The 525,042-nt window shown below is 46.3% G+C and overlaps 8 protein-coding genes, 1 long non-coding RNA gene, 2 other non-coding genes and 2 pseudogenes across 29 annotated transcripts; 6 read left to right on the plus strand and 7 right to left on the minus strand.

Annotated features, from left to right (window-relative positions):
• The first annotated feature begins 72,717 nt into the window (after positions 1-72,717).
• LOC142564672 (uncharacterized) lies at positions 72,718-90,991 on the plus strand. Its single transcript, XM_075675782.1, has 6 exons — positions 72,718-73,137; positions 76,412-76,458; positions 83,750-83,848; positions 86,167-86,214; positions 88,226-88,273; positions 90,916-90,991. The coding sequence occupies exons 1-6, from the start codon at positions 73,020-73,022 to the stop codon at positions 90,949-90,951; spliced, it is 396 nt and encodes a 131-aa protein (XP_075531897.1). The 5' UTR covers positions 72,718-73,019; the 3' UTR covers positions 90,952-90,991.
• A 2,917-nt stretch (positions 90,992-93,908) lies between these two features.
• LOC142564671 (neprilysin-1-like) lies at positions 93,909-114,182 on the minus strand. 3 transcript variants are annotated; one of them, XM_075675780.1, is made up of 6 exons: positions 114,011-114,182; positions 109,962-109,979; positions 107,132-108,272; positions 105,824-106,082; positions 102,688-103,024; positions 93,909-94,477 (listed from the first exon to the last, which is right to left on the minus strand). In XM_075675780.1, the coding sequence occupies exons 1-6, from the start codon at positions 114,147-114,149 to the stop codon at positions 94,041-94,043; spliced, it is 2,331 nt and encodes a 776-aa protein (XP_075531895.1). In that variant the 5' UTR covers positions 114,150-114,182; the 3' UTR covers positions 93,909-94,040. The 3 variants fall into 3 exon arrangements, with proteins under 3 accessions (XP_075531895.1, XP_075531893.1, XP_075531896.1); XM_075675778.1 differs by having other exon boundaries at positions 93,909-94,480; XM_075675781.1 differs by lacking the exon at positions 109,962-109,979 and having other exon boundaries at positions 93,909-94,480; positions 114,011-114,181.
• A 2,681-nt stretch (positions 114,183-116,863) lies between these two features.
• On the minus strand, positions 116,864-223,463 carry Bap170 (Brahma associated protein 170kD). The gene is made up of 18 exons (XM_075674251.1): positions 223,037-223,463; positions 222,799-222,892; positions 222,032-222,129; positions 177,386-177,540; positions 163,268-163,486; positions 160,614-160,736; positions 160,420-160,502; positions 159,159-159,235; positions 158,539-158,620; positions 155,304-156,184; positions 153,367-153,509; positions 149,526-149,773; positions 145,759-147,770; positions 143,372-144,667; positions 129,879-130,017; positions 128,032-128,217; positions 126,221-126,312; positions 116,864-121,548 (listed from the first exon to the last, which is right to left on the minus strand). Exons 1-18 carry the CDS (start codon positions 223,123-223,125, stop codon positions 121,434-121,436), a joined length of 6,132 nt encoding a protein of 2,043 aa, XP_075530366.1. The 5' UTR covers positions 223,126-223,463; the 3' UTR covers positions 116,864-121,433.
• LOC142565096 (U2 spliceosomal RNA) lies at positions 211,759-211,936 on the minus strand (annotated as a pseudogene).
• Positions 223,464-229,283: 5,820 nt separating the features above from the next.
• On the plus strand, positions 229,284-235,593 carry LOC142564079 (protein GUCD1). The gene has a single exon (XM_075674921.1). It carries the CDS (start codon positions 229,763-229,765, stop codon positions 230,474-230,476), a length of 714 nt encoding a protein of 237 aa, XP_075531036.1. The 5' UTR covers positions 229,284-229,762; the 3' UTR covers positions 230,477-235,593.
• Positions 235,424-334,337, minus strand: ACC (acetyl-CoA carboxylase). 12 transcript variants are annotated; one of them, XM_075674908.1, is made up of 49 exons: positions 333,938-334,337; positions 299,646-299,859; positions 295,489-295,617; positions 294,142-294,168; positions 292,093-292,219; positions 290,632-290,770; positions 289,576-289,767; positions 288,044-288,142; positions 287,212-287,327; positions 286,221-286,541; positions 284,964-285,074; positions 284,747-284,806; positions 283,325-283,987; positions 282,501-282,712; positions 281,409-281,537; positions 279,638-279,728; positions 277,212-277,430; positions 276,578-276,697; positions 275,105-275,294; positions 274,516-274,640; positions 273,373-273,486; positions 272,811-273,014; positions 271,404-271,522; positions 270,962-271,117; positions 269,377-269,500; positions 269,144-269,245; positions 267,430-267,528; positions 266,391-266,528; positions 265,497-265,574; positions 264,540-264,629; positions 261,450-261,518; positions 259,806-259,897; positions 256,689-256,754; positions 254,522-254,792; positions 253,488-253,628; positions 252,356-252,487; positions 251,338-251,475; positions 251,096-251,216; positions 250,910-251,007; positions 250,286-250,396; positions 249,680-249,823; positions 248,159-248,279; positions 246,833-247,026; positions 245,657-245,792; positions 244,160-244,424; positions 243,063-243,237; positions 241,505-241,681; positions 240,671-240,804; positions 235,424-237,950 (listed from the first exon to the last, which is right to left on the minus strand). In XM_075674908.1, exons 1-49 carry the CDS (start codon positions 334,158-334,160, stop codon positions 237,770-237,772), a joined length of 7,497 nt encoding a protein of 2,498 aa, XP_075531023.1. In that variant the 5' UTR covers positions 334,161-334,337; the 3' UTR covers positions 235,424-237,769. The 12 variants fall into 12 exon arrangements, with proteins under 12 accessions (XP_075531023.1, XP_075531024.1, XP_075531032.1 ...); XM_075674909.1 differs by having other exon boundaries at positions 241,511-241,681; positions 333,938-334,334; XM_075674917.1 differs by lacking the exon at positions 333,938-334,337 and adding an exon at positions 325,261-325,376.
• Positions 334,338-343,316: 8,979 nt separating this feature from the next.
• On the plus strand, positions 343,317-343,408 carry TRNAI-UAU (transfer RNA isoleucine (anticodon UAU)). Its single transcript is given in 2 exon segments — positions 343,317-343,354; positions 343,373-343,408. It is a non-coding gene; the product is annotated as a tRNA-Ile (tRNA).
• A 5,357-nt stretch (positions 343,409-348,765) lies between these two features.
• pns (DENN domain containing pinstripe) lies at positions 348,766-417,686 on the minus strand. Of its 4 annotated transcripts, none has more exons than XM_075673621.1 (31): positions 417,499-417,686; positions 413,169-413,278; positions 411,565-411,735; positions 410,028-410,198; positions 409,579-409,807; positions 408,616-408,741; positions 404,168-404,355; positions 402,808-403,019; positions 400,995-401,161; positions 399,753-399,979; positions 398,851-399,036; positions 397,187-397,277; positions 396,599-396,758; positions 395,963-396,053; positions 393,637-393,681; positions 390,260-390,388; positions 389,488-389,640; positions 388,702-388,798; positions 383,504-383,608; positions 380,221-380,353; positions 378,462-378,590; positions 375,918-376,039; positions 374,134-374,279; positions 370,946-371,064; positions 370,367-370,464; positions 369,706-369,777; positions 369,350-369,432; positions 366,127-366,250; positions 364,368-364,533; positions 361,859-362,070; positions 348,766-357,348 (listed from the first exon to the last, which is right to left on the minus strand). In XM_075673621.1, the coding sequence occupies exons 1-30, from the start codon at positions 417,602-417,604 to the stop codon at positions 361,887-361,889; spliced, it is 4,140 nt and encodes a 1,379-aa protein (XP_075529736.1). In that variant the 5' UTR covers positions 417,605-417,686; the 3' UTR covers positions 348,766-357,348; positions 361,859-361,886. The 4 variants fall into 4 exon arrangements, with proteins under 4 accessions (XP_075529736.1, XP_075529738.1, XP_075529737.1 ...); XM_075673623.1 differs by lacking the exon at positions 383,504-383,608 and adding an exon at positions 385,308-385,343; XM_075673622.1 differs by lacking the exon at positions 393,637-393,681.
• Positions 417,687-417,775: 89 nt separating this feature from the next.
• Positions 417,776-428,214, plus strand: LOC142563099 (putative HIT-like protein slr1234). 2 transcript variants are annotated; one of them, XM_075673626.1, is made up of 5 exons: positions 417,776-417,993; positions 418,559-418,696; positions 423,613-423,717; positions 426,631-426,703; positions 428,054-428,214. In XM_075673626.1, exons 1-5 carry the CDS (start codon positions 417,847-417,849, stop codon positions 428,143-428,145), a joined length of 555 nt encoding a protein of 184 aa, XP_075529741.1. In that variant the 5' UTR covers positions 417,776-417,846; the 3' UTR covers positions 428,146-428,214. The 2 variants fall into 2 exon arrangements, with proteins under 2 accessions (XP_075529741.1, XP_075529740.1); XM_075673625.1 differs by lacking the exon at positions 417,776-417,993 and adding an exon at positions 418,076-418,469.
• Positions 428,215-436,458: 8,244 nt separating this feature from the next.
• On the minus strand, positions 436,459-436,670 carry LOC142565109 (small nucleolar RNA U3). The gene has a single exon (XR_012824795.1). It is a non-coding gene; the product is annotated as a small nucleolar RNA U3 (small nucleolar RNA).
• A 30,638-nt stretch (positions 436,671-467,308) lies between these two features.
• On the minus strand, positions 467,309-506,656 carry LOC142563696 (venom metalloproteinase antarease-like TfasMP_A). Of its 2 annotated transcripts, XM_075674290.1 has the most exons (10): positions 506,510-506,656; positions 502,166-502,359; positions 501,445-501,559; positions 499,552-499,673; positions 497,846-497,917; positions 497,654-497,784; positions 497,237-497,283; positions 496,949-497,054; positions 489,554-489,691; positions 467,309-467,404 (listed from the first exon to the last, which is right to left on the minus strand). In XM_075674290.1, the coding sequence occupies exons 1-10, from the start codon at positions 506,580-506,582 to the stop codon at positions 467,347-467,349; spliced, it is 1,056 nt and encodes a 351-aa protein (XP_075530405.1). In that variant the 5' UTR covers positions 506,583-506,656; the 3' UTR covers positions 467,309-467,346. The 2 variants fall into 2 exon arrangements, with proteins under 2 accessions (XP_075530405.1, XP_075530406.1); XM_075674291.1 differs by lacking the exon at positions 489,554-489,691.
• Positions 503,081-503,260, plus strand: LOC142565078 (U2 spliceosomal RNA; annotated as a pseudogene).
• Positions 505,933-516,465, plus strand: LOC142563697 (uncharacterized). The gene is made up of 5 exons (XR_012824386.1): positions 505,933-506,191; positions 510,407-510,461; positions 512,341-512,411; positions 514,743-514,800; positions 515,426-516,465. It is a non-coding gene; the product is annotated as an uncharacterized LOC142563697 (long non-coding RNA).
• The last annotated feature ends 8,577 nt before the right edge of the window (positions 516,466-525,042 follow it).

Genomic DNA, 525,042 nt, shown 5'->3' on the forward strand with positions numbered 1-525,042 from the left:
ATAGTGGGAGGATTTCAAGGTGGCGTCGCCAGGCGTCTTTCGTTTCTCAGACAGTCAGTCAAGAACTTTATTGAAGTCCTGAGGAGTTTCAAGCCGTTGGAGATCCCACGCGGGGAACTCCTCCGGCCGAAACCGAAGGCGACGCCCAAGTCGGGACGGGAACGTGGTGACGCTCCGCCAGTTCTTGGGCCCTCTGGACGGCCTTGAGTTGGAGTGTGAGGTCCGGGCTTTCGAGGGCTTCTTCCCATTCGGGCTCACTGGAGAGAGGGCCCTTTGGTAACGCGGTACATTGCCATAGCATGTGCGAGAGTGAGCAATAAAGTTCTGGGCAGTTTGGGCAATTCGCCGGGATTTCTGAGTTGTAGTGGCTTAGTAGGCCTCGTGGCGGATACGAGTCCGTTTGTAGCATTCGAAAAGCGACCGCCTGCACGCGTTCGAGTTTGGCGTGTGGGAGCGGTAATTTGGTTCTGCCTTTCCGATAGTGGGAGGTCATTTCTTGGTAAGTGAGCAGCGGGTCATTAAACTGAATGTCCAGCCCCTCGGAGGCTGTGGGACCGTCGCGGCGGGCAAGTTCTCGCACACGGTCGTGGGCCGTTTCATTGAGGTTAGCTTTTTGCGGGTAAATGTCTTTCCCCATGTGAGCGGGCAACCAGGAGAGGCACCATTTGCCCTCTTTTGAGCTCGCTACTAGTATACGCGCTGCTTCTTTAGATACGTTGCCGCATTCGTAGGCAAGAATTGCGGCACGCGAGTCCGTGAAGACATAAGTAAATGATGGGTCTGCCATCTCTATGGCTGCGGCTATTTGTTCTGCTTTAGCGCTGGTGCTCGTTTTAAGCAATGCGGATGATCGTAGCGTTCCGTTGCCGTCCACGACTGCTATTGCGAAAGTGGATGTGCTGCCGTACTGGGCCGCGTCCACAAATGCGGTGGCTTCACGATCCGCGTCGATGCGGCCGAGAATCGCGCGGGCGCGGGCCCAGCGCCTACCCACGTTGTGTTGTGGGTGGACGTTTCTGGGAAACGGTGAGACTTTGTATTTGTCTCTAATTTCGCTCGGTAGGGTAACCACGTGCTCGAGATAGGGAGAAGGGGAGACATTGGCTTCATTTTGGATTAGCCTACCGGCTTTGGACGAGGATAGGCGGAGTATTTGCGCCATAGTCTGAGCCTCGATCACTTCGTCGATGTTGTTGTGCATGCCTAGCTGGTCAACCTTTGCTGTACTTGCTATTTGTGGAATGCCCAAGACCTGTTTGATGCTCTTGCGCATGAGTGTGTTTAGCTTCGCCTTTTCTATTTTCGTCCGGATGTGGGCAGAAGCGACGTAATTAATGTGACTCATAAGGAACGCGTGGTATACGCGCAGAAGGTTATCTTCGCATAGACCCTTCCTGCGCCCCGAGACTCTGTGGATCAGTCTTATCACGTTTTCGGTTTTGGCGGTTAAGTGTTTGATCGTGTTTCCGTGGCATCCGGTGGCTTCGATTAGGAGCCCAAGAATGATTATGTGGTTGACTCGCGGAATCTGTTGTCCGTCTCTTGTGTGTAGTGCGATCGGAAGTTCGTCTAGTGGTGTTAGGTAGCGGATTCCTTGGTAAGACTTGCGAAATAGTAATAGTTCCAATTTATTTGATTCCGATTTATTCTTTCGTTTCTGCATTTTTTTTCTGGCTTACCAAGCTCCTTCTCGTGGTAAGAGTACCTTTTTGTATTGTGGAAGTGTAATTTGCCTAGACATATCTCAAATGTTGTTTCTCTCGTGTGTCCCTCTCAGTTCCTATGGAACGTAAATGTATTGTAACTTACCTTCGGGATACGAACCGACGGTAGCCAACAAAAGCGAGCCGAGAAGGGTTTCCAGGACCAATCGCATGGTTAGTGTCGTGGTATGCTCACTGGATGCACTGGGAAGGAGGCTCGTTCGCAGCTTGCGAAGCTGACGACAAATAAAAGAAAAGAAAAACAGAAACGACTACAAGGATGTTCGTGCGTTCGTTTCTCAGCATTTGGAGTCAGCTGCCTTTCTTTTCTCAAAAATGATATTGCTGTCACTAGATGACTTGTTTGGGCCTTTAGTATAATTACGTCAAGTCACTTCGCCAGTATGGACCAGTCCTCTCGGAGCCCAACCAAGCGACGAGAGTAAACCATCTCACTCAGTCCCATCTACCGATGGGACTGAGTGAGAGAGAGAAAGCAAGAAAAGGCAAGGAGGTAAAACGGACGAACTTCTCCTTTGCAATTGTTAACCCTGCATTGCGAACAAGGGAAGGAAGATGGAAAGGGGAAAAGAGGGAGAGATGGATAAATGCGCACATGCAGGATGTTACGTTTCGCCTACGACGCGCGGTTTAGCCGGCGCGACTGCAACAAAGCGGCAGACATTTTGGCCCGTTCGGCGTCGCCGCTACGCCTCCCCGCCAAGCGCGTCCAGGCATGTTCCGATGCCACGTGTCTTCATGTCCGTGTGTGAGTGTATGTGCATATGGTGCCCGACCGGCGGCAACACGACAGTAGGAGTCACCTTCTCCTCCCCATTGTGCCCGACCGGCGGCGATACGACAGTAGGAGTCACCTTCTCCTCCCCATTGTGCCCGACCGGCGGCGATACGACAGTAGGAGTCACCTTCTCCTCCCCATTGTGCCCGACCGGCGGCGATACGACAGTGTGAGTCACCTTCTCCTCCCCATTGTGCCCGACCGGCGGCGACACGACAGTATGCGTCACCTTATCCCATTGTACAGTCACGTGCTCGTCTATAGAGGGGTTCCCTCTTGCCCTCAACTGCGAGAGTATAAAAACAGCTGCCCCCGGACGCCAAAGGGAGGGCTCCGATTTCTTCTGTTGAGTAAAGTGCACTCCCGTCTCTCTACTTCGGTCAACCTGACCGCCAACTCTTTGCGATGTTAGAATAAACAAGTTGTTTTGTTGTTACCAGTCGACTCATGCTTTGCCGGGACCTTCGGATGCTTCCAGTTGTACCCCAGGCCGCCAGGCCAACGCTACCCTTGGGGCTTGCGACCCAGGTGCAACCACGGGCGTCAGCGCCGAGTTCCCAACAACTCGTACCAGCGGTGCGACCACAACAACTGTCTGCCAGCGGTGAGATCGCGACAACGGAGGCCAGCAGCGAAGATATGCAGTTGACTGTATGCTGAGCAGCTCAACGACGATCCGGGAGCAGTGCAACGAGCCCTGTGTGATGACTGGTTGCCTGCAGCGGAACGACTGCGCTGAACTCTTGGCTGCGAGGTTTGGTGAGTGCGGGACTTTCTTCTTCTGAGCTTTGCCAGGCTTTTGTTAGTGTCAGAAACAGAGCTGGTAATTGTGGTTGTCGTTGCTGCCGGGTTAGTTTGCGGCAAGACAATATTAGGCAGTAGAGAAAGCAGCATTCAGAGCAGCCATGGATTTGAAGTCGTTGCGCAAACCGAAATTGCTGGAGCTTGCAAGAGAGTTGGGTCTGGATGTCTCGGACAAACTCAGAAAACCAGAACTGCTAAAGGCTATTCTTGAGTTAGAAGCTGAGGATGACGAGCTGTCGGAATGCCTTGAGACCATTGAGGAAAGGGAGACGGCAAATAGACAGGAGCGCGAAATTAAAGAACAGAAAGAGCGAGAGCAACAAGAGAAAAAAGAAGAGCGTGACCGTCAACACGCTTTGGAAATGAAGCGTCTCGAGATAGAGATGGAACGCGCTCGTAATGGAAGTCAGGCACACGGTGCAGGAGAACGAGTATTGTTCAAAATGACTGACCTGATGCGGCCGTTTAAGCTTGGAGAGGACATTGGTTTGTTCCTGGTTAACTTTGAGCGAACGTGCGAGAAGCAGGGGTTCTCTCGGGAAACGTGGCCACAGCGCTTGCTCACTTTGTTACCCGGCGAGGCGGCCGACGTAGTCGCTCGCTTGGATAGAGAGGAGGCAGAGGATTTCGACAAAGTGAAATCGAGTCTGCTAAAAAAGTACAGGCTGTCAGCGGAGGCGTTCCGTCGGAAGTTTCGGGAAAATGAGAAAGGCAGAAGTGAGTCATACACAGAGTTTGCGTACAGGCTTATGTCAAACATGCAGGAGTGGCTCAAAGAAGAGAAAGTGTTTGGTGACCACGAGAAAGTTCTGCAGTGTTTCGAGCTAGAACAGTTTTATAGTCGGTTACCGGAGAACGTGCGGTACTGGGTCTTGGATAGGCCAGACGTTTGTACGGTGGCTAAAGCCGCTGAGCTAGCCGAGGAGTTTGTGACGCGTCGGGCTCGCGGAGCTAAGGACGGTCAAAAGGGTGAATTTGGCTCGAAGTTTGAGAGGCCGAAGTTCACACCCATGAGAGCAAAGGGGAACACACGTAGTGCGGATGCGAGTGAAAGCAGTGCGACCGAACCTAAGGAGACGGCGGCAGCCGAAGCCGAACGCAGAAAGCGGTTCGAGATGAGGCAAGCGCGCGTTTGTTATACGTGCCAGAAGCCGGGTCACTTTTCGGCGCAGTGTCCGGAAAGAACACCAAAAGTTGTGTTTTTTTCATTATGCAGCACTGACGAGAACATGAAGCTTCTCGAGCCTTACATGCGAGACCTCCTCGTGAACGGGAAAGAGTGCCGAGTGCTTCGCGATTCCGCAGCTACGATGGATGTAGTTCACCCCTCTTACGTAGAACCCCATATGTTCACGGGCGAGTGCGCATGGATCAAGCAAGCCGTGGAAGCTCATAGCGTGTGTCTGCCAGTAGCAAAAGTGCTTATTGAAGGACCTTTCGGAGCGCTTGAGACGGAGGCGGCAGTGTCATCTATGCTGCCCCCCCAGTACCCGTACCTATTTTCAAACAGGTCCGATCACCTCCTGCGCGAGAAGGGGCTTTTGTTTGGTGAGGCTAGCGTTCAGGCCTTAACCAGATCGAAGGTTCGGGAGCTCGCTGCAAAGGCGGTAGTTGCGGGGCCGACGTTATCGAACAATGAAAAAGGGTCAGAGGTGCAGCAAGCTGACGAACTGAATAAAATTGAGCCTGTAGCGTTGAAGGCGCCAGATACTGGAGAGGAAATGCCCGATAAGGGAAAGTTAGAAGAGCTATCTGCAGATTTGCTCATCGCGCCTACGTCAGACGGACTTAATAGGTTGCTAAAAGTCAGCCGGTCGGCTTTGATAGCCGAGCAAAAGAAGGATGGCAGCCTAGAAAACGTGCGCTGCAATGTCAAGGAAGGTATCGCCAGGAAAAATGCGCGTTTTGTGGAAAGAGGTGGAGTCCTGTACCGGAAGTATCTAGACCGCAGGGGAGTGGAGTTCGATCAGCTGATCGTTCCTCAATGCTATCGTCAGGATCTGTTGCGCTTGTCGCATGGGGGTTCGTGGTACGGACACCTAGGAGTTAAGAAAACTAAGGACCGTCTCTTGCAAGAGTACTATTGGCCAGGGTGTTTTCGGGACGCAGACCATTTCGTGAGGACATGTGACACCTGTCAGCGGGTGGGCAAACCAGGGGACAAATCGAGGGCGCCGTTGAAGTTGGTACCTATCATTACGGAGCCTTTTAGACGGCTCGTTATTGATACAGTGGGACCTCTGCCGGTAACAGCCACGGGGTACAGACACATTTTGACTGTGATCTGCCCAGCGACAAAGTTCCCTGAAGCAGTGCCGCTTAAAGAACTCAGCTCAGTTGAGATAGTCAATGCACTACTGTCCATATTTGCGCGAGTTGGTTTCCCTGCGGAAATCCAATCAGATCAGGGCACAGTGTTTACTAGCGCTTTGACGACAACTTTTCTCGAAAGGTGTGGGGTAAAGCTGTTACACAGCTCAGTGTACCACCCACAGTCGAATTCCGTTGAGAAGCTCCACTCCGTCATGAAGCGCGTGTTGAGAGCATTGTGTTTTGAACATCAAACTGACTGGGAGCTGTGTCTGCTTGGGGTGATGTTTGCATTAAGGACCGCGCCGCATGCGGCTACGGGGTTTTCGCCAGCTGAGCTGGTGTACGGTCGCTCGCTTCGGTCTCCGCTTCGCATGCTTCGAGAATCGTGGGAAGGCAGGGGCGACGACCCAGTCGTGGTGGAGTACGTGCTTAAGCTCCTCGAACGCTTAAGAAGGGCACAGGAGTTGTCAGGTGAAGCAATGGCAAAGGCCCAGCAGAGGGCCAAGGTTTATTATGATCGGACAGCCAGGGCCCGTCGTTTTGAGGTGGGCGATGAGGTCATGATATTGCGCACATCGCTAAACAACAAACTAGACGTGCAGTGGGAGGGCCCAGCACGAATTGTTCAGAAACTGTCGGACGTTAACTACGTGGTGAGTCTGCCAGGAAAGCGGAAAGCACAGCAAGTTTACCACTGTAATCTGCTCAAACCCTATAAACAACGGGAAGCAGTGGTGTGCATGATGGTAAACGTTCCTGAAGAGCTTCCGGTCGAGCTTCCGGGACTAGGCTCAGTGACGAACAGGGAAGACACCGGTCAAGTCATTAGTGACTTAGTCAGTGGAGCATCGCTGTCGCGTGAGCAGAAAACCGAACTACACCAGCTCTTACAAGAGTTTCAAGGTCTGTTCTCTGAGAGGCCTGGTAGGACTTCTGTACTTACTCATAATATAGAACTTACCTCCCCAGAGCCAGTACGATCCAAGGCGTATCGGGTGTCACCCCGCCAGAGCGATATTATGGAGGCTGAGGTAAAGAAAATGCTACAGCTCGGTGTTATTGAGGCAGGTGAGAGTGATTATACCTCCCCTTTGATTTTAGTTGAGGTACCGGGCAAGGAACCTCGTCCTTGCGTCGACTACCGCAGGCTTAATTCCATCACTAAGGATCAAATTTATCCGATCCCTAACATCGAGGAGCGCCTCGAGAAAGTTAGTAGCGCTCAGTTTATTTCCACCCTAGATCTTGTCAGGGGTTATTGGCAGGTTCCACTTACAGAAGAGGCTAGTAGGTATGCGGCGTTCATTTCACCAATGGGAACATTCCGTCCTAAAGTGTTGAGTTTTGGTTTGAAGAACGCGCCATACTGTTTTTCAAGCCTCATGGATAAAGTGTTGCGGGGACAGCAAGAATTCGCTTTACCGTATCTAGACGACGTAGCGATATTCTCCGCATCCTGGTCTGAGCGTATGGCACACTTGCGGGCAGTGCTAACCCGCCTGCGCGAAGCGGGATTGACAGTCAAGGCTCCCAAGTGCCAGTTAGCACAGGCCGATGTTGTCTACCTCGGTCACGTGATTGGTCAGGGTCGTCGCCGCCCCTCTGAAATAAAGGTGGCCGCTGTGCGAGACTTCCCGCAACCGCGCACGAAGACCGATATTCGGTCGTTCTTAGGTGTCGCCGGCTACTATCAGAGGTACATCCCTAGGTACTCTGATATCGCGGCTCCCCTGACGGATGCTCTAAGAAAAACAGAGCCTCAAACAGTCGTCTGGGACGAGACAAAGGAAAGAGCTTTTAGCGCCCTAAAGAGTGCCCTAACAAGCCAGCCTGTGCTACGATCGCCAGACTATACAAAAGGGTTCGTTGTTCAGTGCGATGCTAGTGAGCGAGGCATGGGCGTTGTACTGTGCCAACGGGAAAATGGAGTAGAACACCCCGTCCTGTATGCTAGTCGTAAGCTGACCAGTCGTGAGCAGGCGTATAGCGCCACCGAGAAAGAGTGTGCATGTCTCGTGTGGGCCGTTCAGAAATTGTCATGCTATCTAGCCGGCTCGAGGTTTATCATTGAGACGGATCACTGCCCTCTCCAATGGCTGCAGACCATCTCTCCCAAAAATGGCCGCCTCCTGCGCTGGAGCCTCGCTTTGCAACAATATTCCTTTGAGGTGCGTTACAAAAAGGGGGGGTCTCAACGGTAACGCCGATGGCTTAAGTCGAAGCCCCTAACGTAGGAATCAGCCTCAAAATTGTTTGTTACTGATGTTTTTCTTCCTGAGGCAGGATTTTTAACATATTGCTTTTGTTTAGTGTTTCAAAGTGATGACATGCTTTCTAGTGCAATTTTCCAATTTGTGGACGCGTTCTAAGTGCTGCTAGACTACTGTAAGGAACTAGGCAGTGGTATAGAAGGGGAAAGAGCCTGGCAGGGCTTAGTGAGGGTTGTGCCGTGCTTGCTGACTGAGCGGTTGAGTTTCAGCGTAGTTCTAACGCTTGCCGGGAACGAGAACAAAAATGTGAACTCTCCCGAAGTCACTTTGCAGTGTCCTGTGCGAACCTGAACGAGAGAACGAGGCCTTCTCTGTGCGCTGCGCTCAAGAAACGTCGAGGGACGCCCGACTTCGGTTATGAGCATCATCGAGCGACATCCCTCCGGACAGCGGATGCAGTCCCCTGTCCATCGGGATCTCCTTCCCCCGGTGGGGCGGTCTGTTACGTTTCGCCTACGACGCGCGGTTTAGCCGGCGCGACTGCAACAAAGCGGCAGACATTTTGGCCCGTTCGGCGTCGCCGCTACGCCTCCCCGCCAAGCGCGTCCAGGCATGTTCCGATGCCACGTGTCTTCATGTGCGTGTGTGAGTGTATGTGCATATGGTGCCCGACCGGCGGCAACACGACAGTAGGAGTCACCTTCTCCTCCCCATTGTGCCCGACCGGCGGCGATACGACAGTAGGAGTCACCTTCTCCTCCCCATTGTGCCCGACCGGCGGCGATACGACAGTAGGAGTCACCTTCTCCTCCCCATTGTGCCCGACCGGCGGCGATACGACAGTGTGAGTCACCTTCTCCTCCCCATTGTGCCCGACCGGCGGCGACACGACAGTATGCGTCACCTTATCCCATTGTACAGTCACGTGCTCGTCTATAGAGGGGTTCCCTCTTGCCCTCAACTGCGAGAGTATAAAAACAGCTGCCCCCGGACGCCAAAGGGAGGGCTCCGATTTCTTCTGTTGAGTAAAGTGCACTCCCGTCTCTCTACTTCGGTCAACCTGACCGCCAACTCTTTGCTATGTTAGAATAAACAAGTTGTTTTGTTGTTACCAGTCGACTCATGCTTTGCCGGGACCTTCGGATGCTTCCAGTTGTACCCCAGGCCGCCAGGCCAACGCTACCCTTGGGGCTTGCGACCCAGGTGCAACCACGGGCGTCAGCGCCGAGTTCCCAACAACTCGTACCAGCGGTGCGACCACAACAAGGAGGATGCACGGGAGGGTTAAAAATTGTCTCGCCAGGATGGCGAGATGGCGAGTGGATGGCCTGCGAAGCTGTTGGAAAACCACTCAAATGCCATCGATGGGGATGTGAAATGTTTTATTGTTTTCCCTAGTCTTAGCACGACACCGTTGTTGAGCCTTACGATTTCGCACTATTCGACGCTCATCGTATTCACGCTGCTCTTCGAGAGTCTCCCCTTTGCAAGACTGCTAAGGGTAGACCGCACAATGAACTGAAAGAGTTGTCTCGATTTTATACATAAAGTTTGGTGACGTCACCCACTGATTCGTATGCTGCTGTTGTCCCTTTCTCATCGAAGCAGCTTACGCAACCGTAATCTTCACCAGAAAACAACGACGATCATGACCACATCAATAGAAGAAGCAGAGACAACAACGACAACGACAACAAGATGAACGACGACAACAGCGACAACAGTAACAATGACGACAGCAACAACAAAATCGACGACAAGAATGACAGCAGCAACGACGGCAGCAACAAGAACTACGGCAACAATGAGAACAGCAACAAGAAGCGCGGCAACAAGGACAGTAGCAGGAACAACGACGACGGCAGCAGCAACAAGAAGACGGCGATGACAACAACGACAACGACAATGAGGACAACAAAAACGATTACAGCGACGACAATAACGGCGGCAGCAACAAGGGTAACGCGAACGATAACGGCAGCGACGACAAACAGCAGCCACTCACATGTCACGCTCCCTCCCTCGCGCTTCAGCTGTGTAGTGCGTCGTGGTGGTGCTGATCGAATCGCCGGCCTGCACGTTTCTCGAGGCTCGCGAACGGCTGGGAAGCATACAGGCGAAGCTAAAATGACGTTGACGCTGACGCCATGGTCGCCGAATCCCGTATCTCGAACACGGCGCTCCTGATTTCTCGTATTCATCGGAACGAACGAAAGCCGTGCCTTGGAGGAACGAACTACCGAAGGCCGACAATAACAAGCTGATGGTGGAAACGCGAAGGGGCTCCCGAAACACGACGTGTGATGCCGCGAGAACCACGTTGACACTGAATGACGGGTTATTTAACATACTGAGTAGCGGTGGCGCACACAAGAAAGCATGCACACGCACAGAGAGAGAGAGAGAGAGAGCGAGAGAGAGAGAGAAAGAGAGAGAGAGAAACATGCACACATACACATAAGCAATGTCTTATAAAGGATACTACTGCTTCTGTTCCAACTCTATATACAAGAACAGAGGGTGACAGCTTCGTTCCTTTCAATAAAACTGTGTCGGAATGAGAAGCAAACGTAAAGTGACGGAAGGGCCATACACTGTATAAAGCGGTGCACGATTCTTTTTTCAATCCCAATGCTTTAGAAAATAGAAAAGCCACATTCCTAATTCTTCAATCGGAATATTGGAAGTTCAGCTGAGGAGACGAATATCAATATGTCCAAGAACGTTTTAGACAGCTTCTGAAGCCGGAATTAAGACAAAAATGCATTCCCTATAGAGGCTGAATATGCTAGGCGAGCCTAATCAAAATTCATGAAATTGCTGTGTGCTCTAGTACCAAACCGCAAATAGTCGGTTTTGCTTCTTTCCATCTTTCAAAACGGTCAAATTGACCGAATCCACCCCGTTAAAGGCGCCCCCCCCCCCAGCTGCTGCCACTACACTAAAAACGTCGCCTGTTACGTTCTCGCCGCGGTCACGTGAGCCCAAGTTGATGAGGCACAGATAGGCTCTCCCGGTAACATGATAAAGCGCGCGCTAGGGGAGGGGGTGCAGGTGAGCGGGCGTCCTTACCAGCCCGGCCGTGGCTGCGCATGGCTGTCCGCGTATACCACGTGCCAGATCTCGGCGGCAAGTTGGCGGCGTGTGCAAAAGCTGAGCGAGGCGTGGCTCGCAGCTTCGCGCGTGCTGTCTTCCCGCGTGCGTAATGTTGGAGGTCGCGTAATCTCGAGTTTTTGAGACGCAGATGAAGCGAATGGCTTCACGAAGCAAGGTGTGAAACTGGCCTAGTTGCTGTTCCATTAGGATGTGCACATCGCGGCTCACAGACAAGGACGAAAAACGCAACGACGAGCGCAACGCTTGTCCACGTCGTTCCTTAACTCGTCTTTGTGAGCTGCGCATAAGGCTGCATGAAGCCTACCCCCCCTCCGGCGCTCTTCGTCAAGCGGGCGCTCTGGGCGCAAGCGCTGGTGCTCATCAAGTGAGATGTGTACATCATGTTCGCCTGTGCGAGCGGGACACCATGTTTGAAAATTTAATTAGTAAGGCGAATGTTTATTGCAACTTACGAGCCAATAAAACTACGATTTCACTTCACGTAGTTGTCTAACAATTTGCTATTATTACCAATGCTTCAACTTTCGGGCAATACTGTGACTTTAGTCACTTGCGCTCTAACTCACGGCTTCCAGATTACAAAATGCGCCAGGGACGGGTGCTCATAAGTACACTGGGCAGTGGTGACACAGATAGTCTTGTTTTCCATCTTCCGATGGGGTAGGCGAAGTTGAGGACGAGGACGTGGCCTGAAGTCAACGACACGGTGACGACAACAGATACAGTCCTCATCAGCGTGACGGAAATAACAAACAGAAAAAAAATCAATTTTCGAGTTGGAGTTCCGAGCTGAAAACAGTAGGACTTACCATTATCACCATTATTGCCGCTAAGACAAACTCACTCACGGAAAATACTGAGGCAGGGGAACATGATGATGAGGAGGAGTAGGAGGAAGAAAAGGAAGGAAGGAAAGGTAGGGAGGTCAGCCAGAAGCACGTCTGGTTTGCTACCCTACACTGGGAAAAGGGGCTAAAGGGAAGAAAAGAAAGGAGAGGGAGGGAAGAAAGTACAATCAGTGTGAATTCATGCTTATGTCCAAATCCTCACGCCTACACTCGCTCACTGAAGTCAGTCACTTTCATGAAACGTAGCAGTACCAACATGATTGTTTTCCCGATAGTCTTCACCACACCGCCGTACGTAGCTTCGACAGCGATGCACGATTTTAGAGGCGCGCAGTGTATAACCGCACCAAGTGCTCTAACGCGCGTGAAAGAAAGCGCACAAAAAAAATCCGCTGCAGGTATACGTACATCAGACACTGATGAGCGTCAAATGAGATGCCTGGGAGAGCTTGGTTGAAACTCTACGCGTTGATAGCAGTGGCGTGGCCAGAGAAGCAAACTCCACGAGTGAGGAGGTTCTCGTTCTCTGTCAGACACACTTGATATGCCGCCCGCATAAGGTGACGTTCAGGCGATGCACTCAGACAGGAGTTTAAACAGAGCACACGAGGCAGCTCGAGCCGTCGCAGCTGCGTGGGTTTGGATCACGTGTCCCAAGATAAACGTCACCACAGCCCGCAGCCCTTGTTATAAGAAACGGTTGAACGAGGATTCAAGTAAAAACGGTTCACGTAAAAGAGACGATGTCCCACTCGATCTTCCAAACAGGTAATCGAAATAGCAAGGCAAGGTTCACCAAAGAGGTCACTAGCGAAGGAGAAATGTGGAAACGCGAGGTCAGAGGCAACGAGTTTAAGTTACAAGTAGCTACTGGGAGAACTGTTCTTCATTGAGGAAAAACAGCGCTAAATGTTAGGCACTGAGAGCAGAGGAAAGTGAAGACTGGCAGTTTCGTTCGAATGGCCAAGCTTTGACAGCGATCGCAAAATTCAGAGCTGGGCTCGCGCTCCGCCATGTGCGATCACGTGGTGACGTGTCCATTTCTTGCCTCAGCCGGACTCCGCTAACCTCTGAATACAACGTCAGCTCACGACGCCGGCATGTTGGAGCAAGCCGCGGATCCGGCGGTAATCGCCGGCACTCACTGCGTGAACGTAACGAAACTCTGGCCAAGGCTTCGGAAGACACTTAAATGTCCCAAATCCCCTCTTCCAATCTCATTGTGGTTCGTCCAAATGCGACGACCACTGTCGTACGGTGGGCTTTCTATAGGCGGCAGGGCTTGAACTCGTTCTCCAAGACACAGTCGTACGTAGACTTTAAGACGCCGTATTAAATCAGGATTACTGAAATCTATTTGTTGCCGATGTCGTGTAAGCCACGGGAAGTCATTTGTTTGGTTTAGGAGCGTGTTTCATGGGTGCGATGTTGTTACACTACCCAATTTTGTACGTAATAACTCGTAAACGTGCCATTTGCGCTATATTTGTTTATGGTGCTCTTTGAAGCAACCATGTTTCGAAGTTTTCTAGTAGAATTACAGACAAGACGTAATATCATTCGTTGCTCGCTTACGTTCTTGCTGGCGACGAAGTGCTCAACTCTGAACATTCTTACGTAACACACGAAACCACTCACCGGACCGACATTCATATACTCCCCAAGGAGTGCAGTGATACTTAAGTTGTGACTGAGTTTCAGTGACTGTGGCTGGACTATGCTGAAGAGAACGAACATACACATTATTATTTATAATATATATATATATATATATATATATATATATATATATATATATATTCTTCAAATCATGAACACAAAACACTGCGAGGCCACCAGCTTTTGAACGCAAAGACCTTTCTGAGAATTTGGCCGTTTTCAACCTACTAAGAAGCAGCCTTATTCAAGCGTGTACTCGTGCAGCGTATATAGCGGAATTGTTTTCTGTTTTTTTTATGTTGTGTTTAGCGTCATGGAACTTCACACCGGATTATGAGGGTAGCGGTAGTACTGGGGTTCCGGATCACTCCGCGCTTCTGGCTCCGTATCTGGTGTAAAAGTTACGTTAAAGTATCTGGTGTACCTTAACGTGCACCTAAACCTGAGCACACGAACGTCGCTAGAGCTTCACACCGCTATTGTGACGCGCTCGGCTTGACCGGGAATCGATCCGCCGCGGCGGCGGCACAGTGGGTTTTCAACCAACAAATGACAAGGCTGGGGTGAACCCTAAAGCCAAGGCTAAAGCGTAGGCTGGGCGCGGAGCAAGAGCCATCGCTTTACACTGAGAGAAAACTTGACCTTCTGAAAAAATAGTAAGGTACGTGAGCGCACGATACTGCTAACACTCACGCCTTACAATTGCATTTCTTCGCTCTGTACGGCTCTGTGTGACGTCGATCGTCATACGCTGGAAGGTCCTGAATTTGGTACACAAAGCAAAATGATGGTCTCAAGCATAAAAAGGCTCCGCGTACAAGCGCAAATGGTATTTTTCTTCTCTCGAGCAAACGTGATATTTAGGAGGGTGATGTTACAGCACCTCCACAAGTTCCCCAGCGATAAAATGTGAGGTGTGAACAGTGAAGCAGATGTGCAGGTGGACTAGCAGGGTGCTACGACATGGAAAGCGTGCATCATGTCTTATACGTCGCGGTTGAATTCTGTCCTCCATTCACGCCTTTGCGTGGCGCTGGCTAACACTCCCAGGGTTACGTATAGCAGATAAACCCAGATGGCTGAATTGTTAAGTGCATCGCAAACGTAATGCGAGAAAACCTGTGTTCGTATTCCACTTGCGACCGGCTGTTTTTTACAGTCAAGCTGTATATGGCTAGGGTTCCGTGCATTTTTGGCTCATAGCCCCGTAAGCATTCATACTCGCGCTGATAGCGTACTTCAACGTGCCCATAAGACAGAGGCTACAAGCACCCAGCAAAGTAAAGCGAACAGTGCTTAAATTCCTTCTAATCACGCATACAACATACAGAACAGCATTTCACCAATGGCTCATACCCCCGTAAGCAAGCCAAAATACAAATACTCGTATTACCGCAAGGTTCACAAGCATAAGTTTAACTTGAACTCTGAGTAGAAGTAAGTGAGCATAATAAAACGAACGAACGATATTCGCACTGATAACGCAGGCTGAGCTGCGTAGGGTGTGAACCATGGCTTCATCTAGACACATCGGCCTCAGAAGGAAAGTAGCCACATTGATTTATTCCGTTCGCGCAGTAGATAACCGTCACTGCGCTTTGCCGTCGACGTCAGCAATCGCGCATAGAATTGCGCACGAATTTAGGACCACTATGTTCGAGAACCGAGTACACGTACTGGATGAGCCAGTAGGCCGGGAAGTTGCTATTCGTTGGCACCACATAATTGTCCAGGTCTTGGTCCACGAGTAAGGCGCATCGCACATTGGAGTTTGCCGGCAAGCCTTGGGAAAAGATCTTCCACAACGTAACATTGCTGTGGAACATATAGACGAGCCGCGGGTTCGCTCTAGATGTCACTGCAAGGCAGGCGTCACTGTGGTTGATAGCGGGCGAAGGTAATTGACACGGCTCCGTTCGTGTGCTCATTTCTAGAGCACTGCCCACTCCGAGCGCGCTGCTAAATTGTGACGCGGCGCTCCAACGTTCCAGTAGGGGCACTGCGTTGCTGGATAATCCTGGTAGGGCTTCCACCAGCCAGGGAGCCACGCTGAGCAGCGGGCAGAACTTCGCCTCGTTGCCAGTGTAACGTGGACGGGCTTCAATTAGTCCCACTATACTCGAGGCTAGTGGCCCGCAGAACGTGTACGTAATTTGATGGGGCGGAGGTCTCACCTGTCGCACTTCCAAAAACACGTAGTCGACAATGTCAACAACACTATCGATGATGACGTCCGTGCTGGCCACGTTCGTCGGCAGGATAAGGGCGAGCAATCCAGGAAAACCGTTAAGCTGGAACACTCTGCGGACGGCCAGGAAGGTGGGACGCAACGACGAAGCGTCGCGTAGTGTTCCGCTTTCGCAGCCAGGCACGCTTTCCCGCCAGTGGACGGCCAAGCCGTCCAGCCGGTTGGTCTTCACGAGCCGCATCACACCGCGCACGAAGCGAGACAGAGCGCCGGCATCTCGACCCAGCAGCACGAACTGGGGGTTTTCCTCGCGGTATCCGCCGACGGCCAGCAGAATACTCACGTTCGGGGCGCCGGAACCGATCGCGGTGTCCCTAAGACTGCGGAGACCGTACTTCTTGTCGAATGCTGGCGCCCGACTAAACGGAACGCCGCCTGCGATGCCGAACGACCAATAGACGACGTTCGGGCAGAGGGCGAAGGGCAAGTTATGTGGCACGAAATCGAAGCCTCCGCCTCTGTGGAATCTGGTGACGTTGAACAGGCAGAAGAGGTTGCGGAAAATCGGTCTCTGCAGCCTGATCGGGTTGCTCGGCGTCACGAGGTTGGTGTTATCCGTGACGTTTGGTCGCCGTCGACAGAAGCGCCGAACTCCCACCCACGGTTCCGCCGTCGTCGGCAGCGCCTCTCTGGTGAACGTCGGCCACGGCGTCGCGTTTGTCGCACCGGAATGACTGATCGCGGCATGGATCCTCGTCTGCTCGGCTGGGACGCTGCTGATGTTCAGCTGCGGCGTGGCCAAGTAGGAGAGGATGAGCATTCCCAGAGGCATGCCTAGCGTTGCAAACGCCACGATGCCGAAGATCCAGACCTGCACGAAATTGACGCGGCCGCCCGCGGTCCGCGCAACCGACGTCGCTGGTCCCTCGCACACCTCGGGCGACGGCGATGACTGTGACTGCGGATCCATTGGAGAAGACGCCAACACGATAGGTGCACTCTCCTTCCAGCCGCTTTCCCCGGGTTGTTCGACGCTCTTCGGCAATGACGTCAAAGGAGTTCTTGAGTTCTGGGACCGTTGCTGTTGTGCAGTTGGAAATTTCGGCGCCTCTGACAGAACGAGTTCCTCTCGAGGGACGTAAGAGAAGCCGGCTCTTGCAGGCGGCTCCGCTGTCGGCGAAATATCATCATCATCATCATCATCATCATGATTTTTATTTTCACCATTCGATATATGTGGAGGGGATACCACGACCTGCCCCTCTGGTGGACTTGGGGTCGTGGTTCGTCCTTCTGGGCTGGTCTCTAATCGACGCCGATGCCTCGACTCGCTCACGTGCGAGCTGTACTTGCCAGTGGTGGCTGGGCTAAGAGTCGCATCGGTGCCCTGGTCCTGTGGTACACTCCTGAAGGTGCCGACCTTGCTTTTCAGACTATGCTGGTGAATCGCTTTCAAATGCCAAATGGACTCTGGAGATGGTGGACTCACTGCTGTTTTGTTGGAGTACTCAGCCTTCCCCAAAAGTCTCGCAGAAGCGCCGACTTGTTCGAAGCTTTGTTCACGACTCATGGCTGTCAAGATATGGTATGGTATGGTACACCTTATGCGATGGCGCACACCCACTGTGGGGGATTGGCCAAGCTAGCCTCTTCTTCTTCTTCTTCTTCTTTGCCGCGCATGGCCGTAATGAGATGAATGCGTCACCTTTGTCAAAAATGACTGGTGGTCATTTTAGCTGTGTCTGTTGTAAATATTCGTCGTTCTTTAGATGAAACGGCTGTTTTCATTACAATAGTTTTCCGGCACCAGTATGCTTTGCCGACGCTTTATACCATGCTATGTCCGCTTCAACTGTTCCTACATAGTTTCTGTCATAAAGGTCAATGAAGATATTCTTGAAAATGACGCCTATAAGTACAAAATGTCCTGCTAGGCAGACGACGGGCGCCCAATGCCCCTGAAATCGATGTAGCTGACCTGCTGACTGAACAAACTCTACGATAGAGTGCTTGTTGTCATACATAAAGATCCTAGCAGAAACCAGCTCAATACAACTTTCGATGTCAGTTAGGGTCGGTCGATAAATTTTTTATTCGATTCACAATTTATCATTCATCATTTTAGCCTTTAATCGATTAAAGGGACTGACAACTTGAGAGAACATGCTGTGAGACGTTGCTGGAAATGAAATGACCATGATGTATTGTGACAGAATGCAGTACCCTGTTCGCCCATTTAGGTAGGAACTATAATTTTAAATTGGCAAAGAAATTATCAAAAACAGCAAGTGGTGAGGCCTTGTTGGCGAAATCGTGGTACCTGATCAGTATGGTAGCCTGTGAGATTACTGCACGGAAGTCGGCTGTTATTAAGTACAACATAATTATTGCTTATTATTGCAGTTGCGATATCATGAGACACTTGCGCTTCATTCTGTGCTTCGGAAATAAAAAGGCCGCGCATGGCTAAGGCAACACGCTGAACTACGTATCACCTGTAAAAGCGTCGTTTAGTTTTTCATTCGATTTGTTTCGACGAAAGCAGTTAAACAGGAAATGAAGAAAAGACGTAGCACTTATCACAGAAATAGTTTAGCACTTCGGAAAACATGTATAGCAGGAACATCGACTTGATAAACAAAAAACTTTATCAAAATTAAAGAGAAAGAAAAACGCGATGAAATCCCATAACCGAACTTTGTGAACCCCTATTGGGAACTTTTTTCCCCGTTGTTTGTCGTTTCCCTACTTTTCTTCCACCAATCTTCCAATCGCCTCCTAAAAAACAGTAAGTGGTGAGGCCTTATCTATTGCGAACATCTTTAATTCCCCCGGCTCTCGTTGAACCCAAGGGGCTTCAAGGTGGCCAGAGATGCCTAAATCGGCTGCTGGACATTTATCTTCATATTATAATAAAACATGCTCCACCGTTTCCCTAGCTTTACCGCAGCAAGCACCTGCTTCTTCTTAATTCTATCTCGCTTTACAGGTGCATGTTGTAAGGCGTCCCCCTCTCGCTTCGAAAAGTAATGAGCGTCCCTTTGAATTAGCATAAATTGTTTCTTTCCTGATTTCGTTTTTTTTTCCTCTTAAGTCGTTATTCCTGGCAGGTCTCTTTTTCCCATTGCCGCCACCCATGAGGTCTCTTCACTACTCGAGGCGCCACCTAGCAACGCCGCCGTGAAATGCGCGCGTGGCGCATGTCTGAATATAAATTCGGACAATATTCGACGCACTGTATAGGTTGCCGCACTCCGGACTTGTCCAGGGACGCGCACTCGAATGCGCTCTTAAGAGGAAGCTTTAGCTCGGGTGCTCTTATCTAAATACATCTAAAAGGAGAATTCGTTTTTCTCGGCAACCACTGCACCAAATATGACGATGTTTGTTGCATTTAAAAGAAAAACTTAAAATCTAGTGACTGTTGGTTTCGAATTTTCGAGTTCGGTCGTCATTATTTTATTAAAAATGTGAAAAAATAGGAAATTTTCAGAAAACGGGACTCAACAATCAAAAATGATAACAAAATTCTGTTAATTGTATCTAATAGTACATCTAAAGCGGACAAAATTGATATGTTACACATGAATATAAAAAATGTTAGTACTAGGGAAATACAACTTTTGCGGAACCCTTGTAGCCAACGTAATAAATTCACGTAAGATGTAAAGGGACCTATCGGATTTGTCCGCTTTGAATGATCTAATGGATTTTTTTTACAGAACCGCGATATCAGTTCTTTATGCAGAGATATGAATTTGTAAACTTCGTGCTTCTATATTATTCAAACGGTCAAATATTTAAAAATATTTTTAAGAAAATGCAAGCCCTAAATCGAAATTCCGCTTCCAACAGTCACTAAAATTTAACTTTCTCTTTCATATGCAATAAATTTCATTAAAATCGGTCCAGGGGTTATCTCACAAAAACGTTTTTGCGTTTTACATGCATTTGAATAGGCCGCGTCGGAGTTGTGCCCGAGCTAAAGCTTCCTCTTAAGGGCGACCTCAGCGATTGCCCGGAAACACCAACGCGCCACCTGACGCGCGTTATGTAGCTTGTGCATGCGCATTCGCGTTTCGTGCGCTTTGTGAACACAGAACCGCTGTCAATAAGCGGCACTCAGACGAAGCTACGCATATTAATTACATCGTTTACACCCCACAGCCTACAGGGACGAATGCCCGTGGTGCGGGGTCACACCAACCCTATACCACATTACGTGGGAGTGCAAGCTACGCAACATAGAACACCACGACACGAACACCACGAGGGAGCAATGGGAGGCAAATGCTATGCACCTCGGCCCTCGATGGCCAGCTCAAGATGATCTAGAGAGCTGAGAAGATGCGAAGTGCCAGCGGAGCCCTCGGCTACGGGCCCCAACCATTAGCGATTCTTCTGATTATTCTTTTAATGAAATCTGTCCGTCCGTCCGTCTGTCTGTCCGTCTGTCCGTCTGTCTGTCTGTCTGTCTGTCTGTCTGTCTGTCTGTCAGTCTGTCTGTCAGTCTGTCAGTCTGTCAGTCTGTCAGTCCGTCCGTCCGTCCGTCCGTCCGTCCGTCCGTCCGTCCGTCTGTCCGTCTGTCCGTCTGTCCGTCCGTCCGTCCGTCCGTCCGTCCGTCTGTCCGTCTGTCCGTCTGTCTGTCTGTCTGTCTGTCTGTCTGTCTGTCTGTCTGTCCGTCCGTCCGTCTGTTCGTCTGTCCGTCTGTCCGTCCGTCCGTCTGTCTGTCTGTCTGTCTGTCTGTCTGTCTGTCTGTCTGTCTGTCTGTCTGTCTGTCTGTCTGTCTGTCTGTCTGTCTGTCTGTGTCAACTAGCTGCCATAGCTGCTGCAGTTCTTGTATGTATTGAAATTTTTTTCCACTCTGTCATTGGTATGTATAACTTACCTTTATTATGATATATTAGGTTTGTATTACGTTGCAGTTGCAGTGTATGTAGCGCCATGCCAAATGAATATCGATTGCATGTCAAGTGTATTGGTTCAATCAATGGCATTATCATGCAATTTTATGCATTACGTTATAATGATTAGCAGTTCATGCTCTTTTTTCACGCTTATTTTCTTTCTCGCCAGAGGTGGATTTATTATTTAGCATTTGTTTTGCAAAATGTATTGCTCATACTTGCATACGTTACTTTATGTGGACCCCTCTACTAGCCTTCGGCAATGGGTCTAACCAGTACTGCCTATTTTTTATGTGTCGTAATGAAGAACGCGTAATAAAAGAAAAGAATAAACAGAACAGCGCGCTATGCGCCAACTGTGCCTTGAAAGAGTGAAAGTGCAAGCATGGCGGAGAAACGTCACCTTGCCGGAAGCCATAGCAGGCAGGAGCTGCCCCACACCCATATCTCCCAGGCTGGGGCGTGCAGAGCAGGCTTCCTTATGCACCGGAACTCCATTTCGGCCGTCAAGTTTACTCAGACCGCGCTCTACCGACTGGAGCGCGATGGAGCTCCTCAACCTAACACGCCCATTGTCTCAACACTAAGGCACCATTTCGATTCCACCCTCCACGGGAAAAATCTCTAAAGGTTTTTTTTTTCTTTGTCACGGAATCGCGATCCGTACCCAGTCTGGTCCAGCTCATTAACACGTCTAGGTCATTACGAAAAAGCATTGAACGTGGGTTCGGTTCCGCCCAGCCCGACATATTCATCTATTCGTTTTTTCATCGATTAGCGGCACAAGGCCAGTTGCAAATACCCCGTGACACACAGGCTGCAAGAGGTTGCTTGAACAGTGGTACGTACTCCATGGCTCAACATGGCGTGGTCGACAGAGGTTCAGTTAAGCGAGGCACATGTCCAATGTGCCTCGCTTATGTGCTGCGACTGACCCAATATGACCTGAAAGAGCTTAGATTCACACAAACACACGAACCGCAAACATTTGTGAATTCCCACGAAATGGTAATCATATTAATAGTAAATGCATAACTGCCTCGCGCCTAGTAGAAATGCTAAGCGAAAAATAATTCTGACAATGAAAAACGACCTTGGTGCGAAATTCGAACGACAACAGGGAAGTGAGGAGTCCAATTTTTTGTTCCTTGTACCCCAAACATATTTTTCTTGTCAGTACTAAACGGTTCCTTTTAATTACATACGAATATTGGTAGACCCTCTTCAATGCGTACTCACGATCAGCATAGAGAAACAAAGAAAAAAGAAATAAGCATTTAGATATACTATACTTTAAAGATATACTTTAAATAGGCTGCAGGAATTCCGCTTTCGTCATGCCGTCTTCACCATGCCGCCGCCATCGCAGTCGTCGTCGCACCACAGCCCTCGGCTTGGTCCTGTCGTCATTCTGTTGTCGTAATGCTGTGTTCGTTAATATGGCGCCATCACGTCGCCTCCACCGTGGTTGCTACGAACTCGCTCGCATCTCACACCAGTCGGCATCTGCGCAGCCTTACACTGGCGCTTTCTTTTACAGTGTCTTGGGCGCCATTAATAAAGACATCGTTATTATCACCATCATGTTATCAACATCGTGATCAGCATCATCAGAAGCCCCTTGCTTCCTATCCTACACGTGGGACCCCGCTTGCTCTACAAGATGCCAGACCTCCTGGTCAGCCGGCTCGGGGTGTCACAACAAGGCTTTAATGAGAGCATGATATATGTAGCGTCACTCTGCTTATTCAGCTGAGCTGTATAAGAGATCCTCATATCTTGTAGTTTTAAAGGTCTTGCTAGCCGCTGCCCAGATCTCCTCAAGACTTCGCGGACACTTGGCTGTATCCGGAGCAATTCGTCGTCCCCAAGTGCTGAAATGGTACAGCGTCCGCCTCGTATGCGGGTCGTCCTCGCTTTGACACCGGTGCCGCCAGAAACCGACCAGTTCTTCCAAGATTGACGTACGTCTTCCCCAATGGGTAGAGATGTGCGAAAACCAATCTCCCGTTTGGTTCTTCGCATGGATCCTGGCATTTAAATGGGGCTCTATAGAGATCTGCGAAGGACTCCTGGGTGACCCTTTGTCCCGCCACGGCTTTGGTGAAAAAGTCGAGCATCCGCCGCTGCTGTGGGAGGCAGGAGAGGGGTGCCTTTGAGTACCTGCCCGTAAAAGAGGTGCTAGGGCGCTCCCCATCCGGCGCTTAGCAGCTGCGAGATTTCCGGACGCCCACCGTCCTGGAGGAATGGGACTGCCAGACTCACTTTTTTTCGGTTGCCTATCTGTGCCATGGCCGTCGTTGGGTTCGTCGTGCAGCCGCTAAAGCTTGCGGACACCGGCTGCTTTTCGCCTTCTTCAGTGGGCTGCAGCATCTTGACGTGGTTACTCGTCGCCACTGTTACGTCGGTGCCGGCCACGCCATAGGCACCGACACCGGGGGGGGGATGCTTACGGGCCCGAGCCCCTCCGGAGCTTTCCGGTGGGGGAGCTGAGCCCCCCCCCTACAGGCGATGACGATGCCTCCCCCCCACCCCCCCACGCACACACACCTAAAGTGTCCTTACTGAAGCTTTCTCACCCACATCATCTGAGGCTTCTTTTCACCTGCTTCGACCTTCTCACTTACAATTTTATGGTGACTAATAGCTTACTACATTATTGTTGGCGCAGACGAGCTTGGCTTTTAATTCATACTTTCGTTTTATTTCTGCAAATCCTGACAATAGGAGGACAAGCGGATTAGAAGCACCAGCGCCGGCTGCCTCATCCATATTTTCGCACACTATATTTTAAAATTTACACTATAAACACTATGCACACACAATATATTTGAATATATACACAGGACAAATTTCATTATATATTTGAAAGAAAAGGAGTTCGCAAATGAACAATGATTTCTAAAGGTATGGATATCCTATGTATAGAGAATGAATATGTTGCTGTACGTTCCCCTCGCTTCAAATTGATCTGCGTGCCTCGGCCTTCGGCTTACCCACTGCTGCTGCTGCTGCTGCTGCTGTCTGGCATACCGCGTCGGGTGGGGGGGAGGGAGAGGAGGTTCAGAGCGTGTGTACACATGATAGGAGCGAGTCAGAGAGGAAAGGCAATGCGAGATACTCGTTTTGAGTGCACCGCGTCGACTGTGCACAATACCCTCCGGAGCTCCCTGGGGGTCGCCACACCAGCCTTTTGACTGCTGTAATTATCCATGACACCCCTCAAAAGCGTTGCAGAAACTGCAACGCTTCCCTTTCTACTAAAGTGCGAGTCCAGAGTGGACCTAGACAGAACTAGAGAGGAGGGAGGAGAAGAGGCAGTTCCCATACAAGGGTGGGGGGGGGGGAAGTGCCATGAGCAGGCAAGGAAACCCCGAGTAATACTTGTCGGGGATTTAGTTGGTGCATGTTTCCAGAAGAGGGTATTAGCGCCGAAAAAGACAACTTTTTACATTAAAAGAAACTGTAGCGATTGTGTTAGCGCCCCATCTATCTCCATTTATAAGAATGAAACCGCTTCTTTAGATACACGGGCGTGAAATACGTGTGTGACTCACCAATCTTTTATCTACTTTTTTTGTAAAACCCTTCTGCGCATGTGTGGTTCTTGCTACCCATCTTGATTTTTCCTTATATTCATTCGAATACGCGGTGAATAAACAGTTGGAACTTGCGCATGTCCCGTCTCGCTTGCTTTGTGTTGTCTTTTTCGGCGCTACAACCCTCTTCTGGAATCAAGGAAGCCCTACTACAATTCGACAGCGCTTGGGGGGAAACTGGATAAGCTTAAGTTCATGGTTCGGTACAGTACCTTCCTGCTACTTCTGAAAAATAAACACCATGTGAATTCGTCGAGCGGTCAAATTACGCAGGGCGTGCAGAAGCAAAGCCGCATTAATTAAAACGAACCGCAGGGTCCAGGCGACACTACGCAAGCGGTTGACCGTCAAATCAACACTCCTGTGCCAGCCGCAGTATCTTTGCGCCGATGGCATTGCTAGAGGTTGCGAACTTGATCCCGATCGCGGCAGCCGCATTTCGACGGGGGCGAAATAGAATACGCACGTGCACTTAGATTTCGGCACACGTTAAAGAACATCGCGTGCGGTGTCCGAATTAATCCGGAGTCCTGCACTACGGGGTGCCTCAGAATCCGAGTGTAGTTTTGGCACGCACAGCCCCATGGTGCAATTCAAGTTTAATACTTTTGCAACAGTGCCATGCGCCATGTGAGGCGATGACAATCTCCAACCCTCTCAGAGGTTATGAAATATGGCGCACGACAACGCCTCAAGCAAACAAATCTCTATGTGTTTTCTGTGTACTACGCAGACAAACAGCAGTTGGGCACGCAAGGTGATGTTGAACATCAACTCAGCACTCTCGCGTTAGACTAAACATGCAATAAATTGAGCTTTCGCCGTCAATATCACGCACCGCTAATTATCATCAATCAAAGCAAGTAGCGCAGAAGGTTTCGCTTACATCGATTCCCACAGTGCATCGGATCTGCATAATTTTTTGACCCTCAAAAAAAGACTTGACTTTAGTGACCTCTTCGGCAGAGTCTATTATCAATGGCGTTAGAAATGCACATGAATGATATGTGTCTCAGTATTGCTTTCCTTTCCGGTAAACAATGCTAACGTACGACTCACGAAAAAAAGTTTCTAATAATTTATAAGATTTATTAGGGATCAAAACATCGTCACTTGCACGTAGAGGCCGTAGGTGTCCCAATGAACTTTCAGCAAGATTTAAAAAAGAGCAATACGTTACTCGAAAAAAATCTAGTGCATATTGTTGCCAGTACAGTGGAGTAGCTGCCCATGACTTTTTTCGCTACTGAAACTTATTTATGACATTCTAATTAATTGTCTAACTCGAGACATACTGTCCTCATTATTAAAGTATAACGTGTCATTTCTGGGCACTGCCAAGGGAAATTTAACGGCGGCATTTTTAGCGGCGTACTAATTGTGTACTAATTTTTTACGATTGATGAGTAAACCCTACGAAATAGGGAGAATACCACGTGACTGCGCCCCCACCCGCATCGTAAAGCAGTGCCCTCGAACATGCTCCCCCTGAGCTAGCCAGGACGAAATCGTGAAATCGTGATCGAGCTAGTGCCTTATCTGCCGTGCCCCGGCCATAGTAACACGCCACGTTTGATGTTAGTTGGAAACAAGCTGTGATAGTAGTTGTCTTAGCGTAGATAAAGTGCATGGATGTTGTTGCTTTTACCCGCCGTGGTTGCTCAGTGGCTATGGTGTTGGGCTGCTGAGCACGAGGTCGCGGGATCGAATCCCGGCCACGGCGGCCGCATTTCGATGAGGGCGAAATGCGAAAACACCCGTGTGCTTAGATTTAGGTGCACGTTAAAGAACCCCAGGTGGTCAAAATTTCCGGAGTCCTCCACTACGGCGTGCCTCATAATCAGAAAGTGGTTTTGGCACGTAAAACTCCAAATATTATTATTATATTATGTTGTTGCTTTCTTCCCCAAAACCTATCACCACAAAAGCGAATTGACAACGTCACCACAAATGTTCAAAGGTACGCTTTGTTTCGGCCCAGTCGCAAAGTCTTTCTCTAATAAGCAGAAGGTAAACATGATCGTTGCTTTCGGAGCTGCAAATGGCTATAAGTCGAAGGCCGCAAATATATATCAGTCATGGAAGTGTGGCGGTAAAGCAGACGCATCGATTATCATAAGAAATTATGAAAGCCTGAGACAAACCGGCAGCCCAGGTACCAATTTCCAAGTCATCAGTTTGGAGGATTCTAAATGACGGCCTTTCACCCGTACCACCTCAACCAGCACCAATGCTTGGAAGATAGCGACCTGTAGAATCGCCTAGGTTTCTCGAACTCGGTCCTCACAAAAGCCGATGCATCACCGGACTTTTAGAGCAACATCATGTGCACACATGAACCCAATTTTCCATAAACGTCCAGGTAAATTTGCATAATGCACCCTATTCAAGTGACTCCAGTCCACACTGGGTAAAGCGCACTCGGCACCAGTACCAGTGGTCGTTCGATGTGTGGTTCTGAATTTAAACCGGTGCTATATTCGGTCCAATCTTTTTCGATACAACACCAACTGAGCAGCGTTACGTGGACGAAATCCTTGAAGGAGTTGTTGACGAGTTTCTCGGCGAAGTGCCGCTGTCACGTCTTCCACTTCTGTGGCATCAGCCAGATGGGGTACGCAGCGGAAGCCGAGCACCAATCTGGCTGGATGCGACTCTTTGTGCGCAACAGATTGCAAGGCACGGGCCCGTAAACTGGCCGGCTAGGCCACCTGACCTTTCTACACTCGATTTCTTTCTTTGGGGTTATGTGAAAGATCGTGATCAGATGAGGAAGACGGACATTAGGTTAGCACAAGGCAAGGAGAACGGATGCCTGCCGTAAAATTCCAGCGTCGGCCATCAGGAAAGTCACTGAAGATGTTATAAAGCAGACTCAGTACTGCGTAGCTGCAGTAGGAGACCTATTCGAACGCGTCCTCTAGGCAGCAGCTGGTGTTCAACGGTACTTACGAGTAAGGGCGTGCTGAAATCTGATGTTTCTTTTGTATTTTTTGTGCAGGCATCACGATTGCCAATGCGGCTCAATTAAAAGTGCTATATTTTCTTTCTTGAACGCATCGTTTTTGCCTTTTCTCTACAGGTGGGTCGCTTGTCGGACTGTTTGTTTCGCCTTTATTTTTTACCACAAACCTGTTCTCGCAGCACCCATACACTTTCATGAAAAATAAAACCGTCACTTTAATTTGGCTTTGGTCCGAAGCGAGTATCTGGCGCGAAATATAGATGAGCGCGGACTTTTCCAATGAGGTGCGAGCAAAGCCGGGATTTTGAGACATTCTATGCCTATTGTACTGCTTTCCGAGTTTTGTGCGCGGTCAGAGTGGCGCTTCGGCCGCGCTATCAAGGGGCTTTTGTTATTAGTGCGATCAGACGGCGTTGAGCGACGAATAGTAAGTGTGTAGCATACAGAAATGAGAGGAAGGAATAGCCGCGAAACCTGCTGTTGGTGATCCTTCCGTATCATCATTAAGGTGATGCGCTGTCTCTTCGCGTTTGCGACAGGCAATGCAGCTGCTTTCAAACAGGTTATTTGAGGGCGCTCCTTTATGGGGTAGGTGAGAGGACAGTCACATGAAATGTTTCATACTTAGTGATGCTTCTTTGCCAGTCGAAAAACATGGTACGAAATTAGTGCGTCGCTGAAAACACCGTAGTTAGATGTCATTTGGGGGTGCCTGCAAACGGGCTATTGACACTGTGATAATTCGGACACTACTTTTCGAGTTAGATAACTAATTGCAATTAGCGAAAAAAAATCTCAGTAACAAAAAGATTACTGGCGGCTGGAGTAACGCCACTCCTCTTTTTTTAAGCCTTGGAGCATGGTAGTTGGAGCACCCTGTACAATTCACTCAGTAACCGAAATGAGGCCAAGCCGGGATCACTAGAAATCAGAACACAAAGCACTCATACGCAGCAGCGCTTATATTCGGACTGAGAGAAAAAGAAAAAGAGATAGAGAGAGGCTGCAGTTTCGCCGGAATGGCGAAGCAGTATTACTTGTTGCCAAGTGTAGGACAGTTACACGAAGGAAGATTACACTACCGAGAGACGCCAGATTATTACAGAAAGGACTCAGGCTGTGAAACTGAACAGCCTCCTACCATGAGGTCTTGTAAATTCTCAATATGTAGGGGGGTGGGTCGGAACGCTGGTCGCTCCCCGCAATATTAAGAACTTTCGGCCTATGGACCACAGCATCTCCTTCGAGACACCCGAGCATTTTTGTACAGAACCTCGCTATAACCGAGCATGGGGTGTGAGTGCCCTTCGCTTTGTCCGACTCGCCTTCCAGTAAACTGAGCAGACTCCATTGAGCCGGGTCCGATCCCTACAACGCCGCGTCACCCGCCCGATACAGGCCCCACAGCGACAGGTTGCCGCGGGAACGGGAAAACAAGGTCGTTCAGGAAATCGTACAATGCTGCAAACAAAGAAACATTTATTTGTTCACGAAATCCGTGACGGGTGAAGCGCCTCCAGGCCTCCTCAACAATCCTCCAACCAGCTACTGATGAAGCGTGAACCATTTCTCTTGAGCGAAGCCAGCAGGTAATCAGACAGCCAGTAATCGCTCCGATTCCTCAAAGACGTAGACGGAGACCTGAAGTTGCACTGATCGGCAAAATTGTCCAAATCAAGATCCACGAGAAGGGCGCACCCTCGGCCACTGTGTGCGGGCAGTGTTGCATTCCTGAAGAGGGTGCGCAGCGTATTTTCGTGGGGAAGCAGGTACACACGGAGCGGCCTCAGCCTTAGCGAGCCGCACACTGCGACGCAGGACTGCTGGCTTGCCGGCCTTGCTTGATAGAGCACACACGGATCCGACCCGGCACACAATTCCGACATGCTGCCGATACCGGCAGGGTTTCCGCGGGTGGACAGATTTGAGAGCTTCACCTCATGGTCGGAGCGCATCCACGGCTCTGCTTCAACCACCCACGGTGCCAGGCTTAACGTGAGGCACATCTTGTGCTTATTGCCAGCGTAACTGATGCGGCTCTCGAGAGCCCTTAGCATCACATCGGCCACTTTCATGCAGATGTCATAGTCCAGAGGAGGCACCAATGGCGCCTTATGCGTCTCAAGAAAGAGGTAATCAACAATGTCGATCACGTGGTCAATGATCGCGTCAGAGACTTGCATCGGCAGGATGACAGCGAGAATCCCGAGAAAACCGTTCAGGTCGAAGATTCTGCGCAGGCCGACCACAATGGCGCGCAGCGTCAGATGGTCGTCGACGCCTCCGTATCGACAGCCGCTTTTAGCCTCTAGCCAGTGTAAGGCGACGCCGTCGATTTCATGAGTGGTTACCAGACGCATTGCGCCGACGACGAAACGAGCCATCGCGTAGGCGTCCCTACTCAGCAAAGCAAACTGCGGGTTGTCCTCGACGTAACCGCCCACGGCGAGCAGGATCTTAACATGTGTGGCATTGGCATTTCGGAGGATTTCTTTAAGCTTGTACAGTCCGTGAGCGTTGTCGAATGCCGGCGCCCTGCTAACCAGATTACCATTGACGAGCCCGAACGACCAGTAGACGATGTACCGGCAGAACCAGAAAGGCATATTGTTGGGCAAGAATGCGACAGGGGCTCTGTAGAACCTCGAGTTGTTGTACAGGCAGAAAAAGTCATCACCAGGCACATCTTGCCTAGGATGGGAAGTCCCAGTCGACAAATGCAGGGTGTCGTTGTTTATCACCAGTTGTCCGCGACAAGAGGGAGGCACACCCACCCAGGCATCTGCAACCGGCTCAGTCTGCCAGGTAGCCAGGGTAAACGATGGCATTGTTCCTCTGTTCGAGCTTGGAGGTCCAGTTGTGACAGTTGTGGTGCTGCTCGCGTCTCGCGCCGGCGTCAGCAGGTAGGAGATGATGGTCAGGCTCAATGGCAACAGCAGCGTCGCCGACGCCACGACGCTGAACACCCAGATCTGCGTGAAGGTGACGCTAGCGGTGACAGCTCCTTGCGCTGGCGAATTCGGTCTCTCGTCTGTCTCCTCGGGCACTGACAACACTGGTGATCTCTGTGACAGCGGCGGACTGCTCTGCGACGGCGGTGACTTGTGCAAGGCTGGCACCTGCCGGCTTCGTTCGGTCTTCTTAGGCGATGACGTCAGACGTGCTGCCGACTGCTGTGGTCCGTGCCGTCCCGAGGTCAGCAACTGTGATGGCGGCTCGAAGAGTATCACTTCCACCGGTGGGATGTCCGAGAATTCGTCAATCCGAGGCGGAGGCAGCAAAGACGATGGCCGCGCCTTGGAGTACACCACTATCCGCTTTTTTGGTTGTCTCGCCGATATTCCCTCTGCGTTTCTGGTCGCAAGCTGACGAAGATACTTCGACGCTCGCGCGTGAGATCTAAACTTGACATCGGTCGTAGTAGCGGGCGTTCTCATTTGGGCCAAGGTCGCGTCGGTATCATCGCCAGTAATGTCGTACGTACTGCGTCTGCGTGCTGCACGTGGCAAAGGGGCTGGTTTGCGCGCCATTTTTAACCATTCCGCTTGACGTTTTGGTTGCTGCGGATTGGATTTGCTCGTGGTTTCCGTCATTGTGACGTCGTTCTCGGCGGTTGTCTCTACGCTGGAGAACGTACCGGAACCGAGGCTGAGGCGGCGGTTGTGACTGCTCTGAACGGCGTTGGAACCCCTGGCGCGCTTACGGTACAGTTTTCGTGGGTTTCGAGTGAGGATCCGAGAACTGCTGGCGGCGGCTTCCGGGTAGCTGCTGTCCTCGGACGCCTCCGACAAGATGCTGAGTTCGTGTTGCCAGCTTTCCTCGCCGGTTCCTCTGGGTGGCCATCTTGACGGCACCGATGATGAACGGGGACCATAGGTGCTGTAGAAGTCGGGACTCCACGGCGGCAGTTCGGAATCCTCAAAGTCCCACAGAGCGTCTCTTGCGTGGCCCATGGCGTCAGAGCTACGTAACTTCTTCTTCTGCACGAACCCGTTCACGCGCCCGCGAGGTGTGGCATCATGCGAACATTCATTGAGTTTCGGAATGTTTCATTTTCCGAATGCCGATTCAATAGAGCAATTACATGAGGGGAAAGAGACTTATATTATCAATTATTAAAGCTGCCAAACACAAGATATAATAAGAAGGCACGCGGTATCGGCGACTTCACCTTAGTCATGACCACCTGAAGTTCTTTAACAATGCATTAACTTTGACGATTATGTTAAAGAGTAATCCTGCTTGTGACGAAGCAACTTGGCTTTTGAACATGTAAGTGCAGAAAAGATTTTGTTTAGTCTTCGTATGTTCTTGCTATGTTGTTGTTGTTTTCTTTTCTTTATCATGAAGCCATCATGTCTGCGATGCGATTGCCTGACGCTGCTGCTTTGTATTTCGGGGCTGCGGCCGAGTCAAGCTGTTTACGACAGCTTTTTCTGCAGCTCCCCCTGTCTGTATTTTTTGAGGCAGAAATAAAATTCTTATTCTATATTATTATTATATAAAAGCGCAGTGCGACTGAGACAAAGAAGAAACCCAAATATACATCCAAGTCCTTGTCTCAGTTGCTGCATCCACGTATGTACATCCACGTATCTACATCTACGTCCCAGAGCTACATCCCTGTGCTTGTCTCAAACGCAAGTGCCTGTCACAGTCGCACTGCGTTTTTATCAAAGTATAAACCACCTCACCCAAGTTATAGTTTCACTTCTTTAACGAGTGTTCAATGCACGGTACACAGGCGTTTTTGCATTTTGCCTCCATCTAAACGCGGTTGCCATGGCCGGATTTTATTCCGCACACTACTCGGACAAGCCAGCGCAACACCGATACCACCATGTGCTCCCTCGGCGGGTACGACAGGAAAGAATGGCATTCGGGACTGTTAGGCTTTTTGGGAGCGGGTGTATTCACAACCTTTGAAGGAGGTCAAGTTCGCTGATAAGAAAAGGGTTGTGGAGAAACTCGGGGAGGTTAACCCGAAGCTAGAGTGGTTGCCTACGATATTTATTGCTCCGTGCCTACCCTGCACGAGGGTACGCGAATACGGCTGTGGGGAATTCCGGCAGAATCCATCTCAAAGTCACTGTCGATGTTAATGCGATTAGCATTCAAGCAATGTAGCTACGCACAATGTTGCTGAAGACAGAGAGAGAGAGAGTAAAACTTTATTCAATGTAAATAAAATAAGGCACGATGGTTGGAGCCCCTATTCCAGGGCCCCACTGGCACGAGCGGCTCGCTGGGCTTGGTCCAGAAGAGCCAACTTCTTTATAATAGGGGTCATTGTGATAGGATCGGCCCACTGTGATATACCGCTCGCAAGAGCTGGCCTCGACCATGACCACGTGACGGCTGTGAGACGACGACGCGGTGACGACCGTACAACGACAAAAGAGGACGCTGGTGAAATGACGAAGGTTCTAAGACGATGACTACTTGATGTCCCTGGGATGACGATAATATAACCGCGGTAACGTGACGGCGTAGGCATGAGGACAATGAGATGATGATGACTTTATGACGCCAATGGCGCGAATACGACGCCGTCACGAGAACGGTGTGACGAGAGTGACGACAGCAGCGTGATGAAGACCGCATAATGACACCGAGTTCTGATTGCACCACGAAGACTGCATGACGACAATAGCATGACGATGAAGGCATGGTGACAGAAGTGTGATGAAAAATACGATGAGGGACCCGAAATGACTACGGTGGAACAACCACTAGGGGATGGCGACGACGGTATGCCAACGAATGCTTGACAATAACTGAAAGACTACGGCCGTTGTGTGGAAAAAAACACTTCTGCAGGGTTTGCTGGCACGGAGATTTGAGCCTTGCCAAACATGGCAAGCGCAACATTCTTACCTAACATTAGCGTCGTTAATTTCATACCTCAGTGACCTGGCGCAACCTACTTTGGGCGATCGACCATTAATCGAGCGACGCAAGGGCTAAACAATCATAATGCTACTTCTGAGTAATATAATTTCAATCCAACTTGATAACTGGAACTTGTGAAAAATCAAGCGTAATTACTTGATATAGATATTAAACAATGGGGTCACGCATTACATAATATAAATATGAATCTATAAAACAAAAAAAATAGCATTCACTTTCTCTGCCCCAGAATTTGTGCAGAGGGCCTCACAAACGCTTCTGTGGATTAAATCTGGTTCGGTGGCACACAAAAAATAAATAAAGGAAGACCCGGAGAGTCAACGTACAGCGAAGTTTGTGTAGTGGCTCTTCTAAAAATTCCTTTCTTTGAACTATAATACGGCGGCATGGTAATAAACAAATGTCCTTGAGATTCACTCTCGTTACAGAAATGGCACGATTATGACATGCAATTAGCAGGTGCGCGAAAAATGATTCATAACATCCTCGCGTATCTCAGGACTCACAATAAACTTTTTCCATCCATCCATCCATCCATCCATCCATCCATCCGTCCGTCCATCCATCCATCCATCCGCGCCCGACACTTTAACAGTTCATGAGGACGAAGAAGTTGAACCGGCCTCGTGAGCTCAGTACCTTCGGCTAGTCCGGCGCGCATACACGAGTGGTGGCCTGGTGCCTGAGCTCCCGAACACTGGTTCTCGTCAAGTAGCTGGCGGTTTTTTTAATTTGTGTCTCTTACGTGATGGGTTTTGACCTTTTGTTTCAATATCTGCCAACCTTCCAGTGTAATTTCCTGTTTCTTTACAATGTCACTCTCTTCGCCAGGACAGGAGGCTTCCTCCTGGTCGGCTTCAGTCCCTAACTTTAATTTGCCGGTGGAGCTTTTCTTACGCAGTAGACCTGCAGCGCACCTGTGGCCTTCGTTCCGAGTGATGGCGGAGTGACTCGCATGAAGAATCCCAAAGCAATTCAAACCGAACTGCGGATGGCCTCGGCCAATTTTCAACAAATCACCGGGGTTCGACAGTTTGGCCGAGGGGGCATTCTTTGCTGCTCGTCAGACCAGGCTTGTATTCAAGATTTACTGAAGTGCGATGTTTTCGCGACACATCCGGCGAGCAGTTTCATTCCCCATCACGTTGCATGTACCAAAAGCCTAGTCCGCGGTGTCGACATAAGTCTATGTCCGGCAGAAATTTTGGAAATGTTTTCATCGGCAGGCGTGATTTCTGTGTATCGTTGCAGCCGTGTCGTTGATAATAAGCGCATACGCACAGAAACAGTCATTGCTACATTTGCTGGAATGAACCACCCATCGGAAATCAAGGCATCGCCACTTATACACCGAGTTGAGCCTCTATCACCTCGTGTCCTTCAGTGTCTACAGTGCTGGCGGTTCGGGCACTCCATAAAAGGCTACAGGTCCAACACACGATGCCGAATTTGTGGAGAAGGCCATCATTCAAATGACTGTTCTTCCCGAAATGAGCCCTGCTGCCTTTGCAGTGGTCCCCAGCCCGCAGATGATCCTAATTGCCCTGCAAGGTCAAAAGAAGTACAAATCCTTGAAATAATTGATAGACGTCGATGCTCTCGTCGTGAGGCCATTGGAGAAGTTCAGAGCAGGACTCAGGGGTATGCTGGTACAACGGCCCGTCAAACGCTGTGTATGGAAAAAATCGCTGAGGCAGTGGCAGCTTCCGTAGAAAAGGCGCTGGGGGAAACAATGGAGCGCATTATGACAAATCTCACCGACTCCCTTGTTCAGATGCTGTCCTAACAACTAGCTCCGTGGCTTCAAGTAACTAATAAAGCCAACATAGAGGATGCGGTGCTGGGCCTACCGCGGACTCCATCAATTGAAATATCGACCGCGCAGACATTCACAAATAACGATTCATCAAAGCCATCAACTTCGGAGAAAGTCGGCCAAATATGTCTCTCCGACACAGATGGGATGGAAAATCAAGATGTAGATATGGACCCCCGATCTCTTAAACGAACAAGCTCACCGACAGAGAAAAAACCTAGCTCTCCCGCCAGCTCCAAGGCAAAAAAGTGCTTTAGAGAAATTCTGACTACGAAGGACTTCTTAAAAGAGCGTTTTAGACCAAGCAGTCTCTGCTGCTCGGAATTATTCGTCATAGGAACATTAACAGTAATTCAGTGGAACTGTCGTTCGATACCTTGCGCTGCAACAGATTTATTATATCTTACTTCTAAATATCCTCCAGATATTATTATTTTGCAGAAAACTTGGCTTGTTGCTTGTCAGGCTTTTCATCTAAAAAATTTCGTATGTTTTTGATTGGATCGCCTATCCCGAGTAGGTGGTTTAGTTTTGTTTGTCTCATAAAAATCTGCCATGGACCTACTATAGCATATCAGATGATGTCCCCACACTGTCAAATCTTTGCAGTGGATATAATACTTCCGAGTTGCACACCTTTTTCTATAATTAACACGTACTTCCCCTCTGGAGTTGCAAGATACCCGCTATCTGGATACCTCTATTGCTCGCAGTCAGAAGGACATCATGCTGGTTGGAGATTTTAACTCTCATCATGTATCGTGGGGTTTCCGAACGGACACTTGTGGCAAACGCTTGTGGGATTGGGTCTTAGCGAATCATTTCTCTTGATTAAATTCGAGAGCACATACTTTCGTACGGGGTCAATCGCAATCTGCCCTAGATCTCAACGTTTGCTACCTCGAGCATGTCTGTCACCTCCTGGAAGACTATAGACTGCGGAACTAACAGTGATAACCTCCCTATAATTTTTCGACTGCTTACCCCGTTAACTAGTTTAGACAGTAATGTGCGCTCTTTTGTTAATTACGAAAATTAAAAAAAATGCGTTAAAACCAGCTTTACACGCTCAGGAAGGCATGGAGAGGGATATTAAAACAGTGAGCCTATGTTCAATTCTAAAACAGTCATCAAAAATAGTTCTGTTCGTTGTGCAATCTGCTAAGGGTGGATCCTATTGTCCCTGGTGGAATTCTGACTGCGAGCCAGATTTTAGACGTAGAAAAGCTGCGTGGAAAAAACTTTTATATAACCAAAGCCCTTTTAATTGGGCTGATTATACATATATAGCTACTACATTTAAACGAACAGTCTCAAAAGCTAAGGAGGATTATGATTCCAAGCACTACACATACCTTTGGAAATCTTGGAATAAAAAGGCCCTGTTTAAATTTCTTCGATCGCGTAAAGTTATACCGGTGCCCGTGAATGTCGATTCTGACGTTCTATTAACAAAAGAAGTATAGTAATCACTTGAGAAAACTGCTCAAAGACTTGCGCGACGTTTCAAACATAAGGCCTAAAGAAAGCTGCCTTGGGAGACGACTTTGAAATAGTAACAGCGACAGAGCTTGAAGGCATTATTAGTTCGTTACCGGAGTCAGCCCTCCGTCCAGATGGAATTACAATAGGAATACTAAAAGTTTTATTTGATTATGCGCCTCAGGACCTCCTAAACACAATAAATTTCTCTCTCAAGAATGCATGGGTTCCGAGAGAGGGGAGAATAGCTAAAATTATTCCACTATTAAAGAAAAAATCACCTGGACTTGACTTAGACTACATAAGACCGATTTCTCTTACTTCCTACGTCGTCAAATTAATAGAAAGAGTTTTTCCGTATAACAAGTTGCGCGCAGGATGATACCCTCCTCAGTCCTTGCCAGATTGGATTACTTCCCGGGCACTCCATATGGTGCGCCCATGTAGATCTCGAGACCCGCATAAAACTTGCTCACCGCAAGCTATAGAGGGCGTAGCGTTGGTCACGCGAGATGTATCAAAAGCATACGACTCTGTTCAACATTGTATTATATTCGATATACTTCAGTCTACGAATTTCCCTAAATATATAACCGCTTGGATGTATGAATTTATAAGAGATAGAGACTTTTATAATTACCAACACGGTATTTCGACGTCCAAACACAAGCAGACAAAAGGTGTACCACAGGGTTCCGTCCTTACCCCTATATTATTTAACATTTTGCTGAGCACAATTCCTTTATCTCCGGAAGTACATGTTATGGTTATGCGGACGATGTCGCATTTTTTACGTCCGCAAATAATAAACATTCACTACAACAGTCGTTGCAGAATTACTTAGAAATGCTGGAGACATTGCGTGAGGGGTTATGTATGTCGTTAAATATTAGCAAAAGTGCGGTATTAGTATTCCCCATTAACTGCACAGGTGCATATATCTTTACAATACCGACAGGAAATCATTCCTCGAGTTGACGAAGTTAAGTACCGTGGTGTCATTTACGATGGCAAACGCACCTGGCGCAGTTACATTGAACAAAAAGACAAACCAAAACAAAACAAAAACAAACAATATTAAAACAAAAGCAGAACGAGCCGTAGCTATGCTCCGCCGGCTCAGCCACCGACGCTCTGGACTACGCAGGGATACCTTACTGATGACCTATAAAATGTATGTTTGGCCCATATTAGAATTCGGCTGTGCAATATTTTCCGGTAGCCCCGCCTAACAAATTGAACCTCTCATACTTTGAGAAAGAGAAGCTCTACGGTCATGCCTTGGGCTACCTAGATTTGTTGCCAATGCTGTTTTATATCAGGAAGCTCATATACCCACCCTAGATTGCTGATTCCGCATACTTACGGTTCAGACCTTTTTAAAAATTTATGACTATTTAAGAAGACGTGCGCAAGATGTATTTATCACTGAACCGTCTGAGTTTCTTCAAGTAATGTATCTTTCACGCTGAGAGAAAGCTTGACTTCCTGAAAAAAAACCTAAGGTACGTGAGCGCACAATACTGCTAAGGCTCACGCCTTCCAATTGCATTTTTTCGCTCTGTACGGCTCTGAGTGACGTCGATCGTCATACGCTGGAAGGTCCTGAATTTGCTACACAAAGCAAAATGATGGTCTCAAGCATAGAAAGGCTCCGCGCACAAGCGCAAATGGTATTTTTCTTCGCTCGAGCAAACGTGATATTTAGGAGGGAGATGTTATACAGCACCTCCACAAGTTCTCCAGCAATAAAATGTGAAGTGTGAAGCACATGTGTAGGCGGACTGGCAGGGCGCTACGACATGGAACGCGTGCATCATGTCTTATACGTCGCGGTTGAATTCTGTCCTCCATTCACGCCTTTGCGTGGCGCTGGCTAACACTCCCAGGGTTACGTATAGCAGATAAACCCAGATAGCTCAGTCGGTAAGAGCTTCGCACACGTAATGCGAAAACATGGGTTCGTATTCCACCTGCGGCAGGCTGTTCTTAAAACGAAGCTGCATATGGCTAGGGTTCCGTGCATTCTTGTTCTCCGTGAATAAAAACTATGATCATCAATTGCTCATAGTCCCTTAAGCATTCATACTCCCGTTCGTAGTGTATTTCGCCGTGCCCATAAGGCGGAGACTACAAGCACTCAACAAAGTGAAGCGACCACTGCTTAAATTCTTTCTAATAGCCATATACAGCATATAGAACAGCATGTCGAAAACTGTCATCGTCAATGGCTCATACCCCCGTGAGCATAGCTCACACCCCTATAAACAAGCAAAAAAAATGCAATGACTCATATTCCCGTAAGGTTAATGAGCATACGTGTAACTTAAGCTCTCAGCAGAAGTAAGTGAGCATAATAAAACGAACGAACGATATTCGCATTGATAACGCAGGCTGAGCTGCGTAGGGTGTGAACCATGGCTTCATCTAGATACATCGGCCGCAGAATGCAAGTAGCCACATTGATTCATTCCGTTCGCGCAGTAGATAACCGTCACTGCGCTTTGCCTTCAACGTCAGCAATTGCGCATAGACATGCGCACGAAGTTAGGACCTCTATGTTCGAGCTCCCAGTACACGTATAGGATGAGCCAGAAGTCCGGGAAGTCCGTATTGGTTTGTCGTCGTGCCGGAATGACTGATCGTGGCGAGGAGCCTCGTGTGCTCGGCTGGGACGCTGCTGATCGATGTTCAGCTGCGGCGTGGCCAAGTAGGAGAGGATGAGCGTTCCCAGAGGCATGCCTAGCGTTGCCAACGCCACGATGCCGAGGGTCCAGACCTGCACGAAATTGACGCGGCAGCCCGCGGTCCGCGCAGCCGACGTCGCTGGTCTCTTGCACACCGCGGGCGACGGTGATGACTGTGACTGCGAAGCCACTGCAGACGACGCCAACACGATAGGTGCAGCGTTCTTCCAGCCGCTCTGCCCGGGTTGTTCGGCGGTCTTCGGCAATGACGTCAAAGGAGTTCTTGAGTTCTGGGACCGTTGCTGTTGTGCAGTTGGAAAGTTCCGCGCCTCTGACAGAACGAGTTCCTCTCGAGGGACGTAAGAGAAGCCGGCTCTTGCAGGCGGCTCCGCTGTCGGCGAAATACGTTGAGGGGATACCACGACCTGCCCCTCTGGTGGACTTGGGGTCGTGGTTCGTCCTTCTGGCCTGCTCTCTAATGGACGCCGATGCCTCGACTCGCTCGCGTGCGAGCTGTACTTGCCACTGGTGGCTGGGCTAAGAGTCGCATCGGTGCCCTGGTCCTGTGGTACACTCCTGAAGGTGCCGACCTTGCTTCTCAGACTTTGCTGGTGAATCGCTTTCATATGCCAGATGGACTCTCGAGATGGTGGACTCACTGTTGTTTTGTTGGAGTCCTCAGGCTTCCCCAAAAGTCTCTCAGAAGCGCCGGTTTGTTTGAAGCTTTGTTCGAGACTCATGACTGTCAAGCTAGCCTCTTCTTCTTCTTTGCCGCGCATTGCCGCGATGAGAGGAGGGCGTCATCTTTGTCACAAATTGCTGGTGGTCATTTCAACTGTGTCTGTTCTAAAGATTCGTCGTTTTTAGATGAAACGGCTGTTTTCATTACAATAATCTTCCGGCACCAATATGCTTAGCCGACGCTCTATACCACGCTATGTACGCTTCAACTGGTTCTACCTAGTTTCTGTCATAAAGGTCAATAAAGATATTCTTGAAAATGACACCTATAAGTACAATCTGTCCCGCTAGGCAGACGACGGGCGCCCAATGCCCCTGAAAACGATGTAGCTGACCTGCTGACTGAAGAAACTCTGCGATAGAATGCTTGTTGTCATACATAAAGATTCTAGCAGAAACCAGCTCAATACAACTGTAGATGTCAGTTAGGGTCGGTGGATAAATTTTTTATTCAATTCACGATTTATCATTCATCATTTTAGCCTTTAATCGATTAAAGGGACTGACAACTTGAGCGAACATGCTGTGAGACATTGATGGAAATGAAAACACCATGATTTATAGTGACCAAATGCAGTACCCTGTTCGCGCATTTAGGTAGGTACTATTATTTTAAATTGGCAAAGAAATTTTCAAAAAACAGTAAGTGGTGAGGCCTTGTTGGCGAAATCATGGTACCTGATCAATATGTAGTCTGTGAGATTACTGCACGGAATTCGGCTGTTATTAAGTACAACATAATTATTGCTTATTATTGCAGTTGCTATATCATGAGACACTTGCGCTTCATTCTATGCTTCGGAAATAAAAAGGCCGCGCATGGCTAAGGCAACAACTACGTATCACCTGTAAAAGCGTCGTTTACTTTTTGATTCCATTGGTCTCGACGAAAGCACTTAAATAGGGAACCAAGAAAAGCCGTAGCAATTATAACATAAATAGTTTAACCCTTCAGAAAACATGAATAGCAGGAACATCAAATTGATAAACAAAAGAACTTTATCAAAATTAAAAAAGAAAAGAAAAGCAAGATGAAATCCCATAACCGAACTTTGTGAATCTCTATTGGGAACTGTGTTTTTGTACGCCTCCCCGTTGCTTGTCGTGTCCCTACTTTTCTTCCACCAATCTTCCAATCCCCTCTTACTAATCTCTATTGCGGACATGTTTAATTCCCCCCGCTCTCGTTGAACCCAAGAAGCTTCAAGGAGACCAGAGGTGGCTACATCGACCGCTAGGCATTTATCTTCACATTCTGATAAAACATGCTCTACCGTTTCCCTAGCTTTACCGCAGCAAGGACGTGCTTCTTCTTCCTTCTTCTATCTCGCTTTACAGGTGCGTGTTCTAAGGCGTCCTGATCTCGCTTCGAAAAGTAATGAGCTTTCCTTATTTGAGTTAGCAAAAATTGTTTCCTTCCTGATTTCGTTTTTTTTTTTCACTTAAGAAGTTACTCATGGGAGGTTTCTTTTCCCATTGCCGCCACCCATGAGGTCTCTTCAGCACTCGTGGCGCCACCTAGCAACGCCGCCGTGAAATGCGCGCGTGGCGCATGTCTCGATATGAATTCCGATGATATTCGGCGCACTGTATAGGTTGCCACGCACCGGACTTGTCCAGGACCACGCACTCGAATGCGCCCTTAACGGCGATCTCAGCGACTGCCGGGAAACTCCAACGCGCCACCTGACAGGCGTTACGTCTCTTGCGCATCCGCCATCGCGTTTCGCGCGCTTTGTGAACACCCGTATCTCCCAGTCTGCGGCGTGCAGAGCAGGCTTCCTTATGCATCGGAAGTCCATTTCGGCCGTCGAGTTTACTCAGACCGCGCTCTATCGACTGGAGCGCGATTGAGCTCCTCAACCTAACAAGCCCATTGTCTCAATACTAAGAGGCGATTTCGATTCCACCCTGTACCGGAAAAATCTCTAAAGGGTTTTTTTCTTTGTCAAGGAATCGCGATCCATACCCAGTCTGGTCCAGCTCATTAACACGTCTAGGTCATTACAAAAAGCATTGGACGCGGGTTCGGTTCCGCCCAGCCCGACATATTGATGCATTCGTTTTTTCTTCGATTAGCGGCACAAGGCCAGTTGCAAATACCTCATGACACACAGGCTGCCGTGCAAGAGGTTGCTTGAACAGCGGTACGCACTCCATGGCTCAACATGACGTGGTCGACAGAGGTTCATTTAAGCGAGGCACATGTCCAATGTGCCGCGCTTATGTGCTGCGACGGACCCAATTTGGCCTGAAAGAGCTTGGATTCACACAAACACACGTACCGCAAACATTTGTGAATTCCCACGAAATGGTAATCATAGTAATAGTAAATGCATAACTGCCTCGTGCCTAGTAGAAATGCTGAGCGAAAAATAATTCTGACAATGAAAAACGACCTTGGAGCGAAATTCGAACGACAACAGGGAAGTGAGACGTATTTCGCTAGAATAGCAGCTTGGGCTTGTTGGTTTTCCATCCTGCAGCGCTTGTGGTGTCTTCTTGTCTCGTCTCTTGTCTACATTTAGCGCTGTTACAAGCAGGAGGGAAGTGAGGAGTCCAATATTTTGTTCCTTGTACCCCAAACATTTTTTTTCTTGTCAGTACTAAACGGTTCCTTTTAATTCCATACGAATATTCGTAGACCCTCTTCAATGCGTGCTCACGATCAGCATAGAGAAACAAACAAAAAAAGAAATAATCCTTTAGATATATTATCATCATCATTCTGATCATCAGCCTCAGCAGCAACGGACGCATCTGAGGCATATAATGGCCGCGTAACAACGTGATCAAACATGGCGGCGCTCGCGGGGTAGCCGTGCTATAGCCGTGCAAAGGGTTTAGAGGAGAGGACGCGAGGCGTGGATGGCGAAGTCGCGCCCACTGGTAGAGGCTCTTAAGACAATGGTGGTGGGCTCTGGGAGCATAGAAGTCGTCGATCAGGCGTTCGTCAGGTATAGGTCTCTCCGACGGTGGCTGGCAGTGACTGGAGCGGCTGGTTGGCCGTTGTAGGGTTCACGAGGTAGAAGTGTAACGATTAGGGTTGCAAACTCTCGAGCGTACGAAGTCGGGATGAGGGTGAAAGGGTGCAGGTTGCGGAGAAGGGGGATAGCGGCTGCAGGTGACGGCAGAGCCTATCAGTTTCAAAAGCCGCGAGACGAAGTTTCACATATTTTTTTTCTCATGCCGTGTCGCGATTTACAACAAACGAGGTGCAGACGGTAACACGGCTGCCAATACAATACAGAAACGGAGAATGATTAGGGCCTACAGCAAAAGTAGAACGCCGGCCCAACATGGCCATATCGCCACCTTCGTCGGCAAAAACAAAACCGTCTTAATATTTATGCCAATGCAACAGAAAACGAACGAGAACTGTGTGCGACCTAGCTTCCAGGGAATTATTAAAGAGCCGACAGTTGCGCAAGAGGTTTATTGACGACGACTGGCCGGTACATCCCATAATATTTGAAGACACGCCCCCCCTGCTTGGGTAGGCTATCTATACAGTAATGGTGGCGCTGGAGTGCCCACAAGCGGTGCCCGATGCTGGTTACAAGACAACACCTTTGTTCCGTTTATTTTACTACTGGCACCCGTGCCTTTCGGGCACTCGCCGGATCCTAGTGGATTGCCGCAGGGGCACTGGTCTGACTGGCTGCTGTGGGGTAGCGTGTTCGGTTGCTTGGCCCTCTGCTAATGGCGCCGCCTGCTGAGTGGACATCACTGCTTCTAATGCCTCCTCCTTCGGTAAAATTTTGGGGAGTACCTCGCTTTGGGTATCTGCATTCTCCGACAGCGTTATTTCGGGCCAGGGAGCCGCTGGCGATTCCACTTTACATCTTAGGTGATCGCCATGGCAATACCTAAGAACCCCACCTACGCGTGCCAGAAACGTCAGTTTTGACACCTTCACAAATTTCCCTGGCCACCAATTCAGCCTTTCGTTGCGAATAGTACGGACATATACCTCTTCGCCTTGCGTAATTCCAGGGCTGTTATCCCTTCTTGCATCTGCCGTTAGCTTATTATTTTCACTTGTTTTTCCCCACTTCCATCCTGCACGGTTTCAGCATGGACAGTCTGGTTCGGACTTTTCGTCCGAGAAGCAACTCGCAGGGCGCTGATTCTGTGAACGAGTGCGGCGTCGTCCTGTATTAAAGCAAAAAAATTGTCAATGCGGTGTTGTAACGACCGCGTCCGGCCGGCTCTTTCAACCTCCAGCTGTTATTTCAATATCCCCCTCTTCGTCGTCTGCACCAGCCTTTCCACTGCACCGCTTGACTGGGGGTGATACGGGGGCGTGAAAAGTGACTTTACACCGTTTTGTTCCAAGAAGTGTGGAAATTCCCTGGATCTTAATTGTGGACCGTTGTCGGTTACAACGACACTGGGCAGGCCATACGCCGCAAAGCTGCTCCTTACCGCCTCCACCGTGGCCAAGGCTGATGTACCGTGCATTACTCTTACCTCGAGCCATATGAAGTACGCGTCTACCATCAGCAGCAACGGTCTCCCTTTCACTTTCCAAAATCTAAATGAACCCTCTCCCAAGCGTTTGCAGCTATTGGCCATGGTTGCCAGGGTTGCACCGGTACTGACTACATTGAATTCCGTACACTTTGACAGACCTCGCACTATCGTACCATGTCTTCAGGTTCTCTATCAAGATTTGGCCATCAAATCCAACTACGCGCGAGCATTTTGATTTTCGTCATTCCTGGGTAGCTCTCGTGTAATAAATACAAAAAAACACTTGGCCTAAGAGCTTTCGGGATAACAACCAGACTGTTCAACAACAAACAACCCTGCTCTATCGACAACTTGTGTCGACGATTAAAATACGGGCGGTATTGCTCTTCTGTTTCTTGAGGCCAACCGCGCCACGCCATGTCTACTACCGCTCTAAGAACCTCATGCCTACGTGTTTCTTTAGCCACTTCCTGGGCTGGAAAGTCAACCTCTGATAGAGGCGAAAAAAAATTTATTTCTTGTTCTTCCCCCGTAGTTGTTCCAATGGAAGCCTCGATAAGACATCTGCGTGGCTTACTTGTTGGCACTTCTTGTACTTGATGACATGCTGATAACAAGCCAAGAAATTTTTCCATCGCTGCACTGTTGCTATCGCTACTCGACTGGTGTGTCTCTTCGGATCAAACAGCTCCGTCAGCGGCTGACGAAAAGTCAGTATTTCGAACTGCCGACCGAACAAGTACTTGCGAAACTCTTTAATGCTAAAAATAATGGCTGGAGCTTCATGCTCATTTGCGCATAGTTTCTTTCGGCCGCTGTAAGCTTGCTTGACGCGAATGCGATAGGTCTCTCGCCGCGACCTTCGGTTTGCGCGAGCACCGCTCCAAGGACGTATGCCGATACGTCACATGTCAGGCGCAGCTGTTTGTTTCCATAGTACGAAGCTAGCACTGAGTGCTAGCTTTGTATTTCTGAAAGCTGGTTTCACACTCTTTTGTCAGTTCCCACGGACAATCTTTTCTGAGGAGCTTGTAGAGCGGTTCTAAGGTGGTGGCTGTTTGGGAAAGGCACCTAGCGTAAAAATTCACCAACCCTATGAGAGCCTTCAATTCGGAGAAACCAGTAGGAGTTGGAGCCCTCAATATGGCTTCTACTTTCTCTTTCGTAGGATGCATGCAAACCGCGTCAGTTTCGTACACGGTTTTTAAAAAGTTGTCATTTATCAGCGTTGGCACGCATCTCATGCTTCCGTAGTCTCTGCGGCACCTTTTCGGTGCGTCTTAGGCCGACGTGTTCGGTCTTTCCTGCTATGAGAACATCATCGAGATAGCACACTGTGCTCTCCAAGCCAGCCAATACCCGATCCATTACTGACTGGAAAATGCCAGGTGGGCTCGCGACACCAAACAGTAAACGCGTGAGACGGGAAAGGCGAAGGTGTGTATTTATCGTTAACAACTCTTGCGAAGAGTCATTCATTCAAAGTTGCAAGTACGCTTTCAATAAATCAAGCGCACTGAAACAAGTTTCCCCTGCCAACGACGCGGACACATCTTCTGGCAGTGATAGCGGGTAGTGGGCAACCGTAATACAGGGGTTTAAAGACGCATGGTAGTCACCACAGATCCTGACGGCTTCTCCATCACTCTTCAGAACTGCTACTACCGGGGTTGCCCATTGGCTTTCACGCAGCGGGTACAAAACACCGGCCGATTCCAACTCCTTCAACTTTGTCTTTAGGGCGTAAGGCACTGGCCTGGCTTTACAGAATACAGGTTGCGCTCCCTGCTTCAAAACAATGGAGCCCACAAATCCCTTAATAGTTCCGATTGGGCCCGTGGACACATCCTTGTACTTGTCTAGCAGCCCCTCTCCTTTATCGACTGTGTTCACTCGCAAAACATGTGATCAGTTTACGCGAATATGCTTCAAGCAGTCTCGGCCAAGCAATGCCGGTACCGTGCGCTTCTGTTCATTCGCAGCTATCACGAGCGGCAGTCTAAAAGAACTGCCTTCATGAGTTACATTTACAGGGACACTGCCTTTCAAGGGAACACTTGAGCCTTTGTATGTCCTTAAGCGAAACTGCCCAGGCGTATATGGCAGATGTCCAAAATATTTCACAAATTCGCTTTCAGGCATAATAGATGCCGCTGAGCCCGTGTCACTTTCCATGGCAATGTTTTGCCCATTTACATTCACATTACCTTTGTACGGCTCAACTCTTTCGCCTAGCGCGTACAATTCTAAGCTAGACATGTCCTCTTTCGCGGCGAAATTGCTCTGCCTTCTCTTACATATAGTAGCTAAATGTCCCGTCTGAGAACAACTGTAGCACCTTGCCTTTATGTGCCGACAGTCCTGCTGGTGGTGGCGACCCCCACAACGAAAACACGTCCGCATCCTGTCCTTGTCGGCGGACCCTTTTCTCGCAGCCGCCGTACCACGTCGCCGACAGTCGCTGGTCGATCGCGTAGTCGTGGCACTGTCGCCGCATTGCCACTTGACGTTGTCCTCTTATTCTCGGGTCACGTCTCGTCCCGGTAGCATCTCCCTCGCATGGATTTCCGCGGCTTCCATGGACGAGGCGACAACAGACACCTTGTCCCATGTTAGGCCTTTGCAGTCTTCAGCGGGCAAAAGCTTGCATCGAATAGCCTCGCTGCGCACACCCACGACGAGCTGGTTTCTGAGCGCCTCAGTTAAAAACGTTGCCAACCGCATCAATTCCACAATGAAGTCGTCAACTGCCTCCCGGGGTCTCTGTGTGCGTTTATGGAAGTTGTAACGCTCCGTGACTGTCGACCGCTTTGGCGCGTAATGGTTTAGAAGCGCCTGTTTTATCTCTTGATACGTCTTCTTTTCAGGAGCCTCCGGAAACAGCAAGTTCCGCAATGTGGCGTATGCGCAGTCACCCATTATCGTGATAAGAACGTCCGTCTTGCCTCGTTCGTCCAGCTCATTCGCTCTCGCAAAAGCCTCGAACCTGTCGTGGTTCAGAATTCCGTCAGGCGCCCGACGAACGGTTGCTGGCTAGAAGACGGCGGCTGCATATCGCTGTCCATGACATCTACTGAAGCTTGCTGCTCGAATCAGGGCCGGCTGTTCATCCCATACTCGTCGTCATTATTAAAGAGACGACAGTTGCGCAAGCGGTTTATTGACGACGACTGGCCGGTACATCACATAATATCCGAAGACACGCAGCCCCCTCCTGCTTGGGTAGGCTACTTATACTGTAATGGTGACGCTGATAATAGGAAGACAAGCGCATCGGAAGTACCAGCAGAGGCTGCTTCATCAGTATTTTCTCACTTCAACATTGTTTTACATTTACCCTGTAAACACTATGCACATACACAATATACTTAAATATATACAAAGGGCAAATTTCATTATATTTTTGAAAGAGAAGGAGGTAGCCAATTAACAACTATTACTCAAGGTATCGATAGCCTATACATAGAGAATGAATATGTTGCTGTATGTTCACCTCGCTTCAAAGTGATTTGCGTGCTTTTTAACTTTCTTTGCCTCGTCTTTCGGCTTTCCTACTTCTGCTGCTGCTGCTGTCTGGCTCACAGCGCTGGGGGGGGGGGGTGGTAGGGGTGGCTGCTTCAGATCATGTCTGCACATGACAGGAGCGAGTCAGAGAGGAAAGGCCATGCGAGAAACTAGTTTGGACCCCACCGGGCGTCGAATGTGCACGATGCTCTCCGCAGCTATCTGGGCGCCTACATTAGCTTCTTGACAGCTGTAATTATCCGTGACCCCCCTCAGAAGCACTGCAGAAGCTGCAACACTTCCCTTTCTACTAACGTGTGAGTCCAGAGGAGACGCAGACAGAACTAGAGAGGAGGGAGGAGAAGAGGTTGTTCCCATACAAGGAGCGGGCGGGGTGGGGGGGGGTGGCATTAGAAGGCTAGGAAACCTTACTACTATACGACAGCGGTTGCGGGGAAACTGTATAAGCTTAAGTTCATGGTACGGTACCAGTACGTTCCTGCTATTTCTGAAAAATAAAAACCATGCGAATTCGTCAAACGGACAAATTACGCAGGGCGTGCAGAAACAAAGCCGCATTAATTAAAACGAACCGAAGGGCACAGATGACACTACGGAAGCGGTCGAACGTCAAATCAACGCTTCTGTGCCCGACGCGGTAGCTTTGCGGAGATGCATGGCATTGCTAGAGGTCGTGGATTTTATCCCGACCGCGCCAGCCGCATTTGGACGGGAGGCCAAATACAAAACGCGCGTGCCCTCAGATTTGGGCACAAGTTAAAGAACACCCTGTACGGTGTCAGAATTTATCCGGAGGATGCCACTACGGCGTGCCTCATAATCCGATTGTTGTTTTCCCACGCACAGCGCCGTAGTCCCATTCAAGTTTAATACTTCTGCAACAATATCATGTGCCATGTGAGGCAATGACAATCTCCAACCCTCTCAGAGGTTATGAAATATGGCGCACGACAACGCATCAAGCAAACAACTCCCCACGTGTTTTCTGTTTACTACGCAGACAGACAGCAGTGGTGCCCGCAAGGTGACGTTTAACATCAACTAATCACTTTCGTGTTAGACGAAACGTGGAATAAATTAAGGTTTCGCCATCAACATCACGCTCCGCTAACTATGATCAATCAAAGCAACCAACACAGAAAGTTTCGCTTACAAAGATTCCCACGGTGCGTGGGATGTGCATAAATTTTTTGACCCTCAAAAAAAGAAGACTGTAGACTAACTAGTGACCCCTTCGGCAGAGTTTTTTTATCAACGGTGTGTGAAATGCACATGAATGATATATGTCTCCGCATTGCTTTCCTTTCCAGTAAACAATACTAACGACTCGTGAAAAAAATGTTTTCTAATAATTTACAACAACTATTAGGGATATAATCATCGTCACTGGCACGCAGATGTTATAAATGTATACAGAGTGCCCCAATGAACTTTCAGTAAGATTTAAAAAAGAGCAGTGCGTTGCTCGAAAAAAATCTAGTGCATACTGTTTCCAGAACAATGGAGCAGCTGCCCATTATTTTTTCGTTACTGAAATTTAGTTAGGACATTGTAATAAATTATCTAACTCGAGAAGTTTTCTCCCAATTATCGAAGTATTAATGAGGTATTTCTGGGCACAGTCAAGGAACATCTAACTGCGCTATTTTCTGCGACGTACTAATTGCGCAGTAATTTCTGACGATTGATAAATAAACACTACGAAATATGGAGATATGCGCTCCCACCTGCACTATAAAACAGTGCTCTCGAACATGCTCCCTCCGAGTTAGCCAGGACGAAATCGTGATCGAGCTAGTGCCTTATGTGCCGCGCCCCGGCCGAAGTAAGACATCGCGTCTGGTGTTAGTCGGAAACAAGCTGTGATAGTAGTTGTCTTAACGTAGATAAAGAGCACTGATGTTTTTTTGCCACAGAACCAATCACCACAACAGCGAATTGACAACGTCAGTGCAAGTGTTCAAAGGTACGCTTTGTTTCCTCCCAGTCGCCACGTTTTTCTCTAATGAGCAGGAGGAAAACATGATCCTAGACTTCGGAGCTGCAAATGGCAACAAGAGGAAGGCCGTAAATATATATCAGTCATGGAATTGTGGTGGTAGATCAAACGCATCGACTATCATCAGAAATTATGAAAAGCTGAGACAAACCGGCAGATTTAAGAAACAGCGGCGGAGTGAGTGAGTGAGTGAGTGAGTGAGTGAGTGAGTGAGTGAGTGAGTGAGTGAGTGAGTGAGTGAGTGAGTGAGTGAGTGAGTGAAACAACTTTATTTGGTCGACAATGGACGCGAGTAAAGTCAACGTCACCTGGCTAGGCCCCCTCGGGGACCGTCAGCTGAAACCTGACGGCCCTCTCGCGAGCCCTCTGGACTGCCAGGATTTGAGAGGTCTGGTCTTGGGCCCTAATGAGCTTCATCATTTCCTCTTGGGTGAAATGGGGACCGGCAGAGGCGCAGCCGCACAGGACGTGCTCGAAGTCCGCATAACCACCACACAGAGGGCAGTCCCGGCTTGGGAACCGTTCGGGGTACATTGTGTGCAGCGCCGCGTGGCCCGGGTAAGTGCTTGTTTGCAGAAGTCTGAGAGCAACTGCCTGGGCCCTGCACAGCGGGATTGCGGCAAAGGCAGGAGTCTCCTTGATAGGTAATTGTGTTTGCAGATCTCGATGTACGAGCAGAGAGGCTCGGGTCGCCCAGGAGAGGACGCGTTACCCGGCGCACGGTCAGTCAAACCTCGTGCAGCCGAGTGCGCCTTCTCGTTGGGGTTGAGCGAGGCAGCCTCAATCGTTCCAAGGTGCGCAAGGAACCAGGCCAATGAGTGACGTTTGACGTCTTTAGCAATTTGGATGATACGTAGGGTCTGGGGAGCCACCATTCCCATCTGAAAGGCCCTGACGGCTACCTCGGAATCTGAATAAATCGTGTCATGTACACTGTCCGTCAATACAAGAGCAATAGCAACCTGCTCTGCAACGCTAGAACTAAATGTGCGGATGGTAGCGAAGCTGAGGATTTCGGAATCACAGTCGATGACCACTGAGGAGGAGGCTTCTTCTCGAACGTACGAAGCAGCGTCTACGAAGCATGTTCGTTCCTTGTTCAAGCGGGCACTGGCGAGCAGAGCTTCACCCCTGGCTCGTCTTCGTCCTTCGTTGTAGGCGGGATGCATATTGCGTGGCATCCGCTATATGCAAATCTTGGATCTTTCGTCAGTGGGCAGCTTCACAGCGTCGGGACCGACGACCGTGGGGTTACGTCCAAGCTTGCCAAGTAGTGCTCGGCCCGCTGGGGTACCGGAGAGTCTGACAAACTGAGAAAACTCTTGGGCTTCAACAATTTTTTCGAACGCATTGTGAATTCCCAAATTCAAGAGGTCTTTTGTGTGCGTTCGGACGGGAAGGCCGAGCGCAAACTCGAAGACTCTTCAGATAAGGGCATTTATCTTGTTGCGCTCCGACGCGATCCAGTTGTGCATAGCTCCTGAATAAGCGAGGTGGCATAACACGAAGGCGTGGATAATCCGGATCAAATTGTCCTCCCTGATTCCGCGGTACCTGTTGGCGATTTTTCGGATCAGGCCGAGGGCGCTTTCGGTCTTGGAACAAATGCGTTTGAGGGCGTCTCCATTGGCCCCGTTCGACTCGATAAACATTACTAGGACCCTGATAGTGTCTACCCGCGGTACTGGGGAGCCCTTACCGGTGAATAACGTAACGTGGCTTTCCGTTGCTGTCTTCCAGGACGGTTGAGAACCACCTCTGGGCCTCTTCTCGTAGAGCAAGAGCTCGGATTTAGCAGGCGAGAACCTTAGCCCGTTAACGATAAGATACCACCCCGTCACTTCGATGGTCTCTTGCAAAGCACCCTCGAACTGACCCTCACATCCGCTGGTGCACCAGATGGCGATGTCGTCCGCGTAGGTCGTGTGGTTAATGTTCAGGATTTTGTTCAAGGCCCTCGACAGATTGATCAGGGACATGTTGAACAGCGTCGGGGAGATCACAACCCCGTGAGGTGTTGCCTTTGGCCCAAGCTGAATTTCGTGGGTCAAAAACTCGTCAATATTGAGTCTACTGGACCTCGAGGAAAGGAAGAAGTGCACGAAATTGTACGCCCGCTTGCCGACGTTAAACAGCGGCAGATGATTCCATCTTTGAGTGTATAGCCTACGCACTGAAGTTCTACCATTGATGGCCTCAAACTCATGCTAGCATGCGGGACTTGGCCGCCCAGGTGCCAATTTCCAAGGCATCAAATTGGAGGATTCTAAATGACGGCCTTTTACCCGTACCACCTCAACAAGCACCAATGCTTGAAAGATAGGAACCTTTAGAATTGCGCAGATTTCTCAAATTAATGTTCATCGTCATCAGCAGCAGCCTGGTTACGCCCACTGCAGGGCAAAGGCCTCTCCCAAACTTCTCCAACTACCCCGGTCATGTACTAATTGTGGCCACGTTGTCCCTGCAAACTTCTTAATCTCATCCACCCAACTTTCTGCCGCCACCTGCTACGCTTCCCTTCCCTTGGGATCCAGTCCGTAACCCTTAATGACCATCGGTTACCTTCCCTCTTCATTACATGTCCTGCCCATGCCCCCCATTCCTTTTTCTTGATTTCAACTAAGATGTCTCACACTCGCGTTTGTTCCCTCATCCAATCTGCTCTTTTCTTATCAATTAACGTTACACCCATCATTCTTCTTTCCATAGCTCGTTGCATCGTCCTCAATTTAAGTAGAACCCTTTTCGTAAGCCTCCAGGTTTCTGCCCCGTACGTCAGTACTGGTGAGACACAGCTGTTATGCACTTTTCTCTTGAGGGATAATGGCAACCTCCTGTTCATGATCTGAGAATGCCTGCCAAACGCACCCCAGTCCATTCTTATTCTTCTGATTATTTCAGTCTCATGATCCGGATCCGCGGTCACTACCTGCCCTAAGTAGATGTATTCCCTTACGACTTCCAGTGCCTCGCTGCCTATTGTAAATTGCTGTTCTCTTCCAAGACTGTTAAGCATTACTTTAGTTTTCTGCAGATTAATTTTTAACGCGATAGCGTTAAGGAGCTCGTGTCGCAGAAAAGCCGGTGTCGTCGGCGTCGGTGTCGGCGTCCGCGGCGTTGGCCGTGAGCGATAAATCAAGGCAGGCACTTCATAAATAAATAAAAGCAACTTCCAAGATGGGCTGGGTGGGAATCGAACCATGGTCTCCGGAGTGTGAGACGGAGACGTTACCACTGAGCCACGAGTTCGATGCTTCAAAGCGGTACAAAAGCGCCTCTAGTGAACGCGGTGTTGCCTTAGAAACGAGCTGTTTCTAAGGCTCAGGCGTGCGTCGCTTGCTCAGGCGCACATTTCGTTGTCGCGCCGAACGCTGCGTTGCTCGACGCTCACCGCGTCCGATGCGGGGCGCGTAGTCGCTGCGCCGTAGCCCATTGTCTTACACCCCTTGGCGGGTCGACGGGAACGCTGTCGCGTTCCACTCTTGAAGGCGAAGCTTAAGCGTCCTCCAATTTTTTAGACCCACCCTTCTGTTTTGCCTATACAGGTCAGTGAGTATGCATTGCAATTGGTCCCCTGAGTTACTAAGCAAGGCAATATCATCAGCGAATCGCAATTTACTGAGGTATTCTCCATTAACTCTTATCCCCAATTCTTCCCAATCCAGTTCTCTGAATACATCCTGTAAACACGCTGTGAATAGCATTGGAGAGATCGTATCTCCCTGTCTGACGCCTTTCTTTATTGGGATTTTGTTGCTTTCCTTATGGAGGACTACGGTGGCTGTGGAGCCGCTATAGATATCTTTCAGTATTTTTACATACGGCTCTTCTACACTCTGATTCCGTAATGCCTCCATGCCTGCTGAGGTTTCGAATGAATCAAACGCTTTCTTGTAATCAATGACAGCTATATTTAAGGGTTGGTTATATTCTGCACATTTCTCTATCACTTGATTGATAGTGTGAATATGGTCTATTGTTGAGTGGCCTTTACGAAATCCTGCCTGGTCCTTTGGTTGACAGAAGTCTAAGGTGTTCCTGATTCTATTTGCGATTACCTTAGTAAATACTTTGTAGGCAACGGACAGTAAGCTGATCGGTCTATAATATTTCAAGTCATTGGCGTCCTCTTTCTTATGGATTAGGATTATGTTAGCGTTCTTCCAAGATTCCAGCACGCTCGAGGTCATGAGGCATTGCGTATACAGCGTGGCCAGTTTTTCTAGAACAATCTGCCCACCATCCTTCAACAAATCTGTTGTTACCTGATCGTCCCGAGCTGCCTTCCCCCTCTGCATAGCTCACAAGGATTTCTTTACTTTTTCCGGCGTTACTCGTGGGATTTCGTATTCCTCTAGACTATTCTCTCTTCCGTTATCGTCGTGAGTTCCTCTGGTACTGTATAAATCTCTATAGAACTTCTCAGCCACTTGAACTTTCTCATCCATATTAGTAATGATATGGCCGGCTTTGTCTCTTAACGCATACATCTGATTCTAGCCTATTCCTAGTTTTTCTTCACTGTTTTTAGGCTTCCTCCGTTCCTGAGAGCATGTTTAATTCTATCCATATTATACTTCCTTATGTCAGCTCTCTAACTATTGTTGATTAACTTCGAAAGTTCCGCCAGTTCTATTCTAGCTGTAGGGTTAGAGGCTTTCATACACTGGCGTTTTTTGATCAAATCTTTCTTCTCCTTCGATAGCTTACTGGTACCCTGTCTAACGGTGTTACCACCGACTTCTATTGCACACTCCTTAATGACGCCCATACGACTGCCGTTCATTGTTTCAACCGTATACCTGTTCTGTAGCTTGATCCGGAATTCCTCTATTTTCCCTCTTACCGCTAGTTTCTTCCGTTCTCTCCTCAAGTTTAGGCTAATTGGATTTTTTACCACCTTATGGTCACTGCAGCGCACCTTGCCGAGCACGTCCATATCTTGCATGATGCCAGGGTTAAGGCAAAGTTTAAGGTCTATTTCATTTCTAGTCTCGCCATTCAGGCTCCTCCACGTCCATTTCCGGTAATCCCGCTTGCGAAAGAAGGTATTCATTACCCGTATATTATTCTGTTTTGCAAACTATACTAATAACTCTCCCCGGCTATGCCTAGAGTTTATGCCACATTCCCCCACTGACTTGTCTCCAGCCTGCTTCTTGCTTACCCTGGCATTGAAGTCGCCCATGAGTATATTGTATTTTCTTTTGACTTTACCCATCGTCGATTCCACGTCTTCACAGAAGCTTTCGACTTGCTGGTCATCATGACTGGATGTAGGGGCGTAGACGTGTACGACCTTCAATTTGTACCTCTTATTAAGCTTCACAACAAGACCTGCCACCCTCTCGTTAATGCCATAGAATTCTTGTATGTTACCAGCTATATTCTTCCGACTAGTAGTTCTCGTCTCCCCGCTAAGCCCCGGAAGCACAGGACGTGCCCAATTTGTAGCACTGTATACGCTGCTTTCGTCCTTCTAACTGAGCCCTATTATTTCCCATTTACTGCCCTCTAATTCCTCCAGTAGCACTGTTAGACTCGCCTCACTAGGTAACGTTCTAGCGTTAAACGTTCCCAGGTTAAAATTCCAATTGCGGCCTGTTCGAACCCAGGTATTCTTAGCACCCTCTGCTGCGTCACAGGTCTGACCGCCGCCGTAGTCAGGTGCTTCGCAGCTGCTGGGGACTGAGGGCCGGGGTTCGATTGTTGTATCATATAGGAGGCTGTGGCCAAGTACTGCACCAGGGTGGCCAATCCTGCTCTGGTGAGGCAGTGCGTTGCCGGTTCTGGTCGTCCGGATCAGGCTGCACTCCAGGCCTGTTTATGCAATTTTATCAACACGTGGATTTTTTTTAATACGGTGGAAAATTGCGCGCCACCGGGATTCGAATCACGGTCCTCTTGCACGCGAGACGGATACTCTACATCTACGCCACCGCTGCACTCTCTCGAATTGGGTCCTCACAAAAGCCGATGCGTCACCGGACTTTTAGAGCAACATCATGTCCACAGATGAGCACAATTTTCGCAGAAACTCCCAGGTAAATTTGAGACTTTTAGACACCGGACACCGGACTTTTAGAGCAACAGTAAAGCAGTGCCCTCGAACATGCTACGCCTCAGCTAGCAAGGACGAAATCGTGATCGAGCTAGTGCCTTATCTGCCGCGCCCCGGCCGAAGTAGCACGCCGCGTTTTGTGTTAGTTGGAAACAAGCTATGATTGTAGTTGTCTTAGCGTAAACAAAGTGCACGGATGTTTCCTTTTCTTCTTTTGCCGCAATACCTATCACCACAAAAGCGAATCGAAAACGTCAGTGCAAATGTTCAAAGGTACGCTTTGTTTCATCCGAGTCACCATGCCTTTCTCTAATTAGCAGAGAGATAACATAATCTTAGCCTTGGGAACTGCAAATGGCAACAATAGGAAGGTCGCAATTATATATCAGTCATGGTCGTGGGATGGTAGACCACACGCATCGACAATCATCAGAAATTATGAAAACCTGAGACAAACCGGCAGATTTAAGAAACAGCGGCGGATGAGTACATCTTTGAGTCTATAGCCTATGTACGGACGTTCTACCATTTATGGTCTCAAACACATGCTATCGTGAGGTACGTGGCCGCCCAGGTACCAATTTCCAAGTCATCAGTTTGGAAGAATTCTAAATGACGGCCTTTCACCCGTACCACCTCAACAAGCACCAATGCTTGGAAGATAGCGACCTGTAGAATCGCCTAGGTTTCTCGAACTCGGTCCTCACAAAAGCCGATGCATCACCGGACTTTTAGAGCAACATCATGTGCACACATGAACCCAATTTTCCATAAACGTCCAGGTAAATTTGCATAATGCACACTATTCAAGTGACTCCAGTCCACAGTGGGTAAAGCGCACTGGGCACCAGTACCAGTGGTCGTTCGATGTGTGGTTCTGAATTTAAACCGGTGCTATATTCGGTCCAATCTTTTTCGATACAACACCAACTGAGCAGCGTTATGTGGACGAAATCCTTGAAGGAGTGGTTGACGAGTTTCTCAGCGAAGTGCCGCTGTCACGTCTTCCACTTCTATGGCATCAGCCAGATGGGGTACGCAGCCGCAGCCGAGCACCAATCTGGCTGGATGCGACTCTTTGTGCGTAACAGATTGGAAGGCACGGGCCCGTAAACTGGCCGGCTAGGCCACCTGACCTTTCTCCACTCGATTTCTTTCTTTGCGGTTATGTGAAACATCGTGATAAGATGAGGAAGACGGACATTAGGTTAGCACAAGGCAAGGAGAACGGATGCCTGCCGTAAAATTCCAGCGTCGGCCATCAAGAAAGTCACTGAAGATGTTATCAAGCAGACTCAGTACTGCGTAGCTGCATAAGGAGACCTATTCGAACGCGTCCTCTAGGGAGCAGCTGGTGTTGAACGGCGCTTACGAGTAAGGGCATGCTGAAATCTGATGTTTCTTTTGTATTTTTTGTGCAGGCATCACGATTGCCAATGCGTCTTATTTAGTGGTATATTTTCTTTCTTGAACGCATCGGTTTTGCCTTTTCTCTACAGGTGGGTCACTTCTCTGTCTGTTTCCATCGCTATTATTTTTTACCACGAACCTGTTCTTGCAGCACGCATGCACTTTCATGAAAAATAAAACCGTCACTTTAATTCGGCTTTGGTCCGAAGCAAGTATCTGGCGCGAAATATAGATGAGCGCGGACTCTTCCAATGAGGTGCGAGCAATGCCGGGATTTTGAAACACTCTATGCCTATTGCATTGCTTTTCGAGTTTTGTGCGCGGTCAGAGTGGCGCTTCGGCTGCGCTATCAAGGGGCTTTTGTTGTTAGTGTGATCAGACGGCGTTGAGAGACGAATGATAAGTGCGCAGTAGAAATGACAGGAAGGAATACCTGCGAAGCCGCGAAACCTGGTGTTGGTGCTCCTTCCGTATCATCATCAAGGTGATGCACTGTCTCTTCTGGTTTGCGACAGGCAATGCAGCCGCTTTCAATCAGGTTAATTGAAGGCGCTGCTTTATGGGGCAGGTGGGAGGACAGTCACGTGACATTTTTCATATTTCTTGATGCTTCTTTGCTAATCGAAAAAAAAATGGTACGCAATTAGTACGTCGCTGAAAACACCGCAGTTAGATGTTATTTGGGGGTGCCTACAAACGGGCTATTGACACTATAATTAGGGCCGTACTTCTGGAGTTAGATAACTAAATACAATCACCGAAATAAATCTCAGTAACAAAAAGATTACTGGCGGCTATTCTAAGTCTTGGTGCATGGTAGTTAATTTGCATGGCAGTTAATGGAGCAACGCCGCGTCACCTGCCCGATACCAGCCCCACCGCGACAGGTTGCCGCGGGAACGGGAAAACAAGGTCTCTAAGGAAATCGCATAATTGCGGCTGCAAACAAAGAACCTTTATTTGTTCACGAAGTCAGTGACCGGTGACACTTGGGCACTTCGGCAACCAGCTACTGATGAAGGGAGAATTCTCTGCCTTGAGCGAAGCCAGCAGGTAATCAGCCAGCCAGTAATCGCTCAGATTCCTCAAATACGGAGACGAAGAGTTGAAGACGCACTGACCCGCAAAATTGTCCAAATCAAGATCCACGAGAAGGGCGCAACGTTGGCCACTGTGTGCGGGCAGCGCTGCTTTCCCAAAGACTTCGCGCAGCGTATTTTCGTTGGGAAGCAGGTACCAATGGACCACGTACACCGGTGTCCAGCCCTCCACTACAATGCAGTGGGCGGCTGCTTGATAGCGCAAACACGGATTCGAGCTGCACATTTCCGGCACGCAGCCGATGCCGGCAGGGTTTCCGCCGGTGTCCGGTATTGAGAGCATTATCCATGGCGCCAGGCTTAACGTGAGGCACATCTTGTGCTCATTGCCAGCGTAACTGGTGCGGCTTTCCAGATAACTTTTCATCACTTCGGTCACTTTCCCACAGATGTCATAGTTCACAGGAAGCCCTATTAGCGCCTTATGCGTCTCAAGAAAGAGGTAATCAACAATGTCGATCACGTGGTCAATGATCGCGTCAGAGACTTGCACCGGCAGGATGACAGCGAGAATCCCGAGAAAACCGTTCAGGTCGAAGATTCTGCGCAGGCCGACCACAATGGCGCGCAGCGTCAGATGGTCGTCGACGCCTCCGTATCGGCAGCCGATTTTAGCCTCTAGCCAGTGTAAGGCGACGCCGTCGATTTCATGAGTGGTGACCAGACGCATTGCGCCGACGACGAAACGAGCCATCGCGTAGGCGTCCCTACTCAGCAAAGCAAACTGCGGGTTGTCCTCGACGTAACCGCCCACGGCGAGCAGGATCTTAACATGTGTGGCATTGGCATTTCGGAGGATTTCTTTAAGCTTGTACAGTCCGTGAGCGTTGTCGAATGCCGGTGCCCTGCTAACCAGATTACCATCGTCGAGCCCGAACGACCAGTAGACGATGTACCGGCAGAACCAGAAAGGCATATTGTTGGGCAAGAAAGCGAAAGAGCCTCTGTCGAACCTCGAGTTGTTGTACAGGCAGAAAAAGTCATGACCAGGCAGATGTGGCCTATAATCGGAAGTCCCAGTCGACAAATCCTGGATGTCGCGTTTTATAACCGGTTGTTGGCGACAAGAGGGAGGCACGCCCGCCCAAGCGTCTGCAACTGGCTCAGTCTGCCATGTAGCCAGGGTAAACGATGGCACTGTTCCTCTGTTCGAGCCTGGAGGTCCAGTTGTGACAGTTGTTGCATTGCTCGCGTCTCGCGCCGGCGTCAGCAGGTAGGAGATGATGGTCAGGCTCAATGGCAACAGCAGCGTCGCCGACGCCACGACGCTGAACACCCAGATCTGCGTGAAGGTGACCCTACCGATGACAGCTCCTTTCGCTGGCGAATTCTGTCGCTCATCTGTCTCCTCGGGCACTGACAACACTGGTGATCTCTGTGACAGCGGCGGACTGCTCCGCGACAGCGGTGACATGTGCAAGGCTGGCACCTGCCGGCTTCGTTCGGTCTTCTTAGGCGATGACGTCAGACGTGCTGCCGACTGCTGTGGTCCGTGCCGTCCCGAGGTCAGCAACTGTGATGGCGGCTCGAAGAGTATCACTTCCACCGGTGGGATGTCCGAGAATTCGTCAATCCGAGGCGGAGGCAGCAAAGACGATGGCCGCGCCTTGGAGTACACCACTATCTGCTTTTTTGGTTGTCTCGCCGAAGGTCCCTCTGCGTTTCTGGGCGCAAACTGACGAAGATACTTCGACGCTCGCGCGTGAGAGCTAAACTTGACATCGGTCGTAGTAGCGGGCGTTCTCATTTGGGCCAAGGTCGCATCGGTGTCATCGCCAGTAATGTCGTACGTACTGCGTCTGCGTGCTGCACGTGGCAAAGGGCCTGGTTTGCGCGCCCTTTTTAACCATTGCGCTTGACGTTTTGCTTGTTGCGGATTGGATTTGCTCGTGGCTTCCGTCATTGTGACGTCGTTCTCTGCGGTTGTCTCTGCGCTGGAGAACGTACCGGAACCGAGGCTGAGGCGGCGGTTGCGGCTGCTCTGAACGGCGTTGGAACCCCTGGCGTGCTTACGGTACAGTTTCCGTGGTTTTCGAGTGAGGATCCGAGAACTGCTGGCGGCGGCTGCAGGGTAGCTGCTGTCCTCGGACGCCTCCGACACGATGCTGAGTTTGTGCTGCCAGCTTTCCTTGCCCGTTCCTCTGGGTGGCCTTCTTGACGGCACCGATGATGAACGGGGAGCATCGGTGCTGTAGAAGTCGGGACTCCACGGCGGCAGTTCGGAATCCTCAAAGTCCCACAGAGCGTCTCTTGCGTGGCCCATGGCGTCAGAGCTACGCAACTTCTTCTTCTGCACGAACCCGTTCACGCGCCCGCGAGGTGTTAGCATCATGCGAACATTCATTGGGTTTCGGAATGTTTCATTTTCCGAATGCCGATTCAGTAGAGCAATTACAAATGGGGAAAGAGACTTATATTATGAATTATTAAAGCTGCCAAACACAAGATATAATAAGAAGGCACGCGGTATCGGCGACTTCACCTTAGTCTTGACCACCTGAAGTTCTTTAACATTGCATAAAAGCGCAGTGCGACTGAGGCAAAGAAGAAACCCAAAGATACATCCAAGTCCTTGTCTCAGTTGCTGCATCCACGTATCTACATCCACGTATCTACATCTACATCTATGTCCCAGAGCTCCATCCCTGTGCTTGTCTCAAAGGCAAGTGCCTGTCGCAGTCGCACTGCTTTTTTATCGAAGTATAAACCAGCTCACCCAAGTTAGAGTTTCACTTCTTTAACGAGCGTCCAATGCACGGTACACGGTTTTTCTTTTTCAATTTGGCTCCATTTAAATGCGGACGCCGCGGCCGGGATATGATACCGCACACTATATATATATATATATATATATATATATATATATATATATATATTGCGCAACACCGAAACCACTATGTGCCGCCTTGGCGGGTGCGACAGGAAAGAATGGCATTCGGGACAGTTAAGATTTTTGGGAGCGGGTGGATCCACAACCTATGAAGGAGGTCGAGTTTGCTGATAAGGGTTGCGCAGAAACTCAGGGTGGTTAACCCGAAGTAACTGCGGTTGGCCACCATATTTCTTGCTCCGTGGCTACCCTGCACGAGGGCAAGCGAATACGGCTGTAAGAAATCCCGGAAGAAACCATCTCCAATGGACTGTCGATGTTAATGCGATTAGCATTGAAGCAATGCAGCTACGCACAATGTTGCCGAAGACAATTTCTTTACAGTAGGGGTCATTTTGATAGGATCGGCCCACACTGACATGACGCTTGCAAGAACTGGCCTCGACCACCACCACATGACGGCTGTGAGACGACGACGCGGTGACGACCGTACAACGACAAAAGAGGACGTTGGTGGAATGACGAAGGTGCTATGACGATGACGACGACTCGACGTCCTTGGGATGACGATAGTATAACCGCGACAACGTGACCGCGTAGGCGTGAGGACGATGAGATGACGATGACTGTGTGACGCCGATGGTGTGAATACGACGGCGTCAATGCAACGGTACGACGAGAGTCGGACGACCGCAGCGTGATGAAGACCGCTTAATGACACCGAGTTCTGAGTGTACGACGAAGGCTAATGACATTGACGTCATGACGAACGACGATACCATGACGATGACGATGTGGCGACAGCAGTGTGATGAAAATGCGATGAGGGAGCTGAAATGACTACGATGGAAAAACCACTGTAGAGATAACGACGATGGTATGTCAACAAATGCTTGACGATAACTGAAAGACGACGGCCGCTGTGGGAAAAAAACGCTGCTGCAGGGTTTGCTGGCACATAGCTTTAAGCCTTCCAAACAGGGCAAGTGCAACGTTCCGGCCAAACATTAGCCTCGGTAATTTAATTCCTCAGTGACCTGGCGCAACCTACTTTGGGCGATCGGCCATTAGTCGAGCGGTGCAAAGGTTAAACAATCATAATGCCAATTCTGAGTAATATAATTTCAATCCAACTTGATAACTGAAACTTGTGAAAATCAAACGTAATTGCTTGATATAGATATGAAACAATGTCTCTACGCATTACATAACATAAAAATGAAGTTAGAAAACGAGAATAAATAGCATTCGCTTTCTCTGCCAGAGAATTTTGCAGAGAGCCTCACAAACGCTTCTGCGGATTAAACCCGGTTCGGTGGCACTAAAGAAAAGGAAAACCGGGAAAGTCAATGTACAGCGAAGCTTGTGTAGCGGTTCCTCTAAAATTCTTTTCTTTGAAATTTAAAACGGCGAAATGGCAAAAACAAACGTCCTAGAGATCCACTCTCATTACAGAAATGACATGATTGTGACAAGACATTAGCAGTTGCACGAAAATGATTAAAAACATCCTCGCGTATTTCAGGACTCACAATAAAGTTTTTCCATCCATCCATCCATTCGCGCCAGACAATGTAGCAGTTCAAGAGGAGGTAGCAGTTGAACCGGCCTCGTGATCTCAGTGCTATTTGCTATTCCAACTTAGCTACTGCCGCCCGATTCATGGCCGATCCCCCGTAATTGGTTGAGCCATAGTCGTACGCACCAAACCAAAGGAACCCGACTTTGCCTGCTCCGACATACCCATTGTTTCCCTTAAACATTTCAATAAATTTAGGTAATATTCAAAATTTTATGTGTACTTTGTCATTTGGAATAAAGGCGAGATAATCGCTCTTTAAACAATTCCCGAGCTCCAGTGTCCTTGCTATGCGCGTTTCTTAGTGCCAAGATGTACTGCTTATACTAGCGCAGCCAAATGTCATTTGGTTTTTGTTGTCTACATCTCTAGTCACGCAGTGTGTCTGTGCGACTTCCCGAGTTCTCGCTAACTTGAGCTGGAGAAAGGGTATTAAGAAGTGTACGCACTAAAGGAATGCGAAGCACTCAGCACTTCGGCTTCTTGCAGCATCGCCAGGAATATAAGTGAGTGGTCTACAATTCAAGCTGCTGAAGGATTTGCATTCTGTAAACACATGCAAAATTAACTTATGGATTTTTACGTGGCAAAACCACTTTCTGATTATGAGGCATGCCATAGTGGAGGACTCCGGAAATTTGGACCACCTGGGGTTCTTTAACGTGCACCTAAATAATCTAAGTACACGGGTGATTTCGCACTTCGCCTCCATCGAAATGCGGCCGCCGTGGCCGGGATTCGATCCCGCGACCTCGTGCTCAACAGCCCAACACCATTGCAAGTAAAACTTCAGAGAAGCTATCGTAAAAGATCAAATTGCAATATGACTGCATTGCCAAAAAAGGCCAAATGAAAAACTAACAGTTGCAATGTAGACTTCCCCAGCGAAACTGAAACTAAAACTTGCTATAAACATTGTATTTCTGCATTCTTTAGAAACACATTTGTCGTTGTCGCCGTTCTGATGAACTTGGAGATGTTTACCAGACGGAGAACGTAACGACACTTTATCAGTCAGTTGATGCAAAATATGTTGTTAGCTTCGTGTATTCGTAAAAACTGATTGTTCCTTTTCAAATACGAATAGTTGCCGTGCAACATCCGATTCGTATTCGAAGCTTCGAATAATCGCCCACACCTAGTTTTCAAGCGATAGCTTTCTTTCGCTCTTAACTCAACTTTGCTGTTTGTCAATTTCTGACCGTTTATGTTCACCTATAACCCCAGATGTTGCTAGCTGTCACTAAAACAAACAAAAAATATTCCCATGGTCGGATTCGAACCCTGGTCCGTGGTTAGAGCTCGATGCTCTAGCATATGACCACAGACGCTTTTTTTCTTTATATATTACGTGGAGATAAGACGTAGAGGTCTGCAAAGCTCTAGGCTAACCGCCACGTAATATTTAGGCAAGCAAATATATGCTTCCAATAAGAAACATCCATCCTGGTGAATGACCTTTCATCGCATACACAACACTCACATAGGATGCTGTTTCAAGAAATAATGGCCTCGTAGATCTACAAGTTTCGGCGTGCCTGTCGCACATTCGACCTTGCCAAAGAGTAATGTCGATGTTAATGCGATTAGCATTGAACCAACGTAACGACACACCGTATAGCCGCCACAGAGAAGCGTTTCGTATTAGGCGTTGTGTGCAGCCGGGTTACGCTCTCGCACTTCCCACTGAACACGCTGCTCCATCTGGCGACGCCGCCTCGAAGTTCGCGCGTTGCGCGTGCGTTAATATTCAGACACTTCTCTGAGTGCATATGAGGTGGGCTTGATTCCGATCTGTACTGGACAAAATTATTACGATTTTTTTTTGTCACTGAAGAGCTGCAAGTACCGCATGGCACATACCCAGGGACTCACGCTGCCGTGAAAGGGGTTCATTAAAGAGCTATACATAAGCAATGGCAAATACCCAGTGACCCAAGTTAGTATACATGAACAAGGCTCCTTTTCGCTTACGTTCCATGTATACTTTCTTACTATACTTAACGAGACAAAATATTCATATTTTTTCTCTAACCGTAAGTAAATGTATGCTTACGCTGAAGCACGCTGAAAAGCCGACCGAGCGCCGACAATAACGTGTTGCCCGTAAAGCCGCCTTTGTGTGTCTCTCCGAAGCCTTTCTTGCCGAACGCACACAGCCGTGCGTAAAGGCTATGTATGTTGTGTAGGTCGATAATAAACGTTTGTCACCAGGCATTGGTTTCTTTCTTTTTCTTCGACTTCGTAGTTAACAGAGGCGTCTTTAGGGTCCTTTGTTAAAGCCACCTTAGTGGCTCTTTTCACCCGTCCATCGGCGTTTTAAATCGATTGTCATATGTGTCGTGTGCGTGCGTGCGTGCGTGTGTGTGTGTGTGTGTGTGTACGTGTGTGAGTGAGTGAGTGAGTGAGTGTGTGTGTGTGTGTGTGTGTGTGTGTGTGTACGTGAGTGAGTGAGTGAGTGAGTGAGTGAGTGAGTGAGTGAGTGAGTGAGTGAGTGAGTGAGTGAGTGAGTGAGTGAGTGAGTGAGTGAGTGAGTGAGTGTGCGTGCGTGCGTGCGTGCGTGCGTGCGTGCGTGTGGTTTCCACAGTACAGCGTGTAGGTGCACTGCTGTTGATTTTGACGTATCCAATCAAGTCAATAATTCGCAGCAGAACCAGCAATTCAATGGCGCGGTCCGTCGTATGTTCGGGTTATTTCACCGAGCAACGCCACACGGCCATATGCGCGCTCTCTTTGCACGTCTGATGAAATCGATGAACGTGACTGCCCTGACACTTACGACCATTCCGCGAACTTGGCATAATTGGCCCCGTGGACGACGACTTGCCTTGGTGTTCTTAAAAACATTTTGCGGAGTAGTCCTGTTGATTTTCTTCATTAAGAATCTCTGCATGGTAGCACCTGTTGCGAAAGCAGATAACGTAACGCAATCATCACGAGTGGCTTTGAATAGTATGCATATCGATACATACGATTGTCGCTGTAACAGAATCAGGGTTCAATAAAAATATTTGTGACCCTACCTTCGTCTATATAGTTGTTTCAACGTGAGCAACTTTTCTTGTAAATAAGGGACGCTGAGCTGGAATTATAAACGGCACTTCTGGAAAACGGAAAAATAGTCGCTTGAAACGCGAGTGATGAAGGCTGGCTAAGCCATAAAAGACTCGACTGACGACAGGTGACGACACTATATACCTTGCCATTCCCGCGCCAGCTTCCTGTGACGTCACAGATTTCGACAGCATCTGTGTGGACCTAATTAACTGTTCGCCTGTAAACGAGAACCAAACTGCATTTTAAACGAACAAGGTACACAAAAAAACACTCACCGCGGCACTTTTCCAGACCGATTCCTGCGCCGAATTCGCCGGGATGTAGGTACATATACCTTTGAACTCCATGAGGTCGCACTGACGTGCTGTGATTTCAGGGGGAAATACGAGAAAGGCAAGTCTGCATTTTAGTCAAGTAATAAATATTTCTTCGCAATGAAATGAATGGCCTGGTTAACAAGTTGCAGCATAGCAGACGACCGAGTGAGGCGGAACAAATACTAAATCGTCACGATGTTCCGCGCCCACGTGTCCACCTTCTGCGCCATGACGTCATGAGAGACACACCTCTTGGGAAATTTTGCTGAAACTCGTTCTTAAAAAACTTGGAGTAAATTATTCATGGCGCTGTGGTGCTTGCCAGTATGGTTTCTTTCCAGTATGGTTTCTTCGTGTGTGGTTTCGACGTCCGAGAACAAATAAAAATATGCAATGCCATAAATCTCAACAGAGTACACATCTTTTAGAACAGTCTTTCGCGTTGACGTAGCATTGAGTCCTAAATTATTTTATCGCTGTAAAAACAGCGTTTCTTTCTTTCGTTTTGTATGTTCCCTACGTTTATACCACCAATCCTTCAAGCCATAGGTTAGTTTTCTCTACCGCAGTGCAATATTTCTCGCAGCACACTCACATTTCCTTCTCTGCCGTCATCAAAAGTGTACAGGACATTCAACTGCATGTCAACAGAAATTCAATAGAAACGCAACAGAATTCATATTCAATTTTTAAGGGCGCACAACAATAAACAAATATACACAAATTAGGAGAAAGCAGAATACATACAACTGAAAGAGTGAAGTCGTAATATGAGCAGTATTCGGCCCTAAAATGGAAATATCTACACCATCAATTACCATTACGATTGAATTGTGAGGCTCCGATCGCAGGTTTTACGAACCTTAGTCCGTATTCAGAAAAAATCTCACACGCTGTAATCGTTCGTAAGATCAAACTTCAGCCAACCCTTCGGCTGGGCATGTTATACATAGCGAAGGCGTTATACATAACATGTATAACATGCATGCTATGCATGTTATACATAGCATTGGATCAGGACCACTTAATGCCCCAGCGCACTTACGAAAAAAAGCTTTGCAAGTTTGAGTTCTCCGAAATTGACCTTGCGGAGAAAAATAAAAGAAATAGATTTGAAGCAAACTGGGACATTGTGTGTTTTAACTTACAGCTCAATTTTTACATCCGCCGCGGCTCTATAAAGGGTGTTTCAGCGAACACTTTCACATCGTTTTTTTTTATTGCCTGCAGCAGTTGTCACAATTCTGTTCCATGAGCTGGTCTACTGGAAGAGGCGGACATAACGTGGGCAAAAAGTTGAAATTCATAATTGACTCATCAAACAAAATTCCCTGATTAAGTTTCTAAGTAATTACCATGTGGCACATATTGTAATTTACAATGTCTAACGGGTCAGGCTGCAAGGTATATCCACTTGAAAAGCATTGTGCCGAGGACACTTCACGAGTTAGTTAATGCGAATTTAATTAAGGCTTGTGACCTTTGGTGGGGGTCGGACCCGCGACATTCGGTTTTACTTAGGGCGAATTAGGAAATAAATTGATAAGAAACCGTGAGGCCGAGGCGAAGAAGCGTCAACACGACCTCTTGGGTTAATTAATGCACAGTTAATTATAGGTAATAAAGAGAGTTTATTAAGGCACTCGTATCCACTACCTTTGGTAGGAGTCGAACCCACAAGGAGATATGAGCGAATTGGCCATATCTCAAAGTTGGATTCCCATTGACAATAGTGTTAAGGCGAAGTGAATTCAGACAAAGTTAATTTAGAATATAGTCTAGTCCATCTCTATTTATAAAACAGTTAACTAGGCCTGATCAGACACCGTCGTATTCATGATGTGGATAGCTTGCGCGGAAATATTGAGGCAACATTGGGGCCACCCTTTCAAATTGAAGTTATTTTTTCCTCTTCAGTATCGCTTTTTAAGCCGCTTCCACCTATGAGCTAACAAACCATCCGTTCGTGCGTCTGTTTGACGCACCTGTATTCCTTTCTCTCTTTCCTCTCCTGCCTCGTGATGGTCAGTTCCACGGTCTCAGTGATTCCATTCATAATTTGTCGACGTAAATCTGCGTTGACGTGTTCACAAAGACTGCCGCACAAGTACACTCGGGAAAACAACACACAAGCGGCAGAACGTTTGAACGCACCGCCATCAAGCGAAACTTCGGCATCTCTAGTTCACCTAACATCTGCATACGGCTATACACCGAAGGCAAGATGGAAACCACAAAATAAAGGTGTTCCTGGAACACCGACGTGAATCAGGTTATAGTCTCAGGCATTCTGCGAAGCGTCACATAGAGCGACCTCTGTTCAATAGCACGTTCTCGATTTAAGCGGCGCGCTTGCCTCAGCGTGACACTTTTGTGCCCCTCTGTTGATTCCTGGAAATACTTGCAAACCAAGGACTTGAGTTTCCATCCATCGAAGAATTTAATCATTAAGTAGACGGGGGCACAAAGCAGCTAGCAAAATGGATAATGTGGGTCCATTTGTCTTTCTACAACGACGAAACGAAGCCTATGCTTTACAACAGCGGAAAGAAAGTTCCCACGTAACAGATTCATAATTTCTGTCCAGGTTTGTTGCTGTCTGTGCTTAACTGATACACGAAACTAGACATGGTTACGAGCAATTTAGCACGAAAATATGAACAATACGTGTGGGTTTTCTTTTAAACTTGGAATTTACTACTGAATACGCACGTCTCAATGACTGACAGCCAGACATATGCTGTACCTCTTCATCAATGCCGTGACAAATCTATCGCGTTATACTTTGGTCCACCATTCTTCCAACCACATTTTCCATTGTTATCCACACGGTAGCTTTTAAATCCCCCAGTTCATGACTGTTGTGCCTCCGGGTGTGTCTTGCCTATTTCGTCGTCATAGCTTGCACACACAGGGTTGGACCGCAGCTCCACCTTGCGGAAGGAGCCATTTCATCGCGCGCGAATCGATCTCGGAGGCCATACCGCGCTTGACTTCTGCAGTCTGCTGTATGTCGCCACATGCGAGGGAACTTGCCGGAAGACAGCGACAGCCAACGAAAAGGGGTTATATGTTACCGCGGGCCTTCAAAATTGCTGTCACGTGACCCTTTAATGAAAACTTACTAAGCGATATGGTTACGTTACTTCTGACCACGCACCTGCCTGTGGCTCTACCGTATTGTGTGCATACGCGATTTGCACATATGCCGACAAAGCGCGTCGACTTGGTGCATCCGACTATACATCAGAACTTTATGGGCCTAGTTGGTACATATTTACAAATATATTCAAGGCGCAAACAATAGGCACGGCAAAAAAATATTTGTCAAATATGCAGCAACTAGGCCCACAGAAAGTTCTTCTAAGCCGTATTTCTTCTACATCGGGCCAGTCTTCTTTATGTTCAAGTTGACGTCGCAGCATCGAACCCACATTGTCATAACTACCTGCAGCTCTAGAGTTTACGTCTATTGCATCCGGAACGGCAGCATCCGGACTTAGTTGTCATGCCTCTTCGGTAACGTGCGCCCGTCTTGGGGCTATGCCAAGCGCATCTGCAAGATTCTCCGTTCCGAGCTCTGGCGTCAAGTAAGACTCTACCAGGGTTAGTTACGCATCATTCCAGTGACCCTCCTTGGATTGCTGACAAAAAGTTGCAGCGCGTCAGGTCTTTGGCAGCTCGGATGACAGAAGCATCATGGAAAGGGTCGTTCCGCAACATGCTTCGGTCCACTGAAAGGAAGGCTAAGGTGCAAGGAAACTAACGGCTTGATCCTGCTTGGCGGGGTAACCATACCCGAAGACGTCGCAGGAGTGCTCAGGAAAGGACCAAAGTTCAGTGCTGCGCCTCATTTTCAAGCGCATGAGCTCTTGGCAATAAATAGGAAAGTTGCAAGCAAAGCCGGGGCGAATGCCACCGAACGTTGCCTTCTACAGGGTGTAGACGGCCTTGTCAACGCTGGATCCGAACACAGACCACGTAGAGACAATCTACCAATCGGAAAATACTCGTGCTTCAGTAAAAAATGGACAAAGCGGAGGGATTCGTTGTCCTGTCTAACTCAGGGTTCAAAGACAAGGCTCTTCAAGCAATTCACAACTCCAGGGCAGTCAAGGTAAAAGAAACGCGCGCAAAGGAGGATTTAGAGCAGCTGTGAAAGGAACTTAACCTTAATCGTTTGGCAAGAAGCCTCAACAAATGTTCTGTAAGCTCATACTGCAAGTGTTTTTTCTTTCAGCAAAAACCCACAAAGAGAATATTTCGTTTCGGTCGATCGTGGGTGAAAAAGGATCTTGAAAGCACTACGTATAGCATGTTTTTGCTGAAACAGTTGAAATTTTCTGATCCTTTCATCGTTCGCAAATCGGATGAATTAGTCGTTTTTTAAAGGAAATACCGGACATGGGATGCGCCTTTTCTGTTGATGACGAGGAACTTTCTTACTGTGTACCCCAACATACACGGCTAGCCTCTGTTAAAGAATGTGTAGACAAAAACCCCGAGGTCGCCTTCCAGAACACAGGGGGTGTTCGTACGAATAACATAATTAGTTTGTTAGAGGCCTGTTTACACTCCACTTTTGTATGTTCTGACGACAAATTCTTTTTGCAGAGGACAGAATTTGTATTGGTTCCTGTGTCACGCCAACTTTATACGATATCTTTTTTTGTCCCAGGTCGACCGCGCACTAGACCATGCATGTAAAGAAGGCGGAAAAGTGTTACGTGTTTTTAGATTTGTAGATGACTTTTTATAATTATTACTAAAGCCTTTACGAGAAAGCAGGTTGAAGTGATTTGGGAAGGGATTGACCTTCACACATGAACTTCCCATTTACATATCTCTTCAGCTTCTAGATATTCATTTTAGTTTCTTTAGGGGATATTTTTGCTGGTCTAATAGGCCTCGGACTAGGAATAGGATGCTGCCTTTTCGCTTGTCCCTCTAAGATAGAGAAAAAGGCTCTATAGCATATCTTTGCCTCGAGTCTTCGCTAAAGAAATCGTGCCATCACACGATGCAAGAAAGCTTTCAAGCGCAGGTGAAAAAACTGCCGGTAGCAGGTTTCATCAATGCAGTTGCTGAGGATCTGATACAGAAGTTCAAGCAAGGAAAAAAGAAGGACAACAGCAATTTCAGGGGGGAAAACGTGCTCTTGAAGTAGTTCCTTACATTCATAAGGTCTCGCATAAGCTCAGCAAGGTCGCGAATAGGCACGACGTTGGAGTGGCTTTCCCTGTCCGCAACAAACTCCACCGTCTTTTCCCTCGCATAGCCACAGCAGCCGAAACAAGGCGAGCTTTCCGAAAGAAGCACCTTTGGCCGTATCTAACTGCAGCCGCGGATTTGTCCACGACGTTCTCTCCATGCGTGGTAAAAGCTATATCGGGCGAACAGGAACGTGTGTGAATGAGCGATTTAGAGAGCCTTGAATATTAAAAAGACGGAAATAACGCATTTGGCGGATCACGTGAACTCTCGCAGTGAATGGGAGGCATTATTTCGTGACGTAAAGATTCTTGGTATAAGCCACAGTGAACAGGCCCGCTTGATACTGGAAGCATGTCACATAAAAAAAGAGGGGTGAAGGTTGCATCAGTGAGCCTTCATTAAGTCTGTACGCAAAAGAGTTTGAATACCTAGACGTGCATATGAATTAGTCAGGCATTTCTTATACATACATTCATATCACGTACTCTTTCCGTAAACGCATCTGCGCTTGTGCCTTTCTCAAATATATTTCATGTCCGCGTTGTCGATTAAACAGTTTAAAGTGGCGCCAGTCCTGGGTATGACCTTCCTTTAGCGCCGTGTCTCTTGTTTGCGCCTTAAAAACATTTGACTCTACGCTGTTGTAATCGTTTACTGATGTTCACCGAACCCCGACATAAGATTTCCCCTCATGACAGACGTCCATAACCGTTACACATCCCGCAGCCCGTTTCTCATGAATTCGCTCCTATTACCCTGCTCGTGTGACGCAGTGAGCATTCACTTCTCGCTTAGCGATCTGTTTAACGCGCCTCTGATGCCTGGTCCACACATGGTCGCTGATGGCACAAGAAAGCAAATAAACAATGCTGGGCATACGACTGCAGCGACGAGTAAGGCGATATGTTTCACGAACGCAGGCTGGTGATGCAGCGGATGCATTTCGTGATTGCACACACACGTTCGTATAGACGTCTTCTTTTTTTTTTCTTTTTGTCGACAAGAAACGCATACGTATACCAGACGAAATCATCTTGTTCGTCTCATACCAGCAAGCCAAACGGCGTCATCCTCGAGGTTTGGGATAGGTTGCCGCGCTCGAATTTCGTTCTCAACGCTCCCAAGCCCCCGTATATAGGCGGCGCTGCGAGCGATCGCTTTTGAAATCGGGTGACATAAATTGATTTATTCACGGGCCCTGATGCGAATGAATAAGTGTCGAGGGCGATGCGGGTGTCGCCGGCGTGAGGCTCTCCCGAGAAGTGTCAGCTTCGTATTTTTATCGCGGTCCTTCTCCACCGTTTTTCCGTAACGGTTTTCTCCTTTATCATTTGCATTTCCCTCCATCACACTCTCTTCCGTCCTCAAACAAAACTGCGGCGAGGGTGAGACCGCGAGAAGAAAAAAAGCCGTCAGTAGGACCTCACAACGGCCCGCAACTGCTGTGCGCGTCTAACAGACGTAAGACTGGGTCGCCGGTCCTCTGCCTCCCGGGGATACACGTCGTCGCCTTCTGGAACGTGTGGCCTTCGCGCCGATAGCAGACGACCCATTCAGAGCTCACTGCTGAGGCTCTTGATGCCGCGTGACCTCCACAGTGACGAGTGAAGTCCGCAGTGCCGTAGCTTTCTCGTCAGCTAGGCCGTCGCGTTTACGCACCGACCTCACGACGACGGTCTTAACCTAACCCAACCAGGATGACGGGCAGGTCTACGCCGCCTCTGCATTGGGGCAACGTTCTGTTCCACTGGATTTACGTCTGGACCTTCTTGGTCGTCGTGGTGCTGCAACCGGCAAGCGCTGGTCTCTGTTCAGGTCAGTGTAATGACAAGCCAGTTCACAGATTGTAAAAAATAAAAACGCTGGTATCGTCGAGTGTTCCGTTAAATTCCATAGATTTAAAAAAAAACTATGCGAGTCTTTTTGTTGAGGAGCATATAGCATGTGAAAGTGAGAAGGCGTCCCGAGTGCGCGTAGTCTGCAGGTCACCATGAGGAACGACATACGTTTTCCTGCCGCTTTCTGTTCATTCTATGCTTCTCTAAGTTCTCGATAGTGTGTGCTCCAGCACACTTGTGAGCACGGGGAGCATTATACACTAATGCATTCGCCGGCATTTGCGCTCTCTGTTAAATCCAGATCCTACACTCTTAAAAACGTTCTACGCACTTTTAGACGTATCTTTCGATCGTCTCGTGCGTGACTTTTCTTTCCTCAGCGATGAGCGCCCACTACATTCAGGTCACAAACGGAATTCGCGTCGTCAACGTGACATAGCATTATTCACAGGAAAGCAGCGACCGTACAAAGAAAGGAAACTCAAAACAAGACAGATGACGAATATTGTTTCGAGACAATGATACCCCTCAAAGGGTGCGAACTGTTTCTACGGCGTATTTTATGCCACCCCGCCTCTAGCTCAAGCACACGCAGTGTTTCCGAAGCCGCTGGCTTAGCTCGGTGTGCCCGTTAGAGCCCTCCATGTGTAACGTGGAGCATGTGCATTCGCTCCCCGTCAGCAGCGGTGTTTCGCCCCTTTCATTCTCCTTATTCACTTATTCTGTCCATTGCCTATAGGCGGTTTCTATAGGCTTGTCGACACGGGCAGTGGCCTTCGACCCTTTCGTCAACTACCACTTGGCAATTATTCTCCACTATAACAATCGAATGCATTTGTGACGAGGCTCTTGGGACCTCCAAGATACTTCGTTATATCAGTTACTTCGTTTTAGAGATCACGCATTGTTATACCACACCCAAAAGCGCCGGGAGAGCGCGTTCAGCGAAAGTAAATCCTTATTTACAATGAAATCACGAGATACGTAGCGAAAGGAGTGGCTCATAATCTACTGCACGCATCGGCCGAACCGAATGTGTCATCTGCAGTCGACTGAGAAGTGCTGGCAGCTGCTTTGTGAAGTTTGCATAATTACATCAACTATCGATCGATACGTACAGTCGACCAAAAAAGTTTGCGGACCAAGCGATCTGACGAAAATCTGAATACCTCCGCAGCCTCAAAACGCAGCCTGGTATTCCTATTTACAGGCTTTACTGGTATATGTGAACAACATTGTGATGTACGGTTTTACTGGCTACTTTTAAAGGCTACTCGCATATTTAGAATTTTCTGAGACCCCGTGGTCCGTAAACTTTTTTGGTCGACTGTACGTGCAAGCATTACAATGAATAAACTGTGAATAGGAAAAAAAAGCTGCACAGTTGCACAAAGAAAGTGCACGGAGAGAAATGCCCCATCTGCAGCAGCAAGTTTCGTTGGTGTGTTTTCGCCTGCAGTTCACGCAGTTCGCTGTTGTTGGTCTGCATTGGCAGCGCCTACAACCTCGGCAGGCTTAGCAACCCCACCGAGTGGAAGCATGAAAATTTTTGCGACTATAGTGTTGCTTTTTCGCGCCTACCAACAGTATTATCATTATGCTGTTTTAATTACATCATTACACACGCGCTGGTACCCCTCGTAACATTGCTCAACCATTCGGCCCGCCGGCCTTTTCTCTTTGCTTCAGAGATGGAGAGATGACGTATGCAATGCGAAGTGCAGTGGTACCATTGCACTCCCCCGGTGCCTACTGACGTTCTTCGTAAAACATCTAGTCAGCCAACAGGGACGCCTCAATTCGTTCGTTGTGCAGGCAGAGAATAATTGCCAGAGTACAGAGCGATGATATTTGGCAAGAGGTCGAAGGCCACTGCCCGTACAGACCAGTCTACAGAAGTTGTCTACAGACTATAGACACGTGCACAGATTATGCGAAATACAGGAATTCGGCAAGGACATATGCAATCCTAAGTTATGCCAGTAATTTCATCGTTATAGCTACATAGTGAAGGGGGGGAGGTAAAAAATGTCGACACGAGGTGAACAAACTGCCGGGCGAGCGCTGACTTTAAATAGCAATTTATTACGCGCACGAGTGGAAAAGCAAAACACTCATCGGCCATACGATGGGGTATAAGCCGGTTCTAGTCCGGTGTTTTACCTCTGCCTCCCTGAACCCTTTGTCCATGCATATTCGCGTGCGCGTACATGTTGTTACGTCTCATTTTTCACACTCGATCTTGCGTGCCAGAAGTTCCAGTTCGAAGGCAGTACTCGTCCTGCCAGTAGGCCTAACGGAGGTCAATTCGCTCGCTGCTGCTGCCGCGCTTGTTTACACCAGCGTTCCTTTTCTTTTGTCTTTTCTTTCTTTCTTTCTTTTTAGAGCGAGCGTCGGCGCTCCCGAGTGTGATGTGTTTTCAAGTTTGCTTGTGGGCGCCGACACCATGCTCGTTAATTCAGTTAGCAGGCGAATGTTTCCAAGTTTATATGGCCGATAAATCTATTCTTAGCAGAGCAGAAAGTTGGGCTAGTTGCTTGAAATGCATAATGAAGAAGTTTGCGCTCGTCCTTGTTTTCTTCTCGGCTTGCCCTCGTGTCTCGGCGCAAACTTTTCCACTGCTACTCTCACTTCGTATAGCTGTCTACGAATTTGCTATCGCAATTGATGCTTCGCCTTTCGAGCGAAATTGTGACTTCATTTTTTTTTTTGCACGACAGTTTATTTGCTCTTGCCATGCGTGTACAGTCGAGCACGAAAGTCTAGAGAACCACGGCATCAGCAAAATAATAATAATAATAATAATAATTTAGTCTAGTAGAGCCGTGCAAAACGTGAAATTGTATTATTGCATGACGTTCGTCGAAGAGGCGCACTAGGCAGTACCACTTGATTTCCGCCTTTATGCCTAGGCTCCGAAGAAGAAAATAATTTTAGCCACACCTCTGGTCTTTAGACTTTGGCACTCGCCTATACTATCCGTCAGGATAGTTTAACGACTTTTGACCATGGTCCTCATCATCTTAAACCTCTGATGTTAGTACAAAGATTCACTTGATGTGATGTGAATATCGTTGATAACATGTTTATTTTTGTATCTGGCTACTGCCCCCCCCCCCTCCCTGGCGCCCGCATAACTATGTGTAACGCCTTTCTTGCCAGGGAGTCCTTCAATGCTTGTGCACGCGCTGTCAATAAACTGAATTTAAATATTTCCGAAATTATGTAATTCCCCGTTCCTCTCATCGCAGTTGGAGAAGCCTTAATGTCGTGTGACAAAAAGTTTCTGCGGCCAAAGGTAAGCGTTAAACGTTTTTAGACGAAGATTGGGGTATAAATACCACGACTGCGTAACAACGCTAATGACGTAGTGCAATGTGAGGGGTGCAAAGAAGGGTAAAATTTGTCTGGTTTATTGGCACACATGTATCTCTGTTATTACTTAAATATAGCTAAATTGTGTTTAGTTAAGAGCGTCTTTATTTGCTGGTAATGATCCTGAATTCTGTACTAAAATGTAACCAGAAGTTTTCTAAATATGCGAAGTGGTATTGACACGTTCAGTGTGTAGACACATTTGTTCTTATGTCTACATTGAACCTGCTAGTTATACCTTTACATTAAGTTATTGTTACACAAATGTGCACGTCTTACATATATATACATGGAACCTGCTATATTTTTCACTGTATACATTACACATCGTACAATCAGAGGCTTGCCTGCCATGGCCTCGAAACGAGACTGGCAGCATTGAAAGTAAACAAATACATACTGCACGTGCATATTTCTTAAGCTCTTCACAATCAAATTGTTGTATTGATTTAGAACATGGGCCACTCTTAAATTTGAGAGACGCTGTAGAGAAGTGTTAAGTTCAATTGTATTACTAAATATTTCTGTAATAGAAAATACAAACTAGTAATAAACAACCTTGAGGCAGAAACCGTCGAAGGTGATTGTCGAGGGCAGCGAGTTTTGTTACGTAGCCTGCTGCACGTCCTTATGTCCCCGTGAATTGCGAAAACTTTCATGGGCATATCAGCGGGCGCACAAAGTGTTAATCTCGCTGCCAATAACAATGCCGAACAACACCGCAGCGCATCCAGCATGTCTTGTTGTGAGCACAGCAATCCAGTTGAAGCCTCGTAGCTATATTGCCAGTGCCGTATAGCAAGCAGCCGCGGGTAGGGTGGCTAGAATGGGGAGGTGTGAAGACCGGCCTCCGGAAGCTGGCCCCAAAACGCGTTCCTGCCACGTGATGGCGCTGCCGGCCGGGGCGCCGTTTAGGGCGCCGTAGTTTCTCGGGGCTTCTGCATACCTCCGAGCGGGAAAATCATTTGGTAGCGCTTAGTTTTTGCGTTTGAATGCGTTGAAATCTGACCAGACTTTTTTCTCTACATTGTAGATGCTGAGAGAACTTAATGATGTTTCGCTGCTCTCATTCCACATGGGAACAGCGAGCACCGACTACGCAGCCGACACAGCAACGGTTTTTGCGACCACCTCTTGCCGAGATTAGCGCGCTTATGCCTTACCGAAAATATAGTTCATGGGAATTGCCGCGCAAGGCGAGCGCATTGGAATAACCTTGAATGTGTCGCCCGCACATAAGTCACATATTTGGGATTGCAACATTACTTTAAATGGAGGAAGTTCATGCAATATATCAGCATTGTGGTGAAGAAATTCTAGAAAGTACAAAGCGCTTGCGACTTAATACATGTTTATTGGAAATAACACAGTTATTGCATAACATCACATTCTTACAAAACGCAGGGCTTAACCTTCTTGGCTTTGTTGTGGATGACACACTGATTTAAGCTTTTGGGGAAAAAGTGAATACGTGTTATACAATAAAACCTAGACACCGATCCTGTTAGATCAGCGGAATGCCTCCTGCAGCCAATCTGTGGCACATTGGCTGCTAAAAACAAGAAATTCTTCCCAACTTTTGCGTGCAGTCGCGTAGTGCTAAATGCACGAGTGAACCTGTCCTCGAGTGTCTGAATGACGATGTATAGACATGCTGAGGGATACAGAAGCCCCCGAGACGCGGTCCCGTATGACAACAGCAGAAGTGGGTCGAGAATACAAAGCTTGGACCCCATCTGCCGAAAAGCCACACTAAAACCAGCCCCTTGCTTGAACACGGAAAACGTACCTATGGCTAATGATGCCGAAAGCCTTCTCCTGATCGAAGGAGCAAATAATACCGGAAGTCTCCTGGTATTTCCCTCCAGGAGAAGGTCCCTCACCGCTAAACCGTGAAGCTGAGTAGAGCGCCCCTGGACACTATACATGCCCGGTATGGACCGAAAACAGTCCTGAGCACTGCTGTGAGTCGCGTACACAGGCACTTTGCTATGAGCTTATAATCGCAGTTCAGAAGCGTGATTGGATGCCATGCTCTCAGATCGGAGCTCCTCGACTCGTCCTTACAAAGTAGAGTGATTAGCCCCTCTCGTTGAGACGCTAAGTCCCTTCACCGAGTAGCCTGTTCACCAGTGATATGAACGGCTTCGCTAACAGTGTCCAAAATTTAACATAAAATTCGACTGTCAGACCATCGGATCCTGGCCTGCGATTACGCTTCATAGACTTCAAGGCCGAAAATAGCTCGTGCTCATCTATGGCTGAGTCGCACGCTTGTGGCGGCTCAGCTGGTGAAGCAAACGGAAATACAGCTGGAGAGGCAACTGGAGAGGCACACAAGGTCATGTAAAACTGCCTCGCCAGTGCAAGAACTCCATCTGGTGAGTCGACTATGCTACCATCACTTGGATCTATTAGGGAAAAGAGAGTTGTGTTCTTCTTTGAAAGATGCTCAGGTAGGACGTTTCTGCTGCACCACGCTTCCATTTCCCACAGCTCTGCTCGGGCTGTGGCCCTCAAGCCGTCCCAGCGTCGCTGCAGGAGAATCCGAAGTTCCTTTCGGAGTGAGGCCAGAGCCGAAGCAACACCAGGCCCGCCGGACAGTGGCCTCGAGAGCAGAAGGATCGCGTCGGAGACGATTATTCGCCCCACGCTCCTCGTGCGCTCGAAGCTTTCCCCAAGACCTGAAGCACTCACGCACTCTGACCTTCACGTCATCCCATTCCGTGCCACTTAGATTCGCTGTGTTGTGAAGCGATCGAAATTTCGGAAACGCGAAAAAAATACAGCTGCACTATACCGACCACAAGAACTATTTTGCACTGCACCGTGGCCTACGAGACTGATAAGCACACGGCGCTCCCGCGCTAGCCACCCTACCCGCGCCCCCGACGGAAGCGCCAAATTTTTACCCCAGTGGGAGGAACGCGTAGCGGGGCCTCCCTAGGCAATGGCGGCGGCGCCGCGGTCTTCACACCTCCCACCCTACCGCGGGTGCAACTCCGTTGCCGCGCCTGTCCGTCAAACGGCAGTGCTCGACTGTTGCGCCGTCTATCGATGGCGCCGCGCACTTTTCACTCCTTCCTCCTCAACTGCGCTTTCCCCCTCCTCCTTTTCCTCGCTCGTGCTGCCCTCTCCAGTTATTATAAAAAGCAACGTTCGACAATTCAGAATACCGTATTCTCGAGCTCAATACGAATCGAATAGCCATACTGTTTGATTCGCATTCGATATTTCGAACATTCGCACATTTGTGGCGCGCCCTTGGCATTCGTGCGCGAGTTATACACCCAGCCTTCGGAGTGTTAGCCAGCGCCACAATGGTCCGGGGCGGATTGTCTGTTGGTTTGCCCTCCTCTCTGAAGAGATGGGTAGGCGTTGTGCACCTCCACGTGGCAGTTGTCAGCCTGCTCCTCAATTGCTTTCCATTTCGTCACTTTCAAGGGTATATATGTTTTCAAGCCAAATAATAATAATCAATCAATCAATCAATCAATCAATCATTTACCGAGCCCATGAATAACCATAGGGTCAGTGCTGGCACGCGTACATGAAAAACAAAAAAAAACAAGAAACCGCAGGACAAAGTAAGTAAGAAACACACAATGATTAAAAAGAAGAGTGCATGAACAAAGCGCAATGTAAATAAAAACGAAAGAAGAGAAAGGCAGTTCGACAATGCGACAAAAAAATGAAACAACGCAAAGCTTAGAAAAAAACAATGATAGCGAGCTACGAAACCTATCAAGATCCTGAAAATAAGCGTTATAATCTTTCTGTATATTCCGTAGACGGTTGAGTGTTGGTGATGACAGGCAGGAACATGGAAAGGCCAATGTTCTTTGGTGATCCTGCGCGTAGTACGAAACGTGATACAACTGTGGTGTACGGGGCAGATGAGGAGACCGTGAAGGGAGTGGAAAAGAGAAGGTCAGTGCGATTACGTCGGCAGCGAAGTAAGGGCGATGTCAATAATCCAACAGTGCTAAACAAGGTTCGGAGTCCGTGTGAGCAGAGCGTAATGATATGCGCTTAGAAACGTTTTCTGGGCTTGACCTATAATGTCACTGTTGGATCTAGAAATGCCTTTCCACACGACCAACGATTTGAGTTGAGGAAATAATAATAATCATTCACTTATTTACTATGCCCTGGAAAGACGCTGATGTGTCTGTGGGATGGCGCATAGAAAAGCAAAAACAAGAAATGTGTAAAACAACTACGACTAAGCGTTATGGGATAAAAAGAAATTAGAAAACAAGAATGAACTGGATAAGCAGCTACATGATGAACAACAATAGCGCAATAAAACACCACTGAGAGACGGAGAACGCGTACGGAAGGAGGGAAAGTATGAGAAGTCAGGAGAGGAGCGCATGTCTAGAGAAAGTGTCAAGCTCGGACCGAAAAAAGACGACACGTTTCGAAAGATATTCAGGTAAAGGAAATGACACGTGTAAGTATTATGCATTCTGTGGAAAGACGAATGCCTGCTGAAAAAGGCAGTAATGTGAGAGAGTCTATCTTCCTTATGGTAGTCTACTGCGGGACTCGATGCGAATAGAAGCTAGTAGATTCGACATGTAATATTCCCACGAATGATATTGTCTAAAAAAAAAGGAAGTCGGTACGACTACGTCTGCAGCTAAGCGACGGAAGTGCGGGATGTTTACGCAGACTTGAAAAGTTGTTGCTTGAGGTCAGAAAAAGATGTTCAGATACACTAATGAACTTTTTATGCGCACGCTCAATTAAAATGCTGAATCGAATTGCTTGTGCCATATCATACCGCCGAAGCATGTTCACGTGATGGGAGACAGGCGGATGTAAACAATTTGAGGAAGGGAATTGAGGTAAGGAAATCTCTTGTATAAGTCGGCAGACAGAACCGACCGCGCAGGTATCTTGATGCTACGCGTTGTAGGTGGGCAGAGAGGCTTAACGTACTCTATCAAAAAGCACACCGAGGTCGCTTATTTCAACAACTCTCTTCAACACTGCATGATCAACCGAATAAGGGAATATTATATTATAGCTTTAAGCGAATATGACAGAACTCTGGTTTTCGATTAATTCACAGTGAGCCCATTTAACTGGCATCATTCGGATAACGAGGTTAGGTCGGACTGCAGAGCGCGACAGTCCTCGATAATGTGTATCTCCTCAAATATTTTGACGTCATCAGCGTGAAGAAGAAATGAAGACTTCTGGATTGCTGCGGAAACTTTATTGATGAAAATTAAGAAGAGAAGCGGGCCTAACGCAAAACCTTGGGGCACAGCACCAGATACCGTAAAGACACAAGAATTATCACTGACGCTCACGAAGCAGGGCCTTTCGAGAAACCTGTGCAGTAGAGCTGCAATAGCAGCTTTGACACACGTACCGCATAGCGGTGCACAAGCTTCTCGAGCAGCAGAGGATGATTGACTACGTCAGAGGCTTTGCTGAGGTCGCCGTACACAGCATCGCCTTGCCCCATTTGCGGGACGGGCGTGGAAACCGCCATCACAAAACTGACAAAGTCGGTGGTCTTTGAGCAGCCAGAAATGCGTGCTGATTTGGAACAAGAACATTTTTTTACACTGAACAACGCTCCGCTATATATGAACAGCCAATTCTAAAAGCTTGGAAATTGCAGACAGTAGAGAAATCGGCCGCCAGTTTGCGACATCCGTTTTGATGCCGAATTTATAGAGACAGAAAAAACGCGAGCGGTTTTCCAAGCGTGGGGAGAAGTATAATTATGCAAACAGTTATTAAATATTGATGTCAGCGCAGGTACAAAGATGCGGCTGTAGGCTTTGATAACGGCGGCCAGGACGCCATCTGGGCCGTAGGACAAAGTTGTCCTCAGACGCCCGAGGCATTCTCTGATGAGTCTGGTCAAAGAGTACCGAAATGGAGATTCCAGCAGAAGAGTTCGGCTGGTGGACAGAGCAGTCAAATGATGGTTTAAATATACGCTCTTAAACAAAATGACACCCTTTGGGTCGTATCTTGCCACACAACAATAATCGCCATCTGTCTTGTCCACATTTCCATTCTTTAACGCTGCTTAGCCCGCTACTTCCAAGTCACGAACCGCATGCGCGTTATCGGCATGACAGCATTGTCGACTGGAAAGTAGCGAGCGTTTCAAGAAACACAAGCAAGGCAGACGACGATTATTTTTGTGTGGCATATATACATCCTAAAGGGTGCACATTTGTTTAAGAGTGTAGAGGGAAAATGTAGGACGAGAATCAGGGACTGCTTGCACTTCTCCACAACAATAGGCAAGCAGACGAATACAATCTCCACGTGTACAATCTGCAGTGCATACTAATGTGTCGCCAAAAATCTGCCGGCTAGTTAGAGGCGCTGTTCTCTAATGACTCAGTGCGAGACTTGCGATCTCACTTATACAGGTAATTATTTATTTATTCAAGATACCTTACAAGCCCGAAAAGGGAATTGGGTAATTAGGGAGGAACCGCGAGTGGCGGAATTCTCTAATCATTTGTTAGGCACAGAACTTTCAGGATTTTTTGTGGGCATGCTCTTTACGCTTTAGAGAAGTTCTAAGTTCCGCAGAGAACCAATGGGAAAATGTACATCGTTTGGGCTTGTACTGGGGTATGTATAGTGATAGTCATAGATACCATCCACAACGATCTCGGTAAAGCGATGGACCCGTTCGTCGACGTCGTATATACTAGTCACGAGATACCAATCAACTGCAGATTGTCAAACCTGTCAGGACGAACAGGGGCAATGTCAGAGTGCGACCCTGTTACATTGTGTACATTTGACAGGCACAGGTCAAACACATTTCCACGACAGTTTTCAGTTGCTTAAGGGTGTTAAAACCTAGGAAATCTAACAGCGACCTGCATTTGTTCGCTATGAAACTATTGTAGTGAGAATAGGTGTAGTTTTTCCGTTGAATACCAGGTGTGTTCATGCTACCAACAATAATATCTCGGTGGCTGGTAAATGCGTGGTCACATGTTCGGTAGATGTTATGACCTCAACAAACATGACAGGATTGAAGTTTTGTCTTACATAAACAACTCCAGTTAATAGTTTTTGACAACACGCCAGACTTAATAGGTAGTAATAATATAATAATAATATAGTTCTGATGTATTTCTTCGCCTAGTCTTTGGGTGATGAATATCTACGAACAGGCATTACGTGAATACGTCTTTTGTTACATGCTGCCTTTCCAGGGTGATAACGAGCTGTTCATGAAGGCCATCACGGCTTGCCTGGATAAGGAGAAGTTGGACCTTAAGAAGATAAACCTGCCATGCTTCCAGCAGAAACAGGTATGACGACAAGGTTCACCGATTTATGTTTTACTGACACTTCAGTGATAGGGTCATGCTATCGATAATAACAAGTTTCCTTTTTGAAACGTCTAAATTTTAACATAACCACTTCACATGCTAAGATTTCCTAGTAAATGATACACACCAACCACATGGTTTCATTATCTCGCAGACAGCAGCATAAACACTACTATTTTTATTAAACTGGTAGTCAGTCGATTGACGAAAAGTGCCTTTCGCTAAACAACGTGCAGAGAATGTTTTTAGTAGGCAAAGCAGACGCCACGCTAGCCCACACCGCTGGGAAAGAAACCTCCACTCAAATTTGACAAGTTTTCTCTCTCTCTCTCTTTAGTAGACTTGTATGTAAGATCGTCATTTTGGTCGTGAACGGACACATTGAAACTAACCTATCAAGATATGTTTTGTAATTCTTGACTTGCTTTCTGCACATCGTTGCTATTCTCTTTCCAATCTGTTATAAACTTTGTCGTCTGCTGACTGCTGAATGCTCTAAATCTGGGGATATGTCTGTTTAAAATAAAAGCTATATCTCTAGGTTCCGTCATGCTACGTTGTGCATATTACGTTATGAATTCACGCAAATATCTATTTCTTCCTTGATTTGCTTTCTTTTGTCCAAAAAAGTTTTTTTATCCTGCTGCTCACTATATATATATATATATATATATATATATATATATATATATATATATATATATATATGGGCAATGACCTAGTGAAGCTGCTGTTTGATGCAGCCTTTTGCAACTACTCGCATTTCTAGGAAGAATAAACTTGATATTTATTTGATCTGATTTGGCCTATAAACGTGATGCTTGTGTATGAATATAGCGTCTGTAACTCCTATTTCGTGAACAGGTTAGACTTGTGCAGATACTCTTTACGTTACATGTACTGTCAGCACAGATGCAAACTATTCCGAAACTACTCTTGTTTGCCTGCATATGTGACACCTAGTTGACCAATTCAGACTTGTAAACCTGCCCATGTACGCTTGTGAATACTCCATGCAAGAACCGACTGCGGAGTGATTACACGTTGTGTTTCCTTGTAATTACGCGCAACAGGCGTTCTGATCACTCATTTTCTGTTCGCGTTTCACTAGCTGGCGTCCAAATACACACCCCCTGTGACGGCTCCCAATAACAGAAACTGATCTTGAATGCTACGCTTTTACTGGCTCCATGCGCCGAAAGTAATTGCAGAGCCGAAAATACGTCATAGCCGCCACGTTTCAGGCATCGCCTGTTCATGGTGATGGTATAGTACGATATACTGATAAGAGGGAGCTTTAGCTCGAGTGCAACTCTGATTTCCCTATTAAATTACATGTAAAACACATCAATGCTGTCGTAAGGCAACCACTTAACAGATTAGAATTTGTTGCAATTGAAAGAAAAGGCTGATATAGCAGATGCATCAAGCAAAATTTTGAGCCATCACCTCATACTTCTAGAAGAATGTGCAAAATCGGCAAACTTAAAGAAAAAAGGTTTAATCACGAAATTTATAAAGCCGTAACTCTGCACAAAAAGATATAATTTGATATATGGGTTGACGACTTCCCTGAAGCTGTCATTATGTATACCAGCGTTTCGCAAAAGCCCCCTACTTACAAATTAGTGGTGCATTTAAGCGCCAAATGTAAAACATCAGTTTTGTGCGCTTTAGATGAACGAATAGGTGCCGTTTACAAAACTGACATCGTTTTATAATTTCTTGATGCTTGAGTTTCCTGAAATATTGCAATACTGAATATTTCTTCGAAAGTAATGATGGCACAAATTGTTGAGAAATGCGCTTGCTGCAGTTGCCAGATATTAACTTCTTTATCTAAATGTAATAAACCACATTAATATTGGTGCAGCACTGCATGCCGATTTTTCCGTTCCCATATTTACATGTGGTTAAGACTTTCCGAGCTAAAGCTTCCTCTTGCCACCGACTCCAAGCAAATTGCTACCCGCCGTGGTTGCTCAGTGGCTATGGTGTTGGGCTGCTGAGCACGAGGTCGCGGGATCGGATCCCGGCCACGGCGGCCGCATTTCGATGGGGGCGAAATGCGAAAACGCCCGTGTACTTATATTTAGGTGCACGTTAAAGAACCCCAGGTGGTCGAAATTTCCGGAGTCCTCCACTACGGCGTGCCTCATAATCAGAAAGTGGTTTTGGCACGTAAAACCCCATAAAAAAAAGCAAATTGCTCGCCCGTAATCGTTCGCGACACCTTGCAACCACGTGCAATCGTCCCGGTGATTTCGCTACGTCAACGCAGTCTGTTCTCGGCGCAGGTGGACACCCTGGTGAAGTGCAGATGTGAGGCCTACATCCAAGCTGCGGTGAGCTCATCTGGGGAAATAAGTGAATGGAAATGAACAATCCGTTTTGCCTACCTCGCAACTGAATTATCAATCGGTTATTTAAATGGTCCATTCAGTGACCGATTTGTGGGTCAGTCGATTGTCCGAGCGAATGTACGGTTGAGCGGCCGACCATTTGAATTATTGGTTGACCGGTCGACTGATTAGTCGAAGGCTGATTGCTTCATCATAGACCAGTCCATCATCCGTGTGTTTCGTGCACAAGCCGAAGTATGGACATGAATAGGTTCCAAGTGGCCCAGCTTTCAGTTCATCTGTGTGTTCGCCGCACAAAGGAATGGTCGCCCGCTTAAACCAAGCACAAGAATCCGCGCAGTAACCCTATCAATTACCTCCTCTCCTAGACACCTGTGGCGCGTCAGCCATGAAGCGCGCACGGAACCACCACACGTCAAGTTGGAGCGGCTTCACTGCCTCCCCGCGAGACTGCACGTAAAACAGAGGGCGCCTCGGTCCGTGGGTATTGGTGGGGAGGGGGGGAGTAGAGGGGGCTCAGCTCTTCCGCGCCTTCCTCTTTTCAGCCCTCACAAAGGTTTTTTGAGCACCACCGCACTTGAAGTACACTCCCGAAGCCTTTACAGGCGGTCCTCTGGTTGCTTGCGTGCTTTGCTTTTGCTTCTTGGCTCTTGCTTGCTTTTCGTTAGTTTTTTTGCTATGCTTTGCTCTGTTTGCTCATTCGCTTCTTGAACCATGCGGTCAAACGGAGGAAGCGAGCTAAAACTTAGAAGAGAAATTATAAGACAGGGGTAAAGGTGGAAATTCTACAACTAATATTAATGCAGACTAACTGTACAACCGTCGATTCTTCTTTCTCCAAGCTGTCTGATCATACCTGTGTTGTTACGTGATGAACTGTGGTTTTTACATTGCGTTCTATTGTCGCCAAGAAGTACATTATCTATATCACTGTACGTGTGTATGAATAAGCTTGTTTTTAAACCAAAGCCAAGGCTTCTTGTAAACGATTATCGTTGAACCCTGTGCCAATAATGATGTATTTTTCCCTTTTATGAATGTACCCTTTCCCGCCAGCCTTCATTAAGGCTAGCAGTATGTACCAAACAAATAAACAACTTTAGTGAACATTTTGGAAGCACTGCTTCCAACATTGACATCAGCGAACGAATGCGCCTTTGCTTTTTTAAAATACCGTTCTTTCCGACCCGCGCGCACACTAGAAGGCTCTAACGACAGCCCCCCCCCCCTCCGGGCGTGTCCATAGACGTCTGCGCCAACGGAGAAAAGGCCGTAAATCATCGCGCCTCGACTGCATACACAGAGGACAAATCTGCCACTGTTTATGAAGCCGCTTCGAGTTGCGGCAGTTGCCGGATCGCGCAACTAAATCGCGCCAGACGCATGCGCCAGAGCACGTTTGACGGGAAGAGGAAATGAAATACGAGATTCATTTCCACCACCCACCCCCTCTCTCTCTCTCTCTCTCTGTTTTATTTCTATAGACGTCGTTGTCTGTGAAACCGCACGCGAAAACGAACTGCCATCCGCTTCCCTTCCGAACCGTCGAACACATGGTCGAACAGTAAGCAGGTGGCGCCGCTTAGCGGTCGCTTTCCTTGATGGCCGCTTTACGCTTAGTTTCGCCTACTTTGCAGATCCTAATTGCACTACGCATCCTACCTCCGAACCACTGTACGCTGCCGCTTAATCATCGAGGCGATACGCATGCTGGCTGGTATAATAAAATCCGTCCCCCACTCCCACATTCCATCAAAGAGTACCCAGTGCAGATTTGAAAACGTCACGTTCAGTGGTACGCAACATGGTATAGTTCTTGCCTCTCTCCCTCTCTCGCATTTTAAAGAACGTTGCAGGTGCTCGCAAGCAGCACACTGTGGAGGAGTCAAAGTTTTCGGTGCCTCGATCATGGCTGGCTTTCTGTTAAGGGGACTGCAGTGCAATTCAAAAACACAAACAATCGCATTTATAGGTACTACTCTTTTTCTTCCAGGGAAAGACGTCCAGCACGGATGCCAAGAAAAAGACCGTCGACTTCAAGGTGGGCTTATAGACGCTTTGCTGCGAGCAGTTCATGCAGTAGAAATCAGATGGCGTCATTTCATTTCATTTATTTACTCTCAAGGCCGTACAGGAATTACAGAGAGGAGTGGCAATAGAAAAAGAAAAAGAAATTGCTAATGAGGCAGCACATGCTCACAGATAGCCGACTTGAACACATCATGGTCTGTGATAGTGACAATAGATGCGGGAAGGCGATTCCAGTCTTGACTTGTTTTCGGGATGAAGGCTTCGAGGTATACATTGCTTTTACACTGAGGCACCCCAACCTTCATTCGATGATCAATACGGAATGACAAATGCCCCGGTGGCGAAAAAGTGTCATTTCTAGCTCACTATTAGTGTAGTATATTTTATGAAACAGGCATAAGCGGGAAATTCGACGTCTAGTAGTAAGGAGAGGTAGCTCAAGCATTTGCTTCATGCGAGAAACGCTGGCTAAGCGATAGTAGTTAGAGAGGATAAACCTAACTGAGCGGTTCTGAACCGATTCTATGGCCTGTGTTAACGAGCTAGTGTACGGGTCCCATATCGATGAAGCGTACTCGAGTTTGGACTCAGTACTCGAGTCCGACTCAGTGAACGAGAAACCCGTACGCGGTTCCGAAACTTTCGGATTATACACCAGACTTAGTCAGTGACCGTGATCCCCTTCAACAAATGTTCATGTGTGTCTAGCTTCTATTATCAAGCGCATCATCTCACACCTGCTTCTACTCGTAACGTTCTTTAAATCTGGGTTCGCACTTGCATCTTTGGCAATGGATGGCAAGAAAGCCGTCAGCAGCCACGCTGCAGCAGATATGCAAACCTGTGCAGCTTGCTATTCCCCTATGGAGACAGTCCACTCCGGGTCCACGACACTAAAAAAATCAAATGCGAAGAAACGGCTTCTGGGCATAATCCTAGGACGAATGAGGACAGAAAGTAATTCCGATGTGTTCAGTACAGATGCAGGCGAGGCGCAACTCCACGATCAGCCACGTAGACGAGAACTACTCACTGAATCATTTCATTGGGACCGAAACATTTTCCATTACCCATCCCTTTCACCGTATGTTTCTTTCTCCAAGATAGGCATCCGCGCATATATATTAGTGGTCTCAACGATCAGGCTGATTAGTTCTGCGGTGAAAAAAAAGGTTTTCAAGAAATCTACGGGACGCACAAAGCGTTTCACGTCACCAAGGGGGCGCGCCGCCCACTTCGACTTCCGGGTTTCGTCTTCGAAAAAACTGCGCTCTGCAGCTGCCGGCGACACATAGTATCCGTGGGACGTTGAGAACCTGGAAATAAGTAACACAGGTGTCAGTACAAGCTCCGCCGCTCACAATTATTTTATTTATCGATACAAGAAACGTGCGCAGCACATACAGCCGAGGCTTACCCGCTGGACGTCCCGTCATGGCGCATCCTCGACCCCGGTGCGGAAATCCGATGAGTCCACGTCGTCTTCGCCCTCACTGCTGCCGGTTTTACCCTCAAATCAGGCTCTCGGAGCGCTCGATCCGCGAGAAACCGGTCGTCTTCGATGAGCGCCCGCACGCGATGACGCCATGATCCAGGCAAGCGCGCGGCAATCCGAAACTTTTCGCGGCGCGTTAAAACCACCAAAAGGCAAAAACCAAGAAAACATGGCGAAGCCATGTTTTACTATTCCAGTTTTTTCACCTAGATGGCGCTAGGCACCCATAAACCACGCGCGCAGGAGAGAGAATGACAATTTGAATTGAAATGCGTCGATCAAATTTATCTGTTTGAATAAGCGCGGTAGCGAGAGTTAAAATACTAAGGATGGTGTTTCCTAATGGTGTCAGTACATCGCCATGCAGTGGAACCACTTTTTTTTATTGTTTTTCGCAATGTCGAATTCGGGCGCATTCTTCAAGTGGCTGAATATGTGCTTTCCAAGCACGCACGCTAGACACGAAATAGTTATTACACACCGGACACTTTGCATGCAGTCCGCTTCTCTAAACTTGACGAAATGTGTTGAATTCACTGAAGTTTCCCAATCCGTTCTGCAACAGTTCGCTCTTTGATTCAGAAGATGCATAAAATGTGCCGCAATAAAATTTTTAGTTGTGTGTTTCCACAACATTTGTGCGGACAACATACATAACATATTGATGTTCAAGAAGGGTAGAACAGATGCCTATCCCTCCGAGCAGCTCCACTGTGTTGCAATAATTACGTTATAGAGCTGATATATATCATGCAAACTCATCATCACTGTGCGGAATCACTTGTTACCTCGCATATGATTATTGGCACAACTGCCTGCCAGTAGTTACTGAGGGTAGTGAGCTGGTGAGCACAATGTGTTTTTACTCGTCGCAATTAAAAAAACAATTTGTGCACGGAGTAAACGACAGCATGATAAAACTGACTTTAGGCCCACCAATTTAGACCGAACAAGGGCCTAGTATTGTTCCATAGCCATCCTGTCGATAGTCAACCAATTAAGTCCTAGTTATAGTGAGCTGTCTTCTGCATACTTTCGTTGATTAGGGTGCAGTTGCGAAAAGTGTATGCATGTGTCTGCATGTTTTCAAGAGAGCGTGGAATCTGGCTGTGACAACTCTCAAGAGTGATTTTTTTTCCCTTTCTTTACACCTTCAGAAATGCGTCGACAAAGCAGTCCAAAGCAAAAGCTGAAGGCTCTCTGCCAGAAATAAAAGACTTCTAAACAACAAAAGGTGCCTTATTTTTTTCTTTCCGAGTTGCAGAACTTCTTTCCCGAAAACCAAGGCCAGTTCCACATTGCCGGCGAAAGTGTACCAGGCAGTCGCCTTAGGACACTAAATACTACGGATTGGCTTAAATCCCGTCATCTGGTTTCATAGCAGTCTGCTACAAAACATTACCAAAGGGAACTCTAGCGTTACAGTGGTTACGAAAGTTACGCAAGTATTGCCAGCATTAAACTTATGGGTAGTACTTGCATTAACCTGAACTTCGTCCTTACGGCTTCGAATGGCATTGTAAATTTGGAAATTGATCACTTTGAACGATACGCTGCATTAAAAATGCAACAACTGACAATGATTACGCTGATAAAGTTGTACGAAGTCACAAGCACCAAGATTGGACTTATTTGTGTACAACCGATCATTCTAACAGTAGCTGAATGTTCACCGTGCCAGAGTTACCTCTAGCAAACTTGTAGAGAAATCGAATAATTTTCGCAACCATGTAGCCTGTATCCTGATATTGGCCAATAGACAGCAGGTCCGGCAATAGACGGCTACAGAGGAAACTCGCTTCAAAGAAGAAGAAAAAAAAAACACCACGTGCAGCAAGGCGATAATGTAACCTTACAACAGGCTGACGTTTACTTGTCCTTGCTCACAAAGAAATACAGCCGTGACCTTGCTTAAGGCCACGTGACAAACGTTGTTCGTTAGTCTACTGAAATATGGCGATGAACAAAGCCTAGGTACTCCCGTGATATCCTCACACAAACACCCTGGTCGCCAGCTATATAACGCAGATATATGTGCTAAATACCGCACATGTGTAAAAAAATTGAGCGAGCATGCACCTAAATGCACCTTGCTCGTATATACACATATGCATCCGAATTTGCGATCACTGATCTCAAAGCCAACGTTACAGTACGATCGTTATTCCGCAAAGGAAAACCTCCCAGCATCCAAAAACGGCCACACAGAATCTAGTCGAATAAAAAACGCTTATAGAAAATAATGTTCGCGTCAAGAAACCTTCAACATTGTCTTCTCGCTACCAGAGGGATCCTCAAATTATATACAGTTAAACCTCGATATAACGAAGTCGGTAAAATCGACGAGTTGCTTTGTTATATCGAAATTTCGTTGTATTTAAATTCCACCTTTTATGCAAATTAGTCGTCAATTTCTCTTGAAGGGGCCGGAAAATTTTCCAAATTATCGGGCAGTCGAGAAAGCTAATATGAATGATAAAATTCATGTTGAATTCGGGAGTCGGCGACGAATGATACGGTTTCATCCATCATCGACGATATCTTCATATCGGCAGTACGGATTAATCGAAGCCAGCCACACTTTCGCGTCCACTCCACCTCCAGGGCGGACGACGCTATCATCAAAAGCGCTGGCAGCGGGGAGCGAATGCCTCATCGGCCTCTCGCTCACACGGGTCACCGAAACTAGTGATTACGCACCTCTTCTTGTATAGGAAGCACCGTAGAATAGCTCCTATGAAGAAAACCTTGCGTGAAACTTCCTCTTCGTCAAAAGTTAGAAGGAAAGTTCTGGTTTTGCGCATTCTCCGTGCTTCTAGGCAAAACTAAACGCGCGGGAAGACAGCTTACAGGATGCCGCGCCGTCTCGACATGCCCACTCTTTGCACGCGCAGCAGATTACATCTACAGCCAGGTGCACGGCTGCGTATGCGTTCAGGCGCGCTTACAGCTATGCGCAGCCATGGCCGAGACACGCGCCTGAAATCGCAATGCGCGCCAACTTACCCCCCCCCCCCCCCGGCCCCTCGCGCTCGCTTGATTGCGTTACTGCGAACTGGCTCCCCTCCCTTCTTTGCTTGCGCGGGAGGCGGCACTACTGAAGCCACAATCTTTCTTATCTCACCCTTGCACGCTTTCACTCGCACCTAAAGCAGACGTGCAAAGCGCGCGATAGGATCTTATCGCACTCGGACTTATGAAGATGACGCTGCTCCTCTTCGGCGGTTGCTGTTCTGACGCGACGCGCAATTTTAGAGGTGTGTTCGCAAGCAGCTGTTTGTAATTAAATCGTTGGACCATCTGCGTCCGCAGTTTGGATTTCTTGTCCCGGCATTCCATTGCGGCGGCATCGAAATTTCATTATATTGAGGTTCTAAATACATGTTCTATGGACAAGTTACGCAGTTAAATAGTACGTTATATCGATAATTTTGTTATATCGAAGTTCGTTATATCGAGGTTTAACTCTATTTACGATACACACTTAACGAATGCGCAAAATAAACATCACTTCTGTCCCCAAGCATGTATTATCTCATCCGCCACGAAGTTCGCAGCCTGATAGTAAACCGCAGCTCTGCATGAAGTTAAAGTTCAAGCAGCGAAAAAAGCTCACGCAAATTCAGCGTTTATATACAAGGCAAATACAGAACAGCGATGTATTAATGCTTCTGCTCGAAGCGTCGCGTATATAGTCGATCATTTAGAAGTCAAAGCCATAGACGAGAGCCTAAGTCAGATTAGCTCTAACTGTTCAGGTTAAATCAGGTTATTCGGCAGTTAATTCTGTCACGAAGCCATGAACGAAGTCTTCAAGCAGCCCAAGGGGTTCGCACTGGTTTAACGCTTACAATGCAAAGGAAAATGGTAAAAAAGTTGTGCGTTAAGATTTCTGTCACGTCCACGAACGCATCAGTTGCAAAACACTCGTAGCCTATTAATCTAAAGCAGCCTAAAAGAAAGCGATACTTCTAACTCAAAGCAATAAACTAAATCGTCTGGTAGCGGAAAAGGCTCACAGCACTTTAACGCTTACGATATAAAGTCAACTGGTACAATGTAATACGTTAATTAACAGTAGCAAGTTCAAGTCTTGTAGACGAAACCCAAATGAGGTGAGACATTTCTGCGAGAATTAAATCTCGTAGCCGAAAGGGTTTACGCAAGTTTCTTCTACACGGTACAAAAGGAAAATAACGCGAAGTAATTGATTAATAGTTCTGTCTATCACGTCCGCTAACAAACTCTTCAGTTACGAAGTCTAGGCCGCCAGCTTCGCGGCCTACAGAAAGTGGCAGTTCTGCCTCGAAGCCATGAACGAGTTGTTGGGGCAGCCGAAGGCGTCCACGAATTCGGCCATGTTGAGCAACGGCCAGTGGCAACGGTCCCGGGCGCTCAGCGGCTCGGTGCGGTCGAGGCCGCAAGCGACCAGGCAGAAGCGCCTGAAGAACACCATCTGCGCGGACTTCCAGAGGGCCGTGCTCGGGGCCAGGGCCCCGCCCCGGGTCGAGGACGCGTAGTCCGCCCTCATGGCCTCGTAGGCGACTCGGGCGGCGCGAAGCCACGCGAACAGGTTCCGCTTCAGGGGCGCCGTCATCCAGTCCACGTCCCTCGGGCGGCCCTTGTGGAAGTGGTCCTCGAACGCCCGGTAGCAGCCGATCCGGTAGGAGAATTCGCGCCGCGACGCCTCGGACCACAGGGAGGTCCCGCTGGCGCTGCCTTCTGGAACAAGATGAAGATAAAGGTGGCACCCCGCGTAACCCTCGTCGCTTTCTGGAACAAGATTCGAGTTCACGAGTTCTTTACTGCATGAAGAGCTGCACGTTAGATATATAAAGGTGGCACCCCGTAACCTTCGTAGGAGTTGTAAAGGGAGTTGTCCCTGTAGGTTACATGCTTTTATATAAACACAAGAGCTTGCGTAAAGAGAACAGGGAAAAAATGTTTGCGACAGTACCAATCTTTCGCGTATTCATCGATTGAGTGATGCAAGCATGAAAGAGCGAAGGTAACTGATAAATGCCTGCTGGGATGTTAGATCTGTCGATAATTTGCTCCAGAGCTGTAATGGAGCATATGAAAAGAAAAATGAACCGTAATTAGTACTAGCGTTTGGCACTATACAGCGTTTTCGGGGTGACTGATCGTAGTGGGTGTGCAATATTCAGATAAGCATTTTTTGACAGAAGGGCATAAAATGACTGCATAATTTTGCAAAGCATGACAAGAATGTGGCAATGAGTGTAATCTCATAAGGGTAGTATGCTAAGCATGGGATATACATGAATCTAACTGAAAACATTCTTGTTCATGGGTTGAGCACAGCTCGAAGCGGCAGTGCTATTTTGTGCAACAATAATTGGCAATAAGGTGGTGGCGTAGGCGAGTCCGTAAACGGTAATTGCATATATAGTATGCGAATACATGAAGCTGATATAGAGAGTATACTAAGTGTGCGCAACGAAAAATACGGCGTACTTTATTAAGTGCTACGATTTTCTTGTAGAGAGTGAGTGTAACTTCGCGGAGGTGGTTATGCAACCATAGTTGGCTGTCAAAATCGATTCCTAAAAAAATAAAGGTAGAGACAGATCGAACGTTCTTTTGAGCAGTATTAGTAAACTGCGCTGCTACAATAACACAAAAACCACACTGAACGTGAGGAGATAGGCTTCGTAGGCCAGAAAAAGAAAACGCAAAAAAAAAAAGCAAGAGACAGGTGGTGCCGCCGCACTCAAGTTCCCGCACCAACTTGCCATGACGTCATGCATTTTGACAGCATCTGCTATGTCCTATAGGTAAACGTTTCTCGGTAAAGATTAATTCATTATGATACTAAGCGCGCGCACGCACGAAGCAAAGAGCCCGAGGCAAAGGTAACAGACAAACGCTGTCCATGCAAAGTCCCTCGGAGGAATGACACACAGCACTTGTGTGTTACCTTTACCTAAATCGAATTAAATTATGGGGTTTTACGTGCCAAAACCAGGGTATGATTATGAGGCACGCCATAGTGGGGTGGGGGACTCCGAAAACTTAGACCGCCTGGGGTTCTTTAATGTGCACCTCTATCTACGGTTCTTTTCGCCTCCTTCGAAATGCGGCCGCCGTAGCCGGGATTCGATCCCGTGACCTCGTGCTTCGCAGCGCAACACCATAGCCGCTTAAACACCGCGGCGGTGTATTATCTTTCTATGAACCAAGGAACCAGATATTTCATAGAGTCATGCGTCTCGAAGAGCAGTCGGCAGCGCTAACACTGTGGTAAATGATGCCACAAAGAATAGCCAGGCTGCAGTTTGTTTCGTACAAAAATAGAAAAGTGTTTTATTTTAAAGCAAGAAAAACTGATGGCTAAATAAGCCACATGAAACCGAAACGGAAACAGCGAACTTCTTACTACAGTGCAAGTAGGCCAGCTTATATATCAAACCATAACGGTGCTAAAGAAACTCACAGTGACCTTGGCATTATGTTGTTGAAGACTTTTACTTTCAAACTCAATCGTGAAGACACCTGATCATGGAGAAAACTTTTGGTGCATGGGCGTGCTGTTTGCTTGGGCACCGGACCATGGGGTTCCTCCCTAGGGGCGTCATGCCGCGACTGACCTGAAAAACAGTGGTGCTTTTAATATACATATGGCAGCAGCATGACTGTACAGAGCTCAGTAAAGCGCTTTAGCACAAGACACAAAGCCCTGCAGTGTGTGTGTGTGTGTGTGTGCGTGCGTGCGTGCGTGCGTGCGTGCGTGCGTGCGTGTGCGTGTGTGTGTGTGTGCGCGTGTGTGTGTGTGTGTGTGTGTGTGTGTGTGTGTGTGTGTGTGTGTGTGTGTGTGTGTCGGTGGCACCGTATACACTTTGAAACAAACAGCACTCAGCATGGAACAAAATGTACACGCCCCTCTCCCAACCACAACACACACACAACTTCATGTTGGTGGTCGCTGTTTTAAAGATGTAGAAGCCTATACAGAACATTGCACGGACAAGCTTCATATTATTATTGCCACTACGCACTAATCTAGAGTATGTGTGAACCTCAGAATAATGGAGGAGTTTGTGGTTTCCTTTTTTAAGTTAAGGATACAAAAGGAGACAGATTCAGAATGACTATTCCTTCATTTTAAAGGAACAACAGTCAATGAAGACAAAGAAAGAAAAAAATCCCAAGTTGGGCTCCACCAGTTCAGCTACAAGCGCAATTACCACCCTCCTACTACATTGGTTGTTGGTATTATTTTATGCGTGTCACCTACGCATGACACTATTAACATACTATCTGTGCAACTATGACTGAAACATTTTTAAACCATGCAGCCAATCAGAAATTGATATTAAAAAGAATTATTTTATAACTCTTTTTAACTAATCTTACTATTCATATGATGTCACAGGGTGCAATTGAGGAACTGCAGCCGATCAGAGAAGCGATGAAATGACTTGATTACTTATTGGCCTCAATTTCGGCGTTTGTACACACGCTTCAAATAGAATACAGTATAATTCAGTAGAACCTCGTTCATAGGTTCTGCAAAAAGACCGCGAAAACGTACTAACCGGGAAAACGTACAATCCGAATCAACTAAAAATTGGCAGACTCAACTATTGCTGACATCTACGTAATGCGAAGCGTCGCGCGGATCGTTGCACCATGAGGCGCCGACGTGCGTCGAGCTGGAGGTGCTCCCGCGGCCCGAGAAGCGTTGTTTTTCTATTGCGTGTTGTTTTAAGAGGGCGACGGGAAACCGAAGCGAAATATAGCTGGCGGGTGACGCCGGATGCCGCCGAGGCGAAGCGTAATGCCCACATCGCGCCGCCTGCGGCGGGGCACGGCGGCGCGTTTGGATTATCGCCTACTAAAAGCGTGCAGTGCGCTACCAATGGCACAACGCACCACGCGCTGCAAAACATGTAGGCGAAGATGTTTAGGGTTGGCGGCGATAGCTGTGAACGCGGAGCGGCGTGCGACGACCCGGGCGATTTGCTGGTACACTGTAAAAATATTTTACACCCTTAAAAGTGACAAAGGGTGTAAATGTGTCTATAACTCACACCCATAGGATGGGATATAAAATATCTTACACCCTTAAAAGTGAAAAAGCGTGTAAATGTGTCTATAACTCACACCCGTAGGGGGTGATATAAAATATTTTACAGCCTTAAAAGTGAAAAAGGGTGTAAATGTATAACACACCCTATGGGTGTGAGTTATAGACACATTTACACGCTTCTTCACTTTTAAGGGTGTAAAATATTTTAGTGTACTGGAATAAACTGCGCGCGCCGTCGTTTTCACGTGAGACGGGCGGCTATGTATCGATCGCGCGCGCCTGGGGCATATTATTGTTTACACGGGACCTAGCGGCCAGAAAACGTATCATACGATCGCAGTTTGGCGACGTACTGAACGTTGGTGCCGAAAAATCGCATTTTCCGGGAATGTATGAACCCGTGGAAATGTTGCGTAACTCGATTGGGTCATTTTTGTGTTCTCGATTGCGAACGTTGGCACCGGAAAAACGTACATAATGGGAACGTATCAACGAGGTTCTACTGTACTTATGAAGTCATTCAGTGAATCGTTTTAATTAGCAACCTGAACACTGTAATCTGTCGCTGAAGTCCACTTCCTCATGTGATCCATATCAATAGGCCGAATCGTACTATAGGCTCCATGCTCTTCTTTTATTTTTGGAACAAAAAAAATGCCGCAGTTTCGCCCCAACGGTGAAGCATCGCTTCCGATAGCAAATTAGTAGACAACTATACGACGTAAGGATAATAGTGTTGCCGGCAGTATAAACTTCGAAACATTCGTTTACTAACCGAATTAAAAAGCATGGTGCCAGCGTGCATAAGAAAACATGAACACATCGCACTCGACGAGCGCGGACACTCGCTGTCAAAAGGCTGGTGCGAAGAAGCGCGGCAGCAGCAGCGAGCGAAGTGACCTTCCTGCGATTCATCGGTTCAACCAAAGCGCGGCGAGAACACAGTGCGAACAAAGGCATCAGCCGTCTGCAGATCCTTCTCAAGATACGGCGCGCGCGACCGTTCTTAAGTTCGCACTTGGCGGAGTCAAAGCAGCCCTCCCTCTCTCCCACGCTGCTTCCCCGCTTTCTCTCCACATATCGCGCCCGAGTTGGAGCCTATTTGAGCTGCGATTGCCAGTTCCCGTTGCACTCGGTCGCAAAATGCGCAGTTGCTGCCGGAGCCCAACACAACGCCCCACCCCTTGCCTCCTTCCCACCGCCCCACAGCCTTTCGCGCGACAAAACACGGCGCGCTCACTGCTCTCCTCTTCCTTCCTTGACGCGCGCCAGATTGACCCGTAGTCGGCTTCCCTCGCGTGATTTCACTCCTCGCACATACAGCATATCACCCGCGACGACGGTGTTATCGCCCTCGGACTTCATGCGGAACATGACGGCGACGCCAAAAAATGCGCCTGGAGTGTCCATTTATAATTGTTATCGCAATAAAGGAACGCAAAGGAAACGGTATATCCTCTGCATAAACGCGAACCTGTTTCCTTCCTGCAACTGAAATATAATGCTGAAAGCGAAGTCCGCTTCCGGAACACGCAGGCTACGTGCGGCCAAGACATTGTGGCAGTCGACAAGACGACAGGCATGACGGGCTCCCGGCGTCACGGTGTCTCCGCGACGCGCGGCCACGCTGGGTGCATAACACGTTCCGCCGAGTGCGCAAACATGCCAACGTGTTCACTCCTTGGATGGAGGAGCCCATGGAGTCAATCATGAAATCTCTCTCTCTCTCTCTCTCTCTCTCTCTCTCTCTCTACAGACGCCTGTGCTATCGGCGCGTTTTCTGTACCGCCTCTACCATCAGCGCTGAAAATGCCGCGCAGGAGCACAGGGCATGAAAGACAAAACTTCACCGACGTAATAGTTCTGCGGAAACGCGCAAGGTGGAGGGAAGTAATTAATAAAAGGTAAAATGAGGCATCCACCCAATCGTAGCAATCGCTACAAAGGAAAGCCGGGAAAGCTTCCCAGTTGAAGGAAAAATTCGTCCTCGTCCGGGACGAATTTTTTGATGGGTGTCTCATTTTTCCCTTTATTAACAAAACTATATTCATCGTGAGCCCCTTGTAATCCCAACTCCCGTGTGTAGTCTGCTCCACATCTCATCTACGGTAACGTTGCACAGCAGCAACGGAACAAAAAAAAATCGAAATTTACTTCAGTATACCAGATATTTACAGGGCTTATATAAGGAACACCGACACGACCTTTCGAGTGCACCGCACATAGTAAACCCGGCCACAAAATATTAAGGACCATGAAATCTAAGAAGAAAGCTTAATGTCTCCGCAAACTCACAGCACAGCCTGGTATTTGCATTTCGGGGCCTCGACTACAATACGCTAACAACATCGTCGTATACAGTTTTACTGGCTACTGCTACACAGGCTGCTCGGGAATCGAACGTTTTCCGAGATACCGTGATCCGTAAACTTGTGCGGCCGGGTGTACGTCGCAAACAAATCGCACGTCAGCTGTTTTTGTAACAATGTCAAGCAGAATGGGACAAGGTAGAAAGTAGTCCTGATAACTTAAAGCGGTGGACGCATTACGTTAACTGTACAGTATTAGTTGCGTGAAACAATGACATATGCTGCCTTCTTACTCTTTTTACTGAGTGTTTTGCTGCAGCTCGATTAATGTAAATTTTGATGATTTGTTTCCTATTTTTGAAGTCCACCCTTCCTACATTTAGTTATTCTGGGTCAGAGTCAGGAAGTGAGGCTAGCAGACGACATGCGAGCAATTCTTTTTGGCCACGAGCGTGAGGACAGCATATCTTCGCCGCTCAACGTACTATAGCACCTCCTGCGCTGTGCTTTTAAAATGCGCAGATACTACACCAAGCCACGCAGACCAGTGTTCCCGCTAACTATTTTCAAAATGAAACGACTTAGTGGCCAGGAAAATCATCGCCCGACGGTAACGCACTAAAACATGCGAACCGCAGCTAACGAATCAACAAATCAATACTGGATGCCATGTGACCACATATGCGGCGGGTTCATAGGCCGGCATCAAATAAAATATTATACAAGAGGAAACAAAAAGTCGCACTTTCCGGTCACCTCAATAAACTACAGACTTGATCGTAGCCAAGAACTAAAGTCGCTAAGTGAGCTTTGTTGAAACTCACATGGACGTTTCGTTATTTTCTTTTTCGCGGCTACAGCAAAAAACAAGTGCATTCCGAAAAGGCAGTCGGCACTCATTCGTTTATCAAGTCGACTGGCTAGCCCTTACGTGTGCTACAACAAAAAATGGTAAAGCTAAATTTAATGCCCAAGTCCCACGTTGCCTCACAAAGCGCAACGTATATGCTGAAACGTCGGCACACGTTGTTGCTAAATTTTGTCACTGTCCACCTGATTTTTCTTTGTGGGCTACACTGTATTCCTGTTCTATCTCATGAACACGCGGAAAATATTGCGGAAAAGAATACGTTGTGCATTGTTTGTAATGTATTTGAAATGAAAACCACTCACCTGTTACGATTTTCGAAAGAAGAAACGGAGCAGAGCTGACGTGCGTTGACTCAAAGAGCAGCCATCTTGATTACGGCACGGGGCATCAAAGCAGTACCGCAAACAGCGCTTCGTGCGTGATATATGCAGAAAACGGTGTGTACGAAAAGACAAAAACTCTAAAATTTTATTTTATAGCTTATTATGAAGTTGCAAAAATTTAGAATCGTTACACTTTAGTTTTAACTCGATTATAGGCTGGAGATCAAGAAGAACGGAAACTTTCCTTTTTTTTTAAATATGTTTCTCTCATAGAGAATTCATAGAAAATCTTTTTTGCGCTGAAGAAAATTTCTGCGTGCTTTTTTTTAATTAACAGGCTTTTGTAACAGTATATTTTGACATCTTTTACATCTCCCTTATGCACCGGCGCTGTAATTCCGGCGCGAAGTTGAAAAAGAATATGAAACTTTATCTTCAGTTTCTATTGCAGTAGTCAACGTATTAAGGTGCACTTAACTGTGAAATAGCTCTTAGAGATAATACTTTATTAGTCTAAACTTACTATTTCTCTTTAGTGGCCCTTTGAGCCGAGCTTTCGCGAAACGTTTCTAATAAATGCTACGCAAAGATGCGCATGATGTGTGTGCAATTTTTTGTCTGAGCTGAAGTACGCGCGAGAAAGTGTACACGCTCTTCTCCTACGGCATGAGTTCCGTGTCACGTTGCTTCACGGTAACGCGCATGTGAATGTTGATCTTTCGCACCACGTTGACGGAGTATGTATAGCAATTATGTTTGTAGCAATTACGAGTTTTGCAGTATGTAGCAATTGCCTGCCTGCCGGGCCAAACGTCAGGACTCGGAGACCCTCGCCACCGGCCACGCGACCCAGACGACCCAGGCGACCGCGAATAGCGCTGCCTCCGAGATCGGCCCAGTTTTACCTGGGCGGGAAACCGACCTAGCGGACAACCGAACGCCAGCAAGGAAGGCAAAGAGACGTTCACTTCTATAAAAGAATTATGCGCTTGGAAGTGTAGGTCTGTTGCAGCAAGAATATTTAAATGCTATTTATCGTTGCACTTCGTGATTCAGTAGACAACAGAGCCGGTCACCGGCACAACTGTACGGCTAGTACAGATGACTATATATGTATATATAAGCCGATTCGTCATATACTTGTGCTGTGTTGAGCTATTCGGCAAGACGCAGAACGGCAAGGTCCGGCAAGCATTCGCAAAGAAATGCTTCGCTTTGAAGGCGGGTGGCGATTAATGAAGTTTCCGGTCCGTTACGACGCAGTTTTTTGACAGCGTCTGTTCGTGCCTATAGTTAACCTTCCTTCGACAAAGGAAAATTACATTGCGGTCTAAGGGAACTGACGACATGGCCGGCTGGCCCAGTGGGCGCACCTTCGCTGTCCTTTCCGGAATCATCGATGTCGCCGGCGCGGGAGAAGGGGGACACCGCCTCGGCGAGCTCCTTGGACAGGATGGTCCCCAGGGTGCCGTAGTTGTAGTACGAGGCCACCGAGGCGTTGTAGAAGATGGGATGCCTGAGATAGACCAGCGGCAGGAACACCGTGCCGTAGAGGTCTCTGTAGACTACGCGACCCCGCAGCTCGACGGAGGACAGGGCTCCCTTGAGACTATCGGGGGGGTCCCGGATAGAGACATCCTGGCCGAGACGATGCAGAGACACGTAGTACGCCAGGAAGCTGCGGTTCCTTCGGGCGAAGTTGCTTCCAACCTGTTTCCGAAAGCAATAAAGCAATCCTCGACAGTCGATACAAAAGAACGACCGTTATATATATATATATATATATATATATATATATATATATATATATATATATATATATATATATATATATATATATATATATATATATATATATATATATATATACAACGAATGAAATCGAATGCACCACGTCTTTGGTGCACGTTTAAGAACTCTGCGCGGTGAAAATTTAATCCAGCTTTAAAGCGGTCCTACCGCAGCTGCCGATTCGATGTGACTGCATAGTACACAGTAAAATGAAGCATGATGCCCGGGTAGATAATTATTCTGTAGCAACGTGATTATAGTAAATTTTACAGGTTTTTCTTTTACGTTTTCGAAGTAAAGAAGAAAAAGCACTATGTTTCCCACCTTTGACGCAATCTTCCAATGTCGCTGTTATTTGAATTTTCTGGTTCTGGTTTTGTTGGTCTTGAATAGTATACTGCAGTATCTCCAATGCTTTAACCGTGACCTTTTGCGAAGTCTGTGATATAAAGGGTTCCTTCATTCATGTGTGAGCCTTCCTCGCGTCTCATTGGGCGCAGGGTAGCCTAGCACCCGAGGCACCGTTAGGGCACACATCATGGACGAATGAAACAAACTAGGAGGGTCAGAGAGCATTCCTTCACGCCGCCAACATTGGCAGGCCAACTCTCCGTGAAGCTATTCTCTCGTCTTTCCCTTCGAAAAGTCGGTCCAACACGTGACCTCCAAGACTAAGTGCATTGGCCGAGAATCTTTGGTTCCTTGTAGTTTTTAATCAATGTGCGCTTAATTATTAAGCTGTCCTGCTGTGGCTCCGCCTGAAGAGCGAGAACACTAAAACCTACCATATATCCGTGCAGTGACGTGACGATCACGTGTTCCACCGACTCTATTGGCTTCGATCGCGTTGCGCAATGCGCCCTCGTTATTTCTTTCCTGCATGGCACACGTGCTGGTGAGGAGCCGCATCGATGTAGATATCATCTCCAAGATGGCCGCCTAACGAGGGTGGCTCCGCTATGGTGGCATAGCTGCGCTAATCATGGAGGAAGGAAAAAATTTGGAGGGCACGCGTAAGCTTCGCTTATAAACGTGTAACGCGATAAGATTCAGATCCCTGACTGCTACTCACGCTTCCAGGCAACTGGAGCGTATGTAACCGTAATGTCTACCGGGAAATGCGCGCGGCGAACGCTATGCCCGAAGGCAGGCTTTCTGGTAGAAACGCGGCCTCTTGCGTGGGCCACGATGCGGCGGAAACAAGCGTTATCCGGAAGTGTTCCAACGGAAAGGGGCGCGCCGCTCCGTGGACTCCCGACATATTCACGCGCCGGCGCGCGCAAACGGCGGAGGCCGTCGCCGGTCTCTGAATGGTAGAAACGCTGGAAAAGGGGTTCGTTTTGAGTTTTCGCGTAACAGAATTATGTTTTCTCGTATATTCAAATTACAATACGACGCTATCATGCTTGTAGGTTGTGTATAAGTCGTATTTTACAATTTTTTCTGCGTATTTTAGCTTGAGAAATACAATTAGTTCAGCAACTTCCTTGCGCCGCATGGAGGGCCTCGAAAATCGTTCTGCCGAAGCGGCGTCCGACGCCGGACGCCGGGCTCGACACCGAATTTTCCACGACGCTATCGCGTTACACGTAGGGAGGGCATTACGTCACGCAGCCAGCCTTGGCAAGCGAACGCTCCGTGAAGCCAGCCCTTTGCACAGTGGTCTATGGCCCAGCACGTCACCTCTTGCGTCGAGGTGACGGAGCAGGAATTGAAATATGATGAGACGTTTTGTTCCCAGTAGCTATGCCAGTAGTTTTTATTCGGTGCGCGGTTGTTCGGCTACCATGCCATGGCTCAGCCTGCAGAGAACGGTAACACTAAAACCAACCGCGCACTTTAACGTGCGATCACGTGTTGGGCCATCACACTCGGCTTCAGTCACGTTGCGCGCTGCTCTCTCCTAACTTTTTCCTTCCTCCATGCCGCTAATCATGAAATTGAAGAAATGAGGGAACTTGGAGGAAGTTTAGGAGGAAGCGTCCGGGATAAACTTGAAGCTGCAAAAAGTCGGACCAACATGTGACCATGTCAAGGTAAGTTTTAGTGACTTCCCCCGCAGCGAGAGCTGCACTCAGTGCCATGAAAGAAGAAAAAATTTGTTTTCCTTCCTATACGCTCATAGGAAACTTTTACTTTAAGGTACTATTTTCGACTGCAATGTGCGACTGCCGCATTTGTACGCTGCTACAAAAACGGCTAGTGTACGGATCACTCGCAATTAATAAACGACCGCAGTTGCATAAGTATATCGGGAGAAAATGCATGCGCAGATAACAGTAGGCAAATCAACCCGAATAGGTGTGCTTTGGTTAAAACCTATCGGGAACCACACACTGCACCAAGTATACCGAGATGGGGTCACGTATTGGACTGACTTTTTGAGAGAGAAGAAAGCGAAGGGGTAGATTCACGGAGAGTTGGCTTGCGAAGGCCGGCTGCATGACGTAATGCTCCCTCCTAGCTCAGCTCCTTCCTCCATGTTGCTAATAAAGGCACTCCTTAATCAACGTGGTCCAGTTGTTTCACTTATCGAGCAATCTTATCAAGAAGGGGGAGAATACAATGCGAGCACAATTACTGGCGATCCGGCAGCGCGACACAAGAGAAGCGGCCACAAGAAAAAAATGTGTATATCACGGTCCCTCTGCTGCGACATATCAAGTACGGCCAACGAATGGATGACTAACGTCACTGGTTAATCAATACTTTCATCACCTCGCCCATCGTCGCGTTGCTGCTTCCGAAGCTCGTCGCGAATGACGTCAGCGTGACGTGTCTCAGCCTCTTCCGCGTCCTCCTGGTCGTGACGTTGTCCAGCCACTCGGGCATCGTCGTCATGGAGGAGCGGCGGACACCGTCGAAGAGTGCCTCGGCACCCGCGAAGTCTACGTCTCGGAAGGCCAGCCCCACCAGGACCAGCGGCCAGTCGGGCTCCAGAGCCCTCGTCGCCGCGTCCAGGCAAAGGTGCTCGGCCCTGAAGTTCAGCCCGCAAACCGGCATGCAGCCTACAGCCAGGCTTCGGGTGTCAGTTACGGAAACCTGGCGCTGAAATCTTTCCGCAGATGACAGCAGTGAACTATAGTTTGGAAAACCTCGGTGCCTAACACTCGGACGAACAGTGACGCATGGATCCCTGTTTGGAATGTCGTCTCATTTTCTTTTCGTCCCTAGCGGCCGTTGTCGGCAACGCTAGGATGACAGATTAGAGCGTCGTAGCGCCCTCTGTAAGCGGAAGCTTTAGCTTGGGGTCATCCTATCTAAATACATGAGAAAGGAGAAATCGTTTTTATCGGCAACCACTGCACTAACTTTAAAAGAAAAAGTTAAGACCTGGTGACTGCTGGTAAGTAATTCTTTGTTTAAGCCGCCAGTCTTTCATTAAAATTGCTGAAAATCGCAGGCATTCAGAAAACGATACTATGAAATTTACAACTCTGTAACACAGCAACGAAAACAATGTCGCAATTCTGTAAATTGCATATAATAGTACATCTTAAGCGGACAAATTCGATTAACTATACATCGGTCTCAAATAAGCCGAACTTCGTGCTTTTATTTTATTTTCAAACATACCAATTTTAGGCAATATCTATTAAAAAAGACAGGCCACAAATCAACATTTTGCTTCCAACAGTAGGTATAATTAACATTTTACCTCAAATGCGGCGAATTTCATTAAATTCGACCTAGGCGTTACCTCAGAAAAGTATTGCCGTGTTTTACGCGTATTTGAATAGGCGTAGTCGGAGTTGGGGTTGAGCTAAAGCTTCCCTCTCTGACAGCGAGGTGTCGCGGCGATGCCTTCTCCCCTCACGCTAGCAAGGTGTTCCGCCCTTTCACCCGCACTGCTCCGTCAAGGCGCAGCACGTGACGTGGATTCGCAGCCAATGGCAATGCAAGTTTAGATGCCGTTTCGCTGCTACAGACGACAGACGCCGGCTTTTTCACTCAGTCGGCTCTTTCACGCTTTCGCATCAATAAACAGGAAACAGCTGCGTCAGCAATCCGCATTCACGACTTCACCTGTACGGATAGTTGACGCCGAACCGCTTGACAAAATCGAGGCGCAGAGCGCGAGACAGCGTCGCCGCGACCAGGTACCAGGCGGTGACGTTGACCAGCGTGCGCTCCAGATGTCGGGCCACCAGGCGCGACGCGTTCAAGCCCGTGAAGAGCACGGCGTTGTCGTGACCGCGGACGGGTTCGTTGGCCTTGAACGAGCCGAAGGCGACGTCCCACAGACCGGCGGGAAATCCCGGGTCTCCGATCAGGTCGGCGACGTGTAGCCACGCGTCTTCGTCGTCGGGCGACTGAGAGAAGACGTGCGCCGTCTGGGCCAGCGCGCCGTCCAGAGCTAGCAACGAGCTGGCGAGGTCGTCACTGCGGACGCGGTCGCCGGAAGCGGCGCGAACGACTTTGTCCAGGTAAGTCAGTACCGCACGGTCCGTCGCCTCGGGCAGGAGTTCTTCCCGGATGGACTTCGCGCTGTAGATGTGCAGGAAGACGCGGCCTTCCGACCTCCGTCTCCGGATCCCGACCATGGAGGCGAGACCCGTGGTGAAGGATAGCGTCAAGGCCTGCAGCAACGCGTCGAAGGACGACTCCGAGCCCAGGATGGCAGAGACGTCCAGGACCTCGAGAATGGACGCAACCTCTCGCTTCACGTCCGGTTCTGCTTCCTCCATGTAGAGTAAGCAGTCCCGGACGAAGCGGCTGCCCACGATGAGGCCCGCACGCAGCTTGGGGTGCACGGAGGACCGCTCAACGTCTACCGACGTCAGCCGGCGGCGCAGGTCGGCCAGGTACCGCTGGAAGGCGTCGCCCAGGAAGCTGAGGCCGTCGCGCTCCCTGGTCCACTTGCCGCACACGTGTTGGTAGAAGTCGTCGCACGGTTCGACGTCGCGGTCCACGAGCGTGGACAGGTAGCCCGACGCGAGCTTGCACTCGGGGGTTCGACACGACACTACGAGGTCGCTGATCGAGCCGATGCGCCGCCTGGTGTTCGTCAGGTACGCGGCGAGCAGCGTGATGAAGAGCAGCCCGCAGACGGTCGTGAAGAAGGCGATGGTGGACGACGACGACGACGACGACGAGGACGCGGTGCGGCCGTCGTACTCCGAGCCGGAAGGCTCGACGCCGTTGCGTTTGAAGGAACTGCTCGAGTCTGCGCGTTCCAAAGCGAGAATGCGCAGTATAATATCCATGTCGGGGCCAACATTTATTTCCTATTCATATAGTCAAACCTCGTTATAACGAAACGGGGTGTAACGAAGTAACGGATATAACGGAGTAAGCTAAATTCTCCTTGAAATCTATAGAGATTCATAGTGCAGTCATGAAATACTGGACATAAGGAAGTGATGGATATAACGAAGTAATTCTGGCTGCCCCTTCACTTCATTATAACGAGCTTATAAAGATAAAGATGTAAAGAGATACCTCAATTTAGGCAGGAATTCTCTCGTTACAGAACAGCTGGGCTGATTCTGACGCTTCTAACATCCAAAAGAAAATAACTACGCCCGTCTTCACATCACTTTCGAGTGACTCGTATCAATCAACGGAACCAACTGAATATATACAATGCCGTAAGCTCACTGCCATGTAAAAAAACGGCACGCAGTGACATACTTCACGGTACAAGGTGTTGATTCTCAAGAGGGGGAGCACGCGTTTTGTTTTTATTCACTTCCACTTCACTTTCGCGGTCTGACACAACGTTGCGAAACCACTACATGCAATCGAGGTCGCCACTCCATCCGAGGTGTATATCCAATTCCTGAGTCATAGCGACACCAGACCAACGCTTGACGAATGTTGTTGCTTGATAACGATGCTTAGCTGTGTTCAGGTTCCGTTGGTGTGCGTAAACAGCTTTGAGATTGCGTTTTGACTGCTGAAGGTTTTTCTCTGTGCATTTAGCACCTCTCCTTTTTGTACGACATCTGCCGGTGTTCCATATAGTCTCTCCGCCCTATAATCCAATGATCGTCGGCTACATTTCTCAGCCAAAAAAAAATGACGTCCTACTGACTGCCAAGAAGAGCTAATCCTGCTCTAAAATTTTATCACAATGCAAAACTTGAATTCCGTAATTCGAGGAATTCACAGCCACCTTCCCGAGACATGCAAAAAGCTGACGCTGCTAATTGCCGCAGGGTAACGAATTCCGGCCGATTTCACCCAGAAAAGCGAAAAATTAACTATTGAAGAAGGCAACTGTGACGCCCTTAGCAGACGCCTATGAGTGACGTGACTTTTTTCATTCTCGCCGTCGGGAAGCACAAAGCGAGCGAAATTGCGGCCGAGTATACATAAGGGGGTCGCGTACGGCCACGTTGCACCAGCCTTCCAAGTACAAACAAAAACAAATAGCACATACAAACAACGTGCTCCATCAGACAAAACAGCAACACATGTGAACTGAATAAGCGAACACACACGTAGTCGCAGCAGAAGAAAAAAAACGAAGGAAACAAATGTAAGGTTACGATGAACTCGTTAAAACCATCTGAGCAGAGCGAGCTTGAGATGAAAACAAAAATAAGAAATAGGACACGAAACTGTACAGCTAAAAAGGTAAAACTCGGCAAAAAAACAATTAGGCATTCAATGGTAAGAGAAATTGAAGGCTTAAATAAGTTATTTTATTGGAATAGTCAGCGAAGTTTACTTTTTTCTTTTGAATATAAACGTCAGGTTCGGTTAATCCGAGGCTCGCGTAAAACGATCTCGCAATTTCCCATGCAGTTAGAAGCTACCCAAGTAGAGCTTCCTAAAGAGCACACTGCCGGCAAAGCAATGAAAAGAGGTTGCGTACACTCAGCTGCAACGCATGGGCATCGATACCTACCTTGGAAACTTCGAAGAGCTGCAAACAAGGAGACAGTTTTCATGAAAAAGGTGGCTTGTGATTGCTAGATGCGGCGGCAGGTGTACTGTCTGCTTTTGGTTTGTTATAACGGTAAAAAAGAATAATAATATTTGGGGTTTTACGTGCCAAAACCACTTTCTGATTATGAGGCACGCCGTAGTGGAGGACTCCGGAAATTTTGACCACCTGGGGTTCTTTAACGTGCACCTAAATCTAAGCACACGGGTGTTTTCGCCCCCATCGAAATGCGGCCGCCGTGGCCGGGATTCGATCCCGCGACCTCGTGCTCAGCAGCCCAACACCATAGCCACTGAGCAACCACGGCGGGTAAAGGTAAAAAAGAAAGATATTGTTTATGATTGCGACAGGGCTGTTGTGCCTTTGTATGTGGCTTCCTGGATTAGGCGAAAATTACCTACACGATGAATCGCAATGGTATATTAAATTACAAAGTGCAATTGTTACGTCTGTTTGACTGGAATCCTAAGACTAGCGATACTTCCAAGATGTCCGTTCCTAAAACCTTCAAAAAATGCACTGCCGTTCCGGTTAAGTTCATCCCGAACTTGTATAGGGTTGGCTCTTGGGAAACTGTTTGCCGGAGCGACAAGGCAGAGAGAAGACACATCATCGTGCAGCACGTAACAACAGATAATGGCGAGCAAAGACTTATAAAAGTACTGACGACTCCTTTTGTCGGAGTAAGAAGTGACTGCCCTGCATTCTGCTCCGTTTTCCAAGAGTTATCGTACTCCACTAGAGTACGTTAACACCGATTGGGCAAGACTGGACACGTTACAGGCATAGGTGGCGGTGCAAGGTCGTAGATAGAGAAGTTTTCAGGAAGAAAAAAAAGATTAAGGAGATGTGTACAAGAAGGCTTGAATGAAAACCATGCACAGCATACCTGATTAAACTAAACAGGCTAGGAGACTATTTGTCACCAGCATGATAAATCATCATCATCACTAGCGTAAACGCACATTCCATGGTGAAGTTAGAGAGTTCGCTTGGAAACAATTATTCGCGGGACAAACAGTTGCCCTCGCATAAAGGAGTTGCAACACTCCTCCTCCTTTTTACGCTTTTGTTTCACAACCTTTAGGGTTCATCTTGTCTTGCAACAGTGCAATCATTACCAGAATTCTTTTTCGCGGGAATAACTTGTCTCGTACGTATATGGGTTGCAATCGCGGGACAAGTAGTCACTCCCACGTAGCGGAGTTACAGACACTCCATTAGTTTACACCCTTTAAGCTACTCTAAAAAAGCAGTTGCACCCTTTGGGGCGTATATTTGCCACACAGCACTAATCGTCATCTGTCTTGCCCGCATTTCCTTTCTTTAAAGCTGCGAGCCCGGTACTTCCAAGTCACGAACGGCATGCGAGTAATCAGCATGACAGAGCATTCTCGACAGGAAAGTAGCGAGCGCAGCGTTTTCAGGAAAGGAAACGCAAGCAGGACAGATGATGATTATAGTTGTGTGGCAAATATACAACCTAAAGGGTGTAAACTTTTTTTTTAGTGTGTATCGTATGTTCACCGTAAAAAAAGTTTGCATGCAGCCTTTGGGGCTCATCTTGTGTCCAAACAATAATCGTCATCTATGTTGCGAACCTTTCCTTTCTTTCACGCAGTGCGCTCGGTACTTACAGGTCCCAAACGGCGTGTGGTTTATCACTGTGTCTTAGCATTCTTGACGGAAAGTAGCGAGCGCAGCGTTTTCAAGAAACGCAAGAAGACTGGTTACGATTATTAGAGAGTTTTAGTTTAGGGGACGCACGCGGCTTGCGTACGCAAGAGCTAGGTACTGCCTATGCGCAGACCCCTACGTCTAGGTCTGCGCATGCGCAGTACCGTCGACCCGAGCTCTTGCGTACGCAAGCCGCTTGCGTCCCATAAACTAAAACTCTCTATTGTTTGGGGACAATATACGCTCCAACAGGTGTAAACATTCCTGAAGTGTTGTCTTACATGGCAGTATAGGTGTATAATCTTCATGGGAACACCTTTTTTTTGTGAGGACCGAGTAACTTGTCTCGTACGTACATTGTTCGTTTACGTAAAGTTTATTTACGAAACGGTAACGCTATTTCCCTTAACCTTGCTATTACGCTAACGTTGAACTAAAACTATCCATTCTTTCTACTCTTATTTTACACCCTTTAAGTTTCGTCTTCTCTTACAACACTATAATCGTCATGACAATTCTCTTGGCGGGAGTCTGTGGCTTTTATAGGCGATAGCTTCACTTTAAAACAAAAGTATACCCTTTGGGTCGTATCTTGCCACACCACAATAAACGTCATTTGTCTTGTCCGCATTTCCTTCATTTCACGCTGCGAACCCGATACTTTCCAGTAACGAACTGCATGCGCGTTGTCAGCATGACATAGCATTATCGATCGGAAAGTAGCGGGCGCGGCGTTTTCAAGGAAACGCAAGCAAGGCAGAATACTATTGTTGTGTGGCAGATATACACCCCAAAGGGTGTACCTTTGGCTAAGAGTGTTCTGTGCCACTTCAGCCTGTTTTCACGGTCGTCGGTCGGGAATGGCGTTTCTAACCTAGAAACGGAGACACGTGGAAAGCTTGAGCACTCTTAAAACGGTTGCACCCTTTGGGGTGTGTATTTGTCCCACAACAATAATCGTCATCTGCCTTGCTGGCGTTTCCTTTCTTGAAAACTCGGCTCTGGCTACTTTCCTGTCGAGAATGCTGCGTCACACTGATAACGCGCATGCCGTTCGTGACTGGGAAGTATTGGGCTCGCAGCGTTAAAGAAAGGAAACGCGGGCAAGACAGATGACGATTATCGTTGTGGGACAAGATACGCCCCAAAGGGTGTAAATTTTTCTAAGAGTGAGGGGTCTGGCGAGCGTGAGTACGTGCGCTCCTCAGCACAATGAACGGCCGCGAAGCCAACGAATCGGTTTACATAGCCATCTGTCCTGGTCCAGCACATGTGCTTGTGACCGACTTTGTTCTCTACAGAATTACGCAATGAAACATCTAAACATTCTTAGTGCAACAAAAATTAGGCCTTCAAGCGCATAATATTATTATCAAAGCGAAGCTTTCTTGGAGTGTTCGCTCGGTCAGTTTCTTGCCCACTAAAGTGCGCTGATCCCAGCGAAAATGTAAAAAGAAACAACGGTCGATCCAGGAGGTGTTGTGATGAAACAAACTAGGTCAATCCCCGCGGCTGTGTAATAAGGGCCGATCACAGATGTGGTGTGATCAAAACTAGGCCTATCCTATAGACTCGAGTAATGTGCGGTCGCGAGGGCGTGGATACGGCGGAGTACATAAAAGCGCGCATTGTGAAAGTCTGTGGCATTTGCACCTGTATCATACGGGGCTGAAGCGCATCCTCAAAGCCAAGAGCAAATGTCTTGCCGGCCGGACACGTATTATTATCCGCAATGCTGAAAAACGCGGCGCAGAGCGCGAACAGTTACACGGTCGTAACCGCAAGATCAAACGGCGAAAAAAAAAAAATGAGACAGAATCGCTGTTCCTCGCTCGCAGTTGGAAATGAAATTCCGCTACGTTCGCGAAACGTCGCATTCCGCCATATTGGCAATTCGAGCCAATCAGAGAGGCTGAGGGGCGATCCACCGACTGGGTCACAATATGTCATACTTCGATAGCCCGTGGCGGAATTTTGGCAATGTCCGGAATAGTACATTGCGGCGGTGCGTCCGCTTGGTTTCGTCGTATTATTCAGCCAAACACATTGCGTGCCGCTCGGGTATCTGGAACAATTCTAAACCTCCGTCATCCTTCGCGCATGCGCCGTCGATACCATGACAGCACGGCGGCGGCGGCGGCGTGAGCGTGCCTCCCAATGGTATCTTAACTGCTATAGAAATAATAATCCCTAAAGGGCGCAAACTCAGTTTAGTGGGCAGAGTGCAAGCGTAACGTCGTCTGACTCGGTCTCGGTCTACGCGAAAGGTCTAACGCTTCGGTCTACACTTTTACGTCGAAAAGTTGAGCATGCGCCGTAAACTCGGGCCTCACCGGTGGTAACCAGCGAGCTGACCTCCCTCTCCCTCCTGGGGCGGCCACCGAGGGCCCTGGCGATTTCGTTCGGCGACGATTCGTCCATCTTGGGAGACTCGCACGACATGGAGAACGGCTCCGTTCCGGGCACAGCCATGGCGGCTGCCGCTCGCGATGACGATGGCGGCGACCCTCGAACGTGGCACGTGCCCGCAATGAGGGATGGAGCAATGAGTCGAGCGGTTGTAAGACAGTTCTAAATTACAGTTCTATATAGTCCCACGCTCCGCTATTTAAATCTAGTTTCGCTTTACTTCCAAGCATACGAAAAACCGCCTGCTTCTTGGCCGATCCCCCATAGTGGGTATGCGCCACTGCCTGGTATACAAGACAAGACAAGAAACGCAATAAAGAAGAAATAATGAGACACGGGCGAATAAACAAAAAATTGAGGCCTTAAACAGTGTGCAATAGAGTCATCAGAAAAAAAAGAAGCGCAATAGAGAACTAAAGACAGGGGGAAGTTGTCCACATTGAAGTTCCCCCGACGGCTTGCCGTGAAGTCTTAGATTTTGATGGTGTCTGCTGGGCCTAGTTTAAATTTTAGCCTAAATATAAAGCGTGCAGTGTTCCAAAAAGCGCTAAAGACAAATTTGCAAGTTTCAGCAACTTTTACACAGGTGCAACAAACAAAATAGCCAAAATACTTTGAAATCAGACTCTGAAATCCGACGCTGCGGTGCAAAGTTCGAAAAATGAAACTTTTGACCATTTTCCTGAAGTCGCTGAACAAGTTGCCATTGCATTGGCACTAACAGACGATAGATTTACAGAAATTTATAGCGACTCGAAAACAGCTATTAGAGCTTTCAATAGGGGAAAAATTGCCCCACAGGCTGCGAAAATAATTAACAAAAGGCAAACAAATGTTACGCGTTTCATTTATTGGTTCCCGGCGCACCTTGGTTCACTTGATGGTATTCCTGTCAATCCAAATGAATCGGCCAACAGCGTCGCCCGCTTGAACATATGCTCTGGGAGTGTGGGTCGCTCGGCCCTGGCATTTCCCGGAATCGGTTTTTAGGAATGATAAGATCTCCAGATCATATCCCTCAAGTCCTGTCTGTCCAGTACGCCCGCGATAGGGCTAGGAGGCTTGACCTCCCGGTCCCAACATGGGACTAGCCAGGCGGGTGGCAACACCTTGTACAGGACAAGAATAAAGTTTTTTCCTCCTCCTCCTCCTCCTCCTCCATTGTAGTAACCAACCTCTTCCGCAAAGTTAATCAAAAAAGGGTTTTCAAGCAATACTTTACCGGTTCAAATGGATTTGCTTTTCCTTTGGTGTCCCCAAAAGAGAGCAGAATAAACGATGCACACCACAAATGATTTCGGAGGTGACAGCAAGAAAGAACTAACAATACGAAAAATCTAACAGTAAAAGAACATTAGATATATCATACTTTTATGCCGCAAAGTATTACCTATTTATTACATGGAAGGCGTCACAGGTCTGCAACTACCATTGAACGAGCAGAGTGACAAGTTTCCACGACCAGCAGCCACAGTGCACCGCTTGCGCTCACAGCCAAAACATCTTAGGTCGCATAGTGGCAGGCCAAAAGTGCTTAAGTAACACCCGATTTGACGTAACCTTACGTCCACAAGTTGCAATTGTAATGTGTAGTAGTTATTCCGGGGAAATTGTCGATTAAACACTGTGCAGTGATACTTCTACGACCGGACTACCTGCATAGCTTCCACAGCATTTGCAGTAAGAAATGCAGCATATAGTTTTTTCCCAAGCACCGCCATCTTAGAGGCACTAGGTAGCTAGAAAAGGAACGAAAGAGCAGTAAAATGTATCATACAATTTGATTTGCACTTATTCAGAAGAAAAAGATTGCTTAATAGCAAAGAAAATGAAATAAATTTTTTTTTGGCACCCAAACTGCAGTGCTACGAATTCCAAAGCATTTCCATGTTCAGGCTATGGCATTAAAATGCAATGTACTTTATTAATTGATAAACCATGAACTGTAATCTCGCAAGTTGTTTGCAACACAGGGGAAGCTGCAAAACTCCTTAGCCAATAGGAATGCCAAATGCCCCTCAAGGTGTGCTCGCTGCACCGTCTGTTGAATTCAAGATATGTGGCATGTATGCCCAAAGATTCTAACATGTCGCCTATCACTACAGCATACCATGTACCAACCAAAAACAAAACTCCCTGATCATACCAATAATCGGACAGTTATGCCCAGCACTGTATTCCACTGTGCAAAGATATTACCTGTGCACACCTCCTACTTTCGGCAGTGCTGCAAACAACTTGCGAGATAGAGTAGTCCCGGTTAGACTGTCTTATTCTCATGACTTTAGGTGGAGCAGGCAAGAGAACTTCCAGCCAGTCCATCTTTGCACTTTTTCTATCTTGCCGAGATGAAAGTTTCTAGTAATCCAACACCAATTAAGCCTAATTTGATGACATCCTCGACAAATCCCACTGGTGCGCACCGATGCCCCCTGATGCCTCATTTCATCCAATCATCATTGCACCAGGGCACCCCGTTGCTACTTGTCGATTTGCCGTAACATTCACCTTTAGTGTTCACTTAATGGCACACTTTTCATAGGTACTTGCAGGTGCAGAGTATTCCAACTAGCATGCTTCAAGAGACATCCATGCTTGCTTAAATAGCTAGTGCTGCATAACCACCACAACATGAGGATCATTATTCAGTGCTACATTGGCAGCCTAAGCGCTGCTTTGAGTCGCACGTGCACGCATATCACAAGACGCCAGTAAAATAAAATTCTTGAAATCTACCAAGACTCCCAGGTGAAGTAGGAGCCCAAACGCACAGCATCTGAGATGGCCAAAAAACATTTTATTAACCAATTTCTCTTCACTCTGTGTATAAATTTTTCTCGTCATCACCATGTATGCATATATATACAGAAATAGACGCAGCAATCATAATACAATAATATTAACTGCAATAATGTGTATGTGAACTTGGTGCATCCAGACAAGTTGTCAGTGACAAGGGCAAGGGTTGGGGGAAGGGTACGCGGTTTGGGGGCACAAGGTGTTGGATGGGACGCACATTCAGTAATTAGCACTGGGAGAATCTCTTCAACAGGTGGGCATCTGAACAGATGATTTAAGACGTAAAGAGCACAGTAGCCTTGCAGAGGGCGTCTTTCTCAACAAAAAAGAAAAGAAAGGCACAACAAGGATGCAACTCACAATGGGACAGTCGAGTGACTTGGGCAAGTGCACAAGACAGCACAGCTGGAGAAAATTTTCACTTTCCGATGAACCAGAGGTAGCAGGGATTGAAATTGAATGCTTGCGCAGCACTTTGGCAAGCTGCCTAATACTTAATTTCCTGTTTTCTATGACATCTTGATACTGTTTGTTCTCAACAACAATTAGCATCAGTTATACATTACTTCTATGATAAATAGCATAGAAAACATATGAAATTATTTGACTGCATATGGAAACGTTTCAGTAGGAAAAGGAGAGGAAAACAGCGATGACAGGATAAAGTCCTTAGCAAAACGCAAACTTCAGGTGTAGTCGGAGCTGACAGTGCCTGCACAGTAACTAGGTAGAACATTTGGAACAAAGTCAATTTAACCTTACCATTTTACCGCATGGAAACACATCTGGCCACACAGTAGGCCTTTCTGCTCAGCAAAATGCATGCAACTGCTGTACCTATCCTACAAGGCTACAGCAGAAGGTTACTGTATTATTGTACAGCACGCAATGGCGAAGGTTCAACATAAGAATCTTTTACAATAGAACAGATAAACTAAAATACAGGCAGCACTTAAAGCGGTGCTGACTACAAGGGTTCACCGATCTGATTGACTGCTTGCTTGGCTTTGGCAGTCAGTTATACCAGTCCTACAAAAGCTCACGAAAAAAAAAAGAAATAGGATTTATGCTTAAGTCATCGTTTTACCAATTCAGCTAGGCTTTTCCTTTCAAACCAAAGGTTAGCTTGCCTGAAAATGAAACAGTTTCTACAGTGACAGCACAGTTGAAGTCCTTCACAAGAGGCGTCACCTTAGTGCTTAGCTCACAAAGTTGCACGTGAATTTGTCGTTGGGCAACGACACTGGCTGTAAAAAAACAACAGAAGACTGGCAGGTGAGGACAACGCTAGTGTCCCAGCTGCATAAAGAGCACCCATGATTCAAAAGCTCACACAACGTGGAACAAACGGGAATAACAAAAGACAGGTACTCCTACAGGGCACTTGTGAGCACTACAACAGAACCAAAAATACTAGAAAAGTGCAAGTTCGCGCAACACTTTTTCTTCGGCAACAAGAGTTGTGCAGAGGTACATGGAATCGAGCAGAGCTGCAACAGATTCATTCATGTTATACAGCTGCCGAGAAATATAACGAAAGAAAGAGGAATAAAAAAAACGGCAGCTATTCCTTTGTTTTTTCGCCCACCAAACCTAACATATTCACGAACACACCTTAACACCTTCTCAGTTACAGCAAGTAAGGGGTAGTGCTCCTCTTCAAATGAAGTACACTGTGCGCGTTAATAACGCTCACCTGCAATTCCCAAGTTGCTTGGAAACACCATTTCCTACTCCTGCGCCAAGTAGATGCCGACAATGGCAGATTACAAAATTATGGCTCGGGGGGAATCACCAAGTAGCATTATTAAATGCACCGTACCTAAGTGATCCCCTTCCTCAATGGTTGCTTACGCAACAACACTCCCCTAACTCTGGTGCTGCCTCACAGTAGCTTTGTAACGTACCCAATTAGTAAAATATCGCTCGGGGATCAGACCAAGCAGCATTATTGAAATGCACAGTACATTGGTAACGCTCCTGAGTGATGCCCAAGATCACAGTGGCTGCTTGAGTAAAGCTCTTCATTGATTAGCAAGGCAAAGGGTTGCTTTATCAATGCCCCTATAACCAAAGCTTTTGAGTATCTGCTAAAAATTCCAAATTATTAAACTCGAAATCTCAAAGCTACATTATCAATCGCACTGCTCCCCAATAATGCTCAACAATTTGCTACGTGAAAGGTTACTTCAGTAACAATTTTAACTTGAGTGCATTTAAGGTAGCTCTCCAAAATACCCAATTACTAAATTATGGCTCGATAATCACTGAGTAGCATTATTGAACGCTCTGTGCTTCAGTGACATTCATCAATTCACATGACAAGGGTTTACTCGGTTAATGGCCCACTAACTCCAGTTCTTTGAAGAGTTAAAGGCTCCAATTCACTAATTTATACCTAAAAAATTGCTAGGCAGCAGCATCCCTGAATGCATTGTGCGTCAGTGATGCCCATCTGCGATTCCAGAGATGACAAGCCGCTTCAGCAACATCCATCTAATTCTGCGCCTCCATGTAGCTGTTAAACTTCTAATTAAGCTCAGGAATTAACAAGGAGCGTTATTGGCAAGCTCAGTGACAATGGCAGCTGAAGGGTGGCACTCCCCTTCACTTGGTGGAACCCGGGAGACAGTTCTCAATAACGTACACGTTAATCTAAACATGGAGAGCCAAGTACAACTTTCCAAAGCTCAGGCTCGCCCTTAACTGAACCACACAAGCTCCACATTATAGTAAACCCCCTCCCCAACCCCCTCCCTGTCCCATCAAAAACAACCATAGCCGGTCGCACGAAACTGCTGCCTTCCTATGCTACAATATTTATAATGACGCAATTGTTTCGGCGAGAATGCGTTGTGTGTTTTTCATGTGCTCGACGAGAACTCGCGGAGGAACGGGGCTCTACTTGTGAGCGGCGGGACAACCATTTGGGTTGGGAAGGCTCCTCCAAAATTGTTGAATGGGAGGTGGAAATGCACCGCACATACAAAACAGAAATTCTGTGCATTATGAAGGAAATGAAGCGTACAAGGCAAAGGAATGACATCTTATTCCTTCCCCAGAGAGGACAGAAACTGCGAAGAAGAAAGACTGAAAAAAAAAAAAACGAGTTATTTAATGCAGTTTGAACAACAAAGTGCTGGGCGAAAAAGTTGATCTTGATTTTTTTTTTCCTCTTCAGGTCCTTAATTATGGAGGCACAATCTAAATAAAAAAAAAAGAAGTAAACACTGTAACTGCCCTGTCTAACAGCAATGCTACTCTCTGCACGACTTTTAAAAACTGCGCCTTTGAATATGTTACAGCTTTCAAATTGGAAACATATTAACAAAATGTTCAAGTGTTTCTACAAAATTCCAAACATCATCCTCGCAAAATTGAACACGATCATGCCAAGCAGCCTGCAAAGCAAACTTTGGACACAACTTTCAAGAATGGGTTAAGCAGCTTTTAAGGTAGAAAAAAACAAAATGGTTTAAAATGTCGAACCAGCATAGGACGTCGGGACGAGCAAACGAGATGGTAGGATACAGTGCTTGAAAAATTATGACATCATCTTTTTTGTCCCTCCCTTACATGTAGATAAATAAGTCTTAAATAAAAACGGCCACACAAGCCGTGCTCCAGACCACCGAGGGAGACATAGTGGGACCGAGTGAAGAGTCGACAGGCTGCACTTGCGTGAAAAGTGCTTGCGAAGCCCATGAAAAGAATATATCTTCCAATATACACACGCACCCCGAGACTCTCAAGTAGGCAACAATATCTGAAAGGGCCTGCTCCCTCCCTGCTTCCGTCGGTCCCATGGCTGCGAGCCTTCTCTTTCTTTTTTTTTTTGTCCTCACAAAGCGGTGACCACTCAAACTTTCTTGTACATAAAGCACGATTGACACAACTGTAAACAGACCAAATTACGTGAGGGAAAAAAAAGATAGAAAAAAAGCTAGAAAAAATGTTCTGATAACAAATAAAAGAAAAATCGGACAGATGGTACGAGAGACAGTGTTCCTTTCCTGTTTCACAGTTTGATATGACGCCACTGTGTCCTGCTGCCACCACACAATGCTTTACACGACGAAGGGTAGCGAAGAGAGAAAGAAAAAAGGAAAAAAAGAAACGAGACACGACGGGCTTCTACTCTTTTTCACCGTCGCTTGATCGAGGCACGTAGGGAAGTTTCTCTTGCTCTTTCCATCACGCGAATGCACTTCTTCGACAGGCATTGTCCACTTTTTTTTTCCCCGCCTCTCCAGCATGGCGTCGCCTGGGCACTGTTCCGCGCATCACATGCCCCTTCTCTGTCTGTACAAGGTCGAAAGTTTGTAAAAGGGCAGGAGCCGACAGCAGCCGATTGCAACGTTCCAGCCGATCCGAGGTCCATCGCTGCCACCACACACGCGCACACACACACACACACATTTGCACCCGCCACGGTGACCCACTTGGTCTCACATTAGCGGGGCGATTTCACGCACACGCTTCTTCGGCGTGGCACGACGCTGCGATAGCTTGTAGAGTTCGGTTTTCTACTTCGCGTTTGGAGCTCCTTCAGTCTGGCGTCGGCACCCGTGACATTTCGAGCAAGCACTGAGCAATAGTCCGTGACGACTCTAGCGGGGACATGGCCACCGTCGACAGCTGCTGCTCGTACCGCCGCAGGTAACTGCAAAGCGAAAATTCGACCAAATTCACGCAAAAGCAAAATCTCTATATATCGGCAACAGAGAACAAATTTCAGCAGAGAGCTGCTTTACAAAATAACAGCTGCAGAGATCACTTGGAACTATCACATTTATTTCATTATAAGGCAGTCATGATCAATGCCGTAACCAGAATTTTATTGCGGGGGGGGGGGCACCAACCTCACCGGGGACCGAGAGAGTGAGGGGAAAGCAAGGGGGGCTGGGCAGGTCCCATAAAATAGAAAATTCAAGGGGGAGGGCTACCCTCCAAGTGGCAAACACCTTAATGGCACTGCCATGTGCTATTAGTGCCAATGTATAAGACAGTCTGAAATTTCAGACACTGAAACCTTTCACTGTTAGACTTTCCGAACTTTTTGCCTTGACCAAAAGTTCAAAATAGGTTGACAACAGCATTAATCAAAGGTGCCACTGCCATTGTGTTTACTGTCTCGCAGCCTTCAACCAACACTCTCGCACCCACCGATCTGCTCGCAACCTTAACCACCACCACTGCCAACACTGAGCCTAGCAGCTTCGATGTTCGCTGCCAAGCTACTCACTGTTCGGTGTCATGTACTTCATTGAAGAAGTGCAGCACATCAGCAATGACACAGATGCGACTTTGTCATCCTCGATGATGGCTTCGAAGCACAGCACTCCAAAGCAATACAGCGGTTTTATGCAGTGGAGCACACCAAAAGTGGAAGGTGGCCACTGCCACGACTTCAAAGTGCAAAAAGCATGGCAAGGGTCAAGTGCTGCACAATGCCGGTTCCCAAAAGTCAGCTTCCCCGCAATACAGCGGTTTTACGCGGTGTAGCCCACCAAAAGTGGAAGGGGGCCACTGCGACTTTAAAGCGCAGAAAACATGGCAAGGGTCAAATGTTGCACAATTCCAGTTCCCAAACGCGAGCTTCACTGCAATACAGCTGTTTTACGCGGTGGAGCACACCAAAAGTGGAAGGGGGGCCACTGCCACGGTTTTGAAGCGCGGAACATACGGCAAAAGCCCAGTGTTGCATGCCGGTTCCCAAAAGCTAACTTCGCCGCAATACAGCTGTGTTAGGCGATGAAGCATACCAGAAACCGAAAGGGGCAATTTCCACGGCTTCGAAGCGTGGAAGCACGGCAAGGACCAAGTGTCGCATAATGCGGGTTCCCAAAAGTCAGCTTCGCCGCAATACAGTAATTTTACGCGGTGGAGCCCACCAAAAGTGGAAATGGGGCCACTACCACGGCTTCGAAACGCAGCAGGAGTCAAGTGTTTCATAATGCCAGTTCCCAAAAGTCAACTTCACCGCAATACAGCAATTTTACGCGGTGGAGCACATCAGAATTGGAAGGGAGCCACTGCCATGGCTTTGAAGCGTGGAAAGCACAACAAAGGTCAAGTGTTACATAATCATCGTCAGCCTATTTCATGTCCACTGCAATATGAAGGCCTCTCTCTGCGATCTCCAATTACTCGTGTCCGGTGCCAACTGATTACAACTAGCACCCGCGAATTTCCGAATTTCATCCCCCCACCTAGTCTTCTGCCATCCTCGACTGCGCTTACCTTCTCTTGGTACCCTTTCTGTAAGCCTAATGGTCCTACAGTTATCTAACCTACACCTTACACGACCTGCTCAGCTCCATTTTTTTTCTTAATGTCAACTAGTATATCTGCTATACTTGTTTGCTCTCTGATCCAAACTGCTCTCTTTCTGTCTCAGCGTTATGCCAAAAGTCTGCTTCGCCGGAATACGGCGGTTTTACGCGGTGGAGCACGCTAGACGTGGAAGGGGGCCACTGCCATGGCTTCAAAGTGCAGAAACCACGGCAAGGGTCAAGTGTTGCATAATACTGGTTCCCAAATGGCAAACTCACCGCAATACCACGGTGATAGGCAATGAGGCACACCAGAAATGGAAAGGGGCCACTGGTACGGCTTTGAAGCACGGAAAGCACGGCAAGGGCAATGCTGGATCACAAAAGTGAGCTTTGCCGCAATACAGAAGTTTTACGCAGTGGAACACACCAAAAGTGAAAGGGTACCACTGCCACAATTTCGAAGTGCGGAAACTACGCCAAGGGCCCAGTGCTGCATAATGCCAGTTCCTAAAAGCCAACTTCGCCGCAACACAGCAGTTTTAGGCGATGAAGCATACCAGAAATTGAGAGGGTCCACTGCCACGGCTTTGCAGCGTGGAAAGCACGGCAAGGATCAAGTGTTGCATAATGCCGGTTCCCAAAAGTCAGCTTCGCCGCAATACAGAGATCTTATGCGGTAGAGCACACCAAAAGTGGAAGGGGGGCCACTGCCAAGGCTTCTAAGCATGGAGGCGCCCCAAAGTTCTAGTTTCCAGACTAAATAGCTTGTTCGGAGCCACGCTACCCATTCTTGGAGGCTGTAATGTTGGACATTCTGTTGGCTTGGCTTCCAGTGGCCTACTTTATAGCCTCCAAGATTGGGAGGCGCAAGCTGTCAATAGACAGTGCGCATTAATCCCTGGTAACGGAAGCCAGGCCCGCTCTTTGGCTGAGAAAATGCTCCAGGAAATGCCTTTCTTTTTCAGTCAACACTATCGTCCTAATCACTTCGTGCAGAATACTTTCTTTTTTTAGAAGTTTTTGTCACCATGCTGCATGAGGTGTGCCCAAAGAGCAAGTGTGTCTCAGAGACGTTGCATTGGTGTGCTCAGCACCACCACACCACTTTACACCACAAGTGGTGTGAAGAAACTTGGCTTGTTTGTTCGATCTTCATGGCGATCTCTGCCAACGATCTCCGTTGGAGGAGGTCGCGTACAAGGTGAAGCTCTTAGTGACTGCAGAGGCAATGTCACTCTTGTACATATACAACCAAATCTGATCGTCTCCAAGCATAGTATGAGGCCGGGCATTATTAGATTCTTTAAACCCACTGTAGGCCTAATAAGTTTCGGGAGGGGGGGGGCTGAATGAATTTTTCGCAAGGTTTGATTTTACAGACTATTTTTCGGTCCCCGCAATGTCCAGAAAAATCAGTCTGCAACTGTATTTGAATAGAGAAAAACTCCCACGAATTTAGACTCCAAAAATGAAGGAACTGTTATTACGACCGGAAATCTCACTCCCATGCAGCGCTTTCCAGACAAACCCGAGCCAAAGGTGAAAGTTCGATGTGCCGCTGGCTATTGTAATGTCGCATGCTGTAAAAATGACAAGACGCGCGTGGAGCCATAACCTAACCAGAGCAAGCAGAGCAACGCAAGCCCTCCTTTCCTAAGGAGCCCCCACAATGCGCTTTATCAGGTTAACGCTAGCGTGCGTTCCGTAATGTCATGTCCAACACTGGGCATATTGTAGAAAGCATACATCAAGCCAACATCCTTCTCAACTCATTCTCACACATTGTCCCTCCACCCATAGGCAAATGGCTCAGAAGGCGTGATCTTGGACTTTTCATGGAACCTAGGCTTCTTCCACCATGTGTCATCGCTCACTGATGGAGCAAAGATCCGACTTTTTCAATGCGAGTCCAGTGATGGTTTTGGTCATGTGCACTGTATCGCACAATTGATCGAGCACTATACTTAACCCTTTCGCTGCCACGGATGTACCGGTACGTCATCGCGCTTCCCCCCTCCACAGTGTCACTGCCGTACCGGTACATTCTCTACCATGCGTTCAAAATTTCGCGCCTGAGCCCAAAGCTGGCGCTTCTGCACTGGCCGCACCATCTGTTGAATCTTTCTACAAGTTCGTATTTTCGTCCCGCACTGTGTTGGTACATGTATTGAAGAGTACGGTACGACTGCCACTCACCCCTCTCTATTTGCTGAGTGGTGCGGTGGCTCCACGTTCACTGGATCATGCGTCATCGCGCGGGTGTGGTTATGGGTTCAAGGATTGTTCTGCCATCTCTGCTGGTTTGAAGGTTTTTATTTTTCTTCTGTTGGTGCGTCTGCTACGGCGCGTCAAGTTCAGGGGCACGCGCTGTTGCCTCTCCAAAAAGAGTGACTCTATTGCTGCTTTCGCTCTCTTGCCGCACCCTCGCTTCCGGCTTGCAGCAGTAAACGTAAAGCCCCTCGAACTTTGTTTTAGCCTTTTTCCATCTCCCTCTGTCTTCTTGACCACACAACATCCCATTTCTCTCCATTGTGTGGGCGACTGAAAGCGCATCCTCCCTGCGCGCGGTTACTTTCGTATGGCTGAGCGCTCGGGACCTAGGTCCGCTCATTGGAGCGGTGGCTCTTCCGATTCAGAATACGAGCCAAGCTCGGACTCTGACTCGGGCAGCGTCTCATGCGAGGAAGATGTGAATTCCGCATCGTCAGATTCGGATGTTCAACAGATGTTATAGTCAGGCTATGATGATGATGATGTTTACTAAAAACAGCTGCAGAACACTGAAGTGTGCATATTGCATTAACTATGTTATTTGTATACCAATCATAATCAAAAATAAATTGCTCTGTTCATTCCCTGTTATGCTCTTTCCCTGAAACCAAGCCGACACTGGGTGTGCGTCACGGCCAGAAAGGTCCGACAGCGAAAGGGTTAAAGGGGCCTCTCCTTTGTTTGAACTCCGTTTTGTTCAAATAAATTTTTGGTCCCCTTGGAGTTCAAATTAACCAGATTCTACTACACAAGAGTGACCGGCAGAGGTCGCACAACTGCACTCACCGTCTTGCTCGCGATGAATGGGTAGCGAGATTCCGTATGATGAGGGCCGAAGTGAGCCGTATGCTCTTGGCCAACGCCGACTCCTTTTCATCCTGCAAAAATGACAGACATCATCATCATCATTTATTGGACCCTTAAGGGCCCTTTCCAAGGTATTACATAAGGGGAGGGGGGGGAGACATGCACAAGTCAAAGATGTTACGACAAGAATGAATTTAAATAACACAGGTTAAGTAATGCAGCAAAATAAAACGGGCAACTTCAAATGCAACACTTGGAATGCAAACAGAAATCATACAATTCTAATTTCCAAAATGTGAAAGCAACCGCTCTTTAAATTCTTCGGGATCATGCTCCATAGCAACACTGGCACTGGGACACAATAAAGTGAGCCAAATGAAACATTTTTCTTTTTTTGCAGCAGTGGACCAGCAAACATTTGAATTTGAAGAATATTGCAGTCAAAGAATACAAAAATTTGGTGAAAATCTGTGAAAAAAAATTTTCTACTCATTACGTTAACCGTAATAAAGATTCCAAGACGTTGTTCTGTATGCAGGTATGCTGGCAACAGATTCTTGCTCCATAACAGTAGAATCATCTGCGCTACCAACAGAATGTTTGCAAAGTTTATTCATTAAATATTCATGCAGCGGCAGCCAATTACAAGTGGTGCTGTTGTTGCAAGGGTAGGTTATCTCAGATTATTAGTATTAGGAATTGATTACGGGGCTAGTTGTAGTTGGTCTTGCATAGCTAATTAGGACAATTAGCTCTGCAAAAAGACAACGCACACAGAAAAGGACAAAGAAGCATTTTTTGCCTTCCGTTCCTGCGTACATTGTCTTTCTTTTTTTGTTAAGCCAACTTTCCTGATCAGCAATTGATGTTAAAACAGCAACTGTAGAAAGCTTTAAAATCTTAAAATCAGACATTTTATGACAAAATCGTAGGAGATGGCAAGTGTGAAAAATCTCAGGCCCACAGCACAGGAAGGCAGGAGGAAGCATAGCGCCCATTTCATAGGATTTTCACGAGTGCACACACTCTGTGGGATACACATACAACTTGTAACAATGATTTACTTTTAGATGTAGCGCACAAGCACCAGCCAACTTGGGACAGTACAAACTGGCAAACAGACCATTTTTTATATCGCAGTGATTTTTTCAGCGACTCTGTTGTTGCTGATTTTGCCTGCTTCACGAACTTGCGCACATAAACTTGCTCCAAGCAGATAGCCCTATGGTGTCTTTTCACAATCGGAAGGCTTCACAGGGTATGAGTGAAGACCGACAAGTTGTATTTTTTCGTAAACTGAATTTATTTTTCCTAAATATTGACAAAAGAATCAAACTCTTAGGAAGAGCCCGAATTCACTGTAAATTGTGCGGCAAATTCAGGAAAAAAAATTATGAGGTTTTACGTGCCAAAACCACTTCCTGATTATGAGGCACACCTAGTGGGGGACTCCGGAAATTTTGACCACCTGGAGTTCTTTAACGTGCACCTAAATCTAAGTACACGGTGTTTTCACATTTCTCCCCCATCGAAATGCGGCCGCCATGGCCGGGATTCGATCCCACGACCTCGTGCTCAGAAGCCCAACACCATAGCCACTCAGCAACCACAGCGGGTGGCAAATTCAGGAAGGTTTTGCAGGTATGCGAATAAATGAGATGCGATAACGAAGCAGACACCATTCGTTGCGCAACATGAACACACAAAGTTCATGCTCTTCAGATAAACCAGTGCCAAATAAACGGCTGCCTATTGTTACTACCACACTGGATCGCAAATGGTCCACTGACCGAGGCATCGCGGTGGTTGTAGTAGGCCAGGGCGTGCCTCCGGATAGCGAGCAAAGCGGCGTCCGGCGCATAACCGGGGTGTGGGGGTGGCTGGGCAGGTGGTGGTAGGGAGGCCTTGCCAAACTGCGAGATCTGCTGCCGCCGAACTGCCTGGATCTGGAGCACCTGCTCATTGCAGTGCCGGTCCTGCGCATGGGACAATTTCTATTCGTCATCGCCATTCCCCGAGAAGTGCAACAACAGAAAGTGCAGAGCCATTCCCGCATGCACTGGCTAGTGAACTGCTGGCTGTGTGTCAGCGATGTGGTGCAGTTACAAGCCAAACACAACCAGCAAACGTCAAGATGGTACTGACACATTTGCATAGTTGTAGACAATCACACTTAGCAGGTATGAAGGTGTTTAAAATTTGCGCTAACATTGGTCTGAAAACGCAAAGCTTGGCGTCACTGACATTAGACAGCTTTAGTTTAGCGTACGCTATACCATTGCATGCGCTATAAAATCGCGGGTCGTCACTGCGCATTCACAGAACACTAAACGGCCTATAACGTATAGTGTACGCACGCTATTTCTTATATTTAGCGTTAGCATCTTTGAGTTGTTTGCAGAGTTTGCGTGAAACATGGTGGCGGTCGCGGCAGCCCGCTTTTAATTGAATTTGGCATTGCTTTTGTAAAATGCACTTTGTTCGTAGCAAACGACTGTAAACGGCTTTCGCCAAGTCTTAGGCAGCTTCAAAAACAGAGTATTATGGATAACCTTGTGGTGTTTTCGAGATCAGTTCTCGTTTCGAACGAGTCGAAGCCTAACGAAAGAAACATTCGAGATGTTAGCACCACCTATCGCTACAGTTGGGAGAGCGCCGCAACGACGGCATATAGCCTCCGAGATCTGAAAATCTCGCAGGCCAACTAAAACTGTAAAAAATGTGTGCTGCTTAGCGCACGTTATACTATAGCTTACGCTAAACTAAAGCTGTCTATTATCGTGACATCATGACACAGAGCAGATTTTGCTGATGTCGCGAGGCAATAAGGGCAGGTATGATGGCACTGTTCACCAAACAAATAGATCAATAAAATAAAAAAAGAAGGTTGTGTGCATTTCTCCTGGCTGCTTTTGTGTGTGGCAGCCACAGTGAATGCAGGAACACAGCGAGCCAGTCTATGACAAAATCCTGATGCATCCATTCCTGAGTAATGAAACTAGCTCACAGTAACAAGTATTATAGTAAATTATTTAGTGCACTCCTACGCTCACCCGTATTTTTTCTAGGTTTTACGGGATTTGTGCCTTTAGTGAGCACATACAACAAAAGAACAGAGAAGTCAAAACTGCCATGTCAGTTGTCTTTCCTTAAGTTGTCACATCAGCAGACAAACATAAAGTTCATACCAGAGGTTTATGCTATTCGGCACATGCTCATCTGTTTATCACATCTGTTTATCATGACTGCGTAATCGTGGCCGAAACATGTGTGCTGTGGTTTTTCCAAAAAACATTACGCCCTGCACTACAGCGTGCCCGTCGCAATGTTTGGGACGTATGCACCAGGTGACATCGATGACACACATGAGAGACATGCGCTGTTTGGGAAGCGCATGAGCTATCGCTCCACTTCCACCTCTCGAAGCTGGTATTGTCAATTCACAGCACAGTGGACTACCAGCATTAATGTTTATGCAGCGACAGTCCTCAAATGGCTATCACTGTAAGGGCATCAGCTATTTATATGAAAGATCAGTAGTTATCACTAAATTATTAGCAGCTATGATCACAAAATATGAGCGGCTATCCCTGTGAACGAACATCAGCTATCACTGTGAAAGATCGGCGCGGCATACCTGGAGGTGTGTGAACAGCGAGAGTCGGCGACGCTTCATGTCATCGCACGAGTCCCACTGACAGTGGACGTCATTGTCGGCCTCTGGTATGTGCACCTTGCAGGCATGGTAGAATACTGCACCCGGTGTTGAGAATGTCCTGCATAGTTCGAAAAGCACGATGTTGACAGCAATAAATCTGCTTTTCTTTTTCTTTTTTTTCAGAAGGCAACCATACCTCCGAAACTTCGAGAAATTTGGAAGCCTGTAGTCTAATCACAGCTTCATATCATTGAAGGTGGAAAACAATCACTTTCAATATTTTGGACTAAAGACGACTTGCTTTTCTAGACAATCTAGTCAAATACAAATAAACACAAAGTGATGGTTTAATTTACAAGCAGATACACATACAAAGCATGTCTTCCTTGCGGAGAACCAGACAAATACATTCTGCAAATATGCACTAAGGATATGAAAACTTGAGATGTTGCCAAAACCTGTTTCTCATTCAGTAGCAGTATAACAAAAAAAGGGGGGGGGGGAAACATCAGTTGATACCTTAGTTGACAAATGAGACGTCAACACAAACTCTTCTATAAGATCCACAGAGTTTGGTTATTCAGTGCTCCATGATCATCCTTTCTTAAGCTGTCTTGACCACAGTATTACACTGCTGCCTTGTCCACGGCACAAGTACATAAATGTGCTTGCTTTATTAAGCAGTTCAAAAGCACAGTGAAAATGTTGCAGCCGAACTATCATGTTGCGATTTGTTATAACTAACATGACTGAGCCGAAGTAACTATATCATAAGCAACCTACAAGCAGGGAAAACTGTAAATTACTTACGACTGATTATTAACTTCTTGAGATTTGATTGAACTTTTGTGGCCAAAATTTTTTCAATGAAGTGAATATTTTATATTATGTGAATCTAAATGACAAAAGACAGGGAAGAATAAATAAAAAAATTCCCTCTGGGGGGTATGGCAATCAAATGACGGTTCTTATGAACGGCCTAGAACTCAATTTGTTGTAAGCAGCATGTGGTTATTCAGACTTTTTAATTCACAATCATAATGATGTGAACTGTACACCATTGTTACGCCACCCAAGGCAAGTTACACATGCATTCAGCAATAAGCTCCCAAGGCCAGAGCACAGAGCCTAACCTAAGCGTGATGCAATGCAGGGACATTTCCGAAACATCAGGAAGAGCCATATTATTATGCAGCACAAAGTCAACAAAATCTCACTTTTCTGAGAATAGCATCGTTTTTCTCAATGCCAAAAATTTACTATTCCTACAAAAATCATCGAACCAGAACAGGTTAAATAACCAAGACTTGCAAATTACATGACTGAGCAGGAGCAGCTTAAAGCACTTGTTTTATTAAAGGGACCCTGAAACGCTTTTGACAATTTTCTACAAACGTACTGTGTCGTTAGAGTAGGTCCTTCTGATCATTAATTGACACATCTAAGTGCTCTGCGTAAAACGTGTAATTTATTATAAGGTTTTAAAAATGCACATCGCTGCCGATCGCAGCGCACTGCTCGGCGGAATTTTAAGCCGCCCCTACCCATATGACCAAAATCACCCATATGACGTCAGTGGGGCGAGCTATCCGATTGGCTGACCAGGGCGCGTGATCAATAATTTTTCCAACTTTATGGTAAACAAATGATCTTCGTAATAGTTGGAATGTTAGTTAATTTGTTTTTATGAAAAGAAAGTAGCATAAAGAGAATGCACAAGAACAATTTTTCAGTACACTTAAGCACTTCCGGCACACAGCAAGTGTCGTCTGCTTGTGTTACAACGTACTCCATTTTGACGAGAGCTCCGCGGTCACAGTTGGTCTCAGTCTTTTCGCGAGCACTATGATTCGACTTTGTTGCCTTGTGGACTGCAAACGTAGCGACTGGCAATATGTCAAGCTGCGACATCGTGTCCCTCTGCAAGGCAGCGTACGAGCGAACTGGCTGCTGCGCATCGGACTACCGCTATCCGATCGGCGCCAGGATTTGCGCGTTTGTGGCCGTCACTTTACACCGGCAGATTACTAACGCAACAGCGTTTCGCGAGTCCCGTATTAGGGCAAACGTAAGCTAAAGGGGACAGGGTCTGGCCGCTTGACTGTGCCGTAACGGGATGAGCCGAGATGAGCAGAAGGGCAAATGTGAATGGTCTGCACGGTGCAGCCACCTGGTGGCATAGAGCGCAACCATACACAGTAGCAGCAACGAAGCGTATTCTTCTTTGCTGCTGGTGCGTATTTTTCGCAGGAATGTAATCATCGATACGTTGTTTTTATAAATGTTTAAAATGTTTTACACTTGGTTAGAGCAATATATTAGCGCTTTCTTTGGCTGGTTAAGCACTGCGCCAACAAGTGTCTGGACCGTGTAGACCGATCACGCCGCTCACGTACGTCTACGCCAAAGTTCCTTCATCAGCTTGAGTTTATGCCTCCATTGATTTGCCGAAATGACCAGCTTGCCTGTGGTTAACGGAATACCAGACACGTTCGGCGCTACGACAGAATGCTCGCAACGCACGCTGCTTCGATAGCTCTCGCTTGGGGTCGACAGCCAAGCGGCTAGCGGAGAGGTCTCGCGCGGGCGGGGACGGGCTCCAAAACAACAGGAAGTGGACGATGTGACGTCTCATCGTGACGCAGGACCAGTGAAGGCGGTGCGTAGCCCCGCTCGCTCGGCGAACAAGTTGAGGAGGAAAAGCGTGGATGGGGAGGAGGGTAACTTCTAATCGCTTGTAGCTCCATTAATACGTAACGCTTCACTTAAATTGTGGTGCGAATGTTCTACTTAAGCTGTACCCTACGCGTCTACAAAATTTGTCCGAACCGTTTCAGGGGCCCTTTAAGTAGTTAAAGCCCGGCAGACTACCCATAATCTTGAGACTTGCTTCAATTTCGAGTGCCAAAATAATGTACAAATACCTTAAAGCAAGTAGAATCCTGATTAGAAACACTAGTTTAAACATTTTGCTTTGGTCTATTTTCAAACAGGCCACAATGCTTGGTCAAATTACCAGCCTAGCTAATTTGAAGTGCCATGTAGCTTTCACGTAAATAATTTCACGAACCCCATCTTTTTCTATGTGTCCCTGGACACATGACGCCTGCACTGCTTAGGGACCCAAGGAATGCCACAAGCAGACGTAGAAAATAATTATGCAGCTCCAGCACACGTTCAAAGCTATGTGAAGCGAAGCTTTAGTTAAGGGGACACTAAAGTGAAAAATGATTTCTTCTGCATCATAAATTACCATTCTACAACACCAAAAACACCACTCTTACAACGATAAGACTTTTGGTTAGCCAGAAAAAGCACAAGGACAAAATACGGGTGGCGACGCCTACTTAAGTTCCTGCACTTGGCGGCTGTGACATCTTGGATTTTGATGGCATCTTCTAGGGCCTACTAATTATATATAGCAGTACAGATTGACTACATTGAGTCCTAAAGGAACCAAATATTAAACATGGCAAGTTTCGGGAACCTTTATTCAGCCAACGCGGCCCAAATGCGAAAACATACTTTGGAATCCCTGACGTCATGCTGACGTACCGGCGCTGGGGTTTTGGTGCGAAATTCAAATACTGATACTTGAACCTTCATTTTCTCATCTAATTATCAAACTATTTTTTTGAAATGACTGCCTGCAGGGTTCTCAAACAATGCTTCATTACTCTAAACTGATTAAATTGTTTTGCTTTAGTGTCTCTTTAAGTGGTTAATGAAATGCTGTGTGGTGTGCACAATTGTCTTTAATGTCATCCCCAATACAACGTGTAATGTTGCATTGGGGATTCCACATGTAGTGTTTATGCAGTGCACATGCAAGAAATTTATTTTCATTCAATGATGATGAAGTGCAACATTTACAAGCTACGCCGAAATGCAAATACCAAATCAGGCATATGCAATTTGTGACACAATGCAGCCTCAAACGTACAACGCAATCCAAACGTACAACGCAAGTACAACACAATCCCTCATCAAACGTTGTACATTTGATGAGGGAAGAATGACGATTGAAAGTGTATACACAAAGAAGTATGACACTTCTCTTAAAGGGGTCCTAAAATATTTCTTATTGAAGTTGAGAAATGTGTTTGTAGTTAAAATAGACATTTCAAAAATCATTTGCAGCAAGCAGTACAGTGGACTTTCTTTTAAATGGAACCTCAAGAGACCAGGGAAATTGGTTCCGTTAATCAGTAGCTTCATTTACTGAGACAAAGCTGAATGCAATCAGTTTAAGAGGAAGTTCTGTTTAAGCGGTTTCCGTTTATCAAGATTCCACTGTACTTCAATGTGTTCAGCAGAAGCGGAATTATTGGTTATCAAAGATCACCTTTAATCCCCTTCGCAGTGCGCCCGCTCCTTCTTCCAATGTCTCGAATTGTGCAGGCTACGGCGGAGTGGGGCACGCCCACAACGCTCTGCCTACTCAACGTCACCATGGCACACAGTCCAAATTTTATTGTGGATACACACATACATGCCACTACTTCCAATTTTGGCGCCAACGACATGCCGAACTCCAAGGCTATCCCTCAGCATAAAGGGACACTAAAAGATACCATGAAGTCAAGTTAAAGTGATAAAGCAATGCCCTAGAAAGCCTAAGGCGTCAATATAATCGCGAACAGAGCTTTAGTAACCTAGAAATTGAGGTAAATGCATGACACGATTTGAGACCCCCCAGCGACATTCCAGTACTAGCCCGATGATGAAGGCACTGCACTCCTCACCATACCGTATTTCCTCGCATAATGATCGCACTTTTTTGTCAGAAAAAATTGATGCAAATTCAGGGGTGCGACCATTACTCGAGTTAAATTTCCCGCGAAAAAATTTTTTTTTGTCTCACATTTGCCGCGGGGTGCGGGTGCGGGTCACCAAAACAAAAATGGCGGCCGGCGGAGCAAGCCGAACGCGCCGAACGTGATTTCTTTTTCTTCTCGTGAGTACATTACGTGCATTGGAACAGTTTCTTCCGTATCAGTAATGAATAATATCGTTAATATCGGCAAGTTTGCGGCAATAACATAGCCATGTCCACTTTGAGGGGACAGAAACAGATGAGCACGCTTAGCTGCCAGTGACATAGAAACACATGGCCGGCATGCTGCGGAAACTGCGGCATCTGTCTTCACTACTATCCTAATACGACACGTTTCCGCTAAGGGTGGGTGAATATCTTAGCTGTGTTACAAGCGTCGGCGTATGAATAGGGTACACTTTTAACGTATCAGTGTAAACATGGCTACTATCACTGCCGCTCGCGATTTGTTGCGTGCTCACGAGTGCAGATGAGAAGAATCGAAAGGCGCCTTTTTTTGTTGTTGACCACAACCATTATAAAGCCTACACATAATAAAGGCAAGTTTGGTTGTACCTCTTTTTGTCATGAAAAGTGATGAAAGTAATGAAATGAGGCATCTACTTAAGAATGTTTGGTGCGTGCAGACTGCTTCGTTTGTCTTGAAGAGTCGTTCGCGTAGCATTCGACAGATGGTAAGCGTGATCATTATTAGCTAAACTTGGCACATGACAGATCGCTGTGGCAAGTTCGGGGTGCGATCATTACACGGGAAATAAAAAAAAATCGAAGTTTCACGACAAAGTTCAGAGGTGCGATCATTACGCGAGTGCGATCATTATGCAAGTAAATACGGTAATTTGGGCACTAGTACTCAACTACTCATATTAAAAAGATAATTTCATTAGGTTATAGGAGGGAAGAAAATTCTACTTGTCTACTTCTGTTCGATTCTCAGAAAAAATAACATTTTGATGTTACCGTTCAGTAGTATCGATGGTCGGAAGGTTTCGTTTTCGCTCGACTCTGCGTGCTCGAATCTGCGCAGCGTGCGCTTTGTAGTTTCAGTTGTTTCGTTATCACATCGTGCCGCGCTGGCTCTGCTGGCTCGCGAAACTTCCATTTGAAACAAGCAGCGAGAATGCCACGTCCATGTGATGTCGTGGGATGCGCAAACGGTCCACGGAATTTGGCCAGGGGCAGTCGCACCGGCGAGTCCAACGTTACTTATCACTGTGTGCCAACGAGTGAACTTCTCCGTTCGAAGTTGTTAAGTGCCATACATCTGCCACAGCGCGTTGGCAAGGAGCCGAAAAATCGCATAGTGTGCTCGCTGTACTTTTGTCCAGAGGATTACGAGTTCAACTCCGACTTACTGAAGTTGTGTAGAGTGCCTTTCAAAGCAATGCTTTCCCGTAGCGCTGTTCCGTCGGTCTTGCCTGCATTCTCCGAAGCACAAGAGCAACTGCAGGTCGAAGACGGGGCAGTGAGTGTGGCATTTGGTTTTCATGAAGGAAAAGCTACAAATCTGCGAATATGTACAGCCATGACATACAGTTGCCGTCGTAGTAGTATGCAACGACGCCGGCAGCGCGAGCCTTCAGCAGCAGGTCACGTTCATCATGCTTAAATCGCTGAAGCCGAGCCCAGCATCACGAGCCAATGTGTCGATGTGAGGGTCGTCCATTGCAACAAGCATCAAAATTGGCGTCATAAAATAAAGAACCAGTTTATCGTCGCGCGCTTTCCCTTCCGCTAGCCAGCATAGTTCCGCTTTCGCGCTTCTGTCGGCTCTGTCTTGGCTCTGTTTCTGGCCGCGCGTTTGCGTTTTGCGCAGAAAATCCGTAGCTCTGTCTGCAGGCGCCGTTTTACTCACTGACAGCGCAACGTCACCATGATACCATGACGTCACCCCTCCTCGATCGGACGACGGGCGATTTGAACTGCGCTAGAGGTACGCGGATGCTTCAGAATGCACTTTCTCTTAAAGTAAGTCTCTTCTTCGCATGAAACAAGCGTTTCGAGGTTTTTGGCATGGTATTTCAACAGTCCATGTTGACTTAATATTAACCTCTAGTGTCCCTTTAAGGCTGAATTCACGGTGTCTCATCCCTTTGCTGAGCTACAGTTTACCAGATAGCTATGTGCAGCTATTCTTGCACCGAGTGACATGAGTAGCACATTTCCTTGCACACTTATCTCTATGACAATCACACAATTTTTGAGGGTCTAAGGAAATGTGTCTTTATGTTCACTCATCAGAGCTAAGCAACAGCGTCCACATCAGGTAAGCGATGGGTGCCACACTCCAGGCTCACGTTGAAAGGATTCCTAACACCTAATACACCTCAAAGGTGTGCAACTTGGGAAGCAGACGACCTGTTCTATTTGGATGTTGGCCCTCAGGCCGGCTCGCCATGCACATGGAGCCACCACTAAAAGAGCACGCAATTGTACGCAGCAACCTCAACGAACAAGGTCGTTGCGGTGCTTCGTGGCACTCACGATATCTACGCTATGCAGCAGACACAGCTACACGCAACTTTAGTGCCAGTATAGCACGATGTTTGCCTTGTGCACGACAGGGCTGGAGTGCACCATAGCACCCATGTTCTCCAGTCTAACTGTGCTACATGGTGCAAATCAGCATTAGGCAAGCTGGTGCAGGACGACAGACAGTAGCCACATTCAAATTGCACATTTTGAAATGGTATCCATAGCTCACTACAAAACGATTCCTACCAGGGCATCTAGTGAGGAGTGGGCAGGAGTGAGCCCACGGTGGCAATTGTACATGGTCTGACTGCATCTTTCTCATGGTTTGAGGTTAGTTGAGTTTTCAAAACTAATCACAATTAGTGAGACCTGATATCTGCAACACCGATAAGCAGTTTGGCCAAATTTTAATTCTTATGTGGGCAGCCATCGCCAAGCGTGATCAGACAATATAGTTAGCTTCTTCCTGAAGTAAGCGGGCGAATCAAACTCTTTGCCCCCCCCCCCCCTTTTTTAGCCAAATTACAGCTGTAAATGCAAAGTCAACATATGCATCCAAATGGTGGACCCTTCTTGGGCCTGCCTTGCCTTATATGCTGGTATCTCTGTGGCGCGGTGCTGCTCTCACTCGCTAAAGATGGCGGTTGTGCTTCACACATCCACAGTGTGCAAGCAACGAAATGTGATTCGTTTTCTATGGAGCAAGGCACAAACACCCATCGAAATCTACAGGAAAATACAGCCCACGTATGGGGAAAGGTGTCTCGCTTTGACAAGTGTGAGGTGAGTTCACAAAAGGCCAACGGTGTTTCCACAGTCAGCCGGACGAATCCTACTACAGGGTCATCTCAAATTTAGTGCTGCAATGGTACAAATGGTCTGAACCGGTGGGGGAGGCCTATGCGGAAAAATAGTGTAAGGTACGTAGAATAGTATGCATATTTATAATTACCTGTATGTACCTTATTTTTTGCTAATAAAAAAATAGGGGAAAAGATTTTCTGATTAGTCCTTGTACGTAATTCTTATCACAATTTCAAGCGCAGAATTTCATTTACTCCAGCCTGTTTAATAAGGCCCACCAATAAAAAATTGGAGGACGCTTAAGCTTCACCTTAAAGAATGGAATGTGATAGCATTCAAAGACCCCTTACTGCTTTTCATACCTCCCAGCAACTGCAGCTTATGTAACAGTAATGTTTACCAAAGAATGCTGGCTGCAAACAATATGCACGAAGGCGAGCTTTCTGGTGGAAGCGTGGCCTCTTGCGCGGGTCGATCTCCTGTTATTGTTTCACACTTTTAATATTTCACTCTGAGAAGGGCTAACATACAGGACATGTGCTGTAGGTGTTTTTTTCCATTGCATTTGTTTGTGAGCTGCCATTCTCAAAATTTCGAGGAATAAATTTGTGAAGAATGAAAGACGAGGTATGAGGAGAGCACGTTGTTGGGCGAGTCGGTCGTACATACTTAAAGAAGGGAATTGCGCTAAAAAAGACACGGACGAGTAAGGACATGGACGGGCGAAAACTCGCGACTGATTTTATTCAGAAAGAACATAAATATATATATACCTAGATTCTTATTCAATCATTGCCTAAGCGCACATGCCAAGAACGTTTTCTCTTTCTTATACAAATTGATACTAGAATCGCTTACGCATTCATCACCTGACTTATCAATGTAAAAAGCCTCTGCAAGTTCACGTGCTACCTGGTTACGACTGCGCCTTAAGATTTTGGTTCTAGCCAGCAAAGGTTGGCATGCTTTATCAGGCGTAGCCAAAGGGCATGCGCCGCAATGTAAGGGCAAATTTGACCCTTTTTCGTTAACCATAGGAAGCTTATGTTCCCTTAGTCGTTCATTTATACAACGGCCCGTCTGGCCAATGTAAACTTTTCCACATGTCAGGGGAATTTCATACACAGCCCCGACCGAACACCTGACAAACTGGGTGGCGTGACGTTTCGTGCAGTCTCGCACGCATTCCTCGCCGGAGACAATCCGGGGGCACAAAGAGGCCAACTTGCACGGGGCAGAAAATACCACCGGCACACCGTAGCGATTGGCTACATTATTTAGGTTGTGGGAGACCCTATGAATATAGGGGAGAACCGCCGGTCTGGTCTTCGGTTGACCGCCACCTTCTTGAGGTGTTCTAGGTTTCAAGCTTTGCAGAAGCTTCTCTGCCACAGCAGCCACGACGGAAACGTGCCTAAGATAGTCAACTGTGGAAAGGGACGCCGAAGAAGTCGTCTCTTTCTTCAAAGACCATCAGCTGATGCTTCTACAGGTGGAAAAGGAGGGAGGATTTGCCGTGCTACCAAAGGGGATGTTTCACGACAAAGCCGTTGAGGCCGTCGGAAGGAACTTTGTCACCAAAAACGTGAAGACTTCCAAGGTAAAGGCTCAAGCCATAGAACTGTGCAAGGACTTGGCTTTAGATAGACTTTCAAGAGCTGTTAACAACTGTAAGCGCAATAGCCTAGAACTGTTTTTTACCGTGAAGACGCACAAAGATGACAAGCCGTTCCGGTGTATTGTGAGTGAAAGGGATACGTGGCAATGAGAGATTAGCTCTTTTCTCCAAAAGTGTTTAAGGAATTTAGTTATACAAGACTCTTTTGTTGTGAAGAATTCAGGTGATGTGGTGTCTTCCCTACAGGGTTCCTCATCTTTAGGTTACGCTGTCTCTTTAGACATAGAAAACCTGTTCTTTTCTATACCGCATGATGACCTATTTTGTGCAGTTAGGTCTTGCATCGACGAAAATGGTTTAGTAGATTTTCAGAATACTAGCGGCCTAACCGTGGACAATTTCATGAAGCTACTAGAATTTTATCTTGAGTCCACTTTTGTAACTTTTGACAACCATTTTCATGTTCAACGTCAGGGCATTTGCATCGGGTCTTGTGTGGCACCGGTACTGGCTAACATTTTCCTGGCCAGCATTGATCGTGATCTGGTGTGTTATTTGGACGACAAGATACTTCTGAGAGTATTTAGATACGTGGAAGATTATTTGGTGATTTTTAAGAAGCAACCCGGTTTGACGCACACGGTTACCATGCAAGAGACCTTATCTGTCTTTAAACGACACGGGAGGGGTCTAACCTTCACCCACGAATTACCTGAACAAGATAGATTGCAGTTTTTAGATATTAACATCACTTTAACACCGGATCACACGTGTTGGATGTACTCACCACGAGCCCGGAAAGACCTGTTGCCTTTTGAGTCCGCTCATTCTAAGACGGTAAAACGCACCATTGTTATGCTGTGCCTGAAGGAAGCCCTGCAGAAATCATGTGTTCACCTGGTAAAGGACAGCCTCAACAATCAGATTGGCAGGTTACAGAAGGCTGGTTTTCCCGTTTCCATCGTGGCTGCTGTGGCAGAGAAGCTTCTGCAAAGCTTGAAACCTAGAACACCTCAAGAAGGTGGCGGTCAACCGAAGACCAGACCGGCGGTTTTCCCCTATATTCATAGGGTCTCCCACAACCTAAAGAATGTAGCCAATCGCTACGGTGTGCCGGTGGTATTTTCTGCCCCGCGCAAGTTGGCCTCTTTGTGCCCCCGGATTGTCTCCGGCGAGGAATGCGTGCGAGACTGCACGAAACGTCACGCCACCCAGTTTGTCAGGTGTTCGGTCGGGGCTGTGTATGAAATTCCCCTGACATGTGGAAAAGTTTACATTGGCCAGACGGGCCGTTGTATAAATGAACGAATAAGGGAACATAAGCTTTCTATGGTTAACGAAAAAGGGTCAAATTTGCCCTTACATTGCGGCGCATGCCCTTTGGCTACGCCTGATAAACCATGCCAACCTTTGCTGGCTAGAACCAAAATCTTAAGGCGCAGTCGTAACCAGGTAGCACGTGAACTCGCAGAGGCTTTTTACATTGATAAGTCAGGTGATGAATGCGTAAGCGATTCTAGTATCAATTTGTATAAGAAAGAGAAAACGTTCTTGGCATGTGCGCTTAGGCAATGATTGAATAAGAATCTAGGTATATATATATTTATGTTCTTTCTGAATGAAATCAGTCGCGAGTTTGCGCCCGTCCATGTCCTTACTCGTCCGTGTCTTTTTTAGCGCAATTCCCTTCTTTAACAAGGTATGAGCACCAACTTCGGTGATGGAGAAGTGGTTGGATATGCGTGGTTTGGAAGCTGGTTAGAAATTCTTTTTGCCGAAGCAATGTCCAACACCGAGGCGGGACCGGATTTTTTGTGACAAGGGCTCCTTAATCTATCGCGTTAATATACACAGTAACAGTAGGAAGAAGTGCATTGATCCAAACACCCTTCTTGAGTGATGTCAGCCATCGGCCAATAGCAGTCATATAAGGGAATCTTGCATATGACAACATTGACAAGGCGCCAGCAGCTTCAAAATGGGTGAGGAGAGGGCATTGAAAATGGAGGCGACCGTGCTTAGCTTGTGAGCTCCACGCACAGCGTACAGCTGCGAAATTTGGCTGAGATGTTCACAGAAGCATCCGTGGCCTGTGTTTTTTCACTATCCCCTGGGGCGGTTCAGGACATCTTTACGTGTTTATAGATTCTGTTATATAGGCCGGAACATACAATGGCAAATACCCAGTTGCCCAGGAGTTGAGTGGCCTATAAGAATTTCAATAAAAATCAAATAACATGTTGAATATTACGCAGTCTTCTCTTAACAGCTGCGTGTGCTTCAAAACCAACTAGCTGACACTGTATATACACTTTTAATGCTGTGGAAATGCAGCGGAAGAGGAATCATGTGCCTCCCAGCTGCGCGGGAGAGCATATATACATAACAAATCAGCTTAAATAGCATCATCATCATCATCATTACATACTTATATCCACTACAGGATTTTCCCAGCAATCTACAATTACCCCTTTCTAGTGCCAGCTGACTTCATTTTGCGCCCGTGAGTTTCCCCAGTTCATCACCCACATTTTCTGCCATCCTCGACTGTGCTTCCCTTCTCTTGGCACCCATTCTGTAACTCAAATAAATCACCAGTTATCTCTTTTACGCATTACATGTCCTGCTTAGCTGCGTTTCTTCCTCTTAATGTCAACTGGAATATTGGTTACCACCATTTGCTCTTTGATCCAGACTGTTGTCTTTCTGTCTCTTGATGTTATGCTTAACATTTTTCATTCCATTGCTGGTTGTGCAGTACTTTACCTCATTCATGCCACAACTCAACGCGACACCAGTGGATTTCTACAAAGCCAACGCTTTCTTTAAAAATCATTATCAATGTATTTTGCTGGAACATATCACCGGAAACAATCCTGAGATCTGCTTTATGTAGTCAACACTTTTCGTAAAACGTGTTGGCAGACCACTCTTTAATTTACCCTACCACTGACAAGTGGCTCAAATTGTTTCTTTTTCCGGTATCAACCCGAATGCAGCACACCGCTACAAGAAAACCCACACATATTTTGGACAGAACACTCTCCATGCTTGCATGTTCGTACACTGCCCTCTCTGGTGATCAACCCCCTGACACCCTTTTGCAGCTCAAGTGCGTTGCAACTTCCCCCTCAAAAAATGTTTCTCCCCCTCGCGAAATTTCACAGGGCACATCTGGTTCATTATTTTCTGTGGAACAGCACACACTGCGTGGTAAAGGCACACACACAGCATAACCAAGCAGCATAGTGATGACAAAAAAGGAATGCCAACAGTATCTTAAATTGACGAGATGTTAGCAGGAGAAGTTCTGGACCCAACTCCCAATATGAAAGTGCATCATCCACTAGTCCTTCTCCCCCTTCCTTTCTTTTAAAAAAAATGGGCCTTTAAGTCTAAAAGTCATAGCTTGGATACGACAGATACCATGGCGAGGTTTGTGTGCAGCAGGAACGGGATAAGGAGAGCCTCCAAAACCACTTTCGCCATCTGGGTTACTTGAATGTGCACTAAAGTCACAGTTTACAAGCCCTTTCACATTTCGTCTCCATCAAAATGTCAGCACTATGGCAAAGGATCAAACTCGAGACCTTATGCTTGGCAGTGAGACACCATAGCCACTGGCACAATGAGAGAGCACACTTCTGCTTGCAAGGAGGCACCATTCTTGTGTACAGAGTGCTCTGCACAGCGATGTGACCTTGACCAAGCAAATTAGGAAAGGAAGAGGGCACTCACCGGTCACACCCTTTCCACTCGCAATGGTAGACTAACTTTGCTGCCTTGTGATGGTGGTGGTGATGGTGGAGGTGGTGATGACCAGCTACGGACGGCGCAGTCGACTTCTTCTCCACATCAACTGTTACAGTCTTAGACGCTGTCACAATGGGTTTCACTTCCATGGGCTGTGTGGACACTGGAGTCGACCCTGCCGCCACGGTCGACATCACACTCGTTGCTGACGTAGAGTTTGTCGCCACCACTGTGGTAACAGTTTTTGAGGAGTCCATGGTGCTCAAGAGTTTCACCAGGTTGGGCTGCGGAACCGCTGACGAAGTGGTTGCGACCACCCGCACCATCTGCGGTGTCGCTGAGGAGGCTGATGTCTGCAGCTGTTGAGGCACCTTTTGCACCATGGCTTGGTGGGCACAGGTGTGCTGAAGCACACCACCTTGTTGCTGAGTTGTACTGTGCTGCATTACACTTTGCTGGATCACTCCCTGCTGGACAATGACGTGCTGCGCTCCTGAGGTCGCCTCTGTCCGTGCCACCACAATTGCGGACTGCTGCTGTTGCTGAGGGGCAGGCACCGCAGCTGCGGGTGGTGACGCTTGCCTCTCGGTTGAGTCGCTAACTTGGAATGTCGCCTCGCTCGAGTCTTCCAGTCGGAGCCGCTTTGCACAACCTACGCCGCTGCCATCTGGCTCTGCCGTTCGCTTCAATGCCGACGAAACAGCAGCATCCACGCTGGTGCGGGAAATCACCTTAGACGCACTCTCCACCGACCCCACAATGTCCTGAATCGGTGACAGGTCTGACGAAGTTGTCATCTTCTCCACGGTGCCTGTCCCATTGGTCACTGCCATGCCACCATCATCCGATATCACCATTGCGGAAGAGCCATCAGTGTGCTGCACCATCTCGTCTTCAGCACTTCCATTCTGCAGCGTCGCGGATTCCATAGCCAATGGCATCTTGCCCTTATCTAGAAGACCATTGAGGAGCGGCGAGCTCTTGTACACTATGCTCTCAACAGGTTTTGTTTCTGTGGCAGTTCCAGAAGCGGAGGTTGTGCTCGGAAGAATAGCAACGCACTTGTGGGCTGTCGTCGTTGTTGTTGTCGTAGTCATGGTCGTCAAGTTGCCAGTTGCACCATTCTCTCCAATGTGGTTGTGCACAGGGTGATCCGCACTTGTCACAGATGCCTGCTGTGTGGAAGGGGGCAGTTCTTGCTTGCACTCAGGAGGCATCGATACCTCCATGACGATGTCTCGCTGGAAGCCGTTGGGTCGGGTGGACACTATAAGCGGTCCCCTGAAGAAAGAAATGAAGAAAACACACTCCACACTTGAACTTTAAACTCACCGAAGTTGGTTTCCTCAGTGTTCACAACTGTCTACACCTTTCATTGAACATGTTGCTTCAATATGAATGTACTTCTACAAGTACTTGATATCACCTATTGAAACGGATGATTGAATGGTGAGGTTTAATATCCCAAAGCAACATCGGGGCTATAAGAGGTGCTGTGGTGGAGGGTTCCGGATAAATTTTGACAATCCAGGTGTCTTGAACGTGTACCTATATTAATATACATGAATGTTCTTGCACTCTGCCCCATTGTAACATGGCCGCCGTGGCTGGGAATCAAATCTGCAGCACCATGCTCAGCATTAAAAATATTGTAGTCCCTTAAAGTATTCATTCGAATATAGGTCAACCTATTTTCTTGCGAAAACATTACCCAAACTAATCAACTTATATTCAGAACCAAAGAATATCAAGCTATAATTACGAGCAAAGCTTGCAAAAGTACCAAGCTAATGTAGTTAGGCCATTGAGCCCGCCATAAGGTCAGTCTGGAGACTATCCAGACCGGCTCTAAGAAATGCTGCATGTCAAACGCACTCGACAGCACCGAGGATGATGACGTCTTTTGGAATGCGGAGAGCTCTTAGCGAGCATGCTACCAAGAAGACTTCTTTAGCAGTTCCGACAAGGATGCAGCTAGTGATATTGACTAGGGAGAGTTAGTGCCAAGCTCACAGTAAATAAAGGTGTGTCATGGTCAATGTTTTTTTGTTTCTCCAGAAAGGTATGGGTCAACCTATGCTCGAATGTATAGGGGTCGACCTATATTCACGTTTGACCTATTTTTCACTAAAACGGTTTTGGAAAGTTCTGACGTCTATTCCTCTCCGGATATTACAACATAAATAAGCTAAATTACCCTAAGTCAAAGATGCTGAGTGAACTAAAATGCAAGTGCTTAAGGCCAAGGCATCATAATACCATAGCTGCACAAATCCAATGCAAGATAATTTTTTGGTCGAATTACCAGCTTGAGAATTACCTCAAGATATTTTTAGAACCTTAGCTTTGAATACTAATGGCAGCTCACTCACCTGGCACCAGCATTGATGGCATTGGCTACGGCTTGGCTCCTTGCCAGAAGAGTTGCACCAACAGCCCCAGCCGGCAGCTTCCCTTGCGGTCGCACAACAAGCATCCCCGTTGTGATGCCCGTGGCAGAGTTAGGCACCATGACGATGGTGGCCCCCGGTGGCAAGCCGCCACCCGAAGCCAAGCTTGCAGCCAAAGACGTACCCTGCGCCATGACCGGATTCGAAGGCAGCGCCGAACCCACAACCACCGCAGAGCTCCCACCCAAGTTCGATGCTAAATTTGGAGCCATAACGACAGTCTGGTTGGAACCCGTGCTTAGGTTCGACGCCAGCGCAGAGGATCCAACCACCACAGTCTGATTCGTGGCGAGGCCAGATGCCAGGTTGGAAGTCACATTCGACGCCAGGCTCGTGGGTAAAGTCTGTGCCAGGCTGACCGCAGACACTGATGATGGTGCAGAACTCTGGGCAGAGGCAATGGCAGAAGCCAGAAGAGGTGTTGAAACTGGCGTTGAGAATGTGACTTGTAGAGGCGTCTGGACAGACATTGACGTCTGGACCGAGACGGCTGGCACCGAAATGGAGGCTGGAACCTGCCCAGTTGGTGCCATGGATACCACAACCTGTGGAGGTGCCTGGACCATGGTGGCTGGCTGTGCAGACTGAATCAACATCGGACCCGCTGCAGTCTGAACTTGAGTCTGCAACGGCGCCTGGCAGATTTGGGTCGGCACCTGAACCTGCACTTGGTGTGGCTGAACTTGAGTCTGCATGACCGGTCCCGTGTGAACCTGCACCTGTTGCTGGAACTGTGTCTGTACTGCAGGTGTTGTCGCAACCTGCACCTGCACCTGCTGTGGCTGGAGCGCCGAATTCGGAACCTGCACCTGAACCTGCTGTGGCTGAAGTGCTGCACTCGAGACTTGCACCTGAACCTGCTGCTGCTGCTGAAGGGTTGAAGTTGGGACTTGCACCTGAACCTGCTGCGACTGAATTGCTGAAGTGGGAACCTGCACCTGAATGTGAGGCTGTGTTTGAACCATGGCTGCGGGAACCTGCACCTGAATTTGCCGTTGCTGTGCCTGCACTGTTGGAACCTGGATCTGAAGAGGTGCAGATGATGGTGGGAGCTGGTTTGCACCTGTTGCAACCTGTGGCGGAGCCTGGACAGTGGTGCCTGGAACTTGCACCTGGATTTGACCTTGCTGCACCTGACCTGCTGAGGTCGCAACCTGCACCTGTACCTGCTGTGCCTGAACCACTGAGTTTTGTACCTGCATCTGTTGCGCCTGAATCGCCGAGCTTGAGGCTTGTGCCTGGACTTGCGCGTGCAGCATGTGGGCCACCGATGTTGGAACTTGGACTTGGATTTGTGCATGTGGAGTTTGAGCTGCCGAGGTTGGGACTTGCACGTGGACTTGAGCCTGCTGTGGCTGGACTGTCGAAGCTGGGACCTGAACCTGCATTTGTGCATGCTGCGTCTGAGCTGCTGAGGTTGGCACCTGCACCTGAATCTGAGGCTGTGTGTGAACGGTTGGGACCTGCACCTGCACGTGCGGCTGGACACGCATGTGCAAAGTGGTCCCGGGACTCTGTACATGAGTTTGAGGCTGAACCGAATTGGGGACCAAAGCCTGTGGCTGCTGCTGGAGCTTGGCTTGAAGTGCAGACGTAAGACAGGTTGTTGCCTGCTGAGTGGTTTGGGCTGTGGGTGCAACTGCGGTTATGGTCGAGGCGGCAGCCACCGCCGCCGCCGCCGTGGTCGATATGAAGCTGAAAGACTGTGTTGTGACCACGGGCTGCTGCTGATGGTGTTGCGGTTGATGGGAGCTGACGGCGGAGGCTGGGTTCACCTCCCGTCGTACGGGTTCGGGTGCTCTGGTAGGTGTGGCGCTGTTGGCCAATACGGGTGTCCCGGCTGTCACCGGTGTCGCCTCTGCATCCGCACTTGTCGCCACCACCGTCGCCTGCTGCTGCTGCATTTGCTGCTGCCGCTGAAGGTTGCGGGACACCTGCAAGGCGATGCAGGTCGCGTAAGCATGGAAACCAGAGAGCCCAGATGTATTCGGGAAAACAAGTGGATAGCGTTCCGATGACAAGCTCGATACTAATAGGCACAACTTGTTCAAAAGTAGCTTAAAAACAAGTGGCATGTGTAAGTCAAGGAATACACCAAGAAATGTCTCATTTCAGTAAAGAAATAGCCCCTATAAACTATGCCTTTTGCACACTTTTTATTATAAAATGGCTATGCTAATATTTTCGATGTGCCTTGCTAAACTCTCGTGACTCCCAACCACTATGCTAAAACGGTCTATGCCACACTAAAATTTCGAACTCCCAAATGTTATGCTATAACTGTCTATATCACACTAAAATTTCCTGACTCCCAACCACTAAGCAGAAAGCCATACTAAAATTCTCTTTTATACGCTAAAATTGACTGGAGGGTCCCAGCAGGTCTATGCACTACAGTTGAACCTCGGTATAACAATGTTGTACATGCAGCCAAGAACTTTGTTTAATTGTTTATTTCTTTGATTTGAGGTTTGAAAGTCTCAGCATTAAAGCAACTTCACAAATTTCCAAAGCATTCCGGGTGGACAATATCTCCTTAGTAAGCATTTATAAAGAAATTGCAAGAAGGTTGGGCCATAATAGCACGGTTATGAGTGCCAGCACGTGCGGTGCGAATCGCACCGAGAGCAATGCATCGACGTGGCTAACGGCGTCCCAAGATTTGCGTGCGTTGTGTAACGTGGCGCCACAAATCTTGGACGCCATAGCTCACCGCACTTACTGCCCGCAGCTGGCGCCCACAAATTAAAAACAAAAGTGTAAAGAAATACAGGTATCGGTACTGAGTCAAAAATAAAAAAAAAGTCAGTTTCGCCAGAAAGGTGAAGCAGTGATGTGATAGCAAGAGACTAATAGGAACACGAAGTAAGATTTGTAGATTTATCGGTGTCACATGCGCTCAGGCAAACATTAAAGGATCTCACTGAATGAATCTGAACTTGCAGTCACAATGCGAGTGAGCGCTTCATACTGTGTCTCGGAAACATGAGATTATGCTACCGCCAACACTAGACGAGCGGGAATAATAAAATGTGCATGAAATGTGCATCCATTTCAGCTTGCCGTGGAGAGAGTACCACCTAGATCCATACAGCGCTTGGCCCGCGTGCAGGTGTGTACAAGGAGGAGAAGGCAGACATGCATGCGTTTCTGCTCTGCCTCCCCCCCCCCCAGCAGGTTCTTGATCATGTTACCGCACATCCACTCCATCCCCATTCTTCTCGCGCAGAAGGAACCGCCAGCTCTTGTGTTTCTCCAAGTTGTTTACCAATGCAACAGATGGTGCAGTGGTGTTTCATGCTTTATTTCCTGCCTACGCCATTTTTCCACTCGAACTTTTCATGCAGAAGGACATTTGAAATAACTTTTGCCTCGACCGACATAGTTTTTTGCTAGATTTATTTGCCATACAGGCTCCAAGTGCACTTCGTTAAATTGAAACTGTGTCACGAAGTGTACTTCGTTAAATCGCGAAAAATAAACACGGTTTTCAATGCAACTAAGATCGGGAAATGAAAATAGTTCTTTACATTGAGAATTTTGTTAAATCGAGGTTTGTTACGTCGAAGTTTGACTGTATAGTAAATCTTTCTGATAATAACAGCCAGCCCTCTATGCCAAATGTGTCCATGCACTATGCTGTAACTGCCCAAAAATTCCCCATACTAGAATGAGCGAGCACCACCCACCTTGTTGGCCAACAAGCTCTTGATGAGGTTGCTCGACCCGCCAGGGGCACCACCGGGTGGCGGCGCGGGAGGCGTACCCATGACCGGTGGTGCAGTTGTGGCCAGGGCCGGCGAAGGGGGCGGGGAAGCCTGGTTCCCTGGTGGAGTCAGAGCGCGAAGCGGTGCTGACAGCTGAGCCTTCAGGATCGGGCTGTGGCTAGACGCCGTGCCACCACTTGCTAGCGGTGTGCGCAGTGTCGTGGCCGCAGCTATACGAGGCCAGGTTGGGCACAGGGGAAACCGTAGAAGCCACGTTAGCAAGGCTTAAATCTTGAAGGGGCACTAAAGCAAAATATCAAGTTGAGCTAGATCGAAAGATTAGGCTTCTGTAATAACGAATTCGTCGTTCGCAACAGAAACGGAGCTTTTGGAAGTGAGAAAACTGCGAAAATGGAAAATTTGAGTGGCGCTATCTGTTGTCGACTGTGGTACTTCTCAAATGTGACCTCAACACTTTTTTATTCACAGAGACATCGCTTTCTCTGTTTACAGCCCGCAGCGACTACCGCGCCTGGTGGCCAGGGAAGCTCAAGTAACTGTATCTGGAATCCTGAACACAGGCAGAGCGACTCACGCAAGCAGAACACCTGCAGCTGACAAGCAGTACACTTTGCATACAGAGCTAAATGAAGAGTTTCTAAAAGACATAACAGCCACATAGAAGGACGTCACATGGAGATCACGTCAACTCCCCGGTCTCGGTGTGAGTGGTCCAAATGGAGAAGGAGCAGTGGGACCTTCAGCGGCAATTTCTTATGCAACAAAGTGTTATAACGGTACGCAGAAAACAGGATAACCTCACGTGCTGGAACAGAGGCGAGAAGAGACATACTAACAAAGAAAACGTACGATACGAATCAACTAAACAAACTTAACTGTATTTGACATCTACGTATTGCAAAGCGTTGCGCGAATCGTTACGCAAGAGGCAAGAGAGGCCGATGTGTGTCGAGCTGGTGGGGCTGGTGGGGCAGCCCGAGACACGTTTTGTTTTCCTATTGCAGAGTGTTTGAAGACGGCAATGGGAAACCGAAATGAAATCGAGCTGGTGGGCACAACACTGGATGCTGCAGAAGCAAAATGTGACGCTCACATCATGCTGCCGACTACAGGGAATGGCGGTGCATTTGGATTATCACCTGTTAGAAGCATGCAGTACGCTAGGTGAACATACGTGAAGATGCTTATTGCAATAGGTTTGGCGGCAAGTAGTCAATGCGGCATCGACGACCCCAGAGGTGATTTGCTGGTACCGGAATAACAAACTGCACGTGCCGGCATTTTCATGCGAGACAGGCGGGGGAGAATTGCGGCAGAGCTGCCGCAGGGAGCGGCTATATACAGTTGCCGACCGTTTATCGGACCTCACGGGGACTGCGGAAATGTCCGAATAAACAGGTGTCCGAAAAAGCAGATTAAGAAAAAAACATGAAATCCTTTATTTCCACGCACTTATTCGGGCTCAGCAGTAGGCCTGAAGATATCGTGAATGCGCCGTTGCACGCTGTTCCGTTTACGCGCAGTCAGATAAGCCTGAATCTCGGAGAGGGTCGTACGGTCACTATAGGTGGCTGAAAGCACAGTCACTGTTTGTGCACGCTCCGCATGCGACGGCAGCGTAGCACATGGTGCGTCATCTTCCGACTCAACAGTCATCATCCGGCGGTGCAGCAGAAACATGACGAATGATCTCGCCGTCGTCGAGTTCTGCGCATTTCAGTACAGCAGTGTCAGCACCTGCGAAACTGTCAGATGAGACGGTGTCCGGAATCGCACTGCAACCACTGCGCATGTCTCAGCAGAACATTTTCCGCATCAGTAGGGAGCACATTGGAAGGCGACACATCTTAGGCCTCCCGGCACCCACTTGCCGGCATTCCCCCAGCGCAGTCTGCGCGGGCACTGTCGGCACCATTAGACACTTGACGCGATGTTTCTGTATGCCGCGTTGGATCACCGGAACCTCGACACAGCAGACAAAGCAAACACCACCATGCCAACACCAGTCGCACAAACGAAAACCGTGGCCTACAGTCGCCTACTTGCAGCGTCGTGCGCGAAGAAAGAAATCAGCTGCTGGATTGTCTTGACATGGCTTACAAAGCTGAAACCGGAACTGCTGTAGAGCCACTCTATTGGACTGAACACAAATGATGATGATGAGCGGGGATTTGCAGTAGCGCCACTTCGTGGGGCAGCAAGGAGGCTCCGTTCAAAACAAAAATGGCGTTCAGCAAGTCGAACCATGCACCGGTCAGAGTCGGTGCATGGTGCTCTCGATCAAGTTGGCTCAAGGAGTGTCCAAAAAATCAGACGAGAGGTTGCAAGGTGTCCGAACTTTCGGCAGCTGTTACACATTATGGTCTATGGGGAGAATGGCGGTGCCGTGAAGCAGACCGAATAATCGAGCTTGTCCGAATTTTTGGAGTCCGGAAAATCGGTCGGCGACTGTACTATTCTCGATTGCACTTGCCTTGCGCATTTCCTTGTTTGCATAAGATCTAGTGGCCAGCAAACGTATATGATCACAGTTTGGCAATGTAGTGAATGTTATTGCGAAAAGCTGTGTTTTCTGCGAACATACAAACCCATAAAAAAGTAAGTATAACTTTATACTTTATTGGTTCAATTGTGTTCTCGATTGCGGACGTTGACACCGAGAGATCGTACGTAACGGGATTGTATCAATGACGTTCTATTGTACTTCTAGACGAATACTCTGTCGATCTAGGTCAACTTAATCTCTTTCTTTAATGTCCCTTTAGTAGGACACTAAAGACAAATATTAGGCCAAAGGACATTGTTAAAATACCTTTCCAGGAAACTCACAGCGCTTGTTTCGTGCCAGGACTTAGCATAAGAAAAACTGGATCTGAAGGGTCCGCATACCCTTAGCGCAGTTGATATCGTCCGCCCCTTAAGTGAAGAGCCATGACACTCTGCATACGCTATCATCACCCTTTACTGCTGTCGGTGAGTAAAATGGTGCCCGACAAGACGGTGCTAGTTTTCTGCACTAATGCAAATGTGCGGCTATGGAGAAACCGAGCCTGGTAGTCTTGCAACCCTTGATCTAGGGCAGGCAGGATCATACAGTTGGTTTTATTGGATTTCTTTAATTATGCAAGAGCCAGCAATATTAAGTAAAATCCGAGGCACTGATTTTTCAAAAGAATAAAGTAAAGGAAACGCATAAAATTAGAATTCTGAAACAATAAAAATCCTCATATTCAAGATAAGCACATAAAATTAAAAGTTTTCAGCACCATAACTTAAGAAGCATAAAGATTAAAATTTTTTAGTCAAAGAGCTCATTTTACTGACATCTTTTGAACTCGTAAAAGCTCTACCACATGCTGCACGTAAAGAAGGATGACATTTAGAAAATATGAAGCTTCGGAAACGACAAGGAGATGTTTTAGCTTGATACTAAAGATGGTCTCGAAAGTGAAGGCTTGGTGTCATCCACATTATCGCAACGTCATGCCACACAGCAAATATGCTGATGCCGTGTAGCAATAAGGTTACAGGTACAATGAAATTGCTCATAAAAAAGTAAGTGTTGCCCGCATTTATTTTTCAAGCTGCGCTTCAGCTGCAGAAATCACATGAATGGAGCGATCCACTTAATCATGATGCATGCAGATCCTCAGTGCCAAAACCATCACTGGTTCATGGAAAAAAGTACTGCAGTAAATTTATTACGAGGCTGCTTCAAGTAGTATTCCTTCATGTCCAGCCAGAATTCTATCAGACACTAGAACAGGCACTTAAACCAGAAGCCAGTCACGATTCTCCTCACCTTGTGTGCTGATGCTGAGGCAGCTGGTCACTTGAATGGGCACCGGTAATGGGTTGAGCCGCTTGCGGAGGCCGTCGTGATGAAAGCTCACTACGCCGTTCGCACCGTCCACCCGCCGGATGCCTGTCTGTGTGTACACCGCCCTGGAAGGTTTAAACGAGATCTTGCTGAAGAATAGAACCCCGAAACTTGCGTGGCAACCAAGGTCAGACTCAAACCAGTGCTAGAGTCACTCAATTTAGCAAAATTTCTGACAGGAGAATCTGCAAGTACTGCCGTGTTAGAGCTCAAGGAATAGCTATGCAATGTGTGCAATGCTTGTGCACGTGACTACTAAGAAATGCCTCACAATATCAGACAGCCCAAAACACTGCACAACAATCCAAGAGTTCGCCATTCACCTAACAGGCAACAATGCAGGTTCTAAATGCTCATAGCTTAAGTGTCTTTGTGTGAAGTTCCATACAATGGCCCACTATCATTAAAAAGGATTGTTGCAGAGAACAATGAAGTGACGTTAAAGTGACCCCGAAATGGTTTTGATGACTTTGTATAAACATACCGAGTTGTTAGCGTAGGTCTTCCTGGTCATTAAGTGACACATTTAAGTCCTCTGCGTAAAGCTTGTAATTTATTATAAGGTTTTAAAAATGTGCATCGCAATTGATAGCACCAGAGCTACTCCCAAGTTTACAGCCGCCCCATCCCAATTGATGTGTTCGGCCTAACTGACGTCAGTCGGGCAAGCTATCCGAGTGGCTACCCAGGTCGCATCATCAATAATTTTTCCAACTTTACGGTGAACAAATCTTGTTCGTAATAGTTGGAAGGTTGTTTGTTTCAATATAAAAAAATGTAACAAAGAGAACATACAATGACAATTTATCACAACATTCAAGCACTTCCGGCACACGGAAAGTGTCGTCTGCTTGTGTTACAACGTGCTCCGTGTTGATGCGAGCTGCGCGGTCAGTTTGTCTCGAGCCTTCTTTTAACAAGGACCATGGTTCGCCCTTGCTGCATTGCGGACTGCCAAAATAGCAATCGGCAATATGTCAAGCTGCAACAATGTGTTCCTCTGCCGTATACCACGTCCTGCATTCGGGTTAATGCCCTCCTTCACAAGCCCTTAATGCCCTTAATGCAAGTGCAAGTGGACTGGGCGTTTTGCCGGATGAGCGAAGGTGCAAATGTGAACAGCCTGCATGGTGCTGCCACCTGGTGGCACAGAGCTCAACCAGACAAACACACAGGGCTAATATAGCAGTAATCAAGTGTACTCTACTTTGCTGCTGGTGTAAATCATTAGCAGGAACATAATAGTGAGCGTCTTTAAAATGTTTTACACTTGGTAATATCAATAGTAGTTCTGTGTTTGGCTAGTTAAGCTCTGCGCTACCAGGTGGCTGCACTGTGCAGGCCACTCAGGCTTACGCTAAAGCCCCTTTAACACAGCAGTAGTAGTATGGAGGGGTATTAGTTTACACCTCCATCCATCTGTCAAAACGGCCAGCTTGCCTGCAGTTACCGGAATACTGGACACACTCAGTGCTGTGACAGAACGCCGCAGTGCACACTGCTTGAATAAAGCTCTCGCAGGGATCGACGGCTAGGCGGCTAGCGGAGTTATTGGAGAGCCTTCGTGCACCGGCTTCCAAGATAACTGGAAGTAGACGACACAATGTCGCATCATGACACAGAGCCAGAGAAGGTAGAACTTGTCGCTCATCATTCTGCGAATGAGTTGAGCAGAAAAAGCATGGCTAAGGATGAGGGTAACTTGTAATCATCCATTCCTCTCTTAATATGAGAGGCTTCACACAAATTGTGGTGCAAATAATTTACTGTAGCTGTACCCTGCACGTCTACAAGATTTGTCCAAATCCTCTCAGAAACCCTTGAAACAATGCAACACTGCAATGCAAAAGAGCACTTACTTGACGCAGCTGGCAAATGTTGATGCACTGATGACACTCTTCCGCCCTGCCTTACTGCAAAACGTCACATACTCCGCGTAGATGTCATTGCGTGCCACTGAGCAGCCTGGAGGAGCTGGCTCGTACATGGCACGCACCCACGTCCCTGCAAACGCCTCCGTGTCCATCGGGTCACTCTGCGGAGCCGCAGTCGTTGCTAGGCCCGGAGCGGCGCCACCTGCTGGCGGACCCACCCCCGGTCCGGGCCCTGACGTTCCCGTCACACCCGAAACAGCTCCTGGTGCACTCGGTGTTCCCACCATGCCTGGCCCTGCGCTACTGCCAGTGGCCACCATGGAAGGTGTTAACGGCGCCGACATCGGCAGCGGGGTCGGAGGGACGGTTGGGTTAACTGTTGTTGGAACTTGCGGCGGAGGCAGGAGCGGGTCAACCGTCTCGATGAGCTTCATGCCTTTCTGCGCAAGCGGTCCGTAGACCAGGGGGTCCAGGGTGAGCAGGCTGACCAGGATCCCCATGGACCTGTGGACCAGAAGCATGCGCTCGCAGGCATCGCGACCCAGCTCGCTGAGCATGTAGAGGGCCTCAAGCGCATAAATGAGGAGCATCAGGTCATGCACGGTGAGGAGCTCGAAAACACGGCGGCACAGCGGCGTGTCCAGCGCCGCCAGCAGGGGCTCCGCATTGCGTTCCTGGCGGCACAGGCGGGCCATGATGTCTAGGCAGCGCACGACCAGGTAGCGGTCCTGCGACTGGATGCCCTCACGGGTGAGCCGCAGTAGCGAGCAGGACCAGCGTTGCCGCTCGCCTGCCAAGTCCTCGTAGCAGTGGTCAGCCGAAGAGACTTCATCCTCGTCTTCCTCCATGGCGGGGTACAGCACCAACTTTACGTGCAAGAAAAGACATGAGAAGCAGGTAGCCATTGAAACACCTACAGCAAAATCTCAATAAATTTCTTGGGACCTCGAAGAATATTTGTATCTGAAATCTGTACGGTCCACAATCACAGCCCCAAAGTGAAGGTACAACAGTCTTGATTACTATTTATAGTACGATTACTTTCATTTGAAAAGGTCTTTAAGCCCTTTCTGAGCTTAATACCCTCAATTTGTTGAAACCCTGCAATCGTTTCTTAACCTACATTGCCAGCACTCACTTGTACGCTACACAGTCGGCGCTTATGGAGTGTGCAGTTCTCCATCAGGATCATGGAAGACCAAAGTTTCATACGCCGACTTCACCACTGTATGCCACAGCTGTACATTTATGAAAGGTCTCGTCATAATTCAGAAGTTTGTATGTTCCATGGTGGCCCAGTACAGTCTGAGTAATCTTGAAACAAAATGGAGTGTACAGTCGAACGCCTTTATAACGAAGTGCGGTGTATAGCCGAATGCCTCAATAACGAAATACATGGGACCTTAAAAATCCTTCATTGTACAAGTAACTTCGCTCTAAAGATTATGCATTGCACTGCTCCAAATAGAACAGGATGAGGCCCTTTACTAAATATGAATTCAATATATTTACTGAAAGAAGGTGCTAATAATTCATTCTGCACAATCTGTTGCACGAAAACTTCTAAGAGCAGCTGAGGTTATAGCACTGAGGACCACAGCACGCTCCTTGGCAAAACCAGAGTAACACAATGTACAGCAGCAGAATGTTGAATGCCCACATTGGCTAGTTTGTCAAATTATTTGTTTGTTTGTAGGCTCTCAATAACTTCTGCCTTACACTCAACCTTTGCTTTCTTGTCGCCCTTGACGGTTCGGACGTCGTCATAGGTCGTCTGTTCCAAGCAGATCATTGTCATTAACCGCAATGCATTCACAAGGCATCAAATTTGATGCTCTGTTGCAATAAGTGGCATATGTCGTGAACAATTCCTGGAGATACACAGCAGCATAGGAATGTTCACTTCTAACGACACGCGTATTAAGTGCGTCTCAACAGTGCTAGCACTGACTGCAGCTCAGTGGCTGCTGAGGATTGAAGTGGTGGTGCTGCTTCCGTAAAATCCCGAGATGCCCCACCCCCGGAAGACAACATACCCACTTTTGTGGCATGATTTTCTAGTTTTTCAAGAACACCTATAGATAACCCACCCTTGACAATACCATTCCTGGCATTCCTAACCCTCAGGGAGCCGACCAGCCGGATCTTTTGAAGGTGTTTTTCGCCCTCAGCGTTCCAGGTGTGATTTTTCAATTGCAATACCATTCATAAACACCATTCACAACATAAATTGCATACCATTCATATTTTTGTAATTTACAAACTGCGAAAATATTTAGTTCGCTTACTATTACGATTCTTGTTTATTGCAGTATTCTCCCTCTTTCTTTTTCTTGTTTCCGTTCTGTGTTTTGCAGGTGCTGTGCTTGCGGCGTGCAAGTTAGGCCTAGCAGCAAACTTTACCTCATAGTGTCACTTCTGTGCTCGAGCGCTCGCGTTTGTATCTTATCGGCTCTAAGATTTCTTACACTATGCATCAGAAGACGAAGAGCTTCATGAGTGGCTTCCTTTCGGCGGTCCCCCCTTCCACTGCCCTGCTAACCACGTCGAACATGGTGCGTGAGGAGGTTGTCGACCTTTTGTTTGAAAGTGACAATAACTGTTCGTTTACCGTTTTTGAGAACAAATGAATTCAGTGCTAATCAACGTGCGCTCATTCTTTGGCTGCTATACATTTTTCAACTCTTTTTTACTGCACACTGCAAGTTATCCCACCTCACATTTTCACTCGATTTTCTCTCGATTTTAGGTGGGCCATTTCTCTGGATTTTACGGTATGTGCGTTCCTTGTAAAGCAACAATTAAGCCATTGGAGGCAACTTAATTCCTTCATAGTACAGGTAAATTCATTGTAGTGGTCACAACAGATACGAAAGATAGAAACTAGGCCAAATCGTAGTGGAGGCAGTCATTATAAAGGCATTGACTGTAGTTCATATATCTTAGCTGTAAGATTTTCAAAATTTGTATCAGCTGAAAAGCTTGTACCAGCTGTGACCATGTCATTAAAATTTGTGAGACTTTACTTCTGATAAGCAAGAACTTCAAAGCGACCAAAAATTGAAGCGACATTCAATGTTGCAAGAATGGTCAGCAGAAGTTTTAAAGACAAAATAGAGTATGGCCAAAAATTTAAAAGCAAGAGAAAAGGCAGGCCTGGCAATGTGCCTAAAAACAGCACAGATTCAGAGAAAGAAATAAATTGAGAAAGACAACACACCTTAGAAGCCAGGTTGCCTATCGTGTCCAGAGCCACTTGGCGCAATGTAGACCAACGACTCAGGGCCGACAACATGACAAACCTGCAGGAACAGTGAATTTCTTGGTTATAGTAGCACACTAGCAAACACATCACACAATGTTCTACTGTGGTTGCCTTGACGACAAGACCTCTTGTACAAATGTCAGCCTTAGCATGGAGAACCTGTCTTCATCAGAATTGCCCCGAGAAAGGCATTCACTGTACAATGGGCAACAGTGGTTTTTGTCGCCCTTCATATGAGTCTACCGTTTCATCTCGTTACCCACCCAAGATCCGACTGTGTCTAAAGCCAGCATAAGGTGTGGTGGTAGCATTTTACTTGTTAATGTTTAATACATATGCTCTGCATCTTCAACCTAATTTACGTCCATTGCAGGAAGAAGGCCTCTCCCAGCGATCTCCAATTAGCCCTGTTTTACATCGGCAAGCTCCATCTGATGCCTGCAAATTTCCTAATTTCATCATAGTACCCAATTCTATACCTACATCGTCTTTGACTGCATTATACCCCGTTATCTGCTGTTTGCATTACGTCCTTTGAATTTTAGGCCGAGCCAAACGAAACTGCAGAGACAAACCTGATGAACGTCCGGTTCTTTGCCAAAATGACAGCATTGCGCTCTTCAAACGAGAGGTTGTGGAATATCAGTGCAATCTGCAGAAAGGACAGTCAATCTTCATTAAGGAAGTGTTTGCAGCAGCAACGTTAACAAAGCTACATAAGTATCAAAAAGGCACGAAATAGCATCACGTGAGACCATGAATGCCTTTTGATGCACAGAAAACTGCACAACACCACCAGAAGACACTGTTTTTCACTACTCAAACCTAAAAAAAAAAAGTTGTCAAATGTGCATCAAATGTTGGTGGGAAGCAGTTTTCATAGAGAAAATTTGAGTCTTTAGTTATGAAAAGTAAAATGGAATAACTCAAAACAATAATAGGTTTGACAGGTTGAAGTCAAACAGTTCTGAACACCGAGCTAACATTTTTTTTCTTAAATATAATCAAATGAAAAAGCTGCATAGAGAAGACTTTTGCATTTTGTGTGCTGCCCCCTGATGACACACAAATGTGCTAAATGGATTGGATTGACTTTCAGACACTGCATCATGCTGCGGCCAGAAGACCAAATTAAATCTGCTTAGCATGGCTTAAAACTTAAGACTTCTAAAGAGTTCATGATGTTTTAAGGATTTTTCAAGAATCACGACTTTACACATCAGCATTCCCCACTCTCAAAACATGACAAGAAATTTGAATCAGCTCAACGATGCAGGCTTGGACCAATACACTCCAAAAAACACTAGAATGTCTTGCTGCAGTAATTAAGTAGACAGATAATGAATCCAAAAAAGAAAAAACCATAGTGCTAAATTCACATACTATTTGACAAGTGTGGTTGAAAGGATCTCCCACATCTACTGCCATGGCCATGAGACACGCTGGTTAACACCCAACAGTTGTTTCTAGTACACACATTCATTCACAAATACCCATGAAAGTGAACAAAGAGGAGGCAGCTACTGCTGCAGCTCTAATGGTAGAGCATCACAGGCATCATGCGGAGGTTGTAGGTTAGGCTCCCCCCAGCAGCAGACTGTCTTCTTGAGAACATTTTTTCCCCTTTTCCTTAAGAATATGAAGCTTACTGCAAATTTAACCAGCATTCATAATTAGGTTTACATTTCAGTTAAGAAACAGTTCATTTTTCCTATGCTTTCCTGAGCTTCACAGTGTTGTTGATAAAAATAAGAGTCCCTATATTCCCCCCGTTCTTCAAGTTCATGCATCATGAAAAAAATGTCAAAGCATTTGAAAGTTATAAAAAGAACTCACCCTTAACACTCTTTGGCCTTCTATACTCCGTGTTCCTACTTCATAATTTAAGTTAAAAAGCTCATCTTCTTCGTCTTTGCTACCTGCAATGACCAACGGCAAAAAAAGAAAGAAAAAACGCCAAGTGTTAAGCACCTGCCAGCTGGGCTGCAGCTGGTTTAAAACACACTAGCCAAGATAGAGTCGTAACCGACCTTTGCCGATATTAAATAAGGCTATCGTCTCGGCGTCTAAATTGTCCTCCCAGAAACGCTCCATCCGCCGGCCCTCTACCCCCTGCCAGCTCTCCAGCATCATGGGCCGCAGCGTCGGGTCATCTGCGTGCAGGCAAAAGCAAAGGCGTCAATGACACGACAGAATGAGACGTGAAATTTTTTCTCATACCAATACATCAGCAAACAATACACTGACATAGAGCCACATGATTACCAACCTTTAGCTTTCACCATGCTACCACCATTGCATTCCTCCATAATCCATCATTCATTTGGAGCCACATTATGCAAGGATTCTTTTCCTTCTATTCCATTCAGTTCTTATCCCCTGTCCTAGCTAGTGGCTGACGATGGCTATCATTAGCACATGGTGTCATGCCAACGAATGAAAAAGGACAGAACTCATACAAAATATGGCACCTAGCAAATTGCCATTTCAGTTATAACATTACTGAAAACTTTACACTACCGCTCGTTTCCATAAACTCGTTTGACAAGGCATCTCTTTATAATTCCAATGACGCTACATTTGCTTTGAACAATAACTTTACAAGGGCTCGAATAACATATTTGCATTTTTCTAACCAAAAGAAATATGCTATCCCCAAAAGTGGACAAGCAAGGGAAACGTGGACAGCAGATCCCCCTTCCGCTAAGTACTATAACTAATCTCTTTTTTTGAATACTACCAGTTCACCTTAATCTTTGCACCTGTCTCTGCTTCTTGGCACTAGGTGGACAGTGAGCTACGTATATACAGAGAAATGTAAGTCCACTTATGCCAAGAATCACAGTTGTTGCCCTTAAAAGACATATCCACTATCAAAATGATGGCTTCAGTCTGAAGCATGCCCTTGTAAATATTTTGGAATAACCTACCCAATACTTAAAAATTGTCCCTGTCATTCAATGCATTAAAAAACATTCATAATCACCCGTATCATATTTATGTCCACTCCAGGATGAAGGCCTCCCACAGCCCATCTTCAATTTAGTACCTTTGTTTTGTTCCAGCTGAGGCAACGGCAATTAGATAACACAAGGCCTGTTCACCCAGATACATATACTGCTAAGAACGGCCCGCTGACGTGCAAGTTTTGCCAGCCAGTTGCGATAGTGGCGTCAAACTTTTTTCTGGAAGGCCGCCGCAACCCTCTAGCCACGGCGTCACTAAGTTGACTGTGTCCGGAGGACACTATGCGTGTCCTCAACTCTCCGTCGCAGGAGCCGAGATGAGTTCGACGAAGCAGGCTTTGTGCCGAAACACGACACTGCCTACCCGGTCTGCCGCAAGCGGGAGAGTCCCCGAGGGAACATAGTTCGAGGCCCCTTCCAACGCGCCGTTCAAGACGCAAGACAATGGGCAACCGGCCGCGCTGCGGGAGTCAGCTCGGGGAATAAAAGGCACCTTTCCTGACGTAAGCCCCGAGTTCTACGAAGTCCGTCTGACGTCGGTTGAGGAGAGTGAACCTGTGTGGAAGTGTGTGTGTGTAATCCCTCGCGCAGAGAGGCTAGTTGTTTACGATGACTGGTCGAGCATTTCCCTCACCTTGGTATCGAGGGAGGACCAAGTGTTTATAAAGCGCTGTTGTGCGGCCGCTCTCTCTCGCAGTCATGCTAGACTGTTGAACTGCAACATCCTGATGTAGATACTGTAAATAAACCCATATTCCTCGCTCTCGATGAGAAGCAGTCCTTCCCTTCAACAACGTCCTCAGCACGGAAAAGTTGGACAACGGCATGGGCCAGCTACCTTCCAATTCATGACAGACTCCAATTCTTGACAACTGATTACGAGCGATGGGATTGAGCCCCCAATCCTTACAATACGTCATGCTACCTGATCTGATTGCCACAGAACCTAAAGGGGATGACCTGATCTGATTGCCACAGAACCTAAAGGGGATGCTACCAAGTTAGCCGTGGCAACTGTGACATCACTGCCTTTGCCACGCCGGGCTTGGCAATGGAAATTTCAGGCCTCAGCATGACGTCATAAAGCAGATGAGTATAGTTAGAGGGGCTTGTTGGTACGACATATAACTGTGTGCTGCGTGCGCCAGATGCGCTGTGTCTGTCAGATGTGCCTTTCTGTTGTCCTTGTCGTTCAGCTTGCATTAAAACAAAATAAGATATGCCATAAAGCAGTGTACAGTATTTGTGCTACTTAGATGGCGTTGGCTGTGGCGTTGGCTCAGGTCCATCTTAGGCCTGAGAATTTTATCATTTCGACACACTACCTAGTTTTCTGCCGTTTTTGACTGTGCTTCCTTTCCCTTGGATCGCAATCTGCAATTCTAACAGGCCACCAGTTATCTGCCCTACGCATTACAAGTCCTGCCCAACTCCCAATACTTCCTCTAGTGTCAACTAGAATATCGGCTCTCTCAACTGAAATATCAGGACATCTTTCATTCTATGATTTGCTGCACTGTCCTTACCATCTCCTCAGGCTCCTTTACCAACATCCAAGTTCCTGCCCCCTATGTTAGTAGCAGTAGAATGCAATGACTCCATGCTTTCCTTTCTAAGGATAGCAGTAAGCTGCCGGTGATGAGTTGGTACAAATGCCCACCCTTTGCAACAATATATAAAGTTGTAAACCAGGCTAGTGTTCCCAAGACGGCTCTCACCTGCCGGGAAGAGCCCCGCCTGTGCCAGCAGGAGGTCGATGAGCCGGGGCATGCGGTCCATCTTGAGGCTGTGCCGCCCCTCGTTGGAGAGGAGGGTGCACACGTTGAGCGTAAGCGCTTCCTCGTTGGGCAGGCCGCTCAGGAGGGACATGCAGAGCTTGCTGTACTCCGGCGACGGGCCCGGGCAGGGCGCAAGGCCCAGGACGAGCCGCTGGCTCTCTGCACACGCACACACACACACGCAGGCAAGACAACTCAAGCAGAGATGATTGGTCAAGTGGGTTGGCCATAGTGACATATATGTATGACCCGATTCGTGAACACACCTGCCCTTAAACTATTACACGTACAGTAACGGCGTGGGACAAGCTGCCCGGTGATGCTGGAATTATTGTGTCAAGAAAATATGTTTACTACATCCTGTAGACAGCATTTTATATACACAAGTTGTTTCACTTTTGGTGACGACATTCTTGCTTATTTGTATTCTTGACGTTTACACAGTATCACTTTATCTATAGTTTTCCTCTACCTGCATTGTGTATTGTTATTTCACCTCTGGGTGTAATAATCTCGAATGGTGCTGTGGGTAATGAAATAAATAAATAATATTCTTCTATGGCTTTGAAATTTTAAATATAGTACTGTCAAATTAAATTACAATAAAACCTTGTTAATTTAATTTCATGACACAGAAAAAATGTCTAAATTAACCAAACAGAATAATCGAGGGCATCCAGACAAGCAGCAAATGATTAATACGTCAACATGTTTTTATTTAGTGAATGAATGAGCAAATCCTGTTTCTATTTCGCACAAAATCAGCGCAGAAGCTGCAATTATCATTCCTTGACTCATTGCCTCACGCAGGCGCAATTGAGGGCTTGTGAATTCCTTTGCAGCATGGCCGCGGCATGCACCTGGTGCTGAAGACAAACAGCCAACGCCCGCACAGAGTACAGGCGACTACGGTTCCCTGCAACAAGTGCAGACGGAACCACGGTGGCTATTGACGCGATTGTGAACGCTGACTGAGGTGTTGAAGGCATGCGGCCAACGCACTCACCAAGTCGAGGCAACTGCCAATCCCTGCAATAAGTGCAGACAAAACCGAGGTCGCTATCAACGCGATCATGAGGTGCTGCAGGCACGTGGCCGAACACGCACCGAGTCGAGGCGACTACCGTTCCCTCCAACAAGTGCGGACGAAACCGCGATCCCTATCGACGCGATAGTGAGGTGCTGAAGGCACACGGCCGCCGAACGCACCGAGTCGAGGCGACTACCGTTCCCTCCAACAAGTGCGGACGAAACCGCGATCCCTATCGACGCGATAGTGAGGTGCTGAAGGCACACGGCCGCCCAACGCACCGAGACGGGCGACTACCGTTCCCTGCAACAAGTGCGGACGAAACCGCGATCCCTATCGACGCGATAGTGAGGTGCTGAAGGCACACGGCCGCCGAACGCACCGAGGCGGGCGACTACCGTTCCTTGCAACAAGTGCGGACCAAACCGATCGCTATCGACGCGATTGTGAGGTGCTGAAGGCACACGGCCGCCGAAAGCACCGAGTCGGGCGACTACCGTTCCCTGCAACAAGTGCGGACGAAACCGCGATCCCTATCGACGCGATAGTGAGGTGCTGAAGGCACACGGCCGCCGAACGCACCGAGTCGAGGCGACTACCGTTCCCTGCAACAAGTGCGGACCAAACCGATCGCTATCGACGCGATTGTGAGGTGCTGAAGGCACACGGCCGCCGAACGCACCGAGTCGAGGCGACTACCGTTCCCTCCAACAAGTGCGGACGAAACCGCGATCCCTATCGACGCGATTGTGAGGTGCTGAAGGCACACGGCCGCCGAACGCACCGAGTCGGGTGACTACCGTTCCCTGCAACAAGCGCGGACGAAACCGATCGCTATCGACGCGATAGTGAGGTGCTGAAGGCACACGGCCGCCGAACGCACCAAGTCGGGCGACTACCGTTCCCTGCAACAAGTGCGGACGAAACCGCGATCCCTATCGACGCGATAGTGAGGTGCTGAAGGCACACGGCCGCCGAACGCACCGAGTCGGGCGACTACCGTTCCCTGCAACAAGTGCGGACGAAACCGATCGCTATCGACGCGATTGTGAGGTGCTGAAGGCACACGGCCGCCCAACGCACCGAGTCGGGCGACTACCGTTCCCTGCAACAAGTGCGGACGAAACCGATCGCTATCGACGCGATTGTGAGGTGCTGAAGGCACGCGGCCGCCGAACGCATCGAGTCGAGGCGACTACCGTTCCCTGCAACACGTGCGGACGAAACTGCGATCGCTATCGACGCGATTGTGAGGTGCTGAAGGCACACGGCCGCCGAACGCACCGAGTCGGGCGACTACCGTTCCCTGCAACAAGTGCGGACGAAACCGCGATCCCTATCGACGCGATAGTGAGGTGCTGAAGGCACACGGCCGCCGAACGCACCGAGTCGGGCGACTACCGTTCCCTGCAACAAGTGCGGACGAAACCGCGATCCCTATCGACGCGATAGTGAGGTGCTGAAGGCACACGGCCGCCGAACGCACCGAGTCGGGCGACTACCGTTCCCTGCAACACGTGCGGACGAAACTGCGATCGCTATCGACGCGATTGTGAGGTGCTGAAGGCACACGGCCACTGAACGCACCGAGTCGGGCGACTACCGTTCCCTGCAATAAGTGCGGACCAAACCGATCGCTATCGACGCGATTGTGAGGTGCTGAAGGCACACGGCCGCCGAACGCACCGAGTCGGGCGACTACCGTTCCCTGCAACAAGTGCGGACGAAACCGCGATCCCTATCGACGCGATAGTGAGGTGCTGAAGGCACACGGCCGCCAGACGCACCGAGTCGAGGCGACTACCGCTCCCTCCAACAAGTGCGGACGAAACCGCGATCCCTATCGACGCGATTGTGAGGTGCTGAAGGCACACGGCCGCCGAACGCACCGAGTCGGGCGACTACCGTTCCCTGCAACAAGTGCGGACGAAACCGCGATCCCTATCGACGCGATAGTGAGGTGCTGAAGGCACACGGCCGCCGAACGCACCGAGTCGGGCGACTACCGTTCCCTGCAACAAGTGCGGACGAAACCGATCGCTATCGACGCGATTGTGAGGTGCTGAAGGCACACGGCCGCCGAACGCACCGAGACGGGCGACTACCGTTCCCCGCAACAAGTGCGGACGAAACCGCGATCCCTATCGACGCGATAGTGAGGTGCTGAAGGCACACGGCCGCCGAACGCACCGAGTCGGGCGACTACCGTTTCTTGCAACAAGTGCGGACGAAACTGCGATCGCTATCGACGCGATTGTGAGGTGCTGAAGGCACACGGCCACTGAACGCACCGAGTCGGGCGACTACCGTTCCCTGCAACAAGTGCGGACCAAACCGATCGCTATCGACGCGATTGTGAGGTGCTGAAGGCACACGGCCGCCGAACGCACCGAGTCGGGCGACTACCGTTCCCTGCAACAAGTGCGGACGAAACCGCGATCCCTATCGACGCGATAGTGAGGTGCTGAAGGCACACGGCCGCCAGACGCACCGAGTCGAGGCGACTACCGCTCCCTCCAACAAGTGCGGACGAAACCGCGATCCCTATCGACGCGATTGTGAGGTGCTGAAGGCACACGGCCGCCGAACGCACCGAGTCGGGCGACTACCGTTCCCTGGAACAAGTGCGGACGAAACCGATCGCTATCGACGCGATTGTGAGGTGCTGAAGGCACACGGCCGCCCAACGCACCGAGTCGGGCGACTATCGTTCCCTGCAACAAGTGCGGACGAAACCGCGATCCCTATCGACGCGATAGTGAGGTGCTGAAGGCACGCGGCCGCCGAACGCACCGAGACGGGCGACTACCGTTCCCTGCAACAAGTGCGGACGAAACCGCGATCCCTATCGACGCGATAGTGAGGTGCTGAAGGCACACGGCCGCCGAACGCACCGAGTCGGGCGACTACCGTTTCTTGCAACAAGTGCGGACGAAACCGATCGCTATCGACGCGATTGTGAGGTGCTGAAGGCACACGGCCGCCGAACGCACCGAGTCGGGCGACTACCGTTTCTTGCAACAAGTGCGGACGAAACTGCGATCGCTATCGACGCGATTGTGAGGTGCTGAAGGCACACGGCCACTGAACGCACCGAGTCGGGCGACTACCGTTCCCTGCAACAAGTGCGGACCAAACCGATCGCTATCGACGCGATTGTGAGGTGCTGAAGGCACACGGCCGCCGAACGCACCGAGTCGGGCGACTACCGTTCCCTGCAACAAGTGCGGACGAAACCGCGATCCCTATCGACGCGATTGTGAGGTGCTGAAGGCACACGGCCGCCAGACGCACCGAGTCGAGGCGACTACCGCTCCCTCCAACAAGTGCGGACGAAACCGCGATCCCTATCGACGCGATTGTGAGGTGCTGAAGGCACACGGCCGCCGAACGCACCGAGTCGGGCGACTACCGTTCCCTGGAACAAGTGCGGACGAAACCGATCGCTATCGACGCGATTGTGAGGTGCTGAAGGCACACGGCCGCCCAACGCACCGAGTCGGGCGACTATCGTTCCCTGCAACAAGTGCGGACGAAACCGCGATCCCTATCGACGCGATAGTGAGGTGCTGAAGGCACGCGGCCGCCGAACGCACCGAGACGGGCGACTACCGTTCCCTGCAACAAGTGCGGACGAAACCGCGATCCCTATCGACGCGATAGTGAGGTGCTGAAGGCACACGGCCGCCGAACGCACCGAGTAGGGCGACTACCGTTTCTTGCAACAAGTGCGGACGAAACTGCGATCGCTATCGACGCGATTGTGAGGTGCTGAAGGCACACGGCCGCCGAACGCACCGAGACGGGCGACTACCGTTCCCTGCAACAAGTGCGGACGAAACCGCGATCCCTATCGACGCGATAGTGAGGTGCTGAAGGCACACGGCCGCCGAACGCACCGAGTCGGGCGACTACCGTTCCCTGGAACAAGTGCAGACGAAACCGATCGCTATCGACGCGATTGTGAGGTGCTGAAGGCACACGGCCGCCCAACGCACCGAGTCTGGCGACTACCGTTCCCTGCAACAAGTGCGGACGAAACCGCGATCCCTATCGACGCGATAGTGAGGTGCTGAAGGCACACGGCCGCCGAACGCACAGAGTCGGGCGACTACCGTTCCCTGCAACAAGTGCGGACGAAACCGCGATCCCTATCGACGCGATAGTGAGGTGCTGAAGGCACGCGGACGCCGAACGCATCGAGTCGAGGCGACTACCGTTCCCTGGAACAAGTGCAGACGAAACCGATCGCTATCGACGCGATTGTGAGGTGCTGAAGGCACACGGCCGCCCAACGCACCGAGTCAGGCGACTACCGTTCCCTGCAACAAGTGCCGACGAAACCGCCATCCCTATCGACGCGATAGTGAGGTGCTGAAGGCACACGGCCGCCGAACGCACCGAGTCGGGCGACTACCGTTCCCTGCAACAAGTGCGGACGAAACCGCGATCCGTATCGACGCGATAGTGAGGTGCTGAAGGCACGCGGCCGCCGAACGCATCGAGTCGAGGCGACTACCGTTCCCTGCAACACGTGCGGACGAAACTGCGATCGCTATCGGCGCGATTGTGAGGTGCTGAAGGCACACGGCCGCCGAACGCACCGAGTCGGGCGACTACCGTTCCCTGCAACAAGTGCGGACGAAACCGCGATCCCTATCGACGCGATAGTGAGGTGCTGAAGGCACGCGGCCGCCGAACGCACCGAGTCGGGCGACTACCGTTCCCTGCAACAAGTGCGGACGAAACCGATCGCTATCGACGCGATTGTGAGGTGCTGAAGGCACGCGGCCGCCGAACGCACCGAGTCGGGCGACTACCGTTCCCTGCAACACGTGCGGACGAAACCGATCGCTATCGACGCGATTGTGAGGTGCTGAAGGCACACGGCCGCCGAACGCACCGAGTCGAGGCAACTACCGTTCCTTGCAACAAGTGCGGACGAAACTGCGATCGCTATCGACGCGATTGTGAGGTGCTGAAGGCACACGGCCGCCGAACGCACCGAGTCGGGCGACTACCGTTCCCTGCAACAAGTGCGGACCAAACCGATCGCTATCGACGCGATTGTGAGGTGCTGAAGGCACGCGGCCGCCGAACGCATCGAGTCGAGGCGACTACCGTTCCCTGCAACACGTGCGGACGAAACTGCGATCGCTATCGACGCGATTGTGAGGTGCTGAAGGCACACGGCCGCCGAACGCACCGAGTCGGGCGACTACCGTTCCCTGCAACAAGTGCGGACGAAACCGCGATCCCTATCGACGCGATAGTGAGGTGCTGAAGGCACACGGCCGCCGAACGCACCGAGTCGGGCGACTACCGTTCCCTGCAACAAGTGCGGACGAAACCGATCGCTATCGACGCGATTGTGAGGTGCTGAAGGCACACGGCCGCCGAACGCACCGAGTCGGGCGACTACCGTTCCCTGCAACAAGTGCGGACGAAACCGCGATCCCTATCGACGCGATAGTGAGGTGCTGAAGGCACGCGGCCGCCGAACGCACCGAGTCGGGCGACTACCGTTCCCTGCAACACGTGCGGACGAAACCGATCGCTATCGACGCGATTGTGAGGTGCTGAAGGCACACGGCCGCCGAACGCACCGAGTCGAGGCGACTACCGTTCCCTGGAACAAGTGCAGACGAAACCGATCGCTATCGACGCGATTGTGAGGTGCTGAAGGCACACGGCCGCCCAACGCACCGAGTCTGGCGACTACCGTTCCCTGCAACAAGTGCGGACGAAACCGCGATCCCTATCGACGCGATAGTGAGGTGCTGAAGGCACACGGCCGCCGAACGCACAGAGTCGGGCGACTACCGTTCCCTGCAACAAGTGCGGACGAAACCGCGATCCTATCGACGCGATAGTGAGGTGCTGAAGGCACGCGGACGCCGAACGCATCGAGTCGAGGCGACTACCGTTCCCTGGAACAAGTGCAGACGAAACCGATCGCTATCGACGCGATTGTGAGGTGCTGAAGGCACACGGCCGCCCAACGCACCGAGTCAGGCGACTACCGTTCCCTGCAACAAGTGCCGACGAAACCGCGATCCCTATCGACGCGATAGTGAGGTGCTGAAGGCACACGGCCGCCGAACGCACCGAGTCGGGCGACTACCGTTCCCTGCAACAAGTGCGGACGAAACCGCGATCCCTATCGACGCGATAGTGAGGTGCTGAAGGCACGCGGCCGCCGAACGCATCGAGTCGAGGCGACTACCGTTCCCTGCAACACGTGCGGACGAAACTGCGATCGCTATCGGCGCGATTGTGAGGTGCTGAAGGCACACGGCCGCCGAACGCACCGAGTCGGGCGACTACCGTTCCCTGCAACAAGTGCGGACGAAACCGCGATCCCTATCGACGCGATAGTGAGGTGCTGAAGGCACGCGGCCGCCGAACGCACCGAGTCGGGCGACTACCGTTCCCTGCAACAAGTGCGGACGAAACCGATCGCTATCGACGCGATTGTGAGGTGCTGAAGGCACGCGGCCGCCGAACGCACCGAGTCGGGCGACTACCGTTCCCTGCAACACGTGCGGACGAAACCGATCGCTATCGACGCGATTGTGAGGTGCTGAAGGCACACGGCCGCCGAACGCACCGAGTCGAGGCAACTACCGTTCCTTGCAACAAGTGCGGACGAAACTGCGATCGCTATCGACGCGATTGTGAGGTGCTGAAGGCACACGGCCGCCGAACGCACCGAGTCGGGCGACTACCGTTCCCTGCAACAAGTGCGGACCAAACCGATCGCTATCGACGCGATTGTGAGGTGCTGAAGGCACGCGGCCGCCGAACGCATCGAGTCGAGGCGACTACCGTTCCCTGCAACACGTGCGGACGAAACTGCGATCGCTATCGACGCGATTGTGAGGTGCTGAAGGCACACGGCCGCCGAACGCACCGAGTCGGGCGACTACCGTTCCCTGCAACAAGTGCGGACGAAACCGCGATCCCTATCGACGCGATAGTGAGGTGCTGAAGGCACACGGCCGCCGAACGCACCGAGTCGGGCGACTACCGTTCCCTGCAACAAGTGCGGACGAAACCGATCGCTATCGACGCGATTGTGAGGTGCTGAAGGCACACGGCCGCCGAACGCACCGAGTCGGGCGACTACCGTTCCCTGCAACAAGTGCGGACGAAACCGCGATCCCTATCGACGCGATAGTGAGGTGCTGAAGGCACGCGGCCGCCGAACGCACCGAGTCGGGCGACTACCGTTCCCTGCAACACGTGCGGACGAAACCGATCGCTATCGACGCGATTGTGAGGTGCTGAAGGCACACGGCCGCCGAACGCACCGAGTCGAGGCGACTACCGTTCCCTGCAACAAGTGCCGACGAAACCGATCGCTATTGACGCGATTGTGAGGTGCTGAAGGCACACGGCCGCCGAACGCACCGAGTCGGGCGACTACCGTTCCCTGCAACAAGTGCGGACGAAACCGCGATCCCTATCGACGCGATTGTGAGGTGCTGAAGGCACACGGCCGCCGAACGCACCGAGTCGAGGCGACTACCGTTCCCTGCAACAAGTGCGGACGAAACCGATCGCTATCGACGCGATTGTGAGGTGCTGAAGGCACGCGGCCGCCGAACGCACCGAGTCGGGCGACTACCGTTCCCTGCAACACGTGCGGACGAAACCGATCGCTATCGACGCGATTGTGAGGTGCTGAAGGCACGCGGCCGCCGAACGCACCGAGTCGAGGCAACTACCGTTCCTTGCAACAAGTGCGGACGAAACTGCGATCGCTATCGACGCGATTGTGAGGTGCTGAAGGCACGCGGCCGCCGAACGCACCGAGTCGGGCGACTACCGTTCCCTGCAACAAGTGCGGACCAAACCGATCGCTATCGACGCGATTGTGAGGTGCTGAAGGCACACGGCCGCCGAACGCACCGAGGCGGGCGACTACCGTTCCCTGCAACAAGTGCGGACGAAACCGCGATCCCTATGGACGCGATAGTGAGGTGCTGAAGGCACACGGCCGCCGAACGCACCGAGTCGGGCGACTACCGTTCCCTGCAACAAGTGCGGACGAAACCGCGATCGTTATCGACGCGATTGTGAGGTGCTGAAGGCACACGGCCGCCGAACGCACCGAGTCGGGCGACTACCGTTCCCTGCAACAAGTGCCGACGAAACCGAGGTCGCTATCGACGCGATTGTGAGGTGCTGAAGGCACACGGCCGCCGAACGCACCGAGTCGAGGCGACTACCGTTCCCTGCAACAAGTGCCGACGAAACCGAGGTCGCTATCGACGCGATTGTGAACGGAGATTTTGAGGTGCCGAAGGCACACGGCCGACGCACGCACCGAGTCGAGCCACTACCATTGCCTGCATAAAGTGCGGACGAAACCGATTGCTATCGACACAATTGTGAGGTGCTGAAGGCACACGGCCGACGCACGCACCGAGTCGAGCCGACTACCGTTCCCTGCAACAAGTGCGGACAAAACCGAGGTCGCTATCGACGCGATTGTGAACGGAGATTTTGAGGAGCTGAAGGCACACGGCCGACGCACGCACCGAGTCGAGCCACTACCATTGCCTGCAACAAGTGCGGACGAAACCGATCGCTATCGACGCGATTGTGGGGTGCTGAAGGCACGCGGCCACCGAACGCACCGAGTCGAGCCGACTACAGTTCCCTGCAACAAGTGCGGACGAAACCGCGATCGCTATTGACGCGATTGTGAGGTGCTGAAGGCACGCGGCCGACGCACGCACCGAGTCGAGCCGCTACCACTGCCTGCATAAAGTGCGGACGAAACCGATCGCTATCGACACAATTGTGAGGTGCTGAAGGCACACGGCCGACGCACGCACCGAGTCGAGCCGACTACCGTTCCCTGCAACAAGTGCGGACGAAACCGAGGTCGCTATCGACGCGATTGTGAACGGAGATTTTGAGGAGCTGAAGGCACACGGCCGACGCACGCACCGAGTCGAGCCACTACCATTGCCTGCAACAAGTGCGGACGAAACCGCGATCGCTATCGACGCGATTGTGGGGTGCTGAAGGCACACGGCCGCCGAACGCACCGAGTCGAGCCGAATACCGTTCCCTGCAACAAGTGCGGACGAAACCGAGGTCGCTATCGACGCGATTGTGAACGGAGATTTTGAGGAGCTGAAGGCACACGGCCGACGCACGCACCAAGTCGAGCCACTACCATTGCCTGCAACAAATGCGGACGAAACCGCGATCGCTATCGACGTGATTGTGAGGTGCTGAAGGCACACGGCCGCCGAACGCACCGAGTCGAGCCGAATACCGTTCCCTGCAACAAGTGCGGACGAAACCGAGGTCGCTATCGACGCGATTGTGAACGGAGATTTTGAGGAGCTGAAGGCACACGGCCGACGCACGCACCGAGTCGAGCCACTACCATTGCCTGCAACAAGTGCGGACGAAACCGCGATCGCTATCGACACAATTGTGAGGTGCTGAAGGCACACGGCCGCCGAACGCACCGAGTCGAGCCGACTACAGTTCCCTGCAACAAGTGCGGACGAAACCGCGATCGCTATCGACGCGATTGTGAGGTGCTGAAGGCACACGGCCGACGCACGCACCGAGTCGAGCCGACTACCGTTCCCTGCAACAAGTGCGGACGAAACCGAGGTCGCTATCGACGCGATTGTGAACGGAGATTTTGAGGAGCTGAAGGCACACGGCCGACGCACGCACCGAGTCGAGCCACTACCATTGCCTGCAACAAGTGCGGACGAAACCGCGATCGCTATCGACGCGATTGTGGGGTGCTGAAGGCACACGGCCGCCGAACGCACCGAGTCGAGCCGAATACCGTTCCCTGCAACAAGTGCGGACGAAACCGAGGTCGCTATCGACGCGATTGTGAACGGAGATTTTGAGGAGCTGAAGGCACACGGCCGACGCACGCACAGAGTCGAGCCACTACCATTGCCTGCATAAAGTGCGGACGAAACCGATCGCTATCGACACAATTGTGAGCTGCTGAAGGCACACGGCCGACGTACACACAGAGTCGAGCCGACTACCGTTCCCTGCAACAAGTGAGGACGAAACCGAGGTCGTTATCGACGCGATTGTGAACGGCGATTTTGAGGTGCCGAAGGCACACGGCCGACGCACGCACCGAGTCGAGCCACTACCATTGCCTGCAACAAGTGCGGACGAAACCGCGATCGCTATCGACACAATTGTGAGGTGCTGAAGGCACACGGCCGCCGAACGCACCGAGTCGAGCCGACTACCGTTGCCTGCAACAAGTGCGGACGAAACCGAGGTCGCTATCGACGCGATTGTGAACCGAGATTTTGAGGTGCTGAAGGCACACGGCCGACGCACGCACCGAGTCGAGCCATACCATTGCCTGCATAAAGTGCGGACGAAACCGATCGCTATCGACACAATTGTGAGGTGCTGAAGGCACGCGGCCGACGCACGCACCGAGTCGAGCCGACTACAGTTCCCTGCAACAAGTGCGGACGAAACCGCGATCGCTATCGACGCGATTGTGAGGTGCTGAAGGCACGCGGCCGACGCACGCACAGAGTCGAGCCACTACCATTGCCTGCATAAAGTGCGGACGAAACCGATCGCTATCGACACAATTGTGAGCTGCTGAAGGCACACGGCCGACGTACACACAGAGTCGAGCCGACTACCGTTCCCTGCAACAAGTGAGGACGAAACCGAGGTCGTTATCGACGCGATTGTGAACGGCGATTTTGAGGTGCTGAAGGCACACGGCCGACGCACGCACCGAGTCGAGCCACTACCATTGCCTGCAACTAGTGCGGACGTAACCGATCGCTATCGACGCGATTGTGAGGTGCTGAAGACACGCGGCCGCCAAACGCATCGAGTCGAGCCGACTACCGTTGCCTGCAACAAGTGCGGACGAAACCGCGATCGCTATCGACGCGATTGTGAATGACGACTACGCCGTTTCTTTTTTTTTTGTATGCGGTCGACGCGTATACCGAGTCGGAATTGAACTACTTTCTTCCACAACTGCTGCGGAAAAAAGAAAGATAAGAACTCGGATGCAATATTTTCTGCAATTTGTTTTGGCAGTAGCTAGCGTATGTAATGCGTTCCTGTATAAAGGGTTTAGCGTCAAAGACCGCATTTTTTAAAGTTTTGATTCTTGCCCCGACGATCTCGTTTTGTTCTCGCAACTTGCCCGGATATTCTCGTTTGAATGCCCGGATTTTCTCGTTGGAGTGCCCGGATAACGGCTCTGGCTTTTAGCTCGAGGTCACTTGAAGGTGGCCGACAACGGAAGCTAAAAGCATTTCATGCTTAAAACGAGGCCGCTATCGACGCGGCCATGGATGGCGACTGCGCAATCGTGAAAGCACGCGGCCAACACGGTGTTATGCGCGGCAGAAAAACGCTGGAATAAAGGCTTTGAAGGCACAAATAAGCACGAAGCGTTACGGTGTTGCTGTCATTCACGCATGATGACTATGGCGATGTCTCCGCCGCTTCGTTTCGGTTGGACGGCAGCACCATTCTTGCTCTGTTGCGTCGCAAATTTTCGGCGCTCCTCACTCGCAGAGATCCGCAAGTTGTCCGAATTAACCGATGTGCGGCCAAATACGTCCGAATTATCCGATTTTTCGAATTATGGAAGGTTTAATTAACAAGGTTTTACTGTAATACTAAATTCTGTTGAAAAATACTAAACACTGATTACATACTGAAGATGTTGACTGCCCATTAAAGGTTTCCAGACTTGTTCTGTATGGATGCTGAGAACAAGCGCTCTCCTGTACAGCCCCACTAAGAATGATCAGTACGACAGACAAACCAAAATGTTTATTGCATTTATCAATGAACCAGCCATGCAACGAAAGCCGGAATTTCGGCTGCCATCATACATTGGCGTTACAAGTTCGTGTCACTGAGGCGCGAGTAGGCCCATGTAATTGAGGAATCCATATAGGTGGACAAGAAAAAGTTGTTCAACGACTGCAGTGTTATTCTCTTGAAAGCGGTTTTGCACTAAACAAGATTCAAATGAAAAATGGTAGAGTTACAGGTGCAAATACAACATTCGTAAGCAAGCTCTACAAATTTTGCATTTTGTGATAAAGTCGTGTAAAAATTGGTAGTGGTGTAGGTGTATGACTGGTCTTCAATTTTGAAATGTTTGTGGCATTGCTAGATGGTCTCTGTACTAATGTAACCAGTGCACTGCTCTGATAACTAACGATTTGCAACGAAGAAATGAAGCCCGCTATTGCTACTCCACATTGAAGTTATGTACTTATCCAGCACATGACACCACAATGTCCTCAGCCATTGACGTCTAGGCACACATGGCTCCACTGCTCACATTCACTGACGCCAGGGACACGATTGTGTAGCAATGCCCTTTCCTGATGCTAATGCCTTTTGCAATTTATAAATATTTGTTTATTTATTATTAATTACTGCAGCTCAATATTAGCTAGAACATTAGCTTAACTATTGTTCTTTCTTCCCACAAACAATAAGTGAGTGGGATGAGCTGACTGGCAATCCAATTACTGATTGATTTATGACATGACTAATCTCTTTGTTGTTGCTGTTGCAGAGTGCAAACTTTTCTATTTGTGATTTTATATCTCATTGTACATATTGCCCTCCCTGCTTGCACCTGTAATGTCTGCAGTATTGTACAAAGAAATAAATAAATACAAAATATGCTTCTGCAAAGTACACTGCTCCAAGTACAAGAGTCAGTTTTCATTGACGATTGCTTCATGGGGTTTATAGTCCTACAGCAACACTCAGGCTACAGAGACCCCAAAAAGAGCCAAACTGGAGGAGGCTCTGTACTACTTTTGGTCACTCAGGGTGAACAAATTTTTTTTCATCGTGCACCCAAATAAGCGAGTGTGTCTGAATTCCTCCCACATCAAAATGTGGGCGCTGCAGCCGGGAATCGAACCCAGGACCTGACGCTTGGCAGCGGAACACCACAGCCACCAAGCAGCCACCATGAGTATTCAGCCGCCCGTCTCACTCACCAGGGATGTCGTGCTGTGCCCGGTTGTAGTACATGGGCACCTGGACCAACGCAGCACCATTGCTCTTGCGGCCACTGCGAGACTCCGAGCCGGGGTCAGCCTCTTCGTCCGCATCTTCACCCAGGAAGTGCACCTTCTCGAACACGCTGAGGTACCTACGCAAAAGACCAAATGGAACAGGAAGTGAGATCGTTTCATCGACATACAGCAAAGGAGCCTGTACAGGGTTCCAAAAAACTGGAACACAAACGATTCTGAAACTTTTCCAATGCATTGTTTCATTTTTGGGGTCAGCTAAATTAGTAACAGTACTTTAGCTCAGACTTCGAAACATACACTTGGGACTACTCCATGCTAGTCAAGAGTTCTTTATTTTTCGTTGTGCACAAGCAACTAATATTTCAGTTTAATTAGCTACCATTAGTTACCTCACTTATCGGACAAGGATATTTGATAATGCAAATTCTAGGTTGCTTTAAATCCAGTTACCACTCATGTTTCAACATCCTTCACAATTTTTTCATTGACATCTCGTTGATTAGGTAAGTTTATAAAGTCAGCTAATTAGACGTATTCGTGCACAATGAGCAAGAGATACTGTGACAACCATGAACAACACCCATTAACATACAGTGAACACCGTTCCGTGTAATGCTTTGTTTTTTTTAAATTCTCAATGGCATCCAATTGACATAGCAGAGTACCACAGAATAAATGAGAAGTTACTCTGTTGCTCAGTGCATATTTGCCAGTATTTCACATAACTTGGCGAGAAGGAAGAAAGGAAAACTGACATTTAATAAAAGAATAAAGGGGCAAGAAACGTGTTCAGTGGCTTTGTGACCAGCGTCACCGAAAAATATTTTCCACAAGCTCTATTATTCGGGCTGCCCCATAAAGTCAATGTAAAACAGCTACCGATATTTTGAATGCCAAGCAATGGTTCCTTAGAATTTTCAGACACGATATGCTCAAGTAGCATCGAGAACATCATTGCCGCGAACGCAATTTCTCTCGTTCACATATTCTCCGACCATACACGACCGCTCTTGGGCCTCTATGGTAGACTAAGACCGAAACTTTACATCCTCGGTTGACATTTTGCGCCAGCAAAAGTGTGACTTTGTATGGTGTGGTTGTGCATGATGTAGACAACCCAGAGAGCAAATTTGAGAACTGATTACGGTTGCCATTGAAAATTTCTGGTGAAGAGGTTTCAAGTGCACATGCAAAATATATTACAGCACTACATGCATAATGTTCAATATTAATCGACGCAGATTTACCAATAGGGTGTAGAAGCTAGCCTTAAAATGTGTAACGACAGATCGTACAACTTATTAATTCAGCTTAGAGTGCAGATTTCTTTCCCAACTGCCCCATAAAAGAGCGCCAGTTCAAATCAACTCGAGCTGGTCTGCATGTTACACAAACGCGTATGACTTATATGAAGCATTTGTAATGCATTGTATAGCACAAAAGATTTTTGTTTTCCCGTGGCAAAGTTACAATGAGCCACCGAAAATACCCTCACTCCAAAGGCGCCAACGCTTGAACGGATTGCTTTAGCCGGACTTCTACGGCTGAATGACAGCCAGCACATGGCTGCGTGATTGCCACTGAACACAAACATCCCACAAAATTTAGCGACTTATTTCGAAGTTAGCCCTTTGGCGCAAGTTGGCGCAGCCCGGCAGTTTGGTGCAAGATGGCGCAACCGGCGCAGCACTTCCTTCCCTGAACATTGTGGTGTATGGGTGCAATACACTATCCTCATAATCATGCCACAGCAACCTTAAGCTTTTTAATGAATTCGGTCAGCATCATGATCGGGCTAGCATTATGTCCACGGTAGGACAAAGGTCTCTTCCAGCAATATTAAATTATCCCTGTCTTGTATCATCCGAGTCCAACCTATGCCTGCAAACTTCCTAATTTCATCACTCCACGCAGTTTTCTGCCATCCTGGACTGCGTTTCCCATTCTCTTGGCACCCATTTTGCAACTCTAATGGTCCACTGGTTATATGTTCTATGCATTACACGGCCTGCCCAAGTGCATTTCTTCCTCTCTTGTGCATGTGTGCCTTTAGTAGTAACAATACAGTACAAACAAGCCAAATTCAAAATTTAAACAGTAGGTGAACTAATAGGATGCACTAAGTGTACTGTCAGACAGTTTCACAAAAGAGGCTTTCGTTGGTGACACAAGTTCATTTCGGGTTCAGCTGCAGTTCTGTCAATAGATAGATTTAGAATACCTTGGCCTAAATGAGAGCCCTTTTCGTGAGACACACTGCTGAGCGCATCCGTTGGAAATGTTAAAATATAGTGCGCCATCTAGTGGTTCAGGCTAAACGTATCCAAGTCAAGACCATACCTTAGCAACCACCCTGTTCCTTGTATCTTGACACATCTCATCAGGCCTACGGCCACCAGAATCTCCACACTGTCAGAAAGTGGACATGCTATGTGCTTATAACTAGGGTTTAAGGTAAGTTTTGAGGAAGGGTTTAAGGTAAGTTTTGAGGAAGCAAACGCTCATTGCAACAGTTAGTGGCCATCAAGGATAGCGAGTGTAACCATCAGAACAATTTATGCCAAAGCGCAAGTCATAGGTTCCACCACGTTTGACAATGCTAACATAAGCATAAACACTGTGTAAATTAAGCTTGTCAAACAATTTATGTTAACATAGTGTTCATAAACCACAGAAACCCAGTAACTTACGCAGCGTGCACAGTGAAGACACTATTTCTTGATGTACGTATCCCATTTGGATTTGCATGCAAACGCTATTATAAGACTGCCTAATAACTAACAATATGTGTTGCAAGCTATGTAACAAAGACAAGTACTTTTTAGACAGGAAAAATGAGAAACGTACCAGAGAGCTCAAAAAGGTAGTCTTAAGGTAGTGCAGCTGAACATCCTACCCTGATGAAGACGGTACGGCAATGAAGACGACAGATGACTGTCGACGGTAGTGTGTTAGCATTGACTCAAGATAACACAATGGATTGCCACCGTCAAAATAGTTATGTATGAGGCATGTATTGCAGCAGTGGTGGGACTCCTATTTTGCGCTTCCATTTCAATTGTGCTCTTGGTACATGTCTACTGCAATTTTGTTTATTCAAGCACACGCACAAATCTGATACTTTCGTAGAGCCCTACAAAACTCAGCATAAATCAAGGAGGGAAGCCGTCTTACAGATCCAGCGTACACGTACACTTTGCAAGAATAGTTCATGGGATCCGGGATTCACGATAACGCTGAATTCTTGCAAAGCCCGAGCGCAAAGACTTGAAAATTCCAAGTTTCAATCTGCGGCAGCACTTGCGGCCCACAGTATGATCAATTAAGTTACGCTTTGTACACATTCAGCGTATGGTAAGTAAAGCGCTCAATGTCCGCTACAAGTCGAACACAGGTCAGGAAAGCACGTCGATCGTCGCGGCGTCTTTCGCTACGCGCCGGAAAAGATTATTCGAAAGAAAAAAGGGTGGCGCGGACGCGTGTCGTGAAAACATACGCAGGCATCGACGAGCGGGTGGGCGCGCCCGTTTCCCACGGTTCTTTTCGACAGCCGCGACCATGTCGTCTTCGAAAACGCATAACGGCCCATTTCGTTTGCTCAATGGACGCAGGAGGGCGGGCCCAGGGCGCGATCGATATCCAAAATGGCCACCGCGATGTCTCCCATTCCGGGAAAGGAGGACGCGTTAAAATCAAATAAGAGGCTCAAGCAGCCTGTCGGAGGAAACAGACGCAGCGAAATGTTATGAACAAGAAAAAGCGACACTTTCATTGTTTTTTTTAATTCGGCTAATGTAGCGGTTGGGAAAATAGCAGGGACTTCGCAAACGGTCGCATATTTGGGCCCACCACGAAGCAGATGATGAACACCCTCGAGCAGACGGCAGGACGACACCGCGGAGGCAAGCAGCAAAACACGAGCCGATACCGTGCCAGGCCAATCCAGACGAGACACCGACCGTAGCGAAGCAGACGACACACGGCTCCTGCCGCTCTAGCCTCACGGAACGTGCTCCTCTAGCTGGAGGGCAGAAAATCAGCGCAAATAAAGGTGCGGCGAAAAGAAGAAAATCGCCACGCACACACGCGCCTCCGGCTTTGCCCAACGCGTGCGTGATCGATGAACAAAACGCCCCCCACCCTTACGCCGCCGCTTCCCCCTCGCTTCCTTTCACTCCAATGTCAGCCATCCATCCAAAGCCGGCCCGGCCAGACACGACCGTGCCTAGCTGTGCCGCTGGGCACGTAGCGCCATTCAAATATGCGGGCGGCCAGAGACGGCACTTTGTAGCAGACGACGAGAACAACGAGAAAAAAAAACGCCCTATCCGGCCAATGAAAGCGCCATGAGACGATCACTTGCTGGTGCCTATGTATGCGGTCGTCAGCTAGTGGACGCGGTGCATTGTCGAAACAGACGTCCAGTCGATTCTTTCAGAGTCTGCAGTTGCGCCAGGCCATTTCGACGCCCGGTCTCTTGGACGACAGATAGCAGACAAGTTTCAGCTTGTCCAATTTACGGAATGCGGGTTACCGGAGATGCGGCCGGGTAACAACGCTGGTAATGGCATCTTGTGACGCGCTGTCCAACTGCGACGCGTTAAAACACGTTTTCGGGTTACATCAGTGGTCTTGTAGAGCAAAATAAAATGCCACGCATTAATGGCTACGTCGTTCCCGACACTTTACACGAGCAGCTAAGTACAATGTGGCTATGTTGACCGGAAAACTTCGCGCGAGAAAATTTGGACAGGGACACAGGGAAAAGACAGCGCTGAGTTCTCCAGTTGGGACGATAGACCACTAGCCTTAACAATCAGTTCCTTCGAAAAATATGGTTAGTTACTGCAACAATAGTTCCGTGTCACTTAACTAAATTCTACACTACCAGGTGGCGCCATGGACCCGGCCGCTTACGAGAACGTCTCCGGTAGCCCGCAATGGGCAATGCACTTACGTACAAGCTAAACCACCTTGGTATTAGAAAGTTTTGGCTTGCATGTAAACTTGTAAGCGTTTGAATACTGCGTTACAGGTGTGATGCACGCCAACAAGCCGGTAGCGACACCCTGTAACGCATACTTTTACCAGAGCACACAAAGCTAACACCGGAACGACTTACCGCATGCTACTTAACTGCTAGCCCAAAGCGTCGGTAGCGACGTGATGAATAAGGTGCAGTCCTCTTATGATTTTCCTTCCACACAAAATATTGAAACACACTGCAGTTAAAAAGGCGACACAAGATGTCGCAACCAGCTTTGCTACGCTCTATTAGGGTAATCCGCAAACGGTAGAAGTACACGGAAAGCTAAAACTCTCTAATGAAGAAGAGGCGAATATGAATCAAAGAAAACGGTGCAAAAGCATCCCGTCCTGTGTCTCTATCCCGTCCTCGTGCGAATCGTGCGTACGTTTATAAACAATTTAAAATAAAGGCGGTACGATATCGCGCCCTGGTTATCTCGTAACACACAGAAAAACGGACGAGTTAGGCAAGTGGCATGATTAAGTAGCGTCGCAGTACACGCGGTGTTATCCGGTCGCCTACGATCGGCCGCGCTGCGCTTGGAAGGCAGGCGTCATTAGCCGAGGATTAAATAAAGCAAAGTCGCAGATCAATGCGCCGATTCTGAAGCAGCTCGCTTTGCGATCGGCTGCACGTATCGCACGACGGAAATCTGCTCGAGGCAGCGAAGAAACCGTCCCAGGCGTAATAAAGAAAAATGAAAACAGAGGAGGAAAGGGGGGGGGGAACAGGGTGCAAGATGTGTACGACCTGACCACGTGGGGTCGCCAGTATACAAAACTACCGCGGGCTCCCCCCCCCCCCCCTGCAACGGACGGCAGGCAAAGACGCTTCCAGTCGTCGTTCGAAAACAGGAAGCCCTGCCCACCGAAGTAGACGTCGCCGAGTTCTACCCAAGCCGATTAAAAGCAACGCCAACAACTAGCCACATAAACGAATCGATCCAGCAGCGGCGCATTCTACTGCAAGCTGTCTTCTGATAGGGTAGCGGCGCTGGAGCGCTTGGCAGCGGTGCGAGGTGTACTATTATTTTTTTTTTTGTATGCGAAGTATACTACATCAAATACATGTATTGACAAGAGATATTTTTTGCAATCGAAAACACCGAGCAACGCAGCGGCGTCCGTGGCGGACGTCCGCCTGTGTAATACAGTGAAACACCGTTTAACACTACACTGTCCTCGAATCAATCCAATCAGGAGGACGCACCAGAAGCTGAATATGCAGTTGCAAATATACCATGTCGTGCCGTGCACATGCCATATCATACCTGTACATTGCCATACCACGCGCATACCATACACAGCAGGCAGCTTTCGAATAGGGGCCGCAAAAGAAAAAAAAAAACGTCAACGCCACGCTTCACCGAAATAGCGCAGCGACCCAAGCTCGACGTAAATTTTTCGCGTCGACGAACATGGCGGCACCTATCGAGGTAGGTGCCGGCTATCGCGGTGTACCACATCCGACCTCATTCGCTATAATACTATTCTTAACTATGCACCACGCGCGATTCTTATCGTAGCGGCTCTATAGCGTAGTCACGCTATCACCCATAAACATCTAAAAGGCTCTCTTTTAACCCTAACAGGTGACCTCCTCCTCCAGTAAACTCCGCGGTACTGCGCAGGCGGGTTCCATGAACACCGAAATAAAATGCCAGCAAGAATGTACAGCGTCACCACATTCATTGTATGTCCGTCAGGGAAAACGCGCGAACGACGAACCAGCCGACTCCGACGGACCTATGGAAAGGCCTCTGCTTCCTTCTATTGGCGATGATGATGGCGTGCTGTTGATTTTGACTTCAGTTTTGCTAGCTGCGAAGCATCCACGGAAGTAGGGTTTCGCTCTTATACATGCTTTGGCGCAGGCTCGGCGCAATTTTCCGTTAAAATGCCGTTTTGGCGCAGGATGGCGCGAAGGACACCTCTCGCAGCGGTTTGGCGCAATTAGCGCAGGCGTTCCGTTCCCGTGTTGCACTGCTAAGCACCAGGTCGCGGGATCGAACGCCGACCGCGGCGGCCGCATTAAGATGGAGGCGATATGCAAAAACGCCCGAGTCCCGCGCACAGAGGGCACGTGAAAGATCCTCTGGTGATCAAAATTAATCCGGAGTCCCCCACTACGGTCTACTTCATAATCAAATCGTGGTTTTGTCACGTAAAACCCTAGAATTCAATTAGTCGCAACAACCATACAGTTTCCTAGAAATTTAACTAGAGTGAACTCTACGGCTGCTGGAAGCATGGCGATTGAAACAGCATGGATTCACCTAAGCGGCTTCGCAAACGCGGATCATTTAAAACAAAATCTTGCGCTATAAATTCAACAAATCGCTGCAATTGTGCATGCGCGCAGGGTCTAACTGCCTTCCGAGTCTAGGAAAAAAAAATAGGATCGCTTCGAAATGTAGGCCAAGTACGGCAGATAAAGGGTACCGAATAAAGCTACAGGAATGTCTGAAGCCACGAACACGAAATTCAGACAAGTCCGCGTGCTAAGCTTCATCGTCATGGTAAACGAACGATCGCAGCGCCAGCGTTCCGTATAGCGATTCTGGTAGGCAAGTGCATAGAGTTTCCTACAAAAATTACTAGAGGGAACTCTGGCGCTAGTGTCTATGGGAGCTGCAATGGGAGCGGTTGTCCCAGCATGGGAATTATGGGAAGTACATGGATTTGCCTAAACAACGTCCTTTTGGCTTCAAACGGCTTTGTGACTTTCTAAACTCGTCATTTTCAACAATGTATTGCGTAATAAGTAATTAGATAACCATCATTAAAGTTACCAGACGGCAGGATTCGAACACAGGGACTCTAGCACAGAACCTGATATTGAAACCATTAAGCCACGGACGCATGTATCGACAAGCGAATGAAACGTCCTTATGAATTTATCGCGGGCATGCCAGTGCCTTGAGACGCTTGGCGCGTTTCGATTTGGCCACCTGGACAAGCTCAATCGCTGCAATTAATAGCAATTGTACGCGTTCCCGGCACCTTCTGCGCTTCGAAGAATATAGATTGCGCTGAAGTATGCGACAATAAGATTTATATAGCGTAATATACAAAGCCTTAAGAACGTCTGAATCTACAAGCACGAAGATCAGACAAATCCATGTACTTCCCATCATTCCCATGGTAGGACAACGACTGCAGCGCCAGAGTTCTCTCGAGTAATTTTTGTAGGAAACTCTATGGGCAAGTACGATTTGAACAGTACAAGATGCGCAGCCAATGGAGCCGCATGTCGCCGATTGGTGGCGCTCGTTAAGCACCAAAGCCAGGCAGCCTACATGGAGCCATACAGTTTCTCACTTTAACACCTAGAGGGTAATCTGGCGCCACTGTCTATGGGAGTTTCGTAAGGGGCGCCGTGCCATCATGGGAATGACGGTATATGTGTCTGCGAGGCTCGTGTTGGCTGGTGTTGCAAGAGGCTTCGTCTAAAACACGGATATGACTACACAAATAACGCGTTTCGAAAGTAAAATCTTCATATAATGTTGCCATTCACGCATATTACATCTGTACTCACCTGCAATGCATGACCAACCGAAGAAAATCAAGAACAGACGACAAACTGTTTTCAAAGCAAGAGCGCTAATCTTATCGTCTGTCCTCCAACTTTAGCGGCCCGCTGATACTTTTTACGTATCATATAATTGTACATGCAATAACAAGTTTCCATAGTTAAACAAAACATGTTTTGGGGTAATAATAAAGCTAAAACAGCTTTTTACGTGCTGTTTTAGTAGAAAATGGATCATTGTGACAGACGGAACGGGGCTTGCCTGGCTCTCCGAGACCCATGCAAATCCGAAATCACAATATACCGGCATTACCATGCACACCACAGCGCAGCAGCGCCAGATTTCCCTCTAGGTAATATAGTGAGAAACTCTATGCATGGAGCGGTCCACAAAGGCTAGCGAGCAGACGGCGCGAAAGCGAACAGACGACCATCTGGCCCAAGCGCAAACAGAAGCAGACGGTTGCCGCGCAACACGTTTAAAGAGGATGCGGGAGAAACAAAACGAAAAGAAATAGGAAACACAGAAACACTGCATACAGCTGGCGCCAACACCGACAGGACAAACTTGGCTGCACTCCAAAAAGAACACGAGAGCGAAGCCTTAAATTATGGTGATCAAGTCCAGGTGCGCCTGCTTACACGCAGTTTCGTTTTTATTTCCTTTCACCCCCACTGGACAAAGACATTCGTGACTTTCAAGCGGTTCCTTCGAGCACTGCTGCACTCAGCAGGATTCTAATACATGCGTTCGAAGGCTAAACAGCTTGCGGAAGGAGACCGTGGTTAAAGGGATGCTCAGAAAAAAAAAATTAAGTTTAGACTAACAAAGTGCCCTCGCAAAACTTTTTTTACCTAGTTTCGCGGTACTAGTTATATTACTACAACAGAAAGTGAAGGCCAAACTTCAATTTTTTGTTGGTCTCGCGCCGAAAGATCGGCGTCGGTACGTCAGGATGTCACGTCACCCATTTCAAAGTATTTTCTCGTGTTCCGAGTCTTTGCGGGGCAGTAAAATATCGTGAAACTTGCCAAAACCAGTCTGATTGGCTCTCTTTCTTTCTTCCTTCCTTTTTTTTTTTTAAATGCGAGGCAACTCCATCTTTACCGATAAAAAATAAGCTAGGACCGAGTAGGCGCCGTCAAAATCCATGACGTCACCGCTGACTAATGCAGGAACTTCCAAGGCGGCGTCGGGGCCAGTATCGTGTTTTTATGTGTTTTATGACTTACCACGCCTCCTCTCACGGTAAGAGTGGCTTTTGTTGGTTTTGTGAAACGGTTACTTATTTATACAGCGCGACTTATTATTCTCTTTGGTGTATCTTTAAGTGCAGGTGAACCGAATTAACTTAGAGCAGGAGACGCTACACTCGTTAGGCAAAGCAGAGAGAGAGAGAGAGAGAGAGAGTTGCTTGAACTGCGTTTGGATGACCAATGCACCATTACAGCGTCGGCGTGGAATCGTAAATCCAGGAACATCTGTTCCTGGAATTACGTCTGCCTGTTCAATTACGTGTCTGCCTGTTTACATCTGTCCAATTAGCGCCGCCCTAAAGTGGGTGCGTCGGTCAAGCGCGCAACGCGCGCGCGCGCGCGCGCACGCACACACACACACACACACACACACACACACACACACACACACACACACACACACACACACAATACGAAATAGCCTCCGAGAATGGAAACCCCCCATGGAGCTTCCTACTAAAATTACTTGAGCGAGCTGTGGCGCTTATCGTTTGGCCACGACGGGAATTACGAGTAGACCGTGGAGATTCGTCTTATCTTCCTACCTGTGGCTCCAGAACTTCTGGTGACGCTTATCTATTACGCTTTGTTTTTTTTTTTTTAAATAACGAAATCGTTTTTGCTTCCGTTTTTAAAATTCGTAAGCGCAATAGCTTTCAGCGCAAACGCATAAATCATCGCGAATCGTTGAATTTACAGCGCAACACCTTGTTGAAGACGGATCAATGCTGTAAAGTCGCAAGGCCGTTTGAAGCCAGACGAACCAATTTTAGGGCGAATAATCCAAGTCCTACAAGCCGTCTTACATTCTGGCTCAATCGCAGTACCCGCAGTCGCCGCTGACAACAGCGCCGGAACTTCCTCCGGTGACTGTTTTGGGAAACTCTGCGGTTTGAACCGCGTAGCGATGACGAATGCGCAAATACTGGGGGTGGGAAGGGGGCGGGGCGGAATCAGAAATCCAGGAACCGCGGCGCGTTCACTGGCCTTGCCTTCTGTCTGTTCAGCCAGCGCCATCGTGTGCCGGGTTCAGCCCACACACACACACAAACACACCAGCTGACGCAACTCGCTCCCCCTCCCTCTCTTTCTTTCTCTCTCTCTCTTTCTGACGACAAGGTGTGCTGAGATACGGTCGTGCGTGCGTGTGTTCTCACCCACGGTCGAAACCACGGCGAGGAGAGAGAGAGGCTCCGAGAATGAAGACGAGGGGGTCTCGGAGACAGATCGATACGGGAGACACTGGCTCGGCGCCGTATCGTTGTCGACTCTCCCCGCTTTCCAGCGGCGTTATTTCGCCGAAAAAAAAAAAAAATCAGTCCGGACCCTCGCGCGCGCGGTCGGCGGCGCTATTCTCGACATGTCGCCGGCCGTTGAAATTCCGCCATCTTTCATCCTTCGAGACGATCCTCGGAGAAGCCGCGACGCTTTAAAATCGAAGCCCGAGGGGTTTAAAAAGAAAATAACAATAAATAAAACAGAAAAAGAAGGCACGGTGGAGCCGTACGCGAATGCAGAGAGCCCTCTTTAAAGGGCCCGTCCTCAAGGGACCAGGGAAATTGGTTCTTTTTATCAGGAGTTACATTTAGCGAGAGACAAAGCCGAACAGAATTGCACGAATATAGAAACCAGAAGGATGGTGTTCCGCTTAAGAGGCAATTCCTTTTAAACGATTTCCGCTCATCGAGATTCCGCTGTATATCCGCTGATCTCATTTCTTGCTAACGGCTCCGTTTACTGCGCTATGCTGTTACACAAAGGACAAAAAAAAAAAAATAAGCTGACTTCTAAATTCTAAACTGCTTGTTTTAAAAACGGAACAATGTCATACCAGGTGGCCCCAGTCGAAGCCTTATTGAATTTCCTGCTACATTGCGGAAGCCCGCAAGGTCGAGGAAAGCTCGAGAGAGGGAAAAAAAATTGTCGTCCATCCAACTATGACACAAAGCTATTTTCACCTGGACGAATTTTTCAACTGCGAAGGTTTCTCTCTGAAAAACCCACATGGGTTTAAAGCCTTTGTGGCTTCGCGCTAATTCCTCCCTTTCCATTGTTGCTATTTTTTTTTCCTTTACTGAGACGCCAGCCTTACCCTACGCCTGATACGAGGCATGTAAGGAAACATCTCCAAATATGCAAATGGTGTAAAGCTAAGCGCTGCCGACATGACGCAATGCTAAAGTACTCGCATATATATATATATATATATATATATATATATATATATATATATATATATATATATATATATATATATATATATTGTTTTTCAGAGCTACAGAAACTCTACCACGCGCTTCGTGCACAACAAAAATACCCAGACGGGGAAGCGTAGGACATTTTAATTTGACAAAGTTGGCCCTCGAAACGGCGTCGTCACGGTAACCACTTTTCGAGACATGCGACTTTCGCCGCGAGATGATTTGGCGTTCCAGTTAACAGTTTTCCAAGAGCTGCCTCTAACACTTCGGCGCAATGTCAACCGGAACGCCGAGACATTCCTTTGGCAGCGTTTGAGCCCGGATGACTCGAAGGCGGAGACATAGTCTTAGTATTTCAATATTCAATCTCTTTGTTTAGCATTCATTCATTTACAGAAAATGAACGCAGGGACAAGAACTAAAAGCTGCTTTTTTGCAGCTTGGCAAGGTTCTTGCCCGTATTCATGACAACGGGGACATCATAAAATAAGGTTTGTAAACTTTAGTGTGTGAAGTGTACAAATGTGTAAGTGAGAATATGTAAGACGAAATGTACACTCAGGGAGCTTTACAACCGCTTTACAAACAGGCACAACTTGGAATCAGACAGCGCGAGACTGTGGACATAAAAACAGGCCGACGATGATGACCAGTCTTGCCAGTGTTTCTTTTTCTTTTTTTTTTTTTGCATTTACAGAACTTTGCTTTCACTCACCAAGGAAAAAAATGACGAGTCAAGAACGTCCCGTTATTACTCCGTCGCATATACAAATTGCGGCTCGAACAATGCGGTCCGTTCTCACGCTTTGTATGCCGCCAGCCTAGATATCGCCCTCAAGCAAGAGCCCCACCGACATACTTCGGCTACTCCGACGGGGGTTACCCGGTGAGTTACCCGGTGAGTCACCACGTTCGATACCGGGCAGGTCGTCACCTCACGAATACGGTTCGTGGCAGGACGGAAGACAGCCACCGCCCCCGCGAAGAAAAAAAAAAATATGATGAAAGGGCGGGTGATGTCACGTAAGAACACCGAACGTTGTCATCCCCATACCACCGTTCGAGCGCTAACACCTTCGCCCGCTTTCCCTTACCCTGCAGCATCCGCGAACAGCATCGGCTTCTCTCTCTCTCTCATCCTCCAGACGACGACGCGCACGACAATCCTTTGAGGCCCGCAGACCGCCCCGGTTTCTTTCTTCGGTCCCGCTCTCCCTCTCTCTCCCCGCGTGCCAGACACGCGGAAGTTCAGCCACGAACGCACACACACACGCACAACGCGACGTGACGTCATCCCGGAAGAACCTTGCCCAAGGTCGTCGCCGCGGCCGCACCTTCCTTTTTTTTTTTCTGCCGCGCGAACGCGCGGATGGCGGCAAGCAACGCCATGCAACATGAATGAAGAGAGAGAGAGAGAAAAAAAGAAGGCCCGGGCTCCTGCTGTCGGCACACCACCCTCTCTCGCTCCAGCGTTCACAACCAACACACCTTGCTGCCACCTATGTGCTACCTACTACTACTACAACGCAATCGCCCTCACCCACACCGTGCCAGAATCCTCCTCACCGCTTCAAGCGACGGACAACCCTCCACCTCCCATCCTCTCCATCGAAGGCGTCAGCCCAGAGGTGGGGGAGAAGGGGGTGGTGAAGGTGGGACGAAAAAGCCACGCGAATGCTGGAACCCACGCGCGAAAGGAGTTGAAGCGAGCTCTGCTGCCGTTGGGTGGCAACGCTGGATCGCCCACCTGTGAGAGGCTCTAACTAGACCAACTTCAGCGTCGGCCGATTTTCCGTTCCAAGTCGCCGCGTGCCACTTGGGCGGAGGGACAACAACTTCCCTGCGAAGGTCAACTCCCAGCAATCTCCCAATTTAGCCCTGTCTTGCGCACCAGCCGACACCCGTCTTACCTGCAAATTGACCAATTTCATCACAAGTTTAGAACCGATTCTCTGCCGCCTCCGACTGCGCTGAAATATTGTATAGCTCTAACAGACCACCGGTCATCTAGATACCCTACCCATTGCGTGGCCTGTCCAACTCCACCTCTTCTTAATCTCAAATTAAAAATGCCGGCTACCACTGTTCGCTCTTTAATCACCACCGCTGTCTTCCTGTCACACCTCAATGTTACGCCTATCATCGCTCGTCAGGCGGTCCTTCAAAATTGATCCAGACATTAGAACCAACTTTTCGTAACATTGGTCCAACTCTTTCGGACCTCCGAGGTATTAAGCGGCGATCTCCGTTGAGAGTTACTGAATTGAATGCCAAGAAAGAAAAAAAGCTAGCGCAGTCGAGGGCGGCTCGGGTGGTGGTGCCACATTCGAAAATTAGCAGGCACAGGGATGAGAGTCAGCTGACGATAGGACAGCTGCGACTGGAGATCGCTGGGAAAGGCCTTCGTTCCTGCGGCGTTACATAAAAAAGAAAAGGTTCGCAGTAGTCCAACCCATCGGTAATTTTACTCGCGCCAGAAACAGGTTACGCCGACGAAAGTAACCAGGAAGTACGCATCAGGCCAAGCTGCCTCGTGTACCTGACAAAAGATCACGTAGTCGAGAAACTGCCGTTGCGGGCCCGAACGTCATTATCTCGGCGCAGATAGCAAGACACACGCACGGCACTGGTCCAAACGGCAGTTCTGCGTTATCACTTTTCCCGCAGACCGGGTTTCTCAAACACGGACTGCAGGTTATCTATCGGTCGGACAGCTCATCAGACAAAAGCCGGACGCGTCCTCAAAAAAAGTAGCACGGGGAAAAACAGAAGAATAAAACTCTGGGGTTTCATGTCGCAAGACCACGATCTGATTTTAACCACGTAACCACGTAGGTTTCTTTAATACCGCTGTCACAAGACCACTTTCGATCGCGATCGAGCCCGATCCGGATCGAGATTTTCGACCGCGATGGGCTCCCTCCCGCAGTTCGCGCAAAGGAGCCAATCGCGACCAAGAAACACCTAGGAAGCAAACAGTTAATGAATCCCAGGAAAGCAAAGGGGAAATTATTTGTTGTTTTCTTTAAGTGTAGAATCATCATCATCAGCCTGGTTACGCCCACTGCAGGGCAAAGTCCTCTCCCATACTTCTCCAACAACCCCGGCCATGTACTAATTGTAGCCATGTCGTCCCTGCAAACTTCTTAATCTCATCCGCCCATCTAACTTTCTGCCGCCCCCTGCTACGCTTCCCTTCCCTTGGAATCCAGTCCGTAACCCTTAATGACCATCGGTTATCTTCCCTCCTCATTACATGTCCTGCCCATGCCCATTTCTTTTTCGTGATATCAACTAAGATGTCATTAACTCGCGTTTGTTCCCTCCCCCCAATCTGCTCTTTTCTTATCCCTTAACCTTACACCCATCATTCTTCTTTCCATAGCTCGTTGCGTCGTCCTCAACTTAATTAGAACCCTTTTCGTAAGCCTCCAGGTCTCTGCCCCGTAGGTGTAAGTGTAGAAATTACAAGGTAAATGGAAATGAATGCGGACGAAAAAGAAAGCAAGCCGACGGTGGGAGCCCAACCCACAACCTCCGTATTACGCGTGCAGTGCTCTACCATTTGGGCTAATACGGCGACGGATGTTTTCCCAATGCTTCGATTCAAGAAAAAAAAAAAATACGTTCTGTTATGGACGAGCAAGTGGAGTAACAGTGCATTTCTGCCGCAAGTTCGACGGCGAACATCTCAAAACGGGTGCCAGCCTCAGGTCCCATCTCAGTGCTCACACTAAGAGACCTCTTTCTGTATACCTTTCACCATATGTAACCCCCCCCCCTCGCCATGCACTGTTCAATGCCCTCAAACTCACAAGTGACACCCGGTATTCTTTGCAAGCCCACCGGCTAGCTTCGTACATGGCAATATGTGCCGTGGAGCAATTGGTTAGCAACGTAACTCGTTAAATTTTCGGTAGTTAGTCGATCATGCACTCCGATTACTCGAGCAAGTAATGTCTGCCTCATCGAGCAATCCACTTCAAGGACTCACAAATGCCCTATCTGCCGAAGGAAATGTTAATAAATTTGCACAGTATAAAACACACACACACACACACACACACACACACACACACACACACACACACACACACACACACACACACACACACACACACACACACGCACGCACACACGTGGTGTAAATCACGCTTGCTTTTACACGTACAGCCGACCTCGGAATTTTTCGGAGCACAGAAAATTAGTATACGTTAAATTTCCTTACGACCTCAGCACAGAGTCTGAAATGTGTGTCAGAAATCTAACGATTCTACGGAGAAGTACCAACTCTCACCTTTGGGCTCGAGGACCTGTGTCCAGGCTGCGATGAAATTTAGGTTTTAGGATTTAGAATTTAGGATCTCGCGTTCCGATAACTGTTTAAGGGTGGGGCTACCACACGTTCAAATACTTTCGCAAAATACTTTTCTGTTGTCTCGCAAATAGGGCAGCTCATGCATGGTTGAACTCGGGAGCACCAATTCGCCCGACTCGGCACCACCAGTCGGCGGAATGAACAGGGAGTCGAACCCGGAACAACGCGAGCTCGCAAGCGGTAACGCCGTTATCGCCACAACCTCGGCGGAGACGTTGTCAACAGAAACGACCCCGAGGGGAAGGTCAGGAAGGCGCGGCTTATTTTATTTTATTATTTTTTCTCTCTCTCTGCCCAAGTCGATTACGCCACCGGAGGACCGTTCCCGCACTCTCCCTCTCCCCTACAGCGCGAAACCACGTGACGCCATCTCGCAATCTCTCTCCACACCTCCATCCCCCCCACTTAACGCACACAGACACACACACACGCTCAGGACAGGAAGCCAAGGTTGGTTGCCAGGGCAACGACGCAGACGCGGGGAGGAAAGCGCGGCCACCCCGACGTACAGTCGCGTTCAAAACGAGCTGCAACACGATGCCCGCGGTCGAAGGGCCTTCAAGAGCGTGGCGCACAGCTAGCTGTGTAAACCGTGATGCGTGCGACGGTTCCGAAGCCGTGTCGGTGTGACCAACACCCTCTAGAGAACAGGGGGTGTTGGCGCGACCCGCTCCAGGGTCGGGGGTGAGGTGGGGTGGGGGGGGAGCACGCTGCTCCGATTAGTAAACAAAGCTGTCCCCCGTCTGCGCCAACGCCACGTGAGACGATCGTTTTGAGGGCGAAGCGTGAGGAGTTTCGTGCCCGGCTCTGGCTCCGAGGCGGGCGGCGGGCCAATCGGTCTACGAGAACGCGAGAGAGTCCGGCACCCGAGCAGAGATGTGGACCACCAGGGAAGTGTTTGTTCGTTGCTCGCCAGCCAGAGGCACACGTGCACGAGGGCTGCCGCACCACCGACAGATTTCGGTGACGTACGGGCCAACAAATTACTACACTGCCTCTGCGTGAGAGAGTTTGGGAAGCGGGCGACTACAGCTTATCTTTCATCCTGCCGCCACGGTGTATACAACTGCATCCGGCTTCTTAGTCCACAATCAAGAAGCGGGCCGACAGATGAAGTAGCACATTGTAATTTTTTTTTTCTCATTTTCTTAAATTTCTATTTTATGCCGTGTTCGCGTGCCCTTTTGCGAAACTTACGATTGATAGATGTTTGAAGCCCTCTCCAATATGGCATTTTTCTCACGTTTTGTTTAGAGTGAGCAATGCCCACTTGGAACACCGCGCGTGGACGGGGCTAAGCGACTGAACAGCTACACGGATACACTAGCACAGGTTAGAGGACTGGTATGCCGGCAGTCTAATTCCTCGCAAAATGTCCTTGCAAATACAAATTGTCCCCTATATATATATATATATATATATATATATATATATATATATATATATATATATATATATATATATATATATATATATGGGAGCGCGTGTGTGTCAGTACAGCTGTTATTATGTAAGCAACATTTTTTGAGCTATCTGCCAAAGACAATGTTTAAAAATCTATACAGTATATAAAACAAAAAACGCATACACATGGTGTAAGCCTCGCTGCCTACTGTTGTATGGAACCACCGTGCTTACGCGAAAATGTTTTTTTTTTTTTCCAAATACAGTACCTCACTCACACCTTATTGACTGATTTCGCCAACCAGCCAAGGCGTGACTCCGTGAGATCCATTCGCGCGACCTCTGGCCGCGCAGAATGAACGGGCCGTCGAACCCGAAACCAAACGGCGTACCGCAACCCGGCGTGCTCAAGTCAAACCGCGGCGGAGACGTCGTCAACAAAAACGACCCCGAAGGGAAGGTCACGAAGGAGCGGTTTATTTACCGTTATTTCTTCTTTTTTGGTCGAGTCGGTTACGTAACCGGAGGTCGTCCGTTCCCGCACCCAACTCCCTCTCACCACGAAACCACGTGACGTAACCCCTTCCCCACACCCCCTTTACACACGCATGCTCGGGTTAGGAAGCCAAGGTTGGTTGCCACGGCAACGGCGAAGACGCGGATAGGAAAGCGGCCAGCCTCTGCCTGACGTGCGGAGATGCGAGCCCAAAGAGTCTACCGCCCGCAGAGGGGCTGTGCGAATAGAAATTATTGAGACTGAGTCTAATACCAATCGAGTAATGGTAGACGCAGATCGAACACCCTTCTTTTTTAATAATCAACAGCCGTTTTCGCCATTAATACTAAACGATGTCCACGTACGGTGACGGTCCATTCACAACGTTAGCAATCTTCAATGACTACAATCCACGGGAGTGAAGCGCTATTGAAAGCGCAAACAACACATTAGGAAACAAGCAGTTTGTCCGCCTACTGAGTTTGTAGGGTGCACCCCACGTAGGCATACCGTACTCGGGCGGCACGTAACTTATCGTGCCTCATACTTCACGCGTTTCACGTCTAAAACGGCCGCCAGGAATAAATGTCTCGCAGTTTTGCTGCTCCAATGTCAGGTTTTCTCGCCCGCAGTTGACCATTTAAAATATTCGAAAACTATCCGACAAATATTTGCATTCCCGAATAGTGACCGTTCGGTTCAAATACATAATCGAATTTGGGAAATATCCAACTAGATCGTGGAAAGTATAATGAACGTTCTCTCCCCTCCACAGTTCACGGAGTCTCCTTCATCAAATTGGAAAAGCTTTAGGCTGTGCGCTAAACTTACCGTAGCACCTGCATTTTCTCTCTTAGGCTTGTTTAAGATGTGCGGAAGCAATTCACAACACACTTATCCCTGTTATTCACATGTGGCTCCATTTATGGTGATATATGTCAATCGATACTGGTACAGCACCTGCTCGGGGACCCCCTATACCGTACGGGTAATTGAGAAACACGCGTTTTTGTTACCTGCGTTCCCCGATGAAAGCCGGACACCGGCCGAAACGTCGGAAACATCAAGTTCGTTTCGAGCGTCTATCATTCATGCAAGTGCGTGTATTCGGTCAGTTTATTTTTGAATGTTGTCACACACAGAAAATCTTCAAGGTGCAGGCGAAAATACTGAAGGAACAGACGCAATTAAATTGTACGATAAAATTAACAATTTAGCAAGCTCATCGATCTCATTTCCAGTAGTATACAGCCACTCAACGTTGAAATCACCTCAGGTGGGCAATACGAGTGTTGAAGTGAGAACTCATGGCTTTAGGTGAGATAAACTCCGAAGCAGACCGCGGTTCAGGCATCAGCAGATTGCGCTAGACGGTTAGTTACTGCGGACAGTAGCAATCTTTTTTTCCTGCACTTCCTTTTCCTCGTTTGTCCAGTTGTTCGAAATAAACAACCAGTTGCTACAACTACTCACACACTCCTAGGTTGGACCGAAGAGGCTCCAAAAAGCCGGGGACAATTTCTCGCAGCCACGCGAACGGTCGCGCGACCTCCGGCGAATGAACAAACACGTGCCGCGGAGCAGCGTCTTTCCTTCTCTCAAAACCACGCGAAAAGCAGCGACAGCACAAAGCACGCCAACCCTCTCCCCACAATGAGAAATGGAGAGAGAGAAAGGGCAACGGTGCGGTGGCCGGCCACCACACTCCCGTGTCGCGACGGACGCGGAAGTCAACGACCCCTGACACCGACCCTCCCTCTCCGCCGCTTCCCGCCGGTTTTCGTTTGGTTCCCGCCGCGCCTCCTCCTCGCCCAAAACAACACAGAGGGAAAGGAGGAAACGCGTCCCTCCTCGCCTTCGTACACGTAAGCGAAAGATGCGCAGCCTGCGAAACCACGAAAGAGAAGAGGACGATCGGTCGCGAGAGAGAAAGAGCAGACGACTGCGGCTCCTCCGCAAAGCAGACGACGACTCAACACCTCGGCGGCATTCTCCTCCTCTCTCTCAATGTATGCATACATCTAGTTTTTTTTTTTTTCTTGGTCCCCCGGCATCCCACTCTTTCGGTGTCGTCACCTCTTTCTGCGGCGTTCGGCCGGCGATGACGCCGTGCAGCGGTGGCAGAGGGCTACCAACGAGGGAGTGAGAAATGAGAGAGAGTAAGAGAGAGAACAAAGCACTTCCCTTCCCCGTTTCTCGGTGCTGCCGCAGTAGCAGCGCTGTTGCAACAATGCCTTTCACCGACGCAAGCGCACGACACGACGGCACTGAGACGGGGAGAGAAAAAGTCTAGGCCAGCGCACTCGACGACTCACTTTCCCCCCCCCCCCCCAACTCACTCGCTAGGACGACCCGGGTCGGTCACGTGAGTTCGTCTATTTCCCGCCAAAGAACAACGTCAGAAACCTCTACGCTACAGTTCTCAAGTTCTATATTAAGGTCCTTCTTCGTTATATTAAAGTGCAAGCCCTCTGAACCCGTAGAAAAAAAAATGGTGGCGCACTAGTCTTCGATAACACTGTTTACTGCGCATCGGTCTCTGTTTTGACACCAGGGAGGTCAGGGCGCCGTGACGTCACGATAGACTGGTTCGCTCTGTTCCGGCGACGCTACGGCTGCTACACGCAAATGCAACCAGAAAAGAATCCGCGCAGCACTCTAACTAAGCATTTCTTTTTGTTTTATGAGCAACGTCATCACGTCAAGCCTAATCGGTACACGACTTCGGCAAAGTTTCCTACGTGTCATGACGTCACGATAACATCGATGACGTCATGGTCTGGCATATCGAGACCCAACTTCAGCAGTAACAAACTTCAACATCTTACAAGTGTTTCCCCAACTTTCATAGTTATCATTTTACGTGCCAGGAATGCGCAGTAGTTATAACTCGCAAAATATGCGGCAGTGCTACTATAAACGACACCCGCCGCCTAAGCGTAACCGCTCCGGCAAGCCCGTTTGTACGAAAGCCGCGCGAATGGATTCAACCCGGGCGTGGGCTACCAGAAGGGGTCGCTACATTGTAGCAAGACGAGACGACCCCAATTTGCATTCCTTCCTCCGCGTTCTTTCGTTATGCACCGCTCTCGCAAACTGCGGAGGACGCCTCGAGGCAAGCAGCAGCGACTCTCCGAGCCACGCTGTCAGCCAGGAACAGGAGCTGGTAGCACTAAACAGTAGTCTTACCCTGCAGACTAATTACCCAGTAAGAAGGTATGTTAGATTAAACCAAACTTTACGGAGTCATTCAGACTCCTTCATCAGGGGTGACTTCTAAACATCAGCTAGTTCTCAGCTAAGAAGGTTTATTAGACCTAACCCAATCTTTCGGGAGTCATTCAGACTCCTTCATCAGGGGTGATCTATAAGCTCCAACTGAGAAGGTTTATTAGACTAACCCAACTTTTCGGAGTCATTTCGACTCCCCCATCAGAGGTGCTACAATAATCGTCATCTGTCTTGCCCGCATTTCCTTTCTTGAAAACGCCGCGCTCGTTACTTTCCTGTCGAGAATGCTCTGTCATGCTGATAACGCACATGCCGTTCGTGACTTGGAAGTGCCGGACTCCCAGCGTTAAAGAAAGGAAATGCGAGCAAGACAGATGACGATTATCGTTGCCCCAAAGGGTGCAACTGTTTTTGCAGTGGGATTTCTCGAAGCTGCAGCAGCGTTCTATAGATCCGGCCTGCGACTCTGGCGCCACATTGCCGAATTCGCCATCTCGTCAGCTCTTGTTTGTCCGTGGGGCGGCTACGGCCTCTCTGATTGGCTCAAAACGACAGCACGGCGGAACTTGCCAGGTGTCTAACGCAGCAACTCAAGTGACCGGCAAGAGCCAAAAAGGCACACACACACGTTTGTCGTCGCGCGGATATGTGCGAGTTGCTTGTTCCAAATTCCCTAGTAAAGTATCCTTAAACGTCAAAGTGGGTGCTTATAGCGTTGGTCTAACTTGTTTTACTCATAATTTCGAATCAGAACATTGGTACAGATCTCCAAACGTAAATGTGCTTTTCACACTGGTCACTGGCCTGCTTCAATAACAATTTCAAAATATAAGGATACCCTGTACGGGCCCCGTGATTGTGAAAAATGGAGCTGCCGAGATTCTGAAACGTTCGGGTGGGCGCTATTTCTTTGACGCTGGTTTCACCTATTTTATAAATAACTTCGAAGCGAAGGGTCTGCACTAGCCAATCAACTAGCCCAAGTCAGCTACTCTGCTATGATCTGTACAAAACCCTTGCACACATTGTGAACAATGGATCTATAGATACCGAAACGCCAAGGCGGTCATTCCGCTGGTAAGTGGCTCGTTACACTAATAATTTCGAAGCAAGATTTTCGCAGATTCCCTGTCCCGCATACATTTCTACTGATCCCTCGATTGTGAACGAGGGATCTGCACAGATCCCCACCAAAACGGCAATATATGTTTGTTTTTTTTCATACATTGGTCAGCTACTTACTTTTCTAAAGACTTTTACCTAAGCAGTGCTCTACCTAACCCTTGAATACAGAAATCGAAATCGGATAGAAGTCCCCTTAAATATGGAAACAAAGGCCGCGGCTTCCTGCTAAAGCGTCCGTCTCCGCTGCACGAGGTCGCGAATTCGGTACCCACCGCTATAAACGGGCGATGGCGCTCTGCGGAGCTCGCTCATGCTTATCTACAGAGGAGAACCACTCGTGCTCCAAGACAACCCACGAGTGCTACTAACTTAGCGCAGGCCAAGCGACACTTATCGTTTGCAAAGTCGGTGATGTAGCAATGCAAGTTTCGCACACGGCGAACACAAATAGAGTTCTGTCCCCGCTTCTCCGATTCCCACTGACACACACACACATTGCAATTGATGGTGGTCTGCTGCGCACCACCGCCACTTGCACTTCGCTCCTCGAAGAGGCGGGACGTGTGTCACGTGAGCTCCTGAACCGGCACTACGGCATGCGGTGAACGCGCTTTTATAAATCGCGGATCTGGGACCTCAAAAAAGGATGCGACCTAATGCTGACGCATTTCTCTCCCCCATTTACCGTTAGATCGCCACTTAATTATTCTTCATTTCTCTCAGCGTAGACTCCCCATTTATCGCAACAATGTCCGCCCGGTTAGCTTTCCTGCTTCCATCACCACCTGCCGCGTTTCTATAATCGCGCAGCAGCGTTTTTTTTTCCTCGTGGAAAGCGGCAGAGCGTTTGTTCCCATGCCTCCTCGCCACCAAGGAGAAAGTGACGCGGGGTTCGACCTTGAACGCCTCAGAAAAGAAAAATACGCGATCGGACACGGCGGCAGCGAAGGGCCTGTGCCTCACGAGGACGTACGGACTCACTCTCTCCCAGTGCTGTTTGGCTGTCCGTCACCTCTGTCGTGGAAGCTCCTCCGAGAACTCGCCGGCCGCGTTCACGGTCACACAAACGTCACCGGCGTTTTTGCTGGCTTGGCGCTGTCACTCACCTTCGCTTTCATTCACGGTGGCTCCAGCTGGCGGCGGCAGCGGAACACCAGAAGGTGGATAGCGGAGGTTTGTAGGCGCGTAAGCCTGTTCGCGAGCGTACTACCGTTTGCAAAATGGCGAAGCACACGGTCACTGAACGGAACTAATCGTGACCGTTGCGCCGCGGCTGAAGATGTACATCCACCAGTGAAGTAGAACACAACATTGCAGCAAAATTGCTGCAAATCACACATTGCAGCACACAACATTGCTGCGATGTTGCAACAATGTTGGAGCAACGTTGCGTTCTACTTCACTGGTGGACGTACATTTTCGGCCACGGATTGTGCCAACATTGTGGCTTTGTGTTTGTGTGGTTGAGCTCTGTGCCACGAGGTGGCTGTACCGTGCTGGCCACTCACTCTTGCGCTCTCGCTGACCCGCTCGATTCTGCCAGCGTTAGCAGAAAACCGCACAGGCTACAACTATTATGAGCGTCCATAGTGTCCCCCACAGCAGCACCACCGGACCATTACTAAAATAATTTAGGCTGTCTGTAAGTTAGTAGTGATTAGCTTATGAATTTTATAGACATTGTAAGACTAATTATTGGACTAGCATATAGACAGTATATGAACTTATGACCCTTAGACTTCTTATCCTCTACAATCTATAAAGTGTCCATGGAAAATATCTACAGACACTGAAGAGTGGGAACACGCATAAAGGCATACTTTTTATCGACGGCTTTCTATACAGGGTCTATAGGTGGAGATTAAACAAAAATACATATTTTTTTTGTTTGAGACAGTCTACTGATTTTGCAACACAAGAAAATCAAATTTATCAAGATGCAAATCAGTATATAAGGAGTCTATAAGCAGTCTATGGCATGTCTAAATTTAGTTTTGTATGAGGACGCACTTTTGACTTCGAAAACACCTGAACACTAGCCAGCAAAGAAAGAATGGAACGGGGAGGGGGGGGGCCTTTGTAAGTTGTTTTTAGGTTTTACAAGAGGCATTTTTTTAGATCAGAGAACCTTTCTCAGCAACAAGTCTGTTTAGGAGCTCCCTGCTAGAAGCAAGTAACCCTCTGACTCATCTGACCATCGGCTCCCAATAGAAGATTCCCAGACCGACGAGCGAAATGTTCCCGCGAACAGCATTTACCTTTCGTAAAAAAAAATGGCGCAACTTTCCTAAAAATCGTAAAACTAGCCAAACATACAAAGCATTGGCCCGATCTCGGATCCAATATACAGCCTGGCCCGCAGGCATTACATAAGGCGGGCAGCGGCAGCTAAATAGAACACGATTGCTACAACTGCAGTTTAGGGCGTTTCAGTTACACTCGAGGTTACGAGACGGCGGCGGTAGGGCCGCGGCTCACGTCAGCGTCCCGGGTCCACGTCTCAAACATTTATGCAATGACAGCCTAAATTTCGGCTGACGCTGATACGTGTGGTTCTATGGAGTTGGTGGCGGTGGTGACGTGAGTGGGTCCGAATAATCGAGAGGTCCCGAAAATCGTGAAATGCGCCGAATGCCAATCTTACTGACACACTCTTAGAAACATTTACACCCTTTGGGGCGTATCTTGTCCCACAACAATAATCGTCATCCGTGTTGCCCGCGTTTCCTTTCTTTAACGCTGCGAGCCCGGCACTTTCCAGTCACGAATGGCATGCGCGTTATCAATGTGACGCAGCATTCTCGACAGGAAAGTAGCGAGCGCCAAGTTTTCAGGAAAGGAAACGCAAGCAGCGCAGATGACGATTATTGTTGTGGGACAAATATACACCCCAAACGGTGCAACCGTTTTAAGAGTGCAGGGTTGGGCTTTGCACGTCAGCAAGCCACGCACTACGAAGCGTAAAAGCGACGGCCGGCTCCGGACCGACTATTTTATCGGCAAGAAATAGCTGGACATGACTGTTTGTAAACAAACAAAACGCTCAACCTGGTAAGCTTCGCGAACTTTTCGAGCGCCAGCCAGAGCGGCTCGGATACGAGGTACAGTGAAGTCCGTGACATCACACTGACGCACCGAAGCCGTCAAACACCCGGCGCGAAATTTTAAGGAACTTTTGTTAGCTGCTTTTATTTATTTATTTATTGCTACAACGTCCATAATTTAAATAGCTTCCCTCGTTCAATTATATCTACTCACCCTTTGCATTTTTCTCTCAGCTCTTCCCCCCCCCCCTTTCGCTGACCGCCCGTTCAAGTGTCGGCACGGCAGATTATATATATATATATATATATATATATATATATATATATATATATATATATATATATATATATATATATAGAATGCGACGCTAAATGCCTCAGGGCATACGGGATGCGGGCGAATAAGGATTATTAATGAAAAAAGATTTGCCGATGTGGTTCCTGCGTCCACGCAGTGTAATCGCTAAGATTATGCGGCGCAGATGTTATCTAGACAGTTACAGCGAAAAATCAGCATTTCCTTTACGTTCGTTTCCCCCCTTTTCATTTGAAATAAACGACCACACTTACTACTTTACCGCTACTACCACATACTCTCTACCAGTAATCGGCCTTTTCCAGCCAAATGCGCAAGGATGCGGTTGACATTTTTTTGACATCTTCATAAAATCGATCGAAGTGTTTCTCCCGAGTGCCCCTCTCTTTAAACGCGCCGAGCAGCCGCAGGCAGCCGCTCCACCGCGCGCCAGGAGGAAGAGGAGGAGGGGGTCCCGGCGCTCGCGTGCATTTTCTGTCAAGGCCACGTAGTCGTCGGCGCAACACCCGCGCGTGCGCCTGGAGCCGATCCGATAACTACCCGCGCCTCGCTTTTTTATCCAGTCGCCGTCGTCACCGTCGCCGGCGCGCAACCAACCAAGCAACCGACAGAACCGACGGACCTTGCTCGTCGGGGCGCGCGAGGCCGATTTCGCTTTCACCTCCTCGCGCCGTTCAAGAGCGGCTCCGTTTCGAACGGGAAAGCGGAAAACACAAGAGGGCCTCCGAGCGGGGTGACCGCGCACGCCCGAGGTGTAGGCTGACCGAAGGGGGGCGAGTGCTAAGGTCCCTGAATTAGCGCACGTGGGTCTTGCCTACCGCAGGCGGCGACGGCGGCCGTATTATTCTGGGCATAAAAGGGTCGCAATAAGTTTTGGTCTGCTTAACAATATACGCTAGTGGTACAGGGTGCCCCAGCTAGACTCTTAAGCAAAATTACACCCTTTTGCCACAACGATAATCGCCACCTGTCTTCTCCGCATTTCCTTTTAACGCGGCGAACCCGGTACTTTCCAGCAACGAACGGCATGCGCGTTATCAGCATGACATAGCATTCCCGACACGGAAGTAGCGCGCGCGGCGTTTTCAAGAAAGGAAACCCAAGCAAGGCAGATGACAATTATTGTGTGGCAGATACACCCCAAAGGGTGAAACTTTGCCTAAGAGTGTAACGTTAGCCAAGCTGTTCAACGAAAACGACGAAAGATTAAAAAAAAAAAGAAACACGTGGCCCGATACGATCCTAAGACATACGGTATTTAGTTGTCAGGCTAGTGACGACGAAACATCGCAGATTTTTATAACTGTATCTTCCACCACGTTTCATTTTTTTTTTTCGTTCGATTGCTCGGCTAAGCTGGGACACCTCCCGTATAGTCTTGTTAAGTATCTTATTTTACGTGCATTGGTCCGTGAAACATGCCTGACGTCTGCTGTGTCATACGTGCCTCCGAGATACTTGCAAGAACTTTACTCGCGATATCAAGTTACATAATTAACGCTCGCATTGGTGAGTGCCATTTTATCTCAAATCATTTTTTTTTTGCTTGCGATCAGGGACAGGTTCGTGAAACCCCTTGTCTGAAGCCTCAGTGTCATAGGTGCCCCCGAGATACTTGCGAGAATTTCACTCGCGACATCGAGTTATAACAAGTCGCGCTTACACTGGCACGTGTCGTTTTGTCTGAAATTCTTGTGAGCCATATTTATAATGCGCGAAGTGACCTCGTATGCTCAAGGCAGGTGGACTGACGAAGCGTGGCCTCAGAGATCGAACCGGCTGCGACCTTGATATTGACAATATGAAAAGCTCTAATTTTAGCATATTAGGACAGATTGAGTCTAAAACACCCTAACTTTTGCCTATAGGGCATATTAAGTCTACTGACAGTCTCAAATCCTTCAATTTTAATGCATAAGAGTATGAGTCTAAAATGCTCTAATTTTAGCAACTAAGCATAACATATATAGCCAGTCTAAAACGCTATATTATGTATAATAAAATGCGTCAAATTATTCATTCTTACACCTTGCTGTAATATGTACTTTTGTAAAGCACTCTGATTTTACCATATTATATCACCATCATCATATCATCAGCCTGTTTTACGTCCACTGCAGGACTATAGTGAACTAGACACCATAGCAGCACGAAGGCGATCCTGCGATCTCCAATTACCCCTGTTAATAAAATGCGTCAAATTATTCATTCTTGCACCTTGATGTAATATGTACTTTTGTAAAGCACTCTGATTTTAGCATATTATATATGGACAGCCAATAACGCTCTAATTGAGCAAACATTAGTAAACTGTCATTGTCTAAAATGCTATAATCGTGCATATAAGATACATGGACCGACTCAAAAGCTCTAACTTTGGCATATAAGTATAGTGACAATCTAAATCACTGCAATTTCATCATATAACTATAGTGACTGTATTGAGTAAAATGATCAGCTCTAGGCACATAAGTGCGCAGCGATGGTTTAACACGCTCTAATTCTCACCTATAAAGGCCAGTGACATTAAGACACACTAAATTGAGCAAATATGAGTATAGTGAAATTCTATAGTGCTCAAATGTTAGCGTAGCACTGACGTACTAGTCAGAAGCATAACGGGACACCGAAAATCGCTATGCCAAATACCGTGGATCGGCCTTGTGACATTTGTGTTCAAACGTGCTCAAACAAGACATGTCGCAGTCTGTGCCTAAGGTTGAGACGCCCTGAGAAGACAAGTCTCCTTGTCGAAACGTTGACCACTTCGTCTCCCTTCTCCTGTGTGTAACCACCTACGTCTTGCCTTACGAGCATTCAAACACACATAACCTCATCTGACAGTATTCCGCCTACCTGCTGGAGAAAGCGCGCCGAGGGCGACGTAATAGCTACTAAAGTTATTTTCGCGCAATATATTTATCTCTTTTTTCGACCAACGCAGAAATCTGGCGCTTTGTGCTCCATCTCATCGCCGTGGCATATCACTAAGCGTTGCAGTTCTCAGATACGTCTTCCGACAAACATCGGCGTCAAGCAGTACACGCCTCGGGCATGCTGAAATTCTGCACGATACTCTGTACACACACGAGAACAAAGTTCGCAGTACAAGCCAAACTTATGACACGCTCGAAGAGCCCCCGAGAATGCAGTTACGCGGAACAGAGCAGACGTCAGCAAGCAGACGTCAGCTCGCGTCGTCGAGAGCAGACGGCTGCGGGGGAAGCCATCTGCCACCGCGGCAAGCCGTTGGCGGAAGCATCTGCCGTCGCCGTTGTAAATCGCGCCTTTTGCAAGCCAGCAAGCAAGAGCCGAGAAAGGAGGTGCAACGCGTTTTCGTGCAGTTATTTCGTTCACGTCGACATGGCGATGCGGGCAAGCGCGTGTAGTCGTGCCTTCTTTTTTCCTCTGCGGATAGAGGCTATTATTGTTGTTCTCGTCTTCGTCGTCTGCGTGCCGTCGTTCTTCTTCGGTCGGGAGCAGACGACGCGGTGCAACCCGCCGATTAAAGCGCCGTCTGCGTGACGCAAGCCGAGTTTCAACACAGTAACGGATGTCTTCGTCCTATGATAGGAATAAGTAGGACGATGATGACGAATTCGCTCGGCGTATAAATAAGTGCACCGATCGATACAGTTCAAGAATCAGTTGTGTAAGAAAGACGAAGGTCTTGCTTCAAAGGGCGTGTTCGGAACCACATAATTTACTCATTGTTATAATTTGCCAGCGGGAAACCTACGGGAGCAGCCAGTATGGTTCATCAGCGAACGTGAAAATGAAGAGTAGCATACATGGTTTTGCCTAAACTTCGCGCTCCTGGCTTCGATCGGCTGTGACTGAAAAAAAATTAATTTTCAGCGCAATATTGCGTTATAAGCAACAATTGGCAAATAACATGCGTGTCCGCAGTAGTAAGCCTTTATAAAAATACGATCAATAGGAAATTCTGATCAATAAAGCGATGTAATTAACGCGACAAGAACGCCTTAAGCAACACGCACGGAATATTACACAAATACATTTATCAAATGCGTAAGCATTTCTATGCCGACCCGACGAGGAAACCCGCCTGTCACGTAAGACGAATCGTTGAATTAATCTATAAAACAAAATAAATACGAAAGGAAAAACACTGGCGGTGGTGAATTTCGAACCTACGACCCCACGCTTGCAGAAGGTGAATATGTCTGAGCTATCAATGTGTTGTACCGGTCGTACAAAACAAATATCAAAGGAGAACTGTTTCTACGAAGGCTTTGTTGAAAGATTTGGTGTTGGTGAAATAAAAGCCATCTCTAGGACCACATGTAGAGCCTACAGGGAGTATTGTAGACATCAGGAAAATTCGGACTTACGCGAAACACTAATGCCAAGCACGCCACATACCCTATGCGTTTCGGCGGTAGCGGGATGCGCCTTTCGTTGGGGGCGTTCCTTCACCGACCGAAACGCCACCGATGTCTGAGGGCTCATGCGCTTGAAGTCGCGCAACACACACATAAGCAGTCAATGGTTTGATAAGGAGTGATGCGGGGGCTATACGGGTCTCATTAGCGTTGATAATGGCTCGACGCAGATGGATAAAGTGCTAAAGAGCGATAAGGGCTTATAATGGTCAGGGCAAGTCTGATAAGGTTTGTGAAAACCGATAAGAGTTTATAAGGGTTGGATCATGTCCGTCCGGCTTGATAAGGATCGGATAAAGTTTCGTAACAGTGATAATGACATCGGGCTGCATGGAGATGAGCAAGTGTCACAATTCTTACGCATAGTTGGACAACTCCCAAAGGTGTCACCGTGTGAATTTTCTTTAACCCATCATTCCCACGGTACCGAACGATCGCAGTGCCAGTTCACTGTAGTGATTTTTGAAAGGAAAATCTATGGCAAAAAAAAAAAAACAAGACGGTCTTGTCGTCTGCTTCATTCATGCGCGTTGCAGAAGTTCCAAAGATCCTCTAAAATGAGACTCAAGGTGACGCCTCCGAAAAATGCGGCATCACACTTCTTTTTTTGCTTTCACGGCGAGCTCTTGCCTAGAGGGCAAGGACGATCCCAGTACCCCCACTTCCAAACGTCGCGAGGCCAGCGCTAAAAAGAAAAAAATAGGATGCGCCATACAGAAACGACAAAGAAACAGAAGACGCGAGAGAAAGGTCACAGACTGCCGCGACGAAAACACGCAACAGGTCACCGCCTTCGCCTCTAAGCATCTTCCTCCTCTCCCAAACGAAGCGCGACAGAACAAAACGAGAGAGCGAACGAAAAAAAGAAAAATGCCCGCGGAGGCGGACGCGTAACGGGACCACGAAGGAAGCAGCACAGTTTGAAAGAAAGCAGCGCACCGAAGCCCCGCGAGCTGAATGAAGGAGACAGAGCGAAGGCAGAGAGAGAGAAGTAAGCACAGCAGACGACGTGAGAGCGAACGACGATATCGAGGGGAAAAGAGAAGAAAGTGCGAAAGTACGAGTGAAAGAGGTACAACTGCCAAGCCACGCGGAAGTGGGTTGAGAAAGGGAGAGAGCGCGCGAGTACGAGTGAAAAAGGCACAACGGCCAAGTCACGCGGAAGGAAGGAAGTGGGGTGAGAGACGAAAGAGGAGAGAGTTGGCCGGATATCGGGTGAGGAGGACGCCAGAAGGAAGGGAAGAGTGGATGCCACGTCAAATAGAGGGGAGAGCCGCATCCCCCTACGCTAACCGACGACCCTGTGAGGCGACTGCCCGGTGGGCCGGTTGGTTGGTCGCCGGCCGGCGTGTCAGCGTGCGTTTGTTGCCGCGGTGACGCTGGTGAACGAACTTGTACGGAGAGGAGCGTGGGGGAGAAGGAACGGGTTAGCGGAAGGCGGGGAAAGAATGCAAACGAAGCGAGGGCGCCGGAAAGGCACGCGAAGGACCGTTACGCGGGCACTCGGCTTTTACACACTACGCGCTACCGGCGTCTGGCGAAGCTTCCGTTTCCGAGAGCCGGAAGAAACAATACGTCCAGTCGATAAACCTCACCTGACGTTAGTTGCTTCGAATTCTCCGAGCACAATTGAAGAAGAATGACAAAAATTAAGGCGAGAAAGACCTCCAAGTTGTCCAGCTTGCTGTTTTGAAGAATGGCCTAACTGGTGATCGAGATGTACGAATCAGTGTGACCTAGAGAATTCTACGAGAACTGCAACAAGAGAGCACGCTGTTATAGAATGAATAGAACTTCTGTTAACATTTACCCGTGTTTACCATTAGCCAGGAAGTAGTTAGTGCCTCGTCAATGCAGCGGGTGTCACCAGAAGACCTAGTCTTTCCCATGTATCATTAGGAGGCATTGCGTTATCTTCATTGCAACAACATTCCATTGTGAAGAAAGGTACTGATGTAGGCACTCCTGCAACGTCACGACTACGAGCATTTTGAAGTGGCTCACTCATAGAGGATCCTATCTTAATACTGCAGCAAATGCCAAAAAGAAAGGCAAAAATTATTTATGTTCTCACCTATTACACGCAGTTAAGGGGGGAACAAATATGGACCGAGACCGTGAGACTGTTAAACCATAAAGACCAAGCACAGTTAAATACAGCAGCTTAAAAGCTCTTCATGCTGTGCGCAAGACAATGCAATCTAGAAATTGTATTTTTGAAGTCTAGTATGCATAAAAGGCGGCATGGTAAATGGGGATAATGCAACAACATGCTTTACACCCTCCCAAACCAATCTTCACAATCTCCATTAAGGCACAGTTTCATTTATCACATGTGTCTTTCGAGTACAGACTATCTATGGCTGTTTCTCAGCTGCTTTTCAACAAGCAAGCACCCAACTACTACTAAGCCACAGCAAGAATGGTTATCACTGCAAAATAAGCCACCGAGATGCTAAACTTGCATACAAGAACAGGAAACTTCTTGATGTTAAAGTGCTGATACTGAAGCCAACTCATCGACAAAGTGCAAACACTGAAGCCAGATATCCAGCAATGCTACTCAACACCACACTAAAAAATCAGAACAGCCCATGTCTACTATTGTCACACCATACCCTTCTGAGTACAAAAAAAATGCCCAACACTTCGTCAAATAAACGGCAACAGCAGAAAGCTGTGTGGGAACAGAGACAAATCAGCTGCCCCAGCTGGCACTATCACTTTACCCCCTGCACTAGAGATAAGATGACTCCAGCAGACTTCGCTGATGCGGAAACACAGGGCGAGCATTCACTACAATCAAGCCACTGGTGACATCTGCGTGAGAGTGTGAGCACCTAGAAACACCTGCTGCTGTAATTCAGGTGGATGAGACCCATACACCTCACTGTAACATAGGCACTAGACAGAAGGCAGGGCTGGCGGCAAAGCGATATGACAAACCGCTTTTGTGCTTTGAAGCACTCCTAGTACGAGGAGGCTCTCTAAACGTTTTGTCTTTCCCCTTCCTGAGGCACTGCATTATGCTGAGCTGAGCAGCTGGCCATACAGAAAAGAAAAAGTAAACAGACAAAACGCTGCATACAGCGATTCACTGACTTCACAGGGCTCCATGTGGCAAGAGATATGGGATGGTTTCCACAGACACCCAAACCTCCAAGACATGTTCATTATGTGCATCGGTTACTGAAAGTGATGAACAGCCATAAAAACTATCTGCACAAGTCTATCAAGCATTGCACGAAAAAGTTTAAAAAAAAACATAAATGCAACACCTGCAGGTTTTACATAGCCATGATGCGCCTAGCTCAGCAAACTTGTTTTTCTTCTTTTTCTTGGCAGCAGAGATGGTTCTATACATTTCCCTGATACGCCTTCCCACATTGAAATACAATTTGCACGGCAAGTGTCACATGTCCAAATGTGCTCCTGTCATTATCGGAATGACATTTCTGCTGGACTCAATCATTTTATTTTCTTGTTTGTTTCGTGCTGACACAGAGTAACTACCATCAATTTCCCAACACCTGCAAGAAACGTTTTCTGGCTACGAAGGCAGACAAAGCTACAGGGTATGGAAAATCTGCAGACATACTGTTGTGCCAACAGCACAGACGAGTTTGGTGACACGACGGTGCTCTCCTGCGTGTTTACTGTCAAGCCTATTCACTTTAGTCACCGTGGTCATGAGTAGCATTGGCTAACAAGAATCCCAGAGCTAGGTCAAGTACGCATAATGCAAATACCCAAAAAAGTAAATGGGGGGGGGGGGACAGTTACCACAATAACTCAACAAGTATAGCATTGCATGCATTATGTGCGATGGCTTAGCTTCCATTGGATGCAAATTGTCTTTTTACATCTAAACTGTATATGGCTAGTTTCCAGCGGATCGATGCCCGTAAACCGAAAACCGTGGCCGATGCCAAAGACAGCGCAATACCAGGCTGGACCACGGCGGAGGTGAAGCAGTTTCAAACACTCCGCAAAATTGCTAAAATTAGTTTACTATCTTGGGTCCAAAAACAATCCATATCAGATATTAAGCCGACAAGCACAGATACTACACTTTGACCCGCGCCAGCCATGTTTATGTTCGCACCGCCCTCTCTTTGTCAGTGTTCGAAGCGCTTGCATATCTCCTTTCCTTTCCTTCCACTCTCCCGTGGTGGCAGTCCCTTCAAAATGTCATGCGTGTCTAGTTTCATCCGGCTCCTCGGGGTGGCAGTCCCGTCGTCCACCCAAATCTATATAAGAATCATGGTAAATGAGTCCATACTTATGTTCGAAATTCTGTGTCCCGTCTGTGTCATATGCTGAACAGCTTCGCTGGTCACCCATCTTCACAGAATGGAGTGGCTCATGTGTTTTTCCCCACTTTCAAATCATGTTTCCTTACTAACACGATAGCGTTAAGGGCCCTGTGTCACAGAAAATCTGGCATTGGCATCATTCTGAACCATGCATACCCAACCACACAGGGCCTCCATGTAGTGCATAGTTGTTGCTGAACTAAGTGAATTTCTCAAACCAAAATGCATCAGAAAAATCGCGAAGTACGACTTACAGAAAACCTACAGACATGATAGCGTTGGATTGTAATTTGAATTTACGAGAAAACATAATTCTGTTAGGCGAAAACTCGCCGCCGTGCACAGCATTTGCTGCGGGCGTTTCCCGGTAAACATTACAGTTACATAAGCTGCAGTTGCCAGGAAGGTTGAGAAATAGTCAGGGATCTCAAAATGCTATCACGCTCCACTCTTAAAGGCAAAGTTTAAGCATCCTCTAAATTTTTCTTTCTACATCTCTAATTAAGAAGTAAGCTAAGTTAATTTCTCCGTGTATTACTTTCATATAATCAATAACAAAAAATCAAGCCACTCAATACTTCTCACTTAAATAGCTTAAGTGTTGCACACTCTTTGCCTGTTTGGACAGCCATTTGTTCCTCAAGCGTGTCACAAGTCTCTGAGGCCAGCTGAGATGCAGGCCAGCACACAAGAAACGGGCTATAAGCAGCAGATGCCCTTTTGCTTTGAGAAAGCACATGCAACAATCCTGCACATGCCAGGCATTTGGAAGATCCAAACAAAACAATTACTATTACTATAAAACACACAAAATGAACTACTAATGCCGAGCTTCTCTTCAAATTGTGCACAGCAATGAATAAAACAAGCCTTTTATCACCTATTTCTCTCATTACAGAATGCGAACAAAGTTGTGGGACTATTTTCAGCGCTAGTGCTACATGGGCACCTTGTTTCTGTAGCGCTACTTTCATAGTCTGCAAGCATAAAAAAAAACTCCCATACGAGCTGGATCACAGAAACTTCTGCTAATGTGTTTGAATAAATAGATATTACCTGCATCTCCCTTGAAATGGGGTGGTGGCTGATGCAACCGAGCTCATCATTTTTACTCCACTGTTGCGTTTATGTCCGCCCTGACAATATGCAATTCGACTTAACACACCAGTGATTCCTAAATATATTGACTGCCCTGAGAAGTAACATGATTTTGTACTGTGTGCTCTCTACCTATATCCCACCAATACTCCAGTTGTCTTTTACTATTACAAACCAGTTCCAGATCCAGTCCTACAATCTAAAGCCAAAACCTCAAGCAGAGTAACTAGGTGTTCATTGACGTCTGGATGGATACTTCAACAAGCTACCAAAATATGCCGTGTGGTTTCAGCGCTACTCCCACACGAGTGCATGTAGAGACCCCCCCCAGCATTGGCAAATGTTATCCTCTAACACTATGTTCTTAGACATCCGTATTGTTCTTCAAACATTATATTGAATTTTCTTTCTTCCTATTTCCTTATTTTCTGTTTGGGATGTTTACCACCTATGCGTGGTGCCAGAATTAATACCCTTGTCAGATGGAAAGGTTTAGAGACACTAGATGAACAATGCACTCGAAAGCAAGTGCATTTGTGAAACTCATTTTGCTGAGTAAAAGTGCGTAATAATAGTGAACGCTGAGTCGGCAAATTCTGGAACCTATGTTCTGCAATTTCAAATGTGATAAGTGTTCCTGCTTATGGAAACTGCCATTTTTTCTTGTGCCAAAGAAAGTCGCCTCAATTTCAGGCACCAAAGCATCGTCATTTTCGGCACCTGCAGCACGTTTTTCGGGTGTTAGATGCAATGCTGTCTTCCCTCACAACCTTTGATTATGTTAATGTTATTCTGCAAATATTGCATAAAATGACAAATACAAGATGCACTGGCTGATTTACCTACTGACACTGCCATCAATTCCAGATGGTACTTTCCTTTCCCATCTAGCAGCATTCCGCCAAAATGACACTTGGTTCAGTAAAGTGCACTTTTCCGAAGTTTGCACATCTAAGAGGAGCACAAATGTGGCATGCTTAGTATATATATTTTATTCAGACAACAAGCGGCATTAAAGACTTAGTATGAAGTGCATGACTCGTACCGAAGTTCTACTGACCATCAAGTGAGCTGTAATTAAGTGGACTATATTATGTTTCATTCGATAAGGAACATGACTTGTCAATGTATAATGGTACTGTGAATCTCATCAAGGATCATAAAAGGAAAGAAACACAGAAATTACGGTTACAGATACTGATATAGCAAAACATATGGAAGCAGAACAATTACTGATTGTGATGACATGTCAGTGACTTAAAAGCGCACACAGAAGCAGTTTGACGGAATAGAAATGAATTAAGAACTGAAGCAAAGTGCAGGAACAGAATAATAAGGTAAGTTTCGTGCTGTCAATTACTACACTGGGAAAGATTGGTTGTTGGAAGGCTTGGTGTTTATGTATTTATGTAGCTTCTAGATGCATAGGATAACTAGGAAACACTGCTCAGTCGGCATCGACACATTTTAAACGTTTAACATGAGTGACAGCTGGACTACAAATTAAAGGACAGAAGAATTGGGACAACTTTCTTGTTTAACATCAGAGACCTATTCTACGGTTATTGGATGTAGTTAAAACGAGTTTAACATCCTAAGTGAGAAAAGAGAAAAAACAGGAAGACACGATGACATCGAGCCTCAATCTGCTTTTATGCTTGGGAAGCAAAGCTACGCATTCAAGCAAAATCCGTCTTTACTTCAGCACTTACGTGAGAAACAAATGTCATGACCATTTACATTCACAACCAAACCTAAATGATCCACATATCATAAACACTGGTTTATGAATCATAACATGAGGAGTTCAGAAATGTCAGAATATGAGTTATGTGCTTAAGGACTGTTGTTTCAATTAGGGTGCATAAAGATGTTTCAAAAATTAACTCCAAATAAGGAGCTCAAAACCATCTTGTCCAGATACTCAGTGATAGGTATCAGTTGTTCCCTATAGATTAAGCAAATTGCAGCCATTAGAAAGAGCAATGTGTTTTCTTTTACTACAGTTTAGTGGTACCTGCACACAAAAGCCTAAATCCCAAGATATATTGAATTTAAAGACAGACTGCAACAAAATTATTGGCTGTGCCATATTGTAGAATAGATATAGAGCAACCTTCATTATAAATTTTATGCTTTAAATACGAAAGGATGTGCCCCGAAAGGTTAGCAAAAAGTAGCCATTTCTGATACCGAAAGAAAAAAAAAAACGCACCATTACCCCTCTCCTTGGAAATGACGCATGACTCAGAACTTGCAGCCTTTTGGCATGACCTCCGAGATTCGATGCTAAAATATCTCAGAGATGATGTGCTGGGATTTACGTCCCATCTGCTAACGCTCCTGTGTATGCGTCATCGGCTTAGGTGCCATTTAAAGGTTGCCACTAGGAAAAAGAGACAGTTATTCCATTACCAGCACTGTAGCATTGCCAAATTTGTTTCAGTAGTAAATATTACTCATGTTTAAAAAACTTGGGGCAAAGTTAAACTTCGAAGGCCAACAAAAATTTGGCCCAGGTAAGAACACAGTTTGAGCTGGCATAGACGTCTAGCAGCCTCCACACATAATTTGACATTTACAAGACTTGTGGATGCGGCGCACAAAGCTCGCTCACCATAACGGATGTTCCTCCCATTTTGAAATGCCACCATTACTGCTTGCTGAAATTGATGCAGAATTTAGAACGTTGAGAACTAGCATGATGTCTCAACATGGCCTCAAAGACCAGGGCAGCGATCTGCTGTACGGATGGCTGCCGCTAAATATCCACTAACCATCAGGTGCTTGTGCCGCCTGCTTCTGGTGCTATTCAAAGGCTGTTCATAATAAGACTGCACAATTATCAGCCCTGCAATTTTGCTAAGATAGCTTTCAATAGTAGTACAACTCAATCATAACAAATATGGCATAAATGTTATCTCAGTACAGCGTGCCTTGACAACAGTTTTAGCATCAGCAACTATAATAGAAACTTGGGTAGGCTGCAACGATGATATAATAAAGTACCAGAAGGATCAACACAGAAAAAAAAAATGTTCCATTTGTGTTCCAGACTGTTCTGTTATCCTTGATTTTTTAAAATGAAATGAAAAGAAGTAATGTAAAATTTTCTGGAACATGGAGACTCCTCATTATCTTGTGTCAGCAGTAGTTGTGGTTCCATATTTCCACCCTTCGTGCTTTGAAATAATGGTATGCAACCTTTTTTTTTTTAAAGATAACGAAGACAAATTGCATTAGTTGTGTCCAAAATGAAGAGCTTCAACACCCACGGAGCCTATAGCTACCCACTGCAGTCCATTGCAAGGACCTGTATACAAGCTTAGCCCTACAATTTATTATCAGACCTATTTCCTGAATAATTTTCCTCGAGTGCTCGTTGGCCTGAAGGTGAAGTACTCCGTGCTGGTTTAGGAATGTGGAAATTCTGTAACCTAGAAGCCTACCACACATTTCAAACAAAAACTATTTTAGATAATGTTGGTGTTGTATGATGGTTCAACCATAAGTGCGATGATGCTCACACAAAACACTAACCAGTAATCACAAAAACGCAATGTAGCACATAGCAATGTGGCATAATCCTATAAAACAAAAAAAAACAATACGGTTTTCTCAGAAATAATGCTTCGCAGTTGCAAAAAAATGTGTCCTGGTCCAGAGGTCAAACCTGGGACCAATGCCTTTCAATGAGCGAGTCAGAATTATCCAACTCAAAGCATAGTAATAGTGAATCACATATGGCTTTCCTTCATAGCTTCGTGCTGCAGTCAAATAGATGACAATTTTCCCTTTCATGAAAATTCCTCCACCTTGCAGGCTTTCGCAGAGCTAATTTGAAAGATTTACAAACTCAACACATACGAGGGGGTACCCAAAAAAATCTGGAATAGTGCTGCACTGGGTGTAGCTACCATAGTATGCCTTTCTCTCACTAGGCGGTCATCATGCCACTGGTTGCAAGCTCACTGCACCCGGCGACTTCCAGGAATGTTTCTTCTGGGTAGAGTTTTTTTCGTAACCTTTGTTTCGCATGCTCATTTTTTGTGATGGCCGATTAAGTGACCCGGAGGCGGCGGTGAAATCTTTTTCCTTGCTCGGGAAAACTGTTGCACAAACTGTCGAGATGATAAAACACTGCTCACAAGGATGGTGCTATGGGAAAAACTCCAAGTGTATGAGTGGTTTTCTCAATTCAAAAAAAGGGGAAATGTGGATTCATGACAAACCTCGTTCTGGACGTCCGTAACTTGCAAATGGATAAAAAAATGTACAAAAAGTTCGTGCATTTGTGTTTAAAGACCGACAACTGACCACTGAAGAGTTGGAGGAGTTATCTTTTATACCATGGAACTCGGATCAGCGAATTTTAGAAGATTTGGGAATGAAAACGGTCACTGCAAAATTTGTGCCTCGAATTTTGACAGACGAGAAAAAGAATGTCGAGTGGAAACATGCCGTGCTTTAAAAGAACAGCTCCAAAGCAACTCACGAATTTTTTTTTCCCAAGGTTGTTACTGGTGACGAGACATGGTGCTTTCCGTATGACCCAGACACAAAACATCAATCAAGCCAGTGGAAGACGCCATTGTCAGCCTTGCCCCCCAAAAAAGCAGACCAAGTGAAGTCAAACATCAAGACCATGCTCATTTGTTTTCTGTTTTTGTTTTATGCGAAGAGGGAGAGTGCATTCGGAGTTCGTTTCACCAATTCAAACTGCTAATCTTTTTATTTAGATGTACTGAAGAGATTGCGTAACAGTGTTGCAGAAAAGGCCACATTTTTTTTAAGTCAGGGGACTGGTTTTTCAACCACGACAACGCACCAGCTCACGCAGCCATCTCAGTGTGCCACATTTTTGGCAAAAGATAGCACGACTCCCTTACCCAACACCACTTACTCAACTCACCTGACCTCGCTCCGTGTGACATTATTTTCTTTGTTTCCTCAAATGAAGAAGAACATGAGAGGACTGCAGTTCCACAATGCAGAAGAGATGAAATAAGAAAGGAGCTGTTGGCCATCAAAACTGACAAACTTGAAAAATGTTTCGAAGAATGGAATTGCAGATTGGACAAATGTATTAAGTGTAATGGAGAGTACGTTGAAGGTGACAAGGATGTTTTCTAAAAAATAAATAAATACAACGCCTTTTAAAAAGAATTCGGGTTACTTCTGGGTACCCCCTCATACATGCATGCCGTGAACTGTCAGATGCCCAATGCACGTTATCTTGCAGCTTAGCACATGTTCAGAAAAATAATTGTCAGAATATTCATTTGAACTTGTGCCTTGGTATATCAAATGTGAATGCATTCTTCTCCAGACTTTTCTTCATGCAGACCTGGCAACCTCAGAACTGAGAAAGTACTAAGGTCATTGGCATAAAAGAAACTAAATTAATTTGGTGCAATATATTAAAATTGTTTGATTACTCAAGATGTTGCCTGTTTATTAAATATTCACAAGCCTTGATATGTAGGGATGCTGTCAACAGGTACTCCTCTTTATATAGTCATAAAAGTTCATCAACAAAAGGAAAAATTGTTATCCACCCCAGAACACCATGGAGCTACAAACACCACAAGCAGCTGCAAACATTTATTCTTCATGAAACGTTACATATGTTCATGAAATGCATTCATGAAGTGTTCATGTAACGGCGACGAAAATTTCAGTAGTAGTTACATGTTGGTTCTATATGTCTGTGTTGCTGCTGCGTGGGATAATCTATATAATGGACAGGTCTGAAAAATCTGGCTATGGAAAGTGCTTGAGCGACTGTATTCGTATTCTTACGAAATAAGTCTTGCCCTAAATTAGTCTCGATTTAAATATAGTAAAATTATTGTCAATATGACAATTGCCAGCATGTTTTGAATCAAACATCAGACATTGTATGTTAAGATCGTGAAAGTTGTCGGCAATGTTCATATCGCATACGGTGAACAATTAAAGAAAACAAGAAAGAATCAAGGATTCTTTAATTTACTTAAACTCTCAGAGGTGAAAAAATCAAGCAACAAATTATCACCCAAAAAACTTCACTACCAAAAAGTCATTATCCAGTTAACGGGGAGTCATTACCACAATATTTGCACAAGGCGAAGCACTTTCGCTATGTGGACGATGAAGTTCATGGAAAAGTTTTGCCAGTATTAAATGCTCTCGTGTAAACAATGACAGCAGACACATTACAAGGTCTTCTAAACAAATTCAGGGGCAATTCTTCAAATTACAAGGCATTAAGCAAATTCACAGCTAAATGGTCGTTCACAATACCCACCTGACAGGAAAGAAAGGCTTTTAATGTAGCAGTAAGAGTATTAGTGGCAAACTTGGAAGTGTTCAACTTTGAAAACATGAAAAAGAAATGAGATCTCAACCGCTGCTGCGCATGCATCGACATGTAATAAAGATTATTATTATTATTATTATTATTATTATTATTATTATTATTATACATGGGGCGCTGCATGTCGCCTTCAGACACTTCACGCGCAATTGTGCGCTCTGAGATAGTGCACGAAAAGCCAAAAGCACAGATTAAAATAGTATTTCAAATGCATTGCATACATTAGGAAACACTACTTATTGGACCTGTGCTACACGTTTGAGTAATCTGTGCGGTGTCTTAGTAAAACGAGTTGGAACACATGTTTGCCATGAAGTGTCAGCATCTCTTCATGCGACCAGTTCAAGTCTTTCATTGTTTTTCAGAATGTCTTATATTGGGCAGATTTCTATGTGACAGCGTCAAGGGAACCGTGTCGCAGAAAATCCGGTGTTGGCCGACTTGTCCGCAAGCAAAAATTTCCGTATATATATATATATTTAGGTACATGCGGGTCATATCGCCACACCATTCTATCACTAAAGTTGCTCATATCTTGTTTTGCATTCTTGAAAAAGTTATATTTTAGAATTTAGAGAACGACAGCCCACAAACGTCATGAAACAATGCACTGACAAAACGTGGCTTTTATGTTAGATCTTCTCAGACTTAGCTATTAAAAGTGCGAAATAATATCAGAAACCTAAAATTGATGTAAAATTTTTTTTGGCATGGCTGTGCGCCACCTTCGGTATCGGCCCACGCAAGAGGTTGCATTTCTACCAGGAAGTTCACCTTCGTGTATCGCGTTTCCAAGTAAATGTTATGGTTACACAACCTGCAGTTGCCAGGAAGCGTGAGAAGCAGTCGGGGATCTTTTAATGTTATCGCGTTCCACTCTTAAAATGAACCTGAAGTGTCCTACAATTTTTTCTACAGGTTCTTGGTTAGGTGCTTTCAAATTTTGCTAGACATGAAATAGCGGACGTCTGATGTTCCTGCAGAGAGCTCTAATATTAAGCTCACATTCTGTAAAGTGGAACAAGCTTGCTAAATAATTGAGAATTCTTAACCTGGCCTGCAACTCCGTGCTTTTCATGCTTTTGAAGATGCAAGGAATGTGATGAAGCAACATTTTCAGTGGAAAGAATAATGAGTGTTCGGCAAGAGTCGTTTATAATTGTCAGTTGGCAGGTATTCTATGGCACAGTAAAGCTACATTACAAAAGTACAATTTCTTAGAGCTACAGATAGGGCTACCCAAGGCCGTGACAAAATGCTCAAGAATGTTATGATCAAAGCCATCACAGTGAATAAATGCTTATAGTGGACATTTCTTGCAGCGGCGCAAATGACTTCGTATTCATTATGATTTTGCAGGACATTACTGGAACAACTTGCAAATGTGTGTGGAGAATCATGAGAACTTAATTTCGCACTATTTCCTGTAGCTTTTTAACTAGCCAGCTACTATTAGGTCCAGCATGCTACATCGCAAGTTCGCTGTGACAGTGAACAGGTTATAGTATCCTGCTATTCTTGTCCTTAATTACTTGAAACATTCATTGTAGATGTATGGAAATCAACAACTCTAAGTTTCGTAGTTTAATTGCACATTAACTAAATAGTGCACAAATTTCTAACTTGGAGACCCCTTCAATGGTGTCCCCAATAGCAAATGGTTCAGGTTTCAGGTTAAAAACATGACAACTATTATTCAAAAGTGGAACATCAAAAACATGTACCAAACAAGCTTGAAAAAGAGCTGCTTCTGAAAGGCTGTCAGCCACACACAAACTTTCCCATCATGCAGGTAGGCCAAGTTTAAAAGATAGATAACATGGATGAGTCATATCCCAATTTGTTAAAATTTGAACTAGGTAACAAATCACCACCAGAGCATCCCCAGGGGCCACCAATACTCCCCAAAATCCGCGGAACTGAGGTTTGCAAACGACCGCAAGAACAATCTCCACCAGTGACAACACTTTCCAACGAAGAGTATCGGGAAAACATCGCAAAGGTAAGATCGCAGTGCCGCTCTGGGCAGGAGTGCCGTGGGGTCGACCCGGGTTCGCAAAAAAAAAAAAAAAAAATGCCGGACCGCACGGTATACGATCTTGAAAGCGCGCGAAGACCGCTACGAACACGCCGGGAACTAACTTACGACGACGCTATAGCCGGCAAGTGAACACATACGCACGCTGTGCAACCCCCCCCCACTTCCCCTCCCCCCGCCTGTCCCAACCTCCTCTCCACCGAGTTTGAATGGGATCAGAGGCGCGCGTGCGAGGGTGTGTAAGCCCTCACGTGCTGTGCACCGAACAACTCGCGGGAGCACCGTTGTAAACACAGCGGCGTGCTGGCTGCGCTCTGGGCCCTAGTCGTGCCGATCGGCGCCGCAAAGAAAAAAAACACACAAAACACACACTCACCGGACGTAGATCTGCCGCAGAGCCAGCGATGCATTGGCGCACGCCTTGGGAAAGTTGAGTTTGTCGAGAATGTAATCCCACTTGAGTAGGTCGTTCACCTAAAAGGCAACAGACGACAACGTTTTTGCCAAGGAGTGAGCAGGGGAAACGGACGACACTGATCAAGTTTCTCTACGATAGCCAACATTTGCGCCGACGACAAACATCCAACGGCGACAAACACCCCCCCTCCCACCCCCCACCCTGCAAAGTCGCTGCTTTTAACGCCTCGCGGGTGGCTTTCAGCGGACCCCCTCGAGTTGGCTGGCTTGCGACGCAGGCAAGCGAGCAATGCAAGCAGCAGCAGAGAGACCAGACATCCACGTTAGTCCTAGCGCACTCTCGGCTCGTCTTTGTTTCAAAAGAAGGTTAAAATTTTCTCAGGCCCGCCGAGTGGACGAACGACGCCCAGGCCGCTAGACCGATCGGCCGCGAAGCGACCGCAAGTCGGCCCAGGTGTCCGCAACGACGAGGCAGGGGCCAGCACCGATGTGCAGGCAGTCCCCCGTTCTTTACCCTCCCCCACCTACCCCGATCGTCGTCGAGGCACACACACGGTCATTCAAACGTGCGCACGCCGAAAAGTCTGAGATAAACTCGACCGCGAACGATGCACGCGGGGTCTAGGGGGACCGACCGAGGTGTCAAGCGCGACCGGTCCCAAACCCGCGTCGACCGCGCGAAGTTTTGGGAGGTAAATTCAAAAACCCCCGTCGGCCGCCCCTTACCTTCTGCCAGCCGCCGATCGCCGTCACGCTGTTGTAGAGGGCGAAAAGATCCACTTCGCGGCCGTTTATCCGGGGCGCATGACGGAACGGGCTCCTGCGATCGTCGACCAAGAGGGTCAGGACCCGGTGTTTCCGAAAACCCCGGCACAGAAAGCACACAAAACCCGCAACCAAACTCTTTCCCCCACAATGGCTCGCGGAACGAACCACCATTCGGAAGCGAGCAAAAGATACTCACCCGCGGCTTTCGTGGAACTTTTGCAGCTCGAGCGTGAACGACGAGGAGTCCTTGGTGTAGTCCCCGGGCTCCTTGTGAAGCTTTTCCATGACTCCTCGGGGCGCGCGCAGCGGCGGCCGCTCGCACAAGCTAGCTCACCTGACGTTCATCGGGTGTGGGTTCCTTTGCGGGGGCCCTCCGCCGACTGGGAGCTAAGCCTCGTCCGAGGCGCGCCAATGCGCCGACGACACTTTCCCAGCGCTGATCCGCACGCAGCACCGCGCACGAATTTCGTTCGCCGACACGCTCACGATCACATCCCGGGACCCGAGCACCGCACATCCAGCACAGCAACGCGCGTCGTGCAAAAAAAAAATAGCCACCACTATCACTCCGGAGCCCAAAACGTCACAAGGTTAGAAAACGGCTTCAATAAAAAAAAAGCTATCGATGTCATTACATACTCCTCGCCCCTCCCCCTTTTGCGCCCTCACTGGCCTCACCTCCTCACCCACAACTATTGTCTCGGCTCTCTCAAGATGGCTGACGCCGCAACGCCGTCTCAGGTTGGGTTTCGTTATTGTTTTCGCTCATTTATTAGTTTACAGTTCAATAGGGATTGGCGCAGGCATTGCGAGCTGTTTGGGTACGTATCCGAAGCGATTTGAATGTCGGTGGCTTGGCGACGCTGTCGATTTTTTGCGAAAAATAAAGGTGAAACCACGGGCAGTATCGTGTGATTCATAGCAGTGTGTTCCGTCTCGCTCACTTCCTGTAATGTTGTTGATCGTGTTTCTTTCCCCTAGTATGCTATTGTGGTCGTGCACTACGATCGACGTTCCGCTCTAGCTTCGGAGCGCTTATCTGCTTACTTTTTTAAATTAAAAGGATCAGGTACGCCACGGTACGCTGGTGCAAACAAATCGTTACGTTGTCGAGCCCTTGTATGAGTGGCGCCATCTTTTGTCATCAAGGAGTAATAGCGGTGTCACCAGGCCACTTTCGATCGCGATCGAGCCCGAAGCGCAATTGACTCCCTACAATGCTCTCTACTATAGTCCAAGCTATAATAGAGTGTACTTTACTACGGTCGAGTGGGTCGAACAGCGCTCTCTCGCTGAGGCGCCGCGCGTGGAAAATTTTGTGAGGGCGCTGCGAGCGAACTGGGTTGGGGCAGGGACGCGCTTCGCGGCATATTCAATGTAATTTCGCTGCGGGCCCCGAGACCGATTGCGTGCGTACGGTCCTGTAATGGTGCTTTATTTGCACTGCAAATTTATAATGACACCTTTTTGCTACGTATATATATTTGAGGCATGGATTATGCAACACGACGTCTTCAATTTTGCTCTCGTTGTCAAGTGCGTCGTCTGCTAGCGAGCGCGCGTTCGTTGTGCGGACGCTGGCGGACGCCAAGTTTTCTCACAGAAAGCCTTTGCAGTAAGATCTTGTATTGGGCGCGCCTGCGACTCTTGTCGGCCGGTACCAATTGTAGTTTTAGCCAGGTGAACTGCTGTTTGTAACATTGTTTTCTAAATTTAACACGTAATTTTTGACACAGGCCGCCATCTGCAACATGAAGCTACGTAAGAAAATGTTATTGATATCGCGTCATTTGACGCGCGCTTCTTGGTGGAATATTTATCAGGGGCAATGGTCAAAGAAAACAGTATTGTGGTGAAACAAACTAGGTTCATTAACTGCGTGGCGCGAAGAGATGCAGATGACCAATGCACTTCTATATATTTACCTACAGGTAAATCTAAGGGTACATAGACACATATATCCACGACATATATTCAAGAGAAAAATGATCAAATATTCTAAATGCAATGGTTGAAAAAAGTGAGAACTTCCCACCAAAATAAGGGTGTTTCTTTTAAGAGCTGCACCAGCCCCAGGTGAACCAATCAACTTTACGAGAAAAGCAATCAAGGCAATTATTGGACGTTAACGTCAACAACAGTGTGAGGGAAAAGACACTGTCTGTGTACTCGTACTGAATCGGGGAGACCGGGAAGTCTTTACCAATGTAATCTCCGGGTCTTGTCTGGCGGTCTCCTTCAACGTGCCAGCAGTCAAAGTGAAGTATAAACATATATAGTCTAATCGAATGGTATTTGCTATTCTGATCGTATTCGACTTCAGAATTTACTCTTAAAAATTATTGAATAGCCGTTTGCGTTCCAGTGAAACGAATAACAGCCCTTTTGAAGTCTCGAAGGTGAGGGGTCTGTGCAATTGAGGACTCTTATACCGAATGATTGTGCTGCTGGAGAGTCGTGGCTGTAGCGCAGAGGCACACTAGTTCCTGAGAAAAATAACGCGCAGGTGCTAATCAGTTCTGTTGAACAAGTTCTTAGCTGTCATTCAATATAAACAACCCGTTTTGGGACAGCCTGTAAATCTGCAGACTTGATTCGGGCGAGGAAAACATTTTCTTGACAGCGTCACCATGTCTGCAAAACTGCAACCCATTAAAACTGGGTGCCCAATGTGGTACCACACTTATCTTTTCAACGAACACAGCTGATCTACAAATATATCTACGTGTATGTGCATGCCGTTCCTTGAAATGCTTCATTATTGCATGTCCTTATGATAGTGCACAGGATAACTGAAAGCAGCCGTTTATAATACAGAAGCTGCTTAGTTGAGCAGACGTAATGTCGGGAACGGCATTACATTTAGGCGTGAAATATAATGTAAGCATAAGATGTTTTTCTCAGAAATCAGAGTCGAGAATAATTTCTTTCGTTTACACTCCTGGAAAAAAGCCGAAGGGCGCAGCTACCTTCTTTTCATGTTTCTTTTTTCTTAAATTAAAAAAATTCTAGCGTTTTGCGTCTGGCGATATGATTATGAGACACCCTGTTCAGTTCTCACCACCTGGTGTTTTTTAACGTTCACCTAAAGAAAAGTACACGAGTGTTTTCCATTTCGTTCCCATCGAATTCCGCGACATGGTTTGAACCCTTGAGCTCGAATTTAGCAGCGCAACGCCATAGACACTATGTAGCCACTAATTAAACTACCACGCCGTTTTTTTTTTACAGCCAAGCTGTTAAGGGCTACTTCCACCACCATCGCGTCTGCGTGCAGAAAAAAATCCCGAAGGTAGTGCAATGCCGGGCCGACCCGCGGCGGAGGTGCAGTTCTCCATTAAGGGGCCCACGAGAGTCCTTCAATGATTTTCATTGAAGGACTCTGGCCTACGTATACACAGCTTTACGGGTCATCCTTCTTCACAGAGTGTAAGGGCACTGAGTTTTGTTGTTTCGTTAAAGGGACACTAAAGCGAAACTATAAATTAGGTTAGACTAATAAAGCATTGTTTGAGAACCCTGCAGGCAGTCATTTCAAAATGATAGTTTGATTATTAGATGAGAAAATGAAGGTCGAAGTATCAGTATTTGAATTTCGCGCCGAACCCCGACGCCGGTACGTCAGTGTGACGTCAGGGATTCCAAAGTATCATAGTACCTTGCTGGTGAAGCAGCGCACAAACACGGACACAGTGGAGACAAGCAGGAATAGACGACACTCGCTGCTGTGTCGTCTATTCAAGCCAGCACAAGCACAAGCAGCGAGTGTCGTCTATTCCTGCTTGTCTCCACTGTGTCCGTGTTTATGCGCTGCTTCACCAGCAAGGTACTATGATCACTCACCAACTAGCCCAACTTTCAACGTTACTGAATTCCAAAGTATGTTTTCGCACTTGGGCCGCATTGGCTGAGTATAGGTTCTCAAAACTTGCCATGTTGAATATTTGGTTCCTTTAGAACACAATGTAGTCGATCTGTACCGCTAAATAAAATTAGTAGGCCCTAGAAGATGCCATCAAAATCCATGACTTCACAGCGACCAGATGCGGGAACTTGAAGGAGGTGTCGCCACCCTCTTTCGTTTGTGAGTTTTTTCTGGTTTACCAAGCGTCTTATTGGGGTGAGAGTGGTGTTCTTGGTGTCGTAGAAAGGTAATTTACTGGTGCAGAAGAAATAATTATTCCCTTTAGTGTCCCTTTAATGTCACACCAGTTACGGGCCAAAGATTAGCAAACAGCTACCTAAAACTGTTTTCGGCGCCCGAGTGCTGACCGCAATAAAAGAACCCGTGCCAGTTACTCCGCGTTCTGTTACGCGAGGAAGACGGAGACATCGATGTAATGTTGCATTGCAGTGTATTTTTTTCTTTTTCGATAAGAATACTTGCCGTCATTCGGAGGACAGGGTGCCAGATGGGGATATGGTTCATTTGTTTGGAGCTGCAAGCAGGAAGTCTACATAAGTGTTTTTCCGTCTGCGTTTCGCAAGACCTACTGATGGAAAACTGTATGCGCAAGAATACACACGAGAGATACATGCTGCTTGAAGAACAAGAGAAATGTTTGTTCTCCGAAGGGAACCGTACAATAACGTAGCAGAATGTAAGCCGGCACTATAGGGCCACAATCCACGCACAGTCACCGCGCGGCATTCAAAATAAATAAAGTTAAGAAGAGAAAGAAAGTAATCTATTCCTGAGGGATAAATACATGTCATATCTACTTATAAACAACATTTGAGCGGTCTGGTCCCAAACAGCAGCGCGCGAACCAATACGAACGACCCCGCCGAGCAGAATCGCCAGCAGTTTCCAACGGCGCGACCTTGATGCGGTGCAACCCACTTCGATCGCAGCGCCACCACAGTATTTTTCGTCGTCGCGTGCCTCACTGCAAAGCGCCACAGCCACTCGTCCCACTCAACCGTATTCTAATACACTCCAATTAAGCAAAGGAGCCAATCGCGATCGAAAATGCGTCGTGTAACACCCGTATATGTAAAGTGGTTCTTTATTCTACATGGTAATATGCTGCGATTGGCCTTTGCTGTTTGTTTCCTGAGCTGTAGAATGGAGCAATAACATGTCCCTAAGCAAGTTTGCTCAGACTTATGCATGTAACATCATGTCACCCCTCGTAAAGCCCCTCCATACACGTTTCCGCCGGAGGGGTTTTAACCCCTTGCGGCGAAGGCTAATGGCGAATTCGGCAAATCGCACTGGGGCGCCCCAATGCGCCGTTTCATCCAGTCATCGTTGCCCCAGGGCGCCCCAGCTGCGCCAGTGCGATTTGGCGAATTCGCCATAAGCGCAAAGCTTTATTTGCTTGTTTATGTACCGGTGTCACAGGTACACTTCTTCTCGTGATCGGGGCCGATCCGAATCGGATTTCTTGATCGCGATTAACAATGGTCGCTGCTACACAGTGCTGATATCGTCAGCAGCTCTCATCAGGTTTGCACAATATTGTTAATTAAATGCGGACAATATTTCAATTTTACAGCTTATATTGCTGATAAAAGATTTTTTAAATTTTCTTTATGGAGCTACCTTCACTTAATTCTTGCATTAGCGCAAGCTCTAGGGCTAGTTGGTGCCTGATGAACTTGAAAAAGGGGGTACCAGCGAACGAAACACAAAGGACCCGCACACACAAATAAGCAAAAGGCGCTAAAAACGAACGGACGCTGGACTTTCAACTGTACTTCATTGCCATTAACACAAATTAAGTACAGTTGAAAGTCCAGCGTCCGTCCATATCTGACGCCTTTTCCTTGTGTGCCTGTCCCCTTTTTGTTTCGCTGGTACCCCCTTTTTCAAGTTCTTCACTTCTTGTATTTAGAGTAATGTGCTAGGGAACGCAGACGTCAGCCTGTGATCGCGATCGCCCTGATAACGGATCCCGCAGGATCGCGATCGCAAATGACCGTGTAGCAACACCCGATCCGGACCAAGCTCGATCCGAATTGGCCCCGATCGCGATCAGAAGCGTACGTGTGACAATGGTATTAGATTTGGGTGTACACACACGCGGCAAATGTCGCGTTCCTCTCGGGAGCCCACTAACGTCGAATGCCGCTTTGAGCATCATAAGCTTCATAAGAGTAACACATGTCCTCTATCAAAAATTTCAAAGGGGCATTGTGTGTTGTCGCGCCTCGCCACACTTACATGCCCGTTGTAGTTAGCTGTAGTAATGCGTTGTATTTAACAAATGAGATTGCCTCAACGCAAAAATATTGGTCCCAGCGCCATGGAATAAGTAACGAGTAAATAACTACCCATAGATACGCGCACATGAAACCGAAACTAAGTAGATTTAGAAACCAATTATACACTTTATTTTTTGCCAAGTGGGGTTTCTCTCTTTAATGCTATGGTAGGTAACGCTACGGTAACCTGTGCCAAAAAACGACTACTATGATGAGCCTGAAGTTGTTTTGGTGTACAGAAAATTAATGTTTGAAAAACAAGTTCCTCCACGAGAAGAAGAACTACCGTGGAGAGTGCGGCAAAAGCTCGCCGCGTTTCGTGTGGTGGTAGGCAGCGTCAGATTGTTACTTGTGGCAACTGAATGAACTAAAGCTTGCTGACGTCATACCGGAAGTTTAAAATTTTATTTTTTCCGGAAGACTGCAGTGGTCCAGTCACGTGATAGAAACAAGAATGCAGGAAGAATCGAACGGGGAAGGGGGCGATTCTATGGGGCAACGCTGGGAAGTTCGGACGTGATCCCGCATCGGAGAGGGCTCATCTTTCGGAGAAATCGGGTCGCACAGTCGGCACCTTTCGAAAGAGGGGGCACTCGATGGCCAGTTTTCGCAGTGCCGCTGATGTGATTGCGTAGCATACGCAGCGGCAGCAAGCCAAAACACGACGAAAACTCCTTCGCATCGACGGCGAGAGAGCGCGACAATCACCACAATGGATCAAACTGCAGTGTCGCGTCCCCCAGACTCGGTGGACATCCGTCTCCCTCACGTCGAGCAAAGCCTGTCGTGGGACTGCGGAGTCTCCTGCGTAGCGATGGTACTGTCGCCCGAGCAGCGTAGCGACTTGCTTCTCAACAGGGATCTGATAGGCCGCGAGGAGGGCTACCATCAGAGCACCTGGACCATCGACCTGTGTTATCTGCTGCGGCGATTCGGCGTCGACCACGTCTACACGACGGTCACCTTGGGTGTAAACCCCATGTTCCAGAAGGAGTGCTACTACAAGAAGTCCCTGCAGTGGGACTTCCAGAGGGTCGAGGATCGCTTCCGCGACGCCGCGTCCCACGGTCTCACGGTTTGCCAGAGGTCTACCACGGTCGCCGAGCTGCTCGAACACCTCGCTGGCGGTAAACCGGTCATAGTGCTCGTCGACCACGGGCAGTTGCACTGCGACTCCTGCCAGAAGAACAGAGTCGTCGCAAAGATGGCCGGGGTGTTTGCGCGCTACGCCCCGTACCAGGGACACTACATCGTGCTGTGCGGATACAGGCTCGGGGAGAGGAAGTTTCTCTACCGCAACCCGTCGAAAAGCGAGCGTCTGTGCAGCGTTACTTTCGAAACTTTGGACCGGGCCAGGAAACGCCTTGGTACTGATGAGGACGTCATATTCATTAACGCCGCTTCGGAAGGTGTCGCTCGCTCGTGAGCGACCACGAAGCGGACATTTTGGAGAGTTTTAGCGTAACGCAGGCGGGTCAGAATAACCCTGTATACCGGAAAACGTAGAGAAGAGCAGCTGCGCTGGTGGTGACGCCTTGTGGCGCGGTTGTTAACCAAAGCGCATAAATTCTCATCGCGATGACTTGCGGTATTCCACTTAACTGCTTACGCAAACTTGTTGGCAGTGCCATAATCTCGTCACGAAAGCAGTTCTTCCTTTTTTCTTTTCGAAGAGAGTTGCCAGAGACAAGAATCTTTTGTGCATTACGGTTGATCACAACGTTGCAGGATGGCACCATCAGCTTTGCATCTTTTAATGTCCAATCGGGTATACATGGATGACACTATGTTATGCTAAAACTCTGTTGTTGACATTGAAGAGCTTATGACCTTCAGCATTTATTTGTGGCATGAAGGAGCTTCATGCCATTAACCTGACTCGTATGACATGCATAAAATGCAGTTGAGGGTGTGGGTGTTATGCTAATGAAGAAGTCACAGTACCACATGGTTCCTTTATCGAGTGATTTGGACATGCACTATATGTGAATCACCTGCTTGTTCCAGTAATCATGTAAACATTGGTGCAATGTAATGTGTTAATAACATGCAATTTAATGTTATCCTTGCATGTCCGTAATTGTTCCTATTCTCTGTGGTCTACCTACTGAGACACTGAGAGTAAGTTTTTCACTTGTTAATTTTTAAGCCTGCCAATCTACAGATGCCTTTTGTGGGAAAGGTGCTAATTTTTACTGCCACCAGTTTGTTGCTCACCTCAAACCGTTGACTCTTGTTATTTAGTTAGTGTAGATGTACTCAAATTATTGCCAACATGTATGAAAATCACTAGCTTAATTTTACAGCTGTTTTAGAAGTAGACAAGGAGCCTGAGACCATGCTCGTGCTATGTTACATGTATGTGGCAGACTTTTACACTACTGAAAAGTTACTATATGTGATCTCATTGTGCCAATGGGTGCTCGTAGCACCCTCTTTGCAATATTTTTGTTTTTATTGTATGATTGCTTTGCACATGTTTTTAATGGTCATTGACAGCTTGTTTATAGGTATCACAAAGCATTAAAGCATTTTGTAAAAAAAAGATGTCAAGGAACTTAATTTCACTGTGTTAAATAGTAAGTGTACAGGTACGGCTAGTTCAGTGGCAACATGGCATCCCATGGCAGCGTTCCATGAAGCTCCACCATTGGTGCCTTGTCTTGTAACGCGTGCCCAGTCACTGCGATAGGCGGAGCATCTGGCACATCGTCTGCTATGGCTCCTCTCCACTTTTGTGTGCCTGCATGCGGCATTGAAAACTCAGAGCCACGAGTGCGTGCGATAGAGATATCAATGCACACGGCGAAGGGCAGGAACCAAAGCAGACGACACACCTGTCGCTTTGATTGTGCCTGCACTGCAATGACTTCTCGAGGCGCCAGGGATGGCGCTCCATGAAGCACTGCCACGGGCTGACGTGTTCCCGCTAGCAGTGGCCACGGCTCTACAAAGGTAAATGAGTCAGTGTGTCGTGGCTGGCGAGTTTTGTGCCACAACACAGCAGTAGTGCCCTGAACTGTAATGCGCAACGACAGGTTTCCTAAGGGACATGTTTCTGGGGTATCTTATGCAGGGCAATGCAGCATTTTTTTTTGCATTGCTCAAAGACTGCATTGTAATACCAGCAGAAATATGTTCTACATTGTTATCAACCAAAACAGAAACCTTATCTTGTGTACGTTTGAATGACAGAAATCAGGGTTGGTAAGGATTTCTGCCATGATGTAGCAACACCAGTTGATACTGTGCCAAAAGTGCATTGGAAATGTGCTGCTTGTTGCTGCAGCTTAGTGCAACTGGTAATGTAATGCAACTTGTGTGGTGTCTGCATGCTTAATGTTACAAGATGTGTCGTAAGACATGAAGTCATAACATTGCTGCATGCTTTGTCGTAAGGATACTCCTATTCAACACTGTGTGTACCACTAGCAAAAACCACTTATCTGTGATTGTTGGTTGTGCCAGAGTAGCTTATGATTACTACATCACCTTACTCTCTTATGTAAGCTGCTCATCTTTGGTGCTTGCCTGTGCCATACACAATGTAACACTTCTATGCATGTCTGCTGCTTCAAGAAGCTAGTCTCACGCCCAACTGTGGTCAGCAACAGGTCAAGCACGTAGTGGCAAATGCGACTCGGGGGAGAAGATGCATTCGTGCACCAGGGAGTCGCCTCATCCGATTCTCATTTCCTTCCCCTCCCTATTCATAGCCCTGTTTTTGCCTTGCACAAGTGCTGTGTTGGGGTGCAGGTGTTGTTCCAGAGATACAAACAATATGCCTTTCAGTAAAAATATATACATCCTGTGATGCAACTTGCAAATCTTCTCAGCTATGGTCAAGGAGGTTCCGTTAACACTTCTCTCTTGTTTATACATCACTTGTTCCGTTATCTGCACCGTTCGTCATGTTGAACATAAATGACCACTCAGCCCAGCTTGGAACTTCCTTGCACAGTCTCTGGAACCATGGCAAAGCCAGATATCAGCTTCCAAACATCTTTCCAGATTTCTGCATCATAGGAACATGTGTAGATGCTATGTACTTTTTTCCCTACACCACTTCCGGGCTGTTCCCAGATGTTGTACGTGACTGCAGCATATTTGTTGTTGTTGAAATATGGGGCTGCTTCTCCTTCACGCCCGTGTGCTCTGCAAGGAAGCTACTTTGTGCTCACAAGGGGGGGGGGGCAGGTGAAGGAATCAGGTGCAACACAAGCTTTTGTGGGAGGTGCTTGTACTGCATTCTTGACTTGTCACTAGCTGTAGGCATCCCCGACTTCTATAATCTTTAAGACGTCTATAATGTGCAGCATTGTTGGACTTTGAACGTGATGGCATTTACTGTGGTTCACACAGCTATGTGCCCTATTAACTTTCTGAACTGCTCATTTTTCTTAGAATGTCTTACATCCTGACCCATTAGAGGAACACACGCATCATAGAACCTCGCAGGGCAGGAGTGTGTGTGTGTGTGTGTGCTACAAATGTCATGAAGCCAATCTTGTGAAAACTGCAGCACACTGTGAACAAGCGAATTGAACCACACACGAGCTGGATAAAGTTCTGTAGACAAACAGAGAAGTGGTGAAAGAACAACAGCCATGGCTAGCTTCCATGCATTTTGTTGCCGAATGGTTCAAGTGGCATGCTCTTGTTAGGCAAATACCATACCAGTTAAGAGTAAGACTTGTTCAATTTTAGAATAGAAGCATGTTTGTTGTATGCTGTCTCCATAAATTATGGTTGCCTAAATCAGTACAGGTAATTGTACTGGAACTCGCATAAATTTGGGGCCTACAGAAGGCTGCATTTATCTACTTTGATCAATTTCTGATCTACATCCATCTATTTAGATCTAGGCACATATTAAACCTCTGGTTGTCAAAATCTAAAGTCCATACACATCCCCTCGTGTCTCATTGTACACATTGTACAGCTTTGAAACTTGTAAAATCTTACTAATACTATTACAAGTTCAAAGGAATAGCTCAGCCAGTGAATCGCACACAGATAATGTGCTATTCACTGCAGGGTTACTTTACCAGCATCCTAGTAAATCACCGATTTGGCAGCAATTTCTTTACGGGTACTGGGCATTCAATGTTGTGGTGGATCTGTTATTCGTTCATGCCTTCTGTCCAGGTTGTCACCTAATTTCTTGCAATTTTGAAACCCTGTGGATAAAGGATCGTCTCTTCCATTACCTGCTGCAGTCTCTTAGTAGTGGCTATAGTGTCCAGCGGCCAAGCACAAAGTCACAGATTCGATTCCCAGCTGGAGTTCGTGTACTTGTGATTTACATGCACATTATAAGAACCCCACATGTTCAAAATTAATCCAAGGCCCTCCATTACAGCGTATCTTGGTTGCTTTGGGATATTGATCCTCATGAATCAATCTGTTCTACATGCAACTACAAAATAAGCATGAAAGCATTCAAACATGTCCCTTGGGCACACTTCTATGGTTGCCTTAGGTCCATTAACGTTGCAGTAAATGTTTTCCCTAAATCGGGAACACTTGTTCAGTGCACAAGCATGGATACTCTGGAGACGATGTTGCATGACTTAGTGTCATGTGCTCCCTCGTTATTTGATTGGCGGCTGATAATGCAGCACTAACAAAAATATTCACCTCCAAGAACTAATTTTCCTCATCAAATGCCAATATGCTTCTATTAGATAATCACTGAAACAACATAGATGAAATTCGTTACATTAAAAAACAAAACTTGCCCTTGTAGTCACTGTTAGAAGGGAATGCTTGCTCAAAACTCTGAAATGCTTACCACGTGGGTAAGTCTGCAAATCCAGAAAGAAATCGAAGCATAAGGTTTTAAGTCGTCGTTTCACCATTCCACTTTTACGTGTCAAAATCTCCTCCTCCTGCTTGTACAGTATTCTCCACTGTTAAAGGGACTGCATAGTATTCTGCCCTTGATTATGCTGAATGGCATGAAAGCCCACAATTTTATATATATATATATATCTATATATATATATATATATATATATATATATATATATATACATCCAGTTAATTGTATCATCCACTTTTCTCCAGTATAGGCAAATGCTTGTTGTGTTGACTTTATTACATTATTTCTGGTTAGGCATCCCCTTTAAGAGTAGACTACTGTACAAAGGCGACAGAGTAACACACAAACATGAGTTATGCAAACACTCTTCTTTTCTGGTTGACCCGAGTATTTTCTACGATCCACTGGATGCGTTGTCCCAGGTAAACACGGAGCAACATTCTTGCTTTCACAGTTGTTTATTTCATGTCGACTGATGGGCCTCACAGGTTATCACTGCGATGTTCTAGCTCAAGTGAGAGCATTATCTCAAAGAAAGTGGAAACAGAGTTAAGAATGCAGTGTTTATTTTCACAATACAAGAATGCAGTGTTTGCATTGGTGACATATTTACATCTGACAAAGTGCTCGAGTTCAAATGTACCACCCTTCCATTGTTCATCTGGTGTTATTACAAAAATAAATATGCTTCTGCTCGACTCAAAACACTCTTTGCACTTCTTTAAAAAAAAAAATTGACAAAGTACGTCAACAGTTAAAGCCGTGTGCCTTTGCAGTGCCACAACGCAGGGGGCACGTAAACCAGTTTAACCATCAACGATTTCTTACACAAAAATAAAGTGATGACCGTGTAAGCCAGTTATACATTTCACGAGTATTGGTCTCCGTGTTAATCATCTCGACGCTGTGCTCCCTAAAGATTCAGTTCCCCAAGAGCCAGGTAATACTATTTACACCTAAGCAGACGAAACAATACTGCACCTGGAAACTTCTGCATGTTCAGGTATATTTACAAAGTCTACAAAACATCTCGGCTCGTTGCTCAAAGCTATCTCCACAACAATGCGCACTGTGGAGGCCATGTTGCCCAGCTGACGAAAATGAGTGGGTCGTGAATGTCATTAACAATCGCTGAACACTGAAACGTGTTGAATCATTATATTAAAGGAAGAGTGCGTCAAAGGTGACGCACGTGAAAACCTGGTTCTCAAAAGTTTAAGATTCGCCACACATAGTCTCGGCAAATGACAGCCACTGGAGCAGACGATCACTCTGTGGCAGTAGGCTTAGCAAATCAAATACACCATTTCAAACGCTCAATGGCCTTTCACCAGCAAGGAATTTGTTCGCAAAGAGCAGGCCAAAATGTTGTGCTCGAAAGTGTGGCCCTAAAACCTGTTGCCAGCGAAGGAGACGGCGGTGGAATTGTGGTAGATATCATGGCACCCAACTGCATGTGGCGCCACCTATGTGACAGCAGCAATAACTTTCTTGATGCAGTAAAAGATTTAGATGAACTACATTCCGTTTACTAAAAACTTGGTGCAGCAGAGCACACTGAATCGTTGATACATGATGGCATAACTGAGTAAACCTGCAAAATGACAGGCTGGCTCCACAACTAGTAACTGAATGTAATCGTAAAATACTGCTTGTACAGTAATAACATGTTACAGTAGATGATGTTGCAAGAAAGGTTTTTGTATTTTCCAAGTTTAAAAAAATGCATGGGAAAGAGAAACGATGAAATCAGTGATGGTAATAAAAGCTTTCTTTCATGCTGTCGGAGATCTACATGAAGAATGCTTCCTTGAGTGGTGGTATAGAAATAACTACAGCTGCCAGTGAAGGCCATCCTCAATTGTGGCTTGATGGTCTTTAAAAATGACGCAGCAAAACAATAAAATGCAAGCAGCTTACCACAGTAGGCAGACAAGCCAATCGCAAAATTCACAGGGGCGAAAATGGAGAATTCATGGTCCATCTACACACAGACTGGTCTTGTGGGGCCTAACAGAGGCTCGTGTGTTGCTTTTGTTGGGCAAACCCATCATTCTGTGCAGCAGATTGCACAAAAATCTGCTTCGCAGCAAAATATGGCCTTACAAGTGATTGGGAGCAGACGATCGTACCCTGCAAGAATAGTTAGTTGAATCTCAGCAAGAACAGGAACATTTATGCAACGCAATTATTGCGCTTTTATGGCCAATCGCAGTGACAGGCAAAGTTTGCCACATGCACTACACAGAAAAAAAAGTGTTTGCCAGCACAAAAGTGTCAAATTTCAATTAACAAAAATGCAAAGGTCTTTTGCAAGTGGCTTTGAAACTGAAAGCTTTGGTGCAGCACAGGTGCCGATTGTTGTAAAAAAATTCTCGAGAAATGTACTGACATGCATAAAGTAATGACGAACATGCATTAAAGTGAAGAAAGTGTTCAACACGAGTTATCCAGAAAAAAAAAAAAGGATCTCTCTCTCAAAGTGAAATACGAAAGACAATGGCAGCAGCAGCAAGAGAAAACAGATTCAACAATGTTACATTCAAACAAATCCGTCTCTGACTGGCATTCCGGAAAGACCAGTCCTTGTACTGACGGCCCTCGACGAAAATCCAACACAATCATCCAACACGGCCACTTCTAGACAAATTCACATTCAATTCGCATTGTGTAGCAGTTCCGACAAGACTGATTCCCAACAAAAGAAATAACCAACACGAACGGAGTCTCGCACCGGTCATGTCCCTGCCCTAGGTCAATGTGCACGTGTGCAAATGACTTTCGAAGCTCGCGTTTTGATGGCACGGCAGAGGAGACGCTTCAACTCCTCCGCTTCCGGCGTCGACTGCCGCGGTTCCGCTCGGACTTTGGCGGCCGCGCCATTGAAGCATTCTGTCAAGACGCCGTATCCGACGGCGGGGTTGTTGGCGACTCGCTGCTTGGAGCATTGGGCAGCGCTGGATCATTCTCCAGGGTCCGGATGGTTGCTAGCAGGTCTGAGCGCTGCTGCGGTGTCAGCTGCTGGACTATGTGCACGGCCGAGTCCATGATCACCTCGGGGTTGACTTGGAGCATGCTGTTTGTGGATAAAAAGAAAATGGAAAAATCAAGAGCGAGCCAAAGTGTCGTTTACTCGGACTACCGTGCACAGAACTGTGTTAAAGGGACCATAAACAGCTCTCATCTTGAAGGCAAGTGAGCAGTTTCTATCTCGCTTTCGTTACTCTCCCCACGGATTCCAGTGCCACTATACATGCAGTGCAAAACACACTACAGCAAGCAATGAAATCGGTCGTTTGCACATGACAAGCCAACAAGACAATGAAAAAAAAAAATACATGCGACTTCATGGCAAAGCGAAGCTAGCAGATGGATTGGAACTGATGCTCCCGTATATGGACCAATCGACAGCTTTTACCCTGGTGTCGTCATGTGCATGACCCTTTTGGTGTTGCGACATGGGAGAACGAACTAGAAAAAGCCCAGAGAGGAGCAGGCGATATTTTTGTTTGTGTGTGCGTGCTGTCGGAGGTGGTATCCGAGTGCTTGGTGGTGTTTCGACGGAGCGGTTTCCGAGTGCAGGCAGCGCTGCCTCATTCTGCGAAGAGATATCGATGGGGCGATCGTCGTCGCGACAGACAGCGGCGTTGTGCGACAGAGGCGACGACGGCAGCGGCAGTGACGACGAGGTTGACAATGGGCCATCATTGACACCGACCCCGATAGAGTCGCTCATTGATTTCGTGCAAGCCAAGTTATTACCGCCTGTGTTCGCACAGCAGCTGGACACAATGCACACCGCAGTTGTGAACCTTAAACTCCGATGGAGACAAGTGCAGATTTCCAACTATTTCAGCACTTTTCACTGCCTACTCTCTACAATGTCTATTTTTAGTGCAAGTGGCAAATTTGGTTTCGGAGCTTGAAATGTATGTTCCGTAGTTTTTTTTTCCTTTCTTTTTAACACCGCAATCCAGATATAGCGATGATCAGTTATAACGATCGGGTTTTTCTTTCTTCTTGACATTGTTATAAGTGGACTGAACTGTATGTGACACGTGGTTAACGTTAAATTACCAATGCGCTAAATTACTAATTACAACATTAAATTACTAATACAACAGCTTGCTGCGATAACTGTTAGGAAGCGACACAATCAGCCTAATCTGGGTCCCTCACCTGAGGCAGCATAGGAGTTGCCTTTTATTTATACTTCAACAGACATTTTTCTGAGTAATGCACATTTTACTATCATTTCTATGTAGCCATGTGATTGATGTGACCACATGCGATCGGCATGTTGGCATGCTGGCTGCAGGTCAGCTAAGCCAAGCCAAGCCGTTGGCCAAAACACGCCTGCACGTCTACAATATCCTGCTTCAAGTTACCCTAGCTGAGAAATTGTAATCTTTTGCTACAATACATATATTTTGATACTATCAACAATGGATAATCTCGTGTCTTGCATTTTTGCTTTCACTCACTGAACTACTCATTGAAATACTCACTGAAATAAAGCACAACCAATCAGAACTTATATTTACTTTGTAATATCAGATAATTCATTATATGCATGTTCGTTGTATCTGATAATTCGTTATATTTAGGCTCGTTGTATCTAGGTCAAACTGTACACAGCTGAAGTATAACATGAATGGCAGAAACTTATTAGAACCAAGCTGATGTGACTAGCACTCTCAACAGCCACTGAAATACACAATCTGGAACCAGTAACTCTACTGCGCAAGATCAGCTGTTGGAACTAGCAGAGCTCTCAGATTTCAATGGTCATTTGCTTCACTGATTTTTACAGGAGTCAATGTGATAGTGATATCATGGCCAGCCTGCCTGTACACTGAAGGGCTGAAGGCCTTTCTGACTATCTCTGGCTACTCCAATCTCACCAGCTGATCTAACATCCTATCCCTGCAAATTTCTCTGTCTCGTCAACCTTAACTTTTGTCACCCTTGACTGCATTATCCTTCCCTTGGTGATCATTCTGTTGATCTAATAGACCACCCATCAACTGCTATACACATCATATGGCTTTCGCAACACCACTCCTGATCTCAATTACACATGGTGAAAACTTAATTCAGCAAAGCTCCGCCACCAAATCCATGCTACATTTGCACTACGTGCCTCTATACCACAAAAGCAGTTTTTGAGAGGTGCCAACATGAAAAAACTTTAGTTAAGCAATGATGTTATGGCAATGAGAGAACGTAATATGCTGGCACATCCATACAAATTCCCCGAGTTCGATGGCAATGCACTTGCCAATGCATTCTTAGGTTGCCAACTACAGAACATCAGCTGTCCGTGTTTGTTAAACATCTAATTCATCCTTCCCTGCACCTGTCACTTAACCCCACAAACCCCAACGTACCATATTTGATAATATGCAGAGTTTGATACAAACAAATGCCGATTTAAGTGCATGTGCAAAACCCATAACAGCATTTTTAATGTGCTAGATTCAAGTTTCAGTTGTCAATAGCTCAGCAAACCGATTACAGAATGATTAATCACTATACCAATTATCTTCAACTGAAATAAATTTTTTGTTGCTTTTTTCCTGTATGAATGTACGCTCCATGGCCGGTATAAAGGCGATCAAGTTGTTCCAGTTTTTTGTGGTGTGGGACGGCGCTTGGGTTTTCAACGGCTGATGTTATGCCTATCATTTCTCTATCCATCACCTGTTGCGCTGTCCTCAGGCTACGGGCACAGGCAGTGTGAAAGAAGCTTTTACATGCCACTCCAGACACGAAGAAAACAAGACTGGGACTCACCTCTTGATTTGGGAGATAGCTGCGTCACGCCTCAAGCACTGGATGTTGTCGTTGATGAGCGAGCGCTCAATCTTGGGGTCGAGTTGTTCTTGAAGCCAGTTGGTGACAGCCAAGTCATTCTCCCACAAATATTGCTGCACATATGATGCAAGCTCAGTCAGACACACGCTCAGGGTTCGGTACCCACCCTGCACTGAGTTATCGGTAAGGGTGTTATTTTGCATAAACATTGGTAAAAAGTTATGTGCGTATGACATACTCCTCAGGACTGAAGACAGCTCGGGGACATAAATGCTCTTCAAGTCCGTTCTTACTGCTGACCAATTTGTTACCTAAGATATCTCAGTAAAATGCAGAATGTGCAATCTTCATATGCCTAAGACAGGGCAGTCTCACCTTTCTTGTAACAAAAATCACATTGTTTAAATGTTGAGGTGAGGGTGTAACATTGTGTGGTTTGATCGGTCATCCTAGATTTTTATGTCAAATCGCGATTCGAAATGCACTTGCCAGGTGCTTTTCACAGTCTTTGAGGACACACATAATTGTGTAGCACAAGCTGGTGTAAATGTTTTGCGATACCTGACGACAAGAAGACACTTGAGTACTTTCCATACAGTTCCACACGCGTCTGACTTTATAGCCTGAAAGAATGTTTTACGTAATTGCTTCCAAGATACGCAATTTTGAAAAGGATTGGAGGTCCCATGCATCAAAGTGCACGAAGAGTCGCACGAGGATATAGACCATAGTTCATTGTACAGGCGTTTGTTATAATCAGGTTTCCCTGTATAAGCGTTCGCGCTGACAGAAGAATTTTTATACAGGCATTACCCTCACCTTGACGGCGCCCATCGACTCGACGAACCACCGCCGCAGCATGCTCTCCATCTCGCCATCGCCAATCTGCGGTCGCACCTGCTGGATGTCCCGCTTGACCGCGTCTTGCAGCAGTCGGCGTCGCAACCGCCAATACAGCTGGTTCCGCGACTTGCTCCATGGCACTACATCCTGCGGGCAGAGGCAACAACAGCACCAACTCACACACTGCTCGACATGGACACTGACAGCGTGATGGCCTCAACTGCCGAGTTCGAAGTTGAGGTCACCGTCGGGGCATGAAAGCGCACTAGAAAAAGAAACTGTAGAGGACGGCTCAAAGAAAGGCATTGAAATGATGCCCTGCGACACTTAAATAACAATATTTAAGGGAGAGCTAGGCGAGTTGGTAATTTGTACTATGCAGGGATGCACCAAATGACAAGAGTATATTGTCATGTGATGGTGAATAACCAGGTAGTGCTAAAATCCTGAGTCTCGAATCCAACTCTTTATTGGACAAACTTATGCACAGAAAAATAAAGTAATAGTCAAAGCAGGACAATGGTGGCAAGCACAGTCATCGAAATCTGACCCGAAATCTGAAATCCAAGTGCGTTGGCTATTTACACATCACTTAGCGCACATTGTAACGTAATCGCTGGTGCTCGCATACATTCCAGAATGTGCATCACTACTCGAAACGCATATGCAATCTGGTTAGACAAGATTCTTTCGCTTATAGAATCGGCAACAATATTCGAGAAAGGCAAATCTGCTTTGTGGAATCCCACAATATGAAGGAAGGTTCACGAAAGAAAAAGACTGTCATGCTCCCTATTGCAGCATAGGGCTATAAAGAAAACCCAAACTGTTTTTTCAGAAAGAAAGCATCACAGTTGAAGAAATACTTCATATTGTGAAATTTGAGCGCTGTGTTTTCATTTCATGAAATATTGGCTGGTGCGGACAATCTACCTCATGCAGTATGTTGCAAACGGAGCGAAGTGTGGTGCGAATGCCTCGCCAATCGCGACGCGTGGGAGTGACTCAAAGCAGCCGCCGCAGACAGACCTCTGCTCATGCAGCGCTTCATTTTCCATACAGACGACGGCATGCCACTCTGGCACCATCTCGTAGCGGTTGTCGCCGCAGAGCCTGTCTTGCATGGCACTAGGCTTTTCTTTCCGCTTTCCGCCTCATGGTTCTACTGTACCCTTCTCCTCTGCTTTCCTCCTCGTGCTCTCTTCGCTATTGCAGTCTTTCATGGCCCTCTGTGCTCAGTGTTTGCTTTTAACCCTTTGCTATGCTCATTTGCTCGGTTACGCCGAGGGACGACGACGCCAAACTCGGGAAAGGCTGCCCAAGGGCTGCGCTCTAAAGGTCGTCCTGGAACCAATGCTTTTCTAGGGTGGTTGCCCTAACATCCGAGGTGATGAGTAGGCTAGCATACCGCAGAGCGAGGAGAAATTAAGTGACAACTCAAGCACAGGGTCACTGATTATGGGAAATCAGTGCCGCAAAAGCCCACAAGATGCAGGAGAGTACATGAAATTAAGTAAGAAAGACCCACCTGGATTACGCCCTTCTCTTGCATGCGGGCCGGCATGTCGTGCAGGTCAGCGAACGACAGTGCCACCTGGTGGTACATGGGCAGCAGCTGAATCTCGCGCTTGCGCAGCTCCGCCTCGAGCGCCGCCTTCTTCTCGGGCTCGGCCGTGCCCAGCAGCGACAGAATTTCGCGACACCTGGCAGGACATCGGGACACAAATGGCATGTCAGGAAGGATTGAACTAAAGAATGAGCTAGGGGAGTAGAATAATGTTTGTGGTGGCTAAAAAGTGCAACAGAAACTGTTCGGTACCGTCTACTACGCTCTATTTTTATATCTGCAAGATCATTTCGATATTTCACACTGGGCGAAAGAAGAGTGACGGTGCATACAGAAAGTTGTTTACTACAATATTTTGCTCAACAAAAAAACTTTTTTGGACAAAGGTGATTCTGGCGACTGTGCAAATTGTAAACTTTTTTTTTCTTCATATGCTCACTCATGTATGTGGTGCATACTTCGTGTTTTCATGTAATTTCCCACCTACTGTAATGCCAGATTGGACGAAATGTAGGCATACTAACAAATAAATAAATAAACAAATAAAAGGAAGCACAGAGTTCTGACAGTGTCTGCCGAAAAACCCACAATTTGTTCAGTAAGGAACATAACATCAGGTGCCATTGCATGAAGGTTTTACTGTAGAAGGCGAAAAACTTTCTTAAACTGTCAACTTCTTCTCATCTGCAAAAGTTCAAGAGTGCTACAAACTTTTCTCCTGTAGCTGTACGTCTAAAATGCTTTGTTGTAAACAAAGAACACATTGGACGTTAATTCTTGGACATAGCTAATGCCCACAGCTAAGTAGGATTAAATTGACGTTTGTGAATTCTTATTGACTTAGTTGCAAACTACACACTTAAAGCTAGTGGCAAACAAGTGAATGGTGTCCACCAACCTAGCATCAAGACTGATCATGACTCGTCATCGGACATGACTGATCAACGTCCACAACAAGGTAGACCTAAATTAACGTCTTCTTTAATTCATTGTTCGCTTAGTTGCAAACTACACACGCAAAGCTGGTCTTAGAACACGCGAATGGCATCCGTACTAACCTGGCGTCGACGCGGTGCATGGTCTTGAGGAGGTCCTTCTTACGGAACCGGATTTCAACCGTGCCCTCAGGTTCGAGCACGCCACCGCGGCTGTCGGGGTCGGCGTACATTTCCATTTGGCGAGGATTGATGGCGGCGTCCACCACAGCCCAGGCACCGCCACGAAGCTCGCCGTACGGGGGTATGTACACTATCACAGGCTGGCGGTATGTGTGCAGTGCGTCCACGATGTACGCACCAAACTTTAGCACCTGGTCGTACATGTCTGCAGTCACCGAGAGAAGGCACTGCTTGCACATGTTCCAGCCGTTAAAGGGACACTAAAGTGAAAAATGATTTCTTCTGCATCAGTAAATTACCGTTCTAGAACACCAAAAACACCACTCTTACAACGATAAGATGTTTGGTAAGCCAGAAAAAGCGCAAGAATGAAATACGGGTGGCGATGCCTACTTAAGTTCCCGCATGGGGGCTGTGACGTCTTGGATTTTGATGGCATTTTCTAGGGCCTACTAATTATATATAGCGGTACAGGTTGACTACATTGTGTTCTAAAGGAACCAAATATTAAACATGGCAAGTTTTAGGAACCTTTATTCGGCCAATGCGGCCCAAATGTGAAAACATACTTTGGAATTCCTGACGTCACGCTGACGTACCGGCGCTAGGGTTTCGGTGCGAAATTCAAATACTGATACTTGGACCTTCATTTCCTCATCTAATAATCAAAAAATTTTTTGAAATGTCTGCCTGCAGGGTTCTCAAACAATGCTTCATTAGTCTAAGCTGATTTATTGTTTCGCTTTAATGTCCCTTTAACACTTCAGAAGCTTGTCTGAACGAAACTTCTAGTGGACAGGACATTAAGACGAGATCACAGTGTTGGCTTTCTAGCCATGCACAAGCCAAGCCAATTGCCAAAACACACACATACACATCCAGAATGTGCCGTTTGTAGTTTCCCTCGCCGAGTATTTGAAATTTTTGCTACTGGAACACGTAGTTTAAGCTGCCTAACAAATGAATACTCGCTTCGCTGTAACCAATATTGTGTCTGACCTTGCATTTGCAATTTCGTTATAGCAGCATAGAAGAGCAGGCAAACTTAAAACTTACTTCGCTAGATCCAATAACTTGTTATATCGACATTCACTACACTAAGGTGCGACTATACAGGGTGTCCCAGCTAACTTGGACCAAGATTTTGAAAATACCCAAGAGCCCTAGAGAAACTGTACCGACTGCGTAGTAGCCATAGTCCTACGTACTTACGGCCAGCATTTTTTTCATCATGAAGTATTACTGAATTAATTACTTTTAATTAGTGAACTTTTTAATTATTGCTTGAATCGCAAACATATCAATTACAAAGTTGTTGGGCGCCTCAAGTAAGTCCAAATTAACTGGGACACCTTGTATATATGGCAGCACGCCAGTGTTGCCGCTTGAATGAGTACATTGGTTTTCATGATCACGCAGTGCAGTCTCGTAGTTCACCTTTCATGCCTCCCGAGAAGCCTCGCCAGTTGGCGAAGACAAACAGGGGCAGCTCTTCCCGGTTGAAGTCATTGATGGCCTGCGCCGTCTTGTACGCCGAGTCTGGGAACCACACCTGGCCAGCCTGAGACAGGACCTGCACAGGCACGAGGTATGCAAATGAGACTGCATACATACATACATACATACATGGCTGAATTACCGATGCCGCACTGATCCAAAAGGAGGCAAGGAACAAGCCTCGATTTTAGCCGACAGCAGAGATTGCACAATGCTTTCAAAACAAACTACAGAGGCAAATTTGACTGCCCCATCGCAGTGTCCTGAATTCACCTGCATAATTCGAGCTCCTCTAGTGAAGTGCTCAGCACACGTTTGTGTTTTTGCACTCATTCGTTATCAGCCACCACAAGCGGTATCTTGAGCAACACTGAATTCAGCACGGCTCGGATTTTGATATGGCGAGGCAATTACTGAACTTGCCGCATAGCTCGATCTTGCAGAGGACACAACTATGATAAATCAACACGTAGGACATATTACAAGATCCAGATGCAAGCACGAATTTGAAACCCCAAACAGGGAGTGAATTGATAAAAGCCTTTTCTTCAGATTATGAACAGGTGCAGAACTAGAAGCAAGCATGATTAAAGTTTTGCAATGCCCAACAATGGCACCTTTTTTTTTTTGTCTTCATCTTTCATTCCCCTTTTGGATCCCCACTCACAAAACAGACAAACAAACTGCGTAATTATTCTGGTACAATTAGTACAGCCCCCTTTGTCCCATTTACACTTTTAGAAATGTTTACACCCTTTGGGGTGTATCTTAAGAGAAGAAAATGGCCATCAGTACTGGTTGCGTTTCTTTTCTTCGAAACTCCATGCTCACTATTTTGCTGTCAAAGCTACTACATCACACAAATAAAATACATGCCGTTCATGACTTGGAAGTATTGGGCATGCAAAATTAAAGAGAGGAAAGGCATGCAACATAGGTTACAATTAATGCTTGGAGACAAGATAATCGAAGCGGTGAAAACCTTTCTTGGAGTGTAGGCCCAAGGATTTTCGCCTTTGCACTTTCTACCGCCCACAACCACGCTTACAACGCAAACTCTGAACTACCACTACTGCCGTGAAGATACAGACACATGTACACGAGGAGGGAATGTACCTTGGCCTCCGAGTCGAGGTTGGCAGGATCAGCGGGGATGTCAATCTCGACTGTCCTCGTCTCAACCGCGACAACGCCAACGGGAATGCCACCAAGGCGAGCGCGGCCGCAGACAACAGTCTGAGCCCACTGCTGCATCACCTCCATGAAGGAGCCACGGTCGAAGAAGCCATCTTCCCAGAAGCCAGGCAGGTCTGTGGTTGGACAAAAAGGAAATGTTAACAGCTTACCTGAAGTACAATGAGACAATTTATCGCCATAGCTTCATTAGTGCATTCAATGTCTATACTACGACAATCTAGTAGGTTGCTGCTCTAATGGAGCGTGTAACTTGAAGCCATAGTCAAACGCATACCATTATCAAATTCAATTAAAATGAGTCTGTTTGTGAAGGTGCATCCTTGCATCCACCGAAACAAACTAATACTCAAACATGGTATTTTTTGAATGACGTTACATTCTGAAATACATTTTTTGAATGACATTACACAAGGACAACAGAAAGGAAACAAGAACACCATTCAAAATTGTGCAGAATTATCACTCATGAAAGGATCAATAAAGGATTGGCTTTAAAAAATTAACTACCTTAAGAATTATTCAACTAGGTAATACAGTGTACACATTACTCATTACACTTATGATAACCATTTGTACATATATTTGCTTTTAACTCTTCTTTGAGTAATTTACTGTTTTTGATGATAATACAATGTTTACAGTACTACTGATATAACGAGATATTTTGCATCTGCTCTCTTTTCAATTGCTTTACAATATTGCATATCTATTCTTTATTTTTTAAATATATAAAAAATGTTTTTTTTCCACTCTCTCAATGCTTTTTTTTTTTTGGTGACCCAGCTCATATAAATGTCTTGCACAATCAATGTGTTTGCAGTTTCAGATTATCCTAGTCATGTTTGCCAACATATGGTCAAGGGTAAAAAACACCAGTAATAACACCCTGTGGTAACATCCTGTGAAACACCTTGCGACAAGGCCCGGTAACATTAAGAACACCACTATATTATCGTGTAATTACACCCTTTACAACTCCAGTAACACCCTGCAATTCAATTCTGTAGTAACACCCCGTGCCAAATAACACCATCACAGCTATTCTTTATCGAGAGAGTTGAAATGGAACGATATGCTTCAAAATTGATGCTACTGAACTAATAGGTCATAAAACTAATAAAATATAAAAATAAAGATATAAATATAAAAGATAAATATGAAGATAGAAAGTATAAAGATAATAAACAGATAACAGAACTAATAAGACGCACAGCTTGGATAGTTGACAGAGGCAGATGAGCTTACTTGGACTGTCCCGTCCTGCCAGGAGCCACCTTGGATCGTACGGAACTTTGGACGGGGTGTACACCACATCCCTGTCGATGGGGTCCAGCGGTTCCACGATAGGAAGCTTGGCCCCTTTACACTGCGAGCAAAAGCCATCAGCATCCGTTATGCTCCATCTCGCATTTAACAGGCAAACGCACTGTGAAAGCTAGAGAGACTTCTTACGGAACTCATACTCATGGCCAGAAACAGTTACATCACACGAGTTGACGCAAGATTAAATTCACATGCTGCAGTTTTGAATATGCAGTAACGGTTAATTCTAACTAAAAGGGGACCGGAAATTTATTCGAATAAAACGGAGTTCGAAATACGGAGAGCCCCCTTTAAGTATAGCGCCCGATCAGTTCTGCGATACAGCTTTGCAATACCAGAACAGTCACTGAGCTCTGATTGAAAAAAGTATCTTTTCTTCATCAGCACTGGGCAACATGTACCGGAAGTATCCTAGGTTCTGCGTAAAGTCCAGCTGCCCAAAAATTGGTCCTTGCACACTGTTTGCTGTGGGTGCGAGGGAAAACATGCGGGGGAGAGCTGAGAAGAGTGATGGCTTGACGCGCACCGTCCTCCCAAGTGCCCAATGTTGGGGATGAAATGAGCGATGCCATGCTAGAATAGGGGGCATAGGTGAGCGCGCGGTAATGTGACCGAACGTGCGCCAGGGGATCTTTCCTGCTCTCTTTAAGTCGGACGGGAAAGGAGGGAAGACCTATCCGCCACTCTGCTTGCGCCGGTTCCACCTTGAGTCACCGCGGGGGGGTCTGGTCTTTCCTCGTCATTCTTACGGCACACGACATTATGGGAGCTAGCGATGCATCGAACCTTGACCTTTGGCTTGGGTTTGTCCAAGAACCAGCCCATGGGAGCGATAAATTTAGTTTGAAATCATTGTTGTGCCATTTATTGGAGCTTGAATTTGCTGGAGTTTTTCTCTACTCAAATGCACAGGACTTTGCCGGGACAAGCAGGGCACTTCAATTTACCTACAAATTTGAATTTTTCTAATTATCGCGATTTCACTGTATCAATATATTAGTCAAACCTTGTTATGTTGAACTCGCACCTAACAAAAAGGTAGCCTCATTATACCTAATATTCGTCATAAGCATACAGTCGTTGCATGCTAATACTAGAGATAAGAACTTTAAGTTTACTTCATTATATTCAATAATTGTTTAGATACATGTTCATTATTATGAGATTTGGTAAAATGATACGGGTCTAAGCTTATTAACCACAAAATGCACCAAGCAATACATCAATATGGCCACACTCCTTGAGTGGCTTCAACAACGCACTGCCTGCATTTATGACCAAACAGTGTGTCACAAACTGGCAGTTATGAAAGGATGTAAATAAGCTACACGATCCATGGTGACCCTATTACCCATTTCTTTCTCTCTCTCTGGTTTACTGCATGATAATATGGCTCGACAGGCCTTGAGTAGGCAGTAACTATGAGTGGAAAGCCCACCACACCTTTGGCATGTATGACAGCCACTTGAGCATCACATAGGTACCCTCCAGGTCGTCGTGTACGGTGACATGCGAGACGCCATTCGGGTACATGATCTGCACACCTCCCAGTTGGTTGTTGGATGTGTACACTTCGCGACCCAGCAGCTGAAAGGGCAAGAAAAGGTAGCACATTAGTTCCAAGTCTCATTCACAGTCATCCCAATCTCATCTATTTTCTGCACACACTCAATTTCTGTATTCTTTTCCATGCTATTTACTCTGTACAGATCAATGTTTTGAATGTCTTAAGAGGCTTTCAGTGCTGCGCTTACAAAATAGCGGCGCAAACATGCGATGATCTGCAAAGATGGCATGCCATTCAAACAATTCCACTTACCGAAGCAAACAAAACTAATTCAAACAAGATTTCAGACTGCTAGTGACAGTCCTGAACGTGCCAACAGAACAGTGACATTGAATGCCACAAGTACCTATGTCCAGTAGGATCAGTATTTATTATGGTGCAGTCAAGCTCTTTACGTATTCATAGCAAAACATGATCGAAGCCATGTATTCCATGAGCAACTGCTTTGGTACAAAGATTATCGTGTATGTTAAGTGACTAACCTTGTTCAGGGCTCCGGCACCAGTGAGAATGATGTGCGAGTTTTCCAGCTGGATGACGCGCTGTCCCAGACGAACCAAATAGGCTCCGATGCCGATGGCTCGACACGTCACCTATGCATGTCGTGCAAGAAAACAGCGTTCACGGCTTACGATTCCCAAGAACTTCCCAACTTTTTTTTTCATTATATGCAAAACTTGTAATGACTAGACCTAAATGTATCCAATAAATATAAGCAAATAAGTAAATGTATATAAGTAAATGTATCCTGGCTGCGGAGTTTGACACACAAGGCAGTTGCATCTTGGATCAATGTCTATGCACAAATAAGGCCAACCTGCTAAAGCCGAAGGGATACGCAAACCTTGCCTTGAACGTTGGAAAGCTAATGAAATCATTGTACAATAAGTTTTTCTAACTAACTGTGATGCAATATCTAAATTAAATTAAATTGTAGGGTTAAATGTTCCGAAACTGCACAGGAATGCTGCAGCGAAGGGCTACACATTAAATTTGACCACCTGGAAATGTTAAATGCACAGCCAAAGCATGGTACACTTGCGTTTTTGTATTCCGCCCCCATCTAAATGTGGATCACAGCTAGAAAGAAAAGCATGTGAGCTCACCAAACTGATGGTGACAATCTCTTCATAAGCCTGCGATGTCTCTCCAGCAATGAGCCCAGCGTACTTCAGGTTCTCAACGCCAAGTCCGTCCACCTTGCCTGTGAGCAGAACAAGACTCCGCATTGAACTCGCAGAACTACTTTTCACAGATCATTCAATACCGGCACCAGAAGCAAAACAACTAACCGATGATGTTGGTTATCTTGTACCGCTTCTCGCCTTCGTCGTCGATAAGCTCTGCGTTGACAGAGTTCAAGGCGCTGACTTTCTTGAAGTTCTCTGGCGTCAGGTAGAGGTACCGGTAACCCTAAGTGCAAAGCAAGAGGGGTAAGGCGAATGCCGTGGCTTTGGTAAAGTGTTCAAGGAACACACGGCAGGTGACATAATTGTGCTGCAACCATCGAAAACTTCGAGGATGCTTTCCTCACCTTGTCGGGGATGTCAGGGTCGACCCACGCGATGTTGAAGAGGTGCTTGAGTTCCTCCGCGAGCCCAATCCTGGCGCCGCTGTTCGCCGAAATGTAGAGCCGCGGAATTCCCAGCGCTCTGGCCCTCTCAGATGCTTTCTGCCCGTTTAGAAAAAAGAAAGCAAGAAACAAGCATTAGCACAGTGACTCACACGGTGGGTAATCATGCGCCAAAATGTCCCAAGGAAGCTTTTGAGCAGGACTGCAAGTTCTTCAGCCGGGCTCGTTGATCCACATACCACCCCCCAACCCCATACTTAATCACACACCTCATCGTAACGAACGAGAGAACTGAAGTGTTTCATACAAACCAATTACGAGACAAATTAGTCAGGGTACTCTAACCCTAATGGAAAAAGGAATTGGTTTACTTAAGTAACACATGTGTAACTTTGTAGCGAAATGGTTGGGCTCCTTACTTTTGTTTCTTTTTGGTCTTTATGCGTCTACTTTACCATGCTGTCACTGTTTTGCTATCACTTGGATTTGTCAATCTACCTTTGCAATTTATCTTTCTTCTTACATGCTGTTGCCTCTGGCCATATTATATATAAGCGCTTACTTTCAATAAAAAGTTTTGTTGTGAGTACAGCCCATGTCCTGTCTATTTCCTTCGTCTCTTGTTTCGTCTGTGTTACGTCAAACTGTGCAGGCATAGCTATCAACCCGAATCAATTTGCCCACCTTTCACTCATTCCACATCAACTTGTTTCACCAGCATCATAATTTGGCACTGGCCACATAGAATAGAGGCTAACACTCTAAGGTTTTATATTCTACTGTTCCTCTCCCAAATTGTTCTGGCAAGACAAGTTGCAGGTTTTTCAGTGCCTGTAGGGGAGTAATATTCAGCACAATAATGTTAAACTGACTGCAGGGCCTAACAAGTGCATAAATTTACTTATAGCAACCAAAACTGTGTTTCTGGGGCCACTTCCAAGTCAGACACAGTACCTATTAGCCACATCAAAGAACTCACAAAGAAGAGGATGTCCTCCTGAGGTCCAAAGGTGCCGAGAAGGAATGTGATGTCATTGGCAATGACAATGATGTCACGGCCCTCCGGGTACTCGGGCGTCACTAGTGTCATGCGCCAGGCTACCATGCCAACCTGTTTAAATGAGAACGCGCGAGAGTGCGTTTAGAAATGTGGCACGTCTCGCTTGCACTTACACATTGACGTCGCAATAAAGCTGGTGACAGCTACATTACAACTACCTGCATTCAAGACGTGACACCTGTCAGGGTCTCAAGACATCAATTAAGACAGTCCTTGGAATATGATGGGGTCACGAATCACTGGAATGGGGAACCCGTGTGGGCTCCTTGAAAAGCAGATGTCATAGCTGAAGAACATCTCCTGTGAGACAAGGAGAGAGCTGCGTTTCCAGGCCGGGAAGAAGTCTCTGAACTCCTAGTATACAGAGTGCCGAGGCCTGGCCTCTCGACGTCCTTTTCACAATCGGTAGGATCACTCCCAGATTCACAAGCTAAATTAATTCAAATTTGCTTCAGCTTGAAAGTGACTGCCCTCTTCCCATCACAGCTCATGAATGGCCAGCAGTGTACTGCTCTGTGGTCATCACTATTACCAGGCAGATGTAGTCAAGGGTCTGAACTAAGAACTCTCTGGCCAGGTAAAACAGCAATATAGCAATTAAACAACTTGTCATGGACTGAACAAGCACCTAGACACGAACATCTTGGCAACAGACTGAAATGTGTCATCACGGCTTCGTAGCCATTCCATCACTGTTTTGAGAGCACTTAAGTTGTTTCACCGGTGATTTTCGCGTATTGTGAACAAGGCACTCCTAAGGGTAATGAGATGTAAATTTCGTCATTGTTTGGCAAGTGACAAGATTCATAACTGCTAGATTATGCGTAGATATTGGTGGTGTAGTTCGTGTACTCTACGTGAACTAAGCCACTAAGATGAGAGGATTGCAGAGCTGTCACAACCAGCTTTGATCATTTCACTGCAGCAGCTGAACTGGATTAAGTAGCGCTGGACCTCACTCTGTCCTGAGCTCATTTTGTTCGGAATGTAGCACCAATGCACCCAATTTGCCACATCAGCCAAACCGTGGCGGTCACAGCATGTTACGTACGTCATTCTCGCCGGGTAGCCGCTTCTGTTCGACGAGCCGTCCCTGCGAGTCCATCACCAGCTCAACACAGCTCAGCAATGATTCTGGAATGTCCTGGCCCGGACGCATCTCAACATGCTCCTCCCAGAGCCTGATCAGGGCCTACAAGTAGTAAAGAAAAAAAAAAGTGAAAAACAAGGGGGCACGGCACATGAGCAATATCCAACAGTGTCAGAATGGCATGCACTCGTTACAATGACAGCGCTGCAAGTCATTTGGGACTCCACATTACTACTATGCCACGAGACCTAACCACTCTCGAAGACCAACTGACCAACCAACCGATTGATTGATTGATTGATTGATTGATTAAGCGGGTGGATGAGTCTAACATCTTAAAGGAACACTGCAGTTGCGAGAGATGTAGTAGGGGGGGGGGGGTGTTCAATTTGATCTGTCGTACTTAAATTTAGGTGCATGAGCATTTTTGCTTTCTTCCCCAATTCAAATGTTGTACCCACAAGTGGGTATCGATCCTGCCACCTCTCGTGGCCCGTGACCTTGTCGCTCTCAGCAGCACAACTTCACGGCCATTTACCACTGCAGCACATAGCAAACATGTTCCATAACACAAGTGTTCAATAACTGCCTTGTGCAACCGACATACAGCAGTATGAATTTTGTGGCAAGGAACCCAATCTCTAACATTATCCTGGCTGACAAGTATTCAGTATCAAAATAGGCAAATAAACAATGTACTATTATGGACAATTTAAATATAGCACAGACAAGTTAGGGCTAACTAGAATGCATCCTTTCATTTCTGCTTTCGCTGGTATGTGTAATATCAGCACGATTTTCACTTGCATGCTTAGTGGAAGACCAATATCATCCATGGCAAATAAATAAGTAGTGGTGAAAGATTGTGTGCTCAAGTTATTACTTGAGGAAGCTGTTCTACATTGTAATGTGTTGTTGACCTCTTATATGTTCATGACTGTAGAGAGAGGCAGAAAGAGGTAGCCCAGAGACAACGAATCTACAGAGACACCGACCTGCCGGAACATGTCGGGAAAGTCGTAGACGTAGGTGGTGCCATTGGACTGGGCCTGGAACCGCTTCTGCTGCAGGTAGTCCTTGGTGAGGTACGGCGTGGAGATTGGCAGGCCATGCAGCGGTCCCTGGCGGTGGGGTCCCCACGCCTCAAACTGCATCAGGCCCGTCTCGGGGTCCAGGCGTTCCTTGTACAGGGAAATGTCCAGGTAGTAGCCGCTCTCGTTGGCCAGGAACAGGCGGATGGGCACGAGCTTGCCATTCAGGCTAGGCCTGTCGAGAAACCAGAGCAAGGGAGAGGGGGGGAACGACGGTGGTTTGAGGAAAGGAGAGAGAGTGCATCACTGTCAGTCATAAACAGCAACGAAAAGTTGTTCTTTAAAATTTACTGTTGCTGTGCATTACCGCCACCACCGTGCAGTCTCCACACTGGCATTCCTATGCATACTTAAGTGCAAGAGAACTAGAGATAAACAAGGATACAGTCTAAGTCCAGTACTGACTGCTTAACAAGATGATTTGCCTTTGGCAGTAAGTTTACACTCTAAAAAAGTCTTGTGATCTTTAGATTTTATCTTGTACTAACAACATTAATCATCATCAACCTTCAGTGCACTTCCTCAATGTATTAGTCTACATTCAGTACTTTCCTGTCCAGAAGACTAAGGCTCACTGTGCATCCTGGTCCTGGCAGCAAAGTATGAGCTGTGCATGCAAAGTACTGGCTCCACATATAAGAAAATATGTGCAACCTTGATGACGATTATCACTGTAGGACAAATTCCTAAAGGGTGTTTAATTTTTTTCCGAGTGCATCTTCCTTTAATGGTGTTCGTACTAACTTACCTTCTCATTGCAAGGGAGTCAAATGGGCACAACACAACCATCTTGGCAAGGGAGCCAAAAGCAGGCTTTGGGGGTACAGGAGAACTCCAAAAAGAGTGTGAAGTGTTCAAAATGAGACAGACTTCACTCTCAAAACAGCTGCGCCCTTTGGGGTGTATATTTGTCCCACAACGATAATCGTTGTCAGCATTGCTTGCGTTTCCTTTCTTGAAAACGCTGCACTCCCTACTTTCCTGTCGAGAATGCTATGTCACGCTGATAACACGCATGCCATCCCTGACTTGGAAGTACCGGGCAGGGCGGAGCCCTAGCCATTTTGACTTATCAGGGTGGACTAATGGCCGATTTGGAATTAAAAACAGATTGGAACACTTTTGCGTTACACCGGCCCAAAACATAGTATGTTGCATACTGGAAGCATAAAAGTGACCAAATAATGTGTGATTTGACATAACCTTGTGTTTACTGTTTACAAGTTGCAATAGTGATATATCAAGTAGTTATTCTGCAGGAAGCATCGCAGATCTGACAAATGCACTGTGAAACTCACAAAGCGGGACTTCTTTGACTGTATTAGTTGCCTAGCTTCTGCAAGTTTACCTACTCGGGTGTGAAATGGATTATAGCACTCATAAGTCTCCGTAACTTAAGCTCTCTCTCGTTTAATGAGAACACATCATGTATGCCTGGGTATGCAGCTTCCCTAATGCATGCAATAAATTTGCTGGGTAGATGAGTGCAAGCTTTATAAAATATGAGGCAACATCGGCAGGCATGTCTGTGCTTGTGCTTTCTTTTATCACCCACTGCCATACCCCAGGTCCCTCATGCTTACTTCTATTATTGCTAGTAGCTTATATGCTTGAGAACTTCTCTCAAAGATAATGAGACTAAACTAGATCGAATTTAGTCTCATTAGTAGAACACTGATGGAAAGCACTGTGTGGTTACCAATGCAAACATGCAGGTGGAGAAAAAAAATTGGGGCTGCATTCTGTGTCACCTTCTTTTAAGAATCCCCTCATTTTCATACAGTGCCCTATCCACTTCCCGAAGTCACATGCCACCGTCAGGGAACACGCATCGAGGATGTGACAAGCGAAAAGAAGCTTTCGTTTTTATTTTAGCGGGGGAAAAAAAAAATGAAAACTTACTGGCATGGCTGCAGAGCTTCTGACGCACAGCGAAACAACTAGCGCAGCGCGCCGATGGATAAACTAATCCTCAAAAGAGGCTGAAGCAGAACGCAGCCTCTCCCGTCATCAACGCGGGTGTGGCCTCTCTCCAGAGACAATTTTTTGCCGCCATTTTCTTTGCACTTACACGCCAGGCCCAGACAAGTCCTCGGTGAAAACCATGCGGCTGGGCGTGGAGCTGGCGTCAATGCCTCTTTACAACGGGCCAATCATGCGCCCCCAATACCATGCAGCGGCCGCAAGCATGCGCAGGGGCAGAGGTCAAGCAGGATGGGGGGGGAGGCAAGGAAGGCAAAGGTCAAAGGCAACAAGATGCCGCTGTACAAGTTTACAAGCCAAGCCTAGCAACAAGGCACACTTAGCAACAACAAAGCGCTGTATACTCTAAAGCGAACAATGCTGTCGAATGTAAAAAAAAAAAATACATTTCTGGGCTCAAAATCAATCAAGGAGGTCTAAATGCCCAAAAGCAACACACGCCTTAGTATGTGGGCCTCCACATTAATTTTGACGGCGTATGGTCCTTAATGTGCATCTCATCATCATCATCATCATCATCAGCCTGGTTACGCCCACTGCAGGGCAAAGGCCTCTCCCATGTTTCTCCAACAACCCCGGTCATGTACTAATTGTGGCCATGCCGTCCCTGCAAACTTCTTAATCTCATCCGCCCACCTAACTTTCTGCCGCCCCCTGCTACGCTTCCCTTCCCTTGGGATCCAGTCCGTAACCCTTAATGACCATCGGTTATCTTCCCTCCTCATTACATGTCCTGCCCATGCCCATTTCTTTTTCTTGATTTCAACTAAGATGTCATGAACTCGCGTTTGTTCCCTCACCCAATCTGCTCTTTTCTTATCCCTTAACGTTACACCTATCATTCTTCTTTCCATAGCTCGTTGTGTCGTCCTCAATTTGAGTAGAACCCTTTTCGTAAGCCTCCAGGTTTCTGCCCCGTAGGTGAGTACTGGTAAGACACAGCTATTGTATACTTTTCTCTTGAGGGATAACGGCAACCTAATGTGCATCTAAATCTAAGAAATTTAACTAAGTATACGTGTGCATTTTTGTATTATGTTCCTATCACCTTCATTGCATTATGCCCACTAGGAGAGTGAAGGATAAGAAGAGAGCCTAATAATAGAACATTTGGCATGCTGCCACATGTCTGGTTCGGAGTATAAATGGTAGGGTTAAATATGCAGTAATTCGAGCAAGAGACAGTTTTACAGCGGCTTTTCTCTTGCAGTGACAGTTGCCAAGTGCTGGTCTACGCTGTGATCTGCGTTCGCAACCTGTTCAGTCACACTGTTCGAAGCTGCGTGCCCTTTAAACAAGTCATTTTGATGCTGATTCAGGTATCATTTATACTAGCTGGATTCTCCAAGGTCTCTGCTTGGAGCCTAGTATGTAAACAATCCGTGGGCAACATGATTTTTCCAGCGGGTCTTTTGTGAGAACCAAATGGCTCCTAGTAGAAAACATCATAAAGCTTTTTGACTTCACAAACGAAGTTCTTTGCATATCGAACATGCCTACAGGTTTTGCGGCTTTCCTGGCCCAAGTTGTATAGCTTGAGAACCAGTGGATAAGAAATTATGCGATGGCCCTGTAGAGTATCTGATATGGCTGGGTGATAAAATCATCTTTCCAGAAATGGACAGAAACGTGATGCATAATAATGTCTTGAAATTACTAGTTGAAATAGCTATTCTACATGGCCCTAAGGCTCACTAAACCTTAAAGTTTTAAAATTTAGGAACGGATTGCATAAAATAGAGTGTTTTATGTGAAGAGAAGGAACCTCTATCTAAAGTGCCATCATCAGGTGTGCACTTACAAACAACACAAGCATGGAGCCATGAACATAATTGTTCTCTGTACACTACACTGTTAATTTCGTATGTGTTCCTTTCATCATTTTCAATCTACCTGTTACACTTTCAACTGGACTGACTGCAGGACATCAGATTTGTAGCTTAAATGAAAGACAACTGTACAAACATCAGCAAACAAACTATACAAGCCAGCATACTGGTAGAAAGGCCAAGCATGTAATTTGAGCATTACACTAAGTTCTCCTCTTATCGCTTTAAGTACAGCTGACATTCTAGTGGCAGAGAAATTTTTCCCCTTTCCAAGTTATTCCAAAAAGGCGCATGCACCACAATACACAGGACATACAACTATCACACCAGCCAACAGCAAGAACAGAAAAAAGAGAATAGAGAGCTTTAGAATTGGGGGCGCAAGGCACTGGGCCCCCAAGCCGCGTTGCGTCGGTTGCTCTTGGGTTTAGATGAGCAGCAGAGTTTGAGGATTGGGTCGAACGCAGACAGCGTTGGGTTGAGCGCTCGGGGCGCCGCAGTGTGGAAAATAGACAGGTGCTTGAAAGTAAAAAAAAAAAAAAAGAAGGAACCTTTTTTCTTACAAGTGAAAACTAACAATGCATTTTTGAGCAAAAAGAGCGAACAATGTAAGAAACGTAATCATTGTGTTAGTACCGGTTAGTATTACAAATTAAGTGTGCGATTCTAAGCCAAGCAAAGCCAATCGAAGCGAAGTGCTCTTAGTTGGTGTTTTCTTGTGTCGCGCTGCGAAAAAACTGAGTTCACTCGCGTGAAATGGCGAAAATCAGTTGAAGTAAATAAAGTTTGCTCTGCGACCATCTGCTGTACGTCATCACTGTCACCCGCGAGGGCGGCCCAAGACGGCTTGGGGGCCCACGCTAGTTTTCGATTCTTGGGTCTTGGGTTAACGCGAACGCAAGAACCCAAGACTGGCTTGGGTTCTGCGCATGCGCACTTGTGGCGCGCAATTTTCTTGGGTCCCCAAGCCGCTTGGGCCCCCAATTCTAAAACTCTCTAATAACAAAATACACTGCAGAATCAAAACCAGAATTCCATGCAAAATGTGCGGCATGCACTATTCTTTTCTTTGGCTTTGCGCTAGTGCTACGAACTAGTCCCGGTTTATCTAGGCAAGCATTCTCACAAATCAGGTCAGAATAAAAAAACAGCTGATGTGTTAGAACTTTATCGTAAGCGTTGCCATACGAAATGCTTAATAGCTACAGGACAAGCTTGAATGCATTAGCATAAATACGCAGCCATCACACTAGCACAGATGCTGGAAGCTACCAGAAATACTGTGGCCTAATAAGGTCAGCAACTTTCAACTTGACAGATTTCATTCCATTTTGCACCCAGTGCACCAAACAGCATCCAAAATTGCTCCCACTCACCGAATTGTCATCTTGATCTCGGCCTGGAGGACGCGGAGCTTCCATAGTCGAGGCCCATACCTCATCACCATGTCCCTGACATTCTCGGCAATCTGCAATGTGAAAAAAGCATTGGCATATGCAAACATCATTCCTAGCACATTTAAAAACACCATGGGCTGCTGACTGGAACCTGTAATCAGGCAGAACCTAGCTGACCACTGAGGCCATGTCTGCATCACATAAACACAGCAACAGCAAAACTATGAATTAAAGAACAGTAGTACCTAAGCAACTGCATCCATCATAACTAGTTTGACTTATGGTACAACTCGGCTAGATGTGCTACTAAATTCAACATCACGAGCAGCATCAGCAGCCAATTTAATGTCCACTGCAGGACAAAGACCTCTCCCAGTGATCTCCAATTACCCCTGTTTTGTGCCAGCCGATTCCAAATTGCACCTGAAGATTTCCCAATTTCATCATGTAACCTAATTTTCCACCGTCTTCGACTGCGCTTACCTTCCCTTGGCAACTATTCTGCAATTCTATAGGTCCACCAGTTATCTAACCTATGCATTACATGGCCTGCCAAGCTCCATTTATTTTCTCCTAATGTCAACTAGAATGTCGGATATCCCCGTTTGCTCTCCCATCAACAGTGCTCTCTTCCTGTCTCTTAATGTTATGCCTAACATTTTTCGTTCCATTGTTCTCTAAGCGGTCCGTAACTTCTGCATAGTTCACATGTGAACACGATTGCAGGGAGTACTGCAGACAGATGTGTTAAGCAGGAGAGACATAGTAGACAGTTTTAGTTTAGCTTACGCATACGCTATAGGATAGTGTACGGTAAGCAGCGCATGATTTTTACAGTTTTAGTTGGCCTGCGAGATATTCGGATCTCAGAGGCCATATGCCATCGTTACGGCTATCTTCCGACTGTAGCGATAGGCGGCGTTGACATTTCGAATGTTTCGTTCATTAGGCTTCAACTCGTTCGAAACGAGAAGCAATCTCGAAAACACCACAAGGTTATCCATAATACTCTGTCATCGAAGCGACCTGAGACTAAGTGAAAGCCATTTACACAGTCATTTGCTACGAAGGAAGTGCATTTTACAAAAGCAACGCCAAATTTAATTTGAAGCGGGCAGCCGGTACCGCCGCCACATTTCACGCAAACCACGCAAAGATGCTAACACTAAATCTGAGAAATAGCGTGTGTACACTATACGCTATGGGTCGTTTAGCGTTCTGCGCATATGTGTACGCTATACGCTGGGTTGTTTAGTGTTCTGGGCACATGCAGTGACGACCCACTGTTTTATAGCATACGCTAAACAAACTGCCTAGTAAAATGCGGTGACTGATACTATGTGTCATGGGTCCGAGAGATGTCTGTTCCAACATGTCATGATCTCAGAGGACATGTCAGAGGCTTACTGGATGCGACTTTTGGTATGACAGGCGATATGCTGGATCAAACATGAAATCGAGCACTGTGTCGTGTGCTTTCAGTGCACCACAGCGAACGCTCACGGCCTTTTTGCAGAGCTCGGTCTTTCAAAAAATGCAAGTCTTTTAACACCGCAGTTTGGTTTGAATCTGGCACGGCCTACAACAATGGGGCCCTCTGAATCCACTGCGAATTGTACATACCCTGGCCGGGTCCATGGTGACCTTGGGCACGAAGTTGAGGAAAATGTGGTTGCAGTCAGTCCTCTTGGCCTGCAAAAGCGGGATGCAGCAATGTAGTGAGGCTCAGTCGTTAAACAAACCTCGTTTTTAATAGCAGCATACGCTTACACATACTACTCCAATCAATATACTCTTCCCCACATTTTATAGAAACAGACACTAAAGCTGAAACATCAATCAGGAAAGGCGTTTGTTCTGTCATCAGCAGTCACCAGGAGCAATTACACATGCAAATGAATGACACTTTATTAATGAGCAGGCGCACAGAATGTATAATTGACTTTGGCAAGCACTATTTCTCGGTAGGAATTGACTCAAGGTGAATGGCAGAACCAATTTTCAGAGGCGTCCTCTCTCTATTGGAGACTGCTTGGTGCATTTACATATCAACACAACATACTTGAGGGCACATGTAAATTTTCACACTGTAGCGAAACCAAGTTTTGTACAAAAATTACTAGAGGTAAGTCTGGTACTGGTGTCCACGGGAATGATGAGCTGCACATAGACTTGCCTAAAACTTCTTCCTTATGGCTTCGAACGGCTTTGCGACTTTGCAAATTGATCACCATTCAAGAAAATATTGCATTAAAAGTGCAATAATTTGCAATGATCATGCACGTGCGCAGAGTGCTTCCTGCATTTATTCACTATAGAATGGTCTTTCTATAGTCTATAGACTATGTCTATCTGTACAATGTCGTGCGGGTCAACTAGAAATGGCTATCTAAGACAATGACTGCACCAGGAACAGCGCTCATAAGTTGTGTGCAAAAGGTTTAGGTTACATTACATCAGGTCTTGTACAAGGGGCACACCAGTCAGCCGAAACAAGAGCTTAAATCACCCCAACCACGTCATAAACAGCTCTGCAGGTATGTGAGTACACTTCTTGGTCAGTCTCAGTGCTCGTGTGAAATGCGGTCATTAAATGTTCTTGCCTCTTCATGACTGAGTTTGGCATGCTTTACAAACATGGTGAAGTGAAGGTAGTGTGAAAAAACAAGGACAGAGACCTAGAATGGACCACCACAAGCACTTACTTGCGACTCAAGGTTTAGTCAAAGAAACAAGAATATAAAAGCAAGCAGAACTAACTGCATAGTCGCCAGAACTTAAAACCTACTTACAGGTGAAAATCCGAAAAAGACCAAAACACAAAAGGGAAAAAAATGACACAGAACTGGCATCAAAATGAAAAAAGATCAGGTCAGATCTGTCCTTGTTTTGCACTACTTTCGCTCTACTATGGAAATGTACCAACTCATCCAAATTATGTCTCTGTTCTTGTTGTTTCGCGCTACCTTTATTTTACCATGGAGCCGTACCAACAAGCCAAAATGTCAATCTACAAACATGGCTATTCACACCTCTGCCAGAACTGGCATGGCCGTCATACTTTACAGATGGCCATTTTTGGTTGACGCATATAATGTACAGATAGACACAACCTTTATAAAAACGTGACTGCTCAGAAATTTAGGCCAATAGTCAGATAAAGCATAGTAAATAAAGCAACAGGAATGTATAAAGCCACAAACACGAAGATGAAACAAATTCATCCCTGTGAAAACACTTCGTCCATAGAACATCCGAATCATATCCTAATGTCCATGCACCATTTTGGATACAAATAGGACATCGGCCGGACATCCAGTTTCAGATATTGTATTACGAATGTCCAAAGGACACTGCACTTGGACCTGTTTTGGATGTCCTACAGTTATCCTACATGGACCTCTTTTGGCACACAGGCGGATATTTATCCTCCAATGGCAGCTTTGTCTTTGACTTTTCGGGTAACAGAATTATGTTTTCTCGTGCGTTCAAATCACAATCCGAAGCTATCACGTCTGCAGCTCCTGCGTACGTAGCACTTTACAAATTTTCTGGCGCAGTTTTGAAAACTTTAATTCAATAAGGCGCTTGTGCTTGGCGGGAGGCATAGAAGAATGCGGAGTATTCTGCACTTCTGCACGTACGTGCGCGCGTGCAAGACATGTGCACAGAATGTATCAGTTCTTGATGCATGGACGCTGTGCCTGTTGCATCTCTGCTGCGACCGTAATTGACATTATGGCAAACTTGGTGCACAAAAGGCCCTGGCATACGTCCGTAAAATGTACACAGCGAGACCCCACAACATCCCTCGCAGACATGCAAGAAAGTGCGGCCGAATGGTCATGCGAGCGACATCCACAGGAGGTATTAGACACATGGTATATCCATGTCTTGGCAGTGAATGTCCATAGGAGATCCATAGGATCTCAATGCGGTCACTGCAATGTCGTTACCATGGTGGCTAAACGAATGCAGCAATGGAGTTCCGTCCAGTAATTTTCATCAGAAACTCTATCCAACGAACGAATGCTCAGCCTTAGGCTGAAATACGAGAGCTCGTGAAGTTATGTTCCAGGCTCAAACTTTAGGAACAGAAGATTTGACGTTTCTGCATTACAAGCTCAAAACCCCAAGCAGCAACAGAACATTTCAAAAGCATGCGAATGAAGGTTTTCATACCGAATCAAATCTAATAAAATAATGATGGCAATGAATCAAACACGGATCAAAGAATGTAGCGACAGTATTCGTACAAAGTGCAAATCAGACATAGTTTTGCAAATAACTTTCCAATAGTTGTGGAACACGACACATGCCTTTGAGATAGCTTTACAATTGTGCTTACTGGTCCACTAGTTCTCAACTCAGTAGGGGAATAAACCTCTTTTTACTTTTTATTCTGCTAGTCAATCATAGAACTATTAGAAAAGTTTCAAAATATATACATGGCGAATAGCAGTAACTTGATTCTACATTTCCCTATTTGAAGCTTTCAAACATTCACACCACTCTAAGACATTTAGCTGGAAGCACATGAGGCAAAAACTGTGCACTTAACTTGTAGCAAGCATTCCTTCAAGGATTTTAACTGCAATTTCAATCTAGCGGCACATACAATAAGAGCTGTGTAACTTTTCTTAGTAGAGTTTCCAGCAAGCCAGCCCAACAGATGCAGCAATGCCAGGACATTTCACTGGAGGTTGTACTCACCACTGGATGAGTGAAGGCAACTTCGAGCTCGTCCATTGCTTCAAGCAGAAGACGCTCTCCCTCATTCTGGAGATACTCGTATGAAGCTTCCTACAACGTAGAAGAAACGACCTCTTGCTTAACTCGCCATACCAATGCCCAAATTTCATTGCATAGAAGGCACCCCACCATGAAAGGAAAAGCATTGTTGATCAGCAAACAACTACTGTGGAATCGATAGTTATAAGATACAGTAATGCAATATGTGTTGTAAGTAGTTTGACTGATTAATTCAACTGAGAGTTAGAACATTACTTGTTAACATGTGGTGCAAGTTCGAATTTAACTGAGAGTTGAAATACCACTCATTCATATGTACTGTAAATGGTTCTGTTTGATTGATTGACCGACTCATTGATAGTTGAGACACCACTCGACATGTGCTACGAGTAGTTTGATTTATTGACTGATTGACTTACTGAATTGGGAGTTGGAACATTACGTGTTGATGTGTAGTGTGAGTTCCATCTGAACTGAGAGTTGACATGTGTTTGAGTGCTTCAGATCAGATTGATTGATTGATCGACTGTTTGCATTTAATGTCCAGAAGTCACACTGGTGCTACAAGGACACCATAGTGCTAGGGTCCCTAAACACACCCCCAAAGCGTGCGACCAAAATGTTTCTGCATCCGGCCCCAATTAGAATGTGGCCTCAGTGGCCGGGAATTGAACCCATGACCTTGTGCTTGGCAGCAGAGCACCACAGCCACCGAGCCACAGCATCATGTTTAAGTAGTTTTAGCATTCAAAATATTGCCACCTAGCACGTTTTCATTTTGCTGTAAGCATTCCAGGCATTTAACGGTCCGAAATACAAATAACTTGTTCCCTTTCATAGTGGTGCATAAGCCACAGGACAACAGCTTGAACAGTAGCTGCCCTCGTGAATAGGAATGCACTATGAGTGATATCTCACCTTGGTGACAAGATCAGAGTGCCTGATGATGGCACGAATGAAGAATCGGAAGTCGGAAACCTCCTGGCCCTTGGGAACCTGTGATGACAACACCAACGAAAAAAGGCATGACAAAGTTTCAAAAAGTGCAAAGAGTTCAACCTGAAACTTTTGTTCTAGAAACACAGGGGTACAAAAAAGTGTGCACTTCAGAAGCTGCGGAATCAACTGTGAGAACTCTAAAGTGTGTCCAATCAAGGCTGCAACCATAGCTTGGTAAAAAAAAGAAAGGCCTTCAAGACAGGAACATGTGACCACAGTGACAGCCGGCAAGAAGTAGGCACGGTGTTTTTTTTCTTCTTTAGTACTACAGTGTGCTGCACGACACTCAAAAAATAAAGTGGGTGCTAGATGTTGAGCAATGTTTTCATGTTGGTATCCGAAGCGCAGCAACTCCAGACATAGTATCTGGACTGGAAATACTGCCAATGGTTGAGGAAATCAAATATAATTTTACTAATTCATACACTTAAGAAAGGAATTGTGATTTCGTGCCAAAGGTGCAATTCATATTTAGAAGACAGAAATAAAGCATTTAAGTTCACCACAGGCAGCAGCCAAAATAAATCGAATCCATCATTAATTCCGAGTTCTGATCGTATCGATTCGTATCCTGACCATAACAAAATGACTTGTGGCACTCTCAAGCTTTGTAGGCACAGATTTAACAATGCAAACTTTTTCTTGGCAGAGTGAGGAGTATTTTTTATGATGTCATTTAATTTTCTCTTTCTTAACACCCTTTGTAACTTAATGCCACTATGCCAATAATTGCAAAATATGACCTCAAGGGGGGCTCACAGAGTTATGACAGCAAGCTGGAGATCAGTTTCAGTTCGCGAGAACACGACGCACCTTGGCCTTGCCGAGGTAGAGGTGCATCTTGAGATTGGAAGTGGGAATGGCCTCGAGGTCGTAGTTGCGCAATCGATTGATCTCCAGCTGGAATGCCAGTGCCGGCTCCAGGTGCCTGTAGATGCAGTCTTCGACATACTACAGATCAAGAAAAACAATGTTTTGCAGATCTAGGCGACGTCTAGAGGCCCACATCAAATACTGCAACAGTGGCATTTCGTGGCAAGCACTCAAGCCACGGGGCAAATAAGGAGGTCCAAGCTCCTCGTCAACAGAATGAGTATGCACTGAGCAGGCAAGAAGAGAGAGACAGAGAGATATTACAAGAAGCAGCACAAGTATTTTCTCAAACTTAGTTCTCGGCGATACATGCATGCCGCAACCACCCTTCGCCGCGACTGCAGATTCTTTGCAAGGAAAAATGTTGCGGCACTTGCTTTGTTTAAAAGTGGTACCTTACAGATGGGTCATGAAGTGGTCAGCTCAGCATCACAAGCTCAAGAAAGATGAGCTGGAGCATCATGGGCTTAAGTGTCGTGAGCCCAGAGGTCACGAGCTCGAGCGTCACAAGCACGAGCGTCACAAGCACGAGCGTCACAAGCACGAGTGTCACGAGCACGAGCGTCACAAGCGCGAGTGTCATGAGGCTACGCACAGCAGCACATATGCACCTCACCTCAATAAGCTGACTGTGTTACCTATGCTACTTTACCCGAACCAGTGGCCAAACTCGCAAATCTTTTTGTTCGCAAGTGCTGTTGGCTATTGGCTAATGCTATCTGCTCTTGCAAAAAGTGTTACTAACATCACAGATTTTTCATGCATACAGACCCAGATTAATTAGCTCATCATAGCAGAAGGAACACCTGGGCTTCAGGTTATCAACCTGACTAAATGGTTGTGCACACGTCTATGACTAAGGAGGTAAAAGTATTTTGCTGCCTCCTGAATAAAGTGACTGCAGTAAGAACCGCTATAACAAGAGCAATCCCGTGTTTCAGTAAAGGATTTAAACAAGTTGTGAACGCACGTGACTTACATCATCACGGTACCGAAACGTGTAGTACTGAGGGAATCGGCGCTTGTGGAGTATGAGGAAGGTGATTCTGCGTATCATCCTTTCCTTCATGATGGCACACTGCAAACAAACAAAATTCAATACAGATAAGACTGGCAAGCATTACACACAGCATTCTACAATCTTTGAATGGATGACGAGCACATAGACTGTTGATGTGTGTTGCGAAAATTGTGGGGATGCGTGACTCTCACGCCTCCCCTGAGATCTAGTTTTCCCGCATGGCTCGTCTCCTGCAGGGCGGCTTCGCCCGCGGCGGTCGGGTGGTACAAGCGCGGTGCGAGAGATGGCGCGAGCGTCGCGCCGCTGCGGGGTTACTCGGGCGTCGGGAGACAAGGCGCTCGGGCTGTTGGGTTCGAGACAGGAAGCGGGACGGCCGTGCCGCACGTGCAGCGACCCTCTTGCCCGGCGGGTCGGCGCGCGGCGGGGACGTATCCCGCGTGCGCGCCGACCCATGCTTCTGCGAGACCGCCTCGCGTGGCCGCCCTCGAACGCGCCACGATTCGCGTGACCATACACGCGAACGACCAGGCCTTGGGATCCAGCATGGGGCGAACATATTCGCTCGCTTCCGGTCGCGGTGAGTCAGACTTCTAGATTTGTCGCGCGCCCATCGGCATGTTTTGTGGATAGCAACTCGGCTAGCAGGCATTGATTTATGAAAGGTGCAATAAATGCCCTTGTGATTGTTTGCACTACTGTGTTGTCGTTCCTTTGTCCCAAGAGTACGGGTGTGAGAGACCCCACAAAATTAAGAAGAAATGCTCACACCAAGCTATAGAAATCGATTAAAGTGCATGTGATCAGCGAAAAATAAGTGAACAAGAACATCTGGAAATTAAAGAACTAGTGACCAGGCCACAATGGCTGATTGCCGACTTGTTCTAAGGCAAGAAACAAGCTTTAGCAGTGAAAGGCTCTCAAACTTCAGTGTGGCGACGAAGGGGGCTAGTTGGTTGGAGGTTAACTCTTGCTTTTGTGTCAAGTACAATGAATGTGCCCATGGAATCAACATCAGCCTATTTTGTATTCTCTGCAGGACAAGGTCCTCTACGAGAGATCTCCAGTTACACTTATCTCATATCAGCTGGCTCCAACCTATGCCAGCCAATGTCCTAATTTCGTCACACCCCCCAGTTCTCTGACCTCCTTGACTGCGCTTCGCTTCTCTTGGCACCCATTCTGTAACTAACAGTGCACTGGTTGTGTGCCCTACATATTACATAGCCTGCCAAGTTACATTCTTTTTCTTGAGATGTGAATAGAATATCGGCTACCCCTGTTTGCCGCACGACCCACACCGCCACTTTCCTGTCTCACAACGCTGCGCTTGTCATTTACCGTTTAATTGCTCGTTGAGCAGTTCTTAGCTTCTCAAGACAAGTTTACCTCAGCTCAAATAATAATAAATTTCTAACGCAAGCTTTCTTGCAACCAAAAACTAGTTACTCAAACTCATGGCCATCCTTACTTATTACAAGTACATCACAATATTCTGTTACAGTAAGTTGATCAGTTGCATTCAGACTTGCACATACCCCCCTCTTATGCAACTAGTAAAGCTTGCACAATTTCCACTCATGTACGTAAGCGCTGGATGAAAAAGAGTTAACATAGACATAGCAGACAAGAGACCAAATTAAATTTCTGGAGTGCACAACACATAAACACTCACCTTTTCCTGGCAGAAGGCATAGTACTTTGCTGCATAGTCTTCGTCCTCATTGGGAATGTCATTTCGGATGGCAATGTTGAGGATGTGCATAGGCTCGATGATCTGCGGGAAACAAGCAAACAGCAAATTGAACCACAGAGGAGCTGGTGCCCAGGCTGGGTGAAATTTAGTTGAACACGACGTAAGGCTGGCAAAAAAAGAAAGGAAAGAAAACAGTTATTTCACAAACTCACCACTGGACTTTCACTGCCATCGCAGAACGATGGTGCGTTGTGCTCCCGCGTGCCAAAGTCAAAGTCGTTCCGTGGTGCCACATTCGGCGAAATGGCAAAGAATTCGATCAGGTTGTCAAAATCACTGAAATTAGGCAAACAAATGAGCCAATCATAAACCACTAATCGTTAACTCATTATTCTCAAGCATTAGTTGTTCATTCCTGTTACGCGACGTTTCACTCAAAAAAGCAGGCAGGGGGATGGCCACCACAGTAGCTTAACCGAGAAAGCCACGTATGAAAAAATTGGAAAAAAAAATTAAATTACGGGGTTTTACGTGCCAAAACCACTTTCTGGTGAGGCACGCCGTAGTGGCGGACTCCAGAAATTTCGACCACCTGGGGTTCTTTATTGTGCACCTAAATCTAAGTACACAGGTGTTTTCGCATTTCGCCCCCATCGAAATGCGACCGCCTTGGCCGGGATACGATCCCGCGACCTCGTGCTCAGCAGCCCAACCCCATAGCTACAGAGCAACCACGGCGGGTAACAAATTGGAAGATTTGGGTTTGGTCCTAACCTGCGGCAAGTTATCTTTCCATCTACTTGCATTTTCCTTTATTGATTAGACTGCAATTAAACATAACTATTAGCTTACTCTGCTTTCTCAGACTTCAGTGTGTTACTTCACATGGCTGTGACTTAAATTTTAACCCTCAGATCCCCTTTACTCTTCTCGTTCTGACATTTCATATGGTATAAGAAAGGCAACCCTCATTCGAAATCACGCTTGATGTTTCAACAGGAAGTACTATATTAAAGGCAGCAAAAGGTCAACAGAATGAAAACGAAATTTGTATAACATCTTTTGTAAGAGAGCACTCCGCCTCATATAGACAGTTGGCCACACATTACTACAAGTATATGAATTACTTAAAGAAATTGCTGAAATGAAGACACTGAAGTTCTACAGTGAATGTTTCGACTTTACATCTAGCAGCTGTACAGGTAGCTGCGAGGGGCTAAACATTTAAAGGTTTTGAATTGAGTGACTAGCTGGTGCTCTTCAACATGCACCCAAGTTAAATACGCCAGCATTTTTTGCGTTTTGCTCCCACTGTAATTCAAGAGTCGGGCCCATGACTTCGTGTTTACAACCAGAACAGCACAGCCACTGAGTCACCAAGATAGCTAAGACCTAAAAAGAAAAGAAATTGCACTTATGCATTTCTAGTTGCAATGCCTGTGCGCTCCTTTATTAACTCTAATGCCCAATAATATGATAACAGTCAGTTTTCTGATACATGTCAGTGGCCATGGGTAGAATGATAGTGCTCAAAATCGTAAATAATTATGCACTGGTGAGCTGCTAACAGTTCCGAGGGCTACATAAGCCAAAGCTTGAAGGGGCCCCATTAGACTCTCGTGCTGTCCGTCAAGCTTACATACAACCCAGACTACATCAGCTTGACAGGACCCCATCACATGTTCTGTCAGGTGGTCGTGAAATCTATCAGGCTGGCATACAAGGCTTTGTTCGCATTTCCCTTGGATCGAACGCATAAAGCAAAAATTTAATAACACTAAACTGAAGCTCCCTTACTTGGCAAACTGATCGAAGGTGTTGAAGGCAGCCATGATGCCCACACGCTGAGAGTCCAGGTCTGGTTGTTCGTGCTCCCATGCCGACACAGTGTCGTCAGGTGTGCCGGGTGTCTCTGCTGTGTTCCCGTCTGTCACTACCGGGGTTTGGACCTGCCTGCAGTGTTAAGCAAAATGCCTGTTACCAGTTATATCCGTGTTCACTATATCGAGGTCCAACCGGTGTCCCACACGGCAACATCAAAAAGTGACGCTTCTTACTGTTCAAAAAAGTTATCGTAAGTGGTGAACTTGTGCCAAAACACAATGAAAAAAAGCAAGATGTGAAGACAGGACCAGAATGCAAATGCAATAAGGGAGGGCAGCAAGGACAAGCTCCTGCTATGCGTTGAAGGACTGCCGAAAGGTTAAGTGTGAACGTCAAACGAGAGCAAAGCGCTCACCTGTTTGGATGCGAGCTGGGAAGTAGGAACTGGAACTGGGCCGCGCAGATGCCCGAGGGCAGCTGAAGGTGCTGCAGGCATGTCAGGTCGTAGGAGACATACGCACGCCTCACGTACACCTGCGCAAGCACGCACCCATGCCACAGTGAACTCGCTTCACCAGCATGATAACTTGGGACAGAGAATACAAGCATCAACAACAACTGAATTCGTTCAAGTGATGCAGGAAGCACTGTGTTTAGCAGCTCAAGAACTGCCCGAATCTCGCAACTGGATTATGACTCTAAGACAATTTCTTGGAAGTAGGCAACAACGACACGCAGCTTTTATAGCCGAACCTCGTTTAAAAGGGCTCCAAACCACCCCTGAATAATAATAATAATAATAATAATAATAATAATAATAATAATAATAATAATAATAATAATAATAATAAACAGTTGCATGCTCCACTCTGGCTTTTACAACCTTCTCTTCACACGTCCCAATGCCAGCAGGGCCACCTACGTCGCATCACCAGGGTAAAAGCTGTCGAATGGTGCGTATACGAGGGACATCAGTTCTGATCCATCTGCTACTACACTTTAGTTCGTTTACTTTCATTCCTTCTATTTAGTGCATTTTTGCCATGCTGTCGGAGACCTACTCTTGTCTTGCTTGCCTGTCGTGTGCAGTCAAATGATTTCACCCCATGTAGCGCGTATTGCACTGCGCATGTGATGGCAACAGCATGTAGCCGAAAACCATGGAGTTTCGATAAGTGTAAGTGGATGGTGCTTTCGAACAAGAAAAAAATAGCCCCAATGTGATATTCCATACTGATGTAGTATCCACACGTCTTCCGGTGAAGTACACATCAAGAAGGAGAAATAGAATGAAACCACTTGATCATCTTCGAGCGCGGAGTGGTTCAGGGGCCCTTTAAAGAAAAAGTTATATGACAAGCGAAGCTAGTGGCGACAAAGCCACATCGTGCGTTTTTCCTGTTCCGAAGACTTTAGTGCATCACAAGACGAATCGGCAAATCGGTTCTAGTTGTATCCCAACATCTCACTTCTGCGGAGTTGTACAGGAAATGCAGAATAGCGAAAGCTGTGGAACCGCATGGAGGACAACATGCGGTCAATAGACAGTGACAAAGAGCTTGGAGTGAAAATGATGACACTAACTGTGAGTAAATTAGCATTCTCTGAAGGTAAAACCTCAAGGGTTGCACTTTTTCAGATTGCAACAGATAGAAACATGAGACACTTGTTATAAAATTGGGTGCATGTTAGATTTGCGTGCATTGTTTCCTTAGTCGAACCCAAAAGAAATTGGGGGCGTGATACAACTGCATATGTACAATGTATGAGGAAGGCATGTTTCAAGTCCACAGAATAAAATCAATACCATCAGCCAACTTACCTCGAGAGCAGCCCTCTGGACGACGACGTTGCCATGATAGAAGAAGTCGGGCAGCACATCAAAGATGGACGTCTCGGAGAGGATCAGCTTCTGCAGGTTCTCGGGGCAGAAGTCGTGGCCGTACATGTCAATAGCCGACAGGAAGATAGACTCCATCTGGTTGTGCCGCAGCTCCCACGCTGGCTGGTGAGTCGCTATTAACACCTGCACACAAAATGTAATCGTGATGGTTATACACTTAACAACCTGCTGCTTCGCAATCGTGAAATTTGTGGCAAGGAAATGTGAGCCACACTTGTTAATAATGTTTCGTTTTTGTTAATGTCTCATTTTTACTTCTCAGGTTTAAGTCTCATTTCATCATGTTAATCATGTCTCAAGATGTTTAGCAGCACTGAACAACTAAAGGTTGGAGCTTAGTTTTATTTCTGGCAGTTAGTTCACTTGCAGAATACCTAAGCACATGTGAAAGCAAACACAGGTTATAAATACTCCACAATAGCACAATAAAACAAACGAAGCTTGGCAAGGTGTTGAATTTGAGCTAGTTGGTTAGACTTACCTGCCGTGCCCGGAGAGCCACCTTGGCATTGTCCGTCTTGCTCAGAGTGGTCAGTTCGTTCAGGATAGACGAGAGTTCGTCAGTCAGGCCAGGCTCGTGGCCGCACAGATGGTCCTGTACATTGCAGGGACAAGTCAGAGAGAGTGAAAAAAAATGAACAAAAAAAAGCAACAGCAGCAACATAAGCCTTTATACAACATCTTTCATGCAAGGCACTCTACTGTACCATGTAGGAGTCACGTGTTAACTTTCTTCCTGAGGTAGGGTTAGAGATCTGAATCGAAGAAACTTAAGAACAAAGGAGAGGAAGCCCAAGCCCAGTTCTAATGTTCCAACTAGAAGACTTGTTTTTGTCGTCAAGTTAAGTTCTCTAAGTCCTCTAGTCTTTCTCAACATGATTCCTGCAGTCTTGGTCAAATTTTCATCAAATTGATTCCACCGGTCTTCATCAAGCTCTTCAGCCTTCGTCAAGCGCTCCAGTATTCGTCAAGCGCTCCAGTATTCGTCAAGCGCTCCAGTATTCGTCAAGCGCTCCAGTCTTCGTCAAGCGCTCCAGTCTTCGTCAAGCGCTCCAGTCTTCGTCAAGCGCTCCAGTCTTCGTCAAGCGCTCCAGTCTTCGTCAAGCGCTCCAGTCTTCGTCAAGCGCTCCAGTCGTCGTCAAGCGCTCCAGTCGTCGTCAAGCGCTCCAGTCGTCGTCAAGCGCTCCAGTCTTCGTCAAGCGCTCCAGTCTTCGTCAAGCGCTCCAGTCCTTGTCAAGCACTCTAGTCCTTGTCAAGCACTCCAGTCTTTGTCAAGTCCTCTTGTCTTCATTGAGATTATTCGTGCTGTCTTCGTCAAGTCCTCATATAGAAGCACTGGTACCAAGCTGACTCTTCACCCTCCCTTGCTCACCTTTTCTTTTAGCACAAGTATATCGTAGTGATAATCCCCAGTGTAAGCAGAGACAAAAAAAGAAAATGTAGGTTTTAGGAATGAAACTGTACAGAGAAATACAACAAAAGCACAGGAAAACAAAAGAAAGCTACTATTACAGCTCCGATAGAAAGGTCAACAAAAGAAGAAATGAGACAAATGATTCAGAACTTTTTCATCAACAAAAGAAAAGCCAGGGTATAATGGTCAGCAAATGCCTCTGCAACTCACAATGAGCTTGATGATGAGCAGGTTCTTCTTGGACACCTGCAGGTGCGAGAAGATCTTGTCTACCACGACTGACATGCTGTCTTTGTGCTTCTCACGAAGCAATGCCACGCACTTGTCGTAGTGGCCTGCGAAGTCCACAGATACATCAGACACTTAGCGTCTGCACTTGTAAAAGTTGTTCCATGTGGCTGTAAGTCCACGCAAGAACAATACTGTCGTGCTTCCTCTCATAGACAGCAGTACCTACCAGACATTCACACACAGCATCTACACCTGCAACAATTACGTGACTGTACAGCCATGCAAGCACAACGATGTCCCGGCTCCCACAATGACTTTGCAGTACCTATCAGACATAAGCACGATCTACAGCTTGTACAATGACATGACTGTGCAGCCATGCAAGTGCAATGTCATGATTCCCGCAATGACTTCGCATTACCCACCGGACATTCACACTGTCTACACTTGCAACAATGACATGACTATACAGCCATGCAAGCACAATAATTTCATGCTTCCCACAGTGACTTCGTGGCACATATTGTTTGACTTCTTAATACACAGTGCTTGCATTTGCAGCACATACCTTGCTGAAAATCGATCTCCACAGAGAGGTACTGCTTGAGCAACTCCTGAACCACATTTTTCATGCGGCCGCGAATGCCATTCCGGTACCGCTGGACCAGCTGCACGATGCCCTGGGTGGTCATAAAGAAGACGTCGCGGTCCGCTCGCTTCTGCAGTGTCGCCGCATAGCTGTCGATGACACCGGCAATCTGCGACAAACAACAGGAGTTGGGGTTGCTTTCAGATTTCCGGCAGAGGTCGCATGTGATGGACAAATATTGTGACAAACTTCTGAGCAGGACAATTTCTATGTTATAGGCCATGATCCTGACATGGCCCTCATTCATTCACAAGGTAATGGTCCCACAGGTCAAAATTCATAACTACTGCAGGCAAGGCACAGCAGAATGTTGTTCATACAACCCGTTTCGCACGATTTTCTGGGGCCAATGTTCACGATCGAGAGCACAAAATATTACCCAATACAGTTACACTTTTTTTTCAACGTTAATACACTCTCTGAATACACAATCTTTTGGCACCGTTTTTTTTTGTATATCACCAAACTTTGATCCTGTGATACCTTTGTGATCATGTGATACTAATTTTTTGGGCTATCTTTTCCACAGCGAATTCCTAAAATTTATCCACAACAAACTGGCCTGGATACACGTCCAGCCTAACGTCAGAAAGAAATAATGATGACCGTTAGAAAAATGAGAACGATCAGAAATGTCCCACAATTAGTGAAAAAAACTGCCACCATGTCCTGATTGCTCCAAAATAAGGCTGTCACCCCCACACAAAACACAAGCCTATGCAGTTATCAGTACTGCCATTTATATATGAGTTTTTTTTTCCTCCAGAAGTTGAGAAAAGAAATGTTATTGAACCAAAATGCACTGCTATAAAAGCAATTATATGAAGTGTTTTACATGTCAGCTAGAGCAACTTTACAGCAACAAGTAATGAAAAATTGATTTGATGAACATTAGCATGTAAAGCCTCCCAAAATCTTTTTCTTGAGCAGCATTGAAGGCTACAAAAAAATTGGGAACACAACTTGCCAAGGGACTGCCACAGAACTTCGATCACATTGTGAGGTAAATGCTCTCATACAGGATGAGTTGATTTGCCCCATTTTGATCTATACACCAGCAGGATCTGGATCGTTTTTGATTTGAAGCACAATCTGGTGTGCCCGTGTTGTTGGAGTCATTTGACCAAATTCGTTACAATAGGTTTTTTAGAGCTGATTATATGTGCTTGCCACTGGAGCATAATATGACCTAGTTTTCGTTTCTGGATTTGGCTCATTTCGCAGAAAAGCTCTCCATATTTGCTGCATAGGATATGAAAGTTTCCTTTCACTATTTTGAAAGTGACACGAGTGTTCACACTTTTCATAACGAAGCAGTTGCCCTTTAAGCAGTGTGCTGGTAACGTATTAGATCAAAGAAAATATGTGACTAAGCTCGGCTGCTATCTGCACCTGTTGGCTTGGGAACTGGGCCAGGACTGAGGTGATGTTCTTGTCGTACATCTTCATCAGCGTCCGGATGTTGTTCTCAACGGACGGCTGGATGCGCCCGGAGATTGAGGAGATGATGTCCTGCAAACAGAGGCCAGAGTCAGACATCTTTCCGAGCATCTTCAACAGACATGCAGAACATATGCAGTTAGCTGGTGCAAAAGTTCGTGGCGAGGCGCCGAGGGATACAAAATATGGCCTCGCTGCCACAATAAATTGTTTAGGACCAGCCTTCGGGTTCTAGGCACCATCAGCTCCGCTGGGATAGGGTTGCCCTATGTGATCCAGTTCCACTTCGTGTCTCTATGGAACTCCTTCATGTGAAAAAAACTCCCTCGTAAATAAAAGAAGTCTTACTTAAGCTTCAGCTTTGCTTTAACCGAAGACAAAAGTGCACCTATTGCGGCAGTGCCTCCCACTTGAGCGAACCGTGTCCAGCGGTGTGTCCCAGACATCCAAGCGCAAAAGCAACACACATTCCCTCGAGGGAGAAGCAGCAGCAGCCTAGTATTTACTCCACCCGCGTGTCATCCCGCAATCATGCCACAACTTTGCTTGAGTCAACCTCAACCATCTTCGAAAACCCCCGACTCACTTTCAGCTCCATGAGGGGCAGTGTCGGGTCCCGGAGCGTGCGCATAAAGGTGTCCAGGGAGACGGTCATGTGCTGCGCGAAGTGCGGGTCCGGCAGCACGTATCCGTCCAGCACATTCTCCAGGTCCTGCTTGGCGGCCAGGAACTGCTGGTTCAGCTTCTCCTCGTGAAGGTTTCCTTCCGACTCGGGCGCTGGGAAACTGCCCTCAAACGGAATTGCCTGCGAGCGCAAATGCCAACGGGCTTTGTTCAAATCTACCGCCCCTCTTGCCAGAGAAGAAGTTGTAGTGGAGGAGAAACATGCAATCTATCAGTTACTGAGCACAATTTAAACAATCAAGCAATTTATTAATGTTTATCAATAACATATAGATGTGCCTGATGAAACACACCTACAGAAGTGCAAAATTTAGACAGGAACACTGGGACAGCTGCAGGACAAGTGTTTTCACTCATGAGACAAAATTTTATTGAGAAACAACAAGAACACACATATATACAATCCTTTAATTCGAAATGATGGATAACTTGAACTGCCCTGTTCGTCCCAACAAGGTCCTATATATTCGAATAGGGAAGGACCCTTGTGAATTCAAACTCCAAAAACCACGCAACAATTACAGTAGAGCCTCGTTGATACGTTCCCATTATGGACGTTTCCATGGCGCCAACATTCACAATTGAGAGCACAAAAAATGACCCAATAGAGTTACGCTCATTTTTTTACCGATTCATATGTTCTTGGAAAACATGATTTCTCGGCACCAGCATTCAGTGTGTCCCCAAACTCCAATAGTATGATAAGTTTTCCAGTCACTAGACATCATGTAAACAAGAAAATGTGGGAGGCACGCGCAATCGAGAACAGTATATAGCTGCCCGCCACAGCAGCTTCACCGCAATACTTGCCCGCCCGTCTCGCGTAAAAACCCCGGCGCGCACTCAGTTTTTTCTTCGGTACCAGCAAATCTTCTCCGGGGTAGTCGAATGCGGCATTCACAGCTATCACTGCCAATCCCATTGTGATGAGCATCTTCGCCTATCTGTTTCCCAGTGTGTGCTGCCATCGGAAGCGTGGCTCACGCTTTTAATAGGCGATAACCAAAACACGCTGCCGTTCTCTACTGCAGAGTGCGATCGTATATATTTTCTGGCTGCTAGGTCCCACGTGAGCAATAAAAGGCATGAGGTGCGTGCATTCAAGAACAGTACATAGCTGCTTGTCTCACATGAAAATGACGGTGCGCACAGATTCTTATTCCGGTACGAGCTAATCTCTGCCCCAGTCGTCGCATGCCGCATTCACAGCTATTGCCGCTTAACCTGCTGGGATAAGCATCTTAACCTATCTGATTTACAGCGCGTGGTGCATCGTGTTATTGGTAGCATACTAGACACTTTTAGTAGGTGATAATCCAAATGCGCCACCATTCCGTGCTGCAGGCGGCACGATGTGGGCATCACATTTCGCTTCGGCAGCATTCGGCGTCACACACCAGCTCGATTTCGTTTCGGTTTCCTACTGCCCTCTTAAAGCAACATGCAATAGGAAAACAACAAAACGAGTCTTGGGCCGTCAGAACACCACCAGCTCAACATGCATTGGCGCCTCGTGCCACAACGATCTGCACGACATCTCACACTACATAGATGTCAGCAATAGTTGAATCTGTATAGTTCTTTTAGTTACTTCAGATCATACGTTTTCCCCCAAAACATATGAACAAGATTCTACTGTATTTCGAGCAAACTTTTTCGCTCCCACTGACCACTTTCGGACAAACCCAAGCCAAGGGCCAAGGCTCGATGCGTCGCTAGCCACCGTAATCTATATTGTTTTAAATGCAGGAGGTAATAAGACCCAGAAAACACACATGATCACTGCTAATAGCAGTGGTTCCGCTTGTCAATGTGTCTGTAGCTCAATGGTTTCAACATTGCGCTTCTGTGCTAAAAGTACAGTGTCCGAATGCTGCCGCTGGGCATTTTTGGTAATGTTTATTTACATAATTATTTATACAACACTTCAAAATTATCCCTTTGGAAAGTCACGAAGCTGCTTAAAGCCAGGAGGGCGAAGTTTAGGTAAATTCATGTAATACCCGTCATTCCCAACATGGCTGAACTGCCGTGCTTGCAGCTCTCGTCACTAGCACAGTGGTTCCCTCTAGTGGTCATTGTAGGAAATTACGGGCCATCCAGCAGGCCCGGGTTGCGCTCGAAAAGCACAAGCCTCACGACCCACCACAAACGGGCCGAACTGGGGTAGTGCAGAATAGGGCATAAACCTGGGCCCACGCTTGGCCAATGCCACGACGCATTAAACGTCAGTTGCCGGCATTTTAATAAAGTTATTCCCATCCTATGCTGTAAACAGGTGGCGTGATGGCGTCGTGCTGCAAAACAAGTCTCTGCACGCCAGCTCACCTTGTTTACTCTGGTAGGGTCGTCCAGTTCAAGCTTGGCGAGCTCGCAACCAGCTTCGAGGACTGCACCGGGCCGCTTTATGAAGTGGACACTGGAAAGATAGAGAGAGAGAGAGAGACATAAGCTGGTGCAAATTCTTAGGTCAAGTGACCCACTGGCAGAAGCATGCGTACCACTGTGGAGAACAAATGAAACACGAACAGGGTTGTCCTTAACTGGAATGTGTTCCATCATTGCCCCCTTTGTGCAATTTCAGTACGATTTCGGCTTGCACGCCTTAGTCTGGGTGTCCACGCCATCTCTTGCAGCTGGTTCGTACTTTCCCATTCGCATTTTATTTGTCCACAACACAGTACACTCCACTCTTAAAGGGAACACTTAGCTGGGTAACAAAGCCGATATAACTGACACTTTTTATTAAGTAAAGAAATTGGCTGATATGCTGGCATCTATGCATTAAAAGATAGATGCCTGCCTTGATGCTATAACTCAGCTGTATATGGTAGCCCCGAATACTAAATGGTTGCTTCCTCTAACAGTGGTCTGTACTGTACATATACGCATGCGTGCACAGACGAGCACAAACACAGAGAACTGATGCAAAGCAAAAGCAGCGTGCAGTTTAGAGCAAGAAACAGTAATAACATTCACAAGCAATTACAACCAACATGATGCACAAGCAATTAGCCTGCAGACATAAATGTGCCAATGTAGGCAGCGTCCGAGGAAACATAAGTTCCCACCCACCAAACCTGTCCGAGCGGGCCATCATGCACACAATACCACCTACCACTTTAAAGTTCCAGAGAGCTTTGTGGCCACAGAAAACAGCAGCAAGTCAGTAGTCCTGCTGCTCAGCAACCAACAGCAAATGTCACTTATCATTAGCTGGGACAGCAAGAAAGCTTAGAATATGCAAGGACCAGATTTTATAAGGATTTTTTTTCTTGCTTGACTATCCAACCTCATCCAAGTACTTGTAGCTAGGCTTGATGATGCTAACGGGACAGCGCTCGTCCAGTCCTCTTTCTTCATCTGTGTTTCAGGTTGCGCCCCTATATATTTACTGAATATTCAACCTTCACTGGCTAGCAGGATGCAATGCTGCTCACAGGGTACCATGAAATGCCATGCCTTGTTGGCTTGTACGATACCATGCAATACCATGCCTGTCGCAGAATGGTTAACTGGGCACTTGAATCAGTCACTTCTTTCTTTATTCAAGAATGGCCCTCCATTGCATGAGGGCATTACAGTAGAGGGGTCACATGATGTACGTAAACAAGTCTTTATTCTGAGAGCACGCTTGCACTTCAGGCAGCTTGTTCCATTCTGCGATAATCCTAACAACAAGGCAAACAGGTGATTCTTGGGCCAGTATGCCTGTGTTTTGGGGGCATGGTAACTATGCTTAGAAACGTAAAACGGTTCCTTCAAGCATGTTTCCTTCAATTCCTTCAGTTTTATCATTGAACAGTTAAACGGACAGCTTCAAACATACTCCTGTTGCAAAGCCCAGTCCAGCTCATGCATTCAGTGCTATGGATGGCATGAAATAAAGAAAAGAAAAATGATTACAAAACATGGCCCCAAATTACTGCCAACCCTTCAGAGCAACAGCACTGTTTCTTTGCTTTAAACTGCATTAAAGGCATTACATAATGTGACACAGACAAACAGGCAAAAGCACACAAATACTGAATGCAATGCAAGCACCATTATGCAAATGCTTGATGGCAGGAAGCGTCAAGCTGGTGCTGCATTTACTCACCACCCGCTCTCTTCAACGGTAAGTGTCATCACCATCTTCATCACCTCAATCTCCGCATACGACTGGCCACAGACCACATGCGCGCCGTCTTCCACCAGGAATTGAAGCAACTTGCCTGTCGAGGGTGACCTGCGATAGCATCAAGGATGACTTCGGTGCCACTACACTTTTCTCGTTTGAACAGCTTGAAATGCGACTAACTGAGCCTTGTCCCAGCAGAAAATGTAGCCACCTATGCAAGAAAAGAAAGAAGCATCACAGCACGCCGACACAGGGTTTTACCTTGTTCATAAACTTATTACTGTTCATGGATTACTGGAGCAATGGACAGCAGTAGCAACACTGGTAGCAACATCTTGTGCCACTTTGCCCAACCTCAAAGTGTTACACGTTCTCGTGTTACATGGGTGTTCTTTCCAACGAATTTTTTTTAGGAAAGATGCGCATTAAGTGCTTAATTAAGTGGCTGCTGACACGTCACACCAGCAGCTAAGCAGAATATGATCAGTCATTGCAGTAATAGCTCTGCACCCTCTCTCAAACTCTGCGCCACCAGGTGGCAGCACCAAGCAGGATGCTCACGATTACGTCTCCAGTAACCCAGTACGTATTCTGATAAAGGAAATATGTTCATAGACAAGCCAAACCTCTAACGTTTACATAGAGAACTAAAACCAGGCACACTAATCTCCTCAGCACAGCGAAGCAATAAGGACGGCCCTCAACTTTATGGCGAATCCATTTTTGGACGATTAAGCGATTGCGGAGCAAGCAGATACAAAATGACCACTGAAGGCCTCCCCAGCTTTACGAATGGAATACAAGATCTATGATCCAGAGCAAAGAAACTTGTTCTGAATCAACCAGTGGAATTTGCAATAGTTATTATTATTATTGTTATTAATATGTAGTAAGAGAAGCTAAGACTGAAATTCGCTCCTGGTCGACCAGTGGAATGCATTTTCTCCAATCTAGAGTGAAAAGCTTTTAATTATCCCCCAGAGTTATTATCATTACATCATAAATTCCATAATAAGGATTAGGTATTTCAAAATCCTGCTAATGAAGAGGTGCACAAATAATGGAACCAACCTCAGAACACTGGGATCTTTCTCCTTTTCGAAGATGCATGTCTGGTTGCCGATGACCACTCGATACCGATCAACCTCTTCCTTCATGTAGGTCGTGTAGCTGGCGCCATCTATGGACAGCAGCAGGCGGTCGTCGCTCAGCCGGTGTGCTTCGACGCGACGAGTCGAGCCATTCATCACCAGGAAGTACGATGTTGGGCCACACTGGGACACCTGCCGCATTAGCACCCATAGACAAGTTAGGGCGACTCCTAGCAGTGGCAGCATGTCAGTTTGTCAATTAATTTATTTACATGCTTAAATTGCACTAAGCTCTGCATCTAGAACCGCAGAGAATATACAATGCGATCATTTGTCATGCTTCACCACTAAGTGTCAAGGCTATGAAAGGATGCCAACCATAGGGCCCCGTAAGAGCCCTTGAGTGCACTTCCCCACACATCAAGAATGCAACGCAGCACAGCACCACATTGCGGAGATGGTAAGGCAAGTTTAGCCAGGTCAACTTCTATTAGTTTGATTGCACCACTCTTAGGCAGTGAAGACTTGAGCGAGTGCACCGAGAGAGAGAGCGAGAGAGAGAGGGAGAGAGAGAGGATGTGAACCAGTCAAGAGTCCGGTTGTGCTGAGTAGAATGCACTATCGTTTAATTTCGTTAAATTTTAAACAATGCATGTTTCTATTTATGCATGCAAAACATTAACAATTCCCTCGGATAAGTTTGGAGCAGCGCTATAATTTAGCAAATGTGGTACCACAGCAGCAAGGAACTCAGGGTCTGTGTCCCTACAGAAGAGGAACAGCTAGTAAGCCACCACCACCCACCTGGACAGTGTACTTGACCAACTCGTGAATGAGGTCCACCGTGAGCGTGTTGGTCAGCGTCGTCGCCGGCAGGATCTGGCCCTTCTCGAGGCATGTCTGGAAGTTGCGGAAGTTCTCGCGGATGGTCCGGTGAGCCACATGCAGCGCTCCGCAGATCACCGACAGCATCGTGTCAGGCTTGTCGGACTGCACCCGCTCGGCGATGAGCTTGTCGAGCCATCCCGTGTCAAATGTGTTGCTGAGAAATGCGTCTGTCTCGAGCAGAGTGATGAGGTACTCAACCGTGGTGCGGAAGTCACCACGAATCGACAGTTCCTTAAGGGCAAGCACGAGGTTCTCGCGGGCCTCCTCACGGTCCTCGCCCCACGAGAAGCAGTGGCCGAACTGAGAGTCGGCAAACTCGTGCAGCCCACCGGAGGCGCCCACGCTGAAGTAGCCCCAGACGTTCTTGTTGGAGCGGAAATTCAGCTCCTGCACCGTTCCGGCACTTGGCTTGAAACCTTCGTCAGGATTCTCAGAGGTGATTCGGGCAGCGATGACATGCCCTAAGGGCCGGGGCCGCTGCACCTGGTGGTCAAAGTCGATGGGCGACTCGCCCCAGGGGGACTCGCCGTACAATAGCCGGATGTCCTTGATGCGGTGCAGCGGGACGCCCATGGCAATCTACAATGGTAATGGCCAGACATATCAAGGTTAATCATCCCTGTCATCAGCCTTAGCAGAGTAAGCTGTACGAGATGGCACATGTCGAAAAAAAAAATCGTGAAAAAGAGACAAATAAAAGAATGATCACAAGACGAGTGCTCCTCCCGTCATTTTTCATGTAGTATTCGTCTCTTTTTCGTAATCCCATTTTTTTTGCTTTTATGATCGTCAGCGTATTTATACCCACTGCCACGATGACGGCATCTCCTAGAGATTTCCAATTATTCCTGTCTTCAATCAACCAAGTTCACTCTAGCATGCAAATTGCCTGTTGTTATCACTCCACATAAGTATTTGCCACTTTCAGCTGCATTTCTGTACCTCAGGCAGCCAAGCTAATCGGTACATGCTCTACAGACTACATGGCCTGTCCAACTACGCATCTCCGTATCTCAAGTAGTACTATTCCACCAACACCTGCGTTTGCGCTCTAACCTACGATTCCATCTTCCTCCCCCATAACCTCACGGCTATCATTTTCCATGACACCGATCAGTGCGTGGTCCTTACATTCTAATTTCTTCATCATCCTTCAAGCTTTGGCGCCACGATGCAGCGCTGGCGAAATGCATTGATTGTAAACTAAAGCTTTTAAGAATATTGGCAACATGTCAAGCTTAGATATAAGCAGGGTAGTGTTCCACAGGCAGCTCGCAACTGCCAGTCGTGAGGCTGCCGTCAGCTTAACGAGCTTGACAAGTCATCATCATGGCCCACCTGAAGTTGGCACGCTGGTAAGTTGACATCGGCGACCATCTCTGTACAAGGATGTTCAACCTAGACAAGAAAAGGCGAGCAGGAAAGACGTGTTAGGAGAGAAACCAACACAATGCCCAGTAATTCACAATGCTAGCAAACAGTCTCAAGCAAGTGACAGAGTTCGCCGAACTTCTGACACTTGAGTGTAGCAATGTTGAGAAGGACTAGAGCTCACCTGAAGCCTTGGGTTGAGCTCCAGGAAGTAAAACTTGCCATCTTCGCTATAGAGGTACTCCACGGTGCCCGCACTTACGTAGCCTACCATCTTCGCTAGCCGCACAGCGGCCTGGAGAAGAAAGAGGCAATGCCAAGGCACGGGGTGAGAAAGGCAGCAAGCACAGAGAGGTTCAACTCTAAGCATTCGCGTGCACTCCACACATCAGATGGACGTTGAATAAAACTGAATCGAAACAAACTGAAGTAAATTGAAACACAGCTACGTTATGACCGTTAGACTTTTGATGGAAATGCACTATCAAGGAACACAAAAGACTAAGGTGGGAGCCGGGATTAGGCACATAATGCGCAGGTCTGACAGCTAGTGCTGGGACGTAACAGTGACACTAAAATCACAACACGTGCTTGATCAAGATCAGACAGGTGAAACACGAAGACATAGTGCCGCATTTGTGTGTTTCACCAGTCACCAGTCACTGTCTATTTTGGCACTATTAGTATATAAAAAAAAGCATCCCAAAATCTTTGCATTACACGTGCAAGTAATCAAGAGCGGTTGGACAAGCAGGTGCCTCTGGCTGGAGCCAACGTTTCGATGAGAGGGCCTGTCTTTGCCAAAACGACGAAAAGCTTTGATGAAGACAAGTCAAGCGAAGACAAGCCTTGATGAAGACAAGTGAAGACAAACCTTGAAGCAAGTCAAGCAAAGACAAGCCGTGATGAAAACAGCGAGGATACCTGATGAATATGCCTTGTTGAAATGTTTGTTCCAGCCTGAGAAAGCTTTTGTGCCCTGTTTACATGTTTCACCTCTGTGAAACGTGTACCTTGCTGCATTATAAAGGTATTGCAAGGTACTGTGGTTTCATCTTGGTTATGGCTACCAAAGGTATAGAAAGGAAGCTTTTAGCATCAGCATTTCCATCAGCATTTCTATCAGCATATCAAAGACATTCCACAGTACGAGTGATTTGCGGCATTTGTGTGCAAAGAGTAAGTTAACTTTTCTGTGTTGGACACAGCCCTGGAGAAATGAACCGGCAATTAGCTGCCTTTCAGGATCTTGGGAAACTGCCCAAGATGTGCAGAGTTTCCGGTAAGCTTCAGATAGTCAAATTTTATATTCTGAATTATCAATATATTGAACTATTCGTTATCCCCTTCGAGTTTGATATATCCAGGGTCAGCTATGAACAAGCCCAAAAGTCGCAAAGAGTTTAGGATACTGTTAGCCGAACACAAAGCCTCGACCCACCCGCTCCATCTGCTCAAGCACAGGCGGCGTGGCGATGATGCAGGGCGCCTCCTCGATGATCTTCTGGTGACGCCGCTGGATGGAACAGTCGCGGCCGAACAGGGAGATGGCCGTGCCGTACTGATCAGCCAGAAGCTGCACCTCGAGGTGGCGCGCACATGTCGCCAGCTTCATGATGAAGATTGGTGAGCCGGGAACCTCACTCTGCACTTGCCGGAAGCACTGGGGGAAGTCGTTGGCCGATTCGGACTTGCGGATGCCCTTGCCACCGCCACCTTCTGAGGCCTTGATCATAACAGGAAATCCAATCCGCTGGGCTGCCTGCAAGGTTTGAACGCAAACAAAAAAAAAGAGTGTCAATCAAGGAAGGGCGTGGGTTTTTGAGAACAGAAATTGGCAAGAGAAACACAATGCCCGTTTTCATAAAACTGATGGCGATACGGCACATTTTGTCTGGCAAGCACCTGCCATGACTTGCCATGGCAATCAGTATCTGCTGTGGCAAGCCGTCTTTTAAACAATGCCATGCATTTTGTAGTGGGGCGTTTCCTTTCGACGTAATAGGGGGGGCTTCCTTTCCGGCACTTCTGCCGCACTCTGATCGCCTGGATTGAGTGCTGAAATTCGATGAATGTATTGAATTATGCACAGTGTTAGCAGTTTCCTTTTTTAAACGGAGGGCTGCAGTGAAATGTGATTGCCTCCAAATTTGTCACATATAGACAACTGCCCCGATGGTTCTCATAAAAAGTTAATTAACGAATAATTTTGTTTATTTTGTATCTTCTCAAATTTGCATTATTAGTGGCAAAACATGTCTGCCTCCCCTTGCACTCCTCTGCCAGGACTACACTACACTCATAGCTGTTTTATAAAAAAATTTTACAGTCTAAATAAAACATCCTGTATATGCTCCCACATGCAGGGCTGTTAAGACACACTGACAATGTTTGATCACAGCTCCAAAGACTCTTCAAAACTGAGGCCTCACCTCCAGACCATCGTCAACGCCAGTGACGCACCCCTTGCGATACAGCTCTGGCTTGATCTTGAGCGGCTTCTTTGGGTTGTAGTTATTGTCCTCATCCCAGTCAGATGCCTTCAAGCCTGTGGTTGACAGACACCCACACACACTTGACCACTATGATAGAGAACAGCCAAGTTGCACTCGGGACTATGAAAATGTACTCGGTTCTTGCAGTGAAATAGAACAGTCATGTGAAACATTCGTGAACGTGAGAACCGCTTAGTAACCATCAGCCAGCATCAATTTAACACGTACTACAGGAGTCGTATAAGCATTCTTTGAATATACTGTCAAATGAGGAAGCATGAGCGCTACTAAATAGAGTGAATAAAGAATAAAACTTGTCATTGGGCAAACTCGTACCCAGAATGCAAAGCAAGACGTGAGAACGATCATCTATCTTCAAGCCTAATCTCACAGCTCAAGTCGGTTGAGTATTCGCACCTGTTACTGTATGTTCCAGAGCAGTTGATTGTGCTCGCAGACATTCTATATTTTTATAGCACTAATTATGTCATGCATTTAATCTGCTTAGACAAGCCTGTCTCATTATCAAGTTGGCCACAACATCCGTGAAGTTCCCTATACAAGTGGTGGATTTTGCGCAAAACGATAACATGACAATTACCCTATCAAATTGATCACCAGCAAAAGAGTAAAACAATGCACATGTGGCTGTATTGATCATGTAATCATTTTCACATAAGCACACCGTGTGCTCGACGCTTCTAACAGAACCACAAAGAGCCAGCAGACAGCAGGATGGACCTAAGGCAGATAACCTTGAGCAACATACCAGATCCACTCCAGGGAAGGGTTGGCACGTTGGCTGTCTGCGCCACGATGGAGGATGCAATCTTGTCACCCAGAGCCCACATGGCTTTCTCGGGAGGCCCTGAAACAATTGAAAAAAAATTGAGTGAGATCACAACAAGTTGCAATTCTTGGCAAACAGCAGGATCACATCAGCACAGTCACCGCTGCTAGCAAATCATTCCCGTATTAGTACTTCTTCAAAGACAAGTAGTGCTGCACGCATACGAAAGAACACAGCACTATGGCAAACTAGTATCAGTGTCTTCCCATCAAGGTACTAAGCATCACCAGGGCTGTAAGTGCAGCTAGGTGAGCTAGGAGTAAAAGTAATAGATAAACTTAAATTAAATTACACTGAATGTACACTATCTACTTCTGTAACAGCCAGTAAAAAGCAGACAGAATGAATAAATGAATGAAATGAAACTGCAGTTTATTTCGTGTGTGTTTTAAAATTTTTAAATGTTCTAACTTGGCGCACATAATCCCCCAATGAAACAAGCAGCGTGCTATGTCATGAAAAGACTGCTAATGAGCAGCGCACTGACATTAAATTAATAGTATGCCCAAGGATACTCTACTAATATTCCACCACAACTATCATCATCATCATCATCAGTCTAGTTTACACTGACTGTAGGACGAATGCCTCTCCAAGCGGTCTCCAATTACCCACGTCTTGAATGACCATGACCATGGTCATTCAAGGTCATTCAATGCCTGTCTTGAATCGGCCACTTTCACAATGTTCATTAATTCGGTCGGGCAACACAGGATGTTCACACGGGCTCAGATGACACTGTCCGTTTAGCATTACCAACACATGTAGCACCAGCAAAAGTCCCATGAACTTACTTTAAAGATTTGATTGCTTGGCGTGCCATTCCAATACTAGAAGTGGGCTCCGTTGCATTGCTCATAGGCGCATTGACTAAATCTAAAGATTAAGCCATCCACAAGGCTGCCAAAGCAACCACCACACCTGCCGTCGTTCTTTATTTCTGTTACTACATGCGTTATTACAGTTATTAACATCCGAGTCAGACGGAAAATTTTCTTGGAGGGTAGAGGTAGACAGCTTCGCTGTAAAAAAAAAAGACGGCGAAAAACCATCCGAATGTTGTCACTTGGGTGTTTCTCCCATGTAGGGAGTATACCGAATAGCTCGGGTAATACGATAGTATTTCTTTTTCTTGATTTCAACTAAGCTGTCATTAACTTGCGTTTGTTCCCTCACCCATTCTGCTCTCTTCTTATCCCTTAACGTTACACCCATCATTCTTCTTTCCATAGCTCATTGCGTCGCCCTCAATTTAAGTAGAACCCTTTTCGTAAGCCTCCAGGTTTCTGCCCCTTACGTGAGTACTGGTAAGACACAGCTGCTATACACTTTTCTCTTGAGGGATGACGGCAACCTGCTGCTCGTGACCTGAGAATGCCTGCCAAACGCACCCCAACCCATTCTTATTCTTCTGTAGCTCCATTAAGCCCAGGTGCAAGAGGGGGGCTCACCGATGAAAGCAATTTTGTTCTTGGTGAGCAGCTCGGGTAGTCGTGGGTTCTCCGAGGCATGGCCCCAGCCAGCCCAGACAGCTTGGGCGCCGACCCGCTTGGCAATGTCCAGGATCAGATCCACGTTGGCGTAGTTGTTGTTGTTGGAACCACCGGGCACAGGAACGCAGTGGTCTGCCAACTTGATGTACTCTGCATGGGGTGGCAGATGCCAGGGACTGAGCTTTGCATTGGATTTCACGCTACAATTCAATTCTACTTATTGCCTCACATAGTATGGAGTACGGACAGTGTGCGCCTCCACAAGAATTCTTGCACGTAATTTAGGCTGAAGGCTATATGCAAGATATATTAAAAATGCCACCACAAAAAATGTTACATGTAACTCAGGCTAAAGGCTATTTGCAAGATATATTAAAAATGCCGCCACAAGAATTGTTACATGCAACTTAGGCTAAAGGCTATTTGCAAGATCTATTAAAAATGCCGCCACAAGAATTGTTACATGTAACTTAGGCTAAAGGCTATTTGCCAGATATATTAAAAATGCCGCCACAAGAATTGTTACATGTAACTCGGGCTAAAAGTCATTTGCAAAATATATTAAAAATGCCACCACAAAAATTGTTACATGTAACTCAGGCTAAAAGTTATTTGCAAGATATATTAAAAATGCCGCCACAAGAATTGTTACATGTAACTCAGGCTGGAAGCTATTTGCAAGGTATATTAAAAATGCCACCACAAAAATTGTTACATGTAACTCAGGCTAAAGGCTATTTGCAAGATATATTAAAAATGCCACCACAAAAATTGCTACGTGTAACTCGGGCTAAAAGTTATTCGCAAGATATATTAAAAATGCCACCACAAAAATTGCTACATGTAACTCAGGCTAAAAGTTATTTGCAAGACATTAAAAATGCCGCCACAAGAATTGTTACATGTAACTCAGGCTGAAAGCTATTTGCAAGATATATTATAAATGCTAGTCTAAGTCAAACAGCGTAACAGTAGTGGATGTGACCTGAAAGTCAGAGTAAACCAAACGCTCACCTGCGTTGGCGTTGAGATCCTCTGGCGTCACCATGACGACAAAGCGAACTGCCTTGTCGTTGCTGAACATCTCGTAGGCCCATCTCCGGATGGAACGCATACATTTTACTGCTGCGATTCCGTTGTTTGCTATCAGGACCTGCATCACATGCAAAGGTAGGAAAACCACAGTTTACAAGAGAACAACTTTCCTTATCAGGCGCAGCAATAAAATCCAGAAAAAAAAACTGTGCCAGACATAAGAAGTGGGGTATTGCTAATCAAGATTGGTATCAAGGCTTACTGTTACAAACCACAGCTTTCAAGAGGGCTACTATTTCCTTGGTCAAGTACTTCGATAAAACGCAGAAAAATTTCAAAAGTAACTACTTGGTATCGTCGAATAAATTGATGTTAGCCATAATTTGTGGCAAGCCCCAGCAAGAAATCTACCACTTTTACAGAGCAACAAGCAATAAACATCATCCATCACAAGTAAGCAAATTGCCTTGCCATAGGAAAGAACCAGCGAGACAGCAAGAACTTAAACAAGGAATGATGCACGAGACACTGCACTCCGATTTTCAGCAACACCATGCTATGGACTGCGCCACATTTTTACTAGTTTGTTTCAGAAATGGCAAACAAATGCCAAAAAAAAACTCGTACAGCATCAGACAGAAGCTCGCCAAGAAATGGTACCCCTGCCAGACATCCGAGGGCAACAAGCTTAGAATTTAGGCAACAATAAAGCAAGTATACTTGTAACCTGCCACGACAGATTTAGTTACTCATATATAGGAAATGGTTGAGAGCGTAATGCTGTGTACAAGTTAATAAGCAAATGGCACGAAGAAATTTGAGAAAAGGATAACTGCACAAATAAAACACACTGTGGGCATGCCAACTGTCAACCGCTTATTCAGATCATGCAGACAGCAAATATGTAACTTGCAGCGGCTGCAAACATGCTAGGGGTGGACTTCGGCGATGTGCATGGTTCACGACCGAATGAAAATTTTATCTTAACAGTTGGACGCATGGATGACTGAAAGATTTCACAAAACAGCCAATCTGAACATGGTCCCATTTGCAGTGGCTGCCCGGGTACATACTGTTCGGGCAGAAGCTCTCATTTTGTTGTTATATACACCCACTGCCACCATAGCCTCAGAGCCAATACGCAAAACATTATTCTTTGTCGTCCTCAGTCAGCATCCACATATTTTCTTCAATTACAGCAGTGTTACTTGCAACCAGAACAATAGTTACCATCTTGATGAACTAAATAATCATTTGGAAGTAGACTCCCATGTGCGTATTTTACTTGTGCCTTGAGACACTACTGCCGACTTTTTTCATGCCATTTACTTATTCATTAGAGGAAAAAAGCAACTTGCCCAGACCAGGGTTTTGACTGCGCACAATATTATATAGTTTGCATGGCAACAGTTCATGCAAGAAAGAAGAGGCATGAGGTACCTTGTTGATGACATGCCGGCCCCCAAACCGGCTGACAAACTCCTCAGGGGTGGCCACGATGAAGTCCTTCTGGCCCTTCCCATAGTCGCGGTCCTCATTGGACAAGTGAGCGCCCGACATAGACTGCCTGTAAGCGGCCGACCGAATGGGAGAGGGTCGATGAGGACCAAACAAATAGAAATACAGTCACTCTAGCACTTCACGTGCCTTGATTGCAAAGCCTGTTCCAACTTGACCTGTGCTGGCCACACAGTTCTGGACATGTACCTTTTACATCTGAGCAAACCGACACATTCAAAGGTGTCCCCATGACAACTAGCATGCAGCTGCTTTGCTACTGTTAAACTATGTTATAACAAATGTTACATCCAACATGAAAGTGCCTTCGTTATACACAATATTGATTAAGAGCATGTATTTCCTACATGCTTATATCCAGTAACAGAACTGCTATACTTTATTATATCCCATACTTCACTATCTGCATTTGTTATGTGAAGGTTAGACTGTATAAGTGCACATTGTTTCTAACCCTATGAGTGTTGTTAATGTATGCAATGTCAGGTTATGTTTTAGAGGTAACCTCTCATTTTCTAGGCCTTGAAAATCCAGTCTTCAGATTATCAGTGGGTCGCACACTTATCTTACCAATTTTAGGCAAAAATGTCATCCTCACAGTTGTCTCGTTCCCATTCAAATTTCATAGCAAGACCACATCAGACAAAAAAAAAAACACAGTATCTGCACCTAGCCATCACATTAACATGCTGCTACAGATGGAGACTGATTGATGAAGGATAACAAATTAAATGAGGCAAACAAGGATGCCAAATGTCCTATCAAACTATACGGGACATATTATGAAACCTTGTTATAAATATGAGCAAAAACGGAGCAGCAGTAAGCGCAAAGGTATCATCTAATGTTGTTAGAATAAAAATGCAAGCCTCTGTATTCGTGCTCACGATGTATTTATGCAAATGTATTTGTACAGAAAACAGAGCACGAGCACAGACGTTGGCAGCCTCAGTGATTCATCGCAGGGCATGAGCTACTCAGAGCCCTGAACTTGTGTGGCCAGAAGCACAGGTGAAGTGAAGAGGCTCATTAGGAACACAAAAAGAACACAGCAGGAACACAACAAAGAATCTTCAGAGAAAGCAGACAGGAAAGCATGAAGCACGGTGTACACTACAGGCAGCACATCACAACAAACACCACCAGTACACCCTGCAATGCTAAAAAAAAAAGACACGATTTCAATAACAGTTACCATCATCTATAGCACCCCTCTCATTACATTGTTCTTAAGTAAACCCTTTCAGAATCTTATTTCAGAATTCTTAAATAAGAAAGTGGTTATTAGGCAACAAATAGCTTTAACAAAAGCACATGAAATATCTGTGCTAACTCGGTGGCCAGAAAGATGTGTTGCAAGACCAAAGTACTAACTGTGCCCATGACTGTGACAAAGATTAAAGCCAGAATCAGAGCTAATTTGCTGACTCCTAATGCTTCTGCATTAGGCACATTGACGATGAAAAGATATGTTAAACTTTGAAACTGCCAATGGCACTGACATAATAAAGAAATGGCAAAACTAAAAGCTATGTTGCCAGCTAGTTGTACACTATGCAGGTAGTTTGAAGAACAAATAGAATTGACAGCATTGTCGTGTTGAAGCAAACCACAATACAGCAAAAGTTCCCGCACATCTTGTACTTACTATACACATATATAGATTGCGAGACTACTGGTTACTGGCAAAGACCCTTCCATTATTCAGACAGCATCATAAAGCTACAAATACGAGCACATCAAAACATTTCTTTCCCACAGGACATAAGCGAGACAGTACACTACGAACACATGTGTTGCCTAAGACAGTCCACAGGTTCGTAAGCTGCTGCTTCGATTTGTTTTAGCAGCGTCGAAAAGCTACAGTATGAAAATGCTGTGACATTCAGGCCTACGAGGATGCAACGGACTTCTGCACGCTACACTGACAGGCACGATCGCACAGAACACTCAACTGGCTGAAATACTCACGCACGCAACCGAGCCTTCGCAGCGAAACTAGAAACGAGAAACAAAGGAAGAGACATTATCGTCACAGACTACCCTCTGAGACGTTACCTGCTTATCAGACTTCTGTCGTCAAAAACTCAATCAAGAAGCCACAAAACAAAAGAAAGCATTAATTAACACTTGCAGTAGGCACCTAACGTCTTCGCGATGGACTAAATGCGCAGACAAAAACAAAAAAGAGTAACCTTCTAGTTCTTACCGGTTGCTGAATGCTGCTACAAGGAAAGCTTCAGCTCTGCAATAAGATCCTACAAAAATTATAGCTCTAAGCCTTCTTGTTCTTGTCCTACCGAGTTTTAGTCAAGGGTGTGGTATAGTAGGGAATCTCAAATATTAATTGAGCACTCATTTTTAATAGATGCTTTTAACCTTAGAATTTAATACTCATTTTATTTCTTGATTTTACCACCACTGCATGATGTTACAAATGAAGATACCTTTGACTGCAAAAAAATTTGCAATGAGTGGTAGTGAAAAAAGTAGCAATAAGCCTTCCGTTCTTGTTATTCAGAGTTTAATCACTGATGTGCAATAATTCGATATCTCTAAGACATGCTCAAGACTTCTGTTTTGAATAGAAGTATCTGATAATAGAACTTGATAAAAGTTTTCTTATGTAGTCAATTACAGCTGAATATACAGGATTACTGCAATGATTGCCTAGCTGACAAGCTGGATTCACTTTTATACATCTATTTATTTGCTTACTTATTTTCGTACTATCAATCACCCGAAGGCCTTACAGAGAGGAGGGACAAGAACAGATATTCAAGTCTTAGAGGCTGCCTTGAAGTTCTTGGAGTTTGTCTTAAATTTCTTGGAGCTAACACACCACACATGCATGTATTGTGCTAGCTTTCTGTTTAGTGGAGGAAATAAAATAGATAATTTTTACCATTTTCTTTTCTCAACTTCCTTCTCTTTTCAACTACATGAGCAGAAAAATATTCAGTACTGTATGCAATGTTGAAGCCTGCATTCCTCCAAAAATCCACTTTTGACTTGATTTAAAAAAAAAAAAGATTTCTTCATTTGAGTGCCCCTAAGCCTAACAAGGTGCAATGCTGAGAAAGCGGCACTCCAGGATGGCCAGACAGTCACCGACAGAACTGCTTCCAGCAAGAGTAGATGAAGTGCTCGCCACGCAAAACTGCTTGCAGTCCCGTCCGTTTGTAGGTGTGAGCAAGCAAATTGTTTTGAGAAGTCAATAAGTGCTGCAACAGGCACGTTCGAGTGCTATGCCGATTTATGCACAGTGCTCAATCAGATGGTGCAACGAGTGAAGAAATATAACTGGGCGTTACTCACCTGAATAGTTTTGCTCGAGACCGATTGCGTCTTAACTCATCGCCCATGAAACGACCACTACTCGGGCTTCCAGGGTCGTCGGTCTCCTCGTCAGAGCAGTCTATCGTGAACAGCGGCCGAGGACCGTTGCTGCAATGCGGGAATGAAAAGAAGGTCGTACTCAGTCATGAGGTTACCCTTCGGCTCTGCAATAAGAGCCTACAAAAATTATAGCTCTAAGCCTTTTTGTTCTTGTCCTTCCAAGTTTTAGCCAAGGGTGTGGTATAGTAGGGAATCTCAAATTTATTAAGGTCGTCATGTTTATTTGAGTAAGACGAGAAGATACCACTCGATTGCTTGCAATTAACAAGCAACAGCTGCTACTTTCTGACCTAATACGCTCCCTCATTTGGGATCAGGGCTTCACACTTCAGTATCACAGAATGACTTTAAGATGGCGCTTTGGCTGTGAGCCCCTAAGACTTGACTCAAGCAAATGCAAAACAGGAAGATGCCCTCATCAAACAAGTGCTGAAATTACTTGATTGAAGCTTGCTTAAGTTCGTTCAGTTACTGATTACATAAAGTATGATATTATCAATACAGCAGTAATAATAATTTACATTAATAATGTTACATTGAAAAGAAAGTATTAGGGCTGAATTTACAATCAGGACTTCAAATCTTTTACAAAAATTGACCAAGAAGACCACCCCCTCCATAATTGTATGCAGGGTAAGCACTAGACATCAAATGATCTTACAAACAAGTCATAACAATTGCAAGGCTCAAAATCATGGCAAAAAGCAGCAAAAATTTTTTTAATCAACAACAAAATTGCAATATTGGTTTTTACCATTCTCCTGTTTAAACTGGCAGGTCACTCAAAATTTTGACACTATAGTATTCTTATTATTATGCTTTCAGATGTTTCAAAGTCAACCTGATACCCAAGATAAAAAAACATTTAAAAATTTATGCGGTAATTCGTACCTTGCCAGTTAAGTTTGACAGGTCTAGCAGCCCCATCCACATGTTACAAGTACTTTCAAGAATGGCTGCCAAAAAATTTGATTTACTGGGCGATGACATTAGCAATGGCAATTGTAACCGTAATGTCAATGACAATGACACTATGACAGCAGTGACAATTATACATCAAATATGTACGTCAAATAAGTCATCATGTTAGGACACAAGGTCAGTACTGAACTTTGTTAACTATTTCACATTCTTTTCATGACGGCTATCCAGTAAGCTATAACTTAAGGCGGGTTTACAGTCCGATGTTTTCGGCACATGGGCGAGCGTCGCTCATGCCCAGTCACGCTACGTCGCTTGCATTGCGCCAGCCGAAATGCCATCCCCTCAAACTTCAACGTGCGCGTCGTCGGCTGCTTTTCTCATTCTGCAAGCATCACCAAAGCAGCGTGGGCACTGTATTTTCTTCACGCAATGCATTATGGGTCAGCGCAGTGGGCGTGACCAACGTGCAGATGAATCAAGAGCCATCTCAACGCTGGCTCCGTTCGGTTACGCTGGCTGCGCCAGTGTGTTGAACTATACATGCTGTTCTCGCCAATGGGACATAGTGTGTTCGCATGCTCACGCTACGTCGGACTATATTTAGCCCTTTACTACCACGTCATAGCGACAGCAAGTTTCCAATTAGATGCAACATCGATAATTTTTCAATATTTCATAATGTTATTCATAAAACGGATGCGAACACTTTTTATTGCACTAGTATCAGTTTTTCATTTGTGTACCACAGCATTTCAGCAATGCTATGACATTGTGACAGCACCGCCATTAGAGAAAATAGTACTGCCCACAATTTGCAAACTCTGCCCCTTTCTCTAGCAATTAAACCCTGCTCCAATATAGTGCATCAAATTATCAATAAGCTTTTCAAGCTTGTAAAGTCTTCCAGCTAAAGGACAAGCGTTAACAGGTGTCTAGGAAAGAATAAAAATAAAAAAAGTCCCAACAGCAGTGGCAATAGAGCTAACAGATGAGTTACACAGAGCAGCTTTCCCTCTTCTCCCAGTAACTAAGTTACGCCCAAGAGGGTACATAAGTTGCCACCAGGCTCTTTGAGCTGCTAAGGTCTTCCAGCTAAAGTCATTATTAGGTGGCTAGGAAACAAATAAAACAAAGAGTCATGATATCAACAAGAAGCAAATACTTGCATGAAAGCTTGCAATGCTTTACAAAAAGAAGAAAACACAAGAGAAAAGGAAGCAATGTCACGAATCTCCACCAATCTCTGGCTGGGTTATTCTTCTTGAAGCTATACCTGCAAAATGCAATGTTTCATAATTCACTACCTTGATACATGCACAAGAAATTCTGCCTATGCGCTGCCAAAACAACTTATCTACAAGCGTCATACACAATTTTACCACTACTAACAAGAGCAGCAACTCTCGTCTGCACAGAAGCAATAGATATTTCCTACCCATTCACTAAGAGCTCCTCCATGGTCAGCTTTCACACGCAGTCTTCTTTGATGAAAATAAATCCGTTCGCTCCGCAGCTTCAATATAGCTCAGCGAGAAAAAGAAAACCTATTTCACCACTGTTTAGGCGAAACACTGGTTTCCAGCACGCACTGAAGAACTCTTTGATGCATCACTGTTCAGTTCTTCCGTCTTCCAAAGCATAGGAAATCCACACACTAAAATAGAGACAAACGCACCAGCACGCTTTCTCACTCCAAACGGCATGCGAGACGCAAGTTTGTCACCACTCAGCAGAGAACACCATTGCCAAGTGTAGGGACGACCGCCACTTCGACACCGGACCGAGCACCACGACGAAGAAGTGCATCAACCCTTCCTCCACGACAGAGTCCAGCTACTCTGTTGCGCTGGCAATCTGAGACCCGCTCTGAGCCTGGACAGCGACACGCAAGAGTGCCGGCGTCGAGATAACGCCGGGTCGGACGACTGCTGACGATCGCGTGGCGCTCGCATGATGCAGACGGCTGATTTGGGGCCTCAAGAGCACTGCTGTGAAGGAGAGGGCGCGACGGGAGCGAGACTTCGAGAATTTTTTTTTCCACAAAGTGCCAGCGTTTCAAACAGGAAAGCGACGCAGACGACAATGGCCAGAGGTGGGAGAAAGTGTGAGTGCCCTTGTGTCTGATATGGTGGAGTTGTCTTAATCTCTTACCCTCGTTCACTGGCTCACTGCTGATAAAGAGGCACAGCTTGGAGTGGGCTCGCGTAAGGGGATGATAAAGAAGATGCACGATGAAATTAGAAACACTGGCAAACGCTCAAAGCGAAGAGTTTCTGGGTGCCTGCTGTGATCACAAGCAGTGATAAAGAAAACGACGGAGCCAGGGTCAACACGACGTACGCTGTATATCTTACCTGCTCTGTCCAAGCCACGTGCATGGTCTGTACACACGGGATGTTTTCAATGCTGGGCAAGAATCCTGCTTACAAGGTTTGTGGCATCACTAGTTTCAAGGAGCAAGGGCAAAAGTTATAGCCACTTACGTTGCACATTTGTGTTACAAGCCCCTAGTAAGATCTCTACGAAGTCACAGAATCATGGTATAGCTTACTTTAGGTGACAAAAATAGCTTGAGAGTGTTTGGAAAAAAAAAGACTACGGTTTGTGTCAACCTAGGTATGCAGTGGCAAGGACACTGCTGTCAAACTCAAAGAGAACTTGTATACATGCAGCAACCTATTACACTCACTCATTTCTGCGATGTCCAGGCAAGCTTTAACCTCCTTCAGTAATGGGGAAATACAGGGCAAAAATGAGACTAAGACTAGAAAACTGCATGGCATGAACACCTGTGTTGTCTGTTTCTTTAATCTTTGTCCTGTTTTTGCAATGTCTGCCCTATTATGTCGTCATACCAATAAGCTTAGATAACCATCTTGCAGTACAATCCTTCAATATCAGCATCAGTCAGAAACTGTGCTTTGGAGCACGAAAGTACCGAGGCAAAATGCAGTGCTCGTTTCGCGAATAGAACTTGTACTAAATTCTTAAGTCATCACCACCTATCATGAAGGTACCTCGGGTCATATAACAGCATCTGAGAAGACGCTAGCAATCTACGATGGCAGGGTGAAAGACCGTAAATGCTTGGAGTTCCTCCAAACATGGTTGGAAGACATCCAGATAGCACAGACTACGTGGTGCCCACTCACCCAAAGCCGTTGAAGTTGCCGCCGTTCAACAGGTGGCCGTTGGAGGCGGTGATGGTGTTGCCGTCGCCTTCGTCGTCCCAGCAGGGCTCGACGACAATGCGCACAGGTGAAGTGTTGACACCGTTGTGGGCTGCTAGGGACTCGAGCCGTTGCAAGTCAGTGCGCCCCTTGCTCTCTGGAGTGCCATTCATTTCGGCTGGGGCCTCTGGGGGACCTGTGGACAAGAACAGAGAAGAAAGAAAAGGGATTATGCAAAAACGAGGTGAGGCGTGCAGACAGGACACAAGAGTAGAGGAGTGGACAACACAAATGCCGACTATCAACTGAAGGGAGGCGAAAAAAGGAAGAAGACACAAAACTGATCTGCGCAAGCTCAGGAATGGTAACACCACGTGTCAGTCGGGTACACGTGCCGGCCTACGTGAGAGATAACTGTTAAGGCACTTAATCTCTTCCTTATGTAAAGTAATCAAAGGCTTACTCATGCACGCACTTCCACCGTTATAGATATGCCATGCCTCTACCATTTGATGCATATCTTCATTCTTGTGCCTGTACAATATCGCGCATTAGAGAAGTGTACAACACGAATGCCGACTATCAACTGAAGGGAGCACTGAGGCAAAAAAAGGAAGAAGACACAAAACTCATCTGCGCAAGCTCAGGAATGGTAACCTCTTTTTTGCAGAATGAATCCCGACAAACTAGGTCAGCTCTCTGTCGTTCTAAGAAAAGGGATGGTGCTTACATTGACTGATGAATTGATTAAACTGCACTTGAGCACCAAAACTCTAATGAATTCTGAAGTTCAGCTGTCTATTACATGACTCCTAGCGGCATACACTGGCATTGAGACGCAGCAAGGACTTATTTCACTTGGAATTTCAGGCCTACATTTTACTTACCTGTTTTTCATCAACACACCCTGGATAAAATGTCTGCTATTGCTCAAAAAGGACGATCAATGAGAAGCACTGTATTTAGAATGGCAGAATATTCTGTCGGAAATCTTGGAAATCCTGGTTGAGAGATGGTTCAGCATTACCGGAGTAAACAAATTTAAAACTATAATTTTACATATTTTGCACAAAGACACCGATATCAACGATGTCACAGCTTTCAGTGTTTTACTAGCAAGCACATGCCAATGTTCTCATTCATAATGTATGTTTGAGCACTTAAACCACTTTCAAAGAAAAAAGTTCCAAGGAGCTTGTTTCAATGAATCAAAAGAACTTTTTTTTTGTTTGTCGATGAGGAGTCTTCTTACTATTCGGTTCCTTCAGAATACGTTGTCCTTCACTGGTAAACGATTGACAAGCCTTGAGAAGATGCAGTCATTTTCCCATGCAGTCGCACAGTCAGGAACTTCACAGCCACCTACATTTCATTTTGATGTCCTTCCTGGTTTACCAGGCCTCCATCTGCTCCCAGTAAGACTGAACTATCCGAACTTCTCAAGCTTAATTCACATACCTTAACTTAGTGTGGAATACGAATTAGATGTGTTCGTAAGGAAAAATCTTGCTTAAGCCAGCCAGTCACACATCACAAATTATTCTCCGACACATAACCACAGCAATGAGAGAAACAGTTGTGGCGGGATTTCAATCGAGCTTCGAGAAAGAAAAGACCCCAGATCCCTGGAAACGTAATGCAACAAGCAGACATGACAGGATGTACACCAAATACCGACTGAGTTACAGCTGTTTGAACATCCTGTTGTATCTATCGTCATGCTTTTCCCCGTTTTTTTTTACCTTTTTTTTTCCCCGATAATATGTAAGCGACCTCAGAGACCAATACCCTATAAAACCGTCTGCGTTTATAACTGCAGAATATAAAACAGACATGCTTTTTACTTCTTGCTTTCTTCCCTGCCTCCAACGTGGCTATTTTACAACCACTCCATCTCATTTCAACCACTGCAACATGGCAGTTGCTTCCAAGGACGCAGTTTTACAGAACCAAGGCTGTTTCGTTCTTATGCTTGATTCTACAATTGCACGGTTCGGTATTTCTTTATTGTTGTTGTTTTTAGTGTTGTGTGTTTGCCTTTAGCACCCAGGTTGATGCTGCTTTCAGTTAACTACATTTCAAAGCATATTTCTTAGTGCCAACACATTAATGATGTCTTCAGACCTAACACTATGTACTTAGTCTACCTGAGTGTTGTACATTCAAAATAAATCTTTAAAGTTTGTGTTCTCCCAACAGTCTTGCAGGTGTTGTCACAGTTAAAGTGCTGGTAACAACAACATTAACAAAAGTGGCAGAATCATGTATCCACCGAAAGGACCCTATTATACATAAAAATGCGTGTAAATCAATTTGCATGTGCACTATACGACGTGTTAATATTCAAAGACAAGTTTCAGCCTAAATCAACCCGAATGTTATGAAAGCTGATTCTTCTGACAGCTGATGGGCGCAACTTGCAGATTTAATAGCATTGCTTCAAGGAAGGTGGTTATCCGAGTGTGTGCCTAAATAAAAACCACAATCATGATACCTTAGTCTCAAGGAAGCGTAGACCAACTTTAGACAACGCGCAGCAGTTGCACATGTGGGGAGACATGAATTGTATGTTAGTGGTTACTCAATGACTGATTGATTAACTGGGATTAATGGTCGAAGCAACATCACCATTACGAGAGACGCTGTAGTGGAGGAAGGACCACAAATGAATCGTGATGTATATAAAATGGATTCGTGGAAGAGTCAGCAAATAGAACTGAGGTATCGTCCAGGTTAAGTTCATGATATGGTAAAGCATGTAGAGAGAAGAGGTGCCTGTTAGAGGTCGTGACTTTAACCACACAGAATGCTTAATGTCACAGAACATTTATAGAAAGATCTGCATTGTTCCAGAGCTACCAGTATAGAACAAGATTGCGCACAGCAGTCACTGCGGGAATTAATAAAACAAGGACTAAGAAATCAGTTCACTGAAAGCGAGTATGTCAGCATGATATCACAGACAACTGTAACAAACTATGAAAGCAAATTCGTGAAACGGCCTATCACAGGATCAAGGAAGTGATCTCCGAAAAGGAGGCCCATAATCGTCTTGCTGTTAAATACAAGATGCATAATCTCAAAATATGAAAATAACATTTAACGTCTTGAAACTGCAGAGTGGGTACTGAGGGATGCCACAGTGGCGGAGGCTGCAGATCAAATTTAACCACCTGGAGTCCTTTAATGTGCACCTAAATCTAACTACACATGGCATTATCGGAATTCAGACGACGCCGAAGCAGAGAATGGAAATCGCGACCAGCAGCAGAACGTTATGCACAGCCACTGGACCACTGCATAGTGAACTGTGGATGGTGAAATAAGCATTGTGAACTTCAAGTATTATAACAGGTTATTAAACCAGTGTGCTGTATTCAGGCTCCAATGTGGCAGACGATCGCTTCACGACTGAATACGAACGCAGGACAACCTACGCCATATACGTTTGCCTGCCGAGTCCGAAAGATCATCATCAAGATTATAAGAGATCGGAGCGCGATCAACGCGACGCGAAAGTGATCGATGCTCCGTCGATGTGCGGGCGCAAGCCGGCAAGGAGTGCCACGGACAAATTTCAACGCGACCTAGCTGTCAAACGCCACGCCACTTACTTGACAACTTCTGCAGCAACCGAGAAAACATCCTTTTTTCACGTTTCCAGCGGACCAATGCCGCGCCGATCCGGAGAAATCTGTCAAGAGCACAACGAACACACCGGCTTCACTGCCTAAGTGTGTGTCTTTCTGGTCCGGTGTCCATCAGGAGAAAACGCGCTTATTTTTATTTTTATATATATATACACATTTCTTTCACGTTCTTTCCCCGGTCGTCCGCCAGGTATACAAGTGCGCATCGCCGCAGGCAGGGGAAGGTTGAGCTGTTCAGAAAAGAACGACTTCCTTTCATGAGCGAAGGATATAAAACGAAAAGAAAGTTACGCACCGAATCAAAATAAAAAGAAACAAATGCGGTGAGGAGAGCTTGAGCACGCAAGACGAAAGTACGTGTCGGTTGCGTGATGCCAAAGAATCGGGGAGAGAAATTCGCTCCTATATGACGTGAAACGTTGCCGAAGGTGGTGGTGGCAGTACGCACATGTGGTGGGAGACACATAATTCAAGGACACACACACACGGAAAAACCGTGCGCACGCGAATATGTACTACATGGCCTTGCCTCGCTGGAGAAGAAAAGATTCCACAAACGTCTTTACGTATTTGCTTCCCCCCCCCCCTTTTTTTTACTCGCCCCAACGACTTTTCTCGCGAGCAGTCATCGTGTACTTTCCTCCCGCAACAACAGCCCTTGTGTCATTTTATTTCTCCATTTTCGGTTTATTTTTTTTTTTTTTCGTCACCCTCACCCAGCCGTACCTTGAGCCAGTGGCATGCAAGTTGGTGCTTGCTCTAGGGTCACAAAAGTTGACGCCGCTAGAGTTGCGAAACACGGACGACACTGCGCTATGTTTTTTCCTCTGTGCAGCGCCAGATAATCAACGCTCGGAGTGTGAGGGCGAGCGAGATTAGCGGCTAACCCGGCCCGCTAATGAGTCTTTAATCGCTCGCCAGGCGCGAACGTGTTGTGAGAAAGAAAAAAAGAACGCGTCGCAGCGGTGTGTGAAGAACCATCGCACGGCAGACGACATAAAAAACGAGGAAACCACGCAGGTTAGGCCTAGCGGCTGCACTCGCGGGCGAAGCAGTCGGCGTGTAGCAGACGTCGCCGTTCCTACGTACCCGACAGCTCGGTCGCGAAGCCATGGCCGCCTCCCTCACGTTGCTCTCGAACCGCGCGTCGATTAGCTCGGCTTGATAAAGGCACACTCGCGGGAGCCGATACACTTGACAAGGCCAGCGGATCGCCGTCACCGGGAGGTCACTGATCGCACACGCTTATCCAAGTGCACCCAGAGCACGGCGTTCATTCATTCGGCGCGAACCACCAATCCCCTGGCCAAGCAGGGGGGTACTGCGAAGCGCGGCGTCGTCTGCTACGGAGAGGCAACCGGGAAGCGAGCGCGCCGAGGTACGGGCATCGCTTGGAATATGCAAATGTGGCCGCTAAAGAGAAAAAGGACGGACAGTCGATATTATTGGTGTGTATTTACCCGTGGCACCTGCTGCTGCGTGGCGGAGGTAGAAAGGCGTAGCATTCCAAGACGCGGCCGTAACTTGCCGGCGCTACGAAACGGGCGCCTCGCGGCCAACAGCACAGACGCGGCGGTATCGTCACGACGCATCGTACGATATGGCGTCAGTCGCTCACGGTGTTGGGTGGGTGGGGGGAGCTGCGGATCGTACGAGCATCGTACGCTACGGCGAGGCGGAAAAGCGTAATAACGAGCCATAACTGCCCGATGATCTACGTAAGGCCATTGGGCACGCGCCGAAGGCGCACCAAAGTACGAGAAAACGGCGTACGCCGTCAGTCGAGAATAAAAAAAAAAAAGCACGAGGCATTAACAAAATTAGAGAAATGATTCTTTCTTTTTTACTTACGGACACGACAGCGCCCTACAACGACGCAGAGAAACCCGCGAATGTTTCCAGGTTTTGGGGCGTGCCTCATAGGCACGCACGACAGGTATCTTTTCCTCCTCTCCCCTTTCTTTTTTGCCGGTATCCTAGGGAAAGAGCTCTTTAATTGCAACAATCACAGAGCTTCCTACAGCAACAAGCTTCAAAAACCAACACGTTATTCATGAAACATTTAAATGTTTCTTTATCGTCGCATCACCCGTGAGAAAAACTTACACAACCAAATTTAAAAAGCAAGTTGCGTTGGTAAATTCTGTTTTGTTTTAAACCCAAATATAGCGCGCAACTAAGTTATCAGTAATTTAGTAATCACAAAAACATGGGCGAATTTTGAGATAAAGGCTCTCAGTTGATATGTTTGGAGTGCTATGGAAGAAAAACAGCACGATGCTTTTTTTTTTTTTCACGTAATGGCGCTCTTTTTGAACGATCTGAAAATTGACGACGTTTGCACAGTACGATCGCAGAAGACCTATATACGTAGGGCAGCACCGTTTCCCTGACAGATTTCACCTGCAGTGTTTCCTGCGAAATTAAAAAGCAAAAAAAAAAACGTTTAGTCTTAAGGGACAACTATATGGCATAAACTGCCATGCTACTTTACGATCAAGCCCCACTGTCCTTACAAGAGGAAACTTGATGCAGGAATAAGCAGCTAGGCGACGTGATGATAACGCCCTATTGTCCTATCGTAAAATGATGCGTGTAGAGGAACAGCAGAAGTTAAAAGGACACGTTCAGTGTAATTAACGCGTTGCGAAGACAATTAAAAAAACGACCCCCCCCCTCCCTCACAAGGAAGTACTTAATGAAGTCATAAAGCCTCTTCACATGTTTAGCTTCAAAGTACTGCTCATTTGCTAGAAATAGTACCATAAGTAAAGATCAATATAACTATAAGGACGTCCGAAAATAATGTGTTGCAACACAGGTAAGTGTACGGTGGTTGTGTATTTATGGTTTGCTGGTTATATGGGTCCGTGTTACGCTTGCGTTGTTTGAATGGTGCTAATTGACTACCTCCGTCATTACTATAGCGCTTTAATTTCAGATTCTTTAAATAATGTTATTTTATGTCGCAATATTTCTGCCGGACTGTTAATTATAAATAGTGATTAGGAAAACGTTAGTGGACTATTTATTTGTAACTCTGCGGCAACGTTAAAAAATGACTTTAACAACGCTACTTCAACTATTGAATGAAAATATAATGTTGACAATGAAACGTCTTGGCACTGCCTGTGTTAACAATCCTTAATTTCGCGACAATACTGGAGGGAAAATACGGAAATTATGAAGCAATGTTGTCGCATGTTACATTGAAGGTTTCTGCCTCTTCTGCGAAGTGACCGAAGGCAACCTACACTTCAACCTCTTACTTTATTTTAATCAGCAGTTAACCGTGTCAGTTTATTGCTTGGTTCGTCTACCACGTCGCTGTGTGAATTGTGAGATCGCGACACTACGCTGTCAAAATATTGAACAAAATAAAAGCTCAAGGTCTCTTACCAAAGGATCGGAACAGTCCAGCTTCCCTCATGCTTAGTACAATTTGCTTTTAAAGACACTTATTATTTTTAACGGATAATGCGATATATGAGGGTTTAACTTCTACTTGCCGTAACGTGCTTTCTCTTTCATCAGGCGCACACCGGGCATGTGAACACCCCCATCTCAGCCACAAATTCTGTGTGCCACCCATTGGACCACCAGTATCTTCTGGACACCCCGATTAGATCCGAACGTCCAAGTCGCGGTCAGGACGTCCAGTGGCTAACATGCGGACATTAATTTCGGAATGTCTTATTTAAGGCATCCTTCGGACATCCACACGATTGAGCTTCTGGGATCTAAACAAAATCCCAAGACTTTAATCCTATGGATGTCCGAAGGATGTTTTCAACGGGACGTCCCATACCGGCCATATGTGGGACCAACACACACAATCCAACACACATGTGGGTTTGGTTTCTACTCGCCGGAAGTTGCTTTCTCTTTCATCAAGCGCACAACCGGGGGGGGGGGGGGGGTGCGAGTGCGCAGGCGCACACCGGAAATGTGAACACCCCCATCTCACCCCCAAATTCTGTGTACCACGTACTACGTGATATACTGCAGCTAGCATGCCGCACGCTTGCCTACCCTCCCCGGCCAAGTGGCGTGACCCCAGCGAAACAAACACCTGGCTACGCCACTGACTTTCATGTCCCGGTGTTCTGCCGTTTCTACACTTCACTAAAAAAAGATTGTTCATTCGATTGCGTTTAGCGTCCCAGAGCAAGACCTCGGGCGTGCAAGACGACGTAATGGAGGGTCGGAATTACTCTAACGGCGATTCCTTGACGTGATCTAAATTTGAATACGTTACAACAGTGAACTGTTCTTGAGCGTCGTAATTTATTGGGAACGTCGCAACCCCGGTGAACACAGGACCACAGCGAAAAAATAAACGGCGTTTAATGGTTATTTCAATGTCCGAACAGGCGCAGAATCACTTCTTTGTTATCTCTTTTTTCTTTACACTCACTTCAACGCTGGAAACGAGTCGCAGTAAGAATAAAACGATGAAGAAATCGTCCGTGAATGCTCACCGATGTACACCCGTGAGCAAAAGTGCACGGACCAGGGATTGTGCGATAAAACTAATTTTCTCCTGTCTGTAAATGCAACTTGAAATGAAGCAATCCAAACTTGGCATTACGAATTTTCTAGTGCAATCGTCAGTTTCCGTTTATGCGTGTTAATTACTAAAAAATGCAGTTTTTTCGGTGACCCCGTGGTCCGTATACTTTTGCTTACGGGTGTGCTATGCATACTACAGCTTGAAAGTTTACATGCATGATAGCAATACATGAAAAAAGAATAAAAATAAGAAATATGCACCCGCTGTGGTGTGCGTGTGGTTACGAGACACCATTTATGCACTTCCACTTCCGACACCAACAAGAGGAGCTATATTTAACGTTTGAACCCCCCCTCTCTCTCTCCCTCCCTCCCTCCAGTCGTACGATGATCTATAATTGTTATACACGACGCCCGACTCTCCTCGAAAGACGCCGAAGCTTGCACCTATCGCATCTATCGCGCCGATTCAGCCAATTACGTATGCATTATAGGTTAAAAAGAACAGAGCCGACTGACCGGCCGGTGACGTCATATCTCCAGCGCCGACGTAATCACAGCCCCGAATGCGCGGGAGGGGAGAAAAAAGAAGAAAGGGGAAGGCCCGCTGTTGACGTCACTGCGATTAGCCATGACGTAAGTTCGCGCCACGACCTCCTCCTCCTCTCCCCACGCGCCACTTTCCGGACGGCGGCCATGGGACGAAGCTAGCTGCCGGGCTTTCTTCTTCGCATTCTCTTGGTTCTCCTTTCTTTTACGCGTTCCCCGGCGGCTCCCAGCCAGAACAGCGCTCCACGAGTTAGATGGGGATCAGAGAAGGCTTGGGGCGGGTCACCGTGCGCGGTCTTAACTGAGTTTTGAAGCGAACGTTACCTCCGTCCAAAACTGGAAACCATTACGGTCAATGTGCTTGAGCCGATTGACGTCGTTTCCTTTCCATTAGGGCAGAACTTCTCGCAAGCAGCGCCAGGCCCATCCGCATTTCTTTTTATATAATCATGAGGAACGATCTGAGGTTGCCTCCAAACGTGGGGTAACTACATGTACAACAAGTCCCAATTGTTGTTGGTTACTTACTTCATTTTGTAATTAAACCCCAACCAGATCAAGAGGTGTCGGAACTGGTTTAGCTCCTGTATTTCTTTTCTTTTTCTTCAGTTCTCTCTCTCTCTCTTCGGTTCAGTGGCTATCACTTCTTTATATTCGCGCATCCAACTCTGCACCTTATGGATCGAAAGATCTGGCAAGTGAGTACATCACCGTTGTGTCCTTGCTGCGAAGGTAACGGAGGGCATATACCACGTGCTATGCGACTGTCAAACCTATGCGCCACCACCGTCGAATTTGGAAACAAAGGGGATGATTGGATTACTTCGCTGCTGCCAGTTTCAACTGTGCTCGTAGGCTGTGGACGACAGACACCCGAACCACTAAAGATAGCCCGGCTGTGTTCTTACTTATAAGGCAGTCCAGTTTGCTGGACATCTTCACTCTTGTTGGTGAGCGCTTGATTACCCACACCATCCTTTCACTATTTTTTAATTTATTTCATTTACTTCATTCCATTACCAGCCATCACCATCTGGACTATCAGCCTACCCCGCCATAGTTGGTTGGACTGACCTGTTCACCTCTTCACTCAAGTCAATTTCTTCGTACATCTTTACCCGATCTTCCACGCCGGTGAATCCGATTCGACGCACAGAGACGATCGCTCTTCGTTGAATTATGGCGACTGCACCACCGACCACTGACTGAGGAGGCGACCCCTATAAGTCACGAACCTCGCCGCTCGTAAAAACGTACAAGACGCCCGAGGTCCCGCTACATTTTCGGCATTCGACTTAACTGTATGAATGCACGTCTCTGACTGCACTGTGGTTTCTTGTGCGGTGTGGCTTAACTTCTTCTATGCCCAGACAGACTTATATCATCCTTATCACTCTACTCCGCCAATCCTGCAGACTCCTCGTGCAAAGTGATCCTCTGCACTTTGCATGTTAAAGGGGTACTGACATGATATTCTCGACTACTCATTCTTTCTTTTTTCGTAAAGTGAAGCTTATAGACCTTTATACCCTATAAAATATAGTGACAAACCTCAGAGCGCCGTATATCACGCACACCCGTCACGTGGGCGTGCCGAGTCCCTCTTCATCAGGACCTCACACCTGGTACAAGTATATTATTGAATTAGCTCACATTTTAAGTGTGAATTTAACGCGGAAATAGAAGATTAGATGCAAATATATGACATGCAAGCATGACAGTCGACAACTATAATTTGAACAAGTGAGAAAACATGTTCGTCATAGGGAAACTGAAAAAAAAAACACTTCTGGGAGGACAACCATCCATGTGTGGTCGAAAAAGTTTTTTCAGGTCCTCACGAAATACATTGCAACGACATGTGATATATATATATATATATATATATATATATATATATATATATATATATACATACGTACATACGTACATACATACATGCATGCATACATACATACATACATACATACATACATACATACATACATACATACATACATACATACATACATACATACATGCATACATACATACATACATACATACATACATACATACATACATACATACATACATATGGACAAACTTTAAGTGATCTATACTGTTCAAACGGTGTGCACCAATAAAATAGATCTACCAATTGGTGCTTGAATGATATTCTATTTACATCCACAATACATTATCTGGTAGCCTAACAATCATGTAGATAGTACGTCCTATAAACAGCCACGCTTTTTATAGAAACGGCACGTACGCGAGACGTAACATGTATGTGACGTCAAGACGTTGATGTTTCAATCAATTATAGACGTTGAAAAGACGTTCGTGGTTCACAGGGAAATTATTGAGAGCGTTGTGAGGCTTGTCGGTATTTTTCCTATGGTTCAAAGGTACCGGACCTCCATTTATAGCAAAAGAAGACTCCGAAACATCGTGTCAGTACCCCTTAAACCTTCCCATGGCGGAACGTTTCTTGGATCTACCTGCTTGCTTGGCCCAATTGGGGCTCAATGGAATGACATTGTATTAAGATATGTTCTGTATGTTTCCCATAGCTTAATTGCACACAGCAGCGGCAAATATACTATCGAAAATTTTCCTGTAGCATTTTAAAAACCCGCCCTATACCCTCAAAGAGTAACGCGCGTCCCTTTGGAGTTTTGTTTTCGTTTGATAGAGCCTTAACCTGTCCTTATACGTATTGCAGCTTACGGAGTAACGAAACACTAGAGGCCTGGACGGCAGCAACATCGGTGGTAGCGACATTTTGTGGCTTTATGTTGAACCACAATGTATCATAAACTGTATTCTGTTTCCTATTGCTCTACACTTTTGAAGGAAAAATAAAATAGAGTGTACGTATTCATGCTTTTGGCTTCCGACACCGTTATTACACAAGCTAAGGTCACATAGCACATATCCTTGCAATACTAGCATTATGGGATTTAGTTAAACTCAACGTCACGAGATGGTGCCACCAATGCTCTGTAGACGTCTACGTCTCGAGCATTCTGTGAATGGTAATATGCCAATCGGGCACGTGCCACTCCCGAAATTTCTGTGTGCCAGGATATACCTGGACAAAATTTCTGATTTATAGCACAGAATGGGAATTTGCGATCATTAGCTAGCACCATTACTCATTCCCAGGTTCCACGTACCAGCTCATACTTAATGTAGCCCGTAAGATCTCTATGTTCCATTGCTGATGCATTCAGCTATTCCCTTTCATTTTTAGTTTATCTCGGTGGACGCTTGAGTAAGTATTTACTTTGTTTGTGCATATATCATGGTATTATTATACATCCCCATTGCTTGACGATGGGTATGTCTAGCTTTTGAAACGACCGCACGTAATGACTTGTCTCTTCCTTAAAAATCACAACTCCCTAAGATATTCCAGGTAAAACAGGTAGTTTGCAAACAGCGCTTTATTGAAAATTACCCATGTCCTTCGATCTTTGTGCGTGCTAGTTTTACAAGGAATAATCACCTATTCTCCCAGCTTTCAGTTCTTCTGCGATTTACAAAGACTTGCGAATGTAACTGCAATGGCAATGTAGCGAAATTCATGGCTGCACTGCCCGCGTTGCATCGCTGCATTGCTAGCATTGCATTGCGCAGCAGTTGGCAACCAAGGCACACGGACCGCAGAGACCTCCGCCTGCCAATCGCAGAAGCAAACATCGTCGTCATGCGGCCTATTCAAAATGGCGTCGTATTTGATACCTCCGGAGCGTCTGCTGTTTTTGAAGAGTCTTCATCGGCGGAAGCGATGGGGTGTGCAACAGACATGGACAAAGTGCATAGAGTCTTAGCATTTCACTCTTCAAAAGTCCGCAGTACAGTACATTTCACTGCTGACCCCGTTTTACTCATGAAACTTAACTGCCAACCGAAGTGAAACTTGGCAATAAATAGGTGCAGCAAAGCAACCGTTTTATTTCAGTTCAATACAGAGTTTCTCTTTCACCGTTCCTCTATAATAGGCAAGTGAAAATGTACAAAATTATGCGTTTACAATTATGTTGTTGTGGTTACCGCCTTACTTAGGTAGCAGGGAAAGTTTGAAGTACGAACTATTTGCGGCCTCGAGGATGAACAGTGGCTAGCGGTTATGAGGGCGTGGGCGGGGCTTCACTGCAGACTTCATTTGTATCCCACTATATATCCGCACAAACTCAAATGAGAACGATTCCGAGACTACTCCAACGCGTTGTTCCGTTTCCAGGTTCACCTACATTTGTAACAGTGGCATAATCCATACTCAATGACGTACCTTTCCAAACTTCATAACTTCATCACACGTTTCTGTTTCCTCGAAAACGAACTTCTCTCTGTGTTTTTAACTCGAAGTCCAAACAACTTCACTGTTCAACTAACGCATTTAACCGCTCCTACCTGTCTGATGCAACTCAATAGTAGAATGAATTGTCTGATGACGGTAACGGAACACACCCTAACAATTTAGGCAGTTACCGTTTACAAACACTGGTAATTGACAAATTTTAATTCATAATTCTTTGTTGTGCATGCTCTGTTTAAGCTCGACAAATAATATTGTGGCGCTGCGGACACCTGCTCGGAAAAGAGGACTTTGCCAAAAGCTTAATCCTTTCTAAGTACTGGGGCCTCTTCGGCATTCTCAATTGATTGATTGATTGAAAACTTTATTACTCCACCGAACTGGGGTGCCCACCTCTTACCCTACACGCAGGTAGGGGGGGGGGGACGAAGCAGTCCCCGCGCGTTGAGGACGGTGAGTCTTCACGGCTTCAACGGCCAGGCGGATTGCTCGACGCTGCATGGTCGTCTTCAACCTCGCTCTGGAGCAAGGCCTCCCAGGCTTCTCTACTGTCAATGTTTTCCTTGGCCCCTGGGGAGCCAGCACATTCCCATATCACGAGGTCTAGCGAACCTTTCTCCTTACAAAATTTAGCAGAAGGCGTCGTTATAGTTCCTCGTCTGAGTTAAGTAGATCCAATGTGGTGATGTATAATTGTTTGCCTGGAGGCGCCGCCAAATGCGAGCGTCCTCCAGAGAGAGAGAGAGAGAGAGAGACCGATGCGGAGGCGGAAAGATTCTTCTTTCGGCTTTTTAATGATCTAAAATTTCCCTGTACGTGATGATGTTATCTTTGATCCCTGTAACTGGTTGCTCTAGAGTTGCCCGGTGGTAGAGTGCTCCGGCGAGCTCGTGAGCGGCTTCGTTACATGGGACTTCTTCATGGGCCGGAACCCAAATAAAAGTTATGTCTCTCTTAGGAGGGTTTTTGAGTAGAACTCGAGGGCCTTTTCCGAGATTCTCCCTTTGTTAAAATTTCGGATAGCTAATTTTCTATCGCATAATACGGCTCCCGCTTTTGTTACCGCACAAGCGAGCGCTACTGCAACCTCCTCGGCTGTACAGGCGTCCCTCGTGCACATGGAGCACGCTATCTCAACGCACCCGTCGCCCTCAACCACCGTCGATACCGCAGCCCCGTCTGTGCCGCAAGCGGCGTCCACGTACGCTACTTTATGCGCCGGTGTGATTTTATGTTTATTTACTGGAGCCTTAGCCCTGTGAGCTCTCCTCTCTTTGTTGGAGATAGGATGCAGATATATAGGTAGGGGGGCAATTCGGAAGCGTTTACGCACGTCCAACGGAATGTCGCTCTTCCCAGTCGGGGCACTCCTGTCGCATTGGATTCCTACCCATTCCATGATTTTTCTCCCTGTTTTGGACTGGCTTAATATTTCCAACTGAGACACTCGTACTACCTGAGTGAGCTCAACTAACGTGCTGTGAACCCCCATTTTGAGAAGGAGGTCTGTCGAGGTCGAGTCTGGGTGCCCTGGGGCTCTCTTAACGCTCTTCCTAACGATCGCATCTATTTTCTCTTTTTATTCTTGTTTAAACACAAGATACGGTGTGGCAACTCTCCTAAATCTCCCCGCGACGTGCGCCGCGTATCCTTCCAACTTCTTGATTGTCGTGAGGTTGTGTCCATTTCTCTGGATATACGTGCCCAGAATTCTGGTTTCCTCCGCCTTGGGAACCTCATTTCCGTTTAGGAAAACATTGATGGGTCTTCTGCTCCCAGCGTGTCCCCTTTGATGTTTTAGCTCAGCGATTAATAGCTCCGATTTCTGTGGCGAGCACGCCAAGCCTCTGCTGGCCGCGTACGTTACCTACGGGTCCTACTGGGTGAAGCCCTTCGCATTCCATTAGGTTGTGCTGAGTCGTCTCCGGAATTTCGCCACAGCATACACACGTCTCATTTTGTTGCGAATATTTGCTGCGGTATGTGTTTGTTCTTAGGCAACCAGCTCGAGCCTCAAATAGAAGTAGAAGAGGAAGAAGAAGAAACGGCGCAATGTTTTGGAATCGGCTTTTTCGGACCATCCCGTGTCTCCCCTACCCTTTTCGCCATTCCCGCTGCAAACAAATTCATGACATCCCTTACAATACTACGACCTTTAGTAGTTCATTTTGTTCCCATCATAAAAGTGAAACACCATCAGGGTTTTTAAGAAACATAAATGATGATGATGATAATTATACGATCAACATCAATCTGAAACTAGCCGTCACGCATTCCCGTATGTGCACTTGGGGTTACTACACCTACAGAGCGATTTTCAAGTCGCACTTCCACGCAGTTACGCGTAACAAACGTTCGGATCGCTCATTTTCTCTGATCAGTTGTATTGATCAATTCACGTTCCAAATCATGCTCACGTTATCAATATATATACGGGTATAGCACGGACAACCTTCGTTGGCCGGCCATCTTGAGCCGCGGAGACTCGCACGCGCTACGCAGCAGGCGTCGTACCCTTTACTAGAGCTACAGTCTCCATGTGTTTCTTGTTTTTTTGTATCGCTTCGACTCGGCCTTCTTTACTTTTTTTCCTTTTTCGCGTGACCTGAGCGCGATCGAAGGACACCACTTTTCTTCTTGCCGCCCGATTATGCGACGAGGCACCGACGCAGTGTAGCGCAGAGCTTCCGAGTCGATTGCGCGTTAGCAACCGGTTGTGCGAACGTATAGAATTCGCACGGTTACGGCGCCGCGCAGCGAAAACTCGAGACAACCTTTCCTCGTCGATAACAATCACTGCCGCCAGGGTTATGCCATCCGTCGCGCGGGCTTCTCGATCGACTGGCGTTGGTGGGGGTCGGCCACGCGGGCGGCAGAACAAAACAGAAACGCAGACATAATACAGAAAGCCTTAATTACAGAACCTTGCGAAACGATCATAGGCATATTATGTACAAACCTCGAAGTCGTGAGAGCAATTGATAATCGAAGGCCAGTCGGTTTTTACGCAGGCATGCCGAAGATGCGCCGTCGTCGAAGGGGAAATAACAGAACAGCTTGCGTTTAAACTTTGGCCTACAACGTTATCCAAGAATCACAGTCCTCACAGGGCTTGACGTACTACGCGTAAGCGTCTAAATGTAGTTATACATGTGAGATGGAATCCGCTAATGGAATTCTCTTTAAATCAGGGTGTCTTATCAAACAGTCACCTAGCCTGCGTGAGATAAGCGTTACCACATATACGATGGCGAATCAGAAAGTCTTTCCCCAATTTTTTTTAGCCAAATTACGGCTGTAAATGCGAAGCCAGCATATCCATTCCCAGCGGTGGACCTTTCTTGGACCGGCCCGGCCTTATCTACCGGTAGCTCCGCGGCACGGCGCTGGTGTCAGTTGTTGAAGATGGCGGTTGTGCTTCACATGTCTATGGCGCACGAGCAACGAAGCTTGATTCGTTTTCTATGGAGAAATGAAGGAACGCCCATCGAAATCCACGGGTACATGCAGCCCACGTATCGGGAAAGGTGTCTCGCTTTGAGAAGCGTGATGTGGTGGTGGTTGCGAGTTCGCAAAAGGCCGTGAAGACTTACATGGCAATGAGCGTTCGGAGCGGCTGCGTGCGTCGCTGATTGAGGACAACAGGGCACAGTGTGCATCTAAAATTTAGTGCTGTGATGAATCATATGTCTGAACCGGCGCGGGGACGAAGTGGGAAAATAGTGTAAGGTACGTGGAATAGTACGTATATTTACAATTACCTGTATGTAGCTAATTTTGGCTAATAAAAGATAGGGGCAAAGACTTTCTGATTCGCTCACGTGCATAGCAATCTAGCGTTCTGCTCGGCCTATCTCTGCTTTATCTCATGAAGTTACCTATGCCTGTGGCAATCCCGCGCCCATATTCCCCTGGTGTATTTTCTCCATTGACAGTATAATCATCTGCTTTCAGCTTTGAACCTAAACGCCTGTGAAAGGTTGGATGGACACCTTCTGATCTTCGCATTCCATTACAATATGCTGGCTTGACTCCGGAGATTTGTTTCAGCAGAAGATCACAGGTCTCAGCCAGTTTCGCATATATTTGCTTCTTTATCATCTTGTCGTCCGATAGACTGCTTGATCAGGCTCCAAAAACTTAGACACTCACCCCCTTTGACACTCGCCCTTTGTGTTATCATACAAAATTTTGCTTTCCAGACAGCTCGTTTGCCGTCTCTGTGCGATAGCACTGGCAGTAGCCCCCTGTGTACTCCACTTACCTGAATGTATGTAGACAGCTGCTTATACGTACCAAGAAAGCGATTTTGCATTTTTTTGTGTGTATGTGGATACAGAAGAAAAAGTGCAACACAAGAATATTTCTAGTACATTATATGATTGCTCAAACGGACGCGAGGCGTCGCCACAAGCACTGCCGCAATAGTGACATATGTTTCATGTACTAACCTTGCTAGATATATTTGCCCAACACATTGAGGAAATTAGATGATCGTCCTCTGAGTGAACAGACAGTGCTAGAGCACCGTCCCCACCGCTCATCGGCTCAGAAGGCAGTGAAGGCACTTCTGTGCTTTCTCAGAACGTCTGGTTTGCAAGAGCGGCTTCGACTCAAGCACTGTCTGTGCACGTCTCTATACTCTCTCTCTCTCCCCCTTCTCTCTCTCTCTCTCTCTTCCCCCAGCGTAGGGTAGCAAACTAGACTCTTGACTCGTTAACATCCCTGCCTTCCTTATATCCTCTTTCTCTCTCTGGGGTGCTGTTCTATAGGCCTTGTCAAATTCCGCCCCAACGTTGAATTGCGTCATGTCTGCGTTTTGAGCCAATCGGAACAGTCGTAGCCACCTGGTGAGCCAATTATAGATGAGAAGATGGCGAATATGACAGTATGGCAGATTTCGCCACTGTGCAGAGGAAGTTGTCGAATTTATCCTCTATTCAAAAAAGAAAAGAAATAAAAAGCACTATTTCGCGTGTCGTTTGCAGCTTCTCTCTGTTCATAGCTAAGTTCACGAGAGAGTGGTCGCGCAGATTTTTCATGAATGTGCACACCTGATAGAATACCGTCACTTCGTCGAAAAGTAGCCGGGATACGGTTGAAGCTTTCAACGTACGCTCAGCAGAAAAACAGCGCGCACTCAACAGAACGAAGCAAAAGAAATCCACATATAACACCCAACGGCTCATTCCTAACAAGCCTTCGATAACTTTCGAACGATGCGGTTACATATTTAGAAAAAGTTAGGCAAAGTATTTAGTCAGAACCAGAGTACTCGATGACTCATAAGTGAGTAGAAAACGGCAATAAGGATACGAGGAACATTTCTATGAGTCGCATGTATATTTGTCCTACAACAATAACCGGCATCCGCCTTGCTTGCGTTTCCTTTCATGAAAAAAAAAACGACACTCGATACTTTCCTGTCGAGTATTTTGTGTCCCACTGATAACGCGCAAGCCGTTCGTGACTTGAAAGCACCGGGCTCGCAGCGTTAAAGACAGGAAACGCAGGCAAGACAGATGACGATTATCGTTGTGGGACAAGATAAGCCGCGAAGGGTGCAAATTTTTTAAAGGGTAAAGGGCGTAAATTATTTTACAGCGTACTCGTGTTTGCGAGACAGATAAATTTAAGATCGCCATGTATACGTGCACGATGACCGTGGAGCTGCCGCAACCAATTCGTTCGAATCGGTTTCCGGTCATATGTAACAATGTACCGGTCACTATTTCAACACGTAATCGATTAACAGTGACGCTATAATGCCCTTCGCCTGCTTTAACATTAGCGTTTACATAGAAAGCATATATGGTGAAAACACCCTTACTGTATATACAACTTAAATTTCCATGAGATGAATGACGGGCATATTTTGGCCGCGGACATCTCGACCGAAAGAGCACCCTTCCCACACGCCTGATCAAGCAGTCTTTAATAAGGCGTACGGATGAGAAAAACACAACGGATGCACTTTATATTACGATGTATTAAATTTTCTGATTTTTTTCTACGCTAAATGCGGCCAAGAAATTCTTCGAAATATGCAACGTCACACTAACGTCCTAGAACTGAGATTTATAGGCATCAAATTCAAGAAGAAAAAAAGAACTTTGGCCTTATTTTTCTCCACTATAACAATAATAAACTTCTTTTTTCCAGCCAAATCAATGAATATTGAGTTTTGAGCGAATACTTTGTGAGTGTAAATCGATTTACTGTTCCTCTTTAGTGTCGCTTTAAAATGAGAAGCCAGCTCAAAACGAACACAGACCGTGAATAAAACGGTACAACCGCATAATCTGAAAGGCACATTTGCCGCTAAAAGCAAACACGCAAGAAGACGGAAACATTTACGACGACGATGTGTCACCGTCATACCATTCCTATATCTAGATACACCTTCATGTGTGTGTCCTTTTAGCGGCAAATGTGCTTTTCATGAATTACCCAAGCAGTTTTTTTTCTGAAACACGTGATACCTAGCCCAACACCGATGTTGATCAAACGCTGGGCAAAGTATATATGTCCAAGCTAAGGCTTGCAGTTAACGCAAGTCCATCACAGGAGTCAACAAGGGCATTACTGGAAAACGATCGCTGACTTCGTATCATGACGTTCAAGTCGAGACACGCCCAGGGAAACACTACGCTGGCATTTTATCCTCAACGCCATGGCTGTCCTTGTTCTCCGAGGGGCCACCGCTGTACGCCCTTGAAGGCACACTTTTCTTCTACAGCGTCCGATAGGTGATTCAGTTGCACTCCAATGGAAGAACCTTTAGGCGATGACACTCTACATTCGGTGACGAACCCAAGAATTCGGCGCCAGTAAGCTTCGCCTACAAAACAGCACTGCACCCGCTTTCTTATTCCTCCGCGATCCAAAACATAGTTCCCGAGAGACGCCGGTATTGAAAGGGGGCCGCCTCATTCAATTCGAGTTATACGGCGTTGTATCGGTTACTGTATTATTAGGTTGTCATCGGTAATAATTGTGCAGCGATAAGCGCACCACTGCCCAACGCAGAGAATTTGTTCAGATGCACCCGCCAATATACGGTCACTCATTTCCGTGACGTCATAGCGGAGGAGCCTGACTCTCTCAGTTTTGGGGGCGGAGCTTGTGCTGAACTCTAGTCATCGAGCTTCTGGCATATGGTTTTTTTGAATGCTTTAAACAGCGTTTCGTGCGTGTCAGCCATGGCGCGCTTCAGAAGTCCCACGAACATGAACGAAATAATATCGACTCGCCATCCTAGTTGAATATCTTGAGAATGAAATAATTTGGGAACGAACAGTAAATCTTTGACTATATTAAATAACTAGCTCTTGATCGACTCATTGACTGACTAATCAGCTTCGTTTCGATATTAATAAACGATTCCTTATTCCTTTCGCCGCTGTCAAATCCTACGTGAAGTGGGAGCGATTTTCTGCCGCATTTCAGCAACCATAGCAAAGCGTTTACACCTCAGCAGTCGTAACATGCGTAGTCACAGAAATAGCGATGCTACAAAACGTCTTCCTGTTCCGTATATAGCAGGTCACGACAAAATTTGACGGCGCGAAAAACACGCATAGAGGTGAAAAACAACGTCAGGCTGCCACTTTGTATTTAGAGGAAGCATTAGCTCAGGGTCAACCCCGATGCCGCCGATCCGCACATGCGAAACGCAGCTTTGAAGAGGGAACCGCTGGACCAACCGACCGAATGAAATGTGTTGCGTTTGATAGCGAAAGTTAAATTCTCGTGACCGTAGGAAGCAAAGTTTTAACTCAGGGCGTGAATTTTTTCAAAAACATAGGCGAAAATTGGTGAGTTTAAAAGAAATAGAAGCACGAATTTTAGAAATCCATAACTCTACTCCTGAAGCAGATATCGAAGTTCTGAAACCTCCATCTGTAAGAGCATATAAAGTGAACAAATATTGTGTTGTATAATAATTTCCAGATTACGCGAACTTGTTACAATTATTGCAAGGATTTTTCAAAAGTCCTAATCGCAGACTAGTGACATACTTCGAATGGCGGTATTATACATACATTGACAATTATACATATATCATATAGTTGGTTAAAAGACGCCCGAGTTGCCGTTTCAACAACGCTATAACTATAGTAGGATACAACGTAAAAAAAAAACAGCAGTTGGAAACCAAGGCACACTAACCTCGCGGGGTTGTGTTTGTCCGCCAGCCAATCACAGAAGCAAACAAAATCATCGTCATGGGGCCTTTTCAAAATGGCGTCGTACTTGATACCTCCGGAGCGTCTGCTGTTCTGGAAGAGTCTTTTCATCGGCGGAAGCGATGAGGTGTGCAACAGACATGGACAAAGTGTATGGAGTCTCAGCATTTCACTCTTGAAAAGTCCGCGGTACAGTTCATTTCACTGCTGAGCGCGTTTTACCAATGAAACTTCACTGCCAACTGAAGTGAAACTTGGCAATGAATAGTTGCATCGATGCAACCATTTTATTCCAGTTCAATAAAGAATTAGAGCTTCACGAGTCGACTACAAAAGACGAGGAAAAACGTCTAAACTTACGCGCTAATAATATTATTTTTTGCTGTTACCGCCATATTTTGGTAGCAGAAAGAGTTTGAAGTACGAACTATTTGCAGCCTCGCGAAGGAACAATGGCTGGCGGTTATGAGGGAAATGGGCGGTGCTTCACTGCAGACTCAAGTTGTATCCGACTACAGCTAAGTTGCAGAGCTGTAAACTTGATAGCTTCTTTCTTGAAAGTCGGGAATATTAGCATATTTATAAAGTTCGACGGCCTAAATAAAAATATCTGCTCCCTACAGTCGTTATATTTTCACTTTTGTCTTTTGAATACAACAAACCTAATCAAGTTCAGCGGAATGGTCGACGAGAAAAAACGATTTCTCCATTCCCATAGATTTGGATAGGAGCTTCCGAGCTAAAGTTTCCTCTCTATGAAGGAATTGGGGGCCAACAGACCTAAACAAAGAAGGAAAAGAAACACGAAAAATGTCTGGAGAAATTTAAGAGCGAATCTACAAAAGAAACGATCCTGAACACGCTTTCAGCGATGGAAGATTATGGTCGCAGCCACAAACAGCTATGAACTGTGACTATTAACCTATGACTATGCAATAAAACATACATACATGCGTACGTACATACATACATGCGTACGTACATACATACATGCGTACGTACATACATACATACATACATACATACATACATACATACATACATACATACATACATACATACATACATACATACATACATACATACATACATACATACATACATACAACTGGCTCAGTCAAATTGTGCAGTAATGTTTTTCGTCACCTCGGATCGAGCAGGAACGATGAGCGATGAAACATGTCTTTTACTACAGCAATTAACCGCTTGATGGTAAGCATGCCTAAGCTTCATATGTTGATGATGATAATGATTGCACATACTGGCCCATACCCACAACGAAAGATTGCCCAAGATCAGTCCCGCCATTTATTTTTATGTATTGCCAGAACTTCATTCTTGATAATATATATATATATATATATATATATATATATATATATATATATATATATATATATATATATATATATATATATATATATATATATATAAGGTGATCACTTTTAAGTTTTATGGAATTTGAAAATATGCCTGTGGCGGATAGCATAATTCTGGTATTTGAGCTAAATTATTCGAAAAAGGAGACATTACTAGCACGGGAAATCGAAACTCACATACATCTAATTAACAGTAAGTCGCTAATTAACTTTTTAAATAATTATCTTACGGAATATACTGCAATTTAGGAACTGTAGCCGGTGAGCTTGCAAGACGTGTCCACTTAAAAGGAATTTCCGGGATGACACCAGTTTCGATATTTTATTTCCCAAAGTATAAGCGTTGCAGTTACTTTTGTGCTGCAGTGCATAAAAGAATGTTTTGTTGAAAAAAACTTAAGCGGTACAACAGTGCATTTTTACGGCAAGTTTGACGGCGCATATAATCTCCGAACGCTTCATTAATTCTGGAAGTTCATTACAAGTGGATATGCCTTGCAAACTCGTCGGCTACAATTCGTAAATTGCAGTATGTGCCGTAGGTAACTTATTCGAAAAACAATTAGTGGATTTTGGTAATTCGTGGGATGTATGTTTCGATTTCTTGTGCAAGTAATGTGAGCCTCTCTCAATAATCAAGCTGAAGGACTAGAATTATGTTATCTGCGGCAGGCTATCTAAAAAAATCCATACAGCTTCGAAATAATATCTCTCTCTTTCTCTGTATATATATATATATATATATATATATATATATACAGTCTCATTCGACTCTTGCTCGCACCATATTAATTTTGGTACAATTATAACGATATACCCAGAACACATACCCAGCTGGCCGCCCATTGAGATGTCACCGCGAAATCCAAATTGCCCATCCACAACAAATACAACTTCGTTTTGTGAGAATCCGGACAACTAAGTGATGTTGACAGAACTCTACTACGTCAATATAGGGATTCAGTGGACACTTTTGTTTGCGGTTCCTCTTTCCTCGTTCCGCGGAGCGTAATTAGCGCGTGACCCCGAATAACATGTATACGATGCCACCTGCGTATCACACTATGCAGTTATAAACAGCAAGCGCACAGAGATCAAACGAAAGAAAGCAAAAACAAAAATGGGGGACGGAAAAATTGCTGGGAAATTGAGGAAGAGGAAAACAAGGCCTGGCGCTACCGGCCTTTTTCTTTTTCTCGAGGTTTCAAGATGCACTCACGGGGACGCCTCTTGGTCGCCCGCCGAACAGCCTTGAGTCCCAGCAGGACCAGTATAAAGCGGAAGAGAACTTGCAGCCATGCGATCATGTTATGCGAACGTGCTGCGCGGCAGCTACTTCGCATGCAGACGACACGGAATCAGCAGACGACGACGCGTCGATCGTCTGCTATGCCGTCTGCGGCTGAGGGGGTGCAGCGGAGTGCGCGTGACGGCTGAATACGAAACTAAGCCGGAAACGGTCGGTCGTCATCCGAAAGTAACTACCTTTTTCTTTCTATTTTTTTTTATTTCAGCGAGCAAGAGGAAAAGGAAAGGCGTGAAGCCATTTCTTCTGTCTTCTTTCTTCAATTTCGCACTCTGCTCTGATGCGTTGTGCTTCCTTGTAGCAGTGATTCGGGAGCAAGAGTTTGCGCGGTACCGGGTTTTCCTGCTGAAAAACCGGCGTCCTACTTAACGACTGCTTGAAGGAAGGAATTGCCATTGTCCAGGGCTCGCAGGCATGTTATCGTTTTTTTCTGGACTTATGTTTCCGAACTTCATTTTCGTAATGTGCCCACAATGTCGTGAGGCGTATTTCTTTTTAACAATTTTTTTATTCACTAAGGGCGCTAAAGTATATGGCGAGCTAAATTTAGCCTTTTGGAAACCGTCTTCGCACGCTACAATAGACCCAAGTCTAACCTCTCAGCCGAATTCCTTTCCTGCAACGACAGTACTGTCATAGAACTCTGACAGAGTTCCACGACACGGTTACCGTTAGATAAACTACTGTAATTAAATATCAATCACTTTTCTTGCCTAGACTAAATCTAACGATATTATGCTGTGAGTAGCCCTGTTCCGAAAGGTTCTTTATAAAGTGTAACCCGCGCACACCATCGCAAAAAGTGGAGACATCACTGTGCTCACACTAATTTTTGCCGCATAATATTTTCCACCATTAAAACGAGGCTAACTATTATCTATCATATTTGTTCACAATGGAAACTGACGCAATTCATAGACCCCACAGCAGTGTCCCAAGGTTTAGAAACATTGGCTTCAACATTGGGCTGTGCGTATGTTAGTATATGATCCTTAGAACCACATCGCCCATGTTTACACCCTATCATTCCTGGATGCAGCAATCAGGTGATTTATCGCTTTAAACGATACCTCGCTTATAGCGCGAGGTGCGTATTTACGTTCTATCTGGCATTATACGATTGGTCCTGCGCGACTATACTGTCAATATTAAATTCCAGACGCGCACTTCTAAACCAGCCACCCTTCCCCCCTTTGAAAAGATAACATAAGAACGATTTTATTTGTCTGTTGCAGACAGGAAAGTCACTACTACTACAACTTAATACATGTGCGAGTCTTAAAAACAGTCACCCATACAACACAAACAAATGCAATTCACTGAACTGTCATGCCGCATCTGAGTCGTCGAAGTCAAAATAGACACGAATGATAATTCGCATGCGAATCGTCAGGGTAAAGGTAAATTGCAGACGACATCGTCGCCTGCACAATGCCTAACGGTCACGCATCAGGCGAGAGGCAGATAAATGTAATCACGTACAGTGCTCACTACACTTAAATATAACACAACAGTATTGCTACCAAATGAATTAACACCACATAACAAGCTATTTTCTCGGACTACAGTAACTAATATGATACTGAACGGGAACATAGATGAGCTGCTACGATCTTGAATTAAGCATGCCTTTGAAGTTGAGGAATGAGAAGAAAGTGCATTTTTGTAAACGATGTACGACATAAAACATTTTAAAAAATGCTCACCAGTCGACGAAGACGTGTCCATAATCCAAAAGCACGAGGGCGGACTTCCGTCCTCTTCTCAAAGAAGTCCAATGGTGCAGAAGAGATCACACAAGTTGAAATGTAGAAGGACGGTGATCAAGATCAACTAACGGGTGAGCAAACACTTTCGCGGGCGCTTCCACGCCACCAATAATAGGCAGCCACTTTATTTTCTTCTTTCTTTTTTTCCTCGAGAGTAGGCGCCAAGCGCTGTCGTCACAGTGAGCAGACGACGCTGGAAGAAGCAGAAGTGCAGACGACGCACACGTGGTGCGTACGGGACTACCCCACCACCGCCTGCATGGCCTGGTGCACGTGTGAGCTGGTCATAATTTTTCTTTTCTTTTCCTCACATAGCCTCGAGCGTTTTATCCTTTCCTCGTAGACCGCACCACCACGGTCACACGACGACGTCCGACGACGAATCCCGTCTTCTGGCCTTCCCGGTCCCGTCCTTCGGAAGACCGGTGGTGGGAGAGATCAAGAGAGAGAGTGACGAAATAAACGGTGCGGTATCGCGCGGAGATGCGAACAGCAGCCGAATGGGGCCGAGAGCAGACGACGAAGGTGCAGATCACAAAATTGCCGCTGTACGACGTTGCCAGACCACTTTCGTTCTTGCGCTGCGAGATACAATGCGCTTGCCGATTTCGCTTTTTTTCTTTCTTCTCCTTATTAGTGCTCAGTCCATTCGCCAGGGATCATAATTTCGCTTCATCAGCAACGATTCAGGTATGGACAACGAACACCCACATGGCGTACGAGGAAGCAGCAGACGAAATGCCCTTGAGAAGAAACAGCTCGATGACGAAATTTATTCGGAAGTGACGTTGATCCCTTCTTCCCACTACCCGTTTCTTTCTCATAAGCGAATTGAGAGGGACCACGAGCAGCAACGTTGATCTTGCGTGGTAGTGCAAAGTACAAACCGAGCGAGCGGGCTTCCGTGGCACCGAGGCACCCTACAGCGTTCAAGTAGTTCAAGGAAGCTCAGCCGACCACGGTTGTGGAGCAGACGACGAAAATGGCCACCAGTTGCCAGACGACATTTTCTTGGAGTCGCTTCGCGCCTTCTGTTCGCGCGGTGTTTCGTTTGTTTTTCCTTTTGCGCCCGGTCGTCCGCTCCACGGTCCCAGAACAAGCAACCTTGACGGGACAAACAACGCGGAGCCGTTTTTCTAGCGATTGTTTTTGAGCGGGAAAGTTATTCCCAGTAACAGGACCTTCGAGCTAATAACTCTGCTCCATCTAATCACTACAAGCGGCCCTTTCAACCTCCTGTTCTAGGGTCACTACTCGCCATGTTTAATTGATGAGCTTTTTTTGTTTCTTCGTCTAGACGCTGAAAAGCCAACACACAATTGTGACACTGACGTGGCGCTTTCTGAAGTTACTTGGCAGGAAGAACGCGTGCTATTTATGCACTGAGAAATCGCATAGTAAATGAGAAAGAAACATATTCACGGGAGTGACCAATATACGGAACAAGCGAGCTAACCTTAAACGGTACAGACTACGTACGCTCATGAGCCTGGATCGAAACGTGAACAGGAAATGACTGATCAGATCAAAGCAATGCATTTTACGCTTAACTGCATGTAGCATGTTTCTAAGCATATGCAATAGCTGCCACAAGTGTGCGTTTTGGAGTTTGAACATGGTAATGCAACAACGCATTTGAGTAGTTTCGGAATCGCTCGTGTATGAATTAAGGCTGATATGCTGTGCACGCTCTGATTACGTATGCATGTGAGCAAAATAACGTATTACTCCCCTATGACTCATTTCGTCGCTTAAATGAGTAAATTGCAGTCATTTTTTTCGCTAGAAGCGTGCACAGGTATGCACCCTGAATGAACCGAGAAGGTTTTTAACTCTCGATCCGCAAGATGAAGACAGCTTGTTGACTCCCTTAAGAAGTAGTACAGCAAGAAATGAGACGTGATTATCTATGTTGTTGCAATTTACAAACATGCTAAAAGGCTATACGCCCTCTTGATCTTTTCTCCGCACATATGCTGTGGACTACGACGTCGACATTCCTTCATTGGATGTAAGTGTGTACTTATGGCAACGTAAAATAACTGTTAATTCTATGCTCCTGTATGTTTTACAGATTGATCTGAATTTAAAAACATAGATAACGCATGTCTACTCAGTTAATTAAGATAACTATAAGGTTTTCCTTGCTAGTGCCATTGCATGCTACACAAATTAGCAATTAAACTAACAGTGCGAAAGTTGAACTTGCAGAATGAAACCACGACGCTGAATTCCAACTTATTTATTCTTTTCGGAACTCAAGTTATTAAATGGTTGTTGTACGTGAATCGTACAAAAACTACTGTTCCGAGAAGAATAAACCAGTTGGAAGTCAATGCCGTGTTTTTGTCCCTTCTTTCATTGGTCCAAGTTTTAGCGTCGCCCTGTTAGTATAATTATCTCCAACCAACTAGACCGAACCTGCACAAATTAGCAAACTATAGCTGACTACTGCTAACTAAACTAGAACTCAGAAAGGGAACGAGTGAGCATAACGAATTAAACTCTTCATTTTTTACGCACTGTGCACTTTCTGACATCCGCCACTGCTAATGTCTTGCTATTGCTAATGCCACTGCCTTGTTCAAGAAAATTTCTTGATACAACGGAACAGGGAGTATATGTACAATGGAACACTGCATTCGTTGTTGTATTGCTACTTTATAAGTTATATTATTTTACTTTATAGGTGGCTCGATCCATCAACATTGCTGCTGATGAATTATGCACTCATGTCTCTCCTGGAGAATGAAACGAAGAAATAACAAGCTATATAAACGTCTTGGTCAGCACAACCAGAAGGCAAAATTCGTCTGCTTAATGGCCAACTGCAACAAGGTCACTTTGGCTGAATTTGTTATGAGTATTACACGCCACTAAAGCAGTTTTGTTTTTTTAAAGCCGCAGGGCTGGTAAACGCATAGTTTTCTGGTTAGCACTATTTAAGCGAGTCCCTTGAGCAGACGACGTGCACTTGGTGGTTGTCGCGATGACGTACGCATGACGTACCTACGTCCGAGTATGCCCGCCGCCTCCGAGATTTTGTCGGCTAAAGCCCCGTCAGCGCGCCGCCAGCGCCTCCTTATCTCGGAAGCCATGCTAAACAGGCCGCGCGGGCTCCAGGTCATGCGTCACTTCCGGCTAGCGGTAATGGCGGCCTTTCTTTCAGCTTCGGTATGAAAAAAGGCCTATTCTTGACAGCGTTTCGTCATGGCTTCGCTCCTATATTAAACGCCGAATTTCGCATAGGGGCTCGTGCAAATTTACATTATCTTAAGCTAGCCTGTTTTTAGTCTAAAGTTATGCTGCAACTGCTGCAGCCGTTAATGCGCACGCTCCTGCTTCAAAAGCACGGAGTTCATTTTCAAGGGTCAGCCACGTGCCGGTCGAACTGGGCGCCGTAACATTCAACTCGGCCACGACCAGTCTCAAACTTAAAGGCCTAATCATTCAAATCGAAAACGTGCGTACGAGAAAGAAAGAACGAAATTGATAAAGAGAGAAATGAATCTTAAAGACTGTACATCGAACTCTTTCCGCCTGTCGGTGCCTCAAACTGTCTTGTACGAGCCGAGGCAAGGGGGAAGAAAACAACTTGACCTTGTTATTCCCGACCTTGCATCGACTCGCACCGATGCACGGACTTATCTGCTGTCCATATCGTTGTATATTCGCGCAGTAGTACGAACGATACTGCGCAGTGTCGGGGACCGCATTGGCAGCACGAGCCGAGGGCCGAAACTCCATCTTTAGCAAAGCTGCGAGGTTATTTTTTTATTAAAAAAGACATTAAGCAGGGAGAACTCGGTTAGCAGGAGAGAACTATATATAGTCGGCCAGGCTCGGCAAGGTGATTGTGCGTTTATTCGCGAATAGATAAGATAATTTCTTAACCGACGTCTAAAATGCGGAAACAAGGAGAGTATTAAGATAGGGAAAATCGGTGAGCTGGTTTCGATGCGCATTTGAAAATGATGAAAAAAAGAAAGAAAGAAAGAAAGAGAGAAAGAAAGAAAACAGAACGACAAAATGAATCGGAAGCACAAAGGCACTGTGCGTCTCCGATCCCTTTCGTTGACCTGTTTTTTTTTTAATATATATTTCGCGCCAAAGCCAAAAAAATATTTTTGTACCGTACGAGAGCTTATCTTGTCGCCAAACTTGCCCTCGCTGCTACTTTCCTGTCAGCAACGCTATGTCACCTTGATAGACGCATGGCGTTCGTGATCGAAGGTACAGGACAGAAACACTAAATATTTGTCTAACAGCGATGAAGTATTATTTAAAAAGTCTGATTTCGCTGTAAGAGGTTGGTTACTACAACAGAAAAAGGCCAAACTTTCCGTTTTTTTTATTTCGCCCCGAGGCTCCAGAGCAAGCACGTGAACGTGATGTCATGGGTGTCAATGTAGTTCCTCATTCTTGGGGTCGTTGTTGCGCAGTAATAAAAGTTCTCATAGTCCTCAAGAAAATTAAAAAATAAAATTTTGGGGGGTTTTACGTGCCAAAACCACGTTCTGGTTATGAGGCACGAGGTAGTAAGAAACTGGGTAATTATTTTGATCACCTGGGGTTCTTTAACGCGAACCTAAATTCAAGTACATGAGCCGCCCTCATCTTACGGCACCGAACCCGTGACCTCGAACGCAGGAGCGCGACACCATGGCTACTACGCAAGCTGCCGCGACGCGGATCTCGAAATTCGCGAAGTCCAGACTTTGGCTCCCTTAGGATATGCGTCGTAGTGCAGCATTCTGGTATACTGTGTAGTCAAAAAATTATAACAAAAAATTTATACAAAAAATTTAAGTGGGCCCGGATAGACGGCGTCAAAATTTATGACGTCCTGGCGAACAACAGGAGGAACTTCAAGGTGGCGTCATCAGACGTATTTCGTTTTCACGTTGTTGTTTTCTTCCTGGCGTAACCAGGCCTCTTCTCAAGGCAGTACTGTAGACTCCTAACGGTATACCGTAACGGTAGTCCTCACGGTAGACCGCAGACTAACCTAACCTAACAAGCTAGCCTAACCTAACTTTGTTATTGTGTTCTTTCAAAGAAAGGAAATGTAAATAAATGACAATGATTTTTGGGAGCACGATAATGCTTCAAAGGGTGCTAACATACATCTTTTGTGCATTTTTATTTATTTCATCATTGATTAGTACAGAAGGAGGTCCCGTAGTTGCAAGAACTGTCAGGGGGACCTCCTATTAGTAATTTAACATTGCATGAATTAATACATTATGGCAGCATAGCAGCGACAGACGTAAGAAAACACGAAGTTAATGAAGAAACAAACAAATACAAAAAGTTGCTTACAATAACTGAAGTTCAAAACACAAGCAAACGAAACCGATACAGCGTATGAATAAATAAATATGTAGTAATTGACACGTTATGGAAACAGGAATGACACATGTCAAAGAACACGAGGTTAATGTAACAGACATATATTACATATATCTATATATTACATATATATATTACATATATTTACATATATACAGAAAGGAGTGCTGGCGACTCTTTACAAGGGAGCGACTGCGTGCAATGGCGTAGCGAGGAATCTTAATTTTTCGTGGAGGGGAGGGGGTAGGGGGTGTCTTAGTACGCAGCTCCTCCTCTTCCCATACCTTCTAAGCAAGACATCCCAAGGACGTCCAAAGGACGTACGTCAGTGTGTTGTTTGGGACATTTTTTGTGCATTTACATATATACTGAAAGGAGCGCTGGCGATGATGAAAAACTTTATTTATCCCTCTTTAAAGGGAAGGGGGCAATGGAATAGAGGGTGGGAGGAGGAACTACTTGAAGTAGGCCTCCTTTATCCTCTCAGCCCACTCCAGGATGGCCTCCTGAAGATCGGGCCTGGAGCTGCGCAAGGCAGCCTCCCACTGCTCCTCGCTAGATATTAATTGCTTGAGGAAAGGGGGAAGGGGCTGCTTAGGGCACCCCCACATGATGTGGTTTAAGTCTGCTCTGGGAGAGATACAGAATTTACAAGAGGGAGAAAGGTAAATGGCGCGAGCTTTTACACGGGAGTGACTGCGTAGCCAGCAGTTTTTTTTTTTGAGGGGAGGGGGTAGGAGCGTCTCAATTCAATGCGTACCTCCTCCTCCGCTCCGTACGGAGCGGCGGGCGAGGAGGAGGCACCCTAAGAGGCGGGGGGAAAGGGCAAGCCCTTGACCAGGAAGGGGTGTGGCTGAACGCCTTTCCCAGCGATCTCCAATTATAATCCAACGATAATCGTGCTCAGTCTTGTGTACATTTCCTTATTTCAACCTTCTGCACTCGCACCTTTTGTATCAGGAAACGCTCCATTGCAGCTTTTGGAGCGTTTCTTGTCCCAGAGCAAAAGTTGCCAGCCACTTTGGCACACGTTAGAAGATGAAGGCGAAAGCCTGCGTGGAGACATTCACTGCACTACTTGACATTTTGATTCGAATGCGTTGTTACTTCCTATTACTGGTTTTCTCTCACAATAGGTCGTGGGTTCGAGTGCCTTAATAAAACCTTCCTTAATTCACTGTGCCTTAATTAACACCAAAGGCAGTGGATTCGAATCCTGACCTTCAACATGTCAATTGGAATCCAACTTGGACATATGACCGGTTCGCCCCATATCCTGAGGCTTGGTGGCAACTTGGAGCTTAGAGGCAACTTGAAGCTTGAATTTTGGTGCCGTAATGCCGGACAACGGATTTTATGACCCATGAGCCATCTAAGGCTTTCCCCTTAATAATAGTCATCGATCTTGCACAACTTTTGATTCTTTAACGGTGCGTGTCCGGTGCTTCACGGTTACGAACGGCATGCGTGTTTTCAGTGTGAGATGTAGCATTCTCGACAGGAAAGTAGTGAGCGCTACTTTCAAGAAAGGAAACGTAAGCAAGACAGATCACGATTATTTTTTGGGGGGACGACATACCCCAAAGGTCGTAAACGTTTTATAAATCGTGCAAGTTTTTGTTGATTCCATTATTCAGAGTTGTACATTCTCTCTGGCTGGAGTATAGATGGTACATTGTTTCATTGCGCCCGGGGATAGAGAGAACTTACTCCATTACTCCACAGGGAAATACAAGGACGCTCATAAAGGCGTTTAAATAGGGGAAAAACACCTACTCGCGCAAAAAGGAGTCACTGGAAGCGCCTTTCATTTTTCTTAGAACACACCGGTGAAAGAAAAATGAGTAAAAAATGTGTTGGGGGATATTCATCAAACTTGCACTGTTGCTCGCATGAGCCTAATACAGCTAGAGAAGACTGCAAGAAAATCCCGATCTGTGTGAATGTGAATTTGCCCTACTAAAACCCGCTATGCTTTGCATTGAAAGTGGAACAAAAGCAAGAAAAACGATCACATGCTCGTTTTTCATTGATATATTTGTAATAATTTTTTTCTGCGCGCAAATCGTCATTCAAATGCTTACTGTCACTACAGGATTATTAGGGTATTGTTTCTAATACCTGTCAGGTTCGCATTATTTTGTGTTAACACAACACGCGTATGTGGTTTTAAAGTTTTTTCTTTAGGTTAGGACCACTTTCTGCGTAACAGTGTTATCAACATGTATTCTGACATGTCGATACACTTTAAATTGAGATAGAAAAAGAAATGAGTGAAGAGTCGTTCAACTCTGAGGCTTAGGCGAGGAGGAAAGGGCTAACTAACGATCGCGTCGTTAAGCAAGCGTTCACCGATCACAGATGTTTCTCGTATATATACTGAAAAAATGCTGGCGTCAACTGACAGACAGACGTCAGGAAAGCGCACGCAAATACTCGTGTAGACTGTCGGACAGATGTTAGGAAAGCGCGCACGTGCTGGCATTAAACAGTCTATGGCGAAAATAAAGTGCGTCATAACCCAGCCGAGAACGTATCGACGGAAGTCTAAAAATAAACGCACACGCTTTTTCCCTTTCTTTCTTTTTACTTTCTTTCTGAAAAGACACGCTAGAACACCGCATGTCGGCAAAGGTGAATGAGATAAGCTGCCTGAAAATGTGTTTATAAGCGCACTTGCACTGCTTTCCCAGAGTACTCTTCTTACCTCCTCGGGGTGGCCGAGTACCAATTTGCTTTCGTATTTTTCACAGCGAAAGCAATGTACTTTTATTACTCAATCACTCTTATTACGCAATAATATTACTCCATCTTATTACAAAATATTACTACGCATTAACATTACATAATCACTTTTATTACTTGTAATCGTGTTTAATCGCAGTAAAACGGTACATGCAGCTGTTATTTCTGTTATTTCTCACGGCACCAAAAGCTCCTGAAATAAGATAGTAATGCGGACGTAATAAAAACAATGTCATAGCAACAACACACATACGACAAACACTTTAAAGGCAACAACAGGATGACAGCTTGCACAGGCCTCGATATATTAAATTATGCAGCTTACAAAGCTCACGTATTTGTACTCCCACCGGCTGTCACAATACCTTGAGTCACGCTTTTTAACGTCCCAGATTTTGTTTCCAAACAGACGTGACAACCCGCGCCCACTGGAAGCAGACGACACTGAAACCAGTACGAAACCGAAATCGAAACGATGTCCGTAGGGCGGGAAAACGAATGACGAAGAAGCGCTTACCCTCGACAGTTCGTTGAGTGGCTGCGTCCAGTGTCTGCTTTAGCGTATCCGTTTGCACACTTTGTGGCTGTTCCTTTTCGTCAACTCTCCGATCACTCACTGTCCACAGCGACTCCAACAGCGATCGAGCAACAGCTAACGCCGCGCACACTATCGCGATAACCATCGCCACCACAACTTCGTTTTCCTCCTTTTCGCCGGTAGCGTTGTCCGCATTGCCCATGGCCGCGGAAAGGCTATGCCCTCGGGGCTCTCCCGGACTATTCCTAGACCGCTGATGCGATTCCTTATCTCCAATATCTCTACCTCTGCAGCGCAGTGTATGCAGGTCCCCCAAGGCTTTCCGCCGTACCGATCTCTGCTGCGTGTGCGGCGTACGTGCGCAGCAGCAGCGGCCCGAGGGAAATGGTGCGATCGTCTGTCTGGATGGATGCGAAACTGTCGTGCGAGTCGCAGCCTTGGGTGTTTGAGAAGGTGGGGGAGGTACACGGCGTCGCCTTATCGTCTCCAGTTCGAGCTAACGCAGGAGCCAGCAGAAGATGTGGTGATAGCCGCAGCCGCGACCTGTCTCTACTATATTATTCTCGGCTTCGAAAGGAGACTCGTATCTCTCACAACTCCTCGATTCCCTTCCCCGGTACCCGTCTCGTCTACAGCGCGCCTTCATGACCCAGGAACAGATAACAGATTAGAATCCGAAAATAAAGTAGATAAGAGTGATGCAACGTCGCAAACCTCAGCGATGCGCATTTCTTCTTTTGGAGCAAGTGTTTTGGATCAATGAAGAAATGATGCGGTTTCCAAAGCTGTTCCTTCAGAAGTTTCACGCGAAACAAATTCTGCGACAGGCAACAATATAAAAATCCATCGGCAACCAAAACTATCATCGCCTTAAAGAAATGCCCAGCCAAGCAGCGTATGCATAAAAAATGCATCTCGGCTAGAAAATACCCCGTGCTTTTCACCATAAACTGACTCCTGGAAAGTCCAGGTCGTCTGAGAAGCCTGTGCGGTGTCACAAATGTTTAAAAAATTAAGACGCTAAAGCAAAACACTAAATCAGTTTAAGCTAATAAACGTATTCTTTCAAAATGCTATTTTCGTTAATTTCGCGATAACACGTTGATTTCTAGAAGGTAAAACAAAGGCCAAGGTTGCACAACTCGAATTTCGTGCCGAAAACCCAGCCTCGATACGCCAGTGTGACGTCAGGAATTTAATTTTTTTTTGCATTTGGGTCGTTGCAGGAGCTACAGTAAAATAGTTGTCTGAGAATTTTATAAGTGCAGTCATTGGCTCTTTTAGAATTCAAGGTAATCCATTTCTAGGCGCGAGTAGACTCAGTCGAAACCCATGACGTCACGGCGAGATGGTACGGGAACTTCAAGGAGGGGTCTCCACCTGACTTCTGTTGCTGTCTCTTATCTGACTTACCAATCCTCTTATCGCGGTAAGATCATTGTTCTCTTTTTTTGTACTAGAGTACTTTACTAAAATACCACAAATCCTTCAAGACATGCTTCTGACTTACAATTACACAACCATTACAAGAGCGACTCAAACCTTTCATTCATGAAATTAGGTATGCGTTCATGATGACCATCATCTCCTAGTCGAGTGTACTATTAGCATGTCGCTCAAGATGACTCTGCTGCCATGCAGTTTAACGCACACGTACAACTTACATGTACGATATACTTCAATATTACCCTCATCACGAACGATTTTTACAGCATGTGGAACTTGCTAGTTAAAAAAAGGGGTTAAGGTTTTGTTATACAGGATTGTACACAGGGCGTGCCAGCTATGTTACCCACGCTGTCGAAAATAAAAACCTGCTATATTATAATATCATAAGCCCTATACGGTGTTCGATCATCAGCACTCATCCGCCACCAGGATATGTTTTTGCGTACCAATTATCTAGGTTATCATAGAAAATACATTTAAAACATCTTTTTTTTAATAAGGAGCATGGGTTCCAATCGGAAAGCTGTTGCATCCTCGTCGTTCTCAGCGCCGGCTGAGAAATCTGCGTGAGCGGTAATTCCAAGAGCCTTGATGGATGGATGGATGGATGGATGGATGGATGGATGGCGGCTATACCCTTTGTAACGGGCGGCGGCTGGCGCCACCTAGCCTTTTGCTCCCCTTCCTATATTATTATTATTATTCTTTTTCCCCTTTCTTTATATCCTCTTTTCCTTAACCTAGTTTTCACTCCCCTCCTCCCCCCAAAATAACTATCTAACACAGTAGAGGAAACATTATCTCCCCGATTTATAGTATTATCTATCCCTTGCCTTCCTCCACCAATCCTCTAGCCTCCCCTTCGTTACTGCCACTCTTTTCACGTCTATTTGCCCTCGTTCCCCGGGAAAACCTAATGCCCCTTCCATATCTGCCACTGTTCCCTCTGCCAGGGTTGGGCGAAGGTCTGTGCATCTCAGCACTATATGCTCAGTGGTCTCCATTTCGGTTCCGCATGCTGTGCACCGAAGGTCCACGTCTTCAAATTTAGCCCTGTATGTTTTCGTTCCCAAAACCCCTGTCCTAGCTTCGAATAATAGTGAGCTGCCCCGCGAGTTATCAAATAAGAGCTCTCTCTTAATCTCCTGTTTTTGTGACCTATACATTGATAGCGCTGGCTTTCCGAGCATTCTTTCTTCCCACATTTTTCTTTCCGTCTCCTTCACCTCCTTTCCCACACTAGAACCACGTTGGACCCCCTCCCTCGGCTGTAGGTATCTATTCCTCAGCTTCCTAGTTCTGAGTGTCCACTTTGTGTTCAAACTTTTCATGTACAGATATTTGTATACTTTTCCTGCCCACCTTTTTTCCTCCAGTGCTGGGAGTCTCTGTTCAAATTTTAGTTTACTTATTGCCTCTCTACCTTCGAATGACGTCCATCCCATGTCCCCCTGCACTCCCTCATTAGGGGTGTTCCCGTGTGCTCCTAAGGCCAACCTGCCTACACTTCTCTGTCTCGTTTCCATGCATGCCTGAACTTCCGATTTCATGCACAGTACTGAATTTCCGAATGTGAGGCCAGGTACCATAACCCCTTTCCATACGCCCCTAACCACCTCGTACCTATTATAGTTCCAAAGTGCCTTATGTTTCATTACAGCTGAGTTCCTTTTCGCTTTTTCAATCATAATTTTTTCCTGTTCTTCCAAGTACTTTTTGCCCTCGTTTAGCCATATGCCCAAATAATTGTATTTTTCAACATGATCAATCTTAGTGCTTTGTATTTCCAATGGTTCCCCCCTTTCTTCATTGTATACTATTATCCCAGACTTCTCTCTACTGAATTGCAGTCCCAATTTTTCTCCCTCCTCTCCACATATGTTCATTAGTTCCTGTAGCTCTACTCGGGTGTCAGCAAGCAGTACAATATCATCTGCATACATCAGTCCGGCTAGTACTTGAGCTACCTTCTGCCCTTCCTGCATATAGCTTATGTCAGTTCCTATTGTGCTCTGTTCTAGTCTCTTTTCCATTTGGCTCATGTAAATCATAAAAAGCAGAGGCGACAATGGACAGCCCTGCCTGAGACCTCTTCTTATTTTAGCTGGCTTTGTAGTTTCCCCCTCCCATGTTATCTCTACCTCATTATCTGTATAAACTTGTTGTAGGAACTCAATCATCTTTCTATCTAGACCATATTCCCTCAACTGGCTCCATAACTTTTCTGGGTTTACATTATCATAGGCTCCTCTAATGTCTAAAAAAGCTATCCATAGCGGTTTCTGCCTGGCTGTCGCTATCTCTATGCACTGTGTTATAACAAATAAATTATCATCTAGCCGTCTGTTCCTTCTAAATCCATTCTGCAGTTCTCCCAAGATCTCTTCACGTTCTGCCCATTCCTCCATTCTCTTTTTCACCATCTGCATTGCTACTCTGTATATGACTGATGTGATAGTTATTGGCCTGTAGGATTTAATGTTGTCCTTGCTTCCCTTACCTTTGTACACTAATATCATTCTGCTTGATTTCCAGTCCTGTGGAACATCTCCCCCTACTACTATTTGTTCAATAAGTTGTCGTAATATTAATTTACTTTTCTGGCCTAATATGCTTATCAATTTCATAGGTATGCCATCAGGTCCTGTCGCTGTTCCCACGGGGACCTTGTGTTCAATTCTGTCCCATTCCTTACTTGTCATCCTTCTGTACTCTTCCTCTAATTCTGTCCTGCTGTTGTCATTGTTCTCCATTTCGCTACCCACTGGCTCTGCAAATGTTGCCTCTATTGTTAACCTAATATATTCCTGAGCTTCCTCACCTTCTACCTTTGTTCCTTCTGGTGTGGTCAGTGAGTGCTGAACCACCTCTGTCTTCTTACTCTGTTGCCTTATGTGTTCCCAAAATTTCTTAGAGGCATTTCTGTCTTTTTTTCGTATCTCTAACATCCACTGTACCCCAACTTTTGCTATCTTGGCTTGAATTAATGCCAATGCTTCTCTTTTCATTGCAAGGTAATCCTCCCATTTTGTCTCCACCTCTTCTGGTGTGGCTCCCCTTTTCTTCGCTGCTCTGTGTTTTCTGCACGCTTCTTTGCGTTGCTCTATGGCCTCCTTAACTTCTCGGTCCCACCAGCCTTTCGGTTTATATTTTCCCTGTTTACTTCCTAGTTTCCTAATCTGTCCCTTCTCTAGCTCTCGTTTAAAAATACCTATTAACTCGTCGTATGTCCATGCCCTTTGCGGTTGCTTGGATACCATGCTTTCAATGTTTTTCGTCACTTCTTGTAGCTGCCTGTCATTCAATTTGCTCATACCTTACCTTTCTTTAGTTTCTACCAGTGGTACTGTCCTTCCAAAACTGATTTTGATTCGTTTGTGATCACTCCCCAGGCTTTTTGTACCTTCCTCATCAATTTCCATCCATCCCATCCGTTCATACAGCTTGTGGGACATTAGGCAGTAGTCGATTGTCGAGTGGGTATTATTTCTTTCCCATGTTATTTTCCCGTCGCATTTAATTTCAGTATTAACTATCACCAAATCATGAGCCTCACAAAAATCTACTAACATCTGCCCAGTTGAATAGGTATACGCGGTGTCGATACCCTCGCCCAACCCTCTTCGGTCGTCCCCTGCATCTGACCTGAGCTTGCTCTGTTCGCTTATATACCAGGTTGTTTACAGTCGATCGCGGTCCCCGGGCAATGCCGACGCAATGACCTTTTTTTTCTGTTGCGAAAACGCCAATGCCGCCGATTCACTAGGAATGCAGCATCGACGGCCTGCCCGTGGTATACCATTCAAGATTAGTTTGACAATTGATTTCTTGACATCTCTCTTGCACACATCGGTGCCGTGAGCGATGAGCAGCCCCATCACGAACGTATAGAGCAGAAGTGCGTAGCAGTTCACGTCGCATGTGTGTGCGCGGGGAAGTTTCACCGATCGGTAAGACTAACATACGAAGATGCGGCAGAAACAGCGTAGATTCGATCGTCCATCATTTATACGTGGACCTATACCGTGCTTTCCTTCTTGTTTTTTTTTTGGGGGGGGTTCATGCATAATTTTCAAAAAATCATCTGTGGCAGTTAGACTGATTCTATTCATTGAGCTGGATTACTGGATTGAGAGGCGAACATTGAGAAGAGCTGGATTGAGAGGCGAACATTATACATGCACGAGAAATTGAAATGCTTAATCGACGAATCAACAAAAATTCACTAAATAGTAACTTTTTAGCTGGTTACTTGAAAGCACGTATTGCAATTAACGAATTGTAGCCGATTAGTTCACAAGGCGTATCATTGCAGTGTATCGCTGGTGTCATCCTGAAAATTCGCGGATACCACTTGGAAAGAATTTTCAGGATGACACCGGTTTCCGCGAATTTTCAGGATGACACCAGCGATACACTGCAATGATACGCCTTGTGAACTAATCGGCTACAATTCGTTAATTGCAATACGTGCTTTCAAGTAACCAGCTAAAAAGTTACTATTTAGTGAATTTTTGTTGATTCGTCGATTAAGCATTTCAATTTCTCGTGCATGTATAATGTTCGCCTCTCAATCCAGCTCTTCTCAATGTTCGCCTCTCAATCCAGTAATCCAGCTCAATGAATAGAATCAGTCTAACTGCCACAGATGATTTTTTGAAAATTATGCATGAACCCCCCCCCCCCAAAAAAAAAGGAAAGCACGGTATAGGTCCACGTATAAATGATGGACAATCGAATCTACGCTGTTTCTGCCGCATATTCGTATGTTAGTCTTACCGATCGGTGAAACTTCACCGCGCACACACATGCGACGTGAACTGCTACGCACTTCTGCTCTATACGTTCGTGATGGGGCTGCTCATCGCTCACGGCACCGATGTGTGCAAGAGAGATGTCAAGAAATCAATTGTCAAACTAATCTTGAATGGTATACCACGGGCAGGCCGTCGATGCTGCATTCCTAGTGAATCGGCGGCATTGGCGTTTTCGCAACAGAAAAAAAGGTCATTGCGTCGGCATTTCCCGGGGACCGCGATCGACTGTAATCAACCTGGTATATAAGCGAACAGAGCAAGCTCAGGTCAGATGCAGGGGACGACCGAAGAGGGTTGGGCGAGGGTATCGACACCGCGTATACCTATTCAAGGCACTTGGAATTCCCGCTCACGCAGATCTCACGCCGCTCACGTGATCTCTCGTTCTTCGTGCGTAAGCGGGAATTAGGCGGGAGCTGCTGTGTGACGTCAGTATAGGGCTTAGCGAGAAGGTGCGCGATTATGAAGGAAGGGTCGTTGTGGTTACTATACCTAATTGTAACTGCATTCACTACCTTGGTATAACTGCACTTTGTTACCCCGCTTACGCAGCGATCGATACGTGATCTCTCGTTCTTCGTGCGTAAGCGGGAATTAGACCGGAGTTATGCTGTGTGACGTCAGTAGGGCTTCGCGAGAAGGTGTGCGATTATAAAAGAAAGGTCGTTGTGGTTACTATACCAAATTGTAACTGCATTTCACTACCTCGGTGTAACTGCACTTTGTAACGGTTAGAGTTCGTAACGCCACATATACTGGCTAAACGAGGCGTAGTCACTGCTACTAATGGGTCTCGGCTGCCGATATTAAAAACGCAGTCAGCATCACCAAACTCTCTAGCCTACAACGCATTTATCGAGCCCACTCCGGCCTATGCCATAGTGGGCCGGACAGGTGCGTTTAGGCTAGAAACACATCGTATCAGGTGGCGCTATAACATCGTTTGGAATTGGTAACCGAGAATCAATATAGTAGCAGTGACTATCTTGTTTAGTCAGTAATATTATTAACTCTTCCGTTACCAACTGCAGTTATACGAAGGTAGTTATGCTGTGACAATGACCTACGGTAATTAACCACAACGACCCTTCTTTTTTGTTTTGTTTTTAAAGGGTACATGCATGTCAAGAGGGCGTCGATTTTCGAAAAGCCTAGATCGATCGGGAGCACAGCGTCAGAACCATGGTGTAAGAATATAATATTCTTACACCGGGGTCAAAACCGAGTTTTAGGTTTTCCGAACGCGTGCTTGACCCTTGGATTCTATAGTATGCTTATAAACATATATACGTCAGGAGTGTGAGAAATATACCCTTGCATAACTATGGAGGTTGACTTATTCTTGAGGTTTAATGTCCCAAACGACACAGGGGCATTTACACTTCCTGTAGAAGGAAGGGGAGGGGCTTTAAATTAAATATTGTTCGGCACGCGCAATACCAGCCCTTGATAGTGTAGGTTCGTTGATGAATGAATGAATGAATGAATGAATGAATGAATGAATGAATCGATACCCAAAGCGTGCAGTTATATTTTATTTGACCCCTCTGTATAGAGCTGGGCAACAGATTGAACTTCAACGAATTATATGGAGGTAGACCTTCTAGCATGGTGCTCAAGAAAAATATAATATAATATACTTATAGGAGCCACATAATTTAGTTAGTACGCCGGACATATTTCACGTTCATTCGCGGTGGCTTAGCGGCTATGGTATTGCCCCAGGTGCTAAGCATGAGATGGCGGGATCGAATCCCGGCCGCGGTAGCCGCATTTCGGTGGGGGCGAAACGCAAAAACGCCCCCTGTACCATCCATTGGGTGCACGTTAAAGGACCCCAGGTGGTCAAAATTAACCCGGAGTCTTCCACCGCGGCGTGCCTCATAGACAGATCGTGGTTTTGGCATGTAAAACCCCACAACTTAATTTTAATTTAATTACGAACGCAGTCCACTCTAAAAACGTTTCCAACCCTTGGGGCTCATCTTTTCCCACAACGATATTCGTCACCTATCTTGCTCACGTTTCCTGTCTTTAACGCTGCGAGCCCAGTACGTCAGGTCATTCATCATTCTCGACAGGAAAGTAGCGAGCGCAGAGTTTTCAAGAAATGAAACGCAACCAAGGCAGATGACGCTTATTATTGTGGGCAAAGGTAAACCCCAAAGGGTGCGAACTTTTTAAATTGAGAGTGTATGTGACGCGACTCCAATATGACACCAAAATTAGATTATACTCCTTTTATAGCGTTTTGAGGGTGGGAAGGCTGCCATTTCAAGTTCATCGGTTGAAGCTTTCTCTCTGCTTTCCCAGCTATTTAAGAAATAAAGCTTTTCCGAAATAAACACCACCGACTTCCCGTATTGCTCGACAGTTTAAACATCCATCGACCACGTCCAGTACTGGACAGGTACTCAGCTTGCAAACCTATCCCTGAAGCAGGATTTGGCTGCGGGCTAGTTGGTATTCCATTGTTTCAAACATCACTTACAACGCGTACACAGACATGGACCAAAACAACGACGAAAACAAAACAACGACTTCGTCGTTGTTTTGGTCCCTGTCTATGTACACGCTTAAGTGATGTTTGAAACAATGTAAACCTATTGCGATTCGAATTATACGAGTTTAGGTGTTTTTGTCTCGATTATTGAAGAACTAAGGCTACGTTCTCTGTCAATCAGCGCCGCGTAACTACAATTAAACGTAACAAATTTTACACAGAATGGCTAGGGTGCATCGCGACATGACGTGACAAGAACTTTATTTCCGTCCTGAGGGACTGAGATCTCGGGGAGCCAAAGTCGAAGGCTCCCGAAGATCAAGTCGGTGGCCCCGCCCACGATGGGACTGGAGATGAAGCCCCGCCGCATTGGGTGCATCGCGAAGCCGAAGCTTTTCGGCGCAGCTTTATCGCGAACAGTGTGCGCCGGCTCGCGACGAACAGACGCAGCGCTGACTGACAGGCGACCCTGACGTCAAGAACAAAGAGCGAAGAACATCTGCCAATCTGCGGAAAACCGCGGGGGTCGGGGAGAGTGGGGGGCAGGCAGCACAGCCTGCCCGCATTTGGGAAGAGCCGGGCCTCCATCTCCCCAGTGGCGCAATTGGTTAGCGCACGGTACTTATACGACAGTTCTCGTGAGCTATGCCGGGGTTGTGAGTTCGAGCCTCACCTGGGGAATGTTTTTTTTTTTTACGGATCTTGCTTTTAATTTTTTTTTTCAATATGTCAATTGCTGCACGAGCGCCTTTGTAGCCGTAGCATAACCACCGGCGAAAGCGTTCGATTAATTGAGCGAATGCACGTCCAAGCGAAACCGATTAGCTGCCGCTTGCATTAAGCAGGCCTGGAAGATTGTTATGTATGGGCACGCTAGTGCCATAGAATAAAAAAACTAACAAGAGTCTGAACTCTCGGGAGTTGTGCTGAACGGCAAGCACGCGCTTGACCGCAATGGCCGCCGTGACGTCACGCAGTGAGCCGTGACGTCATTCGTATGGTGCTAGCGTTGGTTGGTTTGATGTGTTTGAAGTATACAGTTTTCTAGAGGGGTAGTTTGAAGCAAGGGGAGAGGCGAACTGACTTGAATTTGTGGCTGCATAAATCAACAGTCTAAGTAAGATGCGGCTTGCAAGTGGCGCCAGAAGAATATGTGCGGATATCGGCACTGCTGCTCTTGAAGCATGCAAGCACTTCATCGAACGAATATCTTCATAAAACTTTCACAGATAAACCTGTAGCAGCACAAAAAGAAAGGGCGGGAAATGGGAAGAAGGAAAGACAAGACGCGTGAAACTCAACAGCCACTCAGGAATGTTTATTTCGAGGCAGTATATCTTTGCAAAATTCTTAGTACATTGTTATTCTCCATTATCTTTGACTTTCCTCGAAATGTTCTCTCTGCTTTCTTGTAAGCTATAAATGTCCTCTTTAATTCCAGCTGATACTTGGCTGATCCAGGTAATGCTAAGCCACGCCAGGGGTTCCATTTTAGGAAGCATACAGACGACCAAAAAAAAACATGGAAAATAAATGTTTATTTTATTTAACTGTTTGTTAGTCATAAATGGCACCTGAATTTACGACACACTTCATGTTCTTAACATTAAGAAATGGGGAGGGGAAATGAAGGGGAAAGAACTACCTCAGGTCTCAGTGTCAGGGGGCAGACAACAGCGCATGGGCTTGGTGCAAAGACAAGGTCCAATTCCATATGCGAAGCATGTGCAAAAAGTTAGCTGCGAGCTTGCAAGTACAGTCAACTGGTTAAAGTTGAAGTTATTAAAGCCCACCTTGTGCTGTTAGGCAGCCGTGGTACATCGACCTCCCAATCATCGATCCCCTCACAATGAGCTCACTATACAGTCGTGCTATAATAGGGCAATTTTTTTACCTACATTGGCTACACGAGTATAGTTAGTGTAGGAACTGTACTAGAAGAGAGCGAGCTGGTGGTAATTAATGTTTTGGAAAGTAACAGTGCTAAACGCACAAGGACTTCGGCCCAAGGTTAGTGTAGGAAGTGGCCATTTTTTAAAAAAGAAAGCTTGGTGTAGAAAAGTGCATATAACTTTGCCCACCTACACGAAGCCATTTTTTATGGCTGTAATGTAGCACGAAAATTACAATTTCTACATGGCGCTTTCGATGAATGTAGGCAGCAGACAACAAACCAGGCTGGCAAACCAAACGCGTGGCGCCGTTTTGTCTCGCTACAGGCTCGCTACAGGGATGGGCCGACGGGCATTGAAGTGCTAGCGTGACCATGTGTCAGAGAGGAAGGTGAGCTAATCTTCCACGACAAAATTATCTTACTCACGGATGGTGCGGGCTGTTTCAGGCTCTGTGCTATATACGCAGTGAGATGATCTTTATGCACCTGCCAGTCGCGATGTATTTCGCTGCAGTTTGTCTAGATTTGTCGATAAAAAGAAACTCGTACATTGGCATTCGTAGTTTCAGGCAAGGGCATATAAGCTGCCTTATAAGTACGAAGTCAGGCGAAATGTGGAGTCGGGCGCTTTTTGTCTGCTGATGCAGAAGACGACACACAGTCTGCTCCGACTGGCCACAGCCCAGCGAACCAGTGCAACACACGATGTCATACTGCCTGGCACTACATTTGTTTCCCCGAGCCTGCGCAAAGTGTAGGTAAAAAAAAAAGCTCCAATGTCGTGCATGTGATACTCTTCACAGATTCCATTCATGCCTTTCGCCGAGGAACTAAGAACTTGGAGGGAGCATTACACAACAAAATAGAAGCCATGAAAAGTCAGCTCAACACGTGATCGTGCCGTGGCAACATATTCTTCCTTCCTCCATGCGCAGCAAGTTTTAGTGTCTTCTACTGCCATGCCACCCTCGTGAGAACCCTCGCTCAACGCACGCTGTTCTGAACCAAAAAAATCAAAGAATAATAAAGGAGGCATTGTCGGAACAATATGTGAACACTTGCCGAAGTAAACAGCACAACTTATTCCATAGCAGAACAGTACTGTGTATACGTGCATACAGTTCGTCACCGCGCGGCGGTTACCAAAGAACTTTGTTACTGTGAGGCTTCACTTACCATGAGAATAATTCGTATCGCTAGCCACAGTCGCTGTTATCTAAACGTGTTCTCTTCTGCTGGCCTCCTCGCCGGCATGCTGTGGCTCATCGACACGGTGCGCGAAGACCCGAAATTTGTTTAATAAAGCAAAATGATGCTTCAAGCCACCACTGACATACGTTTGCCCTTGGAAACTGCAGATGGGCTAGCCATAGGTCGATATGTGTAGTGATTAATAAAGGGAAGATGAGACATCCTCCCCATCGTAGCACCTTGCGGGTTTCCGCAGAACTATTATGTCATGTGTCGTGATGTACATAAAGTGTGATGCCAGTCATCGATTATTGCAGTACAGTGAGGCTGCTCAAATTTATTTACAGAAAAGCCGGCAAATGCAGCGGGGACCAGCCTCATGGTCTAACTTGTGGACTTCACTATGAACTTCTTTCAACACTAGAGCACAATACTCAGACGACACGACTTTGGCAGTGGGTGTCGGATCCGTTGATCGGATCGCTACAGTCCAGGGTGGTTGCACACTGGAGGTGAGAAATGTAAACATGAGAGGACTATCTGCCCCGACAATATGGTGGAATGTACAGCCAACATTCGGCGTCATGGAGGCGTCACAAGGAGTAACGTCAAGGCCTCTCGGTTTTTCCTTCCTCTGTGCTCTACATGAACACCCGAATAAGTGCACGTCAATTAAAATGTACCGGAAGCCAAGCACACTCTGCCGAGTCTGCCGTGCGCAGGGTCACGTGTTGGGCTGACCTTTTAAGCAAGAAAAGGCAAACGGGGTGGCATCATGAAGAGCTAGTTTGCGATGGCCGGCTGCATGATGTAATGCTCCCTCCCTCCTGATTTATCTCCATCCTCCCTGCCTTCAATTAATCTTGCATGGTGCAAGATTTTTCTCAGCCCAGTGCACTCACGGAGCAACAGATTGCAGATTCGAAAAGGTCCATGTTTGACACTACATAAGGTGCTTTCTTTAAAGGACACTAACAAAAAACACTAAATAAATTTAAGCTAATGAAATATTGTTACGAAGAGGACGGGTAATTAATTAGGCACAAAAGTATATATAAATATTTACATGCAAGGGTCACTTGTAGACGTGCATGGTGGTATGCAGTTCTTATTCCTCAATGACCTGTCGCAAACAACTCTGGGGTATTGGCCACAAATCTGGCAGTGTAAGTCACAGCTCTAAGTAGACTGTTCACCACTTTGCCCCTCTCTTGTACACACAGTCCTGTCCAAACGCTCCGTAAGCGTATACTTTCAAAACCGAATTTTCTTTAATTTTGCAGCAATATAAAAAAGCGTTAATATTTTTAATATCATGCTGACGCCCTGAGTGCTGACACGTCAATGTGACGCATGTCATGGCTACTGCTGCCACAACACCCTGCGGTAGCCTATAATCACGAAAAGCGAGTACGTACACATCAACAACTATCTTTTGCTGGTAAAAGACAGCTCACCTCTGTACCATTATGTTAATTACTATGCCACTTTATTCCAGAATTTACCATTCTATAGATGAAATTGGGAGCACTTAGTTTCAATTATACAACTGGATTGGATTGGTAAAACGTTTGAGTCTGCACTAAAACGCATGCTTGCGTATGTGCTCCAGACAGGACCTATGTCGTATTCTGGGTGCAGGTTGCAAGCAATTTTTTTAAAGGGAACAAGTGTGGCAGGTAGCACAACCCTGTCATGCCAGTTGGGTTGCTTGAAGTGATTCATGCATTGCTTGCACGACAAGTTGCAGTGTAACATTAGCTAACAATGTTTCACTAATTATCTCGAATTATTCACTTTAGGGCATCTGTGCCAGTTGCAGGATTGAAGCCATCCAGTAATGTAGTCATATCCATTCAGCAGAGTTCCTGTGCTCAGGCCAGTTTTGAGAAATACATTCTTGAAATCTGACGATACGCATTCCTGTTTCAATTAACTGCTGTAAGGAACGCCGCTTGAATCTAATAATAAAAAAATATGCAGATCCCAAGCATGGTAGAAATCGATGCAAGCGTAGCTCTCTGTGCTGTTTATGTTCATTGACGGTGTTTGGTGGTGATGTTGATGGCATACAACAGTCATGATACTATGTTAAATGTTACCTTGCCTGCACCTCGTGTTTGTCCACGTGGTAAACAGAACACATAGAGACATGTCATTCATTCACTCTCATTCCTGTACTGAAGAGATCCCAAATGAGCAATGCTTTCTGATGGCAGATTTTTTTCCTCCCGTGTCATGTTAGGTGAACTGCCATGAGTGCAGAAGGGTTAGATTAATCACCCATTTCCCGACTACGTCGGTACGGAATCTGGTTGTGCCTATTCCCTGCCTCCTCTTTCTTTCTACGCTCTCTCAGACATTACAATGCCTTTATTTCCATAAACATACAATTTATGGGGGATTTAAGGAAAAAGTTGCTCGTAGCAACTTGACGGGCCTTAAACTCGATCTGAGGGCAGCAAGGGCCGGCACATTCCCCCTACTTCCTCCCTGGACTGCTGTTGCTGATGTGCGTGAGCATGGAGGAAAGTATGGCAGCTCCTGCAATGCTTTTGTGGGGGGGATCATGTCTAATTACGGCGTCCAGAGAGCATTGTAACTTTACTCTATGGAATGTCATGGACGTTGCCCATGTTGTCGCACACACATTTGCCTTAAGCTCTCAACCAGTCCCCAGCATGGGATGCAAGGTAGTAGCAGCAGCAGTGGAAAAGTCGAAGGAAGAGGCAAAGCAAGCTTCACTTTGAAAGCTTCACTTTAAAAGTCACAGGAATGTTTTTGATGAAGCCGATGGATATGCCAGCAAAGATGTATGTCACCAGATTATATTCATGATGACTGCAGTGTCGCGTTTCCTGCTAGTACAAAAGAAACTTGCTATAATAAAGTTGTGTCTAATGTGAAATACCTTTGTTCATGCGACGGCCATTACAGCATACATGCTGATATCGGTGGAAAAAAGAAACAGCAAATTTTATATTTACAGTTCAACCACGATACAACAAATTATTGGATTTAACAAAGTAAATCTAAAATGTTTCTTGTCAATACCAGCATGCAATGAGTAGATGCTTATAACAAACTTTTGATATAATGAAGGTATTTGACATAATAGTTCTGTGGAAAAGAGAAGTAATTAATTAAGGGAAAATCATACATCCACCTGTTCATGGCAATACAGGTGCCAATTGCGGAAAGGCGGTGGTCCCGAGCTCGAGTCCCGGACTAGGACAAATTTTTCTTCAACTGCGAGGCTTTTCTTTCGAGGAACCCGTATGGGTTTCCTTTGTAGCAATTGCTACGAACGGGTGGATGTCTGATTTTCCCTTAATTAATGAAGGTATTTGCACCAGGTACGGCATCATTATAACGAGTCCCTACTGCATTACATTACATGTATGATAATTAATTGTATCCATGTTTCTTATATCGATGCTTGGCTATAATACTATCTGTATGAAACTCATTCATCCAAGATAAACTGTGAAACATACTTCCAAGGGCAATGGCTAGAAACAGCTTCAAAGGTCATGGTCGACTGGAAACTCCAACGACCCACGCAAACAAATGACTGCACAAGGTTCCACATACAGCACATATGTCGTCTGTATTCCTTCTCAACCTCGAGAGAAAAGGCAGCATTATGTTGTTCTCTGAACACTCACTAGTTGCACATCACCATCACAAGGGCCAGCAGACATGACACCTCTTCAAGCTTCACACGGTGACACACAGGCAACACAGAAGCGACGCGGATACACCGCAGCAAGGTGTACTTTGCCCGTGCAACAAGTACATACAAAGCATTGCGCACTCGGCACACGCACGTTAGCCGAACACTCCTCTCTTCTCTCTTGAGTAACAAAAACTGGGCTATGTACATATTTACACAATCGGAAAACAAACACACATAAATCAGCATCCACACACGTGTGTGGTTATGCGGTGTGTACCGAGGCAACTGATAAGAACATCCGGAGGCAGCTTAGCCCCATCTCTCCTTGCTTCGGCAGATAAAGATGACCAGGATCCGCACACACACACAATGTAATAAGCATGATAGATATAGACCTATTCTGGGGACAGACAGATAAAAATATAGATTTGTTTTGTGTGTTATGTACAGCAATATGTGTTAATGCAAGAGCTGACACAGCGCCAATGTTCTGAGACACACATGTAGGGCATAACGTGTGGACAAGACCTACGCAACACGGAGCACTTGGGACTCAACCAGTGTTTGCTAATGTGAACAAAGGTCAAGACACACGCAATGACTGGACATGAAAAAAAAGGGGCCTCAAAGAATGACGGACATAATTCTATTTCAGGTATGAAAGGTCTTGTTACTCTTTACAAACGGTGAACCGAGTCCCACTGTTTTGTGACAAGTCATTTGAGCTTTGAAAAATAAATTAAGCAGCAGCAGCCCACACAAATTAGTTCTGCAGAGTTCAACAACATAACTACTTCTGATGCACAGCAATTGTGAAGATAGTAGTTCTCAAGCAAGGCCCACAGAGGTAACAGAAAGATCAGAACTACTCAAGCACATAATGCTTGGCTGGTCTATGTGTGCAATCATGGAACACTCATCCTTGGATAGTGTATGGATCCATCTGAAGATGACTTAAGGCGATTTTAAACCAGACACTTATCAATAATTTCATCGTCAGCTTAGGACATTGCCAGAGTTGTTCTAGAAGCAGGTAAGAACACTATGTCAATAGATGAAATATCGTTATTTGCAACACTTGGCTTATGACAACATTGCCACAAAACCAGCGGAAAAAAAAAAATACCTGCTTTACTGGCATCATCGCGACTGTTACCATGTGTTCCGAATACAAGCAATGACAGAAGTAAAAAAAAAAGATTAAGGAGGCTTGAGGATTGATTGCATGGCCACCTAGCTTGTAAGTGCTTGTCTTTTAAGCAAGATAGAAAAACGGAGAGCAAAAAAAGAAATATCCTGGTTCTTTAACATCTATAGATAAAAATGCTTCTGCAGTGAAAACCACAATTTACTGACATAGAGCACAGGCAAACATGTTCAGTACAATAGTACACCAAAAGTGCACAAGTGTCTTTGCCAATAAACAATAAAAATTTGATCAGAAACACTTCACAATGTGAACACACCAGATAATTTCTCATTTAACTGATAAACAGGTGGGGATAAATCACGTCCCATTGCACTACTTTTAAAGGCACAAAAATGAGGGTACATTTGATGGTTTTCTACCTTAGCAGGCAATGCGATGACAAACTTTTCTGTACTATTACTGTTCTAGCATATGAGTGAAGTTGTGTTATTTGCACACTAATGTATGTAAACAAAGTGTGATATCTGCAAACAGTTTCATTCTTAAAGATAGTTCAAAAAAGCTTTCTATACTTGCCCCCCACATTGATTCTCTTTGTTGTCGTTATAAAACGGCTACATTGTTTTATAATATGGCTACTGCCTGATTGAAAGACTACATATTAAGAACGAATAACATGAATTTTCGTTTGTCTCAATACATACATACAGGTGAAATATAAATTGCAACATAACTTAGCTTTTTTGTTTACGGCAAAAATGAAAAGAATGGGAGACATTCCAGCAAGACTTTTTCACAAGAGAAAACCTTTCCACAAATTATGCCTTTCACCAAACCTATAGCAGCAGCAAGAAGCCCCTAAAATGTTATAATCAATGGAAAGAATCTGCAAGCGGCCATTATAAAATCTCATAATAGCTTCTCTTGTGCAAACTATTACTGCAAATACGGCACGGGCCTGCATGCATAAACTACGACATTACGAGTTACCACAAACAAGTTTAGCCTGGTGTATGCATGTTACCATTGATATAATACTAAAATACCGGAAGCGTTAGACAAGAACAGCAACACTGGTGGTGCCATCTGGCAATCTAATGTGTTGAACATGAACAGGCTGTGAATCTTTCCCAGCTCTTCAAAGGGGGGGGGGGAACCTTCGCAGTGGTGTGACCTTGAAGAATTGCAACCCAGTTTCGAGTGAAACTGTTGTTAGTGGAACTATGCACCATAATTTCCAACAACATACCTCGGTCGACTCCCACAAGTGCAAATTTGTGCCCATATAACACTCATTGCCTCTTGCATCACCTAGCATTTTTGGGACACCACTAATGTTGGTTTCTCAAACAGACGTACACATTTTTCAACAGTACACTTTCAATGTTGACCGAGTATTTATGCTGCGCTTTTGGTGTTGGTACTAGCATCGATGCTTTATGGAGCTGACGCTTTTGACGTTCAAATCTTCTAGTTTCCTATTCACCAATAATGAACTAGGTACATAAAAGGCAATAACACCTTTATAAATAGCATGCCACTGGTACCACATTTATGCTAGCAACTAAGTAGCGCATAGTCATTCATCAAGAAGAGTTGTGCCTGTTTTGGTTGTGTACGGCATTGCAAGGTGTCATTCCCAGTGCAGCTGTCCATGTCATTCCCAGTCCATGTCTCCAGTATTCCAGTTAATTGTAATGAATACAGCTTGGCCTAAGCCCTTCATTGTTAGAGGGTTTTAGCAACTCTCCATTATCAGAAAGCTTTAACAACTCTTCATTAATAGGGAGTTTTAACACACTGATTTCAATATCTGCGACCACGTTTCCCTGCTGTGAGGAGCCAGCTGCCAATGCACGAGTTTACCAAGCACGAGTTTCAGCAACTCTTTATTATTTGAGTTTTAGCAATGTGTCCATTATTACAGAGTGTTAGCCCACCCCTTTTTGCAATCTGACACTGAGCTCCCCTTCTGTGAGGGGCTAGCTGGAAATGCACCAAATTAGCTGTGCCACTGTTCTGCCACTCAAGCATGCACAGCTGACTTATTGCATAAGCGGAGCACTTTGTGAGGTCACAGAGCACTGAAACTCCCTAGAAATCACTGCTGTACACCTGTCATTATACTGGTTACACTCTATTCAAAACCTTGGGCTTTTGAAATGTCTAGTGCCTTTACTCTAGTTCAAATGATGGACATGAAATAATACAGTCGAAGCGTGCAGTAGCATCGAAGCAGCAGAACAGTTCACTTTGCTGAAAAATGCAATGTTTCTTTCCCTTCTTTTTTTTTTTTACTCACATGTCAGCACAATCAGATCATACTCGTGAGCTCATTTTGAGACTTGCCTATAATGTGTCACCCACTCGAGGAAGACAGCTGAACATAAAGCATCACCATGTTTAACAGGAACAGCATGTTGTCAATGTTTGAAAATGCGTTAAATTGGAAAAACGAATACTAAAAGAAAGAACACTTTCTCTAAGGCCAAGTCGTCGGTGAAAAAAAAGAAAACAGCACTAACACATCTTAAATATATAAGAACAGTATGACACACTAGCATTATGCACAGCAGTCCAAAAAATAAAGAAATGTTGTACTATGGTTGCCTGAGATTTTTTTGTCAAGTGCGAATGAATGATGGATGGCTCAGGCCATGCTGCAAAATGATGAGCGACACTGCTGGAACACCTCCTCCCGACTAACCAGGCAGTGCGTGCAAAAATTATACACAGGATGCAGTGGGATTTTGCAATATGACTGTAGCATGCAAGACATGAGCGACGATGTGAAGACAACTGGGGTACAAAGATCAATGAGACTTTAACAATGTTCATCTAGACAAATGGATGTGCAAAGAGCAAAATGTCGATGTAACTGCACAAGACAACCAACAACTTCAGCAATTACAATGCACTCAACGAAACAGCAAACAAACGAAGAATGAAATAACGGTGCACATAAGGCTTTCCTTGAAAAGGCAAAATTCCAGCTAGAGAAATGCGTCTGCGGTGTGCAGACCTTAGTTCTTCCTCCCTAAATAAATTCAGAAATATTTAATAAACTACTCAAAACTCGGCTTTCTTTATCGGGTGGAGACTTCCCGCTCGAATAAAGTGTGCAAGGTGACGAACAACACATTAAGCAATGAACACACTGTCACAATGCCAAATTATACAAGCGCGCCTATGTTAATCTGGAAATCATCACAAAATCACAGGTACTACTCCTTCTTGTACATGACATAGCGCTACGTGGTTTTAACGATGAGTTCACTCATTGTTCTTAAATATAGCCACATTACCTAACACGAAGCGAAAGCAGCTGTGAGCATGGCATCCTGATACACTATCAGTTTTCTATAAAGAAAATTATACCAGCACTTAACATGGGGGAGAAAAAAGTAAGAGTGAGCTTGATGATCCCAACTTAGCAAACGTACCACTTGATGCTGTCTAAGAGCTTCACTCTTGTAATCTACAACAAGCATGGCAAATGAACGCTAGAGCACAAGCGTATGGCCAGTTAGGTGTTACACACACTCTTTTGCGCACATAAGGACGAGCCCTTCCATCCAGACACACTACATTTGTCTTGACGAGGGACTATGCCACTACATATGATATGCTGCAACGAGCATCAGTGAGACCTATCTTAGCCAGAAACTTTCCCTTTCGCCCATCAATGGCGAACCTTAATTCAGGAAGCGAAAATGCAACGAGTCTGTTGCACCACGTACAAAAGGCACACCCTGGTCCCCATACAAAATTTTACTCTAACAAAAGCTGTGCAGGCTGCAACACCAGGCCGGGGGAAAAAAAAGCGAGGGGGGGGGGAGGAAATGCAATGCCTTCGAGCTGCCACGAAACCGAAAATTAAATGGTACTTAGCAAAGCTCGAGTACAGCTGGATGACTTGACTTCCTTGGTAAGGCAGCGGGCTGCTAGAAGTTAAGGCAGTGGGCTGGTAGAAGTTAGAGCTGGAGATGGCACGAAGCCGTAGGCCAGCACACACAGCTAAATGCACAGCTGTTTGTTTGGTTCCTGCGTCTCAGTATAGCGACAACGGGAAGGAGAAGTGGTGCCGACGCACATGTGCATGCAATGTCACAAAAGGTAACACCGCAAGAACAGATAGGTCAACGAGTTATCGACAGCTTACTCTCAATATACCATGCTAAGCAAGGTGCATAGAGGCTGAAGTGATCAAGTTTGCACACGCTGCTTATTATGTACTCTACTCGTACATCACATTGCTTCATATTGTGTGTCATTTGCATTGTACATATGCAACAAAATTACAACGTGCAATGTACTGTGAAGATGGAAAGCGATTTGTGAACTGCAATACCTCTAGCGTGCTGCTGCGTGTGGAATTGGCATGCGGAATGCACGCGCACTCTACGTGCATGCTAAGGAACCCGTGCTAATGGCATTTTCATTTATTAAGCCACGCAGCACGGTCTCAAAATGACTGCAAGAAAATTTGCAGTAAAACTAAGTTACCCTGTTTGACAAGATTTAGAAGAGACGTGCAATTGTGGGATAAGTTAACTGGCAATTGCCACACCTTCTAATGTTCATTTTAACACTGTCACTCGTATTTTTGCATCAAGTTATTTTGTACCCTTTCCTAACCTGCCTGAGAAAAGCAGTCATGCCCATTTAATACCATAAAGGATGTAAATACAGTGCAAAAAAAGGCAATGTGAAGAGAAGAGTTAGAATTACAGCCTAGAAGAAGCCAACATTTAAGAGCCTGGGAACCTCACTGCCTCGTGTCATGACGGGCATTTCTTTGCAGCAAACTGCCTTACCAAGAAGAGAAGACTTAACATCGATACTGCAAACTCGGTCACTAGTTTCCAATAACAACAGGAGTGAACAATGCCAGATCATACAATAAAAGCACCCTCTTGTACAGAATATATACAATACACTAAACACTGACACAGTAGACTTCCTTTTAAGACAAACCCTGAGAAGTCGATTCACAGTATGCATAAAAAAAAAAATTCTGGATTTTTGCCAAGTTTCCCATGAAGGCAGTACACTTCGGTTATGTCATACTTTTGAAAATATGAACAGATTTCCCTTATCCCTTCAAGTTATGTCTTAAAGGGTGTCTACCGTATGTCTATAATCAAAACATCTGTTATAAAGGAACTTACTAAGGGGTTTAAATAATAAGTAATGGCACACAAGAGAGCAGGAAATGAAGCATTGCCTTTCGCATCAATCAAACACTTAACGAGATGCTTCAATGAAAAAAAATCAAACAAGCAAGGCTCAAAAGTGCTAAATGCGATATCAAGCCAATGCTCTGGTATAGGAAACATGGTAGCCAAAATTAGGGAGGATGCGCAACCTCTTAAAAGGTAGGCTCTGTAACTGACTTAGTTGTTTTCCCCCATTACAAGCCATAGATGTTATCTTACATTGCGATTTAAATAAATTTGACAAGTTTAGTATGTACACCTAACTTTGTAGCTTGGTTCCTACTCTGCACAGAGGTGGACAAAAGGTTAGAACTTCTTTAGGGCACGCACTCACGAATGACACGATTCCCTGAGGTGCTGAGCATTGAGCGTCAGCTACAGAGAATGCGTTTTGAAACACATTTTTGATGTGCTGTCGTCGCATCTGTTCCAAACTGTGCAATACTGGCTGCTTAAAGTTACATATACAAGGACTGCCAACAGCCTGGGCATTTGTGCTGCATGAAATTGATGCAGAGGCTGCGACGCCAAATGTACGTCAAAATATGTGCTCCATATGCCTGCTGACTCAAAGTCACCCTAATTATAACTGTACCACCTTCTGATGATGACTAATTCCCAACAGTTCAGACATCAAAGTAGATTAATCACGAATCATGTCAAGGCCAATAAAAGCTGTGTTTGTGTAAACGCATTGACGCTTTGAAGCCAATGGACTGGTCGAAGTTTAACACTTGCAAGGCTTAACAAAATGAAATTGTGTAGCCCAACATTTGAAGCTATGTACAATGACTAAAGAGGGGGAAAAAAAGTTAACAAGCGGCAACGTGAATAAGAATGTGATGGGAGATTGCTCGTGACTCAGTTTGTTAAAAACTTGCCGTGGAGTCATTCCCCAGCCTCTAAAACATTTAGCGAATGACTGTTCCATATGTACACTAAAATAATGTAGGCACGACATGACAAAACAATGAAAACAAGAACACTTGGGGAGTATTTCCTTGCTTGAGTGATTTTTTAGTCGCGGGTACACCCCCGAGACAGACGTTCCTGTTTCGTGTGAACAACGCATGCAACCACCAAGTATACGCAATCAACCTGTGGGCTGCCGTCTCTGAGCCAGCAAAACGAAACAATACAGGTGCCAAAAGTACAGCCACGGAAGCTGGTATAACTGTAGGCAAGGAATGAAAATAAAAGAAAAACAATTTTTTTTTTCTTCTTTCACGCAGGAACCACCACGCGCACTGGGGAATAAGTTTTCTGCTTGAGGAACTAAGAACGTTACACGCAGTACTTTGTGTCGTCGTGCGCGACTTGTGAAGGCAACATTGGCCAGCATCTGGCCGAGAAGAGATTCAATGGTCTGGCCGAATCTCTGGGCCGTTTTCAGTCGACGCTGATGACTGTCCCATGCCGTCCAGCATTCTTACAACAAACCGGTAAACTTGCCCCGACTGCCTCTGATGAATCAACCCATGGAGTATACTGCAAAAGAAAGAAAGAAGGAAAAGTAGCTAAAACTGGTCAATCCTCTGACCAGCCAAAAAAATCGAACAGTAGCAGCATGGCAGTGTTACAGGGACGGCCACGTATCCTCTTAAAACAAAAATCAACAAGAAGAAAACCACCTTCTCCTTCCGTTTTTGAGAAGCAAGACCATCATAGAAAGCACGAGACAATTCAAGATAAATGATTACATTAAAATAAAGGTTTACTGATGATGGCTGTGGGCACTAGAGGCGGTCAGTCATGGCATCCAAGCTTTATGGCACCATGCGACGCCAATCTTGGACGCCATGAGCCACACCAATGCATTGCTCCCGGTGCTATGTGAACTGCACGTGCTGGCGCTCACAAGTATGCTACAGTATTATGGCCCAACCTTCTTGCGATTTGTTTATAAGTAATTGCTGACATCCAATATTCCCCAGGAATGTTCTAGGAATTTGTGAAATAATTTTTAATGCTGAAACGTTAAAACCTTGAATTAATGAAATTTGTGATGTAAAGAAGTTTTTGCTGCGACAAGTACAACTTCATAATATTGAGGTTTGATTGTATACAGATCTTTCACCCACCATTTCTGCACAACCATCAGGCCCATGATAACTGCATAAATGCGTCAGGGATTATTGGAAGATGATAAAACGTTGTTTGATAAACCTTGCAGCCGCTGCATCAGAAATCATTGCTTCTGTACTTTTCTATGCCATTCTTTTTTCTTTTTGTGAGTCTCACCACTGCCATTGATAAATGTTTTGACCTTGATGGTTAGCAAGGAAAAATGATTAAGCTATTGAATAAATCATTCCTAAAACGCTTTTACTGCGTCCATGACTACTAATATCATTTTCTTTTTCATGACAAGCATAGCTTGACACTGCAATGCAAAAAAGCACTGTTTAACCATCATTTTTGTTACATCTTTTCTGTTTATTTTTTTACACTACTAATTCATTACATCAACGTCCTTTTCACAACAGCAGTGATGCTCAAAACACATTTCGTGACCGACTGATGAGGTTTTAATGTTACATAGCTTGGCTACGAGAGATGGCACAGCAGGAGACTTCAGATAAATTTTCGTTACTTAGCGTTTCTTAATGTGCACCCGAATCTATACCGTGTCTCATCAACTTCAGTGCAGCGCAGCGAAGCCTAGGGCTCGTGTCAGCTAATCAGTAACAAGAGCCGGTTGCGTGTTCCAGATAAGAGAGGAGCCCACTGTATGCTACTAATCCTTCGGTGAAGCTTCCATCCAGTGGGCACTGCGTGGACGGTGATCAGAGTTGGACATCAGAGGTGACCTTCTCCTGTTTCTCTGTTCAGGTCAGCTGATAAAACTCACAGCTTGCACTGCACCGCACAGTGAGACGGAGATTAAGTACACATCCATTTCTGCATGCTGATACTATCAGAGTGAGGCCGAGGCAGCAAGCAAACCAACCCTCCAGACCTGTTCTCAGTAGCTGAATACCATGGCTTCTTAACTACAATGAATGGCAAGCACATCAAAAAAAGAATCTTGTACGCAAACTTGAGCAACATATTGTGAAAATTATGGAAACTGGTAATTTCATATGTCCAAAGATACGCCAGCATACACAAGTACAGCAGACGTTACTTGCACGATTTTTCTGTGTGGGAAGGCCCAACGGTACGACGCGCCCCCCCCCCCCCCTTCGTACCGGTCCCAGACGTAGATCGTCAGGTGGACGCAGAGGCCTGCGACCATTGGACCAAGCAAAGAACACAGCAGGGGGCACCCAAATCGGTGCAATCGGTGAGCGCCAGAGAGGGGAGAAGACTGGGAGCTACTACGAAGGAAGTACCTCAGGTAAACATCTCGTTCCAATCCTTTCTCGCACCCTGCTATCATTCACATCACGATCGACCCCGGCAAACGTTGAAGTTGTAATTAGCCTGCTATCAAGTGAATCCTCTGGAGCAATAAACTTTGTTGTACTTGTTATTCTACAGTGTGTTGTCATATTTTCTGCTTGTCCTATGCACAGCCGAAGCCTGGTCGTACAAAGCGAGCAAAAGCGAGTTTGCCGTCAAGCCTTAGCCTTACGCACAAAGGTGGTTTAAGAGAACCTTAGTCTACAATATACGAAAGACGGCAGAGTTGTGTTAAGGGAGTTATCACTGCCCGTGGAATTCCTAGGAGTCTGGATTTCCGTCACGCCGAAAACTACCCATGACTTTACAAACACTTCATTGTATTCAAGCGTTGTAGTTGTCATCATCGACCTATTTATGCCTACTTGAAGACAAAGGCCTTTCCCAGTGATCTCCAGATGTACCTCTGTCTTATGCCAGCTGGCCCTTTCTTGTAGCTTTCAAGTTTCCTAATTTCATCACACCTACTTTTCTGCCCTCCTCGCCTGTGCTTCCCTTCCCTTGGCATTAATCTGTAACTCATGTAGACCACCGGTTATCTGCCCTACCTGTTACAGGGCTAGCCCAGCTCCATTTCTTCCTCTTAATGTCAACTGGAATACTGGCTACCCCTGTTTACTCGCTAATCCATGCCGCCATCTTCCTGTCCTTAAACGTTATGACTAACACTTTCCGTTGCGTCGCTCGTTGCGTGGTCCTTTGAACCCTGGTGTGAAGCATGAAGGGGTAGCTTAGGTAGTATCTGCTTTAGCGGGCGCAGACCAATGAATGACGACACATTGTTACTGTGCATTTGTTGTATTGTAAACTTCTTCTCAGGCTTCTTAGCTAACCGCCAAGTTTGTGCCCCATATGTTAGTACCGATAGAATGTAATGATCGTACACTTCTATACAGTCGAACGCCTTTGTAACTAAGAGCTTGGGTCCTCCGAAATCATTTGTTATGCAAGTCACTTTGTTGCAAAGCTCGTGCACCGCACACCTCACAAAAAAACCGGGACAGAATTACTCCTTTGTTATACAGGTCATTTCATTGCAGAGACGTTTGTTGGAGAGGAACTCCACTACACTCATTTTGCACTCTCCCACTTGTAGTAACTACAGCTGAACCTTGCGATAACGAGATCAGTGGAGAATTAAAGAAAAAAAATTTGCTTTCGCGAGAATTTTGTTGATGCGAGATGAGGCAGCACAGATAGGTAATGTGTCGCACGACGAAACTTTGCTGTCAAAATTCCGTTAGCCTACTATGGCAAGCTTTGCTTAAGGATATAGAATTGCGTTGCTGACAATACAAGGTGCGCTGTTTGCGTCGATCAGCAGTGGCAGCACTGTCATGGAGCAGTACTGTCGGTCAGTTACTTTCGTAGATGTAATCATTTTTGTGAAATTTTGTGTAACTCGGCACTGGACGCAGAGCAACAGTGCTCCACGCATGCAGCAGCTTTTTCAGTGCAGAGTGCAAAAAGTGATTGTATCTCGTATATCTGAAGGCAATCGATCGAGATTAACAGCCCCTTCGCGCAAATCTATGTACGGCGCTCAAACTGCAAGCGTTGCCTGTCGGGTGGCACCAAAACCAGCGTTCTTGAAGCAAGAGATGCGTATTCTCGGATGATTGCTCAATCATGGCCTGGCGCATGGCACTCCATGCTGCAACCGCCATCTTAAGCGCCACAAACAACTCCATGTCGGTGGACGTGGATTTCCTTGTTCTTGCTGCATTTTTCTAACCGAGGCGCACTTTACGCACTACGCTAGGTGTGCAAAAACTGCCATCACACGTCGGTAGCAGCCTGTGAGCAGCTTCAAATGGGCACACAACAAACAAGATGGCGGCCACGAAGTGTTTCCGGTGCACGTAAATGCTTCCGGCAGTTGGTTGTTTTTGTCAACAAAAATGGCAGCGCCCAAGCAAGTGTAATGTCGTGGTATTTTATACAACTTTAGTGCAAAGCAATCACATTTGAGCACATTTTGAAGCCTGCTAGCCTTGCGCGAGTACCTAGGTAGAGTGCAAGGTTACATTCTGGCAAATTCCGTTGATGTGGGATTGTAGTACAGCAATATTTTGTTATCTAGAGGTGCGAAATGCATTGGAATCCTATGGGCATTCGCCGGGAATACGAAAATATTTCGTTTTCACGAGAATTTCGTTGTCACGAGATTTCGTTATTGTGGGTTTCGACTACTTGTACACTACATACTCTCCACTACATTCTACACATACCCCTGTATACTGTGCTGTATACTGTGCCGTGGCATGTAGTGTAGTGCAGAAAAAGCAAGGAGACAATCGCTTGTGTCTGCTGTCTGTTTGTTCTTATGTCCTTGTTTTTTCTGCGTTACACTGCATACTATTCCATGAAGATGAATCAACAGGCCCACGTCGCCACCCTCATTGTTTACCATGCCAGTTCTACCACGACAGCTTTACAGCACTGGTACACCAGCTCTACCGTGCTGGCTGCACTCTGTACAACGCGCTTGTGCCTCATGGATACAAAACCCGGCGCCACCACCGCCGCGTGAAAAACACTGTGGTGCTCCCCAACACAGCTCTGCAGTGAAATCACTGCAACGGTAACGTACAGCTGCCGTGAGGAGGTGCTGCCTGGGCTCAGTTGTCCACCCCACGGGTGATGGAGCTCTCGAGGGCAATGTCGAACTCGGAGAGGGCCTCCAGGATCTGGACGAGGAAGACCACAAGGTTGGTGTCACGCAGGAACGACCTCTCCTCGTACATGGTGGTCGTCACGGGGCAGGCGGCCAGGTCAAACATCATCTGGTGCAGGAAGTGCTCCCTGCACACAATGGTTTGGGAGGTGTTGAAGGCCACGTAGTCGGAGGAGGAGACGGGAGAGACTGACTGAGAAAGTTAGCGAATCATCCCAATTTCTACATACTGTAACAGGATTGTAACATGCACTTATTTTTTTTCTAAAGAGTGGTTCTGAAATTTCCCTGCTGTGAAAATCGAATATGAGACTGACACCATTTGTTCATGGCTTAGGTAACAACTTACCGTCAGAGCCAGCGTCACTGCCACTGTCATCACAAGAACATGACAGAACAAATTTCTGTGAGGGCTGGCAAAGATGATGCACTGCTTTCATAACCAAAGATTCATACAGAAGACGAGTTACTTTACATGCCGAGTCTAATGGAAACAGAGTTGAGACAAATGTTTTTGCTACAACAGAGAATTGCTTGCGTTGCTGGATAAACTGGCAAAGAGGTTAGTCAATACCACGACCGGCTTTATTACTCGCGACCTGCTCACTACGCCGGCTCCTATGGCGGCGCGTGTCCGCGTAAATACCACGTGACTGTTCAGGGGGGACGGCGCGCCGCAACAGGTGGCGCCACAACTTACCCTCATTTCGGCAGCGCCCGCCGTGCGCTTCTGTTAGCTTCAGTACGCTTGTGTTACCGTGTTGCCGGTAGGCCGAGTTAAACCGCATCGTTTTTTAAGCACGCACAGCAAAGACGTGTTAATATTTATAAGATGCAATAATCGTGGACAGCTTTCTGTATACAGTGGTAGTTAAGAGCGCGAGCTGTCAGCTAACACGCTTAAGTCTCTGGCTAATGAGCGTGCGAGAACAGCGCAGAAGCAGGCGTCTCGCGCTCGTAGCAATTCCCCTGCATGGCCACAAAAAGCTGTACCCGACTAACGGCTGATAGCAGTAATATTTTTCTTTCTCAGCGCAGCAGTTTTGCAGCTAAACAAGCTCAAAGAGCGGTTGTAGTGGTGGGCACGGCTCTGGTGCTACTCGAGCGGCTTTTTTGCGCGTACAGCTCCACAATCTCAACATGATTGCTTCTGCTCTGTACAGCCGCCCTGATTTTTAATAATATAGCGCGAGCGTCGACTGAACTGCTGGTGAGCGCCTTATAACGGCGATAAGCGTGCAACAAGGCGAGAGTTCGCGCACTCGCCTTGTTGCCTTGTTGCACTCGCCTTGTTGCACGCTCTTGTTGCACGCTTATCGCCGTTATAAGGCGCTCACCAGCAGTTCAGTCGACGCTCGCGCTATATTATTAAAAATCAGGGCGGCTGTACCTAGCAGCATCCCAGGGCGAAGCCGCGCTACTTTCCGCCAATTTACGACAAAAAGCGCGCCATGCACACTTACTCATTTTCAGGAGCATTCACCCGATTGTTAATCATTTCAAGACGCACTCTACATGAAAAATGAATAAAACCAGACTAGAAAAGCTTGTTTACCAGACACAATAGCCGGTCGTGGCCAGAACTTTATTTCAGGTCAGCCAGATCCTTACACTTTTAGGACCTTTCGAGATTTCGGTTTGGCATTAATTAATTTCCGTTTGGCGTGCTCTTCTGTGAGATCAGAGGCAAAATTAGACAAAAATGGCCTCATAAACTTGTGGACAATCAGCTTTAGCAGTGCCCTTCTGTGAGGCTCTGTGGTGTCCTTCGAGCACACAAACAGCGGATTTTTTGTGAGTGACGGCAGCACTAGGTCTGCAAACTTCTTAAGCGGCGTTGGCCCCCTAACAAGCACAGGAGCCACACTTGATGCAGCACCTTCGCAGTTGTGTTACAGGAAACTCGTGGAATGTGATACCCTTCGCTGTGCGCCCGCTCGATTTGCAGAGCGGAACGCAACAATACACCATCGCTGGCGATGATTTTTACGGCCTACGAAATGTTCAGGCTCTCAGCAGTAATTGCGTTCTTGGCACGTATGCGGGCAGCAATCAGAACAGCCGGAAACACGGTGTTCAGATGCGCACAAAAACACAACGAAGAAGCCGCCACTGCTACCGCTACGCCAGCCCGCACTCGGCGTGGGGGTAAGTTGTAGCGCCACGGAGAGCAGCGGCGGTTGGGCGAACTAAGAATGAACTAAACAAGCAGTAAAAAATCGGGGGCTACGGAGGCGGTGCCAGTGAACAGGTCGCCAAGTAATAAAGCCGGTCGTGGTTAATACACAAGCCGCCATTCCATTTGCATTTGTCTCACGGTCGTTCAAGAAATGGAAACGGGAGTGCTGTGTGCCTGCTCAGAACTTTACATTTACATCCCGCATGTAAAGAGCCACACCACGTGCCAAGACGATTGCAGCCCCACCTGGCGGCAAGGCAGATGAACAGCTGGAACTTTCCGTCCTTGCCCATGGTGTGGGAGGCCCGCTCTACTTTGTTGGCCAGGTGGCAGTAGCAGCGCCACACCGAGTTCGGCCGCTCGTCCTCCATGTTGTCCTGCAGTGCAGACTCGAAGTACTCCTTGACTTTTACTGCAATGCGGAAAGAAAGCGAGAGAAAGTGAGAAAGAAAGAGAAATGCGTCACAGTTTGAGTCCAACTGTCTCGCCAGCCATCTTACAAAACAGAAGAGTTCAAGAACACCCAAGAAAGTGGGTGGGAGAGTGGCAGCCACAGTAGCTTTGGTAAAGCACCGCAGAATGCAGAAGGCGCGAGTTTGGCTCCCACTTGCGGCAAGTTGTTGTATTTAACTTTACCGTATTACTTGAGGATTTGAATTAAACAACAATCAATTGCCCCTATGCCTTTTCCAGCTTCATTGTCAACGCCTTCATCTTGTATTGACTAAAAAGGAACTGGGCACCTCCAGATCCTCTTATTCTTCTCGCCTTGATGCTGGAAACTGTCCACATGGTGGTGATATGACGGGACAAGTCGCGGCATGCTTGGAGAAGGTGTGAAAGGTTTGTATGGTTAACATTCCCTGGTTTATACATACTCCTAACATAAGTAACAACACGGTAAAGATGAGGATGAAGGCAAATAATCCATACACCTTGGCTGAAGCCTCTTTCTGGTCTAAGTACTTGTCTGCGAGTAACGCGCCAATGAGGGGTGGGCTGATGAGCATGTGATCAATATCACACAGAGATAAGATGTGAATGCGATAGGGCACCATAGCCACATCAGAAGAGAAGCAAGAGTTTTGCTGCTAACATGAATCGGGAAAACCACAGTGTGGTCCTGGGAAATTCCGTGATTACTCCACACTATACATTGAAGCCTCACAGTATTTTGCTTATCACTTTTTTCGTATGCGTCATCACCATTAGCCTGGTTTTGTTTACTGCAGGAGGAAGGCCTCTCTCGGCGATCTCCGATCACCCCTGTCCTGCACCAGCTGACCCCACATCTGGTGACCCCAATTGACCCCTAAGTTTCCTCATTTCATAACACGACCTAGTTCTGTGCCATCGTAGATTGGGCTTCCCTTCTTTTGGCAGCACACCTTTGGTAACTCTAACTGTCCATCAGTTATGTGCTCGATGCATTACATGGCCTCCAACATTAATGGGCATGCTACAAGATCCCTCATGGGTACAAAAAAAAAAAGAAGGGGAGGGGGGGGGGTTGGAGAAGAAGATGATGATGATGATGAAACACCCGAGATATTTTAATATAATTTTCAGTTTTATTATTTTTCTTTTGGCTCACAGGTAGCTTTTTCTTCTTCTTACGTGCCAAGGTTTAGTTAACACTTTTCTCCACTGATATGTCTTGCAGGTTCGGTCATGCATGCGAAGCTTTTTATACTTATAAGATTTTTTTCCTTGTCAAGTTGTGCAGTGCATACATATTTTTCCCTAATAAACTTGCAGTTGTGAGTCGGTGCTAGTGCATTTACCACCCTTTCTCTGTCTTCATCTGTTTCAGCACTTCTTTTGTCAAGTACGAATATTCTTTAACTAGCCCATGTTTCCCTACTACATTAAACAGCACGGGACCATGTCACATGAGGCAATAGAGCAGTTGTAGCACATGTCCTGACATCGCAATCTGTGCACACTTTTCGCAGATAGAAAAAGAACAGACTCAGAAGAGCTAGCTGGGAAAGCACAAACGTACCAAAATACTCCCAGAGGTAGACGTGCCTGAAGAAGCGTGTGTCCTTGAAGCCATACAGGAAAACCTGCTCCAGGCAGTAGACCAGCCCCAGCTCCCCACAAAGCAGGATCGTCAAGTTGCCCCTCTGGAAGTAAACACAGTGCACATGCTTGCAATTTTCCCGCACTACACAATACCGTTTTCCCTGTTTTCTGAACTCAGTGATCAAGTGGCAATCAACAAAGCACTAGGGAAATTTGGGGAATTTAGGGAAACTAGGGAAATTTAGTGCTAAGTGCTAGACAGGCGTGAACACAAAACAGACAAGGATGAGCATGACTGTCAACTGTTTATTATAGGAGCCCACCCATTGATATGTGATGACGACTATTGGGTTCTTATGGTGCAAGGGCCAGTTTTGGTCAAGGAGCACCAGACACTAACATGTGTGCTACTACTTGGAGTGCATGCACCCTGTCACATCATTGCATCAACTTGCAATGCCACAGGTTCAGGATCAGAAGTTCATCAGAAGTTAGAATCCGAAATCAACAAGCCCGCCAATCAGTCTTAAAACAAAGAGCCTATTTCTAGCGTCGTGAGAATATTTGAATTTCTGAAGAGTAGTTATGAAAATTGTGCTGTGAAGAATGTGTCTTCGAATGCTCTCGCCAAACACGCAGAAGCGACTTGCCCTGAAATAGACTGGGACAATGCAAAGATAATGGAAAAAGAAAAGAACTGGGCTTTCTTTTGAATCCCTGACAATTCAGATCACCGAGCACACAATTCATTGCAATGATGGCAACTTTCCCCATGCGCATGCACATTGCTACGTTACATATTAAAGTCTACATAATTAGGCCATTGCCATCTTCAACTTCATTGTGAACAAGGCTCCCATGTGGGAGCCGAAACATCTTTCTTTTTATGAACTTTTGTGGTCAGTGTCCACTTTCAACTGTTGCCATGTATATTCTCGACCACAAGGGTTTCCGTCCAATTCTTGATTTCGATATTCGCTTAGAAAGAAAGATGGCAGATCCCATGCCTTGTGGGAATCGATGTTATGTGAAGCAGTGCTTGGGGAGCCTACCTAGTTAACCAAATGACCATGAGAGCACCAAGACGTAGGCGGCTGTTTCATGACCTATACGACATGTATGTCATGACCTATAATTTATGCTCGTTGTACACTCTTGTCATGCTATGCCAATTGTGGTACATACTAAGTTAACGAAACGACCATGAGAGCACCAAGACATAGGCAGCTGCTTCATGGCTTACATGACACATGTCATGATATCCACGTCATGACCGATCATTTATTTTCGTCATACACTCTTGTCATCTATGCCAATTTTGGTACACACCAAGTTAAGGAAACGACCGTGAGAGCACCAAGACGTAGGTGGCTAGATAAATAGAAAGATACTGTCGAAGTGGCAAATGTTTGCCAAGAAATGCTTCGTATTTAAAAAATAAATAATATTAGACTTTTCAAAGTGTAATGATAGGTTTCTTATATTCAGCTTCATTGCAATACAGCTGTGTTATCCGGTGAAGCGTATCCACAGTGCAGTGAAGCAAGTCAAAAGGGGATATGTGCAGTGTAATGGGGCCCAGTATGCACTCTTTGTGCCTGTGCCATCTCCAGTAAAAGTATGAACACTGAGATGTCTAATAAGTGTAAGCGAGACACCTAATCAGAATAAAAGCATTGGTATGCCACCATCTTCTGTTTACGCATCCTCTAGTCATTTGCAATAGTCTGCATTTTTTATTTGTGCATTGTTTCAGTCTCATGTTCTCATTAACTTCCTACATGCACAAAGGCAGTTGCATCATGCTTTGCTATCCATTGGTTTATCTGTATCTTTGACATTTAGTTAAAGAGTTTTACTGTCCCAAATTTTGGTCTTCTGCTTTCATAGAACAATTAATTCCAATATACAGTAGTTCCTATGCATACGAGTTTGCAGCAACTTCGTTGCACCAGAGCTATTCTATAGTCGACAACAGATTTTCTGGACACCCGATTTTTTGGACATGCCTGATAATTCGAACGCCTTTGTAGTACTGCCATGCAGCCCACTCCACAGAGTTGATATATAAGAATGTCTAAAATTTCACACAGAAACACCCTTTGCCTCCGACTTTCCAGAGTTATTGCCATGACTTCAGGTCTGATACGGCATTAATCAAAACCACCACTGCCGCCATTTTATCTTGCTGTCTCGAACTGGTGCTCTTGCACGCAGATTCAATGGCAGCTATAGCCACCACCGTGGCAACGCTAGGCCTAGCTACTTCGACATTTGCTACCAAGCTTCTCGCTGTTCGGTACAGTGCTCTTCATTAAAACAATTCGCTGCTGCCAGAAATGGTGCCGGCTCTGCCTTTGTAATCCTCGCCAATGGCTTCGAAGCTCGGAAAACATGAAACGTTGCATAATGCCGGTTCGCAAATGTCAACTTCACCCCACGACCGCAGTGTTACACGATAAAGCATACCATGAATGGGAAGGGACAATTGTCACAGGACACGGTATGTATTCCTTAATTACACACGCATGTGCCCGCCATCTCCTGTAACATTACAAGCACCAATATGCCTAATAAGTGTACTGGCAGGCCTTCAGAGCTATTTCGGATGTGTGGCAATTTGAGCCCTTGGGGGCAGTAAAAGACATGCATTCATTTTTTTCAAACTGCCCAATTTTTCACGCCGTTTTCACGGCCTCTAGGAAGTCTGAAAAAGCAGACATTGACTATATTTCATTTGAAAATATTCCTTCCAAATCACTATTCACTTCAATTTCACTCCAAACACAAAATACACTATTCACACATGCCTACCTATTTTGTAAAAAGTTAACCAACAAAAAGTAACCAACTCTATTATCAGACATACTGATGATAGATAATATGCTGCATTCATAGAATGTAACTCACAATGCTGACTTTACAACCCTTTGCAAATTGCTTTGAGGCATCAAACCCCATAATATGATTTCATTTCATACTTGATTCAGCAATAAAACTTTCAAGTTCTCAGTCAATGGATCTATACCAGAATGAGCACGCTGTTCTGGCATTTCAGTTAGAATAGCACAATCACACAAGTGACAAGTACTTGAGAGAAATACATTAATGTGAGGATAGATTTACTTACAGATTTAACAAATTTCATTATGTGGCTGAGAGTTTGCAAATAAAGAGCAAAGTGAATGAGTCATCCTGACCTCTCGTTCCGACTTGTAGAAGTACTTGACTATGTTGTTGACTGCATCGCCGAGGAGTTGCTGAATCTCTGGAATGGTTAGCCCTGCACAAAAATGAAAGAAAACAAGTAATTAAGCAACACAAGATGTCATCCGATGCACTAACAAGGAGCTTAACCTTTTTTTAACACCGTGAAAAGAAGACTACGTGCCATCGAAGCCCTTAGACATGCAAACACAAACACGGCCAGTGGACACATGTGATGTCAATCTGAATGACAGCATATTAATTCTACATTATAGGTGGAAAATGGCCCAATTTAGCCGACGTATGCCGCATCACCACACCTACAAAAATTAGCAACTTAACAACGTACGGGGTTCACTAGGCCTTCGTGGAACGCTAGGCGACCGGCATCGAGGTGGCGTTCGGCAGGCTTCCATCAGCTCTGCACATTGGAAATACCTTTTAGTGGGGAGCATGTGCTGACTGCTGCAAAATGCACACACAAAAGCAAGAGGCACTGGCTGCAGCAGAAGCCACAATAAGCCCAACTTCTTCACAGCTTCAATGCCCAGCAAGGGATTGGAAAGCACTGGATGCACATAAAAATGCGAGACGGATAAAGCGGTCAAAGATAAGCACGCTGCAATGCTTTACTTTTGTTGCATGGCAGTGGAAAAATCTGCAACTTTGACGGCGCGGCCCACAACTTGTACAAAACAGTTTGCAGTAGGTTTTCGCAAATTGCCAAGGGGTGTTGGAAAGTTGAGCACTGCTGCAGACATTGATAAAAAAAAAATAGAGACACTAATGTTAGCATATACAGAAACAACTGCTACATGTTCAGCATAACATGGCAGCACAGCATATGCCATATGATTAAACAATGGCAATGCGTAACAAAACCCCTATGTCTGCTTATGTACGTCATGCTAAAGCTCTCTGATACCTTTCAAAGAGAACAAAGACTTCAACACTGGGCAAATTCTACTATTACAATGTATGGCTAAACCGGGAAAAGAATAAAAACCTACCTTCATTGTCGATGTCTGCTGGAACCAGCTCGGCAACTAGCAGCCTCTCCGTGCTGCCGTCGTCAATGCCCCTTCCCAGCCACCGACCACAGGGGAACCTGAAATGATGAGATGCACTTTCATGTGCAATCTCAAAGTGCTCAGGTGGCACATTTTACAAATGTTTTTAATTGACGTCATTTTTTTTCCAATCCTTCAAAACATTTCATGGTTTGAAGGATTGGAAATGAAGGTCTACTGATGTGACATGACTTTGTCCTACGTGACCACCTTCTGTGTAATGACGTCATGACCCATGCGCCTCCCGTCAAAGAAACCAAAATTGTTTCGTGGAAAAGCTATTATACTAATTTAGCTGTGACTCTTTGAGGCTTGCCAGCATATTTTCTAGAGTTTCGAGGTTGGGGACCTTTATTTAACGGAAAAAAATGAAAAGTAAGAAATGTCATGTCAGTACTTCTTCAAAGATTTTTTTCCTTACTTTTTTTTAGGTGAAATGTGCCATATGGCTTCCTTCTTTTCGGCCAAACAAGCAACACTTTTCTCGTTTCACACAAAATAAAACGAACACCAACTCACTTGTAGGTGTGTCCCGTGACATCATTACGCGCCACAACGTGCTCAATCATCCACTTGGGTGAAAGGCCGGTGTTGTCGTGGCCAATTCGTAACGTCGTGAGCAGACCCAGGTTTTTGTGCTGAGTGAGAAGCAACCACACAAACACAAAGATGCTAAGACATCACTAACGCAAGACAAGGGTGCAGCCTCTCGGAAGGGGAAAAAAAAAGGAAAAAAGAAGAAGCAAAGATTGGCATAACATAATTTTTTATAGCGAAGCTTTCTTTGCATCTTCCCTCCACTTGGCATTTACTGGCTGCTGACTGCTGCTGTGCTGCCAATTACACCACAACTTTGGCCACTGGATTTGTGCAACTTGGGCATGTGGCACTGGATTGAGGACATTCTTGGCCCAATCCCTCAGAATGGTTATGTATTACTGGGTAGGTAATTGAATAGACAAGCCAAACAAGAGGCAAGAAGTGAAGGAGCTGGCTAGAGAACTAAAGAAAGTCTGCATCAAAAGCTGCTGAACATGGAAAAGAATGTAAAGGGAGCGAAATAGGATCAGAATGTGCACTGAGCAAGGAGCATTGAGGTACAGAGATGTGAACAAGAACAGAAGACGTTTTCAGTAAAAATCCAAGATAGCTTCGCCTATAACTGATGCACACATGCAGTGAAACCTTGCTATAATGAAATAATGGACATAGTGAAGTAAGTGAAATTCCCCTTGAAATCCCCGCAGATATTCATACTTCAGTACATGCATTCAAGGATATAATGAAGTAATAGATATAACAAAGTAATTCTGGCTCCCCCTTCACCTTTGTTATAATGAGGCCTTATTGTATGCATTGGGATCTGCTGATTCCTTACTTTTGCTTCGGTTTTATTTCGTGTTATATACAGACAAACGTCATTATAGTGAACAAGGCTATATTCAGCAACAAGTTATTTCCAACTCTTGCCATAACTTCATAAGAATTACATACATAGTAAACATAGTATCTCGAATCTACTTAGCTCGTATTTTGCAATGCAGCTTACAACTTCTTTCTGCACTGTTATTAATAACCCTTTGAAGATCAGGTATTTAACCCTACACAATCAGAATTATTCATTGCAGGTCAATCTAAAAGACAATACAGAAGATGAGAGTGGAAAAACCTGAAATGTAACCATTGTTCAAGTTTATTGAGTTACTATAACACAGAGTACAGTATTGTTAATACAGTAGTAGGTCCCTAAGTCCAAGAACTACCGTATTTATTCGCGTATAACCCGCACCAAAATGTGAAAAAACGCGTTTAAAAAGTGGGGGTGCGGGTTATCTGCGAATTTTTTCCTTGGGAGGGGGGGGTCGGCTTCACCGCAATGTGCGGCGGCCTCCCCGTGTAGTCCGCCATCCCCATCGTCATCGACGCTTGTCAAGCCGATGAAGGGCCAACGAAAGGCCAGCATTGTTGAGCCTCGCGTTAGGCGCTGTTTAGTGTACTTACCCCAGTTTGCACTGTTTGCCTGCTTTGTTTTGGCATCATGAGTGCGACTCGACGGCAGTGTTTCACAGCGAAAGAGAAGCTAAAGATTATAGCCGCTGCCGAAGAAATCGGCAACAGAGCTGCTGCAAGACAGCATGACGTCGACGAGTCGTGCATTCGCGACTGGAGGAAGAAAAAAAGAGAGTCTCGAAGCAACGAACCGGAACAGGCGAGCGTTTCGGGGTCCGAAGACTGGCGCGTACCCCCACCTCGAGACGCAGCTTGCGAAGTTCATTGAGGAGCAGAGAAGTCGTGGCCACGCTGTTTCGACTGAGATGGCGCAAATGGAAGCCCTGAAGTTGGCCCGGGAATTGAACATTCCACGTGAGTTTCGTGCAAGCCGTGGATGGCTTCAGCGCTTCATGCGAAGACATGGATTTTCTATGCGGCGGCGAACAACCATGTGCCAGCGGCTTCCTGAAGCCTACGAGGAAAAGTTGTTGAACTTTCAACGATATGTCATCGCACTTCGGAAGGAGCACAGCTATTTGCTGTCTCAGGTGGGAAATGCTGATCAAACACCTGTGTACTTTGAGATGCCGATGGACACGACCATGGAAAAAAAGGGCTCCAAATCAGTCGGCGTGCTGACCGGCGGAAATGCCAAGCTGCGCTGCACAGTCATGCTATGCGCTTTGGCTGACGGCACGAAACTGCGCCCGTATGTGATTTTCAAACGCAAGACGCTACCTAGCATTCCACTGCCCCCAGGAATCGTTGTGCGTGCGGAAGAAAATTCGTGGATGAACAGTGGCCTAGTCGGTGACTGGCTTCGAGTAATCTGGGAGCGAAGAGCAGGTGCCTTGCTGGCACGCCGGTCGATGCTCGTACTAGATTCCTTCAGAGGCCACTGCACTGATGCGGTGAAGGCTCGCCTTGCCGAGACCAGCACCGACCTCGTCATAATACCTGGCGGCATGACGTCCATGCTACAGCCACTCGACGTGTGCCTGAACAAGCCGTTCAAGGCACACGTGAAGCGGCTGTATGCCCAGTGGATGGCCGACGGCATGTACGCCCTCACACCGACGGGACGCGTGCGAAGGCCTGATATTCCATTGCTGTGCCAGTGGATCGTGGATGCGTGGAAAGCGATACCGGCCGATTTGGTGCGCAAAAGCTTTAAAAAATGTGCCATCAGTAATAGTCTGGATGGTTCCGAGGACGACTACGTCTTTGAGAGTGGCGATGAAGCCTCGGATGGCAGTAGTGAGAGCGGCGACGATTAAGAATCGGATAAGCAGTGACGTGGTGGCGGTCGTTTGAATAAATGTTCTGAAAACGAAATGATCACTGAGTGTGAGTTGCATCTTTCTAGCGCTCATTTTTTTTTTCAGGTAAACGTGCGGGTTATACGCGAGTTCTTTTTTTTTTTTTTCCGCCGAGTTCAAAGTTAGGGGTGCGGGTTATACGCAGGGGCGGGTTATACGCGGGTAAATACGGTATGTGTGATGTTTCAAGAGCTTAACCAATACATGACTTCTCACTCAAATTTACGTCAATAAAAAAACAACATGAGGACAGATGCTTAATAATGCAGTTCTAAAACATAGTGTGGAAGCATTAAAATCATCAAGCTGCTACTAATGTTGATGCTGTTATATGTGTGGCATCGAAGTGTGTACAAAAGGCCCGTGCGAAAGGTGCAGACAACACGGCACACTCACATGGCAGACGAACTCGGGCAACTGCTTGGGCACTGGGATGATTCCTGTGGTACCCATGGTGCCCGAGATGCTGACCCATGCATTGGCCGACGTTGTCGAGGCACTCAGCTTGCGGCTCGGGAACACGACGACCCGATATGGCATCTCTAGGTTGGTCCGGGGCAGGGGGAGGAGGAAAGCGAGGTTGAGAGCAGAGGAGGAGGAGCCATTAGTGCCATCAGACACGCAGAAGATGACTGCGCACGCACGGAGGAAAAGAAGCGAGAGAGGCAGACGGCAAGAAGGCATCTCAGAGGAGAATGGAAGGCTTAAACAGCTACTCGGGGGGAAAAAAAGGAAGAAAACACTGGCTGAGTATAGAAATCCAGGCAACTCATACACCAAAGACAACAAGGTTGTATAAGGGAGCGCTCATACCCATCGGATGTCTTGTTTGCATTGCCTGGAATCTACGCAAGCCTTTGCAAGCACTCCAATATAAACAGTCAATTTCCTTTGCTATGCGAGAGTATTTTCAAGCACTTTATTGTGTCACGGTTTAGTAATTCTACACTCTCTGCTACATCCAATATGCGTTGGCATAGGCTTCGCTGGCTCTACCGACGCTGGCATGGAGCCGTGCATTTTGACAGCCTTTTCAAACGCCACTTCGAGGCTGTGACAGAGGCTGCATTGCTGGCTATCTCTCTGGCTGATGTTTGATGCTGATCACGGTATCACATATTGTCACCACTGGACGAAAACTGTCATGAAACCCTCCCTATACCACCTTGTGATGAAATAACTTTGTTTTTTTGTTTTTAAACTGCACACAGCAGTCATGAGCGAGGAGACAGACCGAGTCCTTCTTTTGTTCATCTGTTGTACATTTATTCAAGCAAGACCTGGCATAATGAGAAGGATATCTTAAAGTAAAAAAGTTAAATTCTGGAGTCTTACGTGTCCAAACCATGATATAATTATGAGAGAAGCTGTAGTTGCAGACTTGGGATTAATTTCCACCATCTGGGGTAATTTAACGTGGACATAAATTACAAAGATATTTGAGCAGGTCCACCTGAGATCAAACCAAAGATCCCGCAGTTGAGTTCCAAGCCGGGCACTCAAACACTGATAAAACAAATGCGAAAAAAAAAATGAAAAAAGAAAAGCAGCGTTAGCGCATGTATGCTGCTGCATGAAGGCTATACAGGCAGTTCCCTCAAGCATTGAGTCAATTGTCTATGTAGTCGACAGAGTTGCATGGAACTCTGTCAAGTGGTGCCGAAATACATCCTCAATGTAGCATATTTACATTGGCGTGCTTAAGCAATGCTTCCTAGAAAAAAAATAGCAGCAAGAAATTATTTTCCATTTAAAAGCCATTTATTTTCGTGTAACAATGATGAGTATAGCGACTATTGTCTAAAAAAAATGGTAATGCAGCCAAAATTTTTACACGAAATCTACAAACATTAAAAAAATACTTTGCAGGAATAAAAATGCATTTAATTTTTTGTTTATCAAAGCTTTGTTTGTTTCAGGCATTCAGACCTGTAGCCGATGTCGCCGGTGTACAAGCACTCGGCGCCCAATTATTGAAGCATCTCAACAGTCACTGGGTCTGTCGTGTAGCAGCAGCATGTCTCTTTTCGAGGTTGATTTGGCTTAAGAACATCGATGGATGTTGTTGACCAAATTAGCTGTGGAAAATTTCTTGCATGTCATGGGTGCTATGTATTATTGTACTAATGTAGTACTATACTACATGGGTATTAAAGTATATAGTACTACCTACTACCCACCTGTGGCTGTGTAGGTGTTGGTGAAGCACTTGTAGTCGACAGCGTTGAGCGTGAGGAGGTAGTACAGGAACTGCTCTTTCTCGTCATCGCACCGCAAGAATGCGTGCCGTTTGTAGGAACTCCTGCACGTACATGCAAATAGATATGCGCGACAGTTAGTGCACTGGCAATTACAATTAGCAACCAATTGGCTAAACTACAACAGCAACATCAACAACGACAACAACATTGATGACAGCTGGCTAGCTGCAGTAAGTTGGGTTTATGGCCCGAATCTGTGATGACGGCAGCACCACAAACACTGGTGACGACGATAACAACAAGAACAACAGTGCCAACAAGGTTTGTTGTGCATCGAATCACAGATTGAGTAAATCTTGCAATAATTAAGCACTGCCGCCCTTGCATGTGGTAGTGGCAGCACTATATGTGCACTTACAGTACAAATGGCAAACTTGTTATACATAGTTATTACAATTAATCTTTGCTAAGTGGTGTTTAGTTGACAATCAGCACAACGGAATGCACAACACAGCTTCGGGCGGTGTCGACATTACATTCAGTTTAGCGCCATGCACAACGGCTGAAAACACATTCATGCGACACAATTCCAAGGGCAAAGTTATCTGAGCTGTGTGTCAAACTTACCGAAGCCCAGATTTTAAACAGATGAAAAGTGTTATTTTTATGTGTGTCTACAACATGATGCGATGATGTATGCTAAATTTTGCTATGAGTATTTACTTATTTGTTGGCTTTTCTTTGTATAACCACTCTCCTTTGTTCCTTGTTTTTCTGTTGTTAACTACCCATAGCGTCTGTGAATTTGTATGTTACATAGAATGAAAATGATGTTTCGCATATTCTTGACACATCACCCTCCCTGTAATGACCCCAGGAATGGGGTTGACAGTATCAAATGAATGAATGAATAAATAAATAAATAAATAAATAAATAAATAAATAAATGTAGACACACATTCATGTTAAGTAAACACGGACAAAAGCAAACTTGCAGCGCTTCACTAACTGTCAGTCTCAACGTTGGTGCGTTTTAGCACCGCACTCATTCAGCCTTCTCTGCCTGGAGTGCACAAGCCCAGGAGCAGCTAGGAAGTGCATTGATTACACATTTTTGATAAGCATGGCGAGTGTTAAGGTATTGCAGAAGAAAGACAGATGCTTTGTGCTTGGTTTATTTCTGTCCAATTTTGCTGACAATTTTCTTTGATTGACATCAAGATTGGCTAATATGACAGAAAGTACAATGGGTTAGTGGCTGCAAAACCTAACTCTATTGTTACTGCTTTAGCGAAATGCCCTTTTCAAGCCTGTTGATTTCACTGAGAAAAAAGACGTACATCTTTGTGTTCTGCCATTACTAACCTATGGGGCCAATATAGCTAACAAGCATGCAATAAACGATAGATATAAATATGACGGGCATAGCATCAACCCTTTACTGACCAGTGTTGCCCACAGGCAACATACCAGAAAAATTTTTTTTTTTTTTGCTGGGTTTTGGTTTGAGTACAAAGTTTCTGGCTTAATGTCTTTGGCCAACAATAAATCACAGGCAACAAGCATCGTTTGTTGGTTTAGGTCGGGAACACAGGATGAGGAACAAGTTTGGCATGCAGCTCGCTTTCTTTTGAAAGCACAGTTCAGACAGACCAACGCAACACGTTCGGCTGTGGTAGTGTCACAGACGTGATGTAAAGCAAATGAAATGCACACCTATGGTTAGCATATGACGAGAGCTGTCTGTCAAAATTCCAAGTGATGCTGTAAGTGGATTGGGGTGAAGCCCATTTCCAGTTTACTGCCTGGTGTTTCCCCTCTATTGCTGAAAAAAGGCCTCGCGAAATATTTTTTGTTTTCATCGCTTATGCCTACTACCGACGTGTTTTGCACATTTAGATTGAATATAAACACATTTTTTTAGTATTTACATGTTCCATCATTAAAATGCTTAAGATATAGGAAGACAACGGGGTGAGTGGGGATCAAATGTGGGTGAATCCTTGTGCAGCTGAGATTACGAGAAAGGACTGGGGCTAGGCAGGACATGCAATGCGCAGGATGATTAACCAGTTAGGTTAGGTTAGCATAATAACACTACGGGCTCCAAGAGAAGGGAAGTGTAATCAACGACGGCAGAGAACTGGGCGGTATGTTAAGATTACGTAACTTCTTGGCACAGAGTTAGTTCAGATGAGGCACAGAAAGGATAACCGGAGGCGTCTGAGAGTGGCCTTTGTTCTGCAGTGGGCTTCCGATAATGGTTATGACTAATAAGCAGGAGAGAGAGACTTGCACTTGCATACGAAGGTGCCAAATTATCTGTTTTGAATTAAAACCATGATGTGAAGCTGATTAAATTTTTTCACTGGATAAAGTCGTTGCCCTGTCTCATGCAGGTTTTGTTGGTTTTCCTTGTCCATAAAAACATCGACCTGAGTGGCTCTTTAGTTTTCTCTGCAGAAAGCTGTTCTTCCGTCATGTGCATGTTTTGTTGGTTTTCCTTGTCCCTAAAACACCAACCTGAGCAGCTCCTGGTTGGAGAGCAGCTTCTTGAGGTGCTTGGAAAGCAGCTTCTTCTCCAGGCACAGGCGAACCCAAGCCCGAGCGAAGCCAATGTCCGTTTTGACCTCAGTCATTGCCTGCACCGTCCTGCAGTAGAACAAAGAGAATAATTTCATTGATTCATTGACTGATGGATTAAATGATTGAGTTAACATCACAATGCAACACAAAGACAGAGTAGTGCAAGGCTCTGAATTACCCAAACAGAGATCATGAACAGAATAGTGTTGTTTATATCACCTTCAAAAGAATGTATGTTGAGATAGAATTGAATACCTACATAGACATTATCAAACTGCCATTGTGTTTTCATTGACTTTTATATGCTTTCAATAGAATGTTTCTTGAGATGCACTTGAATATCATGCATGGCTATTACTAAAATATTGTGTTTACATTGACAATCTGCCTTTAACAGAGTGTCTGTTGAGATGCAATCGAATGCCCTGCCTGGTCTTTAAGGTGTAGGCTTGACCACCTGAAGCTTTCTTTATTTAAAATTTGTGCAGAATGCTTGGTACACAGGCATTCTTGCAGTCTGCCCCCCACAGGAGTGTGGACACAGTGGCCCAAGAATCGGATTCAAGGCTTCATGCTTGGTTGCTGGATACCATGGACACTGAACTGCCCACGGAGGTGGGTAGAATAAACAGGGATCCAGACTGGCAAGGAAAATCGCATTTCTGCTAGTGATTCACACAAACCATTTATTAGTTAAAAAATTAACAAAATGCAAGAAAGCCTAACTGCAATGAGTGCCATTCATATCGGTTTAAGCAGCTACCCAAACAGCTCATTTTTGTGCTTCAGTTACATATCAACTGGCAAATCCAGTTGATATCCAGCCCCCTAAAGTGCTTTCTCTGAAACCATCTCATCAGGACATAGGGCAACACTTAGTGGCAAATTCAAGAACAGTTAAATCTGCCAAGAAACATTTCTTTACACCAAGAACTTGGTTCAATCTAAAACAGTCAAGTAATCAACATAATATTCATTCAGGAGTGAAATAAAAAGATGTACTAGTTTCAGCAACGGGCATAGTTGTTTATGGCAGGTAGACAGTGAGCCTACTGAGCGTATAGTCTGCCCCTTTGTTTTGCCAGCTCTACAGATGGCTGGAATCTAGCAGAGCCAATGCTAAGCCTGCAATGCTGAGACTCTGCAATGTGCAATTAAGCACACACACACATGCACACACACACACACGAAAGAAAGCCACCTCAGACTGGCACGACAACGCGTTTGCTGTGGCAATGCGCAAATAAATTCCGAGGAATTTCGAACACAAAAGGTTTTCAGTGCTTATTCCTTAACTAGCCTACAAGCACACACACACAAGCACTGTACGACAGACACATGCAAAGCACTCTGTGTTTGCGGCAACTGTAAAGCCCTTGTGTATTTTGCATGCTAGTAAGCTAATATGGAATACCAACAAGGCTGACCTGACATTCTTTCCAATTCTCTACTGATACCTCTGCCAAAACTTTGTTACATTAGGCGAGACAGTGAGTTCATTTTGTCTAATGCGTACAAGTATTCAACGCATTAGACCTTATGAATACCTGCAGAGGAGTTGAAAGTGCATTAAATAGAAAATTTTGTTAGGTTAGGTTTTGTTTAAGTCTGACACTACTGATTAAGCTGCCTCTGAGCTGCTGAATGCCGCCATGGCAATGACCGATTCTGAACCAATTTTTTGGCGACCACTTACTTGACGTCCATCAAGAGGGAAACAGGAAGCGGCTTGAGGCCGGGCAGGTCCGGCGTCCTGACCCGACGACTCCGCTCCTTGGCTTCCCTGCCCCGCGACGCCGGCATCTCGTCTGGCACCAGGTTTGAGAGGTCTGCAAGTAGTCAGTTTTCCCCACCGCACAACGCACACAGTGGCACATACGGGACACAATGAGTCTGGGCGGCATGCAACTGCGCGGGCTACCACGCATTCTCTTACGCATTTACACACAAAAAAATACGCAGTCACCCAAAAGTAACACAAAACATTAAAAATTCAATAATTTGGAAACTACAGATGATAGCACTACATGGCTTTGAGAGATGTGCTCACAAAATTGAAAAATTTTATTGCTTGAATACACAACTACATTTGTCCCTGTTCATGCTCGTCACGTTCCAGCTAACGCTTATCGGCCCTCTATAGTGCTGACAAGTGTTAGCTCGAACATAAATACATTTCTCCACAGATTTTGAAGACATAGTTCTATGAAGTGGTATTAGGCGCAGGATTTACACTAAAATAATAATTACTTTATAACTGCTCCTATTCAATTCCAAAATTAGGACACATGCTGCTCTAACGTAATTAATTACAAGGTTAGTTGCAAAAACTGTTAACTGGCTAGCATCAGTCTAAACTTGCAAATGGTGCCTTGCCTTTCCAAGTAATTGTAACTGACGTGACAGAATTGCAATATCTACGACATGGGATATTCAATGAGTTTGCTTGCATTAAAACAGATAAACCAGTATTATATGACTAGATGCATGAGATATAGGTGACTCTATTAAGGATGAAGCAACCTTGAAAATCTCTCTTATCGAAAGTTTAACTCACACATCACAACTTGGCTGCTTGAAACTGCACATCACCGACAACATGCCACTTTGCCAGAGCCTGACAGGCATGAACAAACAGGCTGGGTTTCCTCACATCAGCAATGAATGCCACAATCTCTCTCTAATGCTGCACTTACTTTGACCTCAGCTAATACTTCAAAATGGGCAAAATCAAGCTTCCATGGCTCAGATTCGAGGCTACAGTGTGGACAGTAAACAACACCGCCCCATCACTTGGTGCTTGGTGAAATGGTTGGTTGCCTGACTAATGGATTCGTTGATTGATTCATCGATGAAGCTTAATGCAACAAAAGAGTTCAGATAGGCACTATGGGAGATGACATAGTGAAGGGCACCAGGCTAACTTTGACTGGTGCTTCTCTAATGTATCTTTAATATAGAAGATACAATGCTCGGTACATAACGGTTTCTTGCAGTCCATCCCCATCAAAATACGGCCATGGTGGCCAGGAGTCAAAGCTGAGACTTGCCAATGAGCCACCACTGCAGTTGTGCTGAATGAAATGAGCCACACAGTGTAACTATCTGTGTTGCTGCTCTAGCCACTGCAAGTCGACGCAAGCCAGAAAACCCTCTTTTTCCCTCATTGAGCACTTAGGTGCTTTGGGCACTTATTACCTTCCCTGACAAAGGTTTAAGGTGCATGCTGAATGCTGAAGACTGACGAAAAATTAAACAGTGCCACCTAAAAATTGAATGATTTTGCGAGGCAAGTAAGCTATAGGCAACCTCAATAGCTAAACAAAACACCCTTTCCGACAACAAAGGTTTGTGTTCTTCCTGGTTTTCTCAGTCGGCTCACACTTGAAAATAGCTTTTCTTTCCCAGTTTACTTATGCATTCCTTACCAATGAGCTGGAAATTGAAGCCGGCTTAGGCCGGAGTAAATGCAATGTTTCGCATTAAAGCTATGAAGATCACATTTCCTATGACAACGCAATCAGCTGACACACTCTGACATGATGCAAATCACTTGACCATAGGCAACTAAAAGCCTCCACCAAAAAAGGAAATGATGGGGAACGCAAGCACTATAGACCGTTTTTTTGCCAAACTAATGGCAGCTAAATCATTTTTGCAAACAGCATGTACAAGCATACTTTGCTTGTATTAGGACATTAAATATGTAGACGTCACACTCGTGGTGAGAACATGCATTAGAGACAAGCCCCAGCATGTACAGCTAGCACTTCGTCTCCAATTGAACAATGACGACGCCATTCGTTAGGCAAATGTGCAGCATAGGGAAGTGCACTTGTGAATTAAGAAAAAGGGACTATAGTCACAATATCCCCATCAGGCGATGTTCACTCGCACATCATGACAACATAATGCAGACGTCAAAGAACAAGAGGAAGAGCATAGGGACAGTGGTAGGAAAGTGCGCAATAAATGTGACACGAACTGTGTGCATTTGGCACGATGTTATACAAGCTCAGATGTAAATATCTGCACAAACATGTGATGCTTCCTGACAAAGCGACTGCATCACCATATGAAAACATGTGCTAGTCTCAGTATTTCTAATGGTGATTTTGGACCCATTTTTTTGTGCAACTGCTTCACGACTAACTGCTGCTTAGCATTGTGCAAGACTGGGGTAATTGCTATTGTGTACTGAATTCTTGTAGCATGCAAAAAAAGAGGAGAGAGAGAGAGAGAGAGAGAAAAAGGAAAGCCACAAATGGGCACAGAAGGCAGGGGACACACACAAGCACTATGTTTAATTAAATTTTAATGCGAGGTAAGTGGAAATTATGCGTAGAGTACAAGAAAGCTAAAGAAGGAAAAAACCAGACAATAATGACGGTGTCAAAAATAATAACAGTAATAATGCAGAACACATATCCTTTCCCCATGTATCGAGCTGACTGACTGACTGACTGACTGACTGACTGACTGACTGACTGACTGACTGACTGACTGACTGATTGAAATTAAGTGATTCATTCCCAGGAATCAAATGTACCAAAACACTGGGGATATGAGATACACAGCAGTGGCGGGCTCTGAATTAATTTTTATGTCCTGGGATTGTTAAATGCAAGCCTAAATAAGGTGATGCACAGAAGCGTCTTTTTGCATTTTGCCTCCTCCGAAGCTGGCCGCCACAGTAGGGAATCGAACTCGCAACCTCGCACTTATCAGCAGAACATTAAATTCACTGAGCTGCCGTGGAAGGTAAGTGTCAAGCATCTGCACACGTTTTGTAGCACGTGACCTCCTCAGTACTTCCCTCTTTTCGTTTTATTTCTCATTCGCCTTTCTTGATCGACTCATTCTTTGTCACGCCGCACTAAGTGAACCTTCGAGGCGAGGACAGGGTGAGACGAAGAGAAGGTGAGGAGGGAGGAGTTTGAGAGAGGGTAGGGTAGGGGGCGCTGGTGAGCCGCACTTACCCAGGTTGGCCAGGTGTTTGGTGACGGCGTTTAGGGCGCCCGACTTAAGGGAGAAAATAATTTCGGGGAAACCAAAACTCTTGGGGACTTGGGCACGCACAGGCACTAAGCAGGGGGTGGGTGGAACGAAAACGAAAGAACAGAAAATAAAAGAAAGCGGGTGCCTTCCTTCACCTCTGGATCGGTCACAGAAGAAGCAGCTGCAGCAGCGGACACCCGACACACTTTCTTAAAGCATGCTGAATCGTGGAGCAGAACATAAACAGTGGTGGCAGAAACACCCATACAGAAAGGCAAAGTGCAGTCTTGTGTACCTGTGCTTCAGTTGCTACTGCTCATTTTCTGCGGAAGTATTCTCAGGCAATCACATTGGGAGATAGGCTGATGATGAAGATGCTGTATGAGTGATGTTGTGTCGCCCATAGATGCCCGTGACATCTATGGGCAGCACGACAAGCACAATTTCAAGCATGTAATCTCAGCCCAGTGCAAGAAACCCTGGTACTATTGACATCGATACGTCTGGCATCAGCATTGCAAAAGTGAAAGTGCTTATGAAAGTGATCATCTGAGAATACTGCCCCTGCTGTCCAATTCGGCATGCTTTTTGAAATAACATGAAGCGACTAGTCTCACTTGTTGCTTTGCAGACGCTGAACCCAACACAACAAACAGCAAGCGGAGAAAGCTCTAAAAACAAAAGCAGCAATTGCACAAGACTAGAATGGCAACTCATTAATGCCAAGGAAAGTGAGAAAGCATGAACTTCCTCATGCTGGCAAAAGACGCAGGAGACCGTAGGGGAAATTGATGTCATCTTCTTATTCTCAAGTAGCAAATGACCCAACACACACTTGCTCTCCAATGTAACATGATATGCTCTGAGCTCTCAATGTTATGCCTAACCTCTTTTATTCCATCATTAATTGCATGGTCCTCAACATCTCAAGAATCCTTGCTATCCTTTGAGGATTATATATAGACTAGAAGAGCAACTAACATGAAAAATGAATTTTCTTCTGACGTTAAATTTTACAAGCGTAATTTCTTTTCTGATTATGAAATTTGAAAAGGTGCTATTTTTTCCCATTTACAAGAAAATGATGTGCATTACATATGGCTGCAATGAAATCATAGAAATTGAGAACAGTTGTGACACGGCTGCGACCACTGTGACAAAGATGTTAATCCTGATTCCCAAACAAGGAATAGTTTTTCTTCCAAGTGCAAATCCTTGTGTCTGAGAAACTCATATAGGCTGCCTTTGCAGCTTCTTAGTACACTTCAGAGGATGATAATGTTTTCCATTAATAAAAACTGGCTGCACATCATTGATTTGGAGCAGATTAGAATCGGCTAAACATGGCCAGCTCCTTTACAGGATTTTACGCGGACTGTGTCATGTATGCCAGCAGCTTTACCAAAAGGACGTAAGAATCAATACAACAAAACACAACACCAGTCTTCAAAACATGTCTGTTAACAAGCGTTACTAACATTAAAAACCATCATGAAAGACTGACAGAGGGTAAAGAAGACTGCTTGCAAGTAATGGTAAAAGACACAGAAGAAAAAAAAACAAAAAAACCCACTGATGAGCTTCGTTAGCACAGAAAAAAAAAAGAGCACCAGACACTGCATTGCATCTTCGCCTTGTTAGCAGAGAACATGTGGTGTCAGCAGACGTGCAGTTTCAAGTAGCCAGCCAGCCTGAGATAGACCACTCGAGAGACCATTCAAACATGCACACACAGACACACACACACACATAAGTAGAGTTGGTTATGAGAAATGAGTGACATACAGTCAATTCGCCTCCGCAAGACGCACCAAGCAAGGGCTGTGCAGAAAAATGGCAATAAAAAAAAAGAAAAAAAGAGAAAGAAAAGAAAAATGCAAAAAGCAGCATGTTAGTCAAACATAACACAACGAGCAAAAGCTCTTTAATGGGACACTAAAAAGGCAGTACTATTAAGAAGAAGCTTTAGCTTGGAACCAACTCCGACTGTGCTTGCTCAAAAGATGTAAAATGCAGATATGCTCAAATTAAACAATGGCTGGACCAACTTGAATGAAACCTAATGCATTTGCGAGAGAAAGTTAAATTCTAGTGACTGTAAGAAAGGAGAATTCTTGCTTATGCCCTGGATTATTTTACAAAATTGCCGAAAATCAGCAAATCGGTAAGCTAATAAAAAACATAGAAGCATGGCATTTACAAATCCATAACTCTGCCCCAAGAACGGATACCCTAAAACCTCGTTGCAACAAGTTTGAAGGGGCAGCCGAAATGACTCTGTTATATCAATTATTGCCCTTTACTGCAGTATGTCTGTGTGTGTGTGTGTGCGTGCATGTGTGTGTGTGTGTGTATATACATATATATATGCCCAAAGGTGTGCACAACTTCAAACATGCAAACATTATGGCTCCTCAGCACACCAAACCACTATGCGGTCGTGCATGCAATGAAATTTTAATAAAACAGCAAAAGAACCTCCGGTGTGTGCAACGTACGACTCTTTAGCACGTGACGTGACAGCTTTTATGATAGCCTCCTTCGGTTCCAATGTGATGGTCTTTCACTTCCGCTATCTATTTGGCTCGCTCATATTCTTGTGAAACCAGCGAAGAGGTGATGCAGTTGAAGGGAACAGCTAGCACGCTGCGATGCGAATGAAGTCAGTCGTGTTTGAGTGGCACGTGGTACACAACACGGTGCACCAACTACGCAGCTGGCATGGTATTCTCGGGACACTTACAAGACTTTCAGAGACAGTTTCCATTATGCGAGATTTCGCGAACTTGTCTAGGTACATGGCTGACAGCATGCTCTTGGCACTGCGCGGAGACGGTGAGCTGGGCACGGCGTCATAAACACTGCCTGCCATGTGCGCTTACGCTTTCAGCAAGTGAAACTACCTCCGAAAGTGATCGCCCGAGAATACCGCACTGACGCAATGTCAGAGGTCCTGCGAAGCTGTGCCACAGCACAAGTGTGAAGTGGCGGCACTGGTTTTCCACACAAGCAGCGCCATCTATATGTGGCGGGGCACAGCTAGGCGTGGCTGGCGTGGTCTCCGAGATTGCAATTCCAGAGGGCGTGCCTGAGTGCCTAGCCTTACCAGCTACATGCCAGAGTGAGAGAATTCCGATATTGAGCAGCTGCTAGTGTGTGGCTGTGCACAACTGTGTAAAAGAGCAGTGTTCCTCGACAACATAGTCAATGCAGGAATTTTTAACTGCTGTCCTGCTCGATATGCTGGGTGCGCAACGGTTGGTATTTTTTTTTTTTCGTTTCTGAGACAAATCTCGTTTGTTACGTCCATTGGCAAGACAAGTTTACTTCGTTAAAACAGGATTTTATATACATGGACCTCTGCGGAGATTTTAAGGAGAACTGAATTTACTTCATCATATGCATTATTTCCCATGTAGCTATAACAAGCTTCGAGTGTATTGTTGTTCTGTAAACTGCTTCTCTTAACGCATCTAAAGCAGACAAATTGGACATATCACTATATACCTTCAGTGAATTTGTTGCAATGTTTAAAAGTGTTTTGCACAAGCCATACTCGCATAAAAGAGGTGTATTGGAGACCCATATATAACACATCAATTTTGTCCGCTAGAGACTTCCTGTTAGATGTAGTTTACAAAATTGTAGTTTTCTTTCATTGCCCAGTAACAAAGCTGTAAACTTGATACAGCTTTTGTTAGAAAATAGACAAACTAAATAAAACTCTTATGCCTACAGTCACTAGATTCTAATATTTTCTTTTACATACAACAAACCTTATCAAATTCGCTGCAGTAGCTGCTGAGAAAAACAATTTCTCCATTCCCATGTACTTGAGTTTTAGTAGGAGCCTCCAAACTAAAGCTTGCTCTTAAGTCAAGCTGTACTATTAATAAATTATGCTTGCTAATAAATTAGCGAAGCGGTCAGCCAGAGTAGGCTTAGTAAGGACAAGCGGCACCATCCTTTTTTTTTGCTAGGCCATTAAAATCGTGCAACGCAGCATAAGTGCCTTAGCAGCTGGCGAAAGCTTGTTATAGCTCAGCACATTAATCATGATTGGATATGGTTAGCATCAAATAAAATCTTGGACGATGGTTACTAGAAAAAAGGGAATTGTGAGGTTCAGGCTTCAGGCACAGTAAAACTCCCAGCTTTAATTCTCATTAGATTCATTGCTTGACAAACAACTAATCACAACTGATGACAACAACTACAAATGCAATTCTTCAATGTTGCCTTAACACGCAGGAGATGTTAAAAATCCGCATGCAAGGGAAAGGCGTTGGCACAAGTAAGACACTCTACAATAGAATCTCGACAGTACTGAACACACCTGATAATGCATTTCAGGTTATACAAGCTTCTTAGGAGGCATGGTTGAGTTTAATTTCTTACTCCTCACAAGTGCAATCATATAGGGCAAATATTGCCATGAACTACATCATACACTTTTACTGCATTGTCACTCTTATCAGGTTTGATATTTGCATGCAATCAATGTTTAGTTTTCAGCTGTGGTGGAAATCATACTTGCAATATAAGATTGATACTGCGTCGCTAGGCGTTACAGTTTCTATTATGGAAAGTTCATCACTACCGAGTGTATGTTATGCTTGGAGCATGTTCTTGAACTGTTGTGACTGCCTATCGTTACAGAAGCTATAATGCCGCCTCATAGAGAAGGGTCTCATTGCCTGCAGCATAATTTGATCCAACAACCGCCGAGTGTATGTTACCATTGTCATCAGTGCCGATTTGCGTGTTTCTTTTGTGGGCACAGGTAAGTAAAGCCCGATACTACTCTCACCTGTCTAACTACTCACTCTCGTAGCAAACACTTCACAATATCCTCCGAGATCCAGCAGATTCATGTCGTCAAGATTCTGCTGTACTTCCAAATTAGCAACACCGGAAATCCCTAAGCACCACTTCGTGTATATGAAGTCCTTCACCAGAGATCGCAAAATATCCACTAGCTGAATGTTATGAATGTTACAAGACAGGCACATCTACAAGCCGAGTGGTTGAGAGAAGCAGCTACAATTGCTCAAAGCGAAGCGCACACAAGGCCAAGACACCAAACATGCGACTTCGAAAAGGCTGGCTGAGCAAATGGTCCTGAGTAGTCTAAGCTTTCCAAGAAATAATCGTGGCTGTTCCAAAAGAAGGAACCTACCTGGAGTCAAAAAGTTCCGATCAATCGGTTTGCCACTGGACCGGCACTCTTCAACCTCCAAATAATTGAGCAGGTGAGACCACAGTGCTGACTTTCCCTGCATGAATAGGCCAAAAGTCTTCTCACCAGGTAGTAATGGTTTAAGACCATTTATTGCAATGGCAATTATACAGAGTTGGCGTAAGGCCTGGGCCTCCTGCAACACACTCGGGGCAATGAAAGACAACACACAACTGGCATTCTGACTACACCACAAACAGCATGCCTCTGTCGAACATGACAGGCTATGCTGGGGAACTGGCAAATGAATGCAAGGCCCAATAAAAGCACTTTGCAGCAACAGTCTTCAAGAGCAATGGTTCACAAGAGGCTGGCCACAGCTTACTTGGTGGTATAATCATAAGTGGCGGGAAATAAGTGAATACATCAGTGCACGGCTTGTCTAATCGCCTGGCGAGGCTGAAGACTATCCGGTGGGTGCACTCCATTGTATCTATATGTCACAGTACTTACACACAAACCATTAAGTGTCCCCAGAAGCATCTTTCAACAGATCAACTAGGAAGCCATCACTTCACTCTGACAATGATCCTCTAGTGTTTCCTGCTCAACTTTTCCTTGTATGCTATAACTGAATTAGCTGAGTGGACAGCTCACAAGTGGAGAGATTACAATTGCTAGGTCAAACAATGAGAGAAGCCATCAGTGTGACTGCTTAATAAGCGACTGATGCCACTGATTCAAACTTAGGATTACACATTGAAATTTTTCTTTGGTACTCCATACCTGTTTGGCCTGCAGGCCATGTGACCAGATGCGTTCAAGCAGGTCGCAGAACGATGCCAGTAGCGTGTTCTCCTCGAGGCCAGTGATGCTAGCCTCGGCATGGCCCAGCTCAACTGCCTCAATACCCATCTTCTCGACCAGCATCCGCTTGGTCTGCATGGGGATGCAAGGCAAGTTTCACTTGTAGAAACCGTGCTGACGTACCAGACATGTATGTAAACATGCACATATAAATATGGGCGTGTACTGATGTGCCAGACATATCAGATGCGAAACAGACACGTTATTACATAGGAATGAGTGTAGGTGAAATCAAACTGATAAACACTAGGAAGAACATTCTTTAGGCACAACCTGCAATACTGAGTGTTGTATAAGTAGGTGTGCCAGGTGTATATAATACTTCCACCTGAACCACTGGCTAGTCACCTCTCATGTTTTGCACAGAGGTATCACTTTGCAAGAAGTTTAGTTTATTACCACATTCGTGGGCATTTCCATGTACCATATATGACATTCAGTAACAGTAGGTTTTTGAAGACATTACGTGACCCTATTCATTACCTTGAAGGCACCTATGAGCCATTAGGCATATTTATTCAACAACGCACTGCATTACTCTATGGACCACTGCTGCAAGCAGTTCACTAGTCTAACGTCGAAGGCAGTGAGATTTCTTTTTATATAAATGAACACCACAAAAAGGCTGAGTTATTTCAATGTCTGGTTAACACCAATAAAAGACATTTTTGCACATTTCCACATGACTTACCCTGGTTTTACACTCCATGAGCAGTGCCTCCACAAATTGCCAATTTGTCTGTGCAATGACTGCAGCTGATGCTGTGTCACTGAATTTTGGCTGCTTCATGTGCTTGGTCCGGGCTTCGTTGATGTACTTCTGTTAGACGAATGATGATGAAGAAAAATACATTAGACTGCTGCTGAAGCAGTTGTGTTGCAAAAGTATTCCCAGCCCCAATGCAAAATTTTGTTACCCTGCATTATGCAGCAAAGGCATAAGCTTTAATAAAGATCACTCAGGCATATTGATGCGGTATAAATCTGCAGAAAGATGTTATCTGAAGAGCTAAGGCTAAGTTTACGTTAATGGTGACTGTTAATGTCTAATGTGAGTGATATGGATCTGCTAGTTTGTTAACTGCAACTGCATTTCAAATGGTTAGTACTTAATGCCCTGCATGTAATGATGGACAAAGAGAACCAGTACCTTAACATAACTATGGCTTAAGAGCGTAGCATACCAAGTGATGAAAGAGGGCATTAACGAAGCAAAATTTATTTTTCCTTCAAACAGTCATGAGGATGACCAAACTAAAGGTTTGTACAAGTGAAACTAAATTGTGCACATTTCAAAACTTTGCAGTGGGCATACTCTTGATGCTTTAAAAATGATAAGGAAAGAAACCTCTTGACACTATGGCTTGTTTAGGGAAGTTAGAAGTACTCTAAGCAGTGCTCATAAAAAATTACAAACATAAAATGAGTTTTTTTGCAAAAATTGGCAGTACAGTACCTGCACAGGATGATTTCATAATGCACATATGCAGCACTGACCTAGCGTCAAAAAATAAGCCCTATTAATTCCCAAAGACGTGCACGTGCCGATCAGAGTCAGTAGGGTTTTAGTAACCATGACACAAGCACTACCGTTCAGCAGCAAGGTTATACAATGATGTCATGCTACAGCAACATAGGCAAACAGGTAAAACAAATGCAAACATGCCAAACATGCCAAGCATGCCAAACATACACAGAACAGGACAAACTCCACAGACACACTGTTCTACTGACTGATACACACACAGTTTTGTACCCGTGTTTTATAACCGCTTACCAGTAACAGTGAACCATGTTTTTTTTTAAAAGGAACTTCCAGACAGTTGAGAAACCACCACAAAATGAAAAAAGGAAGCATACATGTTCTTTTTAAAGCCAAGAAGCCACCACCACTATACTACCCATATAACGCCCTGATCACCGCACAAGATTCAATAAAAACCAAGAAGTATCCTGAAAGCATGCAGACGAAACGGGGTGTAAACGTAGCGAGTGCATTGAACTCACTTGGTACTTTTGTTTGGTGCATTTGTGGAAGAGGAAAACAGAAAACCAGGAAAATCGCACAAGAAAAAGAAAAGGGTGTTAAAACCACAAACCGAAAAACACAAGAATGAGGAAGGTGATCAATGAGACTGAAATGTACTCGGATGAACAACTAACACTGACAACCATGCTCAAAACCAGCACTTTACACCCAGAATGTAACAATACTACACCTAATGCATATGTTCCACTCTTTTAAGTGTAATATTACTCCATGACCGCTAATCACTCCTGCACAAGCTTCTATTGTAAATGTGCACCTCTTAGGGTGTACTTTTTACACCATCTGAAATGTACTTTTTCCCAATGACACCGATTAATACTCTTGCATTGCTTTCTATTCTTAAAACTTGAGCTGTACTGTCCCATGACACTGACTTGAATGGGGTTCTTTAGCACTTTGCACAGTGTTTTGTTAACATGCCAACACGTGAAAAGTGCTACATGTGTAGATCGACAGTGGAATCCCATTCTTGAACATTATGATGCCTGCTTCAAAATTGAAATGCACCTAAATCAGTGTACATATAATGAGCTCACATCCTTACATATATACAATGACACCTTTCTCAGTGTGATATATGCTTTCTAACAGTAACCATTATTTTTTTAAATGCAAACATGAACATTACTGATAGAAAAGAAACCAATGCATGGTGCCATAAAAAGTGTGTGCAAAGCAAAGGTAACTGTATGTTACAAAAGTACACTCATGAAAGTGTAACATTTCTTTAGTGATGTGCATTTTTACATTCATCAAGATCTTAAACTGCTTCTGACAAATGTTTGCAACATTCTTGATGACGTTGTGATAAAGTAATGTCAGTGCTAATGTCACTATAATCTAGACACAGCTAAACTACTTGCCCTTAGCAATAAGATAGTCAAGCCAGCTGATTGCGAAAGATATTGAGTTTGTGTTTACAACATATAAGCAAAGCTTAACATTATTTGCCGCAGCTTACCAAGAACAACATGACGATAGCAACCTGGTAAAGTATTACAAAAAAGTGAAGGATGATGTGAGTACCACAAGTACAGTTGGGAACATACTATAACTTGTATTTTTGTAGTAATTCAAATCCAAATTACTCTGAAAACTGCGATACTATGCAACACAGTCAATTAATGGTGCATTAAACCAATTTACTGGATTCTCATTCATCTGAAAAGCAGCTCACACAATCATCATGTCTTAGGAGCATGAGTTTTTATTACTGAAAATGAGTAAAAAAACTTATGTGAGTGCAACAAACACTTTTATGATGGCACTACAGGGCAGTCACGTGCTGTCTGTCAAGACATTAGATAATTACTTTTAGGGATCTTGATCTCGTTTTCAAACATCCTGTCAGTTACCATAGCTCTGTAGCTGCATTACCAGGGGATGACAAACTGTTCGATCATGAGTAACATTTTGGCATATCAAAATGAAACTGTTTAAAGTATAAAAAGATATAATGGCTTGAAGTATTGAAGCTTTTCAGTTAAAAGTTTCCCAAGTATGAAAGTACATCTGAATGGCTTTGCAACCAGTACCAGACAAAAATAATAGAAAAAGTAACCCTTAATGTACTGGATAAAACAAAGCGCCAAAACTTTAAAGTTTCAGTTTCAGGTTTCACCGTTTAAAATTATATTCAAATAGGCTTCACAAGAACCACTATCAGATGAAAATAACTAAGAACTACAGCCACACATTACCAACAGACATGAGAGCAGCTTGATATTCCTTTTTCTTAAACTAAGCCTCGGCAACTTTGAGGCTTCGCTTACAAGTTCCTCAAGTTTTATGCTGCATCCTAAGAGCTTTGCAACAACATCAGATGAAAACAACCAAACAGTTTTAACAAAAACAAAGAACAGTTTTACAGCAAGCATTTACAACAGAGGTAAAAGTGGCCATGTGCCCACTTTAAAAAGCAGCAAACGCATGAAGAATGTGACAGAACACTTCACGGCATTACAATGTGCGAGGCAACACAAAGCGTTAACACAGAGTTGCATCAAGGTTGTACTCACTTGCCACAACTGAGCATGCTTTGATTTCGTGCCAACACAGGCAGACTAAAAAGACAAGAAAAAAAAGAGAAAAAAAGGTAGAATGCAAACGAAAAAAAGGAGAGCACACACATATTATCATGCAAGGATAAACAAAAACATATTGAAAAGAAAAGGAACCAAGCAAACTAGCATATTCAAGCAAAAAATGAAGTTCGGAAAAATATACAAAAAGCTATTGTCTCATACACCACCCCTTTAACCAATAATAAAGAAGACCTGAAAACCTAAAATAAATCCTTTGTTTGTAACGCTTTTAGGTTTATCATCGCGCTTAATTTTTGGTTCATGTCTTATTGTTATAACAGCTATTGAAATCTTTTATTGTTATACCTGCTATTTTTATTGAAAACACCTTCTACGTATTTAGTTCTGTCACGTTTTCTTTATTCCTGCCTAGAACGACAGGGAAAAAATGTCTGGTGTAGTCAGCCATCTTTTGTGTGGCTTAACATGCAATTTGATATGTTCTTTCATTAATTCATCTATAAGCCTCTAAACAATCTTCTAGGATAGTCGAGAAATGTAATATAAATACACCTTCAGGAAGTAGAAGATTAAGTTTAAAAATGAAATCTCTGCAAGTTACTTTAAGAATAATCTGAAAATGAGTAGATCCATGAAGGTTCTAAGATTATTCATGGTTCAGAGCCACACCTCCACACCATAGTATCTCCCACCCCAATGAACAGTTAACCCTTTGCGGTCATGAGCAACTGCCCACTCAGCGGTCGCTCCAGTTGCACACCATGTAGTGTTTTGTGCAGAAAGAGCACCAGTGTGAACAAATGCCTAGTACTAAGATTTACTTCCGAAAATTTTTTTTGTGCCTGTGGTTAAAGTATAGCGTACAGTCTCCAGCCAGCGGCATCACCCTGTGATTGATCCTGACAAAAGCTGTTTTCTTTAGCACCCTCTCATTATTGCACTCTTTTTCAGTGCTCTTACCTTAGGACGTTTACTGCTGGTCTGAAAGCAGAATGTGTTCGTCCTCAACATTAACATCAAATGCAGATTCACTGAACTCACACGAGTTCTTTACTTCCATAAAATGCACACTGACAGCCTCTCGGGGCTTTATGCCATGAAATGCATGCACAAATTCTGTCAAGCGTACAACAAAAAAAGTGCTGCCCTCATATTCAGATATACTGGTAAGTGCAATTATCAACTGTTGGAAAAAGTTCTCGAGGGGATCTGCAACAAATAGCAAGAAGAAACCTGTATGCGCGTCTTATGACCACAACCGATATTTCAACGTGTCGGTAGCAGCCTTGACACATGATCGCAAAGGGTTCCTTCAGCACCACCGCTGGTGGTGCTGAAGCGGTGCACCAGCAGTGGTGCTGATTCCTTCAGCACCACCGCTGGTGCTGAAGGAATCAGATGTGCCATCATCGGCAGCCTTATTTTTGACCACTGCAAAACAAAGGTCTCATTTACCTTTGTTTTGTGTCAGCTGACTCCTACTTATGCCTAAAAATTTCCTAATCTCACCCCACCTAACCTTTGACCTCGACAACACTAATAATAATAATAATATTTGGGGTTTTACGTGCCAAAACCACTTTCTGATTATGAGGCACGCCGTAGTGGAGGACTCCGGAAATTTTGACCACCTGGGGTTTTTTAACGTGCACCTAAATCTAAGCACACGGGTGTTTTCGCATTTCGCCCCCATCGAAATGCGGCCGCCGTGGCCGGGATTCGATCCCGCGACCTCGTGCTCAGCAGCCCAACACCATAGCCACTGAGCAACCACGGCGGGTCTCGACAACACTTCCCTTGGCACCAATTATTTTACTCTCACAGGCAATCAGTTATCTGTCATATGCATTACATGGCCCGCTGAAGTCCATTTTTTTGTTGCTAATCCTACTTGCTCTCTAATCTACTGTCTTTTTGGATGCTATTCTGGAAATTGTCAAACTCCACCATGTTGCAAGCCCTAATTGGCTCACAGGGCAGATAACCCCCTCTGATTAGCTCGAATGAAAATTTGAAGACAAAAATGGAATTTGACAATGGGCTGGAATTCGACGGCCTCCAGAATAGCGCACCCTTCCTCTTGATGTCAGATACGTACTGTAGTAATCCAAAACACAAAATGTGAACAAGCAAAGTAACCTGATTGAGAAACAAAAATGTTGAAAACGCAAAATGTGAATGCAGTAGCCCAGTAGGTGATGAAACTGCGCCAACAATTGCTGCTGCTGGCTTCTGGAAACACTGCCAGGTTATTGTACAGTTCCTTTTTCCTTTTTCTCCAGCACAACACCCCACTGACCTCTCTTTGCTCCGCAGTGAGCTTCAAGTGCTCAGCTTGCTGGATGGAGCGGTCTTTCCTTCGAAACTGGGCGTGCGCCCGTTTTTTGACCCTGCAACAGCCACGGACAGGAAAAGAAAGAAGTGTCACCAGGAGGTACAATGGTTCGGCGAGAAAAGTTATTTAGCATTTTGCAAATGTGCACGACAAAAAGGAATGCTCTTAAAAAATTCACACAAGAGAAATGTGTCGCTTTTTTATGAGAAAATGTAATGAAACAACATTAGAGTAAATATTACGTTTCAGTTACCTTTCTTTCCCCAAAGTCCAAGACACATGATACAAACAGAAGTTGGCTGGCTTTATGCTGGCATCATGTGGTTGTTATGATAAAAAAGCCAAGTCCCTCAGTTTCTTCAACATTTCTCACGTCATAGTCCCAGAGTCATTCAATTTTATCAGGCAATCTACAGTTCAATTTGAAGTTTTTATAAAATAATATTCTAGCAAAACAAAGGAAAAAAACGTCCTATGTTGTGCACGAAAGCTACAGATCAATTTCAGCATCCTGGCCTGCATCTAGGTACACAGAAGTTTTTTGCATTCTACGCCTCACTAAAGAAATGCAGCAGCTCAATACAGCTACAATCAACCTACTTGGACTGTGCTGGCTCACGGTTCAGCACGGCAGACTCCAGCTGAGGAAAGACTCCCGGCCTGTGATTCCGGCGTCCCGGGAGGTCCACCGTGGGGTCGACTATCTTCGGCACCGGGGCCACCAAATCCGGGGCCGACAGCCGGCCCTCGATGGACAGTTCTGTGCAAGTTTGGCAAATGCTGCACTCCAGAAGAGGCCTTCAAACCAAACCCTTAATGCCTACGGCGAGCTGCCGCACAGCAATTCACCCAAAGGACGGTACAGGGGCAGTGCTCTTAGTCGGTGACTTTCGGGGATACTATCACTTCCGATACGTCTTGCCACTCAGCACCAGATGCACCAACATCTACGAGTGACAGTATCCCTCGCAGAGTGCCAAGAATGCTGTCCTGGTGAATGCCAGGAATGCTGTCGCCCCTAGATGCCAACATGTCCAACGCACAGCCACAAGAAATCACATGGAAGTGATGTTAATCCTGAAGTCATCAGCTGAAAACAGCACTCCAGTTAACCATGAGGAAGAGAGATTGCCATGTTTACCCAGTTCTAACAGTGCTTGAATCAGCAGCACAATGAGGAATGCTTACCTGTTTCTTTGTACACGGTGCAGCGTTCGTAGCGATTGATGATGGGCTCAGTGGAATGGTTGCGAAGCAGTTTTATCCGGTTGTCGAAAATCTGGAATGCAGAAGAGACATGTTAAGAAACACTGATATTTATAACAGGGAAGCACTGGATGTGTCAACACAACTAATAATAAGACATCACAACTCTGTCAGGATGCATCTGCTAGAGGCATTCTGAATGGGTAATCGTACTCTGATCATTGGTGACAAATGTTCATCAACTATAAGACCTCAGAAAAAACTATTTGCACAACCTGGGCACACTGCATGGTATTAGATTTTCTGCCTGTGCTAATGTAATATAGTGGTGCACAATTTTACTGGCTAAAGTCACATACAGCTCAGGATTTGAATATTTTCCACGATATCGTGGCCCATACACTTTTGACACCTACTGTACAAGCTTGATACAGATGCTTAATATAAATGCTTGACATGGAGGCTATGGTGTGAATTAGGCAAGGACAAAAAGACACACATAATGTACACAAGTGCCAACACCCACTTGAATTTAAACTCAGTTAAAAAGTGATGCCTGTAGTGGAAGTTATGTATGCAAAATTTTTGCTTAGCATGTACGTCTTGTATGTTTTTCTGTCCTTATTCACACTGCACCACTGCATCTGCACTGTTGCTGACCAATAATTCGGACTCTGTGGGGACCACCTAAAGGAATACATCAGTACTCCGAACTGACTGATTCCCGAAAAAGGAAGCCTCTTTATCTCACGAGTTGTGAGAAAAGCTTGTCAATGCATTGCACCAGACACACACACAGGCATGCAATCTGGTCAATCTGTATTTCAACCACCGTGACACTGTCACTACAGATAGATCAATGCAGCGTCTATGCAGGCAATCCTGGCAACTTGGAAAAAAGTCGACCATGTTCCGGCACGTGAATGATAGCACATTTCTTCCCAGCAGACATTGTCCAGCACTTCCTTTGCTTTATCACTGCCCTCATTAGCGCACACATTGAGGATGACGTTGGTGCCACGTCACGGTGCTGCTTGACGATTCTGAACACAAACAAAAATTCAAAACAGCAGACAATGTAAAGGAATATTTAAAGGAGCAAATGCTGGAAGCGCAGGAGTGGGATACATACGACAAATATGCAAATGCAGCCTTGATAACTTAGTGGCTTTGCTAGCCTTGTCTCATAGTGTGGGCCCGGTGAGCGACTACTAGACTGAATAGGCTTCACTACTTTCCATTTCAAGCAGGTGCCAGCAAATCCCATTAAACTAGAGCAATGTTCTTTCTGTTCATTAGAGGGAATGAACTAGCATGCGGTCGTGCAGGCCGAGCCCGAATTTTCGAATGGCGGTCTGTAAGAAGTTCGAAATTATGGTCGTCTTCACACATTACGTCGATGAGGTGAGCGGTGGGTGCCACAGAGCTGTCCTAACAATCAAGGATACACAAATTATCGGTGTCCCACTAATCCATCAGTGACTGTATTTAGAATGGCTTAGCTGGACCACAAGACCATACGGGCAAACTGGACATGCGGTTGACCAGCTGAGAGCACACACTGAACACGCTCTAACCGTTGCTCAAGCACAGGACTGAAAAGGATGCCACAGACCACATGACCAGCCGCCATTAAGTTCACTGACCTTTAGGCACGGGTCGGGCTCTTCCCAGAGTGAGAGGATCTTGCTGTCGATGAAGCTGGCAAACATCTGCGTCTCAATGAAGCGCGACAGGAAGGGTAGGTGCGGCTCGGGCTGGTCGGACAGGAATGTCGTCTTGTCGAAGTTGTGCACTGTGTCCCGCGATGCCAGCCACTGCTCCATGTCCTTCTGCAGTGTCAGAAATGAAGGTGAGACAGAAGTTGACAAGAGAGCAATAATGTGACAAGGTGAGCTAGCTGGTAGATGTCTTGGGAGCAAACTGCTACAAAGAGGACAAAAAAAAAGAGGACACAAGACAATGCAATGGCTGTGAGCTGAACAGTTCCTGTCGTTAAAGGTGGCTTATAAACATTCGAAGGGGAAGAAACAAGAAAAAAACAAAACAAAACAGAATGATAGCAGTCAATGTCTGAAGCACAATGATGACAAGAGATGCCTCAGGCTGCTGACCAAAGGAAGTGGCACATTTCTGCATCAGCCATTCCACATTGCCCCAACCCTCCCTTCCCCCTTCTAGCCTGTTGTTGCTATCATGCAATGTACCAAGTCTCAGCATCTAAATCGAAACTGGAGCCTGCTTGTTGTAGCAGAGTCAATGAAGCATGTGCTGAAACTTTTTGCTTTCCTAAATGGAAAATATTTAATACAAATCAATTAATTGGTGGCCTAACAAGCTCGCACTTGTGTACCCCATGTAAATTGAATGGTGAGCTTGAGAGATAAAGCTTTACACGGTACCAAATTAACCTATTGATAAAGGGAAAACCAGACATCCACCCGTTTCGTAGCAATTGCTACAAAGGAAACCCATACGGGTTCCTCGAAAGAAAAGCTTTAGAGTCAAGACCTCGAAGGAGAGCCCCCATATGGCCCCCCGGCCGCACCTGGTTGGGCTGTATGACGAAGTGGTCGTAGGAGCGGAACATGTGCAGGAAGCGGTTGAAGAAGATCTCGCGCACGGCATTGTTGAGCCGTAGCTCCTCCAACTGCGGATGTCTTTCTGCCGCGACAGCCAAGCTGTGCTGCTGCGGCTGCCGAAGAAGGCTGAGCTTGCCCTCACTGTTGTCTTGGCAACGAGGACGCCGCAGGTCTTCCAGGGAGTTCATCACACCTGGTGAAAAAGAAGTGAGGCGGAATTGCAACCTTGCACAATAAACGAGTGAAAGAAAAATATGTCAACAAGAGTATCACATTTACTTGATTCCTACTACCGCGTTTACCTACACCTAATGCGCACCTTTTCTATAACAAAATCAGCCTGAAGATCGCTTGAGTGTTGCAATCACATACGCATAAAGCTGGATTCTCAGCAATGCCAACAGCCAACTGTCATACAGCTAGCATCACTGCATTGGTCTCACAAGATGACGACTATGTTTTCCAGTGAGGAGGCAACCTCCCCATTGAGTTACCAAGCCTTCTGCTCGGCCGGAATTTCGTTTGGTAGCAAAGTAGCCTACATCGTTTTTGACTTTCAGTGCTGTTTTCGTGAAGCTAGTCTCTTTTGTCGGCTTTGTCCGAATAGGAGACTAAACACTTTCCTGTCCGCGGGAAAATACACAGTTTTCGAGTAGTGTAGTAAAGATTTTTTTACTGCTACAGCAAATGCTTTTTACTGCTACAGCAAATGCGTAAAAGCTGCTTTTACGCATTTACCACTACACAATGAATCAAAATCCTCTTTAGAGTCTCTGCTGCTACTACCATAAAAAAATTGTGATGCAGACTCATCGAAATCCGTCAAAATTCACTGTTTCCAAAGGGTAGCTGCGTGCAACATCGACGCCATGTCAGACACCACGAGAGCTCATCACGTCCGACTAAAAGGTTACTAAATGGCGCTTTAAAATTTTCCCTGCGGTGCAAAAGAGAAACACAAAAGTGAAACTAGAAAAACATTTTCTTTTTTCAGCGCTTAGTAGGGCTAGCTATCCAAAAGCTCGCCAAGTGCGACCAAATTTGAAGTTGAAATTATTGATAGTGGGTTATCAATGGGTACAGGTGCGGACAGCAAAGCGCTGAGAAGGCCACTGTCTGTTTAGCTGTCTATTTAGCTGTCTACAGCGAGTATTTGAACGCAGCCTAGGATAGGTAACCTCTTGCCATGGAAAGCAGCTGCAACTGACCGGCTCTTTTGGCGACAGCCGTGATGCGCTGGAACGCCTCACTGTGCTGCAAGAGAGGCGACGGTGTGCCCAGGCTTGTGAAGGAGCTTCGCGCGCTGCTAACCGTGCTGCTTACTCCCGAGTCACCACTCTCCAGGCTCCAGGAGTGTTTCCGACGAGGGAACGGCCTGCGAATGGAAGAAAGAAAGGTGGGAGAGTGAAACAAGATGGCGGCGTACGGTGACCTGTGTTTTTGTTCTAGCAATATTTAGAACAAGATCTGGTGCTTAATTCTTTTTTGAACTTTGCACTTAACATTTCACAGCAACACTACACCTCTGGGTCTGCATCATCGATCAGGCTCTTGGAGAGAGAAAAAAAAAAAAAACGGCAGCAGAGTTTGGCAATCGTACAGGCTTAGAATTCATTTATTAGCAACAGCAGTTACTACTCCGACTCTCACCCGACCCTCCCTCCCCCAACCTAGGTGTAAAATTCTTGGAATGTGATGCAAATGCCCCTGTGTGCATACAGCAATGAATATGCAACAACTGTAGTGGCAACACGATTATGACAGTACGATGGCATGACCATGAAAGTGGCGTGACAATGGCATAAAATAATGCTACATGAATGACGAAAATAACAACAGTGACGTGGTGACGATGACAAGACAACAGAGGTGTGATGGCTTAATTAAACGCTGTCATATTAAAATGCTGTCTGTGGTACTCGTATGCTACATTAAACAAACAATGCACGGATCAGAGTGCAACTATGAATGCTGCAGCATAACAGAGCTGGATGCATGGACACAGACACGGACACTACAAACCCAGTTTCGAGCTCGTAATTGCTGTTGCAGTAAAACCACTTTGTTAACCCCTTCAGTCCTGAATTACGATAGACTGTTGATAAATGTGTGAAATTTACATACCTTTACGCTGATGTGCTGCAGACACCTTAGAAAGCAAGTCAAGGTGGGAGAATGACTCTGTGCATTTTATAGTGACCCATCATAATTGCGTAGTAATTAGTCATTTATTGTACAGTCAGTCATGCTACATTTCTTCATTAAAAGAATTTGATCACCCACTTGAATTACACAAGAAATCTTTCGTAATTACTACTGAAACACCCAACTTCGAACATCCCATCAAACACACTAGCGCCTTCACCAAAGCGGTTGTCTGAAGCGATAAATTTCACTCAGAAGTGAAATGGGTGTACCGTAATAAAGCAGAATGTTCAATTTACTTAAAGGTTAATGTTTGTTGTCTATTCCTTGCAACCACTGCACAGTAATGGCAAAAATAAGTCGCATCAACAAATCTGTACACCGTGACTGAAGGGGCTAAGCACACCCTGACATCGGAAGGACGAGGTACTGACATGAATCAGTTTAATGTCTGTCAGCAAATGACAGTCGGGACGAACCAGGCAAACAGGGCTGCCATATGCAAAGGAGTGCACGCATACTCATCTTTCCTTCAATAAAATTTTTGGTTGAGAGTGCGTGCTTGGTGTTGCCTATTACATACTTTCTTTGCGTCTGATATTAGCCGCTCTGCTCTTCCTTGAACACCGGTGGCTTTGGAAAAGCAGAGCACGGTGATGAAATATCCACCAGGTCTCGGGCATCATTACACCCTTTTCACCTTTTACAAATGAAAAAAAGTTTTTTTTTCATTGTTCATTCTTTCCGGAAAAGAAATAAACAATGTTCCTGGCTTCTCAATAAGTATGGTCGCATCCTGGGCACTACAGCTGCTACAATGCACAGCACGGCTGTCACCGCAGACGTGAAATCTCAAACACCCCTGCATTCACGCACCGGTCATTGAGGTTACGTCCGAGGGTTGCGGACGCCGCCACATTGGGTGACGAGGAGTTCATGAGAGATGATGAGCCACCTGGTGTCCGAACGCCGAACTGAGTGAGCAGGTCCTGTAGTTCGGCAAGGAGCTCCTGCTTGTTGGGAAAGCTGGGCAGGTCTTCGGGCACTTGTACACTGCAGCCGTCAATGTCCACTAGGCACAGGTTGGCCTGCAAAAGTCACCGATGGGTGATGTTGCCAATGAGCAATGTAATGAGAAAAGGCAGGCATGATGTCTAGTGGCAGGTTGGATTAGGGAGAAAGAACACATGGCATATCATCCTACAGTTAAAGCTTGGTATAATAAATAGTTAGACAAAACCAACTGCATCCAAAATTTAGTTGGCCATGTTTTAATACGTACACTACTACTATTGCAAAACAAAGAAATGCAAAGTCAGAGATAAAATCAGTTGCAGTGAAAAGGTTATTAGTTAGCTTGCAGCTAAAAATATATGTTCGGGTTAAAAAAATGCCCAATACTCAGCAGAGCAACTTGTAACTGCAGATTCTGGTCACACATGGCACTTCAGCCAGTAGCTTGGCTGGCATGCAGCCAGCAAGCCAACATGCCGATCATACCGACATTCATGACAGCACAAAGCAAGTTGGTAACTTGGTGTTGTTAATGTACCATGTATTGGCAAAGCAATCTGCCAACAAACCCATCAAAATCAACAGAACATTCCCAGGCGTATCAGAGGTATCACGTTTGTGTTTGTTATGCATAACCAGCATAATTGAAAATTTTCTTCTGCTGATATCAGTGAGTCTGTCATAACAAATATTTAGTATAACGAAATTATTTTCCTGTCCAATGTCTTCATTATAACAACACTGAACTTTTACGCAACATGGGGGTAATTGCAGGTCACTAGGAGAGGCCTTCGTTCTACAGTGAACACGATGATCACTACCGTGCTTAAACAGACACCAAAGGCAAAGAATAAATCAATTTATACTAATAATGCATTCTTTAAAATTTCTGCTCTTGATAATTTTATGGTAACATGTTGATTATTAGAAGAGAAAACAAAGATCAAAGTTTAATTTCTTGAATTCCATGCCATAGACCCAGTGCTGGCATGTCAGAGTGACGTCATTGGGCCCACACAGACGCCGTTGAAATCTATGATGTCGAGGCAAAATGGTGCGAGAACGTCAAGGTGGCCCCACCGCCCATCTTTCATTTTTGTGCCTTTTCTGGCTTACCAAGTCTCCTCCCACGGTATGTGTGGCTTTTCTGGCGTTATAGAAGGATAATTTATTAACACATCTTGAATTATTTTTCTTGTTTGTGTCTCTTTAACAGTCGCACCTCGCCGGGACAGATGGCGTCGGCCTGTTCGCCCCCGCAGACGTGCTTCAGCCCCATGAGGAAGGGCACGGGTGCATCCAGAAAGTGGTGTAGCGAGTGAGGCAGGATCGGCACGTACACGTGCTGCCATTGAAATGGCAGCAGCAGGCAAGTCACGCACTCCGCCACCAGCATCAGCCGGTCGTAGTCTGCACATAAAGTCGGCACCGTACGCAATGAGAGGGAGGGAGGGAGGGAGGGAGGGAGGGAGGGAGGCGTGCATTGAAAACTGGCACGTGCTTGTGGACTGCAGCTGAAAGTGACAACTTCTCTAAGTCGATAGGAACTGCGACTCACTTAATGATGATAAATCAATACGTATAACCATCATCGCCAAATGAACATGATAGTGATGATGAGCTACAAAGTCCTACAGCGATAGCAGCTGTGAACTAACCTGTGTGGCTTATTGGGTTTATGTTCAAGGCCTACTACACCACTTCAAGCAAGGGCAAACCCACAACGAATTCAGTGTTAGCAACTGTAAATGAACTATCCTGAGTGATTGATCCCAGTGAAGTTCTATACCTACTGCCCCACTCTGAGCAAAGGCATAGCTTACAATAGCTATCGCTGTATCACTTAGTGTGATTTACAGCTTGTCATTGTCACCAAAAACTGCTATCACTGTAGAATTTGGTGTGATTAAAAACTGATCAGTATCGTTATAAAAACAGCTAGTACTCAAGAATTAAGTGTGATTTACAGCTCATCATCAAAAACAGCTATTACTGTTGAACTATGTGTAATTCATAGCTCATAATCAAAAACAGCTATTAGTACTTGGCAGAATTCATAGCTCTTAATAATAATCAAAACCAGTTACCACAGTAGAACTTTGTGTTATTTATAGCTCATTATCAAAAACAGCTGTCGCTGTAGAACTTGGCATGATTCATAGCTCATTGTCAAAAACGCCTATAACTGTAGAGCTTGGTATGATTCGTAGATCGTCACCAATGTCGCATTCATTTGATGATGATTTGAATGTAACTCAATTCAGCCACTAAGATTAGTTCAGCTGCAGTGTCATCACAAGGTTCAGACAGATTACTCACAGTCACCACAGCTTATCTACCTACCTACACATAAAACCTTGATAATTTGGACTTCACAGGACCCCCCCAAAAAATGTCTGAATGATCCAAATGTCGCATTATCAAGAGAACAACAAGGAAATGCTTAGTACATCAACATGCTTTTATTTACTTAATAAACCAGCAAATCCTGCATCTGTTTTGCATAAAAACAGTGCGGAAGCTTGTGGGGATGCGCGACTCTCGCGCGTCCCCTGATATGTTTTTCCCGCATGGCGCGTCTCCTGTAATCCGGCTTCGCCGCGTGGCCTGCGTGATGCCCGCGGCGGTCGATGTGGTTGGGGCGCAGTGCGAGAGATGGCGCGAGTGTTGCGTTGCTAACGCCGCCTCACGGCAGGGTTACTTGGGGGCGCAGGGGAGGACGGGCTGGCTCTTTTTCCCCCGGCGGGTCGGCGAACAGCGTGGACATCCCGCGCGCCGCCGACCCATGCTTCTGCGAGACCGCCTCGTGTGGCCGCCTTGGTATGCGCCACCATTCGCGTGACAGTACGCGCGAACGACCAGGCGTTGGGATCCAGCATGGGGCGAACATATTCACTCGTTTTCCGGTCGCGGTGAGTCGGACTTCTAGATTTGTCGCGCGCCCATCGGCATGTTTTGTGGATAGCAACTCGGCTAGCGGGCATTGATCTATGAAAGGTGCAATAAATGCCCTTGTGATTGTTTGCACTACTGTGTTGTCGTTCCTTTGTCCCAAGAGCACGGGTGAGAGACCCCACAAGCTGCAGTTCTCATCATCTCATGACTGATTAGTGCACGCAGTAGTGAAGGCCTCGCAACTTCCTTCACAGTGCTGGTGCAGCGCAAGCCCCGTGTTTTTATCCAAGACATGCTTTTCGCATGCGCTCGTCCTGATTACCGTATCTACTCGCATAATGATTGTACCCATGAATTTTGTCGTCAAAGTTCCATTTTTCTGTAATGATCGCACCTCGAACTTGCCACAGCGATATGTTGTGTGACAAGTCTAGCTAATAATGATCGCACTTAATATCTGTCGAAAGCTATGCGAACGACTCTTCAAGACAAACCAAGCGGTCTGCACACACCAAACATTCTTAAGTAGATGCCTCATTTCATTAATTTCATCACTTTCTGCACTTCCATGACAAAAAGAGATACAACCAAACTTGCCTCTATTATGTGTAGGCTTTATGATGGTTGTGGTCAACAACAAAAAAGGCGGCTTTCGATTCTTTTTGTCTGCACTCATGGGCACGCAACATCGCGAGCGGCAACGATAGCAGTCATGTTTACACTGATACGTTAGAAGTTTACCCTATTCATACGCCGACACTTGTGACACACCCAAGATATTCGCCCACCCTTAGCGAAAACGTGCCGTATTAGGATAGTAGCGAAGACAGATGCTGCAGTTTTCGCAGCAAGCCAGCCATGTGGTTCTATGTCACTGAAAACTAAGCGCCCATCTGTTTCTGTCCCCTCAAAGTGGACATGGCTACATTATTGCTGCAAACTTGTCGATATTAGCAATATTATTCATTACTGATATGGAAGAAAGTGTTTCAATGCACGTAATGTACTCATAGAAAGAAAAAAAAATGTGTTCGTCGCATTCGGCTTGCTCCGCCGGCCGCCATTTTTGTTTTGGTGTCCCGCACTACACACAGTGGCAGCCGTCTATTTGTTGACCTGTTGTCATCCCGCAGCAAACACATGATGAAATATAATTTTTTTCTTCTCGCGGGAAATTTAACCCGCATAATGATCGCACCCATGAATTTGCGTCAATTTTTTTGACAAAGAAGTGTGATCATTATGCAAGTAAATATGGTATTTTTTGGCTAGTAAACTAGTCACCAACAGATTGCTCATCTATCACAATGTTGCCGGTGAGTTTGATCCCAGCATGTGGGTCATGTAGAATCACTCATCATCGTCGATAGTTTATGGTGTTTGAGAAATTTCGAGCGCAATGCACCGAGTCAAAACGAAACTACTGTTTTTGCTGTAGCTGCTGCAGATGAAACTGTCGTTGCTATAGACATAATCATGGACGGCAACTACGCAGTTCTAAAGCACATGGCGAACGTGGTGACATGCACGGCAGTAAGGGTAAAAATAAAGGCTATAAAGGCCCAAATAGGCGTGATATGTTTTGAAATTCCTGTCGTCCCAGTACGGTTTCCACAGATGAGTAATGGCAATATGAACTCTGCTGCTTCGTTTTAATGGGACACTAGCGCTGCTTTTGTGTCATGCATTTGCGGGGATTTAGACTCACTGTGCTCTGAGAGTTGTGCGAATTAACCAGTGCGCGGTCAAATATGTTTGCATTAACAAGTTTGATGCCATTAATAATGCATAAGATTGCCAGAACCAGAGGATGAGTCCGAATTATCAAATGTTACTAATTAACGAGGGTCAAATTAACGAGGTTATACCCCAACGGGAGAAGAGCAAGGCAAAGTGAGAGGCTCAGATTTTTTTGCTAGCTACAGCCACAAAAAGTCAACAGACTATTAAGCAAAAGGAAAGCACATAGCAAGTTAACTGTGTTTCTTAAATGTAGCCATATGATGAAAGTGATGGAAAAGACAACTTCTTGCAAGAGCGAACTGAACCTACAACCTTCATGTGATGCATGCAATGCTCTACTAATTAAGCTAGGGTGGCAGCTGTCCCCTTGTCCATTTATTTTCTTGGGTATTCGTGCAGTTGATCTAGCCCTGGGAATGCCAGCCAGTGATAGTAACGTAAAGAGACACAAGGCTCCGATAAGGTGCCACAGTGAGTGCCTGCGGGCTGTGCTATGAATTAACCAGCGCACTGTACGGCCAGGGGAATGTTGAACTCAACAGTTCACTAAAATGGTCCACACGAGCACTGAATCTTATACCGCATGATGGATTAACAGCATAGGGCGGCAGAAGAAAGCAAATATTCACTGATCAATATTTTTGCAGGCTATGCCCTCGCTCACGTCCCTAACTCATGCCCACTCACACTCACCAACACTCGCACACGGTCACAGTCACTTCTATTTACGTTTACCAGCACCCACTCACGTTCATACTGAAATGCAGTCCACCCACTGCCACCCACTCACTTGCGTCCACTTACACTCGCCGACAGCCCCTCATGTTCATACTCCAAGTTCACTCAAAACCATTGTCACAGAGTTTCGTTGAAACTCATGTCAACTGTCAATCACTGCTCTTCAGACTCCCCTCACACCCTTCGTATTCACTAAGAGTCTACCTCACACCTGTGAAATGATTGTGAAGCGAGTACGAGTCGGTGTACTTGCAAGTCAGTATGCCGACCCAGGATCGACAGGGGATGCGTTACCTTCAGAGCAGAGGAGGATCTGGTTCTCGAAGCATACGCTGGTGAAGAGCTGGAGGCAGTTCTCCAGGCCCAGTATTGCGAAGAGCTCCCGGAACGAGTAGTCAAAGAAGGGAAGCTCCCCCGTTCCTGCACGACGAGGAAGATCATTTCTAACTTGAAGGAATGCCCATATGACAATTTCGACTGTCATTTTTTGTGTTTACATGTGTTATACTAAGGTATAGATGCGCTAAAACATAGAGGAAACACTGACAAGCATCAGGACACCCTCAACAATACACTATAACAACATTTGCTTCTATGAACCAGCTTTGGTTTCAGTATCCAGAAAGTGAACACATCATGACATTGTACATGGTTTCGCTTTGTTCCTGCCATCGCTGAGGCAGCTGCACTCGCGCGAGCACAGCCGGAAGAAGCATGCTTACCACTCTCATTTCTTTCTTTTCTTTATTACCAACATCACCGTATCTAGCTTCATTGCAAGATGACATCAGTAACTTTTGCTGTGTGTCACAACATCACAATAACGTAGATGGCACCAGGTCCAGCATTTCGAGATCAACTTTAGCATCAAACTAAATTATCTCGTGCTTTCCAACACTCATTCTTGTTAAGTGCCATCCTTACATAGGCAATATGTGTGTGGTACTTCCTACAACATTACACATATGTGTCAGCACATGATTGAGCTACGTTTTTCAGCAACCTGCGCAAAGCTCATGTGGCCAATTTCCTCCGTTGTGTGCCATGACTCCTGCCGGCAGCCTATGGGTGGTGCAGGAAAGATGCACCATGCCCCTTCTCTGGTTTTTTCGCTGCTTTGGCGACACCACGTTGCGCTTCCCCCCAAACTTGTGAGCAAGGGAGAAGGTATCCATCTTTCCTAACCGCATGCAGAACAAATCTCATAAACTATGAATTGACAAGCTCAACAACTAAGTGCTGTTAAACGAGACAAACCTGGCCTCTGGCAAACATAGTCCTGGTAGAGGTAGCTGAGGCGCAACGACCGTCCTGGTGGAGGCAAGGGAAGCTCATAGAGCAAGTTGTACACATAGCTCTCAAGGGGCAGTGGCGGGGAGTCGCGCCCCTGCACCAAGGACAGCAGTTTCTGTAGCACCGTCCTGCATACGCTGACCAGTGGCAGCGGGGTCACCAGGCAAATTGCTTTGCTCACGTACAGCGTGTCCTGCATTGGCCGAGGGATCAGGGTAAACGAGAGAGAGGCAAGAGAACACGAAGGCTAACAGGAGGAGGCTCTAGCTCTAAACATCCATCATAAGATAGACTGATAATCGTATTAATACAGCCAGTCATATCCAAAGGATGGATGTACTGCCAATTTTTGTTAGTTACAACACCGTGAAGTCAACGAACAAGGAAGACAGGGGGGAAAAAAAGGTCCTCACCTTGGTTATGTCGTACAGGGCTCCCCCGCTCGAGTCTGAAGACCTTGAGGTCGTCATGAGCCGAAATGACCTGGGGAGTGACCTTGACACAGGGGCCTCTGTCTTGATTGCTGCTGTCCGTGATAGCGGTGCCTTGTTCCCGCTTGAGCTCAGTTCTGTCAGGTGCATCGCCTGTCGCAGCAACACAGCATGGATTTATGCCATGGGCCAACAAGCACTCATGTGCCAAATCGTTTTCTACAAAAATTATCAGACAGGAGTCTCTGTGCTAATGTCTATGAGAGCTGCGAGTATGGCGGTTCTGCCAGCACGGTAATTTATTTTTTCATTATGAATACTTACATAACCTATAAGGCGTTATTCTAGGGGATTCAGTTACAACTTAAAATGGTCATATTGTTAAAATAGTAATACAAACAACAGGAATTAACCTTAAATAAACATTCGTCATAAATGATGCACAGCAGTACTTGGGTCTTTGTAAGCTTTGCCCTTCTGGCTTCAAATAGCTTTATGAAGTTTAAAATTCTTTCTACAAAATACTCCACTATTAGTGCAACAATTCGCAACGATTATGCATGGGCATGGAAACTTTTTGGCTTCCTGCATTTGGAGGGATATGATTTTTTGAAAATCTAAAAGGCTAAAATGTACTAAGTAACACCACAAGGACGACTTAAGCTACAAGCAAGAAGATCAGACAAATCAACACATGCTGTACCCATGAAGGCCATGGCAGCTATGCAATTGTGCCAGAGTGGCCTCTAGCAATTTTTATAGGAAACTATAAGCTACAAAGAAAATTAGGCGGTAAGCTAGCAATTGAAGTTCTTTAAACATCACAGGAATCAAGGTTAGCATGCATGCTCTGTTTAGAGTGCACTTTGATGTTTCCTTTATTTACACTCCCATGTTCATTTTCTATGCAGAGGTTTTAGGACTAAAAAATCATCCAATTTATCACAGAGTTTTCAGCGAGGTGGTCAGACTTCACGACCTCACTCCCCCTCATACAAGAAGCTTGACATGGTCTTAACAGACCTCATCCCAACCTCATCACAACCCGAGATGAGCTTTTTCAATGCCAGTCCCATTTTACGAGTTCAAGGTTGGTTCATTGATGTAGTATGCGTATAGCTGTTTGAAATTTCCCATGCAGACCAGCACAGGCATGTCGCTGACAGCGTTTCAACAGTCAATTGCTTCATTCACAATCTGCATTCCCCACAACATTTAACAGTTTGCCATAGAAAAGAGTGGCTGTTTTCCAGACTACGCACTACTGTCATTTTCTCTTACTTCTTATGGTGTGCAGAATTCTACCAATGCTACACGTGAGCAGTTCTAGAAGACCTCGACCTCACAATGTGACCACATGGAATATTTGACCTCACTCAACCTCCCGGCTGAGGTTGAGGTTGAAATTGTTGACCCCATTAGCATGCTTTCTAGCCAGTGGTCAACATTACACCTCTCTTTGCGACGTTGAGGCCAGAGCCTTACAAAGGTTGCAATCCTTTTGCAGGTAGGACCTCACCTGTAATGTCTGCATGGCTGAGCAGATCTGCCGGTCGGTGACCTCCTCGTAGAAGGTGAGCGCCTGGCCGTAAGTCCGTGAGCCATCCTCTCGTGTAATGACAAATGGGTGAAAGAAGGGTTCGCGTGCGTGCTTCTGCGTCCGGAAGGATAGTCCATGTGGCAAGCAGAGCTGCAGGAATGAGAGTAACCAGTGGCAAGTCGGCAGAAAACAATGGCTAGTAGCAAAGCAAAAGCGTTAGGTCAAATCGTTTATAGTGTTAGCACAGAAAAAAAGTTAAATGAACAGGGAAATACAGGCTGTCCGGCTAAATGTCATCAGGAATGAACAAATAATGGAGGGCTTTATGCAGACGGTACATACTGCACCTTGACGGGCATTGTTCATGCTAGTCACGAATATTTTTTGCATTGTGCACAAATGACTATTTAATCCAGTTTAATTAGCAAACTTTTCATTGCCTTCCTTGACCGATAATGACCCACTGCAAAATTTGTGCAGGGCATCGAGAAACATTCAAAAGCCGTGCAAATTAAAAAGATGCACATACAACATCTCTATGCAACAGTAACTACAGTAATTTAAATCATAAACCTCGTCATCTAGTAAGCTGTGTGTTTTATGCACGTTTGAAGCCAGGCCTTTGCATCTGATGAACACAGAAGATGTATGGCAGCTAACCTGATACCTGCCATGACAAGCACCAGATTAATCTCAGTTAATGTTGTTGCTTCAGTGTTTTGATAATTTTTCTAATTGTTACCACGTGCAGAAAAACAAAAGAATGTAGGAAAAATAAAATAAAAAAAATTAAAGTGCATGGTATGTGGTTTATGAATATTGTAAATGGGAGGAGTAAAGAACTAACATCTGGAACTGCAAGATTACTTTCTCTGTGGATGATCAGTTACTGCAAATTGGCTAAGGAAAACATGAAGATTTTCTCACTGAGACTGTCCTGCTAGCTTTAGCTTTTCGGCTGTACTGAGCTTGACGTCAACACATGTTGGTCAAAGTGGGGTGCATAATTAGGCTGATTGTTGCTGCAGTTTCAATTGGAAGGGGAAAAAAAAGCAATCAGCCCCGTAACTCTGAGCCATCCTACGCTTTCACTTCATCATAAATAAAGCTCGGTTTCACTGCTTAAGGCTGTAACTACAGGATTGTTTTGTTTGTTGTTGCTTCACATGTAACAACCACACAGTTATTCATTCAGTATGCAGCCAACTTACTGTATTAAAGCTCAGATAATTTAAAAATTTGGTTATCTGATACAAACCTCAAAACTTTGGTTGGTTTGCTCAATTTACAGCATATGTTGAAACCACTTTAAGCAAAACCTTTTTGGCCATTTAGACTCTTTGGCATCCCAGGGCAAGCAAATGTAGCGTAATTAAAACTATAAGAAGTTTCGGATGCAGTGAGTCTATGGTAAATTCTCTTTTCCTGCCTCCCTTAAAAGCCAGCTGACAAGTCGGTGCATTAATGGGTTTTTTCAACATAGACTAATTGGATGTATAGAATGTTGAGGCATTGATTGTACATGAGAGCTCCTGCTGTTCTTTGCAAGTGTAAATAATTTTCAAGTAAGAGGCAAACCTTACCATGCCGATGGCACTGGGGTCAAAGGGGTTCCAGGAGACATTCTCGGGGTAGTGCGCTAAAACCTTGCCCTTGTAGCAACGGTCTAACGGTGTGAAGTGTAGGTGATCACCTGGACAGAGAAACACCCTGAAGTCAAGTACCCACACATTGCTGCAGCCTCAGCCGTTATCAATCAGCCTGCGCAAATCTTTCATGCGCCCCATCATACCTCTGCCTTTCCCAACCACACCTTCCCACAACAATGCAAGAGGCAAAATACCACAGAACCTCAATATAACAAATCAATGGATATAATGAACTAAATTAAAATTTCGTTGGCCATGCTGTATTTTATTGAGAGTATTCTCCTAGTACCATAAAAAAAAAATGAAAAAATGCAGAATGCTACACAGAATCGGCTATAGTGAGGCCAATTTTCATTTTGAACATAGCTAAAAAGACTGCCTTCTGCTAGCAAAGATATCAAATTCAGTGTCACTGACCAATTTGCCAGATGTCTGATAAGATGAATACCACTTGTAATGAACCTCGGATATAACAAACATTTTTGTGTCAGGCGTGACTTTGTCACAACAAGGTTTGACCGTAACATACATTTCTGTGATAAATGTCTAAAGCTATCTTTAAAGGGACACTAAAGCGAAACAATAAATAAGCTTAGACTAATGAAGCACTGTTTGAGAACCCTGCAGGCAGTCACTCCAAAAAAATAGTTTAGATTATTAGATGAGAAAATGAAGGTCCAAGTATCAGTATTTGAATTTTGCGCCGAAACCCCAGCTCCGGTACGTCAGCGTGACGTCAGGGATTCCAAAGTATGTTTTCGCATTTGGGCCGCGTTTGGCTGAGTAAAGGTTCCCAAAACTTGCCATGTTTAATATTTGGTTCCTTTAGAACACAATGTAGTCAATCTGTACCACTATATACAATTAGTAGGCCCTAGAAGATGCCATCAAAATCCAAGACGTCACAGCCCCCAGGTGCGGGAACTTAAGTAGGCGTCGCCACCCGTATTTCGTTCTTGCGCTTTTTCTGGCTTACCAAACGTCTTATCGTTGTAAGAGTGGTGTTTTTGGTGTTGTAGAACGGTAGTTTACTGATGCAGAAGAAATCTTTTTTTCACTTTAGTGTCCCTTTAAAGAGAGATTAGGTACAATATCATAATTTTTACTGACAAATTTTGATACCAGTGGCCAGAAACATGGCTGGTATATTGAAGAATTTCTTTTGCATAAGCCTGTTCCTTTATCATACACTGTTGGTGATCAGCTGATCCTGGTAATGATGGGAGAGTACCAACCACTTAGACCACTGACGGAGCTCAACAAGGAATACTAGTGGAATAGATATGCTACAGTATCTCGGCCCAGAATTTGTATGATAACCAGCGCTATGATCATTACTGAACAACACTTATATATTTGATGTCTCGAAATAATTGCTGTGAAGCCACATGTATATAGTAGGACTTGAGAATAAGGAACACAGATATAATTAATCATACAATATAACAAAGTAAATCTAAAACATCAACGAATATATGTTTATAACCAATATAGTTATTGTATGTTTGAGCCAAATGCAACTCTGCTATAATGAGATTTGACTGCATTTGCAGAATTTAAGTCTGCCACTGATCAAAGCCTAAACTTTTGCTACAAACTCAAACTTGCACAAATTTTGAAAAATCAGTACTCGGAAACAGCTGCAAAATGGACTGCTATTCAATTGGCATGAGCCTGCACTGTGGAAAAGCGTGTCACAGAAAAATGCTAACATTTTAGAATGAAAATGCAAGTTCTACCTTTCTAAGATCAGGAAGCTAATACACCTTCATGGTTTTACAATGATTTATTAAAAATTAAAAGAAATTATGGGGTTTTACATGCCAAAACCACGACCTGATTATGAGGCCTGGTGTAGTGGGGGACTCTGGATTAATTTTGACATTCTGGCGTTCTTTAACGTGCACCTAAATCTAAGTACAAGGGCGTTTTTGAATTTTGCCCCCATAAAAATGTGGCTGCCATGGCTGCCAATGTGGCTGCCATGGGTTTGATCCTGCAACCTCATGCTTAGCAGCGCAACACCACTACCACTAAGTAGGGTGGGCGAAAATGATTTGTTAGCTTTGGGCATGACACGATAGATAAGGTTTGCTCTTGTTCATTGGTCAGCAAATAAGGAAGGGAGGCATAAGGCAGTACACCACCTGACCAAGGCCTGCCCTTCCATGTGTTCTCGGACTATCGCTTTAAGCGATATCCCTTTCAGTGCATGCTTATTGGCTGGTTGAGCCCACGTCAGGCGAAAGCGATAGCATCGATGAAAGTGATTGTCCGAGAATACGTCCCCAGGAGGCTAGCAGGTTGCAGTGTGGGCAAATAAATTGACAACTCGAAACACAGGGACACTGAATAAGAAAATCTTTAATCGGCTGTGAAGTTTCTTTGTGAGAAACCCGCATAGGTTTCCTTTGTATTCGGGTGGATGACAACTTTCCCTCTCAAAAATATATGACATTGAGAGCAAATAATCAGTAATAAAGATTGCCTAATGCATTATCAGTGATAAATAATTGCATTAATATGCATTAATAATGATTGCCTGTTAGCATTATTGCTAATAAAGCAATAATGCTAACAGCATTAGTGCCACCTATAAGTATAGGCAATGTAACCTTGTAGTTAAACAGAACCATTTGAAATGTATGCTGACCAAAATAAATGCGTCAGTGAAAAAAAACAACAAAAAAACAAGGCCGTATTACTGCCAACATTTGCAATACTACTGCAGTTTTCACAAATTATCACCCAAAAGGTATTTCTTCCATCAAGATGCACTGAATATATCAGGCAATGACTAATGCCAGATGAATAATACGTGGAAGGGAAAGCTCTAAGCATCGTGGCTTTGAACGACATCCGAGGTCGAGCAGTCACATTCATGCAGCTGCAAGGTTTCAGGAAGTGAGCGACGATCAAGAATAAAAGAAAAGAACAAAAAAAAAAAGCCGCTACACCACAGCTGTTTAGAGGCATAGCAAGCATTCAATGTGTGCACGTTATTGTGGAATGCGGTTGCCATGGAAACTGTGAAGCTCACACATGACTCACACAAGCGAGTACACAGGATGCAGTTCAGCTGAAAGGCGTTACCATCTAAAGTGAAACCTAAACCGTGACTCTTCTACTGATGACATTGCACAAAACAAACTCACACATAATCAACAAATGTAACATCAAGGTTTCCACTTCATTTTAATTTATAGAAAATAAAGCCCAGGTACTTCCGAACATCTGAGAAAGACAGCGGTGCTATATGCGGCAAATGACGCAACGAAAGCGCAGGTCGTTTTACAGGTAAAAAATATCGCGCCATCACGAATTTCCTAACCTAATTAGCAGACACCTGCAGCTGTGCGGGAACACCATAATTAAGTGGTTAATAAAGAAAAATAAAGAGGAAAGTGGTGAAAGGCTCTTGGTTTCGAGAAGATTGCTACACCGATTCGGCAAATGACGACGTCCTGTAGCACGTGTAATTAGCGACAGATGTTCGAAGAAGAGGCGATCGGAACGCATACACACACACACATATATATATATATATATAGAACGCACTCAACGCGTTCGATTTCTAGGACACCGCGTGAATTATTTCGACATCAAGAGCTTTCAGTTTAGGCGCACGTGCCCGCAGAACGGTGCACTTCAAACGCATGCGCGCCGAAGTTTTTGAGAAAAATCACGCATCTGAATTCGGAAGACGCACGGCATCCCGACATCGTTGCCCGTCCGAGGAATTTCAAAATCCGGGTTGCGGAGAAAGCGACGGCGAAAGTGAGGAGGGGGTACGCAGTTCGTCGACAATGCGCGCTGTCGCGAACAACGCGGGTTTCCTGGGACGACTGTCGACGGGTCACGATTTACGGACGGATGCGCGCAGTACCCTTTTCTTTTTTCTCCAACAATCGAAATGTTACTCGTGTGCACGACAAGATCGGTCAGTCTACGAGCGCAATGTGCGAGCTCAGATTGATCGTGAAAAATCGCAGAAAAGCTGCGTTAATCGCAACCCTGCACTTAAGATTGGAGAAAACAGAACAAGAGTGAAACAAACTTGTGCGTGCGTTTCCGCGCAGAAATCGAAGGCTGGCTGCAGCGATTGCTCGAAGATGCAATCGAGTGCAACCGACTAGCGCTGGCACAACATTTCAGAGGGTTCACTGGTCTGAGCTTCGTGTTGCAAAACATAAACCAGGGCATTTTTTACAACCAGTCCGCTTCGCAATCGGTGCTACGGAGACCCACAAGCTTGCAGTCTTACCCGAGAGAGCGTCAGGTTCGAGTCCCGACTCGAGGTCTAGACCGCAGACGACGAAGTAGTCGGCCAGCCGCTTCTCGGACGCGAACACCGACCCCAAAGAAGTCATAGCTCCGTGGAGAAGACACTAGGCGCCCGAGCCTGACATTGTTTTCAGCTCGCAGGTCTGCCCCTCCGCGCCGCCATGTTGGGCAGGCATTTAACAGCGTCAGCGCGCATGCGCGCGCAGGCAGCGCCACTGCGTAGTCGCGAAAACAAAACCAGCTGCCGCTTTGCAACCTGTTGCAATGCGGCCTCCGAGATTGCCGAACAGTTATCAAATCTCGGAGGTCGCGGCCGCGAACATGGAAGATGGCAGCCCTCAGGGCATGCACTACCATGGCACTACCGTCAGCTGATTTAGCCCGGAAAGTTTGTGTAGCAATATTTTCTCGCCCTTTGAACGCACAACTAAGATGTTCAGGCTCAGGTATGCAGAAGAGACTGCTGTATCTTACGGTAAGGCTCAGGTGACCTGCGGTAGCCTTTTTTCAACTTCAAATTCGAAGTTCGAAGTGTATTTTTTTGTTCGTTTATCGCGCCAGCCGGACCGAGTTTAAAGGGTTCAACACGGAGGTTTCTGTTTTCTGTGGAATCTCCTGAGGATTTTGTAATGCGATGTAAAGTGACGCTGCTCGCTTGATAAAAAAGAGGGATACCGAAAATCCGATCGCAGCAACGTGCTGTGGGCATCGCAGATTGATTTCTTCCCGTCTCGCGTTGCGAACGTGCGCGACGGCACACGTACGATGCAGCTCGTGCTATCAACGCGGAAAGAAAAACAATCGGGTCCGAGGACACGCGCTCGGACGAGTTTTGTTGTTGTTACATCGCCGCCCTTCCCCATCAACTTGGCGGCTTCGTTTTTTCTGGATCAACGCGTTCGGATTCGCGTTCTCGATCGACCTCTTTGTCGAAGGCGGTATCTCCGAATGGTATGCTGGCCAGTTAAACTAGTGCCGGTGCTATCGCCATGATGCCGCTGTTGTTTCTGAGTTGCCTGGTGGCCGGTGTGCTCTTGCAGAGTTCGAAATCGTCCAGCAGCGGCAGCGACGAAGTCGCCAAGGCCAAGAATGCAACCGCGTCCGTCGGCAAGCCGACCATCTTCTCCAAGATCCTTGACGGCAGCATACCGGCCGACATCATTTACAAGGACGACAAGGTATGAGAATTATGCGGAACTATAGGGGATCTTGCTCCCAGCACATCGGTATGCGGTAAAATAAGTTAAATAATACGGGTGCCACACGGCGCACATTTCAATCGCGATCAAGCCCGACCCGGACTGAATTTCTCGGTCGCGATTGGTTCCTTTGCGCAAGCTGCGCGAGGCAGCCAATTGCAGTCGAGAATTTCGATCCGGATCGGGCTTGATCGCGATCGTAAGTGGTCGTGTGACACCGGTATTAAATTCTCTGCGATGAGTGCTCCGAAACCGATTGCGTTAAACATACTTCGCCTGCATCGAATACGGCCTGTAAATCATTTTCTTTGCTCTCGTATGTTTATAGAAACGTGTGAACAGAGCTAGCATGTGCGATACAAGAATGGAAGGAATGTCGAGGAACCTCATTGCTTTAAGGAGGGCCCCTGAAACAGTTCAGAAAAATTTGGTATACGCTTAGGATACAGCTAAAGTTAATCATTCGCACCACAGTTTGCATAAAGAGTCTCATATTGAGAGAGCTACGGACGATTACAAGTTACCCTTCCCCATAGCCATGCACTTTCTCCTCGACTCGTTCGCCGAGCGATTGGGGCTAAGCTTCGCCTTCACTGGCTCTGCGTCATGATGGCACATCGTGTCGTCTAGTTCTGGTTCTCTAGGAGCGCATCCGCGAAGCCTCTCCAACCTTTCCGCCAGCTGCTTGACAGTCGACCCCAAGCGATAGCTATTGAAGGAGCGTGCATTGTGAGCATTCTGTCACAGCGCAGAATGTGTGTGGTATTCAGGTAACGTACCACAGGCGAACTGGGTGTTTCGACGAAACAGTGGATGCATAAACTCAAGCTGATGAAGGAACTTTAGCGTAGACATACGTGAGCTGCCTGATCAGTCTCCACCTAATATCAGTCTCCGGTGCTAATATTGCTCTAAGTGTAAAACATTTACAAAAACAATGTGTTAACGATTACACTCCTGCGAAGAATTTACACCAGCAGCAAAGAAGAGTACGCTTCGTTCCTGCTACTGTGTTTGGTTGAGCTATGTGCCACTAAGTGGTTGCACCATGCAGACCATTCGTGTTTGTGCTTCTGCTCATCCCATGAAATGGCGTGGTCAAAAGGCCAGGCCTTGTCCCCTTGCTCTTGCGTTTACCCGAATACTGGACTCGTGAAATGCTGTTGTGGTAGTAATCTTCCGGTGTAAAGTGACGGCCGCAAATGCGCAAATCCTGGCGCCGATCGGATAGTACAATGTGCTGCAGAAACTCTCCTCGTCTGCTGCCTTGCAGAGGGACACAATGTCGCAGCTTGACATATTGCCAGTCGCTACGTTTGCAGCCCACAATGCAACAAAGTTGAATCATGGTGCTCACGAAAAGACTGAGACTGACTCTGGCCGCAGAGCTCTCGTCAAAATGGAGCACGTTGTAACACAAGCAGACAACGCTTGCTGTGTGCCGGAAGTGCTTAAGTGTAGCGAGAAATGGTTCTTGTGCATTCACTTTCTGTTACTTCCTTTTTATAGAAATAAATTAACTAACATTCCAACTATTACAAACAATATTTGTTCACCGTAAAGTTGGAAAAATGATTGATGACGCGCACTGGTTAGCCAATCGGGTAGCTCACCCTACTAACATCATTAGGGAAAATGACGTCAAATGGGTAGGGGCAGCTTAAAATTCAGCCAAGCGATGTGCTGCAATCAGCAATGATGTACATATTTAAAACCCTATAATAAATTACACGCTTTACGTGGAGCACTTAGATATGTCAATTAATGATCAGAAGGACCTACTCTAACGACTCGGTACATTTGTACAAAATTGTCAAAATCATTTCAGGGTCCCTTAACAAATGTTCCAGGCCATGAACATGTACGTCATCAGCGTGATGTAGCGTTCTTGACAGGAAAGTATAGTGAGTGAGCACAGAGTTTTTAAGAAAAGAAATGTAAACAAGGCAGATGACAATTATTATTGTGGGAGAAGATAAGCCCCCAAAGGGTAGAAACTTATTTAAAGGGATGCTAAAGCGAAGCAATAAATCAGTTTAGACTGACGAAGCATTGTTTGAGAACCCTGCAGGCAGTCATCTAAAAAGAAATAGTTTGATTATTAGATGAGAAAATGAAGGTCCAAGTATCAGTATTTGAATTTCGCGCCTGTACGTCAGTGTGATGTCAGGAATTCCAAAGTATGTTTTCGCATTTGGGCCGTGTTGGCCGAGTAAAGGTTCCCGAGACTTGCCATGTTTAATATTTGGTTCCTTTAGAACACAACGTAGTCTATCTGTACCGCTATTTATTGGTAGGCCCTAGAAGATGCCATCAAAATCTAAGACATCACAGCCACCAGGTGCGGGAACTTCAAGTAGCCGTCGCCACCTGTATTTCGTTCTTACGCTTTTTATGGCTTACCAAACGCCTTGTTGTAAGAATGGTGTTTTTGGTGTTGTAGAAAGGTAATTTACTGACGCAGAAGAAATCATTTTTCACTTCAGTCTCCCTTTAAGAGTGCAGGGTTCAAGACTACGTAACTTGCTTGTCCGTGCAGCTAACCCTCAATATACCTAAGCATCATCTTGAACACGGCAGCTGTTCTCGAGCATTACTTTTTCATGCTTTGCAGCACACCACTCGCTCAAATGCTGTAGAGATAACTCACTTTTACCTTAAACAACCCTCTACAGGGTATTACATAAGCATCAATGGGGTTACAAAAATGAAAATATTGGCAGAGATTAATTGCTGTTCACTTTGTTACACTATGGATATCTGTTCTACCAAAAACATTTATGTTGCAGATCTTAATAGGTGAATATAGCAATCAGGGCACATAGTGGGTTTAACCCTTTCCATACTGCGAAAGAAGAGGAAAATTGCACCAAACTTACTGGAAATTTTTTTCACTCAGTTTGTAGCGCTTGTTTTTCTGAATAAAACGGCACCATTATTTCAATTCAGTGGGGTTCCTTTATTTCACAAATTGAATAATAAGATAGGTTGAAGAAGGCTTCACTGCATGGCCCTGGTGTCTTGCAAAAATGCGTTTTGCAGGGCTCGATACACTATGAAAAAGACAGAATACAAAGAAGAAATAAGCTAAACGTTGCAAAAACGTGCACATGAATAGTGGCTACTTTTACACAGCTCCAAAAGCAATAAGTAGGCTGTCTTCGTGTGGTAGACTCGCGGACAACCGCAAGGTCCTCTGGGCCATCCATAGAATAGTTTTCATAGGACTCCTCAGATGAGCACACTTCACTTTCCGTTTCTGAGCAAAATTCTACAGAGCTGTGGTCCAATGAGGAGTCATCAAATACTTACTTTGACGTGCGCTTTCATTACTTCCCTTCAAGGAGGCAGCCATGCTTTATGTGTGGGTGTCAGTGGTGGCAATATAATGAAAGGCAAGACACAAATGGAACAACATGGACAAGTGTGGCCATCTAGTGTCAGGAATCGCAACTAGATGCAACAGGAAGAGTATAGTTGTCATAGGTTCACTGTGTGACAAATTTTTGTTTATGACAACTATAGTTGTCATTGGTTATATTGGTACAAAATTTCATGACTATACTTGCCAACAGGAGGTAAAGGATTAAGCCTTCCCCCCTATCGACAAAGGTATGTTTCTGACTGTAAAATCTATAGTGTTGGTAAAACCTTCCTTGTCAACTTTGGCCAGTATGATGGGAACAGCTGCAGGAGGTAGCAGCCATTGTTAAGAGGAAGCTTTAGCTCGGCCCCAACTCTGATACTGCCTATTCAAATATATGTAAGATGCAGAAACACTTTTTTGAGATAGCCACTTGGCAGATTTTAATGAAATTTGTTAAATTTAAGAGCGAAAGGTAAATTCTAGTGACTGTTGGAAGCAGAATTTCGATTTAGGGCCTGAATTTTTTCTATGAAATTTTAAAAAATTCGTAAGTTTAAAAAGAATAGAAGCTCGAAGCTTACAAAGTCTTAGTGCTGCACCTATAATAGATATTGCAGTCCTGGAAACTTCATCCATTAGAGCATCCAAAGCAGACAAATTTGATATGTCAATATATGTCTAACATAAATTTGTTGCATTGTTTACAAGGGTCTTGTGAAAGTTGTACTCACAAATTAGTGGTCTATTTGAAAGCCATGTATAATATATCAATTTCGTCCGCCTTAGATTTACTATTAGGTGGAATTTACAGAGCTGTGATATCATTTTCACTGCTGAGTTAGAGCGCTATAAACTTGATAGTTTCGTTTTCTAAATAATTTGCAATTTTTGTCAAATTCTGTTAAAGAATTGACGACCTAAATAAGAAATTCTCCATGAACAGTCACTAGATCTTAACCTTTTCTTTCAAATGCAACAAACCTATCAAATTTGGTGCAGTGGTTGCCGAGAAAAGTGATTTCTTCTTTCCTATGTACTTAGGTAGGAGGCCCAGAACTAAAGCTTCCTCTTAAATGTTAAATGCTATGCAAGGGTGACATCAGCCAGGCTTCAGCTGAACTTGAGCAGCCTCAACAAGTACCAGTCTTTACTGGTCATTGCTTAGTGAACAAAGCAAACAATTTTGCACAACTCGTTGGGCTGTTTGTCCAGTTCATGCTGAGATCAGCACTGAGCAACAATCCTATTAGCGCATCTGTGTGCTTGCGCAAGCTATAAAAAGTGCTGCGATGATCAGAATGAGTGTCATGAACACATATCACTAGTTATGTGTTAGAAGATGGTCGTGACAGCAGTAAAGCATTTATTTACAATGAAAACACTGTACTGATTACAATGAGTATCATCATTGTACATTGCTGATGTAACACAGTTTGCTTGTCACCCGGCCACCTCACTTGTAAAACTGTTCATCTAAAATTGGACCTGTATACATGGCAGACTGCAGTTCTTAATCTTCTGTATGCAGTGCATTGCCTTTCGGGATGTGAATCCTCAGGCTCCCGTACACTTTCTGGTGATACCAAGGAAGGCACTTCCCATGCTCGACTCGGCCACTGAGGAAGACGTTCAGGTAATGCTGCTACCTACATTTTTTATTTTCATATTACCCATGCTTTACTTACTTTAAAATGACCCTGCAATGCTCAACACTTTGTGAACATGGATAAAGAATACTGTCCTGAACACCTGAGCAAAATATTTATTAATACCTGCTGCAACCCTAAGAGGGTTATCACAGGAACACCTGTACATGCAGCAGGGAGCCAGCAGATTCAATCAAAATATATCCTGCGCTATCCTTCAAGTTCTCAAAATACTTGAAACTTTTCTCCTTACTCTTGCGCAAGAGTAATCATCATGGCTGCTGGGTGAATTTCTTTATGGCACAACTTGGCAGCGCCTCCAACAAAAGCAAAAGTGGACAAATCTCATGATTATGATACTGTCCTGTGTGAGTGCTTTGCTTTTTGTTGGTGTCTGTTCATTCCAGATTATTATAGTTATCAAGTTGTCGCACAGCACAGTATGTGCCTGCAGTATCCCAAATCGTTTGAACATTGTGGCCAATTTTATAGCAAGGGATCTGATCAACACAATATGCGATGTGTGCACAATTTGAACATTTTTGAATGTATGGAATTACCCTGGAACATTTGGTGAGACATGTAAATTACATACGTGCTTGCCAATAAATAGTGTGATTCTTAACCTGTGCTTTTGGCTTTCCTTATCGTTCTTCACTATCAACACTTGCTCTGAAATGGGATGGTGGTGCATGCCATCAAACGTGTTCTTTTTACCTTTATATAGTGAATCTTTTTTAATACTCTTGTGCCCTAAGCCACAATACTCAATATAGAAATACTGCTTCATTGCCTGCTTTTCTTTTGTTTGTGTCAGCAGTTTTTCAGTTGGCTTCTCTAGTCTCTACCATAGATTAATTTCTGTGTCTTCTTCTTTCTTTTAAAGGGTCCCTGAAACAGTTTAGACAAATTTTGTAGACACATAAAGCACAGCTACAGTAAATCATTCAAACCACAATTTGTGTGAAGCATCTCATATTAAGAGAGCTATGGATGATTACAAGTTCATTCATTTTCTTCTCAACTTGTTTGCCGAGCGATCGGCACTAAGCTTCACCTTCACTAGCTCTGTCGCATAACGGGACGCCGTGTCGTCTGCTTCCGGTTGTTTTGGAGCCAGCGCGCGGAGCTTCTCGAACCTCTCCGCCAGCCGCCTGTCAGTCGATCCCAAGCGAGAGCTATTGAAGCAGCGTGCGTTGGGAGCATTCTGTCGCAGTACCGAGCATGTCCTGTATTCCGGTAACCACAGGTGAGCCGAGCGTTTTGATGGATGGGTGGAGGCGTAAACTAAAGCCCCTCCATACAGCTATTGCTGTGATGAAGGAGCTTTAGTGTAGACATACGTGAGTGGACTGATCGGTCTGCATGGTCTGGCCACCTGGTGGTGCAGAGCTTAACCAGCCTAACAAAGAGCTAATATCACTCTAACCAAATGTAAAACATTGTAAACATTTACAAGAACTATGAGTTCATGAGTACACTCCTGCCACAAATTTACACCAGTAGCAACGAATACATTTCGTTACTGCTACATTAGTTCTGTTTAGTTGAGCTCTTTGCCACCAAGTGACTGCACTGGGCAGACTGTTCATGTTTGCACCTCTGCTCATCCCATGAAATGCCCAGGCCCGACCACTTGTGCTTTCATTTACCTGAATACTGGACATGCGAAACACTATTGTGGTAGTAACCCTCCTGCATAAAGTAATGGCTGCAAATGCACAAATCCTCGTGCCGATTGGATACCGACAGTCCGATGCGCTGCAGCCACTTCGCTCATCTGCTGCCTTGTGAATGGGCACGATGTCGCAGCTTTACGTATTGCCAGTCACTATGTTTGCAGCCCAAAACGCAACGAGGGTTAACCGTGGAGCTCTTGTCAACACATAGCTCCTAGTAATGTTGCGGAGCACGTTGTGACACAAGCAGATGGTACTTGCTGTGGGCCTGAAGTCTTGCACGTAGTGGTAAATTGTCATTTTGCTTTATCTTTCTGCTATTTTATTTTTGATAAGAACAAATTAAATAACATTCCAACTATTACGAACAACAATTGTTTGACATAAAGTTGCAAAAATTATCAATGACACGCCCTGGGCAACAAGTCGGATAGCTTGCCCTTCTGGCGTCATATGGTCACCTCACATCACCTGGTCAGGGGCGGCTGAAAACTCAGCCGAGTGAAATGCTGCAGTCAGTAGCGATGCATATTTTTAAAACCTTATAATAAATTACATGCTTTACACGGAGCACTTCGATGCACCAATTAATGATCAGAAGGACCTACTCCTATGACTCAGTACATTTGTACAAAATTGTCAAAATTGTTTGAGGGCCCGTTTAAACCCAGGGCCTTAGGCAAAATAACTACATTTATCATTTAATTAGTACTGTGACATTCTAACAGAACGTGCCCAATGGCTTCTGCATAATTTTCACATGCTGTGCTCGAATTGTCATCTGAAAATGTCATCAGTGATCACTCATGGAGTGGTGGGGCCATCTGGTGGCAGAGAATGTTACCACTGTGTCAGTATGATGGCCTCCTGGACAAATGACATGATGGAGGGTCACTTCATTATTGCAAAGGGTAAAAGGAAAGGCTCGAATCAGCTGTGTTAGACATCTGTTGTTCAGCATTTGTTGTGGCTTCCCCACTTGGTTCCTGACACCTTGGTGCTTCAAGTGTGATGCATTTTAAACATGCAGTGTTGCCTGTACAAGCATGTGCAATCTGGTTTCTGAAAGGCCTCTGTAGCTGTGGTGTCAGCCATCTTGCTGTTTTCTTTTTTGTTACTAACTATAGATGGGGCTTTGTGTTTCTCGTCAATTTCAAGGTGCTCACATGATTGTTTTGCTAATGTTGGGCAATATTTGTTTTCTTTCCTTCTGCAATGTAGCTGCTGGGCCACTTGATGCTCACAGCCAAGAAGGTTGCAGCACAAGAAAACCTTCAGGATGGCTACAGGCTAGGTACCACTGTGTTTTTGTGCCATTATGTCTGTGACAAAGAAATCTGCAGATGAGTAACAGTAGAGTTGGAGTGCATTTAGCGTTCCCATGTCATGAATAGCTGCTTACCAGCATCCTTGAAAAGAAATGCATATAACCACTGTCTTGCCAGTACTGACCTATGGATCTGAAACATTGAGGATAGCAAAAAAATTTGAAGGTAAGCTAAGGGCTGCACAACAAAGTGACAGAATGGAAGATGATGCACCAATAATTAAGCGAGTACTCGGATGACATTTTCGGATTGTCATTTTTGCTTTGAATGAAGGCCTCTAACTAGTAGAAAAAATGCTTCAGATAATTCACTGTAGTACAGTTGACTCTTGTTATGACAAAGTCGCAGGTGATACAACACTTTTATTATATCCGATATTCATTATAAACATATATATGTTACGCCGTAATATCAGCAGGGCACAATGTTATTTACTTCATTAAACCTGATAATTTCTTATTTCCGTGTTTACTCTAATGTGGTTTGGCTGTACTCAATTCTGTGAACCATTTCTGGCTTGAGTACCCAGGAGGTAGATGCATAATGACATCATGGTACTTCAGTTTGCCCTGATCCTGTGATTTCTGTGGCTGGCACATGCGAGCTTAGTAAAAAAAAATGTGTGCAGCACACTTGTTGATAGTTTTATGAGCACCTTATCATAGATAGGTTCATTGTTACATGTCCACAATGTTTAACCTTTGTTATGATGTCACAATGATGTCAGCACCAGGTCCACATTTACGTGTGCATACTAGCTTCGGTATCAAGTTAAAATACTGTTCCCACACTTCATATTTACTAAATGTTGTGTTTTTATTGCAGGGTACATGGTAGAGTTTCTGCAACTTCATGAAGATTTCTCAGTACTCACTTGAGTGACTAGATGGCAGCATTATGAATTATAGAGTAGACATGGCAAGCTGATGTCTCAGTTGATATTTAGAGTAAGAAGTGGAGTTCGGCAGGTAATGTAATGTGCAAGCAGATAACCAGTGGCCTATTAGAATAACTAAACAACTGTTGAGGAAAGGGAAATTCACTGAAAGGCAGCAGTAAATTAGGGAATGTGATGAGGGTAGGAAATTTCCAGGCAGTGACATGAGTCGACTGATGCAGCAGAGCTAGCTCCATTTTTTTTAAGAAGCTGTGCCGCTGTTTTGGGAGAGGGCTGTCTGCTTGTTGTCCCCATTCATCAGGTCATCTCACTGTGCAGTGACCAAACATTAAATATTTGAAGACAGTGACATGCCCGAGTCATTTTTGTATATATTTTGCTTCTGAGTGAAAGGATATTTTTTTTCCTTGCTTTGCAGTGGTCAACAATGGGAAGCAAGGCTGCCAGTCTGTCTACCACCTTCACCTGCATGTCCTTGGTGGTCGCCAGATGGGATGGCCACCAGGATAACTGAGTGAAACAGTGCCAGAGAGTCATGTTACCTGTCTTTTTGTTAGAAATAAACGTGTTACTAGCTTTCTTGTGACAAATGTACTCTAAGGGGCCCTGTAATGCCTTTTGAGCAAGATGTGGAATGTGTCCGGTGTGTAAGGCCATCATCTCATGAAATATTTTATAGCAAAACTATCAAATGTGACAGTTTTTCTTTGCCTACCTGTATCCACTCTGGCCTGGCAATATATTTGGCCTCAATGAAAAAAAGAAAACAAATTTAGGAGGAAAAAATGCCACCCCTTATAAGGAATTGAAACTGGGCCCGCAGAATGGGGAGCAAGAAGCTTTATGGCAGCGTCACACACACAACGCCACCAAAAAGGCATTACATCTTTTCAGGTGTTCACTCCATTGGTCCACATTGTCGTTAAGGTAGTAATTGCGTTTGCTGCCTGCTTCTTAATATTTACAATACCTCTTATGATTGGGGAGTATGCCGTATGAAAAGGCGCATGTTCTTGAAGCTGTCTTTTGCCATGGCCTGCAACCATGCCAAACGCCAAACGGAGCAGTCAATGTTTTAACAGCACAGCCTTTGTGTGCATGTTTGACTAATAAAAGAAACAAATTTTTTTGCTGTTGCCGCAGCCTAAATTAAGTATGAATTGTGCATGGGGTTTACATGCCCAAACCAAGACCTAATTATGAGGCATGCCGTAGTGGGTGACTCCGGATTAATTTTTACCACTTCAAGTTCTTTAATGTGCGCCTAAATTTAAGTACACTAGCATTTTTGCATTTCACCCCCACCAAAATCCATCCACCGCGGCAGGGATTGAACCAGTGACCTCAAGCTCGGCAGCAGAGTTCTACAGCTATTAAGCTGCTGTAGTAGGTGCTGATGCCATGGTCTTCAAACTTATTTCTGAACATACATTTTCCGATGCATAATGTGGTCAAAATAAATTGTCCTATAAATGAAACAGTGTTTCATTCACTCAATATATAAATACACATAAGTACACAATTTCAAGCATGTCTTTAATGCTGAAGGTTAATTTTAATTTGGTTCAGTGAAAGCAATTTCCTTGCTTCTATAGGATGACATAAAGGTTCAGGGACCAATCTAGGCAGCCACCAGGTCACCTATGTTTTACGTTGCAAGGGTGCAGATCTTGGATGGACTTTACATTTCTAGTGCCAAATGAAAAATTGAGAGAAGTCCCATATGCTGTGCATGTCGAGACTTACAGAATGAATCGAGATCTGTTCCTTTAGTCTACAAACATTATAATGCTTGTTCAATAAGAAATAGTGAAGTCGACAAGATTTCTTTGAACTACAGTATATTAGGTTAGTGCAGAACGTTCAGTCAACGGATGATATAGCTTGACACATCCTCTCGTAGGGAGACGTGAGCCAGGATACTTAATTAGTTGGTACCAAGTTAAATTGCGCAACCTACTACAGGAGGTAGTGGGTTGTGTTTTAAAGCTCAGATATTAAAGTGTTGAAATGTACGAGTACTTTTTATTTTTGTGCTCAAGTCTTTAAACTGGTGAGCCATAGTAGGCGTGCATTGAGAAGAATTTTTTTTCAGCTTATATTCCCCAATGTTTCCTTTATATTATTCATCCTTCCCCATTTGATTCAGGGCCGATTCCTCAGAGTGGGTCGCATATCGCAATACCCCTGTCACTTGGAAAAACTAAAGGGCACTTTGAGCAAGTGCACTTCAGTGCACTGAGTGTCATTTTGGTGGTGTGCTGCTACATGGTAAAGTGTTCTTTCAAATTGGTAGCGATGGCGATTGGGAGCGTGGCCGTAAACAGCCTGAGAACAAGAGTAGTTATTTGCTGTTTTTTTTCTTTTTTTGGTAGTGTGGCACATTACCTTGTAACGTTAGCAATATTTAAAAAAATTCTATTAAAGATTACTCCTGACTATGTTTTCAATATTACTTTACTCGTATTTTACTCATTGCTAACGAGGCTACACACTTCGCCGAACACACCCACCGATGAGTGCGCTCTGCAGCAAGCATCACTAAGCATTCTCGTGTGGCAGCCTGCGAATGGCTCTAGCGGTGAAGTGCATTTAAGTTTGCCTGTGTGACAGGGGTATAACCAACTAGCCAGTTTAAAGTAGGTACATCGATTGTGTTCTTTACCGTTTCTTTACTATTCTTTACTACGACATAGTCAATTTCCGTCATGATGTCAGTGTCGCCGGTCTGTCAGCTACGAAGACGTATTCTGCGACGATCACTTTGGGCGGCAGTATCGCCTTGGCCGTCAGGCGCGTCCTGATTGGCTGGTTGAGCAAAATCGGATCAGCTGATTGGTTGAGCACTACGTCGCGCGAATGCGATATCTTCGAAGTGATCGTCGCAGAACACGTCCCATGATTCACTCACAGGGCAGCTACGGCCTCTGTATTGGCTAAAAACGCCAACATGGCAAAATTTGAGAAAATGGCGGAATTCGACTGCAAATGTAAGTGTACTCTCATTAGCGTGTACTACAACTTTTTTTTTTTAGTGTCGCGACCGCACGTCTGCGCGGCCGACGCGCTAAAGAAAAAAAGAAAAGAAAAAACGCGGCCGTGCGCCTTCACTTCCGAAAGTGAATCGAGCCTCACAGCTTAATTATTTTGCTTTGGTAATGTAAATGCTGGGCTAAGTGGAAAATAAGAGCTAGTTTTTTCAAGCTAAAATATTACTTTTGGCTGAGCCGCGATATCAGGATCAGGCCAGCAGCAGCCGGGACAGTGGTCCGCCGCTGTTGTGGGTAGATCTATACTAATGCCTAGAAGCATCATCATTATAATTACTTGCTCTGCTAAGCGCCAAGACGAAGACGACGGCCTGCAACGATGCATCAACAGCCTTGTTCAAACAAGGACACAATTAGAAAGGTATCACGAAGTGTGCCAACAGAGGACGAGTCCTCTGTCCAGGGAACAACGTTCCTCGAGGACAGCTTCGATGTAGCTGCGGAGTCCACGGAACGAGCCCCTGCGAAAAGAAGCTCCCCGGCGACGACTACTGCGGGCGAGCACTCAACTGCTGTTAGTAGAACAAATAATTCGCACCCGGACTCCGCAGGATCCGCAACCGTCACCGAAGTCCGCGTTGCGGACGCCGGTAAGATCTTGCCTGACGGCCGAACCGTCGAGCGGCAAGAACCTCTCTGCGGCGACGAGGCGACCGGCGGTGCCTTGTCGGCGCTGCTTCCGGTAACGTCGCCGACTAAAGTGGACGACGTCGACGTAGCGGCTGCGTCCCCACCCGCGGCTAAGAACGAAGCGGAGCCGATGGCCCCGGGGACGCCTGTGCCAGAACGTCAGGTTGCAGGTCAACAGTTGCTCGAGATCGGCGCGCAAAGTACTTACGTGATGCATCCCGGGACACCCCTAGTACCATCTCCAGACACCATAGGTGAGATGTCCGCGGCTGTCTAGCTCGTGTCTCGTAATGCTAGGTAATGCTCAAACGTAGAGCTCAGGGGCCGAATCCACCTTGCGTTTGTTCACATTAGGGCTTTACTGGCCGCTTTCGCTATAATAAACTTGCAACAGTGCGATTGGCTGGCACCTGTTATTACGTATGCACGTCTAGTATACGAACTTTTGATGCAATTACCTTCCTTGGGAACTTGCCGAATTTGCTGTGTGTGTCTTACCGTTCTCACATACCCAGTGACCCAATTTGTCTACAAGATTGGGCCACTTCGCATGTGATGACCGCTAGCTGTCGTTCCAAGCAGACAACATGGGCCATTGGGCGTTTCCCCAAATAGACAACTTGTTGCTGGTTGCTGTATGGTAAATAACTACGCTGGTTACTGGGTATGTGCTCGAACAGAGAACTTCGGCACTGGGTATGTGATAATGTGCCAATAACTGACCAATACGTACCTCATTAGACGGACAGACACAAGGGATATATATATATATATATATATATATATATATATATATATATATAAAGCTATAGCACCGGCCCTATCCGCAACAGACACCTCCGCCTTGACCGCGGCCGCTTGATGGATAGCCATCGCAATGAAGTTGCAGCCAGGATATTATAGTGATAGTGGGGTGTGCTACGGAGTTGCAAATGAGGTTGCAATCATTGCAACAAGATATACTGCGTAGTCGTATCATTCGGCATTGTGGTTGGTAGTGAGAGAGAAAGAGAGAGAGATAAACGGGGCGGGAAAGGTAGGGCGGTTAACCGGAGAGATTCTGGCTTGCTACCTTGCACTGGAGGAAGGGTAAGAAATATTGCTAATCACATCAACGTCGCCAATAATCTCCAAAGAATGAATACGCCGGTTTAGCTTTCTTTTTTTGAACACGGGCCGGCAGTTCTAGTGGCTCTGCAAGTATTTTTTGAGTGCATGTCTACGTGGAGGAGGGGTTGCAGCATCTGGCTCATTTCACCCTCGAAGACAATTTTTTTTTTGCTATTCGGAAACACAGGCTTATAGTTTGCCATATCACAGTGGAGTCGGCCCTCGGGGCTGTCGGAGGTGTGGTGGGGATGGGCGCTGCTCCCGTGCAAGAGAACCTGTGGGAACCTCGCAGGCGACTGGAGTGCCGCGCTCCATGCTTTGTACATGCCGGTCTCCACGGACGAGAGCTACGAGAAGACGTCGGTGGGCGGCCTGTGTTTTCTGTTGATCGCGCTGCCCGCCGTGGCCATCACCGTCATCTACATCCTCGCCTATGTCAAAGGCCGCAGCCCACCGGCGCTTGTCAAGTTTGAAGTGTCTCCGCTCACTGAACTCACAGAGGTACAGTGACGCAACTGTCAAACCGCTAGTCACCGCCCACGCGGAACGGTATAATACACGCTGTTGTCTTAGGCGCACAATAAACTGCGTACCATCCCCCCCACGGCCTCTCGCGCGACGAAAGACGGCGCGTTTCCTCTCAGCTTTTCTCCCAGATTGAGCCGCGATCGTCGGCTTAATTCCCTCACGAGCATTCACTCGCACATTCAGCATGGCGGGGCTACGATGTTATCACGGCGACGCCGATGGCAAAAAACACGCCTGGAGTAGTCCATATATTTGATATCGCAATAAAACGAGAAGCGCGCCCGATCTCCGAGGCAACGCAGGAACTTCTCATCTGCGCCTAACGTTACCTCACGTGACGACGCCACAACTGGTAGCGACACAGTAGCGAGCGCGCAGCTCCAAGCACATATTTCCTTTCACTCCGCCATGCTAAAGTATTCTAGGCACTGTAGCCATGCTCAATCAAATGGCGCACGAGAACCGCGTAGCTGGAGGTGCGCGTTCCTGCAACGGAACTAAAGTAACGGATCAGTGACGCAAACATCTTAACTATGAGGTGGAAACCATATTTCACTGTAGCGGTGGCAGATGGCGCCATCGTTCAGTTGCAGCAAAATCGACATTTCTTGAGTAGCGTTGCCGCAGGGGCCTCGTACTTTGGCGTCACTATAAGCGAAACAGACAACTACTGCTTGCAAATATGGTGTTAAACTGGACGCACTGCGAAATTATATGCCTGTGCAAAACTTGAGCACAAATCACTCGACGGTTTCGCCGGAAGTCTCATTTAAATGGCGCTTTTATTCATGCCATACTAATTATACGCTGAGAAGACGTGCATTTGTGATCCGCGGCCTACTTCCATGCATGTTCGCAGGCCTGTCCTGGCTCATACGCTGTCTGGCCCGTCAGTGGCTGCCACGAGGTGATGTCGTCTGTTCTGGAAGCCTCCAATCCTCACGTGAAACCCTGCAGTGATTTCTACGAGCATGTGTGCGGTTGGTGGTCCCGATGGAAGGACAACCGTTCCTCGCAGGCACGGACCGATTTGGTCTTCACGTGTTTACAAATGTCACTGCTGTGATGTCAAATTTTGTTCCACATGAGTTGCCTTGTTCCGGTATCAGGATGAAACGAACACGTCAGGGCCCCTATCATGCAGATAGCCTTCTCATTTCGATAAAGCTCTTTTGGCCTCTTTCTCCGGGTTCGGCGTTGTTGTCTCGGCGAGTTAACTAGGCCAATTTCGGAGTCTGCAATCGGAGGTGGTGATCTGATGGCCTGGTCCTGATGCCAGTGCACATGTGTCCTCGCAAGGACTTTAACGTGGCTTGTAACGCGGCCCAAGCGCAGCGCTGACAACCTTAGGTAAATTTTCCTAGATGCAGAGATTCTAGCTAGGTCTGACCAGGAAAGAAATGTTTATATGTAGGGACAATTTGTGAAGGAAAGTGAAACCGTTGTACTGCAAAAACTTGCATTGCAACATAACTTAAGCTTCTGCGCAGCGACTTCATTAGTTAAATTTACAACAGCGAGCTCGGCAACACATTTAATAACTCGTCTTTCGCAGTCTATCTGCATAACAAACAAGTTTAGCTTTACGAAAAGTATATCGGCAAAGTGAACAACTGTATTCTAAAGCTAATGGGAAATCTAGGGAACTTATTTATCCGATTTAAGGGAAAACTGGCTTCAGAAGTTGGTAGCAGCTTCACGTGATCACGTTTTGTGTTTCTCACTGCGTACACCTATACTTGCAATTCTACAGTAGCTGCGCTGTGATACCACCAGTGTGATAGAAGCCGTCGCTGGTGGGTATGTGCTCGAATGTGAAGAAGTATTGCTTGAACGCAATTACAATGCCATCACATGCATGACATCGGCATAGCAGCTAATAACGTAAACGTGGCATGTATGCATATGCCTATAGATTAATCTAATGTCACATAGCGTCAGCACATTTAGCAATAACACGAGCACGTATCTACTACATCAAACGTTTCCCGTCCAACGAGAAACACCGTGAGTGGCGTCCGCACAAGTCTTGGCCCATTAAGCGGGAACGGCAGCTAAATTCTCATTGGCTGCGACGCCACGTCACGAACTTAGCTGGACTCAGCTGCTGTTCACGCCTGCCGGCCTTGCTGGCGGCTGCTGGTTCCTCGTCGCGCAGGACGTCGGTGGCATGCGGCGTTGGCACCGCAGCCTGCTGCTGTTTGCTGGCTCGGGCGGCAAGTACCGCTATGGTACATTACATCGCAGCGAAAAACTGGAAGGACCGCCCAGCGGTGTTCATTTGGACATAAATGCTTCCTCGGATGTTTTTGGGGTCACAACAGCTACAGTTGTATGAAACCGATAAAGTCGGGCGAAAAACGGTCGTTTGGTTCCTGTAAACTCAAGCCTGGCCGACTTCATGTAACTGGCCTGGCCGAGCCAAGCTTGTTCAGTCAATACACTTGGCAAGATGCACATAATGTAGGCAGGACGCGTCGAGTAAATGCCATGGAGGCTTTATAATGGCTGAGGCAAACATGAATGCAGAAACTCCACTGGAGGTATGTATAAGCACACCCCCGAATTTCAAGTTGGCCCGCCTTCAGATTTCAAGTTGGCGCACCCCAAACTTAAAATGGTCCACCTTCAAATTTGAAGTTGGCACACGCCCAAAATTCAAGATGGTCCTCCCCCAAATGTAAGTTGGCCTACCCGCAAATTCCAGGTTGGCTCATCCCCAAAACTTAAATTTGACTCTACTATACGCTGACATGCATTTTATAAGGAGCCCTAACTATCTTCGTTTATATTGTTCTTTACGCTTCTGAAGCTACCAATAATCTACATCTATACTAGTATAATGATATTAAAACACCACCTACATTAGGATACAACCTAAAGAAACAGCAGCTGGAAAACCAAGGCGCGCACGGACCGCGCGGCGTTGTATTACTCCGCTAGTCTTTCAACGGTGGAAGCGATCAGGTGTGCAGCAGACATCGACAAAGTGTATGGAGTCTGAGCATTTCACTCTTCGAAAGTCCTCGGTACAGTTCATTTCATTACTGAGCCCGTTTTAATCAACAAACTTCAATGTCAACTGAAGTGAAACTTCACAGTAAATAGCTGCAGCGAAACAAGCGTTTTATTTCAGTTCAATCAAGAATTCGGCTTTCACCGTTCCACTATAATAGACGAGGGTAAACCTATAAAATTATGGGCTTAATTATTATTTTTGTGGTTACCGCCTTATTTAGGTAACAGGGAAAGTTTGAAGTACGAACTATTTGCAGCCTCGCGGAGGAACAGTGACTGGCGGTTCTCAGGGCGTGGGCGGGGATTCGCAACAGACTTCCGTTGTATTCGACGTTAGTGTGATTTATCATTTTGATATTTTGACACTCGGCCACTCAGACCGAGTCCCCCCCTCCCATCAGGGCCGAGAGAGCGTTCATGAATGGCAGGAACCCGGGTCGAAACCCACGTACCCGTGTGATTTATCATTTCGGTATTTTGACACTCGGCCACTCAGACCGAGTCTCCGCCCTCCCACCAGTCACAAGGGCCGAAGGAACGTTCATCAATGGCAGGGACCCGGGTCGAAACCCAGGAGCCCATACCGGCTTCGCGCTCAGGCGGAGACCCTCAACTCATCATCGTGGTCGAGTGTGTTCCGAGATCGCGGATGCGTCTCGGCGATCGTACTATAGAAATGATCCTATGAAGCACGATCTTGCTCTAAATGTGTTTAACGACAGCAAGTCCCTAAAACTGCGCAGGAAAGTTGCACAAGTTAGAACGGTTCTTATTTCTAAAAAATTACGCTTTTATGTAAACTCTCCGTTGTTTGAGTTAAACAGTCTAGTAGAACGTCGCAAGGAACACGTGTTTATAATTCAAAAACAAAGTGCCGCGAAGTCTTATTTTACATATTAAGTAAACAATGAAGCGTATCTTCAACACGTCGCCACAAGTTTTGTTCGATGGTGGTCCAGGTCGTGACCACGGTAGTGACGTTGTCGTGACCGCAGCTGTTTGGCTGCAATCCGGACGTCACAGGGACACAGCTCTGGCTGGTTTGTTTATTTATTTATTTTTATAAATTCAAAACTGGCGGAATCACATAGAGCATTTTCGCGATAGTGCCGCCATCTTGGGCCAGGGGCGCCACCTATCGTCAGGCCGGGCAAAGGCACCGTGCACCGTGCTGGTATGTGCGGCCGGCTACAGCCGCACTCGGCTGTGCGAGAAGAGCCACCTGGTCGCCGCGCTGCAATGTTTCTTCTGTTGCATGTTCCCTTCTTAAATATTTTTCTCTGTGTACCCGCGCATTTGATGGTTGTGTTGTGAAAAGTAACAAATGCGCTCTGTATCGCTCCGTCTGGCGAGACCGATTAGGGAAATGGTTTCATTTAGCGGGGCATATTTACAGATACTGTGGGAAAGGTCATTCGTATCTGAGACTGAACGTGGGCACAGTGGCTGAGCGGCCGAGGCGTTGCGCTGCTGAACACGAGATCGCTGGTTCGAATCCCGGCCGCGGCGGCGGCTGCATTTTGATGGGGGGCGAAACGCAAAAACCCCTGTTTACCGTGCGTGTTGGGTGCACATTTAACAACCCCGTGTGGTGAAAATGAATCACTGCGACGTACCTCATAATCAGATCGTGGTTTGGAGACGGAAAAACACAGAATTGAATTACGTGTTTTTACTGCACATGGTAAGTAGGGGGCGGAGAATGCAGTAGGCCGCGGGCGTGTCCGAGCAACTTGAAGGGTGTGGCCGATGAGGGCAGATGTGCGCGCTGGTGGGGTGATAAAGCTTGAATGGTCACGGGCGCTTTAAACGTTCTTATGGAGCAGTAGTATAGAGATGCGGCGACGTGCGAGAGGGCATAGGGCTTATTCTGCCCTTAACACGTTCGTTATGCCGCACCGGGCATTGCGCAAACAAGTTAAGCAGAGCCATCCTAAACGGAAACTGTTGAAGATAGGCGTAGGATTATATGCGGCATAGTGCGGAATCTGTATAAAACTGGATCATTAGGTGCATTAAGGGTTCGCATGTGTCGTTGACGAGGTCGACCTGCAGCGATGCACGTTTACTTCACACTGCGGCTGTAGTTATATCTTGCAACAGGTCTGACTCCTCCTGTAGTAAACCTTAATGTATTACCACGTGTGCTTCAGGGTCTTGTCTTCGGGTGTTACAGGAGTGTAACATGCCGCCGAATTTATTGTTTTTTGTCCCCATACGTGCCTTTTAAATCCAACCATGGTATTAAAACACACACACAAAAGAAAGAAAAGGAGAAGAAAAAAAGAGAAACGTTCGATAACATACCGGTCAGTGTTAAGAGCCGATTATAAAAGCTATCATGTCCCTAAGCAGTCTTCGAGTCTGATGACGATATCGGCTCCACCGGTTTCACCGCAGGCCGAAGAACACGTGCGAACCTTCAACTATCGCGTCATGTCATCCTTGCTAGGCGTTGCTCGCGACGTCGAAGCCGCCCACAAGGATCCGCTCGCCCTGTCGGACCAGATGGCGCTCTTCTACTCCAGTTGCTTCTCGATGGCTGTCACTTACGGCAACGCGGGGGGCAACGCCGGCGACGTCCTGACAGCCCTGGGCACCAGCGTCGACACGTGGCTCGGCTCCCGAACCCTGGGTTCCTTCCTAGAGCTCGTGGTTTCGGCGAGTCTCAAGACTGGCCTGCCTTCGATCATCGCAGCGTGGTTCAAGTACGCGCCTTTCCTTTACCCCCCGCAAGAATATAACTCCCGTATTCTAGAACCTTCCTTCACTGAACACCTCGACTGTATGATGACGACGATGGTGATTTACTGGTACCCCCTTTTGAAACGTGGCGGTGACAAATAGTCACCCAGCACGCTTGAAGTAATCAGGCATGCTATACACACACACACACACACACACACACACACACACACACACACACACACACACACACACACACACACACACACACACACACACACACACACACACACACACACACACACACACACACACACACACATACATACATACATACATACATACATACATACACACACACACATACACACACACATACATACATACATACATACATACATACATACATACATACATACATACATACATACATACATACATACATAATCTTTTTTCTCTTCCTGTGAAACTTTACCTATTTTTATCGCTACCTGTATGCCTGCAACGGATGCGGTCGTATCAATCATTTCTCTGCTTTTTTCCCACCAATGTTCTAAACGTCTCTTGCTGATCTCGGCTGGTGAGCGGTTGATGCTTTCGTCTACTTTAAATCCATGCCTTCCGGAAGGTGTACGTTACCTACGCGTCCCACTGGGTGAAACCTTCGCACTCCATTAGGTTGTGCTGAGTGGTCTTCGGAATTTCGCCGCAGCATACACACGTCTCATCTTGTCGCGAATATTTGCTGCGGTATGTTTTTTGTCCTGAGGCAACCAGCTCGAGCCTCAAATAGCAAAGCACTGCCCTTTGCGTTATCATACAAGCTTTCCCTCCAGATTATTTTTCTTGCCATGTTTGTAAATCTCCATGGTCTTTTTTGTTTCCATCCTTGCATCCAATTTATCCTCTCTGTTTCACTTTCTTTTATGACTTCGGGTTGTCCATTTACTTTCAATTAACCTGTACTTGTTTGCCAAATTTCTTGACCTCTTCCTCCATTCTGCGTCCACGTTTTTCAGGTACAGATATCTGTGCACTTTAGCCGCCCATTTATTTTAATCCACGTTCCTGAGTCTTTCACCAAAACAATTTTTTTTAACAATTTTTAAGTCTTAGGGAGCTCACTCCAAAGGAACCTACTGCGCAGAGTGCTATATCTCAGCCTGATGCGACGCATGGGCGCTTACGAAATATCAGAGTGAACCACGTTTGTCAGCTGCACAAAATTGACCGCGGTCATGTAATTAGATGTGCTGACGCTGATGTTTTTTAAGATTTGTATATGTGTCTGTCTTCCTCCGTGCCGAATATTCATTGTAAGACATGCTACAATTCCTAGAGGAACCATCGGACCAGAGATGGTTAAATAACTCTTGCGGTGCTCAACATCCCGTTTGCAGGGACGATACGTGCAACGTTGACGTCGGCAAGACGTTGGCCTCCACGCTTGCCGAGTACCATCCAGTCGACGCCAATTACGTCGACGCCTTAGTTCGAGACTTATACGGCACTCATGTCTCGGAGTCAACCAACGAGTCAGCCGCCATCTTGGAACTCGACTCGCAACTGGAGGAGATTCGTCGCGGCGCCGGAAAGAAGTCGTGGTTCGTGTACGGGAGTCCCGACCAAATTCGCGCGCTCGCGGCCTACGGCGTCAACTGGACGCATGCGGTGGAGCGCGGGTTGCCCAAGTGGCTGCGAAACAAGACGACCACCGCGGGCGGCCACCCCCGGTTCCAAGTGCGCGAAGCTCGCGTCATCGCGCGGCTTGTGGATAGGCTACGGCCGGAGCCACTTGAGCTTGTCAGCCTCTATGCCCTCGTCGTTCTGCTTTCACAGGTATGCGGCGATCTTTACGAGACGCGCGAGTTACTAAACAGTTGTTGTATAGCGTGCGCAACTATAGCGTGCGATAAGCAGCGCACGTTTATTACAGTTTTAGTTGGCCTGCGAGATCTTCCCATCTCAGATGCCATATGCCATCGTCGCGGCTCTCTCCCAACTTCACCGATAGGTGGCACTGACATCTCAAAGGTTTCTTTCTCTGGGCTTCCGACTCGTTCGAAACGAGAAGCGATCTCGAAAACTCCACAAGGTTATTCATAAAACTCAGTCGTCGAAGCGGCCTGAGACTAAACGAAATCCGTTTGCATAGTCATTTGCTACGAACGAAGTGAATTTTAGCAAAGCCACGACAAATTCAATTCGAAGCGGGCAGACGGGAAATCTGAGAAATAGCGTGCGTACGCTACACGGTATGGGTCGTTTAGCGTTCTGCGCATGCGCAGTAACGACCCGCTATATTATAGCGTACGCAATGGTATAGCGTACGCTAAGCTAAAACTGTCGACTGTAGTATTCTTGATCAGAGTTTTTTAGCGCGAATAAGACAGGAGGCAAGACACATAGGACACACACGTCTCCTTGTATCCAGTCTTATTCGCGCTAAAGAAACTTTGGTCAAGATGCCATACCTACAAGCCCACATTGCTACTCTTTTAGAATCCCGCCGTATTTGTAGAATAAACAATTCTTGTCGACTCTGAAGCCGCGTTTATATAAATCGCACAAAAGAGTATGGTATATGAAAGTTGATACGCTACGATACGCAGTGATCATTGCCATGTCGCACTAACCTACGCGCTGTATGATTTTTCTGTGTTCTGAGTGAGCTATATTTGAAACCCCATACCTGCTTTCGTCGCTGACATCAGTGACCCTGTCGCTTTCAAAAATGATGTCACCGATATTATGCGAATACCATTCTTTGCCGTAATGCCATTGTGACCTTGAGAATATGAAAATAAGTAATCAAAAGCTTATCGCATCACCTGCAAACGAGATAATTCTCTAGGAATCCCTATCATATCAACTGCTCCAAGCAAGGAGTCAGTTTAAGCAAATATGAGAAGGAAAATGCGCATTTCAGCCTCGCATGTAATGGCTCATCCATGTAAATGGTGGCGTGTCGGTGCAATGTGACGCGGTTAAGTTGATACGACACGCTTCTGCTGTAAATGTAAGCGCCCACTCTGATTGGCTCGCAGGGCGGCTACGCCTGCTCATGATGGGCTCAAAACACCAACATGGCCGAATCGGATAAGGTGGCGGCGGAATTTGACGCTGCTAAGAATAGCAATCGAGGTCTCTCGCCCATTGCTTGCGCTTTCTGTACCATCGTGCAGGCGGCTCCTTTCGATTTGAATAGTGCAGCGAGCACCACCACCATCACCACATTTTTCGTTTGAGCTTCGAGTGGGAGCTGCTTCTGCTCGAGTTCGCGGTTTTCCCGAACTCGCTATACTTTCCTAAAGCCCCTCCATACACGTTTCCGCCGACCAGGTTAAGTACCGCCAACCTTCCATCCTCCTCCACGCTCCTCTCCCACTCACCCCCTTAGCTTCCGGCGTCAAGCGGAACTTACGTAGCTGCAGCTTCCTGTTCCGAGTGGAAGTGACGTTTTGTTTTTTAGCGTTGTTTACTTTCGCGTCGCTGGAGAGGCTTTAATTGCACCAGCTGCGGTTTAAACTGTGAATGCGATTCCATCCAAGAACCACCGCCTATTGTAAGCAGCGATCTGCTCGTGTTCGCGGCTTCGCGTCAACCTGCGACGGGTTATGGCACGAGCGACAACGTACTGTGCAATGTAGTGCCTGGGTGCTTGGAGACCACTGCCGTTTTTCGTGCATTTGGAAAGCAGCGACCGCGAACTACTACTTCAGCGGAATACAACAGCTTGTCCCCTTTGCATTTTTCTTATGGTGACTGCCACAGCTCTACTAAGCACGCGCGGGCGTCTCACCATCGTCCAACAGCAGTCAACGCGGAAATTCCCGCAGCGCAACTCCAGGAAGCGGAAACGCCGGAACCGGAAATTTTTAAACCGGAAATACCGGAACCGGATTTGGTGTGAGGGGAAAGGCGGCGCGCAACAAAGGTTGTCGCTACTTAAGAAAGCGGCGGTGGCGCGTGGATGCAGGGGTTTTATACTTTCCAACTGCAGGCTCGTGCAAGCTCTTGGTATATTGCCGCAACGACGTGGCGCAGCGCAAGTTGATTAATGGCAAGTTGGAGAAAATGCATCTCTCGCTTTGGTTACATCACGTTATTTTATCGAGGCCCAGGTGTGCTGTTTCTAATAATTATTCATACAGTTTATTTCCTAAATCCAGGAATTCGAAAATTCTTAAAATTTCACAAAAGTTCGGTCTCAACAGCCAGCCTATAGATGGCATATTCAGGCTTATAGATGGTCCCCGCTGAACGATTCCCGCTTGCGAAATCCGACCTCTCTTTCGACGTGTTTGTCCAGCCTAATTCTTCGTTAGTGAGAAACGCTGTGCCTAAACTCATAGGAATTCCTACAGAAAATTACTAGAGGGAATTCTAGCGTTAGCATGTACGGCAAGCTGCAAATACGTGGCAGTTCGCAGGGAATAAGAATCATGGGTAGTACACGGTTTAGCTTAAGTTTCGTGCCCCTGGCTTCAAATGGCTTGTTGGATGTGTATATTGATCTGTTTCTGCGAAATGTTGCTGTTTAAATGCAACATTTCGCACTGATGCAGGTAATGATTACCTTGCTGGCTTTAGAAATGTGCGATTACTTGGAAATTTACAAAGAGCGCAATAAATACCTTCACAAAAACGTTTGAAGCCACAGACACGGAGATTATACAAATTCATGGACTATATAGATTGTACGGCTGCTCTACAATCGTGTTCATATCCCCCCCCCCTTCCCTTTCAATCTCCACCTGGCTCGAGATGCTTGGCGCTGAAGGTGAAAAATAGCGTCGACTGGCCGCCCAGGCGGTCGATATGCTCGGCTTGTAACATTGGGCTGAAATACTACTACAACAGCTACCCATGATTCCGATTGTAGCTCATAAATAATAGGGCCAGTGTTTCCTCTAATGATTTTAGTAGGAAATACCATGTCTGCATCGAACGACCGTCACTAGGTGTCACAACGAATCGTCATCTACATCGCAGATAATGAAGTACAAGGTTTCCATGCAACGAACAGTGGCGGCGTTCAGCTCGCCCGACCGGATGCTGTGGTGCCTGGAGCAGACGGCCACCTACTTCAGCGCTATCTACGCAAACTGGGTCGCCGCTAAGTTCCAGGACAAGGAGGACGCGCAGACACTGAAGGCGATGTTCGACCACGTCGTGGCCACCCTGAGCCGCGACAACAGGGTCAACGCAGGCGTCGTGGTCCGCACGCACCGTCTCCAGAGGGCGCGGCTGGTGCTTCTGGGTAATTGTCGTGGAACTAGGCAAGCGGTATAGAACGCTGCGCATTGAACGTACGACTTACTATAACGCAAGTATGCGTAATTTTGTTGCGCTATGCAAAGGAACGAATGAACGAACGAACGAACGAACAGAAAACTGTTTCTTTGCCATAGACCATGAGGAAGAGAAATATAATTTGGGCTGTAGTACTAAAGTGACCTTCTAGAATATCAAAACAGCCACTCTTACCACGAGAGGAGACATTGTGAGTTAGAAAAGACGCAACAAGGAAAGACGGGCGCCGAAGCCGCCTTGAAGTTCCTGCACCAGCCAGCCGTGACGTCATAGATTGTGACGACGGCTGCTCCGGTTTAGTAAATTTTTCATCGGTAAAGATGAACTTCATTGTATGCTATAAACGGCAAAAACGGAACTTGGCAAGTTTCAACAACTCTCGCTGAGCCAACAGCGGCACAAATACGAGAACATACTTTCAAACCATTAACGTCACGCTGACGGAGCGGCGCAGGTCAGCTTCGTTGGGAAATTCGAACAATGGAACTGTAACGTTCATTTTCGTGCGTTTCACTCTGAAGGCCGCTCTGAAGGCCGAGAGGAGTAAAGGCCTACCTCCTTTACTCCCCTCTCCCCCTCCCTGCAAGCGCTGAGCCGTGCCCCTCAAGGGATGCAGAAGATAGTGCCACCACAAAAAACCTATACCCTTTCCTCCTTCCCCCAAGAATCACTCTCTCAGAAAGGAGAGCGCGCGTCGGAGTCGTAGCCGACCGCGGCGGCGTCTACCGAGCTCGAAGTCCGATTGTCCTCGTTCTCCAATTCAGTTGCTGTGCTAGCTACCGGCGAAGCAACCACCTGCTCTGCTGCACATTCCCGTTGTTCTGGCCGCACGGCTACTGCCGCGTAGGCGCGGGTTCTACACGCCGCGGTTTCGTGTTTGCACTTTGGCGTGTCGCACACGGCCCGGTGGCGACTTACATCAACAGCACAGCCGACTGAAACTTTAGGAATGCGCCGGATCCCGACTGTGCTCCGAGATCGCGGATGCGTTTCGACGATTGTACTTGTCTCATGTGTCCCATGTCCACTCTTACGCTAGTCACTTCAGCATGGAATGCCAACTAACCCGTTCTCACACCCTGGTCTATTCCCCTCCAACCTAAAGGCGGCACGGCCGGCGACAGGACTATGCCGACTGCCAATGTCCCCGTGTCCGTTGGCAACGGGTTCTTGCCGAACGTGGCCCAGCTGATAACTTCGAGGGTAGGTCGCGTCGACGATGCCGCGCTGGAAACGTCGCTGCTTCAGCTGAAGGGTCACTTTGGTTTCCGAGGGGGCGACTTCGTGGTGGCCACTGCCTTCGTACACCGTACGACGCTGTACTCGCCTTTCGGCCGCGAAGACACCCGCCATGCGACCCTGGCCGTGCGCATGCTCAGGTATGCGCGCAACTCGGGTGACAGTCTGTAGACGCTTCCGCGAAACACTTTCGCGGCATGTCTATACGCGGTTGTGCGCTTTCTGGTATAGAGGTCTCAAGCACTCGTAAGAAATAATAATTTAGTGAAGAATGGCCACTTGTTGGGCGTGTTGGTAACCTGACATGGAAAGCATATTTGGCGCCAGCGAAGAAGGGCAGAAGGGAGACGACACCACAATGCGCGTGAAGTGAAGAAGACGCGCCTCAGGGCCATCGGGTTTCCGCGTCGTTAATGCTTGTGTTTGCCGGAACCACCTGGGTTTTCTTTGGCGCTGCTTTGTCTAAATGAATCGTTCTAGGACTATAACTATAGTACAAACAAAAAAGTACCGACGATTACGTTACTTCCTAATGCGAAATTTGAGCGCAGCAAATAAGCTGTTTCACCTTTTGGATAGATTGAGGCAAAGAAATCGAGCAACACATGTATGCGCTATCACATAATTTTTTTTTTATTTTTCACACGTATTCCTTTAACAAAGACTCCACTAACAGTTCTTGACAGTCATGAAGGAAGCTTTGTGGTCGGAGAAATAGACTGATATATGTTCGACTTGGTACACCAATGCTTGATTCTCAAAGACGAGATCTATACAAGTGCCTCGTGAGGTTGTCACAGCCGTGGGGGAAGCAGAGGCTAAGCGCCGCCGCCGAGAAGACCCCGCCGTTCGCGCCGCCGAAGCGGAGGCTCATCGCCGCCGTCGAGAGCAACCAGCAGTAAGCGAGGCTGAAGCAGAAGCTCATCGCCGCCGCCGAGAAGACCCTGCAGTTCGCGCCGCCGAAGCGGAGGCTCATCGCCGCCGTCGAGAGCAACCAGCAGTAAGCGGAAGCGGAGGGGGGCGGCGTGTACACCCAGCGGCAAACGATGGGGGCAGAAGCGCGCGCAGCAAGCGGACAACACGATAAAGGGAGGAGGGAAGAGATAGCGGCGACTGACTGATGCCGCTGACGGCGATAGTGAGTCAACCCCAGCTATCCGCCACACAAGAACAGGGGGGGGGGACCCTTTCCTCCTCTTTCTGCATGGCGGCGACGGTGTTCTATGCAGTCACGTTATCTTGACTCTCTAGCGGCGTCAGCGGCATCCAGCGGTATCAGTCGGTCGCTGCTAGCGCTGGGGGGATGAAAGGGGGGCGGAGCTGGTTACGAGGCCGACGCCGACGACGACGCCGACGACGACGCGAAACCCAGGAACGGACGCCAAAGAGCTGCGCTCTAAAAGGCGCCCGCGTGCCTAGGTTTACGTGCACCTTATTAGGAGCGCAAATAGTCTAAATTTGGAGCACTGTGTTACGGTTCCGCTTCTATCCCCTTTGTTGTTTGGAACATTAAAGTCTATCTATCTATCTATCTATCTATCTATCTATCTATCTATCTATCTATCTATCTATCTATCTATCTATCTATCTATCTATCTATCTATCTATCTATCTATCTATCTATCTATCTATCTATCTATCTATCTATCTATCTGTATTTAGTGAGAGTCAGTGAGATCTGTATACTCGAAGACAAATTTCTGTGGCAATGAAGGGAAATCTGCGGAGGCAAAGCGCGCACAAGTGAGAGCGCTTCTGAAAAAGAGTCCCGTGTTTTCATCCACGTGAGTTTAAGCTTTGGAAGAGCAAACATAGACACCTTATTAGCAACAGTTCAATAAGATAAAACGCACCAGTGAATGTAAATGTTTATTCATTTTGCGGCTTTTCCCTTCCGCGTCTGGGCAAACGTGCAACCGCAGCACGTGAAGCTGCGTCGATTCAGCGTACGTTCCGAGCAGCCAAAAGCACTGCCAAACGCTGGCGGACTACTTGGCGCCGTAGCACATGTGCAGCAGCCACGCGCCCGTGTAGCTTTCCGTTCATTGCCACAGAAAGTTGTCCGCAAGTATGGTATGCTTGACCGTTATTTGCACTTTAAAATTTGTCGAATCTCAGGGCACTGTTCGAATCGGAGTCTGACTACGACCCCGCTTGGTCTGCGCACTACGTGAACCACTGCTTCGCGGCCTCGGTGGCGTCGACGGTCGGCCGGAGTCCCGTCGCCGCCTCGGCGGAGCAAGATGGCGCCTCCAGCGTTAAGCCTTTCATGGGAAGCCGCTGGGCCGTCCAGCTCGCCTGGCGCATGCATCGCTCTTCGTCGCCGCCGCTACGGGGCGCTGCAAAAAACAGCAGCGGCAAATTCGCGAGACTGTTCTTTCGGCTCGCCTGCTTCTCGCGCTGCGGGGAGCCCCGGGCCCGGGACGAGTGCAACGACTTCGCCAACTTCGCGCCCGAACTCGCGGCTGCCTACGGGTGCTCGGGCAAGCGCAGGGGCGTCTGCGAGGAGTGCGCCGCTGCGGGGCGCTGTGAGACACACGTGCCTCAGATCGGTTCAGGTTCCGTTTCGAGAGAGTAACTCTATCCCGCTCAGGCGCAGTGTGTATGCAACTGCGCGCGCCAACGAAACGCCGAATCAGAACTAACGAACGCGGTGACGTATTTTGGAGTATGTGTGGATGAACTAATGTTAATTTTGATGCCGTAATTTACCACTCTTCATTTCTATAATTATTCATTCTTATTAGTGGTGTATCGATACAAACCTTGGTATAATGTATAAGCAAAGGCTCCCGTTGCAGTCTGGTATTATGTTGGTATTACATTCTGGTATTTCACTGCGTGTTGGCATCTCGTTCTGGTTCGTACACGTATTTGCGGAAACAGTTGCGAAGAATGTTTCGCATAAAGCACGTAGATCTGGTCGTTATATTTTCTGCCTGTTTGTGTTAAAATGTTCCTTGCTGCATTCCACCTTTTTATATCGGAATTGCAACAACACACACGGTTTGCGGCATTTGTTTTGGTAAAACAATTTTTGTATCACTCAACTACAATTTTACTTCATATTGTAGCCATATCAGCACTAATGGCCTTTAGTATCACCTTGATTTTAAGCATGTATGCACAAATCGACTCATTTATTTAAACACTATTAACACACATCGAAGGATACTCCTGCCTGTACTTACTACGCCTGTCAGTATTCGCGAATTATCTGTGAAGTTTACGAACTTGGGCCCCTTTTACGACTTTACGAACGTTGCGACAAGTGCTACGAAAAAAGAAATTATCTTCGCGAGAAGGCGTTGGTCTCCGAACTTTCCGTCGAAGTTCTTTTGTTGGTGATAGGATGCCCGATGGTTATTTGTTTGAAGCAAGTTCCCGAAGCAGGCGATATCGGCAACAGCCAATTTCGCTGGCAAAGTCACTGTGATATAAAAATACAGTGACGTTTCACTTGGTGAACGCGGGTGACCCGCAAGCGTATGGGTGCTATAGCGCATCCGACGTTATTGGCACTCGGTGCGCCTAAACGCCTACACTTACGCATCGCCGATCGTTCGCGCGACCATGCCATGCGCAGCAGCCGCCGGAGTCGAGCGCCCCGTTGTAAACGTTCGCTTACTATTTAAATTGCCTAGTATAGTGTCGGCACGCACAGGCAAACAGCAGCTGTCTGCACTCGATGACCGCGGACGCTCGCTGTCAAAACTCTGGCATGGAGAATCGCGGCAGCAGTAGCGAGCGAAATGACCTTCGTGCTGTCCATAATTTCAACGTAAACTCAGCGATGAGAACACAGAGTACGCAGAGCTACGAGCCGTCGGCCCACCTATAGACTGTGCCCCCAAAGCAGAGCATTTTCAAGATGAAGCGCGCGCAAACGCGCGCGGCGGAGCTACAACGCCCCCGCTCCATCTCCACCGGTGTTATAGTGCAATGCGCGCGACAGAATACGGCGCGCTTCTTCCCCTTGTACACGCGAGATTAAGCGGCCATCGTCGGCTCACCGTCGCACGCTTTCACTCGCACACACAGCGTATACGGCGCGCGAGGGCGATGTTATCCCAGTACGTCTGTATCGGAAATCATACCTGGAAGTCAACCAGGAAGTCAACCCGGCGCGCCTCTGCCTACCTTTATACTCCGCGACGATTCGCCTAGTTTCTCCATCTCCACTTCGCTCAACGTTACCTAGAGTTTTATCTAGGTTGCGCAATCTTGCCGCGCGCTCGCGCTCCTTCGTACTTTCCCGGCGCGCGATTTCCTTCGCTTGCTTCGCGGCTTCAGACAAGACACCGCCGATTTGAATAGCTGTACAGTCACGCTTGCGCGAAAAAACGATGCGTTGCTTGTCAGCCTCTGGCTGTTCTAAGTTTGCAACCTGCCGTTGTACCTTAGTAGCTGTGGCGTTTCACTGCTATAAGCACGAGGTTGCGGGATCGAATCCGGGCTACGGCGCCCGCATTTCGGTGGGATAGAAATGCAAGAACGTATGTCAGTGTACCGGGCAATGGGTGCGAGTTAGGGAACACCAGGGGCTCAAAATTAATCCGGAGTCCCCCACTACGGCGCTCCTCCTAATCATATCGTTGGTAAAGGCCGTATAAACCCATAATTATTTTTTCTGTAAGTTTACTGTTGCTTACATGCGCTGTGTCTAAAGGTAAGATATTGTTAAGGAGGTATGTAAGCCTTCCTCAAAAGGCACGCACTCACAGCAAACACAAAGAAATAAAGAAATTCACGCAACTACTCCCCTCTAACTCTTCGGCTTCGTGTCCAGGACATTTACGAATTTTAAAGTTCGAAGGTTGGCAGGCATGGCACCTGTACTCTAAAAATTAATAACATGCGTCAAGTTCGTTACTGAAAAGGTTTAGAAGATGAGCCTCTGCGTCAGAATTGTGGCGACTGCTCTTGTATTTCGGAGGACACAGCAAACAGTATATGTAGCGCACGACGACGATGTTCTGGACATCGCAATGTTGTTGTCGAGCCCACACTTAATACATTTGTAAAACTGAAATCCCAAAGAGAGAAACTCTAAAAAAATAAACTTTCTTCAATAGCTGAGAATTTTTTTGCGGCACTCCCGTTTAGCTTTCCCTCTTTTTGTGTTCTTTGCTTTTGCAAGACTAAAACCCACCTATCCCCAACAGCGGATATCTGTCCTTTTTACAGGAGATTGTCGATCGTCATCATCGTCACAATAAAAATTAACGCGATTATTTTAGTAGCAGCAAACAAAATGGTCGTGTCCGCTGTGAAAGCTTGGTTGCGTCACAGAGAATGAGTTTGACACAGAATGAATCGCTGAAGATTGGAAATTTTTTGTTACTAATGAACAATAGCGTTTCCGCCCAAACTGCAAAAAGCGCAAAACGATTTTATTGCTTCAATTAGATTAAAGGAAAATAACGAACGAACAAGCAATAAGTTGGTACAGGAAAAGGTACCGGTTGCCACGGAATTGCGTGATAAAGGAGGGAATGAAATTTTGATTCTGCTCTACAGGGCGGAATGGAAAATCGAATGTCGCGTGTGCCAGAACAGTTGGCTACAAACGGTTGGCTCAAACGTGTAACTCATATGGTGTCGTACTTCCGTGAAGTACGGCCGGATATAACGATACTTGCTTGCTTCCGTCTCGTGCATGCATCGATACGCAGGACAGCGTAATAGACACACGACGGGAAAAACAACAATGCGTGACATTACGACTTCGACACAAAACGGCATGTGCGGCTAATTAGTCGGGCCAACGCAGAACCCCGACAACGTTGCTGCAACGAAAAAGTGGCGTTAGCCACGTGACTCACCATGCTATAGCGTAAGAACACTTTACGCCGGTCTTGAAGCAGATCACGCGCGGGTGTTTCTTGTGCTGTAGCTACGCTGTTGCTTCTGATTTTGCGAGTGATTGCGCAGCGCTGTGTTGTGTCTATTTGGTGGGGCATACCAGCTTGGGGGAATACGTCACCTCTTCACCCCCTCGGGATGGAGTTTCTCAGGCGTAAGTACAGTGGTTTGTTGTTTCTCAAAGTCTTTAATTGAATTTAAACCTACATGCCGGCTGAGTGGCGAGCGGAATTTTGCTGCTGAGCACAGGTCGCGGGTTCGACCCACCTGACTCACCGGCCGCAATCCGACGGAGTCGGAATGAACAGAAAAGGCGCTGCATGGTGTATACTGAACTTTGGGTGCGCGATAATTTGGGTCGGTCGGTCGGTCGGTCCTTGGTCCAATACAGTTTCTACATGCTTTATAAGGAACACCGTCTATTGGGAATAAAGCTCCACGAAGGGCAGATGATGCAGGACGGCGTTCGTGTGGTCCACTTCTCTTGTGTCCTGCCCGCACGCCTCACCTTTTCTTGCATAATGATGCAGGACTCGCACGCTGCTTCAATAGTCATAGATATATGCTCTGCATGCGCAAGCTCTGGCATGCGCGAGGACCGGCGTTCTAGAGATGCAGCGTATAGGCGAGGCACAGAGTGATAGCTTACGTGGGTGGACCTGCTTTTATTTACGCCGAACGGATACGCTCTGCGCATGGGTCCCAAATGAGCTGCGCGGACTAAACTGCATGTCCCACAATAGACCCTTCTGCATATGAACTCATGACTGAGATCGATGTCGTGAATAGGTAATGACAATAAAGGATGGACGTCACGTTAATTAGGCTATTTTAGACGGTTGTTCTACAGCAGGCGCTTACTGGTGCATATTTATAAGCTTAGCTGTTCAACTTTACGAGCCAATACAGGGCTTTGGTAAAACCTGATCGACGTGTTACAACAGGCGCCGAGGGCTTTGTCGAGTGCAGGCATATCAAAGTCAGTTGCAACCGATTGCAACAAAATTTCGGTTTGGATAATTTGGTTGTACGTGTGTAACCTGTACTGTGAAAGCTTCACGATCGCTAAATGTATAATGTTCTTACTGACGGCCTTTAAATGTATCCCCAGATAACGACGTGGTCACCTGGTCGTAGCGCGGAGATGACTTAAATTCCAGGCCATGGCCTCCGAGATTTTTACCACGCCGACAGACCTCGGAAATCGTGCCTAGGTACTGCGCTTGTTCTCAGTATTCCGGGTTATGCGTCATTTCTGGCGAACGGTATTCACCACTGTCGTTTCACTGTCGGTATAAAGATATGTCTGCTTCGGGAGTTTTTCGCATCAACTCGTATTCCAAGCGTAAAATTTTGGAGGGAGGTACATTGTCCCGTATCTACGCTATCACACTATCCGAAAGTAGAATTTTTTACGCACTAGGAAATTTTGGTGGAGTTTACCCTTGAGAAAACGCTACAACGATAGTCGTAAAGCATGCTGTTCGCAGGCATGCACGGATGTCGGAAACTATACGTGTATGCAATATGCACTATGTGTCAACGCACATGCACACTCTAAAAAAAGTTTACACCTTTTGGAGTGTATATTTGCTACACAGCGATAATCGTCATCTGTCTTGCCCGCATTTCCTTTCTTGAAAACACTGCGCTCGTTACTTTCCTTTCGAGAATGCTCTGTCATGCTCATAACGCGCATGCCGTTTGTGACTGGGAAGTACCGGGCTCGCAGCGTTAAAGAAAGGAAATGCGGGCAAGACTGATGACGATTACTGTTGTGTGGCAAATATGCGCCCCAAAGGGCGCAACTGTTTTGAGAGTGCAATATCGAAACGGTGAATTAATTCGAGGTCAAACAAAAGGTATTTAAATTACGAGTGGATTGCATTCCATTCATTGCGTCGCTGGAAATAGCTGATCGAATTTCATGTACATACTTTCCATGCACTGTACCCGCTTACGGAATAGCGGAGCACGGAATGGCAGCAATGCTGATGGCGAGATCTGGTGATCGAATATTCTGTTGCATTCTGTTTCTCGCCAAGAAGGGAAACTAGAGTCCCTATACCGGAATTATTGTTGCTGCCGGCGGCTTCGCAACAGCAGGTGAGTTCAGAAGAAATGTCGCTGTAATTTTAGCTATGTGTGTTCTGGTTGAACACTTGGCGACTGCAAGATGACGCCGCTAGCGCTACGCGTGTCCGATATACCGCAAGTGGTGACGAGTTACCGACAGGTTAAAAATCCTCCGCTAACAGAAAACGAATATCATTGCAGGCAAAGGCACCGAAGTGCACCACGAACGCATTCGAGCCATCGGTCGCTTCTCGCACGAGGCTTCTCTGAAGCACCTCGATCCCGAGCCCGCCAAGCGTTCCCTAGTGCTTCGATACTCCATTTGGTACGCCAAGTGCTGTCGGATCCTGGGTTGCCTTTACATCAGCAACCTGAACGACGCGACCCTGAAAACGAACAGGGCGACGTGGAAGAGCCCTTACACGCTGTACTCCGCTGCTTTGCTGACGATGGTCGCAGTGTGCGAAGGATCCAACATCGTTCAGAAGAGCAGCTGCAAGGAGGACTTGAAATGCAAGTTCACAGATTCTCTCGGCGTCGTGGTTTACGCATTAACCGGCGTGCAAGTGTTCATAAACATCGTATGCCTGGTTCGAGGATCCGCGAGGATTCTGCAGCTTTTACGGGATTCCGTGGCGTTCGAACGGTCCAGCGCTTTCAAGCCTGTCGCCAGGTCCGTGATCCAGGACCGTTCCTGGTTCAAGATTGCCCTGAGAATATCCGTGCTGGTGGGCCTGGTTGCGTCGTTTTCGTTTCTCGGCATTGTACAGCACAAGAACCTTCATTCGAGTCGCCAACACTGGCACCCCGTCCTCAAGGTCATGGCTGTCTGCAGCTCGGTGATGTTCGTACTCTGTGGGTCAACCATGTACGTGTCCGCGACCTGTTTCTGCGAAGTCCTGGTTCAGTACGTGAAAGCTCAGGCAACCGCCTTCGAGGAGTGCCAGGCGACGTGGGCCTCCCGTATGGCGCTTCGAGATGCGGCAGCCAGGATCGAAGCAGTGCGCGTGAACGTCTGCAAGATAAGGGCCCTCAAGAACGCCGTCAACGATGTCTGGAGTGCGGCAATCGTAACCTCGTCGGCCTGTCTTGTGGCCATGTTGTGCACCAGTCTGTACAGGTCGTTTTACATCAAGGTGGTTCACGAGGAGGCCTGGTTGCGATTCACGTATACGGTGTACAGCTCCCTCTGCTTTGTTGACCTGGTGCTCGTCAGTAGTGACCTAGGAAACGAGGTGAGAAACTGAAATTCATCCTGCAACAGCACTGCATGCATACAGCAGGAACTAGCAGAAAGTAAAACACGTGCTGTCATGTGTTCTCACGTGTACTATGTTATCTTTGTTTGTCCCTGGTGTAAGCGGTACTATTTCAGTATGGATTGTTGCCAACTTGCTCAATTTGCCATACTAATAAGCACTGAACTATAAATGAGGCACATCAGATAGATGAAAATTTCAGTTAAAAAGTGTTGTTAGAATAACGGAGATCTCATTGGTTTTATAGCAGACAGTGTAAAGGTTGAATTATGCGTGAAGCTTTAAAGAACCATTAAAAGAGGTGTCCATGCTACACCTGACCAACTGTTTTACGATATTATTTGGGCATAATCTCAATAAATGATTATCCATAGCACACATTCAAATTTCCTCCCTATTTCATGGTCTCCCGTGAAGGGTTATTACTTTGCGATCTACCTATGTTCATGTATACTGACTTCTGACGACATCGGTATATTGACTTTGCCTGCCTACTGTTGCAAGCCTTTTGATCTGCTGGTTCCATCTAATTATGATGGATCATATTTATACATGCCTCCACCATAGTTGTTAGTACGCACAGTAGTTCTCAGCAGCACAGGTCCCAGTAGTTCACCCATGTATGTCGAAGAAGGGATGTCTCAGGGGCCAATGTTTCAACAAGGGTCGAAACATTCGTCGCAGCTCTGATAAAGACAAGTCCCCGTTTTGAATCTTTGGCTCTAGCGGCATCCCTTGTTCAACTACACTTGACGATTTAAATTTTACGTATTTCTGTCAGCCTGTCTTCTTTACAGCAGTAACGCCAGACAGCACAACGTCTGCAGTTCACTCAAAGGACTAAGCACCAGATTTATTCGGTCATTCTTGGTGAGTTTGTCACACAACTACTGCGGAGAGACACATCGTCCCCTGGCATCAGGGTCGGCCCACCTACGCCTTTTCATTACGCTGCCTCAGTGATTGGCCGCCGCTTGTTCTGCGTCAACATTGTCAGCGTAGGCCGCCGACTGTCCAGTATAATGCTATCGCATTTACGAAAATATCTAGTCATGCCAGACTGGTGGCCCATTCGTTTGGTCGTCTTAATTTGTAGCGTTGGAATGGCTGAATTATCAGCAAGCACGAACATCAAACCGGCATTTATTTCTTTGTTATTTTGCGAAGGGATGTTTTGTTGCTTATCAATGATGTAATACATCCTCGAGAGTCTTCAGGAATGTTTGATGGACAGGTCGTGGCAGGGTTCTTCTATCATGCAAGTTCCGAACCTCTGCTACGAACGCCAGCAATGCTCGGGCACCTTTTAGGGGCGGGAGCACGTAACTAATTGAAGCGTCACTAGAGGGGGGGGTAACAAGAAGAAACCCTATTGCCTGCTAGCTAAGCCTGGCTTTGAGAGATCAAAATACAGGCATGATATGTTGACGGCTCAAAACTGTGCGCACTTCAGTAGTAGGCGTTGCACGCATGCTTCATTGAACAAATTTTTCTTCTGCCTGTGTATTTCAGGTCGAAAACTTGAAGGACGCCACCAAACCTATGAGCTTGCTTGATGCAACGGATGCTTACTCGCTGCAGGTGAATATTTAAATCGAGCTGGTGAACAAGACATTAGGCAAACACCGTAATGCTGCTTGTTGTCGCAGGTGAGCTACCTGCACGACATAATTGAGCCCGACAGCATGTGCCTCTCGGCGGGACGTTTCTTCCGAATCGACCGGACGCTACTTGTTACGGTACGTCAGGCAATTTGTGCCACTTTTCGGGACCTCTTTTACACGTTTGCACGTTTTGCACGTTTTTACAGTGTTCCTTTCGTCCTGTACACATTACGCGAAGTCCGTTACCACGTCAGCCGGGGCGGCCACAGAACGCCCGCACTTAAGCCATATATAGGGACTGAAAATGCTCGCTGCTCAATCCGCACGCGCGAAGGTCGTCTGTATAGTTTCGGAATGGACCGAGTAGCGGAAACCAAAGCGTTTATGTTTTCCGCCAGTTTCAGTGCTTTAGATTGTCCTCTTTCTAAGCAAACTGGCAGATGATCAGTGGTGACGTGCGAGGTACTGTGATTTAAGAAGTCCGGTTGAGACTTGAGTTCGGTACTGGAAGGCAAAATCGAGCGATATCGATGCCCGTTTCTCGTGTGTACGCGTGTCTTGGTGTCAGCGGAATCGATCACTCGCCATTGTCAGGCTGCATCGCGGAGTAGTTAAATGTTTGGTGGCTTGCCGTCCGGCGAGGTAAAATCATTGTAGCAATACCCTACCTGCCAACCTGCGAACATTGGAACTCGTGAAAATCCCGTGGGCAAAACAAAAGGGGGGAGGATAGCACGCATGTAAGGTTTTATGAGCGCATACCTTCGTTTCGATGCACACACTTTATTAACGATGCACCTTTATACGCAGCACACAAGTAGCAGCTAACTTGGAACAGCAGCGACTGACAATACTGTTTCCAGATCAGTGACTTTAACAGCGGCTCCGCTGCCGCCAAATTTGGCTGCTTCTAAAACTCGTTGCAATAAACTTTCTCGAGGCATGTATTTCCCTCGCACTCGGCGTCTTGGGCTTACAAAGAAGCGGCGCAAGTATAGGACAGCAATTTCTTTTGCCTGTATTTTGTTGCTGTCATGAGCGGCCCCCATGTTTCAAACAAATTTAAATCATTTACGCGCGCAGAATCTATTTTTCGTAATACGTACATGATGCAACATTCGCAAAATCGTAGCACGAGCCAGAATTCGTAAACTTTACAATAACTAAATCCGGAAGAGCTGCCCCCCCCCCCGCCCCGAGTTGGCAATAATAAACCTTGTAGCTGGCCATAAAAATGATGTTATTGAAATTTTGTGGTTACTGCGGTCACGCTTTGCACAATACGGAATGGTCGTCGCTGAATTACTCTGCGTCTCTTCTGCATATAATGGAAGTTTAATATAGAGTTTATGTGCGCATTGCAGATGTATAATGTGAAGTCAATATATGTATAAAGGACTTATGGATGCTTGCAAACCTTTTTGATGTCTTTCACTTTTTGGCTGATGTCCATATTCTTCTCTTTCCTCAGATGGCCGGTACCATCATCACGTTCACAGTAATCCTGGTACAGACGAGCGACGATATTATGCAAGGGATCTGAAAAACGGCACGTCTACACGTTTGGCTGCGGGATACGTCTAGTAGACGTGCTTATTAAATTTCTTTCCGAGTGAGAGTTTTAGCCAATTCGTATTACCGTACGCAAGCGTATTCGACCTTAGCGTTAATCTCTCCGCAAGGCGAAATCCAGCACGTGCTAGGAAGCGTATTACCATGATAACGTACGAACACGTGTTGTCGTACTTTCGTACGACAGCACTGTCGTACGAAAGTACGGCGGTCGTAAACTCTAAGAAAGCCACTCATAACGGGGAGCGGGTCCGCCATTATAGTATATACACTATTTTTACGGGCCCCTGCATTGCTAAACTGAGGCGGCCCATTTTTATTCCGTCACATCGCCATGCGCACATAGTTTGCTAGTCAGTGGATGGGGGGCCCGTCTCACTGGAGTGCAGAGTAACAACGCCAAAATGCGTAATTATTTATTGGTCTGCGGCTGCTAAAGCGGCATTTACCTAAGGCCCCCACCCTCTCCTCCTTGGCTATGCAATGGGTCGCTCCGCTCCCTTTGCCAGGAGCCCTCCCTGTCAGGCGTCATAGTGAAGCATAGGACAAAAGCATAAGTACAGCAGAAGTCAAAGGGGAGGAAAAAAATAACGCCCTAAAAAGCTTCGCACAGTGAACCCAAGACCCCACGGTCACGTGCGCGACGCTTTTCCGCGGCGACATATAACCAGACGGAGGACATCGATATTACACAGGTTTCTGCTGTTCCTGGTAAATATAGCGTTATTGCTATCGTGAAGTACTCCTTATCTACGGTAATCTCCTAAAGAAAAGGTCATAGTAGTTGCCACTTAGCTGCCACGCTATCTGACACAACTGCAGCGGACGATGGTATAGTTTGTAAAATTGACTAACTAAAGAAGGTAGCCCTAAGTGCCCGGCATGCCCGGCCAGAGGTACGGCCGAACATCTTCTGTGGAGCTGCTCTGACTTTGACACGGTCCGAGAAAGGACACTACGCTTCCTGGGCGGGAGCCGACCTGGCACCCTGCAGGAGTGGCTCGACCAGCCATCGCACATCGGGTTCAAGGACTCAGTCCAGCTTTGGAGTGCTTTTTTTACTTTTTCGTGGAAAAGGAAGGGCCTGGCCGCCTCTTTGCAGAGCCGACCTTGGGACCACTCCACCTCGAGGAAGAAGAGAGCACCGCGCCCCCTGCCCCATAGAGCACCCCTTTTTTGGCGCAAGGCTTCGCCTGTTAAACGCAGAAATAAAGACGTGTACAAAAAAACAAGGTAGTCGCTGTTGCTAATGGGCCTCAGCTACCGATTTCAAACACAGTAAGCACCAGGCTGGCAAATTCCAGAGTGGGCCCGATTATAGGCTAGAGGCTTTGTGTTCGGTGGTACTAACTGCGGGTAAAATTGGTTGCTGAGAACCATTCTTAATGCCGACAACCTTGTTTAGTCAGTTATGTTTCTAACTCTGCCGTTGCTTACTGGACTTATACCAAGGTAATAAATAGTGTGACAACTAAGTACTAACTACTGCTACCTTTCTTTAAGAGCGTACGGCCATGCTAAAGCTCACCGGTATCTCCGTAATGCTGCAATCATTACAGAACTTTTATGGTTTATTATTCGGGAAGGCGCGTGCAGGCACCGGTCAGTCTCGACGAAACGGCAAATGCGGTGACTCACACAGAAAGCTGCGCCACAATAATTTGTTCCTGGCCACTGATAGTGACCTCGGAGCATTAAACCTGACCTTCCGAACAACTATATAAAGTAAGAGGCGTGCCTTTTTTTCTGTAGATCCTACGACTCAATTCGGCTTCGCAGCAAGTCGGACGGTGATTCCCTGTGGAGCAGCAGACGAGGTGATGAAGGTTGTGACCCACCGCAGTGGATGATTGTCCGTTTCGTTTGTGAAGCTGAGCGAGAGGTCATGGGTTTCATTCCATTTTTTTCTTCATTTATTTACCCTAAAGGCCCAGCTTGGGCATTACATAGTGGGGGGGGGGGAGAATAACAATTGATATACAAAAGTATAAGGCAACATTCACGTGAGTCAAATGTCCTTATATGAAGTCGTACATGCTATGCAACCTTTACATCTTATCTCATTCGACAACATCATACGCCAATAATTCTTACATTATACAAACAATAATTTTACATCCTCTGACATCTGAAGAAATGTAAGAAGAAATGTTAATGTTTCTATTTTCCGAATGTCTCATTAAGCGTTTGTTTGAATATAATATGGTCAGTTATTTCGGCTATATTACTAGGTGCGTTACTGCTGGGACGGCCGCATTAAGACAGTGGTAGAAAGTACGAAAAAAAAGAAGAGCGCTCGTTTGCCTAATTTTGGAGCCCTTTGAAGAACTACAGGTAGAAGAGATTAACTAGAAGCTTCCCACTACGCCTACCTTAATAGCCAGGCTGTGTTGTTGGAGCGTCAAACCCTACAGTTTCTTGTTATTAGCTCCCGCAGTACACCTGGCACCTGCGCAGGATACGTCTGCTCGCACCATGACATGACGCAGCGCTCGAGGCACTTAGACCTTTTCCTTCGTTCCCGCAAAGTCTGGGGCTTTCCGTACACCGCAAGCAAGTCAAGGCCATGGATAAACTAATGGTCAACTGCGATTTGTGGAACACACTACATGGATATGCGTTGTGCAATAAGAGTCCTCGTGATAAGGTGTGCGGTGTTAAGAATGCAAGTGGTTTTGTTTAGTGTCATTAGCGCTCCTTGGGAAGGTTTATACGCCGTTGTGATAGATGCATGCACAAACCCATTTCACCTAGTGACCCGAGTTGTCTATTGGATCGAGGCACTAGGTAAGTGCTGGCTGCAGTCTTGGAGAGTAGACGACCTGAACTACTGGGTATGCGTGTGAATACGCAACTTGATCGTGGATGATGTCTGACCTATAGTAGACAACATGGGTCAATGGTTATGTGGCCGAACGGACAACTTCGGCACTCGCACGTGTGATATGGGTACGTGCTCATTCTTGGTCATTCCCCAGAGATGGACCCGCTAAGGTGAGACAAGGGGCGTGTGGCCTTAAATATTTTAAAGCCAAAGCGCCCCATCCGGTGGAGGCCACTCCCTTGGAGCAAACGCTGGCGACCCACCGCCAACACCGCGCCGTCGAGACGGTCACAATGATCACACCACATTAAGCATATCATCACCAATCACACGCCCGTCATAAAAAAAAAAGATTGGTAATCGCAATAACGCCGGCGTTGACCTCCAAAGGATGGAGGCACCGCCCATTTTTATTCAAACAACCTTATTGATTTGGCAAAAAAGCAGCTTCTTTAAAGTGCAAGCCGCTCTATGAAGACGCGAAATTTAGGGATTACACGCCCGGCCTCCTCGCTTCAACGGGATGACGTATCCCTCAGGGCAACAGCTGTCATCCTCGGCGGCGTTCATGTATGTTCCGCATTTCCTAGCGAATAGATGTTCGTAGCACATTACTCCTTTTTAAACGGTGGACCTTGGCTAACGTGCAAGATGTCAGCTCATGGTAAAAAAAGGTATCCCCTCGGAGAGTACTTCAACACATGTCCGCTGCGAGCGAAAAGTGGAAGAAGGGCATTTCACAGTGAAGCTAAGCAGGCAGCTCGTAAAGCACTGCGCCCTTTGATAAAGCAAGCATCGACCCCTGCCCCCCCCCCCCCCCCGAATAGTGGGCGCGGCGCGTTGAGGCGTGAAACAGGTTATTAAGTAAATATATATTAAACAGATTATTAAAAGTGGTTAAATATTTACAGATTACATTATAAATTCTACAGATTATTAAACAAAAGAAGATAATATGGAGAATGCCAACCTTAATATATGTTTTATGTGTGTATCGCGTTTTTTTTTCGTTTCCTGGAGTACGAATGCGCACGCGTTCAGTGCTTTCATTATTGATAAATGTAACGCGTGCATTTCAATAAGCATAGTTGGAATAGCGCCAGTCCTGTCATGTTTTCCAGTGACCTCGTCTAAAAATGGTAGCACCGGATTACTTTTTTAATAAAGAAAATAATGCATCACCAACTAGCCCCGCAACGTGTCTTTGTTAAGCGAATCCTATTTGGAGCTCCGCTTAGAACACTTTGCGCCATCTGGCGGCGCCGCCGCGAAGCCTGCGCTTGGCCTCCGAAATGCACGGCGCACCGATGCGTGCGAATGCCGAGAAACGCGCTATGCGACAACTGCGGGCTATTCTGCAAGAGTCCATCTAGTGGACTGTTCGTTTCGGCCGTTGCTGATTGGATGCAGCTGTACGAGAGAGGAGGAGACGAGCGGCGTTAGCCAATCAGCAGCGGCCGAAATGGACAGTCCACTAGGTGGACTCTTACAGAATACCTCCCCCCCCCCCTCCGGGCCGCTCACTCGCGCTTCTTTCTGGACACGCTGCGCCATCTAGTGGCGCCACCTAGAAGCCTGCGCGTGGCCTCTAAAGCGAAAAAGCCTGATGCGCCGCGGCCTGCGAACGCTGGCAGCTGTCCCCTCGGTTGTCGCCCTCTCTGTGGGACATACTCAGCGATCCAAGTTGGCGAGACGTCCATCGAACAGTGGCACATGCCCAGTGCATTTGTGGCGCCGCCTGCAAAAGCGTCGGGTTGCTGTCCTTGAGAAAACCCTTGTGACGTGGGCTCGATTTCGCTCAGCATCGGAGAAATTCAAGGCATCTACTTCGTCGTTGTAGGGCTGCACATTCCCGGTGGCACATACTCAGTCACTCAAGTTGGCACCAAAGAGGTTCATCGAAGATCAGCACAGACCGAGTGCAACGTACCCAGTATGCTCCGAGTCGGCGTCAAAGAGATTCTTCGAACAGCGGTGCCTACCCGGTCCCGCGTCTAGTGACCTATGTCGGCATGAAATAGCTTCGTTGAGCAGATGCGCATGTGTGCACATTGGCGCATACACAGTGGCCCAGGTTGGTCCGATGGTCGGCCTCGAACCCTGTTACCTCAGCCCAGCAGCCCGACGCGCTAGCTACACGACCAAAAACTTCCAAATGACTCAGGCAGGCGGGGAAACGGTTAGATAGATACGTAGATAGAAACGCAGATAAATCGATAGATAGCCCCCGAAAAGTGCGTGAAGTACCCTAAGAATGCTAGCGCATTAGATTGAGGAGAGAGAGGGAAAATTCTAGACGGGTAGTCGTCAAATACCAGCGCGTAAAAAAGTATGGGACGAACGTGAAGAGAGACAGCGCTTCACGTACTTCAAGCTCTTCTCTTGTTATTTACGCGCTGGTATTTGACGATCGCGAATAAACAACTAGCCCGAATTTGAGCTCTAGACTGACATGCATGTATAACTTACCTGATTAGCTCAAGCAGGCTAACTGAATCTCAATAAATAATAATGAATATCACCATGCCGCTCAAGCCTCCAGCTCTCGCACGTGTTAAGAGCTGCTACACTTGCGTCAGTCTCCTGCGCTTGCGCTCCATGAGGAAACGGACCCTTTTCGCCGTGGTCACAGAGGTTACTATTTCGCTGTCTCGCTGCCCGAGTCTCTTCACGCCGTGTCTGACCCTACGTGCTGAACGCAGGTGCACCATACCCGGGGGTGCGTGAAATTTCCGCAACAAATTTTGCACTTCAAGCCCTTCTTTAACTCCTGAGGAGTGCCGGTTTGAATTTGGTGGATTATATCTACTACGAAAAAAAAAATGAAATGAAAGTCGTTCCACGTGAAACAAAACCGAGAATATGTGGCGAACAACGGAAATATTGATTTAAGAGAACGCCAACGAAATGTAACTCTATGAATTTTATGGAGGCCATGATTTGAATTATTCAAGGACGGTCAGAATTTCCGCCTCCGTGACCTTGGCGTGCACGCAGACTGAATTTCCAGTGCAGCGTGCCAAGGATCAGCTGCTGCTTGCTAAATATGCGAAATATTGCGTCATCCCTCAATGAACTGCGGACAAAGTAAGGAGATCGGTACCTGCTGCTTGCAGAATCGAAGCACGGAACCTTGCAGGGCTATAAACGACAGCGAAAAGCAGCGCGCCGTGATGGGACGCATGTATTTACTCACATCGAACGTTGTTTTCGATCTCCTATGTCGAGACAGAAACAACGTGATTGGCTAATTAGCAGGGAGAGCGTAGATCTGAGCAGCAGTCAGCAAGGAAGGTGGTGGTGGTGGGGCAGGGGCTAGAATGAGGTTATCCGTGCTAGCGTTCAAGAAATAGGGCACATCGGTTGAAAAAGGTGTCCAGCTGATTGACGTTTATTATCCAGACGGCTGCAATAGTCTGGCAGGGACTGTGGATCGGCAAAACGGCTTGGGGGAAGCGGTTTAGGAGCTTCATCGCAGTTTCTGTATCGATGGAGCGTTTAGGGAAGTAAGTGATTCATTACGTGCAAACGCTCTTTGTCAAACTCGGTCTGTGCGTAAGGTGGGTTTCAGTCATATATACGGTGGCTCAAACGTTCGAAGGTCTCTTTGCGAATGTCTTCTCCAATTAGCTGCCAGACAAGAGCTCCCCCAGCCGGTCCTGTGCTTTTTGTTCTTTGCAAATAAGGATAAGCAAACTAAGAAAATAAGGTAAGTAATATCAACAACAATAACCGCGGAAGGTGGGAAGGTGGGAGCGGAAAGAGTATGTATCCGGCTATAACATGTCTAAGTTATTTCTAGCATAGAGTTTCCTACAGAATATACTAGAGGGACTGGATTCCAAGGGAAGGGAAGCGTAGCAGGGGGCGGCAGAAAGTTGGGTGGGCGGATGAGATTAAGAAGTTTGCAGGGACGACATGGCCACGATTAGTACATGACCGGGGTAGTTGGAGAAGTATGGTAGAGGCCTTTGCCCTGCAGTCCGAGTAACCAGGCTGACGGTGATGATTATACTAGAGGATCTGGTGCTAGTATTTGAAGAAGCTTGAAGCATGGTGGTTCGTCCAGCGTGGGAATGATTACGTACATTTGCCTAAACTTCGTCCTTGTGGCGTCGAACGGCTTTGTGACTTCGAAAAGTTCTTCATTTTCAGCAAGATAGTGTGTTATAAATTCCAGAATTCACTGTGATTAAGCGTGTGCAATGGTTCGTTGTTTGCGTGTTATTGCGTTCTGAGTTTAGAAAAAGAAATATTGATTGGATATTTAAGTCAATAAAGCGGATAAAGCGTAGTAAAGAAAGCCGCAGGAAAGTTTGAAGCCACAAACAGACAGATTAGACAAATCCATGTACTACTGCGTGATGGCCGGTGAAATGTCAAAGGTTTACTAATACAGTTGGACCAATACGATGGCGACTTGACTGTCAAGTGATACCATGTCGAATGGGGACATATTGAGCGGAGGAGGCTGTGTGGAGGCAGGATGACAGGTGGTGGACAGTTGGAAGCAAATTAACACTTTCACGTAAACCTGGAACACATACACACAAAAGTAAAAGTCTTGATTGCACACATTCCCTTCTTTGACTGCTTTCTGTAGACAAGGTGTTTCACTGAACTTGAGCCAAACATTAAAGATATGCAAATGCTACGTAGCTCGACAGAACCAATCTAATGTTGTTTATCGTCACTTGGAGATAGATTATTCTTGCATTCAGCTTAATTAAATAATTAGCCTGAATTAATGAACTTCTAAATTATTACAATTCGATGGAGAGTGTCAATTAGAAAATTGTAAAGCAACATGAGAAACTCCCGACACAGTTTTCTGTTGCTCAATATGTTCTACCTAAAAGGTTTCTTTCCGAGCGTTAAAGATGCCCGCGAATTACACGCAAAGCCACGTGTGTGCGGGTAACAATTTTAACCGCATGCTTGGTTACTTGCGGTGTAACATTTCTTTGGCTCCATCTTTATTACTACTACTCCTATTATTACTACTCTACAAAACCCTAGTGCTATCGAAATTAGAATACGCGTGCTCTGTGTGGGACCCGGGCCTCGAAACCCTCACCAATCGATTAGAATCGGTACGGAATTGCGGCACCCGTTTTATATTTTGTAACTTCTCCGGCACTGCTAGCCTAACTACAATGAGAAGTACCTTAAACCTTCCTAGTCATTCCCTTCGCAGAAAGCTCTTGCGAAAGCTAACCTTTCACAAGCTTTATTACCACAATTATCAGCCAGAAGGGAATGTTCTTTCGGAGCCATCGTTCGTGTCGCCTCTCACTAATCATGGCCATAATGTACTCATTCCACAATGCCAGACCAATGAGTACTTTAACTCTGTTGTGCCAAAGACGGCTAACAATTGGAACCATTAGGCCACCTCTGTTGCCAATATCTCTTACACGTGCTTATTAAAACTGCCGCTCAAAACTATGTGTTTGCCTAATGTTCCTCGTTACTAATCTGGCCTTGCACTTTGCCTAAGCCCACGCTTTTTCGTTGTTATATATCACATTGCTTTCTTTTCGATGCATTGTGACTGTATACTTTTTATTTTACTCCCTTCTGTAATGCCCCCATGGCCTTGAAGGTATTATAATAAATAAATAAATAAATAAATAAATAAATAAATAAATAAATAAATAAATAACCTCTAGCGGCCAGTCACTCGGCCATTTCGCGCGTATTCGCGGGCTGCTTTCACGCTCGGAAAAACTTTTATGTAGCACGTATCGAGGAACACAAAGCTGTATCGGGGGTTTCTCATGATGCTCTATGATTTACTAAGGGACACTTCTAATCCAGCTATAATATTTGCAAAGTTAATTAATTAAACTAAATATCCACTTAGGCGGAATGCAATAAATATTTTGAATATGTAAAAGCGACGGCTAACAAGATTACCTTGATTTGGTCCAGCAACGAGGCATTTGCATATTTTTAAAGTTTGGCTCAAGTTATGTGAAACACCCTGCATATAGTGCATTAGGTTCTTCAGACTGGCATACATTGATGTGCATAAGTACAAAGAAGTCAGACAAAAACTTATGATGGGCTTCTAAAGAAACGAAAAAAAAAGATGAGTGCGGGAACAGAGATTTCGGTAACCGATCAACGGTGACCAATGAACTAGAACAACAGTTTTGTTGATTACAAGTACCCCTTCAAAGACCTCCATCTATGAATTGCCAAGATCATGAATTCATTTTATCTAATTTATTTACATTGAAGAGCCCACGAGAGGGTATTGCATAAGGAGTGTGCATGAAGAAGGAGACTATAAAGACAGCTAAGATCACATCAACAGATACTCGATGGCATCTCCGAGAAAAGATAATGGGCTGGTTATGGCGATGACATTGTGAGGAAAACTGTTCCAGTCTTTAGCTGTGCGCGGAAAGAACGACGTGGAGAAGTTTATGGATTTATTTATGTTACTTACTTTTTTATTAATTAAATTACCCTCAATGCCATAGGCCCTTAGAGAGAGGAGTGGGTATCATGGTAATAAATGCAATACAGCAGCAAATAGGAGCAATACTATACAATTTACAATTACAACATGAATGTTGCAACATTCACGTAGTTACTGACAAAGCGGGTTCGTAGAAGCATTCCTAAAAGCATTAGTATCTCTACTGGTGACAACATTGCGTGGAAGGCGATTCCAACACTAACTTGCGCTGGGAATAGTTGAGTCATGATAACATTTAGAGTTTTAACACGTGTGCGAGAATCTTATAGCTGGTAACTTGTGCGGCGATATACTGTGCTGTTGTAAGGTGGCGTAAGCCGTATGCAATGCCTCCAAAAATAATAAAGAACCATTGACTATGATAGGATAGAGGGGCCGATGAAATGAAAACATGAATTACGATAAATCTTTTATTCCCACGTCTCGAATTACGAGTGCAGGCCACCTATGGATAGCCTCCGTCTTCCTGGGCGCTTCGTCGTAAACAGGCCGCTTCTCTTGACCTGCGAAGATAAGGCAGGTGTAGCCAGCTGAAACAGCTTCCTGCATAGTGATATCTGGCTAAGGCAGATGCCACAAACGTCTGTGGGGCTTAGGTTTCGGCTGCACACTGAAGATTAGTTCATACTTGGTGGGCTATCACTTGGGCTAGCGAAAGATACAGGCTTTCCGAATGTTTCGGGTCATTCACCTTTTGTCCGTCCCGCGGTGGCCATGCACGTGTAGCACCTTTCACCCTCTCTTGTCGGCGAGTTGAGTGCGTGTGTAGAAGGCGTATTTGTGTGTGTGTGTAATGTAATGGCGTAGCAGAATTGACGCTCCCAAAAAACCATCCCAGAGTTCGTAACCAAGTAATAAGAATCGTTAAATCCAGTACGCGCTTCGCTAATGGCAAAGCACCACTAGACGCGAGTAAAATCCCGAGCATTGCATGACTCGTCAAACAAACTTAGGTGTCTTCATTTTAAGATCTGCGTATAATCATCAGGTACCACCGTGCACATTTTCACTATCGAACCTTATGATTTCCAGCACTACCAGATTCACTACAATGGCGACTCTCTTTTTCTAAAAGTTATTACTAACTTTGGTGAAGAGACTATTTAATACGATACGTTATTAATATGGAACACGCCACCACCAACCATAAGAGCCTAGAAGGTCCTTCCACCAGTTTAACAGAGAAGAAAAGGTGCACTTATTATTGTCTGACGATGTTGATGTTGATGTTGAGTTTAATGGCGCATAAGCAACTAAGGCCATCATGCGCCAACAGCAAGGTATAATGTAGGGAAAAGCTGGGTCACCTCAAAAGGTCCTTTTCTGTTAGAGGACCCCGAGGATTCCAACAAATTAAATAAACACCTCAGCGTTCTTCTCAGACATGAGAAGGTGGATGAGCTGTGTCACTGGATGTGAAAGAGAACAAGGTCAAGCTTTACAATTTTTCGAGAAAACCGGTTTCTTTTAAAAAGCTAAATACATGAATTGTGCCAACCAGTGCATCTTCGCTTAAAATCAATGAAGGATGAAAAGGAATGCGTTCGCTGTAAAATGGCGTAAAATATTTTTTTCTCAATGTCTCAAGTCGTCTGCAGGAGAGTAAAATGTGGGTTACTGTAAGTTCGTCTCCGCATTTGTCACAAACAGGCTTGTCTTTTTTTGTCAGCAAGTAATTATGGGTGAGGTGTGTGTGTCCAATACGGAGTCGACATAAGACAACTTCAATAAAACGTTCTTGGTGTGAACATGACTTCCACTCTTCGATGATGGGTTTTACAAGGTGTAGCTTATTATTCGTTAGGTTGTTCCATGCGGACTGCCATTTTTCTTTCAGTTTATGGCACACTAATTTCATGCAATCTCTGTAAGGAATTCTTAAGTTTTTGATTTGCTTATTTCGAGCTTTCGCTGCACTCTCGTCTGCTTTCTCATTTCCACAGATTCCTACGTGGCTCGGCACCCAACAAAATTTGATGTTTTGTCCCCGCCTCGCGGCTTCTGTTATGTTGTGTAGGATGTCACCGATTATTGGCAGAACTGCATTCCTAGGCTGAAGTGCTGTAAGTATGCTTAGTGAGTCTGTATAAATGATGCTGTTTTCAATGTTTTCATGTAATATTCTTTCCACAGCCATGGAAATTGCATGACTCTCTGCAGTGAGAATTGATGCACATTGCGGCAGCCGTACTACTTCTTCCCAGCTATTCTGTATCACAGCACATCCCACGTAGTGTGCAGCTTTGGAACCATCGGTGTAAAATGCTGTGTATTCCACATATTTTTCTTTTAGTGCTAAATATTCTTGTAATATATGTTCCTGCGGCGTTAGTTTTTTCTGAAAACGTGTTAATGATAAGTCACAAACAGAAGGCAAGCAATACCATGGTGGCAGTGGATCAGATTTCTGGGCAATATTAGGCAGTGTGTCCGTTACATGTAACTCTTGTAATTTCTCTTCAAAACGGAGAAGGAGTGGTCTGATAGCCTGGGGTTTGTTTGTGAATAATATTCTAGATGGGCATTTGTTAACTATTGGGTAACATATATGTTTTGGCAAGGAACGGATTTTTAGAACATACGAGCATGTCAGCATGCTTCTTCTGTCGGCAAGTGGGGGTTCGTTAGTTTCTACATACAAACTGGTTATGGGCGACGTCCTGTAGGCACCAGTTGACAAGCGTAAACCTAAATTGTGTACTGGGTCCAATCGTTTCGAATATGATGATCTGGCAGAGCCATACACTATACACCCATAGTCTAAGGAGGAGCGTATGACGGAGCGGTATATTTGTAGAAGGCATGCCCTATCAGAGCCCCAGCGTTTCCGTGAAAGGACTTTAAGTATGTTGAGTGCTCAAGAGGCCTTGTTTTTCACCGTGTTTATGTGAGGTAGGAATGTTAGCTTTTTGTCAAATGTGATGCCAAGAAATTTGTGCTCGTTTTTCACTGGGAGTTCGGTTTCATTAAGGTGTAGGGTGGGATCAGCCTGTAAACCTCGTTTCAGCGAGAACATAACGGCCACTGTTTTCTGTGGAGAAAACTGGAACCCATTTTTATCTGCCCATGTTGCTAGTTTGTTTATAGTTAACTGTACTTGCCTCTCGCATGTTGATACGCTTGATGATGTGCAAGCTATCTGGAGATCATCAACGTAAACTGAATACATAATGGATTTCGGAATTATTTGTGTTAGGGAATTCATTTTTACAATAAAGAGTGTAGTGCTTAAGATACACCCTTGTGGTACCCCATTTTCCTGACTGAACTTCCTTGAGAGAGTTGAACCGAGGCGCACATGGAAGGAACGGTTGGACAAAAAGTCACGCAGGCAGTTTAACATCCTGCCGCGATTGCCCAGATCTACTAGGTCGCGGAGAATGCCATACCTCCAGGTAGTATCATAAGCCTTGTCTAGATCAAAAAAGACGGCAAGGCAGTGTTGTCTGTGGATGAATGCCTCTCGAATTGTGTTTTCAAGTCGAATGAGGTGATCAGTTGTAGAGCACGTTTTTTTAAAACCACACTGATGGATGTCGAGTAGTTCACGGGAGTCTAGAATAAACATCAATCTAATATTCAAAATGCTTTCGAAAGATTTCGCCAGACAGCTGGTAAGGGCTATTGGCCTATAACTACCGGGAGATGTCGGTGGCTTTCCGGTTTTCAAAAAGGGTACAATAATAGCTTTTTTCCAGGCCTCCGGTATTTTCCCTTGTAACAGTATCTTGTTAAAAAAATTCAGAAGTGCATTTATAGCGGATTCGGAGAGATGTGCCAGCATTTCATAATGAATTTCATCGGGCCCTGGTGCAGTTTGTTTCCCGGCAGACAGTACTCTAGTGATTTCTTGATGAGTGATTAAACTATTATACGGCTCATTTGTGCTGCCACTAATCGGAAGCCTTTGCTTTTCAGCCACGTTCTTATATTTTAAAAATGACTGAGTGTAGTGTGAAGAACTAGAGACTGCAGCGAAATGTTCTCCTAATATGTTGGCCTGTTCCTCTATACTTGTTTGGATGCCGGGGGTTGTCAGGAGAGGAATTGTAAATGGGGAGTAGCTACCATGGAGCTTACGTACCTGCTCCCACATGTTTTTTGATGTGACTGTGCTATTTATTGATGAAACGTATGCTTGCCATGACGTCTTTTCGGCATTACGGCGGACATATCGTGCTTTAGCTCGTGCCTTTTTAAAGATTAGGAGGTTTTCCTGAGTGGGATATCGGCGAAGGACACCCCAGGCTTTATTTTGTTTTCGCTTTGCTTCTTTGCGTTCCCGAGTCCACCACACCTTGTGATTTTGTCTCACCACTCCTGAAGTCTGGGGGATAGCTAAACGGGCAGCGGCTAAAATACAGGTTGTGAGTTGTTCATTGAGATCATCGACACTAAGGTCTTCAGAAAAGACTTCATCTAGATTGGCTTTTTCTCTAAACAGTGTCCAGTCAGCTGCTTGGAGCTTCCATCGTCGTGGTTTGTTTGGAATGATTGCAGGTGAGGATGGAAGAGTGATTTTAAATGGTAGATGATCGCTTCCATATAGGTTATCTATGACGTCCCATTTAAAATCGTTAAAAATACAAGGTGAACTAAAAGATAAATCGATACAGCTCATCTTTCCTGAGCTTGGGGAGCAGTATGTTGATTTTCCAGAATTCAACAAACATTATTGCTTAAAATAAAATCTTCTATAATTTGTCCTCTTACGTCTGTTTTCTCGCTTCCCCAAAAACTGGAATGCGCATTAAAATCCCCAACTACCAGATAGGGTTCTGGTAATTGTTGGAACAGGTCCTCTAACTCTTGAAGGGTTATTTTTAGGTGTGGTTCTAAATACACAGAGCGCACCGTAATCGTTTTGTATGAGAGCAAAGTGGCTGCCACAGCTTCAAATTTGGTTTTTATTTTGACTTCACGAGCTGCAATGCCACTTTGTACAATGATGGCTGCCCCTCCTGAGAGCCTGTTTGCTTGCTCTCGGTCACGGCGAAAGACTTTGTATTTTTTTAGTACATTTGTATGCTGAGGACCTAAGTTCGTTTCCTGTAGGCACATTGCTACAGGAGAGAAAGAATTTATTATCTCTTTTATATCACTAAAATTATTTAGGAGTCCTCTGCAATTCCAGTGTATTAGGAACGCCATATTGATTTATGTGTGTGGGGTCGGGATACGTTTAATTGGTTTTCGCCCCGTGATTCGGGGGTTTTCTTTACACGCAGTATCCAAGGAGTTCCGCCGTCTCTGTGACGTTGACGGCACGGAACCACCCTGGCTCGTCTCCATTACCTCATCAGAGGCGCTGGAGGGTCGTGCAGACTGAACGTCGGCACTTTTTTCAGACCTCTCCTCGTGGGCAGAGGCCTTGAGGCTTGCCAACTCGAGGGACGGCATAGCCTGCTTTGCGGCTGGTGGAGCAGCGTGAGCTGCTCCCACCGGGGGCGAGGATGGCTCCGTCCCAGCCTCACTATATGTGGTCTGGGCAGGTGCCGGAGGCCGGTGTGGTGGATCGCCCTGTCGCACCACATCGGCGAAGTTCATGTTCGGTTTCAGTGAAAACGTGTTTTTAACTAGGATGCGGTTTCTAGCCTCTTTGAATGAAATGTTCTCAATTGTTTTCAATGTAATGATTTCTTTTTCTCTCTTCCATGAGGGACAAGATCTGGAGTATGCAGCATGCTCTCCTTCACAGTTCGCGCAGCGAGGTGCTGCTTCGCATATTTCAGAAGCATGGTCTTTGGATGCGCATTTCGCGCAGGTTTTGCGACCACGGCAACTCTGGGAGCCATGGCCAAATCTCTGACAGTTGAAGCAACGTCGAGGGTTCGGTATGTATGGGCGAACTGCAACTTTCGTATACCCAACTTCAATTGTCTCTGGAAGTGTGCAGCAAGTGAAAGTCAAAATTAGATGCTTGGTAGGTAACTCTTTGTTGTCTTTTCTTATTTTAATTCTCTGAACGTTGCTGACATTTTGTTCGGAAAGACCATTTAGCATTTCTTCTTCGGAGAGATCCAAAAAGTCAATTTCAGAAATCACCCCACGCACTGTGTTCAGCGATCTGTGGGTTGAAATTAAGACGGGGATGTCTTCAAACGACACGATATTAGCAAGTTTGCACACTTGAGCTTTGCTTTGGATTTCTAGCAGTAAGTCACCGCTAGCGAGCTTTGTTACATTATAGTTGGTGCCTATGGCTTCTTTCAGACATCTTGCCACTGTGAACGGGGATATTTTTCTAGCCAGTTTTTCTGGCTTTTCACTGTGTATCACGTGATACTTAGGGAAGATTTCTTTGGTTTTTTGAAAAAAATCAGCTGTGACATCGGTCCGCCCTCTTTTGTGAGGGCGATCTGGTTTGGAGAGAGGAGGTGCCATGGGAAAAATGTATTATTCGGCCGCGGTGCCAGCCACCCACCATGGAGCCCTACAAGGGGACGGGAGAGGAACTTGTAAGCAAGTCCTCCCCACGCCAGCTGTACAGCGCAACTATAACCAAATATGGCTGAACTCAGGACAGCTCGCCACACAAGGTTAACCCTAGCCACCAAGGAAAAAAGGGAAAACGCAAGAAGAGATGAGGAAATAGGAGAGTTGTGAGAAAGGAGATAGGAAAGTGAAAGATATAGGGGAGGACAGGAAAAGGCGACTGCCGATTTCCCCCGGTCGGGTCAGGCCGGAGGTGCCGTCTACGTGAAGCAGAGGCCAAAGGAGTGTGTTGCCGCCGCTGGGGGGCCGTAAAGGTTCAAGCACCCGGCATTGACTCAACTCCCAGGATCCCCTTTTCCCCGGACACGGCTAAGCCGCGCACGACTACACGCGGGAGGGTCCAACCCTCGTGTGCTCGGGTACGTGGTGTCGCAACGCACCAAAAGCCTGCTTGTGCAGACGCCCCTGCGGGGATTGTCTGACGAAGCAAACATTTTATTGTATATGCTTTTATATTTAAATGAGTGCTCTTGAATCTACTCTAGTAAATGTTTTGGCTGGCTTTTTTTTTTCAATTTCAATGCGAAGCATTCTTTGACTCATTTTTTTGCCTTTTACGGCATTTAGGTAGTTTGCTAAGTAGATTCCCGTCTCACCTCGCTTTAATACAAAGAAAATAACGTGTGACCTATGGTGGAACCGAATCTCTGCCTTAGAGAAGAGCAACCCGATACTCTATCCACTGGTCCACTATATCCCGCTTCTTTATCTCCCAGATCTTGAGTTTGCAACACCACCACACCTTTGCTATCCACAGACACACGAAGGACACTGAATATATGTATTCTGGATGAACTTTGTTGACTTTTGTTGTATTAAAGCTCTTTAAGATCTCTCAGGGTTTCCACCCAAGACTGCCAATCACGAACACATTCTCGTGCCCTTAACACTTACTTTCTTAACTGTCTGCGTTTTACACTGACACCTATTATTGAAGCGTTACCTGACGGCAAACAAAGCAGTGTGAGCAAAAAACGCCGTCTTTGCTGTACTAGCCTTCATTGTACTGCGTTTCCAGCAAAACTGTTGAACACAACACAATGAAATTTGCTGTGCTTTGGAATTAAATGTTATTCAAGGTTGCTATGAAGAGGTATTGCGTGTAAGCGAATTAAAAATTCATATAGGCTTTAATAAATATGGGAAAAACAATAAAAGTTTATGAATGAATATATTTTTCTTTTTAACTAGGAACAACAATATTTAGTGATTTCTTAGGCTACAATGCACTTATCATCTATGCGAAGTTGTTTTGTGTTCTGATGAACAGTTCATGAGTTATTATTACTTCAGATTGGCACTTTATGACTATACTTGGTCACGCATTACCAAAAAAGAGGGAAAACTATTCAAGCGTAAGCTCTACAATTTTCAATAATCAAGCAGCAAGCCCTTCTATTCAATCATATGAAGAGAAAATTGGCTTATGTTGATTACGGAATCTATAAGGGAGCAGTGAATTTCGCTAATTTTTCGGCTGGCCAGGTCCATGCAAATTGACATTCTATTTCACGTACACGCTAATTCACAACGAGTGTTTCGCATTAGTAAAGTACGATGCCTCGTAATCAATAGCACTCACGAGTTTGAAACAACAGATTTCCAATAAGTAATAAACCTCACAGGCATTTCTTGCTGTTGGCGCCATGTGTTCAAAAAGTATCAAGCTGTTTCACGTCAGTTTCAACATTTGTCGAATGTGGCGCCACTAAACATTACAAAGCGTGCAAAACGCGTACAGATTCTTCCTCCAGATTTGAATGTTTGGCTCCGTCTAGTCGCCGCGCCTACCGCACATTCTTCCAAGCATACGCGTCTACAACCAGACCTTCAACGTGGTTCTATGGCACCTCACTCAACTGTGGCTGCTGGGAGAAAAAGAATGAAAGAACGAGAGCGCCGGTGGGCATGGTACACCATGACTGCATGCAAGCTAGCCATCAGGTTAGGCTATTGTGCACAGGAGAATTGCTGCTAAAGTAAGATTCCAGGAATTTTCTCGGTGCTCACTTTCGTTCCTAGGTGATTGTGGAAGCGTTCATGAAGTTCACACAGAACTTGCCCCGCCCCTTCCTAATTCCCAGCTTCGTACGACTACATCTGGAAACTTGCTATCCCCACGCAGTGAAGTGCGATGTGTTTGGCAGAGCACTGTGTTTGGCCTATTCTACGCGACGCCGGTTGAAGGATAGGATTAGCAGCAAACAACGAGGGAGCCTTTATTTCCCCCACTCCAGCGAAGAGTGCGGATGGCTGCGTGACCTGTGGAATTCCAAGCCGCGCGCAACATACCGATTTTCCCGTGTTCCGACGCTCGGTGAAGTATTGAAACACGCGATTTCCAGTAGGTGGTCTTCTGGTGCAAAGATATATCGTATTTGCCCGCGCAATCATCGCTCTCGCATAATGCTCGAACCCCCACATTTCCCACTTTCCTTTTCGAGTAATCATCGTAGCCTCGAAAATTACTGCAGTGATTGCCATCTACATGTTGCGGTGCATGACAGCCGATCGTGCGGAGCTTTCCTCCATTTCTTTTTGCGAAGCCCTTCCGCCGTTGCATGCGCAACAGCGCACATGTGCACGAAAGTCTGCGAATTCAGCAGAAAAAGGAGAGAAAGCAATGGCCAGTGTGAAAAAGGGCGACAACACGTGCACAATTTACGCTGCGTAGACTAACGACTTTAAAAAAAGTACTTTTGGCAAATAATCTATTCGTGCAGTTCCCGCTTGTGCAGAGCGTGTGACCTTACTGCAAAGGCCAGTGTGAGGACTTGGCTTTGGACGCCTGTGTCATGCATGGGAAGGTAGGGAAACTGCTCTTCGCGAAAGCAACGTAAACGGCTGCTGGCGAAACCGGGGAAACATCTGAGCGCTGTGCGCAAGGGCATGTACGAGTGCTTACGATGGCCATTGCGATCATAACACTTGCGCGACGAGTGCTAGCGGCGGCGAGCGCCTGTGTGTACATTTCCTAAAGCGAACGTTCTGTGCTACCGCTTATTTTACCATTTCGCTGTACCGCGGCTCTGAGACTCGAATGACGCAACCTCCAATGCCATGCGCGCGGGCTGCCAAGCGGGTGCGCCAACGCACCCGCGACAGCATGACACGAGAGCCGGAAGTGTGTGTGATTTATGTCCCAATAAAAAAACAGCCTAACCACGTCTACTATGCTGTCTATTTTGTACTGGTGCGCGAATAATAACTTTTCACAGCGAATGGAATACAGCCTAAAGACAAATTGAATCACGTAAGGATTATTCCATTCGACAAGCGAATAGAATAGGACATCATTATATACGTTATTCAAATTTCGCACACCACTACTGGTATTTCATTTCCGGAAGACTTATCCCCACAGTACACCTGCAAACTTCGAATTTATAGCTCATCACATGGGCACAGCACATGGCTGTGTCCATGTGATGGTTCAAGCCGACCGAGGCGAGGCCGTGAACGAGCATGTCTGAATTGATTGGCTGCACGACCGACGAGCCCGTTTTCCAAGGGGTACGCAAGCCATGGGGAGTCAACTTGACAGAGCACTGCAGCGCATTTGAGTGTACCGGAAAATTCGAGTGCCGTGGGGAGCGTAAAGGTAAGGACGGTCAACGGATAGATGAGACATGCATCTTATGATGCCGGGAAACAACTTTTCTTGGTCGTACTTGAGTGATGTCCTTAGCATGCAGTAGGCCCAAGTGGGGACAATCTTGCCACCATTGAACACTGAGACCGCACCGTGGTCGCGAGGAACTCGCAGAATCTGCTGAACCTGCTCGAATGAAGACGGATAGTTACTTCCAACACCTGCTCCCCCGGCTGGTGCGAGGGCGTCTGCTGTGTCCACCAATGACATTTATGTATTGTGGTTAGATCGTTCTGGTGCTGATGGATTTGGTTCCCCGTTATTTGCACGTTTCCGCCCGGTTGACATTCCGTAGAGACTGCGGCCTAGTATGTGCTCCTCAACCACGTTCTTCGCACCCAAGCCGGCTGCTCCCGATGCAGAGTGCCAATTGCCTGTGGAAGTAAAGTCATTGAAAAACTCCTTTGCAGACGCTCGGTCGGCTGCAAACATGTCTGCGTGGCTTTGCACTCGTTCGTACGCCTCGTCGTGGTACTTCGCAATGCGGTCGTCCTCGTCCACAGTAGGCTTTCCTTTGTGGCTCCTGGGCCCAGGTAGTAGTGTACTGGAACCAGCACCTCTGCGTCTAGTAAGAAAATACGGTAGCGGTAGCGACTACATCACCAGCTTCATTCATTCAGATTCATAATTTAGACGCATCTATTTAACCTAATCCAAGCTAACTTAACCCAACCTAATCTAACCTAACGTAACCCAACCTAACCCAACTTAACCTAAGTCAACCTAATCCAACCTAACCTAACCCAATCTAACCTAACCTAACGTGTGTTGTGTTGTTGCAGTGCGTGTACTGTTACAATATATTTGGGCAAACAACCAAATAAGTGGACATAAGTGGACATAATGTCATTGAGTGACACTTGTCAGTTCAATCAAAATTCCTTTTTTCTACTTTTTATCTGCAGAGAATACAGTGATATGCAAGCAGTATTCTTTGGGTTGCATTCCTTCCTTCATGGTGTTCGCTTGTCGAATTCTTCATGAATAAGTTACTTAGGCAGTGGGGGCACATGAAACGGGGATGAGTTCTGTGTAATATAATTGCGGTACGCATATCCGTGCCAAGTGGTACACAAGCAGGTGCATCATACGGGCATCGATAAGGAGACACGTGTGAAAGAATGCAATTGCAAGTTGCCTGTTTATCTGTACTAGATGATATTGCTACGGAACAGTATTTGTGATCACGAAGAGCCGAGCAGTGTGAAGACGACGACGACGATTAGAGACTAGCGCGGGCTGTTGCCTCTTGGCCAAGTATGGCGTATTTCTTTGTAAGTATACTTGTATATAGCTTTTCGTCTGCGTCTTCCTACGTAACATATCTGGTGGAGGTGCGGGGTATCAATCCCCGCTTCTCACGTTTCTCTCAGCCTACATCACACAAACAGTAAGCTAAAAGCATACACGCACATGGGCGAAGGAATCGGAAATAATTGCACCATTGCTGCATGAGGAGATCCCGGTTTTATCACACGACTTCAAGTCCGGGAGTGCTGCCATCTGCGCTTCGTCCGTGGGTCGTACAAGACCGAAAATCTCAGCTATTTACGACATCTGTATTCTGGCGCCCGAGCACTGCAAATACTGACGACAAGCATTGCAAGTGCTTTGTCCGCATGCTTCGACATGGCGACGAGTGCCAAAAACCATTCGGTCGGCTCGTGGGACGATAGGAAACGGGACGTCTTTCGAAGGGGACAGAAGGCAACGTTCCGCGCACACGAGAAGGTAATCAGGCCGTCTACAGAGTAGGGGTGCTTTCAGGCTGCGTCGGCTTACCTCGACCTTTGTGTGGATAGCGTCTGCTCATCTTCCTTCAGCTTTTTATGCGTTTTTAGTGATGAGGAATTGTTGGCAGTGTAGGGGAAGGGGACATCCCTCCCCGCCGTTACCGTAACTTTATCGCACGAGGTGAACATTTGAAGAATTCCACGGTAGGCAGAACTATCATCAGTCGGCTTTCCTGGAGCTATTTCCAACGAGCTATGGAAAGAAGAATGATAGGTGTAACGTTAAGGGATAAGAAAAGAGCAGATTGGGTGAGGGAACAAACGCGAGTTAATGACATCTTAGTTGAAATCAAGAAAAAGAAATGGGGGACATGGGCAGGAGATGTAATGACGAGGGAAGTTAACCGATGGTCATTAAGGGTTACGGACTGGATTCCAAGTCAAGGGAAGCGTAGCAGGGGGCGGCAGAAAGTTAGCTGGGCGGATGAGACTAAGAAGTTTGCAGGGACAACATGGCCACAATTAGTACATGACCGGGGTAGTTGGAGAAGTATGGGAGAGGCCTTTGCCCTGCAGTGGGCGTAACCAGGCTGCTGCTGCTGATGTTGTTTAAGAGACGAGGATTAGCTCACGGGCCCTTTGTAGGCGCCGTGACGGGAATTTCGTCTTTTTTGGAGCGATCGAGAGAGCCTCGACGCTCCTTAGGCGCTGGTGGCACCGTCTTGCTGGTGGTTGTGTCCATCGCCTCCTGCGAGGCGCTGGGCACGCGCTCTTCCGAGCACTTTGTTTGACGTGAAGGCCTCGGCACGTTGGACGAGGCCTTTGAGGCCACCTGCTCGGAGGTAGATGGCCCCTTCTGCTGGGTTGACAAAGCAGCGCTAGCTGCAACCGCCGCAGGGGCAAATGGCGTAACTGCCGACTCACTGCCTGTGGGTCGGACAGCTGCCGGAAGCTGTTGTGTCGCTGCCCACTGCCGCGTCACATCGGCAAAGGTGTTCTTTGGCAGGAAGGATACCCGCCTGCGTGCCTCCTTGAAACTTATGTTTTATTTTACTTTAATTGTAACAATTTCGTTTTCTTTCCTCCAAGATGGGCACGACCGCGAGTATGCAGCGTGCTCCCCATCACAGTTTACACAGTGGAGAGAGTTTTCGCATGATTCAGAGATGTGCTCATGAGCACTGCATTTCGCCCAAATTTGGCGGCCTCGGCAGCTCTGTGAGCTGTGACCGAAACGCTGGCGTTTGAAGCATCGCAGGAGATTAGGGACGTATGGCCGAACACGAAGCTTGATATACCCGGTCTCGATGGCCTCAGGCAGAACACTTGTGACAAAGTAAATATTAGGTGTTTGGACTGTATTTCCTTATTGACACTCCTCATCTTAATTCGCTTGACGTTGATGACGTTCTGCTCACTGAAGCCATCCAGGAGCTCAGCTTCAGTCAGCTGCAAGAGATCATCATCGGAGACAACACCACGGGTGGTATTCATTACGATGTGGAGTTACTGTTACTTGGGTGTCCCAAAATGATTGGGTAGATAAAGCTAAAAATTGGGTAGCTTTTCATATTGTTTCTGGTTCCGGAGCACTAAGAGGAGACCACCGCTTGCCATCCTGTATGCTTTATAACCTGTACCAAAAACTTGGGTGAGAGACTTAGACACGAGGAATGGTGAAATTCTTCGCACGGGTTTGTCTGGTTGTTCAGAGTGGACTACATGGAAACGAGGGAAAGTTTCTTTTTGGCAGGCAAAAAATTCGAAGACATCATCGGTGCGCCCCCTTTTCAGGGCGCGATCAGGCAGTGGAGGAAAGAAGTAGCCATAAAAGAGTGTAATTTCGGCAGTAACGCCTAGCGATCCACCGTGGAGTCCTACAAGGGAACGCTGCAGGACCTGTGAAACACGGCCTGCAAACGCCAGCTGTACATTACCGCTATAACGAAGTATGAAATAGCCTAGGTTGGCTATTCACACAAGGTTAACCCTTGCTGCCTGGAAAAATTGGAAGGGAAGCCACGAGAAGACAGGAAAGATGAAAAGCGAGAGAAAGACGAAGGTTGGTGGGAGAGAGAGACAGGAAAAGGCCACTAGCGATTTCCCCTGGGTGGGTCAGTCCGGGGTGTGCCGTCTACGTGAAGCCGAGGCCAAAGGGGTGTGTTGCCGCCTCCGAGGGGCCGTAAAGGTCCAAACACCCGGCATTGGCTCAACCCCCAGGGTCCCCCTTTCCCCGGACACGGCTAAGCCGCGTACGGTTAGACGCGGGAGGGTCCAACCCTCGTGTGCTCGGGTACGCGGTGTGTCGCAACACACCAAACGCCTGCTGACGCAGACGCCCCTGCGGGGGCGGTAAGCTAAGATATGTAGCTCCAGCATTTATATTCCAGATGTTATTCTGCTGCGGGCGTTAACATTGTCGCGCACTTAATCATGTAAATAGGGGAAGAACAAGAAAAAAATTCACCGGCGATGTATGAAAATTTGTAAAATACGTACCACTGGGTGTCCCATGGGGCGGATGGGTGTGTGCCACTGCGTATTTGCCCCAAGGATCAGCGGGCATATGCCGCTCTTCAATGAACATTTTTGACATCAACTTGGGTTACCGCAAGTATCACAGCATCATCGCACCTACACAGTGACACTCAAGAAAGGAGATTTTTTCCTGCAAATGATGGTCGGCGTAGGCGTTCTGGTTTCTTTGGCTTTCAAAAGGCGCGTTCTTGACAAATATGACATGCAGTATCGCGTTTATGCTCTTTCAGGGCTTACAAGGGAGGTACTAAGCTAAAAGGCTTTCGCTGCTGTCGAAACGGTTCGCGAAGATTTCTGCGATTTTTTCGTTAAGCATACAATGACGAAGTATTCGTCAGAACACTAAAAGTACTGCCACAGTGCCTGCGGTGGTTATGAGCGACATCTCGTAGGCTTGTGCGTGTAAAACTCGGCTCCAATGGCAGTGCGTGGCCTACAGCCTCGAAGTGTGTGTGCGTTTAGACGGCAGTTAGTTCCTGACCCAGAAAACTTCAGGTAATGAATTTTTGACACTGAAGTTAGCCAAGGAAATCGCGCTCTTGTCCTATAGTATACTATAGGCCCAATATAAGAAATGTGTTCCATGCGTGAAGCTCATGCATGCAGCTTTCTTGCTGTACTTAGCAGTAAAATTCACTTTTCAACATTCTCTAACTCTGGAGCAAAACTACCGCCAGCTGGAGATTTCCATATAATTATAGTTATTGTAACTCGTATGGTTTCTGAACATTTAGAGTGCTTAAACGGAAGCACTCTGGGAACTGTGTTTGTAAACATAAAAAAAAAGGTCTATACTGTTAACCATAATGGGCAATATTTCACACAAGGCTGCTTTTAACGGACCATACTACAACGGACTGTCAGCTACAGCGGGCGAAATTAGGGGCAGTGTTTTCCAAAATAGGGCGTATAAAACGTGCTTTTGCCTCGTCGACATGGGCTGGCAACTGACTTGGGAGGGTCAGCCAGCGATCGCGGCTCAATGTAGCGCGCATGAGAGGAAGGTGGGGCGGAAACACGCCGAATTCTCTCGCGCGCGAGGCACCGGAAGAGGCAAGGGAGATGGGGGCTTTACTGCGGCGGCTGCTGCTTATGCCGTGGCTGCGCGGTCGCCGTATCTTGAAGGCAATCTGCGACGTGGACAAAGTGCTCGCCCGCGCTGGCGCCGTATCTTGAAAGCGATCTGCGATGTCGACAAAGTGCTCCACCCCACGGCCGACGTTTCTTGAAAGCGACCTGCGATGTGGACAAAGTGCTCCACTGCGCGGGCGCCGTATCTTGAAAGCGATCTGCGATGTGGACAAAGCGCTCGCCCACGCCGGTGCCGGTGCCTGGGAGAACGAAGTGAAATATGGCAGACAGGTGAGCGACCAGGGTGGGGCAACCTCCCCTCTCCAGATCAAGCTCCCTCTCCTATTCTTATTGCTCAGGAGATCCGCAAGCACACGGAGCCTCTCCGCGCTAAAATTGCGAGACTTGATGCTCAATTCTCCAACTCACCTTCTGCTCCTACCTCCCCCTCCGCCTCCACTGCAGAGTCCATGGATAGTGAGAGTACGCTGCCGAAGCCGTCGGGCCATGACTTTTTTGAGGGTATGGAGGTGCGTTTCACCGCAAGAATAGAGATCCTGACTGGCACCGCGATAGACCAGACGCTCGCGAAAACTGATGATCCGATCACGACTAAAGTTAACCAAGCTGTCGCTACGCAGCTCCGCACGCTGCGCAAAGCGAGTCCCCTTAAGGACGCATCTGACCGCCCCTCCGAATTTTCTCGTCGCATTGCCGCCATCGATGATGATGAAGACTGCACCCTGGCAGGCCTAGAAGTCAAACGACTGGTCATGTCTACTGGCTCTGGGGCAGCTCCACTAACTCTCAAGGCCCAACCTAATCATGGCAGGAACCCCTAAAGTTAGGCGTTCTCCTCCCTCCAAATCGGCCTCCCCCATCGCCACAACAACTGTAGGGGTCTCTGCTCTCGCACTAAGAGAGCAGACCTCTGTCTTTTTCTCTCAACTTTTGATTGCCCTCCAAGGGCCAGAGATGGGTGCCATCCTTACAAATTATTAGGCGTTCCAACAGGACCCCTCATCTCTGCCTACATCAAAATTATACAGCTAACCACGTCGATCTTGACCTGCAAGCCGGCTATTCCTATGAGATGGTGACTCTTCTCTCGCTTCGCAAACAGGACCCACCCATTCACATCCTCAACGTATACTGTTCCTCCAAACTCCAAAACTTCTCATTCGCGGACCTCTTCAGTCATGCACTGAGAGTTGTGGGCTGGGACCCCCTCCTGATTGTGGGCGACTTCAACGGCCCCAGTCCGGTCTGGGGGCATCACCGTGAAGAGAAGCATGGCCCCAAGTTGGCGGAGCATGCATCCCACGCTTGGCCTCACCCTTCACACTGACCCTGTCCACCCCACTCGGATTGACAACTCCGTGACCAGAGACATCTGTCCGGATTTGACCTCTACACGCAACATTCAGTTCGCCGACTGGGTCAATACTGAGAAAACCCTCGGTAGGCCCATTGTCTCATCAACACAATAATTCGCACACGCCCCATGGCACGACCCATCAAACAAGCCCGCATACCAGATTGGACGAAATTCAGGCAAAATTGGCAGGACACTGTTCCCACACACATGCAAGGCCTGGTCCCAGCAATTGGTTGCTAGCTTGCGTTCTACGGAAACAGAGATCCAGCTCTCAGAGGCGGTCTCCGTTGTGGATAGCCACCTCCTCCCCCTTTGGGAAGCCCGGCACAGCCTCATCTGCCGCTGGCGCCTTCAGAAACACAATAGGAAGCTAAAATCTTGCATAGCAGAGCTTACCCAGAAGGCGGCAGAGTGTGTGGCATAGCTCGCCGACTCTAACTGGTTTAGCCGCTGCCATACGGCTGCGTGACAAATGTCCAACTGAAACACATGGCGTCTCTTTCGCGCCCTCATTGACCCCATACAAACACACACTGCAACGCGGAAACACTTCCAGCCCGCCATCCACGGCTTTGCTGGTAACACCACTCAGCTAGCGCACAAGCTCAGGGACATACCTGTGCACTACCCAGGATGCCCGAGGGCCGGCATGCTCAATGCAGACTCTGAGGACGCCGAGCTGCATGAACATTTCCAGCTCCATGACCTAAAGGCAGCCTTGTCCAAAGTGAAGCGTGGCACTGCACCCGGGCGCGACAAAATTACAGTCAAGCTCCTAGCAAACATGCCGGGCTCGACTTACATTGCACTATTGGTATACTGCAATTTATCTGGCTGGGAGAAGTGCCCCTTGCTATCGATTGGAAGACAGCAATAGTCACCTTTATTCCTAAACTTGGCAAAGCCGTGAATACGGACAACCTCCGCCCCAACTCTCTCACCTCTTGTGTGGGCAACCTAATGAAGGCGATGGGGCGGGATCGGTTGCCTGCTTTCATGGAAAACAACAACACATTTGCTGACACCATGTTCGGGTTTCGCCCACACTAATCCGCACAGCATGTCCTCCTTCAACTTAACCGGGAACTCCTAGACCCCATTTAATGTCCCCATGAATGAATGTTTGATGCTTAATGGTGCAAGGGCCAGGTATGGCCAAAGAGCGCTATGATAGTGTTAATGAGTTCGCGATGGACTGATGGGTTCTGTGAAGTTAGTGTGACCTGGCTGTAAAGGGGACTGAAAAAGTTGATGTAGATTGCATAAAATCTATGTGTAATAAAAGTATGGCAATGACTAATGACGTGTACTACGAACATTAACATGCATGGCGAAAGAATGATACAATAAAGAAAATACTTGAGATGCTAAAATTGGCTAGAGCAGTACTGCCTCACCAGAGCCATTGAAACACAAGGGCCTAGAGGCATGTGCTATACAAAGAAAACTATCATAGCAGCATCCTCTAGAAAGAGGATGGGTTACGAATTTAATGGGCTTATAACATGTAGTACAACATCATTCAAGAAAGCGAAGATTGCTTTGGTCTTAAAAAGCGTTTCTTCACCAAGAAACATAGCCGGATGTAGAGGGACGCAATAGCGGTATGCAAAAGGAAAATGTTTCCTCCTCTCTCTTTCGGCTTCCAGAAACTCCAGGAAGACGTGGAGGACTGTTATCCTGTCAGCACATCTACCACAGGTTGGAGGCTCGTTACCTGTCAAGAGAAAGTTATGAGTGCCAAATGTGTGTCCTGTTAGTCTAGTGAATAGGAAATCTGTTCTTCGTGTTTTCGTAATTGGCTGCCAGAATCCTAACTTCGACTTAATTACGTGAAGTTTAGTACTCGTTTCAGTGTCCCACGAGCGTTGCCAGTGGTTTCGCAGTTTGTTACGTGGGAAAGGCTTCATGTCTGTGGCAGGGACAGCAGCAGAACGAATACCCTGCGGTGCTATTAATTTGGCGATTTCGTCGGCAAGCACATTACCTTCCATTCCTCTATGGCAAAGAACCCAGAATATTACCACGTGTCTACGAGATAAATAGATGTTGCATAAGAGCGAGTAAAGTTCATTGAAGACACAATTTGTATGCTTTTGTAAAGGAATGAGGGCTTTACTAGGCTTAACGAGTCTATGAATATGATTGCTCTGTCAAGTTTCAGTTTCTTTATATGTTTTATCGCAGACAGTACTGCATAGGCTTCTGCAGTGAAGATACTTATAAGGGGTTCAACACGTCAGATTCAGAAAAAGAGGGACCAACAGCAGCGTAAGATACGCCAGCATGTGAATTTGATGCGTCTATGTACAATTCGGAGCAGGAGTACTTCGATTGAAGCTCATGGAAATACGTAGCAATTTCAAACTCAGGAGCGTACTTTGTGACCTCTACAAAGTATACGTCACATTCTATCACCTGCCACTCCCAGGGCGGTAATAGCTTAGCTGGAGGCTAAGCTAAGGAATCGGGACGTCCATTTTTTCGCTAAGTTCTCTTGCACGCGGTGACAAAGGAAGTCGCATAGAAGGCCTACTACAAAAGATGTTTCACATGTCAAGTCCTTAACGGTTGTGAAGCACAGATGTTCCTTATTAGAGTGCGCTTTCACAAAATAGGTGAAGCTTGTGTTTGTTCTCGGAAAATGGAGCGAATACTCATCTGATTCTACGTATGGACTTTCGACAGGGCTTGTTCTAAACACACCAGTGGCCAGGCGGGTACCCAGATGGTGAAGGGGGTCCAACATTTCTAGCGCGCTCGGGGCGGCAGAGTGATAAAGTAGGGCACCATAGCCGGGATCAAACTAGGCTCCTGTAAAGATTCTGTAAACACTTCCTGTCGCTACCCCATGTTGTGTGGGATAGGATTTTAAGTAAGTTGATTGTTTTTAGACATTTTTATTTAAGTCATTTTATGTGTGAAATGAAAGTAAGCCTGGATACAAGCATAAGTAACACATAGGAATCTGTGCTCTTTGTTGACAGCAATTTGTTGTCCGCCCATATCTACACAAGGATCTAAAACCACGCCTCTGTTTCTTATAAAGAGAACACAAGAACTTTTTTGGGGGTTGATCATAAATTCATTTTTGTCTGCCCACTTGGACACCTTGTTTAAGCCCTGCTGTACCTGTCTCTCACACACTGTAAAGTTGCAGGATTTGAAACCTATTTGTATGTCGTCTACGTAGACACAATAAAAATAGCTGGTGGTAATTATTTACAAAGCATGTTGATCTTAATGACAAAGAGGGTGCAGCTGAGTACGCCACCCTGGGGTTACCCCAGTTTCCTGTATGAATGTATGTGCAGGACCTATTTTCACCCGAAATGTACGGCTCTCTAGGTAGCTCTCTATAATATTTAACATACTGCCGCGGTTGCCCAGCGCCGAAAGGTCGCGCCGGATTCCGTACCGCCAGGTTGTGTCGTATAAGTTTTTCCATATCCAGAAATGCAGATAAGAACGATTGTTTGTGCACGAAGGCATTGCGAATGCTCGCTTCGATGCGCACGAGATGATCGGTTGTAAATCGCCCTTCCCTAAAACCACATTGAAATGGATCAAGCATTTTGCTAGATTTTAGGAAATATGCGAGACGGCGATTGATCGTTTTTTCAAGAAGCTTACAAAGGCAGCTCGTAAGCACATTAGGACGGTAGCTGGTCAGCAAAGATGTATCTGTACCGTGCTTCAAAATAGGGATCACAATAGCTTCTTTCCATTCAGATGGGAGATAACCGACAGTCCAGATAGCATTGAGAAGTGTGAGTAGCGTGATTTGTTTGTCAGAGTGCAGGTGCTTAAGCATATCGTACATGATTCTATCGGGTCCCGGTGGAAAGCTCTGACATGCTAATAAGGAAGCTTTAAATTCGGCAATGGTAAAAGGGCGGTTATATGGACCGTTTAGGATACATTTCCGATTCAATTGCGTAAGTTCTTCTGCTTTAAGTTTAAGAAAGTTCTCTGAATAGTGAGTGGAGCTAGACACGTGCTCGAAGTGTTCACCGAGAGCGTCGGCCTGATCTTCCAACCTGTTTTATTCTTTATAAACCAAGGGAAATGGATGGATTTGTTGTCCCTTAAGTCTCCGCAGCCCATTCCATACTTTTGCCTCCTGTGCGTACGAGATAAAGCCGGACAATAATCTCTCCCAGCTTCTCTTCTTCGCTTGCCGTCGCGTCCGCCTGCCCTGTGATTTAATGGTTTTAAATTCTATCACATTTTCTGCAGTTGGGGATCGGCGCAGTATGGCCTCAGCTTTATTCTGTTTTCCGAGCTTCCTTGCACTCGTCATTCCACCACAGAACTCGTCTTTTGGATGAGCTACCGCTAGATTGTGGAATAAATTTATTCACTGCCTCGATGATAAAAGGGGTAAATTGCGCTACCACGTCGTCAATACTAAAATCGGTGATAAAATATTGGGATAGGTAGGTCGATTCCTTAAAATGGTCCCAGTCGGCAGAAGCTAGCTTTCACGCAGGCGTACGTGGAAGGTATTCATGTTGTTCAATTAAATTTCAAAGTAGAGGAAAATTGTCACTTCCGTAAGGATATTTAATAACGCACCACTCTAAGAATGGTATAAGAGCTGCTGAGCCAATAGAGAGGTCTACGGAAGAATGAGAATTGTGAAACATGTTATAATAATTAGGTTCGTTCTTATTGAACAGGCATGTACCGGCGTTTACTAAAAAGTCCTCTATGAATCGACCTCTCGCATCGCATCGTGAGTCTCCCCACATCGTGTTGTGAGCATTAAAATCTGCTGCGAGTATGTAAGGCTCGGGAAGCTGAATAATGAGCTTTTAAAAGTCTGTTTTTTTTCAAGATGATGATTCGGTGGTATATAAATGGAACAGACAGTGATTAATTTATTAAAAAGAATGGCCCGAACTGACGCTTTCTCAAGGGGGGTTAGAAGGGCGACTTGTCGGCAAGCTACAGACTTGTCAGCTACTATTGCTACACCACCAGAGGCGTTAGGCTCGTCGCGGTCCTTTCGGAAGATGAAGTAATTACGAAGAAAATTTGTGTTCGTAAGTTTCAGATGTGTCTCTGTAACACACAGTAACTTTGGATTGTGCTTGTGTAGTAGTTCTGCAATGTCGTCAAGGTTACGAAAGAGTCCTCTGGCATTCCACTGTAGTATGTCTGTCTCTATTGTGATAAATGCGTTGTGTGCTGTGTGTTAAAAGACCAGAATTAGCTCACAGGCCCTTCCCAGGCGTCGTGACGCGAGTTTTGTCTTTTTTGGAGCGATCGAGAGAGGCTCGCCGCTCCATAGGCGCTGGTGGCGCCGTCTGGCTGGTCGTTGTGTCTATGGCCTCTTGCGAGGCGATGGACACACGCTCTTCCGAGCGCTGTGTGACGTGAAGGCCTCGGCACGTTCCACGAGACCTTTGACGCCACCGGCCTGGAGGTTGATGGTCCCTTCTGGGGTGGCGGAACAGTGCTAGCTGTAGCCGGCGGGAGGAGGGCAGATGGCGTAACTGCCAGCTCACTGCGTGTGGGCCGGACAGCCGCCGGAAGCCGTTGTGTCGCTGCCCCGACGCGTCACATCGGCAAAGGTGTTCTTTGGCAGGAAGGATACCCACCTACGTGGTTCCCTTGAAACTTATGTTTTCTTTTATTTCAACTGTAACAATTTCCTTTTCTTTTTTTTTCTCCATATTCAGTAACACTGGCACACAGGCTCAGGGAAATGTATACAGGCTCAGAGCCTGTGTTAGGCAATTTTGCCTGCTTCATGGAAAAGAGAACACAAAGAAATTACATCAAGAACGCAGAAATGGCATCCTTGCTGCATTGGGAAAAGGTAGCTTCCTGCGACCTTTGGCCGTAAGGGCTCATTAGAAACCCATTTTTTGGGCATCTTTGGGATACACCTGTCCCGTCGTGAGGGGCGCCCAATCTGAAATGATTTCAACGAAGTATAGCGTTTATCTGCGAGATCTCCAGCCGACTTTCCCTCGTACGTCTGCTAGGGAAAGCTAGGTATCACCAATGGTACCTTGCTGATTCAGTGGAAAGGATTTTATGAACTGAGGCAAAGAGCTGGTTTGAAAACAGGTGATTTTCTGAGGCATAGCTGCACGTAGCGCTTGTGGTGTCCGGTCTTTGCTCCCTTTTGCATTGTCTTATTTGGGCTGCAGTGACTTCATCGAATATGAACCGAGTAGACCATCGACAAGTTATCTTGAAATGAAAAATACATGTAAAGAATGTAACGATTCATGTAAGCTGTTCACTGGTGCGTTCGATTCGTCACCCTTAGACGCTAAAGATGGTGTGTTTTAGAGAATTGCGATGTCTGTTTGTTTTAGGCAAGCCAATGCATGCTCTGGTGAAAGTTAATGGTTTAGTTTTCTGTTTCATTTTGCCATGGCGTTGTATTGTTGAGCATGTGGTTGCGAGTGCGATTTGCGGCAGGAGTGGTCGCATTCTGATAGGGGCGGTAATAAAATACGATTGAATGTTAGCTTCGCGTTACTGAACCACAGGGGCTCGAATAATCTGGAACTTCTCTTTTACTAAAGTTTCCTTTATAGCTCTTGTGATGCTTTGAGCTTTTGAACCCGATCGTTACATTTACCGGAATTACCGCCATGTTTTGTGAAAGATTTACTTACTAAAAAGGGTCTGTCTATGACATTATCTAGATCTGATTTTTTTTCTTTTAAACACACTAAATGTAATACTCCATAGTTTAGGGCTGTTCAGTTTCGAAAACAGCTCACTCACAAACTTTGAAGAAAAATGACAACCATTCCGCTCTGTCAAGATCGAATGGCAGCGAAAGCTGGCGACAGTCAAAGCTGTGAAACGAAAAGCAAAGTGCTTTTGCTGGCATTCCATCTGCACAGCGTCGAATGGCTGTCATTTGTTCGTTTAGCATTGCGGGAACGTTACCCGCCGTGGTTGCTCAGTGGCTATGGTGTTAGGCTGCTGAGCACGAAGTCGCGGGATCGAATCCCGGCCACAGCGGCCGCATTTCGATGGGGGTGAAATGCGGAAACACCCGTGTATTTAGATTTAGGTGCACGTTAAAGAACCCCAGGTGGTCGAAATTTCCGGATTCCTCCACTACAGCGTGCCTCATAATCAGAAAGTGGTTTTGGCAAATAAAACCCCATAATTTATTTTAATTGCAGAAACTGTTCTTCGTCGGTGGTCGTTTCGCACCGGGGCCGTTTACATTCTCGTTGCTGTACCCTGCGGCGCTCCTCGTACGCATGTTGTTCTTCGGATGTACGAACTATACGTGTCCGTCCCATCGATAACGCAGCTGTTTTAAGCGCCTATACCTATCCTGATTATATAGTGCGATAACTTTGATGTCACGTTATTTTTTCCACGGCGAGCGTTCTAATCTGTTCCGCATTTTGACATCTGCGCCACCGCGCTGCACCCATACGTGATCACACCACAAAGCAATAATAATAATATTTGGTGTTTTACGTGCCAAAACCACTTTCTGATTATGAGGCACGCCGTAGTGGAGGACTCCGGAAATTTTGACCACCTGGGGTTCTTTAACGTGCGCCTAAATATAAGCACACGGGTGTTTTCGCATTTCACCCCCATCGAAATGCGGCCGCCGTGGCCGGGATTCGATCCCGCGACCTCGTGTTCAGCAGCCCAACACCATAGCCACTGAGCAACCACGGCGGGTCACCACAAAGCAAATAATAAAACCTATTGTGTACTGGTTTGTTAGAAATCGCTAAGTTCGTTTCTGTTGCTGCATGCCGAAAAAACTAGGGAAGGTTAGTCGTATATAGCTTTCAGTGAAAAAAAAACACACTCTATATTTGTAGATGTTGCATGGGGTCTAATAGCGCAAGGGCCAATAATGGCCAAAGGATACCAGGACCGTGGTGGATTCGATGGTACGTTCAAAGACAAATGGTATATATGTAACTTGGCTGTACAGTGGCCCAAAATGTTCGCTGTGATAGGCGTAAAATTTACTGTATATGTAATAAAACTGTGACATGTATAGTGAGCTATGTACATAAAGTGTATGTTGCGGAGGGGTAATAAGATTACAATGTAAGAATATTCACGTGACACTAATGTCTTACCTGGGCCCTTGCATGCAAGGGCAGGGAAGCACCTGGTCCAAATGCTACAATCGCAGCAGTAGCCTCCGATAAGAAGCAGTGCTACGGATCACTCGTGTGTATAGCATGGAGTAAAGAAACATCGTTTGAAAAGGCTAAAATTAATTTCGTATCGAATAGCGGGTCATTGCCAAGCAACATTGTTGGATGAAAGGGAAATCGCTGAGGGTATGGTAAACGAAAGTGTTTTTTTTCTTTGAGCTACTGTGCCACCACACTCCAGCTATACGTGCAGGGCAGTCAACGTCTCACCACATTTACTAAAGATACGTGGGTCATCGCCGGTCAACAGGTATGAGTGTGTGCTATATGTGTTCCCGATTCTTAGTCCACTCATGATTACTTCGGTTCGTCGTGTTTTTGTTATGAGTGGCCAATTTGCGGCTTAGTAACGTGAAGCTCATTACATGTTTCAGTGTCCCAATGAGTGCTACAGATAGCTTCTAAGTTTTCGTAAGAACGGCTTCAAGTATATGGAAGGGACAACTACAGAGTTGGCGGCGCTTGCTGCTACTGATGCGGCGATTTTGTCTGCCTGCATATTACCCTCGATGCCCCTATGCCCAGGAATCTAGCGTCCTGCGACATGCTGGCTAAACATTTATACTGTACACAGAAGTGAATAAAGATAATTTAGTACAGCATCCTTGCTTTTAAAGATACGTTTTAAAGATCTTGCAACTCTTTAAGAGTCTGCGTATGTATAATGGCTTTTTGCATATTTGTGTTCCTAGTATGTTTAACAGCCTACAGTACTGCGTATGCTCCAGACGTAAAGAAACTTGTTTCCGGGTGCAGCAAATTGGATTCAGAAAAGGATGGTCTGAGTGCTGCAAAGGACACACCGGCCTGTGACCTTGATGCGTCAGTGTAATACTCAGGGCATGAGTACTTCGCCTGAAGTTCGAGGAAATGCATTTGAATGTGTTTCCTCCGGGGCACGCTTTGTGAGCTTGATAAATGATGTGTCACATTCTACGTACTGCCACTGCCACAGGTGGTATCAGCTTTGCTGGAGGCGTTAGAGGATGTTCCAGAAGTGGAAAGATATTTCTTCACTGACCTTCCTCCCACACAGTGAGAATGGCTCCCTCGCTGTGGGCCGGTTATTACATGTTAAGGTACAGGGCACACCGTTTAGTTTTGTAACAAGGATGTTCAGGACTTGAATGTGCTTTCAAATAATATGTGAAGGTGGAATATGACCTCTGTAGACGGAGTGGCCACTCGTTTGAATCTGCCTACAGGCTTTCTTCAGGGCTTGTCCTCAAAGCACCAGTTATGAGGCGGATACATTAATGATGAGCAGGATCGAGGATACTTAGTGTACATGGGGGTTTGAGAACGATATATTATAGCATCATAGTCAAGGCGACAGTAGACAAGGCTCCTGTACAAGTTCTGGAGGCATTTTCGATCACTAGCCCATGTGTGTGATACATGCTTTTCATTCTAGCATTCTTGTATACATCTCTTTGCACTTTTTCTCTCCCCTCGGGACTTCTCTATCTACGTTGTACCGCTACATACCTATGCCTTCGTGCGACTAATAGCGTGCAACTAAGCACACCTCCTTACGGCACATCAGTCTTTTCCATCAAAGTTTCCAGACAAAGCGTTATTCACTTAAACGCGGAATGTACGATTAGATTACCATGTTGCCACGGACACTAATCGTTGAAAGATCTCGGAGTATTCCGAAACTCCATGACGTATCGTAAGATTTCTCTGGGTGTAAAATACTGACAGACTGGACTTCTTATATATAAACGCATCTCGGCCATGACTCGAAGCGAACAAGGTGGTCTATTGTGGACATACCTTCCCTAAAACCACATCGGAAGAGGTCTAGCATTCAGCTGCTTTCCAGCACACAGATCAGGTGCCGGTTTACTATCTTTTTGGAATAATTTGTAAGATCTTGTCAATGCTATTGGCCTATAACTACTGGCTAAAGATGGGTCCTTGCTTTGTTTAAGTATGGGGATGATCAGACTTTCCTTCCACGAAGATGAAATATTACTAGCGGCCCACATCGCATTGAAAAGATTTAATAGTATCTTTAGAGTTTGAGGGTGTAGGTGCTTAATCATTTCGTACATGATACGATCACCTCCTGGTGCCGAGTTGTTGCAACATTTGAGAGATGCCGTAAGTTTAGTAAGAGAAAATGGTCGCTTGTACGCCTCATTTCGCGCACATTTGCGTTCGAGGGACTGTCGCTGTGCGCGTTCTTCGACCTTCAAGAACTGTTCTGTGTAGTGTGGCGCACTTGAGATGTATTCACGATGTTCATCCAGAAAGTCAGTCTGATCTTCCAGGCTATCACCTTGTTTGCTTACCAAGGGGAGAGATTGTGACGTCCTTCTAATTTTAATAGTACGTCAGCTCCTTCTTATTGAGTAGCATGCATCAGAGGAAAGGAGGAAATTTTCTATTGGGTGCCCTCTTTCATCGAAACGGGACTCTCCCTACAAAGTGTTAGGCACGTTTCAATCTCCAACAGCAATGTACTGCTCCAGAAGTTAATGCAGTTTTGAAATATGGTTTTATGGAGTTCATAATTGCGAGGGATATGTATTGAGCTGATAGTGACTAGCTTATCGGACAACACCATTTGGACAGTGACTGCCTCTAGGGGCGTACGGAGTTTTAGTCTCCGGCAGGCTTCTGTCGACTATGATAGCCACACCACCGAATGACACGACAGTGTCCTTCTGGTCTTTGCGAAAAATAGCGTATTGTCAGATGGAATTTGCTTGCATATGCTTGAGGTATGTTTCTTGAATACACAGCACCCTAGGACTAAATTTACGGAGTTCTTTAACGCCATCAAAATTTTGAAGGAGACCTATGTCGTTCCAACGAACTATCCGAGTGCCCATAATAAAAAATAATTTTTCACTGTGTGTTTAAAAATAGAAAGCTTGCAGAGCCCTTTACATGCCCTGTGACTCGAGGTTTCTCTGTTTTTGAGTGGTCGAGAGATTCTCTCCGATCCTTAGCTGCTGCCTGCACCGTGTGGCTGGCAGTCGTGTTCATCACCTCTTGCGGGGCGCTGGACACCCGCTCTAGCGAATGGTTTGTTCGCGGGGAAGGCCTCGTATCTAGTAACGAAACCTTGGAGGATACCAGCCCTGACGTTGATGGGCCTCCCTTGGATGACGGAGCAGCGTTAGCTGCAACCACCGAAGGGGCCGGTTGGCATGGCCGCCGGCTCGCTGCAAGCGGGCCGGAAGCCATCTTGACGCAGTGCATTGACGCGCCACTTCGGCAAAGCTGTTCATCGCTAAGTAGGACACCCATGTGCGTGCCTCTTCAAACGCTGTATTGCCCTTGACTTTCCGTGCAACAATTTCTTTTTCTTTTTTTTATAGATAGGGCACTACTGCGAGCATGCGGCGTGCTCCCCATCACAGTTCACACAGCGTAGATCGTTCTCGGAAGTTTCAGATCGGGGTTCATGTGCGCTGCATTAAACAGCACATATTATTCGCCAGTTCTGGAAACTATGGCCGAATATTTGCCATTTGAAGCATCTCGGATGGTTTTGAGCCTATGTCATTACACGGATCTTAACAAACACAGCCTCTATGGTCTCGGGTAGCGTACTTGATCCGAAGGTAAGAATGAGATGTTTCGTCTGAATTTTGTTTCCATCGGGCCGTACCTTAATTTGTCCGACGTTAACCATGGTTAATTGTTTCTATCTTTCCAAAAGGTCTTCATCGGTGATTTCTATGAAGTCATCTGAGATGACACCTCGTGTGGTATTCATTTTACGGCGAGGAGGGACTGTAACTGGAATTTCACTGAAAACACAAGATTAGGCAGTTTTTCATATTGCCTTCTATCGCGGGGCTCCAAGAGGAAGTCACCGATGGCCAACTTCATAGCCTTGTGACCTGGGCCTATAGCGTCTTTCATACATTTGGATACAAGAAGCGGTGAGATGACTCTCACGGTCTTCTCTGGTCTCTCATTGTGTATTACCTGGTAGCGCGGAAATTGTCTATTTGATGGCCACGAAAATTTAAAACCTTTTTTTCCCGGGAATTATCTGGGAGGGGGGTGTGCAGAAACTAGCCATACAGGTGTTCTTGTTTCGGCGGTAACGCCAGCCATCCATCATAGAGCCCAACAAGGGGACGCCGCAGAGCGTGTAAAACTGGCCCTGCGAATACCTGCTGTGCCTTACTGCTATAAAGTATTATAATACAACGTGGATTGGTTAGATCGCACACAGTTAACCCTTGCTGTCTAGAAAATCGGGAGTGAAAGGAAATGAAGAGAAGACAAGAAAAAATTTATGGGGTTTTACATGCCAACTCTACTTTCTGATTATGAAGCACGCCTCAGTGGGGGACTCCGGAAATTTGGACCACCTGAGGTTCTTTAACATGCGCCTAAATCGCCACATTTCGCGACCATCGAAATGCGGCCGCCGTGGTCGGGATTCGATCCCGCGACCTCGTGCCTAGCAGCCCAACACCATAGCCACTAAGCAACCATGGCGGGTAGAAGACAGAAAAGATTGAAAGTGAAAGACAAAGACGGAGATTGTAGAGGAGGATAGGAAAATGCAACTACCAGTTTCGCCCGCGTGGGTCAGTCTGGAGGTGCCGTCTACGTTAAACCGAGGCAGAAAGGGGTGTGTTGCCTATACCGAGTGGCCATGAAGGTCCAAGCACTGAGCTTTGGCTCAACCCTCAGGACCCCCTCTTCTCCGGACACGGCTAACCGCGGGAGGGCCCAACTCCCGTGTGCTCGGGTCCATGGTGTCGCAAAACACCAAATGCCTGGTGATGCAGAAACCCCTGCGGAATCTATTTATAGATATAGGTATACCTCAATGTAGAGGTGAAATTGGCTGGAGTACAAAACTTTCTATATTGCTTTGCTGGTAGTGTCTCGCACTCACGCTTTTGTTATGCATGAAGTCATCATGCCATACCCCTTCAGTGCTTTCGTAAAAAAAGAAAGACTGAAGTTTTATCTTCAGCGAAGAAAGGGGAAATAGGTGTTCAACTATTCTGGACACTTACAGATGTGCCGTTTCGTGGGCGGCGGTGTTCACTCCAGAGGATTGTCCATTATCCTTTACAATCGCCACTTTCTGGAGGCTACAAGCTCCTCCAAGAGGGGCTATTCCTTAATGGCAAGAAAAGGGCAGAAATATAAATGACGAGTTCCTTGCAAGTTGACGCAGTTTACTGAATAGTGCGGGTCACACACAATATTCATACACAGACAAAGACCCGAAGCTAGATTGGTCTGAACATATTCACGGTGGCTTGCTAACAATTAAAACGCTGCAAAAGCGGGAATCTTACCGTATTTGTTGGCTTTTACGCCCTTCTCCATGCTGAACATTGATCGCCTGAAAATGACAGCATTAAGAAACTCGTTTATCACAGAGAATAGCGCAGTGCATTGCATCTTTGTTAAGCTTGGCGCACATCGTCATGGTGGAATAGAGATGCACAAGCTTAGTATATCTATTGTTGAACGACTTCGTAAGTGCAAGCTTAAACACACGAAGAAGACAAACGACACACATGCATCGCTGCGTGTAAATTGTGCCTCTTGTGTCTTCTGTCGCATTTTACCGACTATCCGAACAAACTGGTGCAAGTGTTTCATAACTATAATCTATGGTTGGGGAAACAAACGCTAGACTCTTAGCAGGTACGAAACTTCGTTCTACGCATTTCGCCTTTATGATGTTACAGACGGAAATATTTGCCTACGCTGATAACAGGTAGATCACATGTGCCCGCTGAATGCCAGGACTTGAAGACGTATAGGTGATGAGTGTCAGCACTGTCCCACGGAGGTCGACTTCGCCGTCGGGTGATAGCTTAAGGTAATCTTCTGTTCCCTGAAAATTATGTTTATTGCATGAGAGGGGTGAACGAAAGGTTGCAACCGACTATACTCACTTGTATGGATGCCTGAACTCCGATTACTTCGAGCGAAATCTTGGTTTCCAGCTGCTGGAGTATGGCACTCACCTGCGAAGGAGGGAGTCGTTCATCTTATTTAGGATTATACCGTCTTACTAAGATTTTAGGACGTTTGCCAGTATTAACGCTCCTACTTTTGCGAAGAGAAGCGCACAAGGAAAAGGCGAGTTGTAAATAGAATAAACCTATATCGACGTTAATGGTGATTACGTAGTACAAGGCTCTTTTCATGCGCATCTATTACTTATAGTGGTGGTGACACGATGAGATCTAAACAAACTAATGAAACAGCTTCACGCAAACAAAAATGTGGGGGCAGTATGATAGGGTAGTGCTCGTCACGTCAAATGCCTATGCGTTGTGCAAGAAATTAGCCGTTCCACACTTCCGCTGATTAACCGCTACCTCTAATCAGCAAGATACATGTTAACACAGATTGGAAGAATGGGTATTTGGGAGTCCAACTTATGCCGAACATACGGAGCGGTCAGTGTACACCAATGACTTGTATATGCCCTCCTCCCTGAAACCTTATGATCGCTGCTAGACCGTGTAACATGTTTAGTCACAGCATGCGCTCGAAAATTCCGAACATCAAATTCCCGAATTGAACGCACATATTATACGCACCAAGACTGCTTGAATTGGGTTAGAAATTTGAATTATTCCTCTACCTTGAAATGCTAGTTCAGTAATTGCACTCGTGCATTGCTTATGTCAGCCTCCTCAAAAACACCAGCTGACGTAGCGTAACAGTGGCACCTAACGCAAGCGATTTGCAAATGTCTGCAAAAATTAAACGTTGTTCGCATTGCCTAAAAACAGGTAGTCTTGCGCAAATTGATGTTATACCGGGGCGTTTTCAGCTCCGTGCTGAAGCTCTGCTATTGCCGTGTTGCCATTTCAGAGAGTGCCAGTTGTGAATGAGTCGGATGTGCCAGGACATCCTGCTTGTGAGCTAAGCTGCTCAGATTCTTGTATTTCTTGCAATTTCTAAGATCAAATATTTTGGCTTTACAATGACAAGGAATATATGAGAGCATTGCGATGTAGTGCAGGATTTTCTTTTCCTTATTGGCGGTGACGCTTATATCTTCGGATTTTGTTAACTCCTTTAGTTGTTTATCAATGTATGAGATCCTGGGAAATTGGCCCACCGAAGGACCGGCTATTGCATTTGTCAAAAATAAACTACAGCGACTGAGATATCTTCAAAATAAAAACAAATAAAAACAGAAAGGAAGAAAATAGCTCAACAATGAACATCACATAACTCAGACGTATAGTTACAGCATTAGATCATTATAGGTATATTACTACAGTTAGGTCACTACATGTAGACCGTTATAAAGTAGCATATACTGTATGCTACTCTACAATGCCAACGTTGTTGACCTGAAAACGCTGGATAGCAGAACCTTCTGCCAAGTTAGGTGTAAATTTTTTCATTAAAAAAGCTGTAATCAAACGGGGTAAAGCTTTATAGATAAGAGCTTGGTTCCAACTTAAAAATAAGTTATGTTAAGGAGTAGTAGAGAACGTGATATTCCTTCAAATATTAGTTCTTTAGTTGTCGTTGACGTCGATGCTGACGCAGATAGCTTATACATGTCCATAAATGTTGCTATATGGCGCTGTGGGCTTGAAGAAATGACAATAATTTTAGTGTTTCTAGTACTTGCCGCGGACATGAATCTCGTCACGTAAGCGAAAAGCTTTCCGGAGTTGTTGAATAGACTGGCGTGCCTCTGGTCACAGATAACGTAGGTTTTTAGCGTCAGCGTGGTGGAGGCTGATCTTGCTTCTGCAACAGCGAAAAGAACGTGTTTACACTAGTGCTGCATTATGCACCATCGATTCAGATGTACCCAACAGTACCGTGTGGTTTTGTTCGTGCCGGTTTACAGAAATAGTCTGTTGGGTATGAGCGCCACCGCTGGAAGCGCTCTAGCGCTGCTGTCGTTCTGACGATGAATTTCGGATCACGTGACACCACTTGGTCTCGGTAGCGCTCGCATGGATTCCATTGAGCCGTCTCTACACGCAGGCGAGGTGACATGCTTTGCTATTTCTTGTCTAGGAACTTTCCAGACTGTTGTCGACAATCTTTGGCTTTCGTGTTAGCAGCGAAAATGATGCTTTGAGATCCTCAGAACGCTACGTTCGATAGCATCGCGGGGCTCATCCGACTGCTCCACGGGTAAGCGGTCGAGCCCGGGACGCGCGCTTATTTTGGTTGAGTTTAGTGTACTTAGTGTTAAAAGGCACTCTGATGCTCCGCTTATACCCGATCAACATTTTTATTCCCCATTCTGCACATGTTATGTTACGGATCTGAGTCGTGGCGTCGTAGATTACTTTTTATGCAAGACGTGCGCTCACGAAGCATGGATTTTATTGTTCTTGATGGTGTCTGCCGTGGCGAAAAGGAAACAGCCACTGGCATGCTTTGATTCTTAACGGCGAAGTGAATACGAAATAGTTGCGATGGCGTCGTACCGAATAAGAATAGCGACGTGGGCGAGTTGCTTTAAGTCCATGGTGTAAATTTCTGGAGCGCGAAGCAATGAAGTGTGGAAAGAAAGGTAAAAAAAAAAAAGACGAAGGAAGGAGGATTGCAAGAGGACAAACATGAGCGCTGACTAAGAAATGAAATATTGGTCACAGAAAACACGTATATACAAGGTGAATGGTTATCAAACACAGCGTCAGAGACACTGCTCACATCGGTAGGTTAACCAGCAGTGATACCAGACAAGATTAGGGTTGGAATATGCTCAAACGTGCGACCTCCTCATCGTGTAAAGCCGCTCATGGTTGACTGATGCATCTGTCGCCAAATTTCTTAATACACCTCTATTATTTGTCGTATCGCCTTATCGTCATGGCGGTCCAGCGCACATCCATCTTTAAATTGAGGCTTACATGCACAGCCTTTACAATGCAACGCTAGGTTAGAAGTTCTTCATTTATTCAGGTCAGTCTTCTGTCCCCCTAGTCTTTGGTTCATACAACGGCCCGTTCGTTCTATATATTTGCGGCCGCTTGACAAGGGTATTCGATAGATGACCCCAAGGAGCAGTTCACAAATTTGTTCTTCGTGTTTTACAGTGCACGTCTAGTGCAAGTGGTAACCACTTGTAATCCTTCTTCCTTTGTCACTTTTTACCTTTCTTTCAGCACTTGAGTGCTTCGCGCTGCAGAAATTTACACCACGGCGTGGTACCGACGACGCGCAAAGTTAGGCCATTTCTACGGCATTATGCACAAATATGGATGCTTTCTGCGCCGGTCCATTGCATGTTTTTTAACTTCCAAAAGTATTGCTATTTTACTGAACGAAACACCCTTAAACATACAAAGAAGTTTCTGTATTGAACAGCGAAGTAGAGGTCGCATCAAGAAAAGGTAAAAAAATAGGAATATTAACGCCATTTTGGATAATTGGCCTAAATCTGCATTTCGATTTCAAGATTCTTTGCAAGCCTATTTCACTTTGTGTCTCTTGCCGTGAGAGCAACGTATGTCCGTTGCCGGAAAGCAAGCAATTGGGTCCGAATGTACCACACACTTACCAGCCATCTCGACGGTACCTTGCATTCTCTTCCTGGTGGTGACTACGGGTAGAGAATAGGGAATATTTGGGCCTTTCCTAGGCTCAATATTGAGGGAGAAGTTCAGGAGGCCAATCTAAATGACAATAACAATAAGAAGAAACTGATGGTTTTGCTTCTCGTTAAAATGCTGCTGACAGTATGTGTTTCCACGGGTTAAATGGGCATTGTGAAAGAACAGAAGTCTGTTTTCAGTGCGGTTTCGTCAGGGCTTTCGAACGCATAGTAAAAACGTCGTTGGTTTTATCACTGCATGCAGAGTTTTTTTAACTTTAATAAGTGCCATCATTAAATTTTAAAGTAAAAATGCATCACTGGCAATGTAGAATAAAGCATTTATCACAGAAGTCGACCTCTGTATTTAAGGAAAATACCACAATAGGCTAGTTGGTTAGGCAAAATTAAAATTGCTGCGCAAAGCGACTAAGGGACAGGACTTAAGCGAGAAAATAAAACACAACACGTGAGCGCAAGGTGTCATGTTTTGCTTTCTGGCTTAAGATCTGTCCCTTCCTCGCTTTGCTCAACAGTTTTAATGAAATCCACCTTTGTTTGCTGCAAGTTTTCATTTCTAAGGGGTGTCTGAAATAGTGGCAATTGTAAAAATCGTGGAAACCATCAAGAAAGGTAAAATAACATTGTGGAGTAGTATACGCGACAATATTACTCAAGCTTTACTTACAGAGCTCTCGGTGACATCTTTGTCTGTTGCTCCTTGAAGTAAAAAACGCGAATCAATCGCTAAGGTGTTCGTTAGTTCGGGAACCGTGCTTTGCTTAACTGTGTGAGAATTATCACTATTTTCTTCTACGTGTTTGTAGACGTCAGGAGGAGGTAGAATGTATTTGCTGACGACGAACTCCTGCTGGTTAATAACTGAAAGTAATGATAGAAAACAGGCACGGTGATTGCTGTCGTACAAGCGAACGCAAACTGCATAATTCTATTTTTTAGAAGAGTTTCATTAAGACGATATTTGTTGTCTGTAGTGCTATTTTATTAATTTATGTTTGTCTGTAGTTCGCGAATATAATGCTACACAATAAGCATTGTGTCCCATGGAAGAGTTAACTTCATTTAAATTATTAAAGCATACAAAGACAGAAACTGATAAAACGTACGTATGATAATAAAATGACGATAAAAAGAGCGGCCAAATTACGTCTTTGTCCGAAAGCTGCATGTTCTCGCTAATCTCTTCATTGAGAACCGATCCACGTTGGGTAACTGCTTATATCAACACTTCTGTTGATTCCAGTATAATTATTCAATTCCAGAATCATATTCAGCTTCATTCATGAGAGAGCGTTAAGAAAAAAAAATCATGAGCAGTTCCACTCTGCGAAAGTGGATGACCAGCGAAGCTGTTCAGAACACGACACACAGCTGACACATAATTTTGAACAAAGGTATGAACTCAATTACCGTGATATTTATATATACATTTGCATGGACGATGGGGCCGCTGCCCCAAAGAGCGGCAGAAAACTAGACACGTGTGACGTTTCGACGGGACCGCTACCACGGGAGAGCGAAAGGAAAATAGATACGCAGGTGCTTGGAACGCCGACAAAGAGAGGGTGGCGCGTACGTAGACATGGTCGACGCGGGTCAAAGTGTATTATCTGTTCTTATCAGTTCAATATATGATACGCGTTGTATTTGGGGCCAAGGTATTAAGCTTACTTCTGCAAGTTGGCGAAATGTTTGAAGCCTGCTTCACCTCCGCCGCGGCTCGACCCGGTATTGTACTATCTTGGGGATCGGCCCACCGTTTTTGCTCGCGCAGAACGAAAATGCGCGGAACCCTAGCCGTAAACAGCTTTGCTGTAAGGAAATGAGGAATAAAAAGGACTTTTTTTGCCAGAGTAGCGTCCTTTCAAGGCAAGGTGTGTTCTACGAGAGATCCCAATTGCCCTGTATGCTTGTGATATGTGCAGTGCGCGAGACAGTGCCGTGGTTGGGAGATGAAAAGAAGAGGGCGACAACGAGCGCACGTGCGGAGTTGAATACCGTGCTAGGAGAAATGAGACGTTGAAAGGCTTCAAGCATGAGAACGCGTGGCGCAAGAAAATAAAAATAAAAGGAAAGTGATCCAATCGGGAGAACCAACGGAGTTCTCAGGACCTCCGAGGGACCTAGAACACGGGGTTCCGAGGGTCATTAATCCAGACGACACAAATGGGCCAGAGCCCCAGACGCTGTCCGTATTTTCTTTCATGATATTTGGTTGTGGGGTTGTCACTCTCAAAATTCCGAGGAATAGCCTTGTCAAGAATGTAAGGTGAAGTAGGAGCAACTTTAGTGATAGGATGGTGTGGCAATATAACCCACACATACGGCATGTCACATAAAAAGTTGTGGCATATTATATATAAGGCAGTTTTCGCTCACGGACAACTCCATCGACGCCGACACCGGATTTTCTGCGACACAGGCCCCTGGAGGTATCACGTGGAAATGCCGTATATATTTAGGTATATGTATATGCCATGCCTTGCCATATGATATGCGGCATATGTGGGTTATATTGCCACACCATTCTATCAGTAAAGTGGCGCATACCTTGTCTTGACAGGGAAAAATTGTCATCTATCCAAATGTAGCCTGAAGCAACAGAGCAAACCCACACAAGCTTCTCAGAAAGAACGCTTCACAGCTGAGCAGAAGAAATTGTCCTTGTCTGGGATTCGAACACGGGACCGATGTCTTCCCGGGACAGTCGCTCAACCATCTGAGCTAACCAGGAGGCTAGCAGATCGCAGCGCGAGGGTGAATTAATCAACTGGAAGCATATAGAAACACAGAATGTGGCAAATCAGTTGTGCGGAATCCCGCCAGGTGCAGGAAGTATCGTGAAATGGAAAAATTGTCATCTTTCACGATACTTGCTACACCCTGCGGGATTCCGCAGAACTGATATGCCATACCTTGCCTTACATTCGTGACAAAGTTATTCCTCGGAATTGAAAGAATGACAGCCCACAAACAATTGTCATGAAACAAAACACCGACTTTGCATTGCGGTTGCGTTGTATTCCACCAGGCGTCACGACATTTAGCAGTTGCACAGGTAGAGGTGCAAGGTACACTGAAAAGTTTTGAAGAACAAAGAGGAGATGAAAGAGATGCACCTAAAGAAATTCGCGCAGAAGGTCTTCTAGAAGTTGTCTAATTATGTGTAAGCATTGTTCCACTTTCTCATCTCCAGGCATCCCGGTGTCATTATCGATGTTATGAAACTTCATACGACCGGTATAAACGACAGCGCTGTGGCGACACAAACTGCGGTGGACGGCAGCGCAAGGTGAATTGATGACGCAAGCAAAATACTGCAAGTGGCAGCGCCTAGTGCGCTGAGGACGTTCCGAACATTATAAGTTGTTATCGCTCTTTAGCACCATATCCATCCACGTCGAGCCATTGTCAACTGTAAGCAACCGTGCTACGGCGGCGGCTGCGTATGGCGTAGCCGCGCGGGCCCTATCATGAAAGCGATCTGCGATGGGTACAGAGTGAGCCGAGTGCTTATAGCTTCTTGTACGCTGTGTTCTCGCCACTTAGTTCGCGTTACAGCGAGAGGTAGCACGAAGTTCAATTCGCTCACTGCAGCGCGCCCTTTCTTGATAGTGGCCGTCTTACGTGACGGATAGGCGGGTTTCGTCGTTTGGTAGGCGTGGAAATGTTTACGCATTTAAAGTGCTAGAACCTCTAGTGCGTGCTGCCGAAAATGAAGATCCTATGGAGCCGCTCCTGCAGCTTACACCGTGATTTTGCTGTGTGTGCCGCGCAGGCCTGTGACTTTTTTAGAATCCTGAAATAAGCCCGCAATAGCAGGCGGCACATTTTTGTCTTCTGCGGACTTTCTTGAGCTTCTACACTGTCCCCTGCATCCAATGTATGTTCCTGCTCGCTGCTCCGTGTTTACTTTGTAGACAATGATCCTGTGCGACCACTCCAGCACGCGTTGCCGTTTCCACTGCATGAAAATATCTGAGTAACTCTACTTCACGGGGTGATCGTTTTTAAGTAATCCGGAATTTTTAAATATCGCCGGTAGCAGAAAGCGTATTCTTGTCCTTGAACTGGATTATTGGAAGTGGCAGACACTAACAGCACGATACAGTAGTTTTATCGGCCGTATGGGCTTGGAAACATTCGCTTACTAACTGAATTAACAAGCATGGTGTCAGCGCGCACAGGCAAACATGAACTTATTCCACTCCATGACCGCGGACACTCGCTGTCAAAACGCTGTCGTGAGCAAGCGCTGAGCAAGCGCTTGCTCACGATACACAGCGATAGACAGCACAAAGGGACCTTCGTGCTGTCTATCACTTCAACGGAAACTCTGCTGCGAGAACACAGCACGCACGAAGGTAACAGCCGTCTGTTAATCCTTTTCAAGATACGGCACGCGAGACTGCTTGCAGCCGCGCAAAGTAGGCACTTGCTGCCGGAGCACAACGACCAGCCTCGCTCCCGTCCCTCCACGGCCTTTCGCGCGACCGAAGACGGCGCGTTTTCTCTCAGTTTACCATCCTCGCTCTCGCCAGAGTCAGCCGCGATCGCCGGCTCCCTTCGCGCGATTTCACTCGTACGTACAGCATACTGCACGCGGCCACGGTGTTATTGCCCTTCGACTTTATACGAAACATCACGGCGGCGGCTCCGCCGGCGGCAAAATTGTGCGATGGGGCAACAAAATGTAAGTGAAACTGCAGTGCATTTTTTTACGGCGAGTTTGATGGCGCATAACTCTAAACTGGGATCATTATGTGAATTCATTCATGGCGGGTACGCCTTGCAAATTCACCGGCTATAATTAGTGAATTTTCTTAATTAGTTGAATATGTGTTTAGATTTCCCGTGTAAGTAATGTCAGCTTGCCTGGAAATCCAGCTGAAGGACTAAAGTTATGTTATTTGCATTAGGGTATTGTTTAAAAATTTCAGGAAACATGGAAATGATCACCCCTTATAGCTTTCCTAGAACTATAGATTGAGGAAATTGAGACGATACTTACTCAACAGCATTTTGCAGAGGAAGTGCTGAACTAGAAGGAGTCTTTTCCAGCAATAATGATATGAAGACGACATCCTCCGATATGGCCAAGATGTTAAACCTGATCGGGCAGCTTACGAAATGAACCGTGATAGAATAATGTAGTAATCGCATTGTAATGTCTCTCGTCTGGGAACGCTAGACGTTTATCGCCATCTTGCGATTAGCGCTCATTAAACGTGAACTTTCGCAGTGATTCATCATTGAACAAAGCACTGTATTTTTTGTACTGCGCCTTTGTTATATATGTTTTATTTTAGTTATGAATAGTGCGACCTTTTGTCAAACTTGAATAGAATAGTGCGACCTTTTGGCAGGGTGGAGGAACATTTTGTCACATAAAACAAGTAGACGGGCACGAAATAAATACAAGGCACGCCATAATTACAAGAAGGAACTTTAAACAGAAACACGAAAACAAATTTAAGTAAGGGGGTTTTTAAGGGATGATGGTGGGTCCTGTGTTACGATGTCATTGATGAGGTTGCTCCTGTATGCAATGGTCCTAGGGAAATACTAATACTTAATGCAGGCAACTTGAACAAACGATGGCGCAATGGTGAGGGAATGCCGTTGTCGATTTGTGTAGCCCGTGAGATATGTCAAATACTATAGGTATAGGCTATGCCGCCATAGTACTACCTGAAATATATATTTCAGGCGGCTAGTGTGATTTCTTTGCATAATGTGTGGCAACCCAGTTATATATGTAATCACGAGGAACAAGCTTTCTGGATCTGCCGAAACTTTATGGTAAAAACGGTACACAACACCTGCGAAGGTTTCATACCCACTCGAAATTAAATTATGGGGCTTTACATGCCAAAACCACGATCTGATTATGAGGCACGTCATAGTGGGTGACTGTTAATTAATTTTGACCACTTGGTGTTCTTAAACAGGCACCCAGTGCAAGTTTAGTAGTGTGTTTTGCTGGGCCAGTTGGTGCATGGTGAACCTATAGGGGGTACCAGCAAGTGGGGAGGCGAGCACAAGTGAAATTAACGGTGGACTTGCAACAGTCAACGGTGGACTTACACAACAGTCATAGGTCTAAGGTTGGCCTGTCGGTTCCTTTCACTTGTGCTAGCGTCCGTACTTGCTGGAACCTCCTATACGTTCATGCAGTTCACAGGCGTTTCGTAATTTCGCCCCATGAAAATGCGGTTGCCGTGTCCGGGATTCGACCCCGTGCCCCTCGGGCTTAACAGCACAGCGCCAAAGCCACTACGCCACTACAACAGGTGACATTTGCGACAGCGTCGGACCGTCCGTACCGGATGCAACGTTGCAGCCATATACGTGGCGCTCTAACAACTCTGAGCATGGGCACCTTGAGTTTGCCGAAAAATGAAGCCAAGACTTTCTTGCGATGGTCGACTCGCAGTGAGAATGGGTTAAGTGAAATTTGTGTCGGCTACTACAGCACAGAAAACGGTTCAGTTGGTGCGCTCGGTGCTGGCGTCGTGCGGTTTGCCAGAAGTAGTCGTGGTCGACAACGTGTCCTAAATTTTCATGTCGCGTGGTGAAAGACTTCCTTAAGGCGAATAACGCCAAACACACTTGAACGCCCACCTAACCATACGCACTCAAAACGGGGAGCTGAACTCGTGCGTCGTAGAGATCTGGAAATTGGCTCAGTTGAAGTGATCGTTCAGAAATCGAAGAGACGGGTGGTGTGTGAGAAGTACGCACCGCAAGTTCGACAATTTTATTTTTAGCGTGGAAGCCACTACCAGGCTATCAACCTTGATTTCGCCTGTGTCTGTGTATATTCTAGGCATGTATGTTCTAGGCACTGTAGTACAGCCCCACGCGTTTCCCGCGCGTAGCACCTTCTGCGCCCGCGGAACGGCGGGCTCCGCCTACTTTATTCTTGCACGACGCTCGCGCTTGCCGTCGCGCGTGACGTCATGGAAAGCTACCGCCATGGCTGCTGCGCTCTCTAAAGCCCAGATGACACATAGAACGCTTGCGGACGCGCGCAAGCTCGCGCTTGCGTGCCAGCGCATGCGCAGACAGTCCGGCATTCCTCGTACGCGTCGAAACGCGGCGCGACCTCGGTGAGCAACTCCTCTCTGTTATGAAGAGTGTACGGTTATTGCACGCTTGGGCTGCTTCGCGTCGGCGCACCTGGCTACGCAGCTACGGCGCGGTACATTCAACTCTCAGCGAAACAGCTGAATATGATGCAAGAAAGTGCTCGACCTTTCCGTTTTGTGCTGATCTAACAGCTCTAAAAATATAAGATTACTTTTATACATATCGAAGCATTTTGAAACACTGTCAATAACGAAGTGCGAAGTGGTGTTTTCCAAGGAGTGTGTGAATGAGCCACGGTGTTAGAGTATCACGGAATGAGCCCAGTGAACGCCTCGCGTATTTGTGGATGCAAACTACCATTCCTACCGAGATCCGGCAGGCACAAGGAGCGTAGGCGGGAGCTGGCGCGCGTCAGCAAGCGTCCGTGCGGTCTCGGCTTAAACCGTCCACGCGTGCCTCTACGCTTAGTCACTCATCCCTTTACGCGTTGCCTTGGGCACAACGTGTGAAACCTGACTATGCGTATCATGTGTGTAATAAAACAACAGTTTAAAAACGACATCGCGACTGCAAATAATAAGAACCAAGATCGTACCGCAAACGCCAAGCGTATGCACCTTTGGTTGGATAACCCCGTTCTACTCAACTCCCATCATAATTATGGCTGATTTCAACAAAAAACGTGTCACGGCCAGACGGAAAGTGGTTCGTGCCGTTTCTCTTGGAAATGCTCGGCATTCAATGTTACACAAACATCAGTGTGCCGACGACGCGTCATCGGTCGCGTGTAGACCTGACATTGGCCAAGAACCTATCTAGCCTCGCCACAGATGATGATGTGTGGTGTTTTGTGGCGCAAGGGCCAGGTTTGGCCAAAGAGCGCCATGACAAATGGTGGTGTTAACGATGTAGTATGGAAGATGTGACTTGGCTGTAAAGTGGCCTAAAAATAGTCGCTGTAAAGTGCGTAAAATCTACGTGCTATAAAATTATGCCTCGCCACAGAGCCACTGGCCTTATACCAATGCGATTAAAGCGATAGTCATCTTGGTGACCTAATAATAAACAGAAAAAAACAAACAAAGTAAGGTTAAAATTAAAGAAGCCAGTGAGTATGCAATATATTAGAAGAAAGAAAACACGAGAAAACTGAATTAATTGTGGTATGTGTCTCTTCTTTTCTATCAACATATTTATCACCATATATGCAGCTCCGCTGGTCATCGAACTGCACAGAGGGTAATGGCTCTGAATTCTTTTATTCATAGCTTCGCAGCTCTTGTAGAAACAAAGGCCAGAAAGTCAGCTGAAACAAAAGACAAGGAATCTGTTTCGATCACATATGCAGGGCAAAGAAATGTAGCGACGTGACGCTCATCTGTCTAGCTGAGTAATTGGAACTCGGTGGAGTTCGTTGGCATGTGTTCAACCAAATCGTCCACATTTAACGTAGTGCTAAAATGCGATTGCTTAGCATGAATGTCTCAAAACACCTGTCCACACATTAGTGCTTGCTTTCAGGTCAAATAAGTGCAAAGCGCCGTGTGGAATCGCTGAGCAACATATTGGTTCGGGATAGGCGGTAATCTATAACAGTATCGATTTTTATCAAATGACAAGAGAAAGAACAGAAATTCAGCAGACACACTTAAGACTGTTTACGGGTGGGAATGCGAAAGCATTGTAATTGCTTAGGTGAAATGTTTTCGATTGTTGTTTTCGACATGCATTGAACTTCTTTCTGCTGAATCGGTGTGTGTGTGTGTGTTTGCTTATACATCCGCCACAGGCCGGCAACTTTCCGACCATTTTGCAGGAGATTACCAGCTGCGGCTGAGGTTGAGGCTTCGGAGCGCATCCCAATGGACAAGGTACCGTTGAAATAAGAAGAGCAAGTGACATGTGGGGGGGGGGATAGTGACGTCACGCGTGCACTGACGCACGCACTAGGCACAACTTTCTATGGGGCCACCGTAGCGACGGAGAAGCGTGCTAGTCTACCACACCGGAGGCGCGAGTTCGTTTCTTACGCAGACCAAAATGTACCGAATTTTCTACTCATTTATATAAATTGAATGAATGTGTGATGTTTATAGGCGCAAGGGTCAGGTATGCTCAAAGGAGTGTCATGCCAGTGTTAACGAGCTCGCAGTGGACTGATGAGTTCAGTGAAGTTTATGTGACGTGGCTGTAAAGGGGCCTAAAATGGTTGCTGTAAATTGCGTAAAATCTACGTGTAATAAGATTATGGCAACGCCCAATGACGTGTACCATGAGCCTTGAAATGCATTGCGAAGGAATGACGCAATATACAAAATATGTGAGATGCTGAAATTGGCTAGAGCACTACTGCCTCACCAGAGCATTTGAAACACAAGGGCCTAGAGGCACGCGTTACGCAAAACAATTATTATAGCGGCATCCTCTTGAAGGAGGATGTGTCACAAATTTAATGGACTTATAACATGTAGAACATCATTCAAGAAATGGAAGAATGCGTTGGTGTTAAAAGCGGTTCTTTGCGATGAAGCATAGCCGGATTAAGAGGGACCCAATAGCGGTATGCAAGAGGAAAATGTTTCTTCCTGTCTCTTTCGGTTTCCCGACACTCCAGGAAGACCTGGAGGACGGTAAGCCTTCCACCACATCTACCACAGGTTGGAGGCTCGTTATCAGTCAAGCGAAAGTTATAAGTGCTAAATGTGCGATAACTTTTACAAGTGTAGCGAGTAGGACATGTGTTCGTGTTTTCGTAATTCGGGGCCAGAAACCTAACTTCGGTTTAATCACGCGAAGCTTATTGCTCGTTTCAGCATCCTACAAGCGTTGCCAGCGGCTTCGCCGTTTGTTTCGTAGGAAAAGCTTCATGTCTGTGGCAGGGGCAGCAGCAGAACGAATAACCTGCAATACTATTGATTTGGCGATTTCATCGGCAAGGCGTCTTCACTGCACAGGCGTCCGCAGTGAAAAGACTTGTTAGGGGGTTGAATACGTCAGATTCTTAAAAGAGGGACCAACAGCAGCGTAAGATACGCAAGCATGTCACCTTGACGCGTCTGCGTAGAATTAGGAGCAGGAGTACATCGATTGAAGTTCTCAGAAATGCACAGCGATTTGGAGCTAAGGAGCGTGCTTTGGGACCTCTACAAAGAATAAATCACATTCTATCACCTGCCACTCCAATGGCGGTAACAGCTCAGCTGGAGATATTAGACGATGTTCGAGAATTGGGACATCCATTGCTTCGCTAAGTTCTCTCACACGCAGTGAGAAAGGTAGTCTTATGGAGGGTCCATTACGAAAAAGTGTTGCACACGTCAAGTCGTTAACGGTTGTGGAACACGGATGTTCCTGATTAGAGGGCACTTTGAGAGAATAGGAGAAGCTGATGTATGTTCTCTGAAAATGGAGTGACCACTCATCGGACTCGACATACAGACTTTCAACAGGGCTTGTTCTAAATGCGCCAGTGGCCAGGCGGATTCCCAGATGATGAACGGGGTCTAACATCTTTAGTGCGCTAGGGGCAGCAGAGTGATAAACTACGGCACCATAGTCCAGTCGTGAACGAACTAGGTTCCTGTAAGGATTCAATAAACACTTCCTGTCGCTACCCCATGTTGTGCGGGATTGGATTTTAAGTAATTTCAGTGCTTTTAGACATTTTGCTTTAGGATATTTTATGTGTGGAATGAAAGTAAGCCTGAAGTCAAGTATGACACCTAGAAATTTGTGCTCTTTTTTTCACAGGTATTTGTTGCGCATACATTTCGGCAGCGGGATATGCGGCAAGCCCTTCCTGGTGAAAAGAACACAAGAACGTTTGTTGGGGTTCACTTTGAAACCGTTTTCGTCTTCCCACTTAAGAACTTTGTTCAAGCACTGTTGTACTCGTCTCTCACACACTAGAGGTTGCATGATTTGACACCTACTTGTATGTGATCTACGTATACGGAATAAAAATAGATGGTGGTAATGGCGTGCGAAGCCTGGTAATCTTAACAACAAATAGCGGGCAACTCAGTACGCCTCCCTGGGGTACCCCTGTTTCCTGTATAAGTGCACGCGACAATGCGTTACCTATTTTCACCCGGAAGGTAGGGTTGTGTAGGTAGCTCTCTATAATGTTTAACACGTGGCCGCGCATGCTGAGCGTCGACAGGTCGCGCAGGATTCCCTAACGCCATGTTATATCGTACGCCTTTTCCATATCGAGAAATATGATAAGAAGGATTGTTTATGTACGAAGGAGTCGCGGATGTTTGCTTTGATGCCCACGAGGTGGTCGGTTGTAGGCCGTCCTACTGATATGGATAAAGAATTTTGTTTGACTCAAAGAGGTGTAAAAGTTTATGGTTTATAATTTTTTCAGAATGCTTTCAGAATGCAGAAGGGAGCAAAGGGGGCTGGGTGAGGTCTGCTTTACTCCAACCCCGGCTACGTAGGACGCGGCTGAGCGGGGCACCGCAGACCCTACCTTGAAAGCGATCGGCGTTTGCTGCAGAGCCTTGGCGTGCTGAGGGCTGATAGCTTCGTGTGCGCTGTGTTCTCGCCGCTCAGTTTTCGTTGAAGGGAGATGCAGTACGGAGGGCAATTCGCTCGCTGCTGCTGCCGCTGTTCCTCACGTAGGCGTTTTGACAACGCGTGACCACGGTCATAGAGTGAGATGTGATATGTGCGCACGTGACACCATGATTGTTAGTTCAGTTAGTAAGCGAATGTTGGCAAGCCGATACGGCCAACAAAACTGATATGGTTACTTCGTATAGGTGTCCGATAATTTGTTATCGCGATTGGTGCTTTGTCTTTAGAGTGAAACTGCGACGTTCTTTCTTGCTTAATTCTGCTCTCTCAGTTTCCATTTTGATGCGCACGCGTGTTGTTAGAAAGCAAACGTTCACAAACACAGGAAATTATTGTGCGATAAATACCATTGATCTCTAAATAATTAACCTTGCAGCAATGTTTCGCGTATCTAACCGGGCAGTGCAGGCATTGTATTAGTCACTGTCATTCTTTTAAAGGTAAGTTCTGTGTCAACTATGTGACACACTTTGCAAGTACCCACGTTCGTAAAGTGATTCAGCAAATTAGAATGCTCACGTGGTGACTAAAGTGCGATTGAGAGTGCCTAGCTCCCTAACCACATGTGCGCAAGCGATATAGCGAAAATCGGAAAGCCTAGAAAAAGTATCAAGAGTATTGATACATCGGTAAGCTTGAGAAGGTGCATGACAATGTGAATTTTAATATCTTGTAGTACGCGGCGTCGCTTGCTGCAATGGCGTACATTGTGGCAAGAATGCTGCTAGGCATGACCATGTCCCATTAAAGATCATCGGCACACGGTGGCTATCTCATTGAATGTTGAAGCTCGGGCGGTGGATGCTAAGTACTTGAAAATGGAGAAACAATTTGGTATCAGTGTGAACCCTGTTTTTAATTAGCCGTAAATTTCTTTAACATACATAAAGCTGCAAAATTAAAGAAAGAAATAGACCCAGGAACTAGGTTTTCGACTCTGGTTCTTAGTAATAAATAACGACTGTAGGATTCTGTTAACTGCACCTGCTAAGACATCTAAAGCGGATGAAATTAGTGCATTATACGCAGGCGCTAAACATAGTACGCAGGTGCTAAACAACATACACAGGTGCTAAACATAGAATAAAATCAATTTCAAATTTCAATTTTAAATTGTGCCAACTCTTGAGTACAGCTTTTCGAAACCTTCATAAACATATGCCAATTTCCTAGAAGCTGTAAACCTATAAATAATTTTTTTTCGCTTAACACTGTCTAACAGATGCAGTTTACAGAACTGCAGTATCTGTTTTTGATGCAGAGTAACGGATGTGTAAACTTGGTTCTTGTACGTCCTTGAAACCATCGCATTTCGTCAATTTTTGTAAAACCATTGAGGCTCTGATACCAGATATTTGTGTTTGCTAAAATTTAACCTCTTCCCTGAAATGCAAGAAATTTCATTCCAATCGGCCTTAATGGTTGTCTCATGAGAGCGTTTTGGCGTTTTTGGTGTATTTGAATGGGAAACTTATAGTTGGCCCCGCGCTAAAGCTTTTTTTTCTTAAACTCACCTGCCTTCGCCTCACTACAAGTAGAAACAAACACAGTCTGGTTTGTATACGCAGGTCTGACTGCGCGGCCTGCTTGCGACAAAGCGACGAGCCATACTGAAGCATTTCCAAGGTAGTACCGCAACACCGGAAAAATGCGATGTAGAGCTGTTGAATTACGTACCTTTTAAATCTCTCATAGGCGTTCTCAAGTTTTCTTGCATTCTAGCATATTAGGTTTGAGAAATTTTCAGTTCCTGAAAGAAATCCTGCTGGCACGCGTGACTTATAAATAGAACGTTCAATCACAAGTTATCGTGCGATGCGTGGTAGCATTTACCAGGAGCGAGTAGATGCTACCTATTGCTGCCATTCTTTATTAATTTAATATGCTATCGTTTTTTGATAAGTCGGCGACATAATAGTTCACAATTACAAATATGCCCAAATATATCAGCCATTCATTCAAGGCACTAATTTATGACAGACACATATATCTGACGAAAGATTTTAATCACTTCAATGTATCATATCTATCTGAGGTAAAAAAAGACCAGTCTGCCACCATAGAAGGTTGGTCTGCCGAAAGAGACTGACTCTGGACTCTTGCGGCGGTTGCATGCACATGCAGTAGCCTTGAAACATTTATGTATGAGTGTTGTAGAACCCTAATTACCAAAAGGAGCGATCGCTCGGAAAAAGAAAGAACAGACGCAAAATAGCAGGATGACACTTGTGGACACAGTTTATTTTTTCAGGCGCAATTTATGCTTTCTTTCGTGGCACGCAAAGTCCGTAGAAACAACGCTGAAAAGAACGAAGACGGAGAAAGAAAGAGTAGGTACGTAAATATGTCGTCCTGTTCTATTTTAGCTGCAGTGCATAGGTTGAGAAAGCAGCTATCTCTGCTATTCAATTTCTCGGTGCTGCACACCAAAAGAAAAATTAATAAATAAATGAAAGAATGAAAAAAGACATCTTACAACGAAGGCATTGACAACAAAGGAAGTTCAATCATCGTTTTAAGTTCCGTCGACCGTGGTGCAAAAATGCATAGTAAACATGTAGATATTAAGCGTTGGTGAAGGAGTCCTCCATGTACTAATATGGACGACACACAGCTCACTTCATGCTAAGTACGCAAAATAGAATACAAGTGCGCAATTTTTTATGTCACTTTGTATGTCAGACCCATGGCGTGAGGGTCCGGGCCGTGGCGAGAACATGTCGCCATATCGAAACGTTGGTTCGAAGAACACTGATACCTTTAAGGCTGAATCTTCTACAATCCTTTGTCCTGTCTGAATCTTTATATAGCATCACTTATCAGAAATACTAATCTAATGCTGTGTCCCCTAAAAGGCCTCACGGACCATGATCCGAGCAATCCTTGTTTAGTAAAGACGCACTTGTCGAGTGTTTCTGATTTTGTCAATTATGTGCTCGCTTCTTTACATTCAACACATTCGCATAACCTTAGACCAGTGAAAGCCTTTGAGTTTTCGGTGAGTCGACACTGTTATTTTTTGACGAAGACACTAACTCTTCAGGAATTACACATAAAAATGAAAGAAACGTGCTTGTCAAAACACCAATTTCTGTGTGGGTGCACATCTGGGAATTTTGAGGCTAGCACAAGGAAAGAAAAAAAAGACTGATATTGACATATGAGTTAGCAATGCTGTATTATGCAAACCACTAAAAAATGTGCACAACACGATGAATATCCAAGTATGCAAATACCCAAAACGCGTCATGTGTAAGGCGCGTACTGCTTCCGGACTCCTTTCTCACTCTTCCCTCTGGAGAGGCTGGATCTCCTGGTAGCGCCACCATGAAGTCCGTGCATACCCAGTGGTACGCACACAGCAACTCAAGCCGGTGTCATAGAGGTTCACTGAAGATCGGCACATACCCAGCCCCACAGACCCACGTAAATGGCTACATCTTAGGCTGCACTAGCTTTCGCTTCGGCCAATACTTTTAGACTGCAACACCTTTGGGATTGGCCCACCTTTTTGGTGCAGTAGCTGATCTGCATCATCTGAACGCTTGATAGATAAGCGAAATGAAGTGCTGGTCGAGCATACCTATTTTTCTCAGCCCTTGTTACTGGCGTTGAACTGTAAATTAGGAGTAATTGAAAAGTGCCATCGATTGGAAGCCCACCTTATCAAATTAATAGAGGGAGATTAGCTTAGGCAACGCAAGCGGCACGCCATCTTGCATACAGCAAGCCGCTTGCGTCCACTGAAATTGTATCCCATGTCGTATTTTTATATTTCTTGAAATTTTGGCATTTTTATGCATTACATAAAGGTTCTGGCCCTCGAAACTCCCGAAAAGGTAACGGCCGGTGTCAGAGCACCCTTAGCTATTAAAACTATGATAGCTTTTCTACAAAGCAACTTTGGTTTCGTTTAACAAGAGGTGTACGTGTCGTGAGGTCATCGCAAAAGTTGGCTATGCAGGAGCAAAACATATACAGAGATAGCGGTCTCACGATGTCTTTCGATGGTATTTCTGAATTTCTGAATTTTTGAAGTCAAGATTGTTGAACGTCTGTAGACATTCTGAGACTTCCGTTTGTATGGTTTGTATGCTTTGTATGCCCATGTTGCCATGGCAGTCGCTTGCCATATTAACGCTTGAGTCTAGCGGCTTGACGGCGACTATATGACGCCGACACACTAACGACTATGAAAATGACAACGAAGGAATGGCATCGATGGAATGACAACGATGGTACGGTGAAAGCGGCATGATGGCATTGAGATTACTATTGTTAACTGATGCCCTTGGTATACGACGGCAGTGTGACGACGTCGACATAAGGACAACTGGATGAGGACGATTGGATGACGCCGATGCAATAACGATTATGGAATCACAAAGAAGTTAGGACGTGGATGGAGTGGCAAATGCGGTATGACGACAAGGAAATGATTACAATGAGATCTGAATTCCTAAATGATGACGTTTGTATAACGACAACAGAGTGGCGAGGCCGACATGAGGACTATTGCATGATGATGAGTCTATGACGACGGTGGTGTAATGGCGACTGTACGATGACAACAGAATGACCAAATTGGAATGACGACGATGGCAAGACGAGCACGGCATGGCAACGACGGTATGACAACGGATGATAGCGATATAGCAAAAGAAGCGGCAGAATTCTATAGTGAAGTGCTTAAGAGCGCTCAAGAGATGCGCTTTTAGTAGCAACGACCGCGGGGAGTACACCAAAGAACTAGGAGTACAGACGTTTGGGCTAGTTCATTTCGTGCAGTTACCGGGGCCATAGTGGTCCGGTGACGTGGAAAAGGAGAACAAGGGCGTCGTTGGGCTCCTTTCTTCTCCGCGTCCCCCAAGGCCTGAGGTATCGATAAGGGGAAAGAACTTCTACTGCGATATTGCTAATACGACTATAGGCACGCGAAAACGTTATCAGCTAGTTTTTACAGTTTCCCGAAAAAGATACGTCACTCGCAAGTTGATAATGTGATGCAATGAGGGAAATTGTTACGTGGAAATGCATGCCCATTTTAAATTGTGCGTGTCATGTGCAGAATAAATGAAAATCGCAACACCCTCGCTTTTGGCCGGTTTAAGGCTAATATAAGAAAAGCTTAAAAATTATGCCACTTTCCTGCGAGAATCAAATACGGCAGACATTTCATATGTACATAATGTAGGGGCCGCTCTATGTGTCTCGCGTAACCAAATGAAGTTGAGCCCGTCTAGGACCATCATAAGAAATCCTTAAAAAAATTACTCCACTTACCTACGAGGATGAACTACGGCAGGCACTTCATATTTGCATCAAGTAGAGCCGTTAGATATGTGTATGTGATATGTGTATGTGTTAGATACGTATCCCAAATTGTATGCGTTATCCCTGGCATGTAGTATTTGCACCGGTTTTCTCAGTGGCCTATGGAATGCACGGTATTTATATTTTGCTGAAATATTATAGCATGATGTGAGTGACGAGGATGTTAAATGTTTAAACTGTGTGGGTTAATTACTGACTTTGTACAAGGCCACTTATTCAAGCATTCAAAAGTGTCATAGCACTGTTATGCGCAATGATAAAGGTAACACGTAATGTGGCCGAATCTTTGGCATTTGAAACATCGTCGTGGATTTGGTATGTACGGTCTGACATTAATTTTCATATAGCCTGTTTCGATGCTTTCAGGGTGAGTGCTGGTACAAAAGGTAAGGATCAGGTGTTTTGTGGGTATTTCCTTGTCATCTCGGCGGATCTTGATTCGTTGCACATTAGTGACATGCTGCTCCTTCCAGCCCTCTAGGAGCTCTACCTCAGTCAGTTCTAGAAGGTCCTGCTCTGAAACTACACCTCTTGTGCTGTTGAGGGAACGGTGAGGGGTTATTGAAATTGGGGTTTCACCAAATGAAACAAGATTTGTCAATTTGTCGTGCTGTATTTTGTCACGAACTTGAAGGAGAAGGTCGCCACTGGCCATTTTAGTAATTTTGTATCCAGGGCCCAGTGTGTCAGTGAGGCACTTCGCAACAACAAATGGAGAAAGCGTTCTTACAGTCCTTTGGTTCGTTTCGGTATGGATCACGTGAAAATGTGGGAAAATGTCTTTGCTCTTGGAAAAAAAGTTGAAGGGTTCATCGGTGCGGCCTCTTTTCAAAAGAGGTCGATCAGGTAGCTTGGGGAATGAGCTAAAAGCCATAGAAATTTCTAAAATTTCGGCAGCTGTGCCAGCCACCCACCATGGAGCCCAACACGGGGACGTGACGGGATTCTGAATAAATGCAACCTGCCAGCGCCAGCAGTACACAGCCACTATAACCTAATGTATATACCCAAGATTGGATACATTACACACGGTTAACCCTTGCCGCCAGGAAATACGGAAGCAAAAGAAGGGAAGAGAAGACAGGAAAGATGCAAAAGTGGGAGAGAAAGACGAAGATTGGAGAGGAGGACAGGAAAAGGCGACTGCCGATTCCCTCCAGGAGGGTCAGCCTGGAGGTGCCGTCTACGTGAAGCAGAGGCCAAAGAGGTGTGTCGCCTCCGCCGGGGGGCCTTAAAGGTCCAAACACCCGGCATCGGCTCAACCCCCAGGATCCCCCTTTCCCCGGACACGGCTAAGCCGCGCACGGCTACACGCGGGAGGGTCCAACCCACGTGTGCTCGGGTACGTGGTGTCGCAACACACCAAACGCCTGCTGACGCAGACGCCCCTGCGGGGGGGAGGAAACTGTTGTTTTCTGTCAGCTCAGGAGGACGTGAATGACGGTCAGCCTTTCACCATATCTATCACAGGCTAGAGGTTAATTTCCAGTGAGTAGATAATCATGAGGGCCGAATGTGTGTCCTATCCTCAGACGACAGAATAGAACATCTGTTAGCCGTGCTTTTGTTGCGGAGGGCCAAACACCTAACTACGGCTTTATCACGCGTAGCTTATTATTTGTTTCTGCGTCCCACATGCGTCGCCAGTGGTTTCGAAGTTCCTTTCGTAAGAAAGGCTTCAGATCTGTGACAGGGACAGCAGCGGTAGGATTAACAGCACGCGATGAAATTGACGTGGCCATCTCATCCGCCAGAACGTTGCCCTCGATGTCCCTATGGCCAGGCACCCAGCATATAATAATATGCTGATTAGATAGATAAGCTTTACACAGGTAGGAATAGAGTTCAGTAAGGACTTGATTTTTGTTTTTATAGAGTGACGTCAAAGCCTTCAAGGCACTTAGGGAGTCTATATAACTGCTTTTTGGAGTTCTGATTTCCTTATATACATGACAGCCGACAGTATTGCACGGCCTTCGGCCGTAAATATACTTGTTTTTTTTTTGTGGCGCAAGGGCCAGGTATGGCCAAAGAGCGCCATGTCTGTGCTAATGAGTTTGCAGTGTACTTATGATTACTATGGAGTTGATGTGAGGTGGCTGTAAAGAGGCCTTAAAATATACACTCTAATGTGCGTAAAATCTGTATGATAAAATTATGGCGATGACGTATGACTTGTACTATGAAAATTTAGATGCATATAAAAAGAATGATACGATAGGTAAAATATATCAGATTATGAGAAATGCCAGAGCACTACTGCCTCCTTAGAGCCCTTGAAACACAAGGGCCTGGAGGCATGTGCTATGCAAAACAATTATTGCAGTGGCATCCTCTCGAGAGAGGAGGCGCTACGAATTCATGGGACTAATAACATTTAAGACCACATCTCTCAGAAAACCTAGCACTGAGTCTGTATTAAAAAGAGGTTCTGGACCAAGAAGCATTGCAGGATGAAGAGGAATGTGCTGTCGGTATGCTAATGAAAAATGTCTCTTTCTCTCAGATTCGGCTTCCCGACACTCCAGGAGGACTTGGAGTACGGTCAGCCTCTCCCCGCATCTACCACAGGTTGGAGGCTCACTTCCGGTCAGTAGAAAATTATGGGTGCCATATGTGTGTCCTATTCTTAAACGACAGAATAGGACATCTGTTCGGCGCGATTTTGTTGTAGAGGGCCAGAGTCCTAACTGTGGCTTTATTAGGTGGAGCTTATTATCTTTTTCCGCGTCCCACATGCGTTGCCAGTGGGCCCGCAGCCGCCTACGCAAGAAAGGCCTCAGATCTGTGACAGGCACCTCAGCGGTAGGGTTAACGGCTTGCAATGCTATAGACGGTAAATATACTTGTTTCCGGGTGCAGTACATCAGTTTCCGAGAAGGATAGACGGACGGCTGCGTAGGATACCCCAGCATGTGACTTGGAAGCCTCTGTGTAGAACTCTGCAGGAGTGCTTATACTGAAGTTCTAGGACATGCTTTCGGATTTCGACCTCTGGAGCATGCTTTGTAACTTTTAGAAAGGATAAGTCACATTCTACCACCTGCCACTCCCAAGGGGTAGCAGCTTGGTTGGATGCATTAAGCGATGCTCGAGGAGTGGGACATCCATTCAAACGCTAAGCTCCCTCACGTGCAATCAAAAGGGCTGTCTTACAGACGGACAATTACGAAAGAGTGTGGCATATGTCATATCATTAACGGTATAAAAACATGGATGCTTATGATTAGAGTGTATTCTGAGAAAATATGTGAGGCTGATGTATATTCTCTGCAAGTTCTAAGCAAGGATCCGCAACCAGCTCTCTCTTTTTTGTAAAAAGAACAGAACTTTCGTGAGGATTGATTTTAAATCCATTTTTCTCTGCCCAGTTTGACACTTTGTTCAAGGCATGCTGTACCTGTATCTCGCACACTGCGAGGTTACATGGTTTGAAACCTATTTGAATGTCGTCCACGTAGACGGAATAAAAAATGGCCGGTGGTAATGAAGCATGAAGTGCTGTCATCTTAACAATAGAGAGAAAGGCTGTCTTACAAAGGGACGATTACGGAAAGGTGTAGCACGCGTCATATGGTTAACGGTATTAAAACATGGAAGTTCATGATTAAAGTGCATTTTGAAAAATTATGTGAGGCTGATGTACGTTCTCTTCAGAAGAAGTGACCATATTTTTGTTCTGCATATAAACTTTCAATAGGGCTTGTCCTGAAAGCGTGAGTGAGTAAGCGGATACCTAGATGGTGAGCAGGATCTAGAATCTTTAGCGCGCTCAGGGCGGCAGAGTTACAAACGACGGCCCCTAGTAAAATTGTGTTTGAATTGGGCTCTTATAAAGATTCATCAAATACTTCCTCTCGCTACACCATGTTGTGGGGATAGAATTTTCAGTAAGGTCATTCTTTTGAGACATTTTTCTTTAAGATATTTAATGTGTAGAATGAAAGTAAGCCTGGGGGAAAGTATTATACCTAGAAATTTATGCTCTTTGTTGACAAGTATTTATTGTCCACAGATCTATGCAAGTATCTGGAACCAGACCTCTCTTGCAAAAAGAATACAAGTGCTTTTGTACGGGTTGATTTTAAATACAATTTCTTCTGCCCACTTGAACACCATGTTCAAGCCTGCTGTGCCTTTCTCTCGCATACTGCGAGGTTACAGGATTTGAAGCCTATTTGTATATCGTCTACGTATACGCAATAAAAAATGGCCGGTGGCAGTGAAGCACGTAGCGTGTTCATCTTAACGATAAAGAGAGTGCAGCTGAGCACGCCTCCCTGGGGTACACCAGTTTCCCGCGTAAAAGGACGTGACAAGACATTCCTGATCTTTACGCGGAAGGCACGTTTAGACAAATAGCTTTCTATTAGATTTAGCGTATTGCCACGAATTCCCATTCCGGACAAGACTCTGAAGCTTCTATAGTGTATTTTGTGTCGCGTGTCTTCTCCATATCGAGAAATATGGATTATAATAACTGCGTGTCCAAATGCGTCACGGATGTTTCTTTCAATGTATACAAGATTATCCGTTGCGGACCACCCTTCTCTGAAGCCACATTGATAGGAATCAGGAATTTTGTTCATTTGAAGGAAATCGATGAGTCGCCGAATAATCATTTTTTTTAAATAGCTCACAAAGGGAACTTGTGAGAGCTATCGAGCGGTAACTTGCCTCAGAGGAAGGGTTTTTGGCCTGTTTCAGAACAGAAATCACAATGGCTTCTTTCCATGCGGATGGAAGGTTTCCGGCAGCCGTGTTGAAAAGTGTTGAAAAGTGCGAGTAGTGTAACTTCTGTGTCAGTGTGTAAGTTTTTGATCACGTGATACATGACTCTATCAAGTCCCGGTGCAGATTTCTTGCATGTGATCAAAGCAGCTCTCAAATCAGCAATATTGAAAAGACGGTTTTACAGTTCATTCTCTTAGCAGTTACGTATGAATAGCTTACATTCTTCTATTTGTTTGTAGTTAGGAAATGATTGCGGATAACGGATTGAGCTTCGCACAAGCTCAAAGTGCTCCCCAAGTGAGGCTGCATGGTCTTGCAAGGTATTCCCTTGGTCGTTGACTAGAGGGAACGGATGAATTCGCTGCCATGTTAGCTTTCTTAAGCAATTCCACAATTTTGACTCGTGTGTAAGAATGTATGTGCGAGTGAAACCTCACCCAGCTTTCTCTCCTTGCCTGACGCCGTCTCTGGCTTCCCTGTGAATAATTTTTTTTAAATTGAAAAAGGCATGGGGCAATATGCCCCGTGCCTTATTCTGTTTCTTTTCTGAACAGTCTTCGTTCCACCAGAGAACACGTATTATATGTGAGCCACCATTCGTTTGCTGGATAAACTTTTCGGCTGCATCGATGCAACAGCATCCTCTATAGTAGAATCATTTATAAAATCTCGTAGTAGATAACTGATCCTTTAAATTGCTCCCAGTCGGCCAATGCTAATTTCAATCGAGGAATATGGGGAGGGTTCTGATGGAGAGTTATCAGGTTTAAGGTTACAGCAAAGTGGTCACTTCCAAAAAGTTTATTGATGACCTTCCATTCTAGGTGAGGAGGAAGAAGAGGCAAATGCTTAATTTATCGCTGAATACGCGTCGTGTTGGACACTGTAATACCCCGGCTCCTTCTTATTGACCAGGCAGGCGCTAGAGGTCGGAAGAAAATTTCTAATGGATCGACTTCTATTGTCGCTTCGCGAGTCCCTCCACATCGTCCTGAGGGCGTTACTATCATCCACGAGAATATAGGGGTCATGAAGCTGATTAATGAAGTTGTAAAAATCGCTTTTTCTAAGATGATAGTTAGGGGGTATGTATATAAAACACACAGTGACCGATTTATTGAAAACGATTGCCCAAACTGACATTGCCTCAAGGGGCGCCTGAAGGGCGATGTGTTGACAAGCTACACAATTGTCCGCAATTATTGGATTATGGATTATGGATTATTATGGATAGCAACTTTGGATTATGTTTGTGTAGGAGTTATGATAAATGTGTTGTGTGCTGTGAGTTCAAGAGATGACGGCTAGCTCCGGGGCCCATTCCAGGTACTGTGCCTCGCGGTTTCTCTTTTTTTTGGAGCGATCACGAGAATCTCTCCGCTCCTTAGGCGCTGACGGGGCCATCTGGCTTGTCGCTGTGCTTGACGTGAAGGCCACGGCACATCGGACGAGACCTTTGAGGCCACGCACCCGGAGGTCGATGGCTCCTTCTGTTGGGGTGGCGGAGCAGCGCTAGCTGTGACCGCCGGGCTAGGGGAGATGGCGTCACTGCCGACTCACTGCGTGTGGGCCGCAGAGCCGCCGGAAGCCATTGTGCCGTCGCCCCCTGACGCGTCACATTGGCAAACCTGTTCTTGGGCAAGTAGGATACCACCTGCGTGCCTACTTGATTACTATTTTGCTATGTAACAATTTCCTTTTGTTTTTTCCCAAAATGGGTGTGCCCACGAGTATGCATCGTGCTCCCCATCGAAGTTTACAGAGTGGAGAGAGTTCTCGCAAGGTTGAGAGGTGTGTTCA

Source organism: Dermacentor variabilis, chromosome 11 (assembly GCF_050947875.1).
Source record: "Dermacentor variabilis isolate Ectoservices chromosome 11, ASM5094787v1, whole genome shotgun sequence".
In the NCBI taxonomy this organism is placed as follows: domain Eukaryota; kingdom Metazoa; phylum Arthropoda; class Arachnida; order Ixodida; family Ixodidae; genus Dermacentor; species Dermacentor variabilis.

Coding starts and splice junctions, on each gene's coding strand:
- LOC142564672 (XM_075675782.1), top strand. CDS start 73,020: ATGACGGGCAGGTCTACGCCGCCTCTGCATTGGGGCAACGTTCTGTTC. Junction 73,138..76,411: donor AAGCGCTGGTCTCTGTTCAG/GTCAGTGTAATG, acceptor CTCTCATCGCAG/TTGGAGAAGCCTTAATGTCG. Junction 76,459..83,749: donor AAAAGTTTCTGCGGCCAAAG/GTAAGCGTTAAA, acceptor CTGCCTTTCCAG/GGTGATAACGAGCTGTTCAT.
- LOC142564671 (XM_075675778.1), bottom strand. CDS start 114,149: ATGGCTGTGCCCGGAACGGAGCCGTTCTCCATGTCGTGCGAGTCTCCC. Junction 103,025..105,823: donor GCAACGCGACGATGGGCGAG/GTGATGAAAGTA, acceptor TTTCGGAAACAG/GTTGGAAGCAACTTCGCCCG. Junction 94,481..102,687: donor TTCCGGAAAGGACAGCGAAG/GTGCGCCCACTG, acceptor ATCTTGTTCCAG/AAGGCAGCGCCAGCGGGACC.
- Bap170 (XM_075674251.1), bottom strand. CDS start 223,125: ATGGAAAAGCTTCACAAGGAGCCCGGGGACTACACCAAGGACTCCTCG. Junction 222,893..223,036: donor AAGTTCCACGAAAGCCGCGG/GTGAGTATCTTT, acceptor CGACGATCGCAG/GAGCCCGTTCCGTCATGCGC. Junction 153,510..155,303: donor ACATTTGCCAGCTGCGTCAA/GTAAGTGCTCTT, acceptor TAAACCTTCCAG/GGCGGTGTACACACAGACAG.
- LOC142564079 (XM_075674921.1), top strand. CDS start 229,763: ATGGATCAAACTGCAGTGTCGCGTCCCCCAGACTCGGTGGACATCCGT.
- ACC (XM_075674908.1), bottom strand. CDS start 334,160: ATGGGCAATGCGGACAACGCTACCGGCGAAAAGGAGGAAAACGAAGTT. Junction 279,729..281,408: donor ACCGTTGAAGAGAGCGGGTG/GTGAGTAAATGC, acceptor CTATCTTTCCAG/TGTCCACTTCATAAAGCGGC. Junction 267,529..269,143: donor ATGCCTTCTGCCAGGAAAAG/GTGAGTGTTTAT, acceptor GTTTGTTTGCAG/TGTGCCATCATGAAGGAAAG.
- pns (XM_075673621.1), bottom strand. CDS start 417,604: ATGACTTCTTTGGGGTCGGTGTTCGCGTCCGAGAAGCGGCTGGCCGAC. Junction 399,980..400,994: donor GGCTGTCGCCAAAAGAGCCG/GTCAGTTGCAGC, acceptor CTTTTTCACCAG/GTGTGATGAACTCCCTGGAA. Junction 399,037..399,752: donor TCGTCATACAGCCCAACCAG/GTGCGGCCGGGG, acceptor CTGACACTGCAG/AAGGACATGGAGCAGTGGCT.
- LOC142563099 (XM_075673625.1), top strand. CDS start 418,284: ATGCAGCTCGTGCTATCAACGCGGAAAGAAAAACAATCGGGTCCGAGG. Junction 418,470..418,558: donor GAAGGCGGTATCTCCGAATG/GTATGCTGGCCA, acceptor GTGCTCTTGCAG/AGTTCGAAATCGTCCAGCAG. Junction 423,718..426,630: donor CCACTGAGGAAGACGTTCAG/GTAATGCTGCTA, acceptor TCTGCAATGTAG/CTGCTGGGCCACTTGATGCT.
- LOC142563696 (XM_075674290.1), bottom strand. CDS start 506,582: ATGTCGTCTTCATATCATTATTGCTGGAAAAGACTCCTTCTAGTTCAG. Junction 499,674..501,444: donor AGGTACCGTCGAGATGGCTG/GTAAGTGTGTGG, acceptor TCGCTGTTGCAG/AAGCAAGATCAGCCTCCACC. Junction 497,918..499,551: donor TGACGAGATTCATGTCCGCG/GCAAGTACTAGA, acceptor CCTCCTTCGCAG/GTGAGTGCCATACTCCAGCA.